Below are 549459 nucleotides of genomic sequence, written 5' to 3'. Positions count from 1 at the left end.
GGCAAGGAAAGCAGGAGGAATAGTGCCCAAAGAAAGTACCTGATCAGCTCCCAGAACATTTCCAAATATTTATTTGGTAATTAAACCAGCAATATTAATTTCAGATATTAGAACCCAGTTGTCAGCTTCTCAAGCCTAGATAACTCACAAGCTGTCAGATGTCCTTCCAAATACATATCCTCTCTCACAAACTTACATTTTCTGCAGCTAGACCTCGGAACAGTCTTAGAACAACTGCTTCAAGACAGAAATATGGCTCTGCAATGATACAACTTTTGCTAAAAAGAAAGTAAACAGAAATAAGTAATATCATCTCTCTGTACAATTTAAAATTTGCAGAACTCTGTCAGGACAAAGAGAATTTTATTAATCATTATTCCAGGCAGGGAAGTGTTGAGAAGAGACCAGAGTGGTTCACTAGCATGAGTAGCTATAGGTTGGTAAAAGCAACCTGCAGGTGGAAATATTCTTTCAGAAGAATCTTTATTTTCCATGGAATTGCTCATGATCTTCAGGAATTTGATTAACTTCTAGTTTATATGGATTTGCTATTATTAATCTGGTTTAAGAATCAACATGTTATTCTGTAATGTCACTCTAGAGGCAAAGCTGACCAAAGACTTGCTTGAGAGAGAAGATTGTTCCAAGGTTTTGAACACACCTGGTGCATCTCATTCAGACACTAGCTGAGAAAGCTGCAAGAATCATGGGTGCTCTCTGTCACCAGGTAGGATTGCTTCAAATAGGTGTAGTCCCCTGTGCCATAGCCTGGACCAGACTCTGTTCTCTGCACAGTCTCTACCTGTACAAGCACTTGGCAGGCCAAACTGGAGGTGCTGGTAAATGTGTTTTGAGGGAAGAAGTGATCTATCAAGAGACTGGCAAGGTTTTTTACATGAACTGAACTGACCCAATGTGATCTCACAACATCTAGGCACAAAATTATCCCTAAATGTGTGTTTTGTTTGACTTTTGTTTACCACCTCTAGGACAGGCTTGGTTGAATACTGCAAGAGTTTCTGGCATGGTAGCCTCATTGACTTGATGCAGATGCATTAGTTCCTTTCTTCTCTGCTTGCTATTACTTCAGTTCATATTTATGTGAGCATGCTGGTCAGAAACTCCTTCAGACTAAAATAAAGCTTTTTTTTCTTTTTAATAAGAATTAATCAATAATTATCCATTCATTATTTCCTGGACCATTTGGGTTACCCATGTTTAATCTAATGGGTTAATTCATTTTATGTCAGTTCAGCTGTGTCACCTTGTGTCATGTTTCTTGATTGGGTGACTGAAACCTTTGAAATGGGGTGTAACAAGTAAGGAATACCTTGTTCATGCAGTAGAGTCATTCTCGGGTTTGTGACTGACTGTTCAAGTGATTACATCCAGGTCAGTGCAGCCAGCCACCAACAGGGTGAATGCAGCATGTCAGCTGCAGAGAGTAAGTGGAGTTTGAAAATGTCATGGTAGACCTGGTCCCACTTCTTTGAATGAAACATCTCCTTTTTACAAACCTTTTGTAAGAAAAAAAGTTAACTGGCCCTACAAAATGATCAGCACTATCATCTGCTTGTTTGTCTGTCTGGAACAGTGACTTTCTAAAACCTTTTAAATGCCTGTTTTCACCACTGGACTGAGTCTGATTTTGTTATCTGAATGCACTTCTCAGGATAGCAGTTACCAAAAAAAAAAAAGGGAGCAAAAATAAAGAAAACCACAGTAAAAAAAAAATTCAATTGAACAAAGTTAAAAATTGAAAATTGATTCAGAAGGAGTTTTTTTCTAAACTTGTTTTTGTATTTTAATGCACAAGCACGCCCATCAACTATTCATCCTTATTTCAGCAATTATAGTACACAGAAACCTTAATGGGCCAGGACTTAATTGTCCTTTCCTTTAGTCTTCTGTCCAGGTTGAGCTTTAGCTTCTCCTCTTTGTATTTTCCTTCATCATAGATTCATTTTATTTCTATCATCATCTAGCTAACAGCTCTTACTTAGATGTAGAGAAAAGTAGGATCTCACCCATATGTTTATCTTGCTACTGGGAATTATCTGAATAGAAAATGAGCACAAGCAACACTCATTAGCACGAAAAAGCAAGCTGGAAAGTGTCAGAGAGCTGCAATGAATGAACTCCTCTTGCTAATGACTAGCTGACCTTGTTATTAATATGGTTATAATAATGTTAAGCTTCTCTATTAAGTCAGCAGACAAGGGCTATTGGTTACACTTCATTTCTAAGAAACAGGCCCATCTTTCAATTATGTTGTAATTCATGGTGTCTTTAAATGCCTGGAAAATGCAAGTTCAAGAACATCTCATTGAAGATGCTGCAAAGTTTAACTAAAACAAAAATCTCTGTTTAGAAAGACTACATTTGCTGGCTTGTGATTCACTTCTTCCCTATTCCCAGATGAAGGGAAGAAATCGATTACCCCTGTGCAGATTTGGAACAAAAATTCATAACAAATAAAACTGAAAGTAAGTGAAGATCATCCTGAGGATGTGACTGAAGTTGTGTTCTTAAAAGCCTCTGCCAGAGCCCTCAAAATGCTGAGTTACCTGGTTATGCTCAGCAGTCACATACTGGTGTGCAGCTGAAATTCTGGTTAGCATCAGAGGACAGGTGTTAGAGCACCTTAATCTTCCTCATGCCTCTGGTCCAAGGGTCCATTTTCAGTCCCTACCAGTTTCTGGGGCCCAGATATGGTGCAGTCCATTCTGGGGCTGTGGGCATCCCAGGGGAGCAGGGCAGCAGGAAACTCATGTCTCTCAGGTTTCTGGGTGTGCAGGGAAATGCTGTCACCTCAAGGCTGCTCCTGGACAGTGATGAAAGCAAAACTCAGCCTGTGCTGTTTGCATCATTGTACACACACACTGTACACATGTGAGCTCCCAGCCTTGCCCAGGTCCCAGCAGCCCTACTGCCCCTTGCTGCTGTGCACACACTGTGGGGCTGGCTCCAGGTACAGCCTGGCTCACCCTGCCTGCTCGGAGGGGAGCAGAGTCTTCTTCCCTCTTGGTGTTCTTGTCCGGTGCTCTCTGTCTCTTTATCATTTTCTTTCTGTTGCTCCAATGAGATAGCTCAGCTCCTGCCAGGATGGCAGCAGTGATTTACTGTTCATTTTGTGGGTAGGGACAGGGCCTGAAGTATGTCCCTTATTCCCCCATCTCTTGATCTCTCAGCTCCAGTGACTTGCACTGCACTGTGGACATGAGAACACCTTTGTTTAAGGTCCAGCTCTGCAGGACTGACGGGAAGGGCCCTGGTCCCAGTGGGGGCTGTTCAGTAACTGTAGGGGTCTCTGTATTAACAGTGAGCATTTCTGACACTCTCAGGACAAAGCACTGGCTGCAGTGACGTTTTCAGCCTGTGACATTTCACCTCCCTGTTTAGAATGAAGCAGTCTTTTGAATTTGAGAGTGACTGATATTCATGACCTTTTCATCTCAGAAGTAAAGGACTGTCTTTAAAATATGCTCTGCCTGCATCTTGGGATATGCAGTGAACTGACCTGCCCTTGAAAAGAGGACTTCAAAGGACTTCACTTCCCAGGGTTTGGTCCTGTGAAGGGAAGTGAGTTGGGGTTTGATCATTCCACGTAGGAGGTTCACAAGGGCTCAGGGATAGGCAGTTTCACTTTCCATCTTGCTCAGCTGTGACCAATGCCAGGGCATCCTGCATCTCAGGCTGCTGATGGCAGTAGGGCTGGCTGCTGGAGGGGACGTGCCAGAGCCTGTGTGCAGGTCCCACCCCAGGACACAGGACAGAACTTGCCCTAGTGCCAGCCACGTTACAGTAACGTGTAGCTTGTTGTCCTCTCAGTGTGTCTTGTACAGAATTCCCACCGTTTTGTGGTGGGAATTTTCTCACCCCCTGACAGGGTTTGAGAGCTCATGCTGCCAACAGCTTGTCCCACTAGTGGATTTGAAATCACCTGAGTGGTCATGAGGGTTGGAAAACTGAAACCATGTTTTGTAGAGCCACCAAACTTTTGCAGTTGCCACAGCAAGAGGAGCAAGCCCTGTGTAAGATGCAGGGAAAATGCTTCCTTAACAGGGATGAAAAATTAATTTAAGATATGTGCTGTCTCCCTGCACAGACTTATAAAGACAGCATGTAAAAATGATCAAGAAGTTTTAGGTGTTTTAATCACAGCTACAGGGCTCTTAATTTCCTACATACCTAAATACAAATATCTGACAGATTTAACTGTGGGTCTGATTCCAGTTCCTTGCAAGAAGTAGCAAGGCCATGATTGTTGCTTGCAGGCTTATGAAAATTACAGCAAGACACAATTCTCTATTAAATGATTGAAAAAATTAAAAAATAAATGGAACGAAGGAGTCGGAAAAGATGATCATAGCAATCTTATGATCACAGTGAACCTTTTAAGTTTTAAAATTATGATACTGTAGATATTATTTTCTGTGCAATTCAAAAATGTCTGCTAAGCTTTATTATTTCCATTATGTCACTAATAATGGCTAAACCAAGGCAGAGTTTGTTTCCTCTCTACATAGCAGAAGGGAAGTCCTGAGAACTGCAGTGGTGCAACTGAGAAGTAAATTAGGTTGATGATATTTTTGCAGCTTTTGGCTTCATGTAGTGTACCTCCTTTTGCATGAATGCTCTTTTGAAGCTGGAGCTCTGCAGCTGTATGTAGACGCAGGAAAAAAATCTTTCTCAACCATATGCATTATCAACTAGTCCTGAGGCTCATCTGAAGCTGTTATACTACTTAGGCAGTGTAGAAGAGCTTTCAGATCATAATGAATTCATGCACCCTACTTCATTTAAATATACGGGGACACCTTTTCTAAGTGCATAATCCTGAGCTGTCCTGTTTTGTTTTGCACATCAAACAGGAAGGTAGTTGGGATCAGTCCCTGTTCACACTGCCATTATGAGGGAATAAAAACTATTTCAGTGAACTCGCTGCAGGGGTGACACCTCAGGATGCAATGTTTGGGACAGCGAGAAGTATCCAGGGGATTAATCCAGGGACCCTGATGCCCGACAGGCTGGGGTTTAAAAGGGGAAAAGCCCACTGCAGACTGTGCCAGAGGTACCTAAGCAGGTCCAGCAGGTCCACCTCGCTGCAGATAAAGCAGTTGTGGGTGATGGAGAGCTGACAGTACCGCCCTCTGCTGTGCAGGGGATTGTGGATGGTGAGCTGTCTGGAAGGGGTGGCTCTGGAGCAGTGTGAGCAGAGCCACGCTTGTGGCTGTCAGAGACCCCTTCTGATTGTGTACCACCTGTGGCTGATTTGTGAAATGAGCGCAGCGCACAGCCCGAGCGTGAATCACAGTGTGCCTTCCCCTCCCCAAGAATCTCACCTGCCGTAAACAGCAACTCACAACCAGGCCTGCCAAGCGTTGAGTTCTGTGAGAGCCCCTAGACATGGTCCACACCTGACAGACCCAGGCTCTGGAGCGTTTTGAACAGACTCTTTAAGCTTTGTTTTCCACAGCTTGGTGTTTTGCCCTTGGCAACCTGCTTGAAGAGGTTGGCTAAGGCACAGCAGATCTCCTTCCCTACATGTGCCCCAGTACTCTCTCTTTGAGCTAGTGGTATCCAAGCCTTCCCAATGTCTTTCAACAGACTTTTTTTCATCGCAAAAATGAAGGATGGGAAGTGCTATTTGTCTGTACATTAAATAAAAAAATCAAATAAAAAATTAAATAAAAGTTAAATTTGAAAGTGCAAAAAGTAAAACTGCACCTCAGACCTAGATAGACTAAAGTCATCGTCCTTGTCAGGGGACAGATCCAGATGAAATCTCATCCATGCAGATGAGGCTGACACCTTCCCTGTGATCTGAAGGGAGAACAAGGCTAGAAGATCTCCTGTGACAATGACACTAGGAGCTGGCAAAGCAGCAGAACTCTGGCTTGCACAGGGGTGTGCATGCTGGCAAGCTTGCCCCAGCAGGCTAGTTAAAACCACCTTGGGTACCCCTACAGAACCGGGCTGGCATGCAAGGAAACTTCACTCTTTTGAAACAGTACTGACTTCAGCTTGCCCCTCAATCCACACTTCAATGCCCTCCTTCTAAAGGAGACAATCCTTTCACAACCCCCTTGCTCCCCTCCCTGACACTGCCCCTTGCTGCTAATTAAATAAGGGCCTAATGGAACATGTCATGATGGTAAGTGCTTAAAAGATTTATCTTTCTGTCTTCATCTGAGACATTTTAGTATCAGCTAGCAGTTTCCAGCCATCATGATAATTTATTTAAATGATTTATGTGGAAAAACAAGGCATTCCACAATACCTCTAAGATGCATCCTGGAGCATGGCTGTTGCTGGCTAACACAGCCTCTGGGAGCAGAGGTGCTCATTTACACCTTGTACTTCTCATCTCTGCAGGGAGGTGATTACCCCTGACAACAACACCCCTTGCCAGGGATTTTAAGCATTTCTGTTTGAACAAATATGAAGCTACATGGAATTTAAAAAGTGCAGTGCACAGGAACAACATGGGAAAGAATTATTTCAACAGTGCTCAATGCTACAAAATGAAACAAAAAGAAACAAAAAAAATGCAAACAAACAAACTTCAGGAATAGATTTCCCCAAAGTAAAACCAAAATGTATTTAAAGACTTCAGAGCAAAAACTGGAGGAGATGGGGACTGATTAATCTGTGGCAATAGTCAGATGGTAGACTCTACCCTGTTAAAGCTTTCAGGAGCATTGACTGAGAGCTGCTGCAGAAAGTACATTTTTGACCATAAAGCAGTAGCAAGCCATTCTGCAAAAACATGCGAGCAATTTATGGGCTCACCATTGCCTCTAGAACTGCCTGGTTTATCCATTTGCAAAGAAATATTGCCAGTTAAACATGACTGCAGTGTACTAAAAGTTGACTTATCCTATTCTGAAACTCTTCAGTGAGCAGTGCCATCTGTTCATCTCTGGACTCAGTGATGTCCCTGAAAGTTACATTCATTTGCAGTCCAGGAGTCCAATCCCAGTCACCTCCAGCTTTACTACAAATGCCTTCCCAACACCAAGGATGTGATACATGCAGACATATTATGGCTTCCTTGTCTGCATGCACGGAGCTAAGGTGATCTTGAGACTCATTCTCCTGGCCAGCTGGAGTCAAAACAATGTTTAGCAATTTCTGCCTTGTGGACGCTGGGAGCAGGAGCAGAGCGCAGTGGGCTGGCTCTCCTGGGCAGGGAGGTAGGCTGAGTGGAACAAGGGGCAGAGGCCAGGGTCAGGATGCTCAACTCATACCAGGGCCTGAGGGAGCTCTCCCACACACCCACAGATACATGTGTTCAGGCTTGCTTCCAGTATGGCTGTAAATTGACACTTCAAACACCACATCAGAGGGCTCTGGATGAACCTTACCCAGCTGCCCTCTGTGTATACGTGTTTTCCAAAAGTCAGTAAGTAAATTAAGACCTTCAGCAGGTGGCTGTGACTTTATTAAAGCCTTGAGCTGTTCTGCTACAGTAGGAAGGAGACAGACAAGAGACCCTCCCTCCTGCATGAGGCAGTGTGCACCCACTGACCCTTTTCCCAGAGCACTGGTTGCCTGGCCACTCATTGGTCCAGGAGGCAGAAGGGAGCATTCCACATTGCTGTGTTTGCAGTCAGACCTATCAGGGCTGAGGGGAACATAATGAGCAGGAGTATTCTTATATCTAAAGAGCAAGTTATTTTCTCCCAGGAACCAGGAGGCCTGTTAAGCATTACAGAGGGCACAGCCTGTCCAGTCAATCAGCAGATGCAATGCCTTGCCACAAACTCTGCCCAAAAAAGGGGTCTCCACACCAAGCACAAGCCTGAAGGGAGTATGTCCTTGTTCTCCCACTCTCTGCTGGTGTAATGGAACTATCAAAGCTTTACTGCTACAACTTGAGCCAGCCCAGCTGGTGCTGCCTAGGTGGTAACATGCCCTGCAACTTGGGTAAATGTTTGCCCCGGGTCTCTCCCCATGTTCCCCCCACCCCCAACCCTATTTCTCAATCTCTGAGAAATTCCAGAAATTCCAAAGCCAACAGCAGTAGCCTTGCTAGGTAATACCTGTTTCCCAAGGCCATTGCCAGTGTGAAAAAAGTTAAACAGCCTTCCATCCAACTGTGGACCTTGTCTCTGAAACACTCAAGGTTCAGGCATTTGTTCTCATTACACTTTGTAAGGCACAGGCTTTCTCAAAAGCAAAAGGTTTTTAATAGACTCCTTAGCCTTGATGAAGTGGTGTTTTTTGATAAATAATAAAATACCCAACTCAGAAATAGCTATTAATTATTCACTGAGATAGCAACTACAGCCTCGGTTGCCTCATTGCCAGTGCTCCGTTGCAGTCTACAACCTCCTTGTGAGGGGGGCAGAGAAGTGGCAGACACAAATCTCTTCTCTTTGGTGACAGTGACAGGACCCAAGGGAATGGCCTGAAGTTGTGTCTGGGGAGGTTTAGATTGAATATTAGAAAAAGACTCTTTACCCTGAGGGGGTCTGGACACTGGAACAGGCTCCCCAGGGCGGTGGTGACAGCACCAAGCCTGACAGAGTTCAGGAAGAGTTTGGAGAATGCTCTCAGGCACATGGTGTGACTCAGGGATTTTTCTGTTCAGGGACAGGAGCTGGACTCTATGAGCCTTGTAGGTCCCTTCCAACTCAACATATTCTTTGATTCTGTGAAGAACTGGTCCCTCTGTAAACAGACACTCCCCAGGTGACCGGATCATGATCCTGTTGATTTAGTGTTTTTTTTCCCATTTAGCTCAACAAGAGCAGAAGGAACCACTTTGTTCATTTAAGTTACACTTTCAGACAGATCTACTGACTCCATGGAAGTTATATTAGTCTCTGATGTCAGAACACTTGATTTTGTGCATGCTGACGTAACTCAGCAATAATTGAGTAAGTAGGTGAAGTCCAACTTATGTCCATTGTTTGCAATGATAAATACCTGCATTATTTGCCCTCAGAATGCTGATTGCTGGTTTATAGGCTCAAATGGGCAAATCACTAGCAGTAAAGTATCATTATGCCTCTAGCTGAAAGTTTGATAGGCAGCTTGGAATATTAACTGGTGCAAATAAAAAGTAAAGAACTCTGGACAGACACCAAAATGAAATCAAGAATTAGCAGAAAAAGCAGTAGGCCTGCTTTTACTATTAGCAGAGTGTTTTGATTCAGATGCAGTAATAAAATGACATTAAGAGGATGGATAAAAAACTGAAGTTGTGGAAAAGGGTATCTTAGGTAACAGAAAGGCTTGTTGATTCCCATAAGAGTCATATTCACTTGTAAAATCTTATCATCTTAACATTGTTTTTTTTTTTAATAAACACAAATGCTTTTTTTACATTTTTAAACAGAATTCATCTTTTATCTGTAAAGACTAATAGCTGGTGGAAAACTGAGTGATCTTGAGGAATATGGGCTGTAGGGAAGGTCCAGAAGGTAAACCAAGACCACAATTTACTGAGCTCAGAGTGCTTAGTATTATTCTTCTGTTTGCATACGTGTCCATAACTGGCTTTATCTTCCTTTAACACACTACAGCCTATGAGATACAGCACTTTGCTCTTATCATGCTATCTCCTGAGCATAAGCAACACTGGAGATGATGACTCCTAAAAACTACTGACATGGCCTAAATACTGTGGAATATTGTATTTTCTTTGTCCAAACCAGGCAGAAAGTCAGGATTGAAGCAAACTGACATGTCTGGCTGAGATGGGGTGGTCCTGCTCATGGAGTCTGGACTGACAAAACCACTGAATGGAGGCCCAAGTAGAAAGCATGTGATAAATTCATACCCACAAAATCGTTATCAAATAACAGCAGCACTGTTGTGTTCTCCAGTTTGGAAGGAAACCATATAACCACAGATTTGATTGAGCTTCTGCTGGGAAGTCAGTGTAATCATCACCTTCAAAACAGGTCTGTTGTCTGTCACATGGAGACAAATTGCTTATGACACTTTGCTCTGTTCAATTATTCTTACTATAACAAGATTGAAAAGAAGTTTCTCAGGGTGCTTTTATCCCTTTCCTTCCCTTTGCAGCACTGGTGAGGGTGCTTGGCTTTAGCATGTCTTTTTGACTCCCTGCACTGAGGAAGTTATCCTTTCCAAGCAACTCGGCCTGAGGCTTTTCTCATCACATGTTGCTGCACAGGGACCTTGGGGAGCTGGCCACAGGCAGGTCAACATAAAAAAGGTGGCAGAAATCTGCAAGATGTCATTGGCTTCAGCTCTTCTATCAGCACATATTACACAAAGCAGAATTTGCCCTTAATATTCTTTTGTTGTTCTTACATCAAAGGGCTAAATTATGCCCACTAATATGAGTAAGAGGCTTTTCAGTTATCTTTCTGATGCAAATTATATAATTTCGCATTTTCCACTGATTATCTGTGGTTTGAAAAGTACCACAGATGTTGAGCAAAGCCTGTACATCAGTTCTCTCCTCCTCTGAGAACAGCATTCAAGTAAGCAAAATCGAAACAGTCCTCTGGGAATTCTAGTTTAGCTGTAGCTCAAGAGGGAAATGAGTCTGGGCTTCAGAAAGTTTGTCAGATATTTGATGAAACTGTGATCAAAGGACTGGGTGTGCCCAACTCAGCACCTGAATTTATACCAGGTCATCTCCAGCACATACATCCTCTCCCCTTGCTAGATGCCCATAGTGAGCACAGTGCACTGTTACATTTAGCAGGTGCTTGAGGTCCATTAGATGACAGCCCAGTGTGAGATCTGCCCTCAGCTCTCATGCACAACATGGAATAAATTGTATTTGATTGTGGCAACATGCTGACAATGCCAAGGTTAATGAACTAACAAAGAATTCTTAATGCAGTCAAATTATGAGAGATTGTTTTACTAGGTGGCATTTAGGATTTAGAATAATCATTACAAAGTAAAACCTCTACCCACCTCTGACTGGGCTCTTGCAGCGGTGCATAACATTTCAAAATGCAGTTGAGCTGAGAAAAAGCAAGCACCCAAAAGGTCTGCAAAGCAACATCAGCCAAATGTGATATTACTTACAGTTTTTAAGGAGCAGTGACAGGAAAGTATGGGGGCAAAGAAGGAACTATATAATGAGTCTGCCTGGTGCTATTATCATAATGTAAGTAGACCACCTCTCTGGTCGTGCCTGTGTTAATTCTCAGTTACCTGACTCATTTGTAAGTTCAAGTTTTTGTTATTCTGTAACACAGCCTGGGACTGTAGTCTACAACTATTAATTTAATGGTGGTTTCTGGACCGTATCTTGTTACCCAGTCAGATATATTAAGTTATGACAGAAGACTTCTCCAGAAGTCCACTGAGGTCACTCACAGAACACTGCCATATGGTCAGACATCCAAGACAGGAAAGAGTAAGAGGAGCCTTTTCACCCAATCCCATCTATCCCTTTGAAAGTGTGAAGTTCTATCAAACCCACCCATTTCTTAGCTTGTGAAAGAGGGAAGATGTGGCTTTGCAGGACTCTCCTTCCTCCTATGCTGAACACCCTACAAGGTTGCAATGGGGCCATAAGCAGGCCCTGATCACACATCAAAGGGCACAGTATGAAAGGCACCTGCCAGAGTTGGAAGAATCAATGTCAGCTCTTTTTCTTTGCCAAAAAGGCTATTGATTCTCTATACTTACTCCTGTAATTTGGCTGACAGGTTCATAGGACAGCAAGAATCTCAGCTAACAACAGTGCTGCTTCAGCCAGTTGTTCTTAATAACCCTGCCAAGGAAAGAAGATTTATAGACAGGAGCTGAACAAGGCAAGAGAATACTTTTTTTTTTTAATGTAAGAACATATTTCAGGACATTTTGCTTGGGTACCAGTTGTCTCATTCTTTTCCACAAAGCTGCAAGAGCACAGTCTCTCTGGAGTGTTCTATGGGTAAGAAGTGATATATGAAGTAGGGTAAGAGGATATACATAAAGCTGATTGGTCTGTGTGTTCCCTCATATAGCAGCAGCTGTACAATAGCAAAGGTTCTTAAATCATCACCTTCTAGACTCACAGCTAACACATTTCCCCTTGAAGTTAATTGGAACACTTGCTGATCTGTATGCAGGTTATATGCTTAACACAGTCAAGGTTTGTCCCTCCATACATCCTCTTTACCTAAGGCCACCCTCTTGTTTGGCTATTATTGACATGAGCACACATTCTTCTTCAAAATTAATAACCAACTCTTTCCACATGACCTCTCTTCTTTGTCAGACATCTATATCCTGACCTGCTGCTTCAGAGACACTACCAAATCTGGCACAATGCCCTGGCAAATAAAGGCAATACAACAAAAACAGGAGTGAAGGTGATTGGTTGGGTGTTACTGCTGTGGTAGAATGCATGTCACAAGAAGGAATGTGCCACGCTGACTGTAGGATTGCTCTGATTTACTATACTTTCAAACCATACCTTAAATGCACTGTGGTTTTTAGGATGTCTGTAATTTTTTTCCTTTCTACTAAAGCAGCCCCTTTATCCATTACCTTTATGTACCTTCTGTCCTCCAGAGAATATCTGGTGGAAATGCCAACCAGCCCAAAGCACCATGCAGGCTGGCACCTTGGGCTTTACAACGCTTTTATGGGAGCTATAAAGAAGACACCCAGAAAACAAACTGATAAATGAGATAGTCTGCACATGTTTTTTATGTGACTGTGACAATGCCAGATGATGGAAATAGATATTTGTCAAGCTTTACTCATAAAAAAGCAGCAGAGAGAAGGCCAAGCTTCTTTCATTTTTTTCTTTTATTTTTGCAAATCATCTTCAGTAAACCACATGAGGAAAAGTCTTGTTTGTATTGAACTTTCAGTCTTATCTATTTGTTGAACAGCATCAAGCAGGTAATGTTTGGAGGACTTCTGAGGACTTGGAGCTTCTCAGATTGGTCTTCCATCATATATTCATACTGGAACAAAAAGTCAGCACCCTTGGCAAGAAAAAAATCACAGTCTTGTAAAAACATTACACTTCTTGAATTCTGGCAATGCACTGACTAGGAGTGGGCTTTGAACTCTGAGATGACAAGGTGTGCTTTAGTGCCAGGGGGAGGGAGTCCCCTGGAGACATGTACTGCAGAGAGAGAATTCAATCACTAAGGTGTTTTTAGGCTGAAACACCTAAATGGTGGATTAGACTGAAATGCAGTCATAGAATGTGCTGACAGGTGTTCTCCAAGTAGGAACCAATTAAAGAGAAAAGGACATTTCTTTCTGTAAGTACAAATCTAATTTTCGTTATTCTCCTGAATATACAATATAGAAATTATTCCACTTTAATAGATAGGGATGAATTCTAAATTTTACCTGAGTCTCTCCCAGTACTAAGCAATTATTTCTCCCTTTTTCTCACCCAAAAGCCTTAGGCTAGTTTACAAAAAATAACAATATTCTGAAAGATTTGGCTGTCACTTTGCTGAACAGTGGTTTCTAGATAATAGAACAGAATTCACAATCAACCTTAATAGGCCTGTGGTAGAAACTATTAAATACCCCAGTTAGGACTGAGATGGAACAGTCCCCAAGGGACCTTTGTGCTCTGATCTCACTGCCACTGGAAGAATAAATAAGTGCATAGCCTGTCACCCTGGCTAATAACTCCCAGAGACAGAGGTTACTATTACGCAATGGGAGTTAGCCTATGTTTCACTGATGTCTTGCTACTAAATTTGCCTTCCTGAAAGGCTTTTAATGACTACAAGAAAAAAAGAGATGTCAGACTTGAGGCTGACGACCCAGCAGTCTGGGTCTTATGACAGCCAGCACTAATCAAGCATAGAAGAATATTTTTTAAAAAATAATGTACCAATAGCTTTTCTCTGGAAGAGAATATGAATTATAATTGTCCTACCTACAGTGAGTACAAATATTTCTTGACCAGGAAATATCCTGCAGCACACAGGACACTGCAGGGGGTCACCAGGTCCCCAGGAACCATAACAAGGAGGAACCAGAGGAAGGACAAAGATTCAGCATGCAGTGTTCTTTGTCATGTTGTAAGGCCCAAAAAAACTCACTCAATGAGACTTTTAGAAGGGCTTACAGTTGTTCATGTACTCTGAGTTAGATGCATGGGAGAAATACAGATAAGATATTCTCAAGAGTTCAAAACAGAAAAAAACCCCCAAAACTTTACTGGCAACCTAAGTCAGAGAAGTTTGGCAAAGAGCAGTATTCAATAAACATAAAACACTTCTCAAAGCATTACCTTCACAAGCTCTCGGCCATTTTGATTTTAAATTGCTCAAAAAACTCCAAGAAGATGGAAGTAGAGAAAGAAGGAAGACAGAAAAGAACAAATATAGCTACAAACTCCTACTAAATCTGAGGTTCTGACCCCTACTTGAAAAAAAAATTAGAAATAATTGAAGTTACATTTCTCTAACACCTTTTGCATTTACAACCCTCGAGTGTTTTACAAATATTAACTTATTGCAGACTCCAGAAGAGCTTCATTACTTTTCCCCTGCTCTCTATTTTACAGATTAAAAAACAGTGCAAAGTAAAGTGTCTTTCCCAAGATTACAAACGTTCTGCCTTGCAACCACCAATTTTGATGCTCCTGTTCATGCCACTCTATCACACTGACAAGTTAGTGATACTCCCCAGTGTGAAATGGTCTGCTGGGAATAAATGTGTAACCCATCAAATACACAGCTTGTTTACTCTTTACTTACATTTAAAATACCTCTTTAAATAATACGTTTTCAGTGAGCAATTTGAACAGCTAATTATTTATACCATTAAATCATGCTAAGGTATTTTTTGAAGTCAAATCTAATTAAATTACTGTTAACTTCAAGCAAGAAGTTGAGCCAGTGATTCATTGAAGGATTTATCTCTGTCATATTTGCAATTAAACATATCGATCCATTTATATATATTTTGCTCTACTTAAAACTATCAGGGTTATAAATTCTGAACAGTCACCATACTTGAGGTGAGGAATACCAGTTTCAGGAGGACAACATTCAGAATAACCTTTCTTTTTGCACCAAAAAGCGTTTTTCTCCATGACCTGCATGTTTAACTTCTGAGGTTTCTCCTTCACAAAACACAAAGAATTCTGTTTTACTTGTGTTTTAAAGACTATCGAGAGGCAGTGTACCTTCTTTTTATTTTTTCAGCGAGTGACTGCCTTTGAAATCACTTTAAGTGTAAGGCATGAAATATTTCTTTGAGAGTTCACATACCTCTTCTAAAAGCAGCAAAAATGCCAAACTAATGCCTTTGAAACAGGTTGGTTTTGAGGCTGTTTCTATATTTAGGTGTCTGATTTGGGTGTCTGGAAAGAGCCTGGTTCAAAGGGTGGATTTTCAGCTTGATATGTTTCCCAAAAGATCGTGTATATTTATGTATGTAGCATGTGTGTGTGCCTCTGCACTGAGCTCTCTGAGTGGGGGACTGGTTTCTGCTGTGAATGTTCCCAGTCCCCTTGAATGGAATCAAACTTTCAGATTCCAAATTTTGTATTTTGATGGGAAGTGAGCTCAGGTGTCCTGGGCTCTCATGGTGTTTAGCCCCACTGTGTCACCTCTTGGGCCACAGCTGCTTCTATTCAGAATAAAGAGCATTATCCACTTGAGCACCTTCCTTGGGAACTGGGATTTTTCTCTTACAGCAAATTCCTCCCAGTCTTGTTTCTCCTAACAGTTCATCTCCAGCCTTCAGATTTTTCTCACTCTTGGATCTATTTTTAAAACCATTTTTTTCTATAATATATAATCAGTACTCACCTGACAGGAGAGTGTACTCAAGACTTCAAAAAGCTGCTTTAGGACCACATGATAATAATTCTCCTTAATCCCAAATATAGACAAGATACAGAGCAGGGTCTACAACAAGTTTTATAGAGAGCATTAGTGTCAGCAGTTTAGAGAGAATTAAAAAGAAAAATAACATTCCATCCCTGAGGAAAAATCCAAGTAGTGCATAAGACTAAAAGGAACATTTCTATTGGGAATTGCTTATGAAAGAGATTTTTTGTTCAAAATAAGGAAATCAGTCAGCACTGCATAAGGATTGTATTGATAAAAAATAGTCTTCTGAAATATTACAATTCAAAGAAGAGGCCAAGTAAAAGACACAAATGAAAGTAAGCAACCCAAATGCAGGAGAAACTAAATCTTGCACTTGCAGCAGAGATTGTTGGTGTTTAGACTCCAAATAAGACAGATGCTTCTTGCAGTTGGGAAAATTTGAAACCTGACTTATAGCTATGGTCCGTAACTGTGCTAGATTTATTGACCACCTTCTGTGAAAACAGAGCCCTTTTTTGCAGCAAAACGTCAGCTCACCATTTGTGAAGTGTCTCCTGTGTCATTTTCACGATTTCCTAGAAGTTGTGATTAACCCAGATGCCAGTGCTGCTCCATTCCTGCATGCTCACCACTCAGTGCAGGATTAATAAGATGCCAGGTGAGACCACTGAACCTCCTGGTGAGCTATTGAAAGAAAAGTGAGTGTGCTAAAAATATTTAGAGATTTATTTGAGTTCTCCACATGAAGTCTTCTGTAATTTATCACTTCAGTTCACACTTGTTCTGTTTTGTTTAATTTTAGAAGGGGGCCTTTCTCTCCTGTTTTTTACAGTGACCACATCACAGGTTTGGGTCTGTGACAGCCATGAGTGCACTCCAGTCCCTGTGTTTGGCTATTTTGCTATCTGCTACACTTGCAAGCTCTTCCAGTTGTTCTGCTGAGCACAGAGATGCTTAAGCTACACAGATCTCAAATGCATGTGTACTGAGCAAAAAGGTTAGGGTATTCTCTGATTTATGAGTAATGCTTTTTATAAAAGCATCCAGAGATATGAATGGGCACAGAGCTGAAACAAGCAGGGGATTGATTCTTGTTCTTCTGAGCTGCAGCAAAAGCCTGCTCTGCTTTACTTAATCACAGTGAAACAACCCTCTCATCTAATGGTTATTTTAATTTTATCCAGATCTCCTTAGAACAGGCAGATTTTTCTGTGAGAATCTGAAAGCAAAATCAAACATGACATTTTGGGTTGTTCACCAAAAGCAGTTGAATGGATGAATGAAAACACCAGTTTTTCTCCAGTAGTTCAATACCCAGGGTTGGAGACATGACAAGTTTTATAAATAAAAAAAAAAAAAAAATTGGATTTTTTTATTTATAAATAAATGTAAATTGCTGACAAATAGAAGTGACCTGTTAAATTTATTTGAAATAAATATATAAGCATAGAAACAGCATCATGGAGCTGTTGGATGACATGTAGGCAATAACAGCAACTATTCCAACTATCCTCTGTATGAAAGTCTTCCAAAATCTGTACGGACTGCAAAGTGCAAAAGCAGTATAGGTACATGAACATAAAGGATGTCATTGCCACTCTGGATGACCCTCAACTGGGTCTCTCACTACATCTAAACAAGATAACAAGGCATATTTGTTTCTGATTCTTCTAAACAGACACCAAAACTGACTGCAACATAAGGATAAGGAATAGACTGGTTGGTTGTACAAAATAAAATAAAGTTTTTACTACAAATCTATCTCAAAATGGCCAGTTCTGGCCAGATTGAGAAGTCAATATATACCAAGCTACCTTGCAGGTGATGTTGAGGTAGAAAAATAGATAGGTTCATATATGCCTGGGAGGAAAATTATCTGGAAATGTAAGCAGTCAGACCAGTACTGATCTGGTGTAAAATGGAAGGCATGAATGATACTGAGAAAAATGTTTTGGTGAATGGGCATATCACCTGCTTAAGTTATATTCCAAAAGTCTCAGTGAAGCTGGTGGTGTTGTTTTAGGCTGAGAAACTCAACTTCACTGCTCAAAATCATTAGTTGTCTTTGGAGATCTTGATCCTTTATACGGAGAGCCATTTGCAGGTGAGTAGGTTTGTTTTAAAAAAACACATTGCTATATCACATTAAAAATACATTACATTACATAAAAATACACTGTTATATAGCTATGTAAACAAATACATAAATTAATTTATTCCATTCAAGAGAGAGCTGTGGGTATGTTATATTTATCTCCACTGAGCATTGAATAAAATCTTAAGGGCCTGTGGAAAGAAGTAAGGGTTGAGTACTTCTGAAAGGTGGAAGCAGGCATTTCCCGTCCTGTGCTCCTGCTTACTACTGTTGTACTGCTCAGTCACAGTTTCACAGGGCTTAACCCCAGACAGAGACTAAACGGCAACTTTTTATGAGTTTAGGCAAACTTACTGAGCTGACTGCATGCAAGAGGACATTTTCTTTCTAAGGTGATTTATCTCCTTCATGTGGCTGGAGCGATAAATAATCTGAAAATTAACGCCATGCTCCCCTGTAAAATAAAAATCCACATTAATCTCAGCTATCAGAGACAACTATAAATCAAATGAAAGCAAAACAGGGCAAAGAGGGGTTGGAAACAAAGCCCCATCCCTGGCAACAGAGCCCTAGGCAGACATTATAGCAATGTTGGCTGAGACTAGCTGTCAAGAGGCCCCAGAGAGCTGGCTCTTGGGGCACCTGCCACAGCATTGAACATGAATCCTCAGGTCTCCATGAGCCAGGTCCTGGATTCCACTGTGGGGAATAATTACCTCTGCTCCAGGAAGGAGATCAGTAGGAAAGCTGAATCTTTTGTCAACAGGAGGAGTTATGAGTAACTGGAGAGCAGAAATACAGAATGCAAAATGTAGCACAGTCTTTAAATTTTAACACAAGGTGCCATTGGTCCTCATGGGTCAACAGAACTGAGCAACTTCACCTTGTCCAGGTGATGTGTCTGTGTCACAGGTGTGAGTTATCCTCTACCCAGTGTGTGAGTTATCCTGGCTGTCTTTCTGCAGCCTCTCTTCTGGAAGAATTACTGAACTCTTCCATAAGAATTGTTTCTAAGTAATCTCTCTTGGGTTAAAAGCCAATGCTGTTCTTTTTGAGCTAGCTCTGAAAAATCTCCCCCATAACTAAACATACAGGATTCCCTACAAGCAGTACCTCTCACTGGTGCCAATTGAGGGAGCAGGAGTTGTTCCATATTTGAAAGCTAAAGGTAAGGAGATGAAGGAAAGAAGTGTACATAGCTATTTCAGAATGTGTGGGCAGTTATTTTTAATGGATTCTGAAATATAGTGGAATTCCTATAATTTTCTTAGCCTGAATAAACATATTCATCCAGGCACCCTGTCACCAAAGAATGCTGTATGCAGATATCTGTAGGTGCATGGATGCTACATCCTACAGATGATATACAGATTCATTCTTAGATATACACTTATAAAGCCCCCTGATCTGCAATCTAAACAAGCATCATTTGCTATCAGATTTGCAGCACTCTGATATTCTGTACTCCAAATTAGTCCTGGGTGAATTCCATCCCTGCAGCTCACCCATTTTTCTATTACAGCTAATCCAATTACTTCAGACTCTTATCTTCTTTCCAGTGTGCACATATGCCATCTTCCTCATGGAAGCCATCCTGTATAAAAGTTAATAAGCATATTTATGTTAGAGAAGTTATGGATCAGAGTGTTTATGGGCACAGGAATTTTTTATCTTTGTGCTAAGCGAAGAAACATATTGATGGACAAGATGGATGAGCAATTTAAACAAATGAAAAGGAACCATGAATGGGTAACTGAAAAGGGCTACACTTCACCCCCAGTTCATAGAAATAGCACAAAGAGAAATGTTCTTGAAAGCAGATGGTTGGCACTGGAGAGAGCTTTTGAACACAAATTTTCTCCCTTTCCAAAATTAAAATATGCAGTGCGCCCATTGTTGATGGAGTTTCTCACCCTGTAGATGTAGGATCTGACAGTGCTCACCAGAACTCTCTACTTCAAGCAAGTCAGAGTTAAAATTTTACTTTGTTCTAAGTAAAACTTGTTGTAAAGAGAGAATCAGTGTCTTCTTGTGCTTCAGCTAATTGCAGAAATGAGTTGGAGCTGTAAGAGACAGATGTTACCAGAGTCAAAAATGCCTGGAGGCCTCTGTACACAGAGGACCAAACTGAAGCCTGAGTGTGAAAATGCACCCACAGAGTTTGTAAGCTTACCCCAAGTAATTCCAGCAAAATCCTTCCAGTGCAAATATTCTCTTTCTGCATCTGTATGGTGACTTATTTTCCAAACTTCCAGTGGTGAGGCCAGATTCAAACACCAAAACAGGATCCAATAACTGCTTATCTGCGATGCCTTGGAAGAAGCCTGATGACTCAGGCACATTTTGAAAGATGAAGGGACAAGACCTCTGCTAGCTGAGAGCTAATCCTGCTCCAGCACCACAGATTTGGAGAGAAAAGGACTAATGCACACCCTGAACAGTGCTGCCATCCCCACCAAGGAGGCCAGGAGTAAATGCCCTGGGACTCTGGAGCTGCACCTCAGAGAGTTCTTCTGTCCTGCCACCCCTCCCCAACCAACAAGGCTGGAAGAAGGGGAGATCAGCACCAGGCTAACCTGTAGAAGGAAAAGGGAGGGAAAAGGGGAAAAAGACCCAGCCTGTTTGCTCTGGGACTCAAATCAGCCCTTAGCTGTTCTAAATAGCTCTGTGCAAAACTGTCAGCATAGCAGATGCTGGATTATTACAGCAAAAATAAGCGTTATGGAAATATATTCAGGTGCAGGAGAGGGATGGGGCAAACCAGTATCTGTTAAAACAGCTTTCTTGTGAGGCAATTCTTTATCTCAAGACTAAACATTTAGTCTCCCAGGCAAGAAATAATCACTGTTAAAATCCTTCATAATTAAAGGAGGATTATATTATATATCATACACATATATAGGATCCTATATTCTGTATAGGACATATGATCGTCAGGACCTACTTCCTCTCCTGGTGGGAGGAGACATTGCAAAACATTCAAAAGGACAGTGGGGTATTGTTATCAAAATCAGCATAGCAGGCCCAGGGAGTTCCTAACTCTGATTCTTCCTGAAGACAACAGACAATGGGCTTCTGCCTTCAATATCCAGTATACAATGGCAGAATTACATTTCTAGATGTCTAGGACAAGTGTGTGGAGCAGGACTGTGGATTTCCAGTTCACTGACACTGCTCTATGGGCATGGGTTCCAATACGTGCTGCAGGCATGTCAGCTTCTCTCCCACAGCTGGGACTTAGCAGGACTGCTGCAGTCACCTGGCCAATTTTTGTAGAGAAAACCAGAAAAAGGCAGCTAAGGAGGTGATTTGGAACAGCAGGGAGTTCCCAAGAAATATTAAGCTACCCTTTGCAAATAAACTTATTTCAAAGACAGAGAATTGCTTCTCAGTTTCCTTTAATGCTTGCATTTTATGCCTTCTCACTGTTCTTCTCTTTAAGACTGTAAGTGCACTGGGGCATCCCTGCTTATTCCTCAGCATTTGACCAGGGCCTTATTAAGTGAAGGCCTAATATTAGCTTATCCCTTGGCACTGCAGCAATAAGCAAAAGAAAATAATATTCACATTAGACAGCCACTATAGCTGTGGACACAAGGACAATAAAATGGATGTGCTTGTTCATAAATAGAGAAATGTTTCCTTTGATTATGGGTTTCCTCCTTCCTCATTATAAAAAATTGTCAATTATTCCTGCCTATAGGTACAGCAAGATTACTCATCACCAAGTTAACAGCAATGCACTCCAAAATTGCTTCTGTAATTCAGGTTTAAAGTCACTACAGCAGCACAAGTCAGAAGGACTAAATGAGAAGGAGGGTATGCTGAATATAGGAAAATACTGTATGCAAATTGTTGTAATTCATGACTGAGTCACAAAAAATATGTATTCAAAATCTGTCATGATTTAAACATTTAAGAATAGATTGCTATGCATTTATGTAATAACTTTCATTAGAGGATCTCAAAATGCTTAGGAGGCACTGAGATGAAAGCATGATGATGTCAGTCTTACAGGACAGCTCTAGGTGCATTTCTTTTCAAATGAGCAGCTAGTGGCTCCCAGGGACTTCCAACACACCAGACTAATACTTGATGGTCTGGGGGAAGAAAAAGGGCTGAAAAAGGTAAATCTGATAACTCTTGCAGTCCTCAAATGGTTCAGGCTCTGTTGATCCTTACAGATGCATTTCTAATGCCCTTTAAAATATCCAGTGATAGAGCAATTACAAATATATGTAGCCTCCTTCTCTCTGATTATACCTTACATGACTTCATGTAAGCAGCAAGCAAATATGTTGCAAATAAGCAGCAGGAAAATACATTGCAAATACAGTAATATCCCCAAAATTTTCTCACTAGACAAGAATTCTTAGTACTAGCAAAGACATGATGTAGCTCATCATTCATCACGACAAAGAAAGCACTGGAATTTTTTGGCACGTTCCTTCACTGGTTTTCAGTAGGCTGAGCAGAATGAAAATTTGAAGCAAGAGAGAGCATACCTCAGGCTGTGTGGAACAGAGTGTGGGCACTGATGTTAGGAGTCATAAAGATGGAAACCTAAATCAATGTCTTCCTGGGACCTCCTGAGAGCTCTCTTACTGTTTGGTGAGACAAAGACTGCAAGATAAAGAGTACTCCAAGGTGTAAGTGCTTCAGCTGGAGGAACTATGGACTGCCAGACCCTACTGAGAGATTTCTTCCTCTTCCTAGTGCATGTATTTGTTAAGATGAAAAAGAGAAAGGAACAGATCAAGGATTTGAATGCTAACAAAAAGACAGAACACTAATCTTAGAAACATAAAGATAATAACTGGGATTTTATTAATAGGAGATAATTTTATTTTTTTTAGAATGCAATAAGATCTAAATCCACTGGCTGATTCAGAGCAAAAAAGGTGTGTTGAAACTGCTGACACATGCCTGCTGATGTTGGTGGCCTTAGTAAGAGACATCCCCACATTTTGCATAAGATTCTGCCAGGGAAGCAATTTGGCATTACAGTGCCAACATGTGACATAAAAGAAGTTACAGGCAGTGTAATCTCCGTTTGATTTCATCAAAACATCCATAGCATAGGCTCAAGGTAAAGTACTTCAGAACTTATACCTTTTTTCTTAGGATTGTTGCCTAAACATATTGTTGCCTTTCCCTTATGTCTAGCTGAGAAAATTCTTTGCACTGTGTACATCTCCAAGTCTACCCCTGCAGAGAGCGCTGCTGCCAGAAAAATGCCTTCTGACCCTAGAAAATACTTAGAGGGGACAACAGAAACCCACAGGCACAGCCTGGGAGGACTGCTTTAGGAACACGTGGTTGCTGCCAAGAGATGTGAAATGCTTTGTTGTACCTCAATGTTTGAAATATTTTATGATGTAGATTTATGAGCTTTCATAGCAGCATTTATCTGTGTTCTTCAAAGGCCAAGCCAAGATTAGTGCAGTTGTCAGTGCTGTAAGACCCATGTGTTTGGCTGTCTTCTGTACAGGGAAGGTAGCATGGTCTGTCAGGCAGTCCCTCTGACAGCCAATCTGAGCCACAAGCAGCCATGCTTCCAGCTACTGCGCTATTCTAACAAAATTCTAGCAATATCTCACTGAACATTAACCTACCACCTACTGTCAGCAGGCCAATCCCAGGATACCTTCTGCATACTAGAAAGCATAGGCACCACTTTAGGTATCTTTCTTCTCTTTCTTCAGTTATTAAAGACCACACAGGATCTAAGAAATTACAGCAGTGGCCAACTGGATTGGTGTACCTCAAGAAGACTTCAGACACAGGAAATGCAAAAGATTTGGAAAGATTTAACAAGCTGTAATAGTCTAGAAACAACTGACAAATCACTGGATTTTCCTTTCCATCTGCAAATAAAACCACAATTTACTGGCAGGAGATTACAAATATGTTGGACAGCTCTGAATTCATATATAAAAAAAATCTTGTATTACATACGAAAAAGGCTTACTAGAAGACCTGGGACCTGCTACCAGTAACGCCACTGGGACCTGCCAGTGATTGTCCCAGAGCAGTGTCTGGTGCTCAGCATGAAGATTTCTGAAAGAAACTCTCCCCATTAAACTGAGTGCTTTATAAATGCACCGGAGGTCACTGGCAAGCTGGTGCTGTCTTTGTGATAGTCCTGCACTAGATGGGGCTTATAACCAATCAATAGCTCTTGTTATGAGACAGATGGATCCATTATAATCTGACTTGCACAGACTCTGGCTCTTAACCCTTAACCTTAACTGATGTAAAATATTCACCAAAATTCGCTGTTAGACATCAGACCAGCCTCATATTTCTTTCCCTGCCATTAACAAATGTCACATATTTGTCAGCGGCACAGATTATCTCATCCACCTCATCACAGTGTATGCTATGTTGTTGAATGTGTTGTTAAAGAACCAGAAGAACAGCATTTTAAAAAAAATGCACTGTTGTGGAATTTACGAGTAGATGAATAGAAAAAAAAAAGTTAAGGAGTGTTTCCACCAGTAATTTCTTACAACAATTAGTAACACATTTATTATTTCGCCAGGGCTTAGGGTTTTGAAAAGCACAAAGCCCAGAGCTCCAGGAACACTGCAGCCACAAAAGGAATCCCAAGGGGAATGCAAAACTACAACGACATGGCTTTCTACAAAGCTTTTTCCTTGCAGCCAGCCATAGCGCAAGATTGCCTATCCTGTCAAGGGTAAGGGTCAGGGTTACGCCTAGGGTTGTGATTTTTCAAACCAGGAAGCCCCGAGCTCCAGGCACACTGCAGCTGCAACAGGCAACCCAAGGGGAGTGCAAAACTGCCACAACATGGCTGCCACCACAGCTTTTTCCTTGGAGCCAGCCGTAGCCCAAGGCTGCCTTTCCTGCCTAGGGTTAGTGTTACGGTCACGGTTAAAGTTGAGCCTAGGGTTAGGGTTTTGAAAATCACAAAGCCCAGAGCTCCAGGAACCCTGCGGCCACAAAAGGCATCCCAAGATTAATGCAAAACTGCCACAACATGGCATCCTCAACAGTTTTTTCCTTGGGACCATCCTTAAACCAAGGCTGATTTACATGCCTAGGGTTAGGGTTAGGGTTAGGGTTTGCCTAGGGTTAAGGTTTTATAAACCAGGAAGCCCTGAGCTCCAGGCTCCCTACAGCCAGAGATGCATCCCAAGGGGAGCAACAAACTGCCACAACATGGCTGCCTCCAATATTTTCCTTGGGACCATCCCTAAACCTTGGCTCATTTACCTGCGTAGGGTAGGTAAAAGCTCCACAGCTTTTTCCTTGGAGCCAGCTCTAGCCCAAGACTGCTTTTCTGGCCTAGGGTTAGCGTTATGGTTATGCCCAGGGTTAGAGTTTTTTAAACCAGGAAACCCTGAGCTCCAGGTACCCTACAGCCACAAAAGGCATCCCAAGGGAAGCGCAAAACAACATGGCTGCCTACACAGATTTTTCTTTGGGACCATCCCTAACCCTAGGCTGGTTCACGGACCAGGGGTTAGGGTTAGGGTTACACCTAGCTTTAGGGTTTTTTAAAACAGGAAGCCCCGAGCTCCAGGCACACTGCAGCTGCGAAAGGCATCCCAAGGGGAACTCAAAACTGCCACAACTTGGCTGCCTCCACAGCTTTTTCCTTGGAGCCATCGAGAACCTAATGTTGCCTTTCCTGCCTACGCTTAGGGTTAGGGTTATGCCTATGGTTAGGGTTTTGAAAACCACAACGCTCAGAGCTCCAGGAACCCTGCAGCCGCAAAAGGTATCCCAAGGGGAGCGCGAAACTGCCTCATCATGGCTTCCTCCACAGCTTTTTCCTTGGAGCCAGCCATAGCCTAACTCTGCCTTTTCTTCTCTAGGGTTAGGGTCAGTGTTGCAGCCCCCTACATCTTGGAACCCAGATATGAATCCAGATGATCTGTGTGCTTGCAGTAACAATGACAGGCTGGACATTCCTCACCTGAGATCTGCAGAGTGATAGCTTTCTAAAATCTGGTTCCTAATTTTTCAGGCTAGCTATCATGTCAATTAGAAACAGAGGTTAAAAATAGTAGAGAGTGGAAAGAAAGAGAAATTAGTGTTGTGTTAAACTGGTCATTTTTCATGGATTTTTTAATGAAACATTTTCAAATATACAGACCTGCACAGTGTAGTTTTAGTCACATATTTTCAGTAGGCATAGAAACTTTTGGACTTGTAGTTTTAGGGAGTATTCTAATGCTTAGGATTGATTATTCTGGTAACCAAAATTAGATCAGTCTGACCAAATATGTACAGGTTTCTCCTTGAAGGATGAGTTTAAAAAAAAGAAGCTATACTGATAATTTTTTTAGAAGGAGTGATTCTCCATCCTTGCCTTTCATCTGGATCTGCTTAGACTCTTGTACATTTACTTAGCCCTGTCCTTGCCATCCCTATGTTTCCATAAGATGTAGGCAAAAAGAGTCCAAGAGAAAATGTGAATGCAATGCTTTCAAAACCATCTTTTACACATTCCAATAACAAGTATTTAATCTTTTAGACCAGAGCGGCAATGTATAATGAGTGAAAAAGTGACATAGCACTTAAGTGATTTCTGCAACCTGCTGTTCACTCAGCATGCAGAGATTTCATTATAAAGTCACAAGTGATTGAAAATGTAATATATGTAAGAAGTAAGTGTTGTGTTAACAATTGATAAAGCTGAAAATAGGACATATGTGGGGCACACAATCCCTTACATCTAGGATGTTTTCTGGAGAGTTTAATAACTAATCCCACACATTTTACCTTACCACACATATTTATAAACAAAGAGCAAGGATACTGCTGACAAAATCCATTTTTGAAGAGAAAAAAATGTGAGAAACTACTGCAAGTTAATAAGCAGAAGGTCTGTTTATCACTGAAAGTACCATCTCAGAGTCAGAAAACTGAAAATACAAGAACAGGCTTGTATGATGTATAGCCACAGCAACTTTTTTGACCACGAATAAAAATCTACCATGTCCTGTACTTTCAGGTGAGGGAACACAAGCTAAAGATTACATACAACTTTCCATGTTGGTGCTATTCATTCCTCACCTAACCTGACATGGAAACATTGATTTTGATTACAGTATTCCTGGCCTATAGCATGAAAAAGGGGCACCCTGCCACGGTTTTCCAGATGCAGTGCAATAGCCGGAATTTATCTGAGAGAAAACTTTAAGAGCACTTATTGAAATTCAGGTACTTATAAAACTTAAAACTCATTTCCAAAACTTTAATATAATGAAAATCAAAGAATCATTTGTTATCCAAATGTATTCTAGATATCCTCAAAGTTGGAAATCTTTTCCCAAGTTGGAAATATTGAACAATAGAATAATCGAATCTTCCAAAAATCAAATCTGTTACTTGTATGGTCCTCAGTTTTATGAAATAATTGGGATCATCAAGAAGAATTCTCTCCCCTTCCTGGGAAGAGATTATGGTATTTGAAGAAATGCAATTTCCTCCACTGTTTCTGTTGATCTTTATTAATTCCTGATCTTCTAAAAGTATTGCAATAAATTGTGGATTGCTAGGTAGAAACTTGAAATACAAAACCAGTAAATTTTCTTTCCACATGTTGAAAGCACTGCTTAAGATATATGGAGTAATAAAAATATCCTTTAAAAATAGCAACAAAAATAATTTCAGTGCAGGCAAAAGTGATGTTGTACATTTACCTGCTTGCTGATGTTTTTCTAGACTCAAACCCAAAAATTAATCTGGGACAGATCATGCCGGGCTAACGAAGGCTTTAAAAAGTCAGTGCTAAAATGTTTTATAGCATGTTTATGTTTTCTAGCATTTCACCAGGTTGGACACTCTTCTTGAGTTCATTGACTTGCATCCAAAAATGTCATTAGTAAAACACTGCTTAAGTGGATTCTTTCTAGGTCTGTCTGACCACAGAGCCTGACAGGAGGCTGCCTTTGCTTCCTCTGCTACTGGCTTCAGCTAAAACCCCTCTGATATCTCTAAAAACATAGGGAGCAAATTTGCCTAAAGTCAGACTGGGGAATATCTATTGATTTTAATAAAGTTTAGACAAGTCAACATCAAAGAGAACCTTCTCCTGTGCTCTCTGAACATTTGAATTTATGTTATAAACTCCATCAATACTGATAAAATAAATAGCCTCTTAAAGGCTATTATGGCTACTTAGATTAAAGAAATATGATAATATTTGTAAGTACAGCTAATCAGTGTTGCAAGCCTTACTAATGTTTCCGGAGTAGTTGCTCCATTGGAGTGTTAATCACGATTTCTCTGATTATCAGCAATTGTTTAAAAAATAAAAACATGAAGAAAAACAAGATAAATATTCTTCCTTGGTAATCAGATCAAAGATGAAAGGGGAATTGAGTAATGGTCATCATTCTGTTGAGTATTAATATTTGACTTAAATTTTTCAAGAAACTGCTTGAATGATGCTGTTTGTGCAGTCTTTTGCTGAAAACAAAAAAAAAGAGAGGACCCTTTTAAAATAGTTTAGGTTATTATTTTGAGCTGTAACACTTATAAATCACTTTTCATCTCCTGAGCCCTGAACCAGAGCACAGACCTTTGCTGACCACACCAGCAAAGGATCTGCTACTATTCCATGTTTCTGTGATGAACTAAACATTTTAGAGGACAGGACCTTGTTACTGCCTTTCCCACCAAACAGCAAGAATTTTGGGTAGTTGGATCTCATTGTGTTGTTTTGACAAGCAGGGAATCCGATATAGGCAATTTTTAAAATATGCCCAAGGTAGCAGAGGGAGTTGGTAGTAGTGGGACTACACCCCAGGAAATCCTGTTTCTGTTTCCAGGATGGTAGTCCTAGCCATTATCCCTTTCCACACTTCAGTAGTGTGACTGCTGCAGACAAATCATGATGTTCTTCCACAAACCATCCCTAGTGCTACAAAATACTTAATGCATTATTAAGCAAAACATATTCCAAGCCTGTCATCGATTCAGGGCCTACAGTCTTGCAAGAATTATATCATTTATCTTCCTTATAAGTGGAAAAAATTCCTGGACTCTATTTTCTCTCCATAGAAACTACAGAGATGCCGAAGTAATTAATGAAAAGTACTGGGGTCATGTGGACAAGAACAGGGCACACATTCAGCCCTTTCTTCAGCCATTCAAACTAATGGGAAAGAAATATGCTTCTGTGTGGACCATATGACTGGGTCCAGAGGTTGGATTTAATACATTTGCAGCCCAATCATTTTCCCAAGTGAACTGTCAATTACCAGTGTGAGACAGAAAAGATACTGATTACCTGGGCCAAACTCGGCTCTTGTTTGTGTCAGAACAATATCCCTGATTGCGCTTGCTTCCGTGCGACTGTGGGTTGAGTTTGGCTCTGTCTCCTCGGTTCCCTGGGTTGTCTTTGAGCCACAGGAACAGTGCTTTGAGACAGCTACTTGGGCAGTCGCTAATGGCAGGAAAATCCACAGTTCTTCAGACATTAAGGCATTGTAAATACTGAAAGAAAATAAATCTGTGTTGTATTTTTTTGGCATACAATGCCTAAAGCCTTATCTCTCATTCTGTCAGGAACCAAGAACTATGTATACAGATGGTGCAATTTATTATGTTCTGTACTATGACCAAGTGCTGAAATACCTTCAGGAAATCACCAGAAAGCCTGAAAAGCTTTGCTGTCTCTTGTGACTCCAGCTCACTAAAACTATAATTGAATGAGCACAATATATTAAGCCCTGCGTATTACACAGTAGGCTTACAGAAAAGGACGCCATCTTTTTCAGCATCATTACAGAAAATATCTTTGCTGTACAATTACTCCCTATACCCAAGATCATAATGTCTCTGCCTCTCTGAATTCCAGTCTTAGAAAACCACAAGACAGGGATTTACAAACAAATGCCTGGGTTCAACGACTCCACCTCAACTCAGGTGTAGCACCATTAAATTCCAGGGTGCTGTTCTCATTTGCAAAATGCTGCTGGGCCTGATAGTCCTGACATTTTAAAACAGTGCCTGTCGGGGCTGAAATGAATGGACATGAAATGAATGTAACAATGGTTTGAGAAAAGAATTTTAGCTGTGTATCAGTTCAGAGGTTAATGTATTTCTATTCCTGCTTCTCTGAGCAGATTTTTATGAAACTGATGATTAAACTTGGCTGAGTGAGTGCAAGAAATACAAAGGAAAACTAAAGTCAATATTCTCAAACTCATTCATCTCTCAGTATGAAATGTAAACCTTGGAACTAGTATTTTGTTCATACCCATGTGCTTTACTGCATTTGAAACATTGAAAACAAGATCCCTGTGTCATGGACCCAATAACAAATGTTTTATGGTCATCTTGACACCCACAAGGCCCAACTTTCAGCAATAGCCCAATTCACAAAACAGCTGTTTTGCTTTTAGTGCTTCATTGGAAGCAAAACCATCTTCATCCTTGATTTCCTACTGTTTCCTTCCTGTGGTGCCTTGATACTGGAGGGTGGTCTATCCATCCACTTCCCCTCATGCACTGTTACACATTTCCGCGTGTTTTGTTGGAACATAGAACCACAAATGCCATGAAGCGTCTTCCCTATTTCATCCCAGAGACAGCGGGCCGACCCAGCCCCGTGTCCCGCCTGTCACAGGACAAACCCTCGCGTCACTCCCGAGAGAAGGGAGCACCGACAACCACCAACCCCAAAACCTCCTGGCCGCAGTTCGGGACTCCTCCAGGCCGGGGGTGCCGGTCCATCCCGCGCCTCCCCGGGCTGGGTCCCGCTCCCGGCGGCGGGGAGGGCGCGGGGCGGGTGCGGCGCTCCCGGGGCCGCCGGGGCTCAGCGGGGGCAGCTCCGCCGGGAGGAGCCCGGGCGGGGAGGGGGAGACGAGGGGAGCCGTGCGCGGAAGGGACTGCCTCGATGGGCTTGAAAAATCACTGCAGCAGCGGCGGCGGGCTGGTGGGAGATGCAATGCCCGGGCTGCGCGGCCGCGCCGCTCTCCCCGCCTCTCCCCTCCGGCTCCGGCCCTGGCCCCCGCCTTGGCTCTTTTTTTCCTCGCCTGGCTCCAAACTTTTCCCGCTCCCCTCCCGTGTGAGCGGGAGCCCCGAGCTCAGCGGTGAGCGCCGGCCGGGAAGCCCCCGGCACGGAGAGGCTGCCGGCGGCGACAGCCGGAGCATCCCGGGGAGGGGAAGCCGGCGGGGCGGGCGGGGAGGGAGGCGGGCAGGGCGGGGGGTGGAGGCGCGTCTCCCTGCTGAGGGAGCCGGGACGTGCAGGGTTCTGGGTTTTCCCGACCACTCTTTCCCCTCCCCACCCGCCCATCTCCCTGCCTCCCTCCCCCCCTCCTTCCCTCCCGCCTTCCCTCCCTCCCCTCTAGAATTAAAGTTGGGACAGTCGCGCTCCGGGGATGGGTGCGAGCCAACGCCTCTGCTGCCGGCTCGCTCTGCTCCCTCCCCAGGTCGCCCGGAGCCCGCGCCCCCGCCCGCCCGCCCAGGAGGGATGCTGCTCCGGCAGCTGCTGGGGCTGCTCCGCTGCTGCTGGCCCTCCCTGCTGCTGCACTGTGCCCTCCACCCGCTCTGGGGGTCCCTCCAGGTAGGGCCGCCCGAGCCCGCTCGCAGCTGCGGGGCGCGGGGGCGGCGGGGCCGGGGCGGGGGAAACGCGGGGGCGCGGGCAGAGCCCCTCCGGCACCCCCGGCAAGGCCGGGAGGAGGCCGTGGCGGGGCGGTGGTCGCGCAGGCGGCCCCACAGCCGGGAGAGCCGCTGCTGTCCCCGGAGAGGGCCCCCCTTGCCGGTGCTGCGGGACGGGCGGCCGTGCCAGCCCCGGAGCGCTGAACTCGGTCCGAGAGCGCTCGCTCCCAGCTGGATGGAGTTGAGTTTCTCCGGCGCGCCGGCGGTCGGAGGGATGGGGAGCGCATTTTGCTGTGGGTGGCAAGATGCACGGGAAGAGGCAGCGGCGGAGCGGAGCCCCGGCGGCCGTGCCTTGACGCGGGGTTTCGGTATTGATTGCGAATTGAATGGAGGGTTTTCTGGGTAAAGGGCTGAATCAGCTTTTGCCAACTCCGACGCCGTGGTGTTGTGTGACCTTGATTGTAATGTGGGTGGCCAGCAAGAGAGACTGGGAGAAATTGGTGCACAGTGAGGGAGAGCACCCATCCAGTTTGGAGAATCAGGACAGCAGCAAAGCTCATCTCAAATGCGTCACTTCGATATTTCAAAGTTTATTTATAATATAAGTCTTCAGAGAAGTGATTGATGAGCCAGCCAAGTGCCGTTCAAGAACAGACCAATTACAGTTTCTTTCTTGGAAAAACAAAGTGGAGACTCCACATCTTTTACTCCCTGATCTAAACTTAGTGACTCCCAAGAGATTAGAGAGATGTTGTTTGTTTTAGCATCTTGTCTCTTGCCATGAATGACAAAGAGGATTTGTGCTCCTTATGGATTAAGATGAACAGAAATACAACAAAAACAACCTTTAAAGCAATGTCCTGTCATAAAAATTACTGCCAGCACTACCTTCCTGCTGTCCTCCTCTAGTTTTTAGATAGCTAATCTTAAGTTAAACTATTGCTGAATTTCTCAGGGAAGCACAGTTGTGTGAGAAGAGATGCCTCCTGCAACCTCTCCCCATCAGTCAATTGAGCAGAGAAAAAAACCTCAGATAAACATATTTCTGGCAAACTACTCACATGATCTAAAACGATTTTTCTAAAACAATGTATAAAAATTGAAACAGGCTCTGAGAAATACAAAAGCCAAGGAGCTCACCAGCCTTTCCTTGCAATAATTTGGAATTTGGATGAATGACCCATTCATCAACTGTGCTTGTGCTATTGCCTGCTGTTCTGTGGAAGAACAAACACTAAGCCTGCTTTTTTCCAGTTTTCCCAAAACTAGGCTCCCGCCAGCAGATTCCAATGGGGAGGGCAGGTGCTGAATGCTCGCTGGCATGCCAGCCTTCCATCCTTCCTGTGACCGAAATTCCTTCATGGTTGAACCCCTCCCATGGTTCCCTTCCCCATGTTGAGTCATAATCCTTGCTCTTATCTTCTCACAAGCCATTCTCTCCTTGACTAATTCCGTGCTGTTGCATCGTTGCTCCCCTGCCCTGCTCCATCTCTAGAAGCAGGCGTGTTGTGTTTGTTTTCTCACATCCCCCAGCCCCTCTGCACGCATTTGTCCCCACAATGACTTAGTGTGGCATAGCCTTCCCTCCCACCTCGGCTTTTCCTCTTTAGGCCCTGCCTTGAGACACTTAAAAGAATCAATCAGATGCTAATCAAAGGAGAAACATTTGTCTTACTAAAACCAAAACCAAAACAAACCCACAATCTTTTCTTATTAGCGTGGTAGCCAGTTCTGTGACCAGAGGGAAGGGATGATTCTGTCAGAGGCTTTTGACATAATTTTTAAAAGTGCAGAAAGAGTCATGATAAATAACAGGGACACATTTTTTCTGGTTTTGTAAACATGGATCTGGATTAACTGATGTGAATTGCACAGAGCTGTCCTGGGATTTATGTAGCAGTGGTGAGATCTCATCTCATCTCATCTCTGTAGACTGCTACCAAGAGACAAAGCTCTTGCTACATCAGCAGGCTTTTAGAGGTCTCTGTGCCTTCAGTCAGCTGCACTTTTCTGTTAAAGCTTTCCTCCTTTTACCTGATTAAAAAAAGTCACAAGAAGGCCACCCTCCAGGGACTGTATTAATCCTCTTTTCCCATCCCACTCTGTAGAACATGCTTGTGGACTGCTGCAACCCCATGGGACTCTACTGAAATACTAAACAGTTCTGACCACATGCAGATTTATTCTTCCATGGTATGCAAAACAGGACTAGGATCACTGTTTCTAAAAGAAATCGTGGGTTAAAGAGAAATATTCCACAGGCATAAACTTCAGACACAGAGACTGCAAAAGGAAACCACCAGTTACCACTTTCTGTTTGTTCTTCCCTGGACATTTGTGGATCAGATTTTCATTTCCATAAATATTTTTAAACATTTGTTCTTTTTGCAAAACACGTTCACATCAAATGCACAAATCCATAAAGTCAACTCTATGTATTTTCAGAGCAGGGGAAAAATGCATCAGCTTGAAGTCCAGGCAGCATATGCCTAGACTGGCCAACTGCTCAGTGTGCTAAGAAAGCCTCGTGCCAAGCAAGCAACCAAGTTTCAGATAGGCCAAGAGAAGGTGTTCATGGCACCTCCAGCAGCAGAGGAATGGCTGGGAGAGCTAGGGAGCAAACCCTGTGGATCCATCTCAGAGTGATCCCTTGCCAAGGCAACCCCTGTGCCACACACTGCCTGGCAGCCTGCTGGAATTCCAGTTACACCTTACCTGCAAAGCTCTTCCAAAGCCATTCTGGGGCCATGGGAGAGTCTGCCAGAGCAAATAAGCAGTAAAGTGTGAGGCCAGATTCATTTCGTTGACCTGGCCATAGAAAAGTGTGGCTCTTTCAAAACACTTTTCTTCCCACATGCTGTAAAGGCAAGTTACCTTGAAATGCAAGCAGTAAGAAAGAAACAATGGAGTATTATTTCATCATCTCCTGACAGAGCAAGATTGTTCCCTAAAGCATATTTTCTAGTGATTTTTTCTGCTTACCTTTAGAAGACACAAGTAATAGCCTTCATTTCTTTCATAAGAAGACTAATAGACATCAACAAGGGGATTTTTTTTTCCTTGAAAAGGAGCCAAATGCCTTCCTTTTTTTCCTGATTCTATCTTGCTACTGTTATCTGCTGCTTTATATTACTGTTACTATTCTGTCCTCTTGCTGCAGTCCTTGACTGTTTCTCTCCTCCCTGAGGCCCTCAACCTCAATTTGTGTATTTCCTTTTCTTGGCGGATTTCAACCAACTTAAAATATCTTTGTTTTTAAAACAAAGCCTTTAAGACAAACCTGTCAAGGTAATATTTATGCTCCTACTTCTATCTTCTAACAACCACACATTTCATCCAGTGACAGGAGAAGGGAAACAAATAGGTGATAAAGCCCATGCTTTTAAATGTCAGTTCTTTCCTGACTATTTAAAAATTATCATGGGAAATTTTTATAGAGGTTCAGGCTAAAGTATTGAGAAATAAAGCAACTTTTCCTTTTTTTTTTTCTTTTCTTGTTTTTTTTTTTTTTTTTTTTTTTTTTTTTTTTTTTTCTCTAAAATAGTAGTTTTAAAGTAGAGAGGAGCAGGAGTAGCAAGTGACTGGCCATGATAGCGTTAATCTTGTCTGAAAAGTAATTGAGAAAATTATCCACTATTTTCTGAGGACACTCTATTACCAGCCTAAGGGAGGAGAGCCTCCAGGGATTTAAAAGTAGTCAATAGCTCTAAAAAAAGACAGAGCAAGCCTTTGCTTCTGCTTGATATTAAGTTAAAACCGTAAGTCAATGTAGCTTTGCCGTACCAGCAGTGTCTTCAAACTTACATATGCAAAGCTGCTTCTGATCTGCAAAGGAAGCTGGCTCCAAGTCTGCTCAGGGTTATTCTTCCCTGTGTCCATCTTCTCCCATCTCACTGTCCCCTGCATGACTGCACTGAGCTCTCAGGATTCCATAACCCAGGGCCCAGGCTGTAGCTAGGAGTGAATAGCTGCTTCCTAATCAGCTGCCAGCGCCACTGGGGAGGTGTTGCCCACCTCCTGCTGTCAGCACAGTAAATTTGTCACACCTGTTGAACAAGGAGGGACCCCAGGTATGCCCCCACACTGCAGGGAAGGACACTTCTCCCACAGGGCTGTTCCTGGGAGCATGCCTGGAACCCCAGCCCTCATGTGAGCAGTGCTGGAAGAGCTGAAGCAGCATGGAGGATATTCTGCTGCCTGGGATCACTTACTTTAAAAACAAATAAACCTTCTTAGCTGACAGATTTATTACTAGTCATGAGGGATTACACAGCCAAGTCGCTTTGATTCATTAGAGTGTTCAGAGTTTGTGTAAGTTCCTGGAAGCTGTCTGGGATGATCTTTAACCATCCTCTTACTGTTACCTGATGGTGAAGGGGAAAGTTGGAAAGCACTTGTGCTGAATTTGTTTTCCCCTATGTTTGGTAATAGATTTAGACAAGCTGTTTAAAGAACTGAGCCTTCTGCCTTATGCTGTGCTGAGCTGTCCTTCCAACTTAGCTACACGTAGCCTTTTCTATTCTTTGCTCCCTCCCTATAATATTTAATCAACAAAGCCCTACCTCCATTTCCCTGAGGCCAGAGTAATGCGTCTTTCTGCATTTAGAAACCTCCTACGCATGTGAGCACGTCCTTTGTGCAGTGATGCTGTTTTAATTAGCCACGTCTCTCTTTTTGGCCAGAAATACATGAAACAATGTGTACAGCTTTCCTGCAGGGCAGGGCAGCCCCCTTGGTGCTCAGCTGTGGGCAGTGGAACAGGCGTGCTGGCCATGCTGGGGGCCAGGGTTGGAAGGGGAGAGGAGACAGACGGTGTGCCCAGAGCTGGCAGGGGCAGGGAAACAAAACTTGGGCAGCAGAGGGAAGTGGGGAGAAGGCAACCCTGGGTGACCCTGCCAGAGAGGCATGAGAAGCCTGCCCAAAACAGATCAGAGAGCATGGCATGAGACATCCTCTTTGTAGTGACCAACGTGTTGTGGAAAAAAGCTAATTAAAGAAGGTGATGTTAGGCCAAAACTATTAGGACAATAACCCGCCTGAGACCAAACTTGACAAGAAAATATGCTAGCATAACTGTCCTTAGCTTCAGCAGGACACCAGTCTGTCCCAGGCGGTCTCCTAATGCTTACATTCGAAGTGCTTGTTAGATAACATGCTTGTTAATCTTTTAGGCTTTGCTTTCTCTCTTCGAAATTGTATCCTGTGTAAGTCATTCAGAAAGAGCTGGCTTAGAGACCTCTGAAGTTAACACCTCTCAGAAGCTTCTGTGATGCTCAGCAAATTTCCTTTTCATTGGGGACTGACTCCATTTTGCAGCATTACATTTTACCGAATTTTACTGAATATTCCTTGAATCCCTAGTTATGTAAATATTTCTATGATAAGAAAAATATGCTGTTAATAAATAGTCCTTGTCGTGACTAGATCAAGCTACTGAATATATTGTATACCAGTACTGGTATCAAATCATTGCTCATGGCCAAGTGATGCTTATGCTGGGGTTCTGCAATGCCTCATCTTCACTTTTATTATAAACCAACACTGCATCTCACAGGAGGCTACAATGTGGCATTTCCATTTAAACCATGTCATTGCTGTGGTCCACAGATGATTAAAATGCGGGTGGCCTCCCCTCTTGGCAGGAAGTGAAACACCCCGTGGAATGCTCTCTGAACTTCCAAGTGAGGCTGGCAAAGCAGAGGAGGGATGTCCTCTGGCTCTCAGTTCTGCCTTAAGGAAAATGAACATAATCCTGACCCTAACTGTCTTGTAATTTTTATTAGCTCTCTTTGGCTTGCAGCAATGACCCTGTGAATAATGCATGCTGCTAGATGGCTTTCCTAAGGAAAGAAGGCTTATGCAATCGTATTGTCTGCCACTGCCTGCCTTCTCCTTAGCCCATAATAACTCAGAAACCAGCTGGCCAATCTCAAACCAAATTTGACTGAGGGAAAGAGTTCTTGAAGAGATTGTGTTAAATAAAAGAAATATTAAAAATGTGGACCATGTAGGGAAGGGGCATCTTAGGAGCTATAGCTCAGTTCTCGCTACAGGTTTGAGGTGCCTGCCGCTCAGGTACTCAAGCCTAAAAAACACATTCATCAGTTTTCACTCTTCTGCTGCTCATGCAATGACTTGTTTCTTCACAGATCACTCAGGGTGAACCCCAGAAGTCATGCTCCAAGCCTGTAGCAGAGAAATTTACAGAGACCTGCCAGGAAATTTGCCAGTGCAGGCCACCTCCTCTGTTACCACCGCCTCCTCCGCCTCCGCCGCCCCCGAGGTTGCTGGCGGTGCCAAGTAAGTAGCTGCTGATGCTGCTGGGGTGTGCTGAAGGAGGGCAAAGCACGGGGACACCTGGACAGACAGCAGAAGTGATGTGGGAAAGGGCACAGCTAGCTCATTTGTCATTTTCCACTTAGCAAATGGAAGAAGAAATGTTCTCAGTAGAGATGGAGATCCGTTTTCTGATCAATGAATAATGCTTGGCTTTTGGAGGAAAGCCAGAGAAATTCCCTCCTTTCATTGTGTTAGATATGATTCCCTGGTTTTACATGGTTCCCTAATCCCCTAGCCCTGGGAAATGCATTCCTGCAGAGACACAGTGCTGTGCTGCCCCCTCGGTGTCATGACCCCTTTTTTGCCAGGTGAGCAGCTTGAAGGTCTGGGTGCTCCAAGGCAAATTAATTTATAAGCAGACAAAAATCCAAACACTCTGTCTAGACCATTCAGTATGTTTGGCTGTTGTCAAGACACTGGGGCACTACAGTTTACCATAGCAGTGACTCAGGCTCACTGGTTTTAAATTGATTACAACTGTTACAAAAATAGGAGGCATGTCAGGAGTCAATGGCAAGTGAGCAGCTTTCCCACTAATGCACATGCAGGCTAAGACTCATCTCTTTCTCTTCATACAAGTCAGTGTTCCCAAGCCTTACTCAGTGCATCCAAGCTCCTCCTTATTTCCAGCCATACGTCCCCATGCCCAGCACACCTGGTGCCTTCAGTTCCTGCTGGCTAGCTCTGCAGCTGCTTTCCACATCAGTATTCCTGTGATCCCTGGCATACAGATAATTTCTGGAGAGTGACATCTGTCCCCATGGTCCCTGCACTGTGGGAGAGACCTTCCTGGTTCTACTGCACCCACTGGGTTCAGGGAGTTTGGTGTTCCAGTAAATCTCCTTAATGCTTTTGCATTTTCATAAATTCGTCTCTCCCTCTAAGGCTGCCTATTAATTCTTCTCCCTGCTTATGTAAACTCTCCTGGGAGCAGTGTTGCAAAGTGTATCCAGTATCCTCAGCACTTCCCCCAGGGAAAAATAAATCATTAGGTATCATCATCTGGCTGTTTGTCTTTATCAGCAGCATCTCCAGATGTGCAGAAGACATGAAGAAGGCTTCTGCACAGCTTGTAGGCAGGCAGAGGACAGGCAGAATTTTTCAGTGACTTTTCTGCCAGGAGCATGCTTTGTACTTGTGCTACACTGCAGAAAATTAAGGCAAAGAAAAGCCAACAGTGAAACACTTGGGAAAGGAAGTACAAAGACAGCTGGGAAAGCAGAGAGGGATAGTTTTTAGAGCAGGAAAAACCTCTTTCAATGTTCAGGAAAATGTCATGGGCAGTAATATGGAAAATTACCTTGATCTTTGCATCACAGCCAGAAAATAAAGTACTTTGTCACTCTCTTTTCTTGTGCCTGGGGTGCCCTGTTACCCTGAGGGGGATGAGATGTGGCAGTGTTGGCACAGGGACCAGCCCTGCTGACCAGCTGTACTGGGAAGGGAGCACCACTGCCAGGCTGCTTCCCCTCCATCAGGCAGCTGCTCTGAGTGCATGGATTTGTCCCCTGTCAAGTGGGAAGTAAATCATGTCAGAAAAAAAGAAGTCTGTCACACACTGCAGAAAGAAGAACAAGAAATCTAATGGGCTTGTGACTGGGATAGCCTGATGCTTTCTCAGGCTGGATTGCCAGGTGCTAACACAGTTCTAAAAATGAGCTATATAAATCCAGATGACTAATACTTAAGCAAGTGGCTTCATTTCAAATACAATGAAAAAAAGAGATTACACATTTCTTTCACTGGTAAGCTTTAGAGTAGCAATCAAATGTCTCATCTTGAATGATGCTTTCATTATCATCAGCTGTCTAGGCACTGTGATTTAGTCCATGTGTACAGCAATCCACTTCCTTGGGAGAAACAACAAGCCTTGTGGTTAAATATTGATGTTATAGACACTGCTTTTAAACGGTATTCAGAGGAGAGGAAAGTAAAGAGCCAAAAGCTATTGTGAAGTGGTTGATGCTAGATTTGTACTTTGAACTTGCTACGTGAATGAAGTTTAGTACTGGAAAGACATCTGCAAAAAGGCAGCAGTCCAGGAGCTGCAAGATTTTTACCCTTACAAGGTGCAGTGTGTGTGTCATGAGGTACTACATAAAAATGCTGGAATTGCTTTCAGAGCTTTGTGAGCCACAAAAGGCTGCAGTCTGCTAGGTACTGTCCTTAAAAGCTCCCTCTGCAATCAAACTGAATGTTGCTGGAGATTTAGATCAACTCTAAAGCAGCTACTATGGTTTGGGCTGGGTGGTTAAAGCCAAGAGATGCAAAAATCCTGTCTCTCCAGTCACTACAGACACTGACAGCTCAGTTTTCTGCTGTATGAAGCATCTAGTGCTCTTTGACGTGGCCTCAAGCTGCTGTTGTGGAAAATCAGAGAACCTCTCCATTAGTCTCACCTGATTGTTTTACAAACCCTGCTTGGTTTGTATGGGATGGCACTGCATAACTGTTTGTGAGCAACTGAATCACTCCCTGAAAGGCTTTTATTGTGCTGTGAGGACTTTTAGGAACAATTATAGTACATTTAGTGTCTCTTTACACACTTCAGTATTGACAGGTTGATCCAGCAACAAATCTTTAGTTCTGCTTCCTGCAGATAGATTTATACAAAATCTATTAGATGCAGAGAATCCTAGAATTCACATATAATAGCTGGAAAATGCTGTGTTTACTCTGAGGGGAAATAACCTAATTCCCTCTGGAGAAAATGAGTAGAATCACACAGCTTAGCAGGCAGTCTAAAACCACAAGCAGTGTTAGGAGCACCAGCTTTCCCTGTTTTAGGAGACACCTCCCTGTTAGAGTTGGGTACTTAAATTAAGAACGTGTGGCTAGTGTTTCAGCACATCCTGAGGAGGCACTGAATAAATGAATGAAACCACATGACTATGGGAAATTAAATTGAGTGCTTTTTTCCTCCTTCAGGGATGACCCCAGGTCTCCTTTCCCCACATTTTTAACTCCTTCACATGGACTACTTGCATTTATGGTGCCCCATCCAACCCCTGATCTTGCCTTCACTGCCTCTGCTCTGCAGCCAATTCCATCGCGGCAGCACAACCCTGTGCTTCCTCCTGGGAATCCATCTGCCCTACAGTATCCAGATGAGAGCTGCCATCAGCCATGCTGGGTCTCTCAGTATTGCTGGTTCACCTGCACCTTTTCCTGCAAAGTGGGACACATGGGCTGTTTGAGCTTTGACTTCCCTGAGCTTCATTTCAGGTGTAGTTTTTTGTCATCCCATTGAGATGCTGCTGTCTGTTTTGATACAGATGTGTACCTTACCCAGAGGCTGAGGAGAGGGACTCCAGCCCATGTTAGGAGTGCCTGGGACGGTGGGGACTGTGTGATGGTGGGGACTGTCAGGAGACATGGTCCCTGAGCCCGTGGCAGCTCCTGCAGACGGTTTGGCCATTGATGTTTCTGGAGTAACTGCCCTTATGCAAGCAGCAGCCTGCTCTTTAACCCATGCCTAGAAAACTGATCCTTGATGAAGTGAAGGGAAAGCTCATGAGGCTCTGAGGGGCCTAAGGCCAACTAAACTTAGATGCTGACAGCAAAGGAAGAAGGAACTTTCAATGAAATTGAGTGTGTTCCCTAGATATGTCTGTAATGACCTGAAGGCAATAGAGATGCTCAGAACCTGGCCTTTAATTAACTGTGTCTTTTTCTCTCCATCTGCTTTTCTCCTTGTCTCTGGATTTCAGCCAAGACTAAGACAAGGTGGATGGAATACTTGTTTAGGCAGCATTTCTAACCAGGCTTCGCAGGCCCATGAGATTAAGCTAGTTCAAATGATGTTGACCCTTAAAAATCTGAAAAACTGCTGTTGTCAACCCTTAAATACTCTGTGAGCATGCAGGTTTCTCCAGGGGCATTGCAAAGAAGAAAGGACTTTGTCTGGAAGTAAAAGCCAGGCTTTCAAAACAGGAAAGGGGAAAGGGGTTAGAGCTAGATATACACAGTAGTCAGTATCAGTTTTAACCTGTGTAAGGTCTTATGAAAAAAAATATCAGAAGTGACTTCTTTAAAAATGGTACAAGGAAGAGAAAGGATGTTCTTGCCTGTACCCTTCACTTGTTGGCAAGCAACATTTGCTGTCTCTGCTTTACCTTTCTCCCATATTGGACAAGGAGTCCGTGGTGTTGCCGTCTGCTCTCTGGATGAAGGAAGTGTTCATTCAAACATTGCTTCAGTCAAAATTTAGAGGAGGAAGCTTGAGCTGAGTCTGGATACATGAACCAGTCTCTGGTGGTTGAATGCTGGCACATAGGTGCACAGTGAAGTCTTTACAGCTCCTGACCTTAGCGGAAGTTTGCCCTGAGCTGTCAGCTGAGATCAAGCACAATCATGTCAGTGCAAGGCCAAAGTGAATGACATCACTGCAGAGGACTCTAATCTCCATGCAGTAATTGTATCATTTTGTTTTTCAGAGTGAAATCTTTATCTCTGGAGACAGAGCATCTAATTAACTAATTATTTGGACTGGTGAAAATGCCAAAATAAAAATGACCAGCTACAAGAAGGGTGAAACCTTTTGGCAGCTGTATGAGCTCAGATGTACAGCCTCATTTCAGAAAGCCTGTAGGGTCCCTTTAGTGCAAGTAGGAAAAATAAAGGCATTCAGATCTTTTGGGACAGATTGTAGATTCATGAAATGGTGCAGGTTAAAAAGGACTGTAAAGATCATCTAGTTTCACCCCCCTGCCATGGGTAGTGATACCTTCCCCTAGACCAGGTTCCTCAAAGTCCCATCCAAATAGGCCTTGAACACTTCCAGGGATGGGGAAGTGCTCCTTGAACACTTCTGGACAACCTGTTCCAGTACCTCACCACCCACACAGTAAAGAATTTATTCCTAACATGTAATCTAAATTTATGATCTTCCAGTTTAAATCCATTACCCCTTGTCCTTGCCATACCTGCCATTGTAAAATGTCCCTCTCCATATTTTTTGTAGGCTCTCTTGAGGTGCTGAATGCTGCTATAAGGTCTCCCTGGAGTTTTCTCCAGCTCTCTCAGCCTCATAGAGGGACCTCTAAGGTCTCATAGAAAAGGTGCTCCAGCCCTCTGATCGTCTTCATGCCCCTCTTGGAGTGAGTCCTCACATCCTCCTTATGCTGTGCCCAGAGCTGATCATGGTACTGCAGATGGGCTCTCATGAGAGTGGAGTAGAGGGGAGAATCCCCTCCTTTGACCTGATGGTCATGTTTCTGTTGATGCACCCAGGACACACTTGGCTTTCTGGGCTGTGAGCACGCATTGCCAGGTCATGTCAAACATCTTGTCCACCAGCACCCCTAAGTCTTTCACCTTAGGGCTCCTCTTAGTCTGTTCTCTTCACAGATTTTGTTTATACTCGGGATGGCCCCAACGTGGGTGCAGGACCTTGTTGAACTTCACGAGGCTTGCACAGGCCCACTGCTCAAGCCTCTCAAGGTCCCTCTGAATGTCACCCCTTCCCTCTGGATGTCATCCCTTCCCTCTGGATGTCATCCCTTCCCTCTGGATGGCATCTGCTCCCTCTGGGTGGCATCCATCCCCTCCATCATGCTGAGTGAATGACACGTCTTGGTGTCATCAGCAAACTTGCTGAGGATGTTCTCAATCCCACTGTCTGTGTTGCTGACACAGATATTAAACAGCACCAGTCTTAATACCATCCCCTGAGGAATGCCACTCATCTCTGGGCTGTCACAATGTGTGTATATTAGACAGGAATCTGAAGAACAGGAATAGTCTGTAATTTCTTAAACTTTGTGTGTGTTACTTCAAGTGAACAAATTTTTCAGATGTCTTGCTAATTGTTAAAATAGCCTTTCAGAACAAAAACTTGTTATAGAAATAAACATTGCATGGCTCTAGGACATAAAAGAATAAGAAATGGGTTTTCCTTGGGATTTTCTTGGTCCTAAATCCTGATGGTAGAAATGCACAGGTGATCCAATGTGGATTCAAAGAATGAGTTTGAAACTTTTCTGAATACTGTCTCCATGTTGCTATTCCAGCAGGAAAACTGAGCCTGGTCCTGATGCTCACCACTGCTTTTCTTGTACTTGGATGCTGATGTGTTTGCCTACTCAGTGCCTAGAGAACTTTTGTCTTTGGCAGAGGTCTGATTATCCCCCAGGAATGGCGGGGAAGCTGTGATTGCAAAATGAATTGAAACCTTCCTGGAGGCCACGATGTGTCTTCAAATTTGAGATGCCCACAATGGTCAGCTCAGCTCAGTCTGATGTAGGCTGCTGCAACAGGAGCTGAGCACCTCAGAGAGCTCTCAGTTTAAGTTTCCCTTTGGTTAAGCATTTCATCTTGTGAGGGCTCTCTATCTTTACAAGCACCCACTGCAAAGCTGCTGGCACTAAGTGCTCAGCTGGCAGGACCACCCTTCACCTGCTGCCCTTCTGCCTGAAAGACTTGTTCATCTTTGAGATGTTTGGACATATTAGAGGAATCTTGGGTGGATTTCTCCCAAGCGATGCCCAAAGGAATTGTTGGCAAACAGGCAGGGGTGGGTTTGTTTTAGAATAGAAGACATTTCCCTCCATCCTGCGTACAACATAGTGACTACCAAACCTAAACAGCAGAGACCTACAAAGCCCCAAAATGGCAGGGGACACGTTGTCTCCTGCATGAAGACATTTACAGTAGTGACTGCTACTGTGAGAGCAAGCCTGGTCTAGACAGTGACTTTTTTTAAATGCAAACAAAATGCTGAAACAGGGAAGCCCTTCCAGTTTTGGTAACACAGCTGTCATGCTGTGAATTGCCGTCTTGTGTGAGAGCATTGTTCATAATTTACAAAGCAAAACCAAAATTCAATTCTTGTCATCTCCCACATAGACTTTTGTGTTACTGGAGGAATGCGACTCCCAGAACTGGCTGTAGGATTTGGAGACTTTCAAATCTAAATTGAACTCTGAGCCCACAGCCTGGAGCCATGGAGGATGGCAGAGGTAGAGTCTAGTCCAGGTCCCCATCATGTTGTTTTCACATCACAGATGCTGCCCTCACTCTTAGCACAGCAAACCAAATCATTAAGCATCCAAGACTGGATTAAGCAGAATTCACCCATCTAAATCAGAAATGCAGTGATTGAATTTTCTGCCTTAAATTGCAGGCACTTGATTTTGTCACCAAATACATATAGAATTCAACATCCTGCCTTTTTTTTCCCAGTAAGCATAGTTATTTCTGCTGTAGGAATAGAAGTTACAAGGCCTCACCTCTGAGTCAAAATGAGAAAATTATTTATGGTGAGGATATTTCTTAAGCAGCAATCAAATACAAATTTTGAAATAGTTTGAGCATCTAAGATGTTACATTAAGTCTGAAGAGCAGGATTAGTGATTAGAAAGCAGGTAGGACTGGAAAGGTTCATACTAATACTTTCATTATAGGATTCTGCTGTCACTCTTTCACCTAATATCTCCTCATATTGAGTTGTAAAATCTCTTTCTGTTTGAGACACTGGTAAGACCAGATGGTCAGTCACAGCTTCCAGTGCTTTCCCATTTCAGAGTTTTTCATCACAATAAATTCTGAAATGTTTTGCCAAGTCTGATTGTTATTTAGGCAAGTGATGAATATCTCCCCTGCTCTGGGACCTTGCATATTTGTTTTGAATTTTTCATACAGTAATAAATTGATATAATGGAAAAATCCTCTCTCTTGAAAATGCATTTGAAGTATTTAAAAGTAAGAGCCTCAGGCCAGATTTTGCAGTGCACGAATCAGTGGGAGTTCTGTTGTCTATAGATTAAAAGCATTGTCTAATTTTTAAAAAGAACCATCACATATTAAACTGGTTCTGCAATAGAACAGTCCTTTCTACTCTGAGATGCACACTCCAACATCTTGATTTTTTTTTTTAAGCAGAAGGAGTTGGCTAAGCTGAAGACATTAATTCCTTCTGTGGATGGCAGTCCATTTGTACATGCCTACCATTCCACTGATTAAGAAGATAACAAATCTTCAGTGAAGTTACTGATGAGTCAGAGGCTGCTGATTTACAAGTAATTGTAGGTTCACCTGCTCCTGGCAGAAGGAGTTGTGCCTCATCTTGACAAGTCAGAAGTAAATGCTTAATTGGCACAAGCTGTTCCAGCAGGAAGGGCTAAGCAGCTGACCCTGCTAAAGCAGACCTGAAGAAATATGTTCTTTTAAGGGTTTTGTGCATTGTGTTGTTATGAACAGGATATAAAGGTGTTGCCCTGCTTGTGTAATTGCAGCTCAAGGGTGATATTTAAGTCAGTGTAGCAGGTCAAGGAAGCAGTAGTCTGGAAATTCGGGATGTTATCCTACAGTGAGGACACAGTGTCCATTAATATAGTATGAATATCAGCTAATAACTGATGCTGCTGCCAAAATCTGTTATTAATAATTATGCAAGTTAATTTAACCCTTCCACTCATAAATCATATTGCATTATAAATACATAAATATAGCAGCAAATTGTGGATCCCTAACGACTGTTTAAACTAATTATTTTATTATTTTGAAGTGTCTTTTAAATTGAGCTGATATTTCATCAGTTCATTGGTTAGAAATAATTTTAGACAAATATCTGTTCCTTGACAAATGCTGCTATTAAACTGGACTTTTACCAATGGAGCAGATTCTCTTGAATCATCCCTGGACATTTTCCTTTCCTTGTGAAAGTGATGCACATTTTTATTTCATAGCCATTATCAAAGGAAATGACCATCAGTGGAGCACAGGGAGGGTTTAGTTTAACTCTTGTTTCTCTGGCCAGGTGCAGGTGCTCTGCCTCAGCTTTTCAGGGCATCCCTGCACAGGGGGGCTGCCCACTGCTGCGGGTGCTGTAGGGAGTCATGGTCTGTGCAAAGCCTGGGGGCAGTGCAGTAGCAACCTGTAACCAATTTGCTTGCCTTTGTGGCTGAAAAGAAGCCTGTGCCTTGTCTTGTAGCTTTCCAGGAGTTCCAAATATCCTGAGTGGTGATTAAGGACTTCATATGAGGGTATTTGGCAGGGTGAAATGCCTCGATCTGTTAATGTGATGTAATTGCCTCTTCAAGTGTTCTGTATTTTATGGAAACTGCATGAAAAATTATTAGTTGATAAATGTAATTTTACTTATATTAGAATTAAATTTACACCTGGTTTGGAAGGCCTTTCAGACTTCAGTTCCATTTTATTCTGGGTGGGTCATCAATTAAATTTCCCTTAAGTTGAATCTGAATACGATTTGGAAAAGGAACTTGAGAGCAGTAGGAATGGGAATTATTCATTGATCTTTTAAAGGACATTTTAAAGTGATGACTGTAGCCCTTAAGTCCAGCAATAACTGAGTTATTGAAGGGATACCAGGAATAAACCACATAATATCAAATAGGAGGATTATGTTTATATAGAAGCCATACATCAACAGAAGTATCAGCTACACAGTCAGCTGGCTGTTCCCTAAAACTTAGACATATGACTTGCAAAATGGCTTCTTTGTAAAGTGAAAACTCTTTAAAGCCATCTGCACTTACCAATCTAAAGTATATGTCTGTTATAGTCACTCTCTTCATATAGTGGGGTGCCCAACAGGCAAACCATTTATTTTTCAGAGATGGACATAAACCAGTACCTTAGAAACTGTCCTATTAACACATTAGGAAAATATGCAGAGTATTTCCAAGTCTTCCACAATCTGTTTTAGGAAATTCAGTCTGCAGTTGTTTTTGTCTCAGACTCCCCTGAAGGTGCTAATTTTGAGAAAGTGTCAGCATTAAGACGTGAGGTTTGTCTAATCTTTGCTATTACCTAGAGGTTCTCAAGCTCTTGAAAAAGCTGTTAAGGATCTACTAGTTAATGACTTAATACCAGTAGCACTGAATTTTATTCCCTTTGCATAGGTTGTGACTGATGGCACCACTCATGGGAATACTGTTGAACTCTAAGAAGTTGGGCAAATCTGGACTTTAATTCAATCTGTATATAAAACATTATACCAAGAAAATCTGTCATCTTTCTGTGAGATTGAATCTGCCAGCCCTGAGATGTCTCATTAATCATTTGCTGGTGAAAGACTGGTCATCACTGTAAGAGTGTAGATTCCTGAAATCACATCTCAGCTGCCTGAATTTCAGCCGCTCTCATCCCTTCTTGGATGGCAAGGCCTGTTCAGTGTAAGAGCTGAAAGACTGATAAGCTTTCTGAAGGCCGAGGGTGACATACTGTCACTCCCACAAAGGAGGCATCTTGCCCACCCTCCAGGGAATTGTGGAAAGAGTGTCCAGGATACTGCTTCTCCCTCTGCCACCAACCTGCTGGGAGGTCTCAACAGGGTCAGCTACAATATCAGGCACCCAGAGTTACCATATCTGAAACAGAGATAATGTTTTCGTCCTTGTAAACTTTGTATTTGAGACTAGTAGTGTCAAGCACTGAAGATTATTATTATTATTATTATTATTATTATTATTATTATTATTATTATTAGGCTCCAAAGTAATGGTGATTGTTAAGAATTGATCAGCTGTGTCCTATCCCAAGGAATAAGGAGGCTGTACCATCACACAGTGAGGGCTGTGCCAGGGCTGAGGAGCAGCACCTGCAGCCACACCATCACCATGCAGTAATGAGGGGCTGGACATGAACCCACACTAAAATCCAGCACTTTGGCTTGTCTTATTACTCCTCTGCCAATGATGATACAGTTCCAGCAAAACCCTGAAAAGGAGAGTATATCAGCAGATAAGGGAATTAACAACCAGGGAAGGCTCACTGTATGAGCTTACAGTGTCCATACAACTACCCCTACCACAGAACCTTAACAGGCTCACCAGAACCTGCCTTCATGGCACCTGTTGGGGCATGGATTTCACCCAAGGGTATCTGAGGCACAGTGGAAATAAGGGCTAGTTTTTTAAAGGCTTTTATCACCTAAAAATGCAGATAGATGCTGAATAAGCTCTCCAAGCCATTAAGCTCTCATCAAGTATCTCAAGCCATGGTCCAATCCACCTTATTTTGGACTGGACAGCTCTTTACTGATGTTTACTGTTTACTAATCTGTTTACTGTTTACCAATCACTTCCTCACTGTGATCTGAGGTGAGTGGTGGCCATAAGGTCACAAGGGAGGATAAGGCAAGTTTTCTACTTCGTGTCTTTGCTCTTTGGCAGTTGCTTCCCCATGAGCTGCCCTCTGCAGTTGCACTGCACCACAAAGGAGCCTGTTTCTCCCAGAAATTCCTGGTACTGATGATGAGCCCATCTTCTGCCCTAAAACAGCCTCTGAAACAGCCTGAAAGCAAGACAGGTTGATTGGGGGAGAAGCTGTCTAGAAGACTCATTTCTTTTTATACCTATTTTACTGCAGTGGACCTGGGAGGTGGTATTGGCTGTGGGATTGAGGTGGGAAAATGCATGTCCTGTACCTAGTGAGTTCCAGTTTGGAAGCAACTCTTTATTTCTTTCATTGGTTCCTACTTTTGTTTGATGTTAAATAGCTCAGGGCACAGTGCCATAAGCCTGCAAGCAAAGATAGTCCTTTTCCCTGGCAGCTTGAAGAAGTCTCCATATATCTAATTCCCAGAAGCAAACTTCTTCCTGCCTGTGTTGAAGTTATTCACAGAGTCACAGAATCATTTAGATTAGAAAAGACCTCTGAGATCATCAACTCCAACCTATGACCAGACACCACATTGTCAACCAGACCATGGCATTAAGAGCCACATCCAGTCTTTCCTTAAACACCTCCAGGGATGGTGACTCCACCACCTCCCTGGGCAGGCCATTCTGATGCCAAATCACATTTTTTTAAAGAACTTCTTCCTAATGTGCAACCCAAACCTCCCTTTGTTCAGCTTAGGACTGTCCTCTTGTCCTATGGCTGGTTGCCTGAGAGAAGAGACTGACCCTCAGCTGGCTGCAATTCCTCTCAGGCAGTTGTAGAGAATAGTGAGGTCTCCTCTGAGCCTCCTTTTCTCCAGGCTAAACAACCCCAGATATCTGTGTGCATGTGTGTGTACTTGTTAATGGAAATAAGCCCAAGTGTGCTGAAAGGGCAGATTTAGCATGAAGGTCCAGTGTTTCCAGGCCTCTTTTTTTCTGGACGCTTTTTCACTTTCATCACTGTGACATGGTGAGGTCACAGTTTGGCAGGACAAGCAGATTGTGTTCAGCACTGATCTTTCCTCACTGAAGATTTGCAAGTGCCCATAAAATGCCTGTGCACATCAGTTGCCACTGAAGGGCTAGAGTGTGTGTTTGTGCTATGAGATGGATGGTACTGGCACATCTCTGTGTCTCTCAGTGGTGCCTCTGTCCAAAAGAACTGAGAATTACTGTCTCCAGGTCAGTGCTGTGCTCTGCTGTTCTGTCACAGACCATGGCCTTGCTGCTGTGTTTCCTTGAATTGGTGGTTGACAGGAAGGTCAGGTAATTACAGCTAGTTCTTGTGGAAATATAGATGAAGTTCTTTTAAATGGGTATTTATAAGTCTGTTCTATGAAAGAAATAGCACCACTGCTGACATGCAGCCTTATGTTGCACATTTTGTCCCTACACCTTGCAACCATTTAGAAAGCTGGAGCTACTGTTCCCCTCCTGGAGAAGGAGAAACAAGGCTGGAGTGGAAATTGTCCCAAAATCACCCAGTAAGCAAGGAGGAGAACTGAGCCTGGAACCACCTCCTGAGGGGAATTTCTGTCTTCTGCAGTGACACGGTGCCTAAGTACAGAGAGGTTAAAGCCTGTATCATGAAATGCAGAAAATTGAACTTAAGGTTGTATATCTTCATAGCCAATTTAAAGCATCCTGGTTCTCAGAGTGCTAAGAACCTCTGGAAATCAGGTTACCTTCTAAAATAAATGCCAGGGTACTAATTTAACACCAAATGCTTTGGCACTTGTGACCTGTTTCTTAGATACCCACTAATCTGATTGACATCTCCTCCATTTCAGCAAACAGGCCACCAGGTCTGGCAGGGCTCACCTCAGTGATGGCTCCATGGAGAAGCAGCACTTGGGCTTCCTGGGGGTGCCACGGGGACTCTCTCAGTGCTGCCCAGCCTGGCAGTGACCCAGGCTGTGGAGAGCAGAGGATGTGACCAAGCCCATGAGGCTCTCCCAAATGCCTTGTTGCTGCAAGGAGGAGGCTGCCTTGCAAGGCACAGGCTTCAGTTCTCATTTGCTTGGGACAGAGAGGGACAGGGTGTGATTCAGTCAGGGTAGAAACAATTCAGTCCTTCATGCTGAGAGAGAATCAGATGGGCAGTGAAAAGCAGCGTCTCATGGGGAGACTGCTGGTTAGAAAAACACCAGACAAAGTCAGATCAGAGGGCACTGGCTGATGTGAGCATGCATTGTAAAGATAAGTGCCAGAGCTCAGTATTAACACAGAAGCTAGCTATGATGTAATCTCCTTAAAAGCCTTTTTACCACAAGGTCTATAAATGCTACTGCTTCTCCAGATCATGCTTTAGAGAACAGATTCTCCCTCTGTGCTCTCTAACCCTGCTCCCCTCCAAAAGACCTCAGCAGCTGAAAGCATGTTTTGCCCCTGTTTGAGGGGTACCTCTGTTCTGGTGAGTCCCATCAGCTTCACCAACAACCTAATAGGATTAAGGCAGGCAGGTCTGGCCCTCAGCCTGTTAATCATTTGGAACACAGACTTTCCCTTCCTACTTTGTTTGACAATCCCTTGATTGCTCTGCTCTATACATTGCCGTATTTCCATATTTATGTAGAATTCTGAACTGTTCTCTAGTTTCCCTCTGCAATTGTACAAAACCAAGACAGGTAATCCCACAAGCTTAGTGTCAACCATTCCAGGGCATCCTGTGGGATCCTGCCCTGTTTCTGACCTTAGGGCTTGGCTGCACTGAGCTGCTGGGCATGGTGTCACTGTGCTGGCTTGGGGCAGAGATCTGGCGCCTGCCTGGCAAGTCAGAAAGAGAGTTTGCTGTTTCCACTCTGTAATGTCATTTTAGCCAAATCAGTTGTTTGTGTTTACTCCCAAAGAAGAGGAAATACAATCCAGAGAGGAGGACTGGCCAAGAGTCAAAAGACATTTTGTTTTTCTGGCTTTCTCACTGAGCTGCAGTGAGTTTGCACAAGCCACTTTCCCACAATGTGCTTTACTTATGTCTGGCCAACCAATATTTTTACCTATTATTATTTTATTTTGGTCCTAACAATATATTCATTTTCTGTAAGAATCCCAAATCTGCCAAGGAGAAGCACCTGCCTGACACCTACCAAGAAAACACAGTAACACGGAGCTTTTGTGAAATCTATTGCTAAACCCAAATCTAAATGTGTGCAGGTTCAATAACTCCTAAAGCTTAGATCTGGAGCATCACACTTAACCTCCCCCAACCAGCTGCTCTCTTCCTTACTGACTGTCCATGCTCAGGTTTTTTCACCTGCAGTTCCAGTTCTGTTTCTTGCAATAAGCCACACACTCCTCTTGTGCCTGTGACTTTCAGAAAATTCCTGCAGATCTACCCCTTTCCTTCACCTCCTGAACACTCCAGTCTCCATACCTAGGCACAAAACTGGGTGTGTTTCTTGTTTCAGCAGAGAAATGTTTTTAGAAAGGAGGAGAAAACTAAGAAGATGAGGCAACTGAGAGTGTAGAATAACAGTATCTACAGTGTAAGAGCTGCGGGGGAGGGAATTTCTCCAGCATCATTCCCACACATGTTTTTATTATAGCAGAAGTTCCCGCTGCGTAGTGATTGCAGTATCCCCCTTAGAAGTGTAGTAGGAACATATGCACGGAGCAGCTGCATGATATAAACTTGTCTGCAACAAAGTGTGATAAACAGAAGTATCATCTGCTACAGGAATAGCTGATGTCTACCAGTGTTATTTAACCTAGCTACTCCAGGGAGGCCATAAATCAGTCTGGGCTCTGTGCCGAGCACACCGCTATTGCCTGGCTGCTCACCCTGCTGCTCATGGCACTCTGGAAATGGCCCTGGGCTTACAGGCAACAGGAAGGGCAGAAATCTGTAAGGGAGTGGAAAGAAACCAAACCAAACAGAGCTAGACAGGCCACTTCTCCATCAGTGTGGAGAATGCCAGTCCTTCCTTTGGCAAGCTTGTCTGTCCCTGCTCACCAGCCCGAGGGCTGCCTCACGTGAAGGTGAGCTCAGGGTTCCCTCTGGCCAAGCACAGCCCAAGGTCCTGTGCATTGGGGTGCCCTGAGGATGCAGGTCATGTCTGCAGTAATGGCTTTCTGCCCCTGGAACACACACCAAGGTTACCCATTTCTTGGTCAGCCTCCTCTCCCCCATCCTCGCAGGAAATTTTCCACTTAAATCCAAGAGCGTGTAGGGGAACACATACTTTGCCTGTTCTCACAATGTGTTTTAGAATAACAGCTGAAGATCTATATTTGTATCAAGTCTAGCAGCACCACAAACTCCACTAGCAGGCTCTTTTAAAGGATTTGTTTTTCCCTTGCTGGCTGCCTCTGACTGTGAGCAGCCCTGGGTACACGCAGCACGTTCCTCGTGCATGCATTATCCAAACACATCTGTAGCAGTCCCTACGTGATGAAATGCAGCAAACAGAGGGGATGCTTCAGCTGACACTGACTCACTGATCTCTCCCCAAAGCCCTGGGTTAGGTAACCAGCCTTGTTCCCAGAGAGCCCTCAGCCTCCAGGGCTCTGGAGACACTGATCCTGACCTTCAGCTTACATTTCTCTACTGAGCATCATCATGCAGATGCTGGGACAAGGTCCTCAGCTGGCACCAGTCTCACAGCTGGGTGGACTTCTGCTGGTTTACATCACTTGAGCCCTTGGACCTTTTTTATTAGCTGCCTAAGGCTTCATCCTATCATACAATGAAATTAACCAGCATTAAATTAGTCAGCACTCACTTTAGGGTGAATCTACACTGCTGGGGGGAGAGAAGGGCCTTATGCAAAAGTAGACAAGAGGCCTCAGGCTCAGGGCTGAAATCTGCTTTCTCAAAAAAGATATGAGCATGTGATGAGCATGTTTCTTGTGCATTACACAGTGCAATGCCTAGAGTAAATATCTGAGCCTTGGTGTCTGTGTAACTTCCTCTGCAGGGTTTTTCCTCACAGAACCCAAATTATTTCATATTAATCAGGGGATTAATTGAGCTCCTCTATTCCACAAGAGCTTGGATGAGATGCCTTGATGTGAAAAGACTTAAACTGTAACACATTCAAAATCCTTCTCCATATTTAACCGGGAGTTCAGATTGGACTCTGGAGTGTCCTGGGAGTATTTTTCATATACCTTGACATTTGAAATCACATTAAAACTTCTCCATGTTTTCTGGACTTGTCCCTGCATTCCAGTGTGATAATGGCTGCAGGAACTAGTGTCTTCTCTGTCTTGTAAATGGGACATCAACATACAATTTACCTGAATATCAAAATAATAAATAAGAGTGAAGATGAGACTAGGGTCCAAACCCTGGTTTTGCCAGAAGATTAACAGGTCTCTAGAATATGTGACATACATAGAGATTGCTGAAAACACACTGCCTTCATCTTCCTTTTAATTTCCAACCAAGACTGATAAAACACTTGAGGGCCTTGGAATATGAGCTTGCCTTAAAAATAAAATCCTATCCTGCTTCCTAGCATGCTAATTAAAAGTGCATGGCTGATTCAGGCAGCCTTACAATAGCAAGAGAAATGCTTCAGGCACAGAGATGGCAGGGTTTAGCCTGTTGTGAGTATACAATATTAAAAACAGGCAGATGTCTCATAAGGATGATTACTACAGCACTCTTGACCTTTCTGCAAGAATAGGAATAAGAGCAAAAGAAAAACAATAATCAGTTTTATCTTGAAAGTGCTCTTCTTTTCTTTAGGCACAAAGTTGCTGTTGTAGGGTGGTGATGGGGGTCGCTGTCACCCTTCCCCATCACATCAGTGGACACTCAGCTGCTTGGGTCTCAGTGTGTGAGTGAATGGACACTCCACTGGAGACACCTCCCCAGGGTTACATGTGGGAGCACGGGTCACTGCCTCCCTTAGCTATTTTCCGGCTCAGCCCTGTGTTTGGTTTTGTTTTGTTTTTTTGTTTTTTTGGGTTTTTTTGGTTTTTTTTTTTTTTTTTGCTTTGTTTTGTTTATTCAGTTTTGTTTTTCTTTGCTTTGCAGAGCTGGCTGCTGTGGGATTGGCAGTGGGAAGGGGTGCCCTGGTGCAGGCTCCCTGCCTCAGCAGCACTGCCAAGAGCTGCTCAGGGCCACTAGCTCAGCGTGGCCCCCCTCAGAGAGCCCTTTCTGTCTCCTGACAGCCTTGGTTGTGTTGCTTGTTAATGTCCCAGTATGCCCATGCAAAGAGCAATTAGCCTAAACCCATATGGTAATGGAAAGTAATAACACTAATCAAAATAAATTATGGGAGCGCTAGATTTTGAAATGATGAGCTTTATAAACTACAGTCATGACCACTGAAGATAACCTGATGGTGTATCCAAGGATCCACAGTCCTGTTTCTAGAGTCTGTCTCAGGCAGTACATGTATCACTTTTACAACACACACAAAACTATTTCATGCTTACCCCAGAAGATTAAAACAGCTTCATCACAGTTTTTTGTTGGAAGCTCAGAGCAATTTTGAGAATGACCACTGAGATCTGATCCAAAAAAAATCAGAGAACTTCTTGGGAATTTTATGGAAACATTCTTTCCAGTGATAGAACCTTTATTTTTGTGCCTAGACATCGAGGGAAACCCTCAATAGCTGAGCTAATCTTTTCTGGTATGCACATTTCTGACTATAGCCAGCTGTGTGCAGATACCTTCTAACATTAGAGTCAGAGCTGTGTCTTTATGCTGAGTCTTCAAAACAAATTTAGTCAAAAAAAAGCAGGTGTAAGATTTTTGTGATGCTGAACAGTTTGATCTGAAAGCACTCTTTTGTTAATTTGTTTTGAATAAGTTGGATCTATCTACCCACCACAGGGCTGAAATGGGTTTGTTTGCTCATTGTATTCATTTAGGCCTGGTGCCTTTGGGAGTAGGAGAAGGTTATAGTCCTCTCAAAGTAAACCTAACCAACATTTGTACTTCATAAATTTTAAGGCCAAGAGATAAAAGGCATTGTACTCATGTGGACTTTCCAGAGCCAGAGCATTTTCTTTACTTATTCAAGTCTTATACTGAGTCCAATCTCCTTAGCTGAATTTAGACTTCCTAAAGTAAAAATGAAAAGAGTACCTTAAACTAATTTTTTTTTAATACTCAACCAGAAATGATAGACTATGGTAATGATTAATTATCCTTAATGATTATAATTACCCTATTTCTAATCTAAATATGTTTGTCTCCATTTGTAGTTGAATGCATTCCCGAGTCATTTGCAAATTGTATCAGTTTCATCACCCTATTTTGGGGGCTGAAGGGGGAGGTCACTGTTAAAAACCACATTCTTCCTGCAGTGACTTTCCATTTATAGTTAGATTTTGAGACATACTGGTTCACTGCCTTTTAACTCAATTTATGTGTGCCACACTTACTCTGTGTGTAGCTTTATGGTTTCATAACCCCAGCATCGCAGAGCCTCCTCTGTGGCCAGGCTGGCCAGCCCTCAGCTCTCAGCAGCCCAGTGGGATGACAAAGGGACTTGTGGCACCCAGGGGTGTCCTCCACTCCCTGGGTACCTCTGTGAGGGACAGCAGTCTGTGGCTTCTTTCTTTGCTCAAGGGAAAGGGCACAGTTTGGCTCTGAAATATACAGCTTCTGGGGTTTTATAATGGGTTTGAAAGGGGTGGTACAAACAAGGAGGCAACCAGGAGAATTGCTGTCCTGCACTTCATCAAAGGTGAGGACAATGAAACAAGTGGACACTGACAGTGTTATAGGTAGTGTGGGACATCCTCTGCTCAGTGTGTTTTGTAGTGATGTCAGTATCTCCCTGAGGAGCATTTGGGACATACATGCATGCTTATCTTCTGCTCAGTGTGTTTTGTAGTGATGTAGGGGGATACAATATCAGTAAATAAAGGTAGTATAGAAAGTAATCTTACCCCTTAAAGAGTTGCAGTTGAGCTAATTATTAAAGATTAGGAACAGGCCTGTTTTTAACAGGTCACAGCTGTAGCCAGTAAGAAGAGTGTTATAAAAGAGTGGATGGGTTGGTTGAGGGAACTGGAGTCAGTTGGCTGTTGTGAGGATAAGGAAGAGGCAGTGCCTGGAGGAGCTGACCATGAGAAACATCAAGGAGGTGTGAGACTCTAGTAATATGGAACCCTTGCAAAGTAATGACAATAGGACTCTTGCACTATAATGACAACAAATGGCTTATATTGTATCCCCCTACACAGTGGTGTCAGTATCTCCCTGAGGTGTGTTTGGGATTTACATGTGTGCTCATTGTCTGCTCAGTGTGTTGTGTAGTGATGTCAGTATCTCCCTGAGGAGTGTTTGGGACCTGTGTGTGTGCTCTTTCAGGGAGTGCCTGTGAAATGCACTGCTACTCCATGCACAGTGCCAGAGGGTGCTGCAGGTGCCCTGACCTGGGCTAATTTCTCATCACTGAGAGCTCATCGACACCTGTGGGCTCAGCCCTTCTCCCCAGGTGCCGGTGATAAGCTGGGATCTGGTGGACAAGCACAAGGTGGAGAACCTCCCCAGCCCCAGGGAAAGCTGTGAGCCCCAGCCCAAGGGAGCTGGGACATCAATGCCTCCCTGGCATCTAGAGCTCAGTGTGGGACTCACTAGGAGTGTCTCTCTGAAGATGCGGCTCTTCCCAGGCACCTTGCTGGTTCTTTTGGGAGCTCCCCTCTCAGCTGACATCCCTTGCTGCACACAGAGTCATCCATGCAGGCCAGGCTCAGCTTTCCCATCCTAAGGGGATTAAATGCAGCTCTTCCTCAGAGGATAATTGTGAGGAGAAATGCATTAAGGACATAGAAATGCCAGGGTATGAGGGGTATGTGAACACATATTGAGAAAGGCAGAAAAGCACATGTAACTGGGAGCTTATTGGAAAAGGACATTTCAAAGGAAAACAAGATTAGCACTGCATTAATAAGAAGTAGAAATATAAGGTAATTTTTAAATTTGTATGAAACCATGAGTCACTAGGATCAGCTTGGTAGCTTCCAGCATGATTTCTTGTGCTTCTTTTTGAGTGTTCAGTTTGGACCAGTGGGGAAAGGAACTGAGCCAGGTGGATTAGGCATCACTTCCACATTAGCAATTCTTATTTTTCTGTCGTTAATGACTGCATCTAGGAGTAATGTTTACTATTCAATCCCACATAGATGTCTGTGGTTTATTCTCTGTGGAAAAATACTGTGACAAACCATCAAGAACTACATGGTGTACAGACATGTGACAAGCCTGGCTTTGTATCCTGCCTCTGCCATTTGTCAGTGTCATTTATTGTGCTGAGAGCAGCCCAGGCTCACCACTGTTGTGCTTTCTGACTAGTTTGGTTGATCCTGCCTTTCAAGAAGAACCAGGGCTGGAGAAGGATAGCCCCACTTCTCCCATCTTCAGTGCTGTCATCAAATTTTACATGGCACCTGCTGATCAGTGTTTTTCCTTTCACTTCACTGCTCCCTGTTGTGTTTTTCAGGAAAGCACCTGAAGGGTAGTGTTGACCTTGACACTGCCTGCTCCTTCATGCAAACATTTTGTCATCTTTGAAATGCATTCTGTTCTGGAATCTAACAACACTGAAAACTTCCAGAGAATATTAAAATCATTAGCTTTATCAAAATACAGTAAATAGTTCCATCACCCACTGAAAGCAGACTTCCTTAACTCACATAGTAATAAAGTAGAAATTCAGTTGCTGGGGCACTCTAGAAGTGAACATTTCCAAGGAGGAAGCTGGGAACCACTAGTTGTCAAGCTATTGGGCTTAATACTTTAATTGCTTCTTATAGTTCTTTACCTAGTCTTTTCCTAAGGTGCTGCTGTAGATTCCTTGGGGTGAATGTGGCCAACTCCTCTATACATCTTGCAATTGGAAAAAAGTTTTCTCAGGAATTGTGTCATTCATTTTTTAATCTACTGAGTGACAATCTAAGTCTATGTGTATCTTTCCTAATCAAACAGAGGAGATGTCAGATCACAATAAATGATACTGGACTGATGACATTTTATCTTGTGCAGCTCTTTGTGATGTGTACTGGACATTCAGAATATCGAGTTAAATAACGAGACTCATAAAAGAGCCTTTTGCTATATTTCATTCTCTCACCTACTTAGTTGAGAATATAGATAAAGACAGTCTCACCAACTGATTAATTATTAAATGTCACTTAAGGTGCCCAAAATTCTCATGGAATTTACATGGTTGCAGAGGCTGTACTTAGGCTCTCTCCTCCCTCTGCAATGCACTGATATTGCTCTAGGCATTGGCTGTTACTCACCATCCTTCAGGAAATGTGTCCCCTCAAAGCATGGGAAAAGGAACATAGCCCTGAAGGAAAATATTTTAACTAAATGTCTCCAGATACAAAATATTTCTTGTTTTGAGTGGTACTTAAATAGACAATTCTAGCCCTAAATGTAATAAGAAAAATATAATAATAATAGTAATAGCAGCTTATATTTCCACAAGTTAACTTTTCTTAGTGTTAACATATCTTGACAATTGGCTTAGAATTCAAAGGTAGTGTAAAGGAAAATAAGATTGCCAACCATAATACTCTGAAAGCAATTAGGAAATGTAATAGAACTCATATTCTTTTAAAACAAAACCCCCTTCCTCACTCCAAGGTTACAGTAATATTAGCTACAATACAGATTGGTAGGCACTGCTTTGGCTCCCAACTAACCTCCCCTAATGGGGTTTGAAAACATGCTCTTATCAGCATAATATCCTTCTCTAAAATTAAATCTGCTGCAGCTGGAGATGGTGAATGCAGAGGAGGATGATGTTTCCCTCGGGTAGCAGAGCTGAGCCTTTCTCCTTCGTGCTGGGTACCAGGTTGTAGATAACACTGACACAGAGAACTTGGTCATCTGGGGACTGTGACAAGAAATATTTGGTACCAACAAGAGAAATTGATTGCTGGGGGAAAAGAGAGAAATGGGTCCTAAACGTGAAATAACATCTTTGCATGTATCTGAGATCCTGGTGTAGTGCTACTGTGTGAGTGACTGAAGCATAATTGTTAATACCCTGTTGATTTGGGAGAATTAATGTATTTTTCCACTCTCTTTTTACAGCTCCCAAGTCTACCTTTTGTCCCACTGAAGAGACCTGGTGGCCAGGCCTGATTATTATCATTGCAGTATGCTGTGCCACACTAGTGTTCCTCTTTGTAGTTGTCATCATTTGCTACAAAGCCATAAAAAGGTAAGGCTCCAGAAGCTTTTACTGTGCTTAGGGCAGGGCAGGCTCACAGAGGCTGACCCAAGGCTTGTCTCATGGTATCTTGTTTAGTTTAAAGGCATCCAAAAGGCAAAATGCATCCTGTAGCCAGTGTGTGTTTTCATCAGAAAGTCACTTCATGTACCATATCCTGCATGTGTAAAGGGTGTAGTTCAATGCACTCATGGGCATAAGGAAGGGAAACACTAGAAACAGGACAGAGCTACATTGTTCAGATTAATATCAACTTGCCCAAAGACAAATTGCTGCAGGTTGCTGGTGAACGTGGAGAGCTTTGGCTTGGCCAAGAGTAGAGGTAGGAAACACTGTACTACTTGTATTTGAGCACTACTTCTGGTAATGATCAAAATTTACATGTGGCATGGGAGATTCTTTGCCCAGGTCCATTACTAATTTTAGCATTTCAAATTAATGTAAACTCTCATAACTCAAAATCTACAGTAATATGTGTACTTTTTCATTTGGAGACTGTACTTCTAATTTATTCTTGCCTCAAAATTATAACCTACAGATGAAATTCAAAACCTTTCTCTCTTAGTATAAAAGCCTCTGTGAAGCCTATGTACAACAGTGTGTAGTGGCCATTTCAGCCCACTGTCTTTGCAATAGCTGCACTTGCTTAGGCCTCAAGTAGTTAAGAAATATTGACTTCAGCTACACAGAAAAATATGAGTGAAAATAATTTCTTAAATAAAAATTTTTGTTTCTGGTGGAAAAGGTCAAAACTTTAACATTTCCATTTTAAGATTGCAAATGCAAGTCCAAAGGGTTGATTCAGAAGAGAAAGTAATTTGTGGGAATTGTAGGCCAGATGGATGAAGGTTTGTTTCTCCTCTATTGTTTTTAGTATGACTCTGACAATATCCCACATCTGAGTGTTTGTTGTGTCACAGTTTTATACTGTGAGGGTCTTGGCTGGGAGCTATTGGTACATCCAGGTGACCCAGCCTGCAGTAGAGAAAGCAGGATTGCCATCCACAGCTCTCACGAGACACTGCAGTGACGTCTGAATCTCAACTTGGATTAAATGACAGCTTTTTTGAACTTCCTGATTTCTGAGTGAGAATATTTTGGAGTGAGGGAAAAAGGAAAATAAGTAAAAATACTTTTCATGAAAAATATTATGTGCATGGAACATGATTGTAAGATTTTTTTGTCGAGCCTTGGTGGGGATATCACAATGGTGGAGTATTGGATGTGTTTTGTGGTTGTTGAAAAATTTATGCAGGATTTGAAAGAGCATCAAAAAGGGAGAATTCCAGCAAGAAGAGAAAGTCTCTATTTTAGATCTTATTAAATTTGCATAAGTATTTTTGCTATTCTAGTTTAGCTAAAATGAATGTTTATTATTTTGGGGGACCTGGACAGCTTTCACTCTAGCAACTGCACTTGAAAAATTATCTTTGGAGGACTCAGATTGGCATCCAATTGAATTGGTAACAGTGCAAAGTCTCACACTTCTCACACTCACCAGTAGTTTTTGGTTTACCATTGCTACTCATTTGTATTTGTCAATTTGCACCCACTGCCAGATTGTGAATGATTTGTGTCAAGGCTGCAAAGTATCTGTATGAGAGCAGAAACTCTGCAGGGCAACTTGTGCCTCATGAGAAACTGCTTTTCAAATCTGCTGTGATGCTGGTAGATAGGAGCCATAGATGGGAGGAACAGAAATAAAATTAAAAGAGACAAATTTAGAGCTGCCTTGCAAAGGTTTGGGGAATTCACATACAGTCTCACGCTTTGTTTCAGTGCAAAATAATACTGATTCTTGATGAGGACACCCATTATTTGTCAACAGTATGAATACCAACCTACAAGTCAGCTGCTTGAACAGGCATTAGGCTCAGAAAAGAGTGAAAATTCCTCTTAGATCTTCTTATTTTTGACATTCACACTGCTGACAAATGCTAAGCTGAAAACTGCTCAGATGTGGAATGGACAGCTATGAAAGAAAATCATATTAATTATAATTTTACAGGGTAACTAGAGCATTTCTTTTCATCAATGAGTCCTTGCTAAGACAGTTCTGCTAAAAGAATGCCCTGAAGGGCCTGGCAGCATTCCCCAGTAGTTCAGATTTCTTGATCCACTGTAAAAGATATCTGTCAATATATGCTGGGTATAAGATCAGACGCTTCACAAGAAAAGCATCTCTGGCTTCCACACATTATTATTGCATATCATTGAGCTGAATTGGCTTTAGCTAATGTGAGAAATCCTTCCCTCTGTTTTTTGCTGGAAGGTTGAAGTGACTAGAGAAAGAGAAGGGGATTAATCTGGGTAATGCAAAAGCCAAGAGTTCCTCCAGTGTGTTCCCAGCTCTGGGCCCCATAACCATGCCCTGCCATGTCCTTCCTCATCCCCAACTCTCCTCTGCCCTTCTCCTCCTGGGCCCTCCTTCCTGCACATCTCCTGCAACCTCTGTCACTGCAGCACCTCTGACAAATCTGTCTCCTCCCTCCACTGAAGAGGTGCTGAGGAGTGGAGTTACAGCACTCCTCTGGTTACAGGGTGTGACAAGGGTTAAAGGCTTTAGTAGCAAAGTGCAGGCAGGGATTTATTTGCATTGAGTCTGGCTTTGTAGTATTAATCCCTCACTTTCATAAGAATCAAATTTGAAGTAAAAAGAAGAAAAAAAATCCTATTGTGCTTAAGTTGAAATCTCATTTACTGGTTTCCAAGGGCCAGACCCAGTCAAACTCTCTTATGTCTGCTTTTCTGTAGCAGGAAGAGAGGCGGTGACCTCAAGGTATCATAATTCAACTGTGTTTTTATTCAATCTATATATAAACTGTGTCTTCTGGGGTAGTCTGTTTTCCCTCATAAAAGCTAAAACTTCAATGTATCACCAACTTTAGGCACTAAAGTGATTTGTAATAAAATACAGCCTCATGGATTGGTGCTTCTTTGTATATAATAACTACCAGAACCAAGCAAATACACTTCCACCTCCATCTCTGCATCCACCCTGGAAACGCTCAGGTTCTTCCATATGAAATGGTCCTAAGAAATGCTGAAATCCATCCAGTGAATGGATTTGACCTCTCTGGTCTGTGGGGGAACTTTCACCAAGTTGCATCCATCAACTTTAATACCCAGATGGGTTGAACTTTGGGAAGATACATATGAAGTGATAGTTCAAAGGTGCTTCAAGCAACTTTTTAATTTCCTCTGTGTGTTGCTGGTGACAGCAGCACTGGACATACATGAGTGGCACACCAGGTACAGATGTGTGCTGCTGCATGGATCCAGCACCAGAGAAGACCACACGTGATATTGTGTTGGGCTGCAGCATGGCTACATGATGAAAGCACCCTTGGTTTGGCAGTAGAGAAATAGCTATTTCTATGGTCTTGGTGTTAGAGGGGTATTTCCACTTTTTAAAAATTTAGATTTTCTTTTAAGAATATTTTCCGTAGCACATCAGAAAAAAAATAGCAATAGTCAGTTAGCGCCATCTGTGACATTTGTAGATTTCTAGGACAGGCTTAATCACTGTCAGAGGCTCAGCCTCAATGTAAGCTGTGGGACTTTTCCATACATTTCATGGATAAAAAGAGTGATCTCACAACCAGTGATTTCTGTAACACATAGAAAGAGCAGATGAATAACTGCTTCAAAATCTAGAATGCTTCCAAGTCATTCTCTACCATGTCTTTGTGAAAACCTGCCATTCTCACTCTTTCCCCAAAGACTGTAATCAAGAAGTAAAAGCAGGCGGTCTAAAGACAATCCATAAACTAACACAGAGTGGAGAAAACCAGATTATTTCAGTATTATGTGGTTTTTGGGTTTGGGAATGTGCACCGTGAATGCCAGCAGCCCTAACAAAACTTCATCTGGTGTAAATCAATGCAGATCCAAAAACAATCAGTGGAATTCAATTGATTTTAATCAGCTCTAGAGGTGAATGCCTCTTAAGCTTTTTTTTTTTTAACATCTGCAAGTACCTGAATCTAAGATACCTAAGACACTAAGACTAGAGGGAAGTAAACACAGTAAAGAGGATTAACGAGAGTTGTTTGGTAAATAAGCAAGTGAGATGGGGGAGAGCGGGACATGCAGTGTGTAATCCTATTTCTGCAGCTCACTGGTGTGTCAGTGTCTGTGAGGGGAGTAAGATATTTACATAAAAGGGAAAAATAAATCCCTGGCTCCCTGTATAAAATTAAGATAACAGAGCCATCTGTCAAACCTTGAAGGGGAAAGCAAAGCTGAGCATCCTGGTCTTTATGACAAGTGATGTGCCACCTATTCAGCCTGTTAGAGAGTGTTTCAGATGGCTTTCAAACATGTGAAAAATATATTCTCAGTATCTCTGGAACAGCCCTATGGTCTGAGATGACCCATGAGCAGGTCACTGTGCCTGGTGATGTGGCTCCTTGGTTCTGCTGGATTTCAGGTAGGATGGATCCATCTGTTCTCAGATGTACTGCAGGGTTTGCTGCCAAAGAGCCCTCCTGCTAGACCAGCAGGGAAAGTGGGCTGATGATAGCCAAGCTTTACATGATATACCTTTTATCCACTGTTCTAACTTTGTGAAGCCACTTTTATATGTGTCTCATAGTCTGAGAAAAAGGTGCCACAAATGCCTACATAGGCACTTCCTTAAGGAGGTGCTGAGTTCACCTTCAAATAATAATTAATAATTAAATGGTAGAAAATATTGTACTGAAATAAAATGACAGGTCATATTTAAACTGTCTTAAAATTCATTGCTCAGATATTTTTAGGGTGCTTATCATTTGTGTATGATTTATGGCCCCTGTATACTGCATGGTTTCAGAAGCAGGAGCAAGGTTCTGAAATTTGGCTTTGTTTAACAAGATACTTGCAAGGGGAAGACACTGAGACTTTCTAAGGAGGCCAAGAACTGGCAGCGGGGCTGTGGTGAGGGTGCCCCATGGTGGGATTTGTGTCCCACTAAAAAGGGTCATAGCCCTGCACTTTTTCCCCAGCCAGTTTTGTACCACTCACTCCCCTTAAAGAGAAAGAGCTGTGTAGTCCTCTACATGGTCATCCCCTATGAGCCACTGAGACTAAGCATTGTCTAGTCCAAAATCAGTATTAATTGCAACAAAACAGTGTTTTGTTTAGCCTGAGCAAAGAAGACAGAATCCTAAATGTACTTAATTGCTTTGAAGAGCAATTCACAGCATGACTGATGACAGACGGGTCAAGGTGAATTGAAATTGTTCATCTCTCCTATGCTCCCTGACACATTAGAGGAGTTTGTACTGAATTGGTGCCTTAATTCCTTGTGGATGAAGGGACAGACAGTAATTACTCAGAAGATAGAGTGAGATAGATGGTGGAAAGGATAGGTTTAGAACTACTGTTTGAGTGGGAGATGCCCAAAGGGAAGAAGAAGGTCTGTGGGGGCAGATCTCTGTGCCTTTGATGCAATTCATTGCTGCCAGACCAGATCAGGTCTGCAAAAGGGATCAATCCCTAAGAATCATAGAAAGGCCCCAGGAATGTTACTGAGGGCAGCTGAGAAAAAGGCAGACTTGAATATTTTGGAAAAGTAAGGAAAGATCTTTGCATTGTGGCCTGATTCCACAGTCTGAATGTTGATGTTTATCAGCAACAGGACTATCAACCACTGAACACCACTGTCCAGGTCTTCTGTCACCTCTAACCAAAGCCCAACATCCCCATGTGTTGCTTTCCCTCTATGCCCAATCATCTCCCAGTGGTGAACTGCCTCCCATCCTTGGAATGATGCTGCAGATGATCTACTAAAGACAATTTAAATACCCTGAGCAACCAATCTTTCTGCAGGAGATCCCATTTTTCAATCATCAAGAAATGAGTTCGTAAAATCACTGCTTGATGAAAACTGAGTGCTAATACAAGGAAAATCAATTGTTCTACCAAGCAGTATTGAAGTCTGGATGTTGGTTGTGCAACTTTTGAGGGTAGTGTTTATGAGACAAGCTGTTGAAGAGCTTTACAGCTTGACCCGAGGCCAGAGCTCTGCTGTATTTATTCTGCTGATTCAGTGGCATCCGTGGGGATTTTGGACAGGGGACTGGTAGTGTGTGCTGCCTGATGTTTTTGGGTACATCAAGATGGAGAAGGATTGGTGTAATTTTTTAAAGTAGAATATCAAAAGTATTGCAACTACTTGTTAGACTCTTTCGACAGTTCAAGGGCTGATGAGTGAAGTGGATAAAATAACCTTTTACTTGGAGAGATGGCTCAGCCAAGCCACATGGGCACTGCTGTGCAGAGCAGTTTGTTTTGCTCCTGTCTGTGCAAAATGTGTTGGTCAGAAAAGCAGAAGGATCTGCTCTGCAGTGCTGTCAGTCTAAGACTTTTGTAAGTACCACATGTTTTTTTAACTGTTGTAGGGCAGGATTGCTCTGTCTCTTCTAAGTTATACAAACTCACAAATTCTGCTAGGGAGAAAGTTTGTGGTCATAAATGGATTAAATGCTCCACTGTTTCTCATAGCCAGGAACACTGAAAGCCTCCAAGAGGCTTAAGTCCTTAGCATAAAACAAGTGGTCCAGTTGTTTCAGAGAAAAGTCTCTTATGGATCATTTTGCACTTGTTTACTCCTAATTTGTGATATATTGACAAAGGTGCCAACAGAAATCTGTAGAGAATTATGGTCTGTCATGTGACAAATGAATTTTTCAGTGTAATCAGAAACAAGCTTGCCATTTTTTCTGTTTTCTACTGCAGATGCAGGTGCCACATTGAATGGGCAGAAGTCTACCCATACAGCCAAGCATTGTTGAGTTACTGCCTCAATGCAACTCTGATAGCCATGGGTGGATTTTACACACTTGTGACAGAATATAATGCTCATGCTGGTCTCATTACATTGGTTGCAGCATTCCTGATTTACCCCAACACAAATGGAAGAAACAAGTTAATACTAGAGTTTTGAAGCATATAGGAGAGATGCAAGGCTCACCATGATGTTTTTATTGCATTTTTTCCTAAAGACAAATATATTTTTCTTATGCATTCATTTAATTTTTTAGCCAGTCATACTTTTTGCAAGCTGATGAGGGTGCTTGTGGCTGACCATAAGGGTGAAAAGCCAAAGCTGTGTCTGTGGCATACCCAGCACAGTGTGTAGAGACATTTGAATAAACTTTCTGTCTTGATTATCTGGAGTATCTGAGTTTATGACTGAGCTTAGGACCTGCAAGAACCCAGCAGCCTGCAGTCTCAATATTTTTATGACTCAGAGAAAATTGTACCCATGGTAGTAGGGTGGGGGTGTAGATCCATGCTCCAGCTCCTTATCACCCAGAAATTCCCTGTGCACAAAAATAATCCCATGGAAACCTCCTTGCTGGCCTTATTGCCCCTTATTTCTGCAAAGGTTTTACAGTGCATTTTGTGTACAAGCAGTGAAACCTGACTGACTTCTCCACTGGCTGAACAACTGCAGCTCCTGGTGAGCTGAGTTGGTGTTGGGGGTCCCAGCTGAAGGGAGATCACATCTCACACCCCCTCGCCTTGCCCTGCTGTTTGCTGCCCACAGCTGCATTGTCCAGAGAGCAGAGGCACAGACAGGGTCCCCTCTGCACATCTGTGACACTCACGGGGTGCACATCACCCACAGCCACACCTGAGCCCCTCGGAGCTGTGCTGCCCCTGCTTGAGGGGCTGCACAGTCTGATTCCTGCTGCCTCTGTCCTTCCTTGTCCACAACCCTGTACTCAGTGCTCAGCATTGCTCGTGCTGTGGGGTTGCTAAGCAGCACTCAGCTCCCTGCTCGAGAGCCTTGCGGTGATGGGAGACCCTCACTGGGGCAGCGTGGGCAGAGCTGCCATGGGAGAGCGTGGTACCTGCTGGGATGGTCCCTGTCCATGGCACCCCTGCCTTGCTCTCACCCCAGAGTCCTCTCATCAGCAGGCACATGGCCACCCCCTCTGGCGTGGCTGGGCTGGAGAATGATGATGCTGGATTGCCCACCTTGGGGAGCTGTTGGCTAATTAGCCATGTCAGAGATCATTCATGGGGATGGGCATCACGACATCCATGCCCCAAGCTAATGCCAGGTGATGGAGAGGACAGAGGGGTCTGATGTGTGTGAACAGGTGTATGTAAAGAGTCTGGTCCCAGCTGTGTGAGAGGTAGGAGTGGGAAAATAGGGTCGTTCCTCATTCCAGCCTTTGAAAGAGGACCCACGCGGAGAAATTCTGCTGCCTTTGATGTCTGCTTTTTGAGGCAGTGGCATGAAGCCTTTATGAAAAATGTTAATACTCCCAAGCAGCTGGAACTGTAGTTTCTTTCCTTCACTTGCTCTGAGCCCTGAGAAGCCAGTGTGGAGGCTGGCTGAACTCAAATTCTTCCTCAGAAATTGTCCCCAGTTACAATAGTCTAAAGCAGCACAAAACCAAACATTTGCATGGTCATCAAAGTGAGCAGGACTTGCTGGTTTCTCTGTCTCTCCATGGACTTGTCCCATTGCACGCCTGTAGCATGGCAAGGCTGGGGCCATCCTGTGCGGTCCATGGACATTGTGTTTGCATCTATCCTGCAAAGAGCAGGATCTGGCTCTGAAGACTCTTCATTGTGAGTAGAGAAAGCCAGAAGCAGCTGCATGAAAAATCAGTGGTCTCAGTCTGGTTGAAGGCAGAGACAGATTGCCTCAAATGCAAAGTGATGTAGATAGCTGCAAAGGTCAGTTAATTTTATGAGTTTTAATTTTCTTCTCAGCTCCTTGCATTTATTTGTGTTGCAGACACTCTTCTTTCTGTAACAGAAGATCTGCAAAGAATTTTTGTTCATTTCAACAGAAATTTATCATACTATGCAAATAATGTCGTGAAATTATATTTAAATGATTCTGTGAAACAGCAGTAGCTTCGTTCTTCATTCTTCCATCATTGAAGTTGTTGCCTATGTTTGACAGTGATTAAATGGCAAGGTAGTTATCTGCATTCAGCAAAGTATCTGGACACAAAGTGCCATAATTTGGGGGATGGAAAAGTCCATTGTTTAAAATGCCAGTTTCTACAGTCACTTGACTGATGAGGGGCATTCTGTCCCTGGGAGAGAGCAAGAGAGCAGGAAGGAGCAGCCCTTGCTCATCTCCTCTCTCTGTCCCTTATTTCAAGCCCACATTTTTCTAGTACTGGTGCCCACCCTGACCCAGAGCACAGGCATCAACAGCCATTCATTTTGCAAACATGGTAGGGAATTCCTGTTCTTTTTTGACTCCTCCACTTTCCCTTTCAATATGGACATGTTTTTGTAAGGACACCTTCAAATGGTTCTCCAGTTGTCCTAGTTAATGTTTGTTAAGCACTTTGAAGATAGCAAGCATTGAATAGTTGTTCAACCTGTCCCAGAAGGTCTAGAGAATTTTAAAGAACTAAGAGGGAGCTCTAGCTTTGTGTTTCCACTGGTGCTATTGTATTACAGAGTGGCAGATAGGTTTGTTGCCCCCATGCCAGCACCTGTGAGAACATGTATGTCTCAGTTTTGTGGGGGCAGATCATGCCTTAATGCAGTAGAGTTACAAATAATCCCATTTTTCTGGGTGGAACATACATTTTCCAATCCCAGGCTGGTCCTGCAGTGCTTAGCAGAGGATGGTGGGTGCACCATGAACTGAGCTCCATGACTGTGCCTCAGCTGCCTGCACTGCTCTGCACCAGGACAGGCCTTTGAGGAGCAGGAGCGTGCCCAGCTCATCCCCAAAGGGCACTGCCAGTGCACAGTCCACTACCAGGCATGGCCATGACCATCCTCCAGACATGATTTGGCTTTGTTCAAAGTGCCTTTATTTCTTGCATTGAATGTCTTTTTTTAAATTAATTTTTTAATTTATTTTTATCTTGTTTAGTAGCTTTTTGCCAGTATGAAAAGCTGGGATTGAGTTAATTTTTTTACGTTAGTCTCATTCATTTTTCTCCTTTTATAATGAAAACATATTGACAGTGTATTCTACCCAATGGATAATGTCAGCTGTAATATTCCTCAGTCAATAAAACCTTTTAAAGATCATTAGAGGGAATGCAAAGAGTGGGTTGTTATGTGAGGGGTCACTGAAAGTACTTTTATCAATTATGTCAGTTAATTGTCCAGCATCATAATAATAAAGCTGCTTCTCTTCCTTAAGATTGGCTTAATGTAGGAGCATAATTGCGAAGTTAGCTTAATTGAAGACTTTGTAGGAAATGGGATTGCATCCATCACCTTTGTCTCCCAGGGACAGATCTTCTTCCTGTGTAACATCAGAACAAATCCTCCTCAAGTCCAACAAAGTCTGTGGAATTACTCTGACTTTGCACTGCTGAAAATAAATGGAGACTAAATTCCACTTCTTAAATTTCACATGTGGCTCAGCAATCTGCTGTAATTACTTGCAATCTGAACAGTCCAGATCCTGCCTTTAGACATGCCCAGAGTGACTGGGCTGAGAGAGCCACACTTCTGCAGGAAGAGATCTGCCCCCCATGCTCTGCAGCCCGAGTGCACCAGCCCAGGGAGCCTCTCAAGTGCTGGTGAATGGCTGCCCAGCAGTATGGATTGTTTTTCCATGAGAGAAACTCTCAGCCAAGGCTCAATCCATGCACAGAGAGGGGGACTCAAGTGTGAACCAGCCCAAAACAGAAATCGCCCACATGCCATCAGGGCTTAAATATCCTCCAGAAGCTGGTCAGCTAAAATTGGCTGAGGCAGAGCCGAGTTAGCTGTAAATCACAGGCTAAAAAACACTCACGTGAACAGTCAGAAGAGAAGAAGCTCTCCTTGGGAGTTGGTATCTTGGAGCTATGTCAAGCTATCCTGCAACATGATTTCCAGAGCTGTGAAAGACTTTCTCTTTTTGCATAATCATCCTAGCACTATATAGAACACTTGCACAGATTTCCTCCCCCTCTCCACACAAGACAGACAGACAACGTCTGAAGATGTTAAAAATTGTATGATTACTTGCTCTTGTAAATATTATTTATCATCTGACCACTGGTTCAGTTTGGCTAAGATTGAAGTACTCAAAGGTCTCTAGGGAAAGAATGGCCTTTTCTGATTCATACAATAGTTTTTATTTGTTTTCATAAGGGGCAAAGGGGCAGTGCAGCTTGAAGAAGGAGAACTCCATCAAATGTCTAAAACTGAAAATAAACCAATAGACATAGTCCTTTCAAATGCTGCAGGTAATATCATCCAAGATACCTATAACACTTTCTAGTTTGGAAGAGTAAGTTAAAAAATCTTATATTGTGATAAAAAGTAACAAACACTGGGACAAGACAGTTCTTTTAGATGCTGGACTATCTGTGTAACCTGAGTGGAGATGGAAATATGGGGGATACATGTAAAAGCCTTAGGAGACAAACACTGAGCTGTAGTGAGTGTGTTGCTAAAAGTTGTCCAGATGGAGCTGCTTTTTATTATAACTGTAAAACATTTGCTTTGTATGTGGGAGGCAGTAGAGCCAGTAACCTCTTCCTACGAGTAATGAATAGTGTACTGCCTGTTTTCTGGACAGATAGATGGTCACATATGGCCATTAGCTAATTTAATAGAGAAAAACTAAGGTTCCGGAGAATTTTCATCCTTAGGGTTTCTTCTTCGACTTCTGTCTTCACATTGTCAAATAAAATGTACCCAGTCTGATTTTTTTTCATGTGTCTCTGAGACAGTGAAAGGTGGAAGTCAGAATGTGACTCCTTCCATGATTCTGAAGATTTTCACCAGAGAAGTGTCCTCCTCCAACATGAGCCCCATATGTCTAAGCCATAGCACCAGGCTGGCCAGCAAGGCTGGTTATGTGTGGCTGCACACAAATTTAATGGCTGTGTCCCTGAAGGCAACTGTTGTCAATGCACTGAGCTCCTCCAGCAGGAGTCCTGTTCACAAACCAGTCTCAAACTTCTCTTGTTTGTTCACAAACAAGAGAAGCAACTTCTCTTGTCCCACACTTGCTGTCATGGAAGGTGATTCCCCTCTGATGACTGAGGCCAGCATGAATCAAACAATTGTTTGATGAACTCCCCCAGTACTGAGCTGTAAACAGCCTCCATTCATGTTCTTTAGGTTCTTATAAACATTCAGATTATGCAGAGTGATGGTCTAGTAATTGAATAACATGACAAAATGTATTCTTCCATTCCTGTCTGCTAAATAGGGATGCATTTGAAGTGTGACTGTAGCCCACACATCATCGTGTCTGGTCTTCAAGCAGTGAAGTCTAGCCTGGAGCTCTCTGCAGAGCTGCCACAGCATCCTCTGCTAGCATCCTGTCCCTGGAGATTAAGTTTAGTGGAAATAAACTACACAAATAGGATAATCCAAATCTACCCTGATTCCTGGACTTTTTGTAACCCAGGAAGATGCCACTGCAGCTTGATCTCTACTGGTATACAGGTAGCTTGGATATTCCTGAATGTTTCTATTTATATGTCCCCTGAGGATAGACCAATCTTATGAAGCAAATGGGTGTATTGTATGAGACCCAACTTTATTGAAAGTTGTTATCTTTTGTGGGTTGATAGCTAATGAAGTATGGTTGTGGAGAAGAGCTTTGAGATCACGGCACACACAAGTGAAATATCTCCCTGATTTGCCTTCTCCCTTCAGCCACTTTGCCCCAGAGATGGCACTCAACCCAGCACATGCCAGCACCAGAAATGGGGCTGCCAAATGGAGCTGCCCAGAGAACTTTGTTCAGGAGTGAAACAGCAATCAGGAGAGAGACAAGCTCTTTACATGCTACTAAAGCACCTTCCTGAGAGGAACTGAAAACACAAAGGGATTTTTGGCATGGGCACCCCTTACATTGGCACAAATACAATTGTGCAGACAGTAGGGAGATGCCTCATAGCTTTCACCTTTGGTAAAATCTGTCAGCTGATACTGATACCCATACAGTGCAATCTTTCATGTATATACGTACATAGCGAGAGATTTTTGTAGTTGGCTTTTACAATTTACAATTTTGTACTGCTCAGTGAAGAGTGAAGTTTCACTTTGAACTTCTGAGTAATGGTCATCCCTTCCAACAATGCATACCAAAAAAACAGTCTTTGCTTTTCTAACTATACCTGAAAAGAAGAATGACCCTCTATTGCTGTTTGGGAAGAAATAGGATATGTATTTCCCCAGAGAATAATCCAGGGCAGCAAATCCCCCAGTGGAGACAGGTGTCTCCTGGCAGTGCTGAGTCGGGTATGGGAACCCCAGGAGGAGGTGAATTTGAGATCCTGGCTTGTCTCTGCTGCCAGCCCAAGGTCACCCCTTCCTAGCTTAATTGGATTTCCTTGGAACCCAGCCTTCCCAGATGCTGGGCTGGATGCTCTGGCACTCAACAGAGACATTGCTATGGAGGTAATTGGCAGAAACAGGTTTGCAGTACTCAGGCTGTCTTATGAAATCAGGTTTTATTCTAAACTCTCATCCCTTTCAAGCATGAAGCACCTGGAAGTGTATGAAATGTGGATTGCACTGGGAGTTTTAAACTCTCTTGCAGTTTTACAGTTCAGGACAAAAGTTCTGTTCCCATGTCAAAGTGAAATTATTCTTCTCAAAGCTTAATTTATCACACCTATAATGAGGTGTGATAAAGTCATGATTAAATTAATAGTCTGCTCTGTTTTTACTTGATTTTGTCTGAGTAGTCATAGACAGAGATTTTCTGAAGTGTGTACAAATGGGACACAAGGTGAAGCCCTTTCCTAGTACTCTACCATATAATTGCCTTATAAACAGTAGGCCTATGCCATATTGACACAGTAGCCAAAGCTGGCAAGGAGGGTTTTTTCAAATACACAAACTAAGTTTTGTGACTAGACATGATAAAGGGACAAAAACTATGTTTCCTCTAAAAATTTTCTAAACATAGAACATAAAAATTGTGTTTGAATGTGCACTGACCTTTATCCAGGACTCTGCAGAGGATTGGTACAAGCCAATGTGACAAGCCAGTATGAAATTCTTTGATAAATAAGATATATAATGTGATCAGAACTTTATCTGAAATTTTAGATTGATGTGTGAAATACACTGTTAAACAGCTGTTTGATGCTTTCTTGATTTTAGGACTCGCACAAGTTAATGCATGCATGGTGGAGAGGTCATTATGGACTCTGAGGCACCATTTCAGGCGTGTGCTAAGCTGTACAAAGTTGCATGGCCAGAGTTTCATTGACAGATGTTTGGCATGAAGACCCAATTTGTTTGCTAAACAATGTATAGCAAATTATACTGTAAAACAATGCAAACCACTTATTAGTGAAAAGCCTGTTTCGCCTGCCACCAAGTGAGTATGTCACAGCCATGAATAGTTCCCTACTCATTTCCTCACTAATTTGAAACATCCCTTAACCAATCGAGAGCAGCCCTGGAATGGAAATGCATAAATGTGTGTCCATAGCTTATAATCTGAAAAGGGGCTTGGAGCATTACACTTTGGAAGATGATGCCCAATTTGGCTTATTAGGCAGAAAATAGGATAAAAGGGTTCTCTTTGGTGTGCAAGAAACTTTGCATGCTTGGATCTCAACAGTGAACAAAAATTGGAGTAAAAAGAGTTAGTGGCTCAGAACTAGAGGCACACAGAGAGCCAATGCCCTAATGCAAGAGGGCACTTGAAAAATCACAACAAGCCAAAATGACCTTGTCTATCCAAATACATGGGCCAGTTTCATCATGGTGACAAGTGCATACCAGTGTGCCAAGCCAGTGATTTAAATCATGTACCTGGGGCAAGTCTGACCCCAAATCCCTGCCTGTTGTGCATTTGAAAACAAATGGAGAGAAGGAGTTAAGCAGAGCAGTCTCCAAGCCTGAACTTTTGCATCTAACAATAGTCTTTTCATTGAGACTCAGGAAAATGAGTGCTTTGTTTTGCTAGCACAACCCTGAGCAATAGACAAGGCAGAAGCAGAACCTTGATAAAATCTCCATTCCCCTATTTGCAGACTCTGAAAAAATACTCTTCCATTGCATGCAAGTGCCAGTGGTGTGACATCCCTGGCAACCTGTTTAGCAGGGTCTGCACAGAGATCTCACCAAACCACCCAGGTCTGTGCTGGGACACCAGCCCAGGGAAGGGAGAGGGCAAATTTCGGGACAACTGAAGCACTGCATCTTAAAATCACTACTAGAAAATGTAGATAAAATGAGAAGAAGACATTTTTTAACATAAAGAAAGAAGAAGTCTAGTGAGGGAAAGAAAATGGAACTGGAGAGGGGCAGAAATGTAGGAGATCAAAGAAAGAAGGAATAAATAGGAGAAAAACAGCAAGTGAAAATGGCCAAAATATCTTCATTTTTAAATTACTGATAGGTTTGGAACTGAGAGAAAAGAAAAACAAAAGAATTTTTGAAAGCAGCAGAGATGTATAGACAGCCACTCCATTTTTCCTGCCCTGACAAGAAATAAGCACTGCCATCAGATTCCCCATTCTTCCTGTCAGGGATGTGGCGTGGTGGATGTGTGCTTTCAGTGTCTCACAAGAAAGACCCCATGACCTTGTTTCAGATTCAGACAGGCGCTGCATGTTGAGCACTGAAAAACAGTTTATCAAAGCCCTCAGTCTCCTTAACTCTTAGTCTCCTTTTCCATTTCCATTCTCTAATAGCTGCAATCATGACTAATATTAACAAGCTTTAACTCTTACCAGGTAGAGGCACAAAATATCACAATCAGAAGTATTTTCTTTGAGATTACAAGCAAACAAATTTACCTACCTGTAATCACTCTCCATAGAGCTTTCATTAATACTTTGCTGAAATCAAATATCATTAACCATTTTGTAATAATTGCTGTTTGTTTTGTTAAACATTGATGAGAACAATAGCAGAGAATGATTGTTGTAGTACATGTATCTGGTCCTCTTTTTGCCCACAGGAACACCTTAAACTCAGGACACTCATGTCTGAAATATCTGTGTGGAAAGCACAAAGCTTTTTTCCTCCTACTATGTTTAAAGATTCAAGTTAAGCCACTTTTGAGAAGGGAAGTTGTGGGGGGAAGTGGTCTGTTCCATGTCCATGAAACATGGTCTGTTATAGGACTTAAGCTCAGGTGTCCCTTTTCAGAGTAACTATAAAATCCTAAATAAATTATTTTGCTCTGTAATGTACAGATGCTTGATAGCTTTCTGCACTTGTTGAGAATCTCCTGAATTTTCTCACAATTAGCAGTGATCCTGGACTCTGTTAGCAAATAGTAGGAGTGGCCACTAAACAAAACAAGAAGGCAATGGTGCTGGGTATGGTAGGTCACAGCAGGCACCATGTTTCAGTCTCTAGCTCAGACCCCTAGAACCCCACCTCTATCTGGGCTAGCAGACTAGCCTGCCTTTCCTGACAGTGCAGGGAAACACAAATGCCTTGGGCACAAAGCATCTGACATATTTTGGGTATCCACTCTAAGCTGTTCTGAATTGTGTTTGAAAGCACCTGTTTTTCTCCACTGGCTGTGGAGATTGTCTGGGGTGGTCACCACAGGTGTGTACATACCTGCACTGGTCACTCCCAGTGACTGAACACGGTGGTGTTCTCATGACCTATGAGGCACTTGGGTCCTTGGTGGACATGACTGGTCATCATCCCAGTTTGAATGATATGACACTCTGAGGAGGAAGGTCATGACTGCCCCAAGGCAGAGCCCACCCAGCACCCAGCCCAGCATCCCAGCCTGTGTTCCAGAGATGCAGGTGGCAGTGGAAGACATTCCTTCCAGCAGCCTTCATCTCATGCAACAGGGACACCTGTATCCATTAACAGACTGGCATGGGGACACCAAAACCACATCATGACACCTTAGGATCGGACATGTCACCTTGCAGGTGGACTGTGATGCTTGACAAAATTATCTGCTGCTTTGGACTGTGTTCAGAAAGGGAAAAATAGACAGAAGTTTGGTGGTATTATTATATACCTTACATGTCCTGGCTTTTGATCTGTATTGACAAAGAGGATGTTGATCTCTGTTTTTCTTCTCTCCCTTCCCTGCCTGTACATCACCAAACGTGGGCTCACCCAAGGAAACCAATGAGAAAAGAAGAGAACGGAACCAGTCGGTCGGAATATGCAATGACCTCCTCCCAGAACAACAAAACAGTTGATAACAATGCGGTCGTATAATCCCCGGGAGCCCGCCAAGCGCAGGAGGTGGCAAACTTTCAAAGCACACACACAGAGTATGCAAGGTGGGTGAAATGAGGCAACCAAGGGAGCTCTGTGGCCAAGGACTTCATTTCAGAAACAGCGCACGCATCAGTGATCCAGAAGAGAAAACCAGGCTGCTCTCCAGGCTTGCTGCTGCTCCAGGGAGGATCAGCTCATCCACCTGGGCTGCCCAGAGGAAAGGCCTCGCAAAGGCATAAGCACTGCATGCTGCATCCCATGAAAGCCACGTTGCCATGCCTCCCACTCCTTCTTCTTCCTCTCTTCCCCTACTTTTGTGTTTGAACTGAGTGTCACAAAAAGCTTCTGGAGCAGGATCTTTTGAGGAGAGGGTGATCTGCCAGAGTGGCAGTAGTTTATCACAGATGGGTGAGAGGGAGGTATCTCCCTCTAAATGGGAGGTGTCTCCCTCTACATGGAGAGATGTGTCACCTATGTGCTTCTCCGGCCTGTGCAGCTTCATATGCTGATGCTTCATTCCTTTAATTCTTACTATTTTGTTATTACAAAGGGAACAAAGGTTTCTGTTAAACAATCAAGCAAAATTGCCCTGAACTTGTGACTTATCCCAAGAAATTTATCTGTGGTCTGGTGACTATGCAGCTTTCATTGCTGAAGTTTTCAGGCAGAAGAAATTAAAATGTAAGATTTTAGCAATTAGCATTGCTATTGAAAGAGAAGTGCTTTAAACATTATGACTTCATAATTAGCCTCCTTTTTTGCGCCACACTTTTATTTTATCTTTAAAAGTGTTCCTTTGTGAAACTCCTTGTTTCTTTGTGTTCATGCTGATTCCCCAGGGAGACTCCTACAGGAAAGATACTGTTTACATCTTGGTGTGAGTGTTGGGGCAGGATTGTGCTGAAAGGACTAGAAGCCCTTTGAAATTCTCTTCTTTCGCTGGTTAGTGTTGTTCCCTCAAAGTGTTGAGTCTCCTGAACTGATGCCCTGAGGACATTGCAGGTCTGGCTTGTAGGACCACTTTTGAGGGTCTGGTAGCTGGTTGTGCCCACATTAGTCTCTGCCTCTCCTGAGCTCAGGCTGACAGTGGTGCCAAGTTCAGCATACAGTTCAGTATACTTTCCATTACATGATTTGAAGATTATTTAAAGCAAAGCTGAATCTACCCAAATTCATTTCTCGTAGGATCTCAGGTCAGACTCAGCAAGTAGCCCTTAGGATAAAGGTGATGAGACTAGTTGAGATGCTGGTCTTTCCCTACCTCCTGAAAACGTTCCTTTTTGTCATATCTCCACCTGTATGTCTCCATTTACCTCTGTGCTGAAAGTAGTGATGCAGTCAAAGACAAATTTACACCCTGGCGTCTTGTCTGGACATAAAACTTTGGTACCACTCGGTCTCTGTGTCTGTGGGTAACTCCCAGGCACGGATGCAGTCTCGCTCTGGGACCTGGCTGCCCCAGCTGTGTTGTCCCTCAGTACTGCAACACACCAATACTTTCAGTTTTATACAAGGATGTGCCTGAACTGCAGAAATCAGACCTGGATTTGGAGCGCATTCTGGCCTGTGGGTAATGTGTCCCTGGGATGCAGACTTTGGTGTTATGGTAGAGGAAGACAATGTTCTGCAGATCTTCCCCAAAAAAGCTCTGGAATGTTCAAATCAGCAGTCTCAGCTCAGGCCCATCTGCAGTTTTCTATTACCTGTCAAACAAGAGGGTGTATGTAAATACAAGTACCTTTTCAATGATAAAATGAAATGCTGCTATATATTGCTCTTGAGAAATTTATGTAGTTATTCTTTTAGCTTTTTAGTCTGTCATCACTATGTAGAAGTTTAACTGCATAAAATTATTTTTTAAAGTTAGACTTTCTTGGGAAGTGAATGCAATTGCAAATGTGAAAGGAGGCAAGTAACCACAAGTATGATCATTCCCAGCCACATTAATGTTGTGTGCTTGTGCAAGACACAGTGATATATCCTTAGATCCAAAGTGGGATTAAAATTAAACAATTTACAATTTGAGTCTAGTATCCCAAATTTCGATTGCCTAAAGCACTTAGCTCCTAAATACTATAATAAAAATATTGCAAGTATATTTCTAGAATATTTTTAAGCTATAACATTTATTTTGGTGTAGTTACCTATGTTTGCCTTTCTTTTTTTACTCCAGTTGTTTCAGCCTAAATGTAGAAATGTGGCATAGTTTGAGACTGGTTGCATGTTTATCTGAGAGTATAAAGTATGAATGCAGATAAGTTGAGCATAATATGGGCTCAGGATTAGCACTTTCTCCTAAAGGTTGTTGATTTTATTTGTTTCCTAATACAGCTTTAAAGGCATGTTCTGTAAGGTCAAAATCACAAAAAGGATTTGTAGGTAATTATGTCCATCAAAATATGTCTGTTTTTGCAAAAAAGAGTAAAAAGAGATGGTCACTAAACTGTCTGATTTTCAGTGGTATCAGTGATAAAATGTCCTCACTAGAGAAGACCCTGATGATGACATAACCCACAAGCAAACCCAGCCTAGGGCCCATGAAAACTCTTCAGGAAAACATAACCTTTAAAAACTTCCTGGAGAGTGAAGAGGCAGGGCATTGCAAGGCACAGCACATGCTGCCTAGGATCTATTTCCAACTCTGCCACTGATCTGCTGTTTACTAGCAAGTGATTTTGCTTCTCTGTGCCTCAGTTTACCCATCTGTATAATCACAACAAAAATAGGTACCAGCTCTGCAGCAGCATTTTGAGAGAAATACACAGCTAGCAGCTTATTTGCTAGGTGGATGTACAGCATCAATATATGCAACATGCTGATAAATGTCTCGGGCACATAATTGCCATAATAGTTCCTGAGCAAGCATTCCTCATGTGCTTTTAAAATGCATAAAATAAAAGCAGCAGCAGACAGGCTGAGAGCTGCTCTTGTGCTTGCCCAGACCCTTTGCTCTCAGCCCTCACATGGCTGGAGAGGTGGGAGATCCTGCATGGGGCAGCTTTGCCTTCAGATTCCTGCCCAGGTACAGTTGGGCACATTGCACCAAAGGGATCTTGAGAAAGGTGCTGGGAAAAGTGTACTGGAATCAGACACGACTCTTCAGAAAAGGGAGGCTGGACAGGGGATGTCACTGAGGAGTGATTTCTGAGGCTTGCTGCTGGGGTTTAAGGTTGTGTTTAATACTCCACAGACTACTTACAAAGCTTATGTAAGAGAGGCTTCTGTGCTTCCTTACTGTACTATAATTAAATGCAAAGGGAAAGGCCAGATACATAAGCACTTCACTAAGCAGTGATCCTGCATCTGGGGAACTGGCAACCCAAAATGTAGCTTTACAAGCATTTTGAGTTCCCTTTTAGCCACTAAAATATCAGGGGTAGAAAGGACCTGCTTAGCTCCATTGACAAAATAGTCACATCCCCAGCAGATGTGAAGGTGGCCAGTTCCTACACAGAAGGTACTTGCTGTGCTCTGCCCACCACCAAAGTCAGCAAACTGCTGCCCCCAGTCTGAGGGAGAGCAGCAGCTCCAAATCTCTTCTCAAGGATCACCACTGGCAGGGAATGCACCTCAAGGGCCTGAGCTGCCAAGGGTTGAGCTTCCTCATTCCTCACAAGACAGGAAGGTGGAGCTGAAGCCCCAGCCCTGCTGCCCTTCCTGTCCCACGCCTGACACCGTGGTGTGCCCAGGGAAGCATTTCTGCCTTGGACAGATGCTGCAAAAACAGACATGGAAAGGAAGGGGAAAGTTCTACAAAGTATAAAATATAAATATATTGATATATATCTATACAGAGACCTGGTTGTCCACTCTTGCATACTACATGGTCACAGCACCTGGAGAAAGTGGGGACACCCTCCTCCAACCCAGTCATGACCATTGATGCTGCCAAGCAATGGAGAATCAGGCCTATGGTAGATATGTATTTACTATACTCCCTGCACCTGTACAAACAAAAATATATTATTTTAAACTGCAAAATAGTGTGTTTAAATCAATGCATGAATGTAAATATTCTAAGATCTGCCTTCTTGACTGTGTACCACATGTACAGATGAAAACGAATATTGTTTATAGGAAATCTGTATCAGTGGTTAAATGACTAAAGAGAAAAAAATATCAAACTTAATGTTGTCATGTTTCTCAAACAAGCCATTAATGTATATTTAGTATTTAAGGATTTTGCTCAATAAGTATGTTCTGTACCAAAAACTGTGTTGCATATACAGATTGTGCAGTACCCTATTTTAAAAAGGCACCATAATTAATTTTTATTTTAAATAAAAATGTACTTGTAAAAACTTAGCTGTGTCCTGTTGGTTATGTAGCTGAGAGCATTGAATGGGGGAATGGCTGCAGTGCCTCTTCAGGCACTTCTCTTGTTACCCAAATTCACCAGACATGATTGAAGTAAGGCTGAAGTAATTCTTCAGGGACTGCCAGGTACCAGCGAGCTCAGCTAGCACCTGCCATGGCAGGGGAGAATTCTATTTAAATAGGGAAGCATTCTGGTTGTCTTTAGTTCCCAGGACATTATTCCCTAACAGTTTTTGCTGGTACCTTAGAAATTGTTTCATGTCCCAGTTTGGAAAAAAATCTTAAATAAGGGAGAGTAATAAAAATCATCCAGCAGGAACATCAAGGGTCTGAAGCCTCACAAGTCTTATGAGGAGCAGCTGAAGGAGCTGGGAATGTTTAGTTTGGAGAAAGAGGGGCTCAGGGAAAACCTTATCTCTATCTACAACTACCTGACAGGAGGTTCTAGAAATATGGAGGTCATTTTCCACTGAGAACAAGTGATAGGACAAAAGGAGACAGCCTCAAGTTGACCTAGGGGGAGTTTTAGATCAGATATTAGGAAAAACTTCTACCTTTAAAGGGTTGTCAAGCATTGGAAGAGGCTGCCCAGGGAAGTGGTTGAGTCAGCAAACCTGGAATTACTTAAAAGACACATAGATGAGGCACCTGGGGACATGGTTTGGTGGGGAATGTGATGGTGCTGGATAAGTGGTTGGACTTGATGGTCCTAGAGGAATTTTCCAACCTAAACAATTCTATGATGCAAAGTGGTTGGGGGTCAGTTTAATGAATTACAGCAGCAGCCATTATGCCAAAGACTATGGTATCTGTCAGGTTTAAATATTTGACAGGTTTTGCAGAAGAAAACTTCCACATTAAAATCTTTATGTGACCACTGAGAAAGAAAATGCCTCTGGAAGGCATTGACACCTGCTTCAGGCATCAAAACTGGTGGATCAACATCCTTACCCCCAGTCTGGAGAGGCAGAAAAATGTCACTTTGCAGAGCAGGGCACACCCTGGTGTGGTCCCTCAAATCCTACTAACCCTGTCAGCCCCAAATTCACTGCTGTTTGGCTGAGCTCTTGTCTCGCTTTAGTCATGATGAGATGGTCACAACAAGCAATGGGAGGACTGGGTGCAAATCTGATTAGAGTACAGTAAAAGAGCTCCAAACCTGAAACCAGGGTTATGTCTTGAGTACAGCTGAAAACCTTGCTAAATAATATGAGCACAACTTTGCTGTGCTGAAGAGCCTGATGTTGCCTGATGTGCTCTTCCTTCACCATCCCACCACTGGGAACCAGTGCTATAGCCAGAGAGAAATTGGATTACTAGGGTTAAATATCATTTGGAGAGGGAGAGAGAAATTATAATGAGAGAGATGTGGATTCTGTGATTCTGCTAATATAAAATCACGAAGTGCTTTTCACTGGTTTCATCTGGGCATGTGTTGCCAAGGTCTACATCTTTTTAAAAGATGCCCAGTACAATTAGTTCCAAATCAGAACTTTTTCCATTTCTGAAAGATGCTTTTATTTGGGCATGCTTGATTCATGCAGATATAATCCTTGAGCACAAAGCAATCAAATATTTTAGAAAAAGAAAACAACAAAAAACAACTGACAACTGATGTTATAGTATGTATTAATCTTCAATTACTGCAGTGTTAACATTTTTATTATTAATATAAGTTTCTTTCTTATCAAAAATATCCCTTCAGAGCTGATATTCCATTAATAAAGATTTTATCTATGCTATTTCCTTAAAGTTCTTTCATAATTGCAATGTTTTCAACCATATTTATAGCACAGAAAAAGTGTTCTAATTATGAGTTTACAGAGAAGTAGCCCTTGAAAGTGGCCTGAAAATAATTTTTTTTGTATTCAGAAAAAAATACTAAGAATATTAATATCAAGATAGCTGGCATTTTCTGAACTTGTTTTACTTTTGGCTTTAGTTAATACAAAGGCACTCACTGCAACATTTAAACTCTTGTCCTGCTGCTTCTGTCTTGCCCCATGGCACAGTTTGATATATCCATGGGGGTCTGCATTTCCCTGGTTAGGCTGAGTGTCCTGCCAGCCCAGCCCCAGTTTGGTATATCCATGGGGATTGGCATTTCCCTGGTTAGGCTGAGGGTCCTGCCAGCCCAGCCCGTGTGGGTGTGAGATCCAGGCAGAGCTGTGAGCCCTGGCATGGGCTCCTCACCTGAGCAGCCAACACAGAGCTCTGGGGATGTGCTGGGAGCCACAGGGGAGGCAGCAGTGCCTTGATCATGTCCCTCAGGGGATATTTTCTGAGGAGAGGAGGGATGGTGCAAGTGCTGGACACAGTGTGCAGCACCAGCACCCACTCTGAGCCCCTGTTTCAGGCAGTCATTGGGAAAGTTAAGGTTCAGTAACAAAATTATTGAGGCTGGATGTGGGTTCTTAAACCTCCTGTATCACGTATTATAAAATTCTATAAAAAGTATTACATCCATAAAGGAAGCATGATTGCACTGAGAAGAGTCCTGGTCAGCCTCCAGGGGTGCTGGGGATGCTGCAGGACAGGGCAGACCCAGCTCTGCCTCCCCCAAGAACTTAGAGAAGAAAATCCTACGGGTTTAAATCCCTCCCTTGTTGTATTGTGGCAAGGCTTTAGGAAGCTGATTTTATCATGTGTGCTGGCTAGATATATCAAATCTTTTTTATGGCACTTGATTTCCTTAATCTGTGAGCTCTCATAAAAAAATAGTTAAATGGTATTTATATATATCTGCCTGAAAGTATTTTATATGATATATCACTGTGGCTGAAAGAGAAAGGAAGTTTCTTTGCAAATAGCAGCTGGCTGTTTTCCTTTGCTATGCCTTGATAGAAATTTCATGAATTCATTTCTGTGCAGCACAAAGAGAACTCAGAGGCGGAACGTGAATAAATTTCTCTTTAGGTTGGGCATCACTTCCCCCTGCACACGCAAACAGAAATGCTTTCAGGATTTAAGTTTCATTTAACACAGGCCTAGTCGGAAGCAGAAAAGAAAATATAAAGAAAAGCAGCAGCATGGCAGACACATCCCAGTGAATGAGCCTGTGAGCCAGAGACAGCCTCCCCTATTTTGATTTGTAATTTGAGGATAATTCAATTAGACATTTCAGGCAATTTAAACATTCATGCATTGTCCAGCACCAAAGCATGAACTGTTCAGCAGCAAACGAGACCTGACAGCCTTAGCAGGCTGAGTGAAAATCCCAATGTTTAAAAGGAAAAGCTCTCATCTAATTGATACGCCTACCAGAAAATTAAAAAAATAAAGGGGGGAGAGGAGGAGGCTGTGCAGGAGGTACCATGAGAGAAGTACAAAGGGGACAGTGTGGGTCATATCCTGGCTGTGGGCTTCACACCTTATTTGTAGCCATTTGCTAAAAACAGAATATTTCAAAGCCTGTGTTTTCCTTTTAACAAGGGACTAAAACATAAATGCACCTGATCACCCATCTGCTCACCTCTCCAGAGGTAGCTGAAGGCAGGCAGGCATTCAGGAGCAAAATGGGAACATTTTCATAAGCAGCTGCCCATGAAAGCCAGGTGCCCCTACCACACTGAGGTAGCTGAAATCATCACCCCATGCCAAGGTCCTGGCACTGAACCCACACAGCAGAAGGTCCTGTCTGGACCCACGGCCCACTCAGGTGACAGGGAGAGGCTGGAGAGCAGGAAGCCCCTCATTGTGCCTGTTTCATGCACAGCAAGGCACTGCACAGCCCCCTGCCCAGCACCCCCTGCTTGCCCTGCCCACCCTGGCCGCCAGCAGCAGATCCCTGCAGCACAACACGAGGTGCATGGCTCTGTGCCCACAAATGGAGATAGATATTGGCTGCTTGGCTGCTGGGGTGATAGCTTAGTGCTGTTAAACACTGGGTACAATAACAATAATAACTATAACACAAGAATTTCAGGTGGAATTTCAAACAAGGATGTCTCAGAGGCTTGCTTACTTTAAATGCATTGTCTCTGGTGACCTCTGGATCCAGGGGAAGAAATGCTATTTGTCTTGTCCCTGGGAAATTGCCCTGGAAGCAGCAGGTCACCCTCACCTATCGACCATCTGGCTGGCAGACAAAACAGCTTTGACAGACACAGGTCTGGATTGCTCAAAGTCATTCTTTGGAAACTTTTAGAGGCAGGTGAAGAAAGCATCAGGAATCATCAAGTAAAAGTCTTCTGGCAAGATACGTGCCTCTGGTGTTCCTGCAATGGCCACACAGAAAATCTCTGGAGCTGAAAACTCACCTGTAAAACTTCCCAGGAATGCATCACACCTACCCCATCTTCATCTTAACTATCGTGCAGGACCAAGTTTGGATGGTAAAATCCCAAAAAGTGCATACACTACGTGTGGATGCCAGATACAGTGGTACTTTTCCTTGAGTCATTCTATTTGAAGACCCAGCATTTAGTGTGCCTATAACCTACAAAGGTGTGAACAGTTTGTGCTGAAATTTTCCATGCTAACACTCTGCTTTAAGCTGACCTTTGCATTTGTCCAGGAGTTGCAGAACACTCCTGTTGCTTCCAAGAATGATATTGGGGGAAGAAAATACTGAAACAAAACCTAGAAGTAACTTCTGACTGTTTTATTGAGAATCTCTAATTCCTTGGGTGTTTGGAATTGGGATTAAATTTGACAAGAAGATCAATGCTTTCATCATCAGTTACAAGCTTCTGGAAACTCATGGTTTCCCTTCTTCAGAGGCCATTTATCCTGGATAAAAAGTCCACTGAAAAACCTGTCTGAGGTGAGATTGCTTCATCTCTACCATTCCAACTAAAATTAAGATACTGAATATCAGTCAATTCTTGTTCAAGAACTATTCAATATATGTGACTAAAGTCAGGGGTAGAGCTAAATAAAAGCAATTCAGCTCATTTATTTTTTAACACTATACTTTTGGAAAATCAAAAGCTTTGTAAATTTAGTTTAAAATTACTGGTGCTCTGCAAGGAAGTTTGCTGCTCTTATCTTGGTAGAAACAGACCTTAGCAGAAAAGAGATTGTATGGTGTCCCCAAGGTCACATGCTGCCTTTAATGGCCCTACTAAAAGCAGCAGAACTACTCCATAGTAATATGCATGGGGAAAAGCACAGAAGTTTATTTTTGTAACTGTAATGTTGTGTTGGAATTGTGTTGATAAGATACCAGATGGAGCCAAGCAATTTTAGAATTAAAATTTATAATTTCTGAAGGGGGAAAAAAAGTATTTTCTGAAATGCTACTTAGTGTACAAACAGGAAACTAATCAATCATAAATTTGAACAATGCTCTAAATTCAACACTCCCTTAGAGAGTCTAAGGAGTTTTGACTTACCAAGATGAGTCCTGTGATGAATTCCCATTTGGTATTTCTACTGTGCTGGCTGATGTCTAAACATGATGACAGATTCTCTGGCAGCACCATGTGATCTGAATTGGTTCCATTCTGCTGTCAGTACCTTGAGGAATATCAATAATAGTGCACTGTCAGTTGTTATAGGGGAGAAGAGGTTTATTTTAAACACCTGTGACTTATGAAGCCTAAGCACCTGAGGCAGGATTCCTCTCATCTAATTTTAACTGAACTGAAAAAAATGTAGTGTTTAATATCTCCAAGCTCTCCAGAACCTTGTTTTCAATGGAGAAAGATAGCAACTCCAGATGGCAACCCATCTTACCCTGAAATAAGTACCTGTGCCTGGGGGAACAGCCCCGTTCTCCTTGGTCACACAGGGACAACTGCTGTAGCATAGGACAAGGCTCAGAGAGTCTGAATTTACTGATGCTGAGAGGGAGATGCTGCTGCACTCAGGCAGTTTGGCAGGGTGGGTGGTATCCAGTCCAGTGATGTATGATACTCTTCTTAGTAGAAAATAATTTAAAATCAGGTGATTATAATCAATAACCAGAATACAAACAGTCCATCCAAAATTGGGCATATTCATACAAATTTGTGAAGAAAATGCAACTTTATTCTGGCGAACACAGCCAATTAATTAATACAAAAAAAAATTGTGTTTGTACAAATTTAGGAAGTATACAATGTCGTAAATGTGATGAAAACACCTTTTCTGTGTATGTGTGTGTGTATGTGTGTGTGTGTGGATACAATTTAGTTCAGCCTGCCTAGATGAATGTTATTCTGAAAATAATAATTCTTGGGCAGACAATTCCTTTGAGGTCACTTGCACAACCTGGTGAGGCGCCCACTGAGGGGACACCCAAAGAGCCCACGGTGCTTCCCCTCACTCCCAGCCTGGAACAACACACAGCACAAGCTTTCCCAGCAGCTGTGGGGCCATGACTGCTCAGAGGCTCAGCTTCTCTCTCTGGAGACAGAAACCCCAACTGGGACCTCAGGGGGGTCTGGAGAGCTCATGGGAGAGGAGCCCAAGGTCCCAGCCCAGCTTAGGGCAAGGGCAGCGCTTCATTGTTGAAGTGAACATGGCAATGGAGGTTGCAAATACATTAGAGCATGAAGCCCCTCTCCCTACAATCCTTATTCTTTCCTAGTTTACTGCAGCAGCCATAGGATACCCCTTCAAATCAGTTTTTCCTCCTGTTTTGAGCAGTTTCTGGTACGAGGGGAAGGAACTGGAAGCGTAAGGAAGCGAACACCCCTCGAGCCGCTCGCCCCAGGGCTGGAGCTGCACGTCTGCCCAGCCTGGCTGCTCACACGCTGTCAACAGGAATGACCAGAGCTGCCCCAAAAGCCAACTCGACCCTTCTGATGGCTGCAGTCTGTCAGTGTCACCTGAATTCAGCTCACACTGCACAGACGTGCCCTCTCTCCAAGGGAACCGAGCAGCTGAAAACAACATGACACTCCATCAGCTCGGGAAAGCTCAGAAACAATCAGCACTCACTTTGGCTTTGTCTTTTCAGGGATTTTCTGCCTGGACTTGCATTTAATCAGCAAAAATAAAAAAAGGTAAAAATAAAATTTAAAAAAATAGAAAATCTAAAATACACTAGCTACCAACCCACCTTTTCCCAAACATTTCAAACTCAAGCACCAGGAAAATACACCTTTATTCCAGGAATGTTCTTGTCAATGCTATTAGTAGCATGAACGGATTTTTTTAAAATAGCTGTTTCACAATTGTTTTTCCGACCTGTTAACTGGCCTCCTGCTTACACAAACAACTTCTCTATACTTGGTGAGATCTGCTTCAGGATACTTTGTCAGATTAAGCATCAGCCTCCAGAGTGTGTCTGGAAAACAATCATTACATAAAATCTTGCGTTGACCTGTATTAATTTTCAACTGTAACTGAATTAAGACAATGGACTGCAAGTAATGTGTGTGAATGAAATAGATCACCAGCTGAGGCTGCAAACTCTTGATGCTAGATCAGAGGGGGGAATTGTAATTTTCAAAGGTGTTGCAGAAAGTGCAGTGCCCAGCAGATGATCGTGGCTGCTAATGATTGAGGATCTGCTGAAGCTGCCAGACCTGAGGAGCTGAGGAGGGGAAGCAGAGTTGTGTGGTTCATGGGTTTCACAGGGTGGTACATTAAATGTACTTGTTTGAGTGCCTGCTTTCCCATGGACCTGGCTGGTGTAATACCTTGACTGCTTCTGGGTTCATGATCAGGCTTTCCAGACTAAAGAGAGTGAGTTTTTTCACACAGAGTTCTGGGGCTTGGAGTAGGGAACATAATGTTTGTTGAAACCAAAGTATAAAATAGTTGTCTAAAATATCCTTTTGCATGAAAGAACATATTTGAAAACTACATTGGAGATGAAAAGTTATTCCATATTAGAATTTAGTACATTTTATTCCATACTTCATATGCCATGAAACAGACACAAGTGATACATAAGTGGTGAGATTATAATTTGCAGGCTAGAGGGGAAAGCCCTTCAATAACAAGACAGAATTGGCCCCCTTATCATATGATAGTGATACTGAACTAATATACATGAGACATGACGTTTGGATGCTGAAGAAAACCTACATTCTGCATTTGTTGTGATGATTTACAGCAATGAACTTGACCCTGAAAATGCCACATAAGTGCTCAGTGTTATTAATAATAATCATTCAGAGAATTCTCAGATGGATTGCTTCAACCTCCTTTCTGCAGAAGTTCTGGTCTCCTTTTTATTCTGCATGTTCATTTCATTCCCTTCTAATTAAATGTGATTTTTCTCAGTGGATGCTAATTTTTTTTTATTTGAATGTTTGACTCAACAGAGCTGAGCAACGAGCATCCCTCAGCACTCTCCACCTGACCACTCTGGCTCAGCCTTGCAGCCCCTTGTGCTGCGTGGAGCCATCCTTAGAGAAAGTCACAGCTCTGGAAAAGCACTGCAGGGAAATTTGTCCTGTTTTGATGAAACCCATGGTGCAGATCATGTCTTCCTCTCTGGATTGATGTTGAGTGGTGAGCACTAGGCCAGCCTGTGCATTCTTGGTACAACTTTCAGGGCATTAGTTTTACTGATAGAATAAAGGAAACAGGCTACTGGGTCTTTGAAATCTGAAAGTAGCCTGGTAAAGGAAGTTTTTTTTTCCTGGTTCTTCATCTCTGTCGTTCACATGAACCCAACAAAAAGACAGATTTTTAGCTAAGTGCCACAATTTCAGACTAAACTTAAAACCTCTCTCTTACATTTAAGAGCACCCTGATGGGCACCATGTGCATCACAAACCAACAGTGCCTCAGGAGACATTGCCAGCTGTGTGGAATCAGGGAGTTGATAGGAGCTTTTCCCCAGGTCAGCTGGCAGGCTGTGGGTACCTGTGTGGGGCTGTAGAGATGTGCTCTGCTCTCCTTCCCCAGTGGCACAGGAGGCTGTGGATGATGTCAGGCTCCAATGGACTGCAGGTACCCAGAAATTCATCTCCAGACACAGCACTGCAGCTCATGCCACCATTTGGTTTCTTCTTTGCTCATTGCCTACATGGATATAATATCAGAGAGAATTTCATTTTGTTTGTTTGTTTATTTTAAACATAGATCTTTTCTGGATTTAGCTTGCACTTTACGGGTTTGGACAAGGGGAGAGACCTAGCTGTGGATATCCTGTGGGATCTGCGGAACATCAAAGCCCCGGTTTCACCCCTGTGCAAGGGGTAACAGACAAACCATCTCCTGCTGACTGTGCATTACCCCTCGTGGGTCACAGAGTGTGACTGCTCACTCTCCTAGCCAGCATTGGTAAATTGAGTCTTAAAGTTGAGGCAAACTGAGACAGCTATTTTGGAGACATTGATGCAGGGCTCACAAAGAGCATCTTCTTGAGTCAGAAGAAATTTTTTTTCCAGTTCCCCAGGGCACTAATTATTTCCATATGCAGCAACCACCTCCCTGAAGGCAAATGTGACTACTGAGGCAGAGCCCCTTAGCTCCCACTGGAACATGCACCCTAGGTTTACTGGCAGTGGGTGTAGGAAAGGGTAAACTTGGCAAAAAGTTATTTGTCTGATTCCATTTCCAGTCACTAAGTTCAAATGATTGAGGCAACAGAACTGAAACCACACTTCAAAATTTAGTTCTCTTTTCATTTCCTTTTCCTCTTTTGTTCAATATTTTGATTTTTTTTTATTGGTTGATTCTGTTATCATGAGTGACTTTTTTTCCTACTTTACATATTCTATAGATGGTATATAGCAATTTTTTTCTTCACTAAAAAGCCCCAAGGTAATGAAAGAAAGAACTGTCTTATGGGTAACTTATCAATTTCTGATTGCCAGCAAAGAACAGAAATAGTGCACAGTCTTGCCCCACTAATATTTCATGCTTCAATTTTCCCTCCCATGGAATTGTGCTACTTCATTCAAAATAGAGCAACTGCCATAAATCTGCTCCATTCATAGAAATGAGCTGCTATCTTCACCTTGTAAAAGGTCACCTCCCACTGGAGCAAAGGATTTTCAGTTTTATTGACAGCAAAAAGACACTTTTTTCTCCTTTCACCAAACTGTCAGGAAAGAAAAAGTGCTGCAGTTCTGAGCCTGCATCTGCTCTGTTCCCTGTCCATGTGGCTGTGGTTGCTCCTGCACAGCCCTGTGCTCTCAGCCCAAGGATGCTTCCAGCATCCCAGAGCTTTTCATTACCTTATCTCCATTATTTAGGGAAACACAGAACACTTCTCCAAACAGGTTCCAGGGCGCCAGTTTATCTGCATTATTATAGCAATGCTCCTTTAGGCACAGTACCCAGCCTTTCCTTAAAATCAATCACTGCCTGATTAATGTTCTGTAAACAGGGGATCTCCACAGCAGTACTAGATGTACTGCCCTCCCTATGTGCTCTGCTGTGTTTCACTGCTTGATTCTTGTTTTGCTCTTCTGACATCACCTGACTACTTGCCTTATTCAGTCACTTTAATTTTCTGTGGTGGAAATTACTGCCTCTTCTTGCTGCTTTTTTCCTTGGCATTTTTTCCTTTTTGGAAGAAACATATTTCTTTTCCAATGGATGATGCAGTTCAAAGGCTGTGTACCTTTTCCTAACTTTCCTAAAGAGAACATATATGCTGGCATTTTCTTGTAAACATTCTAAACATCTGCATCCCTTCTTGATTTGCTTGTCCAAACCAGATAGGACAGGAAGGTTTCTATTTTTCTTTCTAGCTGGGGGAGAAAGTTCATAAAACAAAAAGGAACACGCCTCAGAGAAGCATTTCAATCAGAAAATTATCTACCCTGAAGATGTGAAAATCAATTTTGCTATATTTTTCAGTTTCATAAAAAGAAAGGTCAAAATGTGAATATATGCAGCAAAATTGGCAAAGCCTCTTAGGCTTCCACTGCCCAAACAGGCATAAAACTTGAACTGTGTCTTATGGTCTAATGTCAGCAGGGCTTGGTTTTTTGTTGTATGTGAAAATGTTCTGCAGAAGTTTTGAGGTATTGAGACAACACAGAATCAGAAAAATCAGATTAAAATTAACACTGCTCAAATGTGGAGTTAAAAAGAACCAACAACAGCAAGACAAACAAGCAAAAAACCACAAAGAAAAATGATGCAGAACCACTCTTCTCTAGAGAGAGCCAAATCCATTAAGCTAATTAGTTGAGCAGCTGATGTTCTGACTTGACATTGTTTCTTCATTTAGGATCGTTAATTCTTCATGCAAGAAGATTTCTCATTATTTCTTATCCAAACAAACCCCAATATCTGGATATCCTTCTGCAAACAGTTTGCTGATAAAATTTTCCTCTGAACAGTCACAATCTGAAATTTGAACAGTGTGACCTATGTGACCTATTACATAAATTCTATTTTCTCTTCTCTTGTCAACCAGTGACCCACACTTTGTAAACAACTTCCTTTATTCCTCCCTTAACAATTGGTTTCAATCCAAAAGAACTTTCCTTTTGAATTTTTAATTATTTTTTTAAAGCAGGGAGACATTCACTATTGTGTAAATCCCCATTCTGTCATGTTCTCACAAAACATGGACACAAAGAACAAAGGCAGACCCCCAGCACACATCCCAAAGGAGGTGTCAGCCAGTCTGTCCTGTTGGCAGAAAGCCTCTTCCAGAAACATCAAACACAAGGATTGCTGCAGGTATGTACAAGCTTGCTTGTTCTCATCAGCTTTCACAGCTTCCCAAAAAGTGTTCCATGGGCTCCCAAGGGCCCTGTGTGTTGAAAAGACATTGAGTTGGAGAGTGAAGACACATCTGTGCTCTGAGTGCAGCAGTGTACAGAGGTACCTTAGCTGGCACTGAGTGAAAAATTACTGAAAGTAACACCCCCATTTTCATGCCAGAGTACAAACAGGCACACATTTGGAGGAGGACCTGACTCCATTCCCTTGCAATAACTCATTCATGCATCTGTGTTTTGTATAAATATTCATATATTTGAAGAGCGCATCCATCATCCCTCTTCTCCATCCCAGTGGAGCCAATGGACACTGACTCTCTGTGACACTGAGGGAGCAAGCAGCTGTCCTTCAGGGTGGCTGTTCCACACCACACTCCCAGTGCAGCAAGCAGGCCGCTGAGCTCAGCCCACAGCGAGCACCAGAGTCCCACACGCCCATCCCAGAGAGAGGGAGGGCCAGCTGGGCAGCAGGCAGGCCAGCAGACTGTGCCACTATGTCCCCTCCATCACCAGGCCAGGCCTCAAAAGGCTTTGCTGGCTCTTCACTACATTTCTGCTCCTTTCCTCCCCCCAGAAGTTTCTGAGATTCAAGGCTTGGAAGTTCTTCTATCATGACAGGAGAAGTGGGTGCATTGCTCAGGGTGCCTTTGGCTTCTCTGTCAGGATCAGGAGAGGAAAGTGCCTGCACCAGCCCAGAGCTTCCCCTAGGTGAGGGACACAGCATCTCTACCACTGTTTCTGGGATGGGCAATTAAATTGCTCCAACACAGACTCACACACCTGCAGGAGCTGCACAGAGGGCACTTAGCAGGAAATCCTGCAGAGCAGGGAGCAGGGAACAGGCCTTCAGAGGGCAGAGAGCTTCTTTTCTATTGTTTTTCCTACTCCATCAGGCTCTATAGAAGATGAATGACCAAGCTTGACTTTTAGCAATTTAATTTTCTGAGCGGGTTCTTTCATTGATCAAGAAGTTGCCTATTTTGGGCTTTACCTGATTGTCTCTGAATTGTTACTCCACACGCATGCCTGCAAGCCAGGTGCCCTGTGACATCTCTGCTAAGCTAATCACTCCTGCCACTGAAGCTTAATAGGTGTTACTCCTCTGCCATGCAAGGCCTGAAGTTGTTCTGCTGAGGAAAATTGAGTAGAAATTGGATCTGAGGAGAAAATATTTTCTGCAGGATAAGAATTTTATATAAGCCTTAACCTTTAACAAAAACACCTGATCAAAATTAAGGAAATTAAAAGTCTGCTTTTCTAAGCAGCAACATTTTTTCCCCAAAACCCCCAATTTTCTTATGTGTCTGGAGAAAAAAATGCAGGCTGGATTGCCTCTATGGGCTGGATTCTGCCATCCCTCATGCTTTGAACCCACTCCATTGCCCAACCCAAAGCTGTTATCACTGCTGGTGACTGCTGAACAATAGCACTGGATTTTGGTCTGGTAATTGCAAAGTTCCATCTTTTTTGGTCTTTTGGGGTGGTTGGTAACTGCATTTCCAAGCTCTGAAGGAGTGAAGAGGTTCGTATTTTTAGCAGAATTTTCCAATCAGCAAATCATGCCCCATGAGAGGGACTGCACACACTGTCCCTGAGGAGGAAAATGGGCTACAACTCCCTTGTGCAGAAACAGCAGCTTAATGTTCCTCTCAAGCATCACAGGCAGGTGTCCCGCATGTACCAAGGAGCTTCTTCAGGGCTACAAATCACCCTGAAGGCATCAGAAAAGTACTTTGTCATGAATGACCACTGGTAGCTCAGGATCCAGAACTTCAGTAATGCAAAACACTGAAGGCACCAGATGTTCACAACACTGAAAACCATCTCTCTAGAGAAAATGCAAACTATTCCCACAGCCTGTCATGCTTCCTCCTTCTGCCTTTTTATTACTAAGACTCTTCTTTCCCAATTTTCCCCTTTGTTTAAATTTAAGAACATCTCTTTTCTTCATAAGAGGAAGAAATATTGCACCCAGAAATATTTATGGGTCTTTATCACTGACAGTGCTGCACAATTTGTATTTTGATCATTAAGGATTTCCCAGCCAAACTTCAGCTCTTCCCTGACGGTTGATTCAATTAATCTTCTGTTTAGCATTTGGCTGTCTATTAACACTAATAAAATATTGTTATGAAAACATATCAAACTGCCCTTCTTAGGATGTAATCAGCCTTTTTAGCATGAAGTACAGTCAGATTCAATCTAGACTATAAGTTCTCTTCTAAATTTCAAAATGTGATGCAATCTGTAGAGGCTCAATAAATTAAATACCTTCTGCCCAATGTGATATGTGAGCTAATCTACTTTTTTATTTAATTTGATATACCCTCAAAGTCAGGTATCACATCCAGGAAAAGTTTATCTCTTTGTTGAATGGGTAATATCCTCTCTAGAAGTACTGGAATCTACTAAAACCTGCCTAACAGATGCTTGGTTTGGCTTTATTTGTTTTGCTTACTGGTCCATTTGGAATTCCCTCCACTGACCCATTGAGACCCCATAGCTACCTCAGATCTCCCCCTCTTGGGGACTTCAAATTCCTTTTGAACCATTTTTTGTGCACAGATCTTTACACAGATGCAAGGGGGTGGGCAAGTTCCTTTGACAGCTCTCAGAGGGCTTTGCAAATAAAAACCCAATTTTCAATAAATGGCTCTGAGGAAGGCCAGTCTTGCCTCCCTTGCAGTATGACAAAGAAGATGGAAGTCAGACCTCTCTTCTCCATGTCCTATCCCAGGGCATTCCCCCAAAGGTCATTTGGCTGCTGACCATTACTAGAGTCAGTGTAATCACTGTATCTCAATGAATACCACAGATGAAAACATTTTTTCCCCATTTGTATATTACAGAGTAGATCAATACAAGTCTCTTATTTAGTTTGCCTCACAAAAGCATAAAATGGTTGTTTCAGTACTTCAGTGACAACTTAAAGCTGTATAGGCTGGAATTGAATGTAGTATCAAAGTAAGCACATTTTAAAATATGGCTCTCTGTGACAGCAAAGGAGATCAGACATTTTGAAGACAAACAAATTTAATTACACAAATATTATTTATTTTATTACAAACATTTTGTTCCTGAGCATTAATTTAGAGGGGATTTTAGCCTGGCTAATCCAATAAAGAGCAGTGACTTGGAATAAAAACAGCAACAATTACTCCAAGTCCTCAGCTTTCTCTTGTAGCAAGAAGTGTGTCCCCTCATTAGCTCCTAAGCTCTCAAACACATCCTTTCCATCTCAGCACTGCTGACATTCCCCAAATGAGCTGCCTCCATGGACAGCAGTGTTTCAGTCCCTCCTGTCACAGCAGATCCTGCAGCTGCCTTATCCAGGGTACCTAATCAACCTGCTGGGGAGAGATGGATTATTACTAATGTAAGAGTGATTGAAATGAGTGATTCCGTCCACTTAATCTCAGTGTGAAAAACAGAGACTTTGCATAGATAAATACCAAAATATCACAAGCAAGTATGGAGCAAAATCCCCTGAAATACCTGGGCTGTTCTGTCAGTACTGCATGAGTTACTGGAATATTCTGTAAACCAGCTGAATGTTGATTCCAAGATTGTTTCAGACTGGCATCCTGGCTATAGCTTTGTACATGAATGAGTCATAAATATGACAACTTATTAGATTTCTTAGGGTAGATTCTCAAGGCTCTAGTCCCAGCCACATGCATTTCATAGGAAGTCTTACAGAAGTCTTTGAAGATGCAGCCAAGAGTTTGTGTATCTTTGTGATGGCAGGTGATGCTGAAAAAAGCCTCCAGCAACAGTCACAGATTCCCAGCCCTGGACATGGCACCCTGGATCTAGGATAGAGCAGAATAAAATAGAATTGAATCCAATACAATAAAATACATTATTTCAGTTGGAAGGGACCCACAATGATCACCTAGTCCAACTGCCTGAGCAGTTCTGGCCTGATCACAAGTTAGAGCCTCAGTTTGTCATGTCAAAAGGAAAAGTAGTGTAGAAGTCAAAGAAGAGAAATTCTGGCACCACCACATCAGTCTGGGAAGAAAACTGTCCAGTCTGTTTGAATATACAGCTCAGATGTCTAGGAAACAGAGACTCCACCAGAAGCACATGTAGTCTAAATTAATTTTTGCTCTTTCAGCCTGTGCTCATCCTCAGAGAATACTCCCCTTATGATTCCTAGCCCCCACAGGCCAAATGGTGAAACTCTGCTCCTGGGAGGGTGCCCTGAACCATGAACCAGAGGAGGACCATACTCCAATCACCCTCTCTGCTCCAAGCAGTGCCTTACATTGCAAGAGACTGTAATGAAGTCATTAGGTCTAATGGAGGAGAAAATAGCTATTTAAAGCAGATCTAGCACCAGAACTGGACTGAAGTGGAATTTTCCATTTTATACATATGAAAGATTAGCTGCTACTGCACCTCGCTGCTGCAGAATTAGCCATGGATCCAATTATGACTCTCCTCCATTCAGCCCTGCAATGCTTTCTGAATTCTCAGTCAGCGCTAAAGCAGTCACTGTTTATCTACAATGTTTATAGTGCTTCCCTCTCCCTTGTGCTCCTTGTCAGTTTACCTTTAAATTGCAAGAAAATATATTGCTTTTCCACCCTGGAAGCATTGCCCAGATGCCTGGGGAAGCCCTTCACATACCAGGTGCCGCTTTTAATGAGTGAGGCTTTTAACTTTCAGAACTATGGTGTCACTACCAGAAGTGCCATTTGCTGCATGCTGTGATTTAAGGGTGTAAAAAAATTTCAAAAAATAAATAAACCACCAAAAACCCCCAGAACCACCCCCTCCCCTCCAAAACCTCCAAAAAACAACAAAATCCTCTAACAAGACTGTCCACTCAGCCCACAGCCTCTCCCTGTCTTGGCTATAACAGAGCATGAGCCCTCTGAAGGTTACTTCTCTGCCAATTTCAAATATTGACCTTGATGTCCTGTCCCTTACAATATTCTTTAAAATCCATCATCTGCAAACTAAGTTTAAGTCAGGAAACCTAATTAGTAACAGAGACAATAAATAACAAGCTTAAGGGGAGGGAGGAGAGAACCTCTTGCAGGTGGCCAGATCTTAGCTGAATAATTCTCTGTGCAACGGTCATGCTTCAAAAATTTAATTCTCTGTAATTTCATTTAGGATGGGGAAAACAAAACAAAATGAGCAAAGTGATATAGGATTTCATTTATATTCTGGCAAGTACATTCATCTAAAGTTTAACCATAATAGCTGCAGTTACTGTATCTTTCTTACAAGCATTTAATGGTGTGAAGCAAGTGGCAATAAAAATTTTAAAAATAAAATAAAATAAAAAGGACCTACTTGGCATTATTATTTGCTATTTTTATACCAAAAAAAAGAGAAGATGACTCCCTACTGGCAGGCTGATTGTATTAATCTGAGATTCCTATGGTCTTTCAGACTTGATTGCTTTTGATTCTTGCTTAGTAGAAGTGGTGATGAAGGAGCTGAAATCATAATTCCTACTTAGAAGGCAAAGAGGAGGCCACTTCAGTTCTGCGGTGAGTGGCACATTTTGTTGTTTTAATTAAAAAGTTGTTCTGAGAAGCTTCTGCAGCATTCAGAGCAGAAAAAGATGGTATTTTCAAAGACACTTTGGGGATCACTCCTGCATTTTTTCTGAGCTATGTTGATGTTGCTTAAACCTACTAAGGAAGAGAAGCAATCATTGAATTTGAAGTACATTTTCTATCTCAAAAATGGTAAATCAATTCTCTCAATGATGAAAATATATTTTCCTTTATGCTGTTTTTAAATTGCTATCCATCTCTATTAAGGCTCTTAAAGAGAGATTTTCAGCAACAGAATACCCTCTAAAACAAACAAAAAAAATTATCTGAGTATAAAGAACTGAAGGTGTTTAGCCCAGAACTGCAATGATTTTCAAGTGCCTGCTCCCTTTGAGGTGAATGCCCAGAAAACTCTACAGAGCAAGGCTTGTACCCCTGAGAGTGCCATGGGTGAGGAGCATTCTTCAGCCATGAGCCACCATTCTCTTCTGAGACAGCAATGGCTGTCAGGCTCCTCAGTGCATTGCACAACCCTCCAAGCTAGCCAGACTCCCTCAAGACTTAATTTTCACTTTTAAAAATCAACACACTTCACTGGTACTTTCAGCTTTTCATATGACAGCAGCATTGAAAATTAATATTTTACTGGGATTGCTGAGGGTGGACTTAGGAGGGCATATAAGATTTGGATCACTTCAGAAGCATGTGACAGCTTAGGTAAGATGCTGTTGGCTTAGAGAAACTCAGATAAATCATATTAGGGTTTTTATTCAATGATGCCAGGATCCTTCACATTGTCTGTGACTCAGATCAGCTGTTCCTTTTGCACTGGAATAATGACAAAAGCCTCTTAGATTTAGCTCTAACCTCAACTCAAACTATACAGATGTATTTGAGGTGCCTGCTGTGTTTCCCTCTGCTCCAGGTACCAGCCAAAATAGCTCTTCCATGACAAAAGTAAAACTAGTTACAAGGGATGTAAAGGTCCCGACATTAAAGGTTCATTTCCCAATCTCTGGAGCTACACTTTACTAGAGCTGCATTCTAAATACCCCAAAATGCTTGCATTTACCTAAAAACTAACTTCTGGGTAAAATTTGAGATCCAGGTTTATCTGCTGGAAAAGTTAGTCAGGGAAGCCTCAGACTTGCACAGGTTCACCTACACATCCCAAAGCATCTTAGTGTGACCTTTCCTACTCCTACCTGGAACAAGGCAGGAATAGCAATAGCTCCTCCTTCATGTCCCTACAGGCCATGCTCTGTGCATTCACCAAGAGCTGAGGGAGACCAAAATCCCACCAAACCCCTGCTTGTTTCGAATGGTGAGGGAGAATTATTATGCCACACTTGAGGCTGCTCCATCAACAGAGGCCAAAAGGGGGTCTGGTTGTTTGTCCTGCTCTCCTTCACACATTCTGAGTAGCCCTGTAACACTCACTGTGAAGCCGAGGACAGATGTCACCGAACACAGGACAACACAAGCTGGGACCAAGCAGAGCCTTGAAATGCTGCGTTCTGCACTGCCTTGTGACACTTGAGGCAGCATTACATTCCCTGCATCTAATCCTCTCATTTGGAGTGGAGCATCTTCAGCTGCCCTAATGTTTGAGCTCAGCCTCACAGCTGGGGAAAACTAGCAGCTGGTTTGTGATTCAAAGGAACAGAACAATAACCCATTGAGGCTACTCCTCCTGTCTGTGGATGGGTGAGTCACATGAACAATTGGACAACACAGATCAGTTAAGCCTAATTCAGTTAATAGAATTAATTTGCAAATTAGTACACATTAGGTGAATCAGCTGCAATTCATTTTGACAGAAACGTTAAAAAATACTAAAGTAGTTATAATGAAACAGATAAATATTACCGCAGAAAAGATTCCAAAGAAAGCACTCTCCAGGTGGAAATTTTTATCTGTTTATGCTGTGGATGCATTGGTTGAATTTCATATATTCAGTAGGAAGCATATTGTATAGCCTTTATTACCCTCACAACCCTTAATAGATCTTAAATAATCATTAGAGATGGGCTGAGAAAGTTCTGACTGGGAGGCAGGCATAGATGTTGGGACTGATAGAGGGCCTGGGACTGATAGAGGGCCTGGTGCAAGGGAAAATAAATAAACTGTTTTAAATTTAAATGCTGGCCTAGAAAAATTAGTTGGTAAAATAATTTGGTCCTCTAACATTGTTCCTAGGAAAGCTTGGAAACATGTCTGTGCTCCTGTTATTCAGTGACACACAGAGCAGATAAACATCTGACATTCGAACAACATCGGTGTCTTCAGGGTAGTGATCACAGGGAAGAAAATGCCAATAGAATGATTTTATCATTGAAAGGCTTGGAAAATGCTTTGGGCAGGTACAGTTAATAGGATCTCCTGAGCAAAAGTTGAGCTGCAGCTCCTGGAGCACTAAGATGATTTAGGAAAATGCTGAGCTCTGAGCTGTGTGTGCTCAGAGTAAACCAAGAGGCAAGAGCAGGGGAGCAAATGTGCCACACACACACACACACACAAGGCTCAGAAGAAAACCTCCATTGTTGGCTTGCTGCACAATGATGGCAACACTCGGTGTTGAACAAATGTATCTGGAGGAAGGAGATCAAATCATGGCTGCATCAGTTCAGCAGTGTAATGTGACACCTCCCTGGGATCCACAAGCACCTGGAGCACACATTGCTGGGGTCACTTCACCATATCAACCCTTGCTCCTTCTGAGCCATACATAGGGGTTTGATCCCTAACCGAAACCAATTGTGCCTCTCTGTAGACTTCAGTAAAACTGCACTATGTACTTGATTTGGATATCACAAATCAACACTGTGTGCACAGGATTTTGCTAGCAGTGGAAATTAGGTAACAGTTTCAATAAACAATGTATTTCTTTTAGTGATGGTCCTTTATATTCTGTTTTACTGATACTTTCCTGTATGACAAGGATTCACAGGTGTAGCAAACCTTTTGTAAAGTACGTCACTGCAATCAACGTGACTTCATCCAAAAATAGTGGAGCTGCCACAAAAGCTAATCTATCTAAAAACTCTATTACCTATAAAATTTTTATTCTGTGTGTCAAGCTTCACAGGCATGCTATTGTGCCTTTCTGAAAGGATTTAAAGTTGCAGGACAGCCATAACAGTTATGTTGTCCAGACAATTAATTATACATTGAAAAAAACTGACCTAGCATTCCATGGTGTCTGTCAAACTCAGAGCCACCCAGCTCACAGTCATGGCTTGTCAGGTTTGATGGGGAGCTGGTTAAATGCAGTGTCAGAGCAGTTACCTGGGGCAGTGCACTGAAGGCTGCTTGCCAGTTGGCTGAAGGCCCTCTGATATCTATCAGGTCCAGCAAAATGCTGTAAAATAATTCACAATGTAGACTTCCAGTGACTGAGTCATGGGTTCCACTTTTCCATGTTAATGCTCTGTAAGTATGGATGAGAAATGAGCCACTGTCCCAGGCTCTGCCAGCTCTTCACAATCTCCTGCTCCTTGTACACATTCTGATTCACAAACCACACACAGTGATAGCTGGAACCCCCAGCCCACAGCTGCAGGACTAAGGCACAAGGGGCACCAGGCAGGCCAGGACTCTTTGTCATGTGGCCTTCTGTTCTTTGGCCTGAGGCATTTCCAGTGGTGGCCACTGACTCCCCATCAGCAAACCCTGGGAAGGCCAGTGCCAAGGGTGGATCCAGGTTCTTTTCCTGATCGCTTTGCAGCTGGGGAGCATCAGGACACCTTCTCCTTCAATGGTTATTCTCACTGCTGTCCCTTGATGCTCAGACTCCAGCTGAAATTGTGCTCGGCAGGGAGAGGCAGAAGTGGACAGAATAATTCAGTTAGAAGCCAAGTGACAAATGCAAGTGACAACAGCAAACTGTAGTGCTGCTGCCTCTGCCTGACTTCAGGCAGACTGCTCATCTGAAGACCCACATCATTGACTAAGCAGCTCTTGTGTAATCAAGATTCAGATCCTGTTGAAATAAAATAGACTTCAGCTTTGTCCAAGAGTCACATTAAGAGGCAACAAGAAAAACTGTAGATAGGACTCTCCCAGAGCTGCGTGCAGCTGGGGGAATTGCACAGGATTCTTGGCTGCAGAACACTTTTCCAGGACATGCTAGCAAAGACAAACAGCCCTGGGCTCTGGTAATCTTCATCCAGCTTGAAAGGAGGCTTTGCAGGCCAGAGTTCAGAGACATCTTCTGTCTCAGAATGCTCATCAGTCCTAGAGCACATCGACTGCTGTCACAGCATGGAAAACAAAGCCAGAGAACCAAGTGTGCTTTTAGGGCCTTTGAACTGCCACGGTTCTAAGGACATGGTGCAGAGACATGTCCTGATAAGGCATGTATGTAGGTAGCAAGTGATGTGCTGTAAAAGCCTTTGTTTGTGTGACCCTGGGTGTAGCTCAGGCCCTGGCTCTCTCCAGAGGCACAGGAAAGCCCCTGGAGATGCCCACGCAGACATTAACCTCGCGTTCAGGACACGGGTTATGTAACCCAGCAGCAGTGGGCTTTAACCATTGCTTCATCCAAAGTGCCCCTTCTTGTTGGGAATTTCACAGTTCAGCACACACTAAATTAATGCTTTTACTAGGTCAGGCTTAGTAACAAGCATTGATTTAAGCAGCTTATTGCGACAGAAGACTGAACACTGTTGCTAAATGGCAGCTCCCTGTGATCCTGCAGAGGATGGATTCTGCTCCTGCTGCCACACACCCCGAGACACAGCCCTGCTGGGAGCCTGGCAGGGCAGAGATTTGCTGCTGCTGCTCGGCAGCATTTTCAGGGAACACCAAATGTTATTTACTTCCTAATCTTCCTACAGAATATAAAGAATTGCTGCTCTGGGCTATTTCAGAGAGATAATGTGAGTGACTCATTTGAGTTGTATATTGACCTCAGGCACTGTAAAGATACATTTCACAGTGCTTTAAAAAACTACTAATGCAGATTTCTGTACTTCTGAACATCCCTAGAGTGCACTTCAAAGATTTTCCTGAAGTCTTAAACCACACATATCTGGTCAAGCCCCATGTTATTTGTTGTTATTAGTCAAATACCCCTAATCATTGGTCCTATCATCTTCCAGGCTATATCCCCTACACTAAAGCAGCTTCTTAATAACTTGCAGTCCCAATTTGCCTAGGCATAACAGCTCCATAAGAACCATATTAATTATAATCAGTGACAGATACATACTAAATCCTATGTTGAAACATGGGAGTAGTTTCTGTGACCAACTCTTATCTCTAAACCCAGAGCTGAAACCAAATCTCAATTCCCACAGTGTTAAACTGTTTAAAGACCTGGATTCAGCAGGTCTGTCTTTGGCTTGTATTTAATTTTTAAAACTCCCCACCACTGTATTTGCATTCTTTTTGAATTTTGCCAGTCTGAACATAGATGCTTTGAAGCAGATTTTGCTAGGCAGGGAAAAAGCTTTCACCATGTTGCTTCCATGCATTATCCACTGAGACGCCTGATCATAGATTCTCCTTTCCAGCAGTGAGTTTTAACAACAAGTTTTCTCAGGCTCTGCTCTTCTCCTGCAAATCATCTCTTCATCCTTTAGGCTTCCACAATTCCCATTGCACCCATTTGAACTCACCCACCTCACATCCGAGGGCCTCAACTTCCCTCCCTCTCCTTGTCTTTCAGTTTTCTTTCAGACTCACCACATCACAGCATATCAAAATACAAAAATCTCTCTCCCACACATCCCACTTTCAGGGGCCCAATGGCACTTCCATTTCACTAGGGTGACCCCACCCCTACACCTGGGCCCCCTATCAATGTGGTTACCTAGCAAAGGTATCACCTGTGTGGCAGGTACAAAATTGAAGCAGAGTTGAGGGGTGGAAGGAGTGAGTCCCACTGAAAACACAGACCACAGCTCCTTTTTGCCCAAAGTTCCAGCTGCCTACCACTCAGTATGGTACTGCACACCCATGAGCGAGTGACAGACCTTGGGATGAAAGGAAGGGATCCCACAATCAACAAAACATGGCTCAACCACCAGCATTCTGCAGATGAGCAAGGAAGGGCCTAGAGGGAATCACTGTGGAGAAAGTCCCCAAACCCTTCAGAAAATCATGCTGGGCACCCCTCTGAAGTACCTGGATATTAATGAACACAATATGGGGAATAAACATAAGACAGGAGAGCTAAGAGTCCCAAGAGGTAAGATGCTGTATGAAAGAAGGACACAAGAAAGAGAGTTAATATTTGAGAAAAAACTTAGTTGAAGCTCAAGAGCATGCAGTGCTGGTGCATCCCCCTCCCTGCCCCTCCTCAGGCCACACTATGATCTCAGAAAAGCTCCTCAGGCCACCCCCTCTGAGCAGGTGCTGCTGATGGAGCCTGGGCTGCCACCCCACTCCTTGGAGCTCACTTTCCCCACCACCTGCTGGGAAGATGCAGAGGCACCCAAAGACTTCACTGAACTCCAGGGGGATTTTTCACAGGGACCTTGTACAAACTCCTCAGTATGTTCATGGTGAGTTGTACATTGGTGAGCAGGGGATGGGAATGTGCTGCAGTAAGGGTACTGTGAATGCTCTCTCTTGGATTCTTGTGTTTGTTAGGTGTAGTAAGATAGGCTTCTAAGGGAGTTGGTGTGATTATACAATACTTTGTTAAATTGTTTAAATTAGGCTGTCAATTAAGTGCTGTTAAACCTTTAGGCTAAAAACTGTTGGTCACGTCTGGGGCTCACATTGGTAAGGGTGTCCACTCTGAACCTTGACTCAGTGGGAGGATGTCTCATTCCTTTTATCCCTACTTTTCTTTTCATCCCTCGCCTCCATGTAGTTAATTTTAGGTTGCTTTCAGTTTTAGATTAGCCAAATCAATTTCTTTCCACTGAAAGCACACAGAGGGGCATATTTTAAGCAAGCTAACACATGCCTGATTTTCCTTTGTTTCATTGGTTGGTTTTATTTTTGTTGTTTTTGTAAAGCATAACGTTACTTTAATGGCATATCTGCAAACATTTCCACTTTTATTTTAGCAAATGTGTTGAGGGAATACTGACCCTTCACAAAACCTGAAACATACTCAGGCAGATTGTGAGAGTGGTAATAAAGACTATGAATTTAATACCATCCCAATATACAACTTAATGTTTGTTATTTTTCTAACCAGTGCATTACAGAATAAATACAGAAAATACGACTGGAATTGCACAGATTTAAGTATTTATTACAAGAGGCGGCAAATCATTATGCTTTCAAGATTTTATGTAAAATCCACTGAGTTAATTGATTCTCCTTAGATTCCAATGGGCTTTGTCTGAGTTTCCTAATGATATTAAAATCCATCTGTTATTAAACATCATGTATGCAACAGTATGCAAATGCTGGGATTTGTAAATATCATTATGCAAAAGTTCAAGTCCAAACACGCTCCTCTTGAAGTTTGCAACATAAATTCTGTAGACATCAATAAGAATAGATTTGGGATATCTTTTTAATTGCACTGTATACAAGTATCGACAGAAGAATACAATAGAGTAGTCACAAAATTAAGAGGCTTCTATGAAACCTACCAAGTAGAGCAGCATAGAATCAATGAAGTAAAAGCAGTATTTCAAAAAATAATAAATCAGACCTGGCAGTTTTGGAAAATGTACGGAAAAAAAACACAAATTAATTGGCACAGTTTAACAACCTAATTTCTAAGTGCACTTCATAACAACTCTCCTTACAAGCTGCTGTTTTCCCAGAAGATGATGACAAAAAGCCTCATTAGAACATCACTGTTTTATAGTGACAGATTTTATTGCATTGCCAGCTGTGAATCTAAAAAAAAAAAAAACCACCTCCCCCCTAAAAACTTATATAAAGGTTCCTAAAAACCCTATTTTCTTTTGTAATTGTCAAAAAATAGCAACATAGCACTTCCATGTTTGTGAATACCCTCAATTCTATTTTTAAAAAAAATAGAAGTCAAAGAAAAGTGATTTTTGTTTAGCTTCAAAAATAATGTAAAGGAACATTTAAGAACATTTCAATGATCAGAGACATATGTACAATATGGTAGATTTGAGTCCAATCCATGTTCATGAAAGCAGACTTAGAACCTGTTGATCCTGAGTAACTGTAATTATAAACTGGCAGGAGCAGGCTCTTAGCTTCACCCATTATAAGCTTTTTCACAATCTGTCCTAGGCTAAAAAGTGTAGATACAGTATATACTCTGTATATGGATTTATACAAAAGGTCTTTTACAGCTCTAACCCTGTTATTGCTAGGCTAAAAAGTGACTATTTTGGAACAAGTTACATGCATCATAAAGGGTAAAACTGAGATGCAGCTTCTGATGACTGAATTTCTACTTGAGCCATTTTAAACTGGGTGCACTGCAGCCACTTGCGGAGCACAGACGAGCTATTGTTCATCTGTCCTGACCCCTGTAACATCCTCAGGCTGTGATGGTTGACATTGCTCTGGATGGCTTGGAGGCGGAGCTGAAGTCCAGCAGATAAATGCTGTTGAAATGATGCAAAGCATTTAGTTTCTTACCTTTAACATGTACATTAATATAGCAATGTGAAGGGTATTGGTTTGTTGGCCAGGGAGTTTCTTACACTTCCCCATGTCAAATTTCTTGCTTCCACATCCTGCCCTGTGGTGTTGCCAAGGAAGGCAAATGTGTTTACAGACACAACTCCATACTGAGACCAACTCCAAAATTTTTCTTCTCTTCACCAAAAATCTCTTGACTCACAAACCACAGTGCACCACCTTCCTCTCCCTTACAAAGAGGGCCAGATGGTAGTTTTACCCAAGAAAACAGGCCCACAGTATCTTCTCTAGAACCCACAACTATCTCCTGAGTCAAGAGTCTCAACCCTGATTTGTCAGGGAACTCTCAAGCCTAAGGCATTAAGAAAAACCACAGCTCAGGGAACAACCAACCTCAGTAAATAGCAAGGAAAGGCCCCAGTGCAGAACCTGGGGAGAGGAAAATGCTCCAGAAGGGAAATGGATAGAGCAGTACTGACTAGAGGGCAAGTGTCTCAGCAAATGCTCATACTTCAGAGCTTCATCTCAACTGCATACACTACAATTATCTGTCTTCACACATCTTATTTCCAGAATTTACAGAAATGTAAATTATTTTAAAATTTACAGAAATGTATACTATAAAAGGGCAAGGCACTAGAAACAACTTACCTTTAGGTTTGACTGTATCATTGGCAACCACATTGGTATGAGCTGCAAGAAGAAGTGCATTTTGTTATTGTACAAGTGACTGTAAACATGCTACAGTTACTGTGAGACAGAGAAGGATACATCTAATGCATTTAGCCATTTGACTTGGCACGGTCTGAACCACAAATTTGAAAATGGGGTTATTTTAAGTACTTGGAGAAGATAAATCTCAGCTGTAAAGAAGCCATTTTCCCTTGTTTGTAGCTTGATGAATCACCTGTAGCAATTATTGATATCCTGTTTGAGGTAATGATGAAAACACAGAATTAAACTTGTTACAGGAAGTCAGTTATTACTTTACTTGTAAGGGTGTTTCTGTATGTGCAGGTGAGCAATATTGGAGTAAAGAGACTAAACATTTTGCATGGTGATGTATACATCAAGAAATGGGAAAAAAATGCACTGGTTCTTAATAACAGGTCGTATATTTAAAGGGTAACCAACATTTTTTAAGCCACTAGTCACATCAGTGCTTCACTGCAGAATGTGAGATATTCTGTAGGCTGGGAAGCACCAGGTAAAATCTATCCAGAATGACAAGGTGAGGAGGTCTGAAAATTTGTCAGCTCTGACTGGACTGGAGTTACACATATTTCAGATTCCTGCTCTTCACAGAGCTTTTTCTTCTGAGGAAGTGGAACATGACAGCCCTATGAAAGCCAGAGAGGCATTTCTAGCAAAAGTATTCATGGTTTTCAAGATTAATTTAATGATTGAGGTTACTGTTCTAAAATGTTCCTCCAAATGGCATTAAAATTTGCAATTTACCAATTATGGTACTGGAGCTGCAAGTTAAACCTAATCACTATTGACAACATTAGATAAAGTGCTGTTTCCCTTGTGCAAGGAATGATAATAGTTTCAATTTCAGTGCTCTCTTGCTGGAGAATCATCCAACTCTGTCAGGACTCATTACTTAGTCTACCAATGAAGAACCATAGTCAAACCACAGCATTTACAGACAGATGAATGCCAAAAGAGCTGGAATGCAGCCAGATGCAGCAGATGTGTGACCTCTGCACACCCTGCCATGGACTCTCACACTAATGAAGTGCTCAATAAGCGCAGTGACCACAATCCCAAGGTGTGGTTTTGGTGAGGAGGGAACAGGTCTGGAAGCCATGCTCCACACCCCACTGCCATCAACAAAACATCCCTGACAATTCAGTCTGGCACTGATGGAGCTCCTGTGGAGTTAACCAGAGGAAGCAGGACTGGTGTCAGAAGTACATCAAGCAAGAAGGGAAGCCAGGTAGAAAACTTAGGGTACCCTCTGCATCTGAACCAATTCCCTGGACAACTTTTACAGTCAGCTGAGAGAATCAAGCACTTCACATTCAGTTCATCTTGTCCCAAAGCAAGTATCTAAAATAGATCAAGATGAATCATGTCCAAAAATACTGACTGCAAAGGGCGCTCATGGAAACTAGCTTTTATCAATATCTCTTCTGGACAAGTCTAAGGTCAGATACAGATCTTTGTCCTCCAGCACCAGTTCTGTCTTGCAGGGTCTGGACATATTTAAGGAAATGAACATTCTGCTGCATGCACAAGCAAGAAAACCCTCTAGTGCTACAGCTGCCAGATAGATAAGTCACACAAGAAGACATTTTTACGGAAGCACTTGAGTTTTGTTAACTAATCCTAAGCCAGATTTTCTTCACAAAGGAAGAATACAAAACACTAGTAAGAAAGAACAGCTGGAAGAACAGAGTGCTGTCAGACACTATCAAAATTTTGAGTTTATATTTTCAACAGAACTATATTGATTCCAGTTTAAATTTTAAAGGGAAACCAGGCTGTACAACAGGCTGGTCACGGTGCTGTTCTGGCTCTCCAAATCATCTGCCTGTCCAGCTCCCTAAAAAGCTACACAGCAGCTGCTGGGGCTACCTAAAAACCTTGGGTCTCTGCAAAAGGCCTTAAGCTGTTCTTGTCTTCACTGTAGGCTCCCAAGTTCCTCAGAGATGCATTTGATGGTCAAAGATGTGACCAGCAAGGTACTGGTCTCCCACACCAACGCCTAACCTGCTATGGCCACTTTCCCAGTTCCTCTGACATAGAAAAGCAGCAGAAAAGTTCAACACTTTCATTTCACAGTCACTGAAGAAGAGACTCTCTCAAATCTGATTTTTTTTAATTAGAGAAGCCACTTACTGGTTCCTGTGTGAATAAGCTTTGCATCACTGTGTCTCTGAAGGACTTCAAACATACAGTAAGTCCCTAAATCATGGCACTTATTTTTCACATCTACAATAAATATTTTTACAATCAGTTCAGAAAAAATAGTGATCTGGAACTATGAATCCTACAGTAATGTTATGCATGTATACTGTTAATGCAGGATTTCACTAGGTAAAGGGGATTTGGTCACCCAAATTTTCTCTTCCATCTCCCATCCACTCAACATGAAAGCTTAGCACCTTAACTCAGAGTTCCACAGTTTTATGAGCTTGATTTTATAGTAACAACAATGTCCTTTTAACCTGACTTAGCATTATATTGATATATGCTTTCAAACATAACCCTCTGAAAGCATTCATTTGATTTGTGACAGGGATTTGGCCCTAAAGGCCTCTCTTTTCACAGCTTTAAAGCCACTCTTCATCTTTGTCAAATTCTGAACATCCTGGACTGGCTAAAAGAGAAGCCCATATGTCTTTCAGACACAGCCATAATCACTTTAACAGCCCTTAGTGACAGAATTTCTGTAGTGAATCAAGCCATTACAAATCTGTATTTTCACAATGAGTGTGAATACTTTCATGTTGACATAAAGACTTTCAATTTTAGCTACTTTATTTTCAATTCTTGCTTGATCATAAAAGACTGGAGTAAAGCAATAGTCAGAAATTTCCTTTATGGCAACAGAAGAACTATATTAACCTTAACTACTTATGTGGAAACTCTCTTGCACTGGGAAAACATAAAAAAGGACAGTAAAATTGATTTATGCTTGTGAGACTACCTCAACCCTTCTGCAAACAGTGTGAAGACTGACTATGGATTTCCAAAGAAACAACTCATATAACAGGAAAATCAATCTGGCAAAAAGTTTTTGTTATCCACCTAAAAGAATGTGAGGCTCAGAACACAGAAGAGATCAGCAAAGGACCTTTGCTGAGTAAAAGACGCAGAATGGCTGAAAATTCAGGCTGTAGCTAGAGGTTCTCAAAGTCAGTGACATTAGTTGTGTCTATTAGAGGAATAAGATCATTACTGACATTAGTGGCAATGGAAATAGGAAGCAGATTAGATGTTCATTTAAAAAAAATCAGGAGAACTTGAATTTGAGATTGTGGTCTGGTCTTAGCACAGATTTTATTTTTCAGTATGCTCTGCTAGGGTATATTGTGGCATTAACATTCAACCTCAGTCTCTTCCACTCTCTCTTTTTTTGAGTGGGAGAGAAAGCACAGGACAATACATTTAGAAATCAGAATAATCAGGCAATATAATTTAGTACATATTCAGGATAGGGTATGCCTACCTTTACAAAGATAGTAGAGTTGCATTCTTGTAAAGCCTCCATTAAACTGATCACATGCAGGCACACCATTTCCACCATCTTGGAAAAGAAAAATCAAGCGTAAAACCAAATAAATATCCAGCATAACAATGTAGTAAGATAAGCCAACAGCCTCTAAGAAGAATCTTCCTGTATTTGCTAGGCAGTTTATTAACCACTGACACACAAGATGAAATATTACATGAGCACATATGGGATGTTTTTCTTTGTTTAGTTTTACCCCAATGTGGTAACAGCTATGTGTTAAGTATTTCAACCTTTGATGTATTTTAATTCTTACCACATATCAAAACAAGCTGTCTTTGGCTTTGCTCTTTTCAGACATCACAAACAGTTTTTTATGTCTTCACTATGCAATTCTCATCAATCTATGTGTCAGAAATTGTTATTTTTATTTATTTAATCTTTGCAAATTAACGTTCTCACAACGCCCATCTTTTTATCCCCCATCAAAAGACAATTTATTGTTTTGAACTGACAGCTAGTCCATAATTCTTCCATTTTGTATCATAATGTATGACAGATGCAAATATCAGTTATTTGGTAGCAGACAGCTTTTTATGTTTTATATTGTATAAAGTCACAGGTACAAGACAAACATCCTGAGCCAGCAATGACTATTTACAGTGCCTGTCTAAACTACATGTAAATTCCCCTTGATAATAATAAACTCAGCTTTTATGTTGTGCTTTTCATCTTCAAAGTGCTTCACAAACACTAACTAACTAACCTTACAACACCCCAGTGAGACAGGCAAGTATTACTATCTACATTTTACAGAGCAAGAGCTGAGGCAGAGAGCTTAACTGTGGCTCTAAAGCTACATAATGATATACTTTCAGAGAAAGGATTGGAACTTGGGACTTCCCAGTCATATTCTCATCCTAGGGCTTGACAAGAGGCTTTTCTGTCTGACTAAACAACTGGCTGGCTGGAAACACAATGCACACTTCCTGTGCCTTCAAATGGAGCTTCCTGAACTGCTGTTCCCAGCAATGGCTTGTGATCCACAGACACCCATCATGTCAAAGGCTAAAATATCATCTAGGGACAGCTTTAGGTGGTTCTTGCCTGACATGGACAAGACACAGGAAATAGCAACTGGCTAAGAATTTCAATTGCAGCCCATGCAATTACAATTACAAGGGCAAGGTCCATACCTGCCTGGGATGGAAGATGTTTCACATGGGGAAAGGGAAATTATATAAAGCAATTTCTATACACATAGCAGATCTACATTTAAAAATAAAAAGAAAACCCAAACAAACCAGGAATGAAAACCTTAGTAGCAGCAAACCTTAAAAACCTAAACCTTAAGAGGAACGGGCCATGTATAGAAATGTTTCCCAAAGCTAACCTCAAGCTCTCCAGAGCCAGAACTACTAGTGAACATCTCAGTTAAAAAGTTTTGATCTGTCATGACTGTCTGAGATGCCTGGACTGTCAGGAAACACAACAGAAACAAGCTCTTAACCCTAAGCCTGCAGGCACACAGAATCATTAGTCAGGTGTAAGCAAAGGAGCAGCTATGAGAGGGCTGCTGGAAGCCCTCTGGGTTCTTATTGTACAAAGTCGCTCCAACAGAAGAGAGTATTTGGGATAAACAAACATTTAAAGGTTATTTCCAAGAAAATTATATGGATGATTTCTGGACACAGTGAACATTTCCCTTTTAAATCTTATCTCTAGAGATGCCTCCTTCCACTCATTCATTACTCAAAAATGTTTCAAGAGATATTTATGTAGCTTATTTTTGATGAATAACCCATGAATTATGGGTGGCCAGTTGTCAGCAGTTGAGTGTTTTTTCACCATCACATGGTAAAAAATAACCAAATGGATATTCACAGAATTATCCTAGAACAGTTCATTTGTGCTATAAGGCAGAGTCAGATAAAACAACAGAGCACATTTAAGAGCAGGAATATTTACAAAATGAGATGTGATGCAAGGAGCTCATAATCCAACAAGCAGCAGCTCAAGCTCCTGATGCTGTTTCAGGTAGATTCTGGCTACATCCTGTTTCAGGCCCACTGTGAGGTTAAATCACAACTAATTAGCTATCCTTTAATTTCTCAAAAGCATCAAAGTCACTTTATGATGCTATTCATAGCCTGTTGTATTCCACTGAAACAGAGCCAAGCCTCCTCTGAGTTTAATCTGTGCTAAATCTGTCTGCAGCACCTGACTTACCACTTTGTTATGTGCCATTAGCTGCAGGATGCTGGGTGTCACTCGGCTCCAGAACTCCAGGGCTGTGAGGATTGCTGTAAAGCTAAATTCGTTCTGATTCTGGACTGTCGGAGCTACTGCTGTTTGTTCACAATACACTGTCCAGAGCTGAGCAAATATAAAGGCATGGAACAGGGAACACATGTGCAGAACAGATGTCTGTAAAAACAGAAAATAGAAGAAAATGTTTATTTAAATAACTCAACTGGGAGACAGTGCAGAGGCTTTCACTCCCTGTCACGTGTCCCGCTGTGCAGTTTTGCCCCTCACTTTCCCATGTTTCCCTCCCATTAGGAACTAGTAAGTCAAGTACACTTGATAACATCTTTTTCTTTTCCATGTTTATAAAATATTTTTTATATTTTTTTATATTTATAAAAACTGGATTTGCAAATATGCTCCCATGCAATCTAAGTGCCTGGCATGAAGGTCAGTCCCTTTAAAAGAAAGTTAGTTTTGCAAAACAGATATTTAGGATTATTTCTGAAACTTTCTTAATGGAAATCTCCACTGCAATCTGTGGAAGGCCTGAAGGCTCTGGCACATATGACTCCACTTCAGAACCTGAAAGGACAGTTATCATATAAAATACATGATTTTACATCTCTTCTGTTAATCTCCCATCCATTTCTGCTTTGCTGGGACTGCTCATAGTGAGAAGGAAATAGTAAAGGAAAGAGAATTCATTTTGCATACTCAGGCATGGCTCCTTGCTAATCCTTGTTATATATCACAGTGTTTGAGCCTCCAGGACTGCTGGACATTAACCACTTCATTACAAGAAAGATGCTTCTGGTCAGAGATGTTTTCTCAGTTTGCAAGAGCAAGAGGGATTCATGCTCTGTGGCAGCATGACTGCACCAAACATTGCAATGGTTGCTTGGTAACTGGAAAGAGGTATTTGAAAGAGCAAAAAAAAGGCCAAGGAAATGGATGGGAAGCACCAGTGTCTTGGCTGAGTGGAGGGAAAGAAAGGATTATTTTAGGTATAAGATAAATGTGTGATCATTCTGCTTCTGTCACTAATAAAAACCTGGTTGGTGTCAAAGACTGCTGCTATATTTGTGTTTAACTACTGTCACAAATGTCTTATAATCTGTAATAACTCTTCTTGTCCTGAAAACTTGAAGAAAAAAGTTGTGCTTGAATCATCACTGCTTGTAATTATTTTGATGATAAAATTATTACATGCTATCCAATGCAAATATACAACAAGAATAAATAACTATCTGAGAGATTTGCTACAGAGATGGTCACTGCTAAAGCCTCAATTTGAAATTCAGTTTTTCATTTCTCACTCCTGTGTTCAGACATTTTGAAATAGCCAAACCTCAAACTTAAGTGTACTAATTTCATCAGTCTTCTAGGCATGTAAGAAAAACTGTACAGAGATTTCTTTCCCTGGGTCCTGGGTTTTATTAAGCTTTTACCCCTCCTTTTATCTTACTAAAAATAAATGTTTGCAAAAAGGCCAATACAAAACACATCTCTACTTAAAACACATAATCCCTTACCTTTGATTGCTCTGGAAACCCAATCAGAATAACAATAAGGTGGTCAGCAATTTGTGAACCTGCATCCAGTGGAATAGGCATGCAAGATGATGGAGAATTTGGACAGACAACATTGTGTGTCAGAGACCCCAGAAGTAGCCAGGACAGCAAACGAATGTGTGAGACACATTCTATGAACTCTTTGGGCCTGTCAAGAAAGAGCAGATTTTACAATGATACTAAGTTTTCTGGCTTTCCCCAAAATATGGAGTCTCCTTATGCACAGTTGGCAGATGCAGTCTCAGTGTGCTGGAGACACAGATCATTGGGAAGATTCCAACCACACAGATCTTGGTGGCCTTGACATACCACATACAAGTCCAATAGAACCTATTTGGTGGGTCTAAAAAACAGTCTCTACAAAAGGTTAAAACATTCACAGCTTCATTGCTCCCATACAGAATGAGTTTTTTACACAGATATCAGATGGGAAGGACTGCCCAAGTGGAAATGCTCCTCTCAGCTCCCCTGGACACCACACAGCTGCCTTACCTCCACTGTGTTCCACCTCTCCACTGGTAAAGCAGAGTTAATTTCTGTGTTCTTGGGCATCTCCTTGCACATTTGGATTGTGTTCTTGAGGGCAGGGACTATGCTTTTTTGTAACACTTAAGTATTTGTCCACTGCCGAGTGCAGTGTCTAATTGCAAAGCAGTGTGCCTAGATAATCTAAAAAGGAAGAGCCCTTTACTGGTGCCATCTTGTCTGTCCCTTTGCTGCTTGTCTGTCCCTTTGCTGACTAAATACTCATTTGAATTTATAGGCACAGGAAGAAAATAATTTTTTTCCATCAATAAATCACTATTTACTAGGCCACTCTCCCTGCTGGTTTTAGTTTCTAATTTGCTGTCATTGTCAAAGACTCATATTACCCATGAGGCATTCCATTAATTTTTGGTTTTTAATAAAATCTGATACAATGCTCTTCCTGAAGTCCCTATACAATCTTAAAGTAACTCATTACTTTCAATTCAAAACATGTGTTCCTTTTTTTTTAACATGTAAGAAACTAAAATGCACGGATTTAAGCACTCCTAAAGCAGATATTCTCCACATATGCAGATGCAGATGTATCTAAAAGGACTGGAGCCTAAACACCTTAGTCCCCAGAATCCTGGACAGTTAGTCTAGGACAAAACTGGGACAGGAACAGAGGTTTGTTTAAACATAGTCCACTTGACTACACTCAACACAAGTCACTTGTCACTGTAACACAAGGGACAGTACTCTCCTTTTTTTAGAAAATAAAGCAGTGTACATCAGGATTTCTCTCAGTGAAAAGGGACAGAAAACATGTCTTGAGCAGGATTTCTCTCATTTAACTGTAGCCAGGTGAACTTAGTAGTTTATCATACATCAGTAGGCCTACACTTTAGTTCTCACTCATTTGTACTCCATAATTTCAATGGCCATTTCCTGTTGTATTGTCTATAATTCAGAGAATATTTTGTGTAATTCTAGGACTGATCAAGTGCCTGTGTGCTTTTCACTGTCTGCACCTAGACCAAGAATCAAGTTAAATTTCCAGTGTTACTCCAGTCAAGCCCCTGGAGTTACTTCCACTATCCTTTTGGCATGTACTTTAAATATTATATTGACAAACTCCTCAGTTAAGGATCAGGGAGCTGCTGAGCAGCTGTTTCAATGTCCCACTGCCACCATTTCCTAGTGTGGGTCTTATCTATAGAATCTGGCAATAGAAACATAATTTTGTGAAGATTTCCAACTCATTTTAGTATTCCATTTTGTGTAAAAGCGTTCTCACCCTTGTTGCATTGCTGAAGGAGGGTGGTAGAGCCAAGGCAAGTACCGGATCACAGCTTTGTTGTCCCTGTGGTTCCCCCGGGTGATTTCCATAGCAGCAATCTGAGCTAAACCAACTTTCAGATGTCCACCAAAGGTGTCCTCATGCAGTGGCTGAGAACAAGTCTTCATGTGACTCTGCAAGGCAAAGATCTGATTTCCTACCCACCCAAAAAGAATATTTTGCTTGAACTAAATTCTTCCAAAACCCAGCATATTCTATTTCACTCCCTTTCAATTCCTTCCCAGCATCTCTGTGTCTACAAAACAAAGCTCAGAAATAGATTTTTTTTTAATTCTCCAATCCCTATATTAGTAACACCAGTATGATGCAGATCTTTCCACAAAGGGCCACAATTCAAAGAAGGCATAATATAATAATATAAAGACATATTATAAATTGGGCAAAATGTATAGGCAGCTTTTGTATCAGTAAACTCAACAGCTGATAAATACAAACTAATGCTTGCATATCCAGAGAGGTTAGGTAAAAATGAAATAATCTAACCATTTAACAAGATAGCATGTGGGCAAGAAATGCCTTCCACGTGCAATATCCCATTTACATGTTCAGAAAGAAGCTCTCAGTTATTCTCCAGCACTATGTCTATATTGCACTAGTCAACTATACTGCACTAGTCAGTTACAAATGCCTTTAAGCTCTGGCAATAAAATGGCCAGACCTCTCACCAAGAAATATTCAAATATTTATGCTTGTAAAGATAATTTATTCTGCTTTGCAGTTTTAGGGATATTTCATTTCTGCTTCTTGGGATACTTCTATATTTCTATTCAGCTAACTTTGCATTACCCTCTCGTACTAGACTATAACAGAACACATGCTGACTGCAGTTGCTTGCTTAAAAGGAGAGCCATATGCTTTGCACAAGAAAATCAGGTCATCAGTTATCCAATTATTATAACAGGATAAAAATCAGTGAACCAATAATATTTTTGTACCAGATAAGTATCCAACCACAGAAACTTACACTCTCAAACTGCACTTACTTAAATCTCTTTGAAGGGAAAAACCCCTAGGTACCAGCATGAATGTTTAATGACTTTGTTATACAGACAGGTTAAAAGGATAGACAGTTATGAAGGCAGATACATTATAAATCTTCAAAAATGGTGGAATTTTCTAAATAAAATCCTGCCAAGCTTTACCAATTAAGATGTTATCTCAAAGGGAAAAAGAAACCATAACAAACTGAATAGAAACAGTACACTGAAATCAGATTATCTTGAGAATTAACATTTATACCTTTTGTATAGTGCAGTAGTTCCTAATATACGGGACTGAAAATAATTAGCCTCTTTCAAAAAATTATTCTTGGATATGCAGAAGAAGACAGTGGATATAAATAAACAGCTCCAACCAGGTCTGTTCTCTGAATTCCTACAGAGCGTAGAAATTTCCAAATTTGAATACCAGCATTTGAAAATCACCTTCTGCTGTTAGGATTGTTACTGATCCTATAAATCATATAGGATTCTTTGTTAACTATAACCCCAAATGCTGCTGATAATGCACACTTGCAAGAAATTGTACAACCAGATGGTCTTAGGACTCATTTTCTAGGGAGTTTTATAACTCTTCTGTTATAAAACCCAAGCAATGTAAGTAAGTATATTAAATGAGCTTGCAAGAATTTGAATCTAGAGGCTGTGAATTTGTTTGAAGTTCTGACTATTTGTAAACTTAGAAATGCTTAAAAATATTTTCTCAAACATGTTGAAACCACAAAGTTTTATCTCTTTAAATAAAAACTGCCTTTTAATTTTATAAGACACAAAAGCTTATTGTTTGCTATACATAAAATTATGGTTATATTTGACTCTCCTATTAAGCTAATTTGTCCTCAGATTGCTGTATTACATGGCTAAATCAAAACAACATGGGATTTCTGACTTAGTTTTAAATGGCCAGATGACTGATTTGGGAAGCTTCTCATCCCATTTCAAAACATGAAAGGGAAAAACTAGGTAAAGTTTTAGTTCATGTTCTACCTATATCCATATATAAAATTTTTAAAAACAAATAGTCCCACTGAGGATAAGAAGTAATCACCAGACTTCAGCATTTTAAGAAAAATTCTAAAAATCAGACTACAGCTCAAGGGAGGTGAGCAGAAGGAGAAAGTCCAAATGACAGAAAGTTTTCTACAGAAACATTTACACAGGAGAGAGGATACTTGTAAGTATAAAAAAATTTTCCCCATTCCTGGTTTCAGGTAAGCTGATTTTTTTTTCCTGTGGAACTAGCTTACCAGATGTATCTCTTGCCTCACTTATGATTCATTTGCTACCTATTCTGAAAGCAGTTCTGAACTTTAACAAAAATGGGTGAATAACTTAAGAGGATAGAGTGGGAAGGCAATCCAATTCAACTTCAAATGATTAATTACTTTGTGCTTTGAAGTAATTTCTACTCCAGCATAACAGGCTGCTTCCCTTAGACTATTTTCTTTAATTCAAAGAAATTCATGGCCAACAGGATAAGAATTTAAGAAAGGGAATATTTTGTCCAGTAAAATAAAGTTACAGAGAGTTTCAAGACACAAGTTTCAGTTTAGCTGGATTCTTCCTTTGTGGTAAGTATTATTAACATGCAATATAGTTCCCCTCTGGGGCACAAGGTAGGTTTGAGGGGCCAGAGGGACAGTGAACAAGTGAGTGTATGAGAAACTAGTAGGGTAAAAATTCTCATCTCACTGCTTGATAAATGAGCTTCAGAGCAGCAATGTTACTTAGGCTACTTATTTTTCAAAACATTTTAGAGAATTTCCATTCTGTCGGAAATTTAATAGGGACATGAAGTTCCTCCATGAAGCAGTAATTTTAGGTTTTGATTAGCTAATGATTACTAGGATCTTTGTATGAAATGCATTCCTAAATAACATATTTTATGTTAGCAGAAGTACTTTCCTATCACTCCTCTTAAAAAATTGTCATCCAACTAATATAAAGAAACCAAAATGCAGTTTGGACTACAGCCATTAAAGCTATTTGGTTTTTCAAAACAATATAACCTGACAATGAGAACAACAGCATCCATTAGAAAAATGACACCCCCCTTTTTTAGGTCAATTACTGCATTTTAATTACCTCTGAACTTCCAATAAATTTAAGAGTCTGTTTGTTATCTATAAGAGACACAGGACTCCTCCACAGGCGTGTACTTAGTTGTAGAGGCAGGGAGTTTTATGTTTCCCTGGGTTATATTAAACAAAACTACTTCTCAGAGTGACTTTGGTATGACATTTTCTTATCATCAACATTTCAGAAAAATCATGCCTGCATTTTTATTATGTGCTCATGATATTAGAATCAGCCTCCATTTCAACATCACATAAGCTACTTTTTACTGATGCCACAGAAGTCTCTAATCTATAACAGCACTAATATTTTTTTACAAGAGAAAGAAAAGAAACCTGTCAGTCACCCTCAGATACTTCCTACTGTGTCTCCCAGGCAGGTTCCTTACAGAAAACATATATTTGTCAAAAAAACTCATACACTTTAGATCAGTATATGCCAGAACCAACCTTCAATTTGGTTAAGGTATGCATATCTGCAATGAAATCCAGCACTTCTCCAACATACTGCCTCATGCATTCCATTGCTGCTGTTCCACACTAAAACATAAAAGAAATAAGTTAATGTACTGGGTTTTGCTTCACCAGAACACAATTAGTCTGTCTCAAATTCTTTATTTTCCTTTTTAGTTAAAATCATTAGGAATAGGTATTCTTTGATGTTCTTCTTCTCACTGTATTATCTCCTCTTATCTGATTATAGTATGAGAAGATAGCCCAGCTGCTGTAATTTCTTCATGCATCATAAAATACTCTTATCTATGACAGCAATAAAAGATCAACTGATGAAACTTTCAAGAATATTCTGGTATGTCATCCTGAAATTTACAGGTCCAGAATCAAAGTCTTAAAAACTCATGAGAATTGAACAGCTCTGTTTTTCAAGCAGCTGAGCATTTCTGCAATTAGAACCAATCAGTTACAATCAAAGAAAACAAAATTCAGTCACAGGCACAGATGTCTGTTTTTCACATTAATCACAATGGAAAAACAGTTTAAATAACTTCAGGTCTTTTATGTGTAAACATCACTAAAATGAACATCACTGAAATGTGTTCTGTTTTTTCCTTTATGCAAAAACCAATGAATATTTCCTGTATACTCCAGAAGAAAAAGCATTCAAAATACAGCATCTTAATGGCATTAAAGTTATGCAGTGTTCCAGTAAGACCATAAAGGTATAAAGCTTACTGAGAAGCCACCTGTGCCAGAGCAAAACCAACCTCAAAGGGAAAACAAAGGGACTCAATGTGGTGCTTGCTGTATTTGTGCACTACAGATTTTCATAATCCTTTTCCTAGAATAGTGAGAAATGTGAATCCGGCCCTTAGCAAGCACAAGATGAGCCCGAGGTGCATAAAGCAGTCAACAGAAGAAAGCTGTCAGATTAAATAAGGGCTTTGAATAGATCAGAGAGCCCTGCAGGGAAGCTTTCCAAAGGTGATGCTACCAACCCACTAGGTATCACATAAACCTCTGTTTATATGTTAATAGTCTGAGGTGAAGAAAATGCTACCTGAATTCAACAGGAACTATGGATGCCTCATTCTTAGGGGTCAAGTAAAAGAAATGCTTAACTTTTGAGGCTAAATGATCACATTATTAAATCAGATATCTTTTTGAAGTCACCAAAATCTACTTTATCCCAAGTCATAGGCTCAGGGCAGAGCTCTGCAGTAAAGTTTACAGAAGAAAACTACTGTTCTTTGACCTCTTTTTGATTACCTGCACTTTGAAGCATAGAAGCTGATTATCCTATCAGAGCATACAAATGAACTAGATTTGGTTTTAGTCACAGAATTATTAAGCCACAGTTGAGTTTTAGTGGCTGAAATCAGAAAAGCTGCTAGAATTCTATATTTAAAACAACTGACCTGGGCACTCCTCATTTTTGTATGTTCCCTTACTATGTCACCTCCTGGCATTTCAAATGTTGTTCAGTTTCCATGACAGAATAAAAATCAGTAAAACATGTCATTGGGAACCCTGTCAGTCTATCTTCCATCCACTAAGGATTCAACATGGGTTCTAGAATATTGAATAACAAAATTAAGAAAGAGACTACACTTCAGTCTCTGAAAATAAATGCTCAGTTGCACAAGACTTCTCTCCAACAACCTATTCTGTTTCATGCAAGCAGTAGGCAGCCTAATTTTCTACGGTTTCTTCTGAAATGATCACGCTCCTAACACACCTTGTAACACCAGTATTAGTCTATTCAAAGCAAGTATAAATTAAAATATCCTGTTGGGAGGAAAGGTATTATTAAAGATTGGCATTTTAAAAATCACGCACTTCAGAAGATACATGGGAAAGATCCTATTAAATCATCCCTAAAGCTGACACACACAAAGGGAAACAAGTTTTCGTCACTAAGCCTGTAAAGCAAACCTTGGCTAACCCTCTTCCATCTGCTTGGGTATTCAGTCACATGTGCCATGGAAGAAGTCAAGTCCTCCCATTGTGCTACTTCCTCCCATACTCATCAGGTGCACATTCAGTGCCCGGGCAAGGAGTACTTGTAATTTAGCTACACTCATCAGCAGGATATAGATGAATGACTTACATATTACTAGAAAAATACCATTAACTCCCTTCTTTAATCAGATAATCTTTTGTGAGAGTGGAGGCAATGGCTTGTAGCTTTCCATCCTGCTACCATTTTTTGATGCATTCAGCTGGTCTGCTCCCCACTGAGAACTGCAGATCTTTGATTTGTCTTTCTGAGCACAGGCTCCACTGAAATCAGTTACATGACTAAAGGTTATCAGTGAAAGTAAGGGAAACAACATCAAATTCAGAACTTTTCCACTGTTAATAAAAAGAATGAAGCATCTCAACCTTGCCTGTAATCCATCTTGGCGATCAGGAGAAATGAAAAAGAAAGAGCATTAAAATGAAGCAAAGCAAGCTGAAGAAGATGTATTTTTTTAAAAAGTCAGAATAACAGAACTAAGAAATGGACTTTGATTCAGTACTTACTCCAGGCATTGAGGCAATCATCTGTTTATGTAGGATTGTTGACTCAGCTAGTTTTGTTCCAGCATCTGCACAAACAAACTAAGAAGGAATTAAAAATAAGTTATTTTAAATTATTTTTTGAGGAACCTGAAGACACTAATAATTTATTCATTACTTCATTAAAATCAGTTCAGATCTCTTCTTGCTTTTATTCATTTGCCTTTAGAGATCTCTTTCTTTATAAACAACCTACTTAACTCACCATTATAAATGAGATAATTTTCTTGAAAAAAAATCTGACTTTAATGTGCTTAATTAACACATATGCAGTACAAAAGCAATTTGAAGAATATTATGTAACAAATCAGACTTTCTTTATAAAAAAATATATATTTGTTATTTCTTCCATTTATCAAACGTTTTTCTCATTATGGAGTGAACCATGATAGAGAAGGATAAGGAAGGGTGCCTTATTCTTCACTGTGATATTACAACATGTCACTGAAGTTCTACAATCATTAATTATATGAAGAGTTTCGAAGTTGACAACATACTAGTATAGTGTGATATAGCTTCTGCACCATACAACATAAACAAGCTGTTTCTGAGACAGAAACAGTGGTCAGTGTCATGCTACTCCAGTAGAATATCCCTCATTGCTTTTCCTATGCTTTTATTTTACCTTTTTTCTTGTTTCTTTTTGTTTCCAAGGGATTTCTTGGAATCTTATTGTTTCAAGAGACTCCTTGACCTAAAATCTCCAATGTCCACATCATTCATACATTAAACTTGCTAATTCTGTTATTTAATCATAATAAGCTTCAATAATGCATTGGATACCCTGCAAATGATTTGTTTGTTCCTACAACTCCTTGTCCTAACATTATATCTGCACTTGAACAATTTTTGTCCATACTGATGCAACGTAACTTTCTAAGCAAGAGAGACAGAAAATAACTGTCAACTAAGGTCTAAGCCTTAATCTTCCTTCTGATTAAAAAATTAATTGATACCATAGTACTTTCACAAACTGAGACAGATATTGACTGCCGTATTTTATGGTTGTCTAATGCATGCATGTTAGCAGAACTCTCAGTGGCTGACTGCTCTCCATGAAAGTATTTCAAAATATCCTTTACAGCCCTAGAATTTACTCTTACACTTCCACAAGCTTTACAACAGAACAGACCAAGTACACTGACTCTTAGAGACTGACTGAACAAGCAAATTCTAAAGACACACCAGTACAATTTGAAGTCAATGGAAATCCTAAAGATGAGTGCTGATGAAATGTGAGCAGGAGAAAAGTACTGGGAAACGAAATGCTGTGTGAAGAAGCAGTTCCTATGGAAACCCATGGAACAGCAGCATGTACATGATGGCTTTCCTTTGCTAGGACAAATCAAGGAGACAGTCTTAATGTGCCCTTTATCATCCACAACACCTATGCAAAGACTGGAGTGATCTGGTTAAAAATTCTCATTCTTTGTAAAGTGGGACAAAGTTAGCTCTCATCTTAGCCTTAATGTCACCAGTGACGCTGATGGCACTATGTAATCTGGATAAACGTGGGTGTCAAATGTACCTTTCTAGGAACTCCTTTGTTAGTCAGCCCACGACTGATCTATCATTAAATTAAAGTGCTCATAGCTCCTTTGTTATCTGGAGCAGTTTGACAGAATCTCTGCATTCTGTGTGCACTGTCTGTATAGAATCTTGCATACAGGCTAACATGTCCATGGAGAAATGACTGCTGGAAATTAAAACCATTTCCGTTTGCTGCTGTGTTAACTCTGCTATGTCTTTATTCATTCAAAAGCATACAATTTGAATTAATAGCCTGGTGGCTTTGTGTGGTAAAGAGGTGAACCAATCCCTTAATTCTATTAATGGCAGCAGAGAATATTTAAAAAATAAAGAGACATATGCATTTTTACTGGTAGATTTCTTAAATTACAGTGGTGCTTAAGATGGGCTTAGTGGTTACTATGGTGTTGCAATTCCAGAGGCTGTTGAGTGATTCAGACCACATACTACTGAGAGCTGCCAATTTACAGTCAATGGGAGAAGCAGTCATCATGCCTCCAGTAGGCATCTATGGCAGATGGTCTGAATACAACCCCTATTCTTCACCACTGACTGCATAAAAACAGAAGCTGGCTGCTTTGGATGGCAGGAAATATGAATCACTTCATCAGCCTCTGAAAGAGAGACATCATAAAAGACATTTATATCCACATTAGATGCTGTTGTGTAAGGTATGAATACATCCCAAAGTGAATACAGCATATGGGAACAGTTCTAGGAGGAAAACCCAGGCAAATACCATTTTATCTTTATGAGATAAGGTGATGTAAGAGAGTTTTGCTTACTAGGTCTCTCAGGCAATTGACTCAATGGGAAGCACAAGTGTAAATCAGTTAAACCCCACTACCAAAATTGACATGGCCTGTTGGCATTCTCAAATGACGAATTCAGGAAGGACCAAACTAGGGGATTTTCATGCTTTGGGGTAGTCACAGGACTGAATTATAGAAGTAATGCAGAATAATTGCTCTATTCTGTAATACATGAAAAATCAGTTCAAATCAACAAAAACCACTGTACCAATGCTATGAAGGTGCATCACTGCAGGTGTAAGACAGAAAGAGGCTGGTGGTTGTTATTTGATGGTATTGACTGGGACTGAAAAAAGTAAGTTTGAGTTTAATAATAATTAGCAAAAAAAAAAAAGGACAAACTTGGACTTTTTAACTTAAATGGATTTTAAGCATCAAAAGAAAAAAAACCCATGTTATTCTTCCCTTCCCAACTTCTGTCCCTAACACTGATGGCATAATAATTGTTTTCAGAGTTATCCTAACTGCCATATTATTTCATTTGTCAGTGTGATTTCTCTGTCAACTGGAAATAATTTACTTACTATGAGTAATGTACCAGTACTCAAAAGAAAATGAGTCCACAGTAAGCTATGTGAAGCTTTGACCTATAATGGGAAGGGAAGGAATGAATGCAGCTGTGATGCTGGGAGCATTATGGGACATCCATGTAATAAATACCTCACCTGGACCTTATGAACTGCTATTATGCTGGTCCCTATAATTTTAAGTTTCCAAGTTGAAGTTTCTAACATATCATTGTTATCTCATTGGAACAATGAGCCCAGTGCTTGTGATTACATTTTATAGACTTCAGCAAATTGTTTTGGTGACAGGCTTGTGATGCCAAACTGTGCCACACTTGCCTTCTTGAAGGCAGAAGTTTTCATAAGCCTGTATCTTATTTCCTCATATTTTCCAAGGGTAGCTTGACTCCACAGAATGAAAGCAGCAGAAATATTTTCAATGTATTTGTTGCTGGAAAACTACAGGTCAAAAGAAAATGGCCTTCAGGAACTGGAGACAAACTTTCTGCCAGAAACTGAGTTGTGACCCATGATCCACTAGCAGCCCTTCCCACACAAGCTGGTGACAGGGTTTCAGGCTAGGATATAAAGAAAAGGCAGCACCAGGGGCAGTTGCCCCAACAGGACATGATATAAAACTCAGTGGACTCAACCCTTCTGGGTCCCTTCCAACTCAAGATATATTCTGTGATCTTCAATATATCAGCAGTGATGCACAGGTCATTATCATTATGAGAAATTTGGATTCCAGATTTAGTTTCTTAAATTTTAATGTAGGAGCCTAAATCTATGCACCAATGCATACAAATGCAACTGGATTTGCAATAAAAAGTTCTTGCTTCCCCAGACATTGCTGGTACTTTCTGTAACCATGTTGGACTCAGTTCTTCAGCCTCTGCCCCACTCCTGAACCTGGGCCCAGACAGGATCAGTATGAGAATTACATCAGAATTTCCTGTACCTGCACCAACAGCAGCAGATTCATGTCTGGTAAGGGCGACTTCAACTTGAGTGCTTGCAGTAACTCCAATATAACACAGCGTGTCAAGTAGAACTTGTCCCTTTCCTGCAACAAAAAAACCACAGAATTATGAATGTCTTGAAATTCACTGACAGCCACTAGTAAACCATAAAGATGCTTTTTATCTAAGCTTGAGAATAACTAAATTACAAAAATGTACCAGTCTCTGTTGTCCAAAAAAAAAAAGCCAACATCACTCATAATTTATATAATTCTACAGACTTAATGAACAGACATCAATGAAGGTGATTTTTCTTTGCTGTTTTGTCAGACATTATATCCAAGATTTAGTATTTCACACATGAAATACTGACAGATTTTATAAAATAGTTATAAAACCCAGGTATGCAAACACAGCTTTCATTAAGGAGTCCCATGAAAAGAAAAAAGAGGAAAGCAGTAAGAAATTACACAGAAGAACAAAACTGGCATAGTATTTAGCATTATTTTTTCACTGAAGCTGCCAAAAACAGTCTATATTTCCCCACACTCTCTTTCTGTTGTTATTCCCCTTTAACAAAAGAGTGCCTCCACTACAGCTGCTTGGACCATCTATTTCCACTCATTAGACTGGCAGTACTTTTCCACTTTCACAATAAAAGCAAGTCTTGGCTACAGCTGCTACAACAGAAACACTTTAAAACATAGGGGGAAATCAGCCAGCGGAGATTAGAACACAGAAGTCTAAGAATAGAGTTGTAGGGCTGAGTCAGCAAGGAGGTACAACAGATAAGATGGCCTTGTTATACATCTTACTTTGACATTCTCCAACTTTAGACAATAAGATAAAAACATCAAACAAACCCATAACTTGCTATTGACCACAGCAACTCAAGAATTTTGACAAGCAGGAGCGCCGTGCTCTATTTCAGACAACCATTAGAGATGAAATAAATGGTCTAATAATGAGAGCATATCCAAAGTGTGCTTAAAATCTAAAACCTGATATCCTCCATCTTGTAAATCCCATGCACTTGCCTGTTCACTTAAGTTAAGTGTATGGAAATTCCTACTCAGTCAGGGCCTCAGTTTCTCCACAAAATCTGTAAAATGAGATTATCTGTCTCTTCCTCAGAGAAGTTTAATTAGTGAGAGAGAATTTGAAGGCCATGTCTAGCTGCACACAGGAGAAGCTGAAAGTGAGAGTGGGCTTCTGTTGCAGCAGACCAAGCAGTGACCAGTGCTCCTCTTCAGAGCACTGCTGTCCCCACACTAGCTGTGTGGCATGCTCTCTAACAAAGCTTGCAGCAGCAGTGCATGCCTCCCACAGCACCCACGTATCTCTGAATGAAAACAGATTTTAAATATCAGGCCTTGATCTGAGAGAAGGTGCCTAAACAACAGAATGGTGTGTATTCCATGGAACTTATGATGCCAGTCTGTGAATCAAGAGACCACACTTCAAGTTCCTAGTTTCCTCTTCAATTACATGGAGTGTGCAGACAGATAACATATTTAGATGACAGAATGGTCCCAAACTGCAGTCCTTGTCCTTGTCTGACTATACTGCTGCAGTCTAGGCAGCTAGACTTGCAGGAAGCTAACACTCCAGAATCAGCTGTATTATGAAACCATTTCTTGAGGGGACAAGTATTCAAAAGTCACACATTCACATGCACGAGTGCTGCTCTGATAAAAAATATACAATATAATGATATCCAGGAGAGGTCAGATGGGAACAAATGTCTTCAGTAAGTTATCTCCAACAAGGCCATAAGCAGAAGCAAAAGAATAAGAACAAGGCAAGCATGTATAATTTCACCAACTATTTTCAGCTCAGGGAACTTCTGAGCTTCTGTATAATTCAAAACTCTCAATGTATTTCTCTTCCACATAACTGTCCATTGACCTCTGGGACTCATGCCAACCTTTAGCACAAATGGTAAAGAGTCACACACTATTGAAGAATCAGTTCCCTTTACTTAGTTTGACTAGTTCCTATAAACTCAATATGTTCTTTACACTGGAAAGGAATGAAATTACCTAGCCCTGTCTGGATCACTTGGGACCTTGCAGACCTCTCTCACATTCCCATCAGTTCCTGCTCTTTCGGACCAAAGAGCTCTGACTTAGTTGCTCCGTACGTGGAACTCAAACTGTTTGATCACTCTTGCTATCATTACCTGAACTTTCTCTGACACTGTGATATTCTGAGTGGGAATCGAGAACCAGAATGGTGCATAATACCCACAGTTTAAACAAATCCTGATTACTTGTCAGAATTTCCCAGGAAGAGTATCCCTTCCCACCATCAAATGCCTTCGCAGAGCTGAGACACAGACACTGTACAGTGCCACACTCAAGTCAGTTGACATTTACATCCCCCCCAAAGAGTGGACAGAAGTTCCTATCAGTAACCCAGTCCAGTAGCCTACACATACTGAAAAGAGGGAAGATATAATTCTTTCAAAAGCATTCAGCTATTTTACATACCAACATCTATGCTATACAGGATATAACAGGGCCATAACAAATTGCTTGTCAGAACACTGGAAAAGAAGCACAGGATTCATGAACCCCAGCTTTTCTTGGCTTAGGGATAATACAACTGCTAACTGCCTCTTTCTCTAAGGAGTCTCCTACCTCACAGTCTAAACTCTTAAAGTTTGTTAAGCACATGAAGAGAGATTGAGCAAAATCAGGCAAAATGGTTTTTTGACATCTGATCTCTTGCTTCCTGCACTGTACATCAGGAGTGATGACATATAAGTCAATGGCCCAGAGTATCCTTCCTACCCACGTCTGCTTATTCCTATCATCCTGTTGGTGATAAATATGTATAAACATTATATTCTGCCAGAAAGACATTACTCTTTGAGAATAACATCCAGGGGAGCTATATGTATAAATCTGATACCAGAAGTGTCAAAATACACTACTTCAGTCACTGTTCAGCCAAATCAACTCTCTCACATGTCTGTGTATCCCTACAGAAAACAGCTTTGCAACCTTCAAATTGTAACTAACCACATGTCAATATGGAGAACAGGAAACTACTGAAGTTCAGTAGTACCTCAGGGTCCAAACTTAGTAGTAGGAGTCAATTGGATCTTTAATGGAGATTGCTGTCCTCCAAGTAAGGCAGTATAAAGCAAAAATCTTTATTTTATCATTGCTGATACTGCAGTAATTAAAAATACTGAAGATATGCCTCTTAATATTCTTTAAAAGATTCAATAGCAAAATCATGTGGCATTCTGCATTTACTTAGTAAGGGACAACAGAACACCAGCAAAAGGCTAAGTTTAGGTTCAAGCTTCTGCAGTTCTAAGAGATAAGAAAGCCAGAAAGTGTCCATTTAAGGACCTTAAGACACTTGAAAGGAAAACTAAAGATAAGATTACAATCCACAGAAGAGATGGTACTCTCAACTGAGAGTTACAAAGGCACCCAAAAACACCAAATTGCTGACCTGGAACAGAAACTCAGACAAGGAAATATCAGATTGACGTGAGTCTTCAGGCTCCAAGACAAGAGAAACTCAGATATTCCTGCCATTGGCTATTAGGAAAATGTTGGATCTTTTTCCGTAAAAAAAAGATTTGGAGTGGTTGTACAGCACTGACCTCCACAAAGTGCATGTCGGAGTAGCTTGCTCTTTGAAAAGACAAGAATCCTCCACAGCTTAGCTGAAAGTTGGTGTTTTGTTCCAGTCAGCACACTCAAAGTTGCAAAACAAGCAATTACATTTGAATAGTTTCAATGCTTACAATTATATTCCTTCTGGAATTCACTTCTATGCGGTCGTCTACCACAACACTCTTATTTACATACAGTGGCTTCCACTGTAGAGAAACACAGACATCATAACTGATTTGGTGTTTTTTCTAACTGCAGTCATTAATTTGACACTTCTAAGGCAAAACTACAATAAGCTTTCAAAAATAGCAAGGATAATGTAGTGTGGAGTTCCACTAAATTAACTATTCTGTGCCCATACAATGCAGAACATTCACTAATGCTTCCATTTCTGGGTCATCAGGTTGAATTAAACTAAATCAAGAAGATTTACCAAGCACTGTAATCCAAGCTTCCTGTGTGCAATTAAGTACTCACTACATAAACAGAATAATCAACCAGGAAGCATGCAAGAAACACGTGTGAGTTTTCCAATACCATGGTTTTAACTACATTTCTCTGAAACTGCAGAGCCTGAGGAAACTGAAAAATTTCCTGTAGGTCACAATTTGCTTTAGCAGATATATGAAAAACTCTGATAAGACCACAAATGCAAGAGGGGTATCTTTGCTTCAGTTTTAAATGAGGCTTTTCTGTTTCAGTGAAAAAAACCACTATTCAAGTTAATGCACTTTGTGCAAGGCAAAGTGAGTAAAATGTTAACTATTCAAGTTAACATTTTACTCACTTTGCCTTGCACAAAGCCTTAACTATAGATACAACTCAAAATAATTCCAAAAGCTAGGCAATCTCTTCTGTATTCAGGATTATTCCACAGCATAAACTCTTCTCTTTCAAATTAGACAAAAAAACTAGAACTTGCTTGCTATCATTAAACATACTGTTAATTAATTTCTGTTTAATGCTTCAAGCCATTACATTTGGTAAAAATGTTTCTTATTTTCTTGTGGCGCAGTTTTTCCACAAGAGTGCCATTGCTTTAATCATTTCTTCTCCACTGTTTGTACAGTGATATTTTAAGTCTTAACAAGACTGAAAGTATGCATGTTCCAGTTGTACATTATCAAAACAAAAAATCATGCAGCTACTTATGACAGAGTGTTTCCTGAGGATTAATTACTGTTCTGACAAATGTAGCAAGGATGGAAAACTGTGCACTTAGTAGCTAAAGCAACATTTTTGTTCAGTACCTTGACAATCTAGGTAATGGAGTATATATGATCATTGGTTCAATTGCTTTTTTATTATTAAACTTCTCACTGATAGCTACAAAAATGAATCCAAGTAATAACTGCTATTTGTACACCATAGCTTTCATCCAGGAATCTTCAAAACTTTTTAAAAGTGTACATATACTGTTCTCTTTTTTACAGAGCAACAGCCATGCCTGCCAAAGGAAAATACCCAATACAGAATGAACAGGATCTAAGATGGAAAGCTCCTAACTTGCAGTCTTCCATTTTAGTCAGTTGTCTACTGCTCCCCCCACAGCTGTGCTCTCCAAAGGAACTACCAGGAATATTTAAGTTTTTACTCACAAGTGTGAATGGCTAAACTTGTGCACTAGGAAAGATATGACTGATATTCATGTGATGCATGAATACCAGGTATTTCAAAAATATGAGAAAAAAGTGTCCAAGTCACAAAATCACACTAAAAAACTTTTCTGAGCAACATCTGCAGCAGGTTCCCATCATCTGTGTCTTTACTGTGAATGTAAAACTCAGCATTACTAAAAGGCACTATACCATGATCACTACTTGATTAACCAAACTATGTTAAAACTGTTGACAAGCCTGAAACTTGATAGTGATTCCATCTTTACTTCCAAACTACTTGTGGGAAGCACTACTTTGTCCTATTTTTACTTGTCCCTAAAGGAAGATGCAGTGTCACTGTTACCTTGGTGAAGGCTCGGTAGCACAAACCACATAGTTCCACCAGGTAGGCCAGAGTGAAGACAGCATTCTGAATTACAAAGCTCAGTAATTTTGAAAAAGGTTCCAGAAGACTCTGCAATGACATGTGTTACAGAAATCAATAACTCGTTGCCCAAAACAGCAAAGAAGCATTCCAGCTCTGAGATGCCTGAATGGAACAGCATTATTTTTAGCTCAGAGGCTATCTGCCTGGGATTCACACTGTTTTGGGCAAACAGCTGTATCATATGCCTTCATGCTTCTGTCAGAAGTTAGAAACAAAAAGTTAGAAAATAGTTCCACTTGTGACACAGTGTTTATAAGAGATGCTGTATAGTTTATGCAGGAAAACCTCACTGACTTCAGTGGAATTGTACTGAAAAACATCTGAGGAAGCTCATTAATCCTTTTTTTTAGAGAAAAAAAAAAGAAGAGGGGGGGAAAAAAAAGAGAACATCAAATCTTTAAGAAGATATACATTCACACCCACACAAGAATGTAATTCTACCCCCACTTCACTGTAACCTAGATTCCAAAGCTCCTATCATTCTCCAAACAGTATTGGACTGCACAATTTTATGCTTACATATAATGCTCTCCTAGCCAGGGGAAATGAACACACTCATACAATTGCACAGGCTGGCTGTATCTGAGGCAATAGAATTTTGTCTTCTTGGAACTTACCCTGGTGGCACTAGTAGTAGGTATCTTCAACAAGCAAATCATGATTCTTAAACTAGAGTCTAAAGAACACTGAACATATTTGGAGACAAAAAAGAAAAAGAAAAGAAGTTAGTGCCCTTCTGTGTACATATCTTGCTTATAGTGGTAGCAGCTATGAATAACTTACAAGTGAAGTCTGAAAAATGATCCCTGATGATTGATTTTTAATTACCTTCTCTAAACTGGCTTATCCTTGAACACAATCATGCCCCTTCAGTGGTAACATACACAGCATAGGTGCACACAACCAACCCTATTGTATATGTCTATGCTTGTTCTGGAGTATGATATTTTCCCTTACATATTAAGACATCTCACAACCTGCAACACTAGAATATGCCCTGGCAGCTGCTGTTTCAGATTCCTTAAGTTGTTCCTTATGATGTAATCTTTATTTTAAGTAAATCACACAGGTTACAGCACTGAATGGACTTTTCAGGATCAACCCATTGTCTTGCCTCACCCCTGCTGTAAACATCTATAATATCAAAGGGTCCCTTATGACCCTAAAGAAAAGAACAGGAGATTGAAAGTTCAAGAGCAAGCAATTGCTTTACTTGTATTTACTAATAATACCTCAAATGAATAAAAGGGAAATCAGAGTAAACCCTACACCTAAAGGTTCTGTGAATGGTGGATATGCAGTTGGAACCACTAAGATCCAATTAATTTGTTTTTATTTATTTCAGTTACATAAGATGCAGCAGATTGGGGTGGCTAGTACACAGAGGGAATGGTTATTGCCTGTTTGGCTTAGTAAGTTAAGCTGAAGGATAATGCCACAATTTACCAAAATCTAAACATGTTTCAAGATCTGACTATTGCATAATAGTGCCAAGGAATTTAATATCATTCATGTAGCCAGGTGGTGACAACCAATTTAAAAGACAATGTTATCAGTCACAAGTTTAGATTTTGGATCCCTCAGCCCATATAGAATAACACTTTTATGTACAGAAAAAATTACCACTGGGTTCATTCACACCACAGCAAACAGATTAAGTGCATCAGAATTCCATTTAATTTACTGGAGTCTACTGGAAAGACTCAGAAGTTTTTATTGTGTTTTCTAAAATATACACACCAGGAGATAAGATCCTGGTGTATGTCTTCTGAGCTCAAATAAATCAGAGCCCAGAGCTTCTGGATTCAGTTTCTGTAACAATATTCTATTACAAAGAGAACTACAACCTGGTCAGCCAAATGGGCTAAGCCCAAGTCCCAGTAGTCTCAGTTCTCTCTGCCTGTCTGGCTACTGTGTACTTTCAGCAAATTAATTAGGTGTTGCTGCTCTTCTTAAGAGTTTTATTTAGTTTCAACAGTTAAAACCAGATGGATTTTAATGTCTAAATACTGATTGTCTCAAATGCAGTATTCTAATCTGACAGAGACAGGGCATAGGAAATACATAGGAGAAAGAAGTGAAAAGTACCCCCGGTCAGAGTTGCTGTTGTTACACACAGAAAACATAATTAAAGGGACGTATCAGAGACACAATAAATCCAGTCCTCTGGAAACATCAGCTGAATCATTAGGAAACATTCCCAACAACCCACTCCGATTGGTTATCCACAATTTATGCACAGTTTCAGTACATTCTGACCAATGGCAATATAGCTTGTTTCAGATGCCCGCACATCATACCTTAAGAGGCAAAACACATGGGAGTTTAGTAAGGAAGGTCTGAAACTGATTACTAATTGTGGTCCAGAGGTTGCTGGGGGAATCCATCGGCAAGGCTTCCATGAAGGTAGCAATGTTTTCCAAACAGCGGAGCATCGCACCCCCTGCTGGCAAATTCTTTTTGTTGTTTAAACCCTGGGAAAGGAAATCAGAGCTGTGAACGATCATACACGTGCAGAAATGGTTCCTGACAAGGCATTTGGAAATGCTGAGTTTGAGACCAAATACTGCATGCTTGTTCTACTGTGTTAATGATAGTGTTGTCCTGGGAATTTGAGCTGTGTATGTGAAAATTAGTCTAGAGTTCCTAAAGTATTGACCAAAAGAAAGCCTAAATGTTACAAGCAGGGTCTTAACTCATAATCTGCTTAGACTGGCATGGCAGTAGAAAAAGCAAAACTTAAAGTATTCAGCAGCATTTTTTTCATGTTTTCCTTTAGACAGTTTCAAAGAAGATACATTCATTAATATTCCATAGACCATGTATGCTTTTGTGGCTTGTGTCCTAGGGTGAGGCCTGAAAAGACATGAGCAGTTTTAAAGTGATGCCAACATCTTGTATGAGGCAATTTCCATGTTCTTGGAAGAACAGGACACATGCAAGGGACTAGTTCTAGCAGAAGGAAAAATGGTACAGTAGAAATAAACCAGCTGCATAGAAGGCTGTCAATGAAAGGCAGGCAATAGATTTTTTGAATACTTAAGAGAAACCATCATCAGATAAAATGAAAAGGGAGAACTGAGATGTATGAGTAGAAGTGTTCCTGAAGACAAAAAGCAGTGCTTGGGGAAGGAGTGGGGTGCACTACCAGTGGTGAGGACAGCCTAATTACTTGCAGGAAGGGCAAAACAAAAATTCTGTGTTTTTCATGAAGCAAGTTTGAACTCAAATGAGGAGAAATTACCCTGATAATGCTAATAAAATTAGCATCATTTACACAGCCAATTGTCAACATACCTCTAACAGCTGGCTCAGAGCAGCGATGGAACTCAGCTCACTGAAGTCCATCAGAGATGTAGCCAAGGTCCGTAAGAAGCTTCCATCTGAAATTTGAATTATATTCTTGCACTGGCTGCTCATACAGAGGGAACTGAGGGTCAGAAATGCACTCAGGTATTGCACATTACCTTTAATAATGCTCTGGAAGAGCTGAGGGAAGATGCCATTGGGAGCCAGCTGATGGAACACACAACGGAGGAACTGCTTGGCCACACCTGCAGCATTTCCAGGGATCATCATGCTGAAAATGAGGGAAAAGAAAAGAAGACAAAAATTGCATTGCAGATTAAACACTTGTCATTGCTGACTACATGGAGGAAATAAAGATGATGCTATTATTTTTAAATATGGAATTGTTCAGTTATGAATGAGACACTCAAAAACAGAAGTGTCCTGATCCTGAAAGAAAGTACAGCATTTTGATTTCAAGACTTGAGCTCAACTATGAATAGATTAAAAAATTACATACACATACTTAAAGTATTTGTCTCAATAAATACCTGTATTTTTCCTGATTCCCCACATAGTTTTATGTGTGAGTTATCTGAATTTGAAATATAATCCTGCTCTCACCTTGTGTATTTCAGTGACACATAATAAGGTTTCTGGCTTTTCATGAAACACATGAAGAACAGGTAAACAAAAACATTATAATATTCATTTGCCTCTTGCAGTTTCCTTCAAAAGATGAAGAACTCCCTAATCATTCATAAATGAATGGTTTAATTTAAAAGCCTAAGTATTATCTATTTACTCATAAATTGCACATCTTAACATGCTTTACAGCTTCACAAAATGAATTTATCCTATTCAGCATCTGATTTACATAATGAGGCATCACTACCAGGGATTCTCCATGGCCAAGGAGGATTCACTTGATTGAATTTATGGAGATAGTTTATCAAGATAAATACTGAACACAGAACCAGTTAGAAAAAGCTGCACTGAAATTGTGAAGATCAAACAGCATCTGAATCTGATTTTTTCCAGCTTTAACACATATGAATATGGGCTCCTGTTTATCTCCAGAAAATACAGGATATTTCAAATAAGTATAAAGGGCATTTTTTTCCTTTTACTCACAAATATTAAATAACATTTTTAAAAGTTAAATTTTGTTGATTTTAGGGTCAGGGAAGATGATGCTTTAGATTGATTGTTTCACTTTTGTCAAGGTATCCTTTGCTACCATACCTTTCTGCTTGATTAGAAAAACTGGTACTTGATGCCAACCTGGAATAAAAATAAAAAAGAAATTGAAACTCATTTGCTTTTTGTGTGTGTGTGTTTTATTTTTAAGTATGATAATAAAGCGCCATTTTAAATAAATAGCACACATGAATTTTAGAGAACATTTAAAATGTTAACATAAAGATCTGAAGAGCACATAAATTCAGAAAAATCATATTTGCATGACATAAACTCTATTCAGTCTTGCAGTCTCACTAATGCTCAATTGCTCTAAAGACAAATCTTGCCTCCCTCTAGTAGCACAAGGATAATGAAGTAACGTTTTTGCCCTACAGCATATCATGGATAACAAATTTTTTTAGAGAGAAAAAAAGCTTGCCAGAAGCTGCCTACTGACTGAATAGTTTCTGATTAATGCAGCAACACAGACTAAGCAAAAAGTCTTTGCTTGGCCCTCTAAATTGAGGCTTCCAGTTTCAGATATTGGCACGTAAATAACTAGCCTAATTTCAAAACCACTAATTACCTACAAGCTCTCCCAAAGTCAGATGAGAACTATTGTATTCTCAAAAAATCAGGTCATTTATTTTAGGACCTAAATATAGACTTTAAAGGCAAATATGGGCAGTGAAAATCCTGAACACAAAGTAAAATCATGCACTTCAATATGCAGGACATGTAAATGAATAGAATCAGGGCTTACAATATCAAAGCAAAACACCTTTAATACCGAAAGTCACTAAAAGGCTGTACACTGTAAAGCCAATATAAAGATGGACACTAGAATCATCCCTTATACATAAAACAAAATTCTTATTTTATTCTGCTGCAAATCAATATTTTAGATGGTATAAGTTGATAAGTCTAAGGGAAAAGTTCATAGAGCTACACTATTTTATATCTAAACTTCAATGGGATTTTTTTGATTAATGATCCTTTTATCCTGGACTTAGCTATTGCTCATCCTTGGTCACCCCCTGTTCTGAAGACAGTTTCCTCTCTAATCAACTAATAAAATCCAAAAAGGACCCTAAGGCAGCTCAGTCAAATGCAACAGCATGAACCAAAATTATGGTGATTTTCATGAATTATGCATGACAAGCTGGGGACACAACATACTTCCAACAATGCAATAATCTCAAACTTGATGGTGCAGAGGACTAAAGATTTTATTATCTTCCGTTGTTCTAGCATAAATCAGAAAAACACATTAGAGTTCCTGACTTCAGTATTCTTAAGAGCAATCCACACTAAAATACAACATATTATTTCTGTTGTGCAAAGCTAATTCTGGGTGAGAAAGGTCTGAAGCTACCATCAAGCAATCATGGCTTTTATTCTGGAATGATTGCAGCATCAGCTGACATTAAGGCACACGAGGATTTCTGCAGAATGCAATGAGACCAATCACATGCCCAATGGACATGACACCTATTTTCCAAAATCTACTGAAGTACAGAAACACAACAATGTAAAATCTTTCTTCTAAAAGAAATCAAAGTCTAATGTTTTTCTCTCCTTTTGAATGTGATAGTGCAAGCATGGGGTTTGTGACAAAAAAAACAGTAGGTTTCCAACTTTGGAAAAACTTCACCTGACATGAACTAGAGTAAACACTTGGGAACATCTGAAACTTTCAAAAATGTACGGTCTGTATATATTTATCATTACTACTCTAAATATTTTATTGCACAAATGCCATGAACTCTCATCATTGCCTCCACTTTTCAGACCACAAAGCAGAACAGGAAATGGATGTGTTCAAATCTGTACACGTTAGGAACAGAAGTTAAGCTTTTCACAGTTCCTCACTAACTCAAGCCCAAATTTAACCTTCAAACACAGCTTTAATGTTTGGAAAGTTAAATCTCACTAAAAATCAGTTAAATAAGAATAACCAAGTCAAAAATCTTGATTGAGGAACCAGATCATAAAATTAAACGCATGTCAGAGTCTTAGAAACACTTCAACCTTTAATTGTCAGTAACCTGAACCCAGAAATTTTTTCCCTTCACAAAATCCCAACAGATGCCTATCTATGCCTGTGGGTACCCAAATAACTTTTGAAAATCTTTCTGTGTATTGTTTAGGTCCTGAAACACCTGGCACTTCCTAACTCCTTATCCCCTTCTAGGCATGAAAGTAGTAGCTCTATTAGTAAGAATAAAAGTGCAAAAAGTCTAATTCATTTTCCCTTCTGCTGTTGGATGGGTACTTGGAGCTATATATATATATATAGCACCACTCAATGAAAGACAGAGCAAGGTACATATATGAAGCACCTGAATGCCTCTCTGCTTATATTCACTACTTATTTGGCATATTTTCAAAGTAATTCCTTTGTGGGGAGTCTGTTATTGTATTTAGAATTTTTCAGAAATTCCAACCAGCAGGAACAAGACAGGACATTTACCAGGAATACCTCATGTTGCACTGTCATCTTGTGTTCTAAAACAATCAGCTGTCTCACTCTAAAGATGTAGCATTTCCCCCTCAAAACACAGAAAAAGGTAGCCCACTTATCCCTCATCCCTTGATAATTCATCTTCCAAATTATTTCCTCTCTGTGGCTGCAATACTGTTGTATTTACAAGAGTCACACAGAATGGGCAGCATCCGTCTAGGTCAGAAACTCTGCCTCCATCAGAGTTAATTAGCAGAGACAGCAGGGAACTGCAGCCTTGCAGTTAATGGAAATAGAGGACTTGAAGAGCTGCTGTGTTTAAATGGAATTGGGAGGTAGAGCAGAAGCAGGGCTGTGGAGATCCATGCCCTTGCAGAAGCCACAGTCAAGCAGTTTGAACTTCAGCCTCCAAAAAGAACGTGTAGGAGAAGAGCTGTGCAATGTTTCTGCACGTCTAGTGCTGCTCAGAAATTCATTCTGGAACACCCCATCACATCCATCCCACCTCTGAGGCAAGAAGTTGGGGAAGTGGCTGAGACAGCAACCACACAAAATTCAATGGTAACAGTTAATTATCCCATGCACACTGGGTAAAAGTAACAAGAGAAAAATAATGGCAGCAAATGTTCAAGATTTTCTCAGAGGCCATTTCACACAGCAGCTGGTTTGGAAGCCCAAGGCAAATTTTCACCTAGCATACAAAATATGGTTGAAAAGCCTGAGGAGTGTCAGGTATACTAATGAATGATCATACTTAGGAGTCAACACTCCTCCAGGAGCAAAGTTCAGAAAAGCTGACCACATTCCTGCATAACCTCTAAAGTAGGAGCCACATAAAAGTGAAAAATTGTGTCAAAGCAGCAACAAGGGGGGAGCCAAGAGAATGCAATTTTTGTAAGACACACAGAAGCTGTTTATGAGCATTATACTGGAAACACAGGGCCAAGGTACTCTAGTTGTTAACAAAGACTTCAAGAGAGCAGAAGAAAATAAGGTAAGGGACGTTTTTAGAAAAGAGAAGGCTTCTTTCAAAAAGATAAAGTCCTGTCTCAAATTCTCAAATGAAAGCAGACAAGAGCATAAATTCTGACAAATGGGGTATAAAAAAACCTAGGAGGCAGGACAAAAAAAAAAAAAAAACACCCAACCATTTTAAGGAGCAGTGAGCAGGAAGAATAAAAACTAACAGTAGAATTTCCTTTTCTTTCAAGCTTAAGAAGCACACCAATTGCTGCACCAGTCACTGTTCAGGTAACAAACATAGTAAATAAATAAGGGTACTGTAGAAAATCTGAATTTATTCTTTACATCACTGCTTACAGTGGGACAAGCTGAGAAGATTCCTGAGCTGAATTTCCCTTTGGAGGGTAAAAGGGAAGAATATCAAAGGAGCTGCCAAAAATTGAACTGACAGTGGAAGAAGTTACATAAGAAATTTATAAAATGATGAGTAACAAAGGCACAAGACGGAACCAGATGTTATTCACTTAAGAGTTTTAAAATATACACCTTTGTATACTGAAGTTTATGTAAACACAGTTCCAGGCACAAAATCCTTTCAATCTCGTTGGAGAGAGGAAAGTCCTGAATTTACCTTCCCACAGACTGCATGATGTCCAACAGCAGAGGAGCAGCCAGGTCTGGACTGAGGTGAATGAAGGTTGAGAGCACAACTATGGCCAGGCCGAGTGTTTCCTCATCATATTCTTCAAGAACAGCCCCACAGTCATGGCACCTGCAAGGAAATTTTCAATCCCTATGTTAACAAATTTCAAACAAAGCATTACTATACATAGATCTGTGTATAATTATGTCTTTTAAAAGTATTATTACTTAGTACATTCTATTCCACATTTATTTACAAAGACAATGTAATTGTGATCTTTCTATAATTAGTGACAGTCCATAGATTTCAAGGATTAATAAAACTTCTCACTAGCTACAGTGCCTGCTTCTTTAGCGACAAATGAAAGAGGGCCACAGGGCAGGCCCTGGTTTGGGTCTTTCATTGGTAATTGCAGTCCAGCTCCCTCCTCTATGTGACTGTATCAGTTTGCACTGTCCAAGAGGAGTCTGCGGCAGTCTGGCCCTCCACAATGTCAGCACAGCCAATTTGTGCAGCTTGGGCTAAGGCCCAGGCACCATGGACACAAACAATGACACTCACAGATGATGTTAAAGAGATGGAACAATTTCACACTGCCCTTCCTGTCAGTCATGAATTATGAATAACAAATTTTACAATTAGAAAACAATGATCTGATTGGTTCCCACAGCAGTTACAGCTATTAAGAAATAAATGAAAAGACCTCTCAGGGGCACAGAACCTTAGATGTCAGAAAAGCCTCCTTTCCCAGGGCAGATTTGCTGCTGAGTCACTTATCCTTCCTGAAATGCTCAAAGACAACTGATGAAGGTCTGAAAAGGCTACAAAATGTCTAATTATAAAGGGGATGTCAGATCTGGGAGAGATGAGACAGGCTTTCACAAACTATGAAAAAGGCAAACCAATGTGGGAAATCGGCTTATCTCAGCCCAGTAAGGAGGCTGCCTTAATTTGATCAATCAGTTGCTAACGACTCCAAGTGATTGTGAGATTTTATCTTAATGGAATTGAACAGTCAATTTTCTTACCTTTTTTACTGAACATAAAGAAAATATGGCAACAAAGTCATAGAAGTCAAGCCCAGCTGGTCTGTATGTTAATAGGTAGTGCCTGAGCTTTGGTGAAATGGCCAAAGGAAGTGCCACAGACCAGACTAACTTTGGGATGCTTCACTTTGTTACACAATAAGGTCCACTAGCAGTCACAGACTACACAATGGCCCTGTCTTTCTCCAGTGATCACCCTTGCATGTCTGTCTGTCCACTGGACTGAGCACACACAGGAGCTTGGGGTTTCTCTTCCCAAGTTTTGAACAAATCAATGCATGGCTCCCTGCTGACTGCTTTACTTCTCTATTAAATGAGTACATTTCTGTTTAACATTCCCTTTACAGGCATTTTAACCAAACAATAGATGTTTGCAAAACCTTTGAGGATCACTGAGTATCAGCATTAAAAAAGCTATGTGGAATACACATGATGACACATCAACTGCTACTGAATTCAACAGAAATCCAAAGGAATTTTTAAATGGAACTTCTTTTCTTTTCCTCTCAGAAAAAAGAGGTTTCTGATAGATCACAAGGAACCCTTGATTTAAAGTAAGATGGAAAGTGCTTCCCCTGACCTCTGTGGATACACAATAGCCTGAGTCATCATTTCACCTGTGCAGAACCATCCAGATCCTACTAAATTGAAAACATATCTTGCTAGCAGCGTTTAGAAAATGTTTACCTTGTGGTAAAAAAAAAAAAAAAACTTAGCATAGAGATAAATGGATTCTGTATTTGCATCAAGTATATCTACACTTTACTTGACACATTTGAAGTTCAGCTAGTTCTTTGAAAGGAGAGAAAATAACCCACTTACTTGTCAGTCATCAGAATGGGCTGGTCATCAGCAAATTCTTCGGGTGCAGGTACAAACATACTGACTATACTGGGTGCTGACAGCAAACTAGATTTTGTAGCACCTTAAGGCAATTAGGAAAAGAATTAAATAAAGAAAATACCCATTAAACAGAAATCCAAAATGCTTGATGAGCAGACTTTTAAAGAATAGCCATAATGGCTTTACTATGCCTAGAAATAAGAAATAAATTGTGTCTATAAAAAGACATATAAGCACATTCCTTGCTTCTGCCAGATTATTCCAATTACCTAGAACTATCAATTAAAAATAGATAAATCCTTGGGGGAAAAAGATAACATAATCAAAAATTCCAGGAAACTTGATGCAATTTTATCTACTAGGTAGGGAAGATGATTCTACAGTTGCTACAAGACTGGACATCAGGAGTTTTGCAGTATTCTCCCAAACATGTTGGGAATTAACTTCCCATAGTTCTCAGTTACATGAAGAAGGAATTAAGTTCACTTGTCTCTACACCAGGTCATCAATCTATTCATACTATCCTAACAGAGCCACAGGAGATAAACCAGGAAAGGACAGAGAAAAGAAAGAATTCATAAGGAATTGAGAACATTGGAGGGTTGATCATTAGAAATGCTTTCCATTGGAAAATCTTCAAAAGTATCTTTATCCTTCAAAGCTGAGTTTTTCAGCTGCAAACACAGCAACTGTGATCATGCCAACATGTGGGGCTCACTTTGCCTTTAGCAATTTTTGTGCACCTAATTTCTGATAGATGCTTATTTCATTAGGAAAAGTCATGTATTATGGGAGATCCAAACTCTTTGACTTCTCCAAGTTCTGCTTTCCTGAATTACAGTTTAAGTAATCCATTGCCACATTTCTTTCTGGTTGCTTCAATCTGTAGATTCAGATTTAATGTCAACATTAACCTTCTCTGGTAATATTTAACTATGGAAACACGAGGAAGCTTCTCTATGTAAGATTTAGATGGAATTTATTATGCCAAAACCCTGATTACTGCAGGAAAAGCAAATTTAACAACAGCTCTCAGGCAAAATAAGCTAAGAAGCTCCCACAATTTCTGAACTCAACATAAGTGGAGTGAAATGAGAATAAGGCAGATTTTAAATAACCATTTTATGAAGCATGAAGGAAACATTTCTTTCACATCCATAGTTCAGAACTTTATAATTGCTCCCTAAGGTTTTATTGGATATAAGCAGATACTTCAGGAAGACTAGAATACTCCAGTAATGTAGAACAACATCCAGAATGCAGGGGAGAGGTATAGATTTTGTATCCAGGTTTTTTCCCCTCTCAGATGGATAAAGATCTGTCTGTCATGACTTTCAAAGTTTCACTATCATATTCTCTAGATGTAAGTTCCACTGCAGCACACAAATGCTAAAAGCAGTCATAATGCATGTTACCATGTTCGAATAAGACTTAACTACTCAAAAGTGTTCTCTCTTGTGCAGTGAACAGTAGGAAAAAAACATGATTTAGGCAAAGAAAGTAGGTCACTGCCCCACTGCAGAGCTCTAAGAGAGGCTGGGTGTATTTCAGCTGTGAGGGAGAAGAGTTTATACAGAAATGAGATTCAGCCACTCTATACTTTCTGCAGGACAGCTGAGGGTTTTAACAGCTGAATAGAACACAAAATTCAGCACTATTTTGTATTTACCATTAAATCTTACTGTCAGTCTTGGCAGAGGACCAGGTCAAACAGACACTGAACTAACCTCTGATCCTCAGTGGTGGTCCCTCCAAATCTGGGTTTAGGCAAACAGGGACATTGCACAGCCTCTTTCCATGCTGTATCTGCTCTGTGAATAAAGAAAGAACTTCAGTCTCCAGAACCACAAATCCAGCACCTGTCACCAGTCAACTGCACCACAAGTCCTAAACAGCTAAAACAAGAGAAAGACAAATACAACTATACAACTGCTATAGAAAAAAAGAAAGAAAGGGGGAAAAAAGGAAATAGTTAATTTTTTAAGCATAGAAAGGAAGGGGCAAGAAAGAAAAAAAGAAGTCCATACAGGAAAAAGGACACAGACAACCTAATAAAAAAGGCATTTTACACAAGAGTCAATTAACAGGAAAGGAAGTGCTAGCCATAAAGATTCTACAAGATATGGAATATATGAGCCACAAAAAGAGGAAGAAACAAGTGCTCAGAAATACCAATACACTAGAAGAGGTATTTTGTATTGACTGAAGCCAGGCACAAAACAATTTTTTTACAGACAGCAAGCTTGGGAAAAGAGTGATTTGAAATAAGAATGGAAGAGACACATGACACCTACCCAAGGTATTAAAAAATAAATTAATAAAGCATGCATGGACCAAACACACATATTTATGTGGGATGAGACTACTTCCTAGTTGGTATGCATGACTATAACGAGTCTTAAAATTGTGGGGTGGCATTGAAATGACAAACAGTCACACTGAGCATTTGTCCAAAAAAAAAAAATCCAAAAAGGCCTTTCCAAATAAAAAGTTTACTTTGAAGCTAGTGGTTGAACAAGAGACTGAGAGATGCAAAGCTTTCCAGAAAAGAACATTTCATTTCACTTCTCTATGCTTGAAGGCCTTCAGCTGAATTGAAGTCATAGATGTTGCAAAAAAAGCTACCAGATTTGGAACTAGATTACCAAGAAGAAAGCTACCAGATTTGGAACAGGATTAACTAGACAGAGATTCTAAACAGTTTTGAGTATTTGACCTGTTCATTTTGAATACAAGTACTCCTTGCAGAACAAAGGCAGTAACTTTTAAATCTCTAAAACCCTGCCTGATCCAGCTCTGTCTGTTCAATAAATAAACTTACCTGCTTTTAGAACAAAACCTCCATTGTTACCACTGGCAAATTCTGACCTTTATGACTTAAGGGTCTCATGCTGAGCATGCTACTCAGCAGACTGGAATAGAAAGGATAATCCTGAACTATGCCCCATATCTTTAGCCACTCTTCAGCTACACAGCTTAGTTTGATGGAACTTGATGCTGAAGACTAAATCTACCAAAAATTTCAACTCAGCTGTCCAGGGCTGATGGTAACACATTCATTCAGCATGATAAGTTCCATACATTATTTGAAGCATTCCTTTCTCTAGATGCATCTGCCATCTGCTGATAAATTCCTGAGAAGTAGAATTTTTTATGTCACTAACATCAAAATGAGCACTAAAATATCTAGCATTTTTGACAAACCAAAAGGAATTTATTGTTTAGTGACATCTGCTATGAATTTGGTACAACTAAAAGTGTTATACAGAAGAAAACAAAAAACAAATGAAATGAGTAGTGAATAAATTACATGCTTAATTTAGTTTTCATTGCTTTGCATTCATCTTAAAAGGAGAAAAAGCAGTGAGTATGGTGAAAACTTCTTTAAAGAGAAACAAAACTGGCTGGTAGAAGGCACAACTCTGTGGTGTAACAACACCATTGTAAACAGACATACAAATAAATGATTCCATGCACCAGGGATGAAATCCTATACCTAATGAATTCAACTGTGATTATTCCATTTCTTCCAATGAGACCAGGAAATAATCTGAGTAATATGCACAATTAAAGGGACAACACTGTACCTCCCAAACATGTAACTATTCCAACACTTACTAGGTGATAATCTTGTACTGTCTATAAAGATTCACTTTAGACTTGATACTGATCACTTATTTGCAATAGTGGAATAGAAATACTCCCTTTTTCTTTCTTTTTTTTTTTTTTTTAAGTGGATTGTTACACAGTAATTGGTTCAGGAAATAGAAATAAAGAACAATAAATGCAGCTCACCAGTATCCCAAGTGCTGATATTGTGGGGAGCACTAGACTGGTGTTCCAGCTGCCTCTTCATTAGCTGGTTCATTGTCAGAGCTCCCAAAGAGCCTCTTTTCATTTGTCTGAACTGAGCTGCAAGTCAGAAATGCAAAAGGATTTCAGGAGCTCAGACAACATTTAGAACTACACTCATTTACTGATCTTACAAGCCAGCATGATATAAATTCTGAAATGGCAATGAGGGCTGGCTCTAAGGATCTTGCTCAATTCAATATGCACCTCTCATACAGCTACACAGGGTACAATTGTGGCCCCAATGCCATCAGTCAGAAGAGACTTGGGTTCACGGTGTCAACTGTCAGTGCCTTTTTGCCTCCAAGTATTATGAAAGCTAATCAAAAGACTTGGCATCTAGGAAGAGGTAAGATCCTACCCCAAAACTCCCATGCTGGGAGGCAATAAATGTACACTCGAGCCTCACTCACATGCATCGTACCAAGGAAGGAAACTCAGTCTCCTCCCAGCACAGCATGAGGACTGCTGTGTCCATGCTGACCCTAGGAAAGCAAATCACTGACACTGTGTACCACAGCATCCTTCAAGGGAGGCACGAGCTGAACTTGCCTCCTACACCCCACCCCTCAGGCAGAGCACCTGCACGTTCTGCTGATGGGTGAAGCCAGCAGCCTTTGAAGATAAGACCTTTCTCTAACTTCACTGCCATTTATCTTATAGAGAGCCATCAAGCAAGAAATATTCAATTTTTATTCATCCAACAATTTACTTCATTAAAAAGATTGATTTATGAGATATGTGTCACTCAGAGTAAAACCATAAGGGAGACTGAAGACTTTTGGTTCATATCAATGTGGTGCTTAGGAACATGACTTAGTGATGGACTGGTAGTGTTAGGTTGGACTCACGGATCTTAAAGCTCATTTCCAACTGAAATGATTCCATCTATTTCCTCTAATTACATTGAAGAAGAAAGAGAACATACACAACTTCTGACTTTCTCACTTTTTTCTCCATTCATTAAAAAAAATCAAATTGAACAAGCATAAAACATTCACTTGGACAATTGAGCCTGAGCAGTATACTTCCACAACTGAAACTAAAATCATTGCTCACTGTATGAAGACAGAGTTTTAAGGCCCTGCTTGAACAAGGCCTGTGAAACTGCTGACACAAGTATCCAGGAAAGCTTTTAAAATGTTTCCCTGAGAATAGCTTTAAGTTTTTCCTCAATAGGCCCTTAGAGCAAGACCAACAAACTAAAATCTTCTCTTAATGATCATTTTCATCTGTTGAACTACATTCAAGATCATTAAAAAGACCAATAACTATGAGGTAGTTCCATTATAAAATTCTGAACAGTAGCCATCTAAGCTGTGAAATTAGACACAGAATTTCACATAAATAGCTGTGACAAAGTAGTACAGATAAGGGATAAACTGCAACTTTCAGAAAGTCAAGAAGGATTGAGTGCCTTCTCCTAAACTTGCTCTACTCATTTTCTATCAAAGAGTTTAGAATTCAGAGTAAGCAGAGTATTCCCTCAAAAACAAAACAAACACAACAACAACCAAAACGAATACTTCAGTTAAAATCTGCACTGAAATTATTTTATTAGATGAAATATTTATGTTTTTACTCATTACATCCTTTCCAGTTATATCCTTCTGAAGTGCATTTAAACTCCATTTTTTGGCCCAAGTACAGCATTTCTGCAAAGCTGCCCTGGTATAACTGAACCTGTAGAATTGAACCAAGCCAAGAGACCATTCCATGCTTCAATTTTGAAAATTATTTTGCAGCTGCCTTTCACACAAATTAAGAGTAAAATAGAATTTCCATCATTTCTAGGACAATGATTTTAAATAGATGCTTTATCACTTTATCAAGCATAGAATTTCCTGATAAAAGAATAGCAAATAATGTTAGAACTGACAAGACTGCTTGGAGTGCAGATGACTGTCAAAATAGAGAAAATTATCTCTTTGAATTTTCTCTAGCAGCTTTTTGTGATTGCAATTAAAATTTTTTCATGAATATATCACATAATCAGGCTATTGTTGAGCAGGTTTGGATTTCCAGGATTATTTACCTGATTTCTCAGTGAGAGCAATGACTTCAAATAATGATAAGGAGAAAACAAACAAACAAACAAACAAACAAAAAAAAAACCCACCAAAATCCAAACCACCAGAGAGCTACCACAAAAAAAAAAAAAAAAAACCCAAAACACGTCACAGTTGCCAGCCTTTGAACAGTGCTGGATGCAGCATGATTGCTGTGGACCAGCATGTGACTCTGCATGCCTGTGACTGACTAGTGGCAAAGGGAACTGATCTGGTTTCAGCTGGGGTAGAGTTGGTAAAGCTGTGGCTGGTACAGGGCTGTGTTTTGGATTTGTGCTGAAGACAGGGTTGATAATGAAGAGATGTTTTTGTTATTGCTCAGCAGGGTTTACACAAAGACAAGGCCTTTTCTGCTTTCCACGCTGCCACTCTGGGGGTGCATGGAAGGCTGGGAGGAGACACAGCCAGGACAAGTGACCCAAACTGACCAAAGGGACATTCCAGACCTTATGGCATCATGTTCAGTATATAAAGTGGGTGAAAGAAGGAAGAAGGGGGGACACATTTGTAATGACAGATTTCATCTTCCTAAGTCACCATTACTTGTCATGGGGCTCTACTCTTGTGGAGATGGCTGTACACCTGCCTGCCCATGGGAGGCAGTGAAAAAATTCCTTTTTTTGCTCTGTTTGCATGAACAGGTTTTGCTTTCCCTATTGAAGTGTCTTTATCACAACCCATGAGTTTTCCAGGTTTTACTCTTCCCATTCTCTCCCCTGTCCTGCTGGTGGGAGCGAGAGCAAGCAGCTGCCTGGGGCTTGGATGCTGGCTGGGGTTAGACCATGACAGGGGGGAAGGTTTTCTCTATCAGGTTCTCTGCAAGAAACCTAACAAGCACGTTAAAAGATGAGTAACCTTCATACAGTGGTTTGCAACATTTTTCATTTGTTATCTACTGATCTGGTCAGCCCTGTAGAATTCTCTACTCAAAGAGAGAAGTCCAAAGGCAAAATCTTCCCATTGCAATGATGTATGCTTTGTGTGGCCAGGTTATATTACCTGTTTGTGTTACAGAAGTGCCTTGTGCTCACAGGCCTGATCAGGGCCTACTATGCAAAGCACTGTAAGGATACATAGTAGAAGATTAAAATCATTTCAGCCTAAATGTACAACAGACACAATGGAAGAATTCATACCCCTTCTTGCAGTTGGACACTGAGGCAAATTTCCAGAAAGACGAAAGAAATATTTACATAGGAATGCAGGTTCAACATCATATAGGTCAGGAATCACTAGCACTGGGCTAAAAGCAAGAGAAATAGGTCTTAACTGGACCCTCTTCAGCTGCTTTAGTAAGTGACATCTGTATCATTAGGTGGCCAACAAATGTACTCTATGAGATGCACATGACCTGGGATGCTTGTGGGAAAACTGGGGAGATACACAACTAGCATGTCTAAAATAACATTCTTCCTTTAATAAGCCAGAAACTCCTTCCAATCAAAACAGCAGACGATGAATTTCCAAAACTAAAATTTAATATTGCTATAGCAATCTGAAACTGAAGTTCAGCAGGACAATTGAGCTGACCTAGCAGTTCATTGGTATAAGAGGAAGTAATTTTCCCTCCCTTTTTTACTAGCCACAGTTCTGCCCCGCTGGCCTTCAGATGGGTCACCTAGATGGACACACCATTCTGAATTTTGTTCAGGTACCTCCACCTTAACATCTTATCTTCATTTGCTCTGTTAAGCCATCTGTGATGTCTACTGCAAACAACAGAGTTCACTTTCAATTGAAATGCTTGTGGGAATCCCAGACAAAGAGTTATCACATTTCAGCAAGCAACTGAGGAAGTGGCATTCAAGGCTTTTTACAAAAATTGCAAGAGATTTTTTTTTCCTAAGGTACAGCAAAAAAATGTACCAAAGGCCATAGTAACAGCCCTGTGGACCCTCATCTTCTGTTTCTGTGCACTGACAGTTGACAATGCTTTCTCACAGGGCAAAAGAAACATTCAGCTTTAGTGAATTGCTGCTTTTAGCTGCTACCTACTTTAATTCAAGAAAACCACATTTGTCAAACTTGCCATGTCCCAAGAGAAAATCTTTAGCTACTACCTGTTAAAATGCTGCTGATCACCAGAGATTTAACAGTTCTAATGATATCCAAAACAGCTGTACTTCAACGAATCAAAGGAACTCAGAGGAAGGAATTTACCTTACATGCTGTGCATCTCTTGCACAATACAGTAACTTTGATTTTAATCCTCAAACCAGAGGTAAACTTACTTGATATGGAAGAGTGACTACTTGTCTCTGGAACACCTGCTTCAAGGGTTGGTGCAGATGATGACTCTCTTGGCATTTCCAGCGTTGAAAGTCCTTTGGCAGCAGGATCTGCATGTGAAAATTGTGCTTAAACTCTCAGCATTTAAAATCAACAAAGTTTTTAATCTCCCTTCTCCCTAGATGCCCTTTTTGCATCATTTCAGTCATCCATTCACCATCTGGCATTCCCAGCAGTTTTAAAGCGATTCAGTGTGTCTGTCATAACAATTTTTATAGGGGAACAGGGATCTATTTCTTAAAATCACTTTTTAAAGGAGACTTCTGCCTATGGTCTTTAGAGCTCACGACTAATAAATGCACATAGAGATTGATATTGATCCCACTCAAGTGATTATTGGAACTACCAACATGGAAATAAGAGAGAGACCACTGAGACAAAGCTAGTTTAAGTGACAGCTTAGCATCTTTTAAAAGCCTTAACTCCAACATGCCTACAGTTTTCATTCAAGAGGCTGTTGACCTGAAGATTCACAGTTTAAAATTCTGCATTAAAAAGGTTCCACGTGGTGTTTCAGAACTGGAACGGCCCTTCCAAGCAGTTTCAAGGATAACAGTGTTCATTACTGCATGAAAACTGGCCCTTTTTAATGGTCAAAAAAAAGCACTGAGTCTAATTGCACAATTCTTTCAAGGCCACACTTCTCTACATGAAAGGCTCAAAAGCACTCAGCTCTCTTTAATTTTTATAAAGCTCCAGTAGTTCTTCAGCTTATTAGAACCATAAATGGGACAACAGGCCTGAAACATAAAGGGAACAGTGTAACTATGATTACACGGAACAATTTCACCTCGTAAAAGTGGAATATCCTAAGAAAAATTTATACTGTGATTCCCTCTGAAGCACTTAAGAAAAAAGTGAGGTCAGGAATGCATAAATATTCCCCCTCACTTCAACAGCCACAAGGAACTGAGGCCTCAAGGATTCTGTCCTTTTTCATTAATATGTTAAAAAACATGGTAAAATTCTAGTAACTGAAAAATCCTAGGGAAAAAATAGCCAAGAAATTTAAAAGGGAGCAGCATCCTATTTTTCAAACTGTTTGATAGATCCACTTGGAATCTGAGGAAAAGCTAAAGCTCACTTCCTCTTCACCGGAAAAAACTTAGTAACAGAACTTTGCATTGAAATCACCTGAAAAAACCACTTAGGGTATGTAGAGGATTGTCCATGTTTGAATTATAAACCTTTAACAAACACAGACCAAGAAAACTTTGTGGATACCCAGTACAAAGAAGGCTTCAAACAGATTTTAGTGCATAAAAATAAAATATATGCATATGTCTATGTCTAATGCTCAGCCTTACACTTTGTGATCCATTCTGCTTTCCACTGCCTTACGCTGGCAAAAGAAATAAGGACCAAAAATCACTACACCAAAAGAGAATCAGTGTAGCATGGACTGGATTAGGAGGGTAAAAGGCATGCAAGTATGACCATTTTTCTGACTCCTAGCATAAAGGGGACAAGGAGTTTCATTCCCTTACTTGGATATCAGAATGAGTATTTTTGTCACAGAACTCCACTTCCTTTTCAAATGGGTCCTTTAAACATCCCTCATACCTGAATGATTAGCACATTCTTTGTGAGAAACATACACCTGAAAGCTCTCAGCTAGCACATCAGATGCTATAAATACCCACATCTCACTGTAAATATACACATCCTTATACGGGTCGGTTACTAAAACCTTCACACAAAAATAAGCCTTTTGACTGGGTGAGTGAGCTCACCTGCCTCCTTCTGCTCTCCCAGCTTGTCAAGGATGTTAAAGGAAATGTCCAGGTATTCTCTCTGAATAGCACTCACAGCAATCTTCCTCTGCTTCCTCTGGCGAGGAACAATCTGAATCTTAAATTCTGACTCCTCAGTCTCCCCTTCTTGTTTCTGCTCTGTGTTTTGTTCAGTGTCAGATTCTGTATTGGCATCAAGTTTATCACTTTCTGTTTGCTTTTCAGAATCTTCAGGGACTTTAATAAGGACTGTCTTTACATTTGGGCTTGGAATTGTTCCACTAGGTTTAATTTCCTCCACACTGAGCTCAGAGTTATCATCAAGGGACATTTCTGGAAGGGCAGATGATTTCTGCAGCAGGTCCCTTTTCTGTTTCAGAGTTAGTGAGTTTCCAGAGGACACGTCCTGAAATTCTTCTGTCTTAACTAACTCTGAAGAGTCCTTCTGATCTTTGGTAGAAATAGAAATGACCTCCTCTATTCCTGCTGAAGTACTGTTGCTTGTATCCTTAGAACTAAAGTCTTTGGAGCAATCTTCGATGCTGAACTGCACCAGCGGAGTTGTGCTGAGGCTGAGTGCAGACACGTTGATAGGAGTTGAAGGAGATGAAACAGCGGTTTTGCCAGAGACCTCATCATTCAGCGGGTTTGTTGCTTCTTCTTCTTCATCACTCTCCACTATTCTAAGGGGAGGAAGTGGTTCAAAGACTAAAGAGTCACTGTCCGAAGTGGAGAGCACTGAATGTTTTTCAGGACCCGATGTTGAATCAGAGGACAAATCTATCAGATCTAAATCTTCCTTGGGATCAGCAATTTTAACTGGGGAGTCCACTTTCACTTCATAGGTCTCCATGCAATTTAGCCTAACCTCTGGTATGACAGGTCTTTTGGTTTCCTGGAAGCTCTCTGTATGAGGAAGGCTCTCCTGTGTGTCTATATTTTCGGCTTTAGTGGAGGAGTTCTGCCGAGAGCGTCCATAGTCGCTGTGCCTGTGTGTGGCAGGGACAGGAGGCTTGTCTAGCTCACAGCGGTCTATGCAGGACTTCCTGCGGTGTTCGTCTAGCGAGAACAGCAGGGAGTCTGCGTTCCCTATATCAAGAGATTTTTGTTTTAGAGAGCGCAGTTTTTTTTTCTGAATGCTTTCTTCTCTCACACAGCGTAGAATACTGTCTTGTAAGGCCCCCGTCTCTCTATATTCAGCCAGCTCTATTTCACCTGATCAAAACAGAAAAAGCTAATACTACCTCAGTTGGAGACTTTTGGCAGATACTTTCATCGTTGTATCACAATTCAACATGACTGACATTTTAAATACAAACCCAGTATTAGTCAAAATTGCCCACATTTTGTTTTAACCTCAGAACCAAAGTACATGGATTTTTACAACAAATAATAACAAAAACATGCTATTTAGATAGTAGAGTTTACCTAAATGCTGTCCAAAGTCTATTCATCCTGGACACAGGTACATGAAGATAGACTGTTTAACCTTGTGCATTGAAAGGAGATGTCATAGACTTGTAATTTCCACAGATACTTGGGATGGCTGCATGTAGTACACCTATTATTTACTGCAGCAGAACAGTAAAATGGATGCCTCTGATTCAAGAAGCAAGGGTAGTATTGGCAGTGAGGATATTGCAGCACAAGCCTGAGATCAGAGAATTGTTCCCTGGTGATCCTAGAACCATCAGTTATCAAGCACCCAGTCCTCCCTCCTCATGCTGGGGAGGAGGGCAGTGAGCACAGCTGCACCTGCTGGCACTGCCACTGCACTGGCACTTTGCTATGTGAACACACTCATTGAGAACATTTGCAAAGATTATCACCATTGCTGTTATTATGAATCATATATTTCCACATAAAATATGATATGCCTAATCATTACTATCCCCATATTTTAAAATACTCCACATGCAAATCACCATGCAGAAAAAAACAGTGATAGAAGTTTAAGTGTTCACTCTAGTCAGAATCACTTCCCCTCCCTCTGCAAACACCTAAATGAAAAAAAAAAAACCAGGCAGGTGGGTGGTAGTGAAAATTGCTTCAACTTTTTTTTCTATTGATTCCAGACACCAAAATTTGAAATAAAATTTTAAAAATTTTCCCATTTTTGCCAATGGAAAACCATAACACTTGCAGCAGCAAAACCCAATTTGCTTACCATAGAGTCCCACCTCATTAACAAAATCAACTTCTCAGAAAAAATTATTTAAGTAAAAAGTCTTCAGCCCAATGGTTGAAGCAAATTCAAAAAAATCCTCTTAACTGGTTTTTTAATTCAGAAGAGTAATGTTTCGAAAAACAACTGCTGATTTTAGGTATTTTTACTCTGGAGTGCCTATTTTGAGATTCCTGAGAGATAACTCACTCAGGGAAATGAGAGTTCTTCAGAGTAGTTATATTAAAATTAAGCAGTGCAACAAACTCTACAAAGATAGTTGGTATAGCTTGAAACTAAGAGTAGGAAATTTTATTTCTGCATGAGTTTATACCAACAAAACAATTCATACTTCTCTGAGCATTCATCTCAACTGGTTGATATTTGACCATTTTGCTGCCACCAATTCTCTTCAGTCTTGCAAAGAAAGTTTGAGACTCTTTATTGCAAGGTCCAGTTGGAGTATCATGAATATCAGATTCATCAAAAACACTGTCTTCCTCTGCTGAGAAAGAAAAAACGTTATTACTCTTAAGAGAGGGCAATTTCTTGAACAAAAAGCTGCCTATGTAACAAAACCTCAGCTAGTGTCAATTAAACCTGAATTGAAAAATGAAGTTTGCTAGAAAATTTGTATCCCTGGTTTAATTTGTCATTCTTATTACATCCCAAGTTAAGGTCTGAGAGAAATGAAAAATGGGTTACAGTGCAGCAAAAGTATAACAAAGCTTTTACCATTCTAAGGTGATCTTCTCTACTAATAATACATATAATACTTATAATAATACAAGATTCTTTAGTTAGAAGAAATACTCTAGATTGAGACTCTGACTTGAGTAAAAAACTTCTGTATTGCTCAGTCAGAAATGGTAAATTGAAAAGATGGGAATTAGTGAAAGAACTACAAGGTAAGGAATGAACCAGCAAAATAAGAAAGTGAAAAAGAAAGAAATGGATAATCTGGGGAAGCTGATAATGGTAACACTAATAGAATAAGACCTAAGAGTATGAATTATGAAATTACTGATCTAAGTAATAATAGTAAAATATTAAGCACTGATTTGAGACCAGCCAGACAAAAATGGCAAAGGAAAAGAAAGATCCAAATCTATTTATCTATCTAAAAAATGCCATATTGTCCATATGAAACCACTATTAAAAACTAAACAGAAATTAAAAAAAATTAAAAAAATCTATCTTGTGGAATCATTCTGTAATTCTACATCCAGTGATTCATCTCCAAGGAAATAAGAAACACTACTGGGACAATAGAAAAAAAACAGAGCACTCAAAAGAAAAACAAAGTTGGCCTTGTTTATTGTAGCAAGCAAATATGGAGAGGAAATGCATTTGGTGTCTGGGAGTGAAGGGGCAATAAGTCACAGAGCTAGAATGGACAAAAACTGAAGACTTAAATGAGACATAAATATTTTCAGTTCTGAAATTGCTGGAAAGGTGCTAGTACATATGAAGCTATGAAACTGCCACCTAAAGGCATCAGGGACAAGATCCCTAATTGAAACGATGAATCCAGAAAAATCAATCAAGGTTGATAGTAATAATTTCTACAGTAATTGGCTTTAATAAGTTAGAAGATCACTTTTAATGTCATGTCCTATGTGTAACTTCTTCTTCCCCTTACCAACAAATGCTTTTTGTCACAAGATTTAGCATCAGTTTCACAGCAGTCTGTACACTTGATCTCCACAATGAAGTTTGGCAGAAAAATTAGGAGAAAAGTTTAATACTGGCGAAATCCATCTTCAGCATATGAATTCTTGCTGCTTGACAACAAAATCCTCATCTGTTCACTATCTAAACACCACCTCTGATGATGACAGCAACACACCCACCCACACACACACTACCTGACCAGTGGTTAAACAAGTCTCTAGAAAAGGTGGGAAAGGCTTCAACTATCCAAGTCCCTGGGGAATTGTATTTGCTGCTTTTTGTAGGTCAAAGAAAACTCTTCTACATCCTCCTTTTCCTGCAGTCCTTCCACAAAGGAGGAGAACAAGCCCTGTTGTTAAGTCAGTATTTACAGAGTAAAATTTGCCCATTTATGGTCCTTTACCTCTGTGCAGCCCAAAGCCCTTCACAACAGCTTTGGAAAGCAAGTAAATATTATTCTCCTTACCATAAACATAAGGAAACAAAGCTGAAGTGAGACACAAGGCCACCCAGGGAACCAGTATGGGACAAGCTGGGTATTTGGTCACCTTAATTTGTCTTTAAAATATCTCAGAATCAATCCAGAAAGTTAATGCTCTTTATAAATGCATTAGTAAGTCATTATGAATTAAGTCATTAACTTGTCTCAAAATAAAGACAAATTCATAGTAAGGCCACAGTTGTGTTTTAGCCCTCCACTAGCAATACAAAATGTCAAACTGAGTGAGGTTATGCAATATGTAGTTTAGATCCACATTAAGATTGCTTTAATTTGCTAGAGCAGAGTAGTAGGGTGTTCAGGTAAACAAAATGTTGTGCTCTTGTTTTTGTTGTACATCTTTTCACAAGCAACAAGCAGCAAAATAAGAAAAGGTACTGACATGAAAACAAGAGAGTTTCTTGGATTTTTCTTCAGAAGAGTTTTCTGCATACTACAAACACTATTTGAGAAGGAAGATGTCACTATTTTGACATTCTGTAGCCTTCTTTCAGCTATTTTGCCTTTTAGCATATAAGCAGCTAAAAGGCAAAATAGCTGAAAGAAGGCTACACAATGTCAAAAGAGCATGTTAATCACTAACACATTGTGTAACAAACATCACAAACCTAAGGAATTACACTCAGTGACACTGTGGCATTTGAAGCCCCAAGCTTGCACCAGTTCATATCATCACAGTACCTCTGCTACACCTCATAAGCACATACAGAGCTCACCATCAGACACAAACTATTGAACCCTTCTTTTGCCCTTAGACAGCCACCTACACATTTACATTAACCTTGTCAACTTCAGCTCCTTTAAAGAGAAAAGCAAACTATAGACTCAGTTCACAATCTTTTCAGTATCGATATTTGCTACTATTTCATGTCATTACAAAGTTAAATCAGAATGTGGTGTCATACCAGTTGCACACCTTGTGTGATGTAGGATCAGCTAGCACTGCCTTAGGAAAGGCCAAGAACTATCCAGGCATGGTGACTGAACCATTATCTGTAAGATTCACTCCCCTGGGAGATGAGACCACTGTGTTATGCTCAGCCTACAGAGCAGCTGAGAACTCCTTTTACCACACATGGCTATCCTGATCAGGTAAGTCCCACTTCAGACTCAATTACAAATATTATCTTCTAAAGTTCAGACCATATTTACCATTCTACAACATCTGCAAGACTTAGTGAATTGAATCAATGGCTCTCATACAAACCAGAGTGTTAAAGTACCTTTCTCCTTTTCACTGTATCGGCTTATGTTACTGTTGTCACTATACAAAGGACCAGCAGTTGCATGGGGCTTGCAGCTGTGATACTGAGCGTTGAGGGTATTGACTGTGATGTGGATTAGGTGAAGTACAATCTTGCTGATTTCACAGTCTCTGTAGGGGTACTGTTCAGCAAAAGAGAAAAACTTCAGCTTAAAAACTAACTTTTCTCCTTGGATAAACATTTAGGCAGTAAAACAGAAAAATTACAATAATATTGTCAGCTGGATGTCCTTTGCATTCCCTTCACTATTCATTTCCAAATATATCATGAGAAGCAGGACTCTTGTCAGCTTTGTACACAGAATTATTTTAATAAAATATTAAAAGTCCATATTAGTAACATTTAGTGTCTGCACTTCCTTGTGCACCCTATAGACCTGCTAGAAATTTGTTAAGCATATCGAAAGTATTCACAGCTCCATTTCAGTGCATAAATGCATTACATTCTAACAGCATTTAACAGCATTAACTGAAGAATACAAACTGCTAAACTGGCACATTCCTCCATTTAAAGTCACTACTCAGTTGTTTTTTTTTTTAAACTAATTCGAAGTTATTCAAAATACTCCTCACTGGAACTCCATACATCATTTTCCCATTTTAATATCAGTATTTTCCTTTCTCCAGTAAAGTTTCCTCTCTCAAGTAAACACTTGAAAGACAATAAAGACTGAAGAAGCACAGAGGAAGTCAGAAGCACAGACTAAATCCCAACTATTTCAGACACTGAAATTAAATGCAGTCAGTGCATCAAAGAAAATTCTCCTTTACAGTTCCATTCACTTGCCATACATTTAGGTGTTCCCTGTAACAAATTTATAATTGAAGTGTAATTTTTTCTGTGGACAGTATCTTGTTAAGACCACTCACCTTGTAGAGAATAACAAGCAAAGCCTTTAACCACATCTGCCGAATGTGAGGCTTGAGGGACCAGAGGGAACAGCGAGGAGGCTGCTGAAAGTAATGCCTTAGCTGAGGACAAGAGCAATATTTCAACACCTGCACCACCAAGGGAAGAAGGTGTTTTCCCAGGTTGATGTTATAGTCCATCACCTGAAAAGAACACAGGAGTTACCTCACCAAAATCAAATCCACCAATGTTAAAAAATAAAATAATTAATACAGTTGAGGTATTAGGTAAATGCAAGGAAATCAGTGGTTTTAAGAAAATCTCACTACCATTTAAAAGCTTTCTGCTAGCTTGCCACCTTCTCATTTTAGCCAGACAAGCAGAATGAAACAAAGCAAATGTGTTCTGAAAGCCTTTCATCCAGCACAGTTTAAATTTTAAGATACACTGGCAAGTTCAGAAAATATATTATGCTGAAATAGCCTTGTATTATGGCACAAGTTGATCATGCTTCAATACACAAAACCATTTCATGTATATCCCATGTTCAACAGGATGTACCTATGAGTTTTGGGGGTTGAGTAGTTTGGTTATTTGGGTGTTTTGTATTAACATTTTAACATTGTACCAGTAGTTTTCTATATTTTTCTCAAAAGGCTTGCAACATTAGGCATTAGGTCTTTTTAAGCCCCAGGTTCTGGAATCAGGTATCACATTAGGTTCCCACTCTCCACTGAAACTAAGAGTGTCCACTATGTTATGCAGGAAGCTTATGCACACAAATCCTAAAGGATCTAAGACTAAAGCAAATGAAAATTATCTTGCTCTAAATAAAATACTCATCAATCTTAAGTAGTGGTGTTGCTGCAGACAGGTTGCTGTGATTACTGTTGGTCACATGCCTTGCCTCCATCACGACCTTTGAGGAGCATCATGCTATTTGGGGCCAGTGGTTTGAATCCTAGGAGTGATTCACAAGTGCAGTGAAGCCATATATTCACACCACCCTGGCACAACTGTGTTTCACTTGAAGCTGCAATGCCATTTTTTATCATCTTCCTATCAGTCTTCCAATATGAGCTGTTTTCAAAATCACACATGCTGAAATCAGCAGTTAAACTAGATCACAACAAGGCTCCACAAAGCCCTTGTGTCTGATGCTGCCCTATGCTGGTTGACACCCAGGAAGGTGCAGCAACAGGCCAAGGCAATTTCAGCACAACTCCCAAGATCTAATCAGCAGCTCTCTACATCTAAACAGACAGTCTATGCTTCTTTTGTTTTGTTTTGTTTTTAATAGAACAAGCAGAAGAGACTAATTTACAAACACTAAACTCGTGGTCTCAAGTTCTCTCCTGAACAAGCCAACTAGAAGTTTTTCCCTGTAAAATTCTCCAGTTTGACGTGCAGCTGTCTCAAATACTTGTGCAGAGCTGAACAGATGAATCCCGTGCCTATCCATGTAGGGTGAGCCAGTCGAATATATGATTTATAATCACCAAATTCGGTCCTAACCCATAATGCCGCGTTCGCCCAGGGAGCGAGAGTTACACAGCACGGGTAGGACAAGCTCGTCCTTAGAAAGGAGACAGAGCGCAGCCTAACGGAGCATATCCCGTAAAGCAAAAACGCCTGCCGCTGAGCAGAGCCATTTTCCAAGCTGCCGTGGGAAAAGAAGGAATGAAGGAATAAAGGAATGAAGGAATAAAGGAATGAAGGAATAAAAAAGGAAGAAAGGAATAAGAAAGGAATAAAGGCCGCGGGAGAGGCGGAGCGGAGCCCGCGCCGGGCCAACGCGCTGCGCAACAGCGCCACCGCGCGGGCAAACAGCGCCCCTGCAGAGCAACCCGGGCTGCCGGAGCCCACAATACTCGGAGCTCACGGTGAAAAATTTGATTTTTGGTTTTGGTTTTTTTCTAATCGAAGTCTCCACTCGAATCAAGCTTGGAATCAAAATCAGCGAACCAGCAAGAAAACCTAATCCCAACCTTTGTGGAGCTCACGGGGAAAAGCAAATATTTATGGCTTGGGAAAGAAGAGCAACTGAAATAGATCTCTTAAGAGCTCAGTACTAAATTTTCACTCTGTAAACACATCTTCAGATTACAAATGGCATTTCTCTTGCAGAAAAGGTGATTCCAAACACAAAGCAGCCTTACAGTAAGAAAATAATTCTCCCAAAATACAAATTAAAGTTGATGTCTGCTGCACAGAAAAAAATCCTGGACTACTGAAGCTCTCAAACTCCTTTTGATATCAGAGGAACCAGGATTCAGTTATAAAGATTTAAACACTAGTGGTGAATTTGGCTCACACAAGACATTTTAAAGGTGGAAGAGAAAGACAGGGGCTGATATTTACAGTTGCAGTAAGGAGCACTTCTGAAAATCAGTCCAATTATTATCACTGAAATTTGGGCTTCCAAACTTGGAAAACACTTGGAAAACAAATGTGGAAGATGCTGTTCTGTGATCTGAACTGCCACTTCCAGACTCTCAATACAAGAGCAACAGGTCTGAATCTGCTTTTACACTCTTTAATTTAAAACTGCACAAATGAAAGATGATTAACACAGAGCTCTGGGACAATGGAACCCAATGCATTTGCAGCTACTCAGTTTGCATTAACACCATCTATTCTGCTTCCTGAAATATGAATCTCTCCAGCTGTGAAAGTTTATCCAACTATCAACATCACATTTAACTTTGAAAAATCACTGATTCTAATGCATGAACCAGAAAATCTTGCTAAGATCTGCAGATCCAGAAGAGACAAGGATAGCTTTGAGCAATGTTTGAAAGTTACAGAGGACATCTGAAAACACAGCCCTCTTCATCCCCTAAGGTAATCCTTTATGAGAGACTGTGATAAGGAAAAAGCACTGAAGTGATGATGATGCTCCACTGCAAATAGGAATATTCTGCAAGTGCACAACATTTTTCAGACCACTACCACCTACTACTCTATCAGCGGGAATTGAGCTTTAGAAAAGTCTTGCGAGGTAGAAAATTATGGTCTTCCTTACAAGATGGAGAAAGAAGACACAAGGCAAGGATGTGCTTGGTCATTTATCACAGCAATATAGGCAAAACTTCATAATGGCAATAGCACTCCCTAGGAAAGGCAGAACAGAAAGTCCTGGTGCACTGTAAGGAAGAAAAATGAGCCTCCGGCAAAGTGCAGAATGTTGAAGAGTTCACTGACTGTGAACTCTTCTTCCGTAGGGAAACTCATCTTCCATAGGGAAACAAAACAAGAACAGGTCTTCCTGAAGAACAAAAGAGGAAATATTCATGAGGAAAGTAAGGCATTCAAAGGCTAGTGAAAGAAGGCAGAGGTTAGAAGCAGTCTCTAATTTCTCATACAGTGGTAGTATTTACAAGCCTCCATGCACACAAAACTGATCTCTTCGCCAGTAATGCAGCAACTTTAGACTACCAGTGGAAAGAAATTTCTTCACAAGCTGAAAATGTCTTGAAGTTTTAAGTAGGATTGTTGAGATATTGGGACACAAGACAGATGATGGACTTTGGACCTGGTAGCATAAGAGATTTGATAACAGGATACCTTGGCAAAAACAAACAGAACTTTGATGATTAAAAGAAGATTCAATCAGACTGGTTTACTGGAAAAAGAAAATTTCATTAAACTCTGCAAGCAAGAGATGTTGTAATATGCATAAGTTTGTGTTTTTAACCTAATCATTGAAGTAAATGTTACTAGTCTTCCTAAAACAGTATATAAGCATTGGTAGTGCACAACAAATTCAGATTCTGATCACCTATCAATCTTGCCTCTCTTCATCGCCGACATAGGATTATTACCTCATTCAGCCATTATTTCATTACAAAGAAGGCTGTGCTGTAATTATTTCAACAACAGGCAATAAAAAATAGCAGCAAAAGCTAGTAAGTGCCTTCACCTACTTGTGCTATTCCAGCAATAAAGGCGTTAAAGCAGGTTGAGACACGCATTTTTTGGGGTGCAATCATGAAGCATCCTTCCTGCTGATCGTAGCCAAGCAGGACGTACAGATGGCGCTTGACCGTGTTGAAAGCTTTGGCACTGCTGATGTCCGACTCTGCACTGCTCTCATCCTTTGCCATGAACTTCATCAGCACTGTGATCAGCTGGTGGACAGTCTGGTGGTCAATCCCAGCATCCTCTGGCAGCAGGTCTTTTATTGTATTATCGTTCTCTGGAGAAGGCTGTCCTATGGGCACAAGAGACATTGGTATCAAACACTGGAGAACACTGTGTAACCTCTGTAAATCCAAACAATAGGGTACAGAACACACCAGAATTTTTTCCCAGAGTTCATCGCCCCATTTCTGCCCAAATACAGCCAGTGAAATTGCAGGAGACAGGCATGCACTTCTGAGGACATTGCTCCTCTGTTGCCTCAGGTCCAACAGCACAGAAACACCTAATGTGTCACTCATCTCCATTCCTCAGCTTTCCCATGCTTAGTGGAGCACTTTATTTCCCATCCCAGTGCATTTCTGCCATATTGAACATTATTACCTTTCCACATCCATCAAATCCTACTGCCACTAAATTCTCATCTGGTATGGTTATCAGTCTTTCCTCAGTAAACATGAACAGATATCAGTCTTTGCCAGTGGAAAATGTACAAAATGGCAAGGGTAGGAAATATGAAAAGATGTACAAAATAATGATTAAATAAAGAATGAAGACTTCCCCTATTAGCACAAACCTGTATTTCTCTTAAATAACTTGTAGTATTAAAAATAACTTGTAAATAAAGAGTGTTATTTTAATATTCTAATTTACCTATATTGTCAATGTGATATTTGGCTATTCTGCCAAAGGATTCCTTTGCTGGCACAACTGCATCTGTCTTAGGTTCTTCACATGAAAAAATGCAATGCCTGTACTTTTTAAAAATAGTTTTAAAGTGTGTTGCATTTGTATTTGTGGGTAAACAGAAGTTTGTATGGCTGTTTTGCAAAGCATGGGAGACGGTTATCATTTCTATGACAGGTGAAAACTAAAACTATGCAGGGGGCAGGAATTTTTGGATCCACTTCTATTAAAAATAACTTTCCTTTATTGGTCTTATTTGGGTTGGAAGAAATAACAAACTTTATGTTATACAATATTTTTTATTCCAGACAGTTTTCACTGGAATTTTTAACTTAAAAATCCTCCTTCAAAATGGAAATTGTCTACCCAAGCTTCTTCTGGACTAAGATTTGCAGAAACAAAAAGAAAACAATGAATTCTGAAATAATTAAAATCAGAAATAAAGCAAAACCATTTTCAGAAGTACTTCAAAAATGTACACAGAAAGTAATCTTAGCTTCGTGGACATAAACTGAGAAATAATCTTTGATTCTTATATAATATTACACCCAGGTTAAAGTTTTCCATGGAATTATATCATAAAGACACAATTTTTGTAAGGATGATATCTGTCTGTATTATTCAGCTCTATTTATTTTCATCTCTATAACATGTTGTGAGATTTTCAATAAAATAAAGAAGGAAATAAAACGAAATGAATTATCTGATCATTTGGCTCTGAATAAATACTGGTTCTGCAAATAGAATTCAAAGAGTAATTATTCTTAAAAGATTAAACCACTTTATTTTCCACTTGCTGAACAATATAATTTAGAAGATTAGTGATAAAACATTCAATTTCAAAAGTGTTTCATAACTCTAACACAAGCTAACAGACACTTCCCAGGATGTTTCCTGACATTTTACTTTTCCAGAAATATTACTGCACTTTCTGATCCATTAAATACCTCATTTTGCATACTGCACCCTCAAGGAAAACTATACAGCAGGATACAGTGGACAGAGCTTCACCCTGATTTGTTTCACAGCCTTACTAAGGATCAAGACTATGGAATGTCATTCACTCCGTTTTTATTTTTGACGTGGGAACCTGCAAAAAACCAGCAATGGAGAACTACTTGTTTAAAACTACAGAAACTGTATCATTCCAGTTCAATCAATAGATCTTCAGAGTCTGGAAAACTTCTTCTGCTGTCTGGAATGAGTCTTAGGTTATAACAGGCCTGAACTAAACATTCATTTCATAAACAGAAGATACACATGATACCACATGAGGTGTTTAAATCCAAAGTAGGAATGCAAATCCAAGACAGCTCTGTCTTTACAGCGGCTAGGGTAACTTTTATCCCTTAAAATTCAAGAGCATTTGTATGTGCCTATACTAGGTATACAGATACAGACACCTATCCTCCCCAGACCTCATCAAAACCTTCTCACAAACACACAGCCAGGTAATATACAGCCTCCATGCCCTAATTCAATCTAGCCTTATCTCCAAAGATTCCTCTCTTTATTCATGTGTGCCTTATATCAGACCCCTTCACCTTCAAATTACTTTAAGATATATCACAATGCAACATAAAGCAGCAAATCAGAATGACATCATGCTTCATCATCCCAACTGTGATTTCTATAAGTGAAACTCTCTCAGTGACTGTCCAGGATACTGCATAGAACACAGGAATATGATCCTGGTGTTTAATCCATACAGAATGCACACTGAATTCAGCTTGCATTTGGACTGTGCAAGGATGCCTGGTTTAGATCTAGAAAGAACAGATGAGCATGAAAACTGGTTCATTCAAGGGCTATGTATAAAATACATGTTTTTCTACAACAGATGTACATCCTCCATTTAGGAGTCAGTCAGTTCCTTAGCTGAAACACATATGCTCAGAACTGCCAATGTAGCATTAAAAACTGAAACAAACCTCAAAAAAAAAATTTTACAAACATACAAGCTTTTAGGAAGAAATAATAAATATTGGGCAGGAGAAAAGGGACAGTAATTAGTCTTCTAGTTTCCAAATCATCTGCCATATCCTGAATCACATTATCAGAATTTTCTTGAGCTCAGTAGTTACAAAACATTTTATATACACATTTTTAGTGGAAACTTTGTTTTAACCTTATGTGATGAACTACTTAAGCCTGGAAAGTAAAGTGTAGCAATACCAAAATACATCTAATAAAACCACAATGGGTAACAACGCCTACTGTGGGACTGACAGTTCTTATGCAACAAATTCCTTTAAGCCCAGTATTTAGCAGGTGGTTGGTGCTGTTAAATGAAGAACAATCATCCACTGATATACCTGTTTATTGCATCATGATGTCACTTGTTCCCTCTGTGAGCCTGTGACAACCCACACATATGTTCTGTAAGGAACTAGTTTATTTCCAGCTCTCACTGGGCTAGCACAGCAGGGCTATATCCTGATAACTCAGAAATTCCCCTATTTCATTTCACAGCTTAGTCAGCTCCCACAGTGACAAGGTATCTTCTTTTCAGCTGATCATCAAATAAGTTGATATATTTTGATTAGGAATTTGCATCTGTTGGAAGTATTTCAAGTCTTGAAGACAGAACATGAAAAGATCTGAATCTGACATCTTTTCATTTCCAAATCATCAGCCTACACAGCACTCAGAGCAATAACTGTCAGTAGCCACAATTATTAAGAGATTCCTTGGATCCTGCTGTGCTACCTATTCTACAGAAGCCTGACAGAAGGGTGACATCTTCAGAAAATGTCAGTAAATACAAAATAAGGGACTTGAGATATTTATAAGCATGCAGAGTGTAATATACAGTACTGACAAGCAAAAGCATTCTGTCTGCTGTCTTTAAAATCTGAAGGACCCAAAGATCTGACTCAAAACAACTGACCCATGGGGCCAGTCTAGCAAATATTTACTTGTGGGCAATCAAACAGAGGAGGGTGAGGTACTGCTGGCATAGCTGACGGACTCCAAAGTCTGTGTTACAACTAGAGGCAGCTTTCATTAGAGACTGAGAGCAAAGCTTCAATTTACACTTTTTGGAACCGTGCTGAGATGTGATTCATTTAGACAACTTCCATCTTGTGCAAGTTTATCTCATGATTCAGCAAGAAAGTCAGAGTTAGAGCCTTCCTTTTCCTGTTCCATCAAAACACACCTCTTTTGTCACACCCACCTGGTGTTTGTTCTGGTGTTCCTCCAAGTGCTGGTGCAGACTGCTCATGTCTGGTCAAGCTCACAGCTTTAGAAAAAAAACAAGAGCAACTCTGTTTAATAAGGCAGCACTGCCATCTTACACTTAGCATACATTCAGTGCTAGCACATTTATGTTCGTTTACTCATGCACTGTTGTCAAGCAGTGAGTGTAACTGCTTGGAACATGTCACTTGTGTGCCCTACAGATTTTGTGCACTATGTTCTATAACTCTAATTTTCTCCATCATTTAATTTTGCTGGTACAAGAGTCAGCACACAGGAGTCCCTGTGCAGCATCAGTAATTGGTCATGAAGGATTACCTAAGAATTCCAAAATATTCAGGGGTACTGTGTTGGAAAGAATATATATTGTAGTGTTGGAAAGAAAATTACCTTTTAAGTTAATTGTTCACTAGCAACCAGGTTTGAAAGTTTTATCAGTTCCTATTACATGGGTAAGAGCAATGTGAGAGGTTCAATTTAAACATAAAGAATAATCTGTGTTTGCAAAATTCTCTAAATGAGAACAGACAAGCTTCATTTCTGCTAGGAAAGGTATCTGCATGGCAGTCCAGACAATCCCATGGTTTTCCAGCACTAAGTCCTCCTGTAGAAGCCATCAGGAAAGACATGTTGCACGGACATTGTTTCCTTACCAACAGAATGCTGAATATATTCAAAAATGCATTTGAGCCATTAACAGCTGTTTTTAAGACATCTAGCATATGCTGCATGCACTGATTAATAATTATAATTAATAAATATATTAGTAATAGAGGATTTTTTCAGTAAAATCTGTATCTATTTAAGACAAATCTACTGCATATTAGCTACAAATAAAAATAAAGATCTAGAAAAGACAAACTAGTTTTGGAGCATTTTATTCTGGCCTTTTAAACAGACACATCTAGACACAATTTGTCTAAGTTCTTTGTCAAATGCCCTAACTTGTCATTATCAGAAACCAACTGGATAAATATTGACAACTCCAATGTGTACCCATCGACGGGATACGATCCATGGGGAGAAGATAGAGGTGTGTCACACAAACATAAACAGGTACTCAACGAATTTTGGTGGTTAGGGTTTCGGGAAGGGAGAGCGCTCTCTTGGACTCGGCGGGTCCCTTGACGCTGTCCCGCAGGGAGCGCACGCTCTTCTGGCGGTTACGCGCGAAACGAGCCCTCTTGATCTTCCACATTGCCGCATCACTGAGGTTGGCCACGTTTGTCCTGACAGCAGTGATAGCTTTGCAAATGCAATGGACCAAGTTAGGATTCATTCCACACCATGGGGAGGGGTCCTACTGCTGCCAAGTGCCAAATGCAACTGGGCCCCGGGTCCCACTTCAGCCAAGAAAGTTTCAAATGGGCCCACGGGGTCCATTTGCAAGGTACTCATGTGCATGCCCTCATTCTGAAAACCATACAACCCCAAGAGGCATAACTGTGTTAAAACATTATGCTGGTCAAAAACAGATTCTTGAAGCCAAAAACTGAATTTCAGGCTAAAAGAATATGAGGTGCCCCCTATTTAAAACAGCAGAAATCTCACAAGTATGGATCACATTTGGTGTACTCAAACCTAACCATGGCCTCTAGTTTTGCCTTACTAACCTCCTGTTCTGCCTGCACCTACCATCCTGATTTTGAATTCAAAATTCTGTGAGTGTAGATTATGGAGTTACAGTGGTGTTATCAGCAGTATCACTGCATGTCTTAATGGGATCACCAATACTTTTTCACACTCATATCTACAGTGCACTGGAACCCTTTGAGTTTAATCATCTGAGTGACTGAAGTCAGTGAGCCCATCCTTTGCATCACCCATGTCTTTGAAATGGCAAAGAAAAAGGTTCAAAAGAAATCTAATCATTTTCTTGTGCTTATTTTAAATCACTCAAAAATATTCCTATTTAAAGATATTGCCCTACATTTGCAGCCAGAGGTGTTAGAAACTAGTGGCAAGACACCCTCCTCAGGCCACCCCAGCAGTTCCCAGCATTGGATCAAGCTACTCACATATGGAGAAGAATATACCTTTGCAGTTCCACCCTGTCCTATGGAGCAGTCACAGCACCTAGACTTTTTTAGGTACCGGGCTCCATGCAAATGTAGAAGGAAGCATTAGGCTGCTGAGGGAACATGCACTGTTCAAACAGCTGCTCCCATCTCCTCCAGGAAATGGAAATAGATCTGACTCATAGGCCACCACTTGGGTTAGGAAGTTTTCAATTATTCAGCATTCTAAAAATTTATACATGAATTAATTTTTAGTGCCTCTCTAGTGAAAGGAAGATTTGGTTTCTCATTTAGAAATCAAGTACGAACAGGACAAACATTTAAAAACATTTGTCACTGCAAAAATAGTTAACTGAGCACTGGCTCTGGGAGTCCATGTATCTCCTATAAGCACTGTGCCACACACATTGGGGCTTTTCAGAGGGTCAAACAGCTCCTAGGGCTGACTTTGTACAGACCACCACAGGACAGGACTGGGCATGATCTGGAACTTGAAGAACAGCAACTGTGACAGCATTAGAACTTCTACAATAGAACAAGTGGGTTAGTGTGGGTTGCAGGTGATCATAGAATCAGACCACAATTCAACCAAGGCTGGTAATCACATCCTAATGAGCAAAACACAACACCCAAAAGTGCAACAGCCTAATCTGTATTCAGGAAGTAAAAAATGCTAACTTCAATTTATTTTATTTTGGCCTCAAAGATTACTTAATTTCGGAGAATTTATATACATGAGACCTGCAACTCTGTCAGACTCTTGCAAGCAGCTAAAATTCCAAAAGCTGGTAAAAAGCAATCAGATTCATTTGAAATATGCTTACTTGTTGGGAAAGGAAATTCTTTGTTGCAGTCCAGATGAAGCTGAGCCTCCAAACTCAGGGTCTCAAAGCGATTCACAAAGAACTCCCAGCTCAAAGCTGGGATATCTGCTTTTAGAAAATGAAGTAGCAAAAGCTTACTAAGAATTGTGGGCCTGTCCTTGACAACTGTGTCAAACTGGAAATCAAGGCAGAGGCAGAGACCCTATAGAGGGAAACAAAGAAAACAATATATAACTGAGATATGAGATCTCTTAAGGATTTTTTTAAATAAAGGGAGGTCAAAGCTCATAACTTCTCCTGTCGGTTAATACAGGATCAAGGTTTAGCTCCTTTTTTCTACCAAGTCCTTTAAATCAGAACTAATGCTACTGGTATCAGGGAGAGAGTAAGGTAAGTAAAGAGATAAATAAGCATCATATTTTGAATGTAGAATTTTCTAAGATTTTGAGTAATACAAAGGTACAGGCAAAGTTCTATCCTACTGCATATTTGGTACATAATATCAAAGTGCTTTGCTCACGCTCCTCATCTGAGAAAAATGTTACATTTATGTAACTGAATCAAGCCCTTAATTACAAAAAGAATGAATCACCAAGGTTAAACAGGGGAAGCAAGATTAGACTGTGAAGTGTATCAGAGGCACTTAGCCCGAAAATTCTTCTGTACAATATCTGCACTAGAATTTTGACTGGACTGTTGAGATTTATGTTTGATAAGAAAGCCCACATATTGAATATGAAAGTGCAGTATACTGGTCTCATTGAACCCAAGTTCAGTAATAGTGTCACTGAACTCAATTTCTCTGGAAATTATTTTGAAAAGGTACCAAATGGAATTAAACTAGCAAACATTAACAGCTTTTTGTAGGCAGTAACCCTGAGATGTTTAAAATACATATTCATTCTATTCTCCACAGAACTAGAACTGAATTGTTCTATGAGATTTATTTTTTTTATCTTGCTTTTCTCTCTTAGATTAAATCTCTGCTTAGATTTAATCATGAGAATCATGACTGGCAGGCTCTCTGACACTCATAATATTACATGTCTAAGTGAATCTTGAAAAGATCAAGATCAGGTTTGGTTTTTCTCAAATATATTTTCTCACTGTGAGCTCAACAGGATCTCATAAGACTTAGAAATTTATTTTTTTAAATTATTTTCAAATATTAAAAAAAAAGTTGTTTTCTACAACAGCAGTTCAAACACTATAATCCTCTGCAGCCATCAAAATATTTATGGTTCGACTTGATCTTAAGAATTCTTTTTTGCATGATTCCAAGTTGGGGTAGGGCAGTATCATTCCCCTTGGTTATTTTGTGCATATGCCAAGTACCAAGACCAGTAATGCTTGCCTAAAGAAGTATTACAGGGACTGAGATGTTGTACATGTGAACTCCAGGTGAAAAGGCAGCTTCCCACTGGAATGTATTTTTTCCCCTGTAGCACACTCACCTGTAAAGCTGGCCTCTTTATGGTGTCAAGTAATAGTCCAGCTCTTGTAGCCACTGCTGGGTTAACATCTTCCACAGCAGTCAGGAAACAGCAGAATGCATGAGCCAAAGAGTACTTCAGTAGGTGGTTTTTTGTCACAGAGTGAATGTCCAAAAATCTGCACAACACAGCCACTTTCTCAACTGTAGCAGTGAGACGAGAGGCATATTCATTTAGGCAATGCTTTATGTACTGATTAACACACAGATTAATACATAGAAATATGCACAGCTGAGAAAGTAACAAAGAAAACTAGCTAGAAAGAGCTATAATTTTGATTTTTATTATCCAAAATGTCTCATCTTCCCCTTTATTTTACTGCACACTGTTTTGTCATAGTTTAGCACCAAACTATCTCCAAAACTCTGCAAAGCAGCAAAAAGTTCTGCTATATGTCTCCTCAGTTACTGCAGAGAGAGCTCTACTTCTTCAGAGAAGAAACAAAGGGAAAATAAAGTACATTTCTCAGGCCTACCTGCTTCAAATCTCATCTTCCAGTCTTTACTGTTGAAATTGCTGTTTATGATTGTCCAGAAAATGTCAGCTCCATGAGGAAGTGAAAGGGCATGAAGAAGAAGTGGGACTGCCAGGGAAGAAAGCTGAGAAAATTCAGACTTCACAACTCCCCATAAGCTGGCAAGACAAAAAAGAGCAAGCCTGCTTATAAAGACACTCCCTTGATATCCTTTCTTATAAATGTAAAGAACTTTCCATGAAAATCTCTATGAGCCATGCTGGGCATTTATGTGAATACTACAGAGTGGATTGTAGTAAAAACAGAGTAGGAAAAAAGAGCTACTTGCAAATCTTCAACTACAGCATTTTTAATTGAAAATCTAGGTTCAAAATTCCTCACTTTGAAGTATTTCATTTTGAAAGAGTTTGCCTAGTTCAAGACAACTGCCATGGAGCACAGTCTATGCTATGAATTAGGAGTTTCAGCATGACCACATAAGCCACATGAACTATCTTGACACCAAAAATCATGTGCATCCACAAATAACTAAGAAGCTGGATATTCACAATTTGCTGCTATAGATTCAGGACAGATTCTCTAGGCTGCTAAAACCCTCAGTCTTGTGAGATGCTCAGTGAAATTGATACAGAGCAGCTGTTAAGCGCTGACAAACAGTATTTCAGAAGATGATACGCTGATGTTTACTCAGCTAGTTTTCTTCAGAGTCCTTTTCTCCAAAGAGAATCTTAAAAGGCACAGATTACAATCCAATTCACTCTAAGTGAACAAACTTCCTGTCCCTCACAAAAAATAAGGTGAAATACTATTGTTGTCTCAGCTTTAATGCTAAGGCCCTATAAACTGTGTGCCTGCCTTCACAACATCCTTTATTTTTTTTTTGTAGAGTATAGGAAGACTATATATATATGTATACTGATATACACATCAGTCTCAGGTAATGGTATTATTGAATATGAGAGAGACTGACTCATTGCAAAAGAGGTGGTTCACAATAGAGTAGCCATGATGGACACTGCAGGGTTACCCTGACTTCATTTACATCTTAATTAGCCTGTGCAATAACTTTCTTAATCTTTCCACAATTCCTCTACCACTCTTGTTAATTTCCCATAGTAAACTTGCAAATTCTTCAACACTAACAAAAATGTATACCTGGAGAACCAATGAAGTGTGAAGACAAAATGTGCAATAATAACCCACCTTGAAATCAACATGTGATCTTGAATATAGGCAAGAAATTGTGGATGGTCTTTTCTTGCTATATACAGGCATTCCCCATGAAGACACAGGATCTTCAGACAATTCAGCATGTTAAAAAGAATGTCTGGTTCTTCAAACCTTGACATTTCCTGTGTAAACAGATGTTTCTCTCTCAACACAATGACATCACTTCACCAACAATACAAACTAAACTAACAAGCAATCAATGTTACCTGCAATATCGTGTATATGAGCTTCAAGGTAACTGGAAGCTGCTGATAACAAAACTTCCTTTCTGTGTCATTCTTTATTGCTGTTAAAAATGTAAGATACAGACAATATTAAAATTCTTTTATCTATGAATTCAAAATTAAACTAAAGGATGTAAAGGTGATGAGAGATAAATTAGTTCTAGGCACATTAACCCTACAGTCAGCAAAGTTTGCATAACATGGAATGTGGCATCTAATGTTTTGGCTACTTTATATGTTCAAAAAGCCTAGACTTCTTTTAACACTTTTGGGAGACAGTCACACTTGCTATCAACTTTTTTACAGCCTATCCAATTAATATGTTGAAAGAATTAAATGCATGATAAAAAAAGTGACTGTGCACTGTTGGATTTAAAAGACTGCTTGCATTGTATATGAGTATAAGCATTTCTTTTAAAGCCTTAGTGCAATAACCTTTTCAGCCTCTACCTACCGGCATTTTCTGTGGTCTCTGTGTGATTTCCTGGGTTTTCTCCATGCTTTGGTGCTGATTTGTCTTCCTCTTCTCCTTCAGTTCCTATAATAAACTCAGGTCTAGTATACAGAAGACTATCCTCGAGGTTATCTGTGGGCTCCTTTAAGAATATAATAAGTTAAATTCATTTCTTGATGTTACCTACATACATGAGGCCATATCCTGCTGACTAAGCTACATTTGGTGTGACAAACTGAGCTCAAATGAGACATTCTTTGTTTAGTTCCTTGTATATTTATGCACTCAAATCACCTGCATATCTAAAATTTTGCATCAGCAAATGTATACTGACAAAAAAGTGTGTTTCTGACATTGATTTAACAGAAACTGTATATCCATATTGGAGCTGAGGTGGATTCAATCTAGGGCCAATACTTCACCAAGTTTGTCATCCTTGCCTGAAAGGAGTAACAGACAGGAGCAGGGTGTTTCCTGCACTACTGTGGAGTTACAGGCTTAGGGGCAGGACCTACCTCAGCCACTTTTACACTGAAAACTGTAAACTCCAGGCTGTGTGGCAAGGAGCACAGGATTAAAGGCTCCCATTGTGATATTTATGTTGTAAATTTCAGGGTGAAGTCTGGAAGTGTCCCAGCACCCAAAAGACTGCACTGCTCACTAATTTGCTATTGAGATGAGAATCTGTACTGGAGGGGCATGAGATGATTTTTCTAGCATAAATACTATATTGACTACTATGTGCAAAATATCTACTTATCACATACACATGAAATGAAATTCTGAAAATTTGACACATAACAAGCCATCACTATTCCCTCCATGGAAGAAAAAAGCTAATAAAAATCTGCTACTAACACACTACAGCAAATGAGCATCAGAATAAATGGAATGATGCCTTCTTCTCAACTACCAGATGGAACAGTTACATGTAATAGATAACCAGCTTAAAATAAATTCATCAGACCACCACCACCACACGAAATTTTCCAATTCTTCTGCAAAGCTACAGAGAACTTTAATGATAACTAGTGACTAGAGAGTACATATCTGGGTCTGATAAAGTTGGATACTCAACCTGAAGTAAAATCATTTTTCATACAGTGTTCAGGATTTCAAACAGTCAAGCTCCAGCTAAGGCTTGCTCACTTGACAGCTGCTTCACTCAAAATCATTAATCATTTCAAAGTATCCACCCCTTGCTTTTAACAAAAGGTAAGTATTAACACTTTACATTTTATTTGAGACAAAGTAGGATTGGAGTGATGCATGTCCAAAGTGAAATAGCACTTCAGTGTTCATGGGGAAAGAGTTCATGGTGGATGAATATTGCCATCTTCCCTGGGTTCTTTGAATCAGTTCAAACTCAGGAAATTTTACAGTTCAATGGCATTTTGCTTTAACCTCCCAAATCCTTCATGCCAAAAGCCAGTGTAGCTTTGCTTCCTGAGCACAATGGAATGAGAATAGTGAAGGAGTTGCAGCACACCAATAATACAGATTCTTTCCTGTTCTACTTACCACAAGCCTGATTTCTTCCTTTGGAGCAAGCTGCTCCAGCAGCTCAAAACCCAGCTGGTAACACAGAATGCTGGACTGGCACAGACCACATTCAACTGATTTTTCATCTTTCTGACAGGTGTGAGAACCACCCCAGGGTGCCTGAAACACATTGTTTATGATGGATATTATATCTTTTGAGATGCTGTTCTCTAAGCCCAAAGTGACACCATCATCCTGGAGTTCCATCTGAAAGAAAGTGAAAAGAGTAAGGATTTATTATTAATTTAAAAGGCAGAGTATAAACCATCTGCCTCTTCCTACATTTCTGCTAGTTTTATATTACAGTACTGGGAAGAATCTGAGATAAACTTTAACTCAGAATTTTAAATTGCCATTGGCGTTAAGGCCCAAGCTCAAAAAGCTAGAGTAAATAGACAATTTCAAGAATAGAATCTATTAATTTTACCTGGAGACTGTAATCCAAAACAAGTGTCTTTGAATTCACAATGTAGAAACTTAGCTATCCAAAAATTGATAATCTAAGCTTATCAACAAATCTCTGCCTCTAGTCCGTAAAAATAAACAAAGCTCCAAGGAGAAGTTCCTTTCACTAGTGTCAGGTTAATATCTAATCTGAATGTGGAGCTATCTAACTTCTTTGAACATTAACCTATAATTTCTATAGAGATAAAGACAGATGACAGCTGTACTGGGATTTAAATGCCTTACACTTCATGCCAGGCCCTTAGCAGAAAGAGAATCAATACAGGATCAAAAGAATCAATGCCAGGCCCTAAGGAGAATGAATAAAGGAGAGCCAAAAGTGACTACAGAACTTCAGCGCTCCTTCCACGTGGATGTTTTTCTTCTGCAAGTACCTGCTTCAGGATTAGATCAAACATCAGAATGAAGCAATTAAGATTCATTTCCTCATCTTCACACTCAAAATCAATTGTTTTTCCACTAGGATGTCCAAAATTCTTGAAAGGGCTCTGAAAAGGACTACGTATTGGGCTCCGAAATGGGCTCTGGAAGGGGCTTGGGAAAGGACTCAGCATGTTGTGCTGAACTCTGCGCCCAGGGTCAGAAGCAACGCTCACCTGAAAACATAAAAAAATCAACATGTCCAAATGACTGTTAGACACTTAAGCAATCTCATTCTATAAGAAATGCCAAAAATAGCAAGAACTCTGACAGCCCTGCCACTCCCTTGTGTAGCTTTTTTTGCAAAATATACAGGTGTCCCTTATTAACACCACTGAGCAATAAGATACAGTGGAAGTACAGGATTCTTATCTGCCCATATTCTGCCCAGATGATACATTCTGCCCAGATGATACATTCTCTCAAGCTAAGTGGCTGACATCCATTATGTTATTCCTCTAAGGAGAATTTCAACATCCAAAGCCAAACTGAAAATTGGTGCAGGCAGTAAAACAGCCATCAGGGTACAATGATCTGCTCCATAATCCATGGACACTGACTTTAGCAGGAGGCTAACACAGGAGCCCACCCCAAGAGAACTTTGTTAACTTAGACTGTACCAAGGATACAGCTAGCTGGAAATGAGCTAGACACAATGGCAGTAAGTTGTGTATGTCTGCACTGATTTATGCCCACACCACAGCTAAAACACCCTGAGAACTTCTAGGCATTGCAGGGAGATACACACCTTGATGACACACCAGGTCAAATTTCACACCAGCTATGGTCTGAAAGACCAGACAGAAAGTTTAATCATTTTTTCTGCTTAGTTTAGAAGTGATCATGGGCTAGCTGTGGCAGTGCTCTCTGCAGAGCTGTATCAGAAGACTGGCAGACTACACATAAGGAGTCATCAACTGCCTAGATGCTCTAGTTCCTTAAATGTAAGGAATCAGATCTTTCAAGCAACCTTGTTCCTGGTGTCCTTGAAGCACTTCATCCAAACTACTGAGAAGTTAAGTCACATCAGACCAAGTATGTGTAGTACCTATGTATTTGTACATATTCTCTTCCAGACCATAAGCCTTTGACAGACAACTTTAGATCACATTCTGCATCTCTTGTGTTTGGTACAAAAAATGCAGGGAATGAGAAATAAATTTTTCTCTCTCACTCTTTCAAAACATACCTGGGCCCACCAAATTCATACCAGAATACAGAAGGTCATTCTGGATGACCAGTTGTCCATAACAGTTTGTTCCTGATGCAAAGAATCAAACAGCTTGAAAAATATCCTGAGTTCCTACCTGTGTTACCATTACTCTTTTATATGACAGAGCAATATTAACTTAAGTCATGCCAATTTTCTTTGATTTTCAAAATGTATTCTGTTTTCAATCAAATGCTGCCATATTGAAAGATGTTTTTTAATTCTTCACGTGGACTCTATCAGGAAGATTGTTATAAGCAAAAAAAATAACCAGGATAAATAACAGTTACCCTCCGAGCTGCAAGATTTCCTGCCAGTTCACTGACTCTTGATTTTCTTTGATTTGCTAATTCTTTTACAGAATTAACTCCATCAGAAAACATGCTGATTAGTAACTGAAGAGGAACCACAATGTCCAGTTCAGACAACACCTAAGGAAAGACAATAAATAAGAAAGCACGAGTTTCAAGTTGGATCACAAACACCAGCTACTTTATATGCATTTTTGTAACATGATCCTCAGCTCAGCAAGTTCTCTGCATTTAATTTTGGTATTCAATGAGGTGAGGTGCAAGCTTAGATTTCTGTTATAATCAGGGCAAAATAAAACAGGCACTTTCAAAATATTTGTTGGCATCCACTTGGTGCACCTTGAGAGCAGTTTCATGCACAAACACACAGGGATGTGCAGTAATTCCACAAAAATATTTTTGTAAAGCAGAAATATTACCAATACTTGAACTAATAACTATTTTTAAATTATTCCTTAAAACTGAATTGTTTATTTTATTCTAAGAATTTGTTCAGAATGGTAGCCTATAGCTGTCAACATAGTGACAGAATTGTTAATTGCACATCACTTGGAGAACATTCCCAATCTATTATTCCTCTGTTACTCAGATAAATATAAACTCATTTGCACTTGTCATTAAGTGTTATTAATTCAAGAAAAATCTAAAAAAAATCATGCTTTACTTGAAAACTCTGTAGACCTAAAAACTTAAAATTACAGTCAGGTAAATTGGTCTTTGTAGAGGTTTAATTAAAATAACCCTCAGCAGGAAAGAAACAATAATGAAAAGTACAGGTATTATTTTGAGGTGCTGTGGAAAATTTTGTACCCTTTTTGAATTCATTGCCCTCATCTGACATGATTATCCCTGTAGCTCCCTGTAACATTGGGTGAATGCCAGTTTTGTGGGCAAATATAGCACAAAAAAGGCGAGAGCAGCAGAAAACTTGGTGGGTACAGAGCTAGTCTAATCCAGCTCTTCAAATGCAGAAACAACTACAGCTGTTTCTGGAGTCTGGAATTAATTTTAGAATCTACAGACCAATTTCTGTGGAGACTAAAAAGTAATGCTGTAAAAAAGTCAGCCAGCTGAATGGCTCTAAAGACTCAACTGACAACAAAGTTTTTCTTTAAAAAAGGCTAAAGAAATTTCCAGGCTTCCATTTTTAAAGAATCACAAAATCATTTAGGTCACAAAAGACCCCCAAGATTACTGAGTGCAACCTTTGACTGCTTCCCACCTTGTCAGCTAGGTTATTGCTCATGATGGGTTGGCAACACTCAGGGTCTGTCTACTAACCATCCTTATATTGTGGAGCTAAGCAAAGGGCAGAAAGGGTGCATCAACTTCAGAAAAGCAGATTCTTTTTCAAAATTATAAGCTGTTTCAGCATGACTTGTCAAGCAAGGACACTTACATGCAGCCAGAGCAAAGCCTGCTCTTGCACAGAAGATGGATACCCTGTGAATCGACAGCTAATAAACCCAAACATCTCCTCCAAGGAGAAAGGGAGAGGACAGAGCTCAGTGTCAAACATTTTGCTGAAAAATAGAACAAAAATGTAGCATCACTGAGTTAGCATGGCATACACTGTGTGAGATAGAAGAGAAAACTGGTAGGAAGCTAATCTTACTTGCAGCCTCACCCTCCACGGGAGCTGAGCTAGGCTGCTGATACCACCTGTCCTGACTATACAAGGCCATCTCTCAATTTGGTGATGCACCTTAAGAATTCATACCACATATGTCCAATTTCATTTGATAGCAATATCTTTTCCAACATCCAATGCAAAATTTGGAAAACTTCTCATCTCACTAGTCCATTATTCCATGTTTGCACTAAAAAAAGTTTACAGCAATACCTACAAACATTAACTTACAGTCAGTTTCAGAGCCCTGTCATCAGTTTAAAGGCAATGTGAAGTTTTACCATCAAAGTCATAAACCAGACATAAAATTATGATTCCACCACCGATCTTATTCTGGTGTTTCCTTTGCTCAAAGGGGAAGATATGAGCTAAACAAATACAGCTCTACTAATCCCCACCATTTCTCATCAACTGGAAAGGAGGAGAAAGATGGTCCTTCCAACATGCTTCAGGAAGGACCAGCTTTCTAAAAATTTGTAAAAATATGCATTGCTCACATCAAAGAAGAATCCATGTAGTTGGCTCTCGACTCAAAGATATGGGGGGCAATAAAAGAAAACTTTCCCAAACTTAAATCCTTTAAACATAAGATAAAAAACAAATCCAAAGCATTCACTCACTGCTGCCTATTGCACACACAGGCGTTTTAATTAGTTGCCACCATCTTACAATGCTAAAACCCTCAACAAACATATGCAAAACCAGAATGATTCCAACATATGCCTACATACCTCAGCACTTCCCGAAACTCTTTCAGTTGGTTATCAGGCACTTCTGTCCTTATAGCTTCCAGCCACTCTGGCATGATACACTCCCACACCGACTGGTTTATCACATTGTATGGAATCAAGCAAAGGATTCGGTTCAGCCCTTCTTTTAACTGGGTTACAGCACTACATGATTTGTCCCAGTATCCACCAACCTGTGGGTATTTCAAAAAATCATACTGATGAACTATTGTAAATGCAGGTCCACCAATGAGGGGAGAGAATGATGCATCTGACTCCATCTTATCAGAAGGCTAATTTATTACTTTATTATACTGTATTTTATTAAAGAATACTATACTATACTATAGAATACAGAAAAGATACTTACTGCATGTTAAAAAGATAATAATGAAAACTCATGACTTTTTCCAGAGTCCTGGCACAGCTTGGCCCTAATTAGCCAATGAGTCAAAACAACTCACACTGGAGTCCAATCAAACAATCACCTTGGGTAAACAATCTCCAAACACATTCCACATGAGCACAACACAGGAGAAGCACATGCGATAAGAATTGTTTTCTTTTTCTCTGAGGCCCCTCGCTGCCTTTCAGCTTCCCAGGAGAAAAACCCTGGGTGAAGAAATTTTTTTCAGAGAATGTGAATACCACAAAGAACAACATTTCTAGTCCCTGTAACTTGCTCATTATCACAAATTTGCTCAGTGTGTTGCAGCCAGAAAATTTTTGGAGGTGATCGTTAATAACTTCAAGGCAGAATTTTGAATTCAGCCATGGAGCTGCATTGTTTTTTCCTCTTTAATTTCACTGACAGTCCACAAAAGCCTTGTCCAAGACTTAAATGAAATTTGCTCACTTCCAGGGCATGATTCAGTGTATTATTATTTATAATTCTCAAAAAGGCACAGATGTATTTGGTCAAACTTGCAACATCAATTTTTTGCTCTGGGAAACTTGTTACAGTACTGGATCTTTATTCTGAAAATCTTGGTCTGTACAAGGTGTTCTTTCATGGGTGTTAGTTCAGGGTTTTTTGAACAAAGGTTCCCAGTGATAGAAGCAAAAAAATATGCTTCTAGTATATAAGTAATTGGCATACAGAGATTAATTATTCTAACTGACCTCAGCTCACATCTGCTGTTCCTGACTAATGGCTCTAGAGATGCCTGCTGTTTTGGCAGCAATTACTGGTAATCTCAGCCAGCAAACTATTTTTCCTTCATTCATCACAGCTAATTTCATGGCTATTTGTCTTCATGTTCTAGTGAAGTCTTGCAAATCTGGCAAGTTTTTGGTCCAGTCTTAAGTATTGCTGTAGGGGGTAAAAAAACTGAAAAGAAGGGCTGGATCCAAGGAAAAAAACTGCAAGAGATTACAGCATGAGCTTCAGTCCTTCTTTCACCCCTTGATCTCAAAGCCATGGTCTCTTTTGTTCAGTTTCTAACATTTGAAGCATCCATCCACCTCTCAGTGTGCCCCAGCTGACCTACTAGCATCCCAGCAGCAATGGTTACTGAGTAAAACATGTCCATGCTGGTCTGCACATGTACAGCAAAGCCCATACATTACATCAGGAAAAACCCACAATGTACAGTTCATGTCTGATGATGTAATACATCACATGAAGTCTTTATGGCTCTTCCAAGTCTAGCCACTTAATTTTATGAAACAAGCCCAACATGTCCTCTGGACATTTTGCATGAGAGTCTCAAAAAAAAAAAGTCTTACAAAAGCATGATTAAGTGGTGAGTTCTGCTTCATAACTAATGGACAGAAAGAATGACTCTTTTTAGAAGAGGCTGCACCAATGGTTGCACTTAGGCACCCTGGATAACCTTCCAGGTAAACCTCTCTCTCTCCATCAGCACCAAGGCAAACCATGTCAGACTGGGATCTTAATTGAGTCACTCAAATTAGGTCTCTGAAGTTAGCATCAGTGTTCCCAGAGTTCCCTTCAGTAACAACTGTGTGATTTCAAAAACCTTAATTCACAGCTGCAGAGATGAAGTATGCAAAGAACAAAGAAACATACTAAAGGATAGGCTTATATCTGGGAGTAGGCAAATGATACCTTTTAGCAAATACGTGTTTGGGTACTTCAGCAGCATAATGGAAATGTGCCACTATCAAAAACATACAGTATCTTTCAATATCTATAATATTCTCCCAAACTGCCTTGTAAAAATTGTAAAAAATGCCTACTTTCTAACAAAGTAAAACTAGAAATGCTGTGAAAAGGAAAAATGTGGTGGTGTTCACGGGGAACTTAGGATGAGGGAAGAGACAAGAATGTTCATGTTTCAGAAGGCTTGATTTATTATTTTATTATAAATATTATATTAAAACTAAAAGATTATAAGAAAGGATTTCATCAGAAGGCTAGCTAAGAATAGAAAAGGAATAATAACAAAGGCTTGTGACTGATTGAGACAGTCTGGACAGCTGGACTGTGACTGGCCATTAATTAGAAACAATCACATGAGACCAGTCAGAGATCCACCTGTTGCATTCCACAGCAGCAGATAATAATTTTTTAGATTTTGTTCCTGAGGCCTCTCAGGAACAAGCTTCTCAGAAGAAAAAATCCTAAGGAGAGGACTTTTCATAAAACATGTCTGTGATAGAAAAATTCCCAATTTCCAGTGCTCCCTCTACTACTGAGATTTCATTGTCTTGTCAGAGCTGGGAAAGAAAAGGTGATTTTACTCAAGACCTTAATCTCTGCAGCAAATAAGGGAGCCTTCAGATAAATCATTCCTACCCTGGCAAACTCCATTGGCTTGGGCAGGAGGCACATAACCATGACATCAAACCGGACATCACAAACAGTCTTCAGCCACTTGGTAACAAACTGGGGCTTCAGCTTCTCAACCAGGCTACCAACTTCATCATCCATCATGTAAGCTGTAGAGTGAAACCACTGGAACACCATGCTGACCAGCCTTGCCAAACTCTCTGTGGGTGTATTCTCACTGGGAGTGCAAAGGCTCACCTGGAAGAGAGAAACACAAACCAACTTTCATTTCTAGAATTAAAGGGGGAAATTTTTGATTTACTAGATTTTGCATGTTGTCAGAGTTATGAGGATGCAGATTACATATGAGACAAATGAAATAATCGGTTTTAAGTAGAGGTAGGTACAGGACAATTGACAAAACATTTCCTAACCAGAAAATAACAATAAAATGGGGAAAAAAAACAGGCACTGAGTTTTTTGTTTACTTTCAACACTGAAAAAAATCAGTATAGAGTGCTTTGACAAACCTTTTGGTTTGAACTTCAAAATTACTTTTAATTTCAGAAGGTATTGTAAATCTAGTAAAATATATGCAATACATACACACACACATATAAGATGTACCAGATAAAAAGACAAGTCAAATCAAGAACTTCAAAAATTCTGAAAGAAAATGCCTACCTAATGTAATAAGTGATCTTTACTTTGCAAAAGATTCCAATCTTGAATTTTTGTCTTCATTTGGGGCATGAATATGAGTTCTAAGTCCTCAGAAAATCCCACATAATGATTAACATTTGTCACCCCTTCTCTGAACTATCTAAAATGATACCTGGACTGCAAAGCTGTAACAAATCTGAGACCAAGTTTCTACCCCAGGTCACAGGCCAGCACACTGCTAAGCCATTAATTACCTGATGTTTGAGCTCTTGGCACCCTCTGGGTACAGGAGACAAAGTTTCAAATCAGGTTGCTGCACTGAATGCAAAGAATGGACGACAGGAGAATTGAGAAGCTCCTTTAGCCACCAAACAGCTCATTGTCATTTCCTAGTGAAACCTGCACCCTCAGCACTTGGCAACCTGAAACTGGTGACCACTGCCTGGCAGCACGTGAACAACAGAGCAATGTTTGTGTCATATCTGGAGAAAAAACTGACAGATCTCCTTCCCAGAGAAACCAGAACCCATTGGTTTTTCCTCCATGATTTTTCTTGAGCTGAGGCAGCTATCAACCTTCTTGTCAATTCAAAGTAAAGTCTTCTACTTTATTGCAGGTTGAAGCTCAGGTGTTTTCTTCCTTGAGCTTGGCTCAGCTGAGCATTAACTCAAAGGCAGTATTAGCTGGCAGCCTTTTTAAAAGGAACTCTTGACCCCTTATCCAGTTTCTCCATGAAAGATAGTCATTTTATGGAGGAAAACAGCAACCTAAGATTTCTCACAACCTGTGAGGTCATCTCTGTCAATACCCACTACAGAGACCAAGAGATTTTAGAGGAATAGAATGGAGACAGTGAGTTCTTCCTCCCTACCACACAAAGATACACTTTGAATGTCAGGGATGAGGCATGTACAGTGAAACATGACCTGCTCTGTTTGCACTTAATTCTACTTCTGGAAATATAGACCTTTAGTCTTTATAAAACATTATTTAATACAGAATAAATGTACATGGCACAATAAAAAAAAAAAAAAGAGATGTCTTTACTTCTAAAACAACGTTAAAGATATCAGCAGAATATAAAGTTTATTCATGTAGTTCCTTGAAACTGCAGAGCAGCTCTTTTGGCACTATGGAACTCCACATCTACCACCCTGCCATCCAGAGATCCTACCTCTGTTTAGACAATGGATGAGGGTCCTGCTATTTGCTCACCTGTCACTGGGTGACTGAAGAGAGAGCCTGAGAGGAAAGGTGCCTTGGAAAGAGCCTGAGGAAAAGAATTCTCCTTAAGGAGAACTGCAGAATGCAGTTTCTGAGGATCTGTGAGGCTGCAGCCTGGCCTGCTCATGACCTAGCCAGGAGCTATCCTGCTGTTTTGGAATAATCTCTGGTAGCTGCTGTAGGGGTAGAACACAGGGCTTCATTCTGTCATTCACATCAGGTGAATGGAGTAGACTGACTGACACAACTTGATCAAGCGGACTGCAGGAAGGAACAACATCCCACTAAGAATCCTCCTTCTCTCTTACCTATTCAGAGGTAAGAGAGAAAGCTCTGTTTCCAGAAAGTGATGTTGAAAACTGGAAGGAGAAAAATGAATTTCTAGGGGACTGCCTTTTAAAAATCAAAAAAGGCCGCTCACCAGGGGGCACTTGTGAACAGAAGAAAACAGAACTCAATTAAAAAACAGAGTGAATAATTCTGTTATATACTTTCTAGCAGACTCAGAGACAGTCAGCAGCTCCACCCAAACTAGTTATGAAATCTCCAAGTCTGACAGCTTCACAGGAAAAATTCTTGCTTACAATTCAGAGTATGTCTCCAATTAAAGCCAAGAAGTGTGGGAAAAAATAGAGGCAAAACAGACTTCAGAAAGTAAAGGGGAGGCAACCACGAACAGAGAAGAAAGCAAGAATTTCTTACCAAGAACCATATTCCAAACTGGCTCAGGAGGCGTTGGTCATGCTTGTCATCATCTTTATTATCAAAGTCTGTGTTGTCCAGGGAGTGATGGGAAGAGGAGAGGCCCATCTGCCTCCTTCGGTTGAGTTCATGCTCCCTCTGCTCTGCATGAAACTCTGCTTCTTTCAGCAAGCTGTAAAACAAACCTGTGGTCAGTGAATGCACCTTTCCTGCAGTGGACACAGGTATCTAACCAAGAGTAACTAGATGTTAAACCATATCATGTCATCACTTTCCTGAAACAAAGTAACATCAAATTCTAGGATTCCAGGCTGCCTTCCTCATCAGGACAACACTCACAGAATCACAGAATAACGAGGTTGGAAGAGTCCTCTAAGATCATCGAGTCCAACCTATGCCTAACACCTCAACTAGTCTATAGCATCAAGTGCCATGTCTGGTCTTTTTCTAAACACATCCAGAAATGGTGATTCTACCACCTCCCTGGGAAGAGCATTCCAGTACTTTATTATTCTTTTAGTGAAAAATTTTTTCCTAATATCCAACCTATATCTTCCCTGATGTAGCTTGAGACTGTGTCCTCCTGTTCTGTCAGTTGCTGCCTGGTGGAAGAGACCAACTCTCACCTGCCTACAACCTCCCTTCAGGAAGTCGTAGAGAGCAATAAGTTCATCTCTAAGCCTCCTCTTCTCCAGGCTAAACAACCCCAACTCCTTCAAACATTTCTTGTAGGACTTGTGCTCCAAGCCCCACACCAGCCTTGTTGCCTCCCTCTGGACGCGCTCGAGCATCTCAATGTCCTTCCCAAACTGAGGGGCCCAGAACTGGACACAGCACTCAAGGTGTGGCCTCAGGGGAAGAATGACCTCCCTGCTCCTGCTGGCCACACAATTCCTGACACAGGCCAGGATGCCATTGGCCTTCTTGGCCACCAAGGCACACTGCTGGCTCATATTCAACATGTCTGCTCCCCAATTATCCCAGTGAAACTAAAATCCACCTGTGCACAAGATCTGCAGGCAATATGGACACCAAGGCCTGATCCTGTCTCATGTACCCACAAGCTCACATTACCTGATGACAGCCTCCACAGTGCACACAAGCTCCCCTGCAATATGGACACCAAGGCCTGATCCTGCCTCAAATACCCATGGCTCACAGTACCTGATGAGAACCTCCACAGTGCACACGAGCTCCTCTGCAATATGGACACCAAGGCCTGGTCCTGCTCACATACATTACCTGATGACAGCCTCCACGGTGCACACAAGCTGCAATATGGACACCCAGGCCTGGTCCTGCTCACACACATTACCTGATGACAGCCTCCACGGTGCACACGAGCTCCTCTGCAATATGGACACGCAGGCCTGGTCCTGCTCACACACATTACCTGATGACAGCCTCCACGGTGCACACAAGCTGCAATATGGACACCCAGGCCTGGTCCTGCTCACACACGTTACCTGATGACAGCCTCCACGGTGCACACGAGCTCCTCGGCGCCGCACTCGCGGGTGTTGATGGGGGGCGGCGAGGTCTGGTACAGGTGGGTCTCGGCGGCCGCCCCCAGCTCGCTGTGGTGGTTGGAGTGGCACCTCTTGCAGTAGCGCACGGGCCGGTTGCCGTGGCGGCCGCAGCAGCCCGCCGAGAAGCACGTGACAACCGCTCTTCTGACGTGGGAGCTGCAGTTCTGGGAAATAACAAAGGGCTTGTCAGGCCACAGGTTATCGGGAAAAGGAACCGAAAACAGGGATGAGAGCCAGCACCAGGGAGCTGGCTCAAGTGCTGGCAATTTCCAAAATCACTCTGTCTAAGCACAACTGTGTGCACCCTCCTGATGCCAAACATCACTGACCTTCCAGAAAGACAAGCTCAGGACTAAATGCTGAGCCTGGACTTAAATGTCACAGTTGCTCCTCTTCTGAAACACCAAAGTGACATTTAAATGATCAACCTCAACCTCCTGACTCGGAGCAACCTCTAAATTTTACAGTAGTTCTTTTAACACCTGTTTATGCTTCAGAAGGTCTTTTTAAGTTACAGGTAGCAACAGGTAGATCCTTAGGAGTGCAAAAAAATGGTGCCACCATGCCACAGTTTATGCTATGTAAGGATCTGCCTTATCACAGGAAACCGTACAAGCCTTTGAAATAAGCACCTGAAATTTCTGCCACCTAGTAATCCAGCCCAACAGAGAAGTTTTCTTTGCCACATGAGAACTGGAATATGTTGTACACTGTATCCTTTGCTATAAAAGCCTTATCAAAACACATTTGCCAATATGTACCGCAAGCAGATTCTTTTTGTCAGCAACCTTTTCAGAGCCAAGCACTAAAGATTTTCAGTCCACATATTTTTAAAAATACACACTTTACAGTTTGATTTTTGCCCAATTTAGGATCAATCCAAGACTTCAAGGACATGAGAAGATATATAAACTCTTAAATTTAAAATTCATCTCTTGTTCTATCCTCTTCATAAAGCAGAATTATAGAACACAAACAGAGCTCAACTGCATAATTGGATTGCTTTACTAATTGCCACTTAAACTAAAACCTACAACTCAAATCAACATTGTCAGTTTCAACAAAAAGAAACCTGCTGCTGAATTTTTCTATCCACCAATAAATGCATTCATGGATAAATTGTGAGATTTTGGAATGGTACAAAGAAGAATGCACTATACAGTGATGGAATGACATTACACACAACATCAAATCATGCCCCATCACACAAATGGCTGAATCTTACCTTCTTCTGACATATAGCAGAAATTTCAGCTGTAAGGGGAAGGCATACAAAACATGAACACAAAGTGACGATCTTTGTGGTTTACTACGGCAGCCAGGGGAAAATGGAAGACATCCTGCAAGGAAGTCTCTGGGCTAAACTTGTGTTTCCAGGTACCACTGAAACCCCTAAGCCTGCATAAGTGAGGACACTGTACACTTAAGCCTATGGCTATTTCTACTTTGAAATACAACAGCCTTGGTGCATTACGTGTGGTGTGCTCTGCAACCCCTCCACCTTCTGCTTATGCTCCTGCCCCTCAGGCAGACTTGTAAAAGCACACCTTGCACACACAACTGTGGCATGATGTAGGAGACATGGCTCAGGTGGGCCTACACTGCTTGTGAAAGCTCTTGGCATAAAAAAACAGTGAATATGGATGAACAATGCCAAAGCAGCCACTATGTCTGGCCCATAATTTCAGAGTGAAATGTTTGCAGATTCAACCTGTAAGCAGTAGCTATTTGATCTGTTGCCCTAGCAACATATGATTCAGTAAGTTTAAGGGGCTGATTAAGAAGATGTGCTTCCCTTAAGTAAATAAAACATTCTTTATGGGTAACATTTCAACTAAAAGCAGACAGCAAGAAAATCTCAACTGCTTAAGAATTTTCAGTTTGCAAAGCAAAGAGAGGCAGTGTCTTCATTCTATCCCTGGAAGGGTTATTTCAGATAATATGCTGACCAGTCTGTCAACATGCTTTGTCTGCATTCTAGTAGATAACAAAATATCAGGTTTTCTCACTGACCAAAGAACAATGATTGGATCAATGACTGGATCACCAAAAAGTATTTTATGTCCTTTCCTGATATCCTTTGCACTCTCGTGTTACAGATTTTCAGCAGCTTTTAAGGCTTTCAAATCAGACCCAGGTTACTGGAAGATTTTTGCCCCATTTTTTGGACAGCACTGTGGGACACAAGTACTTTTCAAAAACTTGGCTCCAATTGTGAATGTGTCAAGATTTGAAAATCTGTTCAATTGTTTCTGTTTCCTCACACATAGAGAGTTGCATAGTATTTCAGATAGAGGATTAGCCAATTTTTCATAGTACTTTAAGGACATTAAGCAGTATTAAATACAAACTACTTTAAATTAAAAAAAAAAGGCAACACTTTTGAACAGAATGCAGCAGTTCAAGTAATGCAGTATGGAGAAATATCAGCATAGTTCTTTACAATTAGGATCAGTTTGTACCTACCCTTAAAATATCTCTTACCTTGTGGCAGAAGAACATCAATCAACCATTCACTGTGATCCCTGTAAAATGTATATATAATTAGCTTTCTTTTTATACATATATATATATACATGGATTTATTTTTGTACAGAGGAAATTTAGATAAATCAATGTGGTAGGAATGCCATTATTCTGAAGCTGCTTTTTTTCAAATGCAATTTTATAAATTGCAGACTGCTTTCCATAACATCTCTTGGTTGTGCTGTCTTACCATAAATTACCACTTTGATGATGTTGGTCACCATGTTCAAGGTTTTCAAAATTACTTTTGAGATCTAAATTTATCAAATTAAAAGAGAGTGTCCTCTGAAAGTCTGACAGCTAAGAAATGGTAGTGAAGAATAGCAGATGAATGTAGAAAATAAACCAAAGTACCAGTATTGTTTTCTTTGTGTGTCCTTAGAAGCCATGCTTCTACCAAATTCAATTACTTTTTCCTGCTTTAGTCAATTACTTTTTCCTGCTTTAACTCAATGATGACTTAAAAACCTAAGGTGAGATGTAATTGTTTTTCCCACAGCCAGTATGATTTACAGTTGTCTGAAACTGAGGAGAAAAACACTCCTTTAGGTTCTGAACTACCTGTAACCTTGTCCATTTGAAGTAAGGACAGGCACTGACTGTAAATATCAGTAAACTTTGTATATTAATGAGAATCAAATTAGCAATTGAAAGGTAAAAAAGACAACCAAAAATGAAAACAAAGTGAGGTTATTTTATTTCAGGGTACATTTATACCAAGTACTGGCCAATCCTGGATCAAATTCTTTGATCTCTGCTGCTCCATGGTATATCTTAGAGACTAATCTGAAATATATGTTACAAAACATTAGTGAAAGCTCTGTAAAAGAGCTTTCACTGGAATGTTTGGTTTTAAATGACAACTAATGGCTGAGGATAAAAAATGTTTTATAAGCATAATGATGTTTCATGAGCATTAATGAGGTTTCCCTATCATAGTCAATGCATCCCACAGTATCTATTTTTTCAGAGATACAAAATTAAATGCTCTGTTTAAAGGTAGGTGCAAATGCTGATCATGTAAATATCTGTAATCCTTATTCATATTGAGTGGCAGTGTGTTCCATACATTTCAACAGGTTTACCTATACAAATTATATGCAAATCATACTCCAAAAAGGCAAAACTCCAGAGTTATGAAGTCTGACAATATTTATAATTTTCCAGCTCTTGGTTAACCTACCCTGCAATTCTTTGGCTGCATTCTTCACAAAGATATAGGGGAGGTGGCTTATCACCCAAAGCCACAGACAGGGATGGGTCAATGCACATCTGAAACACGGAGAAGGAAAAGGATTAACAGCTCTGTTCATTGAAGCTTGCTGAAAAAGTACAATATGTTAATGCTACGACATAAAATGTAACACAGCTTTGATATGTGTTAAGAGCATTTAGTAATGAAAGAAAATACTCAGCATGTGGTGTACTCTCAAACTATTTCTAACAAAGATAGGGATCTGAGAGCCTGTAAAAAATAGGACATATTGCAGTACCAATATTATCACTTTCTGAAAGATAAGTACGTTTTGTTATATACTCACATCACATATTCACTATACACTGCTACTATTTTGCCCCTAAAAAGACAGCACTTAGAGGATACATTGTTTAGGACAAGGTAATGGAAAGGTCTAGATTTTTCTATCTCAAAAATGGCTCTTCCAGCAAAATCTAATTTTCAGTCGTCACAGTTTTCAAGTATGGAGCACAACTGCAGTGACAGAACAAAGACTCACAGTTCCCTTGGCAACATAGGTCCAGACTTTGTCTTGCATTAGCTTTTATCCCTCCACATAAGTCAATTACAGAAAACAGTTACAGTTAAGAGCCAGTTCCATACACATTTGTTCAAGTGTTTTGTACTACAAAGGAAACACTGAATGGTAGTGTACATACCCTACATCTTAACCACTCTGATCACTCTTACTCCACTGGAGTGCAAGATTTTATAAATAAAGACAAATATCTCTTTAAATGTCAGTTTCTCATCTTTGTTAACTAAATCATCTACTTAGGACACAACAGGCTGCATTTTTCTGAGTGATGACTGATCAAAACTGGTTCTGTCAAAATTAGGCTAACAGATCACTCAAAAATATGCAGGTACTTAATCTGCAAAGCTTGAAACTGTACTTTTTTAATATTTTATTCTATTGTGTTATTAGCCTGAATCTAGTGACCACCACAACATGAAGCACCTTTCAACATTTTTTCTGTGAGAGAGGAATCATTGAGAATGACTGGAGTGGGCAGGAAGGTGGCCCCTTGCAGGACTTTCGAGGTAAGTGCCATCACCATGTCCTAGCACAGCCTGTGGGAAAGGCTCACAGCAGAACTCTTTGACTAAAGAAATTATATTAGTATACAAATCAATGCCAGGAAAATTGGTTGTACCTACATATTTAACTAGATACAAATTAATTAATCAGTACACCTAACTGCAGTATGTTCTGGACTTGGGCTGCTGTTCTTGCCTCTGCTATCAAATTGCTCTGTGAGCCTGGTCAAAGTTTTTCCATTTTTACTATGCCTGCAAACAGTAAAGATACAATTTACTTTCCTCAAAGAGGGCTGCAGAAAAGGTAACCAAAGCTTTGTTGCTATTTGCTTTAGGACACATTCCAAGCAAAGGATCATAACCAAAGTAGGTGCATTGTATGAGCTCAATCAAGATACCAAGGTGAACATGTACCTACAGAAACTGAAGCAGTTTCCTGTATACAGTAATATTTGTGCTGATATTTTTACACATATATGTGCGTGTTCAGGAAAACATTTACATGGCTTAGCCAGGAGCCAGCTTAAAATTTTATAAAGTACATCTACAACCATCACCATGTTTAATTTCATGATTTCCCACAGTAGTTTCAGGAAAAAACCTCATCTTGTTTGAGGCAGGCAAAGAACATATTCCCAAAGGTGTGCCCCCCTTGGTGCCAACAGGCTTTGCTGCTCCCTTAGCACCTGCTTTGGTCACCTGCACACCACCACAGCTCATGACTGAGGTAAAAGCACAACCTCCCCTGTCCCAGAGAGCCAGGTCTGGCCCCTGAAGGAAGAGCAGTACCTTCACAGCAGGTTTGTTAATCGCATTATGGCATTCAATGTGCTGGCAGTGAATAGGATTCCAGGCTGCAAAACCAAAACATGGCTGATTAATAAATGAGAGGAGATATTTATATTCTTTCTGTCTAGCAGTCTCAATTGAGAACAAGAGCCTCTTGTACTAAGTACTATACAAATATGAGTATGATACAAATAGCCATTCCTCATGAAGCTCAGTAATTACAATAAACAACCTTGAATATACCTGCCTGACTTATTTACAGTATAATTAAATGAGCCATGGATTCAGTAAGAAAATGAAAAAAGTAAGACACAGACATTCCTGTTGCAGACTCAGTCTCACCAGCATCTTGAAATAATTGACTATCCTTCCACTCCAGAAGCAAGATGGCTGGAGTAGCTGAGTAAATTCAGTTACTTTCCCAGACAAAATGAAAACACAGCTGGGACAAAGGAAAAATAGTCCAGTGACAGAAGGAGCCTTGGCTGTGTAATGACAAGAAGTAAACAACAAAGGGATGCTCAAACGGCATCACTTGGATGCTCTACAGGATGCCCCTAGGTCAAAATACCATGCAAATGCAGATAATACTCATCACATTCTGGGGTATATTAACAAAAAACTTACAAATAAGGGAAAAAGCCCAGTCTATCCAGTACTAGTAACAGCTCAAAAAGAATACTACCATAATTAGTTTACAGACCTGCTTGCGTGGAAAAAGTGATGCAGAGCAGCACATGAAGAATTTTTTTTTTCTAAATAGTCAAGAAAATTTATCAACCCTTCAATGGAAGGTTTTGGAACAGATCAGACAAATTCTACCGGGAACATTCAGGCTGCACTTGAGTTGGTCTAGGGGTCTTCTAGGATTTCTTCCAACCCTTCATTTTCATGTCACATTTAAAATGTCACATTCTGGTCCAGGAATTTAAAAAGTGAACAAAATCTATGTCATATGACAGAGATTGTTTGACACAGGTTGAGACAGACAAGCAGGAAAAGCAATGAGTTGCTGCTGGACAGTCACCCCTGTAGCAGCACTATCCCATCAGTATCTGGGCAGTCTGGCAGACAGAGGACTTTGTACCATGAACCTACTCCAGCTGCACTCCTGACTTTGTCCCCCATTTTCATCCTATAACCAGCCTTGAGAATTTATCCATTGTACTAACTGCACCTGACATCACATGACTTTTTTTGACAGTAACAGGCAGATAAGAAGTCATAGCAACAGCAGCAGTGTTAGCAGCTGACACAACAAAAGCAACCAAAGCAATAATTGAAAGGAACATAAACCAGATCTGTTGGGAGGCCCAGGCAGCAGTTTCACAGGCTATTTGTTACAAACATGATAGTTATTTCTTCTCCTATTCAGGTTTAGTTAATATTGTGATGAAGACAACATGTTTACTAGCTATGAGCTGAGTTTCTATTTTTCATTACATGTTTTGAAAATGCAGATAAATGGATATTGCATATTGTTATGAATGTACAATTTATCAAACAAAAAGTGTCAAATACATCATAGAACTGTAAAAATGTGACTTTAACACTTGTTATAATTTATTTATTTTGGCCTATACAAAACCAGCTGCACTGACCTGTGTACTGAAGTCCTCTGTACTCACTGATCGCCCCAGGGGGTTTTAAATTGGGCCAATAGTGAAATAACATTTGTACTGCTGGAGGTTTAACTTGAGATGGTCCATAGGCTATTACATATAGCAAATCCTAAGGAAAGACACGGACAAAATGTTCATTTTTGCAAGGTAACACACCGCAATTCAATATATTGCACTTCTGTTCAAAGACAGCTGAACACACAAAATTAACACATTTCATGCCCCAACTTCCTTTGTATGCTCTTAGAGACAGATTAGATGACCAACTTGAATGCTTCTGAGTTTGATCAGAGCATGCAACAGCAACCACCCATCCCACAGAGCACTACCAGAGCAAAATGAATTCTCTGGGTAGTCATGGAGCAAAGAGGTGAAATACAGATAAATCAACCAGATTCAGAGCAGACTCAGACAACAATACTCACAAATAGGTCTCATAAAAGTCCAGTCCCACATGAACTGAGAAGCTTGCTCATTATTAAAATTTCCATCACTGGAGCCACAACCACATAGTACTTAGGAAACAGAGCTCATTTCTATAAAACACGGAACTGCCTCTGTAAACTAAAAATTAGAGTGACCTTCCTCTCCATAATCCAGAGGGAGGACTGGATATAAAGATCATTTACAATTTCTTGGCATACAGTCAGTTCAATTTCCAAGCCATCTGGTTTTTATTACTACCCAAGCACAGTCATTTCCACAAAGTATATATGATCATAAACTTACTTTCCATACTTCTTGCTTATATTTCATGAGACATTCCAATAATTGGCAGTGATACACTGAGAGAGAAAAGACAGTATAGACTTAACATGGACATGGAAACTCAGGCTACAGAAGCTACATAATCAGCTGATTGGCTTTGCTTTGTCCATCCAGAACTCTATGCCTCATTCAAATATTTTTATTTTAAAGGGCTTGCTAAAGAATCAATGCCCCAAGAGTCATCACAAAATATAAGAAACCGAATATTAGTAACTTCTTTCTGACAAAAATGCAGGAAGATGATTACCATGAGGGTACAGCTTTTTGCACAGCAATGGAGATCTTTTTCAAACACATCCAGCTGAAAAATACCTGCTGATTCACTAGAACTTTGTCCCTGTGTCACAGTGTAAATGGGTATCTTGTCATTCACCTTGAGGCAGCAATGGAAGTCACATTAACAATAGATCATTCCCACATATACAAAAGGCTATAGGAGCCACTCTGTATCAAACAAACATGAGAGCCAAGTGAACCACTTTACATGTCTGACTTCCCAAAAACCACAGGGCAACTTGTTCTCTGACACAGTTTGAACACAGAAATCACAGAAAAACAAAGACAGAACATTTAATGAAAGAAAACCTGACTTCTGCAAGCAGCTTTTAGAAATGGTGTTCTGCTTTTATTTACCTGTGTGAACCAAGTTAGGCTGATGTGACACTCCTCACACAATGCAGTGTGGGGCTCCTCCACGCACACCATCTACCCATCCACACAAGACAGGAGATAGTTGACAGCTGATGATTATGCAATGTAACAGCTCACTGGGGTTAAATATTGTTTCAACTTGGTTATGCGATCCCAATGGTTAAACAGGGACTGCCTTGTTGGAGAATTTTGCTCAGAAATGGCTCAAAAGGCAGCTGTGAGGAGCAAATTCTCACAGCCTGTTTCTGTAAACAGCTAAGTTCTCAAGCCTGTCTTCAATAACATGGAGGCCTTGAGAACTTTCATATCAGGGTGAGAACACAAATCTTGATTTCAATAACAAACCACAGGTATTGAAAACAAAAGGAGGGGTTGGTGTGTAACCTGTGACCTATGATGAGCTCGAATTTTGTAATATGTATAAGCTTAATTAACACCACTATAAAAGTGTGTGAGTGAGATCAATAAATTGGAGTTCGATGCTGATCAACAAAGATGGGTCGTCTCCCTTCACTTCAATACTGCCTCACTTTTGTTTAGATACTCCTAACTACATTTAACTTCATTATAGTTCCATTAAGCCTGTAGCCAGAATTACCTGCCTTCTTTAGAAAAACAGTACCAGTTGTGAATTCAGTGATATTTGAATCATAGTATAAGACAGTTACAATGAATTTCTGTAGTCAAGGTAAGTGGTATTTGTCTCCAACATTGACATTATGTATATCAGTACTTTATTCTGATGTCAAACGTGAGTAGATCAGGGTCTCCAATCCTGGACCAAATCCTATTTCTCCATCACAAAGAGATCTCTTATCTACATAAGGATTATTTCCAGAATGATGTTCAGAAATCTCAGTTTTGACTAAAAGAAAGAATTTTCATACTGTGCTGGAAAACGACACAGTTTTTTCCCATAATGAAAACTTTTCTGATTGCATTTGACAATACTTCCTGACTGATAGTTTCAGAATGAATGATACCATGTTGCATGTTTACACATACCTGGGTTTGATGTGTACTGCATTGCAATCATCAGCATTGATGATGCAGACAGATTGACATGTGCTGGAACACCTTCTCGTTTTGAAGATCCCACTTAAAAGAAAGGAAAAAATAAATAAATTTTCTATTGTAATAGGAAAATCAGGTGAGAATAGCATGTAACTGATTTCAGCTCATGCAGATAAAATTCCTAAGGTGCCAGGTCATGAAAATCAAAAAAAAAAAAAAAAGTGGAAGAGAAAGAAGCCTAAGCATTGACCTACAGAGCATAGACGTGCTCCTGGTTTTCTACATCAGTGTGACTTCATCCCTAAAACTGCATCAATCAGTTGCCTTCTCAAGCCCTCTCCTTCAGAACCCCCAGACTGGTCAAAATAACATCACTTGTACAGCCAAGTGCACCTAGGCCTTGGATTGTAGGATCTGCTGAGAGCTCAAGTTGTAGCTGCAGACCAGAAATATCAGTCCCACAGTTATGTGAACTGTCCTGAGATAATGATGAACAGCAGCACTGACTGTCTTTTACCTCAGTATCTTTTACCTCACACAGGAAGTGGCTGGAGTTCCTCCTGGTCTCCCATGAAGTGGTTACTATTAAATGGCATATATTTGGAAAAACCCTGCAGAACTTTCACATGGCAACATGGCTTTGAAGGCAAGCTCCTACACAGAGATGTCACAAGTATCTTTCCACCCTCACAGCACTTCCCCAAGCCTGGCTGCCAGGACCCAAGTACCAAGCATTTGGGATAGAAGCACAGAACTGTAGCTACCAGCTCAGCGAGCTGTTTTCATCCCTCCCATCTGGCTCTCCAACTGCTTAGACAATCTCTTGCATCCTCCCTTTTGGTTTGAATCAGAACTAAAGGCTAAGGGAAGGAAAGGTTCTGCACTTGCCTTGCAAAGGAGCATATAATTCCCAGCAGGGAAAGACAAGGAGACTAATTAAAAGAACACTCAAATAGAAATGATGGAGAGAAGAGAGAAAATGGAGAATTTCTCCCTTTCTGTTCTCCACATGACCCAAGATTACTATAGACCTCTTCACTGCACTCCATTCATTTATTTTTTAATGTTGTCCACACAAATAATTGCCCCCAAAGTATTACAGAAAGGTGTATTTTTATGTATTTAAATTGACAAATACTCGGCAGCTCTAACTGGGCAATTAAATATAGCCATCAGCAAAAAAGTAGGACACAGTACTAGATTAGTAAATTTAAAAAGCAGCAGACTGGTTTCATACAGAAATCTCACCAAAACACATAGAGAAGAAAGCCAGCATGACAAATGCAAATGCAAGGATGCAATCTCTATCAGGGGCAGTTGGGGAACAGCATCTATTTAAGTAAACCAAGCATTCGACTCAACCAGTTATTCTGAGGTATAGTTCTGTAGATCTGAGCACAGACAGGATAAGTCACCATCTTCAGCTGTTCTTTAACAGGTTACAGCAGTGGGAAAAAGAGTTGTTTAATGCAAAATTCTGTTCTTAACACAGAGGACTTATTGCACATTCATATGAAATATATCTTAGCACTTTTGATTTGCACACTGTCATTAAATGTCTTAAAATTAATAGAGAAAACCTCATTAGGATGTACTAAAAATTAATATTTTACATGAGAAAACTGAGGCCCAAGAGAGTTAGAGGACTCTTCCAAGATCATTGACTGGTCAGAAAATACCCATGATAAATTTGTATTCAATTTTAATCTCAAAACACTGGACTATACTTCTTTCAGCATCTTCTGCATGCTTAAATGACATTAGTCTTGACCTTTGTATAAAAGTTGTTCACATTTTCCCACAAAGATTGGGAATACAGAGGTAAGGAAGAGACATTCTCACAAAATCACAGAATGGTTGATGTTAAAAGGTACCTCTGGAGACCATCTTGGCCAATCCCTCTGCTCAAAGGCACTAGAGCAGACATCCAGGGCAAATTGTGTTTTGAGCATCTGCTAGGATGGAGAATCTGCAACTGCTCTGGAAAGCTGTTCCAGCGTTTGGTCACACACAGTAAAAGGCTTGTTGGTTAAAAGTGACCTAATATTGACCCTAATTATTCTCTCTGCAGAAAATGGTTACATTTCTCATTACTGGTAAGTCCCATCAAGCTTTTTGTCAGGTACATGGACAAGCATTCAGAACATGCCTCAAGATCCACACCGAGCAGGGAATATGATGTTAAGTAACCACGTGACATCTTCGTAGAGGGGGAGTAAAAAGAAAGGGGAGGAAAAAAGGCAGGGACCATGAGATTCAGTCCTAACTTCTATGCATAGGAGACACTGCAGGCACAGTCATTTAGTATAGAACTTAGAAAGTGACAAGAAGACAGAGAAGGAGAAAACCAGAAATTCACCACAACATCATCACATTGAGAAAAATCATACTCATACATCCAGATATAGTCCAGATGCAAAAATTATGCATGCTGCTATTGCATCTATTATTTCAGGAGCAGTTTGCCCATTGATTCTGTATTCACAACTCCCACTGCTGGCACTGAAAGTTCTATGAGTCTGAAAACAGTGATTTCTTAAACAAACATCACACTTTAAAGGAAGGAAGAATTCACACCAAAACACAGTGCAATAAATAAATAAAAATTATAGAGCTATTTCACTTTGAAAATAGTCACATTATTTAATATTTGTAAGGAGGTTGATGGAAGGAAGGAAATTATTTTATATTTGTAAGGAAGTTGATGTTCCATTACAATTCTACGATAGACCAAATTTTGACTTGTACAGTCTGATACTGTTATGTGCCAAGACAAAACAACACTAGAATGAGTTCTACTTACATATAGCCATAGGCAGAAAAGATGTGCTGAGATACTCTATAATATCCTTGTGCAGAAATGGAGGAAAGGTGGCTAATGTTGAAATCATTGTATAGGGTAAAGTACTCAAAATATCATCACTGAGAAAAGGAAGTAAGCATGTAGTAGTGTAAAAAATTGATTGGCCAAGATCTGTTGAATAAAATGAAAGAAATATAGAATCATTACAATGAAAATGTAATTTTGACTATGTACTTTCTATGTACAAAACTAAAATAATTAATTATATTTTAATTCCAGCTTTCCTCTCAAAGTAATTTTGAAAGATAATCACTGTAGACAAGTGAATTCACCCTCAATTTTTAAGCCCCTCCTAAAGAGAGGGAAACACCTGTTGAACATTACTCCAAAGAGTCTGAAGGGAATATGAAAGCTACAGCCTATAAAATACTCAGTTAAAATCAGTGTTGATATTAATAATATGGTAATTATCATTTGAGGGCTTGAATTTAAGTAGAGATGTTACTAGAATCAGAATTTGAAATGTACATTATATTGAAGGCCAGATTTTGCAAAAATCATTCTAGTCTTTATCAGTCATAATAAAATAAGAACTTCATCTTAATTACCCTCAAGAATTCTGCAAAATACCTCACATATATTGACTACAGGAAGAGTCATTGCATTTTTCAAACCACACATGATTAAACTACAGATCTTGATTTCCAGGGAAACCACTGAGGCTAAAAGTGGCCAGAGCTTAAAAGGACAGGAATATTTATCAAGATTTTCTGTACTTATTCTAATTAAACATATTGTAACTCTTTGGAAAGGATATTTAATAACTGTGCAACATTTTAAGATGCAAAGGGAAGGCATAGTTTATTGTGTATCTGGGCATTGTGGAATAATCTTTATACTCTCTCCCAAATGAGAAAGTGAGCTGGTGCCCATAACCCTCTGATAAAGGTTACAGCACTCAGTAAAGCCTGAGTATGAACATTTCTCCTGCATTTGTTAATTATTCCCCAGCCTTAAGTACATCACACAGGCCTTCAGTCTCAGCTGTGCAACTGGTGTGACTTCAAACTGCCTCTGTGTAAAGCACAGAGAGATCTGTAGCTGTAAACCTCCTGGGTCACAGCAAAAATTAAAAGTGGCAGCCCATTTCAGTGGTTCTGGCCAGCCTTCTATGCAAGAGTCTAATGAGACCCTCAGTGCTACAGAGTGCTCCTCCTGCAATCCATATCCACCCTCCTGCAATACAAATCCACCAGCTAAATCCACTCTTTTACTACCTGATCAGGCCAAAGCTCAGGATTGCCTTGCACAGCAGCTGTACTTACCCAAACAACACGGATTGTTCTGATAAAAAAATATATATTTCTTTTAATCAATTACTAAGCTGAGGAAGAAATAAACAACAAGTTGCACTGCAAAATTTGATTCTCCGCACACAAAACCATACAAAACAGCAAGCCATCTCCCCTTGCCCCAGGCATGAGTCAACCAAATTATTCCTGGCACATATTTATCTAAAATGTTCTTAAAAACCTGCAAGACAGTTCACTCCTTCTCCTGTCAATTCATCCTAATGCTTAATCATCCTTATAATAAAAAAATCTTTTTCATTAAAAAAATTTCCATTGCTGTCATTTAAGTGTGTAACTTCTTATCCTGATCAACTCTAACCACAAATAGATTGGTTAAGTTTATTTCTCCTCACAGCAACCTTTACATATTTTCATATGATAATCACATCTCCCTTCCATTTTTCTCTAATCTAGATAAACCAAATTTTTTCTTGTTTTCTCTCACTGTTCACATGAGAGAGACCTCAAATCATTCTTGTTTTTTTTTCCTGGACTCTTCACAAATAGTACATGTTTTCTTGAAGCTAGATAGACAAATCTGAAAATTTTACTCCAGCTGAGGCTTTACTAGGGCTGTTAGAATAATAAACATAATGCTTTGGGTGCCTCATACATTAAAAAAATGTTTACACATTGCTAGAATAATATTTATATGTTAGTGACTTGGTCTTCTCTGATCTACTGTTAACACCCAGAGCTCTCTGCAGTACAGCTCCCAAGCTGGTATCACCTCTATTTCCTTTAACTTCCCTCTTAAGCAGAGTATTTTACATTTCTCCTGTGGAGACACTTCAAAACAGAATGCAACTTGCCACAATTACTTGAATCATATATCTCTCACATAAAGCACATGCTAGCAAACATCTTGATAACACTTGTAAATACAAATTCTATCAGCTAAGTAAAAAAGTTAAATTATTTAGTAACACTAGACCCAGCAGAGAGTCCTGTAAGATTTCCCACTGTTATACCCTTCCAGCTGCCAAGCCACTGGTAATAATTCCTAGAGTGTTTTCCTTACTCAAGTGGGGATCATGTCCCAGGATTGCCTTTTGGTGTAAAATGGCACAGCAACAAAAATGTGACTAGGGACAGGAAAACCACTCAAGGTGAGCCACTGTGTTGCCATAAAAAAAAGTTTAAAAAATAAAGTCTGCCCAATGTCATTTGTTCTTTACAGGTCTCCACTGATTGTTAATCATCACCATGTTATCTATTTAGGAAAAGATTTTTTGATAATTAACTCCACCATTTCTAAGAATTTAAGTTAAGTAAAGAAGCCTGTATCTTGCTAAAGGCCCTGCTTTTGGGGCATCATACCATTTCCTAGTGCAGCAGTCTTGGATTCAAACATACTGCTGCCAGCTCAAAGGGGATTCAGCACTTAACAGAAACAACTTTCCTCCTGAAGAATTTCAGCAGCATTATCAGATAGAAAACCATCTTCCCATAGTGAACTATGTAAGTAATACATCATGATACCACAGTGGAAATAAATATTGGCTAATACTTTGGGAGAATACTGGGCTACTGAATCCCAGTAGGAAAGGCTAACAGGTTAACAAGCCAGACAGATGCAGAGCAGAACTTAAGGAAAACAATACAAATACAACACCGTCACAAAACCACTTGTAGCTAATTTAAAACATAAGACAATATTGTTTTTCTCTTAGTCAGACAGAAATACTGCTATCTATTTTACACAGGAGTATTTTTAAGCCATCTCAAAGCACAATTACTGTAGTTTTTTCTTCAAATAGATATATACTATATTCTGTGTAGAGATGGACCTTCACCAGAACACTCAATCTGTGCATTTCTTATAGGCCAGATACACATTTGCAAGCTCTCTGTGCATTTTTAAGAGACCCACCCCAAAAAGACAGACTGAAGTTATCTCAGCAGATTCAAGTTAAAAATCTGGGTATTTTTACACCCATCTGTGTAATTTTTGTTACATACAATTGTATTCTAGTTACATACCACCAGCACATCACTAAAAATCAGACAACCTCAGAATTCAAACCCAAATCCACATTATGCAAAAAAAAATCCTTTATTTGAGAAAGTCAAACAGAACACTTGGATATAAATGCATCCCAGGAGATTTGAAATCCAGATCCAGGTCAGTTTAGGCCCATCTCTTCCACTGGATATATGCACCACTCATGGATTCACAGCACTGGCATCATTCAAGGGCCTGCTTACCATGTTGCCCATGTTGTAGCAAGGGAACTAGATCCAGTAGTGTCACCAGTGTCACGTAAAGTCCTTGATAGTCCAAAGATGGGTAGTCTGATAACTGAGCATCACGACTTTGCTGGCCACGTTCAGATGGAGCATCTCGCAGGACGCTGTAAAGGAGGGAGCGAGTAACAGTAGGGTTGATGGAACTGACCTGTGGTCTTAGAGATGGGGTGAGTGGGAATGGCACAGGAAAAAGACACATGGTCATGGGCACTGTCAAATTGGAGGCATCTTGATTCTCCTTCTTCCCTGTGCGGGACAAAATGCTGTTGGGGGGACAAAGAAAAAAAAGAGACAACAAAGACACAAAGAACAGCACATTACATTGAAATGACACTATAAAACAAATAATAAAAGACCAGATACATCCCACATAAGATGCAATCACTACCAAAACCAGCATGTCTACAAATCTAGCAACCATTTACTTCCATGCTTCAAGATAAGAGAATTAAAAATTGACGTCTAGGAAAATTTCATTGCATCTCATGTGTTATCTGGTTCATAAGGAGCAAAAATATAAAAATGCATGTTTCAGTGCCCTACCCATGTTTCACAGTTAAGAAAAATTCTAAGAATCAAAAGTGTTTAGCTGTGTCAAAACAGGCTGGTATTTTGCACTGAGATTCTGAGGATTTTGAGAGATTTATTTCTTCCCCCCTATAATCATTTGAGCCAACTGACTGAAAACATGCAAAATATAGGTGTGGCACTTGCAGAAACATGTTTTAGCAAAGAATAAACATGTGTGTTTGTTAAGATAGTCTTAAAAATCACATGTTTATTGCATTAAAATAATGTCTGTATGTATTTTATGATACTGTTTCATGACCACTCACTCAGTATCATTTGAGATAATGAAGTTTAAACAGGCACATGGATTTAGAAATAATATAATATTTCTAAAATGTTAACTAAACTACATTTGGAAAAGTCATAAAATAATATATAGTAGATGGTCTTTAGCATATGTTTGTGAGCTAATGATAATGGTTGTTTATGTGTGTTTTTAATTTTGCCCATGTTTAGGGAGGAAACAATTTGCTTTATGAATACAAACACTCCTTGGGTAAATAGTTACCTTCAAAAAATCTAAGGGCTAAGCAAGCAAGACCAATTATGTAACTGCAGATCAGACAGTATGTTACCATACACTCCTGCTGTTACTTACGTTATTATTCAACATAACTCACTATAAACTAAAGGAGAGATAATTTCAAAAAATAAAAATAATTTAGTGGGAATCAAAATAGAGGCTATAAGTCAACCAGCTTGTTATGTAGTTTTAAAATTGTTGCAAACATGGTTGTAAACATGGTAATCTAATTTATTTTAAAAATAAACCCCACTATTTTAAATAGAAATAAATTCTCACTTAAGCAGTGTTATATTTTAGTTATCAAGCACTTATAGGGTTAGTTCATAATCTCCATATGTGCCTATAAAATATAATACACCTTTTAAATATATTACCCACACACAATACTTTTTTTTTTCCTTTTTAAGCACCTTTTGCACCTCTCAGTCATTAGGATTTCCAAAAGCAGTTGCAGTTGGTTTAACTCTGTTCCCACAGTCAGTGTTAGACTTATAAAAGACAAGCCAATAGCACTAAGATTTCCACTGACTCATGTAGAGCAGAATTATATCAAGAGAGAGCACTTCTGGAAACCTCTCTTCTCTGTAACAGTACAGAAATCCCTACCATACAATCACCTCAGCAAAGCTTACCCCCCAGTTAATTCAGCAATTTACACAAGTAAGCCAAACTCTTGCTAAGGTGCTTCTAAGATAAGGTGTCATTCATTTGCCATATATAAAAACACTTTTACAAATACAATTATTTGCCAAGCGGCTACTATCACACGGCTACTTGGCCACTATTACATCACCCTTGCAGTCAGAGATGACAGATATAATCTGTCTGATAAAATTACTTCTTATTTTTTTCTTTTTTTTAATCGTGCCTCACATATTTGGCAGACGATTTTGGTTTCTGTTACCCAATGTCCAGTAAGAGAAACATGATCACTGTCATGCTTTTATCAGAACATCACCTAAGATCTAGTATGACTTTAAAAATTAATTAGCAGAGTGCTGATTCCTTCTAATTTGCTTGATGTTCATTTGCCATATTTTATAGCTTATGTTTAGAGATATGAAGGTACTGCACTACATTCCTTTGTTGTCTACCAACAGATAATACCAATTATCCATCTCTTTACTTGCCAAGACATCACTCCATGTGCACTTATTTCCAGAAAGGATATTAATCCTTTCTTTTTACACTGAGCTACAGGCCCATCTCTGGATTAGATGCCAAAGCACACTTATTTTATCTTGATCAGGGCATCCTTTAGTTTAACAGCAATAACACTAGATCTCAAGTCCAGATGGAACCACACCAAATTTATTAAAAAACAAATTTTAAAAACCCCAAAATTTTATGTCCAGGCTCTTGCCTGACCTGTATTTTTAAAAGGCAATAAACAGAGGAGCCAAAATTGAAAATCTAGGAGGTCCCTTAGGACCAAGATACAACAGCAATTTGCTTCTGGTTCAATTCAACCAAGTACTGAGAATTTGGAGTATCTGCAAATCATAACTCCATACTGAACTTACTCCATACTGAACTTGCTCTGCAATAAGGGGCAAAGCTACCGAGGCTGGTTTCAAGATGTGTATATCTTTGCTGCAAATCTATCCCATAATTACTGCCTTCTTGGACAGGTTTCCTAAAATGCCTACAAGTGAAATTACATCTCACCAAGGCAGCACAACAATGACCATTAATTAGCCACCATGGCATTTATAACTATGCCTCACACAAAGTATTTTACTTAGAAATACATATGGAGAATTTTCTTCAGGAAAATGTGAAAGAACAAGCTTTTCTGCAGGATGTTTATTAAGCCTTAGATCATTCCTCAAATGAGGGAGAAATCACTGAAAATGAGTAGGGCATGAAACAAATTCATGCTGTAATGTAAAGAAATGCTTTTCCCAAAGAGAAAACTAAAGAAGAATTAAATGAATCAATGTGCTATGCATTGTGTATGGTGATTTTATGTGATGTTTGTTATAGAAATAAGGAATTTTTTTCAGTCATTCCACATCTGTTCCCCCCACCCCTGAGCTTGTAATTTATGGAGGTTGCATACAGAGCAAAGGAGCAAATTAATCTCTTGTGCAATCCATCTTTAACCAGCAAAATGACACCACATATGAATGTGATTCAAAACAGTGGGCACATCCCACTGAAAAGAACACAGTCAGCGTGTCCATAACAGGGAAAGGTAAAAGTGTAATAAACAGTAAAATCTGCTTCTGTAAAACCCAATCATTATGTGGAATTTCTCTGACTATTCCTTCATTATTTCTATGACTATACATGTTCACCAAGAATTGTTTGTCCCTAACAGCACAAATTCATTGCACATGCTCTGTGTTAAGCCAGAAAGATTATTCTCCACCATGTACTTCTATTACTGATGTTAAACCTTGTACAATGGAGTCTCAGTGTAGGAGGCAGAAAAGAGACTCAGCATGCAAAATATTCAAATAAATTTTTGAACACGCTCTTCAGAAAGGTTTTTAACCAGTCTGTTTAGTTTTAGGGTAAATCTTCCAGAGATCTGCACACAGTGGGTGGGAGTTTCCTTCTTTCCATCTGCCACACTAAATACAGGGTGTGTTGTTTTGCTTTTTTATCCATCTTCTTTCTTAGCATCAGCAAGTGTATAAACTTACACTGGTTCAACCATAGCACTGAGCCTTTGACCCACAGCTCAAACTCCCCAGTTACAGGGGTTTGGAATGTGAATTTGACCTTGCCTGAGTATCAGAACTCAGTCCACTTAAATTTAGATCCAAGCCCTGACATTAATTTCTCATACCCTTTTAGTTCTGGGGCTAATCAGATCCCAGATTATGAAGGATAAAGCCATTTGTGTATGAGATATGAGTAGCACTTCTGCCCCACGGAGTTCAGCATCATCAACAAAAGGATTTTGGTTCAGTCCCATTTTGAATATGAAAGGAAACAAATGGACTCGCTAAATTGTGCAATTGCTGCCCTGATTTCTGATCTGCTCTCACAGTTGCTAAGTACAAAGCTTTTTCAGTAAGCCCAGGAACATCACTGCTCCAGGAGTGTGAAGAATTTATCAACAGGACAGGTCAGCTGTACATTATACAAGAAGACCACAGAGTGGGGGAAAGATGCTTTCTTTAAGCAGAACATTCTAAATCTATCCCGACCCAGTGAACTTCTGACCAAAAAGAAACATATCTCATTATAGCACTCGGTAGTCACAGCTAAAAGAGAAAATGTTCAGAATCAAGTCCAACTTTCTAGCTTTAACAGCTTAAAGGCTCAAAGTATTTAAGCAAAAGCTGTCTCATCATAAATAATCTTACTTAAACGCAATTTAAGTGTGTTTTGTACAAATAGTCCATCATAACAGCCTGATGTGGGAACAGAGACACATTTCAGAAGTATCTTTTGTGACTCTTTGAACATTTTTTCCCACTGCTCAATACAATGAGACAAAAGTTAATTTATTAACCCCCAAACAAAAAGTCCTACTGGGTGCTGCAAGTTTCCTCAACAGTCTAAATGAGAAGGGAAACAAACAGTTTTGCTCTTGAAATTTCGAAAGTAAACAGGAGGTTTCAAGTTTGCTGTGAAGAGACATTCTACTAAAAACTATTTCTGTCTATGTGTCTCTCCTTTTAAACAGGGTCAAGGAAAATTTTATGTATCCCAGGTTCTTTAAATGTTAGAATGAACTGTTCTCATTCTCTCATGTCTAAATTTTTGCTTCTCAATTTGTATACATCATAGGAGTATATGTACAAATATATAGGTAAATTGTATTCTGTTAACGTTTCCTCCTCAAATAAGGCAATTAGCTTGATTTCCAAACTACCCTTTGACAGCAGGGACAATCTTTCCAGGTATAAATCAGGAAGCTATGCATAGAAATGTAATTTGAACTGCATTTTTCTGGATGTGAAAACTAGTGCCAGCCAAAACCAGCAGATAAAAATCCCCTATTCATGGTCAACAGCCATTTTGAAAACAATCTGGAAATATGAATCCACTAGGCAGCACTGTGGAATGTACATTATTCCTAATAAAGTCTCACATTTTTTTCCTTTTTTTTGGAAGACAAGAATAGTATTTCCTACTCATAATGTATTCTCTCTTTGTGTGGTATTTAGCACTATGTATTATTACTAATCATTAGACTACATCAAAAATGTTGGATCAGAACAATCCTGATGTGTTGTTACCACCCAAATCCAGATCTGTACACAAACTTTGTGTCTGCTCCTGCTGCTCTAAGGGACTGAACCAGAACCCAGAAGAGCTGAACCCAGTGAGAAGGCAGATCCGCTTGCTCCTCTGGCTCCACTCTGGGATTCTGAGGCACCAGGACTGTCAAGGAGGCCATGATTATACACATCTAAAACTCTACAGGTCACTTTCTCCACAAGTTCAGCATGTTTGTGCGTTCAGCTAAGTCTTAGGACCAAGCAAATGCATAATCAACCAAGTTTATTCTAGAATCAGCCACTCAGTAAGGGGGCTTAACTGGGCAAATTGGGCAACAGCCACTGAAGAGATTTGTTCATACCGTGTTTTTGTTAAATTATGCTCTGACTCTTTTTGGCTGACCATTGACCCATTAAATCTGGCAACCAATTCAAAGCCAATCAATATTCCCTACAACTCTTTAGCTCTTTTTTCTTCAAGAGCATTAGTCAAAACTTACCTCAATAACGTCTGAGAAAAGTATTTCAGAGTATTTGCAATGTCAGTTCCAGAGGGCACAGGGTAAATGTTGTGGAGAACCCGGTTGTGGTATTCTTGAAGGTAACGGATTTTGGAAGCAACTACATAAAAGACAAAAAGACAAACACAAAAACTTTCATTTAGGCTTTCTGTAGACTTTGACAGATTTGTGTCTGTTTCTTCCATTTTCTTTTTTTTTTTAAATTTAAGTATTAAACTCAAAAAACAGTAAAAATCTCTCTGTTCCTTCTGTTCTGACTGAATAAATTGTAAAAGACTGCCAGGGAGAACACATGGAAGTGAATTTCTGCATCTGTATTAGGCAAACTTAGTGCCAGCAAATTAAAAAATATATATTGCCACTCTGCACTTCTTCCATGTCTCCAAACATCTCAAGAGTCATTTATAATGAATGAGTCATTGGATCACAGGAGGTTCATGTGAGACAGATAAGTATTTCTACAGCCAAAGCAGAGATATAAGCTAAGACAGAAAGACCTTATGTGATTCACTGTGGGCCCTACATTTACTTTGTGCAATGAACTAAAGATATGAAAAGAGTGAAGTTTCTGCTGTTTATTTGTCTTGGGAAGTGTGATCAAGCAGATAAGGGGATTTCAAAGAGCAGCAGCAGGTGTACATCTCCACTGAAACCAATTTTTGTTGTATTACAAGTAACAGTAATAGGAATCCTTGTTCAGGTTTGGGAAAAAAAGTTATTACCCCTCCTAGTTGCACTGCCTTACATTGCCTATACAGCACAAGCAGTTTCATGCAGAGACACCTACAGACACACAACTCTTCCTGCTCCACTCAGATGAACCAAGTCTGCTCAGAGAGAGCATTGACTGCATGGGGCAGAGGCTGCTCAGCTGTGCTGCGCTGCACACACAGCCTCAGAAAGCACAGCTGCCTGGGAGCCCTGCAGCGTGCTCAAAGTGCACCAAGAGTGCTACAGGCAGCTAAAAGGGGAGATGCTTCTGAATTCTTTCAGCCCTCTAAGCATATGGATTATAACAGCCTTTCCCTAGACCAAGATACACCTTGCTCCCCTACAGGACTCCTTCAGTGTGGAAGATAAATCATGCTTCCTAAACAAGCAATCAGTCAATACTTGGTTTTATTCTCACAGTCAAATGGCATTTACTAAGGAATGAATACCATTAAGTCCTGCACTAAACAGAAAGGTACGAACTACCTGGGAGACATTGCTATGCCCCTCACTGCTGAGATAGCAGAATAGTTCGTGAATTTCTGATTCTTTTCTGGGCCACTGGCAAGGTGAATGAGAATGGGTGACATTGTATCCATATTGCAGAAAAAACTGATGAACAGACACCAAAAGCAAAGTGTCTGCAAATACTGATGGAGGCTCAGCTTGAGATACTGAGAGCCCTTTTGCCAGTATAGGTAACTGTACTCACTGGACTTTCACATCCAGAAAATAATAGATTCCTTGAATGGTCAGCCACACAACAAATGAGGTTTGACAATTTCAAGTCAATTATCCATAAAATGAGGAACACTCAAATAATCATCAAATGAAGAAAACTGTTTTCTTGAATGCATGACAAGAAATCCAATCTAGCAGCACCAAATCAAGGTCATTCTTTAACTCATTTCCTGCTGTAAGGAGGGCATTCCCCAGTTCCTGCAGCAAGTGAAGCTTCTACAGACAAAAGTCTCCCTCATGATATTACCTGGCTTCATCACAAGGAGAAAGCCCATCATGTACCTGAAGGGCTGGGGTCTGTGTGAAACAGTAAGCAAAAATGCAACCACGGACACTGTCATAATGCATATGCAAAACAACACACTAAAAATGCATAAGCATCTTTAATTACATTTCCTTTAAATCTTTTACTGCACAATTTATGAATAACTAAAAACAATCATGACTTTTTCCCCTCTTCCTCAATCAACTGAAAACAGGATTTTGTCACAGAGACTCAGATTGCCACCACGTAGGCCTGTGGCACACGACCTGTGCTCTGCAGGAGCTTATCCTGAGTGAGAGCAGCCATAACTGCTCAATGCACAGCCCCCAAACCACTGGGCTGGGAACATCTGGGCAGGATGTGTTCACTCCACATTACAGAGGCTGACTTGAGCAGTGCAAGGCTGTTTTCCCCTTCTCATCTCATACTTCATCCTTTCTGCCCGCTAATCTCAGTTTTAGTCCCAGATTTGCAGGCCATCTATCAGATTATTTAAAAGGTAGACATTTATTTTAACTGTCATAAAACTAATCTAGCTTAGTTTCTAGATTAAGAAAGCAATGACTTCATAAACATATTTTGTGATGTTGCTTTCTCTGGTGGGAGGAGTAAAAAAGTATGAAACCAAGTATGTTTGTAAAGGACACAGACTGAGCAAGGCAGTATCCAGCTAAGAACAATGCACAGCAAGGTGCACAGATTACTGTGGCTGCCATGGTTTGCCGTCAGATATCTGTAAATTAAATGGACTAACAAAATGCCAAAGATTATTACAGAATTCAGATCTAGATGTGTTTCAGAGAGCTGTGTGCCTCCTTACAGTTACTAACTTTCAATAAAGGGCATAATGTATCTAGAATCACTTAGAAGAGCTTCTTTTTAATAAAGGTGGAAATCCATTCATTTTTATTGATTGGCATTGTTGTGCAATTGTATCAGGCCAAATATCAAAAGAGAAAACTTATTTATAAAGCCTAAATATAAACATTAGCTTTAGGCTAAAGGTTTCAGCCTCACTTCCCAGTTCTGTTTCCCAAAACTCTGTCCATTTCAGCACAGCCTCCCAGAACACAAAGAAACTTCTAAAGGAAAGCCCCAGAGCAAAAACTTTGCCAGCTTTCAAGTTACAGCAAGTGTGTGAATGACCCAGCTTTCTGAGTTTCTGAGTACCCAGAGACACACTTCAAAAAGTGGTGTCACCCTGTGGAAGCACTTGGGCACTCTCATAGGGCCACCACAAAAAACAAATAGGTTTCTCTCCAGTATCTACACAGACTTCACTAAACTCCTCAGCCCCAGTGTCAGCACTGGCTGAACTGAGAGTGAAACCATTAGGAGTCCTCAAAGATGGCCTTGCTTGCTCCACTGTCCTGGAGGGGAACACAGCAGTCATCAGGCATTCCCAGGGCATTACTTACCACAACTAAACACCAATTACTGCTTTTTAAGGTGATAAAGAATTCATTTTCTTTGACTACAACAGAACACCTTAGGCATGCTGCAACGAGTCAAATGATCAAACTCACTGTTGATATTTCTGGTATGCAATACAAGATGTGTGTGGTCACAAAAAAGAGCAGCTTCTCCAGCCAACCTCCAGACTGACACCATTTTACCTGTTGTACATAGAACCTGCTCAAGAGCTGTGGGATTCAGCTGTTTAGATCAGCACATCTTCTGTTCCAACCAGTGATTCCTCAGTTGCAGTGTTTCACTGATGCTCTTGGTAAACTGAGATTCATTATGACTTGGAACTTGAGTCCTTCCCAAGACATTCTGGTTCTTGCCTGTCACTCACTGAGGGCAGAAGCAACAACAGCGACAGCTGGGGTTTGAAAGTTTGACTGGTGGTGATGTATGCACACCAACACATCCTTGTCAGAGTCCATTACTCAAAAACTGCTGGTGAGAGAATCTTGAAGTTATGTAGAGACATTTGGTAATGCCATAAGAACTAGTCAGGGAAGCAGCCTTGGTAAAAAAATACATTCAGCAGGTTAGAATGCACAGGATATGTCCATTAACCAAATACTCTTCCTGGAGTGTCATGAAAAGAAACATTAGAAGGCAGAAAGATCTGAAATCTGGATCCTAAGTAAATCTTGAAATAGAGAGCAACAGGGACATGGCAGGCCTGGATGCAGTGTCTTGAAAAGTACAAAGGGATGAAAAGAAAAAACAGCCAAGGATAAAATATGTAAGAGGAGCTCAAACAGAGCAGACCAAAAGCCTTAGGAACAGAGGAAGAGAGAAGACAGGACAGAAAAGGAAGAAAATGCCAGAGCCAGTGCTAGGACAAAAAGTAGCACAAATTCTTCCACATGGCAGTGTGAAGGAAGTGTAATTAATGTATAAGTATCACAGGAAAGAAGAAACAATTACAAAACTCAGGTGCAAGATGGGGAAGGCAGCAACAACAGAAGGGTACAGATCCAAACATTGCACAGTTCAGGGCTTCTGCACAATCAGAATATTCTGTCTCTAATTATGAGGCTAGAACTGCATCTTTACAGTAAAAAATTAACATCTGCGTAATATTTTTAAAGCAAGCTCATTCATCACTATAAATAAGCAGTAAACCCTAACAGAAAAAATTACAGGTATTCTTTTTGTTAGATGGGCTCAGCATAGGCATATATAAACACAAGGATCCTTCTCAGTGACCTGGAGGAAGAAGAGAGCAAGTCTCAGCATGCAAAGTGTCAAATCACATCACGTCATTGTGACAAACATCAATCCAACCTCCTGGTCACAGACTGCCTGTTCATAACCATGACACTGTATCAGGCAAGAAAGTAGCTGTGACATGGGTGACAAGCTCAAGCACCCCAATATTTTCTACTCAGCATCCCATCAGGGCTCTTGCAGACACACAGGTGTCATGAGCAACAACAGTGGGGAGCACTTCCACAGCCCAGATGCAGGTATCAACCACCATGTCATCCACTCCTGCTCTGATCAGCTCTAGCCAACATGGTGGTTCCAGCAGCCGTGACCAGGCAGAGGCAGGCTGGCCGTGGGCAGGGGATGCCAGCACCTGGGGATCCTGCTGGGAGCGGGCACTGTGCAGGCGGCCTGTAGGGGACACACAAACCCCCAGCCTGCATCCACCCGGTGAAAGGTGAGCGGCCCGGGCACGAAGGGCAGCACGACTCTTCGGGCTCCATCTCACTGCAAGGCCACCTGCAGGGTGGCGAGGCGTGCGTCACCTCTGCTCCCGCAGGTGGCCGCATCCTTCGGGACACGGCGCCGGCACACGGGGCAGGCTGCACCGCTCCCGCCGTGGGGCGGGGGGCGAAGCCGGCGGCCTCAATACCGACTGTGCTCCCCGATCCCGCATTTCCCCGCGGGCTCCCCGGCGCTGCCTTTGCCGCCCCGAGCTGGCCGCCCGAACAGCGGGGAGCTCCGGGGGCTGCGGCCACCAGCACCGGCGGCGGCTCCGACAGAAAGCGCCAGAACGCCGGCAGCCCCCTCCCCCTGCACCGCCCGCCGGCGGCCGCCGCACACCGCGGCACACGGAGCCCGGGCAGCGCTGCCCCGCCGGGGAGCAGCGGGCGGGAGGCGGCGGCGGGGCAGCGCCATCGGCGGGACGGCGCCCCCGGCCCCGCTCCCCTCCCCTCGGACGGACCCCGGCCCGGCGCCCGCCCGGCCCCACTCACACTGCTCCGCCTTGGTGGACATGCTGCCGGCCCGCTCTGCCCCTGGGCGCCGCGGAGCGCCGGCCCCCGGCCGCGATGGAGCTGCCGGTGCCCGTGCCGGTGCCGCCGCCGGTGCCGCAGGGCTGCGGGCCGGGGAGCGGCGGGCGGGCGGGACCGGGCGGGAGCGCGCTTAAAGGGGCAGCGCGCCTGGCGGCCGCGGCAAACAGCATCCCCAGGGGGCACGGCTGGGAGACGGGACGGGGAACAGGAGACTTGATGGGATGCGATGGGGAGAGGGAGACCGGCTGGCCCCGGGGCACCTGCCCTAGCGGGGCTGTGGCCCCGCCGAGCTTGTCACAATGCCTAAGTGGGAGCTGCCGAGCAGGGAGCTTATCCACACCTTGATAAGCGTCGGCGATGCCCTCGGGGCCGCCAGAGTGGCCGCGGCTGCGGAGGGGATGGCGGTGCCCTCGGGGCTGCGGAGGGGCCGGCGGTGCCCTCGGGGCTGCGGAGGGGATGGCGGTGCCCCCGGGGCTGCGGAGGGGATGGCGGTGCCCTCGGGGCTGCGGAGGGGATGGCGGTGCCCCCGGGGCTGCGGAGGGGCCGGCGGTGCCCCCGGGGCCGCGGAGGAGCCGGCGGTGCCCCCGGGGCTGCGGAGGGGATGGCGGTGCCCTCGGGGCTGCGGAGGGGCTGATGATGCCCCCGCGGCTGCGGAGGGGCCGGCGGTGCCCTCGGTGCCCTCGGGGCTGCGGAGGGGATGGCGGTGCCCCCGGGGCTGCGGAGGGGATGGCGGTGCCCTCGCCCGGCCCCGCGGGCGGCTCCGCGGGAGCTGCGCTGAGCGAGGACAGCGGTGGTGGCACTGCCCGGAGCTGCGCTGTGCATCCGCGTGATCTCTGTCACAAACAGCGCCCTGTTCTCCCCTCGGCCCCCGGGCTCCGGCTGTACCCCGGGCGGGCGGGCTCTGGGTCCGGTGCCTCTGGGCCGGCTCTCCCCGCCTGGTCCCACCGTGCACCGGCACCTCGGCACCGCCAAGCCCTTGCCGAGGAGACAAGGGCTGCGCTCAGCCCCGACTGTGCCCCCTCCATCACCCGGTCCCTGCCATGGTGACTGCCCCAAGACGACGATGGGATGAAAAGACCTTTGTCCAGTTGTGGTGGGAGTACAGTAATAACAATTAAACTCATTTGCTCCAGGAGAAATTATTTCACTGCTGTGTGTCCTGTCAGCTTCCCCAGCGTCCTGACTTGACCTTACCAGGTGTCAGAAATTAAGGGTGAGCTATGAGTTTCTTCTCTGAAACTTTCCATACGAGTTTTTCAGATCCTCCCTTCTCGGAAAAAGCTATGTGGAAGCAGCAGTATTTCATCAGCCAGGCCATGGGAGTCTTGAGAATTGTGCTGTGGAGGTGGAGAAAAATAGATATGTTTTGTTATTCATTGTAGAAGGCAATGCCTCCAAATTACTGCTGCCCTGATTTGGGACAATGCACATTCAGTGCTATGAACCACAATGAAGGGGCAGATGCTGCTCACTGGCATTTAACTGGTTTGCTTTTTTCCTGAAAGAAATTTTCTAAAAATACTGCATGGGCAATATTCTTCAACACCATTTAATTAGGTACAAAACAGAGCTCTTACTGGAGGCCATAATTCTTTCCATGCTCCCTGCTGCTTGTGAGCCCCAAAGAGAGAAGTCAACTTATACCACTGTTTTCTCTTTTACATTCAAATATTTGAGAGTAAATATTTAAGTTTTTTCTTTTATTAGAAGCTTTATTTAGTGAAGAGAGTTATTTAGTGAAGAAAAGTTATTTAGAGTCATTTAGCCCAGAGAGGTCACGTGGTGCTATAAACCTGCTTCCCCCAACTCTATGTCTCACAACATGGAGCATAAGTGATGAATATACAGACAAATGGCTTTCAGACTTCATTGAAATAAGATATTGAAGACAGGTTTCATCTTTGAATTTCTGTCTGTTGATGCAACAAATCAATCTGAACTGCTTTATTGCTCATTACAATAGAGAACTCTCTGCACTGAGGGGAACTGAGCTTCCATAAGTATCTTTAAATTATACCAAGTGTTCATGTACCAGAGTGGTGAGCTTATTAAAAACACTCAGGTTGATAAAGCAGGAGTATACTGCGAAAATATTAATTCCATTTCTCATGTAAAATTTCTTCTTTGGTTTAAGTGTCTGAAAATTGCAGCTATGCCTTCATTTACTGAACAAGGTCCTACAGAGTACAGCTTGTAGTTCAGGTACATGGTAAACAATTTATTGCTTATGAGTCCTTCTGCATTGTCTAAACAATGTCTAAGCCCTAAATAAATCCTATACAAGTAGTCTGTTGTTCAGTCAAACAATTTAATACTTGCCTAGCTTGTTAATTCAAGTATAGAGACTCACACTTTATATTGTGAACAAATGTCATTAAGGAGCAACTATAGAAACATGGTACTCCGGGAATTAATTTCTCAAGTCTCTGGGCTGAACCAAAGTCATGGTTTCTCAGCAAGATCCTCATGAATATGCCAAACAAAATGGATACAGTGCTCCACTGGAAACCATTTTAAGCAGCTAAGGTTTATGTCTATATGGTTTTTGCCTCTGCACACAGTTAAGAGAACACATAAAAGCTGCAGGCATCTTAAAGCCCACAAATCATTAATGAAAGAATATATTTTTAACATTAAAATAATGGGGAGTGGAAAATTCACATACCAGCTGATGAAAACTGTAAGAATAAATGCTATTTTCTGGGTTCATTAACAGAAATTTCACAAATTCATGGAATCTTTGAGGTTGGAAAGATTGTCTGGAGAGCTTGTCTACCGTCTTCCTTGCTCAAAGCAAGGTCAGCTCCAGCAAATTGCTCAGGGCCATGTCCAGCCAGGTTTCAAATATCTGACCCCACAACTTCTCTAAGCAACTTGTTCAAAGGTTTGACCATCCACACAGGAGAAAGCTTTTTCTTCTGTTTAAGTGAAAATTCTTGTATTTCAGTTTGTGCCAATTGCCTGGGTCCTGTCACTGAGCTCCACTGAGAAAAGTGTGGCTCCATCTTCTTAGTGCCTCTCCTAAGGTGTCTGTACACACTGACAGGACCCACTCCCCACACTAAACCTTCTGACTTTGGTGCTAAGCAGTCCCAGTTCTCTCAGCACCCTTTTATATGACAGGCGCTCCAGTCTCCTCATCACTTAGCCCTTCCCTCAAATTACTCCAGTATTTTCAAGTCTTTCTTGTACTGCTGAGTCTAGAACCAACCCAGAACTCCAGTCAGGTCTAACCAGTGCCAAGGAGAGCAGTACAAACACCTCCCTTGACCTGCTGGCTGTGCTTTTCCCACTGCAGCCCAGGATCCTGTTGGCCTTCTTGCCAGGCTCATTGCTGGCTCCCAGTCAGCTTGGTGTCTGCCAGGACCCCATGTCGCTGTTTGCAGAGCTGCTTTTCAGCTGCTCAGCCCCATTCTGTACTGGTGCTTGATGTGCATGACTTGGATTTTCACTTGTTGAACTTCATGAGACTCCTGTTGGCCCACATCTCCAAGCTCTCAAGACTCACTTGGATGGCAGCACAACCTTCAGCTGCTGGTGCATCAACTGCTGCATCTCCCAGTTTTGCATCATCTGCAGAAGGTGTCCCATCACCTGGCTCACAGGCAGAGACGCGAACCAGCACTGGGCTAGGGCTGTTCCCTGCAGAGCAGCACCAGTTTCCAGCTGGTTTTTGCCCCTGAGCAAAACCTTCTGAGCCTGGCAGTTTGTTTGGCCACTTTTCAATTCACATCATTGACAAGTCCATATTGCCTAGTCCATATTTCGTTACTTTTTCTTTGCTGATGTAATGGGGAAACATTGACGAAAGTCTTGCTAAAGATAAACTTTCTCTGCTTTCTCCTCCTACACTGAGTTAGTAATTTTGTTGCAGAAGGCTATCAAGCCGGTCAGGCACGGTTTTCCCTTTGCAAATGCACACTAACTACTCCAAATAAACTTCCTGTCCTTAATGTGTTTGGAACTGCTTTACAGGATTATTTGCTCCATCATTTTCCCATGGATCAAGGTGAAGATAAATGACCTATAATTTCCCAGATACTCCTGCTTGTCCTTCTTCAAAATAGAAGTGACTCTTGCTTTCTTCTGTTTCTCAGTTGCTTTGACCTTTTTAAAAGGTACTAAAAATCAGTCTTACAGCGTCACTGACCAACTCCCTCAGCACTTGTGAGTGCATCCTATCGTGCCCCATGGACTTGTGTATATCTAGTTGTTTTGGAATGCGGCTTTTGCAGGATAAGATAGATAAGGTGTGGAAAGGATTTGGAGCATATTGTTTCTGTGAATTGTGCTGGCTTTTAATTAAGTTTTGCCTGCCTAAGAGTGTGTATTGTAGTTACAACATAATTCAGGAATAAATAAATTCTCTTTAAGGAGAAAAGAAGTAATCAAGAGCAGAAGTCACTATTTATGTGACTGTTGTCACTTTGAATTACATTTTCAAGTATTCAGCTCCAAAAAGACACAAAATCTAATGTTGTTCCCTTTTTTTAAAATCTCCATGCATTAACAAATCTACTTTTAGAAAGGTAATCCTTTCTGAAAAATACAAATCCTAAGCCTTCCTACCTTGAATCACGTACAGGAAATTTATTAAACTGTTCATAAATTGAAGTGAATTGATGCATGTATAAAAATAAATCATTGTATCAGTTCACACAGATATATAGTTGCACATCTGTATCCAGACATGTTCACTGTCACCAACACTTAAAACATTCTCATGGTGTTTTCCTTAAAGGCTCAGCTTCCTGAGTCATGTAATTACATGGGTCTCTATTTGCATTTTAAATAAAAACTAGTCCTTGCCTGACATAGTCAAAGACTCCAATGCAACATAAACAATGTTTGAAACAAATGAGGATTTCAATGCCTGAATGAGAGGCAAGGACCTAAGTTTTATCAAAACACAAAACAAAAACAGCTAACATCCAATTCCATATCTTTTAAGCCAATATCTCAATTTTTTTAAACTTTTGGCAGGATATTATCAATAACTGCATTGTGATGGGAATATTAAAAACTGCAGTAGAGGTGGGGACAAGTTTGAAACATCTCAAATTTTTCCTTTAATCTCTACAAGTCTATCTGAATTGAAGTCTGTGGCATGGAGGGAGCCAAGGGTAATTGCAATTAAAAAAAACAAACCCAGAGTGAATTGAAGCAGGAGGAGACAGGTTTCTCTGCCTCTCAGCATTTTTCAATCTACATGGTGCTTTCTGAATACTTACAAGGCTAAACTAATGCCAATGAAAGGGTCCTGGTATGGAACTGGAGCTCCTGAACAGCTCCTGCATAGGGACCAACCTCCTCCCTGTCAGAGTCAAACAGCAGATGGAGTCCCTGAGGCCCAGATGAGTGTATTTCACAGCAATAGTTATATCATAATAAATTAAATTTGTCTCTAAATCTTTGCTCTGAAGCAAAGAATTAATCCTCATGAATGATTGTAAAATATATAATCGCTTGAGGAAAAAGTCTATCTGGGATTAAACTGAACAGTTAGGCTTGACTCAGGCTACAGCAGGTATCCTGGAGCAGTTCCTCAGGGCTCTGACCCCTGGGTCAACCAGCTTGAGCCAAGAGACAGTGAGCAGGGAAAGCCCCTCTTCTTGCTCACAGAAAGTCATGTCTGCACAGAAGTAACACAATATTACTGACAGCTTCTATAGCCTTGTGCAGGGAAATAATTTCTTCTGAGGTGAAGATACCCAACTTTAGCCTTTGTGCTGAGACTTAAAAATGCAAGGAAAACTTCCTTTAGTGGTACTATCACACAGCACTATGTACAGAAATAAATATCAACCCAAACTTCCTCCTGTGGGAGGGCAGGAAATTAACTATTCTGAGAAGGAAGGTGTAGAGGAGGATAGACATTTGGGTAGGGTAGAGAATTAGAATAGAATAGAAAACAAGTCAGCAGTAATGGCAGAAGTGATCATGATGTGGCCAGAAGCTTGGCTGAAGCCACCGACCCATATCAGTTATGCCATCTGGCATGTGACAAATTCATTTCAGTCATCACTGACTGGGGCTGCTTCAAAGTGAGAGATGGAGCAGGAAAGGGCTCTGTGTCTCATTGCTAGCTAGCACTGTGTTTCCAACAGAGTAGCCAGATTGTGATGTTGATATTTGTTCCTTCTTTCCCCAATTTAGAATAATTAAGACCTCGGGAAAACAAAATGTCATTAAGAAATACGGTGGTTATTTGATTGTACTGACAGAACTGTGATTTTCCTCTTATTCTGATAGTTACGTCAACTAAGTCTGTGGATGTTTGCTTTATTATTACATTTGTCAGCATCTATCACTGTAAAATATCTGATAAATCCCCCCAATTTCTCTTCTAGAGTAATGTCATTAGCCTTTAAGTGATCAAAATACTTAATTTGTTGCTATAGCAGTGGAGTTTGAGAAATACATGGTGACCTGCATAAAGAATTAGCATTAATTTGATAAGCATGCACTAAGACTGTTATAAAACCAGAGATTGGATATACTGCTCTAAGAGGCACAGTCTTTGTGACAACTAACACACCAAGTTTGTGGAAATTAGCACCACCCTGGCTGAATTATATCTCCCCTGCAAACAGCTGGGTTTTTTTCTTATCTTTAATATCAGATTTGTGCAGAATTGACTATACCACCTACCTGCATGGCTAAAATAAAAGCTCATTGTAGTGGCAGTAATGCTTTAGGAATCAGAATGACAAGTGTCAAAATATTGCCCTCTTAAACCTATCATATCATCATGGCCCAAAGGCAAAGGAATGAACAGAGAAATCAAGAAAACCAGATATTTACTTTGTTCTAGTATTTCTACACTCAAGTAAAAACATTTGTAAGATGTTTCTGCTGGGCAAAACCAGTTACAGAGAGAAAAAGAAGGCGTGAGACTGTCCACAAGGAAGGGAAGAAAAAGCATGTGACACTCAACACTGCTGACATCCTTGGTGTTTCACCACACCTGTACCAAGTTTGTGACCCAGGTGAGGACCCTGGCTCAGTAACAACTAAAGCTGACTGACCTTGCTCCTGATTTGAAGGCTGCCTCCCTAGCAGCTAGTGGGCTGTCTGGTCTCTCCTCCAAACCGGTTTGCTGCACACAGGAATCTAGGAATAACCTAAGATGAAACAAAGGCTGGACTATCAGACACAGGAACCTTGGTGGAAACAGAAAGTGAACTAAATTGATAGAACTGGGACACTCCTGAAGCAGCCTGCAGAGAAGCTGCTGCACTTCACATGGGAATGTATTTTTCTCATCTGCAGATCCTTACAAATTGTCCTATCTATTGCAAATTCAGGCCTCCTCACAATTGCATAATACTCCCCAACTACTTTTTGCAGACCCAGAGTGTTTATGGACCATAAGCTGAACATTACTGGGTCTCTTAAATTAAGTGTAAGCTCATCCAGACCATCCATCCTTATGAGGAGACAACAGAGTGGCTGAAAGACACTTCCACTTTCTCAGAACTATGAGTATTTTAGCTTAATTGTACACTGCAGCACATAACCATAACCACAAAGCATGTAAATGTTTCAAAGTTTAGTTCAATACAAGATCTTCTGCCTCACCTGGGATGGCTGCTACTTGTGTTCCTATGAAAGAACAGGTTTCAGCCACTTACCCTTAGGTATATATGTGTTACCTGTGCTACTTATAGTCAGCTTAACACCAGTTTTGGCCCATCTGCAAGAAATGCAAACCATTGATGTAGAGATACCATGAGAAGCATGGCAGGGAACCATCCTTCAACTCTATTTCCACCTCCTGCTACCCTGCTGCCTTATCTTGGGCAAGCATTTCATGTTTGGTGCCCCCCATCTGTGGAATTACAGGAGGGAGTCTCTTGCCATTCTTTGCAAAGACCTTCAGTGATGTCCACACACAGAACTCAGCATCACTCAGGGAGCCCTGAGTGGTACCAGTCAGGCTGCAGGCAGGGTCACTGCTGTGAAATGACAAACCCACCAACCATCTTCACCAAACACCAGCTGTAGGAAGCCTGAGGAAAAAAGCAGCAGTTGGAGCCAGAGCCCTGGGCACTACTGGCTGCATTTATCAGCCCAGCTCTAGCTGTGGCCGGTTTAGACTAATAAATAAACACCCTTGCACTTAATGAAGAGCATAAGCTCATTCATACCACACTGACAGCAATGAAGGTGCCTGCAATGACCTGGCTCCTCTCCTTTTCATCTTGCTTTTCTATGCACCACATTCCCCAGAGCTTCCAGTTCCAGGATGAAAGATCCATTTGCAATCAGTAAAGAAAGCTACATGAACACTGAAGTATTTTTTAAATGCCTGTAAAATGTAATCATTAGTACTTTTAGGAAGAAATGCTTGAAGTAGACTGAAAATGAAAAAAAAAGTATTTGCGAAAAACACTTAAATTTTAAGTAGCTCTTCAGGTAAGTGGATTCTAAAAATTCTCACTGCTTCAATGTAAACATCCCCATATATCTGTTACCTCATTTCATCCAACACAATTGTCAGTGCTTTGCTCACATCCCCCGAGTATGTATTATAACCAGGCAACCTTATTACTCATGGCCATAATTTCACAGGACAAGTACAACAACTGAAATGTAATATCTTACCGATTTATTTGAGCATTACTAGGTGAGAGAGGGATGATGAAACAAGACACAGGACAAGCAGATACACTGAAATATTCAAAGATTATTTTTACAAAAGATTTTGAAAAAGAGCCTTATTATTCCAAAGGATGCACCCACAATATGCTGGAGCAAAGCTCCTTGTCCAAGAGCGTTTCAGTTACTGGCATTGCTTTTCCTCTGGATTCCAGGAATGCAGGCACATATCCAACACTCATTCAAATCTGTGGGAAACTTTCCACATACACAACTGGGCTTTCACATCAGACTGTTTGACTATGTAACAAAGCTATCATTTCTTGGAAAAAAAATAAGTCAGTATGACTTTCTTTAAACACTCAGGATGAATGTTTCCATTCTCATCTGAAAACTTCAGTCATGGTTACAAGGCTGAAGGGAACTCAAGCCATTTATCTGAAAATAATACTTTGGAAGTACAGCAAGTACAATGCTTTCACACATTCACAGCCCTACTTTAGGAATCTGTTTTCATATTAGATATTACAAATTACTTAATGGAATTTTAAATTACATTCTGCTAATACTTAAGCATCACAAAAGATTGATATTCTGTATTTTCTTGCAAGACAGACTTGAAATTATTAGAAGACATTATTTTATTACACATACAACATGGCATAACAACTATTATTTACTGCACTTTTCTCAAATTTAGTCTAGACTTCAAACTATTTATGATAGTGATTGCAAATAGGAATCATGGGGAAATCTCTCAAAAATCTTAATCTAACCTGACAATCATGACCTGCAGAAAAACATTTATCCTGGTGGAAGAGGAACACACCAAAAGAACACATGTAAAGATTAAAGAAAAACTCTCCAAAAAATTGTCCTAAGTTCTCAGAGGTTTAGTGAGATGACTATAATTTTTTTTTTCTCAGTATATTTTCCCATTTATTTACTTTAAACTTTTGATGGTACCTGTATGTGCTGGTGCAGAAAGGATGCAGGAATAATGACAAAACTCATGGATGAAAGGCAAAGACTAAACTCATTTTTGTAACCTCACCAACCAGGGAATCACCAAAGCAGCAGCCAGGAAAGGCACACAAATGGGAACACAGGCACTGCAAAGCTTGGTCTATGGTGGAGGATCAGCCAACCTGCTGCTTTTTCCTGTATTTCAGGGACTCACACAAGTGTTATTTACCACTGTGCTTTAATCTTGCCCACAGGAGGGCAGGGTTCTCAAGCACGTTTGAGGGGGTGCCTCTAAGTCTGCCACAGGCCTGTGTTTCCTACTCACAGATGTTCTACCTGTCTGAAACACAAGGCCAAACAGCAACCAGTGTGATAGATGTGGTTTTCAACAGCCAATCTGAATACACTGGAGCATGTTTACAGTCCTCCTCCTCGCTCTTCACTTCTCCCAGGTCCTGATGGCAGATCCAGACGGGTCCAAGGCTGCAGCAGATGGCAGAGCAGACCTGCCACCACTTTGTATCATTTCACCACTGAACATCTGGGTCCAGTTCTACAGTACCTGCAAAAGCTTTCTGGGACCTGGCCCATGGGATGGGTGACAGTGGGGGAACGGGGACTTTCAATTGGAGTATTACAGTTTATTGTAGCCTTTAGATCTTAATTTTGAAGAGATGTTCTCTATTTCTTCTTATAGCTTGAAAGGTGGCACAGGAACCATCCAGGTGGTCCAAGAAGTGCCAGTGAAACTGCTGAGAATCCAATTATTGTCTCCTAAATTAAAGAAATAAGGTTAAATAAAGCTAAACAAATTGAAATGCTCCCAAACTAAGATGTCCATTGCCAAGCAAATTATGTGGTATTATTGAACTTCTGCAGCTATAATTCCAGAGATGTGACAGACTGTAAAGGAAAAATAATCCACAGACCAGAGATGTGACAGACTGTAAAGGAAAAATAATCTACAGAGGATTATTTTATGTGTTTGAACTAAAAGCACTAGCAATCTATGGCAGTTGGAAAGAAAAGTATCTTAATCCATTCCATGCACCAACAGGATTATACAAGACTCATTTAAAACAATAAAAGGCACATTAAAAGATATCAGGCAAATATCTTAGTTTCCTACCGATTCAGTATATTTTGTGCCTATTTTTTGAGTTTTTTTAAATAAAATCTTTATAGAAATAGTATTATTGGCTTAATAGTTACAGTAGCACAGTTTACCACTACTCAGATAAAGGAGCTTTGGGTATTTACCCACACTGGGAGTTGATACAATAACTCAGAGGGTTGGTGCTTAATTTTTAGTTAAATAAATTGAGTTGGTCTTCTATAATCACATGGTCTTCTTGTGCTGGGGACTATAATCAAAGACTATAAAAGGCACCCCACAGAAATGGATTTTGTGATATGTCTCTGTAGGATGCTATGTCAGCATTCCCTTCCTCTCAGGCACAAATTTCCCTTCTAGGAAATGGAAGGAGACAAATTTCTTTGAGGAGTGGAGGGAGTTCCTGGGCAGAGCTGGCTTCTAGCTGGGATGAAGAAAACAAATATTTTCTATATGAAAAAGAACAGCAAGAGAAAGCTCTTCCAAGAAGATAGGGTTGCAAGAGAGAGAAAAAAGAAAAAAAGAAGTTTCAAAGACAGAACTCACCAGCAGTCCCACTTTGTCCTCAGGTGGGGAGCTGTGCATCCAGCGAGTGCTCCAAGTGGCAGACCTGAAGCAGAAGAGCCGGGACCCACAGTGCTTTACAGGGCCCATTATTTTTATTTCAGCCCGGGGAGGAGAGAGCACAGCTGGGATATCCTGACTGACAAGTGACTACCGCTGCCCGGAATTTCTCAGCCCTCTGTTATTTTCTGTTGCTCCAAGCCTATGGAATGATGAATTCCCTTCAATGAAGGCTGCTTGACAGTGAAGTCCCTCCGTTTTTAAGCTGGGCGGGAGCAGCCCCACGGCAGTCCCTGTGTGATGAGCGGCAGGAGCGTGTCCGTGCCCGCCGCCGGGAGGGGAGCCCCGGGATGTGGCCGCCGCCTCCCACGGCCTCGCTGGGCTGTGCTGTGAGCCCGGGCGCTGGGAGGAGTCTGCCTCTGCTGATGATGCTGGGAGCAAAGTGGAGAAAGCTGTCTGTCTTCCCATCTACAAAAACCTTTAAAGTCTTTTTTTCCCCTCTGTGCATATGTGTCTCCACACAAATTGCTTGCACCCCAATTAAACACTCTCTGGAATTCCTGCTTGCTGTTCACTTACTACTTTCATCCAAGAAACTGACCCATAAATGACCAGTACCTTGAATAAAATACTTCCCTGCTCCCAGTGCAGAGAATATCTCCTTCTTGCACACCCTGCCCAAGCCATCATTAATCCATGTGCACAGTGGAGCTGTGAGGCTTCCCTGCTGAGAAAGCATCCTTCCACAGCAGGGAAATGTGAAATTACCTGCCTGGGCTCAGGATCGAAGCAAAGTGTGTGACAGGGTAACAGGCAAAGGCAGAAAAGTGTTATCAGCATTTCTGGTAGGAGATTATTTAAGCACACAGTAGCTGGGCAGACACAGAGATGGACGTGGCTGCTCCTGTGCATGCAGAATTGCAGAGCCACAGTGCCACGGCACTAACCCAAGCTTAGGGGCTGTTAGCCCAGGAACCAGCCCTGTGCTAATTGAACAACTCATCCTGCAAACTGGGGCTGCTTTAGAGCTAGCCAGCTGTCAGCCACAGCAATCAGTCTGTGCATATCTGTTTAAAATGTGTCACTTGTGCACTCAGAGCTGGAGAGGCAGGGCGGTAAATAATCCTCCCCTCAGCTATGGACTGGGCCATTTCCAGGATGGACATTTTTCATAGATAAATTCTGTGCCTGTTACATGCAGACATTAAGATTTTTACTCAGTTGCAGTAAATAGGTGATTTATTAGAATCCCTACTCATTTCTAAAGAAATTTCATTAATTTTTGCTGTGCTTTCTCCTGCTTTTAATTATCAAATCTTGAATCAGATAACTCTAGCATCCTTCTCTAGGCTTCAAGTCAGAGTGCACCCTTGAAGCTCACTTCCAAGACAGCCTGCAACACATTGACGGTGGGGAGAGACTCAGCATGGGGGATTTTTGACAATGTCCAGAATATGCTGGCAAGGTGTGAAGAGCAAAGAGTTAGAAGTCTACATAAACAAACAGTTTGTCAGCTGGATCAGTGATTAAAAAGACATATCTGGCATGTTATCTGCCAGAGCTGTGGTTTGGTTATCTCAGTAAATTTAATTGCTTGACTGTATAGAGGACAAAACAAGTTTTTTTTTCCTGTAAATTCTCCCTAAACACTAAATATCCTACCTGTCTTTAAAAGATACAGAACTTATCCAGAAATAAATATGTGTGAAAGATGTGCCTAAAGTAACCAGAAAGCAAAAGACTGATTTACATTCATCAGCTGAGGCAATAGCAGCTAAGCACACGGTGGATAACCCTAAGCAACCAAACTCCCTGTGCCAGATCTTCTGACCGCAAGAGATTGTCTACGATACATGATACATGATATTTTAAAATAATAGGGTTTGAGTTCTGCTACTTGTTTTCAGGTATTTGCTTTTGTGTCTCATATTCTCTACATTGACTTTCTTCTTCTCTACAGCTGTGAGGACTGGAAATGTCATAAATTTATGCTGAGATTCTCCTTTCTATCTCCTGATCAGACTAACATTAATTCCTATATTAAAATGAAATTAAGCACTGTCCTACAATAGCAACAGTGTCTCTAATTAATCTTGCCATGCTTGGCACTTATTTTTCAGCTTTCTGAACATTCACTAGAAAATGAGATATAATCTTATTTTTCTATCAAATCTTCCGTGGGGATGAAAGGGTTAAAAATAGAAGTTTGGCAATGAGAGAGAAAAATAAGTTGTTTCTAACACTGTTTTCATTCAAAGACCAACCTTGCACCTGGGAGATATTTCTCTCAGTGTGAGAAAATTCATGTATTTGTGTTCAATTTGGGTTGTTTTCTGTCTGCTCTAGAAGAGCTTTCTCACCCAGATAACAAAGTGTTGATAACAAACAAAACAACGTTCCTCAGACAGGCTGGCAGCCTTTCCTTAAGGGGGAAGGGAGATAAGAAGCTCAGAGATTGTAAAACACAGCCTGAGGAGGATTTGTGCACGCCCAAACCCCTTTTTTTCTGTAACACAGGACTCAGGCCTAGCCGCACTTTGCCCCTGATAAAATGAGCATCATATGTATCTCTGTTTGATTTTGGAATCCTCCAGCCAATGAAATGCTGGAATAAAGCTATTTTTTGCACTTCAGCTGTGAGCTGTGGTCATCTTTGTGTTTCCTGCATGTATTTGGTTCACACACCTTGCAGGAGCTGAGCTGTAAATCCAAAGCACTCTTCCCCATTACTCAGGACAGTGCTGCACCCTGGCACTGACAGCCCAGCACTGCTATTTCCACATGGCACTGAACAATATTTGTCCAAAGGGTCCCCCAAAAGGCTCAGCTGCTCTTGGCTCAGCACTGGCCCTTTTGTTCATCCCTCAGTCTGTCTCATGCAGTGCCTGGGGATGCTCAGCCTGCTCCAGCCTCCTCCACACTTGCATTGCCAACCCTCCCAATAGTACTTATACACCACTTCTGAACACCAGGAGTTTTCTCACATCAAGTTTAGATTTGAAAAGCCTTTTGCTGTTTCTAGATTTGTTATTGGTCCCTTCAGAATGGCAGGAGGACTTCAAAACTCTCCTGGCACAGCTTATCCAGGTACTTTCTTCTTATTGGCTGCCATAAAAATACATTCTGTATTTTTCCCAACATATGTGGGATTTCCCCAAATCCCACAGGGTAGTCCTTTCTCCTTCACTCTTTCAAAGCCCTGCTTTTAAGAGTATTTGCTCTTTAGACTGCTGTCACTGGAATAACTTGCTGATGAATTGCTGAGGTCCCTTGTTCATCAGCTGGAACCATTTCCTCACACCTGAGCTGGGAGGGCAGGGCATCTTCTCCAGCCACTGGTGCAGTGATACAAGTAATAACATTCCCATTAGTGCCAGTGCAAAGCACTTTCAATTAACTATAGAGACAGCACGACCCCCTGATTTGTAGCTCATTTTCTCCTTCATTTGCTCCTGGGGGAAGATTGTAGATAATAGTGTAAGGCTGTTTCAGCAGTTTGATTTCTGTGTGAGGCCACTTGTTTATTTTATTTAAAAAGGTGAGTCGAGTGTGAAGGAAGATAATGCTGGGTTACATTTTCCATGGTACTTGATTTCAGAATATCATCTGAGGAAACCAAGTCTGCTGCACAGAGAATTGTTAACCCTCCCAGGACATAAACATTGAAATCCTTACTTTAAAAAGAATAGAACATACAGAACTAACACATGTTGAAACTTCTCTAAAAATTATCATTCATTATCCCAAATCTTCAGATCCACAGTCCTAAGAAAATTACTCCAATGGCATTATTGGAGAGAGAATTTTTAACCATTGGTGATTTTGTGAGTTTTTTTCCTGGGTCTGTCTATAACAATATTCCCACAAATAAATCTCTTGATATTATATTTGAAAGACTATTTGTGATTGTCTTTGCTTTTTCACAGAAGAAAACATTTCAGTAGGAATGAATGAGTTTCTGACCTATCACTGCCTTAAAAGATTAAAGATGCATCAAGATACAGAAGAATTCAAAACAAGATTCTTACAGCAATACAAATTTAGGACAATTGTACTGATGGTGGTATTTAACCTGTAGAACTATGGTGAAATGTAAGAATATAATTTGAAAATGAAGTAACTATAATTACCTTGAAGATTGTTGAAGGTTGGGTATTATTTTCTTTTAATGAGAAATTTCTAACATTTTAACTTGCCCTGCATAAGTTTCATATTTGGAAGAAAATAAATTCTATTTCTACTACTTGGACACATTTTTTAAAACTGCTTTCAATGAAATTAAATACATTTGACATTTATAAATGTGCCTGATATCAATAATATTTTTCCATAAATTGCAACTCAATAATAATTATAGTAGAATAGAAAGGATTTGGTTGTTATTCTACCTTGAGCTGCTTCTTTAGGTACAGAACAACACACCTTGCAATAGACACAATCTAGATGAGTTATTGCATAAATTCATGACCTTTTCTTTCTGAACCTTAGTGGAACACTTGTTTAAGCTGTACTGGAAGAACCTTTGGAAGAAAAGGTTGGGTAATTTTTTTAATGCATCAATGGGACTTGGCCAAGGTGAATGGACCCTCCATGCAGGGGAACCTGTGTGTCCCTGAGTGTAGGGGGAAACAGTATCAGAAAATAAAGGTAGTACAGAAAGTAATCTTAGCCCTTAAGGAGTTGCAGCTGAGCTAATTACTAGAGATTAGGAGCAGGCCTGAGTTTAACAGGCTGCACCTGTAGCCAATAAGAAGAGTGTTATACAAGAGTGGATGGGTTGGCTGAGGGGCACTGGAGTCAGCGGCTGCTGTGAGAAGATGGAAGAGTCAGTGCCTGGAGGAGCTGCCTATGAGAAACATCAAGGAGGTGTGAAACTCTAGCAATGTGGAACCTTTGTAATGTAATAACAACACCCAAGCCACCACTCAGGTGTTTGTGCCTCTCCGGGGAGCACACCCCACCTGGGGACAGCAGAGCTCAGCCCCATGCCTGTTTCAGAGAGGAGAAGCTTGAGTGAGGTTTCTCCTGAATTTCTGGAATGTATCAGAGAGAAGAATCAAATGCTGGGATCAGATGCTGCATGTTAATAACCCAGAATACGTATTGCTCAAGAGCATTGCCCAAGAAGCCTTAATAACACTGAAGTCATCACTGTGTTTTGAATAAGCAAACCATTTACAAGCTAATTATAGATAGCATTTTGCCTTGAGCATTTACTGAGTATTTGATATTGTACAGGTTGCTTCTGAGAAAAAATGAAAGCAGATATTTCTTTAACATAATCCTTCTGAGAAAAACAGCTGATTAATTCTCATGTCCTTGAACACAGACAAACCAGCCTTCTTGTTCACAATTCTACAGCTGTTTTGATTTTAAAGGAAAAAATATTGATGGTGTCCTTCCTTTCAGCTCCTGTCTCCAGGGAATTCATCCCCCAGATTTTATTGAGATATCAAAGTTAGGAGCATGGACACCATAAATTCTTTCTACCATTGTTTTTGATTTCTTCAAATGTATCGATCTTCCCTTTCTAGCAGTGTGCACCTAAAATCTGTCTTCTTCCTCTATTGACTTTAAGAGAGGCTGTGCTCCTAACAAAGACAACTTGGTTAAGTAGTGACATTTGGTGGCCTGAGTCAATGCTTGGCTAGTCCTGGGCTCAGAAAATCAAGCAAGTTTTCACAATTGGTGTGGGTTCTCTGTATGGATCTATGAGCATCCATACTAATCAGTGAGAATGGGTATTTCTAAACACTTATGAATTACCTGGAAAGAATGGCTGATACATTATGTTACTGCAAGTATTGCTTCAACATTTAATAAGTCTGCTATGCACAGTATGTATAAAAAAAGGAGAAAGTGTGTTCTTGAATTTGCCATATACTAGCCTGAGTACCGTAGACATAACACCACTGACATAAGAAAACAATGGATCTAAGTGCAAAGACATATAAGTACTGAGGGGAAATGGATGGAAAGAGGAAAGGAGAGAGAGGGGGAGCAGTGAGGAAGGTTGTGAGAAACCCTGAGATCAGAGCCTGCTTCTTCAGCTCCTATTCTCAAATCTATTTAATTTAAGAAATATCAGTAGTGGCAAATGCAGAAGTCAATCTCTAGTGGTATCACCCAGACATCATTGTTAGAGGTTCCACTTAGGCACTGAGGTGCTGCAGAAATTGGGATGCTGCTCTTGCTTTCAGAAACTGATTGCCAATTTGTGTAAGAGTTTAAGATAACTCCACACCCAGTTGTCAGAAACTCATTCTCCATCCCAATTTGTATTTATGGCATGTAAAGGCTGAAGCGCAATCAGGCTTAGCCCTCTTGCTGTGAGACTGTTCAAGAGGATAAAGAAGTGAATCATTCAGTTTGTCAAAATAAAATCCCGTTTGGTTTACTGCCTGAACAGAGCACATAAGAGCTAATGGAGACAACTTCCTAGGTGATGAATAGGTAAAGCCCAATCAAATGTTCATCTGCCTTGGTCAAGGACACAGCACTCCAAAAGGGCAAATGTGCTCTTAGGTTTTGATTAACTGCCTTAACAAGGAAAACAACACAATATGGAGTTTACTTAACTGAGTTCAGATTCTCTCCTCCTGAAGTGGAGGTAAGTAATACCAATGACACCAGAGCACCCAGAGCAGGTTTGACATGCTATTGCATAAAGCTTATTAAGAAGGGCACCAGGTGACATTTTGTCATTTACTTCAAGCTCAGTTAGATCAACAACAGCAAAAATAAACAAGCTGAGAAAAGAAATTCTGTAACATATGAATACATTATCTATGCTGGAATCAAGCATATTCAAAAGCAAAACTTTTATTAAACAATGTTATATTTTCTATTGCTATTTCAATACATAGCAAGGTTTTAATTTACTTTCTTCTGGATTTTTATCATGTCTTTATTTGTTTTTGAATTGTAAGGTATTTTTTTGTGCATGGTGTTTCGCTTTGAGTGTAGTTTAAACCTCTGACAGCCTTCCACCTTCAAGACCCGTTTCACACTGTAGATGGCACTAATTCATTGTGCAACACTGAGCAGGCTCAGCTGATTGGGTGTACAATGCCTTTGCTCTGGTTTTGTTCTCCTGAAGGAAGGGATTTTTATCCACTTGTTAAGTAGCAGGAAAAACAACTTAAAACTTGCTTGAAACCTGGGATAAAAGATATTCTCTGCTGTGGTTTTGGCTGCTGTATGCAGTATACAACATTTTTGTTCTGTAAGCTCAAACAATAGTCAATGGTGTAAGAGCTGGGATGCAGGGATTACTTAACATGACTAGGCTAAGATTTCTCCCACAGTTCTGGCACAGCTAAATCCAGCGAAGTCCCAGCTGAAAGTGTGAGCCTCTGAGTGGCACGGTGCTGTGTGATGGCTGCTCCTGGCTGTGCTGGGGGCTGGCAGGCACTCTGACCCAGGAGGATGCTGTAAGGAGGATGCTGCTTCCCATTCTGTTTCACATTCAGTACCAAGCAACTGCTTGGAGAAAAGCTGAGCATTTTGCAAGCTCTTCCAGCAGATATTTCTGTGGGTGGTAAAGACCCAAACTGGCTGCTGCTTTTATTTGCAATCACAAAAATAATCAATATATTGCTAACACTGGTAGAAGCAATGAAATGCTGAATTCCCCTGAAAGCTATTTGACTTTCCTAAAGGGCCTTTATGACAATTTGAAGATTGATCCTACATCCACCAATCAGTGATAGTGTTGCAACCAATTATAATGGGACAATATCAGCTTTTTGACCATTTTCTTGAGACACCAAAATTTCAGTACTTTACCTCAAACAGTATTTAGCTTTTCTCTTCTGCTTAAATGTAGATGAGACTCTTTTTTTTTTTTTTTTTTTTTTTTTTTTCCCTTGTAAAGAGCAGTAAGAGAACTAAGTACTATTTATATTTTCCCCTCAGAACCTGATGAATAAGCAAATCATAGTCAGGAGTCCCAGCTGGTATAAACTGGCACTCTACAACTGTGGACAGTGGCACTGGGCCAAGCCAGACAGCAGGAGGAGACAACTCATGGTATGATTGTTCAACACACTGGATTTTGGACAAGACAATAAAAATTTTATCCCAAGAGTTGATTGTTATCAGCTGGAGGCTTGTAAAAGCAGGCTAGTCAGTACCTCCATTCGTCCAATTTGCATATATGTACTGTGCCTAATTTTAAAGTCACCAGAGGTGATCCTTTTTCATGAGGTCTCAAGAAAACATTATCTTTTGGCTTTTTTTCTGTAGTTATGGGGAGGTATCACAAAGTAATTGCCATGTTCACCACTGGAGGATGCTGGAATCCTGGGTCCAGTCCAGAGCCAGGCCATCCAGTTGGTGTTGTTTGACATTTTTGTCTTCTGCTTGCAGCAGTGATTTTATCTACAAAGTTTGCTTGCAGAGAATTATGGACTGAATGTGAATACTAACTGTAAGAATCTAGGGGTACATCTCTGTGCAGCAAAGCAATGCCCAATACCTTGCTAAATATCTGTACTGCTCCTGGAATTAGGTTAATATCCCCAAGCAGTGATGTAAGAGCTGGGCTGCATTAGTTCCATTGCTCTAATAAAAGACTTGTTCATCATGCCTAATCCTAGACTGGTGTCTCCAGAGTACAGGTGTAATTCAGCAGGTTATGGATTGCCAGTAGATGTTATGCCACAAGGCTGGGTGCTATCCATACAGCAACACACAAACTACTGTAGGAGCTGTGCTAGAATCTAAACAGGTCAAATAAAGCAATTCTTTAGAAAGTGAAGTAGGAGGAGAATCAGACACCAAGGGGAAAATTTATCAGGATTTGACATTTTTTCTCCCAATGTCATGAAAGGAAATGGTGGACTCACTGCCCCAAAAAAACCTCAGAGGCCTATCTTTACCCTAAAACACCATTTTCACAGCCAGATTATGCCTTGACATCCTCAGACAGCTGCAAAGGTCTACAGAAGCAGAACTGGTCTTACCAAGCTAATACCTTCTGGCACATGAAGCTCTTTTATTTTGAAAGTGGTGCGTAATGAGGTGAACACCACATGCAGCACAGCAAACATTAGCAGCTTATCATTGCTTATAAGATTCATAGCAGAAATTAACTTTAAGGAGGGATTTGAAAAAACCTTTCACACAGATCTCCTCCCATATACATGGGATGGCCTGAGGCAGAGGATGAAAGTGCTTGGGAGAAAACAAAGATCACTCTGCAGTGAATGTTAACTTCAAAGGTAAAAAGGGAGGCAGAGCCAAAATCTTGAAACGTAAGCAAAACCAGACTTTCAGCACATTATTAATTTAAATCACTGTGATGTGCTATCAATTTCAGTTTGCTGCATTCAGGGCTCACTTTATCTGCTAGGATCTGCACCTACACTCTGCATACAAAAACCCTTGAATCATCAGTCAGCACAGAACTACATCTGACACAGCTTAAACCCACTTCTATTTAAAAGGGGCTTCCAAAGCAATCATGTCATTCAGGCAGTTGCTGTAACTCTGGCTGTTAGCTCCAAGCTTTTCATGGGATATATGAGTACTACCCATTCCATATTTATTGTGGGCAGGTACAGCAAATTCCAACCCTTGTTTGTGGTGTTCTAGGGATACTAGTGCCTCATCTCCAGCAGTTATCCCATGAATATAATAGGATCCCACTATGCTCGTACAGGACCTCCTTATCTTAAATTCTTATTTAAAAGACTCATTAAAATCTTAATGTCAGTATTTGTGTGATTTTCCATGCACTTTTTCTTTCGTAACAAGACACTGCTAACACTCTTAACGTTATCTCAGATCTCACGGTAGGAGTCATAGGTTTTCATTAACTACTACTTCTGAACTAAAACTTGTCAATAACATTTCATTTATCTCTGAAATGCTTTGTGGCTTGGTGTGGAGTTGCAAATCCCCCTGGCACCATCAGCACTACTACTGTCAGGGAGCAAAACAGGTTGGTCCCACCTGTGGAACAGCCAACACTGCTGTCATACACACCTCTCAGTCTGAAAAGGCGAAGTATCTTCAGCCAATGCTTCATAGCTTCTTTCTTCCCAGGACTTGGGTCATAAGATGAGGAAGCTCCACCAGTTTAGTGATAATTTCCTCATGCTCTTCATCCATGTGAGTGCCAGGGATACTGCTAGAAGAGAGATTGAAGGGGCGGGTAGTAACTGTGAGGTGCAAAGAGTGAGGGTGAAGCAGCAGGAGTGTCACCTTGAACTCTTTTTTTATTCTTCCAGTTGTGATTTAAGGGCAAGACAGTGAGAAAGCTTGAAAATGAGCATATGTCTGCATAAATTGTAGCAGCAGAAGAGCTTGGGTTCCTGAAACACTGTTCTACAAATTACTGGGCAGGTGTTCAGTCCACCTTGTTAAGAAATAAGGATTGGTATCTTTGCTGTGTATTCATAAGGGTCATAAGAAGGACAGTGAGTGAATTCCCTGAACATCCCAGATATTTGTTTATTAATGCAAGAAACACAGGAAATAAACAAGAAATGCTGGGAATCTTAAATACAATGAACCAGCTACTACTGAAGTTGCACAACTGAGAAAGGAATAATCCATACTGTAATATTAACATAGGCATAATGACAAAGAAGGAAATGCACGAGGGTGGTGTCACAGAAACACTCAACAGGGCAGATGATGCAGACAAGGCTTTTTGAGACCAGCTAGCAGAATCAGCCAAAGGTACAAATTTGTAAGCCATGGAGATTTAGCATCTGCATATTTATTAAGGAAAAAAATATACAGAACAGATTGTCCAGAAAACTCTTATAAGATATTTAGCAATGTGCTTATTCTGAATAGGTAGAAGAAAGCTCACTTTCCATTTGATTGCAAGCAGTAGACAGAAACTGGTTGAGAACGTAGAGAAAAGGTAGCTGAGACTAGGACATAGATGTTCTTCATTTTTGTGAAGGGGATGAGGAGGAACAGCAAAATAAAGACCATAAAGTCTGCTTTCTGTGCAAATCAGTGAATATGACCAAGAAGAAATGAAGTCTCAGAAAATTTGTCCTTCCTTAGAAAAACATGAATGGCACAGTTGCAGGGTAATGCAAAGTGGAGAAAGAACAGCAGGTGTGTGTAATGAAGCCAACTTGTCTCAGTCACAGGCAACGCAACATGAAGAAGGGAAAATTTAAACAAATAACTAAGGACAGAATATCCTGCACCCAGGATAACAGATCACACAAAATACAAGAAGGTAAAATATTGGGAATATCACCTGTGAAGCATTTCAAAGAGTCCCTACAGCACATGTTATTGGTATAACCTGTACTGCAATCTGGCATCTAATTTGGGACCTGGACTTCAAGAACTAATCACAAAGACAACAAAGAAGTGTAAGGAGAATAACCAAGAACAACAATAAATCCACAAGGAAAAGCTGAAGAAGTTTGAATTCTTTAGTCTAAGTACAGAAGGAGGGCAGAAAGTGACTGTCTTCCAGACTTGTGCAATAAAGGTATTTGAAAAGACCAAGAGAATAACCTGTTTCCCATGTCTGCTGCTGACAGAACAAAAAGGAGTGAACTTAAATTGCAGTAAGGAATATTTAGATTTGACATGAGGAAAATTTTGTTGGTTGAAAGCAGTCCATTACCATGCTCAGCTCTGTTCAGGGAGCTTAGATCTCCATCATCTACTTTGACTGCTTTCAAGGTTGCCTCCCTCTCTGACCACTGGCTGCTCTGCCTGTTGCTCTTACTTGGCCTTCCAAAAACTTCTGGTTTCTTTTAGAAACCAGACTCGCTCAGTCTGGTCTAGACACTACTCAACTTCATAACGGGTTTGTTGCAGACATTTTTCACAGAAATCCTTTCTTTGGGACTTCTTCATCTTCTGGGAAGCAGAGGCCCCAGAAGGAGAATGTAAACAATTGTTATCAGCTGCTGTGAAATGCAATAGGATGCACCTGTGATTGGTTCATGTTCCACGTGTACCATTAAGGGCCAATCACAGGAGCAAGCTCGGGAAAGATTTCCTAGACACAGAACTTTGTTATAGATTCTTTTCTATTCTATTCTTAGCTTAGCAAGCCTCTGCAACTTCTCTCTTTATTCTTTTTAGTATAGTTATAATGTATTATATATTGTATATCAATAAATCCAGCCTTCTGATCATGAAACAAGATTCTCATCCTTCTCTCACCCCAGTGACCTCCTCAGGTCACTGTAATACAGGTTCATCATCCAGGTTTCTTTGTTGAGCCTGTAGAACAAGAATAGCAATAACATTACAAGATTTGTCCACTATTGATCAAGCAGCTTCTCAGGAGGCTTACCAGCTCTGCTTAAGTACAAAGAACCAAGGAAGTGGTCACAGTCCCAAGACGAGTTCAAATAGCATTTGGACAACATTCTCAGGAACAGGTGTGAGAATAAACAGGATAATTTAGTGGATTATAATCCATTTCTGATTATTTATCATGGTGTGAGAAAAAACCAGAAATGTGGCACATTCTCACGGCTGTACTGTGCAGGACCAGGACTTGGGCTTAGATGATCTGTGTAGATCCCTTCCAGCTCAGGATATTTCAGGAGAAATTTCTTCACAGAGAGGGTTGCTAAGCATTGGAATGCCCTAGTGCCCAGGAAGGTGATGGAGTCACCATCCCTGGAAGTGTTCAAGAAATGGCTGGATGTGTCACTTAGTGATCTGGTCTAGTTTTCAGAGTGGAGATCAGTCAAAGGTTGGAGTGCATAATCTTCAACATCATTTCCAACTTAAGTGATCCTCTGTGAGATTCTGTGTGTGAATTTCTTCATTGAAATGGTCATCCATAATTGGAACAGGCTGTCCAGGGCAGTGGTGGAGTCATCATCCCTGGAGGGATTTAAAAGATGTCCAGATGTGGTGCTTAGGATGCTTAGGAATATGGCTTACTGTGAACTAGGCAGTGCTGAGTTAATAGTTGGACTCAATGATCTTAAAGGTCTTTTCCAACCTAATTGAGTCTATGATTCTATGAACAGGGTTTATATGCATATCATCAGTTCTTGTATCTCCCACTGATCATCTATTGTCATCTTTCTAGCACAAACTTCCTGATCAGTTTGTTATTTGATCCATACATTAAGAACATAGACAAATTCCAGTCAGCGCTACAAATTCAGCTGATGCTATGTAATCAAAAGCTGGATCTAAGTTCCAGTGGAAAACCATTTTTAACATCAGTAACTGCACTTCATGATGCCCAGATCCAACTGGGTCATAGCAGGGTCTAAACAGAGAGATGATTTATAGGATGAACCTATTCTGGGTATAAATAAGGAATGCACATTTAAAGAAAAAAAATGTCCATATGTTAATCTTTGGTCAGCACGCTGCAGAACTTGGAAGGCACAGATGGCACGAGGCAGGAAATTTTAGGAAGAGAAATGACTGTATCTTAGCTAAGTGCTGTCCTGGGAATCCAACCTTGCCTCTGCCAAAGAATAACAGTGTAATAATCAGTTACTACTTGAACTTCTCATGAGTTGTAGTTAGCTGTTTGTTCTTTGTGTTCTGAGTGCTTGACTCGCAATCCTGCAGGCAAGTCTGCAGGAGGGCAGCTCACAGCTGCCACTGAACAGAACAGGGCACAAACCCTGAGCACAGCAGGTGCTGCAGCACTCCCAGAGCCCACAAGGGCCTGGAACACAACTGAGCCCCCACACCAAGCAGGCTCTCCACCTGAATAATTCTGTGCCTCACATCATCATCTAGGTGGATATAGCAACTGCCTTGTGACAATGCATCAGTGTCGCAGACATTTTTTTCATAGAAATCCTTTCTTTGGGATTTGTGCATCTTCTGGGAAGCAGAGGCCCCAGAAGGAGAATGTAAACAATGATTATCAGCTGCTGTGAAATGCAATAGGATGCACCTGTGATTGGTTCATGTTCCATGTGTACAATTAAGGGCCAATCACAGGAGCAGCTCGGGGAAAGATTCCCTGGACACAGAACTTTGTTATTCATTCTTTTCTATTCTATTCTTAGGTTAGCAGGCTCTGCAACTTCTCTCCTTATTCTTTTTAGTATAGTAATAATGTATTATATATTATATATCAATAAATTCAGCCTTCTGATCATCAAACAAGATTCTCGTCCTTCTCTCACCCTGGAGACCTCACCAGGTCACTGTAATACATCAGTGTTTGTCAAGGACTCAGGGGCCACAGGAAGGGCTTTAGGAAGGTAGCAACTCTGCATTTAGGCTGGAGTGTGCTGCAAAGTAGGCATAGTGTCACACTGAACTGTGAGGAGAGATCAATGCACTGAGCAACTGCTCATTCCACAAACATCTTACATTGTGCACACTGCACACAGAAATGGGGGGAAAAAGAACCATTTGATAAGTACTGCATGGTAGGAAAAGACCAGCAGTGCAGGTCTACACAACCAAGGCAAGCAATTGCCATCATCATCAGTGGTTTGGTTTTGGCATCTTTCTCTCTACTGAGAAATTGCAAAGAGCATTTACCAAGGAATGCAGCCACAGGATGAGTGATTATACCCTCACCAAGACCATCGGTAACACTGTAGCACCAGTAACAACAACCAACACCCTTATGTACACATAACATATGTGTCCCCTCCTTTAAGGGCCCAACTAAAGGTTAATCCAAGTGAAATTTTGATTTTTCAATAACGTAACACTGCTTTTAGGAAGGATTTGGTGATCAGAACTAGAGATATTCCCTGTGAATGTGCAGAAGTTAGCTACATAAAGGTCACACAAGCAAGCCAATTAATTTTGTGCTTCAATTTGAGATCTTGATTAAACCTCCCAATGTAGGTTTGTCTAAATGTAATGATCATGGGCTGCGCAGCACTGCCAGCCCACGGACTTCAAAGGCCATTTATTCTGTCAGGTTTAACCTCCTGGCATAAATCACCACCAACTTTGTCTTCATTTCTTAATGTGTTGGGTTGTTCCACAGAGGGACACATCTCCAGGCCTCCCTACTTAATCTGATGCTCCTTCCTTCCTTTGTGCTCCTTCAAAGGCCCCTGCTGTACACATCTTTTCTGCCGCGTGCTTAGGCCCGGGCACAGAAGTTTAACATTTTCACAGTAACAGTTTGTACTTTTTTCCTGCTGGATACAACTATCCCACCTCACTCAATTCACCAGACTCCCCAGAGTGGCTCTGTGCCCTTCAGCTTTCCCCTGCACATACTGAGAGGGAATTCTCTTCATCACAGAAGAGGCAGAGATCTCATGGCAGATCCCATCATGGCAGCCCCCGTCACAGACGTCCCTGGGCAGCCTCCTTCTCTCCTGCTTGCAGCAAACAAAATCCTTTACCCTCACTGTCCCTCCTCAGCTCTCTTGCCAGAACATAGAGCTCTCTGTGTGAAGATCTGGTGGTTGAAGGAATGAGCAAAACCGGGGCAGAAAGAGCATTTCTGTCACTGCTGTGCTTCCACAGCACCTATTTCACACAAGGAAGCACAGGTCTTGCTCTGCCATCACTGGGTTCATAAATCAATTACTGTGGCTTGCATGTCAGCTGCAGTCTGTTCTTTGAGGGTCTCCCAGCTGATGCACAATGAGCAATGTGTACATGAGTGTGGCAAATAACCATCTACACAATTTTAAAGTAGGTTTAGACAGCGAGAAAAGCTCAGATAGTAAGAAAGACAACAGACAAAGAATTAGATTAAAAAGTTAATTATGGTCCAGATCTACATATTCACACAATCTCCTCAATACCACTGATAAAAATGAAGCCTGTTTAGAAAAATTAGCTTCAGTCTTCGATCTATTTTTCAGCCTTTGAGCATTCAGTTATTGTGGATCAGTTACCAATAAACAAAATATTTTAAATATTCTGAGCTTTTCTTTACCCAGTATATCCTTCCCTGAGTGCTGTAAAATTGAACTGAAATACACTAATAAAAATCAGGATAAACTGGACTCTAAGGATGTTTATCTTTAATGGCAGAAAGTCACACTTGAAATGGTCATGAATCAAATGGTGTTATTTACAAGAACAGAACCGTGTTTTCTAGCTAATGAAACTGACATTATTTCTGTAGTAGGCATGGTTCCTAGCGGTACCTTCTGCAACACATTGTGTCACCCAGCTCTCACTGAAAATTACACACATTTGGTTTTTTCCTGGTTTGCAGGAGGTACCGTCCATGATCACACCTTCCAGTTAGCAGGTAAATTCTCTAGGCCATGTACTGTAATCTGTGTTTGGCAGACCATCCAGCAGAGAGGGACCCTGGGGCTGATTACAGCCTCCACAGAACACACCAATAAATATGTTACTAATAATCACAAACAGTACACATTTGGAATGAAAATCAAATGAAACATCTAAAAGTCTAAGAAATTAATCACAGACAAAAAATGAAGCAATGGAAGTGAACTGGTTGGGTTTTTTTTTTTCAAGTGTATTTTCTCTTCAATAAACTCTGATAAATATCATCCAAAGGGCATTTCAAAGCTTGATCTTCCTAGTGCAAATGAAGGGTAAGTGAACTACAGCAGACATTGGGGTTGTTTTTATTTTTAGTAAGTCGTGGCACATACTCAATTTTTCCTAACACTCTTGAGTTTGTAGATAAAATGCAATGTATATGTACAGTGATTATCATCAGTAAGTATTTTATAGAAGTCCCTGCAAAAACATGAATCATTCTGTATGAGCAGAGGTACTGAGAACCTTTGTGCAGCTCAGACAGATTCTCACTCTGCTTTGTTCTAAAGAGGAGATGACATTTTACAATATTTAGGGCATATATAGGATGGTATTCATTGGGACATCAAGGGATTACTTTAAATTGATCAAAGCAAACATATCTAAATCCTGATAAAAATGGAAGACCAATTTCTTCCTCAGAATGTGGAGTGAGGATTATAATTAAATGATCAGGGAAGTGATGTGAGTGCACATGCTCTGGGGGTGTTTGTCAGACAGTGTGAATCTCCCATCCTCTCATCTCAGGAAACACATTACCTGCATGTAAATGCAATTAGCTTCCATTTCCCACTCCTCCACAGCAAGGTTTGTAACTCAGTGTTTTATAACCTGTCTTCTGCACTGAGATCCCAGGTGGCAGAAGGAGTTAGCTTACTTTGGTGTGCTTCCCAGCTGTCTGGTCCATGAGGGCACACAATCCTCAAGGACAATGTCAGCGTGCTGCAGTCGGGGGGTGACCTCCATGCTGTAAAGTCCAAAGTAACAGAAAGCACATGGTAGCCATCCTCACTTCCAACCTGCCAGATGTCTCCCCTAAGTTGTTACCCAACACACTGTTTGTCTCTGAGTCATAAGAAGGAAGGTTTATTTTAGCTACTAGAAGGATGACTATTGCAGAGCAAGATCTTTATACTTTAATCTAACCATCCATTTTGACTACATTCTAGTTAATGATATTGGAATGCTAGAAAAGACCACTACCAAAACAAATATTCAGCCTGCAAGTCTTCTTTTCCTTTCTCATTTTCATTACCTAGAAGATTATGAGCCAAGTTTGCTGGAGAATTGACTGGTCTTTTTCACCTAACAACAGAACTTGGGGAACAAATTCATAACTGGTTTCTCTCACCTGAAAACCAAGCTGGTGTACCACCTCCCTTCAGTCTAAGAGCTCTGTGACCTGAACCTTATTTATTTAACTTCAACTCACTCTTACTTCTATTGTGCTCTCAGCAAGCCACTGCTATAATTGTAACAATGATATTGTAAATCATGAATGACACAAAGATGCTGGGGTTGTCTCACACTGTTCATATTTAAGAACCTCATCTGAAACAATTTGTCCTAACAGATACATTTAAATGAACAGTTCCATGTGTTTTAAAACTACTGCAGTTTAATTTTCAAACACTTCTGTCTGTTGGTTGCCTGACTTTGGTGCCTCAGTCTTTCCTGAAGTTGCAGTGTGCATAAGGACCCAAATGAGAAATGGATCAATGAGTTAAAAATATTTTAGCACATAGGCCAGAGACCTAAATCCTTATATGTCCAGGCAGGCAATATGAACATATATATCACAACTCTACAGAAAAACAGGGTAAAATAAAACTCAGATGAACACTGTGTATATGGTATTCCATGTCAGTGTTCCTAATAGCAGGAAATGGAAAGCAGGCTTAGGGCAGGAGCAAGAAGAGACAGAAATAGAAGGTGGGGAGGCTCTAGCAGACAATAGCTCAGAGGCTGAGCTCTGCCTGCCAGTCAGTTTTATGAGCTCTCATGACAACAGCAACAACAGCAACAACAGCTTGCAAAGACATCCCATTTACAAGAAATAGCCTCCCTTGAACAGATACGAGTATAACCCTGACAGCATGAACTTCACCGAATAAATTCCAATGATAAGAATTCCTTCATCTCTGCTACTGCACAGATATGGAAGTCAGAGGTTGTGATGCTCTCATATACCACAATATCAGAGAACATATAAATAACTAAGATGGTTAAAACCCCAAGGAGTGCATAATACTGTCTGTAAACCCAGCTCTGTTTCTCCTCTGCTTTTAGGCTGAAACCAGTATGAAAACAGTCTACAGCATGGGCAAATATATTAGAGGCTGTTTTATCCCTAGCTCCTTGGTAAGCTGGTGAGCACTATGGGATGCCATGCCAAGTGGTAGTTAGGGAGGTCTGCAGCATTCAGGCAAGCTAATTACAGAGATGGAGGACAGCAGGATGCCAAGTGGGAGGAAGGCTTCCCTCCAGGAATGGACTGTCAGCAGAATCAGGAGGGGATGTAATCAGTCATAGCTTGATTTCACCAACCAGAAATAATCATAGATGTGGCTTTCAGCTTGCTGAATATTTTCTAACATGTGATTTAATAAAATTTTTAGCCCATGCATGGAATATTTCTCAGACCTTCTCACATTTAGACACGTGGCATTTCACTCTTTTAGCAGACACAAGTTGTTCAGTTCACTTAAGAGTTTTTATTGTTCTAATAAAATGCTGATATGTATTTTTGTTCACTCTCACTGATTTAGAAATCAGTGATCTTACAGACGTGGTGGCAGATACCTGCCGATCCTGACTGTACCAACATGCACCTTTTTCTGAAGAAAACGTAGCCGGCGTGGTACCAGCAATGGTGGGAACAGCTAGAAGCATTTCTACTGCTGGCACCGACTTTCACCCAGACCAGTGAAATACTAATTTTTCATGCTGAGAGGGGTTATCAGAAGTTGGAAAGGTGGTGGGAGTTTATTTCCAGGCGAGCAGTATATTCCTAGCATGAACAATAAAACTGGAATCTGACTGTGCCCTGCCTCTAACAAGCTCACGGCAGTTTAGCAAAGCAAGGAGACAGACATAGGCTTAATATAAGCAGCTTACGATAGTCTCAAGGACAAAGAACACGTGCTGACACACCACTTACACTGCAGCCAGCCCGGCACCTGGGCACGGCACCGAGCTTGGGAGATGTGACACACACAGCAATACAGGCAGTGCACGCGGCGTTAGAACGGGGATGCCGGGAGGGGCACACACGCCGGGCTCCGCTTTTCCCCACGATCCCACAGCAGCTGTGCGGGGAAAAGCACCGAGCTCACCGACCCCACCGAGCTCCCCGACCCACCGGGACCCACCGGGACCACCGGGACCCGGCAGCACCGCCCGCCCCGCGCCTCCCCCTCAGCCCCGGCCCGGCCCGGCCTCCCGGACCACGTGGCTCGCGCGCCGCAGCGCCGCCGCCGCGCAGGCGCCGTGCGCGCTCCCGCTGCCCGGCCGAGCCTGGGGCTCGGGAGCAAAATGGCGGCGGCCGGAGCGCGGCCGGGCGGGAGCGGGCGGCGCTGAGCGGGAGGATGGCGGCGGCGAGCGGCTGCCGGAGGTGAGGCACCGCGGGAAGCCGGGCTGGGAGGGGATCGCGGGCTTGGTGTCACGACGGCGTAGGGGAGGGGGCAAGACCGTCGACGCCCCCACGGCGGGACTCGGTGCGCGCCCCGCCGGGCCGGCTGCGGGCGGCTTGTCCCGCTGCGCCGCTGCCAACCCGGAGCTCCGCGGGGCCGCGGGAGGGAGCCTTGCTCCCCGTGCCTCTCCCGGCCCGCAGGGTCCGCGCTCCGGAGCGGCGGCGGCGGCCTCGGCTGTGCCTGTCCGCGCTGTCGGGTCCTGCCTCGCCGCCCTTTCGCTCTCTTCTCCTCTCCCTCCTTCTCTGTCCTCCGCCCGGCGCACTCCCCGCGGAGCTGCAGCGGTGCTCGGAGCCGTCTCCCCCCGGAGCTGGTGCGGGTTCGTGCTCCCTGGCCGCGGAGCTCCGCCCGTGCCGGGCCGGTGGGAGCGCGGCCGCCGTGGCTGCGGGGCTCCCGCCGGGGCCGCTCAGCCCGGCCCGTGCCGTGCCCGTGCCCCTGGCCTGGGGCTGCTGCGGCTGCTGCTGGCCCGGGGTCTGTGGGGTCCCGCCCCGCTCCGCTCCTCTCTGTACAGGTGTTACCGCGGTCGGTGCTCCTGGAGAAACTTGGAGAGCTTTGTCGGCGATGTGTTCGCTCGTGCCTCTGGAATATTCCTGCTGCCCGTGGGATAAGTGCTCTTCTGTTGGTTCGTGTTTCTACTTGCTCTTCCCCGCCGTCCAATATGAGACCGTTGGGTGAAAGATGACACACATGTCGAGTACTAACATAAAATACGATAGCAGGATAATAAAATACGTGTTGATGCAATGATAGTTTGTGGGAGAATTTACCTTAGGCAGTGTAGCATCGCTTGAGGCTTTGCTTCAAACCTATGTAATATAATAACAAATTTAAAGTGTTTGGCAGATATACCATTGGGATGTGATCACCTCAGGTTTTGCCACATACTGCATGCTCTGTTTTCATTTAGAAATTGAGAAAATAAAAACAGAAGTTGAAATAAAAATTTTTTAAACCTTGTAACTCATGGTGAGACACTGAAAAGCTTGAGGAGATAAAGCTTTACCCTCTTTGTCTGAAAGATCTCAGGGAAGAGGATGAGTTTTCTAAGCTTCTCTTGTATTGTTTCAAACACTTCATCCTAGTTGTGTGTTAGTACCCTTCTTCACACAGGCTAGTGCAGGGAGGGGAATTTCTTCTTAGATCCTTCTCCATTTGAACCTTTTGCTTAAGAATTCAATGAAAATACTTTTTCTTCCACCTCTTGTTGACTAAGAGTCTGCTATCAGTGTAACAAAAATAATTCTGTAGATGTTATTTATGAGGATGTGGAACAGAAGGCTGTTAGTAATGTACAGATTCTGTGGACCGTGATATTTACAAGGCAAGGTCTGAGTGCTTATTATGTAAAATATCTGTGTGAAGATAATGAATTCAGAAGGTATGGGTTGTGATGTTTTCTCCCTTTTTGGAATAATTTATCCACTAGATAACTAGTCTCAGTTGATGGACCAAAGCATTATTGAGCCATTTAAGAACTTGCTACTTTGCTGTGTCAATTAGTGTCGTGTAAACAGTACTATCTGTTCGTGCTTATATGTAAACATGTGATGAATGTCACAGTAAATCAAGCTTGTATCTTAAGTTACAACACAAAGCTGCCAATTGCTCACTGGTTTGTATTCAGCTCTAAAGTTAGACTTGCATAGTTGGGCTGCATGCAGGTAATCTTGGAAATGGAGCTCAGTGTTTTGTGTCAAATGTACAGCCAGTGTTTGTTTTTGTTCACTGGAGATGAAAACAGCTGTTGAGCCCTTTGTGTTTCAGCTCAGCTGCACTGAGCATTGTTTCACTTGCTTTCAAACTTCAGCCAATGTATAAATGGGTTTGACATTCTAATCTGACCCTGCTCCTTTTATGTTTAAGCATACAAACCAGAAGTTGTCTTGGTTCATTTACTGTGGCATTGTTGCAGTTGTTGCCATTTTAAAACTCCTTACCTCTCACATTAGTAAGTAAATTCTCTTCATATGTCCAGATTCCCTTGCTGAGTCATAGATACAGTGGTGGTGTAGTGCTTATAGCTGGCATGGACTGATTTGCAAAGACTCATACATGAAGGAACAGAATTACTTTTATAAGCTCTCCTGGAAGACTTGCATGGATTTGTCATAGGGATTTAAATTTTTTTCCCCTCTTAGTTTTCAAGCTTGTCAGCTTGTCTGAGAAGCTCCAAACTTTGTGTTGTGAAGATATGTTGCTCACTGTTGAATTAGAGTAGAATGTGCTGCCTTTGCAGCCAGCTTCTTAAGTTTAATTCAGTGAAACTGCCAGAGCTTGATGAATTAACAACAAAATATTGAGTCTTCATTTTGAAAGCAGCCTTTCAATTTCCTGTATACATGGTGTCAGGTTTACAGATTAATTGTCACTGATGATAATTAATCTCAAGGTTTGTTGTGGATGAATTTTAGGCTGGGACAATGTCTTCTTGTGTCCTGTTAGTAAGCTGCATTGCTGGTGTGGTGTCTTGGGTGCTGCAGGTGGCCACAGGAGGAGGTGGGACATTAACCCTGCTTGCTCCTCTGCCACCCTGGTGCTTGTGTGCTCGTGATGTATCAGACCACATGCAAGGAAAGGGGAGTTTTTTCTGATGTCTTGGGTACACTGTGATGACCGAGGTAGTTGTGGCTGCCTTTCAGAGGCAAAGAGATGAATGAAACCATCCTATGGGCATATTGATGTGTGTAGTTCACATTAATCAATAAATAGATCTATAGGGAAACTGTGAGATTGCACTTAAGAAGAAATATCCTTATGATACTGATGAGAATTACAGCAAATCTTGATACAGAACTGCAAGTTTTAGTATTAACTCTAAATTTCTTGTTGTTTGTTTGCTTTTTCTTAACATATTTAGATGACTTTTGATTTCTGTTACCACATGAATGGCTTTTCCCGTTTTTTCACACTAGTCTGGAAACCTGATATACAACTTTATTTTACATGCAGTGGGGACCAGGAATCCTAGTTCAGATATGTTAGGTGAGCTTCCAGAGAGTCCTCTGGCTATTGCTTTGTTTAATTTCCCAGGTTCTTTGAAAGATAAACCTTGTCAGTATCCTTTAATCTTTGAATAGAAGCTATTGTGGATTTTTAGAATGCTCTTTCCTGTATTGGCTTACTAGTATGCCTGAACTCTAAGAAGGAACTGCAGATGCCACAAGTGATCTAGTCTTGCATTTTACACCCATCTAGTCTGTCCTGCATGTCTCCCAAGAAGGATACAATCTGTAATGATGTTTTCTATATAATCAATGGACACTAGGAGATTGAAATTGTTATTATAATATGATTATTATATTTTGGTTTATTTAAATTATTAAACTGTACTATCTCAACCCATGAGTTTTACTGCATTGTTTTTTCTTTGCTTTCTGTTCTTTCCCCATCCCATTGACAGGGGGAACCCACAATAATAAGGATGCCTGTGAGGTTCTTGATTGATGTTTAGAGGCAAAGTTGGTTTAAACACTTTCAGTCCCCTGCTGCTTTCCCTTACTTCCTGCACTGTCCCATCAGCTGTGTTGGTAGGGCTGTTTACATGGCTTCACTCTGAAACATTCAGGAAATTGATCTGTATGAAAAAGAAACTACTAAAGCACAAAATAACTTCATGTCAGATCCTTCATCTGGGTCATCACATTGCTGTGCAAAGTCTGTTTGCACAGTGTGGAGATGAGGCCAGGGAGCTAAAGGGGAATGGGGTGGAACTGTGTTGCCTGACGTGCTGGATTCAAGTACATACCTAACCATATACTTAGCTAAATTTAAATCTGATTTGTTTGCTCCATTGTGTGCAGGTGTTGTGCAAGCTTACCCCAAACACTGCTGAATGTGAACTTTAACTGCTGGTGGCCTTGCAGACATGTCCAGCCTGTTGGGGATTTTCTATCATCAGTGTATTTAAACTGGTTATTTAGCTGTTTGAGTGCTAAAGCATGCAAGAAAAAAATTAACAGCAGTCAAAACTGATTAAGAAGAAGCTTTTAGTACTAAGTGTGGAGGTATAGTGTTTTGGACAACATCTTCTTAAATCAGTTTTATGTTTCAGAAGTATCTTCTAAGTGATTTTACTTTGTTTTTCAAACTTGGCATTCAAGTGTGAGCTGTTACCTGTATAACTGACTGATAATTTTCTAAATCCTATTTGATCTTTGTCCTCAGATTTTGTCCTAATTCAGTGATCATTCATACTGTATATTTTTTATGGCATTCAAACGTCATTGTATGTTCAGTCCTTCCTGTATTAAAAAGACTGGACTTTTTGTATTCATCCTGGCTTTTCTGTGCTATCATACCCTGTTTCCAACCCACTGTAGTAAATAATAAAGAGTAGAATTTAATTTTCTGAAATCTCTTTTAGAGCATATCTTTCTAGTTCTGCAGTTACTGTGATTCCCCATATTGTTAAAGAGCCTTTTTATCTCTACTCTCTCCTCCTTCTTACAGGACCATTTCATTATGGCAACTTGTAGCTTTTAGATTTTTTTTAATTAATCTCTTTTTCTTCATGGCTTCTGAACTTTGACATTATCTAGTGGGAAGTGCTTTGGAGAGAGATCAGGCTAGTTAATGATATGCAAGATTGCACTAATTTGGAAACCTTGTCCAAGATCTGTTGAAACCTAGTCTCAGGATAACGATGAGGACATTTTACCATTCTGCTGATGGTAAGAATGGCTAAACTCAAAGGAGTTGATGTAAACAGTAATGTAATCAGTGACTGCTGCTTGGTTCTTTAGTTGGGCTTATTATTTTGTGACCTAGAACTTGCAGAAGCTCTGTGGGATCAGTAGAGCTGTAAAATGTATCTCTGTGTGCTTGCCTGTGCATATTAAACTGCAACTTGGGTGAGAGAAGATTGTTCTCATAGTCTGCCACTGATTTTAATCAAGGTTTCATCTACAAAGAGCAAGAATACCAGGGTCTTGTGAAGGTGGCCAACATGAGTAAAACATGAGTAACTATTTATATGAAAATTGAAGTATTTTTTGAGTGACCAAGTAGATCACATTGCATTAGTGAGAAATTGAAGTGCTGCTTTGCTTATCATCTGCTATTCCAGATCCCTGTACTGCAGTGAAGAATATAAAACACTTCTGTAAATGGGTAGGTTATTTTAAGTGCTTTAAAAATAATCAGTATGAGTGACAAAAGTTCCTTTTCAGACTTTTTTTCTCCTGACCCCAATATTGGAAATGCTGCTTGAGAGCTAATTAAAAGCATTCTAACATAACAAATGCAATCAGAATGCAAAATACAACAAGACAGTATTTTGTGGACTGGTGCTCCCTTATTCTTTGATCTCTTTTGATCTTCTGCTTTAGCTTTTTTCAAATGATGATTCTTCCTGTAAAGATGGGGGAGAAGTGGTTCATTGACTGTTAGAACTGGGTTTATTGTGGATTTCGTGATTTTTTTGACTTAGTCTAGGAAGATGTCTTTTTTAAAGCCTTCCTGCTGCTGTGATAAGTATACTGCTTATCCACTTAAATTCTGCAGTGTATAAGTTCTTGTGCTGAAGTTCTTCATGTACCCAGATGTATGTCTTAAAATACACAGATGACTAACAACCTCTGAAGCTGCTTGTGATACTTAACTGAATGACCAGGAGATTTCCTCCTGAAGAAGGAAGGAGCATAGGCATACACAGAGGAATTTTGTATTACCCATTTAAAATACCCCTGATGAATCCCAGATTAATGAAGCACGTGAATATATTAAAGGCTGATGTCTTGAACCTTGGTTCATCCTGTACTGGTCATCTCAATTTCAGGCATCTTGAGAGATGAAATGAAATGCATTTAAAATGTCTAGGATGCAGGTAGAGAAGATAATGTTAATAGGTTCATGGATTTCTTTGCAGTCATTCTAGTAGTGACTGCTGCTCTCTGAAATACATCAAGTTGCTTATACTGTCGTTTTAAGTTGAAAATGCCTTTGCCAGTCTATAATGAGGTACTTCTAGGAAGCCTTTGAAATTGTTTTTTATTATACCACAGTGACAGGCAGGGTATAAGAATGCTGAGTTGACAAAATGCACTCTGGAGATGGGAAGCTTTGTGTTACTCAGTACTCAGTGTAGTGATGGCCTCGGTGCTGAGGGAGGAATAACCTGGGTTGTGTCAGTACTGAGAGGCAGCACTTGTTAGTGGGGAGCTGCATGCAAGCCCCACAATCTCTGCAGAGGAACCTGTGTGACAGCATGAGGAGCTACTCAGTGTCCTTGTGAGCCTCCCCACACTCGCAGTGTATCAAGTGTCTCCATCTTCTCTGCAGTTTATTTTCATGAGTGATTAGCTTATCTAAATTTTGGATAAGAATGTGTGTTTAAACACACATTTAAATTCTTTAAATTCTCAAATCCCTTCTTGGCTGACTGTTTTGGTTTTTGGAGGTTTTTTTGTATGGCCAAAGATAATATTTAAGAGAATAATTTGATGTATCCTTTCTTAAAAATACATTAAAAGGTACATGATTTAGGTCAAAAAGTACCTTCAGCTTCTTATTTGGTCATTAAAATCTCTTTAGGGTTTAGTCCTCCATTAAGCACTTCTGGAAATGTGTATTTGGACTTGAAATGCCAAAATATCCTTCTAACACAGTAAGGTTAACATGCTGTATAAGGCCTGTCTAATTGTATTTTGTAGTTCTAGGCATGGATCTGAAGACCTGGTAACCTCTGGTAAAGTGACTCTCATAAGTATTTCTGCAGTGCATCAAAGCTGCTTGTCTTTAACTGCAGTTGACTGCAGTCTTTGATGTTAGAGCCGGGGCAATTGCTACTTGAAGTTGGTTTTAAAGCTTAAATTACATGTCCTCTGAAAATGATGTTAATCAGAAGTACAGTCTTATTACAAACTTTCTAAAATATCTGTTCATACTACTCAGGGCTTTTCCACTACAAGTAAAGTAAAATTTGTCGTGTCTTGTTCTGAGTTTCTCAAGACATTTGAATTTCTCTGCTGAGAACATCTGAGGTAATTTTGTTACTGCATAATTTCTCAGTTAATTATTGGCTCCAAGTTTCCCCTTTGGATTAACAGACTTGTGCTGATCTAGGTATTTCCCCACCACTACCTTGGGCATCTGCTGTCCTTTCTCCTCCTTAACTTCTTCCCTCGTTCTGTTTTTTAGCTACCAATTTATTTTTGCTGGAGAATTAAATTGGAAAGTGCCGCATTTTGTGACTGAATGTTAGCTACATCAAAGCTCAGTTGTATCAGGCACTTGCCATCTTCAATAGTAATGAGGGTGCTTTTATTTAAATATCTTGTGGATCTAGAGTTTCATCCTTGTTTTATGTTTGGAAGGAAAGGGAACTTGCCCTTTTTTCCACATATATGAGATTGATGTGTTTCATTATTGAAATGAACCTTTAATTTTTTGTTAATCTGAAAACTGATCCAGCTAAAAACTGTTCTGTTCATTGAACATGAAAGGAGAGTTGAGTGGGAATGATCATCAAGGTAGAGAGGGAAGTGAGATTTCTTTTTTTTTTTTTTTTTTGGGGGGGGGGCAGTGTTGTCTTTTTTTCTATACATTAATGAACTTTTCAAATTATGGAAGAATCAAAGGAGATTTGAGGAGTAGAGCACAGGCTGGTAAAGTTTCTGCATTTTGCCCTTCCTTTGAATGTGAAGGAATTGTGGTATCAAGGACAGCTGTGCATGAAACAGAAAGATGAACAAAATGTGGTATAAAATTACATTAGGAGCAATGGGCTTCTTTAATGAAGTAACTCCTATAATTAGTGCAATGCAACGAATTTTGCTTTTCTCCTAAAAGTTTTGTTTTATTTCTTTGAAAAATCCAGTTATTTTTTTAGTATTCTAGGACATCTGAAAAAAGCTTCAAATCTTGTGGGGAGAGAAGGAAGAGTTAAGGCATGTCAGCAGTCTGCTCAAAGGGCAAATTTGCCTTAGCAAATAGTTAAACAAGAAACCACCCCATAAGCTTTTCTAACTCTGCAGCCTTTAAAAGTCTATGTTCATGAGTTATGTGTGTATGTTGCTGAATTAATGAAATTAAATGTGTACACGATTGGTGCCTCTGTTTTCAGAAACAACGTTATGTCAACATTCGTGATGCTCCTTTAACTGTTCTGTAAAACTTGCATATTCATGTTACAGAACAAAAAAATGCTTTGGAAGTGCAGAGAGAGCTTGTTGCAGGAAATGTGGAAGACATAACTTCCTTTTCTTGCCAAGGGGAAAATGTAAACAAAGCTCCAACTTAATTGTAGGCTAAGTACTAGTCTGGTTTTCTGACTAAGCCTTTCCTTCCTTAATTGATTTCTTTTATCACTGAGAAAGTGTGTTTTCTGAAATGAATTCCTGTAGTTTTGGGCAGGACATTCCTTGAAGTTTGTGAGCTTTTAGTTCTTGCTCCACTTTTATGGAATTTAAATGTAGGTATTAATGAAGATAACTACTGAAACTGAAGTTACTGGTATAACTTTTGAGGGAAAATATTGCAGTATTAATGTATTTTGCTACTATCTTCAAAATGGCTGAAATCTTTGAAGTATACAGCATAGAAAAATTTCTTGGCATCAGGTTATAAGTGTTAGTTGGTAGTATCAGTGTGGCTCTTAAAAATTTTCTGCTGAAGTTAATGAAATGAAATTAACTGCAGAAGAGTCCAACCAATGGGGACATCTTTCAAATGTGTAAGTTTTTAAGTAACTGTTAAATCTTAGTATATACAGATGTAATTGATTTATAAGAACAGGTATAAGATCATTGTGTTAGTTGTGGGGGGTTGTCTTAAAAACCTCTAAATACAAGGAAAATGTTCTGTGGCTTTGACCAGGGATTTCACCCTTGCTCAGGGAGACAGCAGTACATAACCAGTTTACATGGTCTCAGATAAGGCAACTGTTGTATAAACGCCATGTACAATGAATTTTATTTTTATACAAATTGATTTTGTATTGCTTCCTGCAGCAGTGAACAGAATAGACTTGGGAAGGTGTGAGTGTCACATCTGGTGCCAGGCCAGTGTGACTCGAAGAGAGAACAGAAAGCATGACTGCAAGGGTATAGTTTTGGGGAGGCAGTCTGATAGGAGTAGTCTGCTCTCTTCATGTTGAGAGCTGTGAGATCCTGTTCCAGTTTTAGCTGCCTGTCAGACAAACGTGCTGGAGTTCCCTCTTCCTGTCTGTTACCTGCCACTCGCTCCAGCAGTGGGATGATGGATCAGCCATTTGAAATGACTTGGTTTGTGATCATATAATCTCTGTATGCAGTGTGAGGGGGAGCAAGAAAACCCCTTGGCAGGATGGAGTGTGAGGGAAAAGTACAGTTCCCTGTTAGTTTGACTTTAGTGGTAGTATCAGATCACCCTGGTGTACCTGTGAAGAGCTGACAGGCAGTGAGTCCTGCATACATGTTATCTTCTCTCTGTCAGAGGATGAGTTCACTACATTGAGGGGAATATACTTAAAATTCACATAGGCTTGGCTTTGTATTTTTTCCTATATGAGTAATACCTAGATGCATGTATATTCTGGCACTGCAAATTTAAAATCATCCAAGCATTCAAAAAAGCAGCAGCTCCCATGGACTTCTATAGTAGTGATGGCTGCTATGTGAAGTGTTGTTCACCAGGGAGGGAACAAACTGTACAGATACAGAGGAAAATAAACACAGGCCAAAGAAGCAGCAATCAGCCACCTGGATACTGGGAGCTCTGTACTGGTGAATCCCAGCAGTAGCTGCTGCTGTCTAAATTGCCTTTCTCTGCTAGGACTGCCCGAGCTTTGCAGGTGATTTTTCCTACTGTTAATTTTTTAGGAGCTCTGGAGAAGAAAAGTGTATTGCAAAGGTATTATAGCTGCCCACTTAAAGTAAGATGTTTCCATTGACAGTGGTAGTTGGCTGAGTGAAGACTGAGGCAGTGCTGTACTTGGGCAGCAGCTGGGGCAGCCACACCAAAGGATCAAGTGAAAACAAACACGGTCCAGTCAGGACTTGCATGGCTTTCCAAACATCTGCTACAGTGAGGAGGTACAGCTCTGCTGCAGGAATAGGTGCGTGGGGACTGGCAGTGTTTATTTTTTGAAGACTGTGTCTACTGAGTGTTAGTCAAACTGGATGTTGTGTTTGATTGTGGGGAGCAAAGTAACCTTTCCTTGCTGTTCTTCCTTCTCTGTGGCACCGTCTGGGTTCCTTGAGCCATTTGGTAAACTGGTGCAGGGAGCTGACTACACTGGGGAGAAAAAAGTCTCACAGAAGAGAATTCCTGTGTTTAGTTGCTGACACAATGGAGGAGCTTTGGGGAGATGCTGGTGGTAGCTGTGGTGAGCACTGGCACTGAAGAAATGTGTGTGGAACTAATATTGGTGAACCAGCTTAGGTTTGTATACACCAAATAATGGATTTTGAATCCAGATTGCAACTGTGGTTTTGTTGGATGCAGGACTTGTCATGGCTTGTGGCTTACAGTTTAAAGTATTCAAACTGTACCTGTAAAGAGTTAATTTTATGGCTGTGACTTAATGCTCTTCAATGAGGGAAGTCAGTGTTTCTTTAATAAAATTCCTGATGTCTCATGAAATGACTGGACTAGATTGCTTTTTGAGTTTTTACCACACCCTTTCATGTTCCCCCTTCCAGTTTTTCTGTTGTATATAGATGTATCCATTAGTGTTAAATGTGTAAGAAATGATGCTAGGAGCCAATACTTCAAACTTGTTTTATCAAAGAGAAGAGGCTGAGTGGGTGAAACTCCTGTTGTGTGATGACAAAAGGACCCACAGAGAGGATGGTGTACAGAAGAAAAGGAATGGTGGTGTATTAAGGCCTGAAGTGTAAAGAAAATTGTTTTGGATATACAGCAATATTGGTAATGGCAGTTTCTAGCCACAGGCAGGGGTTTCAGTGGAAATAGATGAGCTGTGTATTGTTACCAAGCATCTTGGAGGCTTGAGTATAAAGAGTATTGTATAGAAACACTGTAGTCATGAGGAATGATGTTCCAAGCAACAGAAATGTCACAAGATGTTGTTACTGATACAGTGACTGGCTGGCAGGATGAAGACTTGATTGCAGCCCAAGTAAGATAGAAGTAATTTTTCATCTGATCTATTAAAAGAGGCCACCTTCATGGGAAGGCTGATCAATATGTGGGTCCAAGACTTTTTAGTTTGCTTTGATGTTGGAGCTATTGTTGTGAAAACCCCAAGCAGTGTCATCACCAGAGATGACTCAGGCTGTGGAAGTTAATAAGGGAGCTGAAGCTGAGTGATCAAAAGGTTGCTTTGTGAAGGTGAGTTGAAAATAGTAAGTCATAAGATAGGGTGGGTGCTGCTTGCCTGCTGAGGTAGGCACAGAGCAGTGTCTGGGATTGCCCTGTGAGTTACTCTATGCACCCTCAGAGGCAGAGCATGTTCTCAGAGGAAGTGTGAATTGTGCACTGAATTTACAGGCACTGTTGTGTACAGGAAACTCCCACGTCCTCATTCAGAGTAAATGGCTTTCTGTGAAATAATTGGGCCTGGATAAAAGGGGAAAATAACTCCAGTACAAGGAAAATTGTAGGGTGTATGGATCTTCCATATGATTGGGGCTTGAGCCAGGATTTTCCCATCTTAGTAGATTTGTTAATTGAAAACAGGATTTTGTGTTGTGGCTGGGTCCCAGCTTGAGCAAGAGGAGGAATTCCCTTTCTTAATGAGACACGGAAGGATCTTTGGAAGGCACTCTCAGAGTAAAGGGATAAAATTCCTTGGGGATAGAAGACTGTGGAGATGAAAGACTGCTTGCCCTGTTCCAGAAGAAGCAGCAATCCCGTTGACAGATAAAGAGTACAGGGATAAGAAGCCTGTGAAATAGGCTCTGTAAAGGTGGTACAGCTTCATGTGGAAGGTTTTTACTTCTGCTCCACTTTTGCCTTTTCCAGAGCGGGAAAAAGAACAGGTGACCATGGATATTGCTGCAATAATGGACAGTCATTATCTGGAGACACACCGAGGAGGAGAGTGGTCTTACCTCAGTATCCAAGGCTGAATGCAGCTGAAATCTCCATGAGTTAGGTAGCTGCCTGACAAGACAAAGTGTTGGCCTGAACTTTGATTGAAAGAAATAATGCAGGCTACTTTAAAAAAAAGAAAAAAAAAAAGTCTCTTCCTTTTTCTGAGGTACTTTTCATGTAATTTGGAAGTTCCTCCTTTTTGTCTTAACCAACTGATGTGTTTGTATATGTAAACCAAAGAATATTTGCCATTCCTAAAAAAAACCAAGTGGGTAATTTTTGCTCATAAGAGGCCTTTTGAAACACATTTAGACTTCTCAAAATTTATCACAGTATATCAGACTATGCTGCAATTATTCTAGACTGGCTAAAATTAATTATCCTCATTTTCCTGTAAATGGATATGTTCATACCTAATTACTCTGTTTAGTGATATTGATAAAGATTTGGTGGATAGGATTTTTCTGATTTTCTTATAAAGTAGATTTAATTATGTTTTTATCTAAATCAGATAATGTTCCTTTCAAGTAAACTTGTGAAAAAATGGAGTCATTGAAGAATACATGCTGTCATTTCACTTCAAGAGAGTCCTAGAGGGCCATAAATGAGCTCTTGCTCATTTGGCTGAAAGAAGTGTTTTGAATTCATCTTCAAGAACATTACTTGAGTCTTTCATATGAATGTTAAAAATCAGAATAGACTTTTAGTATATTAGTGTGGTTTTGCAACTGACTGTAAGAATCACTGATGTAGAGAGATGAAAATTTATTTGCTGGTATATGAGGACAATTAAATTGCTTGGGAGGAACAGCCTATTCCATGCAGGATTGTACTGCTGTAATTCAGTCTCTGTGTGCTTTGTGTGTTTGAATTTTTTAGCTGCTGGATTTTTTTGTGTTTAGAGGAATCTAAATATGTTGATGTCCCCCACCTCCCCACTGCTGTTAGTGATTTGACCTGTCAGTCCCTGTTAATGACATTATTTATTTACTTCTACAATATGACATGTTCATATCATACTTGAAGTTGCTTTGCTGATCATCAGAAATAATACTTTGAGCACTGTGTGCAAAGCCAGGATTGAAAAGAGGTTTTCTTTCCTGTAAGTTCTGTGGGTTTTTTACAACTGTTGAAATGCTGCTCAGTGTCTTCAATTTCTGTAGTGTGTATATCTTCAGGACTACACCTTTGTGCTCTGTTTGAGCATAGTTCTTTTAACTTTCACTCTGACTCCTCAGAGGAAATGTTGAAAATCAGTACAGGTTGTTTGTTGGTGGGTTTTCCCCACTAAAACTCAGTCCAGTGATTCTCAACAAATCTAGAAATAAAAAGCTAGGACTGTTGTGGTGTTTTTATCACCTCTGTTTTGAAAGAACTTCTTGATGGAGAAGCATACTACTTCATGGAAGAGAAAATGCTGTAAATTTTGTGCTTAACTATAAGAAAGGGTTCTTTGTGGTAGCTGGAACACATGATTCTCAGCAAAGACTGAGTAATGCAGTCACTTTCATAATCTGGTTATATCTGCTTTTTCTTGCCCTCTTGAGCTGGTAACTGCTGATGTGGCTTAAGTTCTGGTGCTTTTCCTTATTGGATTTTTCTTTCTTTCCAATGCAGTGAATAATGAAACAACACAGATTCATTAGCCCATGTTGTGTAGAACATTACCCATTTCTTATATTTGTACAGAACTGATCCACACCACAACCTTTCAGCTGTTTCAGTTGCATCTTACTACTGTATCATCCAGTTAATTTTGAATAATGATAAAGGTTGATTACTTGACCTGATTATAAAAAGGAGTCAAAATAGGCTTTGTGTGGATTTGCATGTGTGTCAGACATAATCAGCTGAGCCTTCAAATTTCAGTTGTTTCCTTTGAACAGAAAATCACTTGCCAGTTATAGGATTTCTTTAAGGTACACTGTCCCATATACATCCAGTCCTTTAGCATGTACTCTTCCAAGACTGGAGACTTGACCTCCACAAAGTCTGAGAATGTGCCAGTACCTCTGAGTGTCCCATCCATGGAAAAAGAGGAAGGTCAGGACAAGTAGCACTCAGTTCCTGTCAGCTCCTCTTACTTGGAGAACCACTTTCTCCAAGGAAATTGAGGTAAATACTCCATGCATATCTGAACAAGCAGTTGGAGCTCCAGCCACAAGCAACTTTGTCTTCATTTTTAAGAGCTTGTGCCTTTGGATGTTGGTGACTTGTAATTCCAGCAGTGTACTGCATGAAACCAGCATGGGCTGGCTCTGGAAACTTCCCAGTGGATGGGAACTTGCTTCTGTTCTTCTGAGCATGGGATTGTTCCTGAATCACTTTGGGATGGCTCAGGGCTCTCTATTGGCCCCCAGATCGCTGTTCTGCTGGAGGCAGGTTCAGGATGTTAAGGCTGGTGGGATACACTTTGGGCATAATAGCAATGGTCCATTCTCACAAGTTCTTTCTGTTTTAGTTGATCTACCTAACTTCTATGGGCATAAGTTTAACCTTGCTGAAATTTAGTTGATGTGTTTCCTTACTAGGGTTGGTGCTTTTTATCGCTGCATCTTGTTATCTCATCTTGCGGTAAAGTTGTGCTTGTTACTCGAAAAGAGCTGTTGGGGCAAAATAGCAGAGCATTTTTGGGCTGGATAAAAATCTAAGCAAATGTGAATAAGTTGTTCTTATGATGCCTGGGTTGTCATTTACTCCTTGTAAATTTAAAGCATGTTAGGTAAAATGAAAACCTGAAATACCATGTCGGTACAGGTATGTGCATGTACTTGATATAATTTCCTACTTTGGTTTTAATATTATGCTATTGCATAATCCTATGGCAGAAACTCCAAAAGAAATACAAAGGTCTTAAAATTTTACGGGGGAAAAATCAAGTGGTTGTAAAACCTGTTGTAGTACTCTTGACTTTGCCCTTTATATTAATTGGATCCCAGTGATTTACAGGAAATTTTATGAAACATTTGTATTGAGTGATGATATAAACAAAGGGTCACTGTTACACAAAGTCCATTCTGTACAGAGACTTTTTGTTAAATCAAAATTCCCAGTCCAGGAATACCTGGCTGTCAGCCCAGATACCTCAGATGCATGTCATCTAGCTTCTTAGGATTTTAGGTTCAGTGTGACAAATATTGAGAAGACTGAGAATTTTATTTCAGGCTGAAACCTTTAAGCAGACTTGTGCTTATTTTAAATTTTACTCTGAGTATCAGTATAATCTGAAAGTCACTTTTGTGCTGTTTTGTAGGATTTGGAGTGGTAATTTTGGTTTCTATTAACTTCCTCATTACACACTTCATATACTTTTTCTGCAGTACAGGCTTTTTTAAACAAGCTTTGACATAGTTGAACTCCTTTGCTGTGTATGTGTGTACGTTCAAACACATCTGTACGTGCGTCACTGCCCTCAACAACTGCTTCACTTGGTCAGCAGATGTTGAATTTAGTTTCACTGTGGTAAGGCTTATGGGGATGCATGCAGGCTTTTTATTAAAAGTAAAGAAAAAGCTCACCTAATGGTGGTTTTTAAAACAAAATTCCATGGGTGTATCCTGAGGCTGACATGCAATTTAGAAATTCTTCAGATAAGCTGAAATAAGGGAACTTTTGGTATGCAGGATAACTTCTGCAAGAAAAGACAAAATCTGTCTTTCCTTTTGAAGCTAAAGATCTAATTGTTTGTGGTTTTGGAGCTTTTCCTCTCCTTGTACAAGTGCCTTTTACTGTGGAGAAGCTGCATTCTTGACTTGGCATTTTTGTAGTAGCTGAGTTGTATTGACTGGACTCAGCTAGTTATGTGCTACACTAACTGCTGTTCAGGTAGGTTGTGTTTAGTACAGAGGCTGAAGTGGACAATAGCAAGCAAACCAAACCAAAAAAGGGCATCTAAATCCATGGGTAGTTCAAGTACCCTTTGCTGTCAAAAGATGCAGTAGTGCAAGTATTCAAGTGATGCCCTAACAAACAAATTGGGTGGCTGATACTGTTCCAACTTCTTGTTCAGGTTGGCTCTAATGTGGGTCAGTTCATCTGATTTACAAACTGCTTGGGACAGAACCAACAAGGTAGGAAAAGTGGGTATGAGAATGAAGAGAGGAAGGCAGGGCTTCCTCCAGGACTGAGTTCACCTCTGGTGCTAGCTAAATTTTTTGGGAAATGCAACATGGGTTATATAATATTATCTTGTAAAATTTAGTGCTGTATTAAAAAATAAATGTACTTTCAGTTGATACATGAGGTTAAGGACACTAGTGGAACTAAAGCTATGATTGGTTTTGAGCCATGGGGCCCAATACACTTTATGAACTACAAAATGTTTGAATTCAAGATGCAAAATACTCTTAAGAAATCAGCCTGCACACAGATGACTTAGCAGTGCATGGAAGTTTTGTATTCTAAATTTAGTGAACCAGGGACTTGGTTCTGAATATTGAGTGCTTATTTATTAAAAAAAAAGCCCAACACTTCTTTTTTCTTCTCTCTTTTACTTAGCTCCTGGGCTCTTTCCTGTGTCAGGAAGAACTGAAAACTATTAGTAGACATCTAATAGACAAATTATCACACCACAGCTGAATGCAGAAAAGTGGAATAACAATGGCATTATTTCAGGACTCAAGTCCAAATGAACCAAGTCCAATTTTAGGTGAGAAAAGGGAAATTGTTGGCATATCTGCTCAGGTTGCTGGCCTTTACCTGTAAGCAAGTTAGCATTTAAACTAAAAGGTGACTTTTGCCTTCACAAAGTTTGTCCTGGGTGTAACTAATTCCATCTAGAAATTTATGCCACATTTAAGCAACATATTCTTGGTGCGTATAGAAATCACTTGGAGCTTCACTGTTTTAATGAACTTATTTTCTAAGTGTTTTTTCTAAAGTCAGTGAAGTTTTTCAGAAATGAAGTAGAGATCCACACCGTATGGATTCAGTAACCTTTGAATAGCTTGTTTCTGCACAAGGGAGAAGATGAGTGCATGCAATGGCTAACACTGAACTAATCCAACACCTTGTGTTTGCTGAGAAGATCTACCGGTATTTGCTGGTGTGATGTTTTGTGTGTTCTCTGGTTCTCTCTTCATCCTGAGTAGGCTTCTGTTCACGTAGGAGGGTATTTTATCTTTGTTTCCTGATGTGTAGCAGGCTGGATCTGCATGGAGGCAAGTGCAAGATTGCATGCAGTTGAGGTGCCGTGGCTGTGTGGCTGGGGAGGGCAGGCATGGGAGCTCCTTTTGCTCATTTACAGGCCTGGAGTTTGCTTGAACGCTGCTGTGGTGGTTTCAGGTTTTGTCTCCTGCCCTAGCAGAGCTCCCCTGGTGCTCAGCAGGCTGCAGCTGTGTGAGGCCACCCTGGGTTATGCACACACCAGAGCAGCAATTCTGCCTGATAACCTGGCTTTACAGACACGGCTTTCAAACCCTTCCCTACTCTTCCTCCTCATGTACCCAGCCCTTGTTCCCCTCACCTCTGTGCCTACAGCAATTTGCAGCCTTTTTTTCCTGCCCTGTCTCTCACTTTCTGCTCCCTAGGATCTGCACTTTGAAACATGCACTTGCATGTCACTTTCTTAGCCAATTTAACATGCCAGAGACTACCAAGAAAGGAAAAAAATTTAGAAGCATATAGCAAATCCATATGTGTTCACAATATTCAAGGGAATCTAAAAATTTCTTAGCACAGACTTTATCTTTCTGTTATTCTTTATCTTCAAGTTTGTATTTTGAAAGGGGACACAAGATGACAGTTGTTCTTCATGTGGTAATTTTTATTTTTCAGTATTAATATTTTAACACTGCTGATATTGGAATAAATTATAATGACTTTGTTGTACATTAGCAATGAATCCTTGTTCAATTCACCTCAGAATTTCTAAGATGTTTTCAAATACCCAACAAACCTTTAATGAATCCTTAAATGCCTTTTTTTACTATTGTGAATGTACTTCTAGGTCTTCTCAATTCTAAATTTGAAAAGCAGTAATGAATGAGAACTATGTAAATGTAATGAATAAAATGCAGCTGAAATAAGTCATGATGGTATAATCTCCATCAGGACTGGCTTATTTAGCTTTCTCAACCAGTATAATTCAATTTGAAAATTTTTAACCATGTGGGAATAGGTATAAACATGCCTGAAAAGTCACTCTTGGTATAGTCAAAGGAGAATACCTAGTCTACACCAAGTTCTCCTTGAAAATTTCTTAGCTAAAAATTTGATAGCCATACTGTTCCGTGTTGCAATTTATCATATGATTTTGAATAGTTTGGAACATTACAGGTTCTTTTGGGGAAGACAATATTTCTGGTCTTGATTTAATCATTCAAATAAAAGGGTATCTTCAAAGTGTTTGAGGTTTTATTTCATGAAAATACTGTGTGCTGGAAGCTGAGTTTGTTTTATCTAAATCATGTAACGTTTAGTGACAAATAATGAAGTTAGTTTATTGGTGTTTTTGTTCTTCAGAAATGGAGGAACAGGACGCTGGACCTGGGATTGAAGATTTCTAAAGGATTATGGGATTATACATTGAAGAGCCAGCAGGCGGAATGCCTGAGTGACTGAAGAAAATGGGTGCTAATGCATCAAACTACCCTCACTCGTGTTCCCCAAGGGTAGGGGGAAATTCACAGGCACAACAGACATTCATAGGTAACTCTTTCCAGTTATCTTGTCACTTACATAAATGACTGGGTGGATTGTGAATGCACTGGATTTGATTTGCTTGCAGAAATGTTATGGAGAGCTGCTATTTTCTAGGTCACCAGTTTGAATCCATTCAAGCTCAATCGTGCATGAAATTCAGTACTGTCCATCTGTTTGGCCTCTGTGTGCAATGAGTTGATCTGCCTTTTGCCAGTAAACAGTTGCCAGATTATTTAAATAAAATAAGTGGAGCTTTTTTATAATTAAGCCATGCATGCTAGTTTTCCTGGTTCCAGAGCAGTCACTTTCTGTTAATACTCATACTGTTTTCTGCTCTTCCTCAGAATTTCTGTCAAACTGTGTCAGAGCATATAAAAGCCTTGATCATCAGTATTCATTGTAATATTGACATTGTGTCCAAGTGAATTACCTCCCTACTGCTAGAAGGGGTATCTCTGGTAATAAACCTGTTAAAGTAACAAATAAGCTTCTCTTCCTTTTCCTGTTTCTGTAAATGGGGAAGGGGGTGCTTACTGTCCTAACAGTGTTATTTACAAGCCAGGACCTTGCTTGGCTGGAGACATGTGTCGAAATGCCCTTAAGAAAGTATTTTCTCATCCTACTCATAACTGGGGCAGCCATTACCTTTATGTGTTTTTCAGTCTAGTACAAAGAGACCTCAGTGTAGATCTAAGTACTGTCACACTATAAATAATAAACAGCTATGTTATGAATCTGAAAGAAGGCAGTCTCTGAGAAGATAAATATTCCTTAAAAAAAACTCAACCCTGACAGCCTGAAGAATGATCTTAGCAGTAAATAACATCAATAGTTTATAAATGCTTTTCTCCTTTGTGCTTCAGTTTGCAACACTGCATAAGTAGTTATTGAAATTCAGTGTTACTTCTCTTTTTAATCACCATTGAAAGCAGAGTGATATCCTTAGCAGAGGAAAAATTGACTCACTTTGTAAATTTTCTCTTTTTTTCTCAGCTTTCATAGCATTCCTGGCTCTGAGGTCTGTCTCATTTGAGGACAGATCACAAACTGTTACATTTAAGGATGTGTGTGCTGTCACAGCATGTCAAGGAAGAACTTTTAGTCCTAACATCATGGATATTCATGCTGTAAAGTTCCCCTCGAGGATTTATGTATTTTCAGTGTATTATACCTAACTAGTAAAAGATTTGCTCCAGTCTGCATATGTGCTTTCTAAAATGTGGCTAAAATGCTTCTCTTACATGTCTTGGTGTTTTTAATCTGCCCCTATATTGAGTGAAGAGAAACCCTTAGAGGCCTTGAAACAGGCAGATTTGCAGACTGAAACACCTTTTGAGCAGATTTGAAGAGATTTCCAAAGGCTACAATAAATTCCCAATAAACTTTCTTCATGATATGTGGAAGGTTTAGTTGATGCTCTTTGTTATTAAACTCAAAATAAAAACCCATTATGTAGTATGTCACAAGAAATTTACTGACCCTCATAACCTATGGGAAATTGTGGCTGAGACTCTTTTTGAGGAAAGTCTAAAACCATGTGCTTGTCTCATCTTAGGGAAGGCAGATGAGCTTTCTGGGTAAAATTCTTGCTGAAAATATCCTGATATTATGGGGTTCCATGAGTGTGCTATCTACATCACATGGGTACATGTCTTCTTCTCACTTAGTGGCATTTGGCTCTTTCTCGTTTTGATTTTTGTTTCCATTATTGGTTTTTGTAGCTGTCTCAGCAGAAAATAGGTGTATCCTAAAATTGATAGCTGAGGTTTTCATCATTTGCTAATACTAATGTTTTAACGTTAAATCAGCTTTTACATGTTTGGGGTTTAGGTGTTGTGGGGTTTTTGTTTGTTAGGGGGGAGTGGGGTGGAGTGTCTGTATTGTGAGGTTTTTTATGTAGAAGGCATTAGATCTATTCACTGCCCTAAAGCAGATCTGGAGGACAGAGTTAGAATAGCTGTATAATATGTATTAGTTGCCTTATTCCTGGAAACTGGATGTAGGCCTGTAGGTTTGTTTTAGACATGCTACTTTGCCATTAAAGCACTGCACTGTGTTTCATGCTAAATGTAGGATGAGTGCTGAAGTCTGAGAACTGATATGGGCAAAGCACAGTAGTTTCATAGTGTGAGCTCCTATTGTTACTTTACTTCATCCTAGTTTGCTTATAGTTTATGAAGAGGAGATAAAACAGTAAAAATAGTGTAGTGCACTTACTAGAAATAATGCTTTTGTTTTAGCAAAAGCTTAATTAGTCATCTTCTTGCTGTTTTGTCTGCGGCATTCAGGGGGAGGATTTCACACCATTTCCTAGGGTGGTACATCTGTTCAAGATGTTTGCTTTTTTATATAGAGCTCTATAATTAGATATTATAATGTGTGGGCATGCAAAGAACTAAACAGATCCCATTTTTCATTTTCAAGTTCCCAAGCAGCTCCCCTTGGCAGTCATCTGTTTCTGTAAATATTTGTCTGTCCCAAGCTGGGTATGGTCTAGGAGCATGAAGTAGCAATTGCTTTTGAACAGCATTTAATAGATTGATACCTTTCAGTATAGTGCTGAGGAATAATTAATTTTTTTCCTACTTTTAATGCTGCTACCTTATGAAGGAATACAGGCAGCCCAAAAACATTCTCTTCCAGATTCTTTTCTTTGAGGGATATGGGGCCAGCAGCTGTTGTGAACCCAGAGAGGCTATGATGGTGCATCTCTGTTTCTTACAAAAAGCAGTTGTGTGGTGGTGCTTTTGTAGCAGTGCTTTATCTCTTTGTAAGGGTTAATAGCACTGTTTGCAGTACATCCAGAGTTAAATCTTTTAAGTAGCTCAGGGTACACAAAGGTTTGAATGGCGTTTTAGTGTTTTGTGGTGATTCATGTGCAAGTAATACCTCACAGCAGCCTGTAGGGAAGAAGGAAATTGAGACTTGCCGTGTCCTAGTTTTCCTTTAGTGGAATGTTAGAGAATGTTCTGCACTCAGATTTGCCATCAGAATCCAACGTACTTCAAATAGAAATGAGCTGGCATGTTCTCTGGCAAGAGAATCTGTCATTATAGAGTGACCAAAGTGTAGTTATGCTTCTATTGTGAAATGTACTGCTTTCAATGAAGGAGGAATTCTACACTTGTCTCTATCAGCAGGACGCTGAAGTGCTACTTTTCCATTGTCATATTTAGTATAGCATGTGGAAGGATTTTTATGGTGGATTTTGCAGCACAACCTCTTTGTTGAAGTTGTCTTGAGTTACTCCCATTATTTTCATTTAAACTGATATTCTTTTCATTTCTTGAAATTTCAATATTGTTAATAACATGTTGCATGATCAAGCAAATTTTAAACTTGGATAAAATGGTTAGATGTCTTTCCTCAAATAAAACCAAGTTCTTTCCCAAAGTTTTTACTAATAGAAGAATCATAAAACCACTGCATTGCATGATTTGTGGGAGTTTTAATTAGCTTGACGTAAAAGCCACTGTGTAAGTTATTTAGTTATTGAGGCTTAAACAATAAAACAATTTACAGAATTGTTAGGTTGCTACAGCTGCCTTAGTCTCAAATACAGCTTTGAATTAGTACTGTGTCTTTCAAAGTTCAGGAAATACTTGAAATTACATGGTAACTAAATGCTCTGTGTTTTGTGAGACTGGGCCATAACATCACTCTCAAAACAGCCACACAAAACAGCATCACAGCAAATCTGCCTGTTACAGGTGGAGCTGTGAAACTCCAGTGATAGAACACATTGTAAAAGGCCCCAAAAGTTCTGGTCCTAGGGTGGACTTTGGAAGATTAATAAAAAGGTAACAAGTAGTGAAGCTACACAAGTGTACTAACAGAAACATGAACTATTCCTGACAGAAAAGAGACAAACACTATTTCAGATGAACCTGTGATTGTTATTGATCTGTGTAGCATTTGCAAATGTTTTCTTCTGATTCTTCTTCGGTCCAGAAATGGGAGTTTGGTTTGTGTACTTCCTTTTCTCTTTTCTTGTCATGTCTGAGGTTCTTCACCATCTGGCTTAGAGTGAAAGCTCTGTAAATAAACTTGAATTAGAAAATAACCCTTTAACGGAAGCATGACTCTCCATTAAAGCTATGTTTTTTTAACTCCCCTTTTTCCCCCTAAAACACTACTTTGGTTTTCCATTACTTGTTGAAATGCAGATTCTAATTCCTTTTTTCCTCACTGAATTGCTATCAGTATTAGTTCCTAATGAAATTTCCCTATAAATTATTTTTTGAGAAGAAAAATAATTATATGTATACTTTAATTGTATAATGCTCTGTTCACAGGAAATCTTCAATAATACAGTAAAATTTCCATTCTCCATATTCTTTTTGATGGTGTGTATGCACAAATGAGTATTTGTAGTTCTGTGGAAAGGAGCCCATTTTATGTGTCTGACTTTGGCATTACTTGATTATTGCATGACAGGATTTTTACTTTTCTTTCTAAATTATCTCTGAAAATAATCCCTGAGTGTTTTGGTACTGTGTTCTCTCTTTTTCTGTTGTGACTGTAGCTATCTGATACCAGGTATGTGTCTGTTGTTTTAGTGATGCTTAATGCTAGAACAGACTTTGAAAACACTTTGAAGGGAGGATTGTGAGTATTTCACTGAGATATTAGGCCTAGAAAAAGTTAATGCAATTACACTTCTACTGTTACAATTGCAGTATTCTCTTCCTACTTAGATAAGTGTACCATATGCTCTAGAGCTACATCAGCTGGCACTGCTTGGTTCTTAAAATTGAATATGTTTTTTTAAAAACCCAACCAAACAAAAAAACCCAAACATTAAAAACCAAACCAAAACACCTTGAAACCCAGCAAACTACAAACTTTGTAGATGCAAATAAAAGGCTTTGTTTTTAATGGCCAGAAAAAGCTTCAGTTGTGAAATTATCTGATGTGAGGAGAAGGAAGAACTGTATAACTTTCAGAATCATTGATGGAGTATTTAGGTGTTATGGACCTTCCTTTTAAATATAAAGAATAAATGTGTTCAATTTTTCTTTTTGCCTTTAGGGACATCATCCTACTCTCATCAAGGTTTTGGCTGTGAATCAAAGCTGTATAGCCTTGACCATGGCCACGAGAAACCTCAAGACAAGAAAAAGAAAACCTCTGGCCTTGCCACCCTCAAGAAGAAGTTCATTAAGCGTCGGAAATCGAGCCGCTCTGCCGACCACGCCAAGCAGATGCGGGAGCTCCTCTCAGGCTGGGATGTCAGAGATGTTAACGCGTTGGTAGAGGAATATGAAGGAACATCAGCCTTAAAGGAACTTTATCTACAAGCTAATTTGGCAAGACCAGAAGCCAGGACGCTACAAAAAGACATGGCTGAACTTTATCAATACAAATATTGTACCGATGTAGACTTAATATTTCAAGAAACTTGTTTTCCTGTGCATCGTGCGATATTGGCAGCAAGATGTCCATTTTTTAAGACGCTGCTTTCTTCCTCACCAGAGTATGGGGCAGAAATAATAATGGATATTAACACAGCTGGCATAGATATGCCTATGTTTTCTGCTTTGTTACACTACCTTTATACGGGCGAGTTTGGAATGGAGGATTCGCGATTCCAAAACGTTGATATTCTTGTGCAGCTTAGCGAGGAATTTGGAACACCCAATTCCTTAGATGTTGACATGCGTGCCCTGTTTGATTATATGTGCTACTACGATGTGGTTCTTAGCTTTTCATCCAACTCTGACTTGGTTGAAACTTTTGGTGGCAGTCAGAACTGTCTAGATGAGGAGCTCAGAGCACACAAAGCTATTATTTCATCACGGTCTCCCTTTTTCCGCCACTTGCTGCAGAGAAGGATACGAACTGGTGAAGAAATCACAGACCGAACTCTACGGACTCCAACTAGAATTATATTGGATGAATCTATCATACCAAAAAAATATGCTAAGGTCATTTTGAACTGTATGTATACAGATGTGGTAGACCTCTCCGTTTTGCACTCCAGTCCTTCGGTGGGCAGTTTAAGTGAAGTTCAGGCTCTTGTAGCAGGAAAACTAAACATGACTAGGGCTGAAGAAGCCATGGAGCTTTATCACATAGCACTGTTCTTGGAGTTTAACATGCTTGCACAAGGTATGTAATACTGTCCTTGTTGTAGAATGTATGACCTCATTAGAACAAGTTTTAGCAATTTTGCAGTGTAGGGATGCTTATTGTCAGCTGTCAGTGGCTGACAGTTCCTTTAGAAATGGAATTTGTTTTCCATCTGTAAGTTGTCAATAATGCATCTATTTTTTAGGGACAGAAGGAATGTCGTGCAAGAGATTTAGTTGTATGGCACATCATTGTTGAGGCATGTTAATTTTATCTAGTATGTATAACTGGTCTTGATATTTCTAATGCTTATCTGCTTTCTGTAATCCATTTTTTGGGTGTAAACTACAGAGAGATCCTTGCTAAGAGGAGAAAATATTTGGACTTGTTAGGAAGTGTCCATGTATGTTAACAGAGCAGTAAACTTGAATTACTATTTCTGTAGTTTGTGTCAAAGACACCAACCCTGCAGTCTTCTTGTTGGAAGGAAAACTTTAGCAGCTTAATTGCAGTAGTCTTAGGTCTTTAATGTCAGCTCTATGACCAGAGCTGAAGGCAGGGTCAGTCAGTATTTTCAGACATAAAGTTTAGAAAGTTTTACTGCTTCCATTATTCAAATCTTGATTACATACAACCTCCTGACCTGAATTACTGCAATCTCAGGTGAGGTGTCCAAGCACTGATCAGTGTACTAATGGTGCTTCTTGTGGTAGCAGCAGCTTTGCCTACAGTTTTGTCTGTTGGTGTTTGAGCTGTTCAGTGGCCATATGATATATAATGAAGTATGAGAATTGCTTCAGGCCTTGCTGATAGGGAATAAGAATTTTACTTTTGAGCTGAGAAAGGGAAAATGGAACTCACTGATATATCAGCAACATAATTTGTTTAAATTAGTTTAATTTTTTTAAACAAAAGTAACTTTTTACAGTAGGTCTGTACATCTAGCTGTCAGATTAAGTTTGACAAGCTTGAAACCTTGTATTGTAAGCTATAAAGTAGTTCTGAGTAAAATAGGAAGCTTGATAAAGAGTGGACAGGAAAGGGTGGTATAAGCACTGCAGGAAGAGGTCATATTTTTAATGAGTTCTCCTAATAGTTACATGAAACTGAGAGTGATAAGGATCTGAGAAACTAATAGAACTACTGTAGCTCATGTGGAGTTTGCTGTTAGGAAACTAATTTTCAGATTGTGCTGAAAGCTGAAATAATCGTACTGCAATAAAACTGGCACAGATAAAAGGGGATGTGTTTTCTGAGGCAACATGCTACAGGGTGCAATTGAGCTGTTCTTAGGCTCAGAATCATCCAATCCCAGAGCAGCCTGGGTTAGAAGGGGCCTCAAAAGATCATGGGATCCAACCTATCCAAGTGAGAAAGTGAGCTTAAGTGAGATTGTCCAGCATTCTGTCCAATCACTTCTTGAAAACCACCAGTGGTGTGTCCCTGGGGAGATGGTCCTGGTGAAGTGACTGTTCTCATTGCAAACCCTTTTTTGTTGAGATGTTTTCTAGTGCAATTTATACCTGCTGCCCCTTCATGTGGCTTCTTTAGAGAAGAGAACCTCTGTCCTCCTTATAGCTGCCCTACAGTAGCTCAGGGTCTGGGAATACTGTGACAAGGTCCCCTGAGCCTTCTGTTCTTGAGGGAGAAGAGACCTCACTTCCTTCAGGCTTTCCTTGTAGGCTAAGTTCTCCAGTACTTTGATGGCATGGCACTCCTTCAGATCCTCCCTTCTCTGTCTGCATATTTCCTATTTCTGTTGTTTCCTTCTCAGTATGTTTCAGAACAGGCAAGAAGTTTTACTATAGTTGAAGTATGGTATTAAGTTAATTTCTGTATAATATGCACAAGTACTATATAGTAGTACTTGAGAACAACTCTGTAGATCAGCTGAAAGCCAGGAAGGAAAATGGGTTGAAATTAAAGATGTGGTGGAGTTTCTCAATTTTGGTGTGTGCTAAAAGGATTTAACGTGGTCAGAGAATACTAATGAGAGAATTAAATAGTGAATGAAACCCTCCGTGAGACACTGAATAGTTATGCACATAAATGAAGAGGGTGCAATTCTTTTCCTCAGATTGGAAACCTAAACTGGAACAATTGTGATCTGGAGGTGCTCTGATGAAGCAGTGTCAGTTATAGCAAAGCAGAAAAGCAATGGCAGATAGAGAACTTTCCATAGAAACTTAGGTAAACTTAGAAAATAAAAGCTATTTTCCTATCTATATGTTAGTAAATACTGAAAAAATGAGCTGATATTTTATTTGGTGTTGAGTTTGTTTCTGCTCACTTTAAGTTGAGCTCACTTGGATCAGCATGTCCTAAACTGGCACTCTTTTCAGTAGTGCACTGCTCTGGAATGTATAACCCATGAGTCAGTGGTAACAAGATCTGTGCTTTTTCCTGGAAGTTGTCCCCAGTACTACCTCTAGGAGAGTGATAATTGAGGCAGCAGCAGGAGCTGCACTGGGCTTCACTTCAGCAGCACACTTGAGTGGCTGGAGCCCGAGAGTGCAGCAGGGCAGGCTCAGTGCTGTGGCCCTCTGGATGAACTGGAGCTGTAGTGTTTTGGGGGTGGTCATAGGGAGCAGGTAGAGGGGTGCAGTGGCATTCAGAGGTTTTCTTCTTTCTATAGTAAATCCCTTTCTGACTGCAAAAGTAGTGAGATTGAGGGGTGGGGCTGTTGTTACACAGGGGAGAAATGCAGTAAAATCAGCAAGTGTTGAAATCTATTAAATTATCAAATACTAAAAAATGTAGGTTTGGCACTCCTTCAGATATTGAAATTCTAGATGTTAACTTCACCTAATTAGGATTTTACAAATTGGTGCTGCATTCCCTAGCTACAGGAGAAAGTAGTAAGCACTGTGTAGATCTGTATATGCCAGTGGAATCAGAATCTAATAGTTTCATACTTAATTTGCAGAGTTCATGTTTAGGTCACTGGTACTGTGCAGACATGGAAGAACTGTTCTAGTATAATCTTATAATCAAAATTAAAAGGAAGCTGATTTGGTCAGGGAAAACTGTGTGCCTGCGCGTGACTGAGATCACTTAAAGATGTGCTTTAGTCATGGCCACTGTTCTTGTTTCTGACTTAATTGTAGCATCTTGTCCTCATTTATATGATACTTAACATGAGGTAGATGGGAAATCTTAATTTCAGTAGTGTCCATCCTATTCCCTGGTTTCACAGCTAGGAGACTTCTGTGCTGGAAGCTGTCACTCAGACACCTGACTTGCAGGTGTTATGCAGAGTGATGGGGAGGAGGCAGCATTGTGTAGGTGTTGGAGGTCACTGAGCAGGCAGTTCACCTGACATCATCTCTTAGCCTGGATCTCTGGCAGTGTTTTTCCACGCTGTGGTGCAGCAGGTGTCCAGTTCTCCCCAAGTACTGACTGATCCCATCAGCTGGCTTTTGCAGGAGCTGATGTCTTAAGTTTCTTCTCTAGATTTCCACATCCTCAGCTGAAGTTTTTTGTTTCAGTTCACTCCTGCTGGCCAGTTGTGAACTTGTGAAGGCTTGTCTCCCTGGTTTCGTGGAAAATATTTTGGGCTTATTATGTTAAGTCTGGATTCTTTTTCCAGTTCATTTTTCTCACTTCCACTCAGTTTTGCCTGGGTGTTTGTAACTGAGTGTCAAGTGAAATTTATGTATTTTAAAGCTTCTGATCAACTGTTTTTATTTTCAACAGATTTTAGTTTGATTTGTCTTCAGGGCCTAAGTATCCAGATGTTGTAATTTTTCTTCAGTTTCAGCAGATGATTCAGCTTTAACTATTTCCATGGAAATTTTCCGATTCCTAGCACAGTGATACTTCTTTTTCTGACTATTATGATTTAATAGGTTAATTAATTAATTTCCCTATGGTGAAGACGGTGATGAGTATGTGCAATGAATCTTTACCATCCAAGTGAAGCAGGACAACCTTTATCTAGAATTTCCTCTGCCTTCATCTTGATTTGTTTTAGCTGAGGGGTGTTACTTATCTTTCAAGAGAAACTGAAATGAATATTTCAATGAACTGTTTTGAGTAAATGAGCTAATCAGCAAGCATATCTGGTCAATAGAGCTGATCATACTGAAACCTATTTGTACCTAATAGGACTGACACTGCTCTTAGGGGTGCTCAGGTAATTTTTACTGTCAGAAGTGAAAACTCTTCAGGGGTACCACAGAGGCTATGAGCAATAGAGCCCTCTCCAGGAGGTTGGAGCACATCTTTAGTGAGATGTTTCTGTGCTCTGCCTGCCTGTTTCTGCCCTCTGCTGCAGTTTTTCTGTCTTCATGCTACCTTACTGCTGTCTATCAACTGTACTGGTGCAATTATTTTAACACATTGATTCATAAAAATTTGGTTTAATATCACTTATCCCTTGTTCTTCTGTAGTACAGTTACTAAAATGAAATTAGTTCCCTAGTCCTGTTCATCACAGATTGTTAAAATACTCCCCACTTCCAATCTTACAGGACTGCCCTGCTGTTGCAGGGAAGTTGGATTTCAGGCATATTAGTTTTAATAGATAGCTGTATTACATATATGAATCCTCTGCTGCATCTTGGCCCTGTTACCCACTGTCATGAGTAGTCCCACTGAGGTGCAGGTACAGAATGTTTTGCTGTGATAGGCTTTTGGATACTGGGACCTTATGAAATAGTTTTGCCTGGGAACCTTTTCTGTCACCTGATTAAAAGAAGTTTTCTTAAGAAGATTGGCAAAAAAACCCCCTCTATTTCTGACTTTTTGCTTTACTTCGCTTTTATTTTAGGTGTTGAGTTTACTCTTGACAAGTACAAGAACTTAGAAACTTTATTGGAAGTTCTGTTATATTCAGTAGTACATTGTTTGATCTAGAAACAGATGTTGCCTGACATCAAAAGTACTCTTGGTTATAGGAGGGCTGAAGTGCCAGGGATCCCATGGTAGCAGTATTAAATACACCTTCAAAAACTATGGTTCCTGTGATTGCCAGCATGGTCTCTCCTAATGTGACAAACTTAAAAAACATTGAATAGCTTCTAGATTTCGGTTCAGTGTTAAGATGAATTCTTACTACTTTTTTTCATTAGCTCCACTGGTGTGCACAAGTTTAGGGGGAAAGTCTTCACTACAGAATGAGCTCAGTCAAGCTAACAGCTCTGTAGTAAAAGGTTTGCTCAATGCCACTTTTGCTAATTGTTGAAGGCAGTTGACTTTTCTTCAGCAGGTCTGTCAGCTGTCCTGATCCCAAGCCACTGGCTAGAATGCTAAACATGGGCTCAAGCTGTTCTTGTCTGGAGGGACTGTGGGGCTGCATTTGGGAGAGAACTGCAGAAGCAGCCAGGACCTGATGGCAGGAAGGCTCCATTGGCATCCAGCAAAAGGAGTGCATGGAATAGCATCATTTGTGCCAAGTGTGACAGTCGTCTTTCCCTTTTATAGATTCTAGGTTGAACCTCTGAAGGATAGCAATGGTCACAGAAGCTTGTGGGACACTGCAAATGGATCTTGGGCTGGTTGTTGCTGCCTGAGTATTAAAAAATAATATTCACAGGAAAAAAATGCTCTGTTCCACTGTGAAGAGCAATATTGTGGCTATTAGATGACTACTTTTTTTGCCAAGTGGCTGATTGTTAAAGCAGAAAAAACCTCTGCCAAAGAAGAAAGGAAATTGGATTCCTTCCGTAGCTAGAATTGGGTTGCCCCAATTTATTTAAAAGCTCAAAAAACGCTGTAATTATTACCGTGTGCTTACTTCAGAAGAAATACTTTTAATAATCCCACACTTCTGACCCATTGCTAAAATTACTTGGGAAGAAGACTTTCATTTGCTAGTCATCCTTAGTGAGCTTTTCACCTGATGTCATATTATTGTTAGTTGTGCAATAATTGAACTTGACAGAAGAATTGAGACTGAGCTTATGCACTGATTCTATAAATTGGTGTTGCTCAGATCTTTGGAACTGCATTTCTGGTGTCTTTTCAGGGGGCAGGCATCTTTACTTTAAAAATAAATGTCAGATGAAGTACTAGGAATGGCATTAATTTTGAGATAAGTCTCTGCTGTTGTAGTTTGAGTTTCCTGGTGACTGATTTCAGTGTGTGGGTTTACTGCCTTTGAAATGGAGCAGTCCTTATGTGTGATGTTCAGAGTTCAGGGAAATGCAGTTTCTGCTGAAGTCAGCTTGCATGCAAGCAGAATAATAGCATGCAAAAAATTGTGTTAGGATTTAGCAGGGGAAGGCTGAGTGCAGATGACCCTAAATAATGGTTTCAAACTGTTTTGTTTCTTATTCATGGGAGTCAAACTCCTCTCTTAAAAAATTGCAGCTAGTCACCGCTTTCATTCACGTGCCAGGTTTGCTGCTAACAGAACATTTTCCTTTCTTGAGCCCCAAAAGGAAAGCTGAGAGAGACTCACATGACAAAGTTAAATGCAATGTCAGCCCTTTGCTGTTTGGATAAAAATGGATCCTGAAGTGGAAAGCTTCAGACTTTATTTACTCTGTGTTTCTGACATATGCTGAAGTATTTTGAACTTTTTTTGATGATAAGTTGGGTTTTGAATGGTTTAGTTTCTTACTGTTTGTTTATCTAAGGCTGTTTCTCAGAATCTTGACCAGAACTTTTTAAGACTTAAGATTTCATCCTTTAGGAATCTGGGGAATTCCCCCTTCTAGAGAGGGCAGTTTCACTAACCTGTGCCTCAGCCCAGGGAATGTATTTCAGAACAGTTCTCTTCCTCTGCTCTTACCTGTACTGGTGATGACTGGAGTGATGCTCCAAGTGCCTCCAGCCCAGCTTTGTTGCCTGTGCCCTGCTCACTTGAGGCCAGTGCTTCCATGCAAGTTAGAGATTAGTATCTATAGTGAGGCATCTGTTCTTACTAGCAGTAGTAATGATATATGTAACCTCACAAAGATAGGTGGCTCTGAGTAGTGCCATACTATTTCAGGATGGAAATGGTGAAGGACAAAGCAGTTGTGTTGAAAGCTGACTCACCACTCACCCCTTTGTCAGAAGCAAGTGGAGAGTCTGTCTGGGGATGCACGGTGTAATGCTGCATGGGTCACAAATGTGTGTGCTTTGGGTAGCCCTTCTGTCAGTGGCTGCATTCACTCTTCCTCTTCTTGGGTGAATCACACATGTGAAAAAAAATCATTCAGCTGCTTGTTGAGGAAAGTTTGGTTTAAGTATGAACTGGTGTAAAATGCATTACTGTTGGGGGACAGACATTACTCTTATAAATTGCTTTAGAAATTTAGAAATTTAATAAGGATTGTGTCCAAAATTGTGTATACATTCAGGCATATTCCTGAAAAGCTTAGAAAATTTATTGGTAGAATATTGTTCTTACAACTACCACATTGTGGTTGTTATAGCATTGGGTACAAATATGTGTGTCTAATAGGACAGGTAAATTTATAACCAGTCTCATGTTTAAACTGTGCTTTCTACTGCCTTCTTAACTCTGCTGTTAAAATTCCCATTTTAGTGACTTTACTTCTAAGTAGTAGATCCTTTGACAGATTCCCTCCTACTTGAAGAAGGTTGTTCACTTGTTACTACCTATTCCATAGCTTTCACATTATTATGATGGAAATGGAATGAACATATATTCTGTATATATTCATATATTCTCTATGCTGCCCTATGTAGAAAAGTAAGATTTTTCTTTTATTTCTGTGAATTGTTGCTAGTTGTTGTTTTATCTGTATGCAGCCGGTACCAAAATATGTACATCAGGAGACCTGTCTTTGTCTTGACTAGGGTTGAGATTACTGTGCTAAACACTTTTTTACTCAACTTATTTCAAGAGCTCAGTAATGCAATACACATCCCTAAACAACAAAGTTTAGTTTTTAGGTATCTTTGAGAGAAAAATGATGATGTACAAGAAGTAAAATTGCAGTGTAGCCATGTAGCTCTGAACTCTCTAGGCTCCTCTTATAGGCATAAACACAACTGTAATTTTGTGGCTGTAGTGGGTTGAGACTGGAATGTATAATTCTGAGGATTTTTTTCTTTAAATTGCTATCTTTGTGCTAAACCAGATATACAGATGAAATCAACAAAGTGCTATTGGAAACTTCAAGTTATCAGCGTTGTGGTATCATCTCTTTTAGTCCCAAGTTCCCATGTTTTCAGCCCTCCCACAGCATGTCTTCCCTCATTTCTTCTAAACCAGCTCCATTTCCCTTCAGGAGTTTTAACTGTACTCTCTGTCCTTCAGAAGAGGTGTACTCTGTGAAAAAGTAAATCCTAACAAAGCGGTGGGTAGGAAGAAACTGTAGCAGACTCTCATAAATCTGCCTCCCTTCTGCTTCCCTGTCAGAGAATGTGCTCCCTGTCCTGGCACCCTCTGTGCCTTGCTGGATATTGAGGCCATCGTGGTGGCCTGGAGCAGCCATCCACTGCTTCCTGCCTTTTCTGTGAGCCAGAAAATAATGCTTTGCTGCCCTCATCCTGTACTGAGTAGCTGAGTACCAGCACTGTTACAGCTTGTGTTTCTTGTCCTCTACATGGTCTGTCTCAGGAGGGTCCATGACCAGTGATACAGGCAAAAATCCCACCTTTGTTACAGTTCATGGGTTTCTGTGAATCTGCTGTGAGCAATAGTGATTCAAATTCTCAATGTTAAAATGTGTTAAACACTCAGATAACCAAAGGGGGTTCTGATTGGGTTGAACTAGCTTTCCAGTTGTTTATCCAGGCGTGCCAGCAGCCATGATGCTTCATGTGCCTTAAAAAAGTGAATAACTGTATAATTGGAATCATAAACTTAAAATCATTGTACTTCTAGTCAAAACACAACCTTGTTTTGTAGGGCACCTGTCTTTACTCTCACTGAGTGTACATAACCCTTTCTTACTACAGATTTAGCCACATGTATTGTTCCTTCAGGGTGAAAGTGCCTCTGTAACACCACTGTTGATTGCTGCCCTTGTTTTGTAGGGTGTGAAGATATTATTGCTGAGAGCATCTCCCTGGACACCTTGATTGCCATTCTGAAGTGGAGCTCTCAGCCCTACGGCTCCAAGTGGGTGCACAGGCAGGCGCTGCATTTCCTCTGTGAGGAGTTCACCCAGGTCATGACTTCAGAGGTCTTCTACGAGCTCAGCAAGGACCACCTGCTCACAGCCATCCAGTCTGACTATCTGCAGGTAACCTGCAGTGCAGAGTGCTGCTCTCCTGTAGAACCAGCAGGATGTGCTCTTCCATGATTGGAAGTGCTTGGCAGTAGTTGATTTTAAATTGTAGGCTGAAGAGGGCTTCTACACACTAAGCACTCCTTCTATAATATGTAAAAAAATTAAATGGAAATAGTGATTAAGAAAATGGTTTTGTTCTTGGATTGTAACACAACCCAAATGTGGTATATGCTGTTGCTTGGAAGTCTAATAATAGTTTATAAATGCATGCAAATTATTTTAAACAAAGCATTTCTGAATCTAACATTTGCCTTGCCTGTTTAAGAGATTTATAAAATTACATGATGGGAGTAGTTTTGCTGTAACAACCATGCTAATTTGGGGCAGTGGGAGCTAATAAACTAGAAATGGTTCAGAAAACTCAATTTATTTTCATGAAAAGAGAAAAATACAGTCTCTGACAAGTATTGCACAATTTTTTAAATTTTTTTTTTTGGTGACTTGCCTTCAGTGATTGTGTGGTTTTAGGGAGAGAGAACTGTACTGGCCAACAGAAAGACTCTGGATTTTTGCTGCCACTGCTCTTCAGAGGAGATATCTTTATAATGATGACCACCCCTTAATAGCGTAAAGATTACTAGATTTTTTTTTTAAATGCATTCATCTCAATCTTACTTCTTTTGTAAAGGATGAAGTGCTAGAGGTTATTTAAAGTGTTTTTTTTAAACTTTTGTTAACTTGAAGCATTTCAGAAATTAGTTAACGGTATTGTTGATCTTCCATGAGAGCTTATATTGCTGAATTTGTAATGTTAAACAAAAGCTTGAAATGCCCAGAGGTAGAACTACCCCTTTTAATTAAATTTAGTAATTCAAACTTTATAGCTGTAAGTTTCCATACTAAATAAAACTTTTCCTTCTGTAGAAAACTTCTTCCTCTTCATAGGGATTCAGTAAGTAATATGAATGTAGAAATTATCGTGGTGATATACCTGTAGTACAGCTTAAAATATTAGGAGAAAGTGGTAAGCAGATCATAAAGGGCAAGTACTTCATGCTTAGGTACAACTGTGTTTCTTTAAACCTGGAGAAGACCTGTGATTTATTTTTTTTGTGTATGTGTGCATGTGACATTAAGCAGGTACAGATTACTGACTTCCTCTTTCTACAGGCAAGTGAACAAGATATTCTGAAATACCTGATTAAATGGGGAGAACACCAGTTGATGAAGAGGATAGCAGATCGAGGTGAGGATCCCTTAAACCATCCAGTACTAAACCAAATAAACCCAAATTTCTGGCAGTTCTGTTTGGTGAGTCTTAGGGAAAATTAATCTACTTTGTCCATAGTATAGGTCAAAACAAAGCGAATGATCTTGCTTTCTTTAAAGGTTTTGCTATCTAAAATGAGAACACAGCATTCTGAGAGAGATGGGATTGTTTAGCCTGAAGAAGAAAAGGCTTAGAGGGGATCTTAGCAGAGTCTATAAATATCTGATGGCAGGAAGCAAAGAAAATAGAGCAGCACTTTTCTCTTGGCACCCAGGACAAGATGAGAGGCAGTGAGGCACCAGCTGAAATACAAGAAGCTCTGCAGGTGGTCAGACCCTGGCACAGGTTGCCCAGCTGGATGCAGTGAAGGGCAATGTGTTGTACCTTACCTGGGAGGTGTGGACATTGGTGGTGACTGATCCAGACTTCTAGAGGTCCTTTCAACCTCTATGACTGTCTGATTTTGAAATCTTGTTGGCTTCCTGTTGTCTCACAGTTATTCTTCTTGTAACTAATTCACCAAATAAAAACCCTCTGTGGTATCTTGTTATGCAGGCCTCTCACAGTAGTCTTACTCTTAGTTTACTGTGTCAGCCTTTCACTTCAGTTTGAGTGTGTGTCTCTGACAGGAATCTGTGCTAGTGAGAAACAAGCCAACAAGTGGCAGCAGTGTTTTCCCTAAAGTAGATGTAAATGTATTTTTATGAGCCTAGATGCACATTATTGCTACAATGGTAACTTCAAGAGCAATCTTAACGTGTTGGGTATGGGAAGTAGGTTAAACATGTATGTCCCAAATAACAAATGCAAGGATCTTATAGTTCATCTGCACTACAAAGTGTCAATCCCACAGTGCCAGAAGAGGAGCAGAAAGGGAAGAGCCTGCCTGAGTAAAAACAGAGCAGTACTGGTGTAACTGCTGCCTTGGGAAGGCTGGCCATGCTTCTGAAATCCACTGTCACTGCTTGCGACACAACTGCTTTGTCATGGACATGTTTATGAAATGCAACAAAAAGCTAGTTAAAGGATGTGTTTCTAGTGTCCTGAGTAAGTATTTACCTATTTCCAAAACAGAATTTCCCAAGTGTTTGTCCTAGGGCACACTGGAACATAATGGAGCCAGTTAAACAGTAACAGACCTGGGCTTGGGCAGAAGCTGCTCCTTTGGGATCACTGCACAGCTTCTTGCTCTGGCATTCATTAAGTAACCAGCTCACATCTCTTATCTGGGATCAAGAGAAAACACAATAAGCAAAAGCAGAAATAATGGCGACGCCAAATTCGGAGAGATTAGGGCCAGATTTAGTCTAGTAACTTCATTTAAATTCCTCAGTGGCACTCCTTGTATTGCAGCTCTGAATGTGTGATGGTGTCAGTGCCACAAAGCATTGGAGAATGTCACAAGCTGTGGCCAAAACTTGAGCTGCCTGTACTGAGGCAGGGTGGATATGTTTGGGAGATTTCCTCAAAGAGGGAAGCTAGTCAGTCACATGCAGGTTGGGCACAATACCTAAAATACACATGTGGCTGCATGGTCATCTTGCTGTCTCCTGGAAGATGCCACTTCTGGTACGAATAGGTGTCCTGTGACCATGAGAGCAATTTGACTGGGCTTGACACCATGTTACTGAGGTGGGTTACACAAGGATGCTAGAATAATGTATCCCTGAGGACTCTTCAGACCTTAATTGATAGAAAGTGTCTTTGAAAACTGCTGGGGAAAGGCAGAGGAGCTACAGTGGAGTCCTTGGGAGAGCTGCTAGCAGGGAAGTACAACTGCTTTACTGCTTTCATGGCATAGCTCTTAATAGAGCTTTGCAAATGTTTATGGCAATTACTATGTTTGTATTTTCTGCCTGGCTTACACTTTGAAGCTGGCAGCTGTGCCAATGACCCGTGCTGGTATAAACTGAACCTGTCTCTGAGGATGCTTCGTACAAGATTTTAAGGCAAGAGGTAGAATCATAGAATCATTTAGGTTGGAAAAGACCTCCAGGATCATGGAGTCCAACCTTTGACTAATCCACCACCCTGTCAGCTAGACCATAGCACCAAGTGCCCTGTTCAGTTGTTAGTTTTGTGGAACAGTGCTGATGAGCCCTACTGGTATAAAATGAGAATTTTCCTTCCATCTTTAACCTCCCCTGTAAGGGTAAGCCTTGTACCTCCTGCTATCCTCTCTAAACTTTCTGATGAAGACTTAGCATGTGTTGTTCCTTCCCACAGAGCCTAATTTACTCAGTGGTACTGCTCACAGTGTGAATAAAAGAGGTGTGAAGAGGAGAGATCTTGACATTGAAGAGCTGAGGGAGATCCTGTCTCCACTTTTACCTTTTGTCCGCATTGAGCACATCTTACCCATGAACAGTGAAGTACTGAGTGATGCAGTAAGTCAGTAGTCTCATACAAATACATCTATGCATGTTACAGTGTTCAGGTGTGAAGGGTTTTTTTGCATTGGTGGGTGTTGGTTTTGTTTGTTTATTTTAAGGATTAACTTCTAAAATGTTATCATTGACAGTAATAGATGTGTAACACTGGTTTTCTGGTTAGGTTTTGTGTTCTTTAAATCTATCAAAAGTCTAAAAGTGTAAAGAATGCATTTATTGCGAGTTTTTGCCATATTAGTATTTAAAAAACCGTAAAACTCTTTCTTGATTCTTAAAGATGAAGAGAGGCCTGATTAGTACTCCTCCTTCAGACATGCTACCAACTTCAGAAGGTGGAAAGTCAAATGCCTGGCTGCGGCAAAAAAATGCTGGAATATATGTGCGGCCAAGACTGTTCTCACCATATGTGGAGGAGGCTAAGGTAATATCAGCAACCCTTGACTGTTCTCAGCTTGGAGTCATCAGGGGGTTCTGTAAACAGGGAAAGATTTTGGGATGTTTTCTCTCTTTACATGTACTGGCCTAAAATACTAACATTTTCAGTTTAACAAGACTTACAAGATTGATCATCAGGCTCAAGTCTCTAGAACTGGTCAGAAAAATTTCAACAAAATTTTTTTTTGTCGAAATTGAAATGTTTGCGAGACAGATGTTGATGAAATTCCACCGGAAACAAAGCAGCGTTGTGAGGGAAACCTCCCTGGTTTCCAGCCAGCTTGCCGGCCCAGCTCCTCGGCAGCCCTCCTGGCAGGCGGATGGCAAGGTGAGAGCCTGAGAGTCCCCGTCTGCAGCTAGTCAGCAACCTTGGTGCCAGCTCTTTCAGGCTCCCCAGCTCCCACCAGAGCTGGGTGGGGAACTGCTATTCCACTCGGCAGAGGACTGATATTTCATCACCTTGTTTAAATCAGAACATACCCAAAATCTTGTGATCCTCCGCAAAATGGAATAAGTATCCTGTGTCCGATTTGAATGAATTTGTTTCCCTCTTTGTTTCTCTCTCAAGCAGTTGCTTCTCTGTTTAATTTCTTGCATGAGCACTGTCAAGCTGAAGGTCTTGTAGCATCTCTGGTGGTGATGTTTGGTGGCAGGGTGGAGATGGTGCTGTGTGGGGCAGGAATGTGCCACGTTCTGTTGGACAGAATGGGAGCCTTCTGTGTCACTGACCAATGCCATCACTTCAGGTGGCTCTGATCTGAGTTGAGAGCTTTGAGTTCCAGCAGTGCAGGTGACAGCAGAACAAGATGGTTAGTTGAAGCTGTGTACATCCACATCACTACAGACTCTGACATGTGCTCTGGTGAATTTGGAGTTTTTGCCCTGTGCCTGGTTTTTAAAGGTATAAGATGTTGTTGACTGGGGAAGGGAAGAAATAAAACTACTTCGCATTTTGGGCACAGCAGTTAGAGAGAGCACCAAGTGGCAGTAAAATAGCAAAAGAAGACCAGCTGGTTAAAATGTTCTCTTTGTATCTTGGATTGCTAAAAATAACAAACAAAAGTGTAATAGAAACTTTGACTCTTAGTTTTCAGGTGTATGCTGTGGGAGTGCTTAGTATTTATCCAAAGTAAAAAGTGCATTCTTACAACCCCCATATCCCTGTAAGAATTCCTGCTTGTTAGTACTGGTTTCATATTATGCTGTTTGTATTTTAAAATAATTTTAAGGCTTTTTAACCTTAGAGGGAGGACTGTCATAGTCTCTGGTAACTTTACTTAATTGTGAATGAGTGGGGTTTTTTTTGGTTTTTTTTTTTTTTTTTTTACTCCCCTGCTAGTCTACCATTTTTTGAAATAAGTTCATTTGATCTTAAGTAAGAATCTTCAAAGTGTAGGCCAAAATCCTTTTCTATTCTTTAGATGTCTGAGAAAAACAGGTTTCATTTTCAGGCTAGTGCCTTCTACTCAATGACACAGAAAGTTGAGACTCATAGGCAGTAATTGTCCTAAGTCCAGAGGGTCTGGCTTCGAGAAGATCAGTTCTAATCTGACAGGTTAAAGTAAACAAAGCATCCTTCCCAGACTATTCTCCTGCCTGTTCGTAGCTCAAACTCAGCTATGATCATGCCTGGAAAATGGAATAGAAAATGCTAATTAAAAGCCAGATGTTGTTTGTGACCTGACAAAGTGTGGTATGGACACAGCCAGCCTTGTGTGGCTGGGCTGTGCTGGCAGCAGTGGCAGTGGGGGCTGTGCAGTGCCCTCACAAGGCTCTGGGGCTGTCAAATGGTGGAGCAGCCCTTGTGTGGCTGGGGCTGTGCTGGCATTGGGTGTGTGCAGTGCCCTCACGGGGCTCTGGTGCTGTCATTGCAGTCGGTGCTGGATGAGATGATGGTGGAGCAGCCCTGGTGTGGCTGAGCTGTGCTGACATTGGGTGTGTGCAGTCCCCTCACAGGGCTGTGGTGCTGTCAGATGGTGGAGCAGCCCTTGTGTGGCTGGGCTGACAGTGGGTGTGTGCAGTGCCCTCACAGGGCTGTGGTGCTGTCGTTGCAGTCGGTGCTGGATGAGATGATGGTGGAGCAGCCCTGGTGTGGCTGTGCTGGCATTGGGTGTGTGCAGTCCCCTCACGGGGCTCTGGTGCTGTCAGATGGTGGAGCAGCCCTGGTGTGGCTGGGGCTGTCCAGGGAGCAGGGTGTGTGCAGTGCCCTCACGGGGCTGTGGTGCTGTCAGATGGTGGAGCAGCCCTGGTGTGGCTGGGGCTGTCCAGGGAGCAGGGTGTGTGCAGTGCCCTCACGGGGTTCTGGTGCTGTCAGATGGTGGAGCAGCCCTAGTGTGGCTGTGCTGGCAGTGGGTGTGTGCAGTCCCCTCACGGGCCTGTGGTGCTGTCAGATGGTGGAGCAGCCCTGGTGTGGCTGGGCTGTGCTGGCAGTGGGTGTGTGCAGTGCCCTCACGGGGCTGTGCTGCTGTCGTTGCAGTCGGTGCTGGATGAGATGATGGTGGAGCAGACGGACCTGGTGCGCCTGCGCATGGTGCGGATGTCCAACGTGCCCGACACGCTGTACATGGTGAACAACGCGGTGCCGCAGTGCTGCCACGTCATCACCCACCAGCAAGTGAGCACCAACCAGAGCAGCCCTCCCTCAGTTATAGCCAACGAGATCCCAGGTGAGCTCCTGAGTGTGTCCTGTGCCGAGTCAGCTCCTGGGAGTGTGGGGGTGGAGTGAGTTTCAGTTATTGAATTCATCATTTCCTCAGAGAGTAGTTCTGCACCAGGAATAGTCCTTCTGCTTTGGTCTGTCCTAGAGACATTAACTGGTTTTGCATGGCAGAGTAACTAGTTGGACAGCAAAACCCTTGGACTGGTTAAACACAATAGAACGCTTGCTGGTGCCTGGCTCTCTATTCTCAGAATTTTCTATATGGTTCTCAGTTTTCTACAAACCAGTTGTCCAATATAGGTAAGATCTGTGAGTCTGGAAAACTTCTTTCAAAAATCAAAAGCCAGAGAACATAATTTGTAAGGAAATCAGCTGAACTCAGTATGCCAGAAAAGTACTGGAAATGAGAATTCAAAACACATTTACCTCAATTTACAAAATCCACTTTAGCTTTGAAGCCAAACCAGCTTAATTCTTTGTGGAAGAATGTGTCAGAGTGCATTTTTATAGGCTCAAGTAAATGTGGCCTCTCCTGACTTCAGGATGATTGGTGTGACATTCCCCATAGGCAAGCCAGGAAAATACATACTAAATATATTTTGTCATTTATGCATATGAACTTTTGGTGTCAGACTGGAAGAATTTATCTAGTGAGGTTCCTAAAGCATCTAGCTCTTCCTGCCTTTCCCCTGTCCCATTAATACTCAGTGTGCATAGAGAAGACACTGTCAAAGCTTGCAGCTGATGACAAGTTGGCAGGGTCAGTGGATGTTTTGGAGGGCAGGATTAGATAGCTAAATGACCAAGATTACATTTTAATTCAGTGAAGGAAAATGCTGTGCTATGGCATTCCCCATTTTATAAGCTCTCTATATATCAATTAGGTCTCTCTTCAGTCAGCTATGTTGAAAGGAAGTAGATAAACTGTTCCTACAGATGCTAGACCCAGGACCAAAGTAATGGATTGAAATTGCTGCAAGAGAATTTAATTTGAAGTGTTAGGAATATTCGAAACACTGTTTAGTTCTAAAATTTCTAGGAAATTTTGTGGAATGGTTTTGATCTTTTTGCTTCTTGTAGTCTGGAAAGGAACTTGATAAAGCTGAAAATGAGCTTCTGAGAACTTACTTTTGAAAAATTTGATAAAAGTACCAATTGTTTGTTTAGAAATCTGGAGCCCTCAGCAAAAGTGTGGCATCTCAGCAGTGCATTATAGTACTTGGACTTCCCTCCCTAGAAAAGTGTAAATATACTTAGCATGAATTGAATATAAAGTATTTCATGTAAAATAGGACTTTGATAACACTTTGCTCAATCCTAATTTCCAAAGAATTTGAGAAAGGCAGCAGGTTCTCAGAGGTTTTCAGTGTTTTGCCAAAGTTCTCATGTTCTTAAAAAAAACTAGCTCTGTTGGCAAGCATGAGACATCTTGACCAATCTGAAACTCCCCTGTGTCTTGGTTCTGTACAATTTAATAGGTAGGAATTATTGCCAGTCCTTTGATTTGAACATAGATATGAGCTCTGAGCCTGGCCAGTAGTTGGAGTGCAGGAATTGTGTCCTGGCAACTGTTTGCTTTGCTTAGTCCTGTAATTAAGCAAAATAATTGATTGGTTTGCCAGTGCCTTTTTGCTAGAATGGGCAGATGGGACCCATTAATGTGAGGAGATTAAAGCCTGTCCCAACCTCTAACTTGTACAGGAGTCCATCCTGAAGCGGGGATGGAGCACAGGGAGCCCTGGGGGCAGAGCTGGGCAGCGTCACCTCCCTCTGTCCCTGCTTCTCCTTGGAGCCTCTGCCTGAGCACTGTGTTTGCACAAACCTGCTGGCAGTGTGTTTAGTGCTCTTCCTGCAGCACTATTGTAAAATTAGTTCAGCTGAAGCCTGCTCTAACTTGAAGCCAGGTTCTGCAAGTGGTTGGGTTTCTTTACGCATTTTCCAGTTTCAGTCTAAATTAGAAGTCTTGCAACTGAGATAATTGTATTTTTTTATACACATAATTGTTCTTCCATGTGTTTCACATGAATAGTAGTAAAAAAAGAAACAAAAAAAAACTAGGGTTTGAGAAGACAGTGTTTTTAAATGAAATCTCTCTATCATTTTTATGCCTACTAGTTTGGAGATCTGCTTCAGACTTCTCTTAGATCCTCTTTTTTAAGTATTAGCAAAATACTGGCTGTACCTAAACATCTGGTTGCTAAAACAGGTTTTCTCAGAGGAATTTAAGTGTGTGGAGGGTAGAGCCTTGAAGACTGGTTAGAATGGGTTCCTTCCCTCCCCTCTCAGTACAGGAACTCCATTAAGGAGGGGAATATTTTGCACTGTATTTTACATATACTTCTCCTTTATGTACCAGTGTAAACTTCATGAAATTGGTACTAGTTGTAATTGTGTGGTGTTTCTCCTTCTCTGTTATGCAAATGTCTTTTCACACTGTTTGCTGTATGATCTGGTTAATTTTTATGAGCTTTCATTACAGACATCTATCTGGTCATGGTAGTACATAACACTTGTAAAGCTGGTAAAGGATCAGACACCAGGACTTAGGTTTGTCTTCCCTATTTATATGCACATTTTCCTTAGGACAGAAACACCACAGAGAAATATCATTCATCATCAAACGGCAGTAAGAAGTGGCATGAGAAAGTTTTGCAACAGGATAAATACCCAAAGATATACATTACTTTCTTTTGGAATGGTTTTTTTTTAAATTATTTCAATATGAGTGCATAAAACAACATAATTTTAACCGGTTTTTGTTGGCTTACACTTTGTGTAACTTGTGTAAAATGCCCTTTCTCTAGTTACATACTGGTGTAATGGTCTTTTGATTATAGAACTACATTAGAAGTATGAAATGTATGCCAAAAAAATCAATGAATTCTTGGCCTGTGCAATTCATGAGGGAACATTCAGTTGTTACTTAAGATATCCTGCCCCCACCTCAAATCATGGAATTCCTGCATCATGAGGGGTTTATAAAGAAAGCTCTATTTGAGGCTCATTCTAGCAGAAGCTAGAGAAGCGATGTATGTTTTTATCATTTGTAGGATGTGTGTTGTCCCATGTGACTTAATGATGCTCCACGGAACATGTGTTAAGTTGAACAATTCTTGGCAGAATGCTTCTTAAAAAAAACCAAAGGCCAGGACAGCCTGATGTTAGATTTTTCCTTCAGAATAAATCTAACCATTGCAATCGAAGTTACTGTCTGACAGTTGAAAGAAAGGCCTCTCTCTTATCCCCCCTGCCTTGTCTGTTGTCCCGCAGTTCCCAGTCTGGTGGTGGTGAAGGAGATGATCCGGCGGCTGCAGGAGCTGCGGCACACGGAGCAGGTGCAGCGCGCCTACGCCCTCAACTGCGGGGAGGGCGCCACCGTCAGCTACGAGATCCAGATCCGCGTGCTGCGCGAGTTCGGCCTCTCGGATGCTGCTGCCGAGCTCCTGCAGGTATGGAGCATGGCTGGGGGAGAGCATGAAGGGACTGGGCTGTGTGCTCTGCATAGGAGTGTGTATACACTTTCTGTGTATACACACAAGTGCTTTGAAATGCCTGCGTGACTGTCCAGGTGCAAAGGCCAGTTGCATTTGATGTGTGATTTTATAAAGCTCTAAGTGCAATGTATATATAGTTTTCTGAAGAGTCATTACCATTCAGGAGGCTCTTATTGACACAAATTTTGGAGACAAATTAAAACTGCTAAAGGGAGTGGATGAGAACAGTAGAATCATAACTTGAAACTTAGATTATTATTTATTCTTAAAACAGAGAGGAGGAAAAGTTGTAACTTATGCTTTAGCTCTGACCGTACATGTCAGAGCTGGGAAACTGAAAATCCCTCTTCTGTTTATACACTGGTGCTAAAGCAAATGCATCTGTTGGTCAACTTACAGTGAATCTGATGCTTCTTGTCTTATTTCAGAAAAGCCCCAATCAGTTTTGCATGGTAGCTCTAGTCACCTTGTAGCGTTGGTGAGTTTGTATGTAGCACAGCCAGGCAGTTACAGTATTAGCATGTTTCTGAGGGTGTTAGTTGGGGAGATTTTTCTAGATGTCTTCCTCCTTTGTCTTGTAACATGCTGGGTGTTTTACTTCTGCAGAATCCTCACAAATTCTTTCCTGATGAGCGATTTGGGGATGAGAGCCCACTGCTGACAGTGAGACAGTCTGGACGATGTCGCGTCAACAGCACTCCCACTGCAGAAACCATGTTTACAGAACTGGACTCTTTCGTGGCCTTCCATCCACCATTGCCCCCTCCTCCACCTCCATACCACCCACCAGCAACTCCTATTCACAACCAGTTCAAAGTGGGCTGGAAGCAAAGGGTGCCAAGTCAACATCCCTCCCGTTCCTTCTCCTACCCGTGCAACCACTCTCTGTTCCACTCGGCGCGCGCCGCCCCCAAGGCCGCCGCTCCCGTGTACCTGCCCGGCGGCGGCGCCAAGGCCGCGCCCCCCGACTGCACCAACACGGCCGCGCTGGGCCGGCAGACCGTGGCGGCGGCGGCTGCTGTCATGGCAGCTGAGAAACAAGTGGTAAGTGTTGGCATTTCTCCTCTTTTGCCTATTTCTGGCCACTCAAAGTACCTCATCGAAGGAGCTGGAGAGAATGGTTGTGGTGAAGTACCTTGGCTTTGTTATATGAAGTCAGCATCTTTGTTGGTTAGGAGGTTTTTCTACCAAACTGTCTGTCAGGATTCTCTATCCTAAAGACAACTGAGAATCCCTATAGGAGAATGAACATTCCAGGGCAGGAACATTGTTGGAGGGCCAAATGGCACTCAGGAATCTTCTGAAATCATAGAATATCCTGAGTTGGAAGGGACTCACAGGGTCTGTTTCAGTGTCCAACCACCCTGTGGGTGAAGAACCTTTCAGTCCTGTCACTGGTCACAAGAGAGATCAGTGTTTGCCCCCCTCACAGGAAGCTGTAACTGCAGAGGGGTCTCCCCTCAGTCTCCTCTAGGCTGAACAGACAAGTGACCTCAGCAGCCCCTTGTGTCGCAAATGTAGTTTGGTCTACACTAAAACAAAGCATAAGCCAGCCTCAGTAGTGCACACTGTAATTCACAGGTAGAAGTAGTGGGGATATTTTGGCTATTTACAGGTAAGTAGTCTGAAGTAAACAGGTTGTCTTTATACATGTGTGAAGAGTATGAAAGCTTTACGGCTGAGAAGACAAGCGTAAGTATTGAGAAGTATTTGAAAAGGAATTGGCAAGCAGAAATTGGTAATTGCTGATAAAAAGGAGTTTGTAACAGCATGTAAAAGCAGTCATTATAGTTGCTGAACTACAATATGATGCAATAAAACCAATAGACTATAAGATATCCAGTAAAGACAGCTTTATAAAATACAGGAAGTGCTGAATGAAGAATTTCATCATTTATTTCTGCAGTGAAAAAACTGTCAGTGCATAGTTGTGCCACATTAGGTGCAGATTTGATCCTCAAGTTCTGATTGGAAAAATGGATTTTATTTTCTTCCTATTAACAATTGTCTTAAATATTTTGCACTTCTTTTTTTATTTTAGAATAAAATTTGTAACTTCATATTAGAAATGTGTGCCATTGTTTGGTCAAAGGTGGGATTCATAGCATGTCACTCTCCTTTGATCAGTACTGACTTCCCTAAGGAAACCATACTGTAACCTTTTTCATATCGGAAACATTGCTGCCAGAATGTGTCCATAAGTAATGCAAGGGGGAGCATAGGCTTAATATAGGTGATATTTTTGTTCTGTATTCTTTCTGCAATTTGTGAGTTACTTAATCAATGATTACTAAAGTTGCTTTCGTGAGAAATTATAAATGCAAGTAGAAATTCTCACTCTTCTGTCTGGAAGGCTGTGATATGAGCAGTTCTGCACTGAGGCAAGCATGGGACAGGTGAGAAGAGCGCCACACAGCAGCTTCCATGTACTCTGTGGGTCTAGTGAGCCCTGTAACTGAGGCCCCCCCCGAGCCTGTCCTGAGCACACATGTCTGCAGTTTACTGACTTTAAAATGGGGAAGCAGAAGGGTTGTGTCTGTAGTGATGACAGGTGTGTTGTGGCTTCCCTGCACTGTGTGCTGTGGCAATTTGTTGGGCTCTGCACCAAGTTCCTTGTTTGGTTGATAATTGTATATGGCTTAAAGCAAGCCTGCCTTTAAAAAGTTCAGCAGTACATTGTCCTTTAAAGCATGTTCAAGGCAGGATGCATTTAAGAGGAGTAAATGTAATTGTGACATAACAGCTTCATGAAGGAGAGAAGCAGGAAGGTGAAGGTTGGTGGATAGATGTCTTCCTTAAACAGTGCAGGAAACTTGCAGGCTGAAGTTGACAAGACTAAAGTAGATTAAGAAAATGCCATTTTAAATTACAAAAAGTATCCTAAACAGTTTGTGTTTAGCCTAGTCTTTGTTTCCATGGACCCATTTCTTTTCTTTTCCAGTGCACTCAGCCCCTGCTGAACGAGCTGATGCCGGACATCGCGATGGGGGTGTCAGCAATGTCTCTGAAGGACAGAAGGTTGCCCGAGCTCACGGTGGACACGGAGCTGAGCCAGGCGGTCACAGAGGTAGGGCCCGGCCCACCCCAGCACATTTCATGCATTCAGAACAGACACCTGCCTACTTCTCGGAAAAAACATGCAATAGAGCAAAAAATAGATGCTCGAGAAAACCCACAGGAGTATCCTGACTTCTATGACTTCTCCAATGCTGCATGCAGGCCCTCCACTCCAGCACCCAACAGGCACAGTCCTTCACCTTCACAAGGCATTTATTTTGGCCCAGATTTGTACAGCCACAATAAGGCATCACCAAGTGGCTTAAAGTCAGCCTATCTACCTTCCCAGATCTCTCCTAAAAAGCAAGAGGATTCTAGGAGGGAGTACCTGCTCTCCCAGGATGGGCATCAGCACAGGCAGAAGAATGAGCCAATACACCTCGATGTCTTAGAGCAGCCCCCCCAGCGGCTGGACTTGGCACTGGCTGCCCAGGAGAGTGCTGGGAATGGCCCTGTTCACGTCAGGGGAAGAACAAAAATGGAAACGGATTTAACCTACGGGCTAACCTCCAACAGACCTTCCCTCTCTGCATACAGCTCTGACGTGCCAGAAGAGAGACCCAGTAGGAGACTGGCAGATGATGAGCCATTGGAACATGGAGCACAGAGAAATGCAGATTTGGAAAGGGAAGATGGAGTAAGCAGAGGAAGGAGGTCTCCAAACAAACCAGACTTCCTGTACAAAAAATCTGCCCTATGAAAGCAACCTCCACTATTTCTCTGTGCCTAAGAGTTGTAAACATCCCATTCCTTGCAACTTTTGGCCTGGCTTCTGTCAGAGAAATTCTTTCATGCCAGCAGAAAAATTCAGCTTTGCTCACTTGTTTTGTACATACATTGCTTTATTAGAGACAGCATGTTATCAGTTTGGTTTTAATGCTGCTTCTGGGTTTATTTTGTTGCAGTTTTTTTTTTGAGCAGATTTAATTCAGCCTTTTAAAAAAACAGAAACTGGTACCTTTTTTCTACAACCTGGTAGCCTTTTGCACCTGTACATCTATTTTAGTGTATTAGTTTTGTACTAATATGTTAAACTTTAATGTCACATTTAAAGGACTGTATTTTCATACTTTTGCATTTACCCTTTCACATGCTGATTCTCTATGTGCATTGGGTTGCACATTATGAAATGTATTTTCTTATGAGATAATAACAGTGCGTTTATTTTTTAATTATAGGAATTCCAAAGAACAGCACATCAAAAAAACTACATTTTTAGTTGAATTTTTTTTTGTTTGTTTAGATCGAAATCTTCCTGATTTTTATGACTACAGCAAGAATCCAATCTAATATTTTGTTTGAAAAGTTCTGGCAGCTGGTCTTATCTTTAGATACATAGCAAACCCACTTCAAGAATTATATTTGGGGTTTTAAAAATCCAGAGGGATATTTAGGAATCCAAATTCCTGTGAAATTCACTGGAATATGACAGTATGAGTCTGTTTACTTTTGTTTCAGCCGTGACCATGGAGGACTCCATGATCACCTGGAAGCAGGAAGCACTTACTAGACAGACTAGAATTGCTGATTTGCCCATTTAGAAATAAATGTAGAAATACTGTAAAAATTACAGTAATTACTTGTTCTTCCAGCTGCTCATCTGTGGGTAAGCCAAGACCGGGTGAGCGGATTCCTGCTGACTCCTGGGGTGTCAGGAAGCTGAGGCTCGGAACCTTCGCTGTTGCGCAAACACGTGGGAGGGTTTCCCTGCCGGGGTGACAGCCCATGGCCTTGCTCTCTCCTGCCTGTGCTTTCTAAAGGGCTTCACTCTCAGTGACAGTGCTCCTCTCGTGGTGCTGCCCCACAGGTGCAGCTGTTCTGTGAGCAGGATCCAAGGGAAGAGTCGCTGCTTCAGCATCACCACGCTTTGGCGCTCTTAAATTACACCTCCATTGCCTGATTTGCTTTTTGAAAGCACAGAAATGAGATTGTCCTGTTAGCAGGGTGTGAGGAGGGGAGGATGCTCATCTGGGCTGGCTCCTGCCACTGGGGCAGGGTTCAGCAGAGCACCAGGGGAAGGGTTACAGTTATGAATTACATCCTTAATACTCATGGTGCAGTTCTAACCACAGATTCATTGCATTCATTGATCCCTATCTGATGCCACTGCAGAGTAGTGATTGCTGGTAAGGTCCTGTTTAGTAGGAGGTTAAATGCAGTTTCTGTAATGAATTTTTCTATAGCAGAAAACTACAGTCCCAGGTGTGACCTAAGGACTGCTGTTAGGTTAGGTAGGATTGTTTCCTGCAGCTCAAAGTGCTTAATACTGTTTAACAGAAATCTTGCTGCAACTTTACTTTTGGTTTTAGTTGATAGCAAATTCTTACCTAATGTGTTTCATTAAAGTATGGAGGGCCTAGTAACAATACAGTGTTACTGAAATATATTGAGTTCTGCGTTTCCAAACTACCAAATAGCTTCTAAATGAATTAAGATATGGGTTCTTTGAACCAATAAACTCTGTGTCTCCTGAAGACACATCTATAGGCCTGCTTCTGTAGTGGTTCTGCAGGTGTTCCTTTTGAGATGCAGCCATGGAAAGCATGGGGTAGGGGCTGGAGCAGAAACTTGCCTAAACTCTGCAGGTGATATGTCTTGTGCGTGAGGGGAGATTTTTTTCCTCTGTCAGCTTTTTTTAGTCTTGTTTTTTGCCCACAGTCAAGGCACTGGGTGGTCCTGGCTTCATCACCCATGTGTGGGATTTCCATGGGACTGTGGTGTAGGACACTGCTAAATGCAAGGAGGTGTCAGTGGGGGGATGCTGCTGCTGCAGGTTCAGGGGCTGAGGCTCTCTGGGTTTCTCCTGAAGAGCTGAGCACAGTGCTGACTGCATAGCTCTAACCACACACAAGGGTGTCATCCTCACCAGAACCAGGACCTTTCAGCACACACCCTGAAACTCCCTGGACTCGCATCATGTATGTGTTGGTAGCTTAACTACTAAAAAATTACAGCTGCCCTCAGAAAACTTATTATTCTCAATATTTTTGCCTAAAACTGATAGATGTACTTCAGGAAAACTACTTTGATTATCACAGTTTGATGTGGCACTGTGCACTTGGGCAGAGGTGGGACTGAGATCTACAGATAAAACTCTAAAGCTTGAAATTTGGGGAGGGGGGTGTGGCTGATGAAGATGATAAGTTCTGAGGTAATGTTTTGAGGGAAATCATGAAATGCTTTGGCTTTGGAATAATAATTTCTGGTGAGAAATGCCTCTGGGGAGGACGTGTCTGCGTTTTACAATACAAAATTGTTTCTGAAGTCTCAGGAGCTGTGCAGTATTAAAAAAAGGATGAATTAAGTGTTTAAAAGTAGATGCAGAATGAAATACAAGTCCTTCTGAGGCCACAAAGACAATCAGGCCATATAGACAATCTGTTTTCACTTGCATATTTTGAATTGGGAAGAAGATGGCAGCTAATGGCAGCTGGTTTGAAGTGGAAAAGAAGGATTTCTTGAATTACTGGAACTTTATTTTTGTACTCCAGAGCAGGATTTCCTACTTGGGATGTGCAGAGGGGTGAGACCATTTTTCATGGCAGCGTTATTCAGAAGCCAGTGTTCATCCTCCATCTCACTTGCACACCACACATACCTTGCTACCTGCTACTCCTTGTTCTCTGTCTACTGAAACTTTGGTGCAGAAGCTCCTTGTTTACATGAAGCACTTTCTGATTAGGCTGGAAATTGACATCTTTTCCTTCTATAAATTAGATGGAAATGACAGATTATTGACTATTTTGCTTGAGGATAGAGTTATAAACATTGTTTTTTTGAATGAGGGAGACTCATGTTCCTTGTTCTGTTAAAGAGAGAGGTCAGACTTGCATTTAGTGAGCAACATGCAAGAAGGTCTTATTCCCCTTTCCCCAAACCCAACTCCTCTTTTCCTTAATATATGGATGAATAACTTAATTCCTAAAACACATTCTTCCTTTGAAATGTTTTGTTGTTCCACAGAATTACTGTAGTTGTGTATTAGTAACTGCTGTGTTGATTGGCAGTTTCATGTTGTATTTTCCTGTTCTTAAGGATTTTCACTTATGAAATTTAAGGCTGTGGCCACCTGTCCTTGTAAGCCTTGGGTTTTGATCCCAGAATGTCCCAAATGTATGTCTTTAGGGGTTTCTTTGGTTTGGGAAAGGGGTGGGGGCGAGGAGGGTTGGGTGTTTTGTATGGGTTTTTGGTTTGGTTGTTTTTCTGGTTTGTTTGGTTTTTTTTTGAAAGAACACTAATGCTGTTTGAGGCACTGTTCTAATAATTGTATGCTTCTATGGTAGAGGTGGTGCTGAGCCCTGCTGGATGCAGGGAACAGCTTTGAGGGAAACTTGTAAAACCACATTTGGGGTTTCTGTAATTACCTGTACTGCCAGAAGGCAGCCCTGCCCTCGGCAGTGTTAAGAATTTGTTTCTTGTCCTTGTGTTGTTACTGGTATAAAGTCAAGTGCCTTCAATGCTAAAGGCTCAGAAAACTTTCTTAAACTGACTTCATGTCCTATGCAAGTGTTTTTTCTACAACCTGCATAACCAGTACTTTGTAAAACTTGTTTACGCTTCAATTGTACATAGTGGTTTTTTTAAAAAAATAGTATTTTTATTTAGGTACCTCCAAACTTGAATTCTAGTCTTGTGTGATGCATTGTAAAACAATACATTTCTCTTTTGAGTACCATTACAGTTGTAAAAAGGTTTTCACTGGTTCTATTTTTCTACTGTTGCTGAGAAGCATGTAACACTGACTTTATCCTACGTATAGTTGGCATTTCAAATAAATGGCTTGTATAGAACGTGGTTGTGTGGCTGCTTCCCCTGAGCTGCTGCTCCTGGCTGCGCCCAGCACCCTGCCCTGCTCACTCCAGGCTGCAGTGACTGGGGCTGGGGTGAAGGAGCCCCTCCAAGTGAAAAGGCTTTTGGGAAAAAAGGGGCACAATAATGCTGTGAACACCAAAGCCGTGGTATCAGCCAGTGTGTAAAAGAGGGGTTTGAAATGAGTCACTGATCAGGCAGTTAATACAAGTGGAAAGCATTTCAGTGAAGTAGCTCTGTGAGCTCGGGCTGGAGCCTGCCTGCCTGAGGCCGTGCCCTGTGGAAGGCAGCAGGGCTGCTCTGCGCTGGGCCTTGGGCCGCAGCCCTGCGTGCAAGAAGTGGGTGTTCATTTTCTCCTCAGAGCAGCTGGACAGATGTTCAGTACCCAGCATTCCCAGGCTGCAGTTTCCCTGCCAGGTATTCCAGCTGACAGTTTATTACATCTGGGTCTCAGGAACAAGTGCCTCACTGCTTCAGAGCAATGGCTGAAGTTCAGAAGTGTCGTCTGGCCTGGTCCCACTCTGGTGTACAAGAGCAAAATACCGTGGGTTACAATCTGACACGGAGCACAGGTGGGTTAGGAGAGGGAGAACTGTGTGGTCCCACATGTTAATTACTGACACCTTCACTCCCACACCCAGGAAGATGAGTTCTAGGAGCTTCCTAAATTAGAAAATTTTAACATTTTTTCTTACAGACTGTCACTTTGGAGCAGTGCTTCTAAGCTGGCCAGCCTTAGAGGAGAGGAGGATGCCTGCCCCCTTTGCTTAGGGGAGGCTTTTTGCATTGGAAAGGGAGACTTGGAGCTGGGTCCCCTCAGGTGCACCCTGCTTCAGTCCAGGCTGATGCCAGGAATGGACAGTGCTCATCTGGCCCTGTGCTCTGCACCTGGAGCCACAGGAATTCTGCATTTGAACTCACTCCTTCCATCAGTGCTATATTTTCTTAACTACAGCAAGGCTGGCACTGGGCCATAAAGCATTTCTGTGATCACTGGGGCCTTTCCTGTGGAAGACACAATTGCCTTTGGGTACCCTCTCCCCCACTGAGTTACAGAAACTGCAGCACAGAGGAAACATGACCCTGTCCTGCTCTAAACTGTACTTGCCAGCAGGCTGCCATCCCTTGTTTCACACCTGGGTCAGGTAGAAACAAAGGTCTAGAAATCCTGGGTTTGATTAGCCCCCATTGTGCACCTTGGTGGCTCGGCTGACAGCTCATCACTGGGCTCCCTGTCTGCCTGGTTCAAGGATGTAACACTACAGCAGCACCGAGAGAAAACAAGACAGTACACAGTGAAAAGTTATTTTAATCTTTATATATTGTAGTTAGATGTGCAGTTACAGCTCCTGTAACAGTTGCTACCAAAAAAAGAGCATGTACAATACCCAGAGTTAAATTTAAAAGCAAACAGGAAAGGGCCCTGGGGGTCGATGACACATTGAGCATGAGTCAGCAGTGCCCTGGCAGCCAGCAGGGCTACCCATGTCCTGGGGCATCAGGCCCAGCACCCCCAGCCAGGCCAGGGAGGGGATTGTCCTGCTCTGCTCTGAGCTGGGGCAGCCTCACCTCGAGCCCTGGGGGCAGTTCTGGGTGCCACAATATAAAACAGACACAAAGCTGTCAGAGTGTCCAAAGGAGGGCCTTGAGGGGAAGCCCTGTGAGGAACAACTGAGGGCACTTGGTCTGGTCAGCCTGGGGGGCACTGAGGGCAGACCCCACTGCAGTTGGAGCTTCCAGTGAGGGGCAGCGGAGGGACAGACACTGATCTCCTCCCTGTGGTGCCAGGACTGAGGGAATGGCCTGAACTTGTGCCAGGGGCAGTTTAGGTGGATATCAGAGAAAGGTTCTTCACCCAGAGGGTGGTTGGGCACTGAACAGGCTCCCCAGGGCAGCGGTCACAACACCAGCCTGACAGAGTTCAAGAAGAGTTGGGACAATGCTCTCAGGCACATGGTGTGACTCTTGGGGTGTTCTAGGCAGGGCAGGGAGTTGGATGTGATGATCCTGCTGGGTCCCTTCCAACTCAGCACTGTCTGTGTTCTATGAAGCTGCTCAGCTGAGCATCTATGCTAAACTACTGTTTGTAAATAAAATGGTCAGAAACAGTTAATAATGAGAATGATAAAGTCTACCTTTGCTTTTCAAAAACCATTAACATGGAAAGGCAGAATAGTACCCCATGATATAGAAATCCTCAGAAACTAGAAATTTAATGTAGGTTTTGGGGTCTAACTACATTAGGATCCAAACTTACAAAATCTTAATTTTTAATTGCAGCTACGTGTAGTCTTAAAAGTCAGTGAAACATCTCCTGTCCCATGATTATCACAGTGGTTATAAAAAGAACATTCCATATTGTAGCAAAATACCAGGATGCTGCAGTGTTTTCAGCAACATTTATAAAGTAGAAGAATTTGCTGTAGGCTAGTTTTTAAAATCAAAGCATATAACAAACCCCCCCATGCTTAGTTTGTAATTTAGTACCTCCTCCTAGTTCTTGTTTTTGTTCTGATGAGCAAATTAAGATCATCTGAATTTTTTTTTACCACAGAAATCATCCCTGCCCAATACTAGAAGTAAGTATTTTTAATGTATCAAACCAGACAGAACACTGTGTTGCATCAAGCCTAAGCTCTGCTTCCCCATTTGCAAGCAGCCCGGGCAGGCAGCAGCGCTGGCTCAGCCCAGCCCGGCCAGCCCCGGGGGCCGCGGCAGGGCAGGGACAGGGACAGGGACAGGGCAGGGACAGGCAGCTCCTGGCGCCGGGGCTCACCGGAATGGCTGCAGCCCCGGGGCAGGAGGCAGCGCCATTGCGGCAGGAGAGCGAGCAGGGCAGGGCAGGACAGGGCCGGGCAGGTTCAGCACAGCTCGGCTCCAGCCCGGCAGGAACCAGGGGAGTGCAGCACACGCTGCTCCCGTCCCGCCCTCCTCCCCTGGAGACACGGCCGGCTCTCCCGGGAATGCCAAGTCCATCGGTACTGAAATCCCTCTAAGCGCAATGTAAGGATTTGTTAAGAACATGTTTTAGGTGCTACAAATGAAGGACGTATTAGACAAAATGATGATGTTTCTTGGACAGCTGGATTTTGATGAGAAGCCAAAAACTGAAGATGCTTTTTCTGTTTGTGAACATTGTTTAGCCAGGTGTCCTTTCAGACCCAAACCCTCTCAGTTTAACTACAGTAGTACTGCATCCTGTTAGTCCGTCGCCTTTTCCGAGACTGAAATTCTTCAAAGAAGTGCTGAATGTCTTCTCTTTTAACCACCTAGGAGAAGCAGCATGAAACCCAAGTTGTGGTGGAAGAGCTTAATTAAAGGATCCTGTTTTATCTCCACAGATAATACACAAAGCACAGAAAAACCAATACCCTGAAATTTCTCTGGTACAGCTTTCCTGTTGCACCTGAAGGAGAGGATTAATGCCCAAATTCTATTGTAGGTAATACAAAGAGGGAAATGAGCTTCCCAAAGGCAGAACAAAGACATGGACCAAAGCTCCCAATGGCATTTTAATGACTTTGACCTCTTGCTTTTATCATCAGAAAATTTAACACAAAGCAAGATTTTCACTAGCTTGCTTCAGGTCATTCCAATGTAACTAAGAATGGCAATACAGCAAGTCAGCCAACAAAATGCAAGTGATACTTAATGATGGCATGCAAATTCCCGCAGGAAAACAACTGACAAGACTGACAATCATGGTCAGTCCTTTTTCTTCTAAGGGTTTAGAGTCAATCTAAGAAAAAACAGAAAATTTAAGACCTTGTCTTCCTGAATATCTTACCTAGAGCAACAGAAGTTTGATTTTAATGTAAGAATTGCTCTCACTACCTTGCAGACAGATTTCTGTAAAGTTCCCATTATCTCTCAACAATGTCATTAAGGAATTGTCAAACTTGAATGAAATAAGGGATTTCAGATTTCTACTGTAGTACCAGCAACTCCAAGAGACAAGAAAAAACATTACAACAGAACATCATGGTATTCACCACCCAGCCCTCAGCAGTTCTTTAAAACACATTTTCTGGCAAACAAATTCTGGAAGTTGCACCTTACCGTGCCCTCATCTGCAAACCTCCTGAGATAGTCAGTCAGTTCTGTCTTCAAGTCATTGTATTCTGGATGGCAAAGCAAAGGAAAGAAAACAACAGTAAGATACCCAGTTTTAATTTAACATTGGCTCAAGAACATAACTTGTTCTACTTCCTCTTGTCATTTGTTAGGTTTACTTCAGACAAATCTAGGTTTGAATTAGATTATAAATAACAATAATGTAAACATGAGAAGCCTAACAATTTATGAGACTAACCTATGCAGTGTGAGTGTCTGTTGGGGTTGATTTCAGAGATCAGTGAGTGAATCAGTACAGGTAACCAACAGACTGGCCCTGCTCCCAGCTTCCCCCACACAAGCACATGTGGAGCGTGGTGGGAAGGCCCAGCCTGCAAGTGGGGACTGTGACACTGTGACACTGTGACACTGTCCTTGCCAGAGTGCAGAGCCCTGGCTGGAGCAGAGAAACAGCTCCAGGTGTAAAACACCTCAGCACTGCCTTGTCACTGTGCTCTGCAGCAGAGCCACAGGGCACACCTGGCTGGCACTCCCAGCCAACAGGAGATTGCCAAACAACAGAACAGGGTAAGATAAATCAGCCAGACAGAAGAAGTTCAAATTAATGTTTAAATATTCACATCATAATAAATCACTATCATCACAGTACCTAAGATGTTAAACAGGATGAAAGTTCATACACCATGCAGTGTCTCACTGCAAATTAAAGTTGTAATGATGGGCCAGAGAGGACCAATCCTGACTGAGGTGTGCAACCTGTCATACAGCTGTCTGCATGTAACTTCAAAAATAATTTGACACTACACACTATACATCAATCTCTGCAAACTGCTCAGGTAAAGTGTGTTAAGAGAGACTCTAAAAATGAAGTTGTATTTACCACAGATGAGTTCCACTTGCTGCACTCTGTTCATGCTGTTAAGGGTGTCCATTAAAGGATCTCTCCTCTCTGTCTCTTGGTCACTGGTACCTTTATTTTCATAGGCCAAGACAGTGTCACATTCATCTGTCAGGAACTGGACTTCAAGCTCTGAATACATTTTCTGGAGAATGAAGTAAAATTGATGTGACAAAATTTCTCAGATGGAGGTGCTCTCCCCCAGTGTTTCAGAATCTCCTCTTAACAACTTCCAGTCAACACTGGATTAAAGCAGCAAAGAAAATACAAACATTTAGAAGCCCTTTCCTGCTATATTAATCCCACAGGATTCAATGTGAATCTTTAGGTGGAATGAAGGGAGGTTTCAGCATTAAGAACATTCACACAGATTTTACCTAAAGCTTCTCCTCAGTGATGGTGTGGGAGCTCCTCCCTGCCTGTCCCACATGTGTGACGGTAATGAAGAGAACATACATACCAAACATACATACATATGAAGAGAACATACATACCAAACATACATACATATGAAGAGAACATACATACCAAGCAGTCTTCACAAGTGCATAATTTGCTCCTCCAGTTGGATGGCCAAAAGGTGGCAGTATCTTTTTTTACAAACGGCTTGCTTTGGAGCTCTTTCAGCTTGCAGATGGGCTCCTCACTCTTAGTAACTACCTGAAATAAAAGGAGAGTGTTCAGTACCCCATAATATCACTTCAAAGAGACCCTGTTCTTTTTGGCATGTCCTTCTCCTTAGGCAAGAATTTTCTTTTGTCTCAAACATTTATTTTTATAAACAATATATTACTATATTACTATCCACATGAGAATTCTGATGTGGTTTCAGCAATTTCCATGGAAAATTTCTGTAAAAATTTTCTGCAATAACTGTAAGTATTTAAGAACTCAGAGCTGGACCATCATGCAACTGCAGTTACACCACATACTGGAACAAACTCAGTGTACTGGGCAGGTGGCTGAGAAGGGACAGATGCAGCCCATCTGCAAACAGACATTACATCTGTCAACAGCCCTGCCCCACAGCTCACACTGTGCTCCACAGAGACTGCAGGACTGAAGAGGAGCATGGGAACAGACTGAACTCCCTTCCCTGAGCCTGCACAGACTGAGGTAGGCTTCCCTTCAACTGTCAGCAGCATGAGGATATGCAGGTGAGAGCAGAAGGCACATTTTACCTCAGGACAGGCAGACCCAGAGCTAGTGGATGGTTCACTAAATTGTTCCAATTGCTTTTCCTCCTTTGTGTCATGGTGTTCCACTCCACCTTCTTTTTTTATTTCTTTCTTCTGCTCTTCACTTTCCTCTACCTTCAGGACAATCCCTTCATCTTCAAGGGAGCTCGCTTTGGTCAAAGGAGGAACTGGAAGATAGATACCCATAAATAAAAATAGTGTGCCAGAAAAAGTACAGGTCACTACAGGCATTGTCTCTGCTTCTCCTATTCTAAAACACTCTGCTTCCCAAAATCTAAGCCCTAGGAGAGGGAAGAGGGTATTTCAGAGTTCTTCACTACAATGTTTGTCCTTCTTGACACCCTTTGCAAGCTATCAGTGTCAGTAACTGTCATGTGCTTTTTTGTCACGTGACTGGGTTGGAGTTTTTAATTTTCTCCAAACACACCTCAAAAACACCACCACAGATCAACTAAACTAATCTCTTGTTTATTTAAAACAAGCTTCTGTTTGATGCTGATTCAAGTATGGGCCCTGTGACAAAGCTGGTTAGAAGGAGGAAAGCAAAAACCAGACAAACATCCTGTTCTGTGCCATTTACATTAGAAGGAAAAGAACTCCAGGTAGCCATCCTTGAAAATACCAGTGAAATTCTGGGCACATAAGGAATCTATCAGCAGCTGACAGAAGCAGTAATTTTAGGACACTGTGAGAAATTAATTCTTTCTACAGAATTCAAGTAATCCATTCTTTTAAGTCCAGAGAGCTGGCGTGACCACAGGGAACGTGTGTCCTGAGCACAGCCCCAGCCCTACCCAGATTAATGTTAAACATATCCATTCCAGGGCACTCTATCATTCACTCTTTGCTGCTCAGAGCATCTGTAAGAAGTGTTTGTCTCACTGCTTCCCTTAGGATGGCTCTTCAGTTCTTTGATCAGTTTAGAAATTAAATTCCTGGACCCAAGTATTAAATCTTCACACATTTTGTGCTAGACATCTTTGATAAAGTAACTAGAAGCAAGCAGCACTGAATCAAGATTTAAGAATGAAAACAGCTTTTTATTTTTTTTTTCACAAGTAACTGCCACCCCTCATGTTCCACTGCTGAAGGTGATTGCCCAAGACAATTAATATTATTTTTCCAACCACTTAAAACCAGTATTATGTCATTAACCAACCATGTATGAGAAATACATGCTCACAAAATACTGGCTCAGATCTCTTGACTTTCTTTACCTGCTAATTGGGATGCATAAGCCCATAGGAAATGGCAACGTTTCATGCAGGCCTGGCACACCATTTCATGGAAGTCTCCACTTTCAGGGGGAATTGCACCAAGATGCTGTCAGAAAGAAGTGAGCACACAGAAGTGAAACATCTATATTGATCACATACTGAACTTGAGGAGAATTCAGTCCCAAAGTTGTCCATAAATTGATGAGAACTATTTGGGCAATTAGAAGCACTTAGTGGCTTTCTTCTGAAAAAGCATTCCTGCAAAGCTCACAGTATGCAGCACAACACTCTTCATTCATACACTTAATACAAAAGAAGTTTATCTACAAGAACCCATAATTGAAGCCAATCATATTTTTTTTACTCTTTGATCCTGCAACTTCAAGCATGGAATTTCACTTGTGCTCCTCAAGGCACAAGAGGCTGAATCCTTAATGCTTACCCATTAAGTAGGGCACCCACTACAGTGCTTGGCTGCTTTCAAAAGACTTCCCTAAAGTCTGGAATCAAGAATGAACAGCACAGTCTGTTCCTTGCTACTTGAAGGAATGAAGAGTTTAAAAGACATTCTTTTGAAGGAAAAACTATTCACATAGTTGATCATGATGTACCTCAGTAAGCATCTTTTCCTCACCAACTATGCTGATCAGAGTTTTCTGTTGCAGGAAGAGCTATTTGTTGGGGATGAGCCATTTGTCGGGTGCAGGGAAAACTTGAGACGCCCAAAGAGATCAGCAAGCTCCGTTTGTTGAAGAGAGCATCAGACACTTACACAGCAAATAATAAGCTCATGAATATTCTGTAATTTACACCGTCCATTGGCCACACCACAACATCAGCTCTTCCCCATTCCTCAGGGGTTACATCTCCCTTTTCTCATGTCTCTTTCACTGTTTGTTATCATACTCCAGCTGGGCCCAAGGACACGCTATCTTGCAGGTGCAGGACTTGGAATTAGCCACGGCCTTGTACTTTTCTAATTCTTAGCTACTCTCCCAACAGTTTTCTAATTAAGGAGACAGTTATAAAGTTATTGCTTTATTCTGCAGTGGTAACTTCCAAAGAGGTAGGACTCTTCCCAGTATGTTTTAACTGGAGTGGACAGCAGTGCAAGAGTAGACTTTCAATGCTCCTTTACATAAGCTGAAAACAAATGCCTTGGAGCTCCTGTAATAATCTCCTTTGAGAAGTACAGCACACCTCCCAGGTAAGAATCACCATACAAACCTAAACACCAACTCCATCCTGTGCAAACGGCAGTTCTGCTATTTATAGTTTCCTTACCCTTCCATGGAACCAGTCTTCACAAACTATGCATTGGATCATCTCATCTGGAATCTAGATGAACATTCATGTTATTAGCATTAACAGCAACCTCCAGAATCTCTCACCAGTACCATGCAAATCCTGCTCAGTGGATTGCATTTCCCTCTTCACCCCTCACAGGGAGCTCCCATTAGTAAGTAGTTAGTGCTTTGTTGGCCAGTTTGCTCCCCTCAGGTTCAGCACATGTCATCTCTCTCATGACTGAGGCTGTGACATCCCATTTATTACTACAAAACCAGTCTTCCCAGCAGGGCAAGACTTTCTCACAGAAAGGTGATAAAAGTTAATACACTACTGGTATCCTTCATCCTATAAACAGAAATGCATGGGCAGCTCAGCAGAAGAAAGATACTGATATTCACACTGTCATCAAGTCTGTGAAAGATGCCAGAATCAAACTTAACTGGACACCACACAGGACAGTATGAAATGCTTTGTTATTAAACAACTATTAATTATTTATTCAGAAATGTTTTTAGCTGTCTCTGAACTTGAGAGAGGGGGAGCTTATAAAATGGGGTTTTTTTAGTATTTGAAAGACTTGTGGACTCGTGCCTTCTGTGTTCTTTAGGACACCTGATTCCTGTGACTGCAAACAACAGCATGCACATGCAAATGCAGTGCTGTGTTTTAGTGTTTCAGAGAGACAAAAAAGTGTTCTGGCTACCACCTGGGACTGTAGCTAGTGCTACAGGACAGGACAGACTCTCTCCATCCCAGAAGCCTTGCCAGAGCAGTGCTGCAGGCACAGGGAAGCACATTCTGATCTCTCCTAACACATGAAATGCATTTATTCTGCACTAGGCCACATTTCTCAAGGTTATGATAACCCTGTTCCCTAGGGGAACTGTGCAACTTCAGGGAACTGCAGCACCATTTTGTCCAAATGACGACTTGTCCTCCTCATCTGTCTCTAAGGCATAAACATACTTTACTATTAAAAAAAAATTATCAAGTCATTACTTCACATGACACATGAAAACCAATGTGGAACATAAGATTTCTTGAAGTGGGATCTTCCTTGAAAAGTAGCTCAGGGATCACCCTTTGCACAGTATCTACCATAAACACCATCTATATATGATTGCTACTGGATTTTGTATTTCTTACCTCATCTTCAGGATCAGGATAAGGTCTTTTGCATGTACAGTACAATCCATAGAAGTTGTCATTATATTTATTTCCTGAATTCACCTTACCCTTTTCCTAGGAGAAAAGAGAAAAAGTTTCAAAAGACAACACAGTAAAAACTAAAGACAGTAAATGACAAAAGACAACCATTTCTGTTCCCTTTTAATTCCTAAAACCATCATTATTTCAGCAGCCTGAATATACAAAAAGAAATATATTCTCCAGACACCTCTGCTTTACACTGAGCAGCAGATAGGGCACATGAGGAATGCTAAGTTCAAAACTAAAGAGGAAAACAGTCTGCTCACCCTTGTAGCAAATGGCAACCATGGTGTCAGACAGATTAATGGACAGATGCTAAGCTCACTTAACCTGTACAACTGAATTTTCACTGAACTGAAGCAGAAGGAACAACCATGTGATCCATTTCATTGACTCAAGTGAGAAATGGTAACATCTTAAATTGTCACAGGTGTCTGTAGGGATCACTGCACCGTGACTTTGCTGACTAGCTCTGGATCTAATTCAATTCTCCCAGCACAAAACAGGCATACAAAAAAGCACTGTTTGTTTCAATGTTTGAGCAGCTATTATCCTGGGAGCACCAGTGCAAGCAAACCAAGCAGCATCCTGTTGCTGCCTCACAGAAGATTGAGACTGCAGTTAATTGAAAAGTTCAAAATGCCCACCAAGGAGAAAAGTAGAGGCAGCTTAATACAGTAAAGAAACATCCCATCAGTAAGCTCTGGTGACAAACTATTAGGGCACTAATGCCATCACAAAGAAGGAAAGGGAATTGTCCCTCTGACAGCAGCACAGCCTTAAACTTTCTTATTGCAACTGCGAAATTGCATCGCAAAAGGTTATTCTGAAACAGCTTAAAGCTAATGAGATGTGTCAATGCAGAAACACCACAACCTGCTCCTGGAGGTGTGCTGGCCATGGATGCAGAACTGCTGCCCTCATGGACGGCAAGGACCAAATGTTCCTTCTGCTCCCAGCATTTGCCTTCGGTCCCTCAACAGTTTTACTCTTTGCTGTAATATTCCCACCTTTTCTAACTTCCTGGGAAGACTGGAGGCACGGCATGAATCAGCACTGGCTGAGGCAAGGCACCACCCACCCAGGACTGTTATTTTGACTCCGAATGCCTGAAACCTGTCTGAAACTTACCGGGAGTAACTTGCACTGCAGATTTTTGAACTTGCTATTTCCACAGTCACAGCGGAAATTCCTGAGAGAGAAAAACGTGGCGTTTCAGGGTTTATATGAAGTGAGAACACGCTGGGTTTCGTATTCTGAACAATCCCCAGCAGTTTTATCAGGAGCCACGAGGCTCCTACACGGCCGCTCCCGCCCCCCCGCTCGTACCTCTTGGTGTAGAGCTCGAAGAGGCGGTGGGTGCCGTGGCACTCGTAGCTGCAGGCCAGGCAGATCCCCGCGGGCTCGGCGCCGGGCGGTGTGCAGGTGCTGCAGGCGTAGAGGGCCTGCCGCTTCACCGCGCCCTGCGGGAGACACCGACCGACAGACAGACCGACGGACCGAGCGTGAGGGGCGCTGAGGTGGGGGGGCTGCCCTGCCCTGCCCCGCCCCGCCCCCCAGGCCCCGCCCCTCGGGCACGCCCCTGGTCACGCCCCGGGCCCAGGCCCCGCCCCCGGCCCCCACGGCCCCCGGCCCCGCCCCCACCTGTGAGTAACTGCAGCGCTCGTGGTCGCTGCCCCCCAGCACGGCCCGCGCTTCCTTCTCCAGCTCCTCGTTCTCCGCCAGCACCTCCGCCAGGGACACCACGGGTTCCTCCGCGCCGCTCCCGCCGCTCCCCGGCTCGGCGCCCTCCGGAGCCGCCGCCTCCATCGCCGGGACGCGAAGGCCGAGGAGCGCGAAGCGAGGCGGGAAACGCGGGCCCGAGGAGGCGCCAGGGGGCGCCACAGCGGAAGCGGAATGGCGCGCGCCCCACGTGACCGTGGGCGGCGTGTCACGGCGGGGCGGGGCGGCTCGCACGTGACCGGCGGGGCGGGCACATGAGCGGCGGGCGGTGATGGCGGAGCTGGCGGCCGAAACGGAGCCCGAGCCGGGCCCGGGGCGCGATCTGGTGGCGGAGCTGCGGGGCCGCGACGGGCGGACGCGGACGGTGCGGGTGCCGTACCCGGCAGCGGCGGAGGGCGAGGCCGCCCAGCTGCGCGGGCTGCGGGCGGCCCTGAGCGAGCTGCAGGAGCGGGTGGTGGAGCTGCTGGCGCCGCTGGTGCAGGAGGAGCGGGCGGCTGCGGGCGGCGCGCGGCGCGGTGAGTGGCGGGGGGGGCGCGCCGAGGGGGCTCCGCCGGCCCCGGGGCGCCGCCCGCGCCCCGCACCGTTCACCCGCGCCCGCCCCAACTCCGGCAGGTGCTGGCGGGGATGACGACGACGACTACGATGACGAGGAGGAGGATGAAGGCGAAGACGAAAACAACGTGGACGCGGCGGCGAGCGGCGATGACCCTCCCGTGAAGCGGACGAAGGTGCAGCAGCCGTGAGGGCGGCGCTGGAGGCCGGGCCTGCGCCCGGACAGGCTGTACCGACTGTAAGTGTCCCGCGCCCGCTGCACGGAGCCGCTCCCGCCGCGCTGCTGCTCCCGTTTAAAAGTGAAACGCCCATCCCGACACTGCTTTAATACGGAAGCCTTTCCCAAAGGATGCGCCTGGGCGTGAGCAGCGTGTTGCTTACAGGCTGCCAGTCTTATGGTGGCGCCAGTTTTTTGTAAACTAGTTGGCAGGTACAGACTTTTCTCACAAATCTTCTGATTGGTATGTTTTTTAATAACTTATTTTGAGTCACAGTATTTCTTCATGTGACACCACTTTTAAAATAAAGCAATAAAACCTGAAAAGAGTTATTTTGTCAAATATGATCTTTGAAAGACAGCTTGTGTTTGTATGGAGAAAAAGCAATATAAGACCACTATAAGTATCAAAATTAACAAGCATGTATAGGACTGTGCCTGTTCCTGTACAGTCCTACCGTGCAAGATTATTTTTGCCTATCATCAACAAGGTTTGGTCACCTGTCAGTCAAGAAGCTTCTGTGAACAGGTATAAAACACCCTTGATAGTCATTTTATAGAGCCTAAGGCCTGAGAGTTCTCTAGCAGAATTTAACTGCCTGAATGAATACTGTGAAAAGTACTTTGGGGGGTTATTTTCATTTTCTTGTGTTCTCTGGGCACAGTTTGTTTATATATTACAGGACCTGAGCAAATCTTGAGACTTACATATGTAGGACAAAGTGTGGAAATAAATGAACTTTTATGAGGACAAAATTGTCTGCATTCGTTTGAAATGCAGGGAAGAGCCAGAAATTAGGTCCAGTAGATGTGTCCTTGACATTTATGTACTCAGATACTCTAAGATACTCTTGGCAGATGGGATAGAAGCAGAACTGAAAAGACCAACTCAGGTTGTACACCTGTTTTCCCTTTTCCTCCAGACAAACCTTCCAGAAATTGTATGAACTGTCTAATGGCTGATTAGCAACATTTAACATTAGGCAAGAATTTGTGGCCTTTACCTATAAACTGTGTAAACACTCCACTGGCATGTCATGGACTGAAAATGTTTGGTCTAAAGTAACAGACCCTAGCTTAGCACAGAAGTGCAGGTAACATTCTAGTAATGGGATGCCTTTTTTTTTTGGTCAGCCTGGACACAGGAATATGCTGCACCTAAGCTCCAGAAAATACCAATGATCGAGTCAAAAACTTAATACTCAATTTCTGTCTTTAAAGAATCCTTGCTAGTCCTTGTAGCTACCAAAACTTTGAAATTACAAAAAGAGCACTGGAGCTTCAGGGAATCTTATGCATCTCTTGTAGGTTGGCTTGTGGCAAAAGTGCCCTGACTCAACAGACTCCATTTTTCTGAGTGTTGGCTTGGGAAGCTTTAGTGTGATGTGGTTCCCTACCCTCCCAATCCCCTACAGCTGTGTTCTGAACCCCATCTAATCCCATCTGGAGAGCCCCATAGTTAGCTGTGGCCCCAAATTTTAGGCAGAGGAGGTAAGCCTCAATGGAAAAAAGATGCTGTATTCTTCACCTCAGAGAGAGGCAGTGCAAGGGGGCACAGAACAAGCTCAGCTCACCACATCTGCACTGCTCAGTGCACTTTGTATGGGCACAGAACAAGCTCAGCTCACCACATCTGCACTGCTCAGTGCACTTTGTATGTCTTACTGATAGAACTTGGTTTTACTGGCCCAAGGGAGCTCAATGGATTTCCTCACTAAAATAGAGGGGAGAATGCTGGTGTGTTTGTATGGAATTAAAAGAGCTGATGTGCTATTAAATTCTTGGTGGTTAGATGATAACCAACTACTTTTAGTAGTTACGAAACATAACAAAAAATGCCAAAGCATGTCTCCTTCATAAAGACTGGGATTATATGACGTACTCTATTGTTATTGTTTTGAAAAACTGAACTGCTGGTTCAAACAACTTCGAGGCTAAATTCATGAACTTAACAGATTGCAAGGCACTCAGGATAGCTCTGTGAGGGAGAGGAGGTAATCCCATGATGCCCAGTAATTGGGGCATTGTCTAAAAGTGCAGTGCCCTTCCTATCTCCCAGGAGAGGGATCCACAGTCATCACTTTCATTAAAGGATTTGAATGCCATTCACCCATGGCAGCCCATCTAAAAGGTAACTTATCCATAAGTTACCATCTTACCATCCATAACTCCATCTTCAAAGGTAACTTATCCATAAGCTATCATGAGTATCAGGTTCTCTGTGAACTACCCAGTAGTCTGGGAGCTGGGACATCATGAGCCTTAACTTGGTGACTGGGTGAGCACTCAGCACTGTGAACACCTGAGCAGTTCTGCACCAGCCACATGGGCTGGACATGGGCCCTGAGGGCTGAGTTGAGCAGATGCACCTTCTTATGGCTGTAGCATGTTCTTTCTTCCCAAAGAAACCTGCACCATCTTTAAAGAGAACTAAGATAAATCAGTTCTTAAAATTTAACTACACAATAAAATTATTAAACTGCTTTTGTGCATTAGGTCATTTGTAGAAAAGTGGTTCTCATCAAAGACTGTGACATAAAAATCAGGATTTTTTAAAAAACTAGTATGAGAAACTAAAGAGTGTCCTTTTAAGAAAATAATGGACCAGGCAAGAGAAAATAAGGAGAGGTAATATGTATTCTGCAACAACTGGAATGTTTTGTTCCAGGGATAAATCAATCCTCATATTTTTAATTTAAAAAAGGAATCAAGTTTGCAGTCCTACTTTGCTGCTGGAAGAAACATGCCACAAGGAACACATTTTACTGTAACTTACTTCTGTCCATGCAGCCTCATGTTGTGCTCTTCATTGGACCTGCTCCCCCATGGCAGGAATGAAAGACAGGTTTAGTAGCAATTGTGGCAGACACATCCCTGAGATGGGAAGGGACTGTCAGGTAAAGGTCAAGCAGCTAAAGAAACTAACATTGAGACTGCTCAAGTGACGTTCAAGGAGTCTGACAATGCTTTATCTTGTGACACAAATGAAAAAAAAGAAATCTAGGGTAAGTGGCATACAGATGATCATTAATCACCCTCGTGTTACAGCTACTCACTTTGTTGGCAGAACATTAAAGCTCAGAATGTTGCAAAACTTCAAGCTTGATTATCCCAAAAGTTTGTATATGATGTAATTTTCTGTTACAGACAGGTCTTTGGTGATTCAGATAATCAGCCTTGACAATACTTATAAATTTTCGGAATAATCAAGCTGAAAGTTATTTCAATATTTTTTAATACTACAGTAAAAACCAATTTATCATTCATTTTTATAGTCTTTCCTTTACTTACCCTGTTGGTAAGATTCCACCTGTTGATGTTCCCCTAGTGTCAAAAATGCTGGAAGCACCAGCAGAGCTAACTTAGCTCTTCTCCTACTCTCACTAATATTTGTATCCACTATGTTAATAGTTCTCCACTGCTGCTTTCCCCTTCAAGCTCAAATGCTTACACACATAGCATTTGCTTGAATCAGACTGTGTGTTTTTCTGTAGTTAGCTGCAAAGCAATGCCTGTCAACAGCTGGAATCCAAAACCAGGCCTCTGATGGCAAAGTCTATGAACATGAGCCCCAGTTCTGCAAGCCCCCACCATGCCCAGCACGTGCTCCACAGCCAGACAGCTCTGGTCACCCCACCAGGCCTGCCAGTGAGTTTGCTAAGGGTCACATGCTTACATGACAGAAAATTAGGTGGTTCTTCCTATCATTTTCTATTTCTGATGCTTCCTCTTATGCACTTGGCTCTTTGAATAGTTCCATCTGCATACAATGTAACTGTTCAGTTTAAAACTAGTGTGAAGTTAAAAACAGTCCAGCCAGAGGTATCTCTCTTACACAAGAGTAAAGAAACAAGGGGATTCCATTTCATCCAGCAAGCCCCAAATTTCAGGCTACAAACAAGCAATTAGGGCACAGAGCATAAGAGGACAACAAAAGATGAACTGAACACGCACACTGAGGGAAGGACATGAGCACAGGCTATAGCAACTAACAGCTAGCACTGCTGCCTGCCACCAAACACCCAAAAATACCCCACTAAACCAAAACCAAACAACAGAAATGAAAAGCTATTGATGAGTATCTGCATTAATAGACATGTGTTTACAAACATTGAAAAGTTTTTATTTTATAGATAAATAGCATGGTGATTTTAAAAGTTGAGAAACAATACAACTTAAAAGCTCTGACTCCCCAAGATACTAACTATTAGTCAGAGTTTATAATTTACTCTTACTCCAGCACAGTAAGATGGCAGCTTCCTCCTTTTCATATTGCACTTAGAACTCAAACCCTTCTTGCAAAGGCTACATTGTTTTCAGGTCCTAGCACCAATGCTGACAATTGAAACCAGTGTCTCAAAGTATCTCCAAGTGCAAACAGAAAGTTTAAGGTATTGGAACTGCCATGCTTAAACACAGCAACAGTGAAAATAGTGTTCTCTTTCCAAAGCAAGAGAAAGACAACTTTCCAGGATTCCCTTAAAGCAGTCAGAAATAGAATAGCATTTGTGATGATTAGATATGGACAATCACATACAGCTGAAATTACAGTCAAGGAGTTTAGCTCATAATTCTTTTGAGCCTACTGCTTCTGAGAAGTATTTTGCACTGTTTTCATATTTGTTACTTCCATCATGGCTGGGACAAAAATTTAGTTCTCAGAAGAAATAAAAATGGACAGAAAGAAAGAACAGATTCAGTCTTATTCAAAATACGCTATTCCAAAATAGCACTGAAAAATAGAGGTTGAAACTATGGCAAAGAAATCTCAATGGAATTTCAGTATGACTGAAGAAATTTACATTCATTACAAGAATGAGAAGAAGGTACCTTACTTCTTTGAATTTCTGGAAGAAACATGATTATCTGTCTTACAACCTGTTAGTAGCATCCCCCAAACAGTTAACTTTCCCAAATTCAAAGTTTTTCCTAATATATCAGTTGTCTTGGAGCACAATTTCCCACAATGTCTGAAGTGAAACTGGAATGGCTATAAATTTCAGTAACTTGTAATTTTATCAAGGAAGATGATAGGAGAAGGAGACACAAAAGAATTTTTGTGCAGACTGCAAGCCAATGCCAGCATAGACTGCTTTTGATGTTGTAGGAATAGTTTAAAACACCAAGCTCCAGGCCTATACCACTCCTCACTGCCTGCCTATTACAGTGTGGGACTGTTGTGACTGAAAAGTAGCTTACCGCAGAAAAAAATGTACTTTTTCCCTTTAAACGTTTGCACAAACTTTATTCTTTGCTTCCTGTTTTTGTATCTAAACTTACTTTTAAAAAATTCATTTAAAACAGCACTGATGTAGATAATAAAAAAAAAAAAGAAAAAGCAAAGAATTGCGTTAAGTGCAGCTTTTATAATCACATTCTTAATTTCTTTTTTCCTTTTACATTTACCACAAAAGAAGTATCTTTTCATTGATTTCACTCCAAGGGAAAACATAGGAAATCACTTTTTTGCACAGAGGAGTAAAGTTGTGGACCAGAAACTTGTTTCCCCACAGGACATTTCAGATGGAGAGTTGCAATTTTGCATCATTAAGGCAAAATGAGGAATACTTCCATCACATGTCACACAGGTCTCTCCCACTCTGGCCACCGGACAGATCCATAATTAAAAACCTTTGTAATTACTTGTTTGTTTTAAATAGAAAACAGTCATTCTCTTCATTGCTTTGAAAGAAAAGGCCCCTTCCGGCCTTCACCCAGAACTTCAGTCTTGTGATTAGATCAAGCAAATGCAATTGCTTCCAACCAGCAACAGAAACTAGCAGTTGAGCTAAGTGTCAATTAGTTGTAATCTACTGATCTGATTAGAGGCCTTCACAAATGTTTGGTGCCGATTGCAGATAACAGCCAAGCAGATAGGAATGATGCAATACCCAACAGTTTTGGGATCAGCTCTCGTACAGGAATAGAGGAACAGGAACATCTGTAAGTACGGTATTAAAAATATTATCGTCCACAGCCAGAAGGGCAGGGATAGCAGTCGGACTTTTAAGGAGTGTGTCCATGTGGTTCCTTCCTGTGGCTCCTTGGGGTGTTGCTGAATGTGCTCCAGTGCCAGTTTGTTGTAAGTCTCATTGATTTCAAAGACATAATAAAAAGCTGCAGCACTGGCTAACAAGTACAGCCCCACGCCAATCCAGCCCATCCTCTGGCGGAAGTTCATCATTCTCCATGCTCTGCACCTGCAACAAAAGGGGACAGAAACATTCAGTACAGCTTGCAGAGAGAGGCAACAGATGAACCTTGGTTTGCACATGTTAACTTTCTGTAACTTTTCATTGCACATTAGTTAAAACACACACATCCACTTCTGAGTTTTCTCTACATCACAGAAAATCATTACTCTGCCAGCAACAGCTTAATGGCAACAACATAAGAAGCTCCACTGATGGCTCTGGGTGGTTTAGGGCCTGCTGGCTATCAGGATATACCTGGCTTAAGCCAGATACTCACAGAATAAAACAAATGTCATCAATTGGGTAAGTTACTTACCCCATCTGCCCTCAATGCCTCTACACATAACGTGAGATTTTCTATAAATAAACAAAGTTTGGAAAGTTCTTTGATGCCTGCAAGACAGCCAGTAATGGCACCATCACTGCTTGTCTGTGGTGCAGCAACATCCTTTTCCATTAAGCCCTAGCTGAGTGCCCATTTATGAACCACAGAAAGGGATGCTTTCAATTTGAACATGGCTTAGGCTGCACTAAAGGGACACACTTGCACAAATTACTGGAGGCCCAGAGACATTACTGGGCTCAATTTGAGCTGCTTCAAATCTCCAGCTGGCTGCATGGGTCAAGGTGACTGGAAACACTCTTCAAAGCAGTCACTAACAGTTCAGCTGGAGTGTACCTCCACACAAATGAAGTCACCACCTCTTCCAGTCCAAACAGCCCTTGCACAGGGCAGGGAGAACCACTGCTTCTCTGCACCCGATTGGGGTTCTCCAAAAAAACCTGCTTTTTCAGACCTCTGGGCTTTTACCTTTTGTACCTTTTCCTACAGAGGGTAAAATCCATCTATGTAGTGCTGTTTTAAGAAAATATATCAGGCCTTTAAAATACCACACAGAAATCTTATTGAAAAATGAATTATGCATAGAAAACAGTAACAATTCATGGAAGCATTAGAGAATTTACCATAAATGATACAAAATCATGACACCATTCTAAATCACCCTTTCTGAGCCAGACTAATCTGCCAGTTTTGTTGGCAATCCTGATTTTACATAACTGAGGGATATTCTCAATCCTGAAATGACCGAATGATCAAGACAGCCCTAGAGAAATTGTTCTGGCCCTCAGACTCCTGCATTCATGGTGGCTAAAAGAATCAAACATTCAGGGACACAAATACCTGAGAAGGAACAGTAAATACCTGAAAGGGAACAGTAAATACTTGAGAAAGCTATTGTGGATTTAAGTAATGTCAACTTCTCGTTCAGCTGACCCTTCTACATAACTCAGCTGCACGTTTCCCTTTATTACCCCGAGTCAATACGTTTAGTAGAACAACTCAAATTGTTGAAAGGAATTGTTAATCTGTAAGATAAAAACTTGAACGCCAGGTCTGCGTTTACCCGCTAAAGAAGCCGCTGGCTGTTTTTCCAGCAGTTCGACATATCCGAGCTGGCTCACGAGTTGTCGCCTTCGAGGAAAATAAACCGTCACAAGTTATGTACATACTGAAAACATAAACACTATCAAACCAGCAGCAGATTTAAGCAGGTAAACATCAGCGCGTTTTGATCCTGCCCTTGAGCAGCAGCCAGAAGAGGAGCCTTAGCTCCCGGTTATAACGAAAGAGGCTGAGCTAACAGAGTCTTCTCATTGTTACTCTCCGTTTTCAGACCCAGCTCCAGCCTGCAGCTTTTGGGCACACCCGCGACGGTTCTCGGACCCCTTCAGCCCACAGGGTCTCTCCTCCGGCGACCCCCGCGCACACCGCCCGCCGGACCCGCGCTCCGGGCGAGCCGCGCTTCGCCGCCGCGGCTCCTTCTGGGCGCCGGCAGCTCCTTACCTTCCTCCGGCCGAGAAGGAGGGAGCGGGAGGGCGGCGGCGGGCGGCCCGCTCCCCTCAGCCCGCGCCGCGGCGCCGGGAGGCGGCGAGTCCCGCGGGCCCGCCCCGCTGCCCGCCCGCCGCCATGGCCGCCCGCCGGCACCGGCACTTCCGGCTCGGCCCGACGGCTGCCGGGGCGCGCGCTGCATCCGGGGCGGGCGCCTTGGCCGGCGGCCATCTTGGCTCGGGCGCGCGCCCCTCAGCGGCCGGAGTGGCCTCGCCCAAAATGGCGGCGTCGCCCTGAGGCCGCGCTCGGCTCCTCGCGGGGTACAGACATAAAGTATGTGTGTGCCCGCCGAGGGAAGTAACAACAACGATTACTAAGGAGGTTACAACGGAGACTGAAACAGTCCAGCAAGTGGCAAACGTGTAATGAAGCCCCAGTATATGCTTATACATAAACATGATGTAGTGGGTTATTTATATCAAATGAAATTATCAGAAGATATTATATGCTTATTATCCCATAGCAACGGGGGTTGGGAACAGGTCATCTTTAAGGTCCATATGTCTCTATGGTCTAGTGGAGAAAAGCTTTTAATTACGCTAAAAGATGGTTTAAATTGACAGCACAATTACACGCTCAGGTGTGTACTACGGAATGACGGCGATGATTTTGGGAGAGTTTGTGAGAACGTGTTCGCCTGACTTCAGGAACTGGGACGTGAGCTCCGTTAATGCCGGTTAATGCTGAAACTTCATTGTGTTTGCACAGAAGTGAAAACTGTTACTAAATTGTATCATAAAGTCATGAGAACACTACGCTTTCTTATTGTGAAAACAGCAGTGGCCACAATTCACTCTCATCAGCTCTTATTAAGTTGAAGGGGGCTAAAAAAGGATTTTAAAAGAAATGCCCAATAAGAAACAAAAGTTGCTAAAGCAATGACTTTTTTTGTTTATGTGTAAATACTTAGGATCTTCTGCCACTTTTCTTGGGGAGGTAGCAGGTGCATGTGACAAAGTATATAAGAGCTGCTGCTAAATCAAATCTATGATGGATTACCCTGCTATGTTTGGTGTTTCAATGAAAAACCTTAGAAGTTGGTGGTTTGGATTATAGTCAGGACAGCTGATGAAGAAATGCACGGAGCTGCAGCTATCAGTAGAGAAAAGGGACACTTGAGAGCCCACAAGAGTCAGAAATATAAATCCCCTGTCATAGAGCAACTTCATATTAAGTTGTACTGTTTTGGGTTTTGTTTTATGGTGTTGGGGTTTTTTGTTTGCTTGTTTTATTTTGGTGGTTTTGTTGTTTGGTTGGGGTTTTGGTTTTTTGTTTGTTTGTTTGGGGGTTTTGTTGTCGGGGTTTTTTGAATTATTATTATTGCTTTAATGCTCATTGAAGGCCCCAAAGTGACACAAGATGGCGCCCAGAACCACAGGCAGAGCCAACCTGAGCAACGCCCTGACTCCCAGGTCAGAGATTTTACACTTTACTTCAGTTGAATGAAGATTTCATTATCTTTCCTGAATTTTAAATAAACCTAAATAAACCACTAAATTAGTGTAGTTCTGATGACAGATGTAGGTATGAATTGCTACATACAGGTAATTACGCCTGGAACAGTTCTCTCAACTAAATCCCATTCTTTCCATTCTTACAGGTGGTGAGGTCCCAGTTGATCTAAAAGTGAATAAAGCTCCTGTGTGGCTGACAGACCTTCCACTCAAGCATGGCTATATTGCATTTACTTATGTTGAGGTTAGAGGTAATGATGAACCAGTTTATTTTAAAAAAACCCTCCTAGATGTCAAAGAGAAGGCTTCCAGTGCAAATTAGTATGTGACTGTGTGAATGTATGGCTTGGCAGTGGATACATGTGCTAAGTGTAAAGCCTGCATTTGCACTTGAGTTTCCTAAGAAGAATCAGTGAAATGTGGACCTTATTCCTAGTTAAGAAGCCTGTCTTTTCACTGAATGGTTGGAGTTGGAAAGAGAGAATGGTTTAGGATTTAACCTGCTTGTAAACCATGTAGGTTAAAAGACTCAACCAAGAGTCTTCTGTGATAAACATAAAGCCTGAGATTGTGGCTGTAAAGAGAAGGATCTAAAAAATTTGAAGAGTTATAACAATCACAAGCTGCCTTTGAAAGCTAAGGCATAACACCAGCGTGATTTGTAGTATTTTTGGGCTAGATCTCAATCTGTATAAATTCAGTGTTATGCTTAATTTCTGCCATAGTAAAGAAGGGACAGAGTAAATAACTGAGGGTTCATTGGTTGGTTAGTTTTAGCAGCATTCCCCTGAGGGGGGAGGGAATAATACCAAAATTAGTAGAACAAGAAGCAACTGTTCTCAGCTTTAGACAAATTCCAGTCACAAGTGCTGGTAATAATAAGGGGAAAGAACTGATAACTCTGCATATTGAAATGAGAACATACACCTGGTGGGACTCAAAAGGGTAGTATTCAGCTTGGGAAACCAGAGAAGATAGAAGTCTGCTGAATCCAAAGGAAATAATATTTCCTGAACAGAATCAAAGAATTAATCATGGGATTTTGCAGCATTAAAAAAGAAGTGTTTGACCTAGTTTTGACATGCAATGTATTTTTATAGAAATATTTGGTTTATTTTGAAGGTAAACAAGAGAAGCAATGGAGCAGCAAGAGCTGGCTGCTCCATAGAGGGCAGGAGCCAAGCATAATAACACAGGTGATGTCCCACAGCCTTGTAGGACACTGATTTGTGATTCATCTAGAACATCACAGTCCTGGATCTTTTCCTTCTTAATCCTAACTCTAAACCACACCTTTGGCTAGAGAACTCTTAGGATCCTTACAGACTGCATATATCTTTGGATGCCAAGGAAAAAACTCATGTGAATTTTTATCAGTGAGTGCATGAATGCCCAAGCCCAGTCCCACAGAGCCTGAGCAAGGCAAGCAGGGAACCCTGGATTCAGACAGGAGTACAGAGCATCAGGCAGGAGCAAGGTCAAGATGTGAAGGCAGCCCCCAGGCTAGGGTCAGATCCAGTGAGAACTAGGGTCAGACATCACCTAGCAATTGCCATGAAGGTCTGTACTGATAAGAAAAGACTGAGGGCAAGCTAGGAAGTCAGTCTGTGACTCCAGATCCAGATAAACATGGCTTGGCACAGCCATGGCTGAGCTGTGGACACATGCTGATACAGGTCAGGCATGAAAGCACAGGGCTTGGCTGAACTGGGGCTCCTGAGCCCATGGCAGGGGTCAGGTGAGGATTGTTGGGGCCATTAAGGCCTGTTAGGATGCTCAGGATCCTGACAAACTACATAGGATAAATGAGAGTTGACAAGAGGAATCAGAAGGGTTAATTGTAATCTCTAAGTCAAACAAAGTTTTCATAACTCAGTATTAAGAGAAAGTCTTTCCTAGCTTAGATTTTGGCCAAAATAGAAAAGCAAAGGTAGAATACCTGAGATGATTACAAAATCAAAATTAGCTGGCTTTCCAAATGGAAGGCAGAAGCTGAAGGACAGAGTGCATCTCACATCCTTGTGGGTAGATCTCATGTTTATATTTAGCAGAGTTGTGGTAGGTTCTCACTGACAAGTAATCAAGAAGTGAGACTCTAATAACAGAGACCTTTCTGTCAAGATGGCATTTGCCTTCCACTTTGTAGGACACTGATTTGTGATTCATCTAGAACGTCATGTTCCTGGATCTTTTCCTTAATCCTAACTCTAAACCACACTTTGGCTAAAGAACTAGGATCCTTAGAGACTGCATATATGTTGGGATTCCAAGGAGAAACTCATGGGAATTTTTATCAATGAGTGCATGAATGCCCAGTGTTTCTGCAGCTTGTAGCAGTTTCATTTATTAGATGTAGTTACAGTGAATTTTGTAGTATCCTGTTATGGTGTAATAAGTTGTTTTGATCAGTTTCTTATAGTTTAGTGTGAGTCAAGAACATTAGTTTGCTTCAATTAATATGTTTTATTTTATGTTTCATGAATCTTTGATTTGTGTTTTAGACCTTTTGTTTTTTTTCTGAAAATAAGGTTATAATCTTCTGAGTTCTTTTTTTTCTTGGGTAGTTGTTTTGTCTATACTGCTGTCTTTCTTTGAATTTTTTTGTTGGATACACCTGTTTTGTTCTAGAGTGTGGCACATTCATTTCGGAACATGCAAGAAACTTTTCTATAGGATTGAATTTTTATATTTTATTTTTTCTCATTTTAAATTGAAATAGTATATTTGCTTGGTTTGGCTACATTGACCACATGAGAAAGAGCTATTCAGTGAGGTGAATGGTGATCTTTATCACTTTTGACTTACTTTGTATACTTTGAATTTTTGGGACCTTAAATTACCTTAATCTTAAATTCTCAGTTCCTGAAATTCTGCTTCTACTGTTTGTTTTTTTGGCAGCAGCCACATCTGAGTTAAGCTTCAGGCAATTGTGTTATCCAGCTTCTTTGAATACCATCCATACTTTGTTCCTATTTGTAGAAATATTTATCATCTTTCCAACAAACTTTTTGATATTTACAAATGGAATAGTGATCTCACTCTCTCAAACATCCACAGTAAACATCTGTCAAAGGAGGAATTACACACTACAACCCTTTGTCAATGTGCCTATAAAGAACTGAGTCTTTTATGAAGAAGGGCCTTGGTATTTTAGACAGAACTCTTCACTGCACTGGTGCTCCTGTTCATTACTTACCTCTGAATGCACACCTCATGGCTGCACTGGTCATTACTTACCTCTGAATGCACACCTCATGGCTGCACTGGTCATTACTTACCTCTGAATGCACACCTCATGGCTGCACTGTTCATTATTTACCTCTGAATGCACACCTCATGGCTGCACTGTTCATTACTTACCTCTGAATGTACCTCATGGCTGCATTGTTCATTATTTACCTCTGAATGCACACCTCATGGCTGCATTGTTCATTATTTACCTCTGAATGCACATCTCATGGCTGCATTGTTCATTACTTACCTCTGAATGCACACCTCATGGCTGCACTGTTCATTATTTACCTCTGAATGCACACCTCATGGCTGCATTGTTCATTATTTACCTCTGAATGCACATCTCATGGCTGCATTGTTCATTACTTACCTCTGAATGTACATCATGGCTGCATTGTTCATTACTTACCTCTGAATGCACACCTCATGGCTGCATTGTTCATTATTTACCTCTGAATGCACACCTCATGGCTGCATTGTTCATTATTTACCTCTGAATTACACCTTGTTCATTGTTTACCCTCGTGGCTGCATTGTCTGTGCTAAAACAATTCCGGCCGGAAAGAGATAAAATCTTTGCTTTTACCTTCTCCTCTGCAGCCAATTACAAAGTGGCATCAAAGTTGAGCAAGAACTGACAAAACATACTGAAAGGATATGGGCAGGGGTGTTTGGTAACTGACTATTCCTCTCTGTGGCATTTATTTAAACAGAGGACAAACACAATTTATGCAGAAGCAATGCAAATATTGATCTCACAGCTCCACTGATATGACCCAGCATTGTACTGGCCTAGGAGGAAAGAGAACTTGCAGAATTTTTGTCAAACTAGTTTACAGTTATAAATTGCATTTAAAAAAAACATTATTCATTACAATTTATTGTTTTTGATGAAATCCCCACAAATAATATAAAAACCACCCAAGTCCACTTCCAAAGCCACCATTAAACTCCTGAGAATTCTGCTTTTCCATGTTTTCAACTAAAGTCATCTCATACTACCAGAAAGGAACAGTTATTAAATTTCCATGCTGAGTTTGCTGCTGTCAATATATTCGGTCATATAAACAAGTTAACTGAAAAATGACCCGTGTTAAGAAGAAAAACAGAATCCTTCTGTCCATATAGATAGTCCAAGAAAAAATCTGACATCTCAGAGTGACTGCTCCATCCTCACAAGAGGAGTGATCTTTTTTTAAATTTCCACTAATTATCTCTCCTTCAGCGGTGCTTATGTGCAGCAAGTCAGTCATACCATAGAATTATTGTAGAGATTTAGTTATTGTCTCTTCTGAGATTTCCTATACCTATCTTGCTCTAGACTGTAAACTGTATGCAGCAGGCAGTATCTATATTTAGATTTTCCAGAAACATAACTTTCTTTCACTAAACAAATAGTGAAAGAACTCAGTTCAGATCAGGCCTTTTCCCAAGTTCAAAGGATCCCAACTTTTTTGCATAGACCAGGATGGAGGTTTGGAGGAGGTAGACAGCATAGTGTTTAAGATTTGCAGAATCCAAACTTTCAAAAACAAGAACAAAGACCAAAACAACAACAAACCAAAACCAAACAAACAAAAAACCAAAGAAGGTTCAAAACCCCAACAAAACCAAACCAAACAAACATAAAGAACTTTGTGTGTGTGTCTTTTAGGAACCTCTTCCCTCTGTCCTGTTAGAGCTTAGTAATTATCCATAGTTGCTAACATTAAAATGTACTGCAAGAGGCATATGTGTAAGATATCCACCCATATAATGTGAGGCTTGAGAGGTTCTTAGTGTCAGAAATGTCTGCATAGATTATAAAAAAGCAGAAGTTGTCTGAGGCAATGGGAAATCACAGTCAGAGGCAGGCTGGATGCCAGAAATACCTGATGGTTTATCCAAGCTCCAGACCTGCAGAGCACCTCGTTTCTCATGGAAGTGCTCGATATCAGCTCAGCTGAGAGGGCCAGCACCAGAGGGGAGGCTTTCATACAAATCAACTGGAAGGAAATCTTCATCCTCATCTGTAAGGAGGGCTCCTGTTGTTGTCCTGTTGTTTATCTTTAGTGAAAGATAAAAGTCTGTTCACTGTAGCTGTGAAGCTTTTAAGTACTCACTTACCCTTTTACCTGAATTTGCCTTTTTCTGAAGGCCATGCTAGAGGTCTGTACCAGAAATCAACACAGAGATCCAGAATGACTTGAACATTCATACAGAGATATTAACAGCAGTTGATGGTTACTCTCAAAGGGAAAAATTCAATAATTTATCAGTAAGCAAGTATTTGCATTTCATTTAACAAAAGCACATTAAGCAGTATTTGCAAATCTTTAAAGCAAAAGTCATTATCTTTTTTCCTTACTGTGCAGAATTTTTAAGCTGCTGCTCTGTGCTATATAAAATGAAATTTCAGTAATGCCTACTGTCATATACTCTGTCACATAATTCAAAGTGAATATTTAAATATCTCCAGCTTACCACATTTATTATTGCATTTGTTGGCATTCTTAAAGAGGGGAAATGTCCACTTCTCCACACAAATGTATGCTTGATTTGCCTTTCACCAACACAATGTAAACATAGTCCTTCCTCATAAAAACATGAAGGTACTGGGAGAGTAAAGAAATACACTACTATGAGACTGTAAGAATTGTAAGTACATCCAAATCAACCCCTTCTCCACATGAAAAAGTATCTGGCTTAAATTAGTGTGTCACTGTAGGTGCATTTCTGCACTGCTTTGTTTAATAGGAGTTAGAGCACCTCCATTCTAAAATGATGCCTCTACACAGTGCAGGACTTGTTTGCCAGGAGTTTGTAGTGTTGTGGGTAACTGTTTCCAGCTGAAGTGCTTCACCAGTGAATCCAGTGCATAAATGATGATGTTGCAATGGTCTGTGATGCAAACTTAAACCTATCCTGATCTGGGTGTTGAAGCAGAGATTACCATTTCAAGGTTCTTTCATCTTCTATTCTGTCACTCCTTTTTCACCAGCTAGAAATTATAATTCTCAGGTTGTTGGCAAGTTTTTGAAGTGCTAGTTCTAAGTGCTCTGGCAAAACAGCCTCTGAAGCAGTAGAAAATCTTTAGCTTGGTAAAATTAGGCAGCCTGATACTTTTCTGGAGTAGCTTCACACAGCGAAAATGCTTAGAGACTTGGTTAGCCAGCACTGCACTGGTGGGTGAAAACAGCCACCCTAACCTGAGGATCAGTGGAACAGAAAGTGTAGATGCCCCTTCTCTGGAAATCTGCACAAATAAGGCCCCCAAAACCCCACCAATGTTAGCCAGCAACATAAGAGTTTTGTAACTGTAGTAGAGTCTGTGACAGCTGCAAGTTCTCCTTTCCCCAGCTGTGTGGAGAGATGGAAAACCAGTCTTTTGGGGCTATTGTCATTGATAGCAAGTGGAGATGATTAGCAAAGAGTTCAGGTTTGAATTCTCGCAAGACTGAGTAGGTGAGATCCTTTGACAAGACCCACATGTGTATTATTCTCCCCCACCCCAATCCAGGCTTCATCATCTTCAGAAGATGTCCTACAAATTGTGGTCAATCCTTCTGGCAGGCTCTTTTGGTTTGCAGAGTAGCCAAAATCTAACCTGAAACCACTATCAGCTTTACCCTTGAGACATCTGAGCTGACTTCTAATTCTCTGGCTTATAAAACCATTTTCTTGAGAGAACTCTATAGTCCAAGTAGCTGAAAAATTGCTAAAGTGCTTGAAACAGTTTTATGACAGCTCCTTGTCACATCCTAAGGTCCCTGCCATCTAAATGGTGGCATGAGGGCTTTCCTCTGGTTTAGGGTGTTCCTCAACCTGTCTGACTTCTCCTAGCAGGTCTCTGTGTAAAAAAGAAACCCACTTCATAGGCTTGGTGCAAATGGAGCAGAAATAACCACTGCACAAAGTTCTGAGAGCTCAAGAAGAACATTCCTCTAACTTTTCCTCTATTTGATTTGTTTAGCTTGTTTTCCAAGTAAATAAAAGAGAGAGTGTGTATCTATCTGCATTTATTGCACAGTTTCAAAAACAAGTACATAGACCTCTTTTGGGCATTGAGCTTTTGTATGTATTGGGACAGTTGGCACTTGGGTAGTGATGAAGGGAATAGGTACAATGTTAGCTCATCCCATAGCAAACAATGGGAATCTTCATAGGCACAGGTTAGGACAAACTTTTCATCCATGTGAAAAGCTTTCTTCAGAGGCCACACGAGAAACTGAGGCTCAAGGCAAGCAGTCTTCATCCAATCAGTCACTAACATTGCTTCCCCTCTCCAGAAGCTCTGAGAGAAGGGAATATCCCAAAGGGCAGGATTGGCATTGTATGTTCAACTCTAAAAGCTGCTCTTGTACATGTGATCCATTAATATGAAGCACATAATTGGCCTGTTCAGAACCACTAGGAATATTTGCTGTGATCCTGCCAATGGAAGTGTCCCTTTTAGCTGTCAGAAAAGTGACTGGGAAGCAATACCTGTGCAGGCAGCTCCAAAATGACACTCCAGGATTGTAGCAATTCCTGCATTCAGATGTGCTCATTGCCTAAGCTTTATTTACAGACTGTCAGGCACTGAGTATGTGAGATAATAAATTTAATAGCACAGTGATACAACAAGTATGAATGGAATTTATCATCTGTGCAACTACAAGTGTCTTACAGGGTCTAGGCAATCTGAAATGTCTGAAAGTTTGTGATTCTAAATGAGCTATCTATTTCACTTTACAAGCCTAAGCATCTAATAAATGCTCAGAGCTATAAGCAAATTGTGGTCTCAGTTGATTAATTCCAGCTCTTTTTGTTGATGGTGGTTTGGCTTGGCTTTTTTTTTTTCCTTTTTCCTTTTACATTACAGCTGATTAGCTCCTGTTTTCTAAGACTTGTCTCCTGAATTTCCAGTTCTTTTCTACATGACCTTCTTCTTTCAGAAGGGCATGCAGTAGGAGGCAGAAATGGGATGTTACAGGACAGAGTGTTGGTAATGTGGAGGAGATGCACATGTATAGTTTAATCCTTGTATATGAGACTGGTACTTGAGCAAAAGGGAAAAAAAAAAGCCTCTTTTGGTTATTGAGTGTGGGGATTAGATAATATTTCAGAATGCACTCTGAGTGGGAAAAAGCCAAGGATGGGGGATGACTGGTGGAGCAAGACAGGTTGTGTTCCTGCCTCTAGGAGAGTGGTAAGTAGGAGTCCAGTCAGTGCACCATTGGTGTGTAAGTATGAAAGGTTTGGGAGCACAAGAGGAACAGCACCTGACAAAGCAGGCTGTGCTTCTAGATTATCACCCAGAAGCATCTTGAGTTAACTTCAGGACAGTTGTGGCATGTCCAAAAGAACTCTTGTCTGTCCAAGGGAAGCTCATTTTGGTTAGGATTGGGGTTGTTTCCAAAAGCTTTTCTACAACTTGTTGATGAAGCTTGAGTTTCTTCTGTGTGTCACTGACAAAAATGATGTGTTTCCTTCTGCAACATCCTCATATACTGGGGATACTATTAGATGGATTTGGTTTGTTTGGGGTTTTTTTCTTTAATACACTATAGTTAGTTGGTTTTGGAATACTGCTGGCATGGGCTTTGGAAATGCTTTTCTCCATCTATTCTTTTTGCACTTGTAAGACTGTACATTGTGGCAGCTTTTGAAAAAGATGGAAATTGCTGCCCTTCCCAGAGAGAAAAGCCAGTATCTCCTGATGGGGCTGTACAAAATCAGCAAGCACAATGGCCTGTGAACTGCTGGTGAACTCTAAGCATTTAAACAAAACAGGAAAAGGGTCCTCAATCACTGGAGCCATGAGAAGAAAGTGCAAGTGATGGTGTGGCCCATTCCGGATTTGTATCTTTCCTGTTTTGTCAGTTTTAGCAGTTTAAAATGTTCAACTGTAGCCCCAAACAACTCATGGAAATGGAGAACCACTGGAGTGAGGACATGTTCTTTAGGTCACCTTGAACATGTCCTCACCAGGAGAAGCAAAGACAGATGTAAGCCAGCAAAATATGGGACAATAGTGGTAGGATTCATATATGTCCAGGTCACTTTATATGAATTTATATACATGAGTTATGTGTCCATGTCAGTCTGATTTACATTCAGTATATTAAAATAGCTACTTTTTTTTTTTTAATAATAAATTACAGCAATATAAAATATGTGGTAAGATGGCTCATTTTGCTGTAAGCGTGCTCCCACAGTTGTTATAGGTACTTAAAACCACCTGATTAAAAAATCACAGCTATAAGCAGAATAACTCTCTTAGCATGAAACTGTTGGTGGAAAACCTCACTGCAGCCTAGTCCTTATCCAAGTCTCAATCCAAACCTTGATAAACTGTGAGGTCACCCAAATCCTTCAGAGAACAATCTTTCAGGATTTCCTTGCACATAAAGTTTGAATCATTTTAACTACACTGAAGCAACCACCAAAGTATATCTCTCCATATGTCTGCATTGACAGAGTTTGCATGAGCATTATTTCCACAGAGCTGCTTGCCATAGTAAAAGGCAAGACAGCTACAGTAATGTAGCTGTGTGTCTGTGTCCACAGTTGGGTTTTGACTAGCAGAAGTTATTCAGTTTAAAAAATCTGCTCCAACTGACATAATTATACTGGCACAGGACTTTGTCATCTTTTGTCTTGGTCATAGATTTTTTTTTTTTTTTGTGGCTTTAAATTCTTTATTCACTGGTGAAATGCTTTCCTGGGCTTATACAGAGTCTGTCCCCAGCATGTTACATGACAAGCAAGCAAACTTGGCAGCCAGGCCTTTTCTTACTTTCCTGCAGCATACACATTCATCAGAGCTCAGGACAGAAAACTTTTTGAGCTTTAAAGTAAGCTTACTTTTTTACATAAAGTAAGATGTACCTTCTCATAAAGGTGATTTCCTTGCACTTTCAAAAAAACCCTTAGTTATCCTGTTTTTGTGGCTGGAACAGAAGAGCTTGCTGTGCTCTCAGTGTGACAGGTGGCCATCTAAGCAGCACTCCATTGAGGCTGGTGCTAGCTCAGGAATCCTTGAATGGCCCTGCATGGGCTGGTCATCTGCCAGACATTGTTATTCTCTTTTGTAAGGTTTTTGAGCTTTTCTAGCTGAATTTCTTCTTCTGATCTCTAAAAGGTTAGAAGTACCAAAGAGCTGCAGGCAGTACTCAATAATCCTTCTTTTCTTTATAAAATCAGAATACTGAAGCATAAACTGCATAGGTTGTCAGGTGAGTGGGGGAGTGGAGGTGAACCACTCCTTCCCCATCCCTGCTGCTGCTGTGAAGTAGGATTGCCACCAAAAGAGACAGTTTGATGCCTTTTCTTCCTGGCTTCTTTTTTCCAACCCATTCACTGCCTTGTGCCATTATAACCAGGCAGGAAAAAGAATGGTGATACAGACTAAGGAGTTGGTTTAGGCTAAGACTGAAATACTGTTGGCAACTTCTGGGTTTGTTTAAGTCCGCCTAAGTTCCTGGCTCCCTTATTCTGTTCTTGCACAGCCACATAAGCACATGGACTGTCGTGAAGGAGGGTGTGGCAGAAAGTGAGAAAAAATGTCAGCTTCTGGAGGGACTGTGGCTCTGAGCAGCAACACCTGATTTAGCTGTCTGTACAATAACTGTCTGATTTCCAGCTGGCAAGGCCTGATTTCCACCTGTGCTCTCTCCACAGGCACCCAGTCCCTCAGAGCAGAGCAGCTGGGCAGCATCAGGTGCTAGAAGGGTCCCTCCTGGGAGCCATGACCAGAGCCCCACAATGGGCAGGTGTCCTGTGGCCCTTGGCAAGGGATAGTCGTGCTATGTTTGAATTCAAACATCAGAAATGAGCTTTCACCCCCAGGACTAACCTTCACTGATTTATCATTTAAAAGCTGCTGGCCAAGAGCACAGTCAGAAAAGTTTCCAGGCAATAGCTGCAGGTATGTGTTTTGCCAGAAACTGGGCAAAAAGCAAACATAAATTGTAGAAACTTAGCTTCTGTCATGCACATCCTCTAGTGAACCACTGTGAAAGAAGTTTTATCTGTCCTTTTGATGAATCTTGCAATGATTAAGCAGTTGTAGAGGTAGCAGAGAGCTGAGGAAATGGCAGCCCACCATGCTTCTCATACATTTATCTCTGGCTGCCTCACTGGTGTTGAAAAGTTCCACATGCTGTGTGGCACCTGGACTACTCTTTGAGTCTCTCTCAGGGCCCAGAAGCTGCAGTGCAGCACATGCAGAGTGTTCCTTGTGTTCCCTCCTATCTACAACCTCACTCCAGCAGTGCTGTGTTAGCACAGGGTCTGACTTGGTGGTTTGGCTGACTGGAGAAAGGGGAGACCTGTTCTGATACAGAAGGCTCAGCCCGCCCTCCTGTCCATCCACAGCAGAGTTAACAACTGTCTTGTAATAATTAAAAATGCAAATAAAAGTAAAAACCCCAAACTGCAGGCAATGTAAATCACTTCACCACCTTCTTTCTGCTCATTGCAAAAGATTCTATTGTGACTTCTGCCAGGTGCTGAAAAATAATTCAAAAAATACTGAGAAAATATACTTTGATAGCTAATTAAGTGGGGATGTCTCATATTATCCTAAAATGAATTTCCATGGAATTTCACTAACTTGTGCCACATTGCAAGTATCCAGCTTTATCAGAGCTCCTGTATTTGTTGAAAGGGTTAGAAGACAAGGTGTGAGAGGTTCCAGCTAAACAAGGGAAACCTGCTTTGGCCTGTAGCTGAAGCTAAGATGAAGAGGAAGATAGTTCTGATTGCTGGAGGGCTCAAGATCCTAATCAACCCTCACCCCTTTAATTAGCATGAAGCAGCTCATGAGCTGCAGCCTACAGAGTTGGGCCACAGAAAGTCTCAGGAATAGTCAGCTTGCTCCTGATCAGGAATTGCATAAATATTACCCTGGGGCTTCCTGTGGTCACAGGTTTGGCATTGCCTGAACAAGCTCTGCAATGTAAACACAGGATTGTAATTTATTTAGCAAAATTGTACAGCAAGATGCAGTGCAGAGGCACATCAGGTAAAATGTTTCCCACATCTGCAGTTGTTCAAGGGTTAAGATTCAAAAAGTATAGCTTAAAATGAAGGCATTTCCCAGCTTTCTCCTTCCTAAGATTGAACCTGGTCTTTGATATATGTCACACAAGTTTGTATTGGAACAAAGCAAATTCCTCCTTTTTAGTGCATGTGCTTCATTTCCACAGGAGTTAGGAATGCACAACACCTCTAAAAACCTGCTCTCCTGCATCTGGAAAAAAGTACATAAATATTTCTGTCTCTGCAGATTGTGTTTCAGGTTGGTCTGAAGCCATGATATTTCTTAAAGAAAAAAACATTCAGAAATAAATAATTTTGGTCGTTGGCTTCAATAATTTCATATTTCAATACATTCATATTCCATTCTGATACAAATATAAATTTTGAGCTTAATATACTGATGCAAATTTTAATAAAGTCTAAAATAAGCCCATGAAATGATAGCTGAAATAAAGCACTGATATTGGCAAGAAAAAACACTTCATAACAAGAAACCCAAGTAAATTTGTTTCAGGATTCTTATATTAATATGATAATGTTTGATAAAGTCTTGTATTTTTGAGTTACAACTTTTTTCCAAAATTACCATGCTCCCATAAAATGTTCAAATACCAGTGAAACATTCTGCAACAGGAATCATGTTGTCAAAGTACATTTACTAATTCCAATTACATTAATTAATAAATTAAAAAAAATGTGTGAATATGATTAAGATAAAAAGTGTTTGGTAAAATAAAGATTAGAACAAAGCAGTGGCAAATAAGATGAAGGAGAAAAAGAAAGCTATTTATTCCTCAAAGCAGCCACAAATGGAGAAAACATATTATGATACAAATTTTAAAAAACCTTTGGTATGAGGTCTTTGCAGGTGGTTCCATTCCTTGCCTATTTTCCAATATACCCTTGGGTCAAGATGACTGCACTGTTCATGTGAGTAATGACAGGAATGTAAAATGCTTTGTACCAACTCCCTAAATCAATTACCCCTTTCATATTTCGTAGGGCTTTCACCCTTTCCTTTGCATGGATACTTCCACCAGTACTTTTTTTATTTTCCAGTACTCTGCTGGAGTTATAAAACCGCATTTGTTGTGGCACTGTGAGTCAGCAGAACTCGCTGAGCAGTTCCCACTGCACAGGGCTCCAGGGCTGGTTTCACAGAAAGCGTCATCACAGAAGCATCATCTGCACCTCAGCTCAGGATTGCAGGTACTGCAATCCAACCCCTCTCTGAAGGACATCGTTGTTGTAAAGGCCGTGCTTTCCGTTCCTGGAGAGACAGAGAAAAATGTTCAGACTGAAAACGTGATCGTTTCAGATGAAGGGGAAAAACAAAAACGGGGAAACGATACTTTGCTATGAGACAGCACAGTAATTCAGACTGAAAGATTCTTCCTCTAAAATGAAGCACAGAACACCTGCCTCATATGAGTATTTAAGGATCCACAACCCAAAAATTAGAATGCCAGTCCTTGCTTGCATTGCCTGCCTTCTGCCTCTTGCAAAAGAAAGTTAAATATCAGATAGCCATTATTGCAAACTCTGTTTAATCCCTGCAGATACTTGCAAATTCTGGAAGAAGGCTCTGCAGTGAAGACTCATGTTTACTTGGAACATTTTTTCTGTGAAAGATGTAGTGACCAAGTACTTCCAGGAGCACCCACAGGAGGTGTAAGTACTGTGTACAATGTTCCTCCCTAGGAAACCAAAATCCCTGGGGCATCCGCGGCCACGCCCCCGGGCCCCGGCCGGCCAGGCCCAGAAAGGGGCGCTGTCTCTTTAAGGCGGCGGCGCGCGCGCCCCCTGGCGGCGGCGGAGCGGAGTCCGGGGGGCGGGCGCGGCCCCGCGGTGCTGCGGCGGGGCGGGAGCGTCCCGGTGCCGCCCCGCGAGGTGGGTGGGAGCGGAGCGGAGGGGACGGCCCGGAGGAGGAGGAAGTGGAGGCGGCTGTGAATAGCGGGCAAATGGGGAGCTGAGCGGCTGCAGCAGCACCAGCAGCACCGCGGCCGCGCAGCAGCAGCAGCGGCGGCAGCAGCAGCAGCAGCGGCGGCGCCGGCGGGCACGGAGGCGAACTCGGCGGCGGGGTCCGTGCGGGCGGGCGTGCCGCGGGGCGGGCGGCAGCGGCGGCGTGCCTGCTCGGCTGGGCGCTCCGGGGCTGGTGCGGGGAGCGGCTTCTCAGTGCCTCGGCGAGCTGCCCGCCGGTGCGGGGAAGGGCCTGTCGGGGCTGCCCGCCTGCCGGGGGCTGCCCCTGGCGCGGCGCGGCTCGGCGGTTCAGCGGGGCGGGCGGGGAGCAGCGGCCGCCGCGGGGAACCGGCTGATCCTCCTTTCTCCGCTTCTTTTCCAGCCGTCGTTTGGCAGGCGCCGAGTGCGAGCGGCAGCCGCGCTGCCCCGCCGCCCCGGACTGGTCGCCTGCTCGCGGGGCGGCACCATGCAGACCTTCCTGAAGGGGAAGCGGGTGGGATACTGGCTGAGCGAGAAGAAGATCAGGAAACTGAATTTCCAGGCCTTCGCCGAGCTGTGCCGGTAAGGAGGCGGCCCTCGCCGCGGGGAGCGCCGGGGCGGCCCCGGGATGGGGCTGGGGACGCTCCGTGCTCGGCCGTGGTCCGCGCCGCCCTCGGGCGTACCGCGCTCGCTGCGCGGCTCCGCGGAGCCGCCTCTGCCCGCCGGGAGCGGGGCCGGGGCCGCAGCGCTCGCAGCGCCCCGGGCACCCCGCCCCGCCGCCGCCGGGCCGGGCTGAGCGCTCCGGCTTCCCGCTCACCTGGGCGCTGCCGGCCGCTCCAGGGAAACACTATCCGGCATGGTGCGGCGTCCCCGTGGGTGTGCCAGGGCCCGGCACAGCACCGCCTTACTGCCCGCCTGAGTGCGTTCCTGCCCTCTGCTTCCACAGAGGTCTCTGGCATTCCCGTTGAAATAGGGTAATTTGGGATCTTTGCGGACTCTCTTCCAAAGACGAGTTATTATTAGAAAGAGTCAAACGTTTGGGAAGAACTTCCCTTCAAGTTATGTGAAAGCACGTAGAATTAGGGTCTGCAAACCCCTGAGTAAGCTTGTACTCATTTGGGATGTGAATGAGACATCTGAAGATGGTATAACTGTCTGAGTTACACATCTGTTTCATGTTGTCCCAGAGGTAAAGGTTAGTTTGATAAGCTGTAATTAGACTTTATCTGAATAGCTGAGAGGATAATTTTTGCAGCATATTACACAAGTTTATTATTTAATTGGGAGTTTAAACTCCATGTGTGGGTCCAAGGTCTTGTGACACATGCATTACAGCTATGGGTACTGAATAATAGCTTTTTATCACATCATTCTAATACTATGTTTATAACAAGGAGACTAAATCAGTTTTGATAATTGAAAAATATGCTACAAACTTTACAGCATATGTTGTATGAGACTTCAAATACACTTTATTTAAAGCATGTCATGCTAAAAACACCAGGTCCTGTGAAATTTCTTTTGACAGCACTTGCTTCTTTCTGTAAAGATGAAGGAGGCAGAATAGAAAACTGTTTCAAGAACGTGACAAACTTTTACATCAGCTTTTGTACTTGGCATTCTGTATTCTCTCTGTCAAACTTCAGCAAAATGTACTAGACTTTTTTAAAGTATAGAAAGGGCCACAAGTTCTGGTTTAATGTTTAATTTTATGTGGTTCTCCAAGCAAAATTCTTGTCTATGAATAATGCTAAATTTTGCCCTTGTATGAGATTTTAGGTTAGTTTTGTGGTGCTCAAAAATGCGCTTTTACCTCTGTTAGGCATACAAAAAGTTTTTTAGGGCCTTGAGATATGATATAGGCTGTTTTTCATGCCTGGGAACTGTAGTGAATCTCAGAAAATCCATTAAAAACTTCTTGATATTATTGTCTGTACATTGTTATATTTAGCAATCTCCAAAAGAGACTTTTTCTCCTCCGTTGTCCTTGTTTCTCTTTTTGACTAAGTGCTTTGCTTCCTTTCTCTCTACCTTAGAAATTCCTTACACTTGTGTTACGTAATGTGGATCTACAATTTCTTTGTGTACTGTACGAACTTATTAATAGTTTTGGGTCATCATGCTGCTGTGAAAATTGACCCCAAAGTGTCTCTCTTGCTACACTTTACTAATTTTTTGGTGCAAATTAGGCTGCCTCATCCTTTTCAGGCTAAGCTCAATTTGAATAGCATTTACAGACACTGGATAGAGATGACTGTTCATACATGCTTTGATACTTTTAAAAGCATTATTAGCATTTCTGTACAGGCAGAGATAAATGTTTGGTTTAAGTATCAGTGCATTCATTGGAGCACATTCTGCTGATATCTTGGATGCTCTGTTTTCATTCCTAGCAACTTCTATTGACACCAAAGGGAAGTTGCATTCATTTAGGCAAAGATTTCAAGCATTTTATGGATAATATCAACTTGATAACTTGTGTGCTTGTAAGCTTTTTTGCTGTAGAAGAAGTCATGCAAAGCTTAACATATATCATACTAGAAATCTTGTGGATGGTAAAAAACAAGACAAGCATTCTCATTCCTGTACAGTGATTCATGTGTTAGAGTGGACTATGTATCTGTCTGTCTACTCTATGTGCTTTATGGTGACTGCTACTTGGAATTTATTTGTCTGTTGCCTAGGGATATACTTTCTGGATGACTACAAAGTTCAGATTTGTTTGTACGAGTTTGCAATGAAGCACTTATATAGTCCAGGAGAGTAAGAGGAGCCTCCTAATGAACTCATGAAGCATGCTGGGTTTAATCAGGGGAATTATTAGGATAAGGAGAATCTTTATTTCTTTACAGTTAGCCACTTCTTGTGCAAAGCACTGACATCATAAAGAGGCATGGACAGACACTTTGAAATCTGTTCAAAGCATTGTGTGAGAGACAGGCTCTAAGTGCTAGGCTGCTTTCTTGAGCGTGGCTCCAGGTTTTAGGTTAGATTGTCTGAGCTGAAATGAGACTCTAGCCAGGGTGAGTGGACCAGAAGCGAAGGTGTAGCTTTGGGGTGGAGGCAGTCATGGCTTCAGCTTTCTGCTCCACAAATACTGGGCAGGAACCTTAAATACTTTCCTCGTGTTTGTATCCATCTTGAAACTTGCTGTATAACTGACAGGAGAGCTGTTCTGCATGAACACAGTGTCTTGGAACTTTTGCATAATCTTTTTATCCTCAAGGGAATCTTCCTCTTACCAAAGGCCTTTGAGTTCACCTGCATGTTTGGTCCTCACTGTGACAGACTAGGTGTGTCCTACTTGAGCTGTGTTCTTTGTAGAGATAAAGGTAGTGCCTGTGGTTGTATCTACCTTCACATTTGTGGCCCAGACCAGTGATACCAAATTGTTGAGTTGCACCCCAGTGCAGACCTTAATGCTTCTACATCTCCTTGGGGGCTCTGAGCAGAGTGATGACCAAAAAGGCAGTGTGTTTTCACAGGCCTGTTGCAGAGAATGAGTGATTTCTGAATAGTGCCTTAGGAGCTGTTGACCTGGAGAATAGAATACTTGGCCTGTCACCTGGGAAGCCTGGTTTCAAGCTTGTAACTGATGTCTCTCAAGGGATACAAGGGATACCAAACCTGAAGATGTGCTAAGCTCACTCTGATCCTCTGGCTGAACCTGACACTGTGTATAGAGAGGGATGTGACTTTGCTTCCCCAGTGCCAGGTTAGTCATTCTCCCTGCTATGTCTGAAGCACTATGGCAAAGGCATTCCTTTGGGATGAGGTGTGTCCTCAGTTCTGGTCTGTTTCCTGGGGTGGTTTTTGGGTTTTCCTAGCAGCTCTTTTCTATATGAGCCGCTTTGTAAGCTGACATTGGAGCAAGACTTTTATGTTCCCTTCCATGCATCAGTACAGTTTCAGTGGTGAGAAGAGAGTTTCTGTCTCAGTCTTTCTGATCTGAAGGCATTCCTGTTTGAGTTGTGATACAGGGTTGAGCTCTTTTGTGTGGAACAGGGCACTTGGTACATGTTTCATATACTGTCAGGCAATTTATTACTATTGTCAAGTTGTCCTGTGCTTTTAGTAAAGCTGCTAGAACACCATGCTTTGTGTTGCACTTGGAATTGTGTGCATTCCAGCATACATGCTGCTGTTCCCTGAGTGTAGGGGCCTTGTGGGACTGCAGCATGTATATGTCTGGTTGGTGCATCTCAAATGGACTTTCTTGTGAACCTTTATGTTCTGCTCCTCTAAGATGGCACAGTCTGAGACTTTAGGTTGCTGTCTGTTGTCAAAATATGGAGTATCTATGCCCTGCTGAAAAGTAAAGCAAGGTTTCTAGGCATAATACTGGAATCATCTACCCAGGGAGGTGGTAGAGTCACCATCCCTCGAAGAGTTTAAAAAAAGACTGGATGTGGTACTTGGTGCCATGATCTAGTTCAGGTGTTAGAACATGGGTTGGACTCGATGATCTTAAAGGTCTCTTCCAACCTAGAATTTCTGTGATTCCTAACAGAGAATTTAAGAGCCTGTAATATAAGTGTGTAGTTGTGATGTTGTCATGTTTCTGTGCTGCTGCTGAAAGGAACAGTTCCTCCTTTCTCTAGCTGCTTAGTCTCATCTTCTGTTTGAAGCTGGGTTTAATGGTTATGCAGTTGGCAAAGGCTCTCAATCCAATCAGTTCCATGCTCATCACATTGACCTTGGAATGGCTGTCACTGTGCAGGTGCATGAACACTAATATGAGGTTAGGGAAATGGAGATGCCACATTCCATTATAGAGATGGGAGAGCTGCTGTGTGAGTGTCAGATGGTGGTAAGGACTCTTGGATGCCCATGTCATCAATTTGTAAAATATGCCTGCTGCTGGGTCTCTGTGGACATTGTGAATGGAAAGACTCCTGTTTGTGCCATATGAGAAGTGGCATATATGTGTGTAAAAGTGCATATATTTACTCAGAAAATGAGTTGTGTGTGTGTTTGGCACCAGTTAAGATTAGTGAGGTGCATCCATTTACAAATGTTTCTTTGCTCTGTAAAAGCCTCCATTTCCTTGGTAGTTGTTCTGCTTGTCAGCTGTTACTGTGGGCTCTTCTGGGAGCTCTGGAGATATGAGGCAGTAAGGTCACGGCAATATGAATAAGTTATAGTGATGTGAAGTGAAATACACTTCATCCAAGAGGAGACAATTTAAAGTCACCCAATTCTAAATTATAAGCTACTTCTCAGTTACTTTGGACAAAAGCATTCATCAGTGCAGCTTGTAAATTTGCATGGTAATGTGGTAGCTTTTCTATGTATCTATATACATAAAAAGTCAGAATTTTCTTTTAATGGCATGTAGAAAACAAATAGAAAAGGAGTGGAAGAATTGCCTGAAGATGTAATTCATGTTGTAATAAATCCCACAATTTGACTGACAGAAGAGCTGTGCTTGTACACTCTAATGACCAGGTTATTTATGGTAGGATTTTACTCTGCTGTGGATTTTGTTGCTGTTGTTGATTTTTTCATAAAGCAGGGTAAGCATGTGGAAGGGAGACGTTCCTCAGGAAGTGATAGACATGCTGCAAAACTCAAATTCTGCCCACAGAAGGCAGTGGAAGCAGGCTGATTGAGTTATGCCTTCTAGTTAAGGCCAGTTGTCTTGGTTTTTAGTGAGCAAGCCAAATTGTCATCTTCCCTCCTTGTGAGATCATCCATGGCAAACTGATAGCATCCCCTGACACAGGAAACTGAGTTGTTTGGGTCCAGTTTGGATTTCCAGGCGCTCTACACTTGAGACTTGAGGCCATGTTCTTGAATTGTGGCCTGCATCAGTTCAGCAGGCCTGGGATTCAGCACAGAATTTTGGATATGTAGCTCTACCAGAGCATCTCTCACTGTGCTGAAGACAATTTGGTTTTGACAGGTCACTGTGGTGTGTCGCTTTGTTGGGCTTGTTTCATTGAGTTATGATGAAGCTATTTTGATGCCAGGTCAATCTGCTGAACATAGCAACCAATGATTTTTTTTCCTGCCAAAATATTAGTATGCCTAATTTAAATTTCTGTGTGGCTTGAACTTGTTTGGGTCCTTTTTCCTTTTCTTTAGGCTAAATTGATTCTTCAGCTTCTGTCCATTTAGTTTTTGTGATATGGTTAAGTCATGTTCTAGCACATGAGAAATCACACTATTAGTAATCTATGGTAAGCACTGTTGTCAGTGCTGTAGATCTGTGTGGTTGTCTTTTTCTCTTCTAAACTTTATTTGTGGTCCCTTGTGTGTCATGGCCTGTGCACAAGAACCTAAACATGAATTTTAAGACAGATTTAAGAATAATGCTGGTTTGAGGGTATTAAATTAATCTGTTTCTTTATATAGCAGGCAGGAAGTATATTACATATTTTTCCAGGAAGAACTCAGGGGATTTTCTTTAACCCCAATTCCCTACAAAAAACCCTAAATACTACTTTTGTTGAATATCTGGCTTGTGCCAGTTAGCTTTTACAACCTTAAAATCCATAAAAATAAAACGTACGTGTGTTGATCAATAGCTCCCATTGTTGGTTGTGTTAGTCTGAAATTCTATATCATGAGAAGTAACTGGGGGCTAGATGGGTGGGTAAGTTTCTTTGACATCAATTCTTAACAAAGACAACTGGGCTAATGGTAGAAATTATACTAAGCCATGAGAAAGTGTTGAATGTGGTAGCAAAGAGGGGTGTATTTCTTGAAGGAGAAGCTCACTCCATTTCTGGGTTCCTGCTCCTTCTTGTAATGCACAGAGACTTCACATTCCAGAAGAGCTGGATCTGTGTGCATTTTCTTAATCTCTGGGAGCACCTACTGTCAGGCATTCTTCTCACACAAAGCTCACGGTGTTATGCTTGCAGAACCATTTCATGGGAACACAGCGCAGCTGCTGGACAACACAAGTGGCTGTAACAATCACCCTTTCATAGCAACTCACTTTTGTGGTCTAGCAATCATTTACCTCAGGTTCAGGAAGTTTGTGTGTTCCTTATGGCACATCCCTTCACCACAACCTGTTGGAACTGATATGCGGCCAGGAACAATAATAAGCCTGGCCAGGTGGTAGCTTTCCTGAGAAAGATCTGCATTCTTTTGCAGCTCACAGGCTGAATACAAATTGACAGTGTTGCCAAAAAAAAAAGCCCTGAAAACCCAAGCAAATGTCATCTTGGGGTGCATGAGTTGGAACAGAGCCTGCAAGGCACATGAAGTAATGTGTCCATTCTGCACAGCCCTGATAACGCTGCTTCTGCAGCAGCCTCACCTACTGCCATTGGTCTAGGGCATGGCATTTCAGAGAAAAGGGCAATCAGCTGGGAAGTGCCCTAAAGAGAGCAGAATCCTAATGCCCTAAAGTGAGAAGAATTGGAGGTTTTGTAAATACAGTGTATTGTACTGTGCTGTTCAGCATAAAGAAAAGGCTGGAGATCATCTTGACTGTAAAAAGTTGTTGTAGGAAAGAAAAAAAATAACACATGTTCCCCCTTCTTCTGCCAAGCATATTCTCCAGTTCTGTTGTAGGTAGAAGAAAAGTAGTGGCCTTCCACTGTGCCCAGGAGGGATGATAGGTAAGTGAAAAAGACAGTATAGTTGTGCAAGTAGGCAGGGGAATTTTTTTCTTGAGACCTCTGCAACCACCTCTGACAAATATACTGGGAATGATACAGATGCTGTTTCAGAGCTGAGATGTTGCCTTCTCCTGAGGTCAGTGCTGTCCTGGTTTGGTTCAATCTCTAATAGTGCAGAAGGTACCTTAGAAACCATTCTGAGTGTGCATTAAGTAGCTTCAAGTCCCTTTATTTTTTTGGGAGGCATGACTTGGGAAGTCTAAGCACCTGGTCTAAATGTGTGCAGATCTCTTGAATATAGAGGCTTAGTGTGAGTAGGGTGTCAGAGATGACAGAAGATATTTCCTCTGCCTTCATGTGCTGCACCTGGGAATCGATAGCATGTCTCCTGATACTGACCAGATAAAGTGCTATTCATCTCAACAGCTGACACTTTTTGGTGAGATGACTTTTCTTGAATGTGTTCCAAAGAAAGGAGGAAGAAGTGTGTGTGAAACACAGTGAAATCAGTGTGATAATAGATAAAATAAGCACCTGTGCTGGTCACATCTGTGTCATAGAACAAACCCTCTCTTGTCTGATTATCTTCCGTTTTCTCATTTTTGGGTTCAGTATTCAGCCCTTGAAACAATGGCTTGTTTTGTGCTGATGGAATTTAACTTTGCTCAGAAGGAGTTATATGCTTTATATGATCCAGGCAGAAGCTGCTGATACTTCCATACTGTCCAAATACTACAGAAATGCTAGTTAGCATTCTGTCTGTCTGCAGAGAGAAATCCTGTTTGGAGGGCAACCACTGCTCTTTAGGAATGGCTTTCAAAATGACTGAGTTTCACTGAAGGAGGTGCCCTTTATTTCCTAGCAGAATGTTTCTACTTGTAGTTCTTTCCTCCCAGCTTCAGTGCTTGGGCTAATTTGACTGGGTTGTGATTGCCACTCATGAAAAATGATTCCTGTGAATTGGGAACCAAAGCACAAGTCTGCTCTTTTCCCCAGTCAGGGTACTACCTATGCAGGCAGCAGGGTGTATGCACACTGAGAGGTTGCTCTTATCTGTAGAGTGGAGAAAATCATGTTTCCACATCTAATGGCACTTCTAGGAAAGTAATTGGCAGAGTCAGGCGCAGGACTTGGAAGCAGGTTCAGTTCTCATTGAGCTGTTTAATCTTCTGCCCTCTGATGCCAGTTAGTGAAGATTTGTAATATGTCTTGTCTTATATTGCTGAGTCAATTTTTCTTGCTTGGAAAAATTTGAAGTTGGTCCTTCCTCCTCAGAAACAGGCTTATTTTTGCTCTTCATCATATCCCTCACAGACTTTTCTTCCCTCTTGTCAAAGAGGCATCTTTGGTTCTTTCCCTCTGTAACACGCTGGCTCTGCATGTCTGGTCTGGGTCCTGGGGTGCTGCCTCCTGAAACTGAATTCTCCATAGTGCCACTGGCAAAGGAGGAAAAAAAAGTGAATGAGACATGTCTGTAGCAAAATACAGAATACTAAATCTTGAGCTGTGAAGTCATGATGCTCCTGCCTTTTGTTCTGAAGCCCCATGGTTGTCTCATCAGACTACACCACAAACATTCATGGATACTGAGTGTCTCTCCTCGGAGAGTAGTAATGAGCTAAAAAATCAGTGTTTCAAGAGACCTGGTTTGAGTTGAATGTTTTGGCCATAAGCAACATAGATGTCCTTTTCTGAAATCTGTGTTTTAACATGCTGGTGATTCTTTGTATTTTCTGTAATTTTCTCCCTGGTGTTAGGTATGGATAAATACATGTAATACTGCAATGTGCTTTGTTACAGCAGGAAGAAATAGTTCAGAGGATTCTCTGGAAAGCAGGCCTTTGGCACTGTGTGTTGTAGGGCTTGGTAATGACTCTTGCTGCCTAACCTTGATAAAGTTATCTTCATGTTGGGGTTGGGGCAACTGGTTAATAGCTGATAGAACAAGTGATGTCTGGGGTGATTAATGGTGCTGGAAGGAAATGATACCATAAAGGTTCACTTACAAAATGCCACACCTAACCTGCTGGCAGCCACAGTGCTGCAGTCCTTTCTCCCTGCCATTCTGAAATGACTTTTGTCATTTGGTTAAAAAAATTGGTGGGATGACTAGGCTTATTCCTTACCTTGTCACCGTGCTTTCCCTAAAAAGAGAACTGTCATCATTGTACTGGTGGGCTGGGAAACGCTGCCTGCTTCAGCAGTATGGTATGTTTTAGTGAGTCCAGCAGTGATCACTTAAACCCAATAGGGTATGTATGTTTCAAGGAGAAACTTGGTTATTTCCTGGTAGTTAAAATACAGTCCACAGAGATGAACTTAATACAGAACCCTGTTGTTCTTTAGCTCTGCATGTCGTGCAGCTGCGTGTGGATGCCGCTTTGTTCAGGAACATGCCGTTCCTTTGATTACAAAATCTCGTCTCAGTTTTGGGGAATTTACAGGCTGAGGCTCCAGCCCCCTGTGCCTGCTGTCCCTGGAGTGTGGTACCAGTGCAGATGGAATGGGCTCTCCTTGCTGCAGTTTGAAGGGTGAGAGGGTGGCAGTGCTAATGGCGTTCAAGTTCATTGATATGTTTTGCATTGTAGCAGAGGCTGTAATTGCTTGGAGCTGTTTGGGGTGACAGGCCAGCTGGAGAGTGTGAGGACAGCCAAACAGACCGGGACTCACCAGCCAGCACCTGAAGGGATGGTTACAGCAGATGCCTAGGGCAAGTGTGAGGCACAGAGCAAACGTGTTCACCTTCCCCTTGGCAGACCCTCTTCTGTCAGTCACTTTTAGAGACTTTGGTGGCAGCAGTTGTGTCCATGGTACCACGTTCAGTTGCCACAGATGGATCTGCTCCACATGAACCTTTTAATGCATTTTTGAACTCACTTTCATATCTGCCATCACAAGAACATAGAGAGGCTATTGGCATTTGTTGGCAGCTCTCTAATTTGGCTGTGAGTAGAAACAGAAGCAAATAGAAAATTGAATTATCTGTGATGTTGGTTTTTTGGTTTTATTTTGGGTTTTGGTTTTGTGTGTTTGTTTTTCAAGCCTGCAAAGGAGTAGGTATTACTTATTTTTAAGTATGTGTCTTGGTATTCACTTTACAAAAACAACCTGGCTCTTAACTAATTAAAAAAAAAATTCAGTCAAGTTGTCTTGCAAAGTTCAGATGTCAAAAGTTCTTCCCCAAAAAGAAAACCCTTTCCTGCTAAAAATAAAAAAGCTTCTAGAAGAGGGAGGAGGAACTAAGATTTGGTTCAGTTTAGAATCCATCTTCTAACCTAATCTAGTGCATGGTAATCTGTGACTTGAAACCAACAGTGGAGGGGTTTGTGGAACCTAAAAACCCCTTGTAACTGAAGAGAGAAGGGTGTCTGGATCCTCGTTTGCTGCCTGATGAGGTTAAATGCTAACATAGCAGAGGGGCACTCCCAGAAAGTGAAGCACTGTATTAGTACTGCAATAGTAACAGAAGCCCTGTCTTTTCTAGCATTTATGCTAAATGTGCAATTCATTTTTTAATAAAATCTGCACCTGACTTTGATCTTATATTGACAGCATCAAGTTTTTCTGGTCTTCCTATTGATTTTTTCAGTTAAAATTGCCTTTCTCTGGTCTCAAGTATGACTTTAAGAGTTGCTTCAACTCTGCATTCTTTCACACTGTTACCTAAAATGGAATTTTCTTTGCCAGCCAGTCTTTAAGCACAGATGTGCATGCCCTCAGCCCAGCCTCATGGTTTTAGAGTTAGTGTGCTGTCTGGAACAGGTATATGCTGATAATGTGTTGAGTCATGGTGTTTCCAGCATGTGTAGCTTTAACATAAGTGTCCTTTGAGATAGGCTGGGTAAACCGTGTTATCAGAGGCTCTGTACAAGGCACCCTGGCATGACAGAGCTGTGTGTGAAGCTCAGCATTCAGATACACTTGCTAGTTGGAAGGGTGGGAAGAGAAGGATAGAGGGAGCTTGTTCTGAGGTTGCCTGTGGTGCTGCTCTTGTTTTGTTGACAAAGAGGGAGCTTAATTCACTGGAGCTGTCAATCTGGTAGTTTTCAAGCCTTGAAAGAAAACTCCTGTAAAACTGTGTGTAAGAGGAAGGAAAGGGAAAAAGAAATAAGCAAGACTCCTATTTTGATGAAAGATTAATGATATAAAAATCCCCCCACCATTGTAGTTGCTGACCTCTGCACTGTATCTAGTAGAAAAGGGGAAAGCACAAGAGTAAAAGGGAAGCATTATTGCTGTATATTGGGTTGGAGCACTGTGTGCTGGGGAAAAAGGATATGATGATAGAATTGAACTGCACCCTTCGTCCCTTGGTAGAAGTTTTACTTTTCAGAACCTTATAAAGCTCATTTAATCTGTGGAGAAAAAGTTTGTGCTACACCTTTGGTTGTTGCTGGTTGTGTGAACTGCAAGTGGGAACTGGGGCTATAGGAGGAGAGAAGAGCTGTTTGCAAATGAACTGGATGGGGTTATATTTTTTGACTTTGTGGCTTGATGTTTTGGTGTAACCTTTCCTTCTGCGTCAAGAAATAGGTCAAAGTCCAGGGACATTGTCCAGCTTGAAGTGAATTTTGAAAAGAGTAGATCTTTTTTTGATGTTTTTCTTGAACCAAAATTTTAACGCATTTTAAATGCGAAGTACCAGTTTGCTGCTAGATAGGGGGTTGAAACTCTGTTTTGTTTTTCCTTTCTCTTTCTAATGCTATTTTAGGCCCTCAGTTTGCAGCATCTAGGAGGATGTGTGCTTTAAATTTTGGTTTCTGGTTTTTTGGTGTTTTTTTTTTCAATAATTCAGTAGACTGAAAAAATCTTTGGTCATAGGCATCCACCAGTCTAAATTACTTTTGTTTGGGGCTAGCTTAGTTTCAAGAACTCTCTAGTAGTTTCCTTTCTGATTCCTTTTTTAGTGCAATGTGACTAGCTTTACTCTTTATGTATGCTATAGGGCATTGATCTTCATCACTTTTGTTGCTTACTAGTGATGGATTGCCCATTTTCAGCTAGTATTGCACCCCAGGGTAGAGCATTCTTGTGGATCAGAACTTGCTTTTCCAGTAAAAATAGTGGATCTTGGTATTGCCTGGTCTAAATGTAATTTAAAGGCTCTCTTAGATACTTTAAATATCTGACAGGTTGTCATTGCTTCTGGATATTGTAATCAAACCACAGGAAACTAGTGTATAGCTCATTCTCCCTGAGAAGGCTCTGGAGAGTAGAGAAGACTCTGCTTGATTGGTGCTGGTCAGCTGCTGTGTTTTAATTGTGGTGGTGGGATGTAAGTGCTCATTTGAGTCAAATAGGAGTGGAGCCCACAATGTGAGGAGTGAGAAGTGGTTGAATGAGCAAGGCATAGGGTCATTGGGGAGTTCTGTCTTTTTCTCCGTGTAAAATAAGCTCAAGTGCATAGCAGAGAATTCTGATTGCAGCAGACTATCACTTCCAGGTGTGCTGTGCTGACCACCACCTCTTGTGGTAAAAGTCTTTCCTCATTTTTGTGCTACTGTGTTCAGTGGTTTCCTGATCAGTGAAGGGCTGCATCTTGGCTCACAATAGCTATTGTTTGAGTGGGGGTTGGCACAATATTTTTGTGCTGTGATTTGATCCCTAGTTTGTCTTGAATAATCTATTAAAGTGTAATGCTTAATCCCTTTCCTTTTTGGCAGGTTTTCCTTTAGTATTTTTGCTGTAGTAATGAAACAGTGTAGCTTGGCTTGCAAGAGAATCGCTGAAGAAAAACAGTATTTTGGGATGTTTCTTTTGTGTCTTTGGCTTAGAACAGAAAGAACAGCCAGAGGCAGAGCAGGTTAGACTTTCACTCTGATGTGCTGTGTCTGTTCATATGTTAACAAATAACTTCCCTGGTTCCTAGTTTCTCCTGTTTGTCATTGTGAAAACGTTCTGTAGAAACAGATATTGGGAAGTTTCTTCAAAAGGGAAACGTTTCTGAAATCACAGAACATGGTTAGAGCATTTACTACAGCTAATGTGTGTTTTTAAAGTCACTTTGGTAGCACCAGACTGTGGAAAAGCATGTTTCTTCCCTGCCCCCTACCCCAAATTACACTAAATGCAATTAGGAGGCCTTAATTAAAATGCTGGGTTCGTAGCTTGGGCAAGACTTTGGAAACAAAGTAATTTATTCTAAGACAGCTCTACCAAAGATTTCTTCTGGTGCAAAGCTGTTTCCTGATGTGTAAGATCAAGATCTCTAAATCTTGTTCCTTAGCTGAACTAGATTGTGTACAAGTTCTTTGTGCAAGTGCTTATTCCTGAAACAGTAATCCTTGCATATGAATTAGGCTGAGATTCAGAAAAGCTCCTACTTTTTAAGGTGTTGAGTTTCTTTGACCTTGGTGGGAACCGATCATGTTTGCAGATCTTGGCCTAATCCAGCTCCCTCTGAAGCTACGAGGAATCTCTAATTGGATTCCTTGGGAACTGGATATTCTGAACTGGTGTTCAGATTTTTTTTTTTTAATGGAAATCCTGAGAGACTTGGAATGGAAATTGAATTTGTTCACATTGGCACAAATTTGATGGCAAACCTGGATCACCACATGGATTTCTTTCACTGTCTCATTCTTGCCTTGTTGTGCCATAGCGAGTGACAGCAGGCACTTAGAAGATATCATAGCTTGATAACAGCAATTGATGGCCAAGAATCAAAAAGGTGGTAGGTAGTAATTAAAGCATGCAGCCATGGTGCCATTGAAAGTACACTGAACACCTGCTTGGCCCAGGGATGTATCCAGTAGTGTAATTTGAAATTTGTTTTTGTAGGACCAAGTGTAGTATTTGAGTTTCCTGTTACTTGTTAGTGCTGTTGACACCTTTTCTTATGTTGACTGATATGTGGGTGTGAAAGCTCCCTGGCAGAATAGACTTCTTAGCACTCTTGCTTCTGGTGGTGAAACCTGAAACACAAATGTTTGTTTCTGAAAATGTGCATGGTCCATGTGAACTCTCCCAGTTCCCTCTGCCTTTAACTGGAAGTAGATTGCCAGTTGTTTAGGGCTGATCCAGGCATAATGGAGCAGCCTAGAAGTACTATTAATATTATAGTAAAAGGCTTGTGCTGGAGAATGTTTCTGGTTTTATATTTTTTGGTCTTTGAAACAGTAATGTCTGTGCAGGGCTGTTTTCAGCAGCTGCTTTGGCTTTGAGAGGATAATTGTTAGAGCCTTCAATAAGAACAGGGATGAAGGTTCTCTTTCAGTAAAATTTGACCTCCTTTTGATAAAATAAAAACTCTTAAAAAGTTAACTTATTCTTTGTATGTCTTTGAAAGTGAAATTTTTTTCCTTGGCTTTTTTCTTCCTGTCCAACACTTCAGGAAATTAAATTATTTATTTTAAATGGCTGTTGTTGGTGTTGGATGGCTACAGGAACTCAGAGGTATTTCTGCAAGGCCAATCCCCAAAAAACCTGAGAGCTGGCTTTTTCCTGCTGTGCTGGAAATGTATAGTTTGACTATGAGGAGTTTTTGAAGCGTGCTGCCCAGATAGTTCAGAAATATGAGCAGAGTGCCAGGTGTGTATAGATGAGCTGGGAACAATTGAAATGTGTTCAAATCTTGGTGTCTTCCATGCATTCCCTGGGATGGGGGTTGTACAGGGAATTTGCAGATCAAGGAATACTCTCCTGTGCAAGAGACTGAAGACCCTTGAATCAGGCACAGGCCAGGACAGGGTTGGCTTTTGGCTCAGTCACAGGCTTCACTGTAACTTAAGTAAATTAGTGCATTTTCTAATTTACATTTTCTGCCTGTCTGAAATAATGCAAACCAGTTTGAATGCTGTCCAGTGGCTGAACATTGCATGTGCATTGCTCATAGATCGTTGGATCTCAAAGAAGAGCCAATGTGTGTATTGCTTTCTTCTTGTTTTTCAGCAGCTCTTGATTTACATTTAGTTGTTCCAACATATAGTTCAAAATTAAAAATTAAAGTTGTTATAATTTGTCTCCTTCTCATTGATTTCTGTGAAGAAATATCATTGGACCTTGTTGAGGACACCAAGATGTTTTAACAATTTTAATTCATTCAGCTGCTGTTATCTTTCAGACCTGTTTAGCTTATGAATATTTTCAGTTCATATGCAGAGTAAGTAACTCGGTTTTTGCCAAGCTAAGATTTCATCTTCTTGCATTGACTTTCCTAACATGGTACCTTTAAGCTGTGGTAAAAGTAAAGCTATGGTTTGAAAAGCAAAGAGAGGAGGAGTCAGGAGGCAATGTACCAATCCAGTGCAGAAGAGGCAGTGATGGTGATAAGGATTGTTTTCTTGCTTACATTTTGCTATTCTTCTTTTGTGGTTGCCTGACTTCCAAGGAGGCCCTTGCAATTCTGTAGAGCAAGTAGTTGCCATTTTCCAAGTGCACATGAAACCTGCACAGCAAAATGAAAACTCTGGAAGTTGCAAATAAATTTGAGCTTGAACATAAACCTGCTGAGGCTAATGGGAAGGTTTACCTAACACAGGAAATTTGGGAAAAAAATCCTCCAAAGCAGGAGTCACTTTATTCTTCTTATAGCAGCTTATCCATGGAGGTGCTCTAAAACTTATCTAGCTTTGAACTAAAAAAAAAAAGGACAAATAATGAGTTATCAGAAATTATTAATTTTCTTTCACATCTGTATGATGTTTACTGGGACCAGCTCTTCCAGAAGTCTGCACTCCTCTTTGTTTATTCTGCACAGTTTTACTTGTATTAAACATCTGAAAGGTTCAAATGAGGTTGCTTCAGGGTTGTATCAGCCATGGTAACAGCTTGGTTTTGTCATGCTTATTTGAAAACTAAAAGATAGGTATGGTCTGCAGCTTTTTTTTTTTTTTTCTAAAAGAAGCTGCTGTTCACCATTGTACCAAGAAACTATTTTTTCCCTTCTAAATGAGGCCTGGATCTCCTAGGAGATTTGAAGACTGCATAGTTATTTTCTGAAACCTAGGATCATTTGATGCATCTTCTGAAATGTTTGAGAAATAGCACCATAGCTCTTTCCAGTGGCCCGCAAGCAGCACACTGCAGTGTTTCAGTCTTCCTTTACAGGTGGGGATGTAGCTGTGGGAACCTCTGGCCTCAGATCCCATCCTAGCAGTGACAGTGGAACAGTGTAATCTAAACACTCCCAAGTGGAAAAAAAGGGGGCAGTTAATTGACTTTAGAAGGGTCAGTATTTTAAGGTGAGCTCTTTTATGTTGGTTGTGTCAGTCACAGGACTGAAAACAGTATGGCTGCAGAACACAGTGTGTTCAGGTAATCTCTGGGTATGTGGAGGTTTCAGGGAGTGCTCTCATGGGAAAGAATAAAATGCCAAACTAGAATGAAACTTTTATAGACTACAAGGCCCTGTGCCTCCTCTCCTGGCTGCTTTTCAAATGGACAGCTGTGAGCCATATCCAGGAAAGAAGATGGATATGGCAATCAGAGTGGGCTGCCTGCTGTGATGCTCTGAGCTGGTCTGAGCACCCTTTCTGATCCAATACAAGGGTCATGCATGTACTTAAGCTGGGATGCTGTTTGTAATTCTTCTGAAGAAAGTTCATGTTGTGGAGTTGGCCTGGTTGTGAGACTGTTTTCATTTTACCGTGACTTTGTGGATTATTTGTGGACAAGTACTGGCTTCTGAAGCTGCATGTTTGCATCAGGGAAAGGAGATCCTTACTGTGTGTGTTCTTATTTTATACTCAGACTGGCAGCATGCCATGGATTTCCCATGCTGTTGATCTGTTGGAGAGTGCATTTCTGGTCTCTCTATTGCTTCTCTAAAGTTTGGGGGTTTTTTTTTGTCATCTGTTTGTTGGGTTTTTATGGGGTTTTCTTTGTTTTTTTTTTTGTTGTTGTTTCTTCAAGGAGGAGATTTAAATGTGGTCTTTTTCCTTTTGGCTTTGTAAATCCTTTGGAAGAATTTCTGTATGGTCTCACTTGTGTTGAAGAAATTATGTTAAGAAAAGCTGTGACTGTGTGCCAGGGGAAGTTTAAGTTAAACATTAGGAAGAAATTCTTCACAGAAATGGTGATTAGATGCTGCAGTGGGCTGCCCAGGGAGGTGGTGGAGTCATCCTTGGAGGTCTTTAAAGAAATATAGGACGTGGCCCTTCCTGTCATGGTCTAGTTGATGTGGTGGTCTTCAGTCAGAGATTGGACTTGATCTCAGAGGCCTTTTCCAGCCTAGTTGATGCTGTGATTCTGTGTGTGATTTGTCCATTCTGCAGCTGTGTGGAAAGTGGCAAAGGGCTGCTAGAGTAGTTTCCATTCTGGTTGGAGTACTTGGGGATGGTACTGGCCCACTGTCCAGATAATCCAAATGTTGTCTGGAGCATGTGAACAGAAGTGATGAAATTCAGAATCACTGTTGCCATGCAGGTACCAATTTATGGCAACATCCAAAGTGCTCATTATGTTCAAAAACTTGCTGCTGGTTGCTTTGAGTATGAAAGACAGGATGGTCCCTAGCAGGTGGTTTTCTCTTTCCCCCAAGACCACCATGCTGTGAAGGATAGAAAGGACAACACCACAGCTGCCACCTTGTTTTGTGTCACTGGTGTGAGAGCAGCAGGGATGGCTGCAGCATTGCAGTGCCCTCCCAGGCAGGGGCTGCCAAGGCTGAGGACTCTTTAGGCTGTCTTTGGCTCCCAGAGTGCACAGGTGTCACAGGGTTTCTAGTAACAGCAAATTGAAGGCTGTGGGTATTGCAGGATGAACGTGGAAGGACTCAAGAGGAGTTCCTTCCTTTTGTGTGGAGTACAGGACAGATGGGCCTTTGGAGGGACATGCAGACATAGCCAGGGTAACTGCTGAGCCTGTGGGATGCAGCTGGTGCAAGCCTTGGTGTGATCCAGGTGAGAGAGTAAACAGCACCATCAGTAAAAGTGAGGAACAGCATGGGAGGCAGAAGTTACAGTCCCTGAAATGGGTTTTGATTGAGACACTGATGGGACTCAGTACATCCCCCTCAGCAGCTGCAGTTTTAAAACCCATTTCATGTAAAACAGCTCCACTGAAAAACTGAATTCTAACTTTAGCTCTTTACAAGTACCTTTTTATCTGGGTTTAGAGAAGAAATACAAACTTCTGTTAAGTGTGTGAAGTGTCTGTAATGGCAAGCTTCACATCCACAGCTTCTGTTGCCTGTATTTTCTGAGCATGTTCATCATCAGTGGAGGTGTTTGGTACTTGACAGCATAAGCATGCCCTGACTACTTACGCTGCTAGAAAGGTGCAAGACCAGTGATGTTGGGCTTGGTGCCATTGAATTACAGCACAAGAACTGTATGGCTGTAGGTAAACAGAGACATTAGTTCTTGAGCAAGCCTATTGCCAAGGAAGTGGTAAACTTTCAGGAAGAAATTAAAAGAAACTTGCTCTTTGGTGTTCTCTCTACTTCTCTCTTGTGTATGAGCAGAGGGAGACATTTAATGGCAAATGTAGCACACAGGTTATCTTTGGAATCATCTGTAAGCAGTTTACTGTAAGATAGGATGCTGGACTTTGTGGGTTAGAGCCTTAGCTCTAGTGGCATATTTTACAGAGAATTACTTGAAAAAAAGAAATATTCCTGCTTTTAACAATATTAAAATTCTTGTTTATTTTCACATAAAGACTTATTCGTTCTTTCTCAGTTCATTGCCTTAAATGGCCAAAAATGCAGTTTTACATTTTTTCTTTCATTTTCCAATTGTTTGTCTGTAGGCTTTTTTTTTTTTTTCAGTAGTGATGTGAGTAGAGAAGTTAATTTTTACCAGGAAAAGTCTAGGTGTGACTTTACTAGGATTTTTCTAAGGAGAGCACCACAATATGAAAAGAATAGAATCATAATTAAATGATTGCTTTTTTCAGTGTCACTTCTGACTGAACATGCTGCAGACAGACATGGACATAAATGAAGCTGTAGTGTACCTCTGTGAGCAGGGTCTGTGGTTTAAAAGTGCCCTGCAGCACTTGGCTGCTGCTGCAAACTCCATTGGAAATTAGTAATTGGAGCTGTAGGTATTATGTCTGGCCAATATGTAGGTCAGTGCTTTTGTCAGTTCAGAAAATTTGCACTTTAGTGCTTTACAGTGGAACTGGCCTTCTCTTAAAGCCAGGCCTTGAGAGAGGGTCCTGCTGCAAAGTCGGGGCTGGCTGTGGTGCTGCTGCCCTGCCCTGGTGGGCTGTTGTCCCCTGTGCTCCCTGCTCTGCAGCCCTCAGCTCTGAGAGCAGCTGTGGAATTGGGGGGTGTTGGCTGCTGTCTGCCTTGGGGCAGTGGTGTGGAGACATGCAGGCCAGGCTGGAGGAAGGTCTTTTATGCTACATGGAACTTGATGCTAGAATTCAGATGGAGGGGAAAATGCAGGTGTTCAAATTATTCTTGCAAAAATATAAGTAGCCTGGCAATTAAAATGAAAATATCTAGAAACCAGAGAAGATAATTAGGGGTGATGTGGTGTTTCATTGAGATGTGAGGGCGTAGTCCAAATAATATGACAGTTTGCAATCTCTTAAGTGCAACTTTTGTAAGGTTTTGACTTTCATTTTATAGCCATCATGATGATATTATGGTCAACTGGGATGATTTTGAAGAGGAATGTTTTTTGCTAAATTGGATTAGCTTTTGCCCTTATTTAAGTTGATGCCTGTGTGTTTGGCACCTTGGACTGTGTGCTGACCAAGAACAAAACCCTGCCAGTGCATCTAGGCAGATAATGCCCAGGCAGTGCAAGAGTGAAGTCAGCAAGGCTGAGCAAGGGGGTTATGTAATGCTGGGTGTGGAGCAGCCTCCTCGCCATGAAGCACAGCTGACTGCAGGGATCTGATGTGCAAGGAGCTGTGAAAGCATGCTGCCAGGGAAAAAGGCTTCATGGAATAAGAAATCCTGCTGTTGCAGATAGATGTGCTAGGAGAGTGTAAAAGCAGACACTTGTTCAAGGATTTTCTTTTGTCCTCACAAACAAGAATTCATGAAAATATTCTGAGCAATTTTTCTTTATTTACTAAGATATTTGGAGGTAAAAGTGTACATTTGCAAACTTTAGTAGTATAATATAGTTCAGTTATTTTAATTAACTGTTACTTTATAACTTAAGTTACAGCAAATTGGATAAACAAAAGTCATATTACTTATAGTTCAAAGCTCTAAGACATTCGGGATCTTTGACATTATTAGAAGCTGTTGTTTAATGCAGGTTTTTTCTTATGTGGAGTGATTTTTCAAGTTCTTATATGTGTTTTGGAATTACAACTGTTTTAAAGTTGTTACAAGTCCTTTTCCTTTGTGTTGATTTTATCTCCAATTAACCTGTGATGTAATTCTGGCAGTATCTTTGAGCTGATCCTGTATGTAACATGTTGAATGTGAAAACCCTAAAGAGAGCACATGGGGTGCAGCAGTTTGCATCCAATAAAGAGCAATGTGAGATCATTCTGAAACAGCAGAGGAGTGGGCAGCTTCTCCTTGCCTTGTGTTGTGCAGTCACCCATAGGTTTGAAATCCCAGAGCATGGTACAACAGCATCTCCACAGTGCTCATCCCTTGTGTCTACAAACAAAAGAAGTGAGCAAGAGAAAATGACTGTGCTTGTCCACGGGAGATTGGTTCTGTGATCATGTGTAATCAAACATGTAATCAAACATTTAATAAACTACTTGTATTTTTCCTTCTAATTAGTTGCTGCCAATTACTGGGATTGAAGGGTGAGTTTCAGGGCGGAGATGAACAAATATAACCCAGAGAAAAACAACTAACTGCTACTGTGCCTTTGTGTGACTGCCTCTCCAAATCCCTCCCAAAAGCTGCCTCAGCTGTTTATATGTCCACCCCCTAAGTGATAAGGACAATGGTAATTTGGTAGAATAGAACAGAAATGCAGCTTTTCCCTTTTCCTGTAAGAGGAATTTAGGTTATCTTTTAAAGTCATCGGCATGTTGTGATCACAGCAGTCCTGTAGTGGGGAGGGGCAGGTACCAGAGAATCTAGAGAAGTCCATAAAGGGAAGCAAATGTAAAAGATGCAGCTGAACTGTTTGGCCTAAGGCTTTTTTTCTGAGAGGGAGAAGTAGGATATGAGTAACAGAGCTCAGGTATGAGGTAGGATTTAGCTCATTGAGGCAGCATCTAGAAAATCTGAGGAGGCCCAAGAAATTGTCTGGCTCTCCCCGTTATGGGGTGTAGCAGACCTCCCAGCAGGTCTGAATCTGGGTTAAAGCAGAGTCTGGTTAGAAAATGTAATAGCATTTGCAGGGCTGTGTATCAGCTCCTGCATGCCCTGGCCAAATTTGGCAAAGTTGTCATCTCAAAACATGTGTTCAGTCACTGATGGAAGCATGGGTGTAACAGCTGCTGTCTAGCTAAGGCAAGAAAAAAAAGTAAGGCCAGGATTAATTAGAGAGCCCTTGTGTTTGTGTGTACCCCAGCACCAGGGTGAGAGAGAGGAGCAGCAGCATGTGCCATGGAAGGTCAGGGGTGTGGGGGACAGCAGGGCACATGCTGTGGGTACTGGCTCATGGCAGAGCTCTGAAGGGACCCCTTGGGCAGAGGTCATGCCTGGAGACGGGCTGAAGGTCATCAGAAAAAGAATGTTTGGTTCACAGAGATGGGATGCTCTAAATTTCTTGCAACAAACAGGATTTGTTTGCTTGAACAAGATTGTTCAACTTGTGTCTTTATCATTCACTTCACCTTTCAGACAGATGTATGTTTTTCTCACAGCTTGGATAAAAACCAGGCAGTATTTGTGTTTTATGATTTATCAGAGGGTTGGGTTTTACTGCACTGTTAACAATCCACTGAAGCAAACAAGAAAATGGGTGTTCTGGCAAATCTATACATATGCTATTGCTTAAAGCAAGAACCCTTGGACTGAAAGAAATAGGGAGAATTTTAATCTTTCTCTAACAGCAAACTTCAATGTAATCTAGAGTAGATAAAAATAGATGTATTTGTAGCACATACATAGATGTGCTTCTCTGAAGTGGTTTAGTCACCATGATGGAATTTGCACCAGCTAGGGTGGAGATGTCTTGAAGATACTATGTTGTGCTTTTCAGGTGCAGAAACTGTGGTAAACACGGGAGACATTTCATCCCACTGTCTGACCTCTGGTCCAACTTCAAGTTTGTACTTTCTGACCTTGGCTGATCCTGTGCATAACAATCCTATGCCTATCTCTGCTCAGAGCTTTTGGTGTATTTCTGTGAACCTTAATGATCTATATTGCATTGATATTAAGAAGTTTGCGGTAGAACCTTCTTCTATATGTTATATTTCCAGCTCCTCAAACTTCAGCCCTATCCAATGAGATCAGTGGAAAACTCCGTTCTCTTACCTGAATGCTTTTGCTCAGGGTATGTGTGTGTTGGGGTTTTTTTTAATATATTCTTTTTGATCCCCACCCCAATTTTCACATTAGCTATTAAAATGATTCTGTACGCTTTATGTAATAAAGAACATTTATTAAGTTTCTGTCCATTTAAATGTAAGGCCATACTCAAATATTGCATGTTGTAGAAATTTTATTTCATTTTCAGGATCATGTGCAGACCATGAAGAATATTCACTACAGCACTGTCAAATGCTCTGTCCTATTGCTTCTCATGGAAATTGGCCACATGCCAATAAATGGAATATTTTCAAACATTGTGATCATCACTTGTTGGAAGCCAAGCTTTTATTTTATTGTGAACCTGTCTAGTGAGGCTTCCAAATAAAGTAAAATAATTTTTCTGTGATCTACATTGATGTAAAATTGAGCAGAAGAATCAGTTACAGTGGAGGAAATTCCCATTATTGGTATTGGCATCTGCATCTGTTCAAATGGAGAAAAGCAATTCAATTCACATTTCTTTAATTTGTACTGTGTATTTTCTGCTGAACATCATTTTCCTCTCAAATAGAGTAGCAGACTGCAGAAGTGCACGTCTCAGCTTCTGAGTGCTTGTCTCTTTTCCACTGATGTGGTTCATACAGTGGGAGCTGCTTTGGGGGAGCTGCATAGTGAAATAAAGGTGAAATCTAGTTTCTGATGCTACTGAATTGCTTTTAACCAGCTTTTTATTTGGGGCTTAACCAACCAGTCCTCTTTAAAATAACAGCTGTATTTGTAAGTACCCCGAAATAAAGGATGAGGCTTGAAATGCATCTCAAAGGAACAACTAAAACAGGAGCTGACTGAGTAAGTTATGTGAGCCTGAACTGATGCAGAGTTTGAAGGGGAAAGCTTTCTAGGAATGCTAAACCTTTGCATGGATGTCGTTTTAACCTGATTGTTACTTGTGCCAGTGCATTTATGTGGCCACAATAACTTCCCTGCATAGGCTCCTGTTATTGCTTATGTCTGTGAATCTATGGCTGATTCCAGTTCCATAGAGGAAAATTTGTTCCTTGCATATGCGAACAGTGGTCACTTGGTGAGTGTAAAAGACAAGAAATCACAAGGGTTTCAAAGGTGATGAAACTTAAGGGAGGCTTGATGTCTGACTTGTACAGTGCCAAAACACAGTTCTGTATGGAGGGGAAAAAAGGAGTTGCAATCAGGTTTCTTCAATGAGCAGACATGCTAACTTTCCCTTGTTTGCATAATGAAGTTTTGCATAAAGAAGAAAGCCCCAGACACCTATATATCTTACTTGAAGCCTGGCTGGAGATGAATAGTCGTTTTTGCATGGCAAGTTGCTGAACTTAAATAAGTCTGTAATTTCTGCCAAAAAAAATGCCCAATCTCTTTTAGAGATCCAAGAAATGAAAAAACATTTTGCATATTGCACATTTCTCATGCATGTCTCAGTGGATGTCTGCCCTCTATGAAAACTCCCAAAACATTTATTCAAGGCTGTTTGCCAAAGTTTTGGAGAGTTGTAGAGCCTATGCAGCCTTTGGTTTCAGAGTTAGTAGATTAAAAGCCCTTTCTAGGTGAAAGCTGGCTTGGCAGACATGCCTTTCTCTCTGTACCCATTGGCTTTAGCAGAGTGGAGGTGTGCTTTTGTTTTGTCTTGTGGTGTGCAGATCTGCAGAACCTGCAGTACCAGGCTGGGGCCTGGCAGAGCCTCGTCTCACTGGCCATACTGAACTGGTGGTCTTTGTGCAGAGAAGATGAGAGCAGCTGAAGCTTGTCAGAACACCAAGACACATCTCCAGTCTAGAGATAAAGATGTCATGTGGGACAGTGCCAAATGCTTTGCCCAAGTCCAGGTTGATGCCATCAGTTGCTCTTCCTTTAGCCACCAAATTTGGCAGACACAATTTGCTAGCTGTCCCCAGTCACCTCTGTATTTGCCAAGACTCTTAGTATGGTTTCTAGGAGGATCTATTCCATGATCTTGCTGGGGAGTCCCCTGTGAGCTTCAGGTGTTGTGAATGTAAGGCTGTTCCTGTCTGTGTGCACAGGGCCTCATCTGCTTGTTCTCCCTGGTCAGGTGCTCTGTGTCTCCTGTCCTGACCCAAAAGCTCTCGGTGTGCTCCTCATCCATTGCCAGGCACAGCTCCTTGCACTCCAGCTGCTTATTGACATAGAGAGGATGACTCCCTTGCCTGTCCTTCCTAAAGAGCTGGAATCCTCCATTCCAAGTCCCCAGTAATAGGAACCTTTGCACCATGCTCATGTTTCTAGAAGCCTCTAATACCTTCTGCAAGAAGAGTTTTTTTAATGTAAAGATGAATACCATGTCTGTCCCTGGAAGGGATATTGTCTTTTGCCTCATGATTCTACTGCCTCTTCTCAGGTCTCTTTGAGCCATCACTGATGTCTCATGACCTTAGAAAGACTTCTGAAAGGGATGGGTCATGTGTTTGCTTTCTGCATGCTAAGGGTCATATTAACATTGGGGTGACTGGGGTCATGAGGAGACAAAGGGAACAGGGAGCAGAGAGGACGTGTGTGCTCTTTGCAGTGCTTAAGGAAGCAAGCAGTTTATTGAAGCCAAAGGATGGTGCTAGAGCAATTTAGCCTGCAAATTTGAAGGACTCTGACCTTTGGGAAATTAATGTTTTGTAATGGAAGATACAGTTCCAAAACAGCTTGGTTTGAAGGTGGTTTTTAATAAGGTTATAAAGAGATCACGTGGTGTGGCTGCTTGCCATAGCTGGGAGCTGGATCTGATAATGTCTGGTGGGGTAAGGCTATGGCTAAAGGCTGAACCCTGCCCAGTTGCTTGTAATTGTCATCAGGTACTAAATCTGTCTCTGAATGTCTGGTAGGATGAATAACTCCTGGCCTTTAATAATTTTTCTCTGCAGCTGTTAATCACTCCTTCTTCCCACTGATGATTTTTCAGGGTTTTTTTTCCTCTCAAAAGACTGTGGTTAAAGGTTTTCTGTCCTGCTGGGAAAGTAGCAAGTAGAGGCTCCCAGAACCTGGGGTCACTAGTTCCAAGAAAAGAGTCTGGCAGAGCTCAGCAGCACTGATCCATCTTAAATGCCTAGTTTAAAAAGAAAACAGATTCTTTTGAGTTTGTATTTACTGGCTTTTGGTTTTTATAACTTGGGATACACAGATTTTATTTCCACACTAAGTGGGTTTATTTAGTGCTGAAATTAGGAGCTTTGTAATGTTTCATGAAACAGACTGAAACTTTGTCTTAATATTTAGTGACTAAAGGCAGTTTATTTCCTTTAGTCACTGCTTGCAGTGCCTGTTTTCTTTCTTTTATGGCTTTTTCCACCCTTTTGCTTGAATGTCTGAAGCATTAATGTTGGATGCTTCACTTTATCATTGCTCCTTCAGGATGAAGGGTTAGTGGGCTTCCAGCTGTATCTTTGCTGTGAAATGTTGTGTGTGTTGTAGTGGGAATTTATGGCACTGCAGGTGAATACCAGAGCGATGCTGCTTGAGCTCTACCAAGATCCTCTCTTATTTTCTAGTCCCTTTCAGGGCACTTTGTTCTGATAACAGCACTCTTAAGAAGCATTTTTATGGCTGTAAATGGGATGATATAATGCTTTGAAGATGTGGAGAATATCAATCAGATGGTTCTACCAAATGTCATGTGTGAATGGGGTGGTGGTGTGAAAAGCACTTACGGTGTTGTAGTGTCTGATGTATGAGGGCTTCTATTACTTAGACTGTTCCCTGTTTATACAAACAAGGAAGAAATGCACAAATGTGGCTGCCTTGTGCCTGTGGAGTTTTATCCTACTTGAAAGGTGTTCCATGACAGCCCAAAGTCTTGGGGTTTTTTCAGCCCACCTAAAGAGCACTTAGAGTTTGAGGTGAGATGTTTTCTCTCCTGTACTGCATTAGCTGTACCTACCAGACTGTAAAGGTGCACTCTATTGCCTTTCTTCTTTGCATCTGTGATGCTTTACAGACTGAGGAAATTGAGAACTCTCTCCCCCAAATGCCAACTTTTGGTCCATTTCAGACATAAAACTTTCCAGAATACAGATTAGTGGGGGAAAGCTTGCTAAAAGGTAAGTGTAGTTGGATATTAATTGGTAAAAATAACTGATTAATTGCCTGCTTGATAATCTGTGTGCAAAAAACCAAGCCACAAAAGGTCCTCCCTCTTTTTACAGCTGAGTCTGCCATGTTTCAGATGCCATGTCCACGTGCACTGATGGCTGTGGCTGTGAGCTGGAGCCCCTGGACAGTGAGCACCCAAATACTGGAGTTACTGCTTGGTATTTTCCCTACTAGACAATAAGTTGGCATCTATCAGTGATGAAAAATAATAAAAGCAAGGATTGTCACGAATATTTAATAAAAAAAAAATGTAAAGTATTCTGCTGATGGAAAAGCTAAGGCAACTGAGCTGAGCTTGCCTTTATGCCAGGAGGGGAAATGGGCGATCCACAATGCTGGGGCTCCTGTATTGGCTGGTTTTCAGTGTGGTGGAAAGTCTTAGTGACTACAGATTTTTGCTCTGATGCATTAATATTTATAAGCTCCCTCTGATGTCAGTGTATTGGTTTTCTGTGAAAATGCTTTTTTTAAGATTAAAGCAATACGTTCTTCTTTTTCTTCTTCTTATTTGCTACTTCTTTACATAGGAAATTTTCAAAGTGATATCTGAAAAAGTTAACTTCACTGAATGTATGATAGAAAGTTTGGCTTTACTTTTCAAATTGTAAATTCCATTTGGGATTTTTCATTCTATCATACAGGAAAAACAATTTGCTTAATTTAACCATGACTATGATATACAACCTGATAGTAATTTTCTCTCTTTTAATTATCATTCACTATGATATTCAAGTCCTAGATGCTGTGGGGAATTAGTCCAAACAGTTTACTTTGAGTGTTTCAAAAAAACCCAATCCCAACCCCAAAAGCCAGCTATTCTACATAGTTTGAGGCTCTGGTAAAACATCAATTTCAAGACACTGATTAATGTGCTTTTAGTAACTTGATATTGAATTCTTCTTTAAATCCATACATCATTCCAACTTAAACATGAAGTCAACTAGCATGGTAATTATTTTAATTGCTGTTGAGTACAGGGAATGTTGCATTATCCAGCAGAGTTATTCACTGGTTTCAGGTATAGAGCTAATAAGCTGGAACAGGCTTTAGGCATCTGTTTGATATTGCAGACTAATGCAGCAGTTACTTAAATGTTTCTGGTTTTCCTGTAAATGTTGCAGTGTGTAGATAATCTTTGAAATTAGAAGTATTTTAAAATTAGTGACCTCTGGGAATGTAGTTTAGAACTGACCATTTTTCAAATGTCTATTCAATGAAAGTAGAGAGACACAGTCTCTCTTTGACACAGCTGAGTTGCCTCTTCAGAGGCAGAAGGGAAGTACAGCTAATAATGACCTTTCTTTTTCCTCAGAAAGAGAGATTTGTCAGGAGGCAGCTAGGCTAGCTGGGAATGGGAGCCCTTCCCCTGGTAGCCAGTGGCTCACTTTCAGACTGCATAGGGAGCTAGAAAGTCATGGACAACACCATGAGGGACACAAGAATAGTTGTCAGCACACCAGGTGAAGTAGTTATCCCATGCTGTCCTGTCAGTCATGCCCTGCCTGACCTCTGCTAAGGAAACAGCCCAAAAGAATGTACATGAGAGTGGTAGGATGTATTTTTCTTACTGGCTTTTTAAAGCACAGTAGGAAGAAGTGGTAACTGGTCCATGGCTCAGACTCCCAGCACAGTTCATTCAGCAACTGTGTTGTCTCCATTGTGTGTCCTGCACAGGCAACCCCTTGTTGGGGAATTATGGCCCACAGTCTGTTTCATTCTCTCTGTTTACTCTGTGTTTTGAAGGTCCTAGAGTTTCTTGTGCATAGGATCAGCTATCTTTCCATGCCTGACCCCAAACCCTTTCCCAGGTGACGTAAGGCACTGTGTGTGGTTAGGTGGTATTGCATCAGGGATATCTTCTGCCCTGAGCCTGCTGCTGTGACCTGCCTGGCTGAAAAGCCTGAAGTCACTGGCTTAGGAAATCTTCTGGCCAGGGAATCAGCTAATTACAAAACAGGTGCATGGTAGCTTGACATCCTTATTGTTTGGATACTTCTTGTTTTTAAAATAACTTATTTTCAAATTACAATATTTTGGTAGAGGATTTTTTCCCAAATTAACTAGTCCTCAAAATGCTCCTATGGCTTCTTGTCCCCTGGGTTTAAGTAGAAAAGGCTCTCATATTTCAGGTAACAAAAAGGACATCCTGCTGCCCTCTGAAAAGGGGAAGACCAGCTACAAGCCAGCCTTGGTAATTGCTTCCTTCTTCCTGTACCTTTTTAAGCATGTGTGGCATTGTACCTAAGAGCAGGCACCCCTCCTCTCCATTCCCATGTGCTGTTCTGGCTTCTTCCCTCCTGCTGGGACAGTGCAGTTGGTTCCAGTAAGTCCCAGAATGTTTGCAAAGTTCATTTTGGGGGGATTACAGAAACCATTTGGACTGATTCTCTCTCAAATGGGTTTGACACCCAGCTCACGAATATTTATCTTCCTCAAAGTAGAATAAAAGCTAATTCAGTGTGTATGTAGGCTGACAAGAAATGCAGCTTTTGCCATCAGTCACTGTCCTTCCAGGGACTGTGGTGCAGTTTTGTCTGAAGCTTGGTGTATTTCCATGGTAGTTTTGAGTTGTTTTGTTTACTCCAGGGCACACACAGCAAAAATGTTTGATTATTTTAAGTTTTAGCTTACAATACCTGGAATGCTTCTGAGTAGTCTGCTGCCCTAATTTATAAAATAGCATTCCCCACCTAATTTTTCCTATTTTTCTTGCTTAGCTCTGTGAAAACCATGGTTTCAACAATTTGGCTATTAACTCTTTCTCTGCAAGATTCATATTTTCTTCTCATCACAGAGCTGGAACACATCTGGCCAGCCTCAAGTGATGATCTACAGTTGGGCTTCCCACACCATAATAGCAGTATATTAAACACCCACCACTTACAGCTGCTGTTATCTGCAAGAGGGCTTTGAAATTCTTTGCAAGAGGTGCTTGGTTTCATTTTCTCTTTTATTTCCTTGCTGAGCTCTCACAACAGGCTCTCTGCTGTGTCTGTGCATTGAATGCTGCTTCTAGGCCAGAGAGACTCCAGACTGGTAAAGTGGAAGAGGGGACAATTTGTGTCATAGATGCTGATTGATCGCCTGTCCCTTTGGGCATCCTTGTAATGGCCTCCCAGAAGAAAGGCCTACTGTCTTGGGTGGAAAACTGGAGGAGCCTTTGTGTATTCAGCAGTGTGCAGCATTTGTGACTGTGGACAACAACAAAGACACTCTCAGATAGAAAAGCACTGAGGGCAGTTAGGCAGTCCTGTTCTATGACCTCCCAAAAAAAGGGGACTTTGATTTTCATATATAGGGCTACTGGCACAAGGAAGAGAGATTCCTGTCTTGTGCTCACTGAGGCTTTTCATTTTTAGGTTAAATTTCCTATGTCTTCAAAGTGAGAAGATTCTAACTTATGTAAATACCCTGCATGTACTGGGAGGAGGGCATGGAGCAGGAGTGGCTGGGCTTTGTGCCAGGGATTCAGTTCTGCTCTCAAGCCTAGTGCAGAAATGGTTTGTTTGGCTTGATAGCTTGTCAAAGGCAGTGACTGAGTGTTTCTGACTGCATGTACCTGAGTCTCAATTCTCATACCATCAGAGTAGACAACTGTCTCTACAGATCTGCCTAAGTTGGCTCTACCAATTGCAGTTCTCAGCATTTTGGTTTATAATTCATAGGCCTCTCCAGTCTCTCATTGCTGGAGATTCAGGATCACTGGAATGATTCTCCATGTGGCCAAAGGCTTGGTCCTTTCTGATAAACCTCAAGTATTGGAATTGTGCTCTTGAAGGAATCAGACTGACTGCAAGTCTTTAAACCTGAAGTCTAGGGTGGGATCCTGTGTACCAAGATGATGGGGGTAGAATAAGACTCTAAATAAGAGGATAAATGGCTGCAAGGTGCTGTCTTAATTCTCCTTGACATTTATACATGTATTCAAAAGAAAAGATCTGTCAAGCATGCAGAATGTGCTGTGGTGCAATTTGCACACTCTGAGGGCAGATGAGAAATGAAAAGCAAACTAGATCTAATTAAAACTCAGATGCTTCCTCTGTAATATCAGCCACTTCCTACCTGTGCTCACCTAACAGCCCTGTCAGTCCCAGCACTGCAGCTGCTTAGTATTCATCTTGCCTTACTTCTGGGGACATGAGTCAGAATCTGCCAAAGTGCTTCCTAGACAGGGAATGAGACTGAACAAGTGCTTTCCTGAATTTGAATCAGGTTGTTAGTGCAGATTTTTATTGTTTGCATTCTAGTATGAAGCAGTGCTTTTCCATTAGTTTTTGTTTTTACATTTTCCCCACATTTCCAACACTAACATTTCCTTTTTTTTTCTTTTTTCAGGAAAAGAGGCGTAGAAGTAGTGCAGGTGAGTAAAGGTTCTATTTTCCTGTAAAGAAGGCTTACTGATTTTAAATGCTGTTGTTTGGATGCCAGTGTGACCTGGGCTTAATGATTTTTCTTTCCATTCAGTTCTTTGTGACAGATACTGCTTTTGGATTGACAGGATTCCCCATTTATGAAGCCTGTGTTGAAACCACATGCAGTCCAGCTTAATAGGTGCCCTAGTGAAAGTGGGAATGCAGTTAGGCTTTTCTTGTGTCTGTCAGTTAATAAGTTCTGATAGTTGATTAGGTGATGTTAGTCTTTTAATTGCATTCACAGAATGCAATTAACAGAAACAGGATATGCCCTTTGAAAAAAGAAAGCTATGGCAGAAGCAATGTTCTTGTAACCAAATGAGCAGAGAAATGATACTAAAGTGCTTTCAAGTTGTGGCCCTTCTACAGATAAGTTCAGGTGTTGGCTACATTTGTTCTTTCCCAGCTCTGAATGGTCATATTTCACACAAGATGTTACTTAAAGGATGGTGTCAGCTTGTGAAAGGAATTATGTTACATGTCAGCTGTAACATAGAGCACTATAAGCTCTAAAAGGTGAAGGGGAAGCATGCTCCTCCTTTCTGGCTTATTTTGTGTGCTTAGAAGAGCTGTATGTCATAGGTTTCACTCTTGCTGATACTTACCTGGTGCTCATTTTGAACTCTGAAGTGGTGAGTTCCTCACTGCCTCAATAGCAGCAATAGAAAAGAGAGGAGGAAAATGGTATGTTAGCCTTGGGTAATTAAGGTTGCTCTGAAATCCATGTGAAAGGTGCTTCCCAACACCACCAGGGAGCAGGAGAAAAGCACTTAACACAAAATAAATTGAAATATCAGGCCATGTTATTTTAAAGAATCCACTGTCAAAAAAGACTTAAAAACTTCTCATTGCTAGTTAAAATGGAGAGTATGTCTTTCAGTCATGAGTGGTTGTCAGAGAACTGCATTGTGTTAGAAGGACAAAGGGCACGTACTTTACTGGCTGTGTTTAACCTATCACCACTGCTGCATCATCTTCCTTTCCTGTACCTCCTGTTGCTCAGAGCTAAAGGGCAGTTTCTTTCATCAGTTTTGATAATGGCATTACCAGATTGATAAAAACAAACCTGCATTTACAAAGCACAGCTCGATCAGGAGCACAGGGAGAAAGCTAGCCCATATTTGTGTCACTGTCTAGGGGACATTATTATTTAATACCTCAGTGTATTACAGCTCAATGCCTGCATGTTATATGTGCCTTGCACCTGCACTGTACATTTATGCAGCAAGGGGCTCATGTGAGATGAATTCAGTGATGCATCCATTAGTTGAGCAGAGGGCAGATTCCATTTTACCTCATGGATTAAAGTTATTATCTTTCCATAGGTTTGTGTAGCTTAATGGCTACAAAATTATTGGAAAGTATTTATTTATTGTAATAGCATTTTGGGAAACATTTGGACAGAACTAGACAGGACTTTGTCCCCATAAAAATGCTTTATGCTCTCATAATTTATCATCTCATATTTGACAGTGTGGTTGAGATGTCAGACTGATCTATAGTGGGAATTTGTGCCCCAAAGGCATACCTCAATCCCTGGTGCCTGCTGCTCCGCTGGAGCAGGATGTATTGAAGTGTGTGATCACCCTTTGCCTATCACTTGCATGTTGCTGCATATAACCCAGTGTGCTTCAGCCAGTAGGGAAGGTATCAGGAATGGGCTCTTGGCTCATCCCTTATTGCTAGAAACTTTTGCTTGAAGCACCTTGCATGACCTGTCCCCCTAGCCCTGCTTCCAGATGAAGGATTGTCTTGATGTCTGTCTGGTGCACAAGGTTTATTTGACAGAGGGAATATTGTCTTCCTGAGTCAAGCAACTGCAGCATTTCTTTGATTTGCTTCCCCTTCTCCTTTAAAGAACCTGTCCTGTTAGAGAGAAACCAGCTCTTAGGTCTGAGAGTAAGCATGTAAATCAAAACTCAACATACACAGGATGTTTACCTGATTTCTTTTTTACATAAATTCAGAATTTTTCTGAAGTAGACTTGCTTTCCAGTAAGAAGTAGTGAGTTGGAAGGTAAGGTTTAGTTACTGGCTTCTAGAGAGCAAAGCGTGAGGGACTGGTATGTGCTGACTTCTGTGAACGTACATCAAATTATTCTTTTCCAAAGATGTTTCACAGGAGCAGGAAAGGATTTTCTACTACTAAAGCAAAGTCTTGGAAGTCTTCAAATAAGCATCTGTGTGACTTCTGTTTCCCTCATGCAGGGAGGATTTAGGATAGTCCTCTCTTCTTTGGCTAGACAGATTAAATTCTTTTATTTTGCTTTCTTAGAGCTAATTGTGCTTTATAGATTGACTGAGCTGCTGCTAGACCGCAATTAACCTTTCATGACTTGTGTTCAGGTTTTGTGTTTTGTCTTCTCTCACCCTTCCACTTTCAGCAGAGAGAGTGGTTCCAGGTTTCTATTTTTATTGAGTGGGGAGACATGCACATCCTCCAAAGAAAAATAAAACAAGAGTGGCAGTGGGATGCTAAGCAGGCATTCTCCTTTATCTAGCAGTAAGACCTTAATTAGAACATCACATTGAAAACAAACAGAAAACATCTCAACTTGTGTGGTGATAAATAATTGGAGTTTTTTAGAAATACTGATTATTTTCTAACATAAAAATTCACTGTGAACTCAAGGTGCAAGAGCTGAAATGTGCAACATTATATAGTACAACTGAGTAACATCCACCAAGCTAGCTGGCTTAGAAGATGGTACAGTAGATTAATTAAATAAAAAGCTTTCAAGGTTATGAACTTTCCAAAGACAGTATGAGTCTGAGCCTGCACCCAAACATTTGGGAGCCTGAATAGGATTAACTAATTTCTGTTTTTCTGGTGGACATGGCAAAACTCTGAGTAGAAGCATCCTTAGAATCTGGCAATGTTCTGGATCTAGGTTTGCTTTCTGCAGCTTAAATACAAGTCAGTGGGGCAGCCATAAACCAGTGTTATATTACAAGGAAAAAAACCAAAAAAGCAATTTACTAGCTTTTCAAGGTGGGCTCTTGACAGAATACTGTGCTGCCTCTCTCACCTTATTATGGGGCATTTACTTATTTTTTTTAAAGCAGGGATCACTTGAGTATCAGGGAGCTTTTTGAATTAGTGCTTACTTGTTGGTGAGGAAGCACTCTTGTTCTGGTTTTGCAGGAGGAGAGACTGAAGGATGTGTCCCATTTCTCCCAGGGAACCTGTTGCAGTTCCAGCCCCAGTGCTGCTGGGGTCTGTGCTGCAATCTGTGCTGCAGAAATTTCAGCTGCAGCTCTTCTGGGAAGGGCACTGGGGCCACTGGCTTGTGCTGTTGTGTGGGACGAAGGCAGGAGCAATGAAAGGTGGTCAGCAGGGCTGGGGCCGCTGGCTCTCTTCCAGTGAAAGGCAGCTTTATTTAAAGTGTTCTGGATTTAAAGTACTCTGAATGAAATGCATTTAAAGTATTCTGAATTAAATGCTCTTGTGGTTCCTGTGGCAGTTCCAAACCTTCTCCTTTCTTTCTGGCTCTTCCCACCATTCGCAGCTGCCTGCTCAGCTGGTGTGGCTTGAGCTGGTGGCCAGAGAAGAGTAGAGATGCCCTGAGCAGGTGACAGACATGACCAGAGCCCATCTGCCATGGCCTGCAGGCAGTTGCTAGGCAGGCAGCAGCTGGCAGGGCTGAGGCAGAACAGCTCTTGTGCTGGCATTGGGGTGACTTGCCAGAAAATGCTTAAACTGAAGCATTTCTTAATCAATTCATCACTGTTTCAAGGGGAAGACTGCTTATGAAGCTATGCAGTGGATGGCTGATGAGGTGTTTATCATTAAAAAAAGCTATTTTATGTAATGACATCTACAAATAAGGGTTTTTTATAGTGTCTTCATACCTTGTTCAATTTCCAGCCCTCCATCACTCAAATTAGTGGAGGGCAAAATTTAGGATTGAAAATTGTCGGTTCTTCTTTAGCTAGTAAAGTAGCCAGTTTCTTATGACTGTGCTCTGGTAAGGGAGAGAAAAAACATCTACCTTGTTTTTCAGGAAAAATCTGTTGGCTTAGTTTGAAGAATGTAAGAGTGAAAACATGTGCACTGGAGTGGAAATCATCACAAGTACCTCTGATAGAGACATGCATTTATTTTTGTTTCACAAGCTATGCAAAACCAGAATAATTAGCTGCAGCCCTTTGGCTTCTGACAAATTGCCAGTCTGGCTTTTGTGTGACTGAGTTTGGAGCCTTCGTATTTCTCGTGACTTCAAAGCAGTTTCAAGCACTTCCACACCCAAACTTTCCTTGAGCTCTTGCTCACATTTTTGAATTCTAAAATAGTGAAGATTCCCTATTTTGGGGTGGGTGATTTTGGATCAAATGAACACTAGTGCTCTTCTATCTTAGAAGGATGTTCTAGTCAGTTGTCTATAAAAGTGGGATTAGTTGTATTTCAAAATGCATGTTTTTTAATAGCAGTGGGATATGAAGGAGAGCATGTTTTCTGATGTGGAGCAACTGATTATACAATGGTCTCAACTGCTGTCTTGTTTGTCCCTCAACTTTCTGGGAATAGAGATATTTGAAATCTTTTATTTTGGAGAAGACTGTCCTTTTAGACATGGGTTTTCTTGAAGCCTGCAAAGGAGAATTCAGGGTGCCCTCCACACTATTTAATTCTTCAATCAAAGTGCAAAACTAATGACAGTGGTTTCTACTATTTGTTGCCAGGGATCTGTTGTTTTCTAGAAATTAGGAGATGTTTATTTTCACATGAAATATTAATGGAGTAAGCTTGAAACAGCAGTGTTCTAACCAAGAAAATGAGCTTGTAAAATATATATTTGGTAGCATGTACAGAAAGATGTAACTGGAAAGCTTCCAAAGCAAGCAAGGTTGTTGAGATGTTGGAGGGTTGGCCCTCTAGCACCGGGAGAAGAAAGTTTATTTTTACATGCATGCCAGGCCTTCAGTAAAGTCAGTCCCTGTTTTCCTAAGAATGGCAGCCTGCTTTGCCTTTGGTGCATTTTTGGAAGTGATGCTATAGAGGCTCTCCAGCCCTTCCCAGTCTGAATTGTGTTAGGTACTTTGCATGTGTTTGAAGGTGGGGGGACACTGCTTAAAATCTTACAAAGCTCCTGATACTTCTTAGTGTCAGTGCTACAAAGGGTGTGCTAAGCACACAAAGTAGGATCTTCCAAAAAAGTGCATTAATCTCAATTTGAACCCAGAAACAGCAGAAATGTGGAACAACAAATCCCAGGCAGAATCCTCCCCCAATCCTTCTCAGTAGGGGAGATCCTTTTGTGTGAGACCTTTGTGGCAGCTGAGCAGCAGCATTACCCAGCAGGAATGCAGCACAGGTTCCAGTGCAGGGAGAGATGACCTTGGCACAGTGCTTTACATTGCATCAGCACGCTCGTCACTGACGTACAGCATGGGCCCTTCTGGTCCACTGGGGAAGAAGAAGAATAAATACACATCTGTTTGGGCAGGGAAGGGAGGGAAAGCTATGGAACATTCTCACTGTGTGGATTAAGCAGATCAAATGGACAACAAACACTTATTCCTAAAAATTAGTCAGAGTAAGCCAAACAAATCAAATTGCATTTATTTTCACTTTTGGTGAGTGAGTGAGAGAGAGAACCATGAAGAAATTTTTGTGTCTCAGAAAGAGTCTCTTACTGACTGGTTTGACTGCTTTCTTTTGATGGCGAATCCCAGTTGGTTCTGCAGTCAGTTGCAGGCAACACCTGTGTATGTGAAAACGGTGCTAAGATTTAGAAATGTGTAACTAATGCATAATGAATGGCTGTCAGGTTGGAGCTTGTACTGTTCTGGCCTATGGAGCCAGCTCTACCCAGTGCCTTTGCCTTCCCCCTGCTCCTTGGTATGTAGTGATGAGGCAGTGATTCCTAACAGTGCTAAAGGCAGGGAGCTGGGAAGTCCTGAGTGGAAATCCAGTCCCTGTGGGACCTCTCCCCAAGATTTGGGTGGCTGTAATGGGATTGAAATTGCAGCGGGGAATTGCCTTGCTTTGTCACTTACTGCAGGCACTTCAGGCAAGTCCCTTACAAATTCTGCCTCTGTTTCCTAACAAAGGTAATATTCCACATAGTGGAATGCTATTTAAGTTACTTGAAGATATCTAAATGGATAGATTTAAAGACAAATGAGTGTGTGAAGGAAAACAGGGCTGTTAATTTCTGAAGACTGCTGTATAATATTCATTCTGTCATTAGCCTAGGTCTTCCCACATACTTCTTCCAAAGCTTCATAAATCCCTCATCAAGAAATGGTACGGATAAAGTAAGACCCTCAAAGAAATGCTGGCTTGTAAAACTATTTGCCTATTTTTGGAGCCTACAGTCCCAGTCTTTGCACAAAATCACTGTTAGACAGTGCTTTTTTGAGTCATGATTATTGCAAGTGCCTGTTGGCCAGCAAAGACTTGGCTTTGAGTCTGCATTAAACAATAGAATTATTTGTCTCACTGGATGCAGGTGTTGTGATATGGTATCAAAACAGGCCCATAGAGTGTGTTCAGAGGCACATGATTCAGGAAATGCCTCATTTTAAAACCAACCTGTCTCATTTGTGGTTTTGCTGAAACTGCACAGTCAGTGTTGAAGTACAAATATGCATGTAGCTCTTTTGACCTTTTCTGAAGTTTTTTCTTGGAGTAGGAAGGATGGGGAGTTACTATGATACCATGACAAGTGTGACTGTATCTTTGACTGTACTCTCCCAGATGAATGCCCTGTCCTTTGTATATTTTGGGGGTGAAGTCATGCAGTTCTCTGCTCTGTCAGAGTTGCAAGCTTATTCCTGTCACAGCAGTTGAAACCTTGCCTTCAGTCCTGGGGTTTGGTTCCACAGAGATGTTTTTTAGGAGCCATGACTCATGTACCCACTGTAGCTCAGACCTGGTTGCTTCCAACAGAAGCTTTACAGAGAGAACATCATCAGAACAGTGGAGGAGGCTGTGTGTGTGCCTGTCCTCCTCAGTGAGGGTGCTGGTAGGTCTGAGCTGCAGAAGTTCAGTGGAGCTTGAGGAAGTCTTTTCAGTGTATGTTGACTCTTCTTTCTCCAGCTTCTGCAAGACTTACTCCTTTGATCTGTGGCCTGAGATAATTATATCTGAAAATATTGCATGCTTGTTTAGTCTTCTGGCACTTCACAATTAAAGGGGATAAACATATTAATGTTGCAAGGGTGAATGGTTCCAACAAAACCTGGTGCTTAAAGACATAAGCCCTAAAGTTTCTTAGGTTTTTCTGTATTTGGTCTTTAGCCTTAAGTTAGAGAAACTCCTAATGCATGTACTTAAGCTGCCTCTATATAAAACAGAGCACAATCAAATACAGCCAAAACTGGAAATGTTTTCCTCAACTTCATTGCCTTTAGGAAATACAGCAGAAGACAGAAGAGTGGCTTCAACTTGGACAGCGGAACTTCTGCCCCATCCCCTTTTTTTCTCTCCAAGGGGCACTGTGTTTTAAGGATGATGTCTTTTGCTAGAATAAGTTTTTTTTTTTTTTTCACTTTAATTCTGCATTTCTGGTGAAAGCAATACGCTTGGTTTTCCTTTTAATTTCTTTTTGCAAAGGTGTAGACTGCTTTGCTGTACGTCTAAAAGTAGAGATCGGACAGAAGGAGTTTCTGCATATGTTATAGGGGTTTTCTGTGCCTTTGGTTGTTACTTTGCAATATCTCTGTGGTGGTTTGAAAATAACTTGGTTTTTGGTGAAGAGGAAAAGGAGTCAGCCATGGAAGTGGCTCTAATATTGACCTTTTGATGGAAAATACTTCCGGACTTTTTGACAGTTTATTTTTAATCACTCTCAATTTTTCAGTAAAATTTACTGCTAATGGTAATTTTGCATGGTACCAAAAGCAGTGCAATTAATAATGTAGGGTGGAAATTGTTGAATCTAGGGTTTCATTTTGAGGAAGACAGGAGATTACCAGGAGAAATTTAGATGTTTGAGCATAGTTTCTTCAAAGTGAGGTAGAAGTGGTTTATCCCAGATGCGCGTTTCTTTAACATAAGGTCACAGAGCTGTAGTATGTTAATTTTTAAATTTACTTTTATTTTTTTCAACCCTTTCACTCATATGACTTGTCACAAAGGAGTTTGCTGCTGTAGCTTTCTAAATTAGATCAGTGTGGTTTTCTACTGGCTATGCCAGGAGCAAGGGTGGGCAAGCACACTTAACAAATGGATTTGAATATCATTGGATACCTAAGGGCATTGATCTGCCCTAAACAGTCCCTTAGTACCTGATGGAAGTAGACCTTCCTTTTGGAAAGCTCTTTTCAAAGAGAAGGTTGAGGGCAAGAGTTAGCTTCTCTCCAGGTCACCCCCACCCTATGGGAATAAAGTTTTCTCCTGCAGGTTCCTGTGAGTCTCTCTGTTGCTCCTCTCTAAGGGGAGAAACTTAAAGACAGTGTGCTACTGACATAGTAATGAAAGTGTATAAATCCCAAAGCCAGAGGAGCCACAAAAGCCATCCAGCTTTGTGCAGTTCTGAGGCAGCTTTGCTCATGGGAGGCACAGTTTGTGCTCTGCTGCTTCTCCTCAGCTCACCTTCCCACAGAGCAGGGAGACTTTGTTCCCAGGAGGTTCCAGGTGTGCTTTCTGTGTCTCAGCTGTGCCTTAAAAACACACCAAACCCAGCCTGACTTCAGTGTGCAGATTCATTGCTGAAATGGTGATGCCATAGTACATTTTACTTTAATGGCTCTTTTCTTATGTTAAGATTATTTTTGTCAAAAGGAGTCAAAAGAATTATTTTTTGCCCATATTATAGGTGAATAAAAGCCTGTCAAGAGAATTTGTCCACTATGCTTTTGGTTGAAGTTTGCTTGTCAGCTTGTAGGATCCTAAGGCAATGCTGTCAGCTAACCAGTCAGAAAGGTATCTCACATTTCAGTCATGATTTAAAGGAAAAAGATCAAATTGAGAGTGGTGCTGCTTTGAAAACTGGCACAGCAGAGCTTATGGGTGGGAGAGCAGGAACTACACCTATGTACAAACCCATAAAATGCTTCTGTCGTTGTGAGCAATGGACTTAGCTTACCCTGATTTTGGTTGCTATTTTAAGATCCTTGATAGTTCAGTGTCTTACTAGAATTCACTGATCAATTTTTCAATATGAGCTTCCTTCAGTAATTTATAGTTGACTCATTTAATTTCCCACTTGGCATGTTTCCTTGAATAAAATCATGTTTAATTTAAATTTATTGTTATATTTATGTTATATATATTATGTTATAATGTTATATTTATAACAATGTATAACATTGTTATACATGTTAACTTCTACATAGTGTCCTTGTTAGAGTATGTGTTTTAAGGTGAGCATTAAGTAGTTAGTGAGGGCTTTTTTACAAAAAAACTATTCCTCCTCCTCCTGGTACCTTGCCAAAATGAAGAGAAGTTATTTACAGTGTTTTGACAGAATCATCCCAGCATGGGATGGAAAAGATGCCATTGGGACTGAGCTAATACTGTAAAAGACTGAAATGTAAGGAAAACAACTGTTGTAGAGGAATTTTTGGCTGACTTTGCAATCTGAGAAGCTTTTTAGCTTTGTTTTTGTCATATTTTGTTGATTGGAGCTAAGAGCTTCCTTTACTCAAAGGTCTAAGTGCATCTGAAATAGTTTTCTTGTACAAGAAGCTTCATTGCACAGCTGCAGTGTCCTGTAACCTCAGTGGCATGGCCAGTGTTAAATTGTTCCTCTCCTTGCTGATGGCAAGATTAGAGAACAGGCTGACTGCTTTCTGTACAGAATTTATGTTGATTGCAGAGAGGTCTTTTGCCCTTTAGGTTAGCTTGGAAAATGTTCTTTCCTGTGGCCTAGATGAGCTTATTTTGTAATACCCTTTCCTTTATGATAACAACCTTTAAGTGGCTGAAAAAAGAGCGGCAGCTATAAAGAGGGAAACACAACTTTTTAAGTACAAAGCAGTTGGAAACTGAGTTCATGAGCCTGTTGTAATGACTTACATGCCATGCAGGACTTAATAGCTGGTTAGCTGGTTATCAGTGAAGTAAGTGACTAAAAAGGAGGTGGAGATAGCTCTTGTGCCCTGCTAATGACAGATCCTTCCACTGGTCCCTGTTCCTGATAGTTTTTCCACTTCTGAGCCAAAAAGGGCATGTTAGAGTTGATGACCTCCATTGGCCAGAGGACCTTTTTGCTACCAGTAAAGGGCCATGTTCTCACACTGCTTTCAGTTCCTGTTGGGTGAGGAAACTGCACCCTGGTGGTCGATCTTGTCTGACAGGTGTGTGGAATGCTCAAGTTCTCTGCTTTCTTTTGATAAATGCTGTGATTGCTTTTCTTCAAAGTAGCTGCCTGCTGGGTCTCTTCTTAGCTTCTTCAACCTGCTTGTACAGTTAAATCAACACATTTCTACTTTTTCTGTGCTTCCAAAATTCTGATTTTTTTACCTACTTTATTCCATAACTCTGTCTAGCCTCTGTTGTAGGTCAGCCTTTTCAAGGCATCGAGTGAGTGTGCAGAAGTGGATGCACACAGAAGCTGGGCTGGCTCTGTGAGCACTGTGTGCCACATAGGTGTGATTATGCTGTGCCTGAGCAGGTACAGCACCCTCAGGGACCAGCACAGTGCTGCTGCTTGTGCTGTGGCATGTTCAGTCTATGCAGTGCCTTTTAAAGGCCTCTTGGTATAAAGTCTTTTCACTAGTAAAGTTTAGTGCAGCCAGCCCTTTGTACAGCAGCTCAGTGGATTATATTTACTTCTGTATTAGTATAGAGTAGGTTTGACTTCAAAGTAACACAAGGAAGGAGGCTGGTGAGGTACCCTGATGGGCAGTGGGTAGTTGGTGTAGTGGAAGCTTAGAAGGCAAGTGGAATTGCTTTTTCCAGCTGTCTCTTCAACTTCTCCCTTGTCAAGGTCCTTTTTTCTTCTGAAATGGCAAAGTGCTGACTTAGACACAAGAAAGACTTGTGAAAGCATCATTTAAACCTGTTTTCACCACACTCCTGGCTTTGCTTACTATGTCTCTGCACTGCCAACCACTAAATCCCCTTGTGTGCAAGGATGGCCTCTCCAGGCAGGAATGGAAGTGAGATTGCTGTACCCAACTGTAGTCCCAGTGAAACACCAACTAGAAGCACTAATGCTACCGGTGAAGAGCATCTTGCTCAGTTTGGAGGGAGTGAGTTCAAACCACAGGCAGGCATGGGCAGCCCACTGTCCTTAAACCACATGGGTCTTGTTCTTATGTGGTCACATCCTAGGAGCTGTGGTAGTCCTGAGTTAGTGGAGATTATTGTCAAGTGTGCTGTACTTTCTTAGCAGCTAGTAAAGGGTCTCTTGGTGTTTTTATAACTCATGGCTCTTTGACACTATTGATGTGTTCTTTTCAAAGCAGTGAATCTGACTGCTTTTGCCTTTTCCATAAATCTGAATATACCCAGTTTTGGAGGGCTGTTTTTTATAACTACTGTCCAAGACTCCTGGAGGGGGTACAGCCGAACTCTGCTTACAGCAAAAATTATTTTGAAGTAATGCTATGCTGTCTTTTTGTTTAAGGAATCAGAATGCAAATGCAGCATAATCATGCATGAAAAATGATCTGTCCATGGAAATGCTGTCTTGATGGTCTACTTTGTTACTGCCCAGATATAACAGTATGTAGCCAAGTTTTGGTGCAGGAATACCATCAAGTTAATGTTTAAAAGAAGAACTGACAGAGTTTACTTCATCTTCAGTAAAGAGAAGTACTAAGCATAGTTGTTGATGACTGGGAATTTTAATTCCTTACAAATTTTCTTAGGATTGATGTGCTGCAACTTTATTTATTGAATCTCTCAGAATTGTTTATGAATTTGTCTCAAGAACTTTTGTGTTTGCAGAGGATCACTTAGCAACAGTCCATGGCACAGTGACATGCTCATGCTAGTACGATGAAGTATAAAACAATGAGGAAACACCCAGAAACACCAAGTAAATAGAAATTTATAGCAAAACAAAGTGACTTACTTACTGAACAGTTCCACATTGATGTGGAGGGGCTTGTAAAATTCTTTACTTAAATGTTTGTAATCTTGATCTAATGATGCTCTCTGCTTGTGTAGATGTTCATGGTCATGGGACATCTCCATTTGTTATAATGAAGCATCTCCTGAATATTTAAAATAGAAGGAACTATTTGATATTGAAACAATTCAAACTTTAATCTGTTAAGTCTTCTTAATTAGTGCTTCACCAAGTAATAGATAAAGAATAAAAGTTCAGTGGAAGGGTTTGGGATCTAGACTGCTTTTCCAACTTTACAGCTTTATGCACTCTTTGTACAGCTCTAAGACTCTTCTCCTTCTAATAATCAATATTTCTTTTCCTATGGTGGGGATTTTTTCTTGCTTAGGTTTGGGATTCTCTTTGATTGAGAGGAATTATAAGTTCAGGTCTGAATGTCTGCATATTGCTGGCCTTTTATTATTGTATATTGATGCCAATAATGTGCTTGATTTAAATTACTTCCAAGCACTAACATGGAAAGGGACCTGGGAGTCCTGGTGGATGGCAAGCTGAATATGAGCCAGCAGTGCTCTGGCAGCCTGGAGGGCCCAGTGTGTCCTGGGGCATCAGGCCCAGCATCCCCAGCTGGGCAAGGGAGGGGATTGTCCTGCTCTGCTCTGCACTGGGGCAGCCTCACCTCGAGTGCTGGGGGGCAGTTCTGGGTGCCACAATATAAAAAAGCCATCAGGCTGTTAGAGAGTGTCCAAAGGAGGCCACAAACACAGAGCTTTTGAAGAGCAAATCTCAAACTTCAGACCACTCTTTGCACCAGCTCTGCATCCTTCTTTGTTTCCCTTCAGAAACATCTGCGCTGTGGTGTTCAGAACAGACTGTACTGAAGAACCTGTGTTTGGAGCCTGTCCTGTGCTTGTACTTGAAAGTTGTCTGGAGGCAAGCCAACTCCTCATTTTAAGGTTGCAAAATTGTGCTAGCATATCAGAGGACTGGCTTTGTTCTCCATGGGTCTTACTAACCTCCTGAGCCCTGTGCCAATATCACCAGGGCCAGGCAGCATCCCCAGCAGAGCCAGTGTGCATCTGCTTTGGCTATGGAAAGAAGAGGCAAATTGTGCATGTCTCTGCCCCCAAGTGACCACAGACCTGCCCAACATGTGTTAATCCATCCACACACAGCATTGGCTTGTCTGTTTCTGTAGAGAGCGCACTGGTGATGAGAAGCCTCCTGCTTTGTGATGAGCTGTTAGGATGGTTCCCTCTAAACTGCTTGTCTCCCTTCTGCTCCTTGCTAGCTGCATACCCTGCTTACCCTGCTGTGTTTGTCACACCTTGTTCCCTGCACTGGGACAGGCACAAGTGTGCCTTGCCACCAGGGTGTGGCTGTAAGCTATGGTGCCAGCTCTTAGCTGGAGGTGACAGCCTCAGTGTTTCAACACTTGCTGTTGCATCCTGCAGCCAACCTGAGAGAGGAGTGCTGCCTCCTGGACCACTGCTGAGTGCTGAATTAAAGCCTGACTCCAACTGTAATCTTCTGAAAGACAAATGTGGCAGAGCTAAAGCTGCCAGCACTAAAATTTTTCATAAGTTCCTTTCAGTTTTGAAAGGTGATTTTCTTTTTTAATGGCATAGAAGGTGTAGTGGGAACGTGAAATTTGTAGTACTACAGTAGAACTGAGTAGTACAGTGGAACTGCTCTAGTGAGGGGAAATAATCATTAAAAGATTGTATTAGGTATCAAATTAGCTTCATAGTTAGTAAAAACTGTTTGTGGACATAATAAAATCATTATTTTAAAGACAAGTATTCCATCAGGTCAGTTATGATGGAGGTCATGGTGAGGGGAAGTTCTGTGCCTTGGGTCATAGGACAAGTCAGATGACTGACCATACTGGTCCTTTTTATCTGAAGTCTGGAGTAAGTTGCTAAGTAATGAGCCTGCTTTTCAAAGGTGCTGACCAGCTGCTGTTGAGGATTTTTTATGCAAAAAAAAGTGCTCTGGTTTTTTAGCTATTTCCTTGGGGTGTAAATAAGAATGCAGCAGCCCACTCTGCACAGACGTGTGTGTGAGAATCTCATCCCATCTGTCCACCCGTCCAACAAAGAATTTTAGCTGAAAATTTTTTTTCAATGAATTCCATTATCGAATGATGGCAGATTTTCTGACCATCTTTACTGTTAAACTGCTTGTATTTCTGTTGTTCTAGACCTCTTGTATTACTTAGTGGTGCAAATGTGCACAAGTGACTTGTGCTTTTGGGGCACAGGAATGTAGAGCCTCTCAGTTTGTGTGGTGAAGCTAATCCATTGGTGTCCTTCCCTCTGTGAACATTCCTAGAAATTGCTGTAGTGTTTTGGCCATATTTGAGGGACTTTTCTAGCCTCAGAGCAAAATATAATACAATGCAATAGCCTGTGTTATGCTTTACAAAGTAGCATTATTTTGCTATTTGTTTCTCATGGCTCTATTTTAAAAAAAATACTGCATTGTGAATTTGCTATAGGAATTAGGCTCTATAATCCTTGTGGGTCCCTTCTAATTCAGGATATTATATGATCTCCTGATACTTAATGACAGTTCAGTGGAAGGAAACTAAAATTACAGGCTTTTAATGTTTCAGTGATTACACTTTTATTCCTTTGCAGTTAATGAGATACCAGCATATGCAGGGGAACATGCATACTCCATAGGCATGCAAGGGATGTGGTAGGGAAAGAAGGCTTGCAATGCTAATTTCAGGATGAAAACTTCCTTTTTTAATGAGATAATTTCAGTATTCAGTGAGGGATTTTGGTTCTGTGGGAACTGGTCAAATATAGCAGACATAAATATAGAAGGCAAGTAGCATGGCAACTTGGAGAACCTCTGCTCCTATAATATAAAAAACCCAAACATACCAACATTATTGCTGCATTTTTAGTATTCTTTTTTGAGAGTCTGAAGGGGTGAGGGTGTGAGAGACTGCTCTCTTCAATAATGTAGAGAGATTTCATAAAATCCTTTTCTGTAGTCTGGTACATCCTGTGGACCAAGGAGGTGGCTCTGGGCAGGACCTAAGGGAGTGCTGCTGTGGTATGGCTGGGAAAGTGAGGTTGCAGGGAGTAGCCTTTGTAGGTAACATCTTTTCCACCTGGCCTGGGTGATCTGCTAAAGAGCATGAAATTTGTAGTTAGGTTGTTAATCTGGACCAAAGTCAATCCCAGTGTGTCCTCCTTTCCCAATTTTCCTAGGAAGATTCATGCTAACATAACATAAGTGTGGGCCTGTGACTCAGCCATGCCTCCCATTCCATTTTAAAATACCATATATTTTAGGTAGAGCAGTCCCAGACCTGGTTTTGAAGATACCACCCATTTTCTCCAGAACTCAGGACAGCCTTTGGATTCTGAAATAGCAAACTAATGTAATGAGCTTGAAATGCCTAAAAAAGGGAAAACTGCAAAAGAAAAGTTTTATTACCAAAAAAATGAAGGTCAGCCTTCCTGCAAGCACAGGATGAAAAGGGGAAACTTTATATTCCTGGTAAAAATAATTCCCTTGATGTTGCTTTCTAAAGTAAAATCCAACCAAATAAAAAAAAAAAATCCCCAACAAAGTAAGTGAAATAAATTGTTACTCTATTGCTGTCACCTTTATAGTAGGTAGTTAACTTATGTCTAACTGCCTTGTGTCAGTCTGAGATATAAATATAAGTGATAAAATGCACTTTATTGGATGTGCTGGAAATTAATTGCTGTTAGGTCTTAGTTTTTTCTCATCATGTTTCCCATAGAAGGAGACAGCTTGAAAGGGACCCATTTTTCATGAGCTATTTTTATTACTTAAAAGTTACTTGAAGCACTTATTTGAGGCATTTATTTTCAGCAGAGAAGAAAACAGCTGAATTCTCCTGTGTATATTCTTAGTTTCTGCTGCAAGGTGAATTCTGCAAAGCCCACAGCTGTGGTGTAATACAGCTGGATTGCAGTGCCTTGCCTCCACAGCGCCAGCTGTGTGAACCTGTGTTCTCTTGGTTTTAACCATACAACCAGTTCCTGCTATACATTACCAGGGTAAATTCAGTGGTACTTAGCAGCATGTTTCAGCCACTTTTCCATTTTGCTTTTGTCTATAGGCAATAAAATATTTAACATTGAAATTGCCACTGTTAGCAGGAAATCCAAAGGTGAGACTGCCCCCAGCAAAGTCTATGCACCCTGGAGATGAGTTGGCTGCTTTTTGTGCTTTCTGGGAACATCCTGGGTTTTAGAGTGCATAAGGCAGGAAAGGGAAGAAAGATTATAGATTGCAGTGAGAAAGGATGACAAGCCTTGAAGTCTTATTGTCAGTTACTCATGGCAATAATAAATATGACATGGCATCCTTTCTGTGACTTACCTTTGTCTCTTAGAGCATCTTTGCCAGATGTAGATACTCGGTGTTGAAACACCTGACTCAGGATGTGGTGTGGAAGTGCTTGTTCCCTAATCCTTGCTGCCTGGCTTCTGCTGAGCCCAGGTTTCCTCTGAAACCTCTTATCAGACAGTAAATAAAATCAGTTTTGTTTGCTAAGGGAGTTTCCTAATTGCACTGGTAACTTGTTTGGTGTTGAAGTGCATATGCTGGAGAGACTATAAACTTGCCAAATATTGAAAACTGTCACTTCTGTAAGTTTCTTGGTGAAGAGAGAGGCTGATGTCCCTTTGTCAGATGAGCTGGATGTTTAAAAATGCTGGTTGTTGATAGTCAATGCTAGGAAGTGCCTGGAACCACAGAGCACATTGCAGCACACACACTTCCCAAAATACACTTACATTGGTATGTCTCTGCAAATAGCTGCAGGTCACAGCTGTTAAACCTGTGGTTACTCAGCCCTGCTGCTGCAGGATGGTTAATGGGCTGAACTCCAGCTATGATAGGCCTTTCTGTATTACTAGTGGTAATCAGATACACTGTTGTCTACTGCACTGTGAATGCCACAGAGCTGAGCTGTGTAAGAGCTTGTTAAACCTCAGAATAGATTTATTTGGAAAGCTCTAGTTAAAGCTTGCATGACACACGTCCATAGTAAGCAATAAATGAATATTCAGAACATGAGCCCTGCAAGCCTTCCTCGGTTAAGGACATAGCAAATGTCTGCAGTCTCTACGGAGTGGAGGAGGCCAGTCATTTTCAAATGCAGGAGGTAATTTTGTTGGCCTTAGTTTCACATCTTGCAGGCTGGCAGGGTCCTGAGCTGAGAGGCACCGCAGGGATCGGAGCTGGGCGGGCTGTGGTTACAGGGACAGGTCCTGTCCCCCTGCATGGTGATGGTGTCATGCTGTGCAAAAGTGGGAGCAAAGGTTCTGTGACAAGGAAAGGATTCCATTCTAGAAGATTTGTGTAAAGCTTTTCTGGTTAGCTGAATTAGGAAGGGGGGGCTCTGTTTATGTGGAAATAGCTCTGCTGTTTGCCTGAAGTGAGGAATTACTGCTGATGTCTTTTTCTGTTGTTTGGTTACATTTCTGTTGTTTGGTTACATTAAAAACTTACAACTTTCTGTTGTAAGTTTTTTCATAAAGCTTCAACTGACTGGATTTTCACCAGTTCCCATGGGATATTGCTCCATGGTCTAGCATGTTTGTGTGCCAGCAAGTCTTCCTGGTAATCTGCCCATACATTTCCTTCTTGTCACCCTGTCAGTCCTGGTTAACCCGTTCTGTATGGTGCTCATATTAAGTGCTATCTCTCTTCTAGGGCACAGCACCTTTCAGATGCTGATTCTCTTGCACCTTACCACATGCTTGTCATGGCTGAAAGTAGGGTTGCTCCAGAGCTACCTGGCCTTAGAAGTTCATGAGCTGTGAATCCGCACCCTTTATCTTGTGGTAACTTGTTTGCTTGGATGTAACCTAAGAATTTCAAACTAACTGCCTAGGAAATTTAGGTACCTAAAGGTCACAGCTGTGACCTGGAAACCTGAATCCCTATGTTCTCTAGGCTATCTTAGATATCTTTCACCTTCTTAGTGGAAATCAAACCCTTTTGCCTGTTTTTTTTTTGTTGCTGCTCACAGTGTTTCTTCCAGCATTGTAATGCTCTTTTTCCTGTCAGCTTTGAAAGGTGCAGAAAATAAATTGCTTCCATTCCATGCATTTTGCAAAGATATCGTGTATTGACTTAATGGTGTTTTGGAAAGAGCTGTGGTTTACTTTATGTAAAGCTTAATGTCATACAATTGGAGTTTGTTCTCCTTTTTCTCCCTCCTTTCCATTTGCACTTGAGAAAACTCTCCCAGTTTAGGTCCCACACCCTGCAGCAGAAAGATTTCCTGTATTGCTGGTCTGGTCTTTTCTGCATTGTATTACCACAAAGGTGTATTTCTGAGGCACTTACACTTCTGCTTTCACTCAGTATATTCATATTGAGGCAGCCACCTGGGGAGTGAACTTGGGTAAGAAATACAGTGCTGTTTATTATGTTACACACCAACACAGCAATGTGAGGAATCTTCTGTTTTGATTTCAGTCTTATATCTTTCCCCAAAAGGTGATTTTGATGTGGAACAGGCTTGCAGGTAGTATTATAACTTTAATTTTAAAGCACGTTTTGCCAGTAAATAAATGAGTACATAAATACCAAGTGGTTGCTGGTTTTCTGCTTCCTTTCCCTGCTATTTCATGAAACCCTTGAAAAATTTTCTGCCACTCAGAAGTTTCCATTGTGCTGAGTATAACAATCCTCCAGAATCTGAGGAGTGCTTCAAAGGGTTCCCATTCACTCTTAGGAAAGTACTGTACTTTCACAGAATTTCCCTTGGTTCAAGATCTACCTATGCCAGGGTTTCCTAGCAGTATTTCAGGCTGATTCAGGTGAAGCCTTTTGCATGTTGATTCATTTTTAAAATCAAGTGAATTTGGCAAAACTATGATGGCATTTTTTGCATATCTTTAATTTTCCTGCTTCTCCTAAAGAACAGTTTGGCCTTTCTGAAAAGGTTCTCAAAGAGCATTCATCTAACTTGTCATATTTGATTCTTATGTATTGCACTGCTCCTGGGAGTAATCCTCCAGTTGTAGCATGGTGCTATTTATCCCCCCCAGTGGCATCCCCAGCTGCTGCTTGCCTCTGGCAAAGAAGACAAATGGTTATTGTGTTCTGGAGCCATGCCAGGTCCTCTGTGTCTCCACTTGGTCAGTATTGTTGTGTTTTATTTTGGAGCTAGCAGAGTTTGAATAACACTGGTTTATTTTGAGCCTTTTCTTCTCCGTCTCCCCACACTTCCCTCCTCCTCATTAATTTTTTGTTTACACACCTGGGCTTAGTAAAGGGAGACAGCCCAGCCTGATGAGCTCCTTAAGTAACCTGAGAAAATACACTTTGAGCTTGAGGTTTTACAATAATGGGGAAGAAAATGTTTAGTTTTTCATACAAATTTTGGAGATGATTGTTGTCTTTTGTTAAATTGTCTTGCTCTGAAGAGAAATGTTACCAATTTGAGTAAATTGTTACACTCAAATGTCACTGAGAAGAATGTGAATAAGCAACTCAGCCAGACTTTTATATATGCCTGTCAATATTTGTTTCAGAGTAAACATACCCTCATCAAAATCAGATGACTTCTCTGTTTTTATTGTCTACCCTTAACCTGTGTCTGCGGTGCTCATTTTCTGTGATGATTTAAACAGAATTGCAGCTGTGATGCCTCTGTTACTGCTCTGAATAGCAGGTGGCTTCACAGGACTGATGCTCTGCTGAAGGCTGGTTATCCCACACACATACCTGTATAACTCCCTGCCTTGGAAAGCCTGAAGGGCTTCACAGAAATAGAATGGTTTGGGTTGGAAGGGACCTTGAAGATCATCTTGTTCCAACCCCCTGCTGTGAACAGGGACACCTTCCACTAGACCAGGCTGCTCTAAGCTCCATCCAACCTGGCCTTGAACACCTCCAGGGATGTGGCATCCATAACCTCACTGGGCAACCTCTTCCAGTGCCTCACACCCTTTACTGTGAAAAATTCCTTCCTAACATCTAATCTAAATCTGCTCTGATTCACTTTGAAGCCATTCCCTTTTGTGTTGTCACTCCATGTCCATATAAGAAGTCCCTTTCCATCTCCCTTGTAGCATCCCATAATGTTCTGGAAGGCTGCATGAGTAGCTCTCATGAGAGCTAAGGTGAGCATGTTCCTGTCTTCTCTTCAGCCAGGCCTCATTTGGCAGTCATACTCATAAGTAATGACATGGCCTAGCTGAGAGTGATTAGCAGACTGTCCAGAATTTTCTCAGGGAATTGGGAATGTATCTTGGTCATCTTCTTATCTGTACATTAGGGAAATTGTTTCTGTGCCAGTGTTGAAAGGGGCATGTTCTGTCAGCATATTTTGAATAATTCCTGAAGGACGTGAAAAGCTTGGAACAGCTGAAATCAGTAAAGAGAAAAAAAATGGAATGGGGTGAAAAATGAAATGTCAAAACTCAAGATCCACTGATAGTCAAATGACTTTCCTTCTTTTAAATTGCACAACTGAAAATGTCACATTACATGAATATGTTAAATGTAGCTACAACTTTTCTTTCTCCATGTCTTCATCTTACAAGTATCTCTGCTTATGTGTGTGTAGGGATGGGAATGAGATTTTAAAAAGGCCTTGGACATTCACCTGAACAACAGAAATGCCTGGTCTATGCCTGCCAGATGTTCTAAAATGTATTATTCACTTCTAATTTTAACCTTATCACATAATTTTAAATCTGAGTTTAGCAGCAGCTTGAGCTCAAATTTCAAAGATACTTTGTAAACCAGTATTTTGGGTTATGCAGGTGGTGGGCTGACCCCAGGGGACAGCTAAGACCCCAGCCAGTCCCTGCTCAGGAGGGCTCAGGTCTCCCAGGTGTGCCCCCTCCCAGCCTCTTGCCCACTCCTTCCACAGGGTGCAGGGGCAGCTTCAGAAGCAGAGGTGGCCTGGGCAGTGTGCAGGCCCTGCTCAGCAATAACTGCAGCACTGGCTGTGTATCAACACTGGTTTTGTCACCAGCTGAAAGCAAGGGCTGCTGCTGAGAAGAAAATTAATTCTATCTCTGCCAAACCCAGCATAAGCAGTGACTGCCCTAAAGAGCCTTATTCAGAGATCAGTTCTTGCTCTCTTGCAAAAGAAGGAATGTTGGTAGCTTTAGGAACTTTGAGAAACTTTTTCACAGAGAAGCAGCTCCAGTTGGGAAGTAGTAACAGACCCTGCTCCTGGCTAGTTGCAAAAGTACAATAAAGAAGCTGTCCTAAACACAGAGCTTTATGAAGCTACAGGATCCTTGACTTCAGCTGATGTTGCTGAGACCTGAAAAGCTCAACAGTGGAGATATAATAGAAGAACCTGGGTGTCATTTCTGTTCCACTAAGGCTCACAGCTGCTGTAGGTTCATAAGTGTGTCTCTGATGTCCTGATCCAGTTTTTAAAGACAGAGTAAAATGGGCTAATGATAAAAATGCATGATGGAGGAAATAGCTTGAAAGGGCTGAAGTGACCTCCTGGATGATGAACTTCCAGGTGAGAGCACAACAGACACTCCAGCTTAAAGGAAGAGAGTCTGCTAAAGCTTATTAAGGTAATGCTGCTAGTGGAGGGACAGAAACCAAGCCTTCTCAAGGTGAGCCTGATGCCTTGAAGGACAGCTTATTGTATTTTAGTTTAAATATTGCAGTTGCAGCTATAATCTTTGTGTTTTTCTTCTGAAAAGCTGCTGTGAAGAATTAAAAATCCTTGAATGTAGTGCTGATGCACACTCTCCAGGCCCAAACAGGTCCCAGAGCTGTGGGTCAGTAGGAAGCTGGCGTGGAGGATGCCTCTGGTTTTCAATCTCTGTGTTTTTCTGAGGACTTGGCTTGGAGTTCAGCACTTCAGGGCATGCATGGAGATCTTGCAGTGCTTCCTGTTTGTCAGCAGTTATGCTTTCAGTGCACTGTAGTTCTTGTTTCCATTATACACTGCATGTGGTTGCAATTGTGCAGGAGGCACCAGAAAGGTTTAGCTCTGGTTTTACATAAAGATCTCTGCCTTTCCCCACATTACCTCCTCAACACCCTGCCTCTTGTTCCCATGCAAATAGGGAGAAATAATGGTAGTGTGCCATTTACTACACACGAAATAAGCAGCTTTCTGATTCATAGCTGTCCAACATCCCCTGCTCCAGCTCAGATAAGTTGATTATTTCCTCCTACCAGCAGATGTAGATAGGAACAATTGGAGCTGTGATATCTTTATCTTTAGTAGGGGCCAGCTGGGTGAAACACCTTCTCTTTCCTGTCTGTAAGCAGCAGTGAGGGATGGCCCTGTGGGCTGCTGGCAGGGACTGAGCTGACAGGAACTGGCTGGAGAGGAGGGAGATGCCAGTTCAGCAGCAATCCTCAGCTGCCAGGGATGGAGGGAAATCAAGGAGGCTTGTAGGGAGATGCAGAGTGGAGAGGGAAGTCATGGTCAGAAACACTTTTTAATGTCTCTGGTAAAGTGAGAGTAGGGAATTGGACAGCTCTGGATCACCTGCCTTCTGCTGGGGGTCCACTGCTGAAGGCATCTGTACTCACATTGCAACACAGCTTAAAGGAAGCAGCCTTGGGAAATTGCCTTACCAGCTCCTGCTGGGAAATAGTTTTTTCACTCAGCTGTGATGTGCGGAGTGAGCTTAATGTGCAGGAACTCTTTTTGCCAGTTGTCTGGGGTTTTTAAGTCAGCTTTTCAGTTCCAGTGGGTTGAGCAAGTACAGTAAGTCAGGTGATGCAAAGGGGGAAGATTTGGCTCTGTTTTTCAGCACGGTCCATTAAAAGCCTCATTACATAGAAGTTTTCCCTGAAGTTATGTGAAGATGATTCTTATGTGACTAATGCCCTAAATTAAAATGGAAAGTTTGTCCACATCTTTTGTTTTCAGTAAGGAAAGGGGTTTTCATTGGAAATACAGATTTATCCTGAAAGTTTCAAGTGTGCTTGTGTCCAAGAGCTTTAAAGATGTTTTCCTTAGGCTAAGAGCAAAGAGCAAACACTCAGGAAGTTTGTGGAAGGGGTTTTGTCAGCAAACAGGCCCTTTTTGCCAATTGGATGGGAAAAGTTCTGGGTATAAAAGCCATGCCAGCCATGATGTGTGATTTTAGTTTTTTCTGCTCAGAGAACATGAAGCTGACTGGTTATGGTGAGGTGCTTGGCTCCCAAGTGGAACAAAGGAAAGAGTTTGTGTTCATGTCATAGTTTTAAGGACTAATGTCGGATACTACTTCTGATTATCAGGTGATGTCACTGAAATGCAATGTAGGGTTTCAAGCCCCATTTCACCCTGAAATGTAGGCTTTTAAATACTCTAGAGGTGACAAATGACTACAGGGAAATGTGCAGAAGCTCATAAGTTCTTGGTTTCTGAAGATTGTTCAGAGTGGCAGTGTGGTGGTTTCTTCTCTGCCATGTCCTAAGTGAAAGTTAACTAGTTAGAAGCTAAGGGGAAGAAGATCATGTGTATGTAGATCTTCTCCAACAAGGGCTTTTAAAAAGGTAGGAATATATATGTAAAAGAAAATATATAAATGTCTTTACCATCTATAAATGTGTATATTACGCTTACCTTTTTTTTGAGAAAAACATTTGTCAGTGGTCAAGGCTCTAAGTTCAGCTGGGATGCCTCTGTGCATGTTGTTCTGCCCTTAGAATTTCAGTGTCCTTGCTCAAAGGAGCAGTGTCACACCCATAAGCTTGCTTCTCTAAATCTAGGTGTGGTCAAGCTGGTAGATGGAGTCAAATAGACCTTTGGGGAAAAGGCAGAAGATTCCTGAGCATTTGGCTATTTATGTCATTCCAGCAAAGCAGGAATTGGAAAAAGGGATATGAAGTCCAGCAGTGGCAGAGCTGTGTATAGGTTTATGGCAAGCTTTTCTGCAGTGGAAGCAGCAGGATGCAGGAAAATGCTAAGGCACTGATTGGATTTTTGAAGCAGGCTGTTGAAGTTGGCTTTGTGGGTGAGTGAGAGGTAGGAGAGAATAAACTCGAGAATTTTGAAGATGAACAGGGGAGGAGTTCCCTCTGATCCAAAAGAAGGGTGATGTGGTGAGAAATACAAGGAATCTGGAAGGTCTGAATTGCAAGAAGGAGAAAGTTTGAGAGAATTGATGATGACTTCTAAATAGCAGGCCCAGTAGTTTGGTGTTCACATTCACAGAGACTGATGCCAGAGGGGAGCTCAAAGAGCTAGCTGGGACAGGAGCAAAAGCAGAGGTTGAGCTAAGAGCCAAAGGTAGAAAAGCAAAACTAGAATTGTAAACTTGAGGTCCAGTTACAATGAAGAACACAGCTGAGGGGAGGAAGCCCAAAGTGTCAAACTGAGGCTGCTGGGAATGTCTGCTGCAGTGGGGTCTGGGGGCAGACGGGAGCTGGGTCCAGCCCTCTGTGGCACCTGACAGAACGGGTTTGGCCCAGGTGAAAGCAGTGGAGAAGTGATGCCATGATGAAATTTGGAAAGAGTTTGGAGCTACCCTCATGCAAAAGATTGGAGAAGGAAAAGAAGCAAATGAAGCAGGATCTGTGCTATGTATGAGAAGCAGTGGAGGGCATCCTGACAGACAGCTGAGTGACAGTCAAGACAAGTGCCTGGAAATCAGAGCTCAGGCAGAGTGTGTGTGCAAACATGGTTGAAAACTAGGTTATAGCATGAGACCTTCTAGGAGTGTGTCTGGCACTGTCTGTCCTAAGCTACACAGAGACAGGCTTTTCACACTCTAGCTGTGTCCTTGCATTTTAACTATTTTACCCCCTTCCCATCCTTGCCTGTTAAAATGAGTTTGAATAGTGAAGATGAGTTCTGGTGTCTGTGGAAGGCATACCAACATTTTCTTTGGATGTTTTACCTGTTGCTGTGACAGGAAGGCTTGACATTCCTGTAAATAGAGTTGAGTGAGGAATAAAAAATGCAATTTTAGCTCTTCTTTTTCTAGCTCATTTAATTACCCCAGCATTCACTGTCTTCCCTGAGCAGGAAGTAATTTTTCTGTTCAAACTGCAAAAAGGAAAAGAAAATGAGTAGTGAGGGGTGGATTATGTAATTTTAAAGACCCAACAGTCAGATGGTAGGCTTGTGAGACAAAATCTGAAACTGTTATTAACCAATTAAAATGAAGTTTGACCTAGTTTTGTGTCACTGATGCTCCTGTAAATCAGGCCAGCCATCTCAAACAAGGTGTCTGCAGGATCCTTGCACATGTCCAGCATGGCCTGGCTGCCTTGCCACGGGCAGAGCTGCAGGTTCCTTCTCCATCTGGAGAGGATGGCTTGTCAGTCAAGTGCATGAGGGAAGGCACCAGAGTAGGGAGTGTGCCAGACCTGATTTACAGGTCAGTGACAAAGTGCTGCTTTGCCTGCTTCTTCCTGAGGGATGTTTCTGATAGTCCTTTTTTAATCTTGCCTCTGTGCTGCTCACTTAGTGCTCTGTTTATAAAGTGGAATGCAAGATTGAATAATCTGAAACCTGAGATTCTTTCATTTGATCTCCATTGCTGTACCTCCTAGTTCTTTTGCTCCTCTGAGAATATTTAGGGAACTGCAGGAACAAACGTGTTCCTGGATAGCAGATTTCAGTTTGTGCTGTACACCCCAGAATGCCCATTTATAGCATCAAATCAGTTGCAATTCCAGTGCAGCTACGGTATTTATGATTAAGGTAAGCTATTTCTTGCCAGAAGGTGGTTAACACTTAAAGAATCTGCATCGTTTATAAGGATCTGTGGCCATGGAATGTGTGGAAGAGATTTTCTGTGTTCTTGACACTGTAACTTAAAAAGTTTAATTGAATTCTTAAGCCTTCTTTTCATTTTGATTTTCTACTTCTTGTCATGGATGCTTGAAGTGGGTGAAGCTGTTCAATAGGGCTCTCAGTAGTGCCTTTTTCAGTAGTTTAACTCTTAAAAACCTCAGGTAAAATACCTTAATCCTAGTGAAACTGAGGTAATTTTTGTCATGTCATCATCATTAATATTTTGTATTTACTCAGTGTTGTTCTATTTCTGATTCTCCCTTGTGCATGATACTGCTAAGTGATGGAGCCAGTTACCCTGTGTGGATATTAAGGTCTATCAGTAATCTACTTACTGTGCTAAGACCACTAATGAAGATATTAAATAAAATGATCAGAAAACCAGTGCCTGAGGAATGCCACTAGCCCAGGCTCTCTGGTTTGCCACTGCTGCTTTCAGCAGGCAAGCCATTGTCAGCTTCTCTTTTATTTAACCCTTCATTCACCTTCCTCTGCTCCTACAGGTTCTTGTCTTTTCTAGTTCCACCTGCCTGCATGCTTGACTGAGAAAGAAAAAAAAGAAAGAAAAAAAAAAAGAAAATGCTTTGCTGCACTTTCTCTGTCTAGACAATCAGTGGTCATACAACCATTTAGATGGGTCTGGTCTGTCTTTTTGAGATTCATGTCACTTTTTACTGCCTTTTTTTATTTACACCTGAAGATCTGATTATTTTTCTGCATCTTCAAATGTACTGAAATGTTGTTATACTGCTAGGTCAGGTGAATAGTAAGTAGCCATCTTTTTTTCTCTCTTCTCTTTTCCTGTTATAGTTGCCTCTTTTTTTTTTTCTTCTTTAATTGTTTGGAAGCACTGTATAAAGGATACAGTTATTCAGAACCCTTGTATCACCATAATCTCCTGTGTAATGTTTTGTTTAATTGAATTTTGTTTTCTAGAGATGGGAGAGGGGTGGTGGTTTTTTTTTTTTTTTGTTTGTTTGTTTGGATTTTTTTAAGTATACAGTATGGGAGAGACTAGGTTTCCCTTCACCTCAGCACATTAAACTCTGGTGAATCATCTGACACCTGTGCCACTCCACTGGGCTCCTTCTGATTAGGCATATTTCAGGTGTGATTCCTCTTATTCTAGAACAGTAAGGCTAGAATAGTAAGGCTAAATGAATTTGAAATGTCAAGGTGTTTATTCATTCCTCTCTGACTGCAGGAAAAAGCCTGAAATTATTGTAGTTATTGGCTCCTGTGAATCTCACTCCATGAGTTCTGGCTTTGGCTGCTGGTACCCATAGATGTATCTGGATCCATCTCTGGTCACCAACTTGCCTTGCCCCCATGACCAGCCTCCTTATTCTTGTTGAAAGCTGAAACCAAACATTTGTGTAAAATTTGTGGCTATTTCTATATTATCTTTGATATTAACCCTACACTTGCTACACAGAGATCCCATTTTTTCTTCTTTTTTGAGTACTCAAAAAATATGTTTTGCCCTTTGGCATGCTGGCAAAAAGTGCTAAGCATCCTTTATTATGAGTTCCTGGAGCTTTTTACAACTCAGCAGTCTTTACTAATTAGTTTTTGTTATACATTTTCCATCCTGAAGTCATAAATCTGCTTGAATTGTATACTATTTTATCCTGTAATTTAAACTAACACAGCTTGATGTAGTATTCTTTGTATTACTTAATTTTATGTTAGTTTTCCTGCTTCTGAATAGCTGGGCTATAGCCTCAGAGGGATTGTCAGACAATCTCAGCACAGCAAAAGCAAGAGCTTTTATCATTCTCATTTAAGAGGAATTTTACTTGAAATGTTCTGCCTGGGCTATTGGTCTCCATATGTGTTGGGCAGGTGCTGCATTGGGAGACTGTTCACCTTAGTAGGAAATAATTGTCTGGTGTGTGGCTGAGCCATGGACCACTTGTGAAGACTTCATCAGACATGGTAGAAAGTAAAAAGCAAATCTGTTTTGCAGTTGTTGCAAAACAAACTTTTGGCCATTAACTATTGATCACTACCTCTGTGCCAGGGTGTTTGCTGATGCAGTGAGTCAGACCAGATGAGGCTCCAGTCAGAGCACTGCCTGTGTCCCAGCCACCTTCTCCTGGCTTCATTTTCTGCTCCTTTCTCACATACCTTCTAGCAGTGCAGCACCAGTGAGGGATGATTGTAATCTCCGCCTGTGCCCTTCTTCCTCCATTTGGGAAATGATGAGCTGTTTCACCTTTGCAGCTGTGTTCATTTCAGACCATTTCAAATGCCTTTAAATTCACCCTTGGAAGGGGTGGTTTCATCCTGTTGTCTCACTGGGAGCAGTGGTTTCCTCTGAAGTAATGCTTTGTAATTGAAAGGCAACTTCATTCTTCCATAAATAATGCTTGCTGGAACAGAATGGAAGGGAATGCCACAGTCTCTTCAATCTCTTCATGATCTCTCTTCTGATTTCTGCTCATGGAGCATGGGGATATGATATAGGTCAGCCTAAGCATGGCCTTCTCTATGTTTAAGAGCAACCTTATTTGTTTTTATTTTCCCTTTAGGCTAAGTCTTCTAAAGCTTTTGTGTTTCTTCCCCATCTTATTCCAGTGTACTTCTCCCTCCTCCTCCTCCTCTGTCATTTGCAATTGCACAAGCATTGCTAGCTATTCAGTGGTCATGAGCAGCACTGTAAAAATGTGTTTGGAAGAAGAGGGATTTTTTTAAAGAGAAGTATGTTTCAATTTTGGTTTGTTTTTCAGAAGGGATCCTAATTAGTTTAGGCAGGGGGTGAATAAAGAGCATAAAAACTTTCTACTTGGACAGCTATTGCTCCCTCCACATGTATTTAAATTTCCTAGTAAACAATAAAGAGCAGATAAATTCATCAAAGTGATGAGCAGACTGGTTTAAATGTACTTTGGGTGCTACCTACATTTCCTTACAACTTGGCCTTGTCCAGAGTCTCTTGAGAAAGGGAAATCACCTAGAGATACAGCTCTCTGGGGGCTAGTAGCTAACAGAAATGAAGAGGGTTCTGGCAGCCTGGCTGTGCCAGATGGGAAGCTTTGTTGAAAGGAGAATCACAACAGAGACATTGGCAATTTCATGGGAAGTACAGCTGCACACAGGAGCTCTGACTGCTCTTGATGTTTGACAGGTGCTGCTGAAGAATTATCCAAAAGCTGAGCCTGATCTGTGTGGTGTAAGCCCAGAGCTGAGCTTTGTCAGCCCTTAGGATAAAGGGTAGTGGCCAGGCTTTCTGGGGGGTGTTTCTTAGTATCAGCTTTTCTACTTATCTAATCCCATGATCAAAAGGAAGGAAGTTAGGCAGTCCATGTTTGTGTGACTTCAAGAGAAACTTTCAAAATATGCTTCCTTCATCTTAACATTCTCTGTATCCAGTAGTTGTTAAAAAACAAAAGTATTTGTAGTACTGTAAGGTCTTGATGTTTTGATTCCATGTATGGTGATATAGTTAAGGTTGAAAGCATTAGAGGAGTAAAGGTTCACCACTCTTGTGCCTCTCCCTCTGCTTACCTGTGCTGTACTGGCTGTAGTGCTGCAATATTTCTGTATTCTGGATTAGCTGGAGTGTTCTCCATGGATAGTGTCTCCATTCCACTCCTCCTCTGCTCTCCTGCAGGGTTGATTGAGCTGTCAGCTCAATAACTGGGCTACAGCTGACCCAGCTCACTCAAAATATGATTAAATTCTGCCATGTAAAGTAAAAAGAAGGGTTTCTGGGTCTGATTTGCCCATTCCAGAAGCAAGCAAGAGATTCTGTGAACCATGTAGCAATTTTCCCATACCTGCCACTACTGAAATTTCCTCTACAGCATTTTAATCTGGTGCACTGAACATTGCTTTTTTGATAGTTCCAGGAGTTAAAGCAAGGCAGGTTATGCTGAGCTCATTCTTCTGTGTTCTTTTTCTATAACTTGCTTTCATTCTTCAGAGCACTAATCCTCCCATGTCACACATTTTCTGTTCAACTTTTCTCCTCTGCTAATCTGTGGATTTGTTCTGCTGCCCTTCTTAATCCACAGGAGCCTTGGTGACCTCAGGAGACACCCTTGGCAAGAGGCTTTTCTGGATTTGGGTAACATTGATTATTTCTCCTACACTGCTGAAAATCAGCAATTGCCTTTCAAACCATCCCTGAGTAAGACTGAGCTGCTTAACCACTTGCCTACAAAAACCTGCTCCCTGCAGTCCAGTCCTAGTGGGACATGAGCTCTCAGTTTATTATCATGCTCAGAAACAGCCATTCCCACATCTTGGCAAGTTCTGGAAAGAACTTTCTGCAACTGCCAAGGTATTGTACAGGTCATAAACCAAGCTGTTAAACTTTAATTGGTAGAATTTATTTTTGTGTGTGTGTGTTGGGCTCTAAGTCTAAAACAAAGTTCTAGTAACAACGTTCCAGTCCTGAGTAAAACAGAAAGGCTGAAAATGGTTTCTGTGAAGAGCTTTAGCCATGGCCCAAACATGGGATTTCTTGTCTTGCTTTTAAAGAAGCAAAGGGGCAAAGCTTAGTGCTGACAGGAGGATGATGCTGAGTGGAAATATACCACTGACCCTCTATACCAGGGTGAGAGGAGTAAGGAGGGAGATCAGGGGAGCAGTGGGAGAGGTTTGAGTAACTGGGGTGCAGTAACTTATCCCAGTGTTACTGCACAGGCCAGAGCAGTGCTGGCTCACTCTTGGCTTTTGTGGGAGGGGGCAGAGGAGGCTGGGGAGAGGTGATGCTCACCAAGGTCCTGGGGGATTGCATTACTTGGGACAAGCCTTGAATGTACAACAACTGTCAGTTTGTGTAGTAGTTGGGGAAGTGATCCATAAATGGTGTCTGTGTTAGTATATGTAGTGTAAAAAACCCTATGAGCTTCCTTTGCCTTCATTTAATCTAGAATACAGCTAGAAGTGAGAACTTCCCAGATGTTTCAGACATAGTGCCAAGCTTCCAGGGGAACAGCTATGTGCTACTCCTGAAAATGTGCAGCTTGCACATACTCTCTGGCAACTTGTGCCCAGCAGAATGCAAAGTAAACACAAGAATGCAAGAGAGCACAAAGAAACCATCTCTTAAACCCAGAATCTTCTCTGGTGTTAAAGTTTCAGTACTTGGGAAAATGGAAACCCAGCTTCACAGGCTGTGTTGTGCTGCTCCTCACCTTTAGGCATGTCTTGATCCCTGGGATGTCACTGATATTTGCCTGAGAGTCTGCATGACCTATCACAGGGTGGGACATGCTTTCCTTCTCCTTCGGTGGTGCCATTGAACTGAGCTGGGCAGAGGAACAGCAGATAACCCCTAGTGCCTTGCAGTGGTAGAAGGGTAAGCTCATTCCAGAAAGACCAGGAGGAAGGTGCAGGGTATTTCCAAGGTGTTTCCTTCCTGCCTGGGGAGAGTTGCCCTGCCAGGGGGTGCCTGTGCTGCAGTGCTGCCCTCTCCTGTTGTCACTGTGGGGGAGGTCTCCTCACCACAGCGGATTTCCTTCCTCAGATTGCCACTGCTGCAACAGGATGTGCAGGTTCATGCTGGGCAAGGGGGTGTGGAGAGACAAAGCAGCACCTCCTGGTGTACTTTTTGCTCTTTATTTACAGCCTTTGTTTGCTCTTTGCAATGGGACAGAGCTGGGTTTGTTGCCTAGGGGAGTTCATGTTCCCCTTTGGTATCCTTTGGCCTCATGAGCAGCAGCAGCAAGTGCTGAATACTTTTGCACTATCTGGGCATGATGAAAGCCCAGATAACTTTTTTTCTCAGAAAGAGAGATGAGGAGACAATCTCCTAAATATACAAATATTTATTTAGTTACAATACATGGATATTTTAGGAACTATGGGAACCTGCATACTGCTGAAAATGCCAGGTACCATAATGTCTTTCCTGGTTAGAAAATGTTTAGTATACTTTGTTACCTTCCATGCTTTGCCAGGGAGTCATTTGTGTCAGTTTTGTGCTGCACAGACCTGACAGCTGCTTTTTAAAGTGTATAGTCCCTGGAGGGACAGGGCAGGAGGGAACTGCTCCTGAAGGATTTAATTCATGAAAGAAGCATGTGCTGGTCTTATTCATCCTTACGGATTTCCCTTGGTTTGTCCCAAGAGCAGTCAGGTTTCTGTGCCATTCTGTTGCTGTGCACAAGTAGGTCTTACATGTATAGATGGACATGCACAACTGTTTTCCTGATTTCTACCAGGAAATTTTCCCACTTTCTTTCAAAAGCAAACACATTCTCACCTGTAATTAGAATATCATCTGTATTTTTTAGTTTTTACAGTGGGGTGAACAGTGGGGTGAACAGTGAATTTGACAGTATTGATTTTTGCTGCTTCTCTTCCCTCTCCAAAGTGCTTAAGGTATTTTTAGATGCTTTCTTCAAATTTTTTGGGAGAGAACAATGTCCACCAATAGATCAGCTGTCAGGGTTCAGCTTTGTGAAGATTTGCTTTCTCATCTGAGCTTGTGACTTTTTTTCATTATGACTTGCCCAGCATTGATGCACAGCACAGGTAAACACTGGGGCTGGGGTTGAGACAAGAATTTGAAAAGCTTTATTTTACAGGCCTTTTGATATAAATGTATGTGATGAAAATGCAGGGTAGAAAATAGCCCCAGGAGTGGAAGATGAGGGTGAAAATCCTGAAGGTTTTCATGCAGTGGAGTTTAAGAAGCTGAATTAAGACTGAAATAAACACCACATGTCGTGGGACCAACAGAGCCTTACCTTGAGTATTTGAATAGCAGAATACAATAGATTTGTGTAGAAAATTGCATATACAAGAATAATTAAGGAGGAATTAAGGAACAAAGAAGTCGGGTCAGGCTGAAGTTGTATGTCCAGTCCACAGGGAGGAGAGTGGTTAGATTGCCACAAAGGGACTTTTGGGCTGTGACTGGTGAAATGTGTAGCAGAGAGCATTGACTGGTTGAACCAACCAAAAAGCTGAATGGATTCTTTCCCTTCTGTGGCATTTTATCAAGTTAATGTCTGATGATTTGATGCTGCCTATTGAGAAGGCTTAGATTTCTAGTTTACCTTCTGCCTTCATTTACCTCCTTTGGCTGAAAGTTTCATGAACATTTTCTACCTGCAGCATGACAGGCTGCTGTGAAGGGATGTGCACTCCTGTTCAAAGGATGCACATCCTAGAGCACCCCAGTCTTAGCAGCACATCAAATGAAAACATAGCAAGAACTTAGAGCAGCATCCTGGTGAGTGGAGTTTGGTAGTGGGTTGGAGAATGGGAGCAAAATGCTTGAAGAATAGCTGTATCGGTCCTAACTTTTAATGAAAATATAATAAGAGAAAAGTGAGGATAAACAGAAACATAGACTCTACATTGCTCAGGGATATAGCAGTGGATATTGCTATCTGGTTCAGATAAAAGAATATAAATACAGGTTGGTATTAAAACTTCATTTCATATGAATGCTAATCCTAAAACTATTTTGGAAGAAGAGCTTAAAAAAAAAATAAAAATCAAAGTCGCAAATCCTGATCAGACAGATTCTGAAATACAGCTGATTATACCATGGACTGGAAACACTGAATAAAACAAAAAATACACAACTATTTTTAATCTTTATTATAAATTATATTTCTTTTTCCTAAATCCAGCATTTGTAGTTGTTTGGCTTGGTTTTTTTCCCCTGAGTGAACAAATCCAGATTTTCTCCACTTGGACATAGTTTTATTTTTAAACACAGCTTCCAGAAATGCATTTGTGTGGGATTGCAGTTGGGACCAGTGGAGAGCCATGGCACTCTGCCAGGCACTCACCCTGTCCCTGCAATACAGATGGATTGCCAGGGTTCTGGAGAAAAACAACCTCAAAACTTTAAACAAATTATGTTTAATGGAAATAAACATTTTTTGCCCTTCTCTATAATGATTTGGATAATGTGCTGGCTGTGTGTTCCTGGAGGACAGAGGAAGAGTGGAGGGGAGAGGAGGGCAGACAGAGCTCTGCGTGCCTGTAACTTGCTCTCCAGTGGGTTCTCTGGGAAGCCTGTGGGAGAGACTGTCATTTCTAAGCTTGGAGTGTTTTGTAACTTCCAGCCCATCCTTCTATTAAAAGGTGGGCAGGCTGGCTGCAGCCAGCTATGATAAAGGGCATTTATCTACTGCTTGGTTTCTTCCATATATGGATTTGAAAGACCTGGAAAGGCATACAGAACCATGTAATCATTTAGGTTGGATCAAGTCCAGCTGTTAACCCAGCACTGCCAAGTCCACCAATGAACCAGATCCCCAAGTGCCACATTTACGTGTCTTTTAAACATCTCCAGGGATGGTGACTCAGCCACTTCCTGGGGTAACCTGTTCTAATGATGGACTTCTTTCAGTGTATCCAATCTAAATATCCCCTAGTGCAATTTTAGGACATTTCCCCATGTCTTATTACTGTTACTTGGGAGAAGAGACCAACTCCCCCCTGGCTACAGCCTCCTTTCAGGTGATTGTAGAGAGCAATATGGTCCCTCCTTAGCCTCCTTTTCTCCGGGCTAAACACCCCCTCAGCCACTCCTCATCAGAAGCATGTTCTGGACCCTTCCCCAGCTCTGTTGCCCTTCTCTGTTTCAACACCTCAGTGACTTTCTTGTCATGAGGGACCCAGAACTGAGCACAGCATTCGAGGTGTGGCCTCACCAGTGCTGACAATCATGGGGACAATCCCTGCCCTGGTCCTGCTGGCCCCACCATTGCTGGCACAGGCCAGGATGCCATTGGCCTTCTTGGCCCCCTGGGCACAGCTGGCTCGTGTTCAGCTGCTGTCAGAGGGCACCCACAGCTCCTTTGGCACCAGGCAGCTTTGCAGCCCCTCTGTCCCCAGGCTGTGGCACTGCCTGGGGTTGTTGTGAGTGACCCAAGGGCAGGACCTGGCACTTGGCTTTGTTGACCTGATACAGCTGGGTCTCAGCCCATTGATCCAGCCTGTCCAGATCCCCCTGCAGAGCCTTTCAGCAGATCAACACTCCTGCCCAGCTTGGTTTGAATTGCAAACTCACTGAGGGTTCACTTGATGCCCTTGTCCAGATCATTGCTAATGACATTGAGCAGCCCTGGCCCCAGGACTGAGCCCTGGTGAGCACCAGGTGTGACCAGCTGCCCTGCAGATTTATCTCCATTCTCCAGCACTCTCTGGGCCTGGCCATCCAGGCAGTTTTTTACCCAGAGACAGTGCACCCATCCATGTCAAATATATGCCTTGTATATTTACTGTGTACAGCATTGATGTTCCCTTCCATGTCATGCACCTGAGTTTTGCTGGGTTTTGGTGATAAGTGACAATGCCATTAAACCAATACCTGGTTGGGATTGGTTTTTTAACATAAAGAAGGGCAAGCAGAGTATGCTGCAGGCTAAAGCCTACCTCACAGAAGAAAAGGCACCATAGATATATCTCCGGTTTTTCAAGTTGGTGCTGATAAATCTTTTCTCTCACTTCTGTTGCTATGGTGTAGGTTCTTTGCAATAACAAACCTTTGGGTCACCATGTCAAATGCAGAGATCATTCAGAGAGATGCTGAAAGGGAAGGGAAGTAGGAGAGCTCAAATTCCAGCTGATGACAAACAATGAATCAGTGTTGGTCTCAGCAGAGGGCCATCAGAAATTTTGCACTTTGCTTTCACTGACTTCTTTTTGGGTTTGATACTCCCACTTTGAAAAGGCTTCTTTTTACCTTCTCAAATCATTTTTGCCTTCTACTTTTACTTTTTTTTCTTAGTGCATAAAAGGAAGGTGGATCTCTTCCAAATTCCACACAGCCCAGGAATATTTGCTTTCTACACCATGGCTCTAAACACAGAGAACTTATTCTTGCAAATGGTTTGATCATCCAATCCACAAAATACTGGATCAAATTTTGAAGGTTTTTGTGGCTAAAATGTACCTGCTGTCCTTTTTGAGGCAATTGAAGTGGTCACTGAACTTCCTTCCAGAGAAGCTCCTTTATCATGCTGTCGTTTCTCACACTGCTTTACTGGTGAGGGGGAAGTAAAACAGTGTTAGGGGGAGCCTTTTAATGCTTTCCAGTGTGCAAAGTACCTGCATTTGGTTTTGTTCTCAAAATATACCTGTTGTGTTTAGCTGGCACAACTATTGTGAAGAAGTTATCTTGCCCAGATGTCTTATGCTTGTGGAAAACACTGTGCTGGAAATGCCTGGATTTGCCTTGAAGGCTTACTTCTATTCTTGGGTCAAGGCTGAAAGGGAGGACTGTTCTTGTTTTCTGAATGTTTCCGTGCAGATTGAGCTGAAAGTTCAGGAAGAATGTAGAGGGGTAACCAATCTCAAATGCTTGCTTGCTTCTTACTGCTTTTCAAACTGCAAGTCCAGAAAATGGATTAATTCAGAATTTAGTACCTTGGCAACCGTGAACTTTCTGACCTAGTTAAATGGACTCTTTGTTTTGCTGTTTCCTTCCAGATGTGATAGGCAGATGGAAAAAAATCAGGAGCAGCAGTTTAGTCATCTGAGATTTCTTTTAAGGATATTAACTGATTTTTCTGGAACTTGCTTGAAGAAGTTGATTATCTCCTTCCATGTTCTTTAGCCAAGCTGCAGTTCACTTCATTTTGCAGACACTTAGGCTGTCCCCTGGCCCTTGTGCTGCACTTCTTGTGAGAGTGAAAATATGTCAGGGCAGCCAGACCTCCTGTGGACTGCCTCACCTGGCCACAGCTTACCCATCCCTGAGCACCCACACTGTCTGTCCTGCTGGTCTCTTGACTTGTAGGAGTGGCTGCCCACCTGTGAGCAGTGCCTCTGTTTGTCTCCTTGGAAGTGAGACACACACTGTGTTTTCCAGCTGGATTGGAATCTGCATTAGGACTTCAGAGAGCCCTAACCCATAACTGTTAGTAGGAGCATACAGTAATGGGCAAGCAAGGATGGTTTCTGAGGGAGGAACTGGCAGTCTTTCAATTTGTTTTTGTGCCACAGGTACCTTCAGTTATTCTGCTCAGGGAAGCCTGGCCCAGATAAGAGTGCCTACACAAGACAAGTAATTCAGCTCTGTGGGTCAGTTACATTAACAACTAGCAAATTAATATAAGGCTGATAGATCTCTGCTGGTTTGGTTTTCTTCATTTGATCCTGTCTTATAGCTTCACCTTCTTTAAGCACTCACTCCTTAATTCAAAGCAGGGCCATTTCTGTAGGGTGGGAAATTTTAGTAGGACAAAACTCAAGCTAATGAGACAGAAAACAGCATCAGCAGCAGCCCAGTACTCCTCTCCCTCCTGTGCCTCTCACACCCTTCTTCACCAGAGCTGAATAAAAAAGAAAGCAGCAGTAGAAAGGATCATGCAAGTAAAATCAGATGCTAACTTTAGTAAGCACACATCCATCTTTCCTCTCAAAGATGTTCCTGGTTTGGCATTTACAAGGTTAAGTTGTCATTGATGCAGTAGGTCTCACAACTGGTTGAATTGACTCTCACAGCTTTTGTGCTGTGAGCAGCCTGTTGTGTTGAACATGAGCCAGTTCTGACTTACACTGAACTAATGTTAAATCTGGTGAGCTGCTTCATGGGATCATCAAGTCCTGTGAGCATCTTGGGGCATCTGCAATGCATCATCTTCATCAAAGCAGATTTGACATTAAATTTAGACTAACTTACTTAGGGCTTTGCCCAGTCAGGTATTGAACATCTTGACAAATGGAGATCCTGCCACCTCTGTGGGACTCTGCTGCAACCACACTGCCCTTGTGGTTGGTTTTTGGTTTTTTTGGAGTTTTTTTTGCCTGATTTAGTCATAATCTCCATAGTTTTGATTTATGTCCTGATAAATCCAAGCCCTCACAATAACACTGGCCGGCTCTCTTAGGATCCTTGCATGCATCTCATACAGGTCCAGTAAGCTTCTTTGCATTGATATTTCATCAAGAGAGAATTCCTCAATCCTTTTCCAGTGCAGGTGGCTCCTCTGCTCTTGAACCCTGTTTTGGTGCTGATACCAAGCCCTCTAACACATTGCCACTGTTTTCATGCCTTCCTGTGCTGTGTGGAGCAGACTTTCTGCACACTCACCCCAAATCTTTGTCTCCTACCCAGCTAACTGCCAAAGTTGCTACTGGGAGTTGTCTGGGAGCTGCACCCCTCCTGGTAGCAGCTAAGTAGCTGTCTCAGTAGCAGATGAATTTCCACAGATGCTGACTCACTTGCTTTTGTGTTACCTTTATTCCTCTCCTGAGTGCTGTTTTGTGCAATCCCAGTGGGCATAGCAGACCTTCCTTTTATTAGTGGTGTTACTCCTTGTTGGCTCATTCCTTTTGCATGTATGTGAATGTACCAGGAAGCTGTGTGAACATGCCAGGAAACTGAGCTGAAGAGCCATATGTTGGTTTAGGGTGGAGAAGCACAGGGAGATGTTTGGATGAAGGGTACTTGCTGATGACTTTGCTGTTTTTCATGGAATTAGAGCTGCACTGCTGAGAAACAAGTGTCTGAGTAAAGTTTTCTGACATTCAGTGATGTGTAAATTCTCAGAGATTTGGATAACATACCAAAACAAAGGCACTGTGTAAAGTAAATGTTATCTGTGTGGCAGCAGCACCTTGGATGGTGGCAGGGACAAGAGCTTGGATCCCCCATATATTAATGAAATGTTTCTGTTTTTTTCAGCTTGACCTCACCAAACCCATTGAAGATCAGGGCCCTTTGGATGTGATCATACATAAACTGACAGATGTAATCCTTGAAGCAGACCAGAATGACAGCCAGTCACTGGAGTTGGTTCAGAGGTTCCAGGTAAGTGGTTCTTTCTGCATTTCAAGCAGGAGCATGATTTTGGTGCAGCAAATTCATTCTGATTATAGTGCAGTTTGTAGGAGTTTGGTGAAAAGAGCTGTCTGGCACACTGTTGACTTGCTGCTGATAGCCCAGCAAAAGTGGTTTTGTCAGTTTAAAATGGACTTGCACCTTGGGAAGGTTTTGTTTTGTATCACTATGGTTAGTTAGCACTGGTTTCCCACCAAATGTTCTTATGTCATTTCAAGAGTATTAGTGCTGCTCACAAAGAGGAACATGTGTTTGCATCCCTCCATGACAGAAGCCACTGAATTAGTTTGGCCCAGCTCTGTCTAGTCTTCCCAGTTCCTGGAATGCTAATTTCTGCAACATCAGGATTACTGTGAGTGACTCTGTCCTCCATTGCTGAAAATCCTGTTATATTTTTTTTTCCCCTCAAGTTTACATTGAAGGTCAGAAATATGCAGGATGTGTGGTACAGAGAACTGTTTTCCCCAAGAAGTGTCTTAAAAGATTCTCTCCCAGTGCCTTGCAAACTTTTTTATTTTGGAAGACAGGATGAGATAGAGGGTAGGGCCCCTGTGAGCAGACATCTGAATAATATCCTCTCTCCAATAAAGTAAGGCCTTAAGCTTTTGCTTCTGCAGGAGACTGAGTTGTGCCACATCACTGGCATGCAGGAAGCTCCCACAGCAGTAAAACATAACCAGGAACCAGTGGTGCAGAGCACAGGCCCTTCTGTGTTGAATTACATGCCAAAATGTGTTTTTAGAGTTTACTCTCATGTAGTTTCATCTCCAGGGCAGAAACTATCTGCAAATTGCTGCCTGTGTCAGTCTGTCCTGTATTACTTTTAAGATATTGAAAATCATTAGAAATTAAGAGAAACATATTCCATAGGAAGAAGAAATTTTAAGAATACTTTATACTAAAGTATGTAGTATAGGGTTGTTGTTTTGGGCTCTTAAAATCAATGAGTGACCTAGAAAATGAAAAATGTCCCCTTGCAAGAAAGCTGTTTGTATGAGTGAGGTGTTATATAAGCACTGTGGTATTTCTGGCACCTACACACAAGTGGAAATAGTGTGGTTCTCTTATTGTTGACTAAGTTGACTGAAAAAGTTGTGATGATCTTAACCAGACCAAACAGTGCAAAATTCATTATGCTTTTTTTTCCTGCTATTGAATATAAATGTGACAGCAAGATGATACCTGGCAGCAGTCTTACTGTTGGCTCCATAAAGCAGTCTTCCAGGAAGCAGAGAGCAGGGGATCCTTGACCACAGGAGGAGGAATGATCTGCCAGACTACATTTATGACCTTTTTAAGAATGACTTTTTTCAGATCTATGTTATAGAGGCCTTGACCATCTAATCTGCAAAGAGCTGAGGAGGAAACTGACTTCATGTTTACATGACTCTGTGTCCCTGCTCTTTGGAGTCTGTGATGAGCCCTTGTAGGGTCTGGCAGAGAGTTCTAATAGAACAGGAAGCCTCTTGGCATGCCATTTTCTGACTGTTTTCAGTTGCCTTGGAAAAAAAAATGACAGGAGAATGAAAATGGTATGGAGGAGTTGCCTGTTGACAGTGGCATTTTTAGCACCAGAAAACCTTTAGGGCTGAGCTTTCTGAGGTCTTTGTGCAGGTTGGATGTGGTATGGAGTGCAGTTTCTCAGGAGAATACTGGTGGGTGCAGCTGTTCTCCACTGCCCTGAAAATCAGTGATGAGTGCCTGGTGATCTCATCCAAAGCCAAAACAAAGACTGCATGCAACACCTAGTGTAGTGCACGAGATGAAAAGTGGAGAAATACTGTTATTTGCTTTTTAAGACACTAAAGTCCTTATTTTGGGGGATGAGGATTATTTGTAGAGATGATGGTCAATCTCCCTTCCTACCCACTGTAACACAGGGCTGGACTGATTGAACACAGGTAATTAGTTAACTCTGAGAATTGGTTAAAGTCCTCAGTGGTTCCTTCTTGACCAGAGGTACATGGAGGGGGTCGGGTGAAGAGACAGAGTCCCCAGGGTGCCTTTCACTTACTGGTGCTACAGTTCTGCCTTCTTGGTAAGGAAGAAAACCAGCTACCCCAGTTCCTACTTTCTAGACAAAGTATATGGATTTGAAAACTGAGTATGTTTTGGCTCCTGTAAGACATTGGGGAATCTTTGTTAGTCTTTCATTAGAGCAAAATGCTCTCTGAGCAGCTCCCTGTCATAGTTGTACAGGGGCTTGAGTGGCTTCATTCATTGCAGCTTCATATTGCGTTCAAAATGATGGCTCCAGTGATGGAAAATCAATAGGGTTATTAATTTGTCTTTCAAAGCTTTTTCTGAGCAGGTTCTCTTTGCATTAGCCTACTTAAAAAGACAGATCAGACACAGTTTTTATGCCTAGTCTTTTGTTATCAGGTTGATGAAAATTTAAAATGTTTCCTCCCCTACTGCCCTTCAATTCTTGACTCTCCCACTCCAGAGTTGCCCAGGATGGTCTCTTCTAATCTTGATTGAGAGGCTTTCTTAGAAGGGTTTGAGACTAAAAGGAAGGAAAATGAGGGAGATATTTTGGAAGGTAAGGAGGTAGGGGACTTCTCAGCTGAGACGAGGCAAGCAAAAAGGAAACTATTACGTCTTAGTAATTCTTTCATAATTGGAGGGACAGGTTGATACAAAATTGAAATGGTGTATTTACATCTGAATTCACAGGCCAATACCTGTGTTTTATGCATTTGAAAAATAATGATGTCTTAAATTATTGGAAGAGCCTTGTAAACAGCAAAATTAACAAAAAATTTGTCATTCAAGTGCTAGGGGTTAGGATAGCTTCCTGTGGGTAGGATTTGCAAGATGAAGGAGTAAAGGACTTCTGAAGGCTTCACAGGACAGCTGAATACACAGAAAGTTTCTTTGATATATACAGAGAATAGAGATGTAACAGAGAAGATAATTTCCCCCTTCCCCTTGCCACACCCTTCTTTCCTCCTAACCGCTGCAGAAATCTTTTCGATTTAGAGACAAACAATTTCGAGGTGAGCATTTATTGAAGACCCAATACACCTTCACCTTTCCTTTTGGAAGGAGGTGTTCTTGAAAAGAGACCATCACAGCCTAAGACAACTAAAAGGAGCTTTTAAATCTAAATCTGATTCAAATGCTTTAGACCAGCTTGTGTTTACATATCTTTCTCCCTTGGAAAATGTTGACATGTTTTTACAAGCAGTCATTGTCATGTTTCTGTATGTGGGAAAACACAAATCCAAATGACATTATTGTTTCTTTTTCTTACTTGTTTTCTTCTGGAATATTTTTAATGGAACTTTGTTTAATATTAAACAAAACATTATGTAAGTTTTATTACTTAGTAATAAAAGCAAGTCAACGAATCAGTGAGTCTCTTATCATCTAATGACCTATTATTTGCAGTAGATACTGTATCAACTTTCTGTTAAAATATTAAAATCATTAGCTACCTTTTGGGGTAAAATGACAAGCAGCTCTATCCTCATCTATACACAGGCTCCTCAAGGAAAGTATTTTTTTTTAATTGCTGGATTATATCCAGAGGTATTTAATTGGAACATGAAATATTTGGTCTTTTTCTGATTTCAAGTTTCATTGTTGGCCTTCTGCCAGTAATGGGGCTGGTACAAAGCATGACTTAACACCAGGCCTGGAATACAAACAAAGGAGGATCTGCTAAAATTCCTTGTTTGTTCTTGTTTGCTTTTATTATGTCAAAGATTAGAAAGAGGAAAATATAGATGTTGTCTGGGTCAAGCTGAACTGCAGCCCAAGGACAGATCCTTTTCAATCTATTGTTGGAAAGCCTAAATATCTTCCACATTGTTGCCTGGGTGGTTGGAATCTGCTGTTGGATATCAGTCTTCAGTAAATCCACCAAAGTAGAGAGCAGAGTTGTTTTGCAGGAAGGACGAGAGAAGACTTGAAGGTTCAAAGTTGAAAGGTTGTGCTGTACTCTCTTGGCTTCAGTGTTTCTTTTTTCCTTCTTCAACTGCTTCATTTTCAAGTTCATGTCTATAGTAGCTCATCTGCTTTCAAAATAATTAGGCAGAAACCCGACATGTTTGTGCAGATCTGTATTTCTGGTAGTGGAGCCACTCCGTGCTGTGGGAAGAGTGCTGTTACTTGTTACTACATCAAGAGTTCTCCAGTCTCTCAGGTGATCTTCACAGGTCACTTAGTGGTGCTGCAGTTCTGCCTTCTTGGTAAGAGAGAAAGCCAAACTACCTCAGTTCCTGCCTTCTAGACAAAGTATATGGCTTTGAAAACTGAGTGTGCTTGTAGTACATGATGTGTGCAGCAGTTTCTAGTAAAGAATCAAAGTTTATGAAAGGTTTCACATCAGCTACCATAATTGTTCCTGTGAAACTAACAAAATTGACTTTTCTTATTGTAATTTCCTGTTGGTGTAAGATTCAGATCTTTTAATTACTTATTTAAAGTAGTTTTCTGTGCATGGGTATTGAAACTTTCTTTTGCTTGTGTTGGTGATGTACTGGTGAGAGGTGTGGGAGACTGGGAAAGTGCTGGCAGCCTAAAGGCCCAAGGGGAAGCTGGAAGCCCCTGCACAGCTTCAGCAGTTCATCTCTGGCTGTGTTCAAACAGAAAGGATGCATACAAATACACTGACCTTGTTCTGCATTGAGAGTCTCTTTGAAAAGAGGCTGTTTCTGGATTCACTTAAAAGGAGAGATGTGTGGCTGTCCCCAGATGAGCTCTAGGAGACACTTCAAGTTTGAGGTCTTGCCTTAGATGACACAGATCTTCACTGCTCTTTTGCTGTTCCTGTGCTTTCTGGCTGTCCAAGTTCCTAGGCCTGGAAATGGAGAAGAGTTGGAGAATAGTACCTGACATAGATTTAATGCTGAGAAATTTCATTGTTTTGTAAAGAAAGCTGATCTGCTCAAAAGCCTTTGGTGTGTGTTTGAAGGGGCTGTTGCCTTGTATTCATGCAGTTCTTCTTGACATTAGAGTAATTTGTTAAAGTTCTTCAGACTCTAAATGGCTTTTGGAAAACAGCTCCCACCTCCCTCATCTTCATCAGTTATTTCTTGTTTGCCTTACAGAGCTTTTTGGAGGCTCCTTAAGGCAACAGGATGAGAAATAAGTCACTGGAAAGTCAACTTAGATGCTCATCTCTCTTGACATGTTGACTGGTGTAGAATGGCCTTGAGCTTGTTCCTTATTCCTGGTAAACTTTGTTATGCTGTGGCAAGCTTGGTGCTTGGATGATCTTTAAGTCTGGTTTAGGGCTATTACCATTAGAAATAAAGCACTGTGAGGTCCCTTTGCAGAAAGCACAAAAAAGACAGGCTCCCTCTGGAAATAATTAGAGTAACATGAGCCAAATTAACAAGTAGAATACATAAGTCCTGGGGAAGCAAGGATAGTTCTCAATGATGATGAGAATGAGGAAGATTCAGGAAGGTACACAAGGAGCTGAGAGACAGAAAAATCATTCCATCTGGGGAGGGCAGTAAAGGCAAGAGTCCACAGGCAGGCAGGAGGAATGTATATGGAAGGGGAAGGATCAGTACATGCACAGGAGGAGCTGGGCCAGGATGGAAGTCCAGGGAGCTTGAAGTCAAGGTGGAACCAGAGACTGGTCAAGACAGACAGGTGGTCACCACAGTGTGAAAGGAAGAGCTCGTACACACATCAGGAGGTTTGCTGTCAGAGCTCTGCTGAGGCCACTTTCAGAGCTGTCACATGTTAGTCTGGGTGCTGTGCTTGCCTCCACCCCCATCAGCATATGGGCTCTCTGTAAGGAGCTCATCCTCTCAGTGTGCTGGGAAAGACAGTGTGGTAACTCCCTGTCTTTTAAATGGAGGCACAGAGGGACTAAAAGCTGCCTTGTTACACTCTGGAGATGTTGAGATACTCAAGTCCAGTTTCACTATCAGCAAGTTCAAGCTAATGCCCTATCACTGGATCATGCTAGCTCCACAGGGTGTTTTAGCTGCTGCATATAAGGGCACGTATGCATAGACATGTGTGGGTGTTTAAGAGGCATTAGGTAATAAGATACTCTAGCTCTGAAAAGAATAAAAAATCTCATCTGTATTTGAAAGCTGATTGCTCTGCTTTAGACTCTGGAAGTACTAATAGACAGAAGACTGATGAAAACTGCATGTTCTGGGGTTCAGTGGCTGGAAATGAACCCACCTTCTGCTCCACTGAGCTGATGAGGCTTTTCATCCAGGCTGTATTGCAAGGGTGAGACAGCAGCTAGGTTTGGCAGTTCTGATGACCAGCTGTGTGAAAGGCTGTCCCTTCCTCTTCCCATGAGGCAGCAAGGTTGAACATGTCTTTGGGGAGTTCGTTCTTTGTGTTCTGCAGGGGTTACTAAATATGTCAGACACAAGTATTGCCACTGAGGGGTGCCTTGTGCCCCGTGAAGGAAAGCTGCTTGTGTCTTGGGGGTGGTGCAGTAGGTTCATTAGACCCTAATGCTGGATCCTCTCAGCCTCAAATGAATAATCTCCTTTCAGCAGCCATCAGTTCAGACTATGTAGTCACCAGGAAGCAACAGGTTCTGCATCCCCAGGTAGTATCTGGAACAAAATCACTTTCTGGGAATAGATTATGCCATTCTTTTCTCTCCAGCAAAGTGCATCTCCTGAGGCCATCTCATCATACTCTGAGTATCTTTTGTAGTATGTTTTCTTCTTGGAAAAATCAATTTAAATGAAGTAGAACTTCATGGAAGTCTATTAATTGTAGGAGCTTTTGCATTAATGGGTTTAAAGAAGTAAGTGGAAACATTAGGATGGCTTTGGGAGGTTGGGTGAAACAAAGAGAGACGCTAACTTTGGATGTATTTGTCTGATTTTGAGTAGAGTAAGATAGATGTGTTTCCCACTGACTTTATAGAGCCAGGTTGATGATGAAGGAATTCAGCTTCTAAGAAACAGAAGGGAGTTTTGTTGGGTTTGCAAGGCTGATACCTGGCAGCTGTGTCTGTGTTCCTGGCCAAGATGCAGTAGTGCAGTCATGACCTCAGTGAACAGGGAATTGAGTTCCCAAGCTGAAGATCCATGAGGTCATTAACATTACTTTGTTCTTGCAGTCAGAAAAGGAGAGTATGAGCATAGAGAAGTAGCAAGCAATGAAGATACAGTGAAGCAGCAATCTCTTCAGCTCTGCCAAAAAAAATTTCGGCCCTTATCATTCAGCCCTTAACACTGTCTTCAGCCCAGCTAGAAGACAGCAATAAAAACAACATAAAAGAACACAGATGTATTTCTGAGCCTAGTTCAGATAGTTGTGATGTTCACATGCAGTAATTGAATGCAAGGCTGACCCCAAGATAGCTGTGTGCCATCTTTCTTCTCCTAATGGCTTTTCTCAGTCTTGCTGTCAGTTCTTACTGTGGCACTTTGCCACTGGCTCCCTTGTGAGCTAATGTGGTTGCAGGAGAGGTTTTGCTCCTGATGGAGTCTAGAGGAGGAATTTGCCATCTAAACCAGTTAGCTGTCATGTTTGTGTTTGATTCAAGTGTCAGTGTTTTGACTGTCTGGGGACTTTTTGTGTTGCCAAAGTCCATTTGGCTCCCCTTGAAGAGAAGCTGGATTTTTAACGTTATATATTCTCTTCCCCATTATTTTCTCTTGTCATTATTTTTCTACTCTCTTCAGCCAAGCTAATGCCATTTTTCCCCCTGTCTATTGTTTTGCAGGAGTACATTGATGCTCATCCAGAGACCATTATCCTAGACCCTCTCCCGGCTATCCGTACACTCCTGGATCGATCCAAGTCGTATGAGCTCATCCGGCGAATAGAGGCATACATGCAAGGTAGGCCAATATCTGTGCTCCTGGAGGCTCTTGTTGTGACTAGGGAAGAAAATAGCTTCCTTCTGGAGGCTGGATGTGAAGTTTGAAGTAGTGGTTTTGTGCCCTTTGCATTGTCTCTCCATGGGAGCACAAACACTGAAGCATTCCTGTGTCACAGGATTGCCCTCTGGAATCCTGTGCTCTTCTTTTTCCATATACACGAAGGAGGTTTGTAACTGATTAAAAATACGATGTGGATTTAATGGGGAGCATATTTACCACAGTGAGCACTCTCAGAAATCTTCTGGAAAACATTGTCTTCTTGTTGTGTGCTGGTAAATTGAAATGACTGTACAAACTCAGCAGCTTGTAGTAAGAATTCTGAGGCCTGAAACTGAGGGAGAAAGAAAAATTGGTTTTGGAAAGGATCAAAAGAAATTAAAATATAAGTAGGGTTAAGATCTTTGAGAAGTACTGGAAGCCTATTGCACAAGCTAATTGTTGGAGGAACATAAATGCATGTCTGGTGCTGGCTTGTTACCTGACATAAACTATTGCCCTTAACTGGTATCATTTGAGTTGTATTCTATGTTAGGAGTCATGCCTTTTCAACCTGAATAGTTCTGTTACCTTCTCATTTTAACCATTGCAGCTGTTGGGTTAAGTTAGTCTTTCATTCCCATTTTACTTCTGCTGCTGTCATGTTCTTGAAACATTTATTGGCTTTTGAATTTAAATCTAGAATAGCTGTGAAGTAACTCTTTCATATGTTAGATGACCGTGATGGGGGAAATTGCATTTCTGAACTATTTTCTAATGGGATGTTATTGGAAATGCCATTGAGATTGTGTTATCACTGTCTTGATGGGCAGGTAAGAAGCTCAGCAATTTGTATTTTTATAGTTGTGGATTTATGGACATATTATTTGCATATAACCTGCCTGGCCATACTGGCACCATTCTTATGTAGAAATAAGATTAATAATTCACAGCACTCCCCCTTGTCTTTTGGAATCTCTTAGGGAGAAAATCCTCAGTTAGTTCAGAATGATTTTGTTTTGGAGTAGCTGTTGCTGTTTGTGAGTGGGAGAAAGGTGCTGAGGGAAACCTGTGCACTGAGGGAGTGACTGGGATTTTGTTCCAACAGCAGAGAGATTCAGTAGAGTTTGGTTTTTTCTTCTTTTCCTTAAATTGCTATCAGTACTATTGTCATCCCTGTGAGAACAATATGTTTGGGAGGATATCCAGTTTTTGAAAGTAGTTTGTCTTCCGCATATTTCAGCCTGCTTTGGTCGAACTGAGGAGAAAAATAAATAAGTCCTTAAGGAGGAAAAAGAAAAAGGAAATTTGAATTCAGGTAAAACTGACAATTCAAAAAGAAGCTGTTAACAAAGTTGAGGAATGAAGTAAGGAATGGCCTAAGCTGTTGTCACTGGCTGCTGCAGTGTTTGGTAACCATTATTTCCCCTGACCCTCTGTCCCCCTACCCCCAGCACTTTCCTCCCCAGTCCTATTTCTGGCTCATAATGAGAAATATCATGACCAAGACCTTGAACCAACTCTGCATTTAGCAAGGGAAATCCCAGGAGAGATGAATAATTGTCTAACGTCTTGTTCTGGCCTAAGTAGATCAGCCTCTGTATTCCTGCACATGATGATCTGCAGTAAGAGAAAAGTTACACCACTCTAGGCAGTGCTGTGGGTTTTTCTCCCCTTCCTTGTTTTCATCTGCAAAGTTGTTTTCTCTGTTGCAGCTACCATCTCATATCCCAAGGCCTTGAGCATTTAGAAAACCCAGACAAGAAGCAGTACATCTGTTAATAGCATGAACTCTTAGGAGCCACATCTTTATCGTTCTGGAATTTCATTATGGAAGTAACTACTAAGAAAATAATATCCTAGTCTGTAGCTGTAACTAGAGAGCCTTTTTTATCACAGGATACAAAATTAATGTGATGGGTTAAGTTCACTGCAAGGGATTGTCTCTTCTGAAGGAGTGCTGTAAATTCAGGAGGGTTGAGTTTATATGCAAGGAGAAGCCTTCTGCTATTCAAAGTCTTTCAAACGAAAATTCAGTTTTTATTTACAGATCAGTTTTGGATTTCAGTGATTATTGCCTCTATTTCAATTATGTTTTTAAGTAACTATAAATGAAGTATAGTCTTTATTTATGATCCTCAGTTTACACTGAAGATTTATTTTAACACTGTAGACCTTAGGACAACTAAAGATTTGCACCAGTTAGATTAAAGAGAGGGTCACTATGTGCTCTGCTGAGGTGACTGCATTCTGCAGCAGTAGGGCCCCATGGTCTATAAACAGTTTAATTTTAACTCTAATTATTTTTCAGATGTCCAAGTCACCGTCCTTTTGCCATTCTCCATGCTTCCTGAAAAAGGGAAATGTCTAGACTGGGTGTGTGGACATTGTTAGGCTTTCTGAAAGTCCTGTATCCTGCTCTTCATGGAGTCCAGTGTCTAGTGATAAGTACTTTGATCCAGCCTCCTGGGAATGGTTGCTGGGACACTTTGTGGCTGAGGCACTCCTTGTCTCTGCTGCCAGTCTGTGGCTGCTAAAGAAACTGAGGTGCAGGAGAGCTGGGCCACAGTTGTACCAGTGGTCTGAGGGAAAGCCTGGGGTTGAGCCAGGGCTTTCCATGTCCTAGTCTGACACAGCAACCACTCACTCCTTGCAGAAATAGAAGGTTCACAGACTTGCTCAGTCACTGAAGTTGGAAAAGGCCTCTTGAGAACACGCAGTCCAAGTCCCTGTTCCAAGCAGGATCTCTACAGCAGCTTCCTCAGGTCCATGTCCAGTTGGGTTTTTGTGTTTCTCCACAGATGGAGACTGCATAACCTCTCTGAGCAACCTGCTCCAGGATGCCCCTTGAATCTGGTGTGCTAGCATGCTCCTAGCAGTCCTGATGTGATTTGCAGGGACTGTTGCTTTACTCAGTATAGACAGGGGTATCTCCCTTGGAAGGAAGTAGGACTCCTCTGGGAAAAAAACAGCTTTAAGAGATATTTTAACATTGATTTTAATGGATTCTATTTTGGAATCAATAGTCTGGCTGGAGCTGTGACTTCCTCTTTTTCCTGGTCTCCGTTATTTTGAGTGCAAGCTCTAAAAGAGCTAGTTATTCGGCAACCCATACTACTGAATCTTTAAAAAAAAAGGTTTGAAAAAATAAACGTTGCATTCCAGCTAGTGTCCTGTATAGCTGTCAGGTGTATGTTGAAATGAATCACTAAATAGATTTTTTTGGTGTCACAGTTGGTATCTCAGCAGTTGTATTGCTTTGTTTACCTATCTCTAAAGAATTGCTTCTTACATAAAAGAGCTCTTGATCAGTTTCAGTGATGTCTGGTGAAAGATTAGGAGCATTATTTAGTAACAACTTCATTTTTAACAGGGTATTGTATGGTTGGAACTGTGTCAGCCTTTTAAAAGCTCTAACTTAATGAAAATAACTAAATTTTGTGATGTGTGTTGAAAAGTTGTGATCCTTCAGGTTTGAAATTCAAAATTGGACACTTAAAATTATGCTTAAGATGGTAATGGATGATCACTTTGGTCACTAACTAAGCTTTTCATATTACATTTTTTGTTTAAAGATTGAAAGCTTTTGAATTTCCCTATGTATCTTACAAGTAATAATCCAAATTGAAGGAACTTAAATGAAAAGGAAAAGTGAAGTGAACATGCTACTGACTCAGTATGCTATCTAGTTAGTGTTCCCATCTGCTCAGCTTCCTCTTCTGTCTCAAGTGACTTACTGGTTTCTCTGATAACATTTGAACTTGCAGACCCTGAAGTTAATTTCTTTAACCACTTGCTCCTGGCTTTTTCTTCCATTGTTTCAAAATTTTGTTGTTCTTAAATTTAACTAGAAGTCTAAAATTTGTACAGACAATAGTCTTTATGGAGCTCTCCTAAAAAGGAGAACTCCTGCATAAGCTGAGCTGCAACTCCTTAATTTCTCTCTTCCTAGCAGTTGCTTTTGAAGCATGGGAGCTATTTCCTCAGGACACTCTAAACAGTCTGCAGCCCTTTAGCTTCAATATTTTCATCCTGGCATGTAATTAAAATAATTTATTTTTGATTGTTTACTATTATATGAGATGCAGTTGCTGCTGTATATGCTTCTTTCTCATTTTGAGGGATATTACAGAACAGATCACAGTATCCTCTATTCCCTGGATTTCTTTTTATCAGATTCTGTCTGTCTTAGAAATACTCCTCTCACAGCTGCATGTATCTTTTGTTACTGTGAGGCAAGCTCAGTATGAAGAAATGAGTAAGGCATTTGATTTAGGTCTTGGGGTTTTCTGCTTGGTGCTGGTTCTGTCTTGCTGTGTGATTTTGGACATGGAGTGTCACCCCTGTGCATTCTGGCACTCCTCTGCCTGCCAAGATGCCACATTGCTTTGGGCAGGAACTCTTCTCCAGGTGTGCAAACACCACTCCCATACAGCAAGTGTCTGTGCCAAGCAAGCTGTGGAGGTATTGTTCTAACAGAAAGTGTGGACCTGTTTTGAGTAGAAAACTGCATCTACAATTCAACACCAAAGCAGATAGTCAGGGTTGGGGGTTTTGGACATTATGGAGCATGTACATTGTTGGAGCAGTGCATACATAGAGCTTCTCAAAATCAGGCCACCCAGTTAAAAGTGCATGAAAATAGCTGTATATACGTAGCTTTAGGCACTCACCTTTTGAAACTGTAGCCTCTTTTTGCTGTGGCCTACTTTTCAGAGCTGTTTTGGTCAGAGGGGAGAGAAGATTAGTCACACAGGTCAACTTCAGACACCTCTTATTTTTATTTGAAGCTCCTATTAAATTAAAGCCAGATTTTTCTTTTAATTTTAATGCCTCTTAATCACCTACCTGTCACTCACTTCTTTATGCAGGGACATATCAGTAAGGTATCTTTATTTAGAGGGCAGATGCCAGCTACTGTAAATAACCACACCAGTTTTTAGGTGCAGAACCCTGCCTTGTTGATTGTATGCTCTCTTTCCACCAAGACAGATGTCTTATTACCTCACTCAAAATGTGTTGTCTGTGTTCACTCACTGGATTTTAATTTCTGTCTGAAACTAGCACACCTGTGAGGAAGGAAGGAGTTGGAATGGAATTGATGTTTTCTGTGACTGTAAGCAATTTATCCAAAGTGCCTCAGCTCCCAGCAGTGTTCCATGTGGCAGTCTCTGTACCCAGCTGCCAGCACTTGGTAGGCCTCAGTGCTGCTCTGTGAAACTGGAAGCACACTGGGACATCTGCCCCAGGGAAGTGTCACCTGCCATCTTTCTCATAAAAGCTCATTCATTCATCTTGGAGGAGGATAACAAAGAGATGTCAGCATGTTGGTGTTATGATAACAAGCCCTGGCTTTGAAATTGAAACTAGACAGCTGCTTCCAAAGTACTAATCCTGTCCTGAGAGAGGTGGCAGGAAAACAAAGTGGGAAGCCCCCCCAAAAAAAGCCTGGAATCTTCTGTCTTGTACCATGTCTTGCTCTTGTTAAAGCAGTTTACAAAAGGATTTTCTGGGGTAAGACTGTTGAAAGTTAGCAATTTCATTATCAGAAAATATGAAGAGGGTCTCCATTCCCTTCCTGCCTCTCCTCTCTTCCTTCAGATATTCATTATTTTGAGCTGAGATCTCTGTCCCAGCACAGGTAGGAGGGAGCTGGGAGCATCTGTGGCTGTGATGGGCACAGTCCCTCTTGTCCCAGGCAGGAGTGGCAGCCAGCCAGCCTGCTGCCACTGGCCTCCATCAGCTTGGGGCTGTGCAAGGGACTCTGCAGGCCAACACGCACAAAGCCCAGAGAATAATACAGAAAACATTTTATTGTTTTGTCTCACAGTGTGCCAGCCAGAGCTTCTTGAACCAACAAACAATCTTCATCTTGGATCCTAATAGTCTTAATGGCCACTGAGCTTTCAAAATAAGCCTGCCTGTAAAGTTCAAATGTTATTTTTGGATGCACTCTTTATCTCTCAAGTGCTTTTTTGACCAGATATGAGAAATCTGCACCCTACTTTCACTCTCTTTTGCTTATCTGAATCTGAGAAGAAACAAGGCTGGACCTTTTATCCATTTATTACATACCATTGTTGGAAACTTCTGTTTTACATTTACATGCATAATTTCAAAGCATTTTTCTACTTGATAAAGCTGAAAAAGTGAAAAGGTTTATGTCTATTTAGGTGAGAGCTTCTATGAATTTTGTGTTAAGGGCTTGGGTGGGTCTGAACATCGACTGAATCTGCATTTTATGGGGTAAAAAAATAAGCCATGACTGCACTCCGTGGTCATAGGGCATTCTTAAGACATCTCCAGTTTGGATTTTATGAACAGAATGTTGATTAATTCTTGAGGATTATTGTCTCTCTAGAATTAGGATAAGAGGAGCAGGGATTCTTCTTGTCATGATGAAGTCTTCACTGAATAAACTGGATGTTTTAAATTCCAGCATGGTTGTGTTTCAAGTTATTCTGATCCTCTTGAGCAGAAATTTCCTTGGCTGACATCCAGATTTCCTAAGTATCTGGGTGCTAGAAAAAGTAATGAAGGAGCATTGAAAGATAAATGGCTCAAAGTATAGATGTAAAACTTAACTGGGAATACTTTTTGCAGTAAGTGGCTTTTCACAGTGTTTCTACTCATATTGTCACAAGATCAAAGGTCAAGAAATAAGTCTTGAAAAATAGGACCTTTCATCTGAGTTGGAAACCAGGGTTTGGCTAATAGAATATTACTCCAGTTCTGGTGTAATGTGTTTATATCACTTTTGCTGCTGAAGAAGCAGTTTTTTCTGGTGTGGACAAGAAAAGTAGCATCCCTTACATTTTCTCAGGTAAGTATCAAGCCAGCTTGTGGTAAACCTGGTGAGATTAGAATCTCTCCTCATGCAGAGTCCAGCAGGACCTTAAGGCTTTATCAAGGTTGCATGGAATCAGCTGATGTTAACACTGCCTAGGAGGATGCTTTCCTTTACTACTAGGGCCACTAACATGCCATCTAAAATTGGCTCCCATTTCACTTATCTGCTGGCTTTGTGCAACTGTTCCTGCTGAGTGTATCAGTAAAGAAAATCATGAGAGCTTGAGTGCATTTATGTTCCTGATGTCAGTAATTGGGTCTGTCTCATGAATTTTCCAAATGGCTTTCAGGAATTAGAGTGGATGGGGCTGAAAGTGTAAAGGTTCATGAGAAGGATTTGAAATGGTATGAATTTCTTGAATAGTTTATGACGGAGTGGAACTAAACCTCTATGCTTGATAGTCTTCCTACACGAAGTCATGTACTTGTCATTGTCATTTGATACACTACACTGCTAACATCTTGCTTTTCTCTCTGTTTGGGATACCCTGTTTACAGTAGTTCTTGGAAAGTGCTGATATTTTGTTTTTCTGATGTATAAATGCTGCATATGGGGTGGAAATAGAAATCCCAATACCTTCCTGGGCTGATACGGCTGTATGGAGACAGTTGGCACCTCTGGGAGTGTCAGTAATTATGGTTCAGGAAAAAAACCTGAACACCTTTCCTTACATACACCTTTATGTGTAAAGGAAACAAAACTGATTCAGCAGGAGACAGCTTTGCCACATGAAAACAAAAAGATGCTGTGTTGAGTACAAAAAGCAGTACTGTCATAGCCACGTGTGGCATCCCTTCATACCCTGTTGGTGGGCAAAGTGTATGTGGAGCATGTTTCAGAACTCCTGCCATTTGTAGGGAAATATGCAATCTGTTTAGTTCTCTACACTGAGAGTGAACCACTGCTTGTTAAATTGGGTTAGAATCACAGAATCACACAGGATAACAAGGTTGGAGAAGACCTTCAAGATCATCGAGGCCAACCCATGCCCTAACACCTCAAATAACCATGGCACGGAATGCTACATCCGTTTTTTTTTTTTAAAAAGACATCCAGGGATAGTGACTCCACCACTTCCCTTGGCAGACCATCCCAGTACTTTGTCACTCTTTCCATAAAAATCTAATATCCAACCTGTATTTCCCTTGGTGTAGCTTAGGACTGTGTCCTTTTGTTCTGTCATTTGCTGCATGGAGAAAGAGACCGACCCCCACCAGACCACAGCCACCTACCTTTCTGGGAGTTGAAGAGAGTGATAAGGGCACCTCTGAGTATCCTTTTCTCCAGGCTAAACACCCCCAGCTCCCTCAGTCATTCCTCACAGGGTTTGGGTTCCAAGCCCACACCAGCCTTGTTGCCTCCTCTGGACACGCTCAAGCATCTCAATGTCCTTTCCAAACTGAGGGATCAAAACTGGACACAGCACTCAAGGTGTGCCCTCATCAGTGCCAAGTACAGGGGAAGGATGACCTCCCTGTTCCTGCTGGCCACACAATTCCTGACACAGGCCAGGATACCCTTGGCCTTCTTGGCCACCAGGGCACAGTGCTGGCTCATGTTCAGCTGGCTCTTAAGCAGCACCTCCAGGTCCCTTTCTGCCTGGGCACTGTCCAGCCACACCGTCCCCAGCCTATAACACTGCAGGGGGTTATTGTAGCCAAAATGCAGGACTCAGCACTTGGACTTATTAAACGTCAGTTTACTGGACTCTGCCCATCCATCCAACCATTCCAGGTCTCCCTGCTGAGCCCTCCCACCCTCCAACAGATGAACACACGCTCCCAGCTTAGCGTCATCTGCAAATTTACTAATGAAAGACTCAATCCCCTTATCCATGTGGTCAGTAAAGGTATTGCACAGAACTGGCCCCAGCACAGACCCCTGAGGGACACCACTGGTGACTGGCCCCAGCTAGATGCAGCACCATTCACCAGCCCCCTCTGGGCCCGGCCATCCAGCCAGTTCCTAACCCAGCACGGAATGCTCCTGTCCAAGCCTGGGCTGCAGCTTTCCCAGAGTGTGCTGTGGGAGACAGGGTCAAAGGCCTTGCTGGAGTCCAGGTAGACACATCCACAGCCTTTCCTGCATCCACCAGGAGGGTCCCTGGTCATGAAGGGAGACCAGCTTGGTCAGACACGACCTACCCCTCCTAAAGCCGTGCTGGCTGGGTCTGATACCCTGGCCATCCTGTAAGGGCTGTGTGATGACCCTCAGTATAAACTGCTCCATAACCTTACCAGGTACTGAGGTCAAGCTAACTGATAGTTTGAATAATAGAAACTGTGTATCCCTCAAATAGCACTGTCCATGTTGCTGTAGTTGCCTCCAGGCCTTCTGATTAGAGTTCTTGGAAACTGTCAGCTAGAAATCGGATATCTGAACACAAGTCAGCACATTGAGATAACTTAAAAAAAAAAAAGTCACTCCTTAGAGGGCAGATCTTAAGTAAACTGAAGCATCAGAAAGTGCGTGACAAAGACCAAAGGCATGGAGGAGATAAATTCCTTTCAATCTGGCAAACCAAGCATCAAGTGGCATTTCAGGATTTTTATTATTAATGCTGGAAAAGGTGGATGAACACAGTATACCAAATTTTTTAGACAAGTCCAAATTGTTATGTTTTTTTCCAGACAAAGGGAGACAGCAATATCAGACAGGCTTACCAAAAGACAGTGAAGAGTCAGCATAATGTTAGATCCACTTTATAGTAGTCTCTTGGGCCTATAAAAAATAATATGGACATGCATTGTTAACTTCTGCATTAACTCACTGCTCAGGAAAGACCTCAGCTTTACACTGGGAAGCTCACTGGAAACTTCTGCCCTCTCAGCCTCAGTAGTCAAAAGAGAACGTGCCAACAGAATCAAACAAAAAGATGGTGGTGGCCAAAAATAGCATTGAAGACACTGAACATACAGTTGTGTAAATAAAAAACTTTATTTTTCCCAAAGACTGTTTTCAGTTCTGCTTTCCTGAATTTAAAAATATGCATTAGAAGCGAAAGGAATCCTTGAAAAAAGGAACGTGGTCAATGCCAAGAGACAGCCACAAGTGAAGAGTAAAATCAGTCTCAGGCTAGCAAAGGTGGAACAAAACCTGAGCAAACAAAACATGAATAAATGGAGAAATGTTCCCCTTTTGCTTTTCCGTGTCAGAGTTAGAGTTTCATTGAATAGCTCTGCAGTTGCCATAAAATATCATCTAAGATCATAGCTGGACTCTCTAGGTTTGAGAGGTTCACAAACCATTGTGGTTGGTGGTAGATAGTACTGACTGCAGGATGTTAAAAAGAAACTCCATGATAAACTGTGAGCTCCATAAGTTGGGATATGTTGGAGGACAATATGTATTCCCTTTGATTTGAAACCCACTGCCAAGTTGAAAAGATGGAGATAACATGGTGTCAGCTTAATTGTGTTCTCATTTGGTTTGATAATTCCAGTGTTCATTTCTCATCTCCAGGGAAGCAAGAAGGCCTGAAACTGTACCGAGGATTTAAAGCATTTTCTTTACTCCATAAGCTTTAAACCTTATGCAAGTAGTAATGCTTTGGTGTTTTTACTGTCCTGTGAATAAAGCCTTGGTATTTAATATAAATCATTATGAATGCTCAGCACGTTAAATGGGAACTCAGATAGAGACAGATGTGTTAAAACTGTTATTCTTTCAGAAATATGGCTAGATGATGTGATTGTGACTCTTTTCTTTGATAGCTCTCTCTTTTACTGTATTAAGAGCCTGTAGAGTGAGACAGAGAGTCTGTTCATGAGAGGACAGAACTGAGGCATTGTGGAACAGGCCCTGTGACACATGACAGGGAGGAAATGGTACTGAACACTCTTGAAGAAGTTTTTCTGTCAGGTCATATTCTGCTAGAAGATCAAGAAGGTCACCCTCCAGATCACTCTGATGCATTGTCTGGGACAGGGCGTTACTTAACACTCTGGAACTTTTCAATTTCTAAAGCATTTTGTTTCATTTCCTCTCTTGCTCCCTGGCAAAATCATGAGGAAGACTGACCAGTTGCAAAATTTATCTCATATGTAATTATGAAAATGATTGAACAGATAATGTTTCACAGTCTCACCCACCTGCCCACCCTAACAAGCCTGTTCCATGATCAGAATAACTGCAGCTTTTTCCTTGCTGCAGTGCAGCTGCCAGCTTCTGTGGTGTCTGCTGGGCCAAGGAGGGAAGGGAGCACTCAGCTGTTGCTGAGGGTGTTAACTTTAGATGTGGCATTGGGTTTCCTACACGAGGAGTGTTCATATCCCAGGTCTTTCTTAATCAGCTTGAGGATACTATGTGGGTGTTTGCTCTGTCTCTGATTGACTGCCAGCAAGCAGCCAGCAGTGAAATCTTTCCTGCAGAGATGCAGAGTGTCAGTCTTGCAGACATGTACCCACCACCCATCTGCTGACAAATGAATATTCTGAATGAGGTCCTTTTTTGGCAAGTGACGCTAAACACACTATGAAGGCAATGGAAGATGTTCAGGAAGAGCTTTATATTTTCTGATCTGTATTTTTTTAATGTTTGAGGGTCCACTGAGATCTTGGTTGTGTGGGACAGTTGATCTTCACTGAAGCAAGTCCTTCAATTAAAACTGAGAGTTTATTCTATCACATCACCTTACTTAGGCACTGCTGTGTTGACAAGACACCCATGCAGGTGAGTAGCAGGACACTGAGTAGGAGCCCCATCCTGTGCTAAGTTCTGGTTTAATGTAATACAATTAATCTACAGGCAGCATTGTGGGCAAGGCACAGCCTCTGAGATGTAAAGGATCTGTAATCATAGAATCATGGAATGGTTTGGGTTGGCAGGGACCTGAAAAATCATCTGGTTCCAACCCCTCTGCCATGGGGTGAGCAAGAACATGGGGTGCCTGCAGGGGCACCTTCCAATAGACCACGTTACTCAAAGCCCTGGCCAACCTGACCCTGAACATTTCCAAGGTTAGGGCATCCACCACTTCTCTGTGCAACCTGTTCCAGTGCCTCATCACCCTCACAGTGGAGAATTTCTTCCTAATACTCTAATATCTTATTAATTGTTGAGATTCAGGGCTTTGACAACAGCCCTGCTGATTCTCTTGATCTCTAAAATGCCAGCCCAACCTCCCTGCTCCCCCAGAGGAACCTTTTGAGGATAAGTCAGCACTTGGGAATCCTGTGAATGTGCTGTTTAAACACTGGTAGAAGTCTTAAGTATAGGTAAGATTTTTGCTAGCAAGGCTGTTGTAGAGTTGGGGCAAACTAACAGAGTAGTTATTGATCTCCTGTACTAGAGGCTTTGGGAACAGGCTGGGTAGATGAACATCTGCCAGTGTTGGTGTTTGGTGCATTTTGTCTTCTCTGAATGCAATAGAACTGGGGTGGGTAACCCCGTAGCCTTCCCAGACCATTACTCCCTGATGCTGATGTTCCTTCAGAATGAAAAACATCAACTACTGACAATTCGAGCCAGGGGTCTTAATGAGGTCATGCTGAGTGTTAACAGACATCTGTCCTGTGCAGGGCCAGCACAGAGGAAGACTCATAGCACACATGTTTACCTGTTAACATGAGAGTTAATTAAGGAGTCTGTGAAGTCTTGGGCTTCCACTGAGGCAAAGTTTTCATGGGTCAGTGCAGCCAGACCTGGATATGATGGGCTGTGCTCCCATAGAAAAACCAGCATGTTTCACCTGGACATAGTCCTGTTACTCTGGCTATTTGACTTCTGGGCTGAAGTTGGCTTCATTCTGCTTTTTAGGGATGCCAAGAGAGGAGCAGTGGGCTGGCTGCACCTGTTCATGTAGATGTGGAGCAGCAAGAGCAGTATTTCCTCCTCAGTGAAGAAATGTGTGGAATGGGTTTGTCACTTGCTTCACGAGGGTGAGGCAATTGAGCTGTGCATTCCTGAATCAGCAGGCTCCTCTTGCCTTGGGCGCTCTTTGGCAACCACACATTAAATCCAAAGCTATAAATTGTATAATTTGCATAAGATATTAGACAGAGAAGCACAATGGGACAGATGCTAATTGCTGATTTGGGAAGCCTCACAAGCATTTGCTAGGGGATAAACTGCAGTTACCTCAGTGTTGGGCAATTCATGTTGGTTTCTAAAAGGAGAGAAGCGTATCACACCAACTCATTTCTTGTACTGTGTAATTTGCTGATTTCATTGTTGCTCTTGGGGACAGTTTTTTAGTTCCTTTTTAAGACAATATTTTTTAAAAACTTGCTATTTTTAACAAGGAGGCAAGTGCAGTTTGGGAGGGATATTCCCACCAAGAAATTGCAAACTCCTGTTTTGCTGCAGCAAAATGAATTCTACCATAAACTCTGGCATTTCATAGTCCTATCCTAGGTTGCCATGCAGGTGCACCAGATTGCAAATTAGAGGATTTTGGTTGATTTTTGCTGCCTTTACAACCCAGACTTTGGTATGATTTTTGGGGAGTAAAATTTATGCAGCCATTTTATTCTGGTTACTATTAATTTCTAATCAGCTGTTAGACTGCCAGTTAGTTAAACTGCTAAATCTTAAAATGTGTTCACCTTAAAATGTGCTATGGGGAATGTAGATCTCTACATTTGCCAGGTTTTGTAGTCATTTGAGTGTTGTGTCTTCCAGTACTTCCCCCCAATGTTTGTATGCCTTCTGTTTTATGAGCTGTTAATGAAATACAGGCAGTTCTCTACATGTGATGCTTCCCCTCAAGGTCCTGCACCAGGGCAAGGTGAATGTAGACAATAGAGCTGATTGTAATTGCTTTTGGTATTCAGTATTTTGAAAGAAAATAATGTTAGATCTGAAAATATCAATTTTATTTTCACTGAAGAAATGATCATCTGTAATGAGCCTAAAAGGTGCAGTGGAGAGAGTTAGCATTTTTCAGATTTCAGAATTTGGAAGAGAAGAGAAGAAAATTACTCTTTTACTCCCCTTCCTCTCTCCCACTCTTACTCTACAGCTTACTGGCCCAAAATTCCCAAGAAGAAAGGTGTCTTGTTCTTTTGGACACTTTATTTGAAGTGAAAATAAAGAAGCTTTGCTTTATGTTTTACTGAAAAGCATCTTACTTCATACCTTGGTAAAAGTGCAACCACTTGCCGGCAGTTTGGCCTGTCCAATTGTTTTGAACTTAATGTTCAGGACTAGTATACCTGTAAACTAGTTGAATATAAAGGTAAAACACAAGCTGCTCACACCACTGGGGGTCTAGAGTTACAGGAGAGTCCCATCTAAGAGATTCTGTGGGCTTGCCTTCATTAGGTGTGTGGCTTTTCATTCCTTCCAGTGAATGACAGTTCTGATGTGGATGCTCTTACTCAATTTCCTGCGTGGGAGGAGGGATGAACAGTACCAGCAGAAAGCAGCTTTGTAGTCTGTGTAACTACATCCTTGCAGGTGTTGGGGCAGGGTTACCATTCCAGTAATTGCACCTTTGGCAGTAACTGCTCCATGGATGCACCTCTTTGCAAGTGCATGCTTGTCCAGGATCATGCCACGTTTTGCCTTTTCCCTCTTGCCCTACTCCTTTACAGTGATTATTTTCAAAGTCACTGTTGTGAAGTAGGAAAAACTCTTTGAGAAACAGGCTCAAGATGTATAGCATGTATAACTGCCATCATTTAATTGGTTAGAAAAGCTTTTAAAATTATGTAACCAAATAGGTCAAACTGTAGTGGAGCTCATGCCAGACACAGGCATATGTTGGTCTCTGGAGGCAGGTATGGGTGGAGGACTTTACACAGTTGGTTTGTGAAGGTTTGTGTGCTTGTGATTGGATTCATGCACTGGATGCAGCAGTATTAGCCACCTAAGCTATTGCAGAGGTGAGGGGGAAGAAAAGGAATAGCTGAGAAAGCTACAACATGTGGTACATTTGTGCCTGTGAAGCTGTCTCTCTCCCCCAGAACAGAAATAAGAACCAGACAGACAGACTGGTTGTGCACACCAAACCCACCTTTTTTTTGTTCTTCCTGCAAGGAAATGGTACTTTCTGTGTTAGTTCAGTATCCAGGCTTATCAGCAACATAAACAACATAGCCAGGATTATTGAGTTCTGGCTTGCCTGTTCTAAGCACTTTATCATCCAGCCCATTCCAGAAACCCAGCATGAGCCAGTGAAAGGATTAGCCAGGTTTTCACCTTCTCCCCATGTTGTTAGAAACACGGAAAGGACCCTTACAATTGAGCCCATAGACCCAGCATTCCCAAGCCCATCACTAAACCATGACCCTGAGTGCTGTGTCTGTGTGTCTGCTAAGTAACTCCAGGGTTGGTGACTGCACCACTTCCCAAAGCAACCTGTTGTAATGTTTGGCAAGCCTTTCATTAAATGAATTTTTTCCTAATATTTAATATAAATCTCCCCTGGAGCAATTTGAGGCCTCTTGAGTGCCTCTTGACCTATGAGTTGTTACTTGGGATAAGAGACCATCCCTCACCTGGCTACAGCCTCCTTTCAAGTGGTTGTAGTGAACAATAAGATTCCCCCTGAGCCTCCTTTTGTCCAGGATAAACAACCCCAGCTCCCTCAGCTGTTCCTCATAAGGCTTGTGCTCCAGACCCTTCCCCATCTCTGTTGCCCTTCTCTGGATGTGCTCCAGCCCCTCAATCTCTTTCTTGTTATGAGGGGCCCAGAACTGAGCACAGCATTCGAGGTGTGGCCTCACCAGTGCTGACAATCATGGTGACAATCGCTGCCCTGGTCCTGCTGGCCCCACCATTGCTGGCACAGGCCAGGATGGCATTGGCCTTCCTGGCCCCCTGGGCACAGCTGGCTCCTGTTCAGCTGCTGTCAGAGGGCACCCACAGCTCCTTTTGCACCAGGCAGCTTTGCAGCCCCTCTGTCCCCAGGCTGTTGTTTTGTGTGGGGTTGTTGTGAGTGACCCAAGGGCAGGACCTGGCACTTGGCTTTGTTGACCTGATACAGTTGGTTTGGGCTCATGGATCCAGCCTGTCCAGATCCCCCTGCAGAGCCTTCCTGCCCTTCAGGAAGCCAGCTTGGTATTGGCCATGAATTTACTAAGAGTGAAATAACTCAACCCCTGTGTCCAGGTCATCAGTAAAAGTATTGGATAGGACTTTGTGCAGTACTGATCCCTGGGGGACACCACTAGTCACCAGATGCAACTGGATGTCACCACCAGCCTTGGGGTCTGGCCAGCCAGACCAGTTTCTTATGCAGCAAAGAGTGAACCTTTCCAAAATTACCAGCTCTGTGATTTTCCCCAGCCTCCAGATTGGGCTGACAGACCTGTAGTTCCCCAGATCTTCCCTCAGACAGACAGCCCATTTGCCAGCCTCCATTTGTTTGGGACCTCCCTGGTGAACCAGAGCTGCTGATAAATGATTGAAGGTGACTTGGTGATCTCTTCCACCCTCTCTTCTCTGCTGTGCCCTCGGGTGGATTCCATCCAGCCCTGTAGAGCACTGTGTGCTGTAAGTGGTGCAGCAGGCTGATGACCATTTCCCTTGGATTAAAGAGGCTTTATTCTTCTCCCTGTCCCTGTCTTTCAGCTGGCAGCTGGCTCAAGAGCCTGGGTACTGAAACAGCTCAGAATCCCTTCTAATTTCAAATCCAGGTTTACAGGTTTACCCACAAAGAGAAGTAACATCTTGTAACAACACGAATGTTCAATGTTGGCTGTTTTACAGTTTGTTGCAGCCTGAACATGTGCACAAAGAAAACCAGCTCGTATTGAGGCAGAGCTGGGTTCAAAGCAGAATAGACATTTACTGTATGAGAATCACATCTAGATTCTGTGAAGCTGGCAGTGCTTGTCTTATCTTCCCTACTTATATATCAGATTTTCCACAAGAATTTTATCTTAGGGAAACAAAAGTGTTATAGTTCTCTATCTAATCCTACGATCAGGGTGAGGTTTTTTTCCCTTCTGGTTTAGGAATAGAAAGGAATCCTCAAACAAAATTTATCTCCTAAATAAAAATACACCAAATTTTAGTTGCATTATTAACCTTTTTAATTAGTGAATTGCATGGGTTCATTAGTGTTTGTTTTATTGCAATGAAAGTCAAAGTCTGCCTGGAACTGACGAGTAAAACAAATGCATTTCATATTTAATGTAATGTGTATCATGACATGCAGATGGTTTTGATCCATTTCCCTTTTGTCCTCTCATTCAGTCTTTGTTTTTTATATTATTTTGTCCAAAAGAATTTCTTTTAATAACCTTCCATACTTGGTTAGCCTTTATAGAAAAATTAATTTTTCCTTTTGTAAAGGTAGACCTATGTGAACTGAATGTTTATTCAGGCTTACAAAGAAGTTGTGTTTTTTTCTTTGAAATCTAAGTGTAAAACCTCTTCTTTTTTGACTTGAAGAAAACAATGGATTTTTTAAAAACATTTTCTGTTTTGTGCTCTGGTTGTGTGGTTTGTTTGGGGTTTTTTTTTGGTTTTTTTTGGTTTTTTTGCTCTATGCACCATGTACTGCAACTTGTAAAGACCAAAGTGTTGATGTGTGGTTTTAGTGGCTGTAGGGCACATAGTATTAATCTAGGAACAGCACTGTCATTATCTTCATTAAAGCAAGGGTACTGTGACAGCCAGAAAGTGCAGAGGGACATTGAAGTTGTTAAATGTTGTTGGAGAACTGCATCTTGCTGGGACTTGGAAGGCTTGATCCTGTTTCAAGACTTAGTGGTGGTGCCTCAGTAGGTACTCATCTCTCCACCTCCTTGTTTCTTCATTTCACACCCTTGTCCTTTACCAGTCCTATTTGTTTTGAAACTTCTCTGAGGGGGACACCACCTATTGTTGTGTGTTTTGCACAGGGCTCAAAGTGCAGCCCTTGCAATGCCACTGCAATACAAATGATGTCAGGGGAAGATGGTAAGGCTTCCGCAGCATCCACAAAGGTTTTCATTGTAACTGTTTACAGAGGAAACCCTTTGAAACTGCATTGAGTGGAAGCTAAATTTTAAGCTATGACCTGGTTTCTTTGAACATTCAGGTTTTGTCATTATTTTGAAGCCTTCAGTATCTGATGCTAAAAATACACTGTATGGAGCTTCCCATATGTAGGTAGTTACATAAATCTTGCCATAAATAATACTGGTTCACTTGATCATCATAGAAATGTCTCAACATGCAGTTCATAAGGGATTTGCTCAGAGCAAACCAAAATTGAGTAGAAAAACATGGATTAGAATGAGAGTTCCTAGACCTATTTAGATCATGCTTTTATAGCATCATTTCAATCATTTCATAGCCCAGTTTGTAATTTTTCCAATATCTAGACAAAGCTGAAGAGGGCTAAGCAGAATCCTATTTAATTTTTCAGTGAGCTGTGAAATGTGAAGGGCTAGTACTGCGCCTTTACAGGTGCACATCTTGAAAAGGTATAAGTTAAATATTATTTTTTCAAATTTAACATTGTTAGGTGAGTAGAAGCGTAGGGTGGAATGCTGGATTTCACAGCTCTTTTGTAGAAATGCTTCAGACTATAAAACTAAAGCACTACTACTAAAGTGCATACTTTACTACTTAAAAGTACATACTAAAGTACATACTACTAAAGTAGTAGTAAAGTCCTGGTTGTTGATAGGTGTTGGAAAAAAGTGGATTTTATAAATAGGAGGGGGAAAGGCATAGATGAACTGATGGCATACAAGGCAGCATTCTTCAGAGTGGCAAGAAAAGTCCAAGTGAATTTGAGCTTTAAAAAAAAGAGAGAATTTACAGAAGCTTTTCAGTACGTAAAGAGGCTTCCAAAAAGGCTGGAGATGGACTTTTCACAAGGGCAAATGGTGATAGGATAGGAGGGAATGGCCTTAGGCTGAAGGGGAGAGCAGGTTTACATTAGATAATGGGAAGAAATTTTTACTGTGAGGCTGTGGACTCCCTGTCCTTGAAATGTTCAAGACCAGGTTGCAAGGGGCTCTGAGTAACCTGGTATAGTGGAAGGCATCCCTGCCCACCACAGGGGCATCAGAACTGGATGATCTTTATGGTCACTTCCAACCTAAATGATTCTGTGATTCCATTAAAAAAGATTGGTGCTGAGGAGGGCTTATTTGGACAGCTGGCAGTCTCAAAAAGCAGCTCCTAGGATATCACATATAACTTGCAGGTATTAGTATAGGAAAGCAGAGATCAAACATTAGGAAAGGAAGGAAGCTTGGGCTAAGCAAACTGAAGTGAAATCTGAGATGGGAGTGAGTGGTGCAGTTGAGCTCTGAAAGAGTGTTAAGTAGCAAGCATATGTCAGAAATTCTTACTGAAATCTCAAGATTGGTTTAATTAGGAAGAAAATGTTTTGACTTAATTCTCAGAAATGAGCAATCCCTACTTGCACGAATCCCAGTTTTGCCTTAGGCTCTTCTGTCAAGGGATGGATGTCATCAGTGCCCAGCCTAGCAGTCCCTCAGCCTGATCCATCACCTTCATGCCTTCTAGTTTATTCCTGCACATCCTGCTTCAAGTTGAAAAATAAGATTGTAAAATCATTGTATCAGGAACTGCTGTGAAATTTGTTTCTGCAAAGAAACTAAATTGCAGTTTGTTAGACCTATTAGGAACTCTTTGGGACCTAATTCAGACCGCAAAATAAATATTGTCAGTGAAAAACATTACAGTGCACAGAACCTCAGGGCAGAATGCTCAGACAGCTCTGGGGGAGACAGACCTGTCTCCCATGAAGAGTGGATGGTTTTTGATGCCCAGCTCCTTCTGTCCATGGAAAGGCCAGCCTCCATGCTCCCCAGGAGCCTCCATGCTCTCCTCCTGCAGAGCCTTTGTTATGGTAGAGCCCTGGAGTGGGAAAAAGATTTTAAGCAGCAGATGGACTGTAGTGTTCACTTTAAAAGTATGCCATTTTTTTCGTTGGTCCCAGATCTCATTTCTTTACAGAAAGTGACAACTGTGCTTAGCTCTGCTTTGAGTTACCCCTGTTCTGGATGCAGTAAGGGTAATTTGTTGTTTTGCAAGTGGAAGATGAATGGAATTACTCAGGTCATCCTGGTTTACCTCCAGCAGTTCTCATCCAGCTGCTTTGATTCTAACTAACATTTGTGGGTCAGATCTGTGAGCTCGCTGCCTTTTGATGTAGAATGGTGTTGCGAAAGAATCTCTGAAACTTTCCTGACCTTTTGTTGTTCTCTCGTTTCTCTGCCTCCCTTTTTTCATTCTGGCTACATGGTGAATGTAAGATTGAGCAGGGATCTTTTCCAGGAGGATATTCATCTACTTCGCTTAAAAAGCAGACAGGGAACATGAGTGAGAGAAGGTAGATTGAGAAGAAAAGGAAATTGAAGCAGTGTAGTGGGATTGCATTAAATAACTTTGAGAATAAAGTACTCATACTGTTTTTGAAAAGAATATTGCAGAAGAAGTCAATAACTAATATTTAGGGAGTTTGGGGTTTTTTGTGGGGCTATTTAAAACTTATTCTACAAAGTGTTAGCTATAACTTAATGCAAGTTAGTACAAAGTATACAGAGAACAGATATTGAAACAGGAGAATTTTCCTGCCAGTGCATGACAGGAAGCAGTTAGACTTTTAGTAGAACAAACAATGAAAAAGATTTTTTAAAAAATCTGCTTTCTCTATCCATATCAAATAACATGCTAGAAGAGAATACCAAGAGCAGATGAAGCAGTTTGTGGTTGTTTCTCTTCAGTTCCAGGTGACATCAGTGCTGGAAGCAGCTCTTCTCAGTACTGCACTCTTTTCTCACCTAGTGAGAAGCAAAACATGATTAGAGATCATCTGCTCTAGTTCAATGGCTGCAAGCATCAAACAAGGTTATTTGCAAGAAAACCTAAGGCCACTTAATTCTAGGTTTTACACGTGTACAAGACCGGAGCAAGAATTCCACTGGAGAGTGCTCATTCTTAGGAAAAACACCCAACAAAATGTTCCAATATGTGAATGCAGTTGCCTTATCCACATGCTAAATCTGGGTGTGGAGCGTGACAGGTACTGTTTGTCTTCTAAGCATCTGGAAATGTGTGCTCATTTTTGCCTTCCCATTTTATTAACTCTTAGTGGTGCCAGGGCCCCCATGGGAGAGGATTTCCGACCTGCTCAGCATTGGCCAGTTTAAAAGCATTGTGAGCATTATAGCACAAGCCTTGATGGGCTGATAGTGTTAAATAAAAATTTGGGGGCTTAGTTTTAATCTGTGTCTTAACAGGAATTATCTGAGTGTACCTGAGTTGGAGTATCTCCCAGCCCAACCACAGATTTCTGTGTTCAGGTTGTGTGGGGTAAGAGTGCTACCAGAGAAAATCCACAATGTGCCTGTGTCCTTCCATACCAGCAACAGATCTGCACTTCCTCTGTAGCACTGCATTGTGCCTGGTCTAATGCCCAGGCTTTTGATTTTTAGTAGTTCAGACAGGGATGTTTTTCTCACCATTGCAGAATACAAGCAAGAACAATGAAAAGAGGTAATATTTAGGTTTCAGGTCCCAATGTATCCAAAAGTAAGCAGAATCTAAAGCAGTAGGTTTTTCCCCTCTCCTCATCTGTCAACATCTTAAAAATTAGTGTCCCATTCTTTTCTCTCTTGAGCCCTTCACTATTCAATTTGCTTCAAGTGAAGTAAAAATCTCAAGTGTTTTATATGACCTAAATGGTTCAAGAGATCTGGTGGGACCCATGGCTACCTACTTTCCTCCATCTTCTGTTTTCTTAGTCTTAAATCAAGGCAGTGCTGGGCTTTTGTTGTCTGAAGAGAGGTTATGGAAATTCAGTATAGGCAGTCATTCAATAATATAAAACACATTTAATAAGAAGAGCCACAGGGATTGAGTGTGAAGAAATTTGCACAATGAAACACTTTTCTTACACTTGCTGTCCACCTTAACTCGCTCTCCTCTTTTCTGCTTCACCAGCTAATCTCCAAATGTAGTTGTGGGCTTTCAAATTTGATCAGATTGCAAGAAGCAGCCTCTTGGAAGAAGGGATCAGAGAAAGATTAACACTGCTGGGAACTTGCTGTTTACCCTTTCAATGGTGTGATTTAACTTTCTGCTTTATACTGATTGTTATGAGGGTTAAATAAATGTCATGGCTTTTAAACACAGTCCAGAAGAGTGACACTGCTTTGTAGTTTGAAACAAAACATGTCTTTAGGGCTGGGCAGCATATCCAGAGTTGAGATATCATGGTAATTAAAATAATGATAATTTAATGTAGTGATCCTTATCCTGTAGGAAGGCTTGTTTGCTTAAAATGAAGTATTACATATGCTAAAGCCAGATTTTGATGTAGGGGAGTAAAAGTCCATGGGCTGGCAGTATGACACCAAGTGCAGCTCAAATAAACCAGACTGTATATTTGTGTTTTAATTAACTTAATAGATGTGTCTGCAAAGAGCTGGAGCTAAACTTCGGTAGACTTCGTTGACCAGAGAACTGCTGTTCCTAAAATAGGATTTATTTGTTATTTTTTCTATTACATTGACCATTTGAGACATCTCTAGCTGATGGCTGGATAAGATTAATATTGGGACAAGTCTGCTGTTTGTCACAGGGCTTCCTGAAGTGTCTTTTCCCAGTACTGACCTTTATGGTACATAATGATGATGTCCTTACTGAAGGATTTTTCTTAATGGGAAAATGCCCATCAACCGAATTCTCACCATCATCCTGTGAACGACTCTCGTGAGAAACTCTGATGTAATTACTAGTTCAAGTGCTATTACTGAGATTAGAGACATCTGTTTGCTTTGATTTTCAGTCTCACAGTGCCCTGAGTACCGTGCTGGGCTGGAGCTGCCAAAGCCTGAAGCAGCAGCAGTTGCCTCTGCTCGCTGTGTGTTGCTTTGTGGGAACAGGTTATTTTTCTGTCACACATGGATCTACCCACTGGCATTGCATCCTGCAGGAGAAAGGGACTTTTCCTCCAGACTGTACCTTTCCCCAGCAATGGAGAAGCCCTCATTGCCCAGTATGTGCTAGCTCAGAATCATAGCAGCCTCTGAATTTATGGCTCCTTTTCAGGGTAGCAGGAAGAAGATGGACTATGGAAGGGTGCTGCTCAGTCAGATCTGATTCCTTTCATGCTGCAGGGGACTAGGGGTGCCTGTGTAAACAGCTGAACATATCTCTTCTGGCAGGGGAGAGAGTAAATATTGTATGGAGTTTTCTGTATTCAAAGCCAGCATCTGAGCATCTTAACTCTTTGAGCTGAGCCCCACACCAGACACATCCACTGCTACAAAGCAAATGCTAGAACCTCAATCTAATCCAGCTCAAAATCTGATTCTCAATTTAAAGTTAACCTAAAATTAAAGCTTATTTACAGCTATATGCTATTGTCTATATTCTTGATCTGAGAATGAACAGAACATGTAGGATATGGCATTTTTAATTTTAAATTAGGTAAGTGTTTTATGGTGGGGCAAGGGTATATGTGGTGTATTTGGGTAGGAATGGTGTTAAGCAAGCTGATTCCCTGCAGGCATCTCACTTGAATACTGTGCCCTACCTACATGTATGTTAGCCTTTGCAAATTCCTATCTAGATGCAACTCTGGGTGAAAGTCAGAGTCTGACCAGCACTACCAAATTCTGAGCTGGGCCTGCAGTGGTTTTTTTGGAGCAAGACTCTTCACCCTCCTTCCGAACACAAGGCTGGGAGGATTTACAACCTTACTTAACTGCATAGATATCACATAATATCTCTTTGATGATGGCCTCTGATTAGTTTTCTAAGTCACACTAAAGGAATGTGGTATGGTTCCAGTGCTCTATAACTGCCTAAGTGCATCTTACCAGCTTCATTATGGCTCTGCTGCTGAAATGCATTCCCTTCTGATCTAAGACAATCTAAATTAACAGCTATTTTAAAATTATTTCATTTTCTTTTTAGAGCAGTTTCTAGTTCTTAATAACTGGGGTTTTTTTTTAGTTTTAGGGCACTTTAATATGAGAGGTAGGGACTTTGTCCAGGAGACTGTGATGAGGGAGACTTGGAGATGAGACCTGCATCTCCAAGCATAGTATTTTCTTGCATTTCATCGACCTCTTCCAACCAAGTACCTAGTTTTGTTTCAGTAAGTGGCTGTTCTAACCTCACAAAGACTGCATAATAACCTGGTACATTGAAACACAACCTAAATAGCCTAAAGTCCCAAAGCACTCTTAGAGAAGTATGTTTTTTGGTTTTTCTCCAAATCTTCCTCATTGAATACAACATTCTTTGATTGCTTGTGCTGTAAAGAATCTCTACTATAGACTCAGCACAAGTCTTTGCAGGCAAAAATCTACGATTTTTTGAGGGAAACTTGCAGTGTGTTACTGAAATGCTTCATTATAGCAGCCAGACTCTTTCTTTTCCATCCCCAGTACAGCAGCTTCACAGGCAAAGGATTAGATCGAACTGAAATGCAGAGTTCAAAACTTCTTGAAGCAGCTGAGAGGGGAGGGAGCACAATGGAGGCCTGTGTGAATCGGGAGTAGCATGCTGATGATGAATGGGAACAGCAATGTGTTGTTTCTTCTGGTAAATATGAAAGTAGTAGGTGGTAAGCTTGAAAAAAAAACCCCAACATTTTCACTATCCTACACTGCATAGCTAAACAAGGAAATTCAGTGCCACAGAGTGCTATGAATGCTAATCTGTGTGTGTTCAAAAAAGCAACTAGATTCATGTCAGAAAAACCTGTTGAAAGCAGATAAACCCTTTACTTTCCTGAAGAAGTCCCTAAAGGGCTGCTGCAAGGGTCTGTAACAGGGACAACATCCTTGTAAGCTTTTGTGGTTTTATACTCTTTCCTGGACACCTGCCACTAGCCTTTCTCTCAGCTGATTTGTGCCATTATGATCTGGCATTGTCCTGATACTGGAAAATGTCCCTTCAGTAAGGAATACTGAAGATCTCCTTGGCAAAGACCAAAAGAAAAGGGAGGGGGAGGAACCTAAAGGAAAAATACAGAGAAACAAAGTGAATACTAGGAACAGTTTTTGTGGGAGATTGTGAGCACGTACCCCATCACTACAAATATATATCCGAGTTTCCTTTTTTTGGAAACACTACAGGGGTCCACAAACCTGGTAATGCAAAAATTAGACTCATCCTGGGAACAAAACCACCTTCCTGATCCTGGTTGGATGAATCTTTTTGATCTCTTAAAAAGATTAGGAAACCCAAAGCTGGTTTGTTTAATACAGTGTGTTTAAGTCCTGTCCCCTCTCATTCCCTCTGTTGGTCATACTACGGTCAGATGGGTGTTCAGATAAAAAGACAGCTGACATTTTTCCAGGCTTCTCTGACAAGTAGCTGGAATAAAATACATGAGAAATTATTTTAAAATATTGGTACTGGTGCCTGCAGGTTGTACCTGCTGGATGGGGTGGGATGCTGCGTGTGGGGATCCCACCTTGTGCTGAGGAGCAACTTTTGAGCCAGTCCTGGGCTGTGTTCTCCTGAAAAAGTGGTCTGAGCTTTGTCTGACTGCAGTTTAACCCTGGATTTTGGCAGCTCTGTATAAGGCAGAACATAATGATTAGGCTTATGCTGCAGAATGTAAGTGCTTTTGAAATGGGATGCAAAGGTGAAAAATGAAATTAAATTAAAATTCTTGGGAATTCTTTGAGAGAAGCTGAAGTAAAATGACTAGAGGAACGTGTAGAAGTGATCATGAACTGTAATAATTGAAAATCCTTTAGAAATCTAAAATCACTTCTTAGAAAGAAACATTATTAAATGTGGTCTCTGGGATTTCCTGCTTAGTAGGATAAACAGAAAGGGAAGAGGAAGGTTTGATAACTTCATTTATGCTAACTAACTCAAATTTTTGCTAATGAAGAACCAGTAATTTCTCAGTTGGCAACTACGTGTTTGAAGTGCTTCATTTTTCACTGTGCTCCATGAACATCTGTCCTGCTGTTTACCTTTCATACAGGAAATTAATTTCTTCTTGTCTGAGATAAGCTTGAAAAATATTTATAAGGGAAAAGCTATGAAAGTATATATCAGTATTAGGGGAAGAAACCATGAATGTATTGGTTTGTTGGCAGGGATATGTTTATAGAATATTCTCTTACTCGAGCAGACTTAAGAAGCAGGCATTGAAGACAGAGTATTTATTTCAATCACAGACCAACAACTATTGCCAAAGTGAACATAATTAGTGTTTCATGGTATACAGGGCAGGGGCCATCCTGCTGATTTGAAAGCAAATTCAAACAAGCATCTAGCTCAGCCTCATGGTGAGGAATATGAACTGAATAAAGTACTTAGTGTAGAAGAAGTGTAAAGTTTCAAAAGGTGGAGGTACCAGCTCGGTGCCCTGAGCATGCCTGGCTCAGACGTGTCTTCTGCTTTGTTTCAGCCAGCAGAGGCTGTGGCAGTGCTATCCTCCTTGGGTCCTCACTGTGCTTGCTTTCCATGGCCATGAGGCTGAATCCTCCTAGGAGGAAGGCTTCCCTCTGCTTTGCTTTACAGGAGGATTCAGTCCTGACACCACAGGAAGATGGAGCTTCCAGTTCCCCCAGCAAGGTGGTTGCATTGGTTTCCCACTCGTTGTTCCAGTGGCACATGCACATGCTAACTGCTGCACTGTCATGGCTCACTTAGGACTGAGATAAATGTGAATGTCACAAGCATTCTGTTGGGCCCTGAACTGTGGGAGGCTGCTTGCCTTCTTCACCAGCCTCCCCCTAGAAAAATGCAGGGGAATGGTGAGGGTTTGTTGGGCAAGAAGGGGTGGTTTTGGTTTTGTGGTTTCCTCATTGGTCAGGCTTGGAATGACACCTTCCATGAATGCTGGAGTGTAAAGCCTGTATGCTTGTGCCCTGAAAAAGGCTATCAGAAGGAAATGAAGGATTTTGGTTCCATAAGGGTACATTTAATTAGTGCAGCCCCTAAAGTCCATAATGACAGTACTGAGTGCTGTGATCCAAAGTCATGTCCTCAGTCCCTCATTTCAAAGGGGCACCAAGCTGTGAGTTCAGCAGGGTATGAGTTCTGTTAGACTTTATTTCCTCTCAGTTCACAACTGTCTGTTCCTGCCTGGAAGGACAGGAACTGTTGCTCTCAGGTGAACAGAGCAGACAGGATGCCTCCCTGTTCTGTGTATTTGTGTGAAAGTGGTCTGCAAAATCAAATAGCAGTAGTGACAGATTTATGCATGAGTGAGGTAGGCTTACTGCCCTGTGCTCCTGGCTGCTCTCCTGTCATGCTGAACGTGGCTCCCTGGCACTTTCAAAAGCCCAACCACTGTCAGGGTCACAGCCATCCCTTTGCAGCATTACACAAGGCATGATCATCTTATTTTCACAAGACACTCGCTGTGTTCTCTGCTTCCCCTTTTAGTAAAGCACCAAATCTCCCAATTCTTCTGCTTTTGTGCTCTGCTGCATGCTGTGCAGACAATTCCTAAGAAACCTAAGGAGACTATAATTAAACACTTAATGGAGAAGCTTGAAGTGTTGATATTACATGTCTGAAGAAAATATGGAAAATATTGACACCTGCTGTGGTTTTCTAGTTCTGAACACACTTGTGTTTTTCCCCCCTTTTTCAGTTACACAGTATAATTGATACTTGCAACATCCCTTCCTGTGGAGACGTTTCAAGGAGTCCTCAGGGCATTTCCTCCTCTTGTTCTGCTAAGACTAAGAATTTTCAAGGACAAACATGTGAGACTGAGCTGTGGTACATTCCTGACTGTTTTCAGGTCCTATGTCACCTCTGACTCTGGGTACATATTTGGAGACAAAATGTCACCCCTAGTCTTGGAGTGAGAATCCCTCCTTTAACTGACAATATATTGTATTTTGGTGCAGGATGAATGTGTTTCTGGAATTGCCTGTACAAGTTTCCTGTGTCTCACTACAGCATTTGGCTGCTGCAGACAGTACATAGATGTGACTAATAGTCAGATTTACTGGAACAAAACAAATGCTGGTACTGCCTGGATTGGTGTCCTGGTAGGGTGCTAACATGTCCTTGTTTGGGAAAACAGAGCATTCCTTCCTGAGTGCTTTCCCCTTCTTGCTGAGCTGAACTCAGCAGCACTGAGAAATAACAGCATCCTCCTCCACATTCATCTCAGAGAAAAGCTGCTGAGGTCAGGTTTTGAAGGCTGTTCCCTAAGACACCAAAGGTACATCGTTCCTGCATTTTAACACAAATGTTGAATTTTACAGCACCTTGTCTGCAGTGGCCTAATGTCTTCTGTTGCCCTTTTTTCTGACAATGTGAGTGAATTATCCAGAAAAGATGTGTGTGCACTGCTTTGCTGCCTAATACATGGTACTCATGTTTTTTCTAACAAATGGCACCAGTGCTGGCCTCGGGGAAGAGGAAGGAAAGTAGAAGTGTTCTTGTCAGGGCACATTCGTGGTCTCAGAACTCCTCTGTTTGCATAATTTCATGTTCTCCAAAGGTGAGTTCAAGTCAGGAAGAGCCTCTCCACCTCAGAGAACTGATGTGTTTGTACAGCCTGTCCTCCTTGTTTCTGAAGCTCTTTGAGCACTGATGTGCAGATCCTTGTGTTTGAGAGGCCCTGCAGAAATAAGCACGTTTGGACACCTGCACAGTGCTGGTGGCACAGCTTACACTTACATAAAATCATCCATGGGCACAATGACCAAACAAGCAATCACTAAACATCACAGCAATGCAAGAGCACAAAGATGAAAACCCAGAAAGTGGACAGGGATATGAGCTTCCAGACACACAAGGAAATCTCACATAAAGCTTCAGCTATGTGTCTGTGTAATGTATCTGCAAATCCTAATGTTACTTGGGATCATATTCTACATTCTTGGAATAAATGCTTATACTCTATGTGATGTTCATAGCTTTTACAAATTTTTCCACTGCACTTTTTGACTTCGATATTTTTGCATCTTTGTTTCCTTTCTCTATATTTAAATGCTTCAACAAACATTGCTCAGCTGTTGCATTGCAAGTGGCTGGTGACCCAGAGCAGACCCAGCACTGATTAAGTTCTTGGTTCAGATGGAGTCGGGCACAGAAGATGAGGTTTTCCACTCCTGCCCATAGGCTGTCTCTTGATGAGCCCTTCTAGGGTTTTGTCTCTTGCTTTCACTGTTGTAAAATGAGTGGTGATGAGTGCTGCCTTTGTAAAAAGGGAAAGATCTCCAAACAAGGAGTGCTGTATGACAGCATGAGACAATTGCAGGTATGGTCCAAGTGAGCCTACCACCAAAACTTTTATCAGTTCACTGAGGGTCTGCTTCAGCTTGCCTGGCAGTAAAATGAAACTGCTGTTGGATAGCCCAGGAATCTTGGATGCATATGGAACCTTGTGTATTTGAAGAGGCTTATATAAATAAAATGTACATCAATGATAGTAGCCTGGATTTTTTCTAAGCATCCTTTCATCTGCATTTAGCTAGTTGAAAAGTCTAATCTTAGTATACACTGTGTTCATTTTTTTTTAGTCTTTGCAAATACAAGCTAATTATTTTCATCTATTAATAAGCAGATAGTAAAGTTTTGACTGAAAGACATGACTGCATGTCTCAGAAATTTACTAATTGCTCTTGAAGAATTTAGCTTTCCCAGATCTACAGGTATGTTCCTCATTTTGAAAGTGTTCTGTCTCTCAATGTCTTCTGTTGCCTTGACACTGTTACAGCATTTTCAATCTGTCAAAAAGAAAATGAGTACCCAAAATGAGATTCCCAAAGCCTGGAAAAAGGTCATTAAATAGATCAGATAGAAAGGAAATAGCATTTCTACTAAATCAGAGACTTTTTATACAAACCATGATGGGTCATGCTGAGAGCTGTCTAACTTGTTGAGCTTAGCAATGTTTCTCCTCTTGAAAATTAGCCAAGAATTTAGTTCTTTCCATAACTTTCTAATCCACCTACAGAGCAGAGTTCAGATCCTACAACTGGTGTGGTATGAATCCAGCATTCTTTGACTGGGTAGTCTTTAAAACTTTTTTTATTACAACATGATTAAGAATAGAGTTTAGCCTGTGATTTAAATTATTGTGTGCAGGACATACATTGTAGAGCATAGGATTTTGACATATCTTTACAGCATTGACAACCACCAAAAAGTGGGTCGGATGACAGCAGGTACAAATCAAGTTTTTGCAACTATTTACTTCTCAAAGAAGTGCATTTTTGGAAGACACAGGACATTCCTTTTCCTTTGGGAAAGGATTTGTTGAATACTGGGAATTGACGCTGAACACATGGGGAACTTTTCCCTGATCTTACACATACTCTGAGCCACAAGTGATGGTGTTGTTTTTTACATGGATGTGCCTGTGTGGCTCAAGGCATCTCCTGTCTTTGAGTCACTGCCATGTGTGCTGTCACTGGCTGTTGTGAAAGGGAAAATCCTTGTTTTACCAACTTAGAGGGGTCACAGCGCCCTTTGTGTTGGACAGCTAAGGGGTGGATATGATATAGTCTGACCTTCTAGGAGTCTGCATCCCCTGTATTCCTTGGTGTAGGTGCAGGACATCTAGGGAACTGGGGACAGTTCAGCAGCATTTTGAAAAGGCTCCTACAAGCTGCCTGCACTCACTCAGCTCCTGTTTTCTAAACGATCCAGTCTGTGGCTGTGCTTTACCTCAGTTTTCTTCAATCCACCCATGATATTTGACCCCTTCCAACCCAAGCCATTCTGGGATTCTGTGAAATCAGCCAGAAGTTGTCTGTCTTTTCTGGACTTTCTTTCTGACGTTTCTGCATGTGGACATCTCTTCCACCCTTGCTGTCATACTTGAGATAGTAGCAAGTTCATGAATCAGGAGTCAGTGCAGTAACTGAAGCCAGAAAATGATAGGTATTTCTTTGTGTATTCAGACTGTACAGGTCAGCATTGTTCCCTGCAAGGCAGGAATGCACGTTTCAGAAAAACAGGAAGATTACTTTGCAGCAGCAGTTCTTGTGAAGGCAATTGTCTGGCAGCAAAGGGCAGTTTATTGTACTTCACACTGTCTAGCTTAAATTTACATATATGTGCAGTACTAGGTGTTTACAAACAGTGAGTAGAGATAGATTTGTCCAGAAGTTACTAGTTTGAAACTGCTGAATGTATAAAGTAAAATTGCTGTCTAAATCTTCCTGTTTCCATTGGCTTTGCTGGTACACAGACAGCTTGCAGAAACAAGTTGACTGGAGCCATGTGAGATGAAGTCCCCTTTCTGTCACAATTATTCACTGGCACACAACTTTTGGGAGCTCATAGCCAGACTCAGGAGGCACCTTGTCCTGCCATGTGTGCTGGCACATCTGTCAAGGACTCCATTCTGGTGGAGTTGTCTTTCCTCCCTCAGCATTTTTATTGCCATCTCTCTCCCTCCCTCCCAGGTGTTATTGAAGTGCTGGAATTGCTGCTTTGAAGCACTGAGGTTTTCATGGAATAAATGGCTTCTGGCTGCTGCTAGCTGCTTGACATGCCCAGTGTCAAACCAGGGACACAGACACTGACTGCACCAAAGATGCAGCCAAAGACCGAGTCTTACAGTGCCAGAGAAAATAGAAATAGAAACCACTTTGTCCTGGGTTCTGCTGGAAGCTTGGCATCTTAGCAGATGACATCCACAAAAATATCAAGCTTGGGCACATGCCCCTTCCAGTTCAGCAGCCACTACTTCTTCTCCATGATGCCAGAGAGAATCATGCAATACAGGATTTTCTCCTGGCAGCCTGTTTGCAGCAAGGAAATAGTGTCAGCTTCCTACACCGTCATGGGTTCAGGGTAGTAGGTAAGGACTGCTGGTCCTTGCCTCTCAATAGTTTCTCACAGGTGTTGCCAAGTGTTTTGTTGAGTGTTGGGATCTGTTGTGGGATATCTATCCAGAGTGCTTTGCAGTTGTTTGTGAAAAAAGATCACAGAATATGCTGAGCTGGAAGGGACCCATAAGGATCATTGAATCCAACTCGATGGCACAGCACCATCCTCAAGAGTCACACCATGTGCTTGAGAGCATTGTCCAAACACTTGAATTCTCTCAGGCTTGCTGCTGTGACCACTTCCCTGGAGAGCCTGTTCCAGGGTTCAGCCATACTCGGTGAAAACCTTTTTCTGATATCCATGCTAAACCTCTCCTGACACAACTTCAGTCCGTTCCCTGAATCCTGTCACTGGTCAGAAGAGAGAGGAGATCAATGTCTGCCCCTCCTCTTGCCCTCAGGTGGAAGCTCCAACTGCAGTGGGGTCTCTCCTCAGTCTGCTCTTCTCCAGGCTGAACAGAACAAGTGACCTCAGCCCCTCCTCATACAACTTCCCATCAAGGCCCTTCACTGTGCTCATTGCCCGCCTTTGGACACTCTCTAATAGCTTAATATTTACAGGGCTGTCTGAAACTTTAGCAACAGAAACTAATCCAATGTAAACAACAGTGTGTGTGCATTCCTTTGCTATAGTTATACTAACATAATTAGAACAGAAAAATATACACTAACAAAGCTTTCCCATGTAGATAGGTCGTTTTCTTTCTGATGTTTAAAATACTCATAGCTTGTTTGTCTCAGCAGCTATTTTTTCTCATTGATTTGGAGTGGGCTCAATCCACCTCACTTGGGAAAAACCATCAAGCTGTACCAGTCTGTGTAGTAGGCAGCAGCCTTGGTTGGTGTGCCCTACTCCTGTTAAGGCATTGCAAACAAGTGCAGAGCAGAATGCTTTAAGGCCAGAACCAGTGTTTCAGTCACATTTTTGCAAAGTGCTGCAGGATTGTCTATATAATCTTCAATTGAAAATACAAAATGTTTCTGAATAAAAAGCCTGTTCATTTGATTTTGTTCCTTCCATAACACAAAGTGCAAGCTCTGAATGGTGAGCAGTGTAGTAGTCCCACATGTATTAGAGAAGTTTGCTAACCTATGCAAGGACAGTATTAGGGCAGGGCATTAGCTTCTTATTTCCCATGTTACATACAAACTTGGGACCATGATCATGTGCTTGTGTTGTTGAGTTGATAGTCTCTGCTTAGGTATCTGCAAACAGTTCTTTCCACTGTTGTTATTGAAATGCCACATTGTTACATTTCACCCATGGCACAGGAAGAAGTGCATTGCAGTTATGGCAGTTGTGTAGTCGTGCTTTGAGTGGCTGCTTTACAGAGAGGAACTCAAATGAAATCTTTGGTCACCAAATCTCTGGCAAATGTTTGGCCTCAAAGCACAGGGATGGCCTCCCTGTCACACAGGTGACAGGAGGTACCTAGGCACAGGGCTGCCAGTCAGTGACAGCAATGTGCCTCTCCTGTTACTCAGTGTTATCCCAAGATCCTCCTGTGTTTTCTGGATCTGTTTGTAAACTCTTGCACTTAATTTGTGTTCACATACATGTGGGCTGGTAAAGTAATAAAAGGCAGGTATTTATTCACATTTCCTCTGTCATTGCTGGTATGGTTTGGAACAGGAACCAGAGTTCCTGTTCCTTTCTGGCTCAAGCTGGGGCACAGGTGCTGCAGGACTATGGGGGCTTGAACTAAGCATTGAATGATACTGTCAGAGCCCCTTGCGGTGTGTCCCTGGGATTCCTCTACCTTGGAGGGAATTTTGTCATTAATTTGCAATCCTTGCAAAGGCTGCTGCTTTGCCTCTGACACAGCGTGTGTAGATTGGAAATGGTGTTTGCTGAAAGCCTGGGACATGCATTGTGTACTATCTCCCAGGATTTATCTTCCAAAAGCTCATTAAACTGATCTGGTTAAGGGCCATCAACCCTCTAGATTAGAGATATAAAGAGCTTCAGTGGACTCTGCTCATCTGGGTACTCTAATATCTTCAAATGAACTCCATCAAAGACAAGAAAAAGCTGCCTACATCATGTCTGCCATCATGGCCCCTGCCATGAGTGCATTTTCTATTTTATTAGACAATGTACTCTATAATGTAAGGAAAGACTGATTCTTCAACTGAGAGGAACTAACTGGTTAAAATGAGTAGAGTTATATACAAATAAATTTAGTAAGGAGTTCAGCATTGGGTCTTCACAGTTTACCTGCTCATCCTGGGAATGATGAGCATCTGATGAGCATTATATGGAGCAAAATGGTGCTCTCTCTGCCATCAGTTTTCTATGTGAATCAGGTGTGTACAAGGTGTGTACAGGGAAGTGCACACCACTGTCTGTTCCTATCCACCATCTAGGCCAGGGGGATGCAAACCAACATCCCAACAGCTCCTGTCCTGGAGCTGTGTAGTTTGAAAGTAGAAATTCAGCTTGGAAATTTTTTTGTTCTAGTCTAAGAAATGTCTTATCTCAGTATTTGGGAGAGGAAGCATAAAAATGTTGCATTTGGCCATTATATACCTTCTGTATTTCATGGGAAAATGTTGTATTTGGACACTGGTGCTTGGTTCTGAGATTCCTTTGTCATTCTACACAGCAGGGTTGTCTGTGTAGGTAAGAATACTAAAATTGGGCACATATGCCACTTGAAAATGGTAATGCTAAGTATAATTCCTGTATTCAAAATACATAGGTAAGCATATGAAACAGCAGATACACATTATTGTTTAGAGACAGTTGAGGTGGTTTTAATCAGGGTTCAGGTATTCACACAGAATCTGACATTTGCATTTTAATGTAGAGCAGACATGCAGAGTGTATTTTGCATAGTCTGTCTTCTTGAAATGCCTTTCGGGTTTTGCAGATACCAATACATTTAATGCCAGTCTTCTGAGCAGAACATTATTGGGGTAAAAATGCAGAAAAGACTTCTTTGCATTTGCCAAATAATCCCTTTCATTTGTTTCCTTGATGAGGAAAATTGCTTTCATTATTTCTGTAACACTGGAAACACTCCTGCCTGTGAAATGAGTCTCCAAGTTTTGGTACAGGTTCAATGCTATAAGGAATAAATGTTACTGTTTCAACAAAAACTGTTCTAGCAGGTTTTTTCCACTCTTCTTCATTACTTTTAAGAGAGTTTTGTCTAATACTCTTATCTACCAAGAGCCTAAGAGGCACCAGAAGGTTTATGTCCTTCTCCTGGACAGCTAGTTCATTTGCCTCCTTTTTCTGTGGTGAGGTGTGCTTGGTTTTTTAAATTCAACTGCATTTGCAGAGTGGTGGATAACCCCTTTTACCTGCTGAAAAATGAGACTATTTGATGATGATCACCCATCTCCCAGCCTTTACTCCTGAATGAGAATCATTTTTCACCACTTAAATTGTTACATGGTCGTGAGCACCCTTTGTCAGGCTGAGTCAGTGACTGTGTTTCACCACAGGTCTGTTTTAACTGAAGGCACATCTGTAGCTGTGCTCCTCTGCTCTTGGGTGCCTGTGAGGCTCCATCAGCACAAGTGAGCAGAATGCTTGTCTGCAAAACCTGCCTCTTTCAGCCTGAGCACCCACAGGATGACGTGAATTCCTTCCTTGGAATCAGAAGGATTCTGCTCATTAAGGAAAGTGGGCATAAAATAAAAGTCTAGAGCTAAAAAGTAAAGGAGGATCTGATACAGACCAGAGCTTTGTGAAATGGTTGTCTCTGAGGAAGAGTTCATCTGAGAGAAAAATGTCCATCAGGCTGGCTTTACTATGACCTTTGCCTTTATTTCTTCTTTATGGTTTATACTTTCTCTTTAGTCTGTGCTGATTTCATCATGTTCAAAACCCATAATTAGCACTCCTAAATTGCAAGGAAATGACAAGTTATTGTGATTTTTTTGAATAGTTTCATATTTATATTCAGCTCTGAGATTTCCTCACTCGCTGCCCAGATGCTTCAAAATCACTACTTTTTTAAAACCCAAGACTGTTGCTCTGCAGATGTTCCATTTAACACAGATTCTCTGTCTGCAGTTCTTGTATGTCAAGCTAGGTTAAGCTTGAAATTGTGCCCTCAAAGCTGAGTCTGCTCTGCCCTCTTGTGTCTTTAGAATGTGTTGCCAAATGCTCCCCAGATACAGCTACTTTACCCTTAAAACTGGAATTTTCCCCTCAGAGACTTAGAGAGTGAGATGCAAACACATGGATATTCATACATGCGTTGGTTTTTTCAGTGATGAGTATAGATCAACATATGTTTGAACTAAATCTGTTCTGGCAATATTCCTCATGCACATGCATTTCTGAGGGGAAGGAAAAACAGCTTGAGAGTATCTTTAATACAGCACAGAAGTGCTGAAATAAACCTGTGAAAGTTGTGGTGTTTATGAATAAAGCTTTTAGGTTTCAACTGAAAAATTATCTCCTAGAGAGAGGAGTGAAGAAGGGGTTCTTCAGTTCACAGGGGCCGGGCTGCTGTGAAGTTGGGGTTGGCTTTGCTTGACTGACTCCTTGATGAAGCAACTTTTGACCTTAGCAGAAGTTACAGTCCAAAGCTGTAAGTGTACAGTCAATAAAGGGATTCAAAGGGCAAAACACTCTGTCATGTAGTGGTTTGCAATACCTTTGAGATAAGATTCAGCTGCAAGCTTAACAAAACCTTGCCAGCTTCTCTGTGTGGTTGGGTTTTTTGGTTGAAAATGAACTCAGTAGGCAGGGGTGAGCTGGAAATTCAGATTTCCTCCCCTTATTGTATTAGGAGGAAAAGACATTGCCCTGGCTGTGTATCCTCTCTATTCCCACAGGAGCAGAGTGCCACAAGCTGATGGAAGCTACAGTGAAGCACAGTTTACTGAAAATATATTTATTTTTAAAGAGTCTTAAATGTTTTCAAATCCCAGTGCAAACTATTCTATTAAAGAGTGGCTTTTTTCAACAAAGTAGGAAGTTTAGAGTTTGTTCCATCTGCTGTAAATCTTTCTGATAGTTTAAGGCTTAACTTTTGCTCCGTGAATGTTAGATGATGAGCCAGTCCTGATTTTGACATGGATGGTTTTGTGCTTTTCTTAAGGGTGTTAGGCACTTTTCAAAGCAGCTTTTTCATTTTTCTGCATACTGCCCTGTGTGATGGGGAGGTCGTGTACCCAGTCTTTTCAGGAATAATAGTGACAACCTTTCCAGGCACAGAGAGCAACTCAGGCACAAGCTGTGCTCCTTTTGGACTTGGAAAGCAGAATTAAGGGATATGGGTGTGCCAAGTCTGTTGCACACCTGGGGGACTCCAGGCCTCCTCTTGTGCTCCTTTGACAAACTGCATCTTCCTTCTACCTGTTTCATAAATTCTCGGTACCAGCTTCTCTTACCTTTCCCTGTCCTCAGCACACCCTTCATTTGGTGTATCTTTTACCTTCTTTGTGTAAACAAAGAAGGCACTGCTAATAATGAATATTGAGCCTGGGCAAAAGATATGATATTCATCAGTAAACACCTTCTGGTTTATGTTTTTCCAGTAACACTCTCAGGATTTTGGTTGATGATGCTCAGACTGAAGCTTCCAACAGGTAGTTTGTTCACCTGCTGTAATGACCCCAGTAGCATCAAAAAGTCTTTCCCCTGGAACTCCTTTAACTAGCTCCATAAAGGCCTGCCTGGCCAAGGGGAGGTGAAGCCTTCTCCCCAGTTCACAAATGGAAGTTCAGAGTTCAGCTGTGTTTGTTGACTGCATTGTGGTTTTGTGGAAAGAGGTTGGTGGTGCTGGGAATAAATACTCTTTTTTTTCAGCCTGTCTGCTGCACTTCCTAATCCCTAGGCTAGGTGGTGAAGGAAAGTGAATTATGAGATAGGGAAACATGTTTAGACAGTAAATCTGAAACCTAATAGGCAGTGGCTTTCCCTTTGTATTTCTTTTCTAGAGAGGATTTGAGCTATTCTCACAGATGACCATAAATGCCCTTTAAACTCTTTTTCTGAAGACAAGGAAATATAGTTTGTTGATCTATGAATGCAGGGCATTCAGGGCATTGGATCTGCAATCAATTATTTGTTTTCTTCCCTGTCCAAAACCATAAGGACCAAAGAAATCTGAATAGATTCTTCTTCTCTTATGGTTTATTTTTTCCACAGCTGTCCACCGTGTTGGTACTTCTCAAACTTTTATATAAGGTAACTTTTATATAAGGTATTTATCCTTATCAGAATCATCCCAGGACTGTCTTGTACAGCCCTGTCAGTGGTTTCCATTTATTTTTAAGACTTGGTTCAATTGGGAACAGCCATGTATTACTCTTATTTTTCCTCTATCCATTTTGCCTGGCTACTGAATGGGAGAGTGTGTTGTTTGGCCCCTTGTGCCTTGTCCTGGGGCTTTGGGTATCCTGTGACTGTTTGGCAGGCTGTCTGCAGGCCACCAGGGTGCCCTGAGTAGAGAAGCATTACTCAGCATCTCTAACTAAAGCAAGTCCTGAGCACAAAGAATTCCACCAATTCTCAGTGCCAGAAAACGCTTTTCCCCAGCCAGTTTTCAGTCTGCATCTTCCCCATCTTCACATCCCATTGCTCCTGTCACTATTGTTGAACTTCACCTGCAGTAATCCCCTCCTGGCACTGACACCCTGCTTTGGGTGCTCTTTCACCTCTCTGTTGTTGGTAGCTGTGTTACTCATCCTGTGAACTGGCCCTCATCAGTCAGGCTCTCATAATAATATTGTTGCTCCATGGGAATGGAACAGCACTCTGACAAAGCTCACCCCACAGCAGGGTGTGCCAGGGCTGAGTGCCCTGTGCTGAGATTGCTGCCTGTCACCTGTGACCTGTGAGTGCCAGCTTCCCTGCTGTCCTCAGGTGTCCCCCTGCAGACACTCCCCCTGTGCTTGCAATGAACGTGATCCCTCCAGCCATGAGCTCCATTCAGAGGTCATGGAGGGATAAAGTGTAGGAGGCACTGAAAGAACAGAAATAATGGTTGGAAAATGAACAGCCTAGATGAGAGATGGGGATGGGAATGAGAAACAATACAGAAAGTAAGAAAGAGGAGAGAGGGAGAGAAAGAACTCCATCTGAGATCAAATAATTTTGAAGAAAAGGCAGAATATCTAAAGGCAGATATGGAAAACAGATACCACAAAGTTTGTGCTAAGGCATGCAATAAAAATGAGGACAAAGATGGGGGAGGAAAAGAGTGACAGGATTTTGACTTTTAAATTTAATTATAATATGTTGTTTTTAACAACAAAAGTGCTACAGATACTTTTGGTACTTGTCTGAAGTGAAAGCTGAACATTCTGATCTGAAGAATCTTTCCTTGTTGCTGTTACGCTGGCACTTCTGGACCTGACAAGGTTCACCTGCAGTGGTGGCCATATTTCAAAGGCAGGACTCTCAGAGACGACAGGTGCATAGAAAATAAAGAAATGCCATTCTCTAAATGTGCACTATAGCAATCTACAGAATCTTAATTCACAGCAGTCTGTAGACTCACAGACAGACATTTCCTGTTGATATCTTTTGTCCAGCACAGGCTGCATGAAGGAAGATAGGGTAATAATTGTGGTCATCTGCTTATTGTGTGATGCAGTATATGCACCCAAAGGGAGGGGGGAGTGCCTGATTTTTAGTTTCAGGTCCAAAGCGAAAAGATCAGAAACTGCATATGTAGTAATCTCTTGGGATCTAAGGTCACTTGTGCATAGCCAAGGGTGGAAGGTGAGATGGAGTTTTTTCCAAACTTGATGTTTTAGAAGAAGACTCTTCCACTCAGCAGCACAGCACAGAGCTGAGTCCTGATGGTAGAAAAGCAACAGCATCAGCTGTGTGCACAGGTTCTGGGTTGCATCAGGTCTGTGTCCTGACAGAGTCACTTCTGCTATGGGTGTATGGCCAGTGCTGCTGCACAGGAGGGCTGACATAGCTGTGGCCTTAACCTGCAGTAGTTCTCAGACTGCTTTTATTAAAGTGCTTTGTTCTAGGACTGTCAGGTGCAAATGAGAATAGTGTTGGGTTTAGACTGGAGAGTTAGGCTGCAGCAAGGGACAGCCATGGAGCCAGGATCATGACCCCTTCTCATCTCTTGACTGTTATATTTACTTGTTTGTGTGTATTTACTGTTCTTTTTGGCAATGGTTTTTCATGGTGTCCTGTCACTGCTGGTTTGCAAAGAAGTGGTGACAGTGCCAAGAGTCCAGCACTGACCACAGCTCAGTAAGCCCACATTGAAGCAGCTTACTCAGCAGGAGGGGAGGGAAGGCTCAGTGTACCACGGGGGTCATTTGCACTATGTGGGTCCATGGTGTAGTTCCAAGCCAATGTAAATCAGTATTGAACTGACTTTCAGGCATTAAGTGAGGTCTGTCCTGGACCTCAGTGCAGAGAAGGTGTGCAGAGACTGCTGTCACTCTGATAGCAGGAGCTGGGTGATGAGAGAAAACTTTAGCACGTGTTTGCCACCCTGGGAAGGAGGAGAGGATGATTGCTGGAGGACTTTTTATTTTAACCTGCCACTATCTTTAGAATTTCAATGTGTGCAATTAAACTCAGAGCAGCAGTTTTCTAGCTGTAGGCTCTACTGAAATCTTGTGTTGAGTGAGGATTTATTTGTCCTCAGGTCTGGCTGTGAATTAATGGTCTGTTTTAGAGGTTTCAGTGGGCTAGAATTGCCTTCTTGATAGAGAAAGTGCCAGTGCTATGCAAACTCAGCAGGAGCACTTTGAGATGCTAGGAGTCTTCTTTGCTATTTTTTGTTGATCCAGGTGCTCCTTTCTAAGTACAAGTCAAAGAAATTCCTGGTTTTGTCCCTTCCTTCATCTCCCCATGCAAGTGTCATGTAGTCAGCAGGAGCCCTGAATCTCCCTGTCTCCCTTTCCTGTTTGCATGAGAGGGAAACAGAGGGAAGCAAGATGGAACCATACGTTCCTCTGCATCTGCACTCTGAAGGCAAAGTTATTTGTGAGCCTTAAGCATGTGGGTGGGAGAGCTGCCAAGCCAAAGTTGTTCCCAAGTATCTGTAAACTAAATCTTATTCCCTAAATTCATCCAACTAAGGAACTTTTACTCTGGCAAAGGCTTGTAAATATTACAGTACCTGTCACTTTTGGATGCTGCTTTCTGTTTTCATAGCAGCAAATTGAAAGCTTTGAAATCTGGGATGTTTGGTTTACTTTTGTAGAGGTTGACCTCAAAGCATCAATCTTTCTGCTCCTTTTAGAATCTATGAAAATAGCCTTTTCTCAGAAGACTTCTTATAGTGACAACACTGCTAATGAACAGAGTTCTCAGATATTCCAAAAGTTTGGGGATGCATTGAGAGATGTGTACCAAAATATAGAGAGTCTTGCATCTCTGTTACTTTCAGTGATTCCGTTTTCTTTAGATATATATACTTACAATGAAGTGAAAAGTATTAATCTAAACAATGTTTATAAAGTGATTTCTGAATGCATGTCTGTCTCAGAGTCATGTTTAGCTTTGCTGGGGTTTTAGTTCACATGTACTTTTCATTTTCTTCACCATCTGCACACCATGGCCTCCACTTGTTTCAATTCAGCCATGCTTTGCTTATTTTCAAGACAAGTTGCTGGTTTATATAAATCTGTGACTTGAGTTTGCCAGATGCAGTTGCTCCCACTATTTGTGCTTGTCTCCAGTTCCTTTTTGGAGGAAGGTGTCATCCTCTTGAAATAAGTCTGCAAAGTGAATAAGTTTTGGCAGACCTGTTCTGAATTGTGTTCAGTGCTGTGCAGCTAACTCAAGCTATAACTCATTTGTGGCTCTGAAGTTAACCTGGCCATAGCTCAAACTCCATTAAAATAGTACTTTTTTAAGGCTGTGCTAACTAAGGAGGTAATTTAAATCGTCATTCATACTTGTGTGATGTCCTTGATTTGACTTAGTCAATGTTGTCAATGTGCACACAGGTTGTCTGAACACCTGGGCCCCTGCTGACCTGTCTCAAAGCCATGGCTGAAGCCAAGGTTCTCTCTACGCTTCAGATTGCAACCCAGCCCTCTTAAGCGATTTATGTGCAAGTCCTATGAGTCCTACAGTGGTTTCTGCCTTCCTGCTGCATTCCCAGGGGAATCTCAGTTCTCCTGCAGTGAACAGGAAGGGCATCCTAGAGCAAGTCAACTTACCAAGTCACTAAGAGGGCTGGTTTTTGACTCCAGCCTTCCCACAACCCCATGTGAACAAGCACAACATTGGCAGAAACAGTCTGAAGCAGACCTGCTCCATTAAATTTTACCATGGTTCCCATGATTCTTCTCTTTACCCAGAACTTGCTGAGCAGTTTTAACATGGTGGTGTCTCAGCAGTGCTCTGGTTGGCTTTGCCAGACCAAATGAACACTGCTTTCCTGGCAGAGCCACCCCAGAGAACAGCAGAATGTTCTGGCACCTTGCCTGAAGTAAATACACACTGGAATCTGCCACCTGAGGAGCCCTACAAGACATATGGCTTTGTGAGACTGCCTTTTCTAGTCACATTTGCAGACCATTCTGTTTCTTGTAAAATGCTTTAGAAAATTATGCTTGAAGGCATAAAAAGATCACCGTTGCTTTTCACCTCACTGGCTAAGTCATGTGCAGTGTGTTCCTAAGCAGGTGATCATTTTTGCTGCCTGTGAAAATACTGGCTTTATATTGTCTTTTTAGACTGCATGAAAATTGAGCCTTTCATCTTCTGAAATGTTTCCAGAAACCCAAATTCAGGCCTGGCTTACAGTCCTTTGGGTGCTTTAATATAAGCTGACTGTTAAGGGGCAGTTAGGAAGGAGAGAGCTGGTAATGATGCAGCTGAGGAGCTAAACCCCTCATCTTCATTTGAGTCTTTTTATTTTCTTGCAGATGAGAGGATCTGTTCACCACCGTTTATGGAGCTGACAAGTGCCTGTGGAGAAGATACCTTGAAGCTTATAGAGAAGAATGGACTGGCATTCCCATTCAGTATGTACATGAGCTTTTCTTTGGTGCTTCTAGTAGGTTCTAAATACTGCACATGCACCCCTCCCGAAACATAGCCAGCATTGTAGGAGTGTGGGTTTCACTGCCAAAAGTGTCAAGAATATTAAAACTTTCCTGAAACAAATGCTCTGAGGCAGTCTGCTTGGAATGTGGAACAAACTCGCTCCCTGTCAGCTTTTACTTTGCCTTTTGTTGATGTTCCTTACTTTCAGTACCTCGCTACAGTAAACATGCATTCCTGGGAAATGCTAATAGTTCTAACAAAGTTAGCCTCTTGCCCTGAACTTGTGCAAGATGTTTCTCCTGCCAGCTGCACTCATTACTTTTCTTCAGAAAATCACTGCCTTGCTGATTATCTTCTTTTTCCACCTACCTCTCCCTTTCCCTGTTCCAGGGTACAAGTATAATCTTAGCGGGTAAAAGAAAGAGGGTTAACACAGATAACAGACTCCAAGGGCCCACAGCTCAAACAGCTGCTATGAACTGTTTGTGCTTTGAAGCAAGTTTCATTGCAGGGCTTGTGCTTTAATTGGTTCCTTTATTTGATTCCTTGCAGTATAAAGTGAGCAGGATCGTTAGTCGGTGTTTGTTCCCTTGCTGCTTGCCTCATTTGTAAGGTTCAGAGGTAAAGTTGTGTGGAAAAAGCATGTTTTGCCCTCCCTGCCATCGCTCTCCCAAATGAGGCAGGTCTCCTGAAGACAGGTTGTGAAGCAGTACTTGAAATCTCATGAATGGCTTTGCCCTCCTCTTCACATTCTGCTCTCCATACAGACTGCCTAGTCCTCAGTAGTCAGCAGCATATATTCAGGAGGTCTGAATCAAACCCTCTAAATAATGATGAAATCACAAAATAGCACTGAAAATTAATATACCTTGATATTCTGGGAGTGTTTTTTTCATTTTCCTGTCTCTATTTTTTTCTTAAAAAGGGTCCAGCTCTCCAGAGCACATCTCTGAGACATCATAAGCCATTTTGTAAAATTTCAAGTTACCAAGTTATTTTGGACTCCAGTGCAAGTTAGCTCTCTTTCATAGCTCCCTGTCCTCTTGCCTGGCAATTTGATTCTTCCAACAACCTGAAAAAATGTCTTGTCCTATCCACCCTCTCACTACTTGCAAGATTTCATCTCCTCTCCTTGACACATAAGTAACATCAGCCCTAGTCACTCTGTGAGCCCTAGGGTCTTCAGCTCCTCTCTGGCCTCATAGTAGAAGCAGCTTTTTGTTTCTTTCCTCTAACGGGTTTTACTCCTCTTCTTAATCAAGATGGAGGTGAGAATCAGGATATACAGAGCAGATAAATGTGAAAGAGAAAGAAAAACTGCCAGGCTTTCTGCCTTTTTCTGTCCTCCTCTATGGTTGCCTGTGAAAAATAAGTTATATCTTAGTTTGGTTCAGCCTGTTACATTTCTTGCTCTTCCCTGAAAACAGTGAGGTAAGAAAATAAGTTGCTCTTGACTGTGTCCCAGTTCCTTTGTTTTAAGGAAAGTGCTGTTTTGTGGTACCTAGCAGTGTTTTGTGGTGAAGTAGCTCTAGCCTCAGACAAAAAATTACATAGTTGTAAAAATGCTCTCTGAGTAGACAGGATGGCAATCCTAATACTGGTACTAACTTCTTAGCTGATGCTTTGCAGCTCAGTCCAGTCCTAATAAAGATCTGTGCTTGCACCTTAGTTACAGGGAGGAATTGAGAGAGCAGAGCTTGGAGCAAGCCAGGCTTTGCAGTGATTCAGAGCACTGTTCAAGCAGAGACTGTCACTGGTGTTGCAGTCAATGCCTTGGTCTGGTGGACTCCAATGTCTGCATGTGTGGGTGGAAACAGGATTATAAAGGGTTTATGTGTTCTGTTTCAGTGGTGAATTGTCTTTTCTTTTTAATTTACCTAGTTTGTAAAACCAGAGTGGCCCATGGAACCAACTCTCATGAGGTGAGTTGAAAATTTTTGCAGTATTATTCACCTGCTTCCAGTTGTGTCCTGTCCCCCCCTCCCCCTGTGGTGGCTTGGCTGGTGATTTCCAATCCTGTAGTGGGTGGGAAGAGGGCTGTGCCCAAACAACTTTTCTTCCCCACCTCTCCCTCATGTTTAATTGCGGCATTATTTTTTTTTAAATCTGAAATGAAGATAAATATGACTTGAACCTCCTGTCATGCAAGCTATTTTTAGCAGTTTCTACCTTCTATCATATTGTTGCTTCTAGCAGTTTGTAGTCTCCAGTCAGCTTTGTCCAAGAAATCTCTTTCAGTCACTCCTTCGGTAGGAGGTCACTAAGTAAAGTTTCTGTCCCAGAAAGTTACTTTTCCAATATGTATGTGGTACAGATGAGAAGTGGGTTTGTGCTTCAGATGGAGCAGCTGGCTCCTTTCCCTGAGGGGGAAGGGAGTAACAAATAGAGCTGGTTTCCAGGCAATGTTCAGTTGTAATAACACAGTGGGATCTGTGGGGAGAACAGGACTGGTAGAACTTATCTGCCTTCCTGTAAGGCAATTGCAGCTAAAATGGTTGTATATTCCTGGAATGAGAGTATTACCTATGAGATTAGCTTCCTCTAAATTTAAGTGCATTGAGTACTGTTTTAATTCTTTTCCATTTGTGTTTCCTGCCTTCCTGCTTACTTCAGATCAGTTTTGAGAATCCAGCCCTTGCTGCTAGCTCTCCTAACTCCTGGCTTCCTTTGTTAACAACGTGGCCATCAGTCCAGGCTTCCCAGCTGCTCTTGAAATGTGCACTACAAGACATTGCTGCAATGTCTCTGAAAGCTGAAAACCCTCAAGTAAATTGTAAATCTAGATGAGCAGAATGGCTGTGGCTGAAATCTTGACTGACCAGCACTTCTTTTAAAGATGCAGTGAGATTTTGCAGGCAGGCTTTACCTTGGCTTATTTCACAGGCCAACAGACAGTCCTGTTAGTTTGTTGGAGCAGCTGCTATAAATTTTTGCTGTCATTCCTAAGAACACTTGGGTACTGGATTTTTAATGAATTTAAGACTTCAATTTTCCTGCTGATTTTTCTGTCAAGAGTTCATCTGCAACTGCAAACTGAAACACATGAACTTCTCAGTACTTGTCCAGTTAGGCTTGGACTTCATTTCCTTGGTGAATCTTTCTTTGATCTTCTTTCATACAGTGCAGACACATCTAAGCCTCCTGCCAGAGCAAAAATTAGGCTAAAATACACCCATGGTCTGCACTTTATCACAGGAACTTATGACAAGAGATTAGGGGGACCCCTGGAAAAAAGCCTGAAATCTTGCATAGTGCTTTACATAGTAGTAGCAGTAGTCACTTTTGGAGTTGCTGAGTTATCAGGAGTGATCCAAAACTATATCTATGATCAGAGTGGGACTGTTTTGGAATTGTTTATGGTCAATAATTACAAAGGAAGCATAGGATAAATACCTGCTTACAGCACAATCTGTCTAAAGGATGGAGCATAGGTCTAGAAGCAAGAAATTGTTGTCTGTTTTGTTAATGACTCCTTGTCTGGCTTTTGGTAAATCACTTCATTTTTTTGTGGATATATTTCCAATGCAGAGCTGACACTAAAATTAGAGCACTGACCAGAAACCTGCTTTTCTTCATAAGAAGGCTGTTAAGAAAGTTCAAGTACTAGCTAACAGGGACAACTGAAGGTTCAGGCTTAAGTTTAAGTTTGGTGCATGAGTTAGAGGGTTTGGTGTGTGAGTTCACCAGGTGAGGCTGGCAGACTCCATTTTTCTCATGTGAGTACATGCTGTTGTTAAGCTGGGGTGGTGTCATCCTTTCTGTGGTGTCCCTAGTGCCACATGGCCTCTGCACTAGCAGTGGCCTCAGCAGCTCAGCACCATTTGTTAAACTGGAACAGAGATGTTGGCTGGAAGTTGTGCTTCCTGGCTGCCAGTGAGTCAGAACATAACTAACCTTTGGTAAAGCTGCCATGAGAGACCCATAACCTGAAGAAATGTATCCAGAATTTCTTCTGAGCATTTGAACAGACAAGAAGGAAAAGGCAGAGAATCACTGTGTTTTTTGAGACTGTGGACATTGTCAGTAAAAATTCTTGGTGCAAATGTTTTGTTTTGCCTTCAAAAGCACTCTGCATTTATAATGAGAAATGCTATTTGAAAATTATGATATCAAGTATTGTACCCACGTTACTGCCAGACACAGCAGGTCTGTGCTAGATGACAAAGAGCAAGAGCACCCTGCAAGCAAATTCTTGAAGCTCTATTCATGCATGTTAAAAGCCATGAGACATGGCAGTGAACCGGCATAAGGCACCCCACAGGGTTTATATGGCCTTGTGCTAATCCACGGGGCTGCCAGCACAGTGCTGTGCAGAACAGAGGCCCCACACAGCTTCCAATAGTCATGGTCAGTGCTGTGCTGAGAAGATAAACTCCTAAAATAGGCTGAACCTGTTCATCTTATGTTTATTTGTGGAATGAATTAACTAATAATGGAATAGAACACTACAGAACAGCACAGTTCTTGCCAGTGTGATGTTGTAGACACTATAATGCAAACAGTCCACACAAGAGGAGGAAGAGAGCAATGTTTTTTGCCACCAGTAAGACACTGGTGTGATGTTGTTGCTGTGAATCATTTTGATGGATGATTCCGTCTGTTAGAGAAATTTCTTGCACAGGTTGTTACCACTCACAAATTCACTCTGTGCTGTGTAATAGCGACAGCAACAATATCAGCTGTAAGTAGGTACTGAATGCACACATTGACTTGAACATAGAAAATGTTAATCTGCTGAGTTATTGTGCATGTGTGCAGTTATTTGATCATTCATAAGACCCAATAAATGCCTTCCTTTTTGGCATATTTATTCCAATGCTCTCAAGAGGACTATCTGTTTAGAGTAATAGGGTGAAACCAAGCAGGAAAATTGATAGGCCAGCATTTGTCAGCAGTAAGAACTACTGGAGTCTGAGAAATGTTCTCTGATTGTGTGGGTGAAGCCCTGGTGCTTAGTCTGTTGCAACTGGGCTGAACCAAATCAGGGAAATAGATCTTGGGGAAGAATTCTTGTAGTTAGTGCACAGAACTGTTCCTTCTGTTGTTCTCATGATACAGGCTTGTATTCAATACAAACTTTGTTGTCTGTGTTGGTGAGATGTTTTATCTCTTTGTTGTACCTGCAGTTGCAGTAACTTCCCAACTAAAGGCAGCAAATGAAATTGCAAAGTGCTGTGAAAATGTTGATAGAAAATGAAAGCTTCACTGCCAGTAGTGTTTGCAAAGCTGTGTGTCAGTTAAATGAAACACAAGACTTAAATTTAACACAGTTAAATGAAATAGAACAAGATGCAGAAAAGGAGTTGTTCCCCTTGTTGCTTGTCAGGTGTGGGTAAGCATGAAATATTGGCAGCCTTTTGCACAACCACGTGTGTGTGTTTGCAGATGGCGATCATCTTCAACCAGGAGGGCCTCAAAGCTGTTCGCCCCCCCTGTGTCATTCAGAGCTTCATCAACCACAATGCTGTGCTCTATAAAGTGTTTGTGGTCGGGGAGTCTTACACCGTGGTGAAAAGACCATCTTTAAAGAACTTCTCTGCAGGCATCTCAGGTACGTTGTACTGATTGAAAAGAAAATGTCTCTTTTTGCAGCCTCAGCAGGAAACATCTCTGAAGAAAATATCTGTGAAAAAACTGCTGCAGTGAAGGCAGCTGGTTTGGACATGCCATGTTTCCTCTTCTGTATTATTTCAAGAGAAAGGGAGATAACTCACCTGCTCTGGAATACATAGGAATGGCATTCATATAGTAAATATTTATGCAATGGTAACCTGAGTCTTACCTGTTAGACCCTGTTTTATGTCATGTGGAAAGGGGGAGAGGGAGAGAAGTTCTCTCCTTTCCCACTAAGTTCATGTGTCATTTGTTCCGGAACTTGTTTATAAATGCGCTTTGGAGAGAATTTCCTGGATTCCATCATTTCAGCACTTCCTCTCCCTATTTTTACCTAGAATATGTGTGTGTTTTGAATTAAAGATCACTTGTGCTCTCCCCTAAATAAGCCTCCCTCTTCATGTGAGGCCCAGTGTTGAAAATCTTGCTGGGAAGTGTCCTTTGGTTTGTAGATATCAGCTGTGTTGGGGAGAAGGAGGAATGGACTTGTCAGTGAGGAGAGTGATTCTTCTATATGTCATTAGACAGCCACACTTGAAGGGTTTTTGTTAAAGATTACTTAGATTTCCTTTATGGAAAAAAGGTCCTTTCCAGAGGACTGCATTCTGTGGCCCACCAAAAGCATAAAAAAATTAGCAGCATGTAGAAGGGAGCAAGCACGATCTGATAGCAACTGGACAAATCCAGGAGGTGAGGATGGGATCAAACTAAAGGAGATGAATGACCAAATGCTAGTTCTTTGTCACTTTCCTTAGTGTTTTTGGCTAATCCTAATAAGTCCATGTATGCTCACCACTGCATTTCACACACAAAGATTTATTTTGTTAGTATAGGTGTAGTAGGATGCTGCTGGAAGTTCTTGCCTGTAGCTGTGTGTGCCTGTATTTACATTTAGGTCTGGTCTATATCCTGATCAAATTAATTAGGCCAGAATCTGTGTTCATATAAACTCTTAGGACAGTGACTTCTGTCACCTCAGAGTGTCTTCTGCATTCCAGTGGTGCCTCCAAAAGAAGGACAGGGCCTGGCCACAAAATGTATTGCTTTCTGCCATGGTCACAGTGCCCTGCCCAGTTCACAGGGCTCTCAGTGTAGCCCAGGTGCTACTGACCTACCCCCTGCAGCGATTGCGGCTTCTGTCATACACCTTCCCCTTGGGACTGGCAATTTGAGTATAGCACATTAGTAAAAATTAACTTCATTATCTGACTGAACTTAGTTAATTTGCTGTGGTGAAGGAAGGAGAACTGATTTCTGTTTACCCAGCACACGGTTCTATTTATCAGTGGTCCGAGAACCGTGGGTTATCTGTCCATGGGTCCCTGCCTGTGCAGGCAGCCAAGTGCCAGCAGGCAGGAGAGCCCTGTGGGTGGGGTGGATGGGTGACACCAGGACGAGATTCATGGGGCTGCACTGCCACCTACTGTTCTTTGTACTGTCCTTTGGAAATTAAAGTCTGGTATAAAGTTATTTACAACCTGTTTTTAATTGCAGACAGAGAATCAATATTTTTCAACAGCCACAATGTTTCCAAACCAGAGTCCTCATCTGTCTTAACAGCGGTAAGTACACTTGGTCTTTTTCCCTCTAGTGCAGCTGGAAACCTATCTAATCCTTTCTTATGGAAGTGTTAGTAGCTAGTGACTCTCTTTCACAAGCTGTCTGCTTCTGTGTTGCAGGCTGAGGTCTGTTTGGTACCACGAACCAGCATGACTGGGTGCCCCTCTGGTTTTCCTTACCGAGCTCCGGTGAGGAAGAGCTTGTAGCAGGGATGTTCTGCTTCCCAAACTACCCAGGGCTAATCTAGGCAAAGGGAAGAAGGAGATTCTGAATGCAAACACCTGCCTTTTTACTGTCCAGAGAGATTAATAAGCATAAATCATTCTTTTAGGACTCAGTTCTGTGAGGAAAGACAAACAGTGAAAATTAAAGCTTAGAAACTGTGTTGGCACAAGGCCACAGAGGGCCAGTATTTGTCTGCCATGTGAACATGCCTGAGCGGTGACCATGGGACCATTTCTGGATGTTCTTTGAGACCAGCAGTGCCAGCACACTGCCCAGTTTCATGCTACCATTATCAGTCCTTTGAATAAGATTTGGACATATGAACCTTAACAAGTTCTTGGGCACTCAGCTACTGAAAAGTCACTTTACAGCACTGGGTCCTTTCAATCTCTTGAGTCTTGGGATTCTTTTCTGTTTCACAAGTTCTGCTGGGGACTAGTTTTGTATTTGATTTTGAATTTTGTGTGCAACACTGGTAGGCATGCTAAATATTAACACTGTAGTTGTGCTAATCATAAGTCCTTTTGTGGTTATGCTGAGGGAGAAGCCATTACTAAAAATTTGCCTTCAGACTTAGGGAGTGTGCTCCTGTGGTTTACTTGCCATCTCACTCATACAAATGTGTATCCCAGTCATGCTTCTGTAGGCATAACAGCATACTTCTGCTGTGTAACATGTTGTTTAAAAAGCAAAGAATAGTGCATCCTCCAGTCATAAGTAACCTAAGTCACTCATTTTAATAAATACTTACAAAATAATTTGTACATGAAAACCCACATAAAGGGTATGCTCTGCCCTTAAGATATCAGCTGAGTTGTATTGTATGAGAGATTATTGTATGATTCAGATTAAACTAACAGCAGGAGTCTGTCTTGTCAGCCCTTTAACACAGACCTTGATCTACACTGAAAAAATGATGATAGCCAGGACTTTTACAGCACAGGGTTAAATATGCCTCCTGTATATGTTTTTTAAGGTGTTGATCTAGTCCTTAAAATAATGAGTCTGATTCTCCATTCATCCCTACACTGCTTTGCTTCTATAGTTGCACCAGTATGAAGAGGAAGAACTAGATGCTTTAGAGCAGACGAATTTCCAGTTTAGGAAGGATTTTGAATTATGAAAGCAGTTTCTCTCTGATATCTTTCTTTGTTTCATGCCACTGGTTCTCTGCAATTAGATTTGGTGGATATGCACCTGGAAACTTCTGAAAATCAATCTTTCCACTAAAAGGGCTGTTTGAGTCCCTTAGTAATGTGTCTCTTTCCATTACAGCTGGATAAAATCGAAGGAGTATTTGAGCGGCCAAATGACGACGTCATCCGGGAAATCTCCAAAGCGCTGCGGCAAGCTCTGGGAGTTTCCCTCTTTGGAATTGATATCATCATTAACAACCAGACTGGGCAGCATGCAGTCATTGATATAAATGCATTCCCAGGTAAGAAAGGCCTTTACACTCCTGCTTCGTGGAGCAATTTTTACTGCTGTTGTCTCATACCATTGCTTCCCAGGCTGGGGGTGGGATAGCAGCCACCAGATGGTTCTGAGATCAAATACAGGTCAGTCTAGAAAGGGAAGAACCCTTATTTAGATATGGAATTTGCATCTGAAGTATCAGCTTTTAGGAAATATGGTCAAATTTTAGTGGCCAGTTGTAGCTGTTGTGCCCTTCTGTGCACAGGGAAACTGCAGTGTGGGACTGTGTGCTGGCACCTACCTTTCTCGGCCTAGCCCTCATTCTGAAATGAAAAGAATACTGAATTCTATTTTAGTAGAGCCTTTAAAGATTACTTTTTCTTTTTTGAGACTCCGGGCCATTAAAAAATGAGGGGGTGGAAGAAACAAACTGTTCCCTTGAAAATTTCTTCCTGTGCAAATTGATTCCCCACAAAAAGACATTTGTGCACAAAAGCAATACCAGGAATCTGAAAATTATAAAATTGCAGCTGCACAGAAGTTGCTGTAGAGAGTTTGTGTCCTTGCAGGTTCTCATAAGTGCGTTCTGGAGTCTATGGATGGACTAGGGCATGTAGAAATGGGTAAATTTGTCCTCCACTTTTTTAGTGCAACATATGTCTTGGAAACAACTAAACAAGCTCCTTGATCATCAGAATTGTTAAAAGGAGCTGTAAGTGTGAATAAGAGTGAGGCAGTAATGGTCTGTCACTCATGCTTAATTCAGTAGTCTAAGCCAGGAAAATAACCCTGCTGTTTTGCAGGGTGTTTTTCTCTCTGAGAATCTCCTCTCATTACCTGAATGGGGGTGTTTGTTTCATGAGACTTACACAGGCTCTTGTGTAGTTTCTTTAACCCATCATTGAAGACTTTTAAGTTTTCAATATGGCTGTGGTGTCTTTACATCTACAGGTCTTGTCCTGAGCTCCCAATCTCTTCAGTTTTTCAGATCAGGTCCTCATTCCTACTGCCCTGTAGTGCCTTGTCTGTCTCTCTCCACAGTGACTGGCTTCCTCCTAAAACTCAGCTCTGCTATCCTCAGGTCACTTCCCAGCATGGTTCTACCACATGGTGTTATGCAGACCTATGAAATTTGCAGACCTATGAAAACACTCACAGACCTATGAAAACACTTTAGGGCAGTGAAACAACCTAAATTGGGTGTTAGATGGAACCATATCAGTTTTAATAATAGGATTATATTTCAGACATTGGGTCTTGAAATCAGTGATAGAGGACATTCTTTTGCAATCCTGTATCCTGCATTTTGGTTTAGTGCTTAATGTTTTGGGTTTTGGGTGGTTTTCTTCAAGTATTATTTTGGATTTAGTACTTTGCACAGACTGAAATTCTCCGTCTTGAAATGTTGAAAACTCCACATTGGGAAACAGCAATGTGGCAAACATATATTTAGACACGACCAATGACTTCTTGTTGTCTCTTAAGTTTGCAGAACTGCTCTGCTCTACTTCTGCCCTAAGGCAGTAGTTTTCAAAATTCAGCCCAAGTCCTGCATGTCAGCCTGCACAGTAATTTGTCTTTGAATTAATTGTGTTTTAGTCCTTGCAGGAGACTTGGGAGCACAGGGAAGTTTCTTATGCACTGATCTACATCATGTCTCACACAGCAGATTTTTTGGTGGTAACTACTGACTTTATCACTGTGGCTGAAGACCAGTTGGAGAAAAACTAGAGGATAGCAGTAGGGCCCAAACTACTCTGAAAAGGGAAGGGGGAGAGATGCCCTTTAAAGAGTATTCACAGCATCTTTCATGGAACTCGAGCCATGGCTTGGGGCCAAAGCCTTATCCAGCTGCCCAGAGGTTTGCTGCCTTTCTTGGGTGCTGTCTTCAGTGTTTACTGGGCTTGAAGCTTGTTTGAACCTGTCACTCCATGGATGTCATCTGAGATGAGTTTAATGACAGAATTGAGAGCAGGTGTACCTGTAGGAGGATGTTGTCTGTTATCTGCTCCATTATCACCATTATCACCAGCAACTCTCTAAAAAGATTTTAAAGATAAATGTCTGAAAGGCCTATTGTGTGTTTTGTTATGTGGGAAACTACTGGTACTATATTTAGCAGTGGTTACCAGCTGAGATATTGAGCTGTAGGCACAGTCACGTAGCCTGTGGGAGTTATGTTTGTCTGACCTCAGATAAGTGAGAGAAAAGTTGCACATAGCCTTCTGTCCTGTGGTTGTGGCTGAGCTCTCCCAGCCCCAGCAGCTGCAGGCTAGCACCATGCAGTGAACTGCTGGCTCTGGTGAATCTGCATGGTAGCTGGGAGCATCAAATCTGAACGTGCATTTTGTGTGTGTAAAAACATTGCTGCAAATGCAGGATATGGGCTGTCCATTTCTCTCTGACCAAGGGAACATGCAGAAAAGCCAAGTGTCCCAGATCAGGGAGAGTCTGAAAAATCAGGCAGGTAGCATCTGATATGCTGGCTTAAAAATGCTCGTAGACACTTGCCTCCACCAAAGCTTGCAGAGGTGGGCACTTGTTTTCAGATGCATTGCTGGGTGGACATCTTTCCTATCTGTGCTCAGCCAGAGGACTCTGGAGACTGTTCTCAGTATAGCAAATTTCAGGCATCTTGCAGACAGGCATTTCCAAAATTGTTTCAAGTGGGCAGTGCTAGGATAGCACCTGCTGGAGCACGATTCATGCAAGTTGTTTTAGGCATGCAAAAGTTATATCCTCCCACTGATTCCCTGTGTAACACGAATCCCAAATTCACTGCCAGTAGTTTCTGAAGGTGTAATTCAATCTGCACTTTTTTATTTTGTTATCATTGCAGCACAGTGGTGTCCCACAACTGACTAGTTTGAGAAGCCTACAGGAGCCCTAGGTGAACCTAGTGAGGCAATACCCACAGTTTGCAGCCTTCCCATGTGTCCTGTGAACCACAAGTTGAGACAGCTAATTATTTGCTCAGCTAATTCTCTTCCTCCCTTCCTTCTATTTCCTTTTTACAAGTTTGTGAAGTTTCTTCTGAGTGACTGGGCAGAATTACTTGGGCATTTCCACCCAGTGTGCAGAGGGCTGGCACAGAGAGAGCCTGCCTGTTACATACAGCTTCCTTTCACTAATATCTGCTAATGTTAGTCTTGATTTCAGAGCAGAATAACTGTTAGTTCTGATTTCAGGACAGAATAACTGGCCATCTTATTCCTATTAAATATTTAAAGCAACTTCTTTGTGAGTTTCCCAGGTGCCCTCCTACAAGGCTAGTTTGTCTTCAATGAGCAGACACAGAACACTCTGGGGTACTATGGATCTCCTTGCTGAATATTAAAGCTGTTACTATGGAGATGGCTTATTCCTGGGGTGTTTGAAGCACTCTTGAGTAGATTTGAAGGCTAATCCCATGGCTTTTACATAAGCAAGAAAGCGTAACAAGCACTTCTGTCCAAGGGGTGGAGATCCTGTTCTGACTCCCATGGCCAGCCCCAGGAGTCCTAGTTGACCCCTGCCAACCAGTGATTATCTTGTGGGGCACTGGGAAACTTGGTGTTTTGAAATGAGAGATTTGCTTGGTGAATCCCTTCAGGGGCCTCTGAGAAAGGAGAACTGTGAGCTGTTACCTCACATTGCTGATGTTTTGTGTGACCTGTTAAGTATCTAGGAGAATTGGGACCAAGGGCAATAAAATCCAAAGGAATGTAGCAACCTAAATAAGAGTTAATTGGTTGACCTATGGCTTATAAATGCACCATAAAATCCCCACCTTTATTATAGGTGAAATTATAGTCTTACTTCATGTTTTCGAAGAAGTTGGGTTTTTTATTGCCTAAGGAAGTTGGTCTTTACAGGACAATGGAAATTAAAATTTAATTAATTATGGATCTGAGGAACTCTTCTGCCCAGTTATAACATCACTAAAAGTGTTTTAAAGTATGTATTTACTTCATGGTCTCTGCTTCTGCTCATGTGCTGCTGTGTGAATGTGTGCTATTCACATAGGTCTTTTAAACTTATTGCTTCAGTTTCCTGTATTAATGGCAGGTCACTTCCAGAATACTTTAATAGACATTTTAAAACAACCAGCCTATCTCATTGAACAACACTGAACTGACAACAATTTTAGGTAATGCAGTAGCAGTTAAGATCCATTTCAGGACATTGTACTCATATGTTGCATGTCTGGTTCGATTTTAAAATTAAATTCAATGATAAAAGTGTGCCTGTAGCACAGTGTTTAGAATAGACCCAGAAGCTCTGTACACCTGCCACCATTTGTGTTACCAAAAATGTCATGTCCACTGACCTGTCATGACTGGTATTTGAGCAACTGTTTTTACCAGGAAACTTGTTATTAAACTGCATTGTAAATTGTCTGGAATCACTTAACAGAACATGCAGGAAGGTGGTTTCAGTGCTGAAACAAATGATTGATGTTTCTATCAAATACTGCATCATTGAGATACATTTCCTGTCCCTCAGGTGTTCTGTCAGACACAGCAGCAAAAACATAGTTTTAAGTGTCAAGTTTGGTTAGGTTACACAAGCATTGCGTCTTGCTCAGTGGGAAGCTGCCTTTTCTGTAGGGTATAAAGCCAGCCCTGCTGTCCTCTCAGGTTTCCCTAACTGAGGGTATTGCTGGGCAAATTCGTGAGAGGGTCCAGACCCTTAACAAAGCTCTGCACTGGAGCTACTTGCCAGAGTAAACTTGGAAATGGTATGGAAAGGATCAACATTATGCCAGAGAGTTTGTAACTTAGGGAAAAACTTGGACTCAGCAACAAACCTAAAATTATATATACTTGGAAGGAAAAAGCAGCAAATCTGAAAGGCAATTGTATTTCTCATTGGAAAAATACTTTTATTGCAAGAGTCTCTGTTTCTCTTTATGCTAATCTCCTTCTGCTGTCACTTAAAATGTTGTCATGGAGAAAACCTTTTTTTTATAACCTTTTTATGATCAGTGGAGGGCAAGGACAGTCCAAGAAACAATTAAAAGACGCCTTTCAAAGGACCTAAGGAAATGACTTAATTGCCTTTTTTTCTCTCCTTCATTTTTTCTCTTTTCAGGCTATGAGGGTGTTTCTGAATTTTTCACAGATCTGCTGAACCACATAGCTGCTGTCCTGCAGGGTCAGGTACCTGAGGTGACCCAGCTAAACCACAGCAAGCTCCTGGCAGAGCAGAGCGGTGGGATCATGGACGAGCGGATATGCTGTGCTAGCACAGGCTGTCTCAGCGTCATGGGAAAAGACTCCTGGATTGTGGAGAGCGAGAGCAACAGCTCAGTAAAACTGCAACACCAGAGACTAGGCTGCAACTCAGCAGTGTCCCCCAGCTTCCAGCAGCACTGCGTCGCTACATTGGCAACAAAGGCTTCTTCTCAATAACTTGCCAATGCCATGGACTGAGAAAAGGCCCCAGGGATACAGATTGTGGTCCCAGAAACAGATCAGGCTTTAACAATACAATTGACAAAAAAATAGGGGGGAAAACCCAACATAAAACACAACACAAAAAAGCAAAATAAAAAAAACTTTCAATTTGATTTAACCTAATTTGCTGATGAAACGGACTGAAAGGGGAAGAGTGAGAAAGTGATCCAAATCCATTTCGTCAGATTCCAGTTGCAAATCTGTAGTGAGTTTACACACACACGTGTTTTAACACTAGTCCTTTCATTGTGGGAGGGTTGCTCTTTCATTTGTATTATTCTTTGTAATCACTGGTGACCAGCATTTTAAAATCGGACCTCATGCTATCAAGAAGATAATAATGTTGAAATGCAGTGTCTGAATGTAACAGTGCTAGAGATTTTTGCCTAAAAACTTCCTGTTCCTCTTTTTTCCACATACGCCATTGCATAAGAAAGCTAAAACAACTTCAGTATCACTAAACCAAATCTCTTGAAATGTTGACCAGTCATGATGTTGGCAGGTAGCTTGCTGTGAAGCCACTGCACTTTGAGTAGGACAGAGCAGCCTGCGTATTCAGGGCACAGAACCAAGGTGACCACCCCTGTCCCAGCTTTGCAGTTCTCCCCCCAGGCCTCAGTGCTTCACTCAGATCAGCTTCCAACCACGCTTGCAAACAGCAACATCTTTTACCCTGAGAGGGTGCCACTATTTAGGTGGAGTCATTTAGTAGATTAAATAACATGCTTTCAATTGTCTGCTAGTGCTGAAATCTTAGAAGAGTTAAGGAAGCAGCTCATCTCTTCACAGGGAGTTTAATTCTCCCTCCATTGCACTTGTGAGGACTCTGGGACAGCTCTGGGAAAAGGCTGGCAGAGCTGTGCTTTTTCCTTGGAGCAGCACACCTGATCTGTGTATACTGGGAGGTAACACAGTCACTGCCTTCCACAGATCCATGTTGTTGTTCATTTTTTTCTAAAATATAAACAAAATTGTGTACCTTCATATAAGGTAGAAGTACAGAACCCTCTAGCTTGGAGACCCCATTACTTTGTAGCAAGCTGCCAGGCGAGGCCATATGGTAATTTCCAACAGTGCTGTATCCTATTTGTAAACTATAGCACAGCCAATTTGTATCTCTTGAGATATCTTCTAGTATGGCAGCAACTTCTGCTGTTGAGAATTCTTGCAACTTTTGCTAGTTCTGAACACTATATTAGAAATATCCAAGTGCTAAGAACAGAAACACTATTTTAGTAGAAGTGGCCTTCTCTTCCCCTTATTAGCCCTAAAATACATTTAAGAAGGGTGGCGTTAAAAAAAATTCCTTAGTTAAGCTCCTAGCTTGAAAATATAGGAATTTCTGTCTTTTGTATAGCACGTGTTCATAAAGCATCTGTCACTGCAGCATTTAATGCCAGTTTGGTTAGTATCATGTGTTAGATGGCTACTCAGAAGGAAAGGGTCTAGAACTTAAAGCCCAGGTAGATCATGGACAGAGGATCAACTGTGTAAAAGTTGTCACCACCCTGTCTGATGGTACCAGTCCTAGAGGGAAAAAAGTTTCAAAGAGTGTTATGTAGCAGTTCTTTTATGTAAACAAAGCTTTTCCCATAGGAGAGATTGGTCTTCTTCCAAAATGCCATTCTTGGGAATTTCCTGTAGCCAGGATTGAATTTTTCAGGATGATTTACACAACAGAAGATGATTCCACCTCTAGAGGGATTACTAACTTTAAAATACTTCTATAGGGACTGGAAGAACCGTATGGGTGTGGTATCAGTCAGATGCCAGGGTGCTCATAAGCACAGCCAACTTCCTCAAGTGTTGCAGATCAGTTCTGAGCTGGGCACGCTTCACAACCCTTGTATGCTTTGAGGCTGCTGGATCCCGTGTTGTGTGCAGCTTGCAGGTCTTGGATGGCTGTGGTGTGAGTGAGTCAGATGTACATAGGTAAGGGTTTATAAAAGTATTCATGGTAGAGACCAAACCTTTTGTAAAGCCATGACTAAAATGAAATTGACATCTGCAGTTTGGGGTTTGTTTTTGTTTGTTTAAGATAAAAAGTGTTTTTATGTTACATGTGTAACAAAAGATGCCCTCAGGAAGGAACTTGCCAGTGCATATTTTTGTATGGTACTTTCTTGTAACCAGCTGGTGGAGTGTTTGTAGATTTGCCTGTTGCTCTCTTTATTACAATGGCTTGGGCTTTTTTTGGTTTTTTGGGTTTTGTTTCTTTATTGGGTGGTGGGGATGGAGCAATGATGTTAGAACTGGGTTACTAACTCAAGACCTTTCAAACTAAGTATGTTTACATGAATCTGAGTGTTGGATCCAATGGAAATGTCTGTATGCTGTTTCCTAGTTAGAACATCAAATAAGAATTTTATTTTCCTGGCTGCCTTCTGAATTTTGGTTGGCCTATTTTGCACTGCTTTTTTTCTCCAAAATAAACTACTGAAATATAATTGTGCATTTTAAACTTGTTTACAAATGATTGTTAGAAGTTTATTTTGTAATTCTCTGAATGCTTGCAGAAATACTATATTTAAATATTACTCCAGACCTTGGCAGTAACTAGAAAACAAGTTTAGGTCATTGGTGTGATCAGTGACATTTTTTCCCATAGTCTGTAATTTATTTTTTATTTATCGAATGTATCGGTATCACTTTAATTTACCAGGTGCAGTTATGCAGGTACCTGTTGTGATGTGGCATTACAATAGAGTTTGGACATAAATTACCATGCATTTGCTGTACTACTATATTTCCTTGCAGAAATTAAGGTAATGGCTTGTGTACTAGAATGTTGCTAAATCACAGGGGCAAATTGGGAGACCAATTTGTAAAAGCCAAAACTGTAAATTACCGAGTATCCAGACATACAATTATGTTCTTGCAAAACATTTGAGCATGAGTATGTTATTAAGCTTGTGCTAAAGTGCTTTTCTGAATTGCTGCCTCATTTGGTAAGTTCAGGATAGTTTTGATTTAAGATAAGCTTCACAGTAAGTTTGTTAATATTCTGTAGTCTTGTCTTTCTTTGTAAAAGTAGGAGTGTAGTAACATTAGATCATACCAGAATGCCCTTGCTCTTAAAATTGCAGACAATCTGAGGAGATTTTCCATAATGTCTGTTTGAATTCTTTTTATTGTGGGTTAGAAAAAGGTTCTCCTGTCTTTTCTGAGGCATAGCTTTTACTGCTGTGCTGATGAAAACAATTGTATCAAAATTACATGGTCACCAGTTAGCTTTTTAGGGATTTATTACTGTTCTGCTTCACTGTTTGAAATCCACAAAAATACCATTAACTTGACTGGAATTTCTCCAAGTTTTGTGTCAGCATGGTGGAGATGAGACTCTGGTTTCCACTGTAATTACATAATTAGCTTCAACAGGTGAAGATCATTCCATGTTGAGGAGTACTTGAGTGGTATTACTGCTGCCTGTGATGTAAAGTCACCCTCTTCCCCCCTCTACCTGACTTGGCCACGCTGTGCCTGACTTTGTAGCCTGTGCCAGAACATCCTGATCCTTATGTGAAAGCCAACTGCAGAAATGCAACCAAGCCATCAGCATCAGTGCTAGCTCTTGTGGTTTGTGTAATGCAGAACCACTGGGCCAGTGATGTTTTGCCTTTGGTTGAAGTGTCTGGCTGTACAACCTTTGTGCTGAGGAGCTGATAACTGGGCTGGTTGGTAGGTAGGATAAATCCATTATTACTATTCAGACTGTTGTAATGTTAAAGTTTAAACATCTCCCACATCTCCCTCCAATGTGGGAATGTGTCTGCAGCAGGTTGCACAGACAGAAATCTACCAGTTGAATTTGTTCTCATGGTAGATGATCACAAGCTAAGAACACAACCCAGAGGCATCAGGAGATAATGAGAATTGCTCAAGATAAAGCCTCAAGTTTTCTAGATGAATTGCGGGCAGTATCCAGCCAGGGAACAACCAGGTGGAGTAGTAGTTGGATAATAAAGGCAGAACACAGTCCAAAAGCAACAGAATAAATGGGGCCAGAGGTGTTACCTGGCAAAAAAAGAGCGAAACAGGAAAAATGCTCTTGTTTTCATCCAGTTAAAAAAATCCAGACTTCTCAGTTCTTAGACTAACACTGATTTCCTCAAGTCTTTGCATGGCAGCAATGACAAGTGATTCAGGCTTTTCCACACACTAGCTTGTAGCCTTGCCTTCCACAGCTGTGCAGAAAATCTTGGATTTTGTTTTTTTTTAGTGAACAGAGTCTGAGTTTGTAGCAGTCTCCCCAGGCACACACTTGCGGGAGTTCACTTGCATTACTCTGCTAATTTTTTCCCCCCCTCTCCTTTTTAGCAAGAGATGTATTGATTTCTGTATTCAGTATACAATTACTTTATGGTGTGTGTTTTGTAATTAGGAATATGTGAAAATGCTTTGTGGAGATTAAAATATTTCCTTTAATATAATCTCCTCTTGCTTTCATAGAAAAATGGACATGCCATTGCAGATCACATTGCTAATTTCATTAGTAATATTGCTTTAATATCTATTTCAGAGGAATGTAACCTCCAGAAAAGTACTTTCCACATCTTTACTACCTTTCCTTTCACTGTTCACCCTATGTGGATCCAGGCCATCAATACTTGAGCTTTTGACTGGATGGGTTTCATGGATTCTGTCACATTTACATGGCCACAAAAGTTACTTCAGATGGTTGAAGTTTGGGAGGATCCAGACATAAATGGAGGTGTTGGAGTGATTCCTCAGCAACACAAGCACAGTAGCATTTGTAGCAAGCAAAGGAAATTTGTTTTGCTCTTATGTGTGCAGGTGGCTCTTGAGGTCTGGTCCACCTTGCTCTTGCGGCAGCTTTCCTGTGGAAATAACAAAATCCATTGAGATAAAAACATTCTTTATCTGTGATGCAGAAGAAGGGCAAGGAGAGTGGGGCTTGGGAGAAAAATCCTGGCCAGTGGACATCATGATACCAGTTGTCCAGAATTTCACTCTGGTTTTTAATAGCAATCTGGGGTGATGTTTTCTTCCTCTCCATCATTCTTACCCTGAATCCACTGGGGCTGATGATGGCAGATGCCTGTGGCCCACAAACTCATTAGCAGGTGACCTTACCCAACATGTCATGAGTTTCCAGAGGGCTCCCGATGTGTTGGGGAGTTTTTGTTGATGGCCAGGAAATCTCTTGAAACTCCAGAAATAGCTGATACAGCAAATGGAGTTTATGAAAATCAGGTCTTCCTCTTCCAGTATTTTTAAAGAAACCCACATTTTATTTCCTTCTTCATTCTTTACACAGTAGTTTTAGATATAAATTATTTTAACTTCCTTTTTTTTGTGTGAAAAGTCATATATACATATATAAAGTTATTAAGTGTTGAGAATATGTTGAGTATAAAATAGTGACTTCTTTGTTTCAGTTGTTAGCAGCCCCTAAAAATGAGTTGTTTATCCTCTTGTAAAGTCAGTGCTGTAAAAAAATATTAAAAAATAAAAGATGTGTTAGATGTATCTTTTATTATTTATTTCTGATTCAGTATTTGATACAGCTTGTGTATACCCTTGTGACAACCACATACTAAAAACACTGTCGTTCTTAAAATGGAGTAACAACAATTCCTTGGGATCCCAACAGTTGTGAGAGAATTGGCCCTCTGGGAGTGAGTGGTGTTGGATATTGTCCTTCAGTCTCCAGCACTGCCTCCCCCCAGCAGGGCCGAATCTCGGGGACCATCGTGTGCGTGTGCTCGGTTTCGCAAGTCCATTGGTATCTGTGTTCAAATCCAGCTGTACAGTGTTAACAATGTGTCTTGTGATTCGCTTCAGCCTGGTTCATTATAACTTCTGAAACATAATTCCCATTTTGTACTTAAATTTGTATAGAATTATATCAACCCTTAAAAGATCATGGCTTACTGTAAAACCCAAAATATTTGCTATTTGGCATCTTCAGTTGCATGACTGATCAGATCAGACAATGGAGATGGTGTTTTCATCTAACAGCATTCATTTCAATGGTAATATATTAATTTTTTTTGTTTGCCAAGCATCTGTTTTGGACAATTGTTTTGGTTTCAACAGTAAAGCAATATGCAGTAGGTATTGTGGCATTATCTCTGTAATTGTTTTGAAGAGAGGATTATCCCTTTCCAACACATAATGAAAATAAATGCCTTATAACAAGTTCTAGTTTGCTTCCTCTTTGTGAGTGAGATAGGGCAGTGAGGCGAGCAGCTCATTGGGGGAGGCCTGTGTTCATGGGAATTCAGTGTTCACATCCTTTCCAAGTGCAGCTGTTTTGCAGCCCCACTCAGGCCTTGAACACCATCTTTCCATCTGAAGAAAGTCCTTGAGTCCCAAATGTTTGTGATTACTTGAATATCTAATTAAGACAGTATTTATAGTAGCTCCATCAAGTAACAATATTTTTCCTCTTGTTGGTTTTGCATCAGGTATGGACAAAAACTTGTTTAACTCCTTTGGACGTAGCTGTGTTTCTGTGGAGGTTGTTTGGTTTCTTGGGTTTGGGGTTGGTTTTTTTGTTTGGTGGGGATTTTTTGGGTTTTTTTGGTGTGGTGGGGGTCTGAGAGTTTCTGTGAACTTCTTGCAAACTCAGGCCTACATGTCACAATGAGTTGTATGGGTGCTGCTACTGGCAGAGACTGTGTGACAAAAATAAAAGGGTGAAACTAAGCCACAGAATAGGTCAAGTTGGAGGGCACCCATCAGGATCATCAATTCCAACCCTGGCTCTGCACAAGACACCCTAAGAATCACACCATGTGCCTGAGAGTATTGTCCAAATGCTTCTTGAACTCTATCAGACTTGATGCTGACAATTTCCCTGGGGAAGCTGTTCCAGCTATAAATACAATATATTTACAATAGACAATATTCAGATTAAAAATACAATATTCAAATTAAAATTTAGGTGAAGATCAATATATAAAATGTGATTTCTTCAGGTGGAGTAACTCCCTAATTGACATTTTAGTACGGTTTCTGTGCAACACCTTTAATTTCACTTTGGTTCCTCCATGTTTCCCTGAGGTTAAAGAGAGTGGGATCTCCTCAGGGCAGGGTTGAAAGACACAACTTGCTCCAGTGCACTTTCCCCAGCCAGGCTCTTGCATGGATTGTGCCCTGTGCCAGGGCAGTTTTTGGGCCGTGCCTTGGCCTCAACACCTCATCTTGCCACTGAGTGCCTGCCCAGGGCTGGGGATGAGGGCAGTGCCCACTCAGCAGCTCCTGCTCCTCCCTGGGAAGCTCAACCTGTGGGTGAGGTACAGCTCTGGGACCCCTTGCACCAGGGAACCCCACACACCCCCCTCTGCAATGCACTCCACAGGCCAACAGCACTGAGGAGTTTTCCATTATAAAGAAATAAGCTGAGTTCAAAGCCTGGCAGCCATTCCCTGAGCATTTCAGCTGTTCTGTGGGCTGCAGGTAATGGGAGAGAACTCAGCTTCAGATTGGGGGGTCTGGAATACAGCCCTGGCAGTGGGTGGATCTTTCCCTCTCCTGCCAATGCACATAGAACATCTAAAACGTGATCTGTGCTCAGAGATTTTGGCGCCAGCTTCTGTAACCCAGGCACCCCTTGGTCCGCCAGCTGCCCTCTGGTCTGAAGCCCAAAGGATGGAAAGGTTCTGCCTGTAAGCACAGTGCCAGCTGGTCACCATGGCTCCTGTGAGCCAGGGCACAGGAGGGACATCTCCTCAGGATGGCCTTCACCTCTGGGGAGCACAGACTGGTAGTTCTCCTAACTGTCCTATTTGTTACTCCTTTCTAATCTACTCATGTGTTGCCCACATGGCTTGACTTGGTCAAGTAGTGCCAGTGTTTAAACACCTAACTGTGTTCTCTCTGTGTTCATCGATGAGCCTTGGACGTAACCCAAGTCTCACTGAAGCACCCAGGATGCCCAGTGCCAGGGGGGTGAGCAGTGTGGCACCAGCAGCCCCCGGGCGGGTGGGCAGGGAGAGCCCCACGGTGCTCGGGACCACAGGGAAGTGTCCCCAGTGCCAGGCCCCGGAGGGCAGCAACACTGGAGCCCGGGTAAGGAGGGAAGCGCCATCATAGTGTGGCTGTGGTGAGGGGAGCCCTCTGAGCCAGGGTGAGGAGGGAAGTGCCATCACAGTGTGTCTGTGGTGAGGGGAGCCCTCCGAGCTGGGTGAGGAGGGAAGCGCCATCACGGTGTGTCTGTGGTGAGGGGAGCCCTCCGAGCTGGGTGAGGAGGGAAGCGCCATCACGGTATGTCTGTGGTGAGGGGAGCCCTCTGAGCCGGGGTGAGGACAGAAGTGCCATCACAGTGTGTCTGTGGTGAGGGGAGCCCTCTGTTCCCCCCCTTCTTTGCAGGACTGTCCAGGCCCTGCAGCGTGCTGACAACTGACACTGAAGCTGCCAAAACAAAGGAAGGAACCCACTGCAGTTTTATTTTTCCTTAGATAAATTTTTTATATAGAATATATTACAGTCAGAGTTCTCAGCTTTTAATCAAAAGATAACAAGTTATTGCAGTTTTTACCCAGTGAAACTACCGGTGAAAGAACTTTCTAGAAAGCTGTCCTGTCTTTTAAAAAAAAGAGGGAGAAAACCCCACCCAGACAGAAAATACACATGTAGGTCGCACTTCGCACCCACGGGCGCCCTGCCGGGCGTGTGGACATCGTGTGGAGAGGGCAGCGTGAGGTGAGGCAGCGGCGATGGGCACAACACTATGGCGAGGGAGGCAGGCCTGGGGCTAGCGGGGTCGGTTCCTAGGCACGGTGCTTCTGCTCGGTTTAACTGCTCTTAGATCGGGAAACGAACGCGCGGTGGGAGGCGGGAAGGAGGAGGGAGGAAGGTGGCGGCGCTGCTGTCGCGGGGGGCGCCGGGGCCCTCAGCCTCGCCTCAGCTCGTGCAGCTTGTGGGCGACGCGCTCCAGCTCCGCCTCGATGGCCGCCAGGCTCTCCAGCTCCTGGTCCTGCAACAAAAGCCCAGGACTGTCAGCGGCCACAGGCGGGCAGCCCTCGCCCTCAGAGCTGCAGAGAGCAAGCACAGCCTTGTCCTGCCCCATCCCTTCAGCCTGCATTTGTCTCTCTGGACACACCGGTGTGCACAGCACTGGTTACTTCTGCCCTAATGTTTAATCACTACTGCTAGCGATGCAGCTGCCATCCTTCCCCCGTCCCCTGCCGGGCAGGGCAGCCCCCAGCGGGGCTGTGCCCCCAGAACATGGGGTTGCTGCAAGGGAGCCAGGGCAGGCTCTGGCAAGCAGCACTGGGTGCCAGCGCTGGGTCAGTGCCGTCAGACCGGGATGGGCACGGCTGCCTGCCACCTTCGGGAACTGCAGCACGGGCCCTGCCCTCTCCCCACCCCGCCCTGGGTCTTGGCTTGCACCTCCACTAGCAGAAGATACTTTTCCCGGGAAAATTGTGACTGAGGAAGCCATCAGTTCAAAGGCTCAAGCTGCCCATTACTTGGTGTTTTTTCTATACCACTTCTTGTGTATCTATGCTGTCACCTGTATGCTTTATTTAGAGCAGGTACTCATGCCTGACTGCATGGCTTTGCCTGAGCTCAGATCGTATCCAGCTGGCCCTGCCCTGCTGCCAGGCCAGCCCCAGCCCAGCCTGTCCCTCACAGCTGTGGCCACCTGGGCTCTCTGCAGACCATGCACTCAGCATAGCAGCAGGCTCTGTGTGAGCAAACTTGGTGCTGTACCTTTTCCCATTGGAAGAGCCGAGGTGACAGTGCAGAGTGGGCAAAGCTCACTGTTGCCTTGAGCAGCTGCAAATCACAGGTTGACCCTGAGCCACTGCACTGCATATGGCTGGTGTGAGAAAAGTAAAGGAAGTATGGGAAAAGGGGGTTGTTTTCCCTTCCTGAGCAAGGAAAAAAAGTAACCCTGGAAAAAAGTCACTCTGCCCCTCCACTGAGCCCTTGGCTCAGCCCCTGGGAAAGCTCTGGCTACAGTAGGGTGCCAGCAGCTCAGGGTGCCTTCAAACACCCAGGGTACCCAAGCAGCTGTTCCATTTTGTTTCAAGTGAGTCAGGCAGCAGCTGGCTGAGCTCACCTTGCTGGAGAACTTGGGCTGCAACTGGAGCCCCCAGAAGGGGAGTAAAATAGGTTCTGAAATTCTCTACAGCACCCAGAGAGAGAGCTTGGTCACACCCAAACCATTGCCTATGTGCTCTGGCTTGTATCTGCCTGGTCCCACATGCTGAGCCCTGGAAAGTGCAGGGGGACAGCACTCCCAGCCACATCTGAACCCACACTGACCTCACTGGCCAAGCCACACAGCCCCATGGCCCAAAAATGAAGAGAGGGACAGCAGCCAGAGCTTGTGCCTTCCCTCACTGCTGCATGCCTAGCCTTCTTCACTGACTCCCAGAGGCCTTGATCTAGTTTAAAAAGCCAAACAAACAAAAAAGTCTTGCTGCAGCTGTAAACACAGCAGTTTTGCAGCCTCAGCAACCTCCTTTCCAATCCCCATTTGGAGACTGAGTGTGGCACCCTGCATCAAGGTGCACCCCAGAGCCACTGGCAGGGGCAGGTGGGGAGCAGCCTCCCTGGGGAGAGATGTGGGGTGTGAGCAGCAGTGTGGGAGGCAGATGGGACAGCCCACCCCACTGCACCCCTGCTTTGGGCTGAGACCTTTGGCTTTGCCTTGAACCAGTACAGCTGGAAATGCTCTCATTTTTGGCCAATGGTTTGGCACATAACTGAGGCAAGAGGGGTGTTTTGGAGGCAAGAGAGCCAACTGGCATCACTCACCCGCTGCCCCAGCCCATTCCCAGGCACCTGACCATGGCCTGTCCCAGGCTCACAAAGCACAAGCCATGCCTCACTGCCCAGTTCCCTGTATATCCCAAATCAGCTGTGCCTGGAGCTGGGCCTCAGCACAAAGGTGAACCCACCAGCAGTTCCTGCCTGCTGGAGATGTGCTATTACCTTACATCAATCAAGGTATCAGGGAAGGAGGTCTCTGACTCTGGAAGCCTGGCTCAGTTGTAGTTCTGTATCTGTCCACCATTTCCACTCCAATACCTCAGGTTTCTCACCACAGCTGCACCCCTGATTTACCTCTGTGGGAGATCTGACAATACTCACTCCATCCCCGAGACAGGGAAAGCATTCCTTTTAACTTGGAAGGGCTTTGGGACACAAGAACTACCCCTAGGCTCCAGTTATAGCCCTGGTCACCGTGTCTGGCCAGTGCAGAAGTGCTGTCACTGCAGACATGACTCTGGGGTTCAGGGAATGCTTTTGCACTAGTCATGAAAACAAGGACAAAAACCAAAGGCACAGCAGGTGCAAACTTCAATAATACCTGAGGCTGAATGGCTGGAAGTTCACTAAGCATCAACTTAATACCTCAGAGCACCACTGCTGGCTATGTTTATGCCAGTATACCATCCACATCTCCAAGAGTACTTTGGATAACTGGGTGGGATTTATTCCTAAGCCTGTGTACACCAACCTCTGTTCTCCTGTTAGCGCTGCCTTCCTCATCCTTCTTCTCTTCAGGCATGGGAGCAAGTGGAAAGCCTCCTTCACTGCTGTCTTCCTTCGAGTGATGCTTCCATGACCTTCTCACATCTTCCTCTGGGCTGCTGAAGGCATACTTGCGGGACCTAAATGTCTTTTTCATGGACCTGTCTGCATCTTCCTCACTGTCATTTTCCTCCATGCGCTTCTTTGCTGTCAGCTGCTTGGCCAGCTCATCCATTTTGTTCCACCTCTTGGTGTCTTCCCACTCCCTGGAGGACTCCTCCTCCATCTCATCACTTTTGGCATTCCTGGGCTGAAAGGTGTCCTCTTCTCCCTGCACCTCCTCATCCTCCAGGCGATGCCTTCCTCCTCTCAGTGCCCGGGGCTGCTCTTCCTCCTCCTCTTCCTCCTCCTCTTCAGAGCTCTGCACATCTTTCCCAAATCCCAGCTCATCATCGTTATCTGAAAGAGCATTAAACAAAGCAGTGAACACAACTGTTAACCTGCTCAAGGTCCACCTTTGAACTGAGCCTTCAGTGGTGATGCCAGGTTTCTTGACTTAGGCTGCTTTCCCAAGATTCTGGAAATACCCATTCTCACATTTCCATGTCAGTAATGGGGCATGAAAGCAGCAGTCAAAAGCCCTGTGGGAAGCTCAGGGCAGATGAATGAGTTGTCCCCAGGATCTATGAGAGCTGAGCAGTGAGGCAGCTGCAGGGCCTGTGTGCCAGATGTGTCAGATGTTTGTGGTGGGGTCTGGGTGGCTGCTGGCCGGTGTGTTTCTGTAAGCCCAGTAAGCACCTGCCCCAACTCTTGGCTTTGAAGCCTCTCACCCATGTGCCTCAGTGCCCTCAGCTCACCCCAGGAAGGTATGAGTGCAGTCTGGGATACGTACTGTCACCTCCCTGCATCTCCTCAGCCTCCTCATCCTCCTCAGCCAAATCGAGTGACCTCTCTGCTTCAGTAGGGTCCTCCTCTGCAGCTTCATCTCCATCATCCTCCCGCTCCACACGCTCCCCTGCTCCCTCCTTGCTGTGCTCCTGACCCTGCCTGGAGGGCTCTTCTCCCTCGTCCTCAAGCTCCAGGCTGTCCCTGGAGCCTCTGGGCTCCTCCTCTTCATCTCCTTGCTGCTGCTGCTCATCCTCACTGAAATTTTTGCCAATGTGGTTGTTCAAAACTTTGTTTTGATGGGTATCCTCTGTATCCCTGATGTCATTGCTCTCAGCTTCCTCCTGATCCTCTTTCTCATCAGGGTTGGTATCCCATGGCCTGGGTTCCCTCTCCTCCAGGCTTTTTTCCTCCTCTCTTGAGTCTTCATTTTGCTGGGGCTTCTGTGCTGCAAGCTCAGTCAGGGACCCTGTGGGCTGCTCCTCTTCAGGGTACTCCCCTGCAGCATCTGCAGAGGGGAAACAAGACACACCTCTGCTGAGAGCTCATTTTACAACCAGCAAAGGCCAAGCATTTCTCAGGGAGCTTCAGCCCTGCTCAGCAATCTGCTCAGCCAGCCCATGATCCTTTTGCAAGTCACTTCAGCATATGCTTGCATTCAAGCAAGGCAGCGTTCTCTCTGGTGCCTGTGCTCCTGGAGAGACTTGCAAGGCTGAAGTAAAACATATGCTGAAGTGTTTTGCTGCAGCACAGTCCTCATCACCATCTCTTCAGATGCCAGCCACGAATTCACCCTGCATGAAACCAGACTGCATGTAAAATTAAATTATTTAGGAGTGTAATATGGCACTTGCACAGCTCTCCCTGCTCTGAGTGCTGCACTCACATCACATCCTTATTTCTCCCAGCAGGCTGAGGAGGCAGCCAGCCCTGTTCACAGGGTGCTGGAGGGAGGAGGGGTGTCTCTGCTGCTGCAAAGGAACTACTCAGCAGGAGCTTAATGTGGGCTGAGTATTTGCTCTTGCTAAAGGGAGACTGGCCTCTTTTAACACTATTAGCCAAAGAAAACACTTTGCAAAAAAAATATGGGAGTTTAAAAGCTAGAGAGATTTGTCAAGGTAAGTGCAGCCCCAAGGAGGGCTGAGGAGTGTGCCAGGATGAAGTGACACAGAGAACTGGTCACATAAGGCTGGTGGCCATCTGTGACACTGTGCTGGTGTCACCAGGCTGTCAGTGGGCCTGGTTGGCCCATGTGCCACATTTTATCTTCACTTTGTCTTCCTTGACCTCCATGCTGCAAGAGCAAGAGTTTCAGGTGTGTCTTGGCAGTAGGGAGATGCAGTGCCACCATCCTACCTGTTGGATTTTGGTGGTGCTGGCTGCAGCAGCAGCCCCTGGGGGTGTCACTCCTCGTTGCTCTAAGTAGTTTCAGTGTCCTAGCAGTGCTGTGCTACTGTGGGCCAGCCATGTGCCCCAGAGCTGCTTGAGACCCTCTGTGGGCACCCAGCTGCTGCTGGATGAGGAGTCACATCACCCCACATTTGCATTGTATCTTCCTGACTAGGAAAAGGGAAGGGGCCAACCCCTCCTTTCTGCTAATCTGTCTGTAGTAAAGCCAGAGAAACACTGGCAAGGGGAAATCCTAGCTGAAGGTGATCTTTCCAAGGTACAGGTGTTTTGTGCAGATGTGTGCACTGTGTGTGTTTGAATTTTCCCTTCAGAGACTCATTACTTAATATCTTAGATGCTTGGAAACAAGGGTGACAGGCAAAAATCCAGATCACCCTTGCCTGTATCACTGACTCTTTCAGTGTGGGATTTCCATGGCTGTGACTTATTTTAAGTGTTATAAGTGAGTGAAAGTGTCAGCAGCAGGGTGGAAAAGTCAGTATCACTTTAGTAACTTGACCATCACCAGTTACTATAGCTCAGAGACTACGTGTTGTTTGAGCTGGTAAAGAAGAACAAAGCAAACACCAGGTTGCTTGTGTGTGTCAGCAGCAGCATCAAAGAAAAGAGAAGCAGATGGACATATCAAGGCTGTTTGGAAGAAGATCCTTGTTTACAGCCTGACCTGGATTTCCCACGGGTGGAGGCTGACACTGACCTCTCTGCTTGTTCTTGTTGTTCTGACTTTCAAGGACTTCGGAAAGTTCATCTTCAAAGCCGCTATTTTTCTTCTGCTGCTGAGTTCTCTCGTTGGCACCTGTGTCCAGTAACAAAAGGTAGGGAAAGGCAACAGTTTCTTCTGTGTTTCAGAAAGTAGAGTTAGGAAAACAGTTCTGTGCCCCTTATGTTTGCTGTGGGAAAAATCCACCTGCTAGCTGGGAGGAGTGAGGCTGGAGGGTATGTGAATCAACTGCAGTAACAAAATCACAATCAAAAACGTCATCTGCAGGAAAGAAAATGGTCTCTAAATAGAGATGCAGTGTTGCCCCTAAAACTAATATTGATGGAGGTCTAGGGAATAAGAGGTGCTGAACTGCAGCACACTGAGAGCAACGAAAGACTTCATCATCAGAGTATTGAAAGATAAAAATTGCCTTCTGCCAGATTCTGCCTATGCACCTCTGAGGTGAGCACTGAGAGCTCCTGTATCCTCCAGCCTGGTTGTGGGGGCCCCTCTCCCCTGTGTGCTGGGAGGAAGAAGCAGCATTCATTCCCACTGCAGGGGTAGTCTGGGCCTCCAAGGCCCCATACTTTAGCTCTGGGGTTATGGAGCCTGCTAGAAAAATACAATACCCTGGAGAGAGGTGTCTGAAGGCAGCATGAGCTGGAGCTTAGGCTGCAGCTGTCCTGGCAACCAGCAATGGAATCTGCAGGCAAAACAAGCCCTGTCTAAACCAGCTCATGCCCTGCTTCTGTGCCTTAATGCAAGAGCAAGAGCCAGTGCTGCCAGCCCAGTCCTCTGTAGCCCAGAACTCAATGGTGTGGGCTCTCCAGCCTGAGCAGAACCAGCTGCCCCAGCACAGAGGACACCAAAATTAACACCTTTGCTTTTCCCTTGGTCTACAAGACTGCTCCACCCCCAGTCTCTGTGATCTGTAGGTTGGATCTCACGTTACCCTGGGACTGAGTGGTGTGATGGGCTCAGGCAAGAGTGGAGCAGGGTGAATCTCCATGTAACAAGTCCCTTCTCATGGACTCTGTGCTGAGTGGCACAGCCTGTCTGTTTTCTGAGTGCTTCTCCTCAAATCCCTGGTGTGCCTGGGCAGCCATATCCCAGCATACTGAAGAAACCATGTCTTGTTTCTTCTGGATCAGCAGAGCATCCATGGAGTCCATCTGAAGTCACTGAGCATCTGGCCCCCCACCATTTGGGTAGTGACTAAAATATGGCTTTGGGAGCTGCATGAGACTCTTTCCCAACTCTGACTTCATGAATTTTTGCTCTCCCTGCAGCCTGGGGACAGCCCTGTTGCAGCCTCACCTGAACAGAGGGGTCTGGACTAGCTCTGAAGTAGCCTTGCCTGGGATCTGCATGTTGGCTCTGGGCAACTGAGTACCCAAGAATGTCCCTTTTTTCCCTCAACACTCCTTGGCACAGCTCCATGGTGCTGCTGTTGCTCCCACATTGACCAGTGCAATTAACCTGCACCTCTCAAAACCAAAGAAATTTGCATTTGAGTTAAGTAAGCCATCAAAAAATACCCATTAGCTCAAGAATATTTTCACTGGGGTCTTTAAGGTGCAAGTCTTACTGTTCAGTGAAGCTTCCCTGCTGCCACAACTGGGTTTAGTGCTAGACTCCAGCTGCACAGACAGTGGAAGTTTTCTTACCTTTCATTCTAGTTTGGGAGCTGGTGATTATTTGTTGAATTAGATTAGAATGTTTTCTTTTAGAGTTCTCCCACCTCAAAATGTCTTGAGACTACATCACCGCCAAGTTACACTGATAGCTATTGAAATTATCAGATACATATTGGAGTTATGATAAACAAAATTCCTGTCCTCACTGACACAATCTCACTGAAAATATTGGAATGACATTTCCTAGGGCATATTTATATGATCTCAAATTAATATAAAATAAAAAAACAAACACAAAACCAACCAAACAATAAAACTCTATAAGGGACTACAACATAAGAAAACAATATTCCCTATAGTTACATTCCCCAGAAAATATACTGGCACTGTACCTTGTGCAGCAATTTCCTGAAGTTCCTTCAGTAAGTTTTGGTGGCGAAGGATAGAAATAATTCGCTCATCTGCAACAGGGGAGACTTAGTACAGAAATAGTCAAAGCAAACCTCCCCCCAACCCCAGGAAATGAAACAGAACCCAAATGCCACTCCCTCTTCATTTGCTCTTTTCTTTCCCTTGGTCTGATTTGCTCTCACATCGAACCATGTGATTAAGACAACAGGAAGGTCCTATGAGAACCAGGCAGTTTGATGTCACTCCTGTGGCCACATGCCAGCATGAAGCATGGCCTGGGACAAGCAGTGGCTCCATCCCTGCTCCTGGGGCCCAGTACAGCCCAGTGGAAGAGGAAGGTGAACGTGTCAGGGAGCCCTTAACAGGGGTCCAGGGGCCAGGGCTCGGTTGGTCAGGGCAGGACCAGCCCTACTTGGCAGATTGGCTTTTGCTGATGCCCAGCACCAAGTCTGAGGCAGTACCTCCTCGCAGAGTCTCTAGGCATTCCTCGCTGATCGGCAGGGGGTTTGGCTTAGATAAAGTATCAGAGATGACCTCCACAATGCACTTCATCACCTAGAAAGAGACAAAAATACAAATTAAAGAACTGTTTTTTTTGTCTTTTGTTCCCACTTTTTACCAAGGCTAAAGTACAGCAGGTGATGGCACAGATCTTGCTTTTCTGGTCAAGCTGGAACTGAATGTTCAGTTCTTGTTTTCCCTAGCTCAGGAACAGAAGGTGCCTGCTGCAACTGAGAAGTGAGGAAATTACACGTGACAATGGAAAGAGCTTCTTCCACATGACACTCAATTTAGCTGAGGATTGCATGGCTTCAGACCACCCCAGAGTCTGAGCACATCTGGAGAGTAAAGGGCATCTGAATATATACACAGAAAATCCAAAATCATCCCATTTTAAGTCAATATATCTCAACCTCCATCTCATAAAAGGACTCAGTGGGAGGTTGTAGAGATCAAAAAGTGGTCATAGCTGTTCAATAGATGACCTTGAAATCTTAAAAGTTCTTCAAACCCTGGGAAAGACATCATAGTTAGATTGAAGCCAGGCATGGAAGGTGAGGTGAGGCGAGGCAAACTACTTTCAAACAGAGGTGAGAAATACTGCTCTCAGGCCCTAGAAAGGACAAGACACTTTGGAGAAGTGTTTGACCTTGTGCTGTGACTGTTCAAGCCATCTGTTATAGAGTGGAAGAGCTCTACATGATGACAGGTCATCTGAAAGCAAAGAAGCTCTGACACAGCTTCTCAGACAGGATGAGCTCTGGGCCCACCCTTTCCAGCAGCCTGTTTTGTTGGTGTAAAACCAGGAGTGTTATTTATGTAATTTGTCACCTGCACTGAGATTGCAGGCATCCTTGCCATGCCAAGACACACTGCTGGGAGCCCTAGTGTGCGGTCACATAGACCCAAATGATCACACAGGACAGAAACATTCACTACAGTCTGGTGCTGATGGCTAGGGTAGGAATCAGGCTGCTTAGTTCAAAAGGGTGATTTTTTATAATGCAGTCTAGAAAAAATGCAGGGTTCACAATTGCCTGTGGGAAAAAAGAGAGGCTAAATTGAAAAAAAGAATAAAAAAGAATACAAGTTAAGCCTTGGAGGCAAAAAATTCACTCACTGAACCTCTTTCTCCTGATGATTGCAGCAGGCAGCCCTGAGAGCCCTGACCTCCCTCACAGTGTACCATTCTCAGGAGAGCAGAGCGCTGTGGCTGCAGTAGAAATTAAACACAAGTCAGCAGTCCCCAGTCATCCACAGTGCTGTTCATTCAAGCAGTTGGATATATTCACTGGACAGCTGGAATGGGCAAATTCTCACCCTGTGTAAGGAGAGAATTCTGCTCTTGCAGATCACAGCCATAAAATGTTGAACTCTACACCTTACACAGTTTGAAGGAATTGCCTAATGGATTAAAAATGCTACAGGAAAGATTAAAAAAAAAAAAAGGCAAGGGGATTTCCCTGGTATAATTCTCCTATATCACAAGTGATCCATTAATACTGATTTTAGATGACTTTGAGTTACTCTGTCTTTAAATAGAAAAAACTCCAGAATCTGATATTTCCCTCTCATGTTTCTCAACCTCTGGACCCACTTATTATAGCAGTATTTGATGCAGCTTCAGAAGTTAAGACTTTCTCAGCATGACAAGTAAGACTCTGGTTCAATGAAATTTTCTATTCAAGCTTTTTTAAGACTTCTGAGCTGATCTAAGGTCTTTGTCTGAGCACAAAGAGACACATCACTCACCACAGAAATACATTCAGCTCTGTGGAGGAGCTTTGTAAGGTAATGAAATGAGCAGTGCAGTCATCCTACAACACTCTCCTTGTCCTTCTGTTAGAGGAGGTCTTGCAGAGTGAGACTTCACAAGGTCATGAAACAACAGCCTGCATCAGGAAATGGAGGAGATCCTTTCCAAATGAATGTAATTAATCCAGTGCGGAAACTCAGACTGGAATTTTGCCATAGCTATCATCTAACCATGAGCATGTAACTAGATCCTTAAGAGCAGCTCACAATGTCCCTTCAGAGAAATCTCCAAAGTGTTGTGCCCTTACAAGGACAGGCTTCTCCACATTTGAGCTCAGCTTTGTCCTTCTAAAATGTATGGTTGTAAGTGAGAAATAATATCCTTCAAGCACAAGAGCGGGCAAACACCAGAGACATTGTAAATGCTTTGGTCTTGTTCAGCTCCCTATGGAAAGCCCTTGGTGTAAGGAAAGTCTGATGAGCTGTCCAGGAAAGGCCTGCAGGTGCTGACTACCCATTAGACAGCCTTGAGCCACCCACAATGCTGGTGGCACAGAACAGGGTGTGTAGGAAGAGCTGCAGTGCTTGTTGCTGTATTCATGTGATGATATCCCTGCCCTAATCTGTTCCATGAGACCAGGAATTCCTTCCATGAAATGCTGTGTCTCAAAGGATGGTGAAGCCCTAATGGCTTCTTCCAATTGCAGAAAATCCAAAAGAAAGCTGATTTTGCTCTCTGTGTCAGTGTAATACCCAGGGAAGGGGGGCAGTCTTGGGAAAGTCCTTTCTTAGTGGAAGCATTTCCATGGAGTAGCACCAACGGCCACAAAAGTGCCCATTTTTAACACACAGAATATACTGGGGAATAGACCTCACAAGGAGGATCATATGATTAATGAGTTGTCCCATCAGATGCCCACTCTGGCATGGAAAGTTGAAGGGCTAAGTGCCTGTCCCACATCCTCTTCCTCAGCAGCACACAGCCTGAGGAAGGCACCCAGAGTCTCACAGCTCATGGCTCTGTCCCAGCAAGGGCTAAGCAGGCTAAAAGTCTTAACAAAGCAACTGCTCTGCAGCCCAGGCACGTCCCACAGGACACGGGGAGGTGTTGCTCATGGCACATGTCCTGCAGGTAACTGCAGTGGGGCCTGTGGCTGAGACTGGCATCAGTGTGCCCTCCTCTGCTGCTGCCTGGGAAAAAACATTGTGTGGCTAGAGGATTTCATAACACAAAATGGTTCAAGAAGTAAAAAGCAAAAATGCTGCAGTTTCCTTTGTGGACATGAATTTCCAAAAAAATTTTCATTTGGGCAGCTGAGAGATCAGCTCATACGAAAGACAGGGAAGGGGGTGGGTCAGGGAGTCGTGTCTGACACAGCTAAACACAGGCAAACCCCCCTGTCCAAGCATTTAGGAGCCAAAAGGGAGTGCACGTTTGTGAAGCGTGGCTATAAATGTTGGAGGGTGTGACACAGATATGTGCACACCAGCCTGTAAGGGAGGGCTGGAGAGGTCAGCCAAGTCCTGCACTGCTCATAGCCATCCAGACAGGCTGAGCAGGAGCTGAGGATGGATTAGCAAACTGAGAGTACCAGTTGCCTATTTTTCCAGAGCATGCATGTTTAAGTAGCACACAAACTCAGATGTATACACCTCCAAACACACACAGTTCCTGAATCACATCTCCCCCCACTCTCCCCTGAGTCACCTCCTGTTGGGAGCTTTGAAAAGCTGAAAGTAGGAGGACTAAGGAGAGTTTTACCCAGCCTCCATCTCCTCTCCAAACAGGCTTGCCTCATCCCCCTGTCACATCCTGAAGGACTTCCTTGCCTGTCCAGAAGTGGATGCACAAAGGCTAAATTCTGTTAGGAAGGGAGCAGAGATGGATCCTGCTTGGGGGATCTCATGCAAATTCCTGGCACTTTCTACAGGGTATTTCAGAGGGAGTGGCCCAAACCAAACCACCTAGGTGGAGGTAAAACATCACATCCTTTCTCTTGATTTGACCCACTACAGGCTCAGCCTTACCTTAGTGTCGCCTTTATTCATGTCATTTGTCACAGGAAGGGAGACAGCTGTAAGGTAAGGGGAGGGGGGAAAAAAGGAGAACTTGTTATTCATCTCATCTGGAAGACAAGCAGAGAAACATTATTCTGCTAAAATGCGAGTGGAGAAAAGGGGCAACTCTCTCTGATGGAAGTGGTCCCTGGGTGCAGCAGCTGGATGTGTGCACTGTGCCGGGAAGGGAAGGGAAGGGAAGGGAAGGGAAGGGAAGGGAAGGGAAGGGAAGGGAAGGGAAGGGAAGGGAAGGGAAGGGAAGGGAAGGGAAGGGAAGGGAAGGGAAGGGAAGGGAAGGGAAGGTGCCTAGGCTGGCAGGCCTGCGGCGCTCGCCGTGACCTTGCGGCGGCCGCTGTCCGCGGTGCTGAGGGGCCGGCCCGGCCCTGTCCGCGGTGCTGGCGGCGCGGGCGGAGCGGGGCCGGCGGGCAGCGCTGCCGGGGGCCCGGGGGGACACGGACCCGTCCCAGCCCCACTTACCCGGCACGGCCAGGAGCAGCACGGCGAGCAGTTCTGGCCGGCTCATGGTGCTGGCGGGATGGAGGCAGGGAGAAAGGGGCAGAAGACGAGACTGCCGTGGCGTGGGGGCTCCAGGCGAGGTGCCGGGGGGAGAGCAGCACGGAGCGTGTGTATCTACGCCAGTGCCCTGGCTGAAGATCCCAGATGGGGCACTGCAGCAAGCGGCTCATTTATATATCCCAGCCCTCGGAAATGGCGTCAGGAGGAAGCCACCTCCTCCTCTGCCCCCTCCCCTCGCACACAGGCTTCCCATCAGCCTCCATCGCTCCCCGACCTCCCTGGCTGCCCGTGCAAGGGTGTCCGGCCCTGGTTGCTCCATCTGCTCCCATTGCAGGCGCAGGAAGGCTGGCAGGTGTTTCCAGGACACTGCTTTTCCAGCACCTCACCAGACACTGGCAATCTGCAGCACCTCTGCACATGTGCCCTCTCTCTATGTACCTGGAGCCAAACGTGAGGCGCCTCATGTGTCCCGGCCAGCACTGCAATCTGTAGATGGTTTTGCCCTCTCAGGACCCCCTTGTCTTTCCCTGATCGTGGAAGTTTAGAACAGGTGCTGAAACTTTTAGATGTCTTTTAAAGACCACCACTCCAGGGAACCATGAAAAGGGCTTGCTAATGGACATGGTGTAAGTCCCAGCAGTTCTATGAAAAGTTTGTTAGTAGGATATTATCTGGGGTAATATCAAAGGCCAGTGCATCTGCTGTCCACCAGTGACTCTACATGCAAAATTTTAATAGGTTGCTACCCGTTCTTCAATGCTTTATAACACTCTTTAGTTATACCCTACACTCTAAAGTTGAAGTAACCAAGATTACCTGGCTGCCAGTTTGCATTGACAAGGGGAGAAAGGAAACAACAAATTGTGTAATTCTCTTAGTCACAAGGGTTTCCATGCTTTTGAAAAAAATGGCTGTCTATTCTTTGGGTGGAGCATCTGTCAGGTCAGCCAGCTGGATTCTTTGTTTAAAGTGACTCCAATGCTTCTTTTGGACAATGCTTCTTCAGGAATAGCAGCTCTGCTACTCCATTCAATCCCTCAAGCAATTTCAGAGGTCACAAAATTCAGGGACTTGGACCAGACAACAAAATTCAGAAAAATGCACCATCTTTCTTCCCCACTCTGCCTCACTCTGCTCACCGGGGAGTCCTGCACCCAATGAATTAGGGAGAATCTAATTCATCACTTGTCATCTGGTCTAAGATGACAGCAACTTTTCTATGAGATCAGGCAGTACAGACTGCACCATTGTTTTCCCTTTCTCTTTCCAGGTGCACATGGAAATGTATTCCCAAATGTCCTCTTCTATCTATGTGATCTAAATGCACACTTCAAAAGACACATTTGGATTGTAAAAGGCCATTCATACAAAATCAGAGCTCCTCTTATCTGTTGCGCTTTCTAGTTAAATGCAGAGAAAATATGGAAATAAATTGGTCTTCTGAACAGTGCTTTGGGGATGGCAGTGATGGATGGTTAAATGTTCATAAGTCTATGAAATGAACACCCATGACAGTTCTTGTTCCATGGGGAACCTCCAGGAATAAGAGATATCCTTTCTTTTTTGTTGTTGTGTTGTTTAGTTTTGGGGTTTCTTTTTTCATTTTTTCTTTTTTTTTCCAGGATGTGTGTGTTGTTGAATTATTTACTGGGGTGGAGGGATGGGGACCTTTTCCTCATTCAGGATACACCAGAGCACAGAAGCCTCTGAGTCTGAAAAACTAAGCATTATTAAGCTTGTAAATTCCTATGTATTCTTAAGTGAGATTGATTTGCTTATCAGGCTCTGTTTTCCTAGTCAATATTTACTTGTCCTTACGTATAAATGCTGATCTTATTGGGGCAATAAATATCTCAGTTCTAATCCAGTTTCTTACATGAAGTCATTTTCATCTCTGGGGACTCTTTTTGAGACATTTAATAAGATATGTGGTGCCCATAACTACTTTTTTTTTCTTCTCTTTCTCAAGGTGAGATCTTGCATCCATTAAATTCATTGCAAAGGAGAAGCTAAGTGCTTTCCAGGTATGGCATGCATACTTCCACTGTAATAGAACATGATGGATGATTAATTTTTCCATTTCTTGCCCCAAGAAAAACGGATATGAAACTGTTAATCTAGCAATCAGTACCTCTGCTCTTGGAATTTGTCTCATTAGGCACAGCTATATTAGGAACTGTCACAGTAAAGCATGCCAGGGAAAGATTTATGTCAAAAGAGCAAACGTGATCAAATAAAAAAGTGAAAGGTATTCTGCCACTCAGAGAAAGGCAATGCCTGGAGCAGACTACAAGGAAAGAGCAGGTTTGTGAGTCTCTACAGTAGTTTGTGTTTTAGTATCTAGAAAACAGGAGTAGATCTTCAATGGGTGGCAAAGAAGTGAAGATGGATATTTGTGACTACCTTCAGCCTTATAAAAAAAGCTGTTGATGTCTACAGAGAACAATTCCATTTTTCCTAACAGCTGCACAATTTCTGGTGCATGAAGTGCAGTTGGGACTGTGGAGAGCCATAGACCTGTCTGCAGTTACCAACATAACATGTGCAGATGGACAAAGAGATATTTGCCTTCCCAGCCTGAAAGTGATTTGAGAAGATGGCAATGTCCTGATGGACGGAGGCAGCCACCCAGGACTGTTGCATTATCCATGCTCTGAGCTGAGGGAACAGGAGGGTCAGCTTAAAAGCCATATTGATATATGATCTTTCTATGCATGAGGTCATTTGATTGAGAGATTATGTGGCTTAAGTGCTATTCTCAAGAATAAAATATTTTTTAGTTTATTTCAGAATTCAGGAAATTAATCCAAAGGATTAATGAGTTACTCTAAAAGCTTTGTTGTCTAATTTGTTTGCTGAAACCGGGTTGAGAATTCGCTCCTCTTCTGTGCTTGGAAACACTGACACTGCATTTCAAACAGCTGTGATTTTACAGATCCAGATACTGAGGATACTGAGGCACATAAAGAGGGAAAGTGTCATTTTCATGAAGATATCGAAAAGGTTTGAAGCCAAGGCACAGCTAATACCACATCCTAACCAAAAAGACACAAAGCAAAAAATAGGCAACAATTACCTTCTTGTATATAAAATCAATTGATAACTGCTTGACTGAAAAACTTGAATGTAAGCTCATTGCAAAATTGCTAACAAAGTCTATTAAAACCTCCACATCACACCTTTTCTCCATTCCCACCTTAGTCAGTCACACTCAGCTCTCAGTTCCCTCATACAAGCCTTGCTTGTCTGCCTGTAAATAGAAATAAGCTTCAAAGCTCAGATTGCTGCTGTGTATACTCATCTGGCTGCTCAAAGGCTCTCTTCTTTTTCAGGTCAGAGGCAAAATGATGTTGACTTGCTTTGATTTTCTTAGTCTAGACTATCCTTGCACCAACCTGAAATTAATTTATTTTCCTGTTGAAAGGTTTACTTACACCCCATAAAAAAAGCCCATCATTGTGCCAAACCTGACAGTAGCTCGCTCTGCCTATCCATTTTTATCCTTGCCTGGCATGCACAGCTCTCACAGCAAATGGAATGTGTTCCCTGCTGGAAGAAGAGACTTCTCTGTAGTGATCACAGAATACCATCTGGACACCCTTACAAATAGCTTGGATCTCAATATAATTGTTCTAAATGTTATTCAAACACCAACCTGGAAAATGTCATGTCCTTCCAATCCTATGGTCAGTTTACCTGGCAGTTCCAGAAAACTTTCACTGACTCCTGTGAGCCCTACTGAATCTGCAAAAAGATGTGGAGACAGAGGTTCTTCCTGGACAGGGATCTCAAACAGCCTGTTCTGGAAATCACTGATTGTTCCTTTGGCTGTGGTTTTATTTGACTTGTGACAGCAAAGTTTGTCTGATGCTGATATACATATTCAGTTAAGATAAAACAATTCTGCAAGTTCTAGACTGGCCTTAAACAAAATCATGGGAACATAACTGATATTGTTTACTTAGCTCTGAAGCTAGAGACAGGCAGTGCTGTTTACTGACCTGCAGACACTAACAGGGTTCATGAGTTAAAGGGAAAAAAATTAGTGACAGGAGTGACTGAGGTGTGTGGAGCAGCACTCCTGTTCTGGGGGTCCATAAGCCCATCAGAGAGCCTGTGCTGTGCCAGCAGCTCACAGCCAACAGATGGATCCTCAGCTGGCATCATCAGCCCAGATTCTGAACATTGACTGACTGCCTGGTGTATTTTGTAGAGATCACTTTTATTCCTCTTTCTTTCTGTACCCAATCTGTCTGTCCCTTCCAGGCCAGTTGCTCAGTGAAAACCAAGTGAGCCACAGGGGTATGTGGGCCTCCTGGGCTGGGCTGCCCACAAGGCCAGAGCCCAAATGCTGTGAGCATGAGCATGGTAAGGGGCTTTTTTGAGATATAAGTTAGGTGCACTTGTGCTAACTTTTCCAGTTAATGGAGATGAAATGGTAATCCCTAATTAAAAAGCAATTGTAATTAGAACCTTCCCACCCCTTTTTCCCCCCACAATGGCAAGGTTTAGAATCATGAAACACATCAACAATTTCCATTCTGGATGCTTGCTTTGATCTCCCTTTGCTCACATGGGAAGCAATGCACTTAAAGAGATGAAAAGACAACTGAGCACAGAGCCTGCTTCCCTGCCACTCTTGCAGAAGGATGAAGGAAGGGTGTGAGGATTCATGCATGTACTGCTGACATATCTCTGTCCCAAAAGCCAGACCTAAGGACTTTTGGGGCACTACTGTCCGCACAAGATTATTGTTCTTCAAACAGTGACAACAGCACATCCCTGGAGCCACCTACCTGGAGATATGGAGCACAGGGACACAACACTTGCTATTTTGGGTTGGAGTAGGGACCTGGAGACCCAGAGGCAGAGACAAGGGCTAGGGTGGGACTAGCTCCTCTTCCTGCCTGTGTGCCAGGCTGAATCCCAGCTTCCAAGCCTCCCAAAAACTGGGCACTGGCCCTGATATTTATTTTCCAGTGCTACACAATGTTCTAGTGTTAATTAAAAGTAGCTAGTTTGATTGTCCCTCTGAGAGTCTCTTCTCAGATTTGGTACCTCCCTCAGCTTTATGGCATTAAATGCCACAGCTTGCTTAAACACAGCAAAAAATATCTCATCTGTTATTTTTAAATTACTTCTGTTCTAAACCTGGGAAAGACAAAACCTCTTTTTCTTCCCTAATTCAGTGAGGCTTTCATGATATTTACATTTCTCTCTTACTCATGTCCTTTCCAAGAGAAACAATCTCAGTCGTCTGGTTCTCATGAGGCCCCTTTAAGCCTGGCTACTAGCCAGTGAGTCCCACAGGTTAATTACCTACAGCATATAATTACCTATAACATAATGCAGAGAGATCCTGGGGTATCCTGCTCTCACTAGAGCACTGTCAGTAGGATATTTTTACTCTTCACTCAGTGACCCAGAAACTTTCTGGGGATACCTGAAAAAGCTTGGTTTTCACTTTGAGATTGGCCATACACAGATGTCTCAGGAATCAGTATCCTTGAAGATCTATTATTCCCTCACATAAAAGACATGGAGAGGACAGGGAGGATTTCTGGAGAGTTTAAACATGCTCCAGCAGCAAGTCAGTAGTGAAGAGGAAATGACTCAATCTGGATAAGGCAAAGAAAAAAATTCCTACCCTGTTGGTCTCATCTGGCACCTCGGTCCCTTCCCTCCATCCCCTCAGCCTGGTTTGGGTCAGGCTGTTCTCTGCACAGCCTGAGCAGAGCTTTGGGCAGCCTGTGCAGTGCAGATGGCTCCTGCCTCAGATATTCTGTTGGTAAGGCAGTTTTTGAACATCAAATTGCATGTTAATGCTAGTTAATGAATGTTCTCTTTACAGGCACAGCAAGCCTTTTTCTTCTATACTAAGCAAGGAACAGGAGGAGGTAGCCTTTCAGGTATTAAATTGCTTGAGAGCATCAGCACAGAGCAGCTTGAGGAACAGCCACAGAATCTTAAATTACTATTACTGGGCTTTTTTTCAGCCTGCAGGAGCTCAGGTTTCTTACCTGACCAATGCTTTTTCTTCACAGGAGAGTAGGGTTTGCTGTGCCTGTCCTTGGGGAGCAGCCCAATTACTTTCTGTAGGGCAAGAGGACAGCAGCATGAGGCACCTTCAAATGCATCAAAGTCTCTGCTGAACCCACCTCATTCATGTGCTCTGCAGACAAAATAGTCCAGACAGATTTCTCCACATTGCAGGATGAGCCCAAAGAAAATCTGGGAGATCCTGAAGAAGTCCTGCAGCTCCCAGTTTGCTCTGTTTGGAGGAAAGGCTTTGGACCACTGACCACCCCTGACCTTGCAGAGATCTCCTCTGTTTGTACTCAGCTGAGCTCAGACTCAGTCTCTGCTACTAAGTGCCTGGGAGAATGTGTCAGGACAAACCACACTTTCTACTTTTTTGGGGATTAAAAAAACCCAAACCAATAGGGAAAATATCCAGACCATGCTTCGCTTTCTGGGTTTTTTTCAGAGTTTTACTAAAACATGATCTGCTGGCTCTCAACACCTTTTTGTTTGATGGAAGCAGCTAGATAGCCAGAAACATGGTGAAATCCCTGTGAAATCCATGTCTTCCATGCCATGTAGGAGGCAACTGTTGTCATGTGTAATCCAGAAAGAGCAGAAGAAGGAGGGTTTCCCCCAGGCAGAGAAAATAAATGGCTACTGTGCTCACTTTGTGTTTAAAACTGCATTGAGTACATGACTTTCTGTACTGAGGGGAACGTTGCAGCTGCTTGGCTGATTCCCACAGTGAGAAACTGGAAATGTAAGGAGAAAATGTGCTATTTGCATCTCTAACTAAATTGCTCATTGAGAGCCTGAACCCAAACATAGATCAATAGAAAGATTTTTATCCTTTCCAGTGGGTTTTGGGTTCCATTCTAGACCTAGCTTCCTTCCCTGAGCTTGGGATGCATTCCCCAGAGGCAAGGATATAATTTAAGTGTATTTAGGCAAGGAGTAAAGGTAATAGTGAGGATAACACCTGTAAGAAGGAGGAACACCTGCTCAGAATATTTTAAAGAAAAAAAAAAAAAAAAAAAAGGAAAAAGACATCAGTCAATGTTGTTCATCAGCAAAAGTAAAAACAGGAAGTAAATTTGAATTCTGTATCTTCAGAGGGACAATCTGTGCCCTGCTCCTGCTGGCCACACCATTGCTGACACAGGCCAGGATGCCATTGGCCTTCTTGGATGCCAGGGCACAGCTGGCTCATGCTCAGGCAGATGCCAAATGGCACCCCCAGGTCCTTTTCCACCAGGCAGCTTTGCAGCCCCTCTGTCCCAGCCTGGGGCACTGTGGGGTTGTTGTGACCCCAGTGCAGGAGTGACTCTCCTGTTTCCTGTCCTGGCTCTGCATCACCTCTGTCCTTAGCAGCTTAAGTGCAGCCTTAACTTGACTTGTCCAGGGACAGGGGGAGCCATGCTCTTGGTGCTCTTCTCAGCTTCTAGCAGAGGTGACCTCTTAAGGCAAGTGGCCCTCCCTGCAAGGATGTGTGATTTCCTTGGCTTCCAGACACCACCTGCTCCTTTTTAAATTCATTTACTTGGTGCCAAGCCATGCAGGTGTTCCCCATGCTTTTAGGGGTTCATGAGTGTGGTTCTCACTTGCTTTGAATTTGTTGTAAAATGTGGAGAAACAGCTGCGAGCCTATCAATGAAATAAGTGCCCTAAATAATTTCTGTTGAAACTCTCTGCAGGATCAGTGGAGACAGCAATGCAGCGCCCTCCTTGGAAGTTGAGTAGCAGGATATTTTTCATGGGTTTTGATGATTATACAAATTGTTAGCATCTACTTTGATTGTGGTTTAATAAATGAAAACAGAAATTAAATGGCATTTTTTTAAAAAAAAATTTTTTCTAATATAAGGATGAATTTTTCAGACCCTTTGAACTGAAACAGTTCTGGTTCACTGAAATATTTTGCAGAAACACTTCCATATTTTGATCAGCCCTAATTATTACTGTGCTGAAGCCCATCTCTACCACCGTCAACTGGTATGTTTATAGCCATCTGGATCACGGGCTACTCATTTTTAAAAAATTATTATTGCATCTATTGGTGCTTTATTAACCCTTTATAAAGAGCAGGTACACATTGTACAATAGCCACAAAGAGAACTTGGAGTTCACATGTGACCTTTTGTTCACATTCCTGGATATCCCAATCACTTTATTTTATTTTATTTTATTTTATTTTATTTTATTTTATTTTATTTTATTTTATTTTATTTTATTTTATTTTATGTAATTGCTTCAAAACATCAACCATCTGGAGTTTATTCCTTCACTTAGGCTAAGGAATGAATTTTTCTTATTCTGAGAGCAGCTTCATTAATTGGAGGAGGTGGGTGAGCAGAAGGGCCTATTGGAAATCTACACTGTGAATCCAAGCACAGAACTCCCTCCTGTGCTGCACCAGAGGTGCTCTCAGGAAAAGCAGCAGCCCCAGCTGCCCCTGCAGAGGGCCTCAAGAACAGCACAATTACAGGAGCTGCTTGTGTTCTGTGGTTAAAGAAGGCTCCCCAGAGACAAAGTATTGCTGTTTGATTGGAAGGTACTCAGTTGTCTAATGAAGCTGTTATCCTCTATTTAGCCAGAGATGAGAAAATGAAATTTTTATGTATCGCTCCTATGAAAAATACAAAACAAAACAACAAACTAATTAAAGAAGTCAGACCCTCAGGGGTAAAACAAAACCACCACAAAGCAAGGAAATGATGGCAGTGAGTAAAACTGAGCTGGAGACTTGGCTCATCTATTTCAGCTGCTGCTGTGTTTACCCGGCTCAGAGGCAGACACCCACCCTGTGCCCCACACACCAAGAGAAGGTGCTTCCCATTTTTGAGGGATATTGATATTTTCATTTTCATCTTTCATATTAGAGGTATCTCTTTAGCACCAGAACTGACCTTGGGATATGTTGACCAGTACTGCAGAGATCAGCAGGTGAATAATGAGAAGCTTACTGTCATATTTAATCACCTTTTTTGTTAAACCATAACCCTCACACACACTCTTGATTTCAGTGGGATTCACATGGACTTTGGAGTGATGCAGGGACAGGCTCTTTGCTTCAGCAGGAGCCATGGGCTTTTGTTTGATATCCTTATTTGAAATCCTTAGATACATAGATGGTGCTTCTGCCATGTGTCTATGAAGACACAGAGCTCCTCCATTTTAGTGGGGTGACCTTGACCATGGTGTTTCTGTTCCTACCAATGACCTGGGTGACACTGCTGTTTTTCTTTATGGATTAATTTGAAACTTTTCTTTAGATTATTAGAGCTGAGTGATGACTTTATACTCATGGGAAAGTTCATTTTGCAGTCACTGAATGCTTGCAGCCAATGGTCCCTGCTACAGCTTAAAGAACTTCCCAAGACAGACATTCATCCAGCAGCAAAGTCTCCCTTTTACTGGCAAGGACTGAGTTTTATGAAGCATTTTTTTACCCCCCCAATATCAATCACGCTGGCATTGTCTTAATTTTAGTCCTCTAATATACAATCATATTTTACTTTTGAACAAGAAATGAGTGGGCACATAGTTTTATAGGAGAGGTCTATTGAAGTGCCATAGGAGGGACAGGCTGGAGGTTATGCTCAGCACAGTGGGAAGTTGTGTGATACCCAGGGATCATGCTGGTCAGGGACTATGTCATACACACACACTGAGATGCTGCAAAAGACCATTCAAACTTCTCTGTTTCTTTCACAATGCCTATTATCTATGTTGTCTTTTCTTTTCTCCTCTCCAGAATATCCTGCCTGATATTTTATTTGCTTTCCCCCTTCCTATCCATCCAATTTTCTTTAAAACAGCCCTGTTTTGGTTTTTTTTTTATTTTAATTCGAAAGAGCTCAATTTCATCCTGCACTTTCCCTGAACACTATGTCCATACATCATCCTAACCAACACCAGACAATTTTGGTGTGCTTTAAAGTGCAGCTCAGGATGTTGTGCTTTGCAGGCTTGCCTGCCATAGGTGTTGTCTCTAACCTACAGAATGGTGGGTACCAAGACCCAGTATAGCTCATCCAAGCCTTCCTTGGAGGTGTGTGGTGAAAAGGGGAACCTGGGTCAGGGCATTTGAGCTGCACATTTATCACCCTCTCCAGGAAATTCCACTGTCAGTCTGCCATCCCTTCTGCTGAACATCCATGTGGCTTTTCTGTTGTACTTTGGCTAAAAAAAAAAGAGATGTTTCAAAAGCAGTCTCAGCACAGATCTTAATTTTCTGCTTAGAATTTCATTCCCTCTTGTCTTCCTGTTAGGCTGCACCAAGGCCAGATTTCCTTCTGCAAGCACAGAACACAGAGCTTCCTAGTGCCAGCCCTTATCCTTCATGAGGATTTCACACTGGAAATTTTATCACAACATCCCAGACATTCTCCATCTCCAGCACTGTGCATGAGGCATAACTTATTTTATGGAATGAGATCTTTATTCTCCTCTGGTTATGCTGCTTGAGCTGCAGATGGTAAAGACACCTAGAAATCAGTCTCTTAACCTAATTCTATGGTCTTCGAAACAGCTGCCAGAAAGACCTGAGCAGTAGTGTTCCCCAAGAAAAATATTCTCCCTTCCTAGTGATAGTAGAGAGAAAGACCTGCTTGACTCAGCTCCCTGCTTTCAGAAAATTGCCTTTTATTTTCTAGCAAATCACACAGCTCATTTTTCCTTTCCAGCAGTCACCCAGACTTTGCCACTCCCACAGTTACTGCCAGCAGCCTGCTCAGGTGGCAGCACCTGGCAGCAAATAGGTGTGAAGGAGTCAGGAAACTCACTGCATAGTTTGGCTCAAACCAGCACTAACAAAGGTAGCAATGAGTTAGGTAATGGGCCTGAGGAACTGGAGAAAATGTTTCAGCCTGTGAAAAAAGCCTGACAACCTGGTTTTTATGCTCAGCTTTGCTATTCCCTTCCCACATGACCACTGGAATACATTTAATAATCCAGTGCCTCAGTTTGCACTTTGGACAAAATCCTCTTTGTAGAGGCACCTAGGAAATAAAGACCCAAGAAAGCATCCATCATTCATTTTCTGGTTTTTTCCATTTTAAATTGGATTCTTATCCTGTCTTTTTGGTCAAGAGATGAAGTGAACACATAAAGAGTTTTAGTTGCAATTTTGATACACCAAATATTTCAGCGAGATGTCTCTTCAGTCCTGCAGGCTTGCCTCAACAGCTTTTTGAACTAAGAGGAGTTTTTCCTGTTTGCAGTCAGCAGGATCCAGCTCCCATGGAGGAGAAAGAAGAAACCTAAACTTTTAACTAGCTGAACATTATCTCTTGCTGCTTCTTGTGCAGCTTGGATAATCTGACTACGGACTCTGCATTCCAGCAAGCGCCTCAATCACATTTCCAGGACTCATGAAGCAGAAAACCTGCACGTCCCTGGCAGGACTCCACGGCTGCAGTGAGTAAGCACAGCACCCCTGAGGTGGAGGGAACTTCACCAGTGGGCTGCAGGTGAGGATTCACCCCTCTGGATCTGAGACCTGAGGACAGAGTTGTCTGGGAGGGAGGGCAGAGCACTTTGATACGTATCATCTCTGACACTGCAGCCAGCCATCTGTTCCGAGTTTATTAAAAGTGATGTACTCTGCTGGGAGGATCAGGAAGCATCTGCTGGTGCATTTACATTCAAATCCCCACAGCAATCCCATCCGCCCTCCTTTTTTAATTAACCAAACCCACTTTTTGGTGAAGGGACACAGATAAACACTTCCTCTGTAAATGGGAGCACATACTATGCTAATACCATTTAATAGCTAATACACAGAAAAACAATTAAGTGCAAGTAGCAGCATCTCTCTCAGGATTTAAGAAAGCTGTTCTGACAGAGATCATTCCTGTTTAAAGGATCACCATCTAAACCTGGCTTATGCAGCAGTGCAGTTTTGCTGCTGCAGAATTGCTAATCAGCTGCTTGGTACAAGAGCGATGAACTGAAGCACACACTCCTTGTGACCCCATATGCAAGGGCTGCAGTGTCCTGAAGCCCCCCCAGCAGAGTAATGACCCAGGGAGTTTGGAGGCAGGTGTAAATCCTGTCTGGGTGAAGGGACAGCAGTGGGATGCTCTCCCCACCTGGTAGCACTGGCATTGGCACAGCTTCTTTGAAAAGGTGAAGAGCTGCAGTTGTTTCCCATCACAACCAGATTCTGAGAAGGGTGAGGAGGAAAAGGAGATGGCAAGGCTGCTGGTGTCTCTGTTAACCCTGCTTGGCATTGGGAGCCCGTGGTGCCACTCCTGCAGGTGCTGCTGCCTGCACTGCTCACCCCTATGGTACCATTAAAGGCACAGTGCTGCCTGGGGTTGGCTCTCTGGGCTCCCCCATGGGTTCAAAGCTGGCTGCAGTGGCAGGCTTGGCCTCCTAGGGTGCCACTGGCCAGGGTACAATGGGATTTACTCAAGGGTTGGAGTCCCAGCAGCAGTTCACATTTAGCTCTTGGTACAAAACCTCTCCTAGAAGTGGCAGGACCTCAGCATCCTTCTGCTGAGAGGGGCAGCTCCTGTGTGTGGGGAAAGGTGTCTGAATAAAAGGCAGTGGGAGCTGTTGGCAGAGATTTCCATGAGAGAAGACCACAGTAGTCTCCAAACCAGGATGGTTGGTGAGTCTCTAGGGACTGTCAGCATCTCCTTCCAAACAGACAGAAGGAAGAAGTAGAACATTTGTCCCTTGTAAATCCTGGTCTATGCTCAGGGATCATACCTGACTTACACATGGAGTGGTGGGAAGGTTCTTCCAAAGTCTGAGACTCTGGGGGCACATAATGCCTCTGTAACCAGCCCTCCAAGTGAGTGAGGGGGTTTTACTGTGCAGAGGGAGGGATTGACCTTCCCTACAAAAGGGATCAATATTGTCAATGGCAGCAACAAAGGCACTGAAAAAGTGGGGACACTCAATGTTGAGATGCCTTGGGGCTGTGGGTTTGAATTAGTGCTCATGATAGAATCTCCTCTATCACTTATATGGAGCATAAGGGGCAGAGGGGATTTCTGTGTGCTTGGAAACTATGTCAGTGTCTCTCTGTGCAGCTAGTATTAATAGACAGCTGATACAATAGAAGTATTCTACTTCTTGGCATGCCATTCCTTGTCTTCTTACTTTGGATATATCCTCAAGGCCTTTTCTAAACACAACTAGTTATTTTCTGAATCCTTTCTTACAGTTACAACCAGTAACACTGGCTGAAACATCTAGAAAATTGAAAGTGCAGTTGATCCTACCCTTCCCCAGATACATCATTTCTGGTAGGCAGGGCTTTTGTCATGAAACACTTGGTCCTGTGGCAAAGCCCAGGTCAGAGCCAGCAAGTTTACAATCCTGGCCCTTGCCTTCCATTGGCAAACAAGGGAGTTGCAGATGCTGAGAGACCTTGGGAAGCCATAACTTACTTTTTACCTTCTGTTATTGATGTTAAATGGCCTTTTACTTGCATTCTTTAATTGCAAACATTGTTGATGAATTTGCAAAGCTGCAGCTCAGAGACTGGGCAAACTGCATGATGGGTTGTTAGCCTCATAGTAACTGTGGAGCAAATAAATATGTGCATGAAGAGATATTTAGCAAATGTAGGGCTGGAAATGGAATTAGTGACAAGACAGAGTGATTTAAAGAGCAATGGGTCTCATTAGGCTCAGATCAGACAGCAGGAGATGTGCTGATAAGGACAACTGTCATGTGCTTTCCTCGGTGCCTCTCCAGGAGGGACCTGCTCCCAGCAGCACATTTTGAGTGAACAAATTGTTCTGTGAGCACCAGAGGTAGCAAAACCTGGCTTTTTCTGGTCCTCTCAGACAGCCCCAGCACATGACCTTGGCTCCAGAGCCTCTGTCACTGGCTATGAGTGGTGCCAGTGCTGCTGCAGCATCTGCCAGAGCTCAGGCCCATGCAGCACTGTGAGAGTCACTGCTGGCTGCTGTCCCCAAAGGAGCTGGGAAACACTGGGGGACATCTGGCTGCTGGACATCTTCCCAAGGGAGTTCTCAAAAGTTGTTTTTGTGGGAATTGTGTTTTCAGTCCTGAACTGAAGCCTCTGATGGAGTAAAACTTGCTGGTTTTCACCTCATCCTTGCCTATTGGGTGAAGCAAGGCACACAGCTTTCCTCTGTATGACCCCATTGCAAAGTGAATCCTAGGCAGTGCTTCCAAGTGTCAGAGTCAGTCAAACACTCCCCAAGCTGCATCACCTGCTTTATCTCCACTGAAGCTCATCTGCCACCTACTTCTCCATTCACCAGGTCACTGAGGTCCCCCTGAGGTCCCCTGCCACTGGCATGACACTTGACCAGCTACTCAAAACAGCCCAGTTACCACCTGCAGACCTGGCTGTTTCACCTTCTGTCAAATCTGTGTGCACCTCCTTTGGGGTCTTGTTTCAGCCTTTCCTCCTCATGCCTTTAACAAAGTTTTACAGCTCCTTGCAGTGCAGCTCTGAAGATGTGAGCAAAACCAAGGCCAGTGAAGGATGCAGAGCAGCTCTGGATGAGCCCTGCACTGCAGGGACTTTGCCCCCTTCTCCCTGCAGTGGTGAGCAATGACTGAGAGTTGATGATCCCTTCTGAAACCTTCTACCTGACTAACAGGTGACTTCTAGCCTGCCTCTGTTTCCACAGCCTCCTGAGGTAATGAGGGAAGAAGAAAAATCCATGTTTTTCGCGCAAAACCTGCTGGTATTTGAGGGGGTAGTTGAAGTGTCTGCCTGTGGATGATGCTGATGCCTGTTTGGTATTTCCTGGGCAGTTGCTTTTAGTTTTTCCCCCTCACAACACAAATTGTTGTGCAAAGAGGCAGGAGAAATATCTTCAGCATGCAGTGATTATTGAATGTATCTTTGATTAAAAAGAAGAAAAATTCCATTTCTTACAAACAAACCACACCTGCTGGAGCTGAAACCTTCCTTCAAAGGCTGCAAAAAAGTTATGTGCTGCAGAATTAAAAAAATATGGGATTTTATGTAACAGGAACATTCTTGTATTGGGGAACTCGAAGCTGAGAGCTGGTGCCTGCTTCACTTTTCATTTAATGACCCAAATAATTAGCAGAATAATCTTTTTAGAAATGCTCCAGTAGCAGTGCCCTGGTTGTTGGATAAACAATCTCCTAGAGGGGGAAAAAGCTGCCAGTAATAAACAACTGGTTGAGGGAGCAGCAAGGTTACAGGCAGTCATTAAGCTGGGAGAACATTCATCAGCACATTCATGGAATCCAACAAGTCAGAGCTGTTTCATGGGGCAGGCTAAATGAAGAAAATTATTTATTAGGAGAGTGAACAGAGATCATTGCACTCTGAAGCCTGGTGTTAGCATCCACTGTGCTTTCAGCTTGCAAACAATAAAATAATTGTTTTCTCTTGACAGTCATTTTCTATTAAATCTGGGTACCTTGTCCTCCTTCCAGGTGTTATCCTCCATTTTGGAATTTATCAAGGGCAATGGCAGAGCACTCTGGCTATGGGCACACCTGCTGTGCCCTCCTCCTCACACCCATCACCTTTTTACTCTCTCATTTCAGTGCCAAGTATCACCCTTCCAAACTAATTTGTTTCAGGACTGAAAACTGAAAAGACACCCTGGGGTACTGGGCAGGACTAAGGTTAATATGTCTCTGAAAATTATTTCTAATGTAATAATTCTTCAAACTCTGTCTGAAAGAAAATGGTGAAAGCAGTACCATGTTATTGCCACTGGAGACCAAGAGTATACTGTTTTTTTTACTGCCTGTGCACCTCTTTGTGAACAAATTTTGAGAAAAAAACACCTGGTACAGCTGTGAGGATCAGAGGAAGGTGGAAGATTCACTCTAAGTTCACAGAGATCTCTTGTATTGACACTGTCATGGTTTCAGGTGCATATCCCCCAGCTTTTCTCTGATTTTGGCAAGACTGACTCCCAGAAGGATCAGGCTGAAGGGATCTCTTACAGAACATTCACCTGCCCAGGCCTTCAGGTTGGATTAGTAATGTGGGACCTTCCAGCATTGACAGCCTGATGGACACATGAAGTCTTACACTTAAAGGAACTCATCTAAATGTTTGGCTATCCTTGTATTTTGAAAATTACTCTACAATTTTCTCTAATGCCTGCTCTTTTCTTCAGATGAGGCTGTCCAGGAGGGGATACAGAGGTGTCACACTCTGTGGCTCTTCTGTGCAGGATTGCTATCACATTTCTCCAGCCTGCTCCCCAGTCCTCTCCATTCTAAATCAACCAGGCCTCTCCTCACACTCAGTTATTTTACAAACTTCTCACTCACAATGCTGTGTCCTGGGTCCTTTCCATCTCCTCCCTCTTCCACAAAGTGGGGTTCCCAGGGCTGAAGGCAGCAGTTCCAGCTGAATCCTTACAAGAGCAGCACCACCCCCTATGTCTTACAGAGAAGCAGTTGAAAGACATCAGCAGGGATGCTCCTGGGTCACACAGACAGGGCCTGGGTTCCTGCAACCACCTCTGGTAACTCCCTGCAAAAATTGCTCTTCTCCATCTTGAACCCTGTAAGGATTCTTGACTTACATCTATTGGAAAGCTGTTTCAGGTTTTCATCCTCTGGTACACATACCCTTTGAATTTCCACATCATAGGTTTTCACAGGTAGTTTAAACCCATTTCATGATTTGTTTGAATTTGGTTTACTGGTTTTGGGATGTTTTTGCAATTGCTGCACAACAGCTCTTCTTCCTCAGGTTTTTGCTGCTATTTCCCTAGAATTTTCTTTGTGGACCTCATTGTAGCTGTACATTGATTTCCCTTTTCTACTTGCAGTACTTTGCTTTTCTGCTTGCCCAATTTCATCTTGAGGATTTCAGAGCACTTTTCCTAGTGGTCGCAATCATTTTGAATCATTTGGAGTCTGCCTTCCAGTGTCTTTCAAACTCCAACAGCTTGGCTTTATTCAGACATCTTTTAGCTGCTTTCCTTTCCCCATCATCCATTCTTCCACACAGTGGTCAGACATAGGTGAACACACAGTCCCTCAGTCCTGCAATGCTTTGAGCCACCTTTTACTCTTCCAATTCATCATGTAGGTGGGTTCAGCTCTCCCAGTCAATCTGGTGCACACCTGAACATAACCACCGGGAAAGTGACCAGACTTCTAGAATTAAGTATTTTTCCCTTAACCAATGCACCAGAAAGGAAAAAATTGAAAAAATTGGCATGGTTTATCCTTGACAAATCCCTGCAGTGTGTTTCATATCCACTGACTAATCTGTACCTGATTATAAATTGAGGGTTTCATAATAGGTTCTGGCAATCTTTCCAAGAATTAAAGTGAGATATGTTTAAATTCCTTGATTTTCCCTGCCATGCAGGGACTAAGGGTTCCCCTGTCACTCCTGTCATATTCCCCAGCTACTCAAAAGCAATTGTTAATAGCTTGGAAATGGCTTTGGATGGTCCTTAAGCTCTCACAGATGGATTTTTTGTGGTTATGCAAGCTGGAATATATCTCATTCTTTAAGCTCTTCTTTCCTTATTCCATTCCATGGCTTCAATTCTCTTGTATGTGTCAGCTGTCTTCAACATCTGGTTATTAGGAAGGTTTTCAGGAAGTTTGAAGCAGAAAATGACAGTGGATGTTTCAGTTTCTGCTGGGCCTCACCTCCAGCTTTGTAGACTGTGGTGCCTTTAACCATTTCCCTAGGACTTCCTCAGACTTCCTCTCAGGACTTGAGAAAAGTGTGATGTTAAAGCCATGCAATAGATACCCTATTATTGTATTAACACAAATGATTCAGGAAAACTCAAAGAGTCTAAGGATGTACCCCTCCTCAGGCACCTCCTGTCCCTGTCTATAGCTCAGAGCTATATGCAGACATGTTTTAGTGAGGTCCATAACTTGGTGTTCTGTGTTACACTGGCCCCAGAATGAAACCCAGAAACAGAGGTGAGCTCCTGATGTAAAGTATGGGGTGGGGTTTGGGTGTCTAAGAGGGGTGTGTGAAGCTTTATGGAGAGACTCATCCCTCAGTCAGCTTGGGTACCTGACCCATGAGGAGAACCCTCTACTCCTGAGCCTCAGAGCCTGCAACATCTCCTCAAGGAAGGGAATGAGCAAGAGTCACAATTCCATGTTATAAACAGGAACCAGTGAGGTAGTGGTAGGGCAGTGCCTCTTTCTTACCATGACAATATTTAGAACATATTCCCACCTTCCCCTACCAAAAATAGAAAGCAATATTTCAAGGTTTAATGCTTCCCTCAGTCTGACAGACTTCAAAGCCGTAACTCCCATCCCCTTGAGAGTCTCCTGGCCATGGGAGGCCATGGGCACCCCAGCCTCACTTCTGCCTGAGCTGTCCCCAATGCAACTGGAGCCTGAATAAATGAGTGCAAAGGAATATGTACTCTAAATCTGCTTTTTAGGGCACTTGGATGGGAGAAGAGAACTTCACCTTTCTCACTCTGTGAACACGACCGTGGGTGTTTAAAACTGACACAGAGGCTGGGCACAATCTTCTGAACCAGGTTCCTGAGAGTGCTGGGTTTGCATTTCACCACTTCAGAAAAATGTGCCAGTCTCAAGTGGCCTAAATCAGGAACTCAAGCACTTTGGAGTCAAACAGAAGCCACCTCCAGGACTCAAAAAATAAGCTTTTGCCTATGTATGGTATAGCACCAGATGGTTTGACCATGACTTACATTTCTTGGCAGGCATACTACCACAGATGTTATTTGACACAGGTTAAGCTGATTTCACACCTTTGTTTTGCTCTACTGCATGGTAGAATTAAAGAGGGGCAAAATAAAATATATGAATGTGTGTATATATGGGTGAAATGGGGAAGATAAAACCATGAGACAATCTGAGTCCAAAAATATCTTGACGCACCTGACAACTGATGGCATGTAAGTGGTGGGCAGGGTGGAGAGGAAGGAGACAAGAAGAGGTGGCTTGAGCTGCCTTTGTGCCAAGTGTGGGATTTACAGTACTGGTTTGTCATAAATGGGGTCTCCAGAGCACCAGCAGCAACCTGGAACCTGGGAGGTGGAGTGGATATGAGTAGAAATGGGGCTGCTGCACAAATTTGAAGAAGCTCCTGCCAAGAGAGAAAGACTCCATGTATGACATTTGTATCAGAAAGGGAGCAGGAGCTGGGTTTGACATGGAAGAACGAGGAGATGGGATAGAGGGGTCTGCTGCTCTTTAGCACACAGCAGCAGGTATGAGTATAGGTCAACAGATGTCCAGGGAATGTCACTGTGGGAAGAAGCCCTGTTAGACAAGTCATTCCTCCAGGTCCTAAAATGCCTCAAGGTCACTGGGTGACTGACAAAAAGGGAGCTTATTTTATCTGATCATATGACCAGGAGCCCAAGACCTGAGCCTGATTTTGAGCTGCAGACTGCTGGCTCACACCCCCCTCTGGGAGCTCTGTTTCTGGTCACAAGGAGCCTCTCACCTTCCTGTTTGGCTTTAACACTTCTGCAGGCTTCAGCTGCCTTACTGTGGAAGCAAGGCATGTCTGTGGAGGTATCAACAACAATTGAAGCATGTGAGTAAAAAAAAAACCACTTTCCCCTGGGACCCACAGCGTGGCTCCTGAGCACATCCACATCACCAGGGTCCCTGTGAGAGCTGCTGTGATTTCTGGGCAGAGGCACACCAGCAGCTGCCTTGGGTGAGGAGCAGGTGTGGGGAGCAGCCATCAGCTCTGGCACACACTGTCTCCAAGCTTTTCTCACCAGGATTTTGAATCCATTTGGTAGAGAATTCACAAAATTCACATTTGGCTGGGATTTCTAACTTTCCTTAGCATTCATAGCTAAAGATCTGAGAAAAATCTATCTGATTTAAAACACTCAATCTAAAACTAGCAATGCTTCTCTTTAGACAACCTGCATGAATTCTCTTATCCAGAGCCTATGCCTCTGGTCACAAATTGGGATGCACTTCTTGGGGAAAAACAGAGAGCTGGGCATGTGTGTCAGCAACCTCTCTGAAGCAGACAGAAGAGGACTGCACCAAAAGCTTTTGTTCATCCAAATAAATGTTGAAACTGCTGCTGAAAATTGCATCCCAACCACTCCCTTTGCAGTGAAGTTTAAACATTAAGAGCACGTTAAGAGCTTTGAAGCTCCATGGCTCAGGTGCAGAGTTGTTTTAAAGTCATTTATTTATTACACCAGTAATAAATACAGCCTAGTAGCTTCACTTTTGCTTTGCTTCTAATAAAGTACCCAGGGCAGGATCTTCTCAGTATACATCTACCTCATTATTTTTTATTGCATATACAGTAAATATCAACTAACATAAAGGACTGTCTAATTAAATCTTTTTCTTCATGTGTACCTGCGAAATTAATTGGAGAGAGCAAAGAACTTTGTTGGTTTGCAAAAGCAAAGTAACTTGATTTAATCCACCTATTGCAGTTTGTACAGACTCTATGACATGTTTGCCCAACAAACCTTTAAAATTCAGTAGTGACCATACACATAAAAGTCAGGCAAACACACAAAATAATTTGGAGAAACTAAGGCAAAAATCACCTTGATGAGTAAGTAGTTTGATACACTTATCCCAGCCCATGTTTGATCAAACATCACATAGCACAACAAAAGCCTTTTACAACAGGGGTTTTGCATAACGTTGCCATGCAGCTCCTTCCCCCATGACAAGAGAGCAAACATCTGCTGATGTTTCAGACAAGCTGGTGCCTGGCAGTACTTGTGTCTCCTGGCTATCATGCAGGTATAGGTGGCAGGGTTGGAGGTGGTCCAGTACTGGAATCATACTCCGGGACACAAACTGTGTTTCTCCACATGCCTTTCAGAGGAAGAGTTAGAATAAGGCTACCTACAGTTAAAGTTGTGTGACCCTGAGAAGTTTGAATGAGCAGAGCTGCTCTGGGCTCCTATGAAATACTGCATTGACCTCCACACTCTTATGCAAGATGTGCTGCATGTGAGGATGTAGCCAGGGCTGCTGCTGGGGCCTCCCTCTGGTACAGTGCCACTGCTCTGAGGAGGACACTCACACTTTGTTCTTCAGCACAGCTTCTGTATCTATATCTGGCTACAGCCTCCCTGAGCCATGCTGGGTGTTGCAGGTGATATACCAGCAACACTAAGGAATAATGTGTTTAAAAAAGCACATTTTTTAATACTCATTTTCCCTAGCACCAGCCTCATTAGATCTCTGTGTGTGAAATATTTGTTTAGCCAGTGGTTATTATATTGCTAATCATGAAGACTAGCTTGTTGCTTGGATGCTTCACCCAAGCCACAATATCACAACTACAAATACAGAACTACAGAATAAATCATTCCTTAATCTTCAAGATTATGTTGCTGTGCTGATCCCTGCACTGCAGGTAACTGTATTTTTTGAGCAACACAAAATGAGCTCTTGCTACACATGATGTGCAATGAGAGATTCAGGTCATATTTTAAATTTATTATTCTGAATTTGTCCTTTCTAATTTTTGTAAAGCCTCTGTGTCTCTGGGGCATTTTCTTAAATGGAAAAACTTTTTGCACATTAGTGATGTAATGCAACAGTACTTAGGCCTTTGCACTTCTACACAACAGGGCAATCTGCATGAGCTCCCTGAATTGAGGAGTTTGTACCCCAGTCCTTGTCTCATGGCTGAGGGAACAGAAGATTTCCACCCATACTGGGCCTCTGGTGATGCTATTTCTACATCCACATCCACCAATCTGTACCTCCCTGTTGGCAAAATGCAAGTGGCATTTTTAAAAGTGGGCTGAACAAGGATCGCCTCAAACTTCTGGGCTGCACCTACACCTTCCTCTCTTACAGATGCCTTTGGAGGACAAAATCCCATATCATCCTGCTTCTGCTGCCCCAGGGACAGGACATGGCATTGACAATTTTGAGATTGCACTGCAGGGTCCTTTACACACTTTCTCTTTTGTTACTAGCTTCAATATTTCCGGTTAAAGTTTTTTTCAGCAGAGTGTTTTCCTGAATGATGTTGTCCAGCTTCCACAGGTGGAATGACTGGAACACCACAAGGGACAAGGAGATGTTGTCAGTGCACTGTTTAATAACTCTTAGACATACACAGTACTTGGTCCTTCAGAGGCTGATCCAGGCCTGATGTCAATGAGGAGAAGACTAGGCTGTCAGTCCAGCTCATGAAGTCCATGTTTTCCCTGCCATTCCACTCACAGATGTGTGAAACCTTGTTGATGCCATTAGCCCCATCTGTAATAGACTTGTTTACCACCCTTAAAGCAGTTATTCCATAATTAAGTAAGTGGACAGTGATGACCTTCATCTACCCCCTGGGTATTTTCCACAAATACCCATTTCAGTGTTCAAGTAAGATAAGATCACTGCCAGGGAAGGGCTGGGTAAGGGATAACACAGCCACTAATGGCTAGCAATCTTCAAATCAGAGCACGTTGCTCTAGAAAACAGCTTTTTTAGACCAATGCTGAGGGCAAATTTCCTGGTGTGACTTAGGATGGAGTCAGAGATGGAGGAGCTTTATGGTACAAATGAAAACAAATCACAGTCCAGAAAGGGAAGTGCAGTGGTCAGTCTTTGGGATGAAGAAGACAAATTTTTAAGTAGTGTTTTCTCTTTGACTCCATGGTGCTTTGCAAGAGCAGACAACACTTTGTTAACCCACTCTGAGAGTATGAGCCAGATGTGCACAAAACACACACAGGGTTTCTCTGGGCAGTACAGGAAACCCACACTTTGACCAGGCTGGAGAGGTGAAGTGTCCCAGCTCTGTAAGAGCCTGGCTTGGCTCCTGCTCCTGAGAGTGAGGTGGGGAGAAGGTGCCCAGAGGGTCCATCTGCACTCCTGGATGTCCTTCCAGCTGTGCTCTTAATGTGACGAGGGCTGGGTGCCTGTTTGAGCAGAACTGAGCTCGCTTAGGAAGGGTCAGTGAGGCTCACATGCTAAGAAGAGGAGGGTAAGTAATTTGATAAATTTAAAATAGAATTGTGTGGAAGAATAAAAAAGAAGCCATAATGTTTTTTTTCTCAGCAGCTGACAATGTAATTCTCAAAGTGTTAAACAAAGGACATCTCAGGAAAGACAGTTGTAGTTTGCAAATATAAACTGACTTGGACAGAGGGTCTAAGCTTCCACATGTAACCAACAGCAAATAATAACTTCTCCTAAGCACCTCTCCTGACTCAGCTACCAATTTGCCTTATGAGACTGGATGAGTAACTTAATTAACCTTTATTTTTTCATATATCTAAGACCCTACTGAGCCTATGAATAAATGGATATCTTTATATACAGACACATATCCCCTACATGTCCATTTAATATAGTTTAATATTTGAATTTTTAATGTAATAGGATTCAGTCCTTCATAATGAATAAAACACAGGGCTGTATCAGTGCTCAGTGTCCTTGCAGAACAGAGGTGTCCTAATGCTTAATTCATGTTTGCAGAATAAACAGAAGGCCAAGGCTTAAAGAAACCAAATGCTGAAGGCTTTGTTGAAGGTTTTATGTGAAGGCGCTTTGTGGTGGCCCAGCACCCCTCTGCATGGCTTCCCCCTGCCTGGGGGAGGAGAGGGGGCTCTGCTTCTGAGCCTCTGTGAGAGCTGAGAGCCCTGGAGCAGCACTGTCAGCAGCTGGGAGCTTGGAGAAAGGCAGAAAGTGGATGATCCACTGCATCCAGAGTTCCCTCCTGCACCAAAGAGAGTTTCCTTGCCACAGGCACAACCCCACCCGTGGCTGATGGAAACAAGGCAAAACCCCTCCTGGTGAAGCTTGGCTGCACACTGAATTAGCTGTGGCCCTGCAGTGATGTTTAGAAGGAAACAGCAAATGGGAGTGTGCTTAATTAAAGTTGACAGTCACAATGGCACTGCCTGTAATAGTATCAGGAGATTATCAGTACGGGCCAGTGCTGCAGGCTGGGTGACGACCCTGCCAAGGTGTGACCCTTATTCCAGCCCTGCCTGGCCTGATCTCAGTATCTCAATATCTGCTTTTTAGTGCTGAACATTCCCTGTTGATAGGGAAGAGAAAGCAGCCTTTTCCCTCCTCATCTCCAGTTCCAGCTGCTCGCTGTACCATGCAAACACTGATTATTGAGGTTAGGCTTTATCCAGGTTAGGGTTTATCTAATTGATCTCTAATACAATATCCAGTAAATGAACAAAGGTTATAGGAAAGGGCTTAGGAGGAAGAAGATGCAAAGTGCCTTTCCCTCTTCTGACTAAAGGGTTGACTATTTTTATATTTTCTTACTTAAACTATATCCAGGTTAAAAAAAAAATGGGGTAGTTTGGGACACCAGGAAGAAACTCAAATACTCCAGCTGGTGTGGGATAGTGAGGGATCTCAGTGAGAGGATACTGAGCATTAATTATCAATTTTATCTGTGCCAGTTTCTGCTGGTTCAGATGCACTTCCCACATTTAATGCCTTCTGCAGACTAGAAGACCATGCTGGAGGCAAGTAACTCAGCTTCCATCTGCAGCCTCCCTACCCCAACCACAAAGCTTCTGCACTGTGAACTGGTTTTTAAATCAGTCTGCACACTCATTTGTAGCAGACCTTCCTTCCCTTTGCACACTGCACTGATAAATGGATGCTCCCAATGCCTGCCCAGAGATTCTTTCCCTAAGGTAAGTGAATCCTCTCCCCAAACTCACTGTGCATCAGACCATAACACACTGGAGGCAAAGCATCTTTGGAAAATGAAAGAAATCCCAGTGCTCAAGAAAGTCTGTCTTTGAGACATTGCTTCAAGGCCTCAGCTGCTGCATGCTGTAGTTTCCTTTTGAAGTTGGCACTTTACTCATGGGTCTGGATCCATATTTTGCTTCCAAGCAACCAGTGACATGTGTCAAACACCAATCTTCTGGCTTGGTAGAAAATTCAAATGCAGCTACAGCTTTTACAGAAGGTGAGAGCAGCTCTCCTTCAATTTATTTTGTCTCAACTCCTTTTTCTCAAAAAGCTCCAGATCTTAATTACAGCAACACTCCCCAGTGGAATGAGAGCACTCTGATTGAGTAGGGTAATGAGGTGCATGAATTAACAGTGAAATTGACTCATGCCTCCAGTCAATACTTTGATATCCCATCTATTGAAGTAAGTACATTTTAGCATTAATCCCAGGAGAATTTGGTCTACATGTGAGTGCTGCAGTCAGAGGATCCAAACAGATGGGTTCAAACCCAGTCCAAGGAGCGTGGGAATTCAAGTGAGAAAGGAAACCAAGAGATTCTCAAAAAAAGAGGTTCAGAGCTTTCAAGATGGGCTTTGCACTTCTTTGGAAATGTGGCATGGTTCCTGTAAATGCAGAACTTTTGGGGGGTTTTGTGACATTCAGGACTCCCAAATCCAATTACTGACATGGTAGAAAAAAGCATTAGAATAAGCTTTTTCCTGGCATAGAAGATAAAGTATGTATTTGGACATGAACATACAAGAAAGGCAGAAAAAAAGTCCATACTGGGGGAGATATTAGTGGCATGTATGTATACATAGACAATAATATAAAACAATCTGAAGAGTTTTAGCAGGTCTATGGCATCCAAGAGATCCTTAAAGCTCACATCCCTCTTTTACATTCTCATCCAGATACAAGAATATATCTGCCTCTGACTTTGCTGAAGGGTTCAGAAGGACAGGCTGTTCGTACCACACACTGCTGGGTAGTTTCAACAGTGCAGTAGCTGCTGACAACACCTGAAATGCTGTAACTGAGACCATTTCTCAGCTCTCACCTCTGGGGACATGCTCTAACCCGTTCCACCTCCCCTTCCTGGAGCATTAAGAAGGCAAACCCCAGAGCTCAAGGCAGAAAGGAGCTTTGATTCTTGCAGGAGAAAAGCAAGGTCAAGCAGGAGATCTTTACAGGATCAGACAGGAAAGAGAGCTCCTGGGCAGAGAAATTGTAAGAAAGGGATTGGGAACTGTCAGTGAGAATCCTCTGCTGTTTGGTTTGGGCACACTGGTGCTGTGGGGAGAAGGGCACTGGTTATACTGGCAAAGCAGTGGGACATGCCGGAGAAATGCCAAATTCCGTTCTCAGCTCCACCCCCAAAAGAAACAACATGAAATTTAAAAAGCCATTTTTCTGAACTTTCTGAATAATTATATTATTCAAATGCAAGAGCACCACATCATCAATGTGTTGGCATCCCACTTTTCAACAGGTAAGGAACCTGGTGCAGAGAGGTTGATATAGCTTAAACCATGCATTTTAAAAATCAGCTTCAGTTCCGATGCCTCCATTCGAGGACTCTGTGGCCAGGACTTGTGATGCCTGATGCTAAGTGGAGACAGCCACCACTCCAGAGAAGATGAACAGGAGCCTCCATGGTGCAGAAATGCTGAGAGTTTTTCACTTTAGTTGGACTCCACAAATTAGAAAATTATCTATTTTCCCTGAACACATGGGCAATGACCCTCCCAGCATTTATCTTAGACACATTCCTGGAGAGTTGGAATTATTTTAGAGTGCTTTTCCCATGAGAATCTCAGCAGCTAGGGGTACTTTACTCTAGGGGTAACTGTGGCACATTAGCCAGAGTGTGATTCCCAGGGCCTGACTGAACTCCTGTGCAAGGCAGACATGTCAAGGTCCACATTTTTATCCACCCCTGCGGCTGTGTTAGTTTGGTGAGGTGACTTTGCTGGCTGAGGGTGGGGCCTGATGCATGGCACACCTGGAATACTGGTTAATGTGGGAAATCTGAGTGTTTCAGACAATCTGCCAATCCCCCAGTGGTGGGGTCACTGCCCTCTGCTCTGGATGTGGCTGAGCGACTCTCAGGAAGTTCCTAATGAGCTCATGCTTAAGGCGCTGAGTTTTATTCTTTGCTTTGGCTTTCCAGGTCCGACTTCTTAAGGTCAGAAGTGAGTCACCAGCTCTGCAGGGCACTGCATTATTTTGTGGCCCCTGAGAGCCACAACCATCTGCCTGATGGTTGTACCGTTCACCCACACCCTTCCACATCCAATCTGGAAAGGCAGAACAGTTCCCTGAGCTCTGCCACAAGCAAGAACCTAATGGGATATGTGCTGTGGGTGATGGGACAGCGTGGGGACTCCTGACACCAGGCCATGGCGAGCTGGGCCAGGAGCAGAGCCCACTCGTGCTAGGGAGATGTGCTGCACCTTTTCCTGCACAGGGCAGCCATAATAAACATAATTTCCTTTAAAGAAGATATCTGACATCCATGCAAGATATCTGAACTATTCACAGTAAGAATGAAGTCTGGACAGCTATGTTATCCTGACTTGTTTTAATGCAACACTGGTAAGTAAAAGTGTGCTGGTTTAATTAGATTTATAAAATGACTGTAACATAACCATTTTTGGCATGGTGAAGGAGACTAACACTCCTTTTGCTGAGGTTGCTCTTGTTCATATCAGCATATATCTGTATAAGATATTCATATGTGAAAGCGAAGATCAAAAGGAGGCTTTTTAAATGCTTTGATTTACAAGATTATTATATTTTATTATTTTATTTTCTTGCATTTTCTTATTTTTAAAAGCTGCAGCCCTCATGAAAAGCAGAGATGGCCAGCCACCTCTCCAGTCCATGCTGGGCCAGGATACTTACCCTGGGCAAGCAGCCAGCTCTGTCCAATACCATCATTTTCTTTCTCTCTTTCAGAAATTAAAATATAGAATGAATTTACCTCACCATGAAATTTAAAACCTTTGAGCAGCCTGAGTGGTCATTTCTAAAATATCTCAAGTCCCACCCCACACTAAACAGTAATTTCAGTTACTTAAACCTGTGTGGAAAATTAAAAAATGTGCTGAGCAAATCCTAAAGCTTTTGAAACTTGGAAGAAAACAGTTTTTCCAGTCTCCCAGCTGGTAGATCATTGCTGGATTGCAGTGCTTGCTGCAGTGGTGCAGATGGCTCGTGGCCACACCTGGGATCTGTGCCTGGGCTTCAGCCCTTGGAGAACACACACTGAAACCATAAAATTCCAAGGAGGAAACCACCATGAGACTGCATTAGGTGAGGGGCCAGGTCCCAGTGCTGCAGTGCTCTGGAGGTCAGGCAGGGTGCAGGTGCATGCAGGGTGCAGGTGAAGAGCAGGGTGCAGGCAGGGTGCAGGTGCAGGTGCAGGCAGGGTGCAGGTGCAGGCAGGGTGCAGGCAGGGTGCAGGCAGGGTGCAGGTGCAGGCAGGGTGCAGGTGAAGAGCAGTTTGCAGGTGCAGACAGGGTGCAGGTGAAGAGCAGGGTGCAGGCAGGGTGCAGGTGAAGAGCAGGGTGCAGGTGAAGAGCAGGGTGCAGGTGCAGGCAGGGTGCAGGCAGGGTGCAGGTGAAGAGCAGTTTGCAGGTGCAGGCAGGGTGCAGGTGAAGAGCAGGGTGCAGGTGCAGACAGGGTGCAGGTGAAGAGCAGGGTGCAGGCAGGGTGCAGGTGCAGGCAGGGTGCAGGTGAAGAGCAGGGTGCAGGTGAAGAGCAGGGGGCAGGTGAAGAGCAGGGTGCACGCAGGCTGCCCCTGCCCCGGATCTGACCCCAGCATTGCCCATGGACAGCACCAAGCAGGGACCCAGTGCCATGTCAGGGGACACCTTGGCCTCTCTGGCTGAAGGGGACATGGGAGGGACTTGTTGGGCATTCACTGGAGAATCCAGCACAAATGGGTACCTGTGGATGGGTGACTGGATGGTTTTTGCCAGAGCTGCAGGTGCAACACCCTCCTACTGCTTTGCCTCTAGCCCCCAGTAACACACAGCATTTCCCTCTCAGATAACTCAGTGCCCTCCTAAAGAGGTTCTAATGGCAAGATAACTTTGAGTGTCTTAGTAGTCGCTGTTGTCAAAGAAGCAGCCTGTGCTGAGGCACCAAACAATCAAAACCTGTGGGGGAAAGGTTTATCAAGCAGTGGCAGTTGGTAATGCAAGCACCTGAATGTCCTGCCTGTCCTGACAAAGCTGCAGATTGAGTCAGGCTTCCTGACACATTAATGACCAGGCTCTGCATGTGGGAAAAGGGGAATGGGTGCTGTTTGTTCCTGCAGAGGAAAACCACAGAAGGACCTTGGAGCCCACAGAATTTTCCAAGCCTGTTCCTCTTTGCTTATTTAAGAGCTTTATTTTTTTTTAATAAAAGCAAGTTTGCAGAGATAGGGAGACAATAAAAGGCAGTGTCATTTCCTAGCTTGTTAGTGCTAGATAAAGGTGACAGCCTGAACAAAATCATCCTTGTCCTTGTAATTTTCCTTGTTTGATTGCTTACAAATAAACCAGTTTAATAAAGGCTCTGAGATACAAATGCCACATGGCCATATTGACAGGGGTGAGGGAAAAGAAAACACAATAATCATGTTAGTTCTATCCCTCAGATTAATTACCTAGATAAAATACACATTTACCTCATTCTAGACAGAAAAATGTAATTTAGCGGCCAGTGATTTAGGCAGGCACCCTGCTGTTAAAAGCCAGACCTGGCTGATCCTGACTAGGAGGAAAGGCTGAGCTCCAAGCCTTGGGAAGGACAGCCCTCTCCTCCCCCCTGCAGGAGCAGCCTCTGTGGCCAGGCTTGTGCCTGCTCCTCCTTCAGCTCAGGCAGGGGTGGCTTTAGGACACTGTGGGTCCATTTTAGTCCCTCCTCAGTGAGTTTCCCTAGGACTCAGCACACCTGCATGTAAGAAAGCCCAGCCTGGGGAGGTTTTATCCCCCTGGTTTCTGTAACCCAGGAATTAAAGGTGCAGTGGAGTCACAGATGGGGGATGCAGCCTGGACCCTGCACCAGCATCCTGCCCCTGCTGCCCCTTGGGACACCTCAACCTAAACACAAACTGGGAGCTTGTCTTGCCAGAATCTGCCACAGGTTAAAACAAACAAGATCTGACTATCCTCTGACAAACTGTAGTTTTCAAGCCTTAAAAAAAAAATCAATGAATTAATATTATACCAGCTCAAAGGGGGAAAACTGACAGAGCCAACCCTTAACTCAGCTCAGCTGAAATTGCATTGCATGACAGCAGATTTGTTTCTTATACCACTGTATCAGTCACTGAAGTCAAGGCAACACTTGCCAGAACTTTTCATGGTCAAGCACTGGAAAATAATTTTTCATTTTCATTTTTGCAGGGAATACCCCAATTTGCACTTAAGCCAGTAAGGCCAAAATCTTGAAGAATTCCTAGGTAGGAACTCAGAAGGTGCCTTGAAGTATCTGAAGCACTGAATAAAGAGCAGCCTCCCTGAGGGAGCACGTGCAGAGGAAGCTGTGGCTTGGAAGCACCTTGGCCTTCAACAGCTCCCAAACTTGGTGTCCCTGGGTGTCAAGGTCAGAGCAGGTCCTTGGTGTTGGTCTGGCTGCTGTGGTGGCTCAGGGGTTTCCTCTCCCCAGAGCTGAGCTGGATGGAAACTCAGCTTCCACAGCTCCACAAGGATGCTGCAAACAGCGTCCTCCTTGCTTTTCCTCACAGAGTCCAGGGGGAGAATGTACCACACTGCTGACCTGATCCCATCATTGAGGCAAAATGGAGCATTCTGTGTTCCTGACACAAGGGAGGGGGCTGGAGCATTGTGGGGGCTTGCAGCTAAAGGCAAGGTAATTTGGGAGTAAAATGAGAGGAAAAGATTTAAAACCAGGTATTTTATCTAAATTCCAGCTGTCAGAGAAAGCACCAGTTTCTCGAAACTACCTGAGTGATCCAAGAGGAAATTGAGGCAAAGAAACTTAGAGGTGTTGGAACACAGTGCTGTTGAGAGCTGGCCCTGACCCTCCCAGAAACTTCCTTTGTGTCCCAGCCTAGGGTTTTTCAGCCTCCACCCCACGATTCAGCTCTGGGTAAGTTTTATCCTAAGAACGTAATCATAGAACTGTATTTCAACATCACATGCTAGGCTTTTTTGAAAACAATCTGAGAGGTATTTGGTTCAACATCCTCTCTCCCCCAGAACACACAGTGCTCCAGGTAAAAATAACAGCAAACAGTGCTAGTATCAGCTGTAAGAATTGATGAGGTGAATGTTTGTCAGTGGGTGCCCCATCTCATCCCTCTCCTCCACCCTGCTGGGTGGGCAGAGCCAGGGCAGGGCTGCACTTGCCTGGAGGTGGCTGAGATGGGCTCAAGGCTGGCTGGGCACACAGCCCCAGGCAGGAGGACACGGCCCCCACAGAGCAGCAGCTGTACTGTTCTCTTTTACCAAAGCCCTTGGTTGCATAATTGATGTCTGTGTGAACCCCTGGGAAGCAGCAGGTGCAGCTCAAACCAGTGCTTTCAATAACCTCAGGTTAATGATAAATAGTCATGTACAGCTGATACAGGTGATCACACCACGGTGCTTTGTGCCTCAGGAAGGGTCTGTTCTGGCTGCAAAGCCAGGCCCCCAGTCCTCAGACAACCTTTCCTCCCTCCCTGATCCCCACAGGCACACACAGGATTTCTGGCCTGTAAACAGCCCCAGCTGTGGCTGGCTGGGTGACAGGGGCAGCATCGCTCCCACCTTCTCCACAGGCAGCCCTGCTTCTGTGCTGCCTTGGAAGCAGAATTTTGGAAAACTTCCCCTATTGCTCTCCTGCAGAAATGCCACATGCAGTGAGACACCCCAGGCAAGGTGAGGTCTTATGGCCACACACACCAGGATGAACCAGGTGTGTCCTGGTCCTTGATACCCCATTGCCTGGCACGGGGCGGGTGTTCCCTCCCTGTGGCTGCAGGTGGGGTCACTGTCAGACTCCGTGGGGCCAGGGCCACTGAGCTGCAGCCCACAGTGCCCCCACAACCCCTGGAGAAGGGGGCACACACAACTCTGCAAAGGCAAACCACGAGCTGCTTTGGGAAGTTTGTATGTCAGCAGTCTGTGGCCAGCTGAGTGTCCCATGGAGGTCAAAGTCAGGGTTCATGAGGGCAATGGGGCCCAGGAGAATCAAGGCTTTGCAAAAGTAAAACCCAGACTCTAACCTTCAGGTGCATAAATATGTTCTTAGGAGATTCCACTTGGGAAAGTGTCAGTCTGCATATCTACTTGGCAATTCAAGCTAAGCTAGCTCTGTTGTAGAGGAAAGCCTTGAACATCAGCATGAGGAGCTGGGGAAACACCAATTCCTGCTCTTGGTTTCATTGCTGCAGCTGTGCAGCCTCCCCATTGCTGCAGCAGGAGGGAAACTGGGAGGCTGCACTGGAGATGGGACATTCATGGGCAGGGATCTTGTGGAGCAGCTAACCCCCTGTTTGGGCAGAAAAGTGGCATTCCCATCTCTCTTTCAGAGCAGAATGTGTTTTCTAATTACAAATTAAACACTAATTGTGAATCATGTTTTCTTGTCACTAAAGATATCAACACAAATGCTTTCAACAAGCTTCTTGATTTTTTAAATAGAGCAATTTAGGACAATTATTGCTTGAATTTGCATATGTAGGCTACATCCACCCCATGCTGCAGCAGACACTGGTGTTAAGGTGATATTTTTTATAAGCTATTGAGAAAACACATCAAGTGTATTAGCACTAAAGTGTAGAAAGTGCTGTCTTTGATATTTCTTTTTACTATGAATGCCAAAACAGACTCCTTTTGTGGGGAAAAAAATCAACATTCACTCTATCCCATTGCACTAAGCCCAGATCTTCCCTGTATCCTATCAGTTATTTTGCTGCAGTTGATTAATTTCAGCTTTGCTAACTTCAGCAAATAAGAACATCCATTTCTTATCACAGACCTTTACCAAACACACATGCTTGATTTTGCAGAACATCTGGAGCCCATCCCTCTGCTGCTACAGAACTCAGATTTTTGCTTATTTGTGTCCTCCTCCAGTTTCTCCTTAAAGAATGTGGACTCAAAATACTTTTTTTGTAATTTGCCTGATTTGAACATGCAAACATGAAAACCTGCACCTGCAACACCTCCCTGAATGAAAGCTAAAATTCAACATAGGAAAGGTCAATTCTAGACAAAACACTCATCCATGCACCTGGTTCTTGACTAGAAAAACCTAAGTAATGGCAAAAATAGCTATTGCTCCTCTTCTATTATCTTTTACTCACTCACAAGAAGCCTCTATTATGGTATTTGACCTGTCAGACTTTTAATCTCATTACTAGTAAACATCTGCAATCATAAATCAGCAATTTTTGGTTTTCCCCTCCAACTTGAAGAAATGTCCCCAGCCCAATCTTTTTGCACATCTTGATTTACTTACACCTTGGATCCAGTCTTTGTCTCATGATCCCTCCAGTTCCTTGAGCTGCCTGGAGTATCAGATACTTTCTTCAAACAGGTTGCAGTAACTCCTGGATGAACAGCATTTAATTCAAGCACTGTTGCCAGGAGGCAACATTAGGTAGGGAGAAATCAAAAGAACATCCCACTATTTATGGAATGCAGTGCTGGGATCCAGTTTTGCCAATATTAAGTGGACTAAAATAGAGAATAAATTAGTGAGTGCATTTCTGAAAGGAAACTGTGTACCTAAGAGGATTATTTATGTGACGGCAGGCACATGGATGCCTGTTAGAATAATGCAGATAATTTTGGGAGCTGCTATTCATCTGTCACAATTTCTGGTTTGCTGACATCTGTCTGCCTGTTTCCAAGTCAATGCTTTCAAACTCAAGCTCTAGGGCAGGAAGATAACACACAAATGAAAGCATATGAAATTCTGATGAATTCTTTGTATTATTCTTACAGTTTCATAGCTAAATATCTAGCAATACATTAATGTTAAATCTTATAATCAGGCTGCAGTCAGCCAGCATAGAAATCCATTCTCTCTGGTCTTTGCCATATGTCTCTCATCTATATTGACAAGATATTAGCAGATTAATTACAGTCCAATTCTGATTTCCCCCTTGTTAATGTTATCTGCAATCGAGCAATAAAGTCACTTCCTTTGCACAAGATCTTAGTGTACATGTGGCTGACCTGGCACAGCAAATAAAGCACAGATCAGGTATCAGCAAACCAAGGTGGCAGAGAAGAGTTTGATGTCACATGAGGGCTTGTGAGGATGCACACAAAGCCCTCTTTTGCAGAAACCCAAATCTGTCTCCAAGCACATCTGCCTAATTGAACATGTACCAAGTTGAGAAGAGTCTGGAACAAACAGGCCTTTTCTAGGCTGCAGAGTATCAGGGAAAGGGAAGTTTTACTCCCACTTCCCATCCCTACTTCCCTTTGCAGCCTCCTCCACCTGAGCAGCTCCTGCCCTCCCCTCAGTCTGTCTGCAGCCAGCCTGGAGGGGACAGCTCCCCTCACCTCCTTCCCAAAGGCAGCATGGTGCACTCTGTCCTTCTGACCACAGCCCATAAACTGGGCACAAATGGGGAGGGGGCAAACAAATACAAACAAATAATGCAGGGCTCCCTATAAACCCTCTTCCTCATTTTTCATCATTTTCACTCTCTCAGACTGTATGCTTGGTACCTGGAGAAGTTTGTCCTGGAGGGAGGGAAAGAAGGAAATAAAGCTAGACTTTTCAAACATAATATAGCCCATTGTGCTCTCAAGCAGTGAGATACAGCAGCTGGGCAATGACATTCCTGTTTTCAGTGAGTCATGTCAACCATTTATATCAGGTGCTGGCCTACAGAGTGTGGAAATACAGGGTCAGCATTTGCAAAATATTTTCAAAACCCTGAAAGTGATATTCTGGTCTCTGAAGTGGGAGTAGTTTAACTGCCCAGCAGTTTGATAGTCCCTCAAGAAGAGACTTGGCACTTGGAATATCTCCCCACCTCTTAGGAGAGAGGCTGCCAGAGGCTTGTTCCCTGCAAAGCCATTTTTCCAGGGAGGAGCCTCCCAGGAGAAAGGCACCACCACGAGGAGCTGCTTGTCAGAATGGTGTCCTGATGGCACCTTTGACTTGTAGCTGTGGCTCACTTCACAAATCTCCACAGGTGACACTGGGGACCCACACCACTGACTGGAGCAGGAGGTACACCTTTGTACTCAAAACGTGACATTTATCTTCAGACAGACTCCAACACATGCACTGGCTTGTTCTTGCACTGCATCTGTGCAGGCAATGAACTGTGGGGCAGAAATTCCAGAGTTTTTGAACAAAAGCTTTGTGGAGTAGTTTGATTTTGCCTAGCTCTGAAACTGTTTAGCACAACACAGGGCTGATGCTATTCAAATGCCTCATGTCAAGGACTTTATCCTCAGCCTCACCACAGGCCCAACAACATAAAAGCCTAAACAGATACTGGAGTACAAGAGCTCAGTTCAATAGGCAAAAGTTAAGAGAAATCTTCTAGTGCTTACCCCTGTGAAACTTCTACCATAAAGTCTAGAATACTGAAGAAAAGAATACTAATCTATGGTGAAGGGGTTTGAAACAGCTTCGCTAAGTTTCACCAAAAAGAAAGAGTCTCTGCATTCTGAAGTTGCCTAAACAAAAAAAAAAAAAAAACCAAAAAAACCTGAAAAACACACAAAAAACCCACAAAAAACCCCAAAACAAAAACAAACAAACAAAAACTCACCCAAAAAGCCAACAACCACCAACCAAAAAACCCAAAAGCCAAACGAAAAAAACCCCACAAAGAAACCAACCAAATACACAAACACACACACAAAGGGAAACCAAGAGAAAAGGAAGAATAGATATAAAGCTCTAAGGCATTTATACCACTAATAATGTTCCTCCCCAAATATCACAGTGTACTGAAATATTCAAAGATTCAGTGTTTTAGAAGTGTTTAAATGAAAAAAAAGATGTGTGTAGAAAATTAGTGTGCAAAGGTCCTACTTGATCTCCTTCCATACCAACCAGCTCCCCCTGGGGTTCAAAAGTGGCTTTAGGACCAGAATTGAAAACAGGTAACAGAATTATGCAAAGTGCAACAAATGTGAAAGAGGGCAGACACAACTTAGAATAAATGCTGTCTTTTATTATTCAGTTTATCCAAACATTTCAGTTTTCTCTGCAAGATTGAATCAGAGCAGCCATACAGTCATTTGTCCCCTGCAGCATTTCCATAGGAGCCAATGTGACACTTCATGCACAGGACCCAAGGCTGTGTTCAAGCCACACAAAAACTGAGCCACATCCTTAAGAGCAAGAGTGAGAAATTGCTTCAGTCATTTTTCATTACCCAGCTGTGAGCACCACACAAAAAACCAAGAAATTCCTCAAGGAAAGAAAGTGACCTTGTGTGATTGTCTGTTGATAATTCATGATTAGAATGTCACAATCCAACAACAGAACTTCTACAGTTTGGTATTTTGGGTTTCACTATAAATATTTGATGAGGTTTGTTTATTAGTATATTTGGCGAGTGTTTAGACATGAGAAAATTTTACTGTTTTGATAGATTTCATATAGAAATACTTTTAATTAAGTACCCAAAGCTTTAGAAAATAAATGTTTCAATAAGATCTGATTAAGACATGTACTAATGAGAGAGGTATAAGAAAATGCAGTTAAAATATACAAATTTCAAGTGCAAAAAGAAACACCATTACTTCTCAACAGTTTAAACCTTCCTTCTCAAAAACCATCTCCCTTTCTCTAATAAAGCTAAAATACCAGCCTTTCAATAGGCAGCCCCACTACTCAGTTGGTAGGAAAGATACATCTATTGCACTAGAAGTACAAAGCTAAGAATAATGCATAATATTTTATTCTTAAACTTATTTACAAAAATATATTGCACCAATCCATTTTCCTTTTTCCAGTTAATGTTAAGGAAAAGCCTATTATGTACAAAGTTAAAAACAGAAGTGCAAAAGCAGACTGAAAGAAACCAGAAAGGAGTTTATTTAAAATGCTAAATACAGTTTACTACCTGACCATAGCCTACATCCAGCATGACCTAAAACAATTTGTACCAGATATATCTGCAATTTCAGAATTCCTTGCATTTCTCTGCAGAACAGGCCTTATCTTTCCCTCTAACCATCAGAGGGTCTACATCAAATGTAAAGGCTAATCAGAGCTTAGCTTAACAGCTTCATTTCTCCAGGGAAGTGATGCTCTCTTAGGTAAATTGAGAAAGCTACACAGTATTACACATGTATTTGAAAGGTAGTGATAAATCAGGCATGATGGTTTTCATCCTTCCCAAACACCATGAGGAAAGTTTGCTGATGTTTCAGGACTGATAACTCCAAGGCATTGCCAGTCCACACCACATGAGCACAGCACGTGGTCCTGTCTCGGTCTACCTGCCACTGGGACTGTCATGATGCATTTCTGGGGTGTAGGTAAGGAGCACAATCATAACCCAGAGGTGAAGCAAGGCCTGGGAAAAGAAAAGGAATAAATTTAGCACTGAAAATCACCATCCACAGCAGCAGTAAATAGGAAAGCTCTCAGTGAGAGCTGATAGAACTCGTTTTGTAGAAATATTTTGATTAAATTTTTTTTCTACTAATCAGATACTTCTAAAAAAATAATTGTCATTTGAACATTGAAATGCTAAATCAGATTCTGAAGAACCCATTTACAGAAATCTGAAGACTTTACACAAGCAGCAAAAATAAGACAGCCTGTTTTCCTACAGATTTGTGTTGTCTGGTTTCTGTTTTCCTCCATGGCACAGAGACTTCAGCTGTTCCCTGTGACACCCAGTGCCCAGCCAGCACACTGATGTGCCTGTGAGCCACTGCTCCTGTGCCAACTGGCTGGCACCTGACTGTAAGCCAGCCCAGCTCTGACTGCCTTCTCTTTAGTGCAGGCACTCATTGGAGGCATTTTTATGAACTCTGTAGGAATGTTAATTCTCATTCAAATTTGGCTGAAATTATCCAATCAGAATAGAAGCTGCCTGGAGTGCAAAAAGGAATACCTAACCCACATTTATTTTAAAAATACTTTAAAAAATTCAAGTTATAGTAGTCATGGTCAAGGTTTGAGCTGAAAAAGGATAACTGCCCCTGGCTGCCCAGCTCCTGTACAGCCACCATCAAGTTTCCCTTCACACTGCAGCTTAGGCAGCACAGGTGTGCAGTGTTTTTACAAAGCCTGCCTTTCCACAGGGCCCTGCAGCTGACAGGCACCCGCCCTCCAGTGGGTGAGGGAGGCGTTTCACTTCTAGCAACTGCCAGCCTGACAGCTTTGCCCCATGGGGGTGAGCAATTTTCTACTATTGGTTTAAGTCTACCAAGAACAACTTGTCTTGCTACTTTTGCAGCTACTAGAGAAGAGTGATCATTAGCCACTGAAAAAACACCACAGTGAGGAGTCAAATATTAAAAAACCTCTAAAAATTGTCATTTTCCTAAATGCAGTACATGCAGGCATGGCAGGTTAACCTTGGCAACTGGTCACTATTATTCCATATTTTACTACTAGAATCTACTTTCACAGGCTTTAAATGGTGGTTACATAAGTGCCTTTAAGACTGATATACTGAGAATTTCTGGGAAAAACTGAAAGCTGCCAAGCAACATGACTCCAAAATGCTGTTGTAAAAGCATTATTTGGTCCACTTTCCAAAACCCTACACTGAGTTGTTAATTACAGCCTCTTGAGCATCAATCTTTCCATTTAAGACATACTGGCATGTAAAGTGGCTCTAGAAGTCTTGCACTGAAGAGAGCTGACTCACCATGTAAATGATGACAAAGACTCGTGCTATGGGGTATCGCCTCAGAAAGATTCCCAGCCGAATGCTACACAGGGAGCACGAGACAACAAAACACACAATTTAACACTGAGCAATCAATTCCTGTCACTCTCATCTCAGCCACCACAAATTCAAACATTATGGCTTTGGTTCTGTCTTGAATTTTCTCAAATACATATAAGGCTTTGTTGTTGTCTTGAATTTTACTTCATGTACTCAAAACATTAAGTGGGGTGAGAAAATTCAGACCATAAAACCCTCCTAATTTTTTCTCAATCACAGAAATTCTGTCACAATGAGAGTCATGGAAGCACAAAGGACTTTCTATCAAGGTATCTTGCTTTCAAAGGACTAAGAAGTACTACTAAATTTCGTTTTCTGTTGGTATTTGTTTCAAGTTTTGTAGCAGACCTTTGCTGTGAACACTGTCAATTCACCTAACTCCTCAGAAAGGGATCAAAGCAAATTTATTGCTGGATCCAGAATGGTTTTCATTTACTAATTTCTCAAACAGATTATCTTCCAAGGTAATCTGCTGCATTGGCTAAGAAGGCAGAATCATGTCTTCATCAGGACTGAAAGAGTACAGATGATACTCTCCCACTAATACACTCTTACAGTTTATCACAGACACAGCCAAAACCTCTGAAAGTAAAAAATGTAGAAGATGGATGTAATGAATTTGATTAGATATTTTTTCATAACTCAGGGAACTCCTTGCACCAAAATCTGTAGGAGCTTTGTTTAAATAACTGACAGTAATTTGCAAAAGCTTAACAATATTAATGTCACAGGTTAAGAATATTAATGTCAAAGCACAAGTGAAGTGGGTCAATACTTAGTATTTGACACCACACTTTAGCTGCACTATTTTAACCTTTTCCCTTCATAAAGGGAACAATACACCCCCAAGTGTGTCCCTTGAGCACTGCAAAGGGCTGGCAGTGATTCCAGACGAGCTCCCTGGGCACAGCCTCACCTGAACTGGTCGATGGTGCTGGCAGCCTTGCGCACCCTCCCGTACATCCCCGCCGCGCCGGCGTCGGCGTCGCCGAACAGGACAGGGACGCTGCGCAGGCGAGCCCCTGTGTGGGGAACAGTCACACAAACTGGTGTCAAATGGAACAAACTGACACATTGTAACAAACATGTTTGTAAACAATATACACTGATCAATGTGATTGCAGTGCCATCAATCATTGATAAACTTACTATCAAGTCAAACTTTTCTTCCGCCTAATATATTTTTTAAATGTATAAGTTTACTAAATGGATATCTGGATATTCAATTCCCTCATGTCACTATTGTTATATACATATATATATTATTTATACACTTAATAACTATTATTAGGTGTACAAAATGATGGGCTTGATACCGGCACAGTTTCTCAAATTTTTTTACTCTCATACCATGAAACTTTGATTACCATTTCTGACGCTAACTTGTACATTCAACAATTTTTACTTTATTTACATTTTTACTATGTATCAACTTCATTTAAAAAATGGGTAATGTTACTTTTCTATAACTAAACTTCAGCTTTCTGAAGTTACTTACAAACAACTCCAGCTTTGATAAGCAGAGAAAAAGTCAGGACTGTTATTTCACACCTCTTGGTGACTGTCCCTTGCTTTTAAAGTTACTTAACGCACATAGAAAATGACAAATTTTGACTCTGAAGAGTAACATCTCAACACACTGGATCAGCTGCTGGGGTTGTCCCAGAAATACAGGACTGACAAACCAACTTTATCAAAACCAACATATTTTAAGCTGCTTTTCAAGAAAAACAGAAAGCAAGGAGGGAAGAAATTAATTTCAATTGGATCAATTCTCAAAAGGAAGTAATCCATTCTTACTCTCTTCCCAAACCCTTTCTGCAAGAGAACACTTAAATCCTGTTTCTAATATTTAGCTTAAACCCAAAATACAAGTTTATTTGCACCTGTGACAGAATTACTTCAACAGTGCCATGGTATAGAGAATTAAAGACTAAATCTGCTTTATTAAATTCACTGAAGTCATTTGCTCACAAGAAGGAGCTTCTGGTTAACTTTGATACTGGCTGCTGCAGAGAAGGTCTCTAGAATAAGTGGCCTATTTTCAGCACTTATTTTTCCTTACAAACTCAGACCTTCAGGGAAAGGCATTAGGAAACAAAATAAGCCTGGACTGCAGAAAAGAGAAGAGTTTTAAGTATTTTATTTCCTTGTTTACCTTCAGCACCATCAATGCCTGCCATGTTAATGGAAGGTCCATTGGCACTTGTGCCTTGGACAGCCTTCAGCTGCTGCTCGAGCCGTTCCAGCTGGTACACCAGGGAATTTTTCTCTGTGCTCAGGCTCTCTAACATGGTTTGCTTCTGAATTAGTGTTTCTGTCAGCTGGTGAAGCCGATTCTCCAATTCTGTCTGACTACTACTGCTTAGAGTCTTGTTTGTCAGCTAAAAAACCAAAGAAAAAAAAAATCATTCTAAATTCAAACTGACCAATTGACATATTACAAAGCTCTATAATAATCAGCTTTCAAGAACCAAGTTACTCCACAGCAGAATTTTTATAGGATAATGCCATCAAAACTATCACTGATGAGTGCAATAAAGAGGAAACCCAATGTCAACAACTGTTAACTGTTTACATTACACAAGAAACTCTTTATAAAAATATATCTGTTTTCCACCTATAATCATATGAAAGTTTCTGTATGAGCCTAAATTTGATCACAACATGAATGCTATGCCTCAGAGACAGGTTTAAACAGCAATTAATAGCAGGCTAATCCAGCCTGCCTACCACACTTTCAACTTAGTGAGTATGTAAAAATGTTTTCACATGAGGAAGGAAAAACTCAGTACAAATAGGGAGACCTGATGCCATTTTACAGGAAAACATTAATGAAGTGGTGAGAATGCAGGGTATGTTGTAGAAGAACTGAGGAGCACCAAGGCAGAAAACATGACTGTACTGGCAAATAGAAACTGCAAGGCCAGCAACTGGATCATGTGTTTGACATGGATGTTGTCATTCAATTTGCAGAAAATATTTCACGCAAATGGGAATCACCAGATCTGCCATATGTGCAATAGCTCATCTATTCACTTCAGTCCTAGACCTCAGCCACCTTGTGGCATCATATTCCACAAAGATGGAGCTTCATTAACAAAGAAAAGAATCATCAGGAATTACAGATACCCAAAATACAAACTAGGTGCCTGCAACCAGGCAGAGGCAGGTGCAGGTAGTCCTGAAGTTCAGCACCACCAGAAAATTCGTCCACCAACATGCCCAAGAAATCTGTATCACATCACAACCATTTCCAAATGCTGACACTGTAGCTGTCCAGCTGCCCACACCTGACTGCAGACTGCCAATTTCCCCATGAACAGCCTACTTTCACTGTGCTAAGGTAACTTTACAGAATGAGGCCTGTGCCTTCAGGCTGCCCAAGGAGACTCTGGGGGCTCATAAGAATGTGGGGGTTCCAAAGGAATAAGACTGACACAAGGGAAACAGGTCCATCAACACAGCAGAACTTGGTAAAGAGTCCCACACTAACAACCCTAATCCAGCTGCTGATGTTGAGCAGGCACACAGGAGTGCAGAAGTGGCCAGGCTCACACGGTGGCCCCACTGAACAGAACAGTGGGCCACATGGATCACAGAGTCTGCAGGATGGAACCAAGGTTCCTTGAACAGTTACAAGGATCTTGGCAGAATTCATACTGACCTAATCAAACTCCAATGAGTGTTTTTAGTCTACAAAGAGAAGAACATTGATCCAACACCCCCCACCAGGTCTAGTTGGGACAGTGGTTGATTTTTTCTCCCTGCTTTATATAAAAGCACACACAATTATAAAATAGGCTACTTACATGGTTCCCTTCCTGTATTCCCTACTCTCAAAACTCTACTCTTTATTGAAAACAAGTACACTGTACCTCACTTGTAGAATGCTAACAGGATTTTTCAGGACAGTGTAGTCAAATAAGTAGTTCCTAACACTGTTTTCATAACTGAAGGGTATAAAATTGTTTTCTATACACACCTGATTTCTGAGCTTCTGAATTTCTTCCTCTCTGTCTTTTATTCTGCTTTGCAAAGTATTCTTTGTCCGATACAGTTCTTCTTCAGTATAACGAAGTTCCTATAAAATTTATCACAATCACACAGAACAGATTTTATACATATTTGTATTTTGAGAAACAAACTCTGGTTGTCTAGAGTTTCACAACAGAACACAAGAAAGCAATATGCTGTAATCAAATACAAACTGAAATATTATCTTAGTTACAGGTCTGTCATGGACAGGGGTATGGGGATAGAGAGCTGAGTATCAAGACACAACCTACAAGGCTAATTAAATTCTTTTGTGGAGACTGCCCTAATAGAAAAATCAATCCAGACTCATTTACTGGGACTAACACAATTTCATTGGGATCAAAATTTTATCTTCCTTACACTTTCACCATTTGTTGCAGTGCTATCTTAAAACTATGTCAATAATGTAACAATTACAAAATACTTAGAGGGTATCTGTATTCCTAAAATAAACTCATTAATTCAAAATACTATTCTTTAAACATGTTTGAAAACCCTTTGCATATCTATCTATAATTCTGTATGACATACATTTTCCTCTAAAGTTTAGGACAAATTAACATAGCAGATATGAAAGGAGAAGGAATATTAGAAAAAAAATTACTGAAAAGTAAATATAACTGTTTTGTTACTCCCATGATTTGGTGGCTATTTTAGCTCCCACTTACAGACCTGTCAAGCTTATCTTTTAAATTAAAAATCTTCAAATTACTCTGACTTCAGCTGTCAGTTACTACAGAAAACAGATAATCCTGTTCTCCCTTTGAACCATCAGATGCACAAAAAAATAACACCTCTACTTATTTTCCATCTTTGGTTTCAGAAACCTTATGGCATTAGTTAAAGCAACTCCCAGATAGAACTGACCATAATTATATCAAGTATCAACACAAGCAATTATGTTAAAAGCACATGTAAATGGGTGTCATCAAAAGGAAGACTTCAGTTTCTGCAACAACTGATGTTTTTTTAAATTTACCTCACTCTTTCTATTGACTTAAAGCATATTCCTCAGAAGGGCAGGAGTAACAAAATACAATCTACCATCTGCTTTGACATAATAAACATCAGCTACCCATCGAGAGCAGACCTCGACTTCTGCCTTTTAATTAGTTCAAGCTGCAAGTATCCTATTAAAATGTAATTTCTGAAAGGATAGATAATCCTCTAAGATAAATTGTTCCTAGCAGATACAGAGGACTCATGCTTTCTTCATTATCAATTCTCTTTACATGAGCTTTTTCTTACAAGGAAAATTTTTAACATGCAAAGGATTTGTCCAATTCCTACTGCATAGTAAGTTTGTTCACATGAAATACAAGTTTGTCTTTTTTCCCCACTCTCTTTATAGCACAAAACTGTTTAAATCAAGGCAGAATTTGCTCAAAAAGATGACACAATCTGACAGAATTCATTAACATAATTTTATCAGCAATTTGTCTACTACAGCAGTTTAGAAGTAATGACAATTAGATTCAGAACTGAGTAACAAAAATTACTGCTAGAATTGGTACTACAATGACATTGTTTTGCAAGCTACAACTTATGGATTAATTGAGCACAGGAAGATTCACAATAGTCACTTCCAGTATTAGGGTTTTTTAATATAAAAAATGTTACACTTGTTACTACATCCCTGTTGTTTGATTGTTTCCCTGTTGAATAAAATTCAATTCTGTGCCCTCCCTTGGGGCCCTGTTTATCCACCAGGATCTCTGCTCATCAGCAGTACCCAGAAGGCCCTGACCATTGCTTAATCTTGGCTGCACTTTCCTTGACCTAGTGGAGTACCAGACAAAAAATTAATCAAACACTGCCCAAGTATCCAAATATTGTCTTATTAAGCCAAATGCTTTTCTGATGACACCACACAGGGCCTAAAAAGAGATCTGGCTTTCAAGAACTCCTTACCTGTTTCTGCCGTTCTAGTTCAGCTTCTGCCTCCTGCTTGGCCATTTTTTGTGCTGATATTTGCTCTTGCAGGTCTTGAAGCTGCTCTCTCACCGACTCAGCTTCGCTTACCTGCTGTGTCTCCATGTCCTGAAATGAACACAAATATAATCATTTCACTAACATTCAGGGGTTACTGCAAATCCGTCATAGGTAACAGCAAAAACAGTATATACAATATTTCTGCAAAGGAAAAGGAAGGTGTGGGTGTATTGGATAAATTACATTTGGTGATTTTATACACAATGTTTTTAGTAACACAGTAATAAAATAAATACATTTTTTGAACATGAAAAGCCTCTGCTTCTTCCTTTCTGCTCTCTACAGGCTAAAATTGTAAAAGAGGCTTGCATGCAGCTGCTGTGTTGAGCCCATTATGCCAGCAGATGGGCATGGATGACTTGGATTACAGGGCTTCAAGGATTAGCAGCTCTTGCAGAAAAGAATATAGGTGGTGGCTAGAGAAATCACTATGATTGTCAGGAAAGAAATGCTTCCCTCAAAAGGAACACAGGGAAGAGAGAAGTAAGGTAATGAATACCAGAAACAACAGACCCACAGTGCACAAGAGAACAGTTCTTTGTTGTAGCTAACTGCAAACACAGGAGTACACAGGCACAGCTACCTGCAGCTCTGCTCTCATCTGTTGTATTTGCCCCATCAGTTTCTGTATTTCTTCCCTCTGAGTGTCTCTCTCGTGTCTCAGTTCCTCCAGTTCCACCGTGCTTGCTGTATTGCTATCCAGGCCTTCAATACCAGAGCCTTCTTTTAAGCTGTTTATCAACTTTTCCTTAGACTGAAAAAAGAAGTCAATACATTATTTATAGCAGTATTGAACAAGTGCTCAACTACAATATGCTATAATGACTGGTTCATCTGTTCTTTTATCCAGTTATGACCCTACACACTTGAAAATGGGAATGCTTCCATATTGATAATTTTTCTGATTTTCTGTATGCCATAAGACTAATTTTACTGAAAGTCTGTGTTATCTGTGGAAGAGTGCAGCTTTTTTTCTTTACAAGTGCCTGGAATGTTAAACTTGTCATGGATAACAATTTTGGCCCTCTTGGCACTGAAACAGACAAGATGCACACCAACAAACACTACAGAAAAAAATGACCCTCTTTTTCTCCTGCCAACAAAATCAAGAACCAAATACAGCAGTCATTCTTCAAGGAAGGAGGATAAATAATTTTATCCAGAGTCAGTCTAGGGCTACGTTGACATTGACTTGTGTTTTTAGGCTTTTCATATTCACCAAGATGATTTAAAACCTGTCCTTGAACATTTGACTAAATTAACTATTCTAAGAAGAGATCTCTATCTTCAACATCTTGCTAACATTTGTAAACAAGACTCAAACCAACAACATCTGGACATGGTATCTTTGACAATTTACATAGTACAGAACTTGGCACAAAATACCTGATTTAGCCACTGTTCATATCACATTAATCACAAGCAACCTTTCAGGACATGGAAAAATACTCTCTGGTTACATGTAAAGTATCCATTCTATGCTTTGCTTCCACCCCAGGCAGAACAGAGTAACACTCTTGAATCAAAAATACTGGATATGGAACAAATTGTAGGTTTCACCTACTGCACTTACATCTATCTGGACTCTTGGATGTGGAACACGCTGACAGATGAAGCACAATAAGCACAATGGTTCCCTTGGATTTTTTTTCAGGTTCAGGACCTGAACTACCATTTCAATTTCATAACCTCATCTATAAATTTAAGTTTACAAAAGGCAGACTGGTAGCTCTTCTATATATGTATCATTATAGACATGCCCCAGAACACATTACAGGTCACATGAAAAAACAGACCACAGGTAGGATTATTTGAAGCATAACACCTTAAAGCAGTTAAAGCACACAAATCACACTGTATTTCTTCACAACAGTGCTTACTTGGAGAATGCGAGTAGCTTTCTGTTTATAGTCTGTCAGCTCCTGTTTTGCAGATTCCAGGTGGCTTTTGGTTACTTTGACTTGCTGCTGAAGCTCATCAGCTCGCCTCTTCTCATCTAAATACTTCCTCTCTGCTGCAGTTATCCCTTCTGCCAGGTGCTGACGTTCTGCTTCCACTTTACTCAGACGAGCCGCAAACTCATTCTATGAGTAATAAAAAAACAATATTTTGTGTTTAACACAGCTTTAACTTTCACCTAGGAGGGAAAAAAGAAAGTTTAAAAGCAACTACATAGAGCACACCACCTCCTATCTACCACCTCCAACTTAAAGACTCATTACTGCTACGTAGGAAGAAGCTCTGCTTGCTTAACCAAGTGGTAAATAATCCAAATAAGAATAGGCTTTTCTTTCCCTCGCCACAAATAGTGAAGGAATAAAAATCTTCCTGTTATTCAAATTTATTTAGCAAACAAAAAGCAAGCTTGCCCCTCAAAATATATTATCCATTTTAGAATGACATATTTTGAAGTACTGTAAAAAAAAACCAAAAGAAACACTCTCAAAGATTTTCAGATATGCTATTATTTGTAGCAAAGGCCAAATTAAGTATAGAAAACATTATTGATAATGTTGTTGCATCTTTCCCACAGAAGTCCTTCATCTTAAGATCTCACAGTAAATTGTGTAACAACACACCACGGAAAACTAAACTGATTACCAAATTACACTTCAAGCATTGTATTAAACATTAAAGTTAGCATTAAAAAAACCCAGTAAAAATTGTCAACATTAATCCTCAAAAATTTTTACTCATGAAGCTTTCAAAATAACATATAAGAAATAAATTAGCAACTCAAGGGTATTTAGTGCAGCAGACAGCAGCAGACCCTTCCAAGCAATTAGTACCCTGAACAGGAACTGGAGTCAAAGGGAGGAGAGAGCACATGGAACCTCATAGATCTGATCTCAAAATCAGTCTTAAAGTCTTCCAGACTCTTCACGTCTAACCTGCATTTGTTTGTAACTTTCTTGCTCTCGCTTGAGTGCAGAGTCTGCATCACGCAGCCTCTCCTGAAGAGTCTGAAGGGCTTGATTTTGTAAACTGCTTCCTTCACTGTGGTCTTGTATTATCCTGAAATAGAGACACACATTTACTGGAAAAGAAGCAAGCTATTGTGATTTTTTGTGTAGAACTATAACCTCCTAGATTCCAGACCAGCTTTGAAAACTTGCCCAGTAGATTACTGCATATGGACTACATGTGTGAGGCCTGCAGTTAATGACTCACACTTCTCCTCCCTGGCCTATATTCTGGAGTATCCATATCCCAGCAGTGAGATAAGTATGTATATTTGTGGATAAGCAAGTCTATTTTTCAAGAAAAAAAAATTCTTGGGATCATCAGCTTCATGCCTCTGACACAAATAGTTTACACAAAATGGATTCCAATAATCAGATGCCAACAGATGCCCTATTTAATACTCATTTGTCCTGTTCCCACTGCCAGCTATGATAGAGCAGTTTCAGTGCAAACTTTAATCCTTGTATTTCAAATCTTTCCTCATTAGTTGATTATTTTTTATTCTTGAAGGCAGTGAATTATCTACCTTAATTTTTTTTTCAAACTTATTACTATTTGCAGAATTGCAAAGCATGAAATGAAGAAGTACCGTGATTTTTCACTCTGCAGTGCCTCTAAAGCTTCTGTCCGAGCACTCAGGAGCTGATCAGCTTCCTGCAGCCGTACTTTCAGCACAGCCAGCTGGGAATCTTTGGCACCAACAGCTTCTGTCAGATCATCCACCCGAGCCTGAAGCTCTCTAACCATCCTGTCACTCTTGGAATGGTCAACATTCCACTTCTCCACCTTCTCCCGGGATTTGGTCAGTTCTACAAAATAAGAATTTTCTTTGAAGTTTACAAAAGTAGATATTGCAAGGGCTTGTAAGCAGTCAGGATGCAACTATCTCATTTCTTAAAGAAAAAAATTAAATACGACCAAGTTGAAGTAAAATTGAAAATCTATAAGCTACTGGGAAGTAACAAATGCCAGATTTGCTGTCAAAACACAGCCCAGAAAATTCTGGAGGTGATCTCAAAACAGACATTTCCTTCTGAGTCATACTGTGGATGACATATTTCACCTGATCCATCCCCTGCAATGGCCTAATGTTAAATATCCCTGTGCCAAGAGAAATGTTTGTATAAAGCATCTAGTTTAATTCCAGTTTGAGTTTACTGTCACATAAGAAAACAACAGAAAAATACACCAGTTGTGAATAATGCCTGAATACTCAGAACCTTCTGTTTTTAATCTAACATCACACATTAAACTTCAACTGGATATAAGAACTTAAACACGGCATCACACATTACACTTAAACTAACATCACACATTAAACTTCAACTGGATATAAAAATTATCTGGCCTATGCAGTTACTGTGAAAAAAATGTGGTATCTCAATTTTATGCCTAACAGCAGGAGTTTGCTCTCTGTTTTATCATTTAATTTGTACTCCCATTTTTTATATTTTCATTTCACTTGACTTTGAAGAAGCAAGTGATGTCATATTAAAAATATTAATTTTATATTTTTACTGTCAGTTTCTAGGCATCAGAGAATATAGTCTACTACAGCCAGAAAGCAGTCAGTTTGAAGTATTCAAACGAATTTGGTCATTTAAAAATAAGTATTTTGCAAAAGCCAGTAAAATGCAGGAAAAGTATTTTGAACATGGTATTGGCTGCCAGTGTTTTATTGAGATGTAAGCTTTGTAACTAACTTGAACACATCATTTTAATCAACGTTTGTTGTATTTTGTAGTTGAACAAGCCTTTTAATTTCTCCCATCTCATTCCATGGGAAGTCACACATGCAAAGGTACCTGGGGAGTTTTCATTACAAACACATAGAGCATTGTTTCCTAGCTCACTGGCACATTGCTAATGTTACAGCTGATGTACCTTCTTGTGTTTCTTTGGACCTCTGTATCAATGAAGCCACTTCTTGATTTAAAGACTGAACCTCATTTCGCAGCAGCTGGTTCTCCAGGCGAAGGTTGGACAGCTCATGGGATTTGGAATCATCACTGGCTGAAGGGCTGGGGCTGGTGACTGCACTTGGTGATGAATCCTTCAGGCCATCATTCCCTTGGGCTCCCAGGCCAGAGTCTGAACTGTCTGGAGTTTCTGGACAGAGAGATGCAACTTAGAACAAATGCCTGTGTTTGTACACTACCTTTCTATAAACAGTACTTCCATGTTCTGCACCAATGGTTAAGGAATAGCAAGGATAATAAATCAAAATAGTTCATGCTGGAATGGAATATGGAGATACTTCCCAAAAGGGGTTGCACAAGACAGGACTATTTACATGCATCATGCAATGTTTTTGTTAATACTTCTAGACAAAACATAATAGAAGTTACAAAATTTCTTATTACATACATGGTAACTTTAGGATTTCAAAACATTAATACTCTATTTATGACGTTGCTGCTCAGAGAAGTCCTCAGAAGCTGAAGAGTAACAGAAAACACTAAATGTACATGGCAACTAACTGCAGGAATTTTTAGTACAAACTAAAAATTTGGTATTTTTCATTCTGGTATTCATTCAGATTTTGCCAATGCCAATTTTGTTTCAAAAGAGAAAACAATAAAGGAACTCCTAGTGGTATTCTGAACAAGTCCCCTGGAGGGAAGGAGGAACCAACAGCCTTTTCCCAACATGCACAACACACATCTTGGATTAATGCTGTGAAAGCTACAAATCCCCTGTAAGAGTCCTGATTCCAGCACGCAGATAATTGGAAGCTTTGCAGCAATGTTAAGATAAAATGACATAGCAAGCAAGGAACAAACAAACAGGCAATCCAAAATGTTACTGCTGAATATTTCCTTCCCCTTGTGATCATTAACCAAGCTGCTTCACTTCTCCTATCACTGCAGAAGCCCTTAACACCCCAAGCCCAGGGAATGGGGGCACACTCTTAATGCTGAGCAACACTACACCCACAAGTAGCAGCAGTGACACAAGATTTCTTCCACGTTTTCTCAAGCCTTTTTCCAATTAAAGGGATCCTAAAAAATGTAATTATCTTTCCTCTGATTTACTTAACTTTCCAGCTTAAGACATAATTTAGGCTCATTTCTCTGTCTGGAAAACTCAATAGAAGAATTAGGCTAATGAACCAAGAAATGAACCATTTATAGCACAGATTAGATTATACCCATGGCAACATACAAAGTACAATGTTAATTGGTTTTGTCTATAGCTAATACATCAAAAGCTACTTCAACACATTCTGTGCTGAATATTTAAATGACACAGATATATCTGTACAATGAACTTTGGAAAACAGTGTGTTTAAATCCTGTATTGTAACTGCATTCTTCCTTATTTAGCAGCTCCACAATGCAAACTCTGCTCAAAAATCCTCAGAAGAAAATTCAACAAGCCACACTGAACAGAACAAATGTTTCTTAAGCACCAATCAGCAAGGCCACTGAGTCAGGTCTAACATATCTGTATTATTTATTTTTAGTAGTAAACCTTACTGAAAAGTCATGGACTCAGAAAAATATTCACATGTTTGGAAATTATCCCTTTTTATGTCTAAAGCTTCTCAGCATACTTAACGTAGTAGATAAAAAACTGGCATTTACAACATTTTACATGTTTAAAGTACTAAACAAATAATAAAGTATTCTAACTACATCATTAATAACAGAACCAGTTGTTTCAATTTTCTAAAATAAATACCAGCAAAGTAGCACAGCAACAAGGATGGAGTACAGCCTGGACAGTCTGGTAGAGAACAGAAGCTCTTGACACTTCCCAACCACACTGTCCTTTGTGTGGTTGACTTGAGCCCAGCCCCAGCTTCTGTCTGGCCTGAGGCTCACTCAGGCCTCTGGATCTAGACTGCAGTTATGGACTGCTGCTGGCAAAGCCAGAGGCTCTATCTCCCTGGCTCCCCACCAGCCTGCCTGCATCCAGCGTCCTGCAGGACAAGCACGTGTGCCAGCTCACCCCCGTGCATGGAACAGGAACAGCTCACCCCACCCACGTGCTGCACTGGGGGAAAGCCACTCCCCTCCCGCGTGGCAACAGCGCCTGCCAAACAAAAGAGACCAAACAAAAGCAGCAGCACCTCTGCGTCTACACGGGGACATGTGGGGCTGGGGCACGGCCAGAGCACAGCTCGGAGGGGCCAGGCTGAGCAGCAGCAGCAACAAGGCACATCCAGAGCACAGGGGATTCAGGTACTCATTATGTTGTCTGTCAAACTAGCACAGTATCTGCTATTGCCCAGTGATGAAAAACCTCACCCATTTGACATTATTACCACCATTAAATGCTTCATGAAGTTTGATGTTACCTAGCCTTACCCCAGACATACTTGGGTTTTACATATCTCTAGGTTCAATACTATTTAACTACCATTGCCTTGGCTCCTGATGGAATTATCCTCAGTAGTTTTTGCACTCTGTGTACTGGTAGACACAGAACTAATGCTTGAAGTCCGAGAGTGATTCTGAAGAACAGGTGCCTTGCTCTTCTCCTTTTTAGAGTCTATCCTTCCATTAGGTTCTTTCTCTGAACTGTTGAGAAAATCAAACAGCAACTCGTCATCAGGTTCTGACTTTTTTCTTCTCACAAAATGTGAGGCAGCTCTGGGTGTGGAAGCATTTTCTACTGGAGAAGCTGCCTCTGAGGATGTCCTACGTGCTGCTTTAATATTTGCTGTTCCTGCCAGGATTGTGGCCTTTTGGTGTTTAATATTTTCAGCTGCTGAGGAGATGTAGGCTGCTTTGGATGAGCTCTGGTATTTCAGTTCTCCAGTATGCTGGTGCACTTCAGAATACTCATTGGCAGAGTCCAAGTTCTTCTTATCATAAACTGCACTGCTTGATGTGTCTTTTTTGCTCAGAGCTGATGCAGCTCCTTGATCAACTCTGTTGAGCAGATCCTCTGCCTTTCCAGCGAGATCAGCGAGCCAAGACATGATGAGTATCTCTCGATGACCTCTGTACAATTAAAATTTCAGGACCATATACTGCAAAAGACAGAAGGATTACAAATCAGATAGCTGCTGCTGCTGAGGCAAGGTGTACTGTTTATCTAAACAACTGGTGTGTTGAGCTATTAGTGCTGTAGTTATTATAATACTTTTCTTCTGCTTATTTGGTATTTTGCTGTTCTGGTAACTAATGGAAATAAATCAAATCAGTTTCTGAAGAAAGCAGACAAAACCTAGGTCTTTAAACCAAGGTTATTAAAATCAGACCACTGCATCAGTTCCTGGTATCTTCAGCTGCTACAGAGTATCACAGAGGAAACAACTATGACTTAGATATTTGGCCTGCAAATTCCCAAGCTAGCTGAGGCCAGGATCTCCTCCCCCACAAACTCTGCAGCCTCTGCCTGTCCGTGACACCAACACGGCGGACAGGTGCCTTCACCACCTGCACCCCGGGCCTGCGACACCGCAGCGGGGCCGTGCGCCTCCCCCCAGCTCCGGGAAGGGGCGTTCAGAGCGGCCGCTGCCCCCACCCCCAGCACCGCCTGCCCTCCCCAGGCCCGGCCCCACGCAGGAGCGGCGGGGGCCTCAGCAGGGCCCGGCCTCACCTCCTGCAAGCGCCGGGGAGCCCCGGCCCGGGGGGAGCCGTGAGGGGCCGGCAGTCAGTGCTGAGAGCCCCGGCCCGGGGGGAGCCGTGAGGGGCCGGCGGTCAGCGCTGAGAGCCCCGGCCAGGGGGGAGCCGTGAGGGGCCGGCGGTCAGCGCTGAGAGCCCCGGCCCGGGGGGAGCCGTGAGGGGCCGGCGGTCAGCGCTGAGAGCCCCGGCCCGCGGGGAGCCGTGAGGGGCCGGCGGTCAGCGCGGAACCACGGCCGTGCCGGGCCGGGCCGGGCGCCTCAGCCCAAGCGCTTCCGGCAGACGTGGCCGCCTTTCCGGGGGCACCGCGCGCAGGCGCAGCGGAGCCGCCTCGCCCCCGGCGCGCTCGGCCCCCGCCCCCGGCGCGCTCGGCCCCCGGCACACTCGGGCCCCGCCCCCGGCGCTCTCATGCCCCGCCCCCGGCACACTCTGGCCCCGCCCCCGGCACGCTCGGGCCCCGCCCAGCCCTCGGGCCCCGCCCCGGCACACTCTGGCCCCGCCCCCGGCACGCTCGGGCCCCGCCCCCGGCGCGCTCAGGCCCCGCCCTGCCCTCGGGCGGGAGCGGCGCTGGCCGCGCGCGCCCCCTGGCGGTGCCCTCAGTAACCTCTGAGGGGAGACTCGGCAGGAACGCCAATGCCGCAGGATCCCAGAATGATCTGTATTAGAAAAGAGCTCAGAGATCAGCGAGCCCGGCTGCTGGCCCAGCACTGCCAAACCCACCAGTAAAACCACATTCCCAAGTACTGTGTATTTCTGACTGTAACATCCCCTGTCATCTGTGACTCAGTGTCTGCGACCTGCAGTACTTGAATAATTTCAAGATTTATGGCTATTATCTCTCTTCCTTAAATGCTTTTTCTTAGTAAGGATAGTTGTTAAAGTACACTTACGATGTACTCAAAGCACTACATAAGGTTTTGTTGTTCATCCTCTCTTCCCCCTTTATTTTTTCCTCAACCTTCTACACCAACATATCACAGCTAAACACCACATTTGCTTCTCAGAGAGTTTCTACTCATGCCTGAACTATCAGCAAGAATGAGAATGAAGACAACACTTACACCTCCTGCCACTTCAGACCTTCCTCTGCAGAGGATCTGCTGTCCTCCTGATTATAATGCTGAATGCATGGCTGGTGACTTACACCCACGTTTCCCCAGTGGTTATCTAGTTGTTATCTTGTCAGATCACATCTTACAAGTATTCTCTGGTTAAATTCACTGCTAGGCTGTTATCAAGTTATCTGAATGTTGTTACCTGATTTACAGAAGTTTCCTTACATCTTATCATGGTAATCCTCTTCCAAACATGCAATGTTTGCAAAGATTATGAAGAGTTCCTCTGTAAGTCAAAGACTTCAAAATGCTTGTCTATAGATATGAATTATCAATTACCATTGGGCATCCTTAGGACTTATGCCCAAGCAGGAGACAGGAGCCCTGCTGCCAATTCAGAACATACTCAGGGAACCAGTACTGGCATGAGTTAATAGAAAATCCATCCTGCCTCATTGCAGATTAAGCAACACATTGGAAATAATAGTAATAAACCAAATGAATTCACAAACTTCAACTTTTACATCACATGAATCAGCTGCACATAAACATAATTTTAATTAATGTGAACGTATCACCTCCTCAGGCACTAAGAAAAGCAGAGATTTTAAAGAGACTTTATTAATTACCAGTTTACACTTGCTTTACTCAACTTGTTCAGCCTTCAGAGCACGTTACAAATCCCTTCAATGGAAAATTTAGGTATGGTTGAATGTTTGAAGTATTTGATCATTACACACCAAAGTGACATGAACAATGTCCAAAAGAAATATGAAGAGCCAAAGCCACTGCCCTAGATTACCTCTGTCTTTTACAGAGGGGTAGAAACAAAGCGTATTTTCATCCAGAAAATATCCTATTGCACCACTGCATCTAGCAAGCCCTTCTCTGCATTAGAGTCTGAGAACATGTTCAGGAAATATGCCCACAGCAGAGATGCATAACCAGCAAGAGGAATTCAATTCACATTTTAACATGTCCCATTCCACTCTAGAGCCATTGCATGGTCCTTGTTTGACTGAATCATCTCACAGATGTAAACTAGTTTAGATCAGTAAATGGTTGGACAGAAGTGCCTTTTATTCAAGATTACACAGGCAGACTCATAGGATAACATCTGAACTGCCCACAACCTGAGAATATCCAGTTATTGCAGAGGACATAAATAATTACTTCAAAGTAAATTCCATGGAAACTCTCTTTCCCTGTTCATACAAAACCTTTAAAACAGAGATCCTGTATTGATAAAGGGATTGGCTAAGAGTGGGAGAAAACAAATCCTTTAAGTCCTGTATAGATTTTCTATTGACTTTTTCAGTTATAGAATCATTCCATTAAATAAATCATACTTTATGTATAACCTGGGAAACAGCTATTCCCTCTGAAAACTCTGATATAATGTAGTAACTCCACTACATTTCCCCCAATATTTAGCGTCTCACATTTGGTGTGTAATCTTTGCAACTGCCTGATTTCTAAAGATATAAAGGTTACAGCAACATTATTAACATTTGTTCTATTTACATTTTCGCAATCACTGATAGTTTCCAAAAATAATGTTTCCATTTATAAAATTAGAAAAAAATAGCAGAAAGTTTACTGGGTGAGACCCTGAATAAGTAATGATATCTTTTTCCTTGGTGCTTCTTTAAGAACTGTATTTTTTATTCCCATAACTGTTCTCAGACTTTGCAGGGTGGTGAGGAAGATAAAAGAAGGAAACAGAGTTTGCTGCTTGTTCCACTGACCTATTTATAAAGTCCCATATGTCTGCTATTTCAACAGTTACTTCTAAGAATGGTGTGACTGCCAGGCTGAGTGGTGAAAATATTAAACTCTGTCACAAGGGGCATACAGCTTCATTAACTACCACTGAAAACCCTACAGGTGTCTTTTCAGTTTACAGGTGCCCTCCCCAGGGTCCAGGCCCTGATCTGAGATGCTACACATCTTGCTGCATAGTTTGACAGGTTCTGGCTGCAATGCTCTGTCTGCAAGCACAAAAAGGGAGAGATATATATCTAGCTGCAGACAAAAAATTAGGCTTTCTGTACAAAGCCTTTAGATCCCTATTCATACTCAAAGTAGAAGTAATTTTAAGCTATAATTTACAGACATTATTTTTGTCTATTATAGCTCTCATTGTAAGGAAATTTAAATAATGAAGCTAGAAAATATCTGCCCCAATTACTATCCCACAGCAAGATTAACTCATTGCCAGAAAATATTAGAGGCTTTAGGTTTGATTTTTTTTTTAATTAAAAAAAGAGGCAGGCTCTGCAGTTGAAAAAAAATAATTAAATTACTATTTCTCACTTTGAGCTGATCCACAGTCTCCTCATTGTTCATTAAGGTAAATTTTTTGGTTGAAGAGGCAAAACAGATACATAGTCACATGACTTGTGCTAGGTTAATCTCTTCTCTAAGTATACTGAAATAGAGCTTTGGCAGTTAGCTTCTGTAAAAGACTGTGCTGAAAACCATAAAAATTTCAAAAAATACAGTAACAAAAAAAAAATAAAGATGGGTTATGTCATCCTCATTGAGCCTTCTTTTTCACGTGTTGTGATATTAATACACAATTACATATCTGGTCTAAGGTCATGCAGTATACTGGAAGCATGGCAAATATCAAGGATTGCAAAATGAGGTGATGGTCCCTGGATGAGTTGCTACTTCAGCTTTTATTTCATTCTCAGCATTCAGTGTGTGGCCTCGTGCCATTGGTCACTTCAGTGCACCCCTGAACAGAATGCTCTGAACTGTTGTCTGTGACCTTGCCTGACTGTGTGTGAGCTGAGAAATCAGGTCCTGCCCAAAAAGCTGCTGTGAAACTGCTCTGTGCTGGCTGCGGTCCCTGTGTGCACCCCGAGGTAAAGGAGGGTGCCCAGCCTCCTCCTCCAGCTGCCTCACCCACCCTGCCAGGGCAGCTTCCCTACCTTTGAGCCACAGGTTCCCAACCTTTGAGCTTACCAGGTTCCCTGCCTTTGAGCCACAGGTTCCCAACCTTTGAGCTTACCAGCTTCCCTACCTTTGAGCTGCAGGTTACCAACCTTTGAGCTTACCAGCTTCCCTACCTTTGAGCTGCCACCTCTGCCCATGCAGCTCACACGCCACACCCCTGAGGCTGCTGCTGTCACTATCTCCACATTCCAGTGGGGAATTGAGGTGTGGTGAAGAGGAACTAAAGGTGAAATCCTTCTCTGTGCCTGAACAGAGCAAAGCAGGCTTGGTCTGGTCAGAATGTACAAACTCTGGGGATGGGTCACGCTCAGTGCTAATGAACATGTAAGAATTTTAACCACCAGCCCTCAGTGCACTTCTGGGATCTGAAGGTGTGGAACTTGTCCAGATAGGACTGGCCTCTTGAAAACAAAGCAAAAAGTCACAGCCCTGATTTGACCATCATAATTTTCTTGGTTAGAAAGGCCAGTCAAAGCACAAATCCCTCTCTGAAAGGGGCCAGCTGCAACTGGTGAGGGAAGGTACAGGAACAGGTATTTCTCAGCTACACTCAGAGTTTTGACTCAGGGACTTCCAAAGCCAAAGGGAATATCTGCATTTAGAAGGCCTTCAAAGATATTTTTTCTTTTTAATTATTTAATAATTAATAGAACATTTCAAAGCATACAGGTGCAAAAGCATCTCAGCTAGAGAATTTGCAAATAGAGGCACAATTCTGTTTTCTTTTGCTGGACTCTTCACACCCCCATCCCTTATAATTTTCCTTGGTATCACGGAATGATTTATAAATTGAAAATTATCAGAAAGCAGTTCTTCCATAAACATGTAGCATGGAAAATGTTAAGGTAAGTTTGAGGAGGACTTTTAGAAGAACTCCATTTCAACATGAAATGATGGACATTCTTAACTCTGCCTAGTGGCTGCAACTGTTGACACATGAGCTTACACAAGGTGCAGGGGTGCAATGCAGTAGGCCCTGGCTAGAACATGTAGCCAGGAATATTTGGAGATAGATCACTCCTCATTTTTGACCTGGAAAGGTTGCTCTGTCTCCACTGCTGCATTCTCACTTTTGTGTCAAAATGAAAGACACAAAGTTATGACGTCCTTGCATTCCTTCTTCCTCAGTGTAACTCAATTGTATCAGGAACACACACACACACACACACACACACACACACACACACACACACACACACACACAACACATTCTTTCAATCTTTCTGTTGTTACTGCTTGCATTTTCTTTTGTTGCTCCTATTTCTTTATTTTCCTGTAATAAATCACAGTGACACTTTTTCTGCAGTGTCCTCACTACCTTATTTCGTTCCTCTATATAAAAATGACAGAATTAGCATATTATCCTTCTAGCAGGAAACAAAGCCATCCCTCCTAGACACTGCCAGAATTATCAAAGTTTTGACATCAAAAGTGTCTAGTGATGTTTAAAAAATAGCAACTTAAGGAATACCAAGTCTGGAGAGTAAAATGTCATTTAATGATTTAGGTTTTTTTTTTTTTTGTGTGTGTTCTGTCATATGCATTTTCATGACCTCAAGGTACTCAGAATAAGTCTTTGAAAGGGTAGAGATTTACCTCTAACAAGAAGATGGAATTTGATGCAAAGAGTGTAAGACCAGCCCAAGGTGTGAGTGCTGGGTGAAAGACACTGGGCCAGTCTGGCAACTTCCCAGCTTAACTGTGAATTACATGGATTAATCCTGGGGTTGAAGATGCATAGATTGCCAGGGCAAGCCTGACCATAAAATGGGAAGCATATTTTAACCAGCAGAGAGAGAAAAGAGCATTATTCCTGATAGTGGCAATGGGCAATGCAACAGCTTGGAATCCAAGTGCAGACATCCACAGTGATACTGCAAACATATCATATATTTAGACAGTAATTGTGTGCAGGAAAAAAATCATTATCAAAAGGACACATGTAGTGAAGTTTAGGAAATATGCCAATCAGATATGAGGACATCCACAACTGTCTGCAATGAACTAAATAGAAAACAGAACTCAACTTCAGAGAAACCTGTTCCGGCTATCCTATTTATAATTGTCTTCTTTTCCCCCACAGTTTTCTGTGGATATTCTGGAGGTATGAAAATTATTTTCCTCCCAAAATAAAGATGAACATTGCTTTTTCTTTTAATTATTTGATAGCTAAGATCACCCCATGGTTAATCTATTACTTTTGTTACAATGAGAGTCTTCCCTTGCTCCAAAAACACAGAATAACCATGTCTGGTGTTTGCCCTTACAAGGCAGCTAGTCATGTGTCAGTTCTAGACTGACAAATCTAATCTCACTGCTGGTAAAGATGTGGAAAGACGAGGCTCAGCACACTTTTAAATTTATCATAAACCTGTTCCACTCTTCACCTTAAATAGCATTTTCTTCCTAGAACTTCTTATTTTGTTTTGTTATTAGCTATCAAGTTAGTGCAACTACAAAGAATAAGCATTTGTTAAAATGTTTAAAAGGTACACACCCTAAATATGATCAATTTCTGATGCCACTCCATTCTTTCCCAGCTAAAATATGTCCTTGACTCATTAAAAAAATCTTGATCTATTCAGCTGCTCTTGAAGGAAAGTGTGGGTGCAGTCCAGAAGGGCTTCCTGTACACTTTCTGAAGTATTTGTTCTGCTAGATTAAAAGCAAAATCAATTTGCAGTCCAAATTTTGTCAGCTGTTAAGTCAGTGGTATGGAACCATAAACACCTGTGTTAAGACATCTCCAGAGTTGTGCCAAAAATCTGGAAACTCTCTTCTGGGGAAACCTGTGTGTTACCAGAACTATTACTGCAATGCCAGCACTGCCAGTCCAGCCTGGTGTTAGCAATG

General features: G+C 41.9%; 9 protein-coding genes across 20 annotated transcripts; 4 read left to right on the top strand and 5 right to left on the bottom strand.

Annotated features, from left to right (window-relative positions):
• The first annotated feature begins 31306 nt into the window (after positions 1–31306).
• PRIMA1 (proline rich membrane anchor 1) lies at positions 31307–80423 on the top strand. Its single transcript, XM_058026099.1, has 4 exons — positions 31307–31399; positions 37584–37734; positions 59917–60046; positions 77059–80423. Exons 1-4 carry the CDS (start codon positions 31307–31309, stop codon positions 77156–77158), a joined length of 474 nt encoding a protein of 157 aa, XP_057882082.1. The 3' UTR covers positions 77159–80423.
• Positions 80424–105759: 25336 nt separating this feature from the next.
• On the bottom strand, positions 105760–214556 carry UNC79 (unc-79 homolog, NALCN channel complex subunit). 10 transcript variants are annotated; one of them, XM_058027421.1, is made up of 52 exons: positions 214477–214556; positions 209080–209200; positions 203261–203565; positions 199701–199871; positions 196889–196981; positions 195194–195249; positions 194444–194573; positions 192843–192907; positions 190959–191047; positions 189734–189774; positions 188475–188503; positions 187187–187413; positions 185721–185892; positions 183159–183389; positions 180401–180591; positions 179439–179562; positions 178019–178159; positions 176473–176694; positions 175613–175840; positions 174092–174233; positions 173620–173699; positions 173387–173535; positions 172184–172341; positions 171670–171851; positions 170216–170417; positions 168439–168618; positions 167351–167416; positions 163272–163558; positions 159366–159548; positions 158455–158617; positions 155411–155563; positions 152895–154109; positions 151104–151211; positions 146747–146863; positions 144679–144762; positions 142931–143033; positions 141051–141191; positions 137056–137094; positions 135990–136102; positions 135820–135905; positions 134823–134996; positions 133140–133208; positions 132439–132549; positions 126838–126942; positions 122993–123070; positions 120461–120550; positions 116875–117050; positions 115071–115257; positions 113518–113715; positions 111286–111363; positions 107757–107798; positions 105760–107068 (listed from the first exon to the last, which is right to left on the bottom strand). In XM_058027421.1, the coding sequence occupies exons 1-52, from the start codon at positions 214496–214498 to the stop codon at positions 106868–106870; spliced, it is 8118 nt and encodes a 2705-aa protein (XP_057883404.1). In that variant the 5' UTR covers positions 214499–214556; the 3' UTR covers positions 105760–106867. The 10 variants fall into 10 exon arrangements, with proteins under 10 accessions (XP_057883404.1, XP_057883405.1, XP_057883412.1 ...); XM_058027422.1 differs by having other exon boundaries at positions 155411–155560; XM_058027429.1 differs by lacking the exon at positions 146747–146863.
• Positions 214557–245502: 30946 nt separating this feature from the next.
• On the top strand, positions 245503–297571 carry BTBD7 (BTB domain containing 7). 2 transcript variants are annotated; one of them, XM_058026813.1, is made up of 12 exons: positions 245503–245576; positions 264091–264276; positions 269302–270381; positions 279280–279488; positions 280647–280722; positions 282973–283133; positions 283414–283557; positions 283786–283899; positions 286048–286237; positions 289501–289679; positions 290331–290768; positions 292666–297571. In XM_058026813.1, exons 2-12 carry the CDS (start codon positions 264195–264197, stop codon positions 293479–293481), a joined length of 3489 nt encoding a protein of 1162 aa, XP_057882796.1. In that variant the 5' UTR covers positions 245503–245576; positions 264091–264194; the 3' UTR covers positions 293482–297571. The 2 variants fall into 2 exon arrangements, with proteins under 2 accessions (XP_057882796.1, XP_057882797.1); XM_058026814.1 differs by lacking the exon at positions 283786–283899.
• A 2868-nt stretch (positions 297572–300439) lies between these two features.
• UBR7 (ubiquitin protein ligase E3 component n-recognin 7) lies at positions 300440–309358 on the bottom strand. Its single transcript, XM_058026990.1, has 11 exons — positions 309122–309358; positions 308807–308940; positions 308609–308669; positions 307415–307510; positions 306263–306316; positions 304979–305084; positions 303744–303928; positions 303091–303222; positions 302545–302707; positions 301650–301711; positions 300440–300859 (listed from the first exon to the last, which is right to left on the bottom strand). The coding sequence occupies exons 1-11, from the start codon at positions 309284–309286 to the stop codon at positions 300767–300769; spliced, it is 1251 nt and encodes a 416-aa protein (XP_057882973.1). The 5' UTR covers positions 309287–309358; the 3' UTR covers positions 300440–300766.
• Positions 309359–309470: 112 nt separating this feature from the next.
• Positions 309471–310297, top strand: GON7 (GON7 subunit of KEOPS complex). The gene is made up of 2 exons (XM_058026744.1): positions 309471–309714; positions 309812–310297. The coding sequence occupies exons 1-2, from the start codon at positions 309471–309473 to the stop codon at positions 309940–309942; spliced, it is 375 nt and encodes a 124-aa protein (XP_057882727.1). The 3' UTR covers positions 309943–310297.
• A 3742-nt stretch (positions 310298–314039) lies between these two features.
• On the bottom strand, positions 314040–318091 carry LYSET (lysosomal enzyme trafficking factor). Of its 2 annotated transcripts, none has more exons than XM_058026289.1 (2): positions 318009–318091; positions 314040–316168 (listed from the first exon to the last, which is right to left on the bottom strand). In XM_058026289.1, exon 2 carries the CDS (start codon positions 316150–316152, stop codon positions 315757–315759), a length of 396 nt encoding a protein of 131 aa, XP_057882272.1. In that variant the 5' UTR covers positions 316153–316168; positions 318009–318091; the 3' UTR covers positions 314040–315756. The 2 variants fall into 2 exon arrangements, with proteins under 2 accessions (XP_057882272.1, XP_057882273.1); XM_058026290.1 differs by lacking the exon at positions 318009–318091 and adding an exon at positions 317569–317620.
• Positions 318092–333806: 15715 nt separating this feature from the next.
• Positions 333807–474300, top strand: ITPK1 (inositol-tetrakisphosphate 1-kinase). Its single transcript, XM_058026336.1, has 11 exons — positions 333807–333828; positions 334089–334267; positions 365030–365054; positions 403424–403549; positions 411249–411366; positions 453766–453864; positions 455768–455808; positions 459272–459437; positions 460994–461061; positions 462560–462722; positions 467774–474300. The coding sequence occupies exons 2-11, from the start codon at positions 334173–334175 to the stop codon at positions 468091–468093; spliced, it is 1221 nt and encodes a 406-aa protein (XP_057882319.1). The 5' UTR covers positions 333807–333828; positions 334089–334172; the 3' UTR covers positions 468094–474300.
• Positions 474301–476531: 2231 nt separating this feature from the next.
• Positions 476532–489644, bottom strand: CHGA (chromogranin A). The gene is made up of 8 exons (XM_058026973.1): positions 489433–489644; positions 488926–488972; positions 485103–485196; positions 484623–484691; positions 482588–482686; positions 480488–480988; positions 479582–480054; positions 476532–477082 (listed from the first exon to the last, which is right to left on the bottom strand). The coding sequence occupies exons 1-8, from the start codon at positions 489476–489478 to the stop codon at positions 476999–477001; spliced, it is 1413 nt and encodes a 470-aa protein (XP_057882956.1). The 5' UTR covers positions 489479–489644; the 3' UTR covers positions 476532–476998.
• Positions 489645–525254: 35610 nt separating this feature from the next.
• GOLGA5 (golgin A5) lies at positions 525255–542799 on the bottom strand. Its single transcript, XM_058027077.1, has 13 exons — positions 542565–542799; positions 541377–541992; positions 538896–539120; positions 537601–537820; positions 536939–537062; positions 535928–536131; positions 534631–534801; positions 533967–534095; positions 532003–532101; positions 530176–530401; positions 528934–529039; positions 527937–528000; positions 525255–526628 (listed from the first exon to the last, which is right to left on the bottom strand). The coding sequence occupies exons 2-13, from the start codon at positions 541939–541941 to the stop codon at positions 526548–526550; spliced, it is 2214 nt and encodes a 737-aa protein (XP_057883060.1). The 5' UTR covers positions 541942–541992; positions 542565–542799; the 3' UTR covers positions 525255–526547.
• Positions 542800–549459: the final 6660 nt, after the last annotated feature.

Source organism: Melospiza georgiana, chromosome 6, assembly GCF_028018845.1.
Source record: "Melospiza georgiana isolate bMelGeo1 chromosome 6, bMelGeo1.pri, whole genome shotgun sequence".
NCBI classification, from domain to species: Eukaryota; Metazoa; Chordata; class Aves; order Passeriformes; family Passerellidae; genus Melospiza; species Melospiza georgiana.
The sequence above is the reverse complement of the archived record's forward strand: the minus strand, read 5'-3'. Positions and strand labels throughout refer to the sequence as shown.

Excerpts from the sequence above, each read along its gene's own strand:
- GOLGA5 (XM_058027077.1), bottom strand. The coding sequence starts at position 541,941 with ATGTCTTGGCTCGCTGATCTCGCTGGAAAGGCAGAGGATCTGCTCAAC. Across the intron at positions 532,102-533,966 it reads AACTAGAACGGCAGAAACAG|GAACTTCGTTATACTGAAGA; the intron begins GTAAGGAGTTCT and ends TAAATTTTATAG. Across the intron at positions 526,629-527,936 it reads TCTTTGTCATCATTTACATG|GCCTTGCTTCACCTCTGGGT; the intron begins GTGAGTCAGCTC and ends TTCTTTTCCCAG.
- PRIMA1 (XM_058026099.1), top strand. The coding sequence starts at position 31,307 with ATGCTGCTCCGGCAGCTGCTGGGGCTGCTCCGCTGCTGCTGGCCCTCC. Across the intron at positions 37,735-59,916 it reads GAGGTTGCTGGCGGTGCCAA|CTCCCAAGTCTACCTTTTGT; the intron begins GTAAGTAGCTGC and ends CTCTTTTTACAG. Across the intron at positions 60,047-77,058 it reads TGCTACAAAGCCATAAAAAG|GAAACCAATGAGAAAAGAAG; the intron begins GTAAGGCTCCAG and ends GGCTCACCCAAG.
- UNC79 (XM_058027419.1), bottom strand. The coding sequence starts at position 209,285 with ATGGAAGAAACAGACACAAATCTGTCAAAGTCTACAGAAAGCCTAAAT. Across the intron at positions 178,160-179,438 it reads AGGCTTTGCTCTGGCTGCAT|GTGTTGTCTGAACTGGACAT; the intron begins GTAAGTGTCCTT and ends GTCTTTCCTTAG. Across the intron at positions 146,864-151,103 it reads TAGTCACTCTTCCATATCAA|CTCAGTTCAGACAAATGAAA; the intron begins GTAAGTTTACCT and ends TCTGACTTGCAG.
- GON7 (XM_058026744.1), top strand. The coding sequence starts at position 309,471 with ATGGCGGAGCTGGCGGCCGAAACGGAGCCCGAGCCGGGCCCGGGGCGC. Across the intron at positions 309,715-309,811 it reads TGCGGGCGGCGCGCGGCGCG|GTGCTGGCGGGGATGACGAC; the intron begins GTGAGTGGCGGG and ends CAACTCCGGCAG.
- CHGA (XM_058026973.1), bottom strand. The coding sequence starts at position 489,478 with ATGAGCCGGCCAGAACTGCTCGCCGTGCTGCTCCTGGCCGTGCCGG. Across the intron at positions 485,197-488,925 it reads TGAATAAAGGCGACACTAAG|GTGATGAAGTGCATTGTGGA; the intron begins GTAAGGCTGAGC and ends GTCTCTTTCTAG. Across the intron at positions 480,989-482,587 it reads CAACAAGAACAAGCAGAGAG|ATGCTGCAGGGGAGTACCCT; the intron begins GTCAGTGTCAGC and ends TCCCCTCTGCAG.
- LYSET (XM_058026289.1), bottom strand. The coding sequence starts at position 316,152 with ATGATGAACTTCCGCCAGAGGATGGGCTGGATTGGCGTGGGGCTGTAC.
- BTBD7 (XM_058026813.1), top strand. The coding sequence starts at position 264,195 with ATGGGTGCTAATGCATCAAACTACCCTCACTCGTGTTCCCCAAGGGTA. Across the intron at positions 280,723-282,972 it reads GAAGAGGATAGCAGATCGAG|AGCCTAATTTACTCAGTGGT; the intron begins GTGAGGATCCCT and ends TCCTTCCCACAG. Across the intron at positions 283,558-283,785 it reads CATATGTGGAGGAGGCTAAG|ATGTTGATGAAATTCCACCG; the intron begins GTAATATCAGCA and ends TTTGCGAGACAG.
- ITPK1 (XM_058026336.1), top strand. The coding sequence starts at position 334,173 with ATGCAGACCTTCCTGAAGGGGAAGCGGGTGGGATACTGGCTGAGCGAG. Across the intron at positions 461,062-462,559 it reads CCTCATCTGTCTTAACAGCG|CTGGATAAAATCGAAGGAGT; the intron begins GTAAGTACACTT and ends TTTCCATTACAG. Across the intron at positions 462,723-467,773 it reads TGATATAAATGCATTCCCAG|GCTATGAGGGTGTTTCTGAA; the intron begins GTAAGAAAGGCC and ends TTCTCTTTTCAG.
- UBR7 (XM_058026990.1), bottom strand. The coding sequence starts at position 309,286 with ATGGAGGCGGCGGCTCCGGAGGGCGCCGAGCCGGGGAGCGGCGGGAGC. Across the intron at positions 305,085-306,262 it reads AAGACTGGTTCCATGGAAGG|CATCTTGGTGCAATTCCCCC; the intron begins GTAAGGAAACTA and ends TCTTTCTGACAG. Across the intron at positions 302,708-303,090 it reads GCACTTGTGAAGACTGCTTG|AAAATGTATTCAGAGCTTGA; the intron begins GTATGTATGTTC and ends TTCATTCTCCAG.